General features: G+C 45.2%; 1 protein-coding gene across 2 annotated transcripts; it reads left to right on the forward strand.

The window, feature by feature from the left end:
- The first annotated feature begins 79308 nt into the window (after positions 1–79308).
- Positions 79309–487344, forward strand: BEND4 (BEN domain containing 4). 2 transcript variants are annotated; one of them, XM_069201803.1, is made up of 5 exons: positions 79309–79801; positions 192752–193318; positions 292262–292353; positions 383248–383417; positions 480268–487344. In XM_069201803.1, the coding sequence occupies exons 1-5, from the start codon at positions 79399–79401 to the stop codon at positions 480275–480277; spliced, it is 1242 nt and encodes a 413-aa protein (XP_069057904.1). In that variant the 5' UTR covers positions 79309–79398; the 3' UTR covers positions 480278–487344. The 2 variants fall into 2 exon arrangements, with proteins under 2 accessions (XP_069057904.1, XP_069057901.1); XM_069201800.1 differs by having other exon boundaries at positions 79365–79801; positions 383248–383488.
- Positions 487345–487587: the final 243 nt, after the last annotated feature.

Consider the following 487587-nt stretch of genomic DNA (forward strand, 5'->3'; position numbering starts at 1 on the left):
CAGTGCACTAAGAACAGAAGCTCAAGGGAAGGGGGGAAGTGGATAAAATAAAAAATAAAAAGACAACACCGTTCTTGCGTTTCCACTGTTGAAGTGCTGCACAAATCTGCGCCCCTTTCTGACTTCTGTAGAAACTGGTGCCTAATGAAACATAAACAAAGAACAGATAAGTGCAACCTATTCCTAAATGGGTTCCTGACTATCCCTTTATTTATTAGAAATTCTCTTCTAAAAGTACCTCTTGGATCGTGGTCTCTAGTTTCCAGGTTTGGAATGTGTTACTGCTCTGGGATGTGTTTTCTATTACTGTAAAGCTTCTAAAACATTAAACAAATACCGTTATCAGAATTACCAATATCAAACATTCATCATAATAAAACTAAAGCCTAAATTCCCAATAGTAGACTCACTTTTCCCATATTTCCAGAATCTTTTATAAAACAAATACTGTACTTTTACATTAAAATACAGCATGTAATTTGTGCAAGTCCTTGATTTACTGTTTGCCTTGCTGTCAATGGTTTTCACTGTTCGATTCCCAAAAGTTCCATGAAAAAAAAACAATGTCCGCTTCACAAAGTTCCGCAAAATACTCCTGCAACAAAGAGCCTGAATCACAATGCTCGTGGAAGGCACTTCGCCTCAAACTGTCTATACACGAATCCAGAAATTGCCGTCAAAGCTTCCTCAGGTAATAAAAAGTTTTGCACTTACTTGTTGCTGGCAAGAGATACTGATCAGTCTAACCTTGTCTTCTTTCTCTTTTGCAGGTTACTTGTAGGAGAGAGGCTGAGGCAAGGAGGAACCGGAAACCGGAAGAAGGAAGAGCCAGCAGCTGCGCCCATTGAAGTCAAAGAAAGTCTGTAAAGAGCAGGAGTGCCAGCGCCGAGGGATCTGTTCTCAGGTAAGCTGGAGGTAGACGAGCACAAGCACTGGGTGAGGCTCGGGGGATGCCTTTTATAGACAGGGCTGGGTGTGGCTCAAAGAGCTGGGTGTGGTTTGAAGAGCTGGGTGTGGTCCTCACATGCTGCACATGGTCTTGAAAGGTGTGCAGAGTTTCAGTTATTATGCAAATCAGTTGGATTAACACATGGCCTAGGGAGGAGTGTTTTAAAGAAGCCTTGGTAAAAGCAAGGCCCAATGTGTAAACAAAACAGCACCTTAAACAACATACACAGAAGCCTAGGGGGGGGGAAGGTGAAATAACAAGAAAGGCTTTTAATAGTAAGTTTAAAAGGGAGCTATTACAGAACCCACTAGTGCAGTGAGAGGGGACATGCTCTTTGCTGTGTACAAACCCTAACAGATGTAGGGCCATTTGAAATAGACATACAAATATTTACAAACTCAGACTGAATCATTTCAGTGCCTAAATTAGCTGCTAGGAACCCGTACTGGAGGCCATAGAATTTCCAAGGATGGTTTGGTTAAAGAAAACTGGATCAACTGCATTCCACTTTAATTGAAATCCCTTACTCCTAGAAACTTTCATATTATCAGGTCTTTTGAATTTTGGTACTTTAATAAGAGACTTCAAAGTCATAAAAAGTGGATTATGATCACTTATACAACTACTAGATACCACACGTCATTTAAAAAAGGGGATAATTAAAAAAATAAAAGTATATGGTCTATGACAAATCTGACTTGGTTTTCTGTAATAACTGGGGCACAGGCTTTTTTTGAACCACAAATGTCAATAAAAAAAGAGTTATATTTCGACAATAATTAATTCAAAGCCTCATCATAGATTGTGTGAGAAAAATGTGTAGCATTTTCATATTGATCATTACTAAGGCCACGGACCAAACACATACAAATAGCAATATTGAAGTCTCCAACCCAAATAATATAAACAACATGTTAGGTATTTTGGAAAAGACCACTAGGAATTTATCCAATTGATAAATTATATCACTGGTGGACTGGTTAAGAAAATTAGAATAAAAGTTAATTACCAGAATATAGTCAACAGAGAATGATAAAAAAGTAACCAAAAAAATTGAGGGGAGGACCAGCATTTCATTATTTTAAGGTCAGTGACTTTAACAGAGAAGAAGCTGCAGGACCTTGCAGGTTGATAAAAGGCATGATACCCATCAATGTGAAAATCTGCCCTCATCCAAGCCTCTTGACAGCATATAATTTCATGTGCATGTATAAAACCAACCCAGTCTAGATTTGACAATTTTGAGCGTGCTCCTGCAATATTCCATGAAACAATGCTGCGGGCATTCTTAGCAGAGCTCTGTGTATACTTATCTGGCAAAACTACTTCTAAGAGAGCAGGGCTGGGATTGCTAGGACCGGATTCAGGATGATAATGCTGGGTAATATGTAAGCCCCCTTTGGCCACATAATGAGCAGTGTCCTGGTTCACAAATAAAGGCTCCATTTCATTATTAACAGAAATTTAAGTGAAATGGCGTCAGTCAATGTCATCCAATGTGGCCAAGGGTTCGAAAAAATTACTGATCGGTATGTTGTATCTGTGTCTGGATGGGCTATTGTAAGGACTGGTGTCAGTGTTGAGTGACCTAGACAAAAGAGATGGTCTAGAAAAATAGCCCATAGTAACGCCTAGTAAATAAAATTGTTTCCTGAAAAAGTCTAAAAACAATTTCACCAACCCGGGGGTTTTAAAGTTAACAATGAAGCCATCTCCCTTTGATTCCTTTCTACCAGGACCAATCCAAGGTGTCCTTCTGACCATCAAAATAAAAGATGACAAATCCAGAGCCCAGCCAGTCTTACTTTTGAGCCAGAAGATAGTTTTATTTTTCAGGCTCTCAAAGGCCCCCATTATGACTTTGGCGGTCAAAACAGTTGACCGCCAAAGTCATGCCCGCCAGGAGACTGCCATCTTATGACTCCTGGCAGCTCTCCACCATAAATTGGGCAGAGAGCCGCCAGCAGCCATACTGGCGGTCGGCGGTCTAGTGGAGGTTGCCCTGCTGGCACCGCTATGTTATCACAACACCGCCTGCCGAATTACAAGTTTGTAATCGGCGTGGCGGTGTTGTGGTGATGGGGCGGTGCCGGTGGAGCAGGCCCCATGGACCCTGTTCCCTCCCGTACGATCACCGCGAGCAGGTAAGGTGATCGTCCAACAGGGAAGGTGGGAGGGCGCTAGGGGAGGTTATTGAGTGTTGTGTGCGTGAATGGGGGTGTGAGTGTGTGTGGATGGAGGGGAGGGTTTTGTGTGCGTGTGTGTGTGCATGCATCTGTGTGAATGTGTGAATGCGTGTCAGTGGGGGTAGAGGGGTGTTGTGGACCCGTGTATGTGTGTGAATGTGTGTGCGTGGATTTGGGAGTGTGTGTGTGATGTGTGCATACATGTACGGGTTTGGTGGTGGGGAAGGGTGGTGTCTACGGGGTTCAGGGGTGGGAGGGGGATGTGGCTCTTTTGGGGGGCTTGGGAGTCGCATTCTGGTGACAGGAATGTTAATTCCTTTCACCAGTATCCTTTCCTCCAGGGATTTCCTGACGGGGTTGGTGCCTGGAAATCCCTGGTGGAAAGGAGACTCATAATACCATTGGCGGTATAAGGTGGACGGCTGGGCCGAAGGTGGTCCCACTGCCCTGGTGGTACAGGCAGTGAACTGGTTGCTTTGCAGCCAATTCACCGCCATGGTCATAATTTGGCGGTACTGCTCCACCATGCTGTCGGCGGTGTTACAGCCACCGCCGGCGTGGCGGAGCTGGACCGCCAAACTCATAATGACCACCAAAGTCTTCATGGGTTGATCGGGAAACAGTTGCCACATTTTTTAAAACCAAAACGTATGGGGTACAATCAGGTGGGAATAGGGGGAAAGTTATCGACTTTCTCTCTGGATTTTGATGAGTCACTGTTTATATCATTCCCAGTGGTCTCACATGGCCCAGAGTTAGGTGGAAACCCTGTTTCCTTCTTGTTATCCTTGCTATCCTTTGCACCATTTGGGAAATTGTTTAAAGGGTTCAATGGGGGTAAGGTGGACTCAACTAATGATTTATCATGGCAGTTATTGGCTACAGATGAAGACACACCGACCTCACCCCAGGTCATACTGAGATTAAAAGCACCTATGTTTGTGATGGTGAAAGGTTGGTGGGGGCCAAATTATTAAATTAGCTTCAATGCTCCCCAAACAAGCATAAATAAGTTCAAACTTGATTGCTATGATGGCCACTATACAGTCTTTAAGATCGCGAACAAGGACATCAAGACAGTATGTGTGGGTGGTCATATCATCCTGCTCTTTTTCTGGCACTGGAGTCGGGGTTGTAATACGGGGGGAGTAATACAGGGCCTCTTAGACTTAGAGCTCTCTGTTAGTCTTTTTTTTCCCACCTCGATCTCCTTTGAGATGAGTATGACTGCTCATTGTAAAAACCCATCCGTGGTGGTCCCTGTGCTCCCAGAGGTGTACACTATTGTTTTGCGCTTCCCCATATCTTACAATGACAAATAGCTTTCAAGAAGTGAAGAGCAGAGAGGGAAAAGGTAATGATTGATTTCTCAGGGCGAGCAGGTGCAAAGGGGGTAAACAGTAATTCAAGCCAAACTCTTTCCCTCCTCATTAAAAGAACAGCTGGTGAAAACATTTCTTAAAGTCCAAGCAAAAGGCATCTAATTCTTACTAGTCTGACAAGTTCTTTGTGCCAAGTCAACAGGTTGGCCCTGCCCTGCCTCTTCCTGTCGCTGACGGGTGCAGGATGGGCCCGCCCTTGGCCCACGCGCCACATGCCCCTGCACGAAGAGGCACAAAATGTGCATATGTATCGCTATCGGCCACAAACAAACACAGCTGTGCGGCATAGCAGGGCTCCTCCTATGCCCTGTTGGATACTGGGAAAGGTAGCCAGTCAAGAGCAGCTCCTGATCAAACATGTTTTTCTAAACCATAATTCCACTCAATAATCCCTTCCTAGGTTTGCTGAACGTTGCAGCTATACCTCTGTTCTATATAGGTTTACAACATAGGGGCCCTCATATTCCCTCAAGGAACCTCCCCCATTCAAAGTAAATATAGGACAGTGCTCCATATCTTTCCTGTTTATCTGTTGAGAGTCTATCTTCCACTTTTTCCCCCATAACTCATATTATACCAATGCCCACCAAAGCCTACAGCAGGAGCCCTCTCTATTTGGTCCCTCAATGCCAGCCAGAGTACTGAAACCCTGAATTGACGCCGAAGGTCCATGCATTTTTGTCAACTATACATTCAATGTGCCCTGTGCATTTAATCCATACATTCTCTCAACAATGTGAAAGCCTCCTCTTTGCCCCATAAGCAGAATCTTAACAGAACTTGGCCATGCTCAATTGAGCCTGGAATATAGCCCTTGACCAAATATTAGATCATTCTGGCAGATGTGACTTTTGAAACAGAGCTGATTGAGGCTTGTTGAGAGGACTAACCTCTGATCATTCCCTGGTTAATACATGGCACATCGTACACCTTACCAACGAAGACTATGCTTTTCTATTGTGGCCACACAGAACTGAATTCCAAAATAGATAACTTCCTAACTCATAAAATATTTGATAGGGGCCTGCAGCATTACATATCATGCACCAATCAGTTTGCAGTAAGACTTGAACCTCCTAACTCTGAAAGACAGAATCTGAAAGCTAGATACTCTCAAACTGAATTATCCAGAGAAGAAGAAAAACTAATGCAACACTTAAAAGACTTCTTGGAACTTCATTCTAGATCGGTCTCTTCATCATAAGTCCTCTGGACAGCTGGCAATCCTACATGCACGCTTTGCTGATAAAGGACGCCTCTTTAAGCCTATTTATCAGTCCCCTCAGCTGAATGTCTCCAGCTGTTGACCTCCAAGAAATAGGGGGTTTAACTCCCTGCTCCCCGACAAGGCAGACAGGGTTCTTAATACCACTACCAGAAGGGAGAAAATGCTAAACAGCTCCTTGCTCTCCAATTGAAACAAAGAACAGCTAAGTCAGCAAGTCCAGCAACATATGATGCCCAGGGAGCACTACTCACCTATCCACGGGATAGTACAGACTTTGCTACCTTTTACTCCATGCTACACACATTGGAAACTCTAATCAAAGACTGTGCTGCAATTATTTTCTCCTGGTTATCCCCTACATTATGGAACCATTTACATCCTCACAAACATATATGCCAATTTTTATTATGGTTACTTGTCTACTAGCAATACCCATTAACCCTTCAATACTTGGCAAAACAACACAACAGTCTTGCATTTCCTCAATATTGGAAATTTTGCGTCATTTTTGGGTCATTATACTGCTCACAAACCTATGGTATGTCTATACTTTTATATGTATAACTCATCCTTACCCTATTTCGCCTTTCTTAAGAGGGTCTCACTTTAGGTTCATAGGAACTGTACGCTCTCACGCATGTTTGACATCACCCTTTGGTTACTGCTTTATGACGAATGGGTGTACGGGCCCATCTTTTCGGGACCCCTTTACTTATTTTTCTTGCACATGAATTCCTTGGAATCTTTTGGTCAGTGGTTTCGAGCACGTATATGATACACTATTATTTATGTGTGACACCATTAGATCTTTCTCCTCTAACTATAACTGCTCAATTTTTATGGTTTTGTATGAGTAAATTCAGAACCTAACTATAACCTCCCTGTAACCTTTGTTTTTTTCAGTGACAATATATATATATATATGTATAGATATATATATTTATACACATATAATATGTATGTGTGTATATATTTATATGGATATATGAATGTATACATATATTGAATGAAAAAGCCTAAGGTTACAAAGATTACGAAGACTTTATAGTTAGGCTGACATTTTACCCATACAAAACGATAGAAATTCAGCAATTATAGTTAAATATAAAAGCCCCTACACTGAGATGTATGCCCTGCTGACGAATGTGTGTGGTAGTGCTTTGCGACAGTCTAAGCTCTTTATGGTCACTTCACTACACAGTGATTCCTTAATTTACTTCTGCTTGTTACCATACTATGTTAGACCTCTCTCCTTTGTGATACTTAAGTGTAGTAGTTGATTGCAATAAATTGTTCTATTATATACGACCTTCTACAACGGAGTGACCTGACTGCTGAAACTTTTCTCCAGGATAAAGAATAATTTTACTACTGGTTTGTTTGACAGTGATGTATCTGCTAACACTACCATAGCAATTGTATGTTGAAGTTATTTGTGTAAATGTCAGATTTGCAGTAAAACACCCTTCCACGCTCACAAAAGTTGCTAATGTGTTTTCAATATAGTAGCCCGCATATTTATAGTTTTTGTTTTGGTCATTAGTGTTTACTCTAGTTGTTAAGAAAACTCATAACTATCCACTTACACGTATCTCTTATGAGATAAGTGAGCATAGTAATTGTTAAGTTTTTAGTCAGTTATCTGGTGTATGTATTTCACATGTGTAATCTACTTAGTTTTAAGAAATGCAACTTGTACTTTATCAATTATAACGAAGTTTACATTAGTGAATGATGTCATCAATGATGTCATTTGAGATGTCATCAGTGATGTCACTGACCATGTCATGAGTAATGTAATATGTAAGGTCATAAGTAGTGCATGGCGAGGGCCTAAGCTATAGTTAGCTGTGGTAACTGTAACTGCTGAATTTCTATGTTTTGTATGGGTAAAACATCAACCTACTTATAATGTCCCTATAACCTTAGGGTTTTTCAATGAATTTCGAAGGTTTAACCTTTGGTTATATCAGTGAATTTCTACGGTTTTTGGGTTATATTTCCTAACTCTAAGGTCCCTGTAATGTTTGTTTTTTCAGTGAATTTGTAAGTTTTTTTTAGTACAAAATGTACTACAATTTAATTTTCATATTTAATTTAGTAATATTATTTTCACTGCAGATTTTCTTTTTAAGAATTATACTTTACATGCACTTTAAAAGTTAAAAATCCCAAATATACTCAATGTAAAATTTCTAATGTTTTTTTAAGTGTAATAAAACAAGTTTTATTTCTTTTTCATTATCGTTTGCTTCCATGGATCCTCTGTGGGTCACCGAAACATAGACAGGACTACAAGTACTCTATTGTTTCTAATTCCAATCACGTGATCGCAATGAATCAGCAAATTCCTATTCATCAAAAACTTTACAAATTATTTTAAAGATATATGTCCCACTATTTTCATTAATGACATCAGTGTGAAAATATGTATATGTACATATTTGGCACCCTATATCGTTTTTCAATATACGTACTTAATTTATGAGTTTCACGAATCTGTGAATCTAAGGACTAGATCCGCGAAATTGCTCAAGTGACACACCCAAACCTCAGCTTCTTACTGTATACATTAGGAACACACCCATGGTCAAAGAAAACCACACTCCAAATAATTTGTTTTCTCTTTCATCTCTCTACAGAGAAAGGTAGAGAAGAACTGCATCAACGTGCTTTAGGATTTTTGCTGAGGAAGGAAAGAAGGAACAGTGGCTGCAGGAATGTCCTAATCACACAATCAAGATCCTGCACTTGTTGAGGAACAGGACAAAGACTTGCCAGCACCAAAGGAAGAAAGTGATTCCCATATATATAACTGTTATGAAAAACCTCCCAAAAATAAACAATTATTTTTAGAACCACTCCATCTGGTCAAAGAAAGAACTAACTACATGTTTTAAGTTTTTGAATATGCAGCTGTTTAAGTGTTTGTGAGGTTTTGTTTGTGTATATGTGATACACCCCGCATACGTGAAATTAAAATAGTACAGGTGACTACTTTGATATTCACCAAGGATAATGAACCTATAAAGTATTAAAGAAGATAGTAGCAAATATTTTTCAATGTCATCTGTAATACTTAAATGGAAATGAATGTGCAAGTTACTTATGTATGTGTTAGTGAATATGTCAGTGGCCACATAATTGTGTGAGTGCTTCTGTAAGACTAAGGGCCTGATTACGAATTTGGTGGAGGGTATTACTCTGTCACAAACATGACTGATATCCTGCCCACCGTATAACTACTTCCATTATATCCTATGGAACTTGTAATACGGCAGACGGGATATCCGTCACGTTTGTGACGGCGTAATCCCCTCCACCAAGGTCATAATCAGGCCCTAAGTGTCTCTCTGGCTCTGTAGTAGGTCTGTCAGTGAATGTATCAGTGTACAGCTGAGTGTTTCAGTGTAGCTGTAGTAGTGTATAGCTAGCTATGAGGGGCTGTATGGCTGTGTGAGTGAGTGTGTAATTGTGTCTGTCTGTGAATGGGTCTGTGCGAACGTGCCTGTTTCCTGCATGGATGGTTGTGTGAGTGCCTGTATTGGTGTGTGCCTGGGTGTGTGAGTGGCTATATCGATGTCTAACGATGTGTATCAGTGTGACTGGGTGTAACCGTGGCTGTATCAGTGTGTGCATAGGTGCTTGAGAGGCTATATCAGTGTTTGGGTGGGTGTGTGAGTAACTGTATCAGTGTTTCACTGGGTGTGTTAGTGGCTCTATTGGTGTGTGAATGTCTTTGTGATTGGCTGTATCAGGGTGGCAGGGTGTGTCAGTGGTAGTATCGGTGTTTGGCTGGGTGTTTCAGTGGCTGTATCAGTGTGTGCTTGGGTGTATCACTGGTTGTATCAGTGTGTGCCAGGGTATGTCAGTGACTGTAATGGTGTGTGCTTGAGTGTGTCAGTGTCTGTATCGGAGTGTGTCTGGGTGCATCAGAGGCTGTATCAGTGATTGACTGGGTGTGTCAGTGGGTGTATCAGTGCATGCATGCGTGTGTACGTGACTGTATCAGTGTTTGACTGGGTGCATAAGTGGCTGTATTGGTATGTGAGTGGCTGTGTGATTGACTGTATCAGTGTGTGCCTGAGTGTGTCAGTGACTGTATTGGTGTGTGGTTGGTTGTATCTGTACTTGTATCAGTGTGTTCATGAGTGTTTATCAGGCTGTATTGATGTTTGGCTGGGTGTGTCAGTAGCTATATCGGTGTGTGCCTGTATGTGTAATTGGCTGTATCGGTGTGTGCCTGAGTGTGTGAGCGGCAGTATTGGTGTGTGCCTGGGTATGTCAATGTATGTATTGGTGTGTGCCTGGGTGTGTCACAGCTGTATTGGTGTGTGGCTGGGTGTGTCAGTGGTTGTATCAGTGTGTGCATGGGTGTTTGAGAGGCAGTAACAGTGTTTGGGTGGGCGTGTAAGTGATTGTACCAGTGTTTTACTGGGTGGATAAGTGGCTCTATTAGTATGTGAGTGGCTGTGTGATTGGCTTTATGCGTGTGTGTGTGTGTGTGTGTGTCACTGTCTGTATCTGTGTATGCCTGGGTGTGTCACTGGCTGTATCAGTGTGTGGCTGGGTCTGCCAGTGGCTGTATCAGTGTGTACATGGGTGTTTGAGAGGCTGTATCGGTGTTTGGGTGGGTGTGAAAGTGACTATCATTGTTTGACTGGATGTGTAAGTGGCTGTATTGGTGTCAGTGACTAACTGTATCAATGTGTGCATGGATGGGTGTTTGCCAGGTTGTATCAGTGTTTGGCTGGGTGTGTCAGTGGCTGTATCAGTGTGTGCCTAGGTGTGTCAGTAGCTGTATCTGTGTGTACCTGGGTGTGTCAGTGGCTGAATCAATATGTACCTGGGTGTTTCAGAGGCTGCATCTGTGTGTGGCTGGGTGTGTCAGTGGCTGTATTTGTGTGTAGATGAGTATGTGAGTGGCTGTATTGGTGTGCCTCTGGGTGTCTCAATGGCTGTATCAGTATTTAGCTAGGTGTGTACCTTGAGACTGTAACTTTGCCCAACAACACTGAAAGAACTAATTAGTAAAATACATTACTCCGTGAGATTACATTCTGTTCATCCACTTTTACTTTTTACACAGACAGTGTAGTGACCAGATGTAGCACTAACTGCTTCATGAGATATGATAGCCATAGTAGTATATGCTTTCTTGGAAATAGATATTTGTCCTGGTTTAGAGTTTGTAATCTTTGCCTCCAATTTACTGCCATCGACCTGCATCATAGCATTAGAATAAGATACTTGCCGCTTCTTCATATACATTATGTTAAAATAAGATCTGATCGACAATTTGGGCAGTTATTATTTTGCGTAGCTTGTTTGAACAATGTGTCAAAAGTCATAGTTTTGCAATCTGGTTGTGTTAAATAAATAAATCGCTCCGAATCTATTTCTGTACTTGACATGATTGAGTAATCTTCATACTTATGGTTGCATGAGTAACAAAGTCCAAATAACCCCTCAATAGGTACTTCCTCTTCTTATCAAACAGCAAACATCACCATTAAAAATGCCTGTGCATATTTCTTGAGAGTTTTGTGTAAACTGTGCAAATCCACTACATACATCTCCAAGGCCTTGAATGTGTGATGCACAATCGGCCCGATTCACAAAGGTAAACTTAGACCAAAGTGTAAGTTTAGACCAAAAGTGTAAGTTTAGACCTAAAGTCTAACTTTATTCATAGTAAAGTTAGACTTCTGGTCTGAGTTTACACTTTTGGTCTAAGTTTAGACCAAAAGTCTAAACTTAGGCCAAAGGTCTAACTTTAGAGAGTGCCATCTTTTACCTCATAGCTTAGACCAGTTGTTCCAACTGCATGCACTAATGTGTTCTCTTCTAAGTAGGTTTCTTCATTAAAGAAAAGGTCAGTACTAAACATATGCTTCTATTCTCCTCTGAACATTTTACAAAAGTTATTTTTATTAAAAAGTATTTTTTTGGCTTTTTCTCTTTATAGACAACACTATTTTATCCAGTGTTCTCATTCTGTTTAGTATCAAAATAAATAGTTTCTGCTTCAGGGCAAATGCTTTATCAACCACTCTCTCAATATGTTGTTTTTGCTTCACTGCTTCCCATCTCCTCTGCTTCATGTTTCATAACAAATTTTGTACTACCCTACTATGAAACAGTCTCACTCGTATTTCCTTAAATTGTTTCTGTCTTCTTGATGAACAAGCTGTTTCTTCTCTATTTATCACTTTCAATTTGACTCACTCTTTCTCCTTTCCGAGCCGATTTTAAACCTCACTTTTAATTTAATGTTTTTGAACATTTTGCTTTTTTCCACATAATATTTTATGAAACTTCTTAGTTGTCTTACCAACAGCTCTTTTCTCTTTAAGCACATTCCTTGCATTATGTCCCTTTTCACTCTGAAATTAAAACAGATAGTACTCTTCTGTTTTTTTCTTCTTTCTGTCTTTTTTAGCACTGTAAACCTTCCTTTGTAAATACAAGTAGATATCTGAAAAACAAACAATACATTTAGCTTTACATTGCATACTATTAAATTGCATACTTGAAGCAATTAAATAGGTACATAAATAGTTATGTCAGTGTGTAAAGGGCTGCATATGTCTGTGAGTTTGGATATATGTATTGATGAGTTTGTGTATGTATATATTGATGAGTTAAAGTATGTATATATTTTGATGAGTTATTTTATAGATGACTGCCTTGATTCTGTCACAACCTGAGTTTATATCTAAGTTAGTGTATCAGTGGGTCTGCAGGTGTATTACTTGATAATATAGGTAACAATGTCAGTGTGTGACTAGCTGACTTAGCATCTCTATCGGTCTCTAAATGGGTGGGTAAGTGCCTGTATGGGTTGCTTAGTGGCTGTGTTAGCGACCTTTGGGTATGTAATGTGTGTGAAAGTGTCTTTGTTTGTGCTGGGTACAATATGCTATGTAAATGTGTGAGTGGATGTGTAAGTGCCTCTGTCACCCTGTTACTGGATGTGTGAGTGGCTCTATGGTTTTGTAAATAGGTATGTCAGTAATGTATGGGTGAGCGACTGGTTGCATACCTGGCTGTATGGCTGACTACGTCTGTCTGTAACAGATTGATTACTGGATGCACAAATTGCTACATATGTGTCTGAGTGAATTCAAAACTGCCTGTATAGGGGTGTGTAAGAGTATATTAGTGGCTGTATAAGAGGGCATATGGGTGTGTCAATTGTTTTATTAGTGCCTTTTTCATTGATTCAGTTACTCTTTGGCTATACCAGTTTTATATTCATAAGCATGTTCCAGAAACTGTAACTGAGTGTAAATACAGTGATTATGCTGTTTGGAACTAGCAGTGTGTGTCAGTTTGGATGTATAAATGCATTTGAGTTAGTCTATAGATGAGACACTAGTTTTGTCAGTACGTGAGTACATATCTGAGTGGGTGTATCAGTGGTTCTGAGGGTGTGTCACTGGATATGTAAGTAACAATATCAGTGTGAGACTCGCTGACTTAGGATCTCTATCGGTCTGTAAATGGGTAAGTACCTGTATGATTCACTCACTGGCTGTGTTAGTAAGCGTTTCGGTATCTAACTGTGTGTGCAAGTGGCTCTGTTTGTGCTGGGTACATACGTGTTGAGTAGATGTCTGAGTGAATGTGTCAGTGCCTCTGTCAGCCTCTGACTGAATGTGTGAGCAGCTCCATTAATATGTGTGCAAGTGGCTGTATGGGTGGGCAACTTGTTGTATACCTGTGTGTATGACTGTCTACGTCTGTCTGTAACAGACTGATTCATTGAGACATGAATGGCTGTATATGTGGCTGAGTGAATCTCACAGTTCCTGTATGAGTTTGTGAACTTATTTGTTAGTGGATATATAGCTAAGTAAATAGGTGTCAGAATGGTTTTATTAGTGTCTTCTCACTGTGTCAATTACTTTCTACTTATACCAGTTTTGGGGTCATAAGCCATTTCCTAAGTCGATAACTGGGTGAACGAGTACCTTCCTGAGTTTGTGAGTACATACAAATAATATACTGTTTATTTCTTTACTGTAATTAATCACCTACTTATACTTTCAAAGGCATAGTTATTCGTAGTTTAATACAATAACTGTACTTTATGTTTTGAATTTGTTTTCCTCCTTTGCTGCTCACTATGATTTTTCTTAACATCATCATCTACCATCCCTTTTAATTTCCCTTTTAGTGTTGTGTACAACCTACACACTTTCTTCCAGCTTATATACACTCATTCCTTTCATTATACATATACATTTTAAAAGCACACCCTATTTGACATGCCTGTGAAATCTCTTTGCTGTTCTGCAATTATTATCTCAGTATCACCTAAAATCTCTTCTCTGTGAAAATTTAAAGTCAGAAGTACAGGAATGGTCTACCACTCTCAGTACAAATGATCCATTAATGGCAACCCTTCCTACTCTTCTTTCAGTGATACTGATGTAGTGAGCAAATCATAAACTTCCTTTTATAGTTTGTTTTTATGTTGCGAGCCACTTACCTGTTCCGATGGGGCGACAATATTCCCAAAATCCTCCTGAGGACCAACTGAGGTAGCAGTTTTCCAAGAAACACTGCACCAACAGTAGTCCTCAAAGGGAATCGGGTTTGGGGAGTAAACAAAAAAAAATAACGGAACTTCAACAGGTCTGGTCTGCCTCACAGGACTCGGAGTGAGCTGTCATCTGGGGTTTCAGTGACTCAAGGCATCGAGGGATGCTGGAATGTACACACGGTAATACTAGGCAATATCTGGCAATACCTGCAATAGACAAGAGAAATTACTATCCAAACCATACCCTACAAGGCCCATTAACTGTTCAGGCCATGAATGACAAGGATCTTGTATACTAAATAAAATACCAAATGTTCATAACATAAATGCAAGCATCATTAAGTTTCAAAATTATAATCTCAATATATTCCTTCATACATTGTGTAGGACTCTTTAGTTTTCCATAGTCACTATTGCACAATTCCATGTGCGAGAGCCAGCTAAAAGATTGAGGCCAAAACAATAATAGCTTCAAATGATTGTCCAATAATGTTGATATTAGCTTTGGGAAACTCAGAAACTGACAGGCAATCATTTTGTTAGTTCAGAGCAGCGTAATGTTTTGTTGTGTAAGTGCTTGCAATCTAAAGTTCAACAGTAATCTTTAAAGTTCTGTAACTATTTAGCACTAGAGTTAAGTTCCACTCATTGAACGTGCTTTTCCGTTGTCTCCGCGTATGCTAATGGAAGGCTGACTTGCACGGACAGAGTCTGAATACCTGTTGTAAAGTCCTTTCACTTTGTCCCTTGTCTTTTTCTGGACACGTTGCAATGGTGACTAAGTATGCAGGCTGTGAGCAGCAGAAGCAGGAAAAACTGAAGTCAGAAACCGCCACTGCAGCTGGAACACAGCTCAAGTGCTGAGTTTCTGGAGCAGGTAAGTTGAGCATTACCAATGAGTCTAAGCAGTGAGAGATCTCAGAAAGCGGCTTATATACCCGCTAGTCAAGCAGGTGTTTCCTGGCACAGCTGGCGTGATAATGGCTGTTTGACAATGGAGCCACCTATGCGTGTTGTTAATGTGTGCGGTTTTCATGTGTTACAGTGCAGGCACAGAGAATGGCAGTTTGATCCTAGTCCAATAGCAAGTTAGTAGCACGTGTTGTTCATTGGCAAATACAAAGTAGTGTCAAACATCAAGTATTACAAGTAGTGCTCAATGGAAACATATATATAAGGGAATGGATGCATATGCCAACATACCGAATACTCCACTGCCACCACAGAGTAAAGTACCTATATAACAGAGAATGGAAGCATACAATAATAGACTAAATACTCCACTACCACCAGGAAATATGACATATATGAGTGGTATATCTCAGGGGAGGGTGCCACATATTGATCAGTAATGTGCACAGTAGCACGTAATGCCATGCCAATGCTGGGGTTCATGACATTATACTGCTTCTGAATGGTCACTCTTTTTTAACCTTTTGTAAGACTCCTGTTGAGAAGCCCAATTTGGGCAGATTTGCCGAGGTGCTCAGCACGCCCCCGTGTGAATTTGTGGTGGACCCATAAATCCACACAGGAGCCCGTAAAAACATTAAGGGGGTGATTCTAACCCCGGCGGTCTTAGACCGCCGGGGCCAGGGTCGGCGGGAGCACCGCCGACAGACCGGCGGTGCCCCGCAGGGCATTCTGACCGCGGCGCTTTGGCCGCGGTCAGTGCAGGAAAACCGGCGGGCTCCCGCCGGTTTCCCGCTGCCCCTTGGAATCCTCCAAGGCGGCGCAGCTTGCTGCGCCGCCGAGGGGATTCCGACCCCCCCTACCGCCATCCAGTTCCCGGCGGTCCGCCCGCCGGGAACCGGATGGCGGTAGGGGGGGTCGCGGGGCCCCTGGGGGCCCCTGGGGGCCCCTGCAGTGCCCATGCCACTGGCATGGGCACTGCAGGGGCCCCCGTAAGAGGGCCCTTAAATGTATTTCACTGTCTGCTGCGCAGACAGTGAAATACGCGACGGGTGCAACTGCACCCGTCGCACAGCTTCCACTCCGCCGGCTCGATTCCGAGCCGGCTTCATCGTGGAAGCCTCTTTCCCGCTGGGCTGGCGGGCGGCCTGAAGGCGGCCGCCCGCCAGCCCAGCGGGAATGTCAGAATTACCGCCGCGGTCTTTCGACCGCGGAACGGTAACCTGACGGCGGGACTTTGGCGGGCGGCCTCCGCCGCCCGCCAAGGTCAGGATGAGGGCCTAAATAATCTGCTGATAAAGCATGGCATTTATAATCTTTCTTGCAAAATTTATTGAATTGTTACCCAAACACTTCCTAATCAGCAATATTTCCAAACCACTCTTCTTTCACATTAACAGTCTAGTCTTTTTTGTTCCCTTCCCTACACGCTCTTTTAGCTTCATTTACATGGTGACTGTGTTTCAAACATTCTCTGCTAGCACTAGGTCAAAAGTTCACAACACTTTCTGTCAGCTGCATAATAGCTTCAGATTCAACTGTAGCAGGGGTGGTTGACTATGTTAAATTATAAGCATATCCCAAACAGCATAATTTATTTTTATTTGTCCAAAGCCAATCACACATGTAGGTATTTATTTCTTAATGTCACCACTCAATTTTAGCCACCTACATATTTACACCATCCAATCAAATATGTTCTTATTAAATGTTATGTTCTTATTAAATGTTAGGTGCTGTCCTCCATATTAATTGCATTTCAGTTTGAAAAACTGTCTCATTCAGCTGCAGCCTTCTCCTGTGTGGTACTCCTGCTTGCCTCCAGAATGGTCAGAGAGTGGATTGTGGTCATATTTATGGGCCAGAGAGAGTGCTAGAAATAGTGGCATTAACAGGAATTTGGGTTTACCTATTATAGACATTACTTGGGCTGGCCAGAGAGGGTTAAAGTGGCAACAATTGCTGCCTTTGGTTGAAAGTATTTTGGACTGCCAACATCTGGACCTCATGATTGTACACTGCAGTGGCAATGACCTAGGCACAATTACTTGAGAAGGATTGCAAATCCTAATGAAGGATATCTTTGGTACATGAATGGCACTTTTCCCACACACTGCCTTGGTGTTCTCCAACATTTGCCAAAGGCAGAAGCAGAACTGATCAAACAAATTCTGTCCACAAATAGACAAGTTCAGAACACATGTCAATAAAACTGTTTCTGCATTCCTTGGAGACCACAATATGGGATCTATATATCACAACAATTTCCACTTTAATATAGACGGAATATATAGAAAAGATGGAGTTAGTTTCACAGAGAAAGGCAACAGGGTGTTCCTCAACAACTTGAAAGTATGCATCCTGTTTTATGTGTAGTTATCACTTAAACATCATAAACACAAAGGCTCTTTTCAGAGCCAAGCTTTTTTCCAAAGGTTTCTTTAATTTTCAGGACTTTCTTTACTATCAAATTAGGATCCGTTGATCTATCGCAAATTCACAAACAAAAAACACTCATCCATTACACAAGAGCAACACTTAAGGACGTGTTTGTTGGTGTGTGAGTAGTTTTATAAGAGTAGTTTTATGAATGGGTGTCTCAGAGGTGGTATGGGTCTCTGAGTATCTGAGTAAGTTTGTGAGTAGGTGTGTGAGTGTCTGAGTAAGTCTATGAGTGGGCGTGACTGCTGTGAGTGGGTGTATGAGTGTCTGCGTGGCACTATGAGTGGGTGTGTGAGAGTCTGAGTAAGTCTGTGACTGGGTGTGTGAGTGCCTTTGTGGGTCTTTGAGTGGGTGTGTGAGTCTCTCAGTGGATCTGTGAGTGGGTGTCTCTTGGATCTGTGAGTGGGTGTGTGACTGTCAGTGAGTGGGTGTGTGAGTGAGTGGTTCTGAGAGTGACTGTGTGTGTGTCTATGTGGGTCTGTGAGTGGGTATGTGAATATCTGTGAGTGGGTGGGTAGGTGTGTGAGTGGGGGTGTGACTGTTTCAGTGACAGTGATAGTAAAGGGATTTGTATAGCGCACGGCTACTCAAGAGTGACCCGGCATTAAGGACCCAAACAAATGCAAAACTATTACAATCTGAAAAGCCAGGTCTTAAACATTTTCTTAAAGACAGCCTCTAACTTTGTTTGGAACAAGTCAAGGGGAAGGTGTTCCAGCCTCGCGGGCCAAGAAAAGAAAAGGAACAACCACCAGTCATATTAAGATGTATCCTAGTGATCTTAGCCAGATAATTAGTGGCAGATCGTAGAACTATCTCAGGTATATACAAAAAAGAGATTCCGGCTGATAAATAAACAAGACCAGATCACAGTGGATCTGTGAGTTGGCGTGTGAATGTTTGAGTGGGTGTGTGAGTGTCTGAGTTGGTTGAGAGTTAGTGTGTGTCAGTCTGTGAGTGGGTGTGTGAGTGTCTTCATCGGACTGTGAGTGGGTGTGTTAGTGTTTGAGTGGGTCTGTGAGTGTGTGTGTGTCTGTGTGGGTCTGTGACTGGGTGTGAGATTGTGTGAATGGGTGTGTGAGTGGGAGTGTAAGTGTCTGGGTGGTCCTGTGAGTGGTTGTGTGAGTGTCTGCGTGGGTCTGTGAGTGGGTGTGTGGGTGTCTGACTGACTCTGTCAGTGGGTGTGTGAGAGCCTGTGTTGGTCTGTGAGTGAGTGTGTGAGTCTGTGAGTGGGTGTGTGAGTAGCTGCATGGGTCTGTGAATGAGTGTCTGAGTGGGTCTGAGAGTGAGTGTGTGAGGTTGTCAGTGTGGGTCTGTAAGTGGCTGTGTGAGTGTCTCTATGGGTCTGTGAGTGTTTGTGACTGCATGTGTGGGTCTCTGAGTGAGTGAGTGTCTGTGTGGGACTGTGAGTGGGTGTGTGAGTGCCTTTCTTAGTCTGTGAGTGGGTGTGTGAGTGTCTCAGTGGATTTGTGAGTGGGTGTGTGAATGTCTGTGTTGGTCTGTGAGTGGGTGTGTGAGTGTCTCTATGGGCCTGTGAGTGGGTGTGTGAGTGTGTGTGTCGGACCCTGAGTGGTGTGTGAGTGCCTTTCTTGGTCTGTGAGTGGGTATGTGAGTGTCTGACTGAGGGGGGCGTGGCCAAGCCATCTAACATGGCGGACGCGAGCTTCTAGAGCTCCGCGTCGCGCCCGGCAAATCTGACATCCTAGGAGGGGACTGGGGTGTGATGCCGCCCGACGGGCAACCAAAACTGAGCCCCAACGGTCCCGCGGTTCGCTGGGGCCAAAACCTGCCCTCTCGACGGCACCGCGCAGCGACACGCCGCACCTGGTTGGCCCGGGCCTAAGGGGCTCCATTGCGGGATGGCTCCTGGAGTGGAGACTGCGCTCCGGGGGTTGGACGCCCTCGGAGCGCGACACAGAACTGGCGGCTACCCCCCGAGGAGGTAAAGACGTGCTCCCGGGGGAGGGGAGGCACTGAGTGGAGGCGCAGGCCTTGCGGGCCATTTAAGGGGCTGAAAACTGCCTCGAGCCGACCCAACATAAAGTCCCATGGAGTACACGGGACAAGAAACCCATTGCAGCTGCGAGGAGGACAGGGGGGCACCCTCTGAAGAACTGAACCCCTCTGCCCGGTTGTGAACGTGGGGCAGCCCACAGGAGTCTTTTGGAAACTGATTAGGCTCCCGGGGAGCGGCCGGGCCGCGCCTACACTTATTTGGAGGCCACCTGGCCACCTGGCCTGCTGCGGAACTGTGCTCTTTGGGTACGCCCCACAGGGTCGAAGGGAGCGTCGCTTGAGTGGAGGTGAGAGGGTAGTGAAGGGCCGGGCTGCTCGGTTGGCGTAGAAACGCTGAACCCAACAAGCGGGCCCGACCCAATCCAGCACATTGGACCCCCGAGCGGAAGAGGGACACAGTGTAATCTCGGCACTCAGCCGCCAGTGCACAACGAAGGGACCCACGCATAGAGGGCACACCCAGTGCTGTCTGTTACAGGGCCGGCCCCGCCAAGGGACTCATGGAGTGAAACTGGAAACGTGCCCTGGCGATCCCGGTAGCCACGCGGATGCACCCCCTGTATGACAGCTCACCCGATCGGTGCCCTTGCCTTATCTGCGACCGGCCGGAAATGAGAGCTGGAAACAGGAATTAGCAAGGCAAGTACACAGCGATCTGCGGACAGACGGACACTTCTTGTAACCTGAACCATGGCTGGGACAGGGCGCTTACGCTCTGGTGCCGGTGCTGGGAAATCGCAGGACACGGTGGCACAGGACGATCAGAAACTGAATGCGGTCCTCGCTGCAGTGCAACGCATCAGAGACTCGTTGGAGCGCGCCCGCACGTTGTTGGAAGCCAAAATAGACAGAGTGACAAGTGATCTTGTCTTACTGCACGCTGACCATCGCAAGTTAGCGGACAAAGCTGGCGAAATCAAGGTAAAGGTGGACTAATTGGTACCGACGACATCCCGCCTGAAATCAGAGATGGAGAAAGTGCAGGCCCGGGTGATGGAATTGGAGCGCCGAGTGGAGGATGCAGAGGGCCGCTCCAGGAGGAACAATATCAGAGTAGTGGGCCTTCCGGAGGGCGCAGAGGGTCAAGACCCCGGTGGCCTACTCGGAGAACTGGTTGAGAGGCTTGGTACCAATGGGCAGACTCACCTCCTTCTTTTCAGTGGAACGCGCCCACCGAGTTCCCACACGGTCAAGGCCACCGGGGAGTCCTCCTCGCCCCTTCATCATTCGTCTCCTCCACTACGCAGACAGAGACATAGTATTGCGAACTGTGAGAACCGACTCACCCCTCCGAGTGGACGGAGCACAGGTCTTGTTGTTCCCGGACTACACTCTAGCGGTGCAAAGAGACTGGGCTTCCTACCTGCCATTGAAGCGCAAACTCAGGTCCCTCGGTTTAAGTTACTCTCTGCTGTTCCCTGCCAAATTACGAGTTGTGGCGGAAAACAAACCGCACTTCTTCACCACACCTGAGACGGCATGGGAGTGGCTCGAATCATCAGGACTGGACACAAGTGGAATCGCTGAGAGGCCAGCATCGTTGCCCCAGGGCAAGCGCAGCAGGACTCGGCTGACCCGTAGGAAAGACGAAATCCGGGCCGGCCGTGTGACACGAGCGCCTGATCTGGGACAATTCATACAAGAGAGGAGAGAGGCTATCCAATCTACTGCAGCAATAAGCACGTCCCCGCTAGTGTCAGAATCGGACACCGAACAGTCACAGCCAGCAAGTGGCAGACCCGCTACCCCGGACCGCCTGTCGGAGTTGAGCCTTGCTGGGGGCCCTTCTGTGACACCTGCTACTGCAGACGAGCTCTTTTAAGGGACTATTAGGTGATACGCCGTAACTATACACTGTTGGAACTCCCTTATTGGTGTAATAGAACCCCATTAATCTGTTTGAAGAGGCAAACCATAGGAGAGACTGGTTTGCAGGGGAGTGTGAAGTATGATGAGTGGCTGTGTGCACGACGGCCGATGCACCACCCCCCCGCGCGCTGCCCCTCCCTGTAGACGCCTGTGGTGGACCCTCCCCTATGCTCCCCTCCACAGTCCTATTATTTGCTATGACCGGGCTGTACGGCCAGTGTGGAAACAGCTCACCTGTAGGATTGGCCTACCCCACACTCCTATTAGTGAAGATACACTATGCGTGGTTGTGTGGTTGCACGCTACTGTTTTCATTGTTGAGTTTGGGCGGTGACCTGTTGTCTAACTGCTCTAATGGTATTAGTTATGTTTTAGTTCTGCTGGACTGCGCCTATTACACACCTAACCGATAGCTGGGAATGGGCATTTGACGAGACGATGCTAGGCGAAGGGGAGGGGAGAGGGGAGATGAAAGAGACTTTGATATCCATAGCATGTCTTCATATACAGCAATTACCTGGAACGTGAGAGGCATACACACCCCTAAGCGGCGATACGCCATTTATTCCTACCTAAAAAGGCATTCAATTCACCTGGCTTTCTTACAGGAGACGCATCTGGTAGGACCGGAGATCTCCTGGTTGCACCGGCGCTGGAGAGGGCAACTATACGCGACAGGGCACTCAGCTTATGCTAGGGGCGCGTTGATTTGGATCAGAGCTGGCACACCTTTTGCAATAGAGGAGCAGATAGTGGACCCACAGGGTCGATTTGTGCTGGTGCGGGGGAGACTGGTGGGACACGCTGTAGTACTAGGCTCTATATACACTCCGAATACAGACCAGACAGCTTTCATACATGGCCTGTCTCAGCATTTGGCGGGTTGGAGCGACCTTCCATGGCTGCTAGGGGTGGACTTCGATAGTGTGCTTGATGTAGACCTGGATCGATCCTTCCCCCCATTGCCCACATCGCCGGTGGTAGCTGCCTCGCGCGGACTAGTGACTTGGACACAGCAATGGCAATTAGTAGACATATGGCGGCAATGACACGCGAAAGATAGGGTTTACTCCTTCTACTCGGCTCCACACTCTTTACACGTACAATTAGACAGAATGCTCTGCACTGCTAACCTAGCCTCCGTAATAGGGAACACGGAATACATGGGGCGCACACACTCGGATCACAACCCGTTACTCGCAAGCCTTAGCTGGGAAACCTCCCGAGGTGCTGTACCTACTTGGAAGCTGAGGCCGGAACTATTAGAAGACGCAGCGTTCAGGGATTCACTGGGTGCAGCGATCCCAGAATACTTTGAGCTCAATAATGGCACTGCTTCATCGAGCCTGGTGGAGTGGGACGCATTCAAGGTCTTTGTCCGGGGGCATTGCCTGGGGACCCAATGCAGCCTGCGTCGCTCTGTTGAACGTGACCTGACCTGACTGGAGCGCGTTTTGTTGAGGCCAGAGAGGGAGGCAGCCGACAGTCAGTCTGGGTCCCGGCAATTGGTAGCTGCACGCGCTGAGCACCTGTCACTCCTCGAGTGCCTGCGTTGTTTGAACTACACCGCGCATTCGGCAAGAACTCATGCATTGGCTGATAAAGCTGGTAAACTACTAGCCTGGTTGATCCGCCGAGACAGCGAGAGGGGGCCAATAGTGGAAATCTGCTCGCAGTTAGGGGGATTAGTATACGCGCCCCGGGAAATACTAGCTGAATTTGTCAGGCATTACAGGGCGCTCTGTGCCTCGGAAGCCCCTCCAGGAGATATTCTCTGTGCTGCATTCCTTTCCGAGTTGGAACTACCACACCTAGGGGAAGAGCAGGCGGAGCCGCTTGAGGCGCCACTCGACCTTGAAGAGATAAAGGCCAGCATTCGCGAACTCGCATCCGGCAAAACGCCGGGCCCGGATGGGTTACCAGTAGACTTCTACAAAGCCTTTGCGTTGCAGTTGGCACCCCAGCTGCTTCGCGTATACGAGGACGGCGCACAGAGGGGTTACTTACCAGCCACTCAAGGAGAGGCGCTCCTGGTCTCTCTTCCCAAACCGGGGGGGGGGGATCCTGCAGAGATGGGATCGTACCGGCCCCTAGCAATGTTAAACACGGACTACAAAATATTAGCGAAGGTACTGGCGTTACGCCTGGCGCCGAATGTCCCAGGTTTAGTCCACCCTGATCAAAACAGGTTTGTCCCGGAAAGAGAAACATCGCATAATATCAGAAGATTGTTCCGAGTCATGAAATACGCGGGTCGGGCGTGGCCGAGAGCGGGCTGCCTTGTCCTGGACTTAGAGAAAGCCTTTGATTCCCTGGAATGGCCCTACCTGTTCAGAGTGTTGCGGCGGCTTGGAATGGGTCCCTCCTTCGCCCGCCTGGTTAAACTGTTAAACACCAAGCCGCAGGTCCGGGTAAAGTTGGGATCTACAATATCGGAGCCAATTCGTATATACAGAGGCACGAGACAGGGATGCCCTCTGTCGCCTTTACTGTTTTCACTCGCCATGGAACCTCTGGCAGCAGCCCTGCGCGAAAGGGGGACTGATTGGGGAATCCCCCTCGGGGACGGTTTGCACACAGTGTCGTTGTATGCTGATGACCTCCTTCTGTACTTTAGCAACATCACGCGAATTCCACCAGAGGTCGGGACACTCCTGCAACGCTTCGCAAGACTATCCGGACTTAGAGTAAACTGGTCTAAGTCATGCCCCTTCTCTTTCGATCCGGGACTTTTGGACCCCAGGATTAATTTGTCCAGGAGCCCCGTTCCGTGGCAGCCCTGCACATTCAGATATCTAGGCATTAGAATCTACCATTGTGAAGAGGATCTGCTTGAGGGCAACCTCACGAAAGCGGTATCCTCGGTCAGGTCCCAAATGTCGTTCTTGAGGACACTGCCACTATCGGTAGCGGGCAGGATAGCACTCCTGAAAATGGTCGTCCTGCCGCGCCTCCTATATTTTTTCTCTAACCTCCCACACTATGTTCCTCCTGACTTCTTCAGGGCCCTGGAATCGGGGCTGAGAGACTTTATTTGGAACGGTGGCAGATGTAGAGTCGCCCTGAGGAAACTGTACCTTCCGCCTGATAGGGGCGGTCTAGCGGTCCCTAACCTAGAACACTACTACCTGGCGGCCCAACTTCAGTGGATAGCCAGGTGGCTCGCGGAGGTTCAGCTAGCTGACACAGCGTCGGAAAGTGGTCCCTGGCCCCCATTGCGGATTCAACACCTGTTTCATCCGCTTACATGAGTGCCAATCCCTCGTCAATTGTTCCTTAAAGTAGCCCTTAGATGCTTCCGTAGATCCCTACGGCTGACGAGGCAGGAGACCCCTTTTGCGCCGGCTCTGGCATTGGCGGTCACGCCGCGTGGCTACAAGGTCACATCAAACTCGGAACTACGAGCATTGCACGAAGCAGAGCTGTTCACTTTGGGAGATCTTTATGAAGAAGGCCGGTTGATCCCGTTTTATAGGCTTCAGGACGTGGCATATCTCACACCAGCTCGTGTGAACAAATACTTTGCCCATCGGGACGCGGCCTGTCCTCGATGTCAGGAGATAGGTGCAGAATTGTTGCATATGGTATGGTCTTGTCCCAGATTGGGCCCCTACTGGCGAGAGGTGGTTGATAATCTATCAAACTACATGGCCTGTCGGATCCCCTTTACTTGAGAGGCAAACATACTGGGACTATTCCCTAGAAGCAAGCGACATAGAGCGGGGGTACGCTTCGTGGACCTGGGGATCATAGTGGCAAGGCGACTGGTGACTCGTAGGTGGAAATCACCGGACCCGCGCAGGCCTGGAGGCGCTCTCTTGAGGTGAGGGCGGGAGCAGAGGGAGCGGCGCTGAGGAGGGAGAAAGCACTGGGTCTACGCCAGTTTCCGCTGCTGCCAGCTGGGAAGAAATGATGATAAGATTGCGGGACATGGGCGGGAATCCTGACGAGGGAGGCTTGGATTAGTTCTCCTGAGCGCCACTGGGGGAGTGTTGCACCGCGCTAGGAGCTTAGATGAATGAGTTGATGAGCCCTCGTGCTCCACTAGAAGACTGCAAGATATAGTCTGCTATGCTTTGCACCCGACCTTACCCCTTCGCCGCCATGTTTAAATGAAACAATTTGGCCCTCCTGTTTGATCGGAAAACAAGTATGCGTAAATAATAATGTCGTTGTTCGCAACAAGTAGTTGTTTTCAGTTTGCACGGTTAGTTCACATTGAGTTAATGACATCCGTCTACTCAACAATGACGCTTAAACCCATGAATCTAAGTTTGTAAAAGCATTGCACAAGTGAATGTTGCCAAATGACACGCTTACCTCCTTGATGTTGAGTTTAGGACCTCACGCTAGACCCGCACGACACACTGAGAAAGTGCCAGTTGAATATTCTACAGGGACAAATCCAGTTGGTCTCAGTTTGCAGACGGCCTGGGGCTAAGACTGAACATGGTAATGATTTGCATGGTGTAATGTAACTTATCTAAAAGGCAATGCTATGTCATACTGTATTTGAACAGTGGTTAATAATACTGTTGCTGCATAACTCACTGAGCCCAAATGCTGATGATTCATGTATATGTTGTAATGTTGCAAAACTTAAATAAACAGATTTATGAAAAAAATGTGAGTGTCTGACTGAGTGTGAGAGTGGGTGTGTGACTATCTGAGTGGGTCTGTGAGTGGGTGTCTCAATGGATTTGTGAGTCGGTGTCTGAGTGGGTTTGTGAGTGGGTGTGTGACTGTCAGTGAGTGGGCATGCAAGTTTCTTTGTGTGTCTGTAAGTGGGTGTGTGAGTGTCTATGTAGGTCTGTGAGTGGGTGTGTGAATATCTGTGAGTGGGGGTGTGAGTGCGTTTGTGGGTCTGTGAGTGGGTGTGTGAGTGTCTCAGTGGATCTATGAGTGGTTGTGTGAGTGTCTAAATGGGTCAGTGAGTGGGTATGTGAGTATCTGAGTGGGTCTGAGAGTGACTGTGTGAGTGTCTGTGAGTGATTGTGTGAGTGTCTGCATTAGAATGTGAGTGGATGTGTGACAGTCTGAGAGGGTCTGTCAGTGGGTATGTGAGTGTCTGTGTGGGTCTGTGACCGTGTGTGTGAGAGTGTCTGAGTCGATCTGTGAGTGGGTGTGTGACATCTGTGAGTGGGCATGTGAGTGTCTGAGTGGGTCCCTGAATGGGTGTGTGTCTGGGTGGGTCTGAGATTGAGTGTGTGAGTGTTTGAGTGGGTCTGAGAGTGACTCTGTGAGTGCCATGTGGGACTGTGAGAGTGTGTATGAGTGTCTGAGTAAGTCTGCGAGTGAGTGTCTGAGTATCTTTGTGGGTCCGTGAGTGGCTGTGTGAGTATCTGACTGGGTCTGTGAGTTTCTGCATTGATCTGAGAGTGGGTGTATGAGTGTCTGTGTGGGCATGTGAGTGGGTATGTGAGTATCGGCATGGGTCTTTGAGTGGCTGTGTGAGCAGCTGCATAGGTCTTTGAGTGGCTGTGTGAGCATCTGAGTGGTTCTGAGAGTGACTGAGTCTCTGTGTGGGTCATTAAGTGGGTGTGTGAGTGTCTCTGTGGGTCTGTGAGTGGGTGTGTGAGTGCATATGTGGGTCTGTGAGTGATTGTGTGAGTGTCTGTGTTGGACTGTGAGTGGATTTGTGAGTGTCTAAGTGGTCTGTGAGAGGGTATCTGAGTGCCTCTGTGGGTCTGTGAGTGGGAGTTAGAGTGTCTGACTGGGTGTGAGAATGGGTGTGTGAGTGTCTGAGTGGGTCTGTGCGTGGGTGTGTGAGTGTCTATGAGAGTCCGTCATCAGGTGTGTGAGTGGATCTGTGGGTAGGTCTGTGGCTGTCTGAGTGAGTCTATGAGTAGGTGTCTTAGTGTCTCAGTGGGTCTGTGAGTGGGTGTGTGACTGTCAGGGAGTGGGTGTGTGTGTCTCAGTGGGTCTGTGAATGGGTGTGTGAGCGTCTCAGTGAGTATGAGAGTGACTGTGTGTCTGAGTGGGTCTGTGAGTGTGTATGTGCCTGCGTGGGTCTGTGAGTGGGTGTCTGAGTGCCTGCGTGGGTCTGTGAGTCGGTGTGTGAGTGACTGTGTCCTTCTGTAAGGGGGTGTATGAGTGTGTGTGTGTAGGGGAGGTCTCTCAGTGGGTCTGGAGGGCCTCCGTGGGTCTGTGATTGGATTTGTGAGTGCATTATTTTTTAAAATTGTGGTGGGATTCACGGGTCCGCCATGGGTTCACATTGGGGGGGCTGCACTGAGTGCTGCAGTGGATTCGTGGATCTCGGATGTGGGGAAAAAAACATTTTCAGGCAATTTCTTGCCCATCACACAGCTCTCCGACATTCCTCTAACACACCCATGGGGTCAGGATAACTCTATCCTGACCCCTTCAATAAATTTGTACTTAGGCTTTGAGGCCCTGGAACTGTTTCCTGACACTTAAAACGGCTGCTGCAACCTTCCTGTCAGGTTGTGGCCAGCCAATCATAGGGTTGGTGGTAGCGTGTGAACCTGCGGATCCACAGCGGTGGATCTGCATCCTTAGATATACACATTTGTTTTTTTCTTTAATATCTCTGCAACTACTGAATGTATGTACACCAAATCACAAAAAAGGGCTCTTTCTGGACCAATAGCTAGAGCTAGCTTTTTGCCAAATTTGGTGAAATGGCATCCAGTGGTTCGGGCTGTAGTCGTGTATAAAAACCCTATGGGAAATTGCATGGGGAAAAATGCTTTTTCAGACCCCCCCTTTTCTCTGCCCCCGCTTGACGAATCACACCAAAACCTTCAACACAGCAGCTGATCTGAGGTGCATACTTGTTTTGAAACTTTCATGAAGATTTGTCAAAGGGCGCCAAAGTTATTGGCAAAACAAAAAAAGCTTTTACTGTGGAAACCAGGGCCCTGATTTATCATTTTTTTGTGCCTAGTTTGCGTCATTATTTTGGCACAAAAGCGGTGCAAACTCACAAAATACAATTGTATTTTATGAGTTTGCACTGCTTTTGCATCAAAAAATGACACATATGTAGCGCAAAAAAAGGATAAATCAGGGCCTAGGTCCTAACTGTAACTACCTACTGGCAACTGCCAGTAGGCAATATATATAAAATCTGTTCTTTCTTCTTTTCTACATTGGCTGATGATACAACGTTTGTGGTGATTAGTTAAGGGGGTACAAAAATAAAAGGAGGGTCCCCAAAAACTTTTTTTTGCCAATGCATTTTCCATAGACATTTTAGACAGGCTTAGCGGCAAAATGGCTGAATGGATTTGTATGAAAGTTGGCAGGAACATAGATTTTTCTGTGGAAAGAATACTTTTTGTAATTTGATCTGAATTTGTTCAGTAGTTTTGAAGTAATAAGGGCCGAAAACGTAGTGATATCCTGGGCCACGTTATACTGTGGTACCTTTGTGTTATACTGCGGTATATAGTGATGACGAAACACAACACTATTGGTTATGTAAGCCCTTGCAAAACTAAAAAGCAGCCATATTGTTTAAACTACAGTTTATCTTTGTTATTTGCTTTAACATGTAATATAGCTTGTTACACTTTTCTAGGGTATAGGAAGAAACAAAGCCGTTAGAAAAGTCTGTAAATAAAGTTAGGGATAACTATTTTTATTGAATTATATATTTGAAAAAAGCTTTATGGAGTACCGCCCTACTTATGCAAACTTATCAACATAATATAGGGTGGTCTTGAAACAACCTTTTTTAATAAACGTATTTAGATCTGTTGTCAAGCCAAGTTTTTAGAGTTAAAATGAAAATATGGTATGAAAATATGATTTCCGGAGATTGCAAATTGTACACCATCAGGACTATACAGTGCTGCATTGCTATATTTTCTATATTCAAATAGAAAACAGAAGACATTTTATGATAGCTGTTAGACCTGGCCCTTTTTGCAGGGTTATCCCCAAACTTTTTGCCTTCTTCCTCCTATTTTTTCTGATCTGTTTTTTTGGCTTTAGGACTTTGGGCACTTTACCACTGCTAACCAGGGAAAAGTGCACATGCTCTCTGTCTAAATTGTATTGCTGATTGGTTTCTCCACAATTGGCAAGGATTGCCTTGAAATATCTTTTAAGTTCAGTTTCTCATGGGAGCAGATGGAGATGTGGAATTTGGGGTCTCTGAACTCATAATTTAAAAATACATCTTGTGGTGAAGTTGGTTTTTGAATTGTAAGTTTAAAAATGTCACTTTTAAAAAATAGGCATTTTCTTGCTTCGTCATTCTGTGCCTCTGCCTATCTGCTGAATACACGTCTGGGTCAGGATGACAGTTGGGTTGATTGTGTATTCACTCTAGACAGTCAAACATAGGGAGCTGAGGTGTGCCCTGCATATCTTGATGGTCCATTACCAGGCCGCTGGCCTTCCTGAGCTAGATTGGTGGGAGGAGCTGACACTTGCACCTGAATAGGGCTGTGCCTGTCCTCACCCAAAACAGTCTCCAACCCCCTGTAGTATGCCTGGGGTCAGGGCAGGAAAAGGCAGGGTCTTGAGTACTACAAAGACTTCTCTTTGATGTTTGCCTACTTCAAAGACAAAAAGAAGTATAAGTACTGGACCTGTGACACCACATAATTTGATTCTTTCTGGACTGAGGACATTCTGCCAGGAAGACAAGCTGGATGCTGTAGGAGGGACTGACACTCTGCCTGTTGCTTTGCTGTGCCTGCTGCTTGCTGCTTCTGTCCTGGGAGTGAAAGGACTAGACTTGGCTTTCTTTATCCTACTTCCAAAGGTTCTCCAAGGGCTTGGACTGAGCTTGCCTCCTGTTAAGAAGTTTCAGGGACATAAAAGACTTCATCTACCAGTGCCTGGGCTCACTTGCTGAAAGCCCTGACTTGCCAAATCCAGTTCCTGGACCCTTGGAAGTGAGCTCTGGTGCAAATAAGAAGAAACTGATCACGTCGACTTCAGAGCGACTTCGGAACCGGTGCTGATCACCAACTCCATGGGATGCCTGCACCGGAGCCGTTGTCCCAGCTGAGTACAACGACCGTGACCTGCAACACTGGCCTGATGCCACCACAGCACCTCTGAAGTCCCGCCAAAGGCTGAGTCCTGAGTGCCGTGACCCTGGCATCCAGGACAACCAACTCATCTGCAGCACCTGTGGCCCTGTGGTGTGATCGTGACACCACAAAGTTGACGCTTTGCATTTTGACCTTCATCGACCACATCTTGTCGTAAGAAACTGACACCTCACCACCAAGGCCACGTCACCTCCCTCGCAACTGGAAGGAACCAACGCTTCATCTCCCCGCCTAGCAGTAAGGAACCGATGCCTCACCTCCCAGGTAGCAGTTAGGAACTGACGCCACACCGGCTCCAGCGATGCCTCACCTCCCCAACTCCATGTAACGTCTTTGTTTCTTCATCGTTTTCCAAGGTACTGTACCTGGGTCCCGTGCGACTCCATGACTGCCCCACACTCCCTCACGAAGTGGCGTCAGACTCTTGGAAATGACACAGTCAAGACGTTGTGATAGCCCCAGTTGGAGCTATTATGTTTCTAAGTGCTATACGAGGATTTAATCTTTGAAAATTCATATCCTTACTTGAGTATGTTGGATTTATGTCGTTTTGGTTTTGTTTTATTCAGATTATTATTGGTTATGTTTCTAAACTGGTCAGAGTGCTTTGTGGTGTTGTCACTGTGTTACCGTGTGTGTGTGTGTGTGTGTGTGTGTGGGTATACAAATACTTTACATATTGCCTCTGAGATAAGCCGGACTGCTCGTGCCAAGCTACCAAGGGGGTGAGCATGGGTTATCTTAGCAGTGTGACTCCCTTGCCTTGACTAAACTGAGGGTCCCTACTTGGATGGGGTACAGGCCACTGCTAACTACAGACCCCATTTCTAACAATCACAAAGGAATACTGAACTGACTTGTTCACATATCTTCAAGTCTTTTCAAACTTAACAGCATTTAAATTAGACCACTTTGACTTTTGTCTCTGAAAAATATTTGGGAATAGAAAATGTGTGTTCGGAAACAGACATTAATATAGATAATGTCTCCTTTATCTTAATTTCCAATCTAACTCCAGTTAACTATCCTACATCGTTGCCACCACAGTGAATAACCATAAAGTGGGGATGGTCACATATACTAGCAGAGGAAAGTAGAGGGAGTAACTGATTCCATTTCAAACCAAACCTTTTTCAATAATCCATGTTAGTTCAACTCCTTTCAAACCTAAATCATTTTCAAAACTTACTTTTAGTATGCTGTTTAGCAGTTGTATGATGGAACGACAAATGCCGGAACAACACATGCCTTAACAACGTGGTCAGACCCTCGACCTGAGCCCTAAAACCTTCCCCCCTAAGTAAAGTACTTCGAACACCCACCCACCCTAAGCCCTAAAAAAACTATTCCGACCCCCCACCCCACCCCACAAAACTAAATTACCCCGACCCCCCACCCACCATAAGCCCTAACTCCACCCAACCTCTAAATAAAAACTATCCACCAACCCTGCCCCAACCCCACTTACCTCACCGCGTCCTCTCCCGATCATTCCTTCAAACCCCCCGTCCCGCCTCTTGAAAAAAAAATACCCCCATCACTTTTCCCTTAAAAAAATACTGAAATTCCCCCACCCCAATCCCTGCTCCAGCACCACTTACCTTACCGCATCCTCTCAAAAACACTGCATGGCTTTTTCTGTGCCTTAAAAATGCATATGCATAGTTCAGCACATGCGTGGTTAAGGCACAGAAAAAGCCATGCATTGTTCAGGCAAGCATGGTACCAATGTTTCTTTAATACATCATAGTAAACCTACTCTTGCTAATTATCTTAAACAAAGTTGTGGTATAGGAGAAAAGAAAGAATTTTACTATTTAGCGCTTCTTCCACTATTTAAACCATGGCACAAAGAAGAAGAACTGATTGGTCCTTTTCAATGCTATCAAGATGGATTTAATGTTTATAAAAATGACATTGCATTGTCTGAATATCAGACATAAGTACAAATGCTGAATCAAGAAATAGAAGAAGAAAACAGCATTAATGCAGAAATGTAACACAATACTGCATCTATAAATAATACTTCTACTTCCAGGATTGCTGACCCCTTGGACAATCAATTATTGATACACAAGCTGTGGTTGCCGTTAATGAAGTTCAAAATTCCATAGACTAAGTTAAAAAGGACATACATAATTTAGATAACATAGTATCTCAACTGAAAATAAAACAACTAGAAGTTATCAAGTACATAAAAGAAACAGTAGATCACGAACTTGAACATGAAAATGAATATGTGAAGGTCTACTTAGGAACCTACATTACAATTTGTAAGTGTATAAGCAGACACAGGGTTATGTGCATTAAGCTACTACCTCTAATTTATCTTGTGTAGTTACTGCTCCTATTGGCTTATAAAAAAGTAATAATAACAGGGGTTACCCAAAATAACCTGGTACAAACATGTATCTGCATCAATGTCTCAATACGGATGGTTGACAAATATATTGAAAAAATCCACAATTAATCAGATTATCAAAAAGGGAGTATCCATATACATATGTGTATTGATGTTTTAAAAGTAGACAACAGCAACCACGTTTCGAAAAAAGTAAATTGTGCAAGTCAACATAATGTGCTCAATTGTGAATGGGGCACCAGTGAGGCTCCTTCAGATGTGGTGTGATTTGGGTGCAGCGTGGGAGAGTGAGATTGAACTTTTGAACGAATTGATTTCAACATAACTAACTTTACACAATTATTATTAACATAAGTTCATAATGGGTGTTATAAGACTAATATATATCAATTTAATTTATTTATTTTTTTTAATTACATTTAATTGGAGGGGTTATTGTGCTGTAGATCTGTATTTTATTATTTCCAGGTTAATAATAAATATTTGAAATGAATGTACATTTATATTATATATTAAAAATACATATACATATAAAAACGTTATTACACTTCCCTATACTTTCCCATAATGAGATCTCCAGCTGCGTGATGAACAGCTTGGCCCTAGTGGTGGACATGTCTGTCAGCTAAAGAAAAAGCATCTCCTGAAAACACAAGCATTTCATGCATGCCTATGGAGTTAACTGTCTTGAGGTCTGATTCACTCATAATTACTTAAAAGAGGCAGGAGGGTGTAAAGTTATTTTTCCTCTCAGCTCCTTAACCAAGTCAAAGTCTCAAAACCTAACCTTTCCTTTCTTTTCCGGTAGCTTCTCACACACACATCATCCACCTTAAAATCTCTGCTCTTTGTCTCCATGTGTCTTTTATTCATATTCTTGTATCCACGTATTGCTGTGAAGCCCATTATACATTCAGAGCTGCAGTAGTAAAATACAAACCCCTCACCAGAATTAGTTCCTCTTTCAAAGAAAAGAGAAACTTGAGAGCTCCGACTATAGGGGACCTATTTTAGCCCTATGATTCATAACTCATCATCAATCAAAAAAGTTCAATGTCTACCTTTATCATTCCCTAACTCAAACAATAGCTAGCAAAACTGTGGCTCCTGTTCCTCACAACAATTTCAATACACTGCCTTAGTCCTGTGGCAGAGGCCTGTGCCTTTGAGACCTAACAGGGCAGTCTCATTCCAAGACAACCCAACTGAAATCACACTACTGTGCCTGAAACTCAAGCATCTCCCGAACAAGCAAGATACTTTACTGAAGGTGAAACTCCAGGTGGGCGTTTATTTGAGCCAAACCTGACTCCTAGGACATGACTTGATGGATATTGAGCCCCTCTCCTCCCTCCTCCACACACATACGGGTTGTAATTGATGCTCTGATTGGTGAAGACGTTATAATGGGAGCCTTTCGTTCATTTAATGCCAGAGCCACTTAAGACAAGCATATCGCCAAATGGGTGTTACCAATAAGTCAGGTGCTATCTAAAAATCAAGATAGTCGGTACACAAAAAGTAATTCCACATGTAATTCCTTTGCAAGATGAACTACTGGTTCATTGGCACCTACCTTATGAGAACAGGTGCAAAAGAGACATAAGGGGAGTTGCAATCTCATGAAATAATTGACTCATGTCCATCTACCATGAATATCCCATTGTTTCCGATTTCAAAAGCAGACATATCATGGAGATTAGTTTTTAGGCTTTGGTACCTGAACCAACACTGTACAACATATGCATCACAAAACTGCCATAATACAGGCTTAATGATGCAACTTACATGTCAAAATATAAAAGGACAATACATGTGGCTAATGGAATTGCCACTTGTCTCAATACTTAACTGTATTCACATTTAGATGGACAAAATATAGATTCACTTCGTCACCAAACGTGAATAGCCCAGGGATCTTCACAGCAAGCATCCTTGACTATTAGAGGAGGATGTGAGTGTGGTGGCCTCTGTGGATTATATGTACATCACTGACAATGAATTGATGTAGCCTGTACTGTCGCCATACTTGTTAATGCAGGTTACACAATTAATGTTCAAACATCAAAAAATGATATTTAAATGTACTTTTCCTAGGATGCTGCATCAAGAGAAAAATTAGTGACAATTAGCATCTCCAATCACATTCAAGTTACAAGCATTGATAGGGTTCCTGACTTTTGGTTGAACGTGGCCTACACATAATGCAGAAAACGTTGAGCCACTGTATCAGTTGGCAACCCCCAACTCTACAAGAACTTATAGGAAAAAGATCCTACTCATATTCATGAGTAGCCACAGAATGATTGCTTCTATTTGCAGATCTGTGACAGTTAATCAGAATAATTCCAAGTGACCTACATAATTTACAATGAGATCAGGCACAACACAGCCTAAAAATCCCATTTTGGATTTAGCTGCAGAAGAGGGTAAAAAATGCTCACTGCAGTGGAAGCAGCTTTAATACAAAAAGAGCTACTGACTCTGGAAGCTGGTACCAAAGCTGGTATACCTTTTTCTAGACTGCTGCATATTTGATTGATGCAATGAACATTTCCGATAAATTAGGACATTAGACTTAAACACGATCCAATACTTAGCCACCCCAAGAGTTCCATCACTATCAACAAACAATTTCTACAGTCATCCCGGGTTGGACCATTGAGTGAATAGCATACAGTGTTCCATACATATGGATATGCACATCTTGCGACGGGCACAAAACACCGCAAGTCAGCTGCCTGTACAGAAGTAGAAAAAGAATGTGAGAATGTAGTTTTAATTGAAATACAGAAACGAGAAGCCATTAGGATTCCACTGTACAGTTGGCAAAAATAAAAGCACTCCTTCTAGCCTTACAGAAAACAGATCCACAGTTCCAATACTAATTGTTTCTAATTCATCATTCTGTGTTCAGGGCTACAATGCAGATCTAAGCCATTTTTTATTCCACTGACTACAAAGACTCACATGGGGAAATAATTAGAGCAAAACGGCTCTGGGTATGGTTAGCTGTCTTCAAAAGGAAAACACAGCTTTCATTGATGGACGTTCAACATATGATGAAAAATCAAAATTAAGGAATCCGTACAGAAGACAATTCTGCTCCTGATCATGCTGCTAGGTCTACAGTTCGGTTACATTAAGTAGCATCAATAACCAGGTCACAAACAAATATTGAACCAGAAATGATCGCAGCAAAACAATCCTCGCACAGTAAGACAGCCACACTTGCAGACTTTCCATTGCAGTACAGTTACTTCCTAAGGTCACAATTTGTGAGTGGGTCATGCCAACTGTGTCTGCTCAATGTGATTTAACTAAGGCAGCTCATAAGGGATATGTACAACGCATGCTAGGGCCTTGGCTACTCTGTTTATTACAAGAGCATTCTCATTTCCCATTAATGCCCAAAGCATCCCTGCAGTATGTGTTACAATGTAAAATCTGCCAATGAACGAAATCATCAAAATTTGCACTGCCACCTCAAATACCTCGCAAGTCAGCGTAATGTTTTGAAAAAAATACATGTGAAGTATATCAGTCTATTTCAATCAGTAAATATACATTCATACCAGTAGCAGTATATTCCTGTAGTGGTTTCATATGGGTGTGGTCCTCAGTGCCATACAGGGCTCATGCAATAGTACACCTTGAATTCTTTCAAACCAAATTCGAAATGAGTATATGAGAGATGCAACAGTATTAGGTAGTGATGCTTCCTACTTAAACAATGTGCATAGCAATGGGGAGCACTGAATAATATGCTGAGCGTACATAGCACTGTTTGTATTTGCCAGATCTTCTGGAGGTGTGAATCCTCCTGTTGTATCACACCTCGATCTGTTTCAATATTTACATGGACGTCATTTAGCGGTCACCGGGGGTCGTAGCTGCAAACCCTAGCTTGCCTTTGGCGACCCTAGCTCTGCCCCCAGCTACCCCTAGTTTCAATTCAGCAGTCAGGATCAAAAAGGGCTTTCTGAGTAACGATTGTTGAAATTAAAACAACCGGGACAGCTTGTTTTAAAACTATTTAATAAAGATTAGTTATGTTCACATTCATGCTAATGGAAAATACAACTTTATGCCTGAATCCAACAGGCTGTATTTCTGGAAGAAAATGGTCTGGGCTTGTGTTCCCAGTGCGTCTGTGGCATGGTATCTTGAATCCGTACATAGGGCAGTGATACACTGCTTAATTGCTCCTGCCTGTGAAAATGTCAAAAGAATCAATTATACTTTCCATTGCGCTCCGTTAGTTATAGCTGAGGATACAGTTGTGAAAGAGTGAGGCTGGACATACGTTTGAGGAAACACCTGTGCAAGAGAAAGCAGAATTGGGCCCTCATCATTTGAGACTGTACCTGAGCATAATGAAGATCTATCTCTGCATGGGCCGGTCTTGATTGGCAGGGGCTTATGATTCCTGTAACTAGGTACATAAGCCTGTGCCCAGGCATGTTTTGCTTTAAACCTCATGTTTGGCTTGTGGTCTGACAATCTGGTCCTATGCCTGAGCATTTACTGCTTTTCCCAGGCGCATCTGACCTTCTTTATGTTTATTAGTCCTGTACATTACATTGCAAAACAAGCCTTTATAAAGCACCTCAGAAGGATGAAAGGCTGAGTGGACACAACAGGATTCAAGGCTGTTCCTGGGAATCGATAATTGGCGCATGCATATGTGGGCCATACCTTGATAGCTGATGGATGCACATCTGGTAGTTATTGCTACGTTTGTTAACTTAGGTGATATCACTTCCTGTGATGTAGCTGGCATCAAAGGTCACAGAACACCCCTTCCCATGACATCACCAAGGTCAATGTTAATGTGACATTACTTTCTGTGGTGTCATCATGAGTCACATGACCTGGGATGTCACTTCCACTACCCCTGGCATTTTGGTGAATTTACGCCCATGAATATTTACAGTGAACTGAACACTGTTCATCTGAAGTGCAAGCTGCGACCTCGTCCACATCAGCAACTGCAGGCTGGTTAACGAGGGCAGGCCTGTGCCTAGCAAAGAAACTACTAGGGAAGGGTCTGTTTGGCTCACCCACAAAAAGCCTGTGCCAGGGATAACTATGAAGGTGCAAGAACTGTGCTACTGGCACCTTTACTGGGATCGAAGAAGAAGAGGATGGGTAGGTGCCAGAAAAAACAAAAACACAGAATATGCTTACAGCCAATAGCTTCTCCTGGATAAGCGCAACTGAGTTTCCGCACAGTTCATCACTTTCATCAAGTGGTAGACCCCATGGTGATTGAAAGTGAATGACAGCATGTTGCTGATTTTACTATTCTAGCGCCAACGGAACCTCAGTCATACCGTAGTCATGAGCGCTAGATACTCAGAATGACAATTCAATAATCACTGCACCAGAAACTTACTAAACTCACAACTATCATAATGTGAAAGAACTGTTAACGCGTCCGTCTATGTCAATTTATACACATCAGGACTCGTTTTAGGCCAATGAATCTTTGGGCCCAGTGGTGAGACACCGTAGGACGAGATAACTGATCAAAATATCAATCAATATATCAATAACATTGTCAACGTTTAACACCAAAATATTTCTTACTTTAGACATTAATAAACATTCGGCGCAACCATGACCTTTCAGTCATGAATAACCACACCTTAATGAAGTTTATGAGTTTTATTCCCTATTGATTACAATCTAGTAGCAAAGGCATTAATCTCAAAGTCAAAAAGCATATTAACACGATTACAAGATGACAACCACAATAAGCTTTCGATAATGCAAAGATCAGCAGCATAGACAATTAGATAGATATAAGCGGATTATAACACATCGAACTTTCTAAGATACTAGTTCAGCATAGCACCATGTCAGTCACGTCAGTTTGTCAGTCAGAATGAATACCTCGTCTAACCTCTAATTAGCATTAGCATGTTGGGCGTCATGCAAAACAATTTTGAACACCAATTTGGAAAACTTCTAGCTAAGGTCTCTATTAAAACATACAGCAGTTGGTACCTAGAAAGAAAGGCAAAATGAATTTTCATTAGCAATTTTATAATTACCCTCCTCTGATTAAGTCAACATTCAGGATCAGTCTTCGTCTTCAGGACATCAGTTAGATCGCCGTCCGTCTGTCTAAGTTAGAGGCAAGACACTCTCCTCATAAGGAGAAAAGTGTAAGGGGCAGTAATATGGGCAAGGATGGTTTGTCTAAGTCTCAAGTCACAGAATAGTGTGACAGAGTTTCGGGATGTAATCAATATCATTCCCTACCTAATGGATGATTATTTCCTGTGTCATGGGTTTTTATCCCTTTCTCGTGATTCATTCCCCCAAAATTCTATTGGTTAGTCAATACACCCCATCATTGTTAACCTATCAAATTATACATTAAGTAATGCATTTGTCATCTCTCGATATTGTCCTGTCTTCTGATTTGTCTTCATAATCCTCTTTCCGTAGGTGGCATATCCGGGGTTACTTCATCATCTTGGCACACGTCTCAGGTTAAAAGTTCTCTTTCCCTCATCTCATTGTCCTTGGAAGTATCTACAAATGTTTTGAAGCACAATCATTTTATACTAAAAGATGCTAGCATGCGGATGGGAAAATGTCCCCATGTTTCAAACTAATACAGAAAGAACAATAGCTGGGTCATGGTCGTTTGCAAGTCCGCACACTGAAGAGACAGGAAAAATAAGCTTTTAATATGAGAGCTATACAGCTTCTGCTTGGCTCATGCTAACTTAAGATATACGAGTTCTAATGAATGCAGTTTTATACGTTTTAATGTGCTCAGTTAGGCAAACTATAAATGATTATTTCTTACAGTTGACATTAGTTTATACATATGAACGATTCTCCATATTTATGAATATGCTTTTAATGAATGTTTTATTAATACAGCATTGTTAGACATAAGCATTTCACGTCTATAATATGTAATATCAAAATACACTCTCTCAGTCCCTCCTCTGATGACGCTCGTCATCACAAATCTTCCAGGTCTTAATTTTTCACTTTACGCATAATGCGCATTTCAACATCTTTTCCTTTATGTGAGCTTTCCCATATTTCATTAAACATTTTCTCTCTTTCACTTTCTTCGTTTCTTTTGGTTCTGTTAGCCAAATTTTTCTTCACTTTATTATTAATTTTGCATGCTCCCCAAAATCCCAGTAAACAGATCAGAACAATTAATAATCCCATCATAATTTTTGCAAGTACCCCATTCCAAATGTTGGTAAACCAGCTTCCCACTCGGGCAATTCCCTTTCCAAATTTCTCCCAAACACCAAGTTCTTTTAGATCCTTCAAATCTGTACTATCTCTAGTCAGGTTAGTAAGCATGCTTCTAATTTTCTTACTATTGTCAGGTATATACGAGCAACAATGTCATTCATTAAGCATTTTTCACACACCTCCACTCTTTGCTAAAAGAATGTCTAAAGCAAGCCGGTTTTGAAGAGTCATAGCTCTTTCTGCAGCAAGTTCAGTATCCATCAGAAGTATAGCTCCTGTAAAATTTGTCAGCATGTTATCCACAATAGTAGACAACTTTTGAATTTTCATAGAATTTAGGATAACCCCCACTGAAGGGATTATAGCTCCAAATATGTCACCAATGACAGCCGCCACTGATTCTCGTTTTTGTCTGGTATGTTGTAATTCAGACGTTTTAGGTAGTTGTTTTAAGTCATCAATCTGGTAAATCTTTGGGAATATTATTCCCAAATAACATGTCCCATACCATCCCTTAGGGAGACGGTAATATGCATTTAACCCACAGATGTAATAGATTCCAGGAATCGCTGGGTCTTGTCCATTTAACATAAAGGTCCATTTGCTCTGAAACAAAAACACATGCCTACATTCACTCGTTCCCACAAACAAATTATCTTGATCAGATTTTGGTCTATATATACAGAGTCTACCTACGTGTAATGCATCTATAGCTAACTTGCCTTGTGTTTTAATTTCAGTATAAGCATAATCATTTGCATAAGTGCGTTTTTCTAAACCTTTTTCTAATCTTTCCTTTAATGCTTTTCGTCTATCATCTGTGTGATCTAAAAAGCTTTTCTCTACAGGAGACAGTAAGCATGTTAAGTTATTGCGATGTGCATAAGCAGTTCCAAATGTTAGTGTTGGCTCAAAGAATCCTCTAACTAATTTTATATCATGCTCTTTAGCTAACTTATTTAAGAATTCAATAACAGGCACAAAAGAAAACACAACATCTAAATTTGAATAAAAATATTGCACATGCTCTTGATCATAAAATCTTGTTAGTAGCAAGTTACAACTAATCCCATACGTAAGAGGGAGGCTATGATAAGTAACTCCCTCCTGCACAGATGAAGGAATTTTAGTGCACACATAACAGTTTTTCGCAGTCATAGTTTCCACATACTCATTTAGTAGGTGATAGAAAACATTAGTAGAAAGCTCCCCTTTTGGATTAGTTCCCTCATGCAGATGTTTTGTGTCTTGCTCAAATTTCTCCCATGGTGATAGTTTATTAGTTGTAGTAGTAGTCTCAGGTTTTGAAGTTGCATTAGTAGTTTCACTCTCTCTCCATGGCATTCCTACAATCACTCCCACAATCATTATTGCACATACAGCACCTATCATAAGTCCTAACCAGCCACACACTTTACTTCCTTTGTTACTATAAGCCATGTTTGTATAGAATCAAACCGCAGATTAACAATCAACTCTGAGTAGCAAACTCTTTCTGCATAATTTACAGCGTCTTCACTCACTCCAGGACCCTTTTTCGTCAATTCAGGTTAGCAGCTTGTCGTAATCAGGTTTCTATAAGTCAAATCCAGGTTTAATGTCACTTTCCGGTAGTTTTATTTCTTCTCTAAGATTCTTGTTTATTTATTTTTTTCAGCTTTCACAATTTTCAATGTTTTTCTCTTCAATTTTCTTGTTGTATTTTCTTCAGGTACCGTAGTACTGGCCTGGTATTTCTCGATCAAAACAGAATGCTAAGAATTCTTGTTGCCATTCAGAGGTTGTAGCGTATGCCCATTCAGGACCGGTATATCTTCTGTTTGCTATTCTTTTTCTTTTTATTCTTCGTTCACCTTGCTGTTCTCCTTCACTCAGCTCGTCTGCCCGTGAGGTATCGCTTTCCTCTATTATTGTTTCGTTTGCTATTTCTCTTATTCTAAAGTGTGATTTGTCTGGCCAATTGTCACCTCTGTTCGTCTTACTTCGGCGTTTTCCTTCAGCACCTTGGACAGCACCCTCCTCTGATAATATGGTGTTTTCTCCTGATAGGCTTGGAACTCGTTCGGCAGATCTTGATTCGTTCTGATTTAAATTTTCCACTTCTTCGTCTCTCTCTCCTTGTTCGACACTGTATTCAGATTCTGAATTGTATTTGCCTGCTTCTGGGAGAACCTCTCCTTGACTTTGTTCTCCTGCTGCCTCCACTGAGATTGGCACTTTGTCACCTCTCTCGAACTCACTGATAGTTTGAGGGACACGGCTGTTCTCAGCGGGCTCTCCTGTAGTCTCAGATCCTTCTTGACTGATCTCTGATTCTGAGACTTCTCCTCTTGAGGTTGCTGCACCGGAATTTTCAAGTTCCTCTTCAACAGGACACGCTACCCTTTTTGTATGACTGGCATGTATCCAATTGGGAACCCCGGCACACTTCACAGCAGTAGTGGTCGTCAATATCACTTGATATGGCCCTTTCCAACACGGCTCAAGACACGATTTTCTTACGTGCTTCTTGACAACCACCCAATCTCCAGCTTGCAGAGAGTGTCCAGGTTCGCCGATTGGTGGTAACGTGTTAGCTTCCACCTGGTGAGAGAAAGAGCGAATCACGTCAGCCAAACTTTTGCAGTAATCCAACACCATATCATCTGTAATATTCACTAGTGCATTTGCAGGTACCGCTGGTAACTTCATTGCTCTGCCCATGAGGATTTCATGTGGGGACAATCCTGTTTTCTTACCTGGCGTGTTTCTCATAGACATCAGCACTAGAGGTAATGCATCTGGCCACTTCATGTTTGTTGCTGCACACATTTTTGCTATTCTTGATTTCAAAGTACCATTCATCTGCTCGACTAGTCCTGAAGCTTCAGGGCGATAGCTACAATGCAGCTTTTGTTCAATGTTGAGTGCGGCACACAGAAGTTTAATCACCTCATTGTCGAAGTGTCTTCCCCTATCTGATTCTATAGAAACCGGAAACCCGAACCTGGGTATTAATTCTCTCAGTAGTAGTTTTGCAACTGTAAGACTGTCATTCCTACGTGTGGGATATGCCTCAATCCAATGGCTGAAAACACACACAATCACCAGCACGTATCTCAGACCTCCGCAAACAGGCATTTCAATGAAATCCATTTGTATCTTATTAAATGGACCACCAGCTCTCCCAATGTGGCTCAAAGTTACCACAGTTCCTTTTCCAGCGTTCATCTGTTGACAAATGACGCACCTGTGACAAGTAATTTCTGCGGCATGTCTGAATTTTGGATTGAACCAATCAATCTTAAATGATCTGATCATGGCATCTCTTCCCAAATGTGCCTGCCCATGATACAATCAGGCAAATTGTGACAGAAGACTGTTTGGCAACACTAGTTTTCCCTCTCCTGATACCCAAATATCGTCTGCTCTCTGCACACACTGCATTTTCTGCCAGGAACGTTTTTCTTCCTTACCAACGTGGCTTTGTAGTGTCTTTAATTCGTCTAAAGTATCAACCACTCGTAATGCTAGACTTAAGGTTGTGTCATTCTCAGGTTGTGGTAACAGTTCCCATTGCTCCTTAAAAGATATACAGTTCAATGCACAAAATCTGGCAACTTGGTCTGCATAACCATTCCCCATTGACACAAAATCTTGTGATCTGGTGTGAGCACTGCATTTCACCACAGCAATTTCAAGAGGCAACTGAATCGCATGTAACAAATCTCTTATCTGTTCTCCATTTTTCACTGGTGAACCAGAGGATGTCATAAACCCTCTTTGTGACCAGAGTTGGCCAAAATCATGTACAATTCCAAATCCGTATCTGCTGTCTGTATAGATTGTGACCTTTAGATTTACAGCAGCATGGCAGGCTTTTGTGAGAGCTATCAATTCTGCCACTTGTGCAGAAAACACTTTCTCGAGCCAGGAGGCTTCGACTATACCAGATATGGTACATACTGCATAACCAGCTCTCAAGATTCCTGATGAATCTCTTAGACAGGACCCATCAACGAACATAATGTAATCGTTTTCCTTTAACTGGGTAACTTTTATATCTGAGCGAGGTTTGGTACTGAGCTCAGTTACCTCCAGACAATCATGCTCAAACTCTTCCCCATCCTTTATTTCTGTATTCTCAATGGGAAGTAGAGTTGCCGGGTTCAGTACAGTGCACCATTTCAATGTGACATTTGGTGACCCCAGAATAATTGTCTCATATTTGGTAAGTCGGGCATTTGTCATGTGTTGTGTCTTAGTTCGTGTCAGCAGAATTTCAACAGAATGTGGAACCAATACTGTCAGGGGATATCCCATGACTATGCCCTCGCATTGTGAAAGGCTTTGACCAACTGCTGCAACTGCTCGCAAACAACCCGGTAAGGCTGCTGCGACAGGGTCCAAAGTATCTGAAAAATATGCTACAGGGCGATTTGCATCTCCATGGACCTGTGTTAAAACAGACAAAGAACAAGCATCACGTTCATGACAGAACAACAAGAATGGTTTCTCATAATCAGGCATTCCTAATGCTGGAGCCCTGCACATGCATTCTTTCAGCTCTAGAAATGACTCAAGCTCTTCTTTTGTCAATGTGATTGTGTATGGTTCATCCTTAACCTCCTTTCCTGTCAGTTTTGTTAATGGTTTTGAAATGATCGAGAAGTTGGGTGTCCACTGGCGACAGTAGCCCACCATTCCCAAGAACATTCTGACATCTCTCTTTGTTGTTGGGGGATTCATTTGTAAAACAACTGTTATTCTCTCTTTTGACATTCTTCGAGACCCTTTCTCAATCAGATGCCCCAAATATTTTACTTCTTTTTGGCAGTACTGCAGCTTTTTAGGTGATACCTTATGGCAGTTTTTCCCTAAATGATTCAATAAGGCAATGGTATCATATTTGCAGCTGTCTTTGGTTTTGTATGCAATCAACAAATCATCAATGTACTGCACAAGAGTCGAATTGTAAGGTAGCACAAGAGGCTCCAAATCCTTCCTCAATATCTGATTGAAGATGGATGGTGACTCAGAGAACCCCTGAGGAATTCTGCACCAACTGTATACCTTATCCAGGAATTTGAAACTGAACAAAAACTGGCTGTCTTCGTGAAGTGGAATCGAGAAAAACGCTTGTGATAGGTCTACTACGGTAAACCACTCAGCATCACAAGGAACCTGGTACATTATTACTGCTGGGTTGGGAACCACAGGGCAGCATTTTACCACGATTTTGTTTATTTTTCTCAAATCCTGCACAATTCGAACTTTCCCACAGGGCTTTCTCAAACCCATAATTGGAGAGTTACACGGACTACTCAGGACTTCTTTCAAAACTCCCTGTCTGAGAAAATCTGCAATTATCTGTGTCACTTCAATAAGGACATCCTGAGTCATGTGATATTGTGACACTTGTGGGAACACTGCATTCGGCTTTATCTGCACCTTGATTGGTTTTACTCCCTTTATTAATCCAACCTCCTTTCCAGTCAAATCCCACACCTTCTCTATCACCGATACTTGCAGATCAGCAGGTAGATCGATCAAGGTGAACTCTGGGAAAAGGGTAATTAGAGGGTAATCTTCATTCATCTCTCCTCCTTCTTCCATGAGCTGACCCTCATCTGCCTCGTCATCACTGTTTGTCTGAACCTCTATTCCACCATTGGAACAGGTAATTGAACATTTGGTTTTGCACAATAAGTCTCTTCCTAACACGGATACTGGACTTGAATCGCATACAACAAATCTATGCAGGCCCTGGAAATTTCCAATTTCAACCTGCACTGGGTCAGTGATTGGATTAGTCAGGTACTGGTTAGCCACACCAACCACTCGTATGGTGCGCCCCGAGAGAGGTAATCTTGGTACCTCTGCACTGCGAACAGTAGAGCGTGTAGCTCCTGTATCAACTAAAAATGAGACTTTGTAGCCCATTACTTTTCCCTCCACATATGGGCCTCTCTGGTCTACCTCTAAGGATGCGGCGAGTCTGCACTCTTCACTGTCTGAACTATCATCTGACCAATCTTCATTCATCTCATTTTCACCTCGTAATGGGAATTGTTGTACAGTGTTGTTTTGATTTGTTACTTGACCTGTGACCTGTTGAGGAAGCATCACCTGTTGCTGTCCCATCGGAGCTAGGGGTAACTGCATTTGCTGTCTAGGCACCATAGGGATCTGCTGTTGTATTGGTTGTACTGACACTGTTTGGAAACGCGGCATTTGCATTTGCTGCATAGGTTGCACCCCTGTCATTTGTACCAAATTATTTTGATAGTTCTGATTCGGGTGTCTCATTCTTGAACCTCGTGAATTTTGCAATGTACCGGCATTGATACTCTGCTGAACTGTACCATCCTGCATTATATTTGGACAATCCCGTTTCCAATGTCCCACGCCCCCGCACGCATGGCATGGTGACATCTTTTTCACTCCTTGACCATCACCTTGAACAACAACATTATTCATGTCCGCACCACGGTTCACAAACCCTCGACCTCTACCTCTCGGCTGTGCCTGAAACACACCATTCAATTGCGGTTGTTGCTGTATCATTTGCTGAACACCGTTTCCCTGTATTCCAGCCTGTGCAGCTCTTATCTGCATCACCATCACCTTCTCCTTCAACTTTTTCTGATTTAACTCAATTTCGTCACTACAGTATTTCGCGTACTGTAATACTTCATCAATCAGTTTAGCTTGCCAACAAATCAAATGATTTTTAATCATTTGGCTGACCTCCGGTCTCAGCCCTTCGACAAATCTGAACACAAGATGATTCATGTCCTTCGGCTCAATTGTTTCAGTACCACTGTAATGTTTGAATGCCTTCAACAATCTTTCATAATATGCATGTATTGACTCCTTAACCTCTTGAGAGGTCCGGTCAATTTTCTGCCAATCAGTCACCTTCGGCGACACCTTTTGTTTCAAAAACTCAATTACTTTATGATAATATTTCATCACCTCTTCAGAAGGTGCTCCAGTCACTTTATCCCTTGTCGGTTCCTTTGTGGGCCAATCTACCCCTCTCTTGCACTCAAGCCACAAGTCTGGCGGAACAATAATCTCAAACAAGGTATTTAAGTCTTCCCAGAGACACTTCGCAAGCTTCACGAATCTATCTGTCTGTTGATACCACTCGATCGTTTTTTCTCTTAACCTGGGATAATCATTCGTAAAGGACAAAGGGGGTCATTCTGACCCCGGCGGGCGGCAGGAGCCGCCCGCCTGGAGGGAACCGCCAGAATACCGCTGCGCGGTCAAAAGACCGCTGCGGTTATTCTGGGTTTCCCACTGGACTGGCGGGCGACCGCCAAAAGGCCGCCCGCCAGCCCAGTGGGAAACAGCCCTCCATGAGGATGCCGGCTCCGAATGGAGCCGGCGGAGTGGAGGATGTGCGACGGGTGCAGTAGCACCCGTCGCAAATTTCACTGTCTGCAATGCAGACAGTGAAATTCAAAGTGGGGCTCTCTTATTGGGGCCCCTGCAGTGCCCATGCCATTGGCATGGGCACTGCAGGGGCCCCCAGGGGCCCCACGACATCCCTCACCGCCATCCTGTTCCTGGCGGGCGGAACCGCCAGGAACAGGATGGCAGTGAGGGGGTCGGAATCCCCATGGCGGCGCAGCAAGCTGCGCCGCCATGGCGGATTCCCATGGGCAGCGGAAAGTCGGCGGTACACCGCCGACTTTCCGTTTCTGGCCGCGGCTGTACCGCCGCGGTCAGAATGCCCGGCGGAGCACCGCCAGCCTGTTGGCGGTGCTACCGCCGACCCCGGCCCCGGCGGTCCTTGACCGCCGGGGTCAGAATGACCCCCAAAATGTCTCCCCTGGACCAAGGCACATGCACCAAAACACCACCAGCTGTTTCTCTCATAGGTAGGATTTTCACTGTCTCTAAGTTTGGTGTGACTGTTGTTTCATTAGATACTGGATTATCTCTTTTCCCCTTATCTCTTTTCTTCATGCATCGGCCTTCCCATTTCTCTAGTGCTCCCCAAATTTGTGCGCTTTGCAGCAGCTCTTTCAAATGTGTCTTCATGCCTGCAGATCTCATGTGCTCAAAATCTTTTGAGTCAAAATCTAATCTGTAACTCCGTTTCAAATGTTTTGTTTTTCCAATGTCAATATTGTATTTGTCTGCCAAATTCGTTAATTTCTGGTGTACTTTGCCTAACTCTTTGGTGATTTTAGGGCATAAGTACCTTAATTCTGCCTCAGTGTAAGACTCCAACCTATTTACTCCCATTGTTCCATCCACCAATTCAGCAGCTTCTGCTCCTAGTCGTACTAGATTTAGGTATTCATCGTGTTTCTCTTTCTCAGGTTCGATTGCAGCTGCTGTAGCCCTTTGTGATGTGCAAGTTTTCTCTAACCACTCATTTAACTGTTGTACTGTAAAACCCTGCAGTGAAATGTTCCCTGCATGTATCATTGGAGTGTATGAGGTATTTGTACTCATAGTTTGGGGAGTCAGGACTCCCAATCCTGCTTGTCGCATTGCCTCAAGAGGTGCCCCTATTGGACTTAGGTCCATTAAGGGTCTTGATTGTTCACAAGCCTGTCCTCTCTGTGTCATTATTTGTGGAGTTATAATAGGCCCTCCTCTTATCGTTTCATGAGTTAGGACTCCCTGTTCACACATCCTTGTTTTCTCCTGTGCATATAACGGCACCGGGGGACCAACTGTAATGGGTAGTGATATAGCGGCAGGTGTCTGGCCTGCTCCCAAGCTTCTTGGAGCTTCAACACCATAGGTCTGATCGAATAATCCTGGTGCAGGTTCTTTTAAAGGACCCGCTACTGGGTTATACCCAGGTATCAGTTTTGGCGGTTGTGATACCAACTGCGGAGTTGACTCAATCTGCATTAACCTTGGCTTTGTATATATCGGGTCTGGCTGCACCACCAAGTTCGTAGTAGTCTCAAGCACTGGAACATCGGGATAAATTCTTTTTATCTGTGGTGGAGGCTGTAACTGTATCGGCGGGTCAGGAGCAGTGGGTACACTGACACCATTCTGTATCAAAGCTGTATCGCTAGTCTGTACTGTATCAGTAACACCCTTCTCTTTCGTCTGGTTCCCAGGATCCAAGCTAGTACTTGGAGCACTGTCGTTCACCGCGTAAGGTGGCGGACGATCATGTAACAGCCTATCCATAAACGCCTCATCATCTGAGTCGTCCTCTTCTTCCCAAGATCTTTTATTCTCTTTGTGTTTGTCTGGTTCTTTGTCAGTTTTGCAAGAAGCTTTCTTTCCCTGTGTTTCCTCTCCCTGGGTTATTGCCGGAAACAGCTTCAACCCATCCACTATTCCTCGTCTCCACATTTTGTTCTCATTGTCCCATCTAGCCTCTGCATAGGATTTTTCTGCTCTTGTCAATCTCCTGTGAAATCTTTCTTGTCTATGTTTAAGAGCCATCAGGTCCCAAATTGCCAAAGCCTCATATTGTGCTGGTCGAGGAGGTGGTTGCTGTGTACTTAACATCCACCTCAGATTTTCTAAAACCTTTTGATTAAACGTTCCATGTTCGGGAAACGCTAGACACCCTTCTTTCTCTGTTAGTTTGCGCCATTGTTTTATCCATAAACACGGTGCAACACCCTTTTCCTCCATAACCGTGTAAGCTGGTGTACCCTCAGGTGGTGTAGGTTCCCCATCAGTTGCAACAATATACACATCTCCTTTCAATGCGCTTTTGAATGCCTTAACAAAATTCATTTTATTTTATTTTTACTCAGAAAACGGCTTTGTTCCCAGGACACTCTTCACCTACCCTTTGCTCAACCTATTGCCTCTCACGGACGGCAGCCAATCCGTGCGCGACCCCTCTCGACATCTGACCTATCCCAGCGCGGCACCACTGACGTCACACTCACACACTGCAGCTGACAAAGTCTTGCGGCTTGTCCACACCTCCCTAACTCCTTACAACTCATACAAACTAATGCAAATTATTGCTAGCACTTAAATGACAACACAAATCTGCCGGTTCACTACAGGAAGGGTAACACATTTGCTTCAGAACTTTACAGAGATTTCACTTGAAGCCTCGGCCGCTACTCTCTCCTTCTCAGTTCCCTCATACGCAAGCAGAATTCGACCTGCAAATCCTACTCTCGACTTGTCAATGACTCCTTCTAGTGCACTTTAGAACTTGTCAAATCTCCATCGAAGGTTACAAACATGCATCATAACTCGAAACTCGATCTGTCAACCACGCCCGATTGACCTATTAAACCGCACAGATTACAACATAAACCATTTTAACATCATACTCCGGAGTCTTAGACCTCAATAGGCCCGTATACAACAACCAACCACGTGGATAATTTTGAGCAACAAGCGCTGCATTCACATGAAGTACGCCGACTTCCCTACTCTCATGCTGTGGAGTACGCCCACTCCTTCTAAACAACACTTAATTTGGCCTAATCACACTCAAGTATTCACAATCACCTGCAAAAGTGCATAAGATTTAATAAGCGCAAAAGACCCTAACCACACATACTATGGCGCCGAGAACATTCCCAACTCATTTAGGCAGGCTCCGAGATCCCGGGAAAGCCCATGGCAAATCTAGCAACTCATCATCTTTCCAATTTCCATTATCACAAGAAAACAATTGAACAGTGAAAACTCCGTCCTAGGGCCCCCAAGGGCCAAACCGTACTCTGCTACCAGAACTGTTAACGCGTCCGTCTATGTCAATTTATACACATCAGGACTCGTTTTAGGCCAATTAATCTTTGGTCCCAGTGGTGAGACACCGTAGGACGAGATAACTGATCAAAATATCAATCAATATGTCAATAACATTGTCAACGTTTAACACCAAAATATTTCTTACTTTAGACATTAATAAACATTCGGCGCAACCATGACCTTTCAGTCATGAATAACCACACCTTAATGAAGTTTATGAGTTTTATTCCCTATTGATTACAATCTAGTAGCAAAGGCATTAATCTCAAAGTCAAAAAGCATATTAACACGATTACAAGATGACAACCACAATAAGCTTTCGATAATGCAAAGATCAGCAGCATAGACAATTAGATAGATATAAGTGGATTATAACACATCGAACTTTCTAAGATACTAGTTCAGCATAGCACCATGTCAGTCACGTCAGTTTGTCAGTCAGAATGAATACCTCATCTAACCTCTAATTAGCATTAGCATGTTGGGCGTCATGCAAAACAATTTTGAACACCAATTTGGAAAACTTCTAGCTAAGGTCTCTATTAAAACATACAGCAGTTCGTACCTAGAAAGAAAGGCAAAATGAATTTTCATTAGCAATTTTATAATTACCCTCCTCTGATTAAGTCAACATTCAGGATCAGTCTTCGTCTTCAGGACATCAGTTAGATCGCCGTCAGTCTATCTAAGTTAGAGGCAAGACACTCTGCTCATAAGGAGAAAAGTGTAAGGGGCAGTAATATGGGCAAGGATGGTTTGTCTAAGTCTCAAGTCACAGAATAGTGTGACAGAGTTTCGGGATGTAATCAATATCATTCCCTACCTAATGGATGATTATTTCCTGTGTCATGGGTTTTTATCCCTTTCTCGTGATTCATTCCCCCAAAATTCTATTGGTTAGTCAATACACCCCATCATTGTTAACCTATCAAATTATACATTAAGTAATGCATTTGTCATCTCTCAATATTGTCCTGTCTTCTGATTTATCTTCATAATAGTCTTTCCGTAGATGGCATATCCGGGGTTACTTCATCATCTTGGCACACGTCTCAGGTTAAAAGTTTTCTTTCCCTCGTCTCATTGTCCTTGGAAGTATCTACAAATGTTTCGAAGCACAATCATTTTATACTAAAAGATGCTAGCATGCGGATGGGAAAATGTCCCCATGTTTCAAACTAATACAGAAAGAACAATAGCTGGGTCATGGTCGTTTGCAAGTCCGCACACTGAAGAGACAGGAAAAATACGCTTTTAATATGAGAGCTATACAGCTTCTGCTTGGCTCATGCTAACTTAAGATATACGAGTTCTAATGAATGCAGTTTTATACGTTTTAATATGCTCAGTTAGGCAAACTATAAACGATTATTTCTTACAGTTGACATTAGTTTATACATATGAACGATTCTCCATATTTATGAATACGCTTTTAATGAATGTTTTATTAATACAGCATTGTTAGACATAAGCATTTCACGTCTATAATATGTAATATCAAAATACGCTCTCTCAGATCTTTAAAGCATGGTCAAGCAGAGAAGCGCACAGTGTAACACAACATGAAACCTTCCAGCCGTACACATTTGCGCTGCCTTAGAATCAGATATGAAGTTGGAATTAGCGAAGCAGCTGTGCCATGTTTTACCAGCTTGTCATTGTTCACACTTCATGCTGACATATGCCACCATCCAGCGTTCGGTCCACGAGGCCTCACCGCCTGGGGCGTTTTTAGCGACAGGCTGCAAATTTGAATGTTGTAACATTTTCCTAATGAAGCTGGGGCTATGTAGGTCTTGCCCATTGTCATACTTAAAAATAGGCCCTGGCGGAACACCTTCAATCACAGATGCAGAAGGGATAATGACTAATTTAATGCTGCATCACAAATTTGAACTTCATGCAGCTATACAAACCGTTATCATGACATTACAAGTGAGTTGACAAACTGTTAAATATGGCAATTTAAACACAAGGGCCCGAATCACAAATGTAAATATACCTGTGTATATTTACTCGTGTATATTTACCACTACACCTAGGTGTAAGCCTGCAGGTTTTTGCTGTTCAGCATTTACGAGTGAAGATTCACACCAAGGTGTAGACTTAGATGTCAAGCCTCATACAATCCTCACACCTTGGTATTTACGAACGTAAAACTACCACAAGTGACTTTATCAAACACATTTTGCGGATCAGTGAGACACTACCAAATCGCAATTTGAATTTGTAAGTACATACCGAATTGCTGTTTGCAAGGGGTGTGTCTTCAAAATAGTCATTCAGAATGGGATGTATTAATGTTGTGCTCCAGAACCTCAGTCACAAAACATACATATTTTACCACATAAGTAGTGGTAACACATTCGCAAAGAGGACGATCCCCACCCTCAGCAATCCCCTGACACCTTCATCAGGAAACTAAAGAACTGAGGCCGACTGAGCCTGGGGAAGAGACTGACCTTTCTTAGCTAGAACATTATTACTGAGTTTAAACAAAAACTGAAAGACAACATACATGAGCTATGGCAGAAAACTTCATGGGTGGCGACCCTACTCACAGTGTTCCACCCATCAAAGGTAGGAAGGGAAGGCCCAAGGGTTGCCTCAGAATTAGGGCATCTGTAGCACTAGGGCCAGAGTGCAATAATATTCTATCTATGAAAATAATTTTCAACATGTTAAATTGGAAGGTGACATTATGGTCCTTGAAATCCACAATGCTTATTTTCCTCCCGGGTGAAGTAAGGTAAAGGGGTCAACTTTAAAGACTCGAAAATGCTGTAATCAGTTCAAGAACAACCAGACAGCTTAGGAACCCAGATCCATCCTAGTTTATGTTGACTTTAACACGAACCCTGGCACAGGATTTACTGAAAAGAAACTAGTTGACAAGGAGAGGGTATGGAATTTATCTGTGCTTAATATAAAGTTGCCTAGAGGGTAAAACACACAGAGCCAGCTGATAGCTATGATAGTATTGGCTGATCTACTCATTGAAAATGGGCATATCAAGTCTGATACTACAGCGAAAAGCACCTTTATGGCAAATAATAGATCTAGCCTCTCCAGTAAAACATACCATTCCGAATCGCTATTTTGAAGGGATGTCTTATAAATGTCCCTTCCAAAAGGCGATTTGGTATGTAGTCACATACCCAACTACGATTCGGTACTGTGTTACCAACTCGCGATTTGTGTTTGGTACATACCAAAAGAACATTTTGTGGTCTCAAACGGTCTGATTTGCAAATCAGACTTTTTGCTGCTGCAAAAAGCCTTAGCACATCTGGCCCTTATTTTCATATAAATGATGTATGCAGCTATTTTCTTGATAGAAATCTGGATGTTCCAAAATTAGAAAAAAAAGAATACTGCTTCTTCTTTCTGCTGATGATGCAGTCCTTCTAATCCATACAGAGCTTCCCATAGATTGCCTGCTAAAAGGCTTTAAGACCTATTGTAACAACAACAAAAATGCAAACAATACAAACAAAACATACTTTGTGATTATGAATCTAAATAGCAATTTGAGGAGTACATTCCATGTCAAGAACACTCTTGTCTAGCGAGTCACTAACTTGAATATCTGGTCATATGCCCTGATCACAAATTAACATGAAGAAAAGAACTGGAGAAAAATAGTAGGTACAATGAATCAAAATTTGGAAGCCATATACTACTTTGCAAGACGAAAATTGGTGGGACTTCAACAAATTCCTTCTTAGATGTGCACTGAATGAAGGTAATAAAGTCAGCTGTCTATGGTGCAGAATTGTGGGGCTGCGGGAAATCCACAAACCTTCAAAAGATGAAAACCTTTTTCTAAGATCTTTAGTGGCTTTAGGCCCGGGAAACCTTATGAAAACCTTATAGCTTGAATTGGGCGTAATCAGTATGGAAGGCAAAATTCAACTAAAACCTGTGCTTTTCTGTTCCATATTATGGTCGAACCCTGCAGCACGTATAAACCAAATTTCCTTGATGGACATTATGGCCTTAAATGGCTCTGTGTAAACTGAATGGATGAACCAAATTGAAACAACTCTAAAAGTAATAGAGCACAATATGTTACTCCCAACACTATAAATGAAATTAGTGCTCAGACAGTGAAGCAACTACTGGAGAACAATTCACACATGGTGCCTAGAAAGTGCAAGAGCGGGCAGCATGCTAGGTTCTTACCTTGAGGGCAAGCACAACACAAATATTCGAACCCTACTTGGATGTTCTATACCCATACTGGGGTGTAGCTTGGTCAGTAAGACTAGGGGTGTGAGCTTCAGAATTTCCAACAATCAGGGTGGCATATAAGGGTTAAATACATTATAGAAGAAGGGGCACATGAGAGGTGCCTAAGGGGCAGTGGACAAGGATAGGAATGCGATTTGATAGAAGTAGTGAGAAAGAAAACACAATGGGCCAGATGTATCATGAAATGGCCTTCGAATCGCAAATATCGATTTTTAAGAAATCGCTATTTCCGAGTCGCAATAGGCCATGTATCAAAATTGCGAATCGGAATTAGAGATTTCGTAAAATTTGCTATTTGTGGTTTGCGAGGCCCAAATACCGAATCGCAATTTGCATTTTCGCAATTTGCGATTCGGTAATTGAAAATCGCAAATTGCGAGAACACACACCTGGAGGAGCCTGATGACATCACAAGCAGGAAGTGAGTCATCCCAGGCAGTTTGCAGGTGCCACACCCAAACCAGCACTCAGAGAGAGTCAGCCCAGCCACACTGAGCAAGTTTCTGAAGAAGGCAGCACAGCAGAACCAACATGGACACCTCTGCCCAGGGAAAGGAGAAGGGAGAAAGGAATCACAAACTGAAGTTTAGTGAGCAAGAGCTGGAGGTGCTCACAGAGGAGGTGGTCAGGAGCCATGACCGTTTGTTCGGCAAAAGATCACTCCAGGGGCCTGAGAGTGAAAAGCGCAGACTCTGGGCAGATATCCAGACCAAAATCTGCGCTGTTGGAGTGGTGCAGCGCTCTGTTGAAGAAATCAAGAAGAGGTGGTACGACCTGCGGTCCCGTGCCAAGGAGAGGGTGGCAAGACGACTGCAGGAGGCCAGGAGCACAGGAGGCGGACCACCCACAGAGACACCCTCCACCCCGATGGAAGACCTAGTGGAGTCCACACTCCTCCCAGAAGCAGTCAGTGGGATCACTGACATTGACACATCCGGCACACCAAGTACAAGTAAAGGTAAGTGCAATATTGAAATGTAACCCCATATGTGTATGCACAAAAGCCCCCTAGGAATTAGCTAGTAATTTAAAACATTGTGAGAAGTAGTCCATTCCACATCTTAGAAGCAGCACAACAATGCCTTATGGGAATGGTAGTCCACAACCCAGAGATGAAAGTAGCACATACAATGTATTAGGCAGAGCGACACAGAAGACCACAACACCCACAACATTGTGATGAGAAGTAACTGTACGTTTATTACCATTGTGTGACCTTTATTGATACATACATAACTGACATGCTGCATATTGTCATTGCAGGTGGCTCAGGCCCAGCAGCTACAGCATGTGCCATTGCAGGGGAGACAGACACCCATCCTGCTTCAGAGTCCAATACCAGTGAGTCACAGACCATTGTGCACTCCGACGCAGGCCTAGGGCACTGCCACAACTGAGTCAGGACTCAGATGAGCAGCAGGAAGACTCACAAACACCGTCCCCAAGTGGCAGATGCACTCAGATGCAGGAGCCCCGTTCACAGCAGAGCACAGCACCCCGCAGGATGCCTACATATGCAGGCGCACAGGCTTTTGAGGCAGATGAGGGGACATCATTATTTGGTGGCCTGGAATCGGCTATGTGAAAGCAGCAGTGCCTGCAAAACAAAAGAATCACGGCGTTACAAAGGCAGATGCAGGCACATAATGCAAACATGGGGGGCTGCATCACCAGCCGGAGTGTCTCAATGCCAACATCGAATAGCTGCATGAGGGACAGGTCCAAGCATCGCAGGATACGAGGGAGCTGACTACTGCTGTGAGGGAACTGTTTCAGGAGCTGCGCCACGACAGGGTAAGCCACCGCAGGCAGGAGCGACGCTTCATGGGTATGTTTGGCAGTTTCTGTCGCTCTGTCACTAAGCTGGCAAATTCTACAGCCCTAATATTGCGTTGTGCTGTGGCCGCACAGGTTGAGGCAGTGCACAGCAGCAGGGATGTGGCCCAAGGACTGGTACAGATCACGAATGTGATAGACAATATTATGGGTAACCGGTCAGCCACACCAAGTGAACTGGGACTGGGGGACACGGAGGACACATCGAGCCTCAGCAGCTTAGCTGTGCCCACAACGGACACCAGACGTCGCAGTGCCAGGCACAGCACTGTCACAGAGGCAGAAACTCAAGGTGCCAGTGAGGCAACTGCGCACTTGAGTGGCGTGCGTGGCCGGAGGAAGTGAATGTAGTGGCCACAGGGGACTGTATATATTTCTGGCATGACGACACTATGAAGGAATAGTGCTTTTCTGTTACCTGCTTTTGTTTATCGTCACAATTACTTTTGTTGGTACTAGTGGAACTTATATTACCTGACATTAAGGTAATAAATGTACTTACTACAGGTACATTTTTCAGTGGATTTGTGTTGTTCATACTTACATCTGAAATGGTTGTGTGTGATGTCAGCACACCTTTGCCTGCCCTCTGCTACAGTGGTCCTGTCTGCTGGCTGTAGGGGTGGTATGGGATCATCATCCTCATCTGATTCAGAATCAGATATTTCCACAGGTATGCCCCTGGTGGTAGCTATATTGTGCAAGATTGCACAAGTAGCCACTATTCTACATGTTGTCTCTGGGCTGTACTGTAGTGCCCCTCCACTTTTGTGGAGGCACCGGAAGCGACTCTTCAGCAGGCCAAAGGTGCACTCCACCACGTTGCGGGTCACCCTGTGTGCTGCATTGTATCTCCGTTCAGCAGGTGTAGTTGGATTTAGGTAGGGCGTCATCATGTAGGTGCGCACTGCGTAGGCACTGTCTCCTGCAATGAACAGAGGGTATAATGAGTAACTGAGCCATCTGACGTCACACTGCCATCAATGCACCAGTGTACAGAGGGACAATACCTAGTAGATATCCTTCACCAAACTCCCCAGCTAGCAGTCTTGTGTGAATGCTGCTGTGGCGAAAGATGTATGAATCATGGGTGCTCCCTGGGTACCTGGCCACGAGATCAGTTATGATATATGAGGCATTGCATATCACCTGTATATTCATGGAATGTTGGTATTTACGGTTGCGGTACACATACTCTGTGGCTGATGGTGGACAGATTGCAACATGTGTACCATCTATAGCACCTAGGACATGGGGGAACTGTGCTATCTGGTAGAAATCTATTTTTGTCAGCTGTATTTCCTGTGGGGTGTGGGGGAATCTGATGTACTGGTGTATGCTGCTCAGCATGGCGTTGATAAATGCATTGAAAAATTTAGAGAGGTTACTCTGTGAGACCCCTCCAGCTGCTGCTATGACCCCTTGATAGCTCCCTGAGGCGAGTAGGTGGAGGCAGCATAATACCTGCACATGGGTGGGGATGCTATGAGTCCTATGTGTTGTGCGCTGCAGTATGGGTTGTAGCTCAGCTATCAGGTCGAGTATCATGGCAGAGCTCAACCTGTACCTTTCAAATATTTCCTCTTCTGTCTGGTCAAAAAGTGTAATGCGCACTCTGAAAATGGGCTCCTGTCTCCTACTCCCTCTCCTCAAACCTGCCAGGATCCTCATCCTCCTCGCCATGACGTAGAGTGCAGCCATTGTGGAAAAGAGTCTGAGGCATTCTGGGCCTCTTTATATAGGCTGCACCTGGTTACCACCCGCTTTCACTAAGTGGTATTTTGCATGTGCAAAATGCCATTCTGCGAAAAGTCGCAATTAGCGATTTTTTGATGCATCGAATTGCGACTTGGTTTTGCGAGTCGCATTTTGCGCCTAGCAATTTCCTACTCGGAATATCGAAATTTTTGCGATTTCTATTTTTGGTCGGCGAATGCCTTTCATGCATCGCAGACCATGTTTTTGCATTCGCAAACGGCCAAATTTTGCGATTCGCACCGTTTGCGAATGCAAAAACTTTTGATACAGCTAGCCCAATATTCTGTAAAATAAGCAATATTGTTGAGGTTTTTCAAACAGAGCGTGTGTGCGTTTTTTGTCTGAGTGTATGTAAAAATTTCTGCTGAAATTTGACTGACATCTCACAATACCCTAGTGAAAGCACCTGTACCCAACGACTTATAAGAAAATACATTTATTAGGGGGGTGTAACACCCCAAACACCCCCCTGAAGCTACGCCCCTGATTTCCAGAAGTGTGAAGAAGTATAAATTGCTAATTTAGGCTAGGAACTTTAACTGTGCTACCTCAGGCGTAATTGTCAATAAGAACACTTAGCGACCTGCGATTTGGGTTTTGATGGACCAGAAACATTAACGCATTTTTTGCTTTTTTTGTGGGGAAACTGCGACCGTAAAGAAGTGGATACTCTGCCCATTATTCAGTCAGCATAACATCAGCCGTTGTAAAATGGCCATGGCCTTCTGCCGTCCGACAGACCCTGAAGGAATCTTTCTGCCTGTCACAGCTTATATTGCAGCTGCATGGCACCTCACGAGACAGAAAGTATAGAGACAACGTTTCTGCTGCCCTATCAGTCCTGGTAGCCACCCAAACTGACACTCTCCCCTTATGGGTATAGGAGCTTACGTTACAAATTAGTACATTTTTATTTCAACTTTTTCTTCTTTCATTGAACGCTGCCTCTACTGAATGATACAATCATGTGAGAACTAACCCGACCACTTTGCCTATAGGATCCTTTGGTTCATTGTGGCAAAGTGATAGGTAACGCATTTGCATTCTGAAGGGCAAGCATTTAATTAATTGTGCATCATGATTTAATCCTATATTTCATGGTGCTTGCGTATGAGATCTGGTGCCTATTTGAAGTTACTATGCCAAAGCGTGTCTCAATCTCTTACTTGAGCTACATTTTTTCCTGAGTATGACCTGCTTTTGAGGCTACTTGCAAAATTAAATAATGAGTGGAGAGTGAGTATTCAAGCAATTATGATTTAAGGATAAAAGGGGCTTGCCATACTTTTGTATGCTAACTATATCTGTAATACATTGTGTGAATTTGTATTTTTATTGTTTCTAATAATATGAATTGTTATGGCTTTTAGCTGACACCAATAAAGATTTAATTAAAAGAAATGCCAATCCAGTTATTGTTCCCAGATAGCTTATAGGGGCTTATATTACAAACATGCTTCTGGAGTTTCATGTCTCTAGATGGCATTTATATCACTGGTAATCAATAGATAAGGAAGAGAAAAACTAGGAGCCACAAACATTACAAATAAGTAATTGGGGCATTATATTTCCAAAGGGACATGGTGATTAATTTGAAGAAGTTGGTGAAGGTTGGAACAAGGCAACATGGTGGTGGCCATGGCAGAAGTGAGTTGAAATGAGTTGATGTGAATGGTGCTGTATGCATGCTTAATTTGAGCCTGTGGTTTCCCGTGGTCTGCACCAGCACTTAATTGTCAACACCAGAATTTATGACAGTCTGCCACATGGTGGTGCTGTTTGTTTAATTTAGAGATTAGCACAACAAGAAGTATTTAATCAATATACATTAAAAATTACTGATAACTGATACCCAAGCCATTCTTATAGTTCAGGGGGGCTGGAATAGTCTGAAGTGTCACGCTTGTAAGACTATGATGATTAGTAGTTGTGTTGGTACTGTCATTGGTAGTGCTAGCAAGGACAATGGGTGGTGCAAGCTGGAGTGGCCTCCTGAGGAGGGCCATGGCACGTTCTTTGTTTAACACCCTGCCTTCAAATTATAGGCTAATAGCCCTTACTGATGTAGAAGCCAAGTTATATGGCTCTTGTCTGCTGCAGCATCTTCAAGCCTGGGCTGCTGAAAAGAAGCTACTCCCGAGGTTTCAAACAGGCCTTACGGCAGGTATGGGATCATCATCAAATTTAATTGCACTTTCCCTTATAGTGGAAAAAGCCATTCGCAAGAATCTGGGCCTTTATGCATGTTTTATTGACCTCAAATCGGCCGTTGACCGGGTTCCCAGAGAAAGGTTGTGGGCTAAGCTGGCTAAATGGGGTATTCCCAACAACCTATTGAGGGCCATTATAGATCTCTATACTGATACCTGGGTCCAGATTAAAATCAGAGATGGTTCAAAATTAACAAATAGAATACCTACAAAATCCCTCCTAAAGCAAGGTTGTGTTCTGTCACCAACTCTCTTTAACCTATATCTGGCAGACCTTGCTGGCATATTAGCGCAAGTGAATAATCTTCCCCCGGTACTGGGTTCAGAAAAAATTGGGTGCTTACAATATGCAGATGACATCGTCCTGCTGAGCTATACCCCCAGAGGTTTGCAACAAATTCTATCAGCACTTAACATCTTTATGGCCAAGCAAGGCCTAGGAATCAATTTGGATAAAACTAAACTGATTAGGTTTCTTAGGGCTAAATATAATCAATTTAATTGGTACCTGGGAGAGAAAAAGTAGAGATGGTGCAGTCGTACAAATATCTAGGAGTCCAACTTGAACCACACCTGAAATAGAAGAGCCAACTACAGTCGATCAAGGCAAAGGCCAACTCACTAACATATAGCTTTAAACTGCTCAAAAAGAAGCTGGATTGCTCAAACTGGTCCCATTTATTAAAAATCATGTCTGCACAGCTGCTTCCAGCCATCTCATACAGGTCTGAAATATTGAAGGGCCGCGAGATCGATGGTCTGAATAACAGCCAGGTTAAAACATATAAGGCCATTTTTAACATCCCAAAAAGTGCCTCCCCGGCACAGGTTAGACTGGAGATGGGCTTAACAAATCAAAGTTTTCAGCGTCAGGGTGCCTTTCTTAAAGCATCATGGAAGTTACGTGCGTATTCTTCCATACTCTACTCCTGCTGGCAAGAAGTGCAGGCGCAGCAACTTGGTAATATGAAAGGAACATAGGGAAGCTATCTAAGCTAGGTTAGCATCAGCCTTGGTATGGAAGAAGTCTGGAAACGTAACATTGGGAAGGCAGAATTTAACAGATTAGTTAACATTACTGTGCGCTCACTCTCGCTCACCACAGACAAAGCCATTCTGGTCAAAAGACAGCATGCCTGGGCAGTCCTGGGGTCGTACTCGACATTGTCCCCACAGGGCTACTTGGCCGACCATTTTCCTGTTCACATCAAACATCAGTTCCTGCTATACCGTATAGGTTTTTTCGACACCAAAGAAGATCGCCCTTCCTGGAAAGGCCAGCATGTTGACCAAACTGCCACCTATGCGGCTATAATCATGAATCTTTGATGCATGCTTTTTGTATTTGTCCCACTCTAGGTTTGGAAAGAGGAAAATTGTTAAAATATGATTTTATAGCCAATAATATCCGCTCATGTAGACCGGCGGTAATAATTTGGCTTAAGGGCGAGTCAATTTCATTTTGCTGTAAAGGGGTAAAATATTTACAACTGCTCCGTAAGAAATTGAACAATAAACATTTATGTTGGTTAGAAATGATTTTTAGCTGTTTAGCTTTTTTTATTTTAACTTGTTTTATTGTCAAATATTAATCTTATTATTTGTCTTGCGTTTGTTTTATGTTGAAATGGTTTTTATTAATCGAGCAATAAAATTATCATAAGATTGTTTAACAAGTAAGCTGTGGTTATGGAGAGCACATAAAAGTTAACGCCCATTAATCATCCCAAGCCTTACTCCCTGAGGAGAGGCCACCCACGCTCTATAATGGCACCCTATTTTTAACTCTCCAAAAACAACTTTTTGATTACTTCTTATCTTGCTACACCCTCTGCTGGTACCATAAAGTGTTTATGTGCTAACAGTACACCCAGGTTTGCTTTGACATGAATAAACTACCCATGGCTCTGGTTGGTTCAGAGCCTCGTCATCCATGGTGGAGGGGGTGATGAAAATGCTCGTTGTCATCATACCCCCTCATTTTGGGCAGTGTGAGGGCTTCTCGTAAGACGCATGATCCTCAGGATGGCTCATTTAGCGATTGGTCTCTTTGTGTCCTCGCTTCCTTCTTGTTGGTTTGGAGCGCAATGTAGGATCATCAGAGGTGAGTCCTCAAGTGAACACTGGCCTTAATGAATGGGCTCATGGTACTACCTCCCTGAGGCTGGTATGAGTGTTCACGCAACAGGTGATAGTAAGCTTTGAGGTGTAATCTTTATATCTTGTGGCAAAGTAGGGCCAAAGGTCAGGAAACACCCTGACCCATTTTGTGCTTTCTGGAGCAACAGTTCAAATTTGGTCAAGGCAATGGAATGCAGACATCACCTGTTGGGACGCTGGAGAGTCGTGTAGTCTGAATCATGTAGGAACCTATTTTTCGTGTTGGGCTCTACCCATCAGTTGCTTCATGCTGTGTCATATTTTACTTAAAGGTGGGTGATTGGCATCACCCACAGTCTGTGTCTTTGTGCTGGCATGGAGCTAATAACCTGTCGGGGTTCATTGCTGGCTTGCGATTTTGCATTCGGGGGCTCTATCCTACACTAGGGTGTTTCTCTTTATTGCTTCGATGTACAGGCACTCTCACCGGCATGTTTGTTCCTCTCCTTTTTGTCCTGGGTTGTAGGCAGAAGCACTAGAAGGAGGAAAGATGATTGTAGTTCCTCTCCTGCTCTTTTTCACTCCCCATGAAGGCATTGCTGCAATGGTTGACGGACATGAAGAGTTCTCTTTGATGGGACCTCTGGAGGTGGTCTGCCATTCAAATTGCTTCTGTTCTGATTCCTCCCCTCAAATTGCTTCTGTTATGATTCCTCCCCTTGTTCAGGCTTCTCTGCATCCTGTGGAGACTCCTCCTGGCTTTTCTCTGACAATGTCTTGGATGCTTGGACCTTGAGTGGGAACCTCACCCCAAGGGCAGGTATGTGAGAAATGCCTGTTTACAGGAGGTGGTGTGCTACCTCTCTTCTAATCTCCAAATACCTCCTGATAAAGAACAGCCCAGTCCCATTGTGGATTGATTCCGGCTGTTGCACAGGTCTGGGATCCTGAGTCTCCTGCTGAATTCCACAGTGGTTACCTCTTGTTGATATATAGAAGAATGTTGAGAGGGCATTTGTCACTCAGTTAATATCTCATCTCTATTGCGTGACCAAGGGGGTCCAGGATAGTCACCAGCCTGTGTCCTTGGATTCAATGCTGGTTAACCTGGGGTATGTTTCTCATGGACTCTGTGGGCAAGAAGGTGCAGTATGCTTTCCGGTTGTTCTATGCAAACTTGAGTTTGTCCCTGCAGGCTGAGATCTACACATTCTATGCCACACAATCTTTGATCAAAGATTTTCTGTCTTTATACACAGCCATCTAACAGGGATGTCTGCTTGCAGTTACTGGCCACCATGGAAACGAAGGTCAAATTCCTGTCAGATGTCAGCTTTGATGGCCTTAGGCTGAAGGCAGATGCAAAGGCTTCCGGCGGGATGGTTGTGGCCCAGTGGCATTTCCATTTGCCAGATCAGTAAATAGTAATGACTAGGAAACGTAGGGCTATGAATAATGGAGATTACCAGTAACGCTGACAACAGTGTTTTAACTATTAGTGATGAGGACAGTGCAAAAGGCACTGTAGATGGGCAGAAAAAAGGCCCAAGGAATGTTCCCAGATCTGATGGGTCTGATGGTGTGTCAGAGGAAGCGAAAATAGATTTGTCTTATTCTTCTGATTTTCATTCCAATTAGGAAGTAATCAAAATTAAGAAGGGAACACTGATAAACTGTCTTACTTTTATTTTTAGTTGATATATTTTTATAATAATGACTTCTTAAATGCTGTATGTACTCACTTTTCAAAGTTGTAACTTTTTAACACATTAGAAACTCCTAGGAGCTGAGATTCATTTCCAGCCAGATTATGTCATTTGTGGAGATTCTAATGTTATACTTGTGATGTACCAGGTAGGCAATATGGAAACTTTGGATAACAAAGGAAAGAAGCTTGTTCAGCATATCACAGAAGCAGATGTAGGGCCTGATTTAGAGTTTGGCGGAGGGGGATATCTGTCACAAACGTGACGGATATCCCTTTCACTGTATTACAATCCAATTATAGCCTATGGAGATCGTAATACAATGGATGGGATATCTGTCATGTTTGTGATGAAGTAACCCGTCTCCCAAACTCTAAATCAGGCCCTTAGCTGACTTGATTCACAGCTCTCAGGCCCTTTCAACAATAGACCCTATCTTCAAAAATGAGACTGTAGGTCCCCTAAATGCCATTGTATCATCTCTCTCATTGATAATACAGCTAAGATACTGGGAATAATTATTTTCAATTGTTTGAGGCTTTGTGTAGTTCATAACAACATTTTGTTTACTTTTCAATGCAGATTTCAATTAGGGCTGGGGACCGTGGGGCAGAGTTTAAATTTACATCTGATTATAGGAAGGTACACTACTGCTAGAAAATGCCCACTGTACCTGGCCTTATGGACCTCTCAACAGTCATTGATTGCGTTAATTGCACCAAACTTTGGCAGATGTTGTTAGATTTGGGGGTGAATAAGGCTTTAGTGATTTTTTTTATATATATATATATATTGAATAAAAACCTAGCAGTTAAGGTTTGATTTGGTCCAATCGGAGAGTTGGCTGACCCCTTCCCATTGAGCAGAGTAGCTGGCCAGGGCTGTATTCTGCCCCCACTGTTTATTATATGCATCAATACATTTGAGTTCTTTCTTTGTCCACTGCCATAAATAATGTCCCGAAGATAAGAACCACTTCCGCGTTACTTTATGAGGACGATTAGGTCCTTATGTCAAGGACACCAAGAGCCCTCTGCATTCTGGTGATGTCTTATGTAAATTTTATGATAAAGCTAGACCTTGCTACAAATTTTGGGAAGTCACACATCATGGCTTGTGGCCTTGGTTGGAGAAGTGCCCTCAAACTAACAATAGACAGCCAATAACTGGGTCTTGTGAATAGCTTTAGCTATCTGAGAGTTGTTTTTGATGCCTCTCGTTTGTGGCAATCACAGATCAGATCTTCCTGTCTAAAATTTAGTAGGCTAGCAAGAGCAATTTCAAACCTTCCCCACCTAGTGCATGGGGGCACCATAACCTCCCCAAATGAACATACATAATTTCCAGTGGTTCCCGGCGGCCTGTTATCAGGCTATAATTTGTGGGTACTCTAATGCCCTCTGTTAGAAATGGGGTCTTTGGTTGGCATTCAGGTTACCCCCTCTGTCCAAGCAAGGACCCTCACTCTAGTCAGGGTAAAGGAGAATCACACTCACTTAACCCCCGCTCGCCCCCTTGGTAGTTTGGCACGAGCAGGCAGGCTTAACTCAGAGACAATGTGTTAATTATTTGTACAAACACACACAGTAATACAGTGAGCCACTAGAAAGTGACACTCACAGGTTTAGAAAAATAGTAAATATTTTATCTAAATAAACAAGACCAAATACAATAAAAATACACAAGATACAGTTAAAAATATGAATTTAGCACTTCAATCAATCAATAATAACTTTATTTCAGCTAAAAGCCATAAAAGTATACAATAAACACCATATCATAATAAAAAAAACAGTTATGAGGAAGAAATAGACAAGAAATACCACAAAATAAATTAAGAGACCCTGAGTAAATTATAAAATCGCATAGTTGTTAAAACAGCACAATTTAGCACTTAAAAGCAAGAAAACAGTGCCTTGAGGCACAAATACTGCAAGTTGGTGTTATGCGGCATCGTGACAGAGTCCTTTGCATCAATGCGATGCCAATGGCGCCATTTACAGAGTCGTTCGACCCACAGGTACAGTACCTTAGTAAACAAGTAGCAAACAGCCTGGTGCACGGAGTTCGGGAGAGCGGCTTTGCTGGGTCCGATGCGGCGTCGGTCCAGGTCCCATGGGGCAGTAGGACTGCGGCGTCAGGTCCTCACTACAGGGCGGTAGAGATAAAGCGGCTTTAGATGTGAAGTCGGTCCCTTGGTTCCGGTTGATGCGAAGTTTGGCGAGTCACGATGCTACGGGGCAACCTCAGGGGGTTGCGATGACATTACAGGGCTGCAGAATCTGCGACAGTGTCGGATCGTCACAGACGTTGGACTTACGACACTCCGGTGTCAGCGAAGTCGGGCAGGATCAGTGGCTGTAGCGATGCAAGGACTACAGGGTCGGACTTCTACGAGGTCCACGGCCTCGGGGCAGGCGGCGTCGCGATTCCGGAGTAGAGGCGTCAGCTCATAGGGTCGTCCGATTCGTCACACTCAGCGAGGTCCACAGCCTCGGGGCAAGCAGCGTCACGGTTCCAGGCAGCGGTGTCCTTTGCGAAGTCGCACGGCATCGTTTGGCGCCGTTAGACTGTTTGTTCTCCAGGAATTCACTACCAGGGGTCCAGGAACTAGAATGGCACCCTCTGGCATGCTAGAGTCCACAGCAAGTAGACTCAGGTCTGGTTGGTGAAGCATTTGCTGTCCCTGAGGTTTCAAAAGAGGAGGCAAGCTCTACTCCAAGCCCTTGGAGTCACTTCTCAAGCAGGAATGCAACAATGTCCAGTCTCTGTCCCCTTGCACAGACAGAAGCAGCAAATGCAAGACAGCCCACCACAGCACAGTCACAGGCCAGGGCAGCACTCCTCCTCAGCTCTTCAGTTTTTTTACAGGCAGAGGTTTCTCTTGAATCCTTGAAGTAATCTGATTTTCAGGGATTTAGGGTCCTCTTCTTATACCCCTTTCTGCCTTTGAAGTAGGCCTACTTCAAAGAGAAGTGTCTGTTGTTTTCAAGATCATGCCTTGCCCAGGCCAGGCCCCAAACACACCAGGGGGTTGGAGACTGCATTGTGTGAGGGCAGGCACAGCCTTTTCAGGTGTAAGTGACCACTCCCGCCCCTCCTCTCCCCTCCCCAGATGGCCCATCAGGATATGCAGCTCCCTTTGTGTTACTGTCTAGAGGAGAGGTGCAAACAGCCCAAATGTCAAACTGACCCAGACTGGGAATCCACGAACAGACAGTCACAGAATGGTTTAACCAAGAAAATGCCTACTTTCTAAAAGTGCCATTTTCAAATACACAATCTAAAAACCAACTTCACTAAAAGATGTATTCTTAAATTATGACTTCAGAGACCCTAAAGTCCATATTTCTATCCGCTCCCAAAGGGAATCTGAACTTTAATAATATTTAAAAGCAGCCCCCATGTTAACCTTTGGGAAAAGATAAACAAATGTTAGAAAAGTACACTTATTAATTAACTTCAAATGTTACCATTCTTGAAAGTCTGTGTTTATACAATACTACTTTTCTTCTCATTTTATACAAATTATTATATCCCTTGGACATATGTTCCCTTACTATGTACTTACATATCTATTTATTTATTATTCTAGTCCTACTGTACTAGAGAAACAATTGAATAAAAATAAAATAAAATCTATAAATAAAATTCAAATTATAAATAAATCTAAATATATATATATATATATATATATATAAATAATAATAAAGAATAAATAAATGAAATAAAAATAATGATCAAAAATGTATATATATATATATATATATATATATATATATATATATATATATATAAATTATAAATAAAATATATTATATTTTTACTCTCTTGTAAGCTTTACTTTGTCTACCCATCACCATATGTCATGTCTCTATCAGTCTATCCTCCATTCCCACTCTGACTCATCCCAAATCCATTCTACTACTTTCATCTCCTAAATAACCCTGCCTAAGCTCTTCCCTCCTCTTCCACATCTAACTCACCCAAACCTCAGTTTACTACCATGATCTCCCAAACAACCCTACTAAATTCTCCCTCATTTATCTCACCTTTAACTCATCCTCAACCCCTCCTGCTACTATGATCTCCCTAACCCTTACCACAGACTCTTCCCTCCTCCACCCCCCCCTTTACTAATCCCAAACCTAAATCCTATCACTATAAACTCCCAATTAACACTTCTGGATTCTTCCCTCCTCCACCCCTCCATTACTCCAGTCAATCCAACTAACAAACTCACATATCCGCGGCTCAAATTAACTCATAATAATACTAAAACTGTACTCGTATTTCCCTATACTAATCCACCACTTATTCCTTTTAGGTTCTGGAGTAGTGTGCTACTCGTCGAAAAGCGCTTCAACGCTTCATCACGGGTAGTAAGCGCTATATAAATACTATTACAATACAATACAATATTGCAATACAATACAATGAGAGAGATAGGCCTTGCAAAAGTGAAAAACGAATTTGGCAGTATTTCACCGTTAGGACATGTAATACACATCAGTATATGTCCCACCTTTAACATACACTGCACCCTGTCATTGGGGCTACCTAGGGCCTATCTTAGGGGTACCTTACATTGTCAAAAAGGGAAGGTTTAGGCCTGGCAAGTGCGTACACTTGCCAAGTCGAATTGGCAGTTTAAAACTGCACACACAATCACTGCAGGTGCAGGTTTGAGATGTTTACAGGGCTACTAATGAGGGCAGCACAACCAGTGCCGCAGGCCCACTAGTAGCATTTGATTTACAGGCCCTGGGCACCTCTAGTGCACTTTACTAGGGACTTACCAGTAAATCAAATATGCCAATCAGGGATAAGCCAACTTGCACCTAGAATTTATACAGGGAACATTCACACTTTAGCACTGGTCAGCAGTGGTAAAGTGTCCAGAGCAACTAAAACAGTAAAAACAGAGTCCAGCACACAGAAACAACCTGGGAAGTTCAGGCAAAAAGTTAGGGGAGACCACGCCAAGGATGCCAAGTCTAACACATGTCCCCCCAGGTGAAAGTGGGGAGCGACTACCGAACCTCATGGAAGTTCTCAGCACTAAGGAGGAAGAATCTGGATAGACCATCAGCATTGGTGTGGTCGGGGCCAGGGCAGTGTTCTACCGTAAAGTCCATTCCCTATAGGGAGATGGACCACCTCAACAATTTGGCATTCTCACCCTCATCTGCATTAACCATCTAAGGGGCCTGTGGTCGGTTTGAACCTGGAAGTGAGTCCCAAACTAGTAGGGTCTTATCTTCTTCAGCGCCCAGACCACAGTAAAGGCCTACGTTACCTGGTAGGTAATCTACTGCTAATGAAGGCTACAGGTTGATCTAGGCCCTCTTCATTAAGCTGTGAGAGTACTGCTCCTATACCGTGCTCTGAGGCGTCGGTATGCACAACAAACTCCTTGGAGTAGTCAGGTGCCTTCAGCACAGGTGCACATGGCAGCCTTCAGGGCATCAAAAGCGGTCTGGCAAGCCTCTGTCCAGATCACCTTCTTGGGTTGCTTCTTGGAAGTCAACTCATTCAAGGGGGCAACAATGGTGCCATACCCCTTGACAAACCTCCTGTAATAGCCAGTGAGGTCCAAAACGTCCCTCTCCTCAGTCTGGGTCTTGGGAGGTTCCCAAGCCAGAACATTGTCAAATTTTGGCTGTAGGGGTGCCACTTGGCCACTCGCCATCTGGTGTCCCAAATACACCACTGAAACCTGCCCTATTTGGCACTTGCTTGCTTTAATAGTGAGTCTTGCCTTCTGCAGGTCCTCCAACACTCTGCAAAGGTGCTGCAAGTGTTCCTCCCAAGTGGAACTGAACACTGCAATGTCATCCAGGTATGCTGCGCTGAAGTCGTCCAGCCAGTCAACACCTGGTTGACCAACCTCTGGAATGTGGCAGGGGCATTCTGCATCCCAAATGGTATCACTTTAAACTGGAAGTGTCCATCTGGGGTAGAAAATGCTGACCTCTCCTTGGCCCCCTCAGTTAAGGCAATCTGCCAATACCCAGACGTCAAATCAAACGTGCTGAGGTATTTGGCAGCTCCCAACCGATCTATGAGCTCATCAGCTTGGGGATGGGATACACATCAGTTTTAGTGACCGCATTGCGACCCCGGTAGTCCACACAGAACCGACGTTCTTGGGTGGCACCAGGAGCAGCAGCCTTTGGGACCAAGACCACAGGGCTGGCACAAGGACTGCTAGAAAACTCAATGACCCCTAGGCATAACATCTTAGACACCTCATCTCTGATACTAGCCCTGACCTTATCAGTCACCCTGTAAACCTGTTTAATGGGTGGACTGTTCCCAGTGTCCACATCATTTGTACACACGTGGGTGACCCCTTGGATCAAGAAGAACAGGGAGGCGAACTGACTCAATACATGGCAACAGCCCTTCTGCTGCTCTGAGGTCAGGGAGGGGGAGAGGTTCACTCCCTCCACATACCCATCCTTCTCTCCAGCAGACAGGAGGTCAGGAAGAGACTCACTCTCTTCCTCCACCCCATCATGTCGCTAGGAGCATGGACAACTCAGTCTGCTCAAAGTGTGGCATGAGACGGTTCACATGCAGGATCCTTAAGGGGTTTCTGGTAGTCCGCACGTCCACCAATTAGGTGACTTCACTCTTGCACTCCACCACCTCAAATGGCCCAGTCCACTTGTCTTGGAGCGCCCTAGGATCCACTGGCGCCATCACCCACACTTTTTGCCCAGGCTAAAACTCGACCAGAGTGGCATTCTGTTCAAAGCACGTTTCATGTCTGCCTGGCTTGCTTCCAGTTTCTCCTGTGTGAGACCTCTGAAGTGGGCAGTCTGGTTCCTGAAGGCCAGCATGTAGCTAAATACATCCTGGAAAGGTTTACTGGGGGCTTTCTCTAAGCCCGCCTTCACCAGACTCAAGGGTCCCCTAACAGGGGCGCCATACAGTAACTCAAAAGGACTAAATCCAAGCCCTTTTTGAGGCACCTCCCTGTAGGCGAACAGAAGGCATGGCAAGAGGACGTCCCACTTCCGCCTCAAGAGCTCTGACAGGCCCATGATCATGCCTTTTAAGGTGCAGTTAAATCTCTCAACCAGACCGTTGCTTTGGGGGTGGTAAGGAGTGGGGAACTTATATGTTACCCCGTACTCATGCAACAGAGACTTCATATAGGTAGACATGAAGTTGGTATCCCTATCAGATACCACTTCCTTGGGATACTTCATGCGGGTAGAACCTCCCATCAATGCATGACCCACCACAGGGGAAGTGATCTACCTCATTTGGAATGGCTTCTGCGTACCGGGTGGCATGGGTCCACCAAGACCAGGATAAACCTCTTGCCCATGGCTTTCTTGGGATCCAGAGGCCAAACAATGTCAATACCGACCCTTTCAAAGGGGGTACTAACCACTGGAAAAGGTTGGACGGGAGCCTTACATTTCTCCCCACTCATGCCAATTGCCCGACAAGTCTGGCAAGACCTGCAATGAGCATCTGAGTGCCTGCACATTAGGGGCCAGTAAAAGTGGGTGACAAGCCGTTCAAAGGTCTTATCCTGCCCCAAAAGTCCAGCTAAAGGCGCATCATGAGCCAACCCCAGTAGGAAGGCTCTGAAGCACTGGGGTACCACTAGCACACGGGCTGACCCGGGCTCATTTCAATAGGCTCACTATACAGGAGGCCGTCCTCCCAATAAATCAGGTGAGATCCTGGATCTTGCCTGCCACCGGGTCTGTAAGCTGCTGCCACAAACCCACTAGAGTAGGGCATGTCCTCTGTGCCTCACAGAACGCTTCCCTGGTCCCCCTTCCTGCTGCCACTGTGACAGCTCAGGGACCTCCCCCAGCTCAGCCACCTGTTCCCCTGTAGGCTCTGGGGTGTCACCCTCAGGCTCTGCCTCTTCCCGGACCGTGGGAACAGCTGGGGCCAGTTTCCCACACCCCTTGCCCTTCCTCTTTTTGGCAGTCCCCTGGGCCACTGTTTCAGGCTCTAGGGGCTTACGACCTCCCTGAAGGGCTGCCATTGACCTGGTGGATATGCATATCCACCGAGGCAGACCCAACATCTCCAAGTGTGACCTGTGTTCCACCTCCTTCCAAGGGGAATCCTTCAGGTCATTACCAAGCAAACAATCCACAGGCATTGTTGGACTCCCAGCTACCTTCAGGGAACCTGAGCCCCCCCCACAATTCAAAGGGAACCTGCGCCACTCTGCACAGGTGCTCTGAGTTGTCCACTGCAACTACTTGGTGAAGTGCAAGGGATCTATCTGCTCTTCAGACACAAGGTGACTCCTCACTGTGGTCACACTGCCTCCTGTGTCTCTCAGAGCCTCACCCTCTGTCCATTAATGGTCATCTACTGCCTGTACTTTTTAGTGTTCTCAGGTACGAGGGTTCTCTGGACCATCTCACTGTCCCCTAGCGAGACAAGAGTCATCTCAGCTGGCTCCCACCCACCTGGAACCAACTCCTCCACAAGCGCTACACTAGCCAAACCCTGTGACTGAGCACCAGTGGGTTCCGGTGTACTCTTGGGGCATTTGGGGTCCCCGCTCACATGACCCACCTGGTCACACACAGAGCACTTGCGGGGACCCCCATCTGCAGGTTTCCCTTTGGGGAACTATGGTTTCTTTTCACTAAGGGGCTGGGAATCCTTACCCGGGGAACTAGGGCAGGGCCCTTTTGAGAACTCCCCCTGTTTACCATTATCCCCCCTTTCTTCTGAGAGGGACCCTGCCTACCCTTGGCGTGGTCTTCCCCATACCTCTTCTGGACACTGGGGCACACCCAACGGTCTGCTTCCTGCGCAAGCTTCCTGGGGTCAGTCAGCTTACTGTCAATCAGGTGTTGGCACAGCTCTGGAAAACATAAACTGTACAAGTGCTCCCAAGCAATTAAATTGCAAAGCCGCTCATACGTTGTAACCTTACTGCCTTTCACCCAACCATCCAGTGACCTGCAAAAAGAATCCACACACTCCAACTAGGTTTGAAACTCTTTCTTTTTGTAGGACCTAAACTTATACTAATACTGCTCAGGAGTCAGACCATACCTTGTGAGTAGGGTGTCTTTCATTATGGTGTAGGTGAGTCCCTGAGGATCCCCTAACGATGTCAGAGTGTCCCTCCCCTCTACCTCAAAGTGCTTCCACAGACCCATACCCCAAAGAACTTCAGGGACCAGATTCATATGGAGAGCAGACTCATACCCCTTGAACCACAAGAATATGTCATCTTCCCTTTTATGGTCTTTCACCACCTCTCAGGCTGCACTGTGATATTTCTGCCACCCTCCCTACTGGACTGGCTCTTCTGATCCAGCTGCCTCAAGCTGAGCTCATGAGCCAGCAGTATCTTCTTCTACTTTATGGCCATCCTCCTTTCTTCCATCTCCCTTTGCATTGTAAACGTTTCCAACTCCAGTTGGTAAGCCCTCTCTGCCTATCTGTCCTGTAACTCTTCAGGAGTCAGACCCTTGGATGACACACTGCTACCTCCACTGGAGACCCTCTCCCTGCACATAACAGGCCTACCAACTATACCATTGTGTATGGATTGCGCCTCCTCATCCTCATCCTCATCTGTGTGCCCCTCAGCTTCCTTGGCTGTCACCCAGGCCCTCAGTGCCTTCTGCAGCTCCTCCTTCCTGGTGGAACCCTTAATGGGACAGGCAAAATGTTTGCAGAACTGCTTCAACTGAGCCACTGTATAGCTCTCCAGTTACCGTAAGTCAAAAGTAGCTCCAGCTAATACATCTCCAGATTGAGACATGATGAAGAATCAACAAAAGTGCAAAGTTCCAAAGGCAGAAAAACTAACAACCAATGAAGTTCAAAAAGTTCAAAAAGTCAATCAAGGATCACCAAAAATATGGAAATAGGGAGAAAGTCAAAAGTAGAGCAAAAAGAAAAAAACTGTACATGGTCATGTAATGGTCTGCACTGAAAATAGTAGTGTACACTTAATCACTGTATGTCAAGTACAAATACAAGTTCAAATCCTCACCGCTGATCACCAGTGTTAGAAATGGGGTCTTTGGTTGGCAGTCAGGTTACCCCCTCTGTCCAAGCAAGGACCCTCACTCTAGTCAGGGTAAAGGAGAATCATACTCAGTTAACCCCCGCTCACCCCATTGGTAGCTTGTCACGAGCAGGGAGGCTTAACTCAGAGACAATGTGTTTGTACAAATACTTAGCACACACAGTAATACAGTGAACCACTACAAAGTGACACAACACAGGTTTAGAAAACTAGTAAATATTTTATCTAAATAAACAAGACCAAATACGATAAAAATCCACAATGTGCAATTAAAAATGGGAATTTAGCACTTAAAAGCAGGAAAATAGTGCCTTGAGGCACATATACTGCAAGTTGGTGTTATGCGGCATCGTGATGGAGTCGTTTCCTACAATGCGATGCCAATGGCGCCGTTTACTCAGTCATTCAACCCCCAGGTACAGTACCTTAGTAAACAAGTAGCAAACAGGCTGGTGCACGGAGTCAGGGAGATCGACTTCGCTGGGTCCAATGCGGCGACGGTTCCGGTGCAATGGGGCAGTAGGACTGTGGCATCACGCAGCGGCATCAGGTCCACACTACAGTGCGGGGAGATGAAGCAGCGTCAGATGTGAAGTAAGTCCCTTGGTTCCAGCCGATGCGAAGTCCGGTGGAGTCACGATGCTGCAGGGCAACCTCACAGGTCCGCGATGCCGTCACAAGGCTGCAGGCGCTGCAATGGCATCTAATCGTCACGGACGTTGGACTTACGACACGCCGATGTCAGCGAAGTCAGGCGGGATCAGTGGCTGCAGCGACGAAAGGCCTACAAGGTCGTCGGACATCTACGAGGTCCATAGTGTCGGGGCTGGCGAAGGTGCGGTTCCGGGGTAGTGGTGTCAGCTCACAGGGTCATCGGATAAGTTGCACTCACCCAGGTCCACGGCCTCGGGGCAAGCGGCATAGCGGTTCCGGTCAGCAGCGTCCTTTGCAAAGTCTGTTGGCGTCGTTAGACTGGTTTTCCACCAGGAATTCACTTCCAGGTGTCCAGGAACTGGAATGGCACCCTCTGGCAAGCTAGAATCCACTGCAAGTAGGCTCAGGTCTGGTTGGTGAAGCCTTTGCTGTACCTGAGGCTTCAAAACAGGAGGCAAGCTCTACTCCAAGCCCTTGGAGTCACTTCTCAAGCAGGAATGCAACAAAGTCCAGTCTATGTCCCCGTGCACAGGCAAAAGCAGCAACTGCAAGATAGCCCAACACAGCACAGTCACAGGTCAGGGCAGCACTTCTCCTCAGCTCTTCAGCTCTACTCCAGGCAGCAGTTTAGCTTGAATCCTTGTAGTAATCTGATTTTCAGGGGTTTTGGGTCCTCTTCTTATACTCCTTTCTGCATTTGAAGTAGGCCTACTTCAAAGAGAAGTCTCTGTTGTTTTCAAGATCCTGCCTTGCCCAGGCCAGGCCCCACACACACACCAGGGGGTTGGAGACTGCATTGTGTGAGGGCAGGCACAGCCCTTTCAGGTGTAAGTGACCACTCGTCCCCTTCCCTCAGCCCAGATGGCCCATCAGGATATGCAGGCTACACCCCATTTCCTTTTGTGTCACTGTCTAGAGGAAAGGTGCAAACAGTCCAAATGTTAAACTGACCCAGAAAGGGAATCCACAAGCAGGCAGAGTCACAGAATGGTTTAAGCAAGAAAATGCCTACTTTCTAAAAGTGGCATTTTCAAACACACAATTTAAAAACCAACTATACGGAAAGATGTATTCTTAAATTGTGAGTTCAGACACCCTATACAACATATTCTTATCTGCTCCCAAAGGGAATCTGTGCTTTAATAATATTTAAAGGCAGCCCCCATTGTGCTATGGGCTGCGATATGGTCAAATAAGGAGTGCAGTCTGAAAAGGGACATCGTAAGGGATTGCCTTAGTTTGGAGAAGGTTTTGCCATTTCCATGGCTGCGCTTCCTTTAAAGTACTTTAACAGCTTTTGGTCTTGGTGATATGTTTGAGTCACCATCCACCCTTGTTAAAGATGATAAACAAGTGGTAAAGTCTTGGTTCATCGAATTTAGTCAATCGCAGAGGTTGCAAGAAGAACTGGCTAAAACCTCACCACAGGAGTACATTATGTTTTTAGTGTCACTTGAGCCTGCATTCTATTTAACCCTGGAAGTATCATGTGGGAGAGATCTCTTCTGTTTCATTTTAGAGCAGGCACGGTGTGGAGACTTTTGTGTTTTTGGGATGGTCGGAGTGCCTTTGGGGCGTATGCACCTGCTTGCCTTGTGATTGGCTGTCCTTACAATCTTTGACTAATGCTATGTTGTCTTGTAATCTTTTTATTTCAGCTCTTTTTAAAGCATATCCTCGAGCCACTATTGTTCTAGAAGTGCAAGGGTGCGCTACATTACTTACAGCTTCTAGAAGGCTCTGATGTCTGCTTGAGAGGATGTTCTTTTTCAAAATTGGAAGTAAGCTCCAGGAAAACTATGGAGGAAGGATTGTTTAATATCTTATAAATCATAAGGATAAAGTTTTAAGGACATTGTTATGAACTCTGGAGGCCTTTGACACCCACACAGCCTTTTTTACTAGCAAAATAAAACAGCAAAAATGTAATTAACTTTTATGTATTATGTATTATATTTCTGTTGCATTTTTCCCTAATCGTATATATTACTATTGGTTTTATTTTCTTAGCTATGCTGTGGTTGGACCAGTATAGTTTATGTATGTGATTGTTCTCTTTTATGATTTCTTTGAAATCGAATAAAGATTGATTAAAATTAATTGAAAAAGAAGGGAACACTGAAGAGGCAGGTAAGGCCTCAGGATCAAAGTCTTTGATACTTGACCTCTTTGGTGATTACATCTTTGCTCCTCTGTTAATAAAGCATCAGTTATCCCCAGAATGGACTCCCACTCCTTATGTAGCAAAACAGATTTCTTTTTGGTAACGAAGAGAAATTCCAAAAGAGGCCAGCTCATGATTGAGAACTGAATGTCCATGTCCCTCTTTGCCCGATAAAATAGTGATTACTCCGGATTTGGATGCTAAAAATGATGCTGTTTACTAGTAAAAGTGGGAATGAGACTGAAAGAAATCAACAACTGAGAGTCACCCTGACTTCTAAAACCACCATTCCTTCTCTCATACTCCTTCAAACACCTTACCGCACCCAAACTCTCCTGTCCCCCCATGGGGATAAAAAAATAGTTCTAGACAAAGTCTTGGTTCTCCGCCTTAGAAAAAACACACTCCCTCTGCAAGGCCTAGAAGAAACCTCCAAAGCTCTAATGTCAGACACCTGCCGGAAAGAAGCCAATTAAAATAACATTGCCAGTTTAAATGACAAAACCTTCAAAGACTCAATCTCATTCTCACACCTCCTTGTTAACATGGAATAACCACTGGATCTTCTATCAACAAATTCATCACATCTGGAGACGACACCTGAAATGGCCAAAACGAAGCTACCAAAAGAACCTCCACCTGCTCTCTTCTCACTTTCACTCCTAACCTCTGACGCATGGAAAATGGAGGAAACGCATAACTGCGTCCCAACCTCTAACTCTGTAGAAACGCATCCACCACCTTGGCATCTGGATCCAGCTTCCAACTGAAGAACGCCAGAATCCGTGCATTCATCTTGCTCGCAAACAGATCTACCTTGAATGGACAACAAATCTACTCTAAAGGGTTTAAGGCCTCTCTGTCCACCATCCAACATCAGGACTGGAGTCAGTGTCTGTAATAACCAGAAGTACAGTATTCTCTTAATGGTTGGAATGTTTGGTTTTTAAATGCTGGAGGCAGTAGCTGCTGTGAGTGTGGTCTACCATGCCTCCAAGTGTGAGTTTATCCTTGAATAAACATGTCTTGACTTACTGTTGTCCCGTCGTGCTTAAGATGGGTGAGAGTCAACCCAAAATAAGAGGTCTTGTTCAAAATAGAAAATTGCTTATAGTTTGTTATATTCTGTCGTGACGTTAAAAAAGCAATCACTGCAAATTTAAAATCCCAATAAAGTCATTGTATTTTCATACAGAGTTCACAGAACGTCTGATTACTCTCCTATGAACAACAAAAAATGTCTGCACTGCGTGATTCACGTTCTTTTGCTGGCACTGAAGACACAAGTTTTGGTTAAACCTTTTAATTCAGATTGTCGTCCTGCTAACGTAGACTCACGTGCCTTGTCCTTACACATATCAAAACGGACCTTTTCTAGACCTCTGGTGGGCTGGGGGCGACTCCCCCCGCATGGACGCCCCCCTCAAGTGGCTGCGCAGCGCCTTGGGACTACTGATACTCTTTACGGTGAACTGCCCCTCGCACAGTCTCCTGGGGTTACCCTATAGTTGTGATTTGAGGGAGGTGGTGCCCTCAGCTGTCGCCTGCCCCAGGTCAGAGAATAATCCGTCTAAACACAACTCCCCCCACTGGAGCAGCAAGCAGTACCCGAGGCGATCGGCAGCAGAGGGGTCCCGCCTCTTCCCCCGGTTATCATTAGCAGAGATTACCCTAAACACTTGCTTCTTGACTTGTCTTCTCCCTGCAGGCATTGGAGAGGGCGGCTGTCAATCAAGCGGCTCCCCTGCCCGGCTCAGCCCCGTGCAGCAGCCAGGAGACCAGCCTGAGAAGGGAGCCAGGGAGCGATGGAGGGGGAGATGCAGCAGCAGGCGGAGGAGGGGCCCTGCCTCCAGAAGATTTACAGGCAGAGGAGCCCCTACAGCCTCCTCAAAACCTTCCCCTGCAAGAGGGCCCAGGGAAGGAGGTATGATAGACCCACCATGGTACCCATGCCCCACTTGGGATGCTCATCAGGACGGCATGAGGAGCAGCAGCGGCACTTTCAGCATCACCCAAGCTCCTCCATCAGCAGCAACAGTGCGCATCAGCAGTACCAGGCAGCGCACAGCTCCTGTCAGAATGGGCCCATCAGGGCGGCCGCATACACCGCCTCTTCCTCCCATTGCCAGCAGAGGAGCGGGCACCCGGGCGCCCCCAGCAGGTTGAGCCAGCCGCCAGCCAGGGACGGCTCCCTGGAGCTCAGTGCAGGTAGCCACTCTTTCACTTCACACTGCCAGGGCTCACGGCCACGGCTGAGTGCACAGATCCTCAGCTGTACCCCGAGTGACTGCTAAGGAGGGCGCGCGAGGGATGGGGTGACGTGAGGTGTGGAAGGATTACTAGAGGGTCGTGTGCGTGGGGCGGAGAGTTCTGCTTCTTTAACAGTCGGAGGGCCGACTAACAGGAAACAGATGGCATCCAAGTTCACAGTACTCTCTGTTAAATAAGCTATGATTTGGTGAACCTGTGTGCCAGAGCATACTATTAACTCCTGATGCGTGTGTGGGTGAGAGAGGGAGTTGTAAAAATACTTATAATTCCGATTGATAAAAACAATGTAATCATAAATAATGCATTGAAATCATTCAATAACGTGTAAACATTTCACCCTATTCGCATCCAGCTTTATTTAGGAATGTACATGCCTGGCTGTCTTAAGATATGTGTTTATTAGGCATACCTGTCTGGAATGCCATCTTAAAAATATTCGGCGTTTTTATCTAAAGACTTTATAGTTTAACAGTAATTTGCACTTGGTTCGTGTTTACAGTTTAGTTTCCACAATCGACTAATAATTATGGCTTAATGTGTTTTTCTTGTGGGGATTTTCAGTGTATTAGGAAAGATGTATGCTCTGTTTAGCCTCATCTTTCATTTTCTGTGTCACAATAAAGACAAGACCTGTTAAAAAGTTGTGAGGAAAAGAAGAGAAAACAAATCAAAATGCAAATAAAATAACGCCACCAAGTTTAGATTTTAAATTTAAAAAACCTAAAATACTGTCAGCAGATATCTCCAGTGATAGACGCACAAGAAACAGCATTATATTGTTTACAATCGAACCGAAATGTATTTTTGTTGCAATCTATATAAACGTTATCACAATACATAGAGAATTCGAAAACTGAAACATGTTACTCTTTTAACATATAAAGTGAGATATTAAGGATATGGAATGAATTTTCCTGTCTGTACGGGCTAGGTAGAGTTAACCGTCCAACATCGTGATTGGCAACTGGAATTTGGCACTATGAAATGGGGAAATTGCATCTTTAAGCAGCACGCAATCATAAACGAATTATAATAAATCCTATATAATTGCAGAGGTCATTCTCCTTAATGAGATTTTATTAACCTGGCTGTCATGCTTTTCAGCCGGGCAGATATTTTATCTTCTTCAACTGATAAAAGTGTCAGCCCTACACCGCCATATAAATATTCATAAATCTACACATCTGTGGCAGCCTATCAGCGTCACCCGTTTGGACATTAAAAGCATTCTAATTACTTTCTGTCTAGCGGAGATGAAATGCTGCCTGCTATACTGTGTGCTTGGCAGACGTGATTGCTTTTGTTTGCCATCAGAAACAGCGGCATCCTTTGCGATCTGCTGTGGGCCCAGGAAATATCCAGAGTTTGAGTGAGCAGGATAAATAGTGCCAAGCGCCATCTGGATATGAGAGCACCAGTCATCAGCCGTGACATTCTGGACCATTGATTTATGAACAGAGATATTATCCTGCTTGGGTACCCAAGTGGCCATATATGTGCAGATATATGACTACACAGTGTATTGAATGGTATGATGGATGCATTTTCTAGATGTGAGCTGCTTCTTCTGTCTTTAAGCACCAATAATCGTACTTGCTTCAAAGTGCTGTTGCAATTATTTTGTGAAGGCCTATGCATATAAAAGAATGCATACCTTTATTTTCATATATTATTTACCTGCATTTTTAGAAAGCGTCTGCGCTATTTACCTCGATTTAAGAAAAACCTTCACATTAGTTAGGTTTTAATGTCATTTTAAATTGTAACAATCTCTCATTATGACCACATAAAATCACTGCACATTGTGGTTATTATGAAACAATTTAATACAGTTTTAAACTTTGAGGGTTCAGACAATAAATAGCTTTAGTATACTTACCATAGGAATCTAGGGTACCCTTACGCTGTGTTCGTTCTGATGTTAATATTAACACTGCATTTGCTTCTGAAAGCAGAATGGGTAAACAGTTAAGTGCTCAACCTGACATCATCAAATTGCTCTTTTGCTTTTTCGATAAGTCTTGTCAAAAGTTTAGAAAGGGATCGGTCAGACACAAGTGGACTGTCCTTTGAATGACTCCCACTTTTGGAAATCACCATCTTGTGCATGGATTCCCCCAGGTGTTTGCCTGCTGTTGCTGAACCTGTTTTTGTTAGCCTTAGGGCTCCGATCAGTTTACTGTACTCCTGCTAACCAGTGGCGAATTGCTTGTACTCTTCTTTTAAACAAGGTACAATTGACATATTTCTAATTGGTACATTTAATTTCCTTACAGGGACCTAGTATTGGGTAGTACGTGTACCCAAGACCTGTAAACGAAAAGCTACTATTGAGCTGCAGCACTGATTGTGCCACGAAAGTAGCACTATAAACATTTTTTCCAGTCCAGTCCCTGCTGCCTGGGTGTGCAATTTAAAACTGCCATTTCGACCTGGCAAAGTAAACCCTTTGCCAGGGCTGAACATTCCTGTTTAATATTTATAAGTCACCCCTAAGGTAGGCTCTAAAATCTATAGGACAGGATGTATGCTATTCAAAAAGTAGGAAATGCGTATTTAATGTTTTACATGTCCTGGAAGTGAAAAATCTTCAAAGTCATTTTTCACTGTTGCAAGGCTGGCTTTCCCGTAGGAAACTGTAGGCTACACTATAACATCTTATATTGCTTAAGTTCTGCTAGTAAAACAATTTAATGACTCATTTTAATAGTAATTTAAAATGCAACTTAATGGTTAAGTCAGATTTTATATTACTATTTTACAAATGGCAATATTTCCTGCCTTAGGCAAATGGGCCTTTCCGCCAGTGTCCACTGCCAGCTGAATACTGATGGCTGCCCTGAGTTAGATGTAGATTGCTTCCAGTAAGTGAACAAAGAAGTTGGGTGCGAAGAGGTGTGTCCTAATCCCCTATTGGGGCCATTTAAGTCCTGGATCTTTGGCTGGTGTTAGAGTATACTCCTCTGTTCAGACTGTGGAAGCTGGGACTTACAGACTTTGTGCCAACTTTTCCTCCAGAGAATCAGTTGGAGACCCAGACTGTGATCAAGCAGATGCAGTTGATGTCAAATCGCTAGTTCCTCATCGTTGACCATACTCGGACCCCGCTCACCAGCAACCGACCTTCGCCAAGCCTTCCTTCAGATCCAGCTTGTAGCTTACCGTGCTGATGACTCGTTGAAGAACACCTTTTCTTTGGGAAAATGTCTAAGTCTGAAGCTTTCCGTCAGGATGAACTTCGTCCCTGTATCAAATGGCAATCCATGGTAGTCAGCTTTAACTTATGACTTTGACCCAGTCTAGCACGACCAGACAACTGCGGTTGGCATTCTGCATTTTATGGCGCCATTTTTACTTCAGGCTTTAAAAACCATATTTCAGGTTCTACTCGTTTTGATGCCCTTTTATTTATTAAAATGTACTCTATTTTTCTAAATTGATTTGGGATTTTTCTTGTGTGTTGTTTCCACTTTATTACTATATGAGCATTGCATAAATACTTTACACACTGCCTCAAAGTGAAATCTGATTGCTTTCTTACATGCCATAGAGAGTTAAGCACATGTTTATTGTGGGAGCTTAGTGGTTCACTGTAAGGAATTGGGGTATTGGTTGAGGGGGTGGAAGCTCCACACAGGCAACAAACACAGTCCTTGTCAGGGTGAACCACAATTATCACCAAATTAACCTGTGGTTAGCCCTCTGGGCTGTCAGTCAGGCCTAACTTAGAGGCAATTTTTAAAGTATTTATGCAGCATAAAAACAGTAATAAAGTAAAAACACAACACCAGAATGGTCCCAAACTGCAGGCTTTGCCATAGTTGCTGTAGTGAGAAGTGTAGATCTCACATTGACGGTCATCACTGGTGGTCACTGTAGCATGAAAAGTCAGGTTCACCGGAGTTTTGAGTTGGTGGGCATTGCAAGCTGCAGAGTTTCATCACAAATAGGCCCGTTTGTGGTCATGAAGAACCCAAAACTTCAGGAGTGAGGTCACCTGCCTTGTCCAGAGCAGAGAGTATTGTGTCTTCTCGCAGTTAGATCCCACTGGAGATAGAGGACAGACAGGGCCCTACAACTGCAACTGACCACTCTAGCAACGGGGAATAGGAAAGCTCAGGAAGCTGAGAAAAGGACCACTTATAGAAAACAGACTGGCTATAGAGGAGAAGAAAACGTCCACTGTTGAAGTGAATCGGAAGGACAGGAGCTGAAATCCAGGAGAGTTACAGAGTCCAGTGAAGATGATAGCAGTGATTCAGAGATTCTTAGAGGATGTAAAAAGGGTCACATGCCCAAAGACTGTGTGCTTAGTTTTGCAGTGGGGGATGACATTGACAAGTTGTTGGAGGCCTATGAGGTGGCCATACATATACACAGAGTTCCACATGAGTACTGGGGGGCTAGTTTCTGCAAGTATACGCCCAATTCAGGGAGGGTTACCTTAATGGCCCTGGGTAAAGCTAACAGGGATCAAGTATAATCCCATGAAGAGAGCCCTAGATGTTAAGTATGGTCTAGCCCCAGAGAATTACCCCTTGAAGTTTAGGGATAGTCAGCAGATGTCCTGAGTAGATTTTGTATAATTCTTCAAAAGTAGATTTTGTAGAATTCTTCAAAAAGACACTAGACGGTTGGGTAAAGGGCAGCAATGTGAGTAACTATGATCGGCTGTACAACCTATTTTTGAGAAATTACATATTTAGTAATTGCTTTACAGATTTGCACCAACACCTGATTAATTCAAAGCTCACTGTGCCCAGTGAGCCTGAGAAGGAAGCTGACCTCAGGATCAGTACCAGAGTGTCAAAGAATGTGCTTGGTGGGGGGGGGTGTTTCTGTCAGAAAAACAGGAGTTTGGCCCCAAAAAGTGTTTTCAGGGGAAGGAATCCAAGTCCGATCCTGACCAGAAGGGTGGTTATAAGGGGAAGAAGTGCCCGGGATACTTCTGACCCAAGTATGAATTATGTGCACTTTACTGTGGATTCCAACTGCCCCACAGCAGGTCCCCCCCACCCACCGGCAAGCCTACCCCAGTAATGGCCAGGGTAGTACTGGGGGAGCAGGTTGCCCCAGTCAGTTCTGAGGGGAGTGCCGAGCTTACTCTAGTGTCTCTAGGTGTAAAGGAGTTGGTGCCTAGGGTGTACATGCCTGACAATGCTAAAAAGTAGATGGGATGGATCACTGTCAATGGGTAAAGGGTGGAGACTCTGAGAGACACAGCAGCCAGTATGACTATTGTTAGGTGCCATCTGGTATCCTCTGAGCAGATAGTCCCTGATGTAGTCCAATAGGTTGGGATAGCAAACAACTAGGTGAATCACTATCCATTGGCCCAAGTGTATTAGGCTGGCCTGGTTTGTAGTGGGTACCAAAGGTACTTACACCTTATACCAGGACCGGTTATCCCTTATTAGTGAAATGTAGTCAGTGTCTAGAAGCCAGGCTCTCTAGGGGTAGTGTGGATGAGCATCCAAGGCTTAACTAGGAGACATGCAGAGCTCATGCAGTAACACTGTAGTAACACAGTGCTCACACACATGAAAGAAAATACTCAGTGTTACAAAAATAAAGGTACTTTATTTTGGTGACACAAATGCCAAAAATACCATAGAGACTATACTCCCTTAGAAGGTACATAATACACAAATTATATACACTAGTATGCAGAATTAGCTGTACAAACAGTTAGAAAACCTTCGCAAATAGTGAAACTCAACAATAGTTACAAACAGGCCTAGGGAGAACACAAACCATATACTAAAATAGTGGACTGCGAAAGTGAGTTTCCCACCTAGGCAAGTGTAGTGTGTAGAAGAGCGCTGGGAGTATTAGAAAACACCAAAGGTAAGTAAAAGAACCCACCCCAGAGCCCAGGAAAGCAGGAGTAAATCACAGTAACGTCCCTAGAACACACAAAAACACTAGAAAGAAGATTATGCAAGAACCAGAAGAGACTGCAAGGCACCAACGATGGATTCCTGGACCTGAAGACCTGTGGAAGAAGGGGACCAAGCCCAAGAAGCACTGAATAGTCCAGGGAGAAAATGAGCCCCTGCTAACCCGGATGAAGGTGCAAAAGAAGAACCACCGGTGAAGAACAACAGTCAGTACTGCACTCAAGAAAACAGATGCAGGTTCCTGGTTGATGCAGATGATGTCCCACGCTGGATGGATGATTGCAGTCTTGTTTGCATCGCTGGATTCTGCCAACAAGCCTTGGCACACGCAAAGCTCGTGGTTAGTGGAAAATGCCGCTGCCCGGGACCAGGAGGGACCTGGTGGTCTCTACCCAGGAGTGGGAGTTAGAGGGGGCTCTCAGCAACTCAGAGAGCCCTCAGAAGACCAGGCAGCATGCACAGGTGTCCCACAGCACAGGGACAAAGAAGGTGCAAAAGGAGGCCCATGAAGCACTCCACAAAGGGATTCCACGCCGCCGGAGAACCACGCAGGAGACTATGCATCGAGGGAAGGGGTGCTGGGAGCTAGAGCTGCCCTGTGCATGAAGAATTTTGTGGAAGGATGCCAACAAGCCTTGGCAACTGCAAAACACACGGTGCACAGGGGTACTGCCTTGCTTGGGGCGGTAAGCTTTTACCTCCTTCAAAGTTGGATGTCTGGACTGTCGGGACCACTTCACTCCATCACCCGTGTTGCTGGATCCACGCACTTCTTCAGGAGAGGGGACACAAGCTCCCAGTCGTCACTGCAGAGGGGTGTCTGCTGAAGCAGGGAAGTGACTCCTTCACTTTAAGGGAGATTCCTTCGTTGTTCTGGTGCAGGCTGAAGACAGGCAGTCCTCAGTTGATGCCAGACCTGGAAACAGTTGCAGTTGCTGGCAGGAGCTGAAGATACAATGTTGCAGAAGTCATCTTTGCGTCTTTGTTGCAGTTTATAGAGTTCCCTGGAGGGTCCAGATGCGGTTCCGTCAGTAAGAAGGTGAAGTAAAGGATGCAGAGGATTCCTGCTGGAGTCTTGCAATCCAACTCTAAAGAACCACCCAAGAAAGAGACCCTAAATAGCCCTGAAAGGGGGATTGGTCAACTACACAGGTAAGCACCTATCAGAGGAGGGCTCTGACATCACCTGCTGGCACTGGCCACTGAGATGCCCCCCTTGGAATCCAAGATGGCAAAACCCAGGGATGCTCTGGACGCCCTTAGGGTGGTGATGGACATGGGAGTTGTCACTCCCCTTTCCTTTGTCCAGTTTTGGGCCAGAGCAGGGTCTGGGGTCCCGGAACCGGTGTAGACTGGATTATGCAAGGAGGGCACCATATGTGCCCTTCAAAGCATTTTCAGAGGCTCTGGGAGGCTACCCTCCCATGCCAGTAACACCTATTTCCAAAGGGAGAGAGTGAAACACCCCTCTCCCATTGGAAATACTTTGTTCTGCCTTCCTGGGCTCGAGCTGCCTGAGCAACAGGAGTGCAGAAACCTGCCTGTGAGGTGGCAGCAGTTGGGGCTGCCTGGAAAACCTCAGAAGGCTGTAATCACAGTACTGGGAGTCCTCTAAGGAGCCCCCAGAGTGTATGGAATCATACAACCAATGCTTGCAAAAGCTTTGGGGGTATGATTCCAACATGTTTAATACCAAACATGGCTATATTCAGAGTTACCATTGCAAATCTGTACATAGGTAGTAATGGCGTCCCCGCACTCACGGAGTCCGGGAAAATGGTCCTGGACATTGTGGGGGCACCTCTGCTGGTGCAGTGGTGCCCTCACACACAGGTACTCTGCATCCAGCCTTCAGGGTTGGAAGGCGTGACATATGGGGGACTTGTAAGTGACCTGGTACAGTGTAAATGGCAGTGAAAGGATGCATGCACCATTTCACACAGGCTGCAATGGCAGTCCTGTAGAAGCCTTTCCATGGGCTCCCCATGGGTGGCAAAAGAAATGCTGCAGCCCATTGGGATCTCCTGGAACCCCAAAGCCCTGCGTACCTAAGTACTATATACCAGGGACTTATAAGGGGTGACCAGTATGCTAATTTCGGGTGAAATACTGGGTTACAAGTATACAGTAACAAAATTTAGAGGAGGGAGAGCATAAGCACTGGGGTCCTGGTTAGCAGGATCCCAGTGACACAGTAAAACACACTGACATCAGTCAGAAATTGGGGGTAACATGCCAAAAAGAGGGTACTTTCCTACATCTAGTTCCCTTTGAAATGGGGGAGGGGGTCTCAGGTTCTTTAAAGATAGCAATGAGTCCAGCCAAACCTGTTGACTGTTTGGGAATGACCTAGAGCACACTATCTGGAGAGAGGTGGAACTCGGGTCTCACTTGAAGAAGATGGGGTTGCCCGACTGTCTTTGCCTGACCACACGTTCCATGGCAGCCCCTCATGGAAGTTGGGAGGAACTGGAGCTTGAAAAAGTGGCCCAGGTGCCTGCCAAGGAGAAGAAGGGCAAGGGATATGGGCAACCCACCTCAGAATTCCTCACAGTTGGTAGGAGGCCGGAAGGAGGATGACACCCCAGAACTGACAGGAGAAGACATTGTTGCCCTAGGAAACCTACCTGAGATATTTGGGGCCAAACTGAGGGACCCAAAGCACAGCAAAGTTCTGCAAAGTTCTACAAAGCACAGAGGAAGTACCCTAGTCTTCAAGGCCTGGGGCAGGCATCTGGTCACACTTCTAGTGATCACCTGATTTACTGTGTGAATGGTCTCCTGTGTAGGGAGCCTAAGGTCCTGAGTCTGGATCAGTCCCTATAATGGTGATCCCCCAGTGCTACTGCACCTTTCTACTTGATGTTCCCCTGGCATGTGGGATGTGTGTAGGGTAACCTACAAGGTCTCCACACCATACCAGCCCCAGGGCAATGGGCTTTTTGAGAGATTAAACAAGACCCTGAAAGGCAGGATTATGGGCCCATCAAACCCCTTGAGGTATAATTGGAATGTCTTCTTGCCATGCCTACTATTTCCATACAAAGAAGTGCCTCAGAAGGGAGTAGAGTTCGGACCCTATGAACTTCTGCTTCGCCACTTTGTGTGTGGACCCCTTATCTTCTGAGGGATGGGTTGGAGCAAGCTCCCAAGAAACACCTTCAAGATGTAGTGAGCTACATGTTGGACCTCCGGTTTCAGGTGAAGCACTTCTGGAAAAAGGTCACTGAGAGCCTGATGGCCAGCCAGGAAGTCATGAAACACTGGTATGTCCAGAGGACTACTCTGCTAGAGTATCAGCCTGGCAAAAAGTTGTGGGTGATGAAGCCAGTGGGGGCTGCTGACTTTAAAAGTGGTGGGCTAAATTAATATTTATACTTTTATGAAATCTTACCTTGATGATCTTTGGGGATTCAGCATACGTTCACTTCAGCCATTAGACTCCGTGTCCTGAGGTAATCCTGCCGCCTCACAGAGTCATGCTGCCTACCTGTTGATATGTTTTCTGGCCAGGGGAAAATAAACCTGAGCTCTCGAGCCAATCCAAGAACCTCTCTCCTGCTGCTTGTAATAATAAACAGCATAACAGCAGTGCTTGGATTGGCTGGGGCAGGCAGACCCAACGCTCCATTGAAGACCAATGGGGCTGTGCCATTGCTGATGTAGCTCCATGGTAGCCTTCAGAGTGGAAGCCGGATCTGCGCATGTCAGGTTGGTCACAGCAAAAATACTGGCCAGTATGACATGCACAACTCCATCAACAACCTCCGCTGCTTATCCTACTCACCCACGTCTTTCACCACCGTAGCCCAGCCCCAAAAGAAGGAAAAATGAATGGAGGTACGGAGCAGTTTAAATGAAATGCTACACTAAGGAGCATGGAAGGTAGCCAACTCCACTCCACCTCTGTGAAGGAACCACCACTGGTAAAGCGAACCATATGATGTAAAATAGCAGAAAGAGGAGGTCTCCTACCTGATGGGCCTCAACACATTTAGGAACTCTTTAAGGGTCATACATGTGAACCACCTCAAGTCCCATTTTTAAAGGTCTGAAGTCACCATACTCTTAGTGACAAATGGTGTGGAGTAGAAGAGTAATCCAGAACTCCTGTCTTCCAAGGAGCAAGATGGACCAGTGGACTGAGTTGTCCCCTCCCCCACCATGACCCCAGAGCAGCAGAAGGGCCATTGCCACCTGCATGGGCAGTTTGGTTCTTTATTCTCACTTAGCCCAGGACTTACAGATTCATGTAGCCACAACATAGACACAGGGGAAAGCATGCCTGTCAAGAATAAAATGTACAGATTGGCTGAGTAAGTGTGAGCTAGCTTCGAGGATGAGGTGGTTAAAATTTAGTATTTGGGTTGATTGAGCCCTTCTGTAGTCCCTGGTCAAGTCAAGTGGCACTGGTACCCACGGCTGCCCCACCAAGCACCACCTCAGAGCTTAGATACTGTGTGGATTACAGGGGCATAAATTCAGTCACCAAGACTGATGTTCACCCTATTCCCAGAGCGGATGAACTCACTGATCAGTTAGGAGCTGCCAAGCACCTCTTTATTTGCAAACGAACAGACAACAAGCATTTGCAATGAAATGGGTCTCACGTTTGTTTTAGTTAAAGCTGTTAGCATTGTAAATTCCTAACTGGAACTTTTTCTTGGCACATAAATAGAAAATGAAAAGTAAAACAGTTGACATAAGCAAGTCAATTCAAAGCATCACGGCCGCCATGAGCATGAACACAAGAGTTATTGGTTCCCTGCATGAATGTCTAGAAAGGATTGTGGCTGGGATGAAAGGCAAACCGAAACCAGAGGAGGTGACATCACATGCTGTACCAGGAGGAACCGTGACGTAGTGTGATGGCCAACAAAATTGTTCACATAGTGAAATCGCCTGGGAGGGAACTCAGCACACAAAGGAGGGACTTTTCACAAAATGCACCAATAAAGATGAAGCACTTAAGACAAGCAAAACAAAGAATGAATAGCAAGAGTGGGCGTGGCTAAAAGCCCACAGAGAGATTACAACAGGCCAGAGCGCAGGCGAGCTCGACCCTAGAAAGGAATGGAATCACTTTTGCTAAGCAGACATGGCCTGTTACATGTATGAAGTAAAGTATTTGACTAACCAAAATCTGTCATGACTCTAGCTTGCTTTTCAGAAACTAAACAGCAGCCTTTTTATGATTCGTACACCCTATGCAGTACCACAGAGCTGCTGTAGAATAAACAAGGATTTACCATGCAGTGGGTCTCGCATTTGCTCAAGTTAGAGCTATTAGCATTGTAAACTTCTAACAGGATTTTTCTTGCCGCATAAACTGAAAATGAAAAGTAAAACAGTTTCACATAAGTGAGCCGACGGCCACAAGCGTGAAGAAGGCACACAAAAGGAAATAGAAGTTTGCTCGCAGTCAAATGTATCGGCAAAAGTGCAATTATCCATGTAACCGGCAAAAGTGCAATTATCCATGTAACAGGGTGGATGTTATACAAACCGCTCAACAACTGCCCATCGAGATTGCGCTGAGTAGGAAAGAAAAAGAAAAAGTAGTCCAGTAGTAATGCAGAAAACACAGAGCCTTGTATGTTTTCAGTAGTTTACCAGTGCTCTCGGGGAGGGCTAAACACCATAAAAGGCACGACGTATGCATGCCTTTCACTAATGAAATCAAGCAAATATTAAAAGGCAAGCCCACGAAACAACTAAACTAATGGGCCTGTTCAAAAGCCCATAGAGAGATTCCAACAGGGGCCAGATCACTTGTGCTCTTGACCCTAAGAAAAGTACCATGTGTGGGCAGGAGGAGCTCACCATAGCCCTGCTGGGTGAATAAATGCCCATTTCTCCCATTAAAAAGAAGAAAATCAAATTTGCACAGTTGGGAAAAGAAAACAAAAATGGAAGGTGTGGACGTGCACCCAGCTGACATTTGACTTACACAGGGCCAAGAGAGTTAACAAAAGTCTTATTAACTTACTGGGAATGGCAACATGATGTGTACCCAAAACCCTTTGGTTTCTAAAGCTTTCATTTATGGGTGTCATATTGCCCTCTTCCCCCCTTGACAAAGGAGATTGAACTGCAATAAAAAGCAAACAGGGAAGATGTAACCATGTCTGCCAGCATGAATTAATCATTGGCAATGCCAATCAGTCTCATATACCTTTATATACAAGCAAGACCCATTCGTATTGCTAAAACTTGTTTATAGTAGTCAGTCAAAATCGATGTCATAGCTTCCACATTTGAGCTACAGTTTATCTAGTGACTTTTAAGTGGCACTTTAAGACATCAAACTGGTTTGTGCAATGCTTCATTCATTGCAGGAAGACTGACAAATCAAACAACGGTGAAACCAAAAAGCTGCTATGGGTAGGTCAAAGACAGAAAGAAACAAATAGGAGGAAGACTACTGAAACTGACATGAAGCCATTCAGTCATGAGCAAGAATTGGCTCTGTGGAACATGGTATAAGATGCTGTCTCCCAACAGACAAGTGCTAAGAAGCTAAAGGGAGTGGGACAGAGTGTTCAGGTGACTATTGGGGAGCAGGGGTTATGCGTAGTGATGATAGAGCTTGGAGGCAGTACTTCTGGTCCACAGGTGCTTCTTTTTCCCTTGTGTGTGATTGAAATGGATCTGGAAAATGGGAAAACGGCTTTTAACACACAGACATCACAGCACAATGCCCTTACCACACATTCAATACCACACATTGCCTTTACCACACATTCAATACCACACATTGCCTTTACCACGCATCTATCACCAAGCATTTCCTTAACCTCTTATATTTTTACCACACATATGCCTTTATTACCCATGCCTTTACAATTAAATGATAAGTATAGATAAGGTAAGAGCGTGTGTGTATGTGTGTATCTAGCTCGCTCTCTGTCTCTCTCTCTCTCTCTCTCTCTATATATATATATATATATATATATATATATATATATATATATATATATATTTTCCAACACTCCTTCAAATAACAGGAGACCCAGGACACCTCCAAGGTGCAAATCAATTTATTTCAGCACACAAATCCAACGCGTTTCGCCATGAGTAAGGCTGTTGCCGAAACGCGTTGGATTTGTGTGCTGAAATAAATTGATGTGCACCTTGGAGGTGTCCTGGGTCTCCTGTTATTTGAAGGAGTGTTGGAAAATTTATGAGGGCCTCTCGGAGCCCACCCAGGACCGCTGTGTGGAGTTCCTGCAGTCCGAGACTTTTTTTATGTGAATATATATATATATATATATATATATATATATATATATATATATATATATATATATATATATATATATATATATATAAATTAATGTGTGTGTGTCATTAACTATACTCACCTTGTATTCTAAAGGCATGTGTGGTAAAGGTATAAACATGGTAAAGGTTTGTATGGTAAAGGTATATGTGTGGTAAAGGCATTGCGTTGTAATGGATGCAGTGGTCTATGTCCACATCCAGGAGGGAAGACTTAAGTCATGGACCACAATAGCAGCATGTTCCTTCCTTGGGTAGCTGGAGGGCTCCCTGGGTAGGAAGATTTGCACACTGTGTTAGTCCTTTATGCGTAGAGAGGGCGTATGCCCCGTTTCTGGGCATATTACCTTGTGCCTGATTTACTTTGGTAAACCTACACTTTTTTGAAGTTTACAATTGTTTGCTATTCACAAAGTAGTGTCTTTGTGACTGCAGAGTCTCCGAACACGTTTTTTATGGGTAAGTGTAAGTTTAACTTTGCAAATCAGGCCCTGCATCTTTCCTTCTTGAAAGAATAAATGTTTCTTTGGATTCCTGATTTATTGGATACACTCAAAAATACTATTTTATAGGCAGCCCTGACATATAGTGTGTGAGCAATTTTTATAATGCTGGGCAAGCACATAACTGGGTCTTGCAGAATCAACCAGCTCAGTTTTGCTGAGCTGCCTATGCTGCTGACCAGTTCCTGCAGAGATGTGTGGAAAAAGCCACAGGGCTTGTCTTACCCTAGTGCACTTGATGTGTTAAAAGGACTGGTCATCCACAATAAATTCTAAGCAAAATATAAATGATGAAAGCTGCTTTGTGATCAGTCACTTCCAGGGAATTTTTGGAATGGGCCTGCTTCTTTTCTTGGCCAGACGAGTGCACAGACAACATGCACACAACTAACATGTACAGACACTCATGAACACACAAGCTGGCCCACGGGCATCTCATGCATCATATGTAACGCTTACCTTACACATTTGGTAAAGGCGTTTTCCATTTTTCTGTGACTATGAAGCTGTAACCTGTGTTTGGATTCGGCTCAGGGACACACCCTCTCGGCTCGCCGCATATAAGTCCGCCTAAGCCCTTCGTCTGAGCCCTTCTCTGCTCACGAAGGCATCCTAGAATTACTTTATTACCATTTTATCATAACCTTAGAATTAGCTTTAAGCTTTTCTGCTTTCTTGGTGTAGTAACCATTGCATGTGCCATCACTCTAACCAATATTTGTTACCTCTGCTAGGTCATTTCGTTAGCACACCTTCATAAACTCACTCTTTCTGGGAGCAATAGCCAGAGTTCCTTGTTGTTTTTTTTTGTTTAATCAGTAACACACAATCAGCTCAAAACAAGCTGCGGTGCACAATCTTTAGCTCAGGAGTAAAGCACTCTTTTTTAAAAATAAGAATATAGGAGTGCTTGTTTAACATGAACAGTGCTTCTCTTCAGTATCTTAGTTACGCGTCCTGTTACACCTATGCATGTCATTTGCCTATGTGCATGAACACATGAAAGAGTACATTTTGTTGACACTGTAGGATTTTCTTTTTGTTAAGTTAACTGTGCTGTCCCAAAGCAGTAGCATCTGACAATATAATAAATAACCTACAAACCTTTGAGCAGGTTAACGTAAAGTAATTTGAAAATTCTTTCCTATAAGCCCTGATTTTTTTTGGGGGGGAACATTCTCAAGACCAAAAATCGCATTCACCTTTCTTACTCATCATTGTTGCAGCTAATACAATAAAACTGTTGCTGATAATCAATCTTTAACAGCCCCTTACAATGTTAATTTTCCTAATATATTCACTACTTTACTCGGTCTGAGTAAACGTTCCCTTTAGCAATTACATCAGTTGCTAAATCAGTTTCTTGCTTTTTTCAGTAAAGTAGAGTGTGTCTGCATCTAGGACGAGGATGTAACTTTAAATGGCTACAGTTCTATATCCTGTGGTGCGCCGGAAATCTTAGCCCCCTCCCACCACCTGCAAGATATGATGAAGGGGGCCCTACAAAACATCTTTCTTCCATGTGGTTCCCTAATTCCTCCCTTCATGAGTCATCATGGAGTCGAGCTATCACATAGATTACAGAAACCCACAGGCCCTGTGTTTAGTTGACAGGGTTAATCTTCATGAGGAACAGAGGTTACAAGCTCACATCTCACACATAGGCTGATATCAGAGCCTTACACACTCCATGTCTAACAGTTTTAGTGTATGGTGCTTGGCATCAAAACCATGGGTGCTCGTGTGAGTATGCCCATGTACCACCCATGGGATGCCTCCTTGACGTGAAACAGCACGAAAGCACAATTTGCAATTGTTAGAAATGGGGTCTTTCGTTGGCAGTCAGGTTACCCCCTGTCCAAGAAAGGGTCCTCACTCTAGTCAGGGTAAGTCACACACAATCCAAATTATCCTGTGCCCACCCTCTGGTAGCTTGGCACTGAGCAGTCAGGCTTAACTTAGAAGGCAATGTGTAAAGTATTTGTGTAATAAATCATACAATAACACCATATAGCACCACAAAAATACACCACACAGTGTTTAGAAAAATATATAATATTTATCTGGATAAATGCAGGTCAAAACGATTAAAATGCAATAAGTATATGTTGAGATATCACTGAAAAGTGATATAAAGTGTCTTAAGTCTTTTAAAAACAAACAAAGTCTCTTTCAAGCACAAAGTACCTGGTTCACGTGAAAAATCTCCGCAAAGAACCGCAGAGGAGGAGATGCGTGGAAACAAAGGGGTGTGCTTCAATTTCTCGTGCCGCACACGGCGATGCGTCGTTTAGTTTTCACGCAGAGACGGCTGTGCATCGAAGTCCGGCACTCAGTTGTGGATCCTCTTCGGATTGCAGGGTTTTCAGACGCCCTGGGGACGATGCGTGGATTTCCGGCACTGGCAGGATGAAGTCACAGGAGCTGCATCGATCCAGTGGACGTTGCGTCAAATTTACCTTGCCTGGTTCGTGTGAAAAATCTCCGCAAAGAACCACAGAGGAGGAGATGCGTGGAAACAAAGGGGTGTGCTTCGATTTCTCGATTTCTTAGACTAAATTTGATTCATTTTAAGGTAGCCTTTCCCAAGCAGTGTATTTGGCAAAAAGATTTACCACCCTGTCCTTGCAATGCCAGCTCAAAGCAAAGCACTTCTCATTTTTTTCTCTTTTGCTCTCTTCATGCCTCCCCTAGAAATACCTTCATTTTACCTATTTTACGCACATTAAGACCAATCCACTATAAGGAAGCTTTGATATATTTTCAGAAATTACTAAATGACAAAATTTGTTTTCAGGTTTTACATTTTATTAGATCATCCATTGCTATTAGGAACCGGTATTAATATTCCTGTAATTTATTAATCTCATTTCATGCTGATCTTTAAATCCTATTTTTATGTGCAAAATGTTATACCCTATATATGTGGTTTAGGATAGTTTTATTCCAGAGGAAGAAAGGTTTTTATCATACTTTAGGGTATTTAAACAGTTTTTAGTATTCTATTGCACGAAACTAGTAAACGATTTGATAAGAACATTGGAATATCTGTGAAAGAGGAATTTGGATAAGATTATTCTGCCCTCTTTTTTTGGTAACATATGTAAGATGTGTTTTACTTTTTTTTCTGTCTGCTTGTTCTTTCGGAAATCTGATCTTAATTTGTACTTTTATGGTAATTGCCGAATAAAGTTCTTTGACTGACTGTTGAGATATCACTGAGAAGTGATATAAAGTGTCTTAAGTCTTTTAAAAACAAACAAAGTCTCTTTCAAGCACAAAGTACCTGGTTTGCGTGAAAAATCTCCGCAAAGAACTGCAGAGGAGGAGATGCGTGGAAACAAAGGGGTGTGCTTCAATTTCTCGGGCCGCACACGGCGATGCGTCGTTTAGTTTTCACGCAGAGACGGCTGTGCATCGAAGTCCGGCACTCAGTTGTGGATCCTCTTCGGATTGCAGGGTTTTCAGACGCCCTGGGGACGATGCGTGGATTTCCGGCACTGGCAGGAGGAAGTCACAGGAGCTGCATCGATCCAGTGGACGTTGCGTCAAATTTTCTACTGCACGGCAGGCGCTGCATGGATTCCTCTCTGGAAGTCGGGCTGCGTCGTTCCGGCTCAGCTGTGCGTCGATCCAGTGAGGCCGTGTGCTGAATTTTCAGACGCTATGCTGGCGCTGCATCGATCTTCTCGTTGCAAAGTCGGGCTGCGTCGTTCTGGTTCGGCGTGCAGTGAAATTTTCAATGCGGTACAGGCTGTGCATCGTTTCTGGCAGGCTGTGCATCGAATTTCACCACACAAGGAGTCCTTCTTGTAGAGATTAAGTCTTTTTGGTCCTGAGTCTTCAGGGAACAGGAGGCTATCTCTATCCAAGCCCTTGGAGAGCACTTCTTCACCACAGCCAGAGAGCAGCAAGGCAGCAGGACAACAGCAAGGCAGCAGTCCTTTGCAGAAAGCAGACAAGTGAGTCCTTTGAGCAGCCATGCAGGTCATCTTGGCAGGATGCAGGTTCTGGTTCAGGTTCTCTTCTCCAGGAAGTGTCTGAGTTGGTAGGGGCAGAGGCTCTGTTTAAATACCCAAATGTGCCTTTGAAGTGGGGGAGACTTCAAAGAGTGGCTTAGAAGTGCACAAGGTCCCCTTTCAGTTCAATCCTGTCTGCCAGGGTGCCAGTAGGGGGTGTGGCAGTCCTTTGTGTGAGGGCAGGCTACTGTTCTTTGACATGCAAGTGTCAGGCCCTCCACCCTCCCAGCCCAGGAAGACCCATTCAAAATGCAGATGTATGCAAGCGAGGCTGAGTATCCTGTGTTTGGGGTGTGTCTGAGTGAATGCACAAGGGAGCTGTCAACTGAACTCAGCCAGACGGTGATTGAAAGGCACAGAAGGATTTAAGTGCAGAGAATTGCTCACTTTCTAAAAGTGGCATTTCTAAAATAGTAATGTTAAATCCAACTTCACCAGCCAGCAGGATTTTTTATCACCATTCTGGCCATGCTAAATATGGCCTTCCTACTTCTTTCAGATCAGCATCTACCACTCAAACCATGTATGAGGGCAGCCCCAATGTTAGCCTATGAAGGGAGCAGGCCTCACAGCAGTGCATAAATGAATTTAGGAGTTTTACACTACCAGGACATGTAAACTACACAGGTACATGTCCTGCCTATTGGCTACACAGCACCCTGCCCTATGGGTTACCTAGGGCATACATTAGGAGTGACTTATATGTAGCAAAAGGGGAGTTTAAGGCTTGGCAAGTACTTTTAAATGCCAAGTTGAAGTGGACTACTTATGTGGGTGGCACAATCAGTGCTGTAAGCCCACTAGTAGCATTTAATCTACAGGCCCTGGCACATGTAGTGCACTTTACTGGGGACTTAGAGGTAGATTAAATAAGCCAATTGGATGTGAACCAACGTTACCATGTTTGAAGGGAGAGAGCATATGCACTTTAGCACTGTGTAGCAGTGGTAAAGTGTGCAGAGTCCTAAAACCAACAAAAACAGTGTCCAAAAAGTGGAGGGAGGCAGGCAAAAAGTTAGTGGTGACTACGCTAAGGCTGTCAGTTCTAACAGCAATACTTTAAGGACTACAGTAAATACTATATCACCACTTTGCCCCAGTTTGCGTCACTATGTACTGACACACAGTCTTGGTAAAAGTGGCCCCTTATCTTTACTTACAAGTTGCCTAGAATAATCCCCATTATTTCTCTGCCCCCAAATTGCCTTTATGGGGCCCATTGGCATTAACATGCCACTCGTAATCTAGACAACAGTGTTATTGAAAATGCAAGACTTTATTTCACCCCTCTCCCTGATGCTGTCAGCTACATAGCAAGGTCAACAGTGGCCATAGTACAAGCAAGGAAAAGCCCTTTTTCATCCTCTTTTTCAGCAGTGAATAAAAGCCATGTTGTGGCGCTGTTGAGCCACACGCCCGAGCCCCCTCTCACAATGCATCTGCTGCACTAATTATACATACACCATGCTGTCTCTCCTCCCTGTGTCTGTATTTTTTCATCTCTCTCTCTCTCTCTCTCTCTCTCACACACACACACACACACACACACACACACGAGTGCACCTTTTTGGCAGTCTGAATGTTGGCACTACCTTTCAAGCTGATGATCTGGCCGCACCAGGCTATCTAAAAGACCACTCCAACTGTGCTTTTGCTCTCTACTGTCTCCGTACTGTCCTGCTACTCTATCATCTAATTTTTCCTTACTCTAGTTGTCTTTTCATTCTCCCTTGTCTCACCCTCTCTCGCTTCTGCTCTTGATTTCTCTCGTTCCCCATCCCTCGGCACACATTTATATACACATAACTTTTTCTCACCTTTCTCTTTATAACCTGTCTCTTTTTAACCCCTTCCTCTGCCACTTCACATTCTCCCTTCTCCACTCCACTCTTGAATCTTTCTTTCTGTGCTCACTTTCACATACGAACACAGGGAAACCTTCCCATCGGTCCACCAGCAACATATGTTACACTTTACAACTTCGTTTCTTTCTGCTGGGTAAGGTTACCTCACTAGAAGTTCTCAAACAGCAGTCTCCAGTTAAAATGAAACAGTTGTGTTGGGCCTGCCATGCTATTACGGCTGCGGAAGCCTGACCACCCCCCACCCCTGCAACATATGGACTGCATGGTCTGCTTTAGCCAAATCAGCCCGAAGCTGCACCTATATACTAATATATTAGGTATCTAAAGGCTGACTGTACAGGGTAACTTCCCTAGATCACTCATCCTCCCATTCAACCTATTGTGCTGACTTTGCAGTCAGTTTAATACTGTAATGCAGATACCTTCTAATAATGTTGCTTGACTGAAACATCCCAATGACTCACCCTCTATCCCACTCTTATCTCACAGCACCACTTTGTGGTACGTGTCGGTTATTTGAACTCAGGCCAGGATTTCAGCCATCTGGGACCTTTCCCATGATCTGGCTTGGGAAAGGTAGGTTTCTAAATCTAAATCTCTACCCTGGAACTACCCCCAAGAAGACTGTTCAGGTGAAACTGCAACACAGCTCCTTTAGGTCTTCAATCTCGATCGAAGCTCTACCTCATACGGGTATTCTGTCAGAGTCAAACATTCTAATGAATGACATTGCAAGGACTTAGTTCTGGCTATCCTTATAATACTCTCTTCCTGAGCAGTACAAAAATAGCATTCACACATACAAACCTTAACCTAGAAGTCAAAACGAAGACACATTAAAAAATATATATTGAAACACACCTAGATAACAATAAGGACCAGCTGAAGCCTTACGTCAGTTATGCCAAGTATCTGCCAGGCCAAAACAACCAAACTGTAATGCAGGCAAGCACACATCTATGCAGCACGTTCATTCATGCCGCCTGTGTTGCAGTTTGTCTTGTGTGTCCATGTATGATGAAATGTGCTGACTGTATGTTCAGTGTGCACACATATATGCCTATAGAGTTATGGGTCTGTGAATGCACTATTGAAAAGCCAGATCTGTTGGCTTTGTTAGTACTTGCTTAGCATGCATTGACAAAACCAATCGATCTTGCTTGTAATAACCATACACAGAATGCTTGTTTGTTTTCCAATCATGCAATGTATTAAACAAATCCAAAATGGCTGCTGAGCGTCAGCACTGGTGTGCTTGGATAGTCACCCGGGAATGCTTTTTCTTATAATTTATTAAAACAACGATTGCATTATGGCTTCTGGTACGCCAGCACATATGTGCTGACTTAGCGGTGACCATCTTGGAATTTTGTTTAGTGTACTTTATTACTAATTCCTTTTTATAAGATTGCCAATGACCATTTTGAATGGAAAACTAAAAATGAAAGTATGTTGGTTATGCAGCACAAATAGAAGCATGTAGCTCAGTAGCAGAATGCAACTGCTGGGCTCTCGCAAAAACAATCTAAAAAAGTTTAAAAAAATAAAGTGGGATGCACTATAATTGGATGATGCAGGGGCATAGGTAGGAGGAAGAAAGAGTGGGACAGAAGGCCCAGATAGGAGAGAGGAGGGGAGGGGATGAGAAAAGAGATGCTCTCCATGGATATACAATTTAAAAAATCCTTTATAGCAGCTGTGGAAGCAGTGAAAGGATGCAATATATCCTATCAGTAACATGATAAAGAACGAATATTCTAGAGACAGAACAAACACAAGGATAGGGAGCAAAGCCATTTAATTGGACCAGGGAACTGAAATAGACAGGAAAGCCACCCCGTGATAAGCAAAGGGCTGACTCAATGCCCTCTCTAAGTATCTGTTAAAGCCTTGGCTACAATGCAGTATGCTGCATGGCACAACTGCCAGCCAGGTGGACTAACAGTCGATATGCAAAAGAGAGAATGGTCACAAGTTCTGCACCAAGTTTTTGCAAATGCAATGAGATTTTGCAAACCGACCTATGTACTATTTGTTAAATACTAACGTGGGATTGCTGAGAGCTGGCCCTGCGCTCTCACCCCAAGGAGCAAGGTTATTCCCCTGACTAAATATTACACTTTGCCACAGAGTTGTGGGGAGAAGAACTAAATACTATAACATTTGCACAGAGAAAAAAATAAATAGACCACAAACAATAGATCATTGAGAAATAATTTGTATGTTATTCAATTAATACAAGTCCATCATATCATAAGAAAACACAAGTCCCTGTACACGTCACCTAATCATGAAAATAGTTTCCCATAAATCGATTTTAAGCAGTAAAATGTGCCTATAGTATTCATAACATGTTCATTGTATATTAATTAAAGTTGCCAAAATTGTCCATCAATTTGAAGTTGCTGAGGTTGCCAAGACGTGTTTTGCTGAATGTCCGCTTCTTCGGGTTTATACATGGATGGCAAATTTTTTTTATATATAAAAAGCAAAACACAGAAAAAGAGAAGAGCACCTAAAAGATTTTTAGGTATAATGCATTGAACTCTGACCTAAACTCCTCAACAAACAATCTACCACGCAAAAGATAATATACGTATTACACCATAGGAAACCTATAATGACTTCTGACACAAAAGATAAATATGTGTTTACAAGATTGGAGAAAGAGAGGTAATGTGTCAGTATAGCAACCTGCCTGTGCACCGACCATTAATAAACAAAAGAAAAAATAACAAAAATTGGAGGAGCCTTTTTTATGGAAAAATATCCAACAAAAGTAGACACCTAAGCATTAACACATTAATGCTTAACTTGGATATAGATATTGCCAGAATACACCTGAAAACAGATTCAAACATATATACTCACCATAATCCAATCAAATTAATGAACCAACAAAACATCTTTGCTCATAGAGTGAATACTTCGCAATCCACAACAAAACTCATCAAACATAGTTAGTAGCTCATAAGAGGCCTAAATAGGAAAACAGATATGAATCTGTCAGTCTCCTGATCCACATACATATTCACAAAAAATAGAATATCAAGCCAAAAGAGAAATGAGACCAACCCATAATTTTATTCATCTTCTCAATTACAGCGTCTCAAAGATACTGAAAATATTAATTGTCCATTTAACATATTCCTAGAGCTAGTGAGGTTAATCCTAGTTGTAAAGACATGAAAAATCACAGCACCTATCAATCAAATATGCAACAACCATAATTAATATCAGATGCTGCTATCACTCGCCTTCTAATCTACATTCATTACCCTAGTCCCCCAACACTCACAGAGATTGTACCCTGGCGTACAACTCATAGTCAGCCATCTCCAATAACAATGCCCCACTCAAATAGCAACATCAGGTAGACATCCATGAACGATTAAGCTACCTCAGAACACAACGATATATCATATATCTGGCATATTTTATTGCATATACATCTCCATTAACGATTCCCCACTCAACTAGCTACAAAAGTCAGACATCCATGTATGATTAGGCTGCCTCAGAAACCCCACGGTATATACTATATCTGGCATGTATTATTGCATATCTTAGTTACATCTCCTCCCAAAGTTCCTGGGCGCATCTACCCATGAAAAAACTGCAAAGCATAATCTCAACAAGCATTCAAATTTCCCACATTATATATTTATATTATGAAAAAGAAAACAAAAAATCAGTATATATTTTACCTAAGAGACAAGCCTGCACTTCACTTTACAAACCTCAAATAATGTTTCAGTCACACTTTACCTTGCACTGGTCAGTCTAAACATTCAAATTAAAACAAGATTCCACATATGAAAAGCACAAGATCGACAGTTGGAAAAAGCTACAATAACCCTACCCATCGCATATTTACCTCAACAGTGAAGAATAGCATTGCTGCACAAACCTCCAAAGCGAATTCAACAAAACCCATATTACACACAAAAGCTTGTTGAAATAGTGTGTGCTAACCAGTTCCACATCACAGTATTGATGTCACCTGTGCAGTTCATTATTCATTCAGTGATGTTATTTTAAACCAAAACTCCTAAACTACATTCAGAAGCAATGGTTTCTAGGCTGTGTTCCCTGTGATTATTGTCACATTTATATGAGATTTGGTTACTGATTTAGAAGTATATATTTTTTATTTTGCAGTGATTTTGGCATTTTATTTGTATATTCGTCTGTAATTTACATATAGTAATTACATAAATTTAAATTTGTTTCTATCGCTTTATATTCATTTGGATGTTTTACATTTCTTGTTTAGTTTTTGTAATGCTCTAATCTTAGGAATTATTTACGTTGTTTACCCTTGTTGTGCTTCATTTCGCACCACAGAACCTGTGTTTGGTGTCTGTAGCACTATGTGGTAGTGCAGTCACTTTCCACTCAGTAGGTTATGAGTTGTAGGATGCGGTACTTTTGATCATCATCATTTTGAAGTTTTATTGTGGTAGTGAATTTGAATTGTATCTCTCAAGTTTCAGTGGTTTCAGTATTTTATTTTTATATTTATTTATAATCTTTAAATAGCAATCATGTAGCATTTAGTTAATTGTTTTTGTCTCATATTTATGGTGTGAAAAATATCGTGAACCTATTTATCATGGTGAAGTACATCGGGGGAGGGTCTCCGTGCTCCATTCTGGGTTTTAGAGTCATAGTTTTGGTTTAAAATAACATCACCAAATGAATAACGAATTGCACAGGTGATATCAATATTGTGATTTGGAACTGGTTAGCACACACTATTTAAACGAACTGTTGCGTGTAATATGGGTTTTGTTGAATTCACTTTGGAGGTTTGTACAGCAATGCTAGTCTTCACTGTTGAGGTAAATATATGATGGACAGGGTTATTGTAGCTTTTTCCAACTGTTGAGTTTGTACTTTTCATATGTGAAATCTCGTTTTAATTTGAATGCTTAGACTGAACAGTGTGAAATAAAGTATGACTGTAACATTATTTGAAGTTTGTAAAGTGAAGTGCCGGCTTGTCTCTTAGGTAAATATATACTGATTTTGTGTTTTCTTTTTCTTAATATAAATATAAATATATAATTTGGGAAATTTGAATGCTTGTTGAGATTGTTTTGCAAGTTTTTCATGGGTGGATGTGCCCATGACTTTTGTGAGGAGATGTAACTAGGACATGTAGTAATACATGCCAGATATAGCATATACCGTGGGGTTTCTGAGGCAGCTTAATCGTCCATGGGTGTTTAACCCATGTAGCCATATGAGTGGGGGATCATTACTGGAGATGGATATGCAATAACATATGCCAGATATACGATATATTGTGGAGTTTTGAGGTAGCTTAATCGTTCATGAATGTCTAGCTTATGTTGCTATTTGAGTGGGGCATTGTTATTGGAGATGGCTGACTATGAGTTGTACGCCAGGGTACAATCTCTGTGAGTGTTGGGGGACTAGGGTAATGAATGTAGATTAGAACAAGAGTGATAGCAGCATCTGATATTAATTACGGTTGTTGCATATTTGGCTGATATGTGTAGTGATTTGTCATGTCTTTACAACTAGGAATAACCGCAATAGCTCTTGGAATATGTCACATGCGACAATGAACATTTTCAGTATCTTTGAGACGCAGTAATTGAGAAGATGTATAAAATTATGGGTTGGTCTAATTTGCTATTGGCTTGATATTCTATTTTTTGTGAATATATATATGTGGATCAGGGGACTGATATATTCATATCTGTTTTCCTATTTGGGCCTCTTACGAGCTACTAACTACAGTTGATGAGTTTTGTTGTGGATTGCGAAGTATTCACCCTATGAGCGAAGACAGTTTTGTTGGTCCATTAATTTGATTGGATTATGGTGAGTATATATGTTTGAATCTTTTTTTCCGGTGAATTCTGACAATATCTATATCCAAGTTAAGCATTTATGTGTTAATGCTTAGGTGTCTACTTTTGTTGGATATTTTTCCATAAAAAAGGCTCCTCCAATTTTTTCTTTTTTTCTTTTGTTTAGTAGTGGTTGATGCACAGGCAGATTAATATACTGACACATTACCTCTGTTTCTTCAGTCTTGTAAGCACATATTTGTCTTTTGTGCCCTAAGTCATTATATGTTTCCTATGATGTAATACTTATATTATCTTTTCATGATAAATTGTTTGTTGAAGAGTTTAGTTCAGAGTTCAATGCATTATACCTATAAATATTTTAGGTGCTCTTCTCTTTTTCTGTCTATTGCTTTGTATATATATATATATATATATATATTAAAAAAAAAAATATATATATATATATATATATATATATTTTTTTTTTTTTTTTGCCATCCATGTATAGCCTCGAAGAAGCGGACATTCCACGAAACAGGTGTCGGCAACCTCAGCAACTTCAAATGGATGGACAATTTCTGCAACTTTAATTAATATATGATGAACATGTTATGAAGACTATAGGCCCATTTTACTATGTACTACTGGATTGGTTCGAAAAATCACCATTCGGACCGGGTCACAATCTGACCTAATTTATGAACATTAATGAGGTTGGTCGCAAATTGAAACTTACTCCAATTGGATGCAGTCACAGAGATGGTGGTCTGCTGGCGTCAGCAGGCCACCACATCTGTGGTTGCACTTAAAAAAAGTAAACTTTTTTAAATGGATCCTATTTTCCTTAAAGGAAGCAGAACTCCATTTTAAAAAAAGGTTGTTTTTTTAAAACACTTTGAGAGTTGGCAGTGGTCCAGGATGAGTACTGCCTACTCTCAAACAAAGTTTTTCTAACAGTCACAAAGGGAAAGTTCCTTTTTGCAAATGGCTAACATTTCGATGGTTTGTAACCAAAATTACAGTTACAAACCATTGATACATTGCATTTGCAGATCACAGTTTGTCAAGGATACCCTAAACATACCCCTTCAAATTTGTGATTTGTTATAGATTTAAATTCATTTTGCGATTCAGTAACCATTGAACAAACTGCAAATTGGGTTTAATACAAAATCATTGCATGGTATCAGACTTAAACAGGGCTGAAAAGGCAGCCTGGCATTTCTGCCAAAACAAACAGAAGACAATTAGACTGATCCTGTTACATTCAACAACTCCACATTCCTACAGACAGATATGGATGTTGAGGCTGCGTTTGATGACATGAAACACTGTAAATTAATTTGGAAAAAAGCTGGTTTGAAAACACCTACCGTCCAAAAGGCATAAAGGATTTAACTAGAAATTTTAATTTCAGAAAATGTTTTAGAGAGACAAAAATAGAGCATGTCCTATTTGTGAGGACAACTATTATACTTATGGAAGAATGATGGCAGATCATGAGGTACTTTGGCAATGAGATTCTGAATTCCTAAATCCAGGGAAGGATTGAGGTTTAAGATTCGGTGTCCAAATCAAAACACTTCAGCTATGGATTGACTTTGCTATATATAGGTAAAAGATTGCTAGCTCGTATGTTAAGGAGCTACTTGCTTCTGATAGTAAAAGTGTGCTGTTTGAACCTGATAAACTGAAGGTATTCCACCTTTCAAGTTTTCTATACTTTAGTATGTTGCCCCAAGTGGGATGGTATGACCAGATGTGGGTCCCTTGCACACTGTGTCAATGGAACTAAGCTCTATCTAGCTGAAGAGCCCATAAAACGGGTGAAACCGGTCCTGAGTTACTTGTGTCCCTATGCAGGGAGGACTGGGCTTGGCAGTTCAGGCTGGACTGTTCTCATTTGAGCAGGATTAAGTCTGATTTGCATATAGTGGGTTCCAAACTGAGATGGGATGGTGTGTGAAATAAAGATGGATTAGGATTCGGCCCAAGTAATTACCAGCGACTGAGTATAATTTAAGCATTCCATCCATCACTTTTTGTATACTTTAGTGGACCCTAAATTGGAGATGATTTGAACAGATGTGGAATAATTAGAAACCAGAACTGTAGATTTGGAAGCCAAAATCAAGCCCCAGGTAGCTTTCAATCGAGCAATGGCGAAGGAACCTGAGCAGATGTTATCCCCGATAGCCCTAGCTAAAAGTGAAGAACTTGATAGTCACTCTTGTCGGGAGAATGTTCACGTTAGAGGCATGCAGCAGGGTGCAGAGGGGCGTGACCTGGAAACCTGTATTGCAAGCCTGTTCTCCTCCCTCTTTGGTGAGGAAAGTGAACTACCGAAAATCAACAGGGTACATAGAGTGGACCCGTGGAGACCAGGTGCCGTTAAGTAACCCTGGAAAATTCAAGCCAAACTCCATTATTTCACAGTTAAGTAAGAAATTATGAAGGCAGCACAAGACAGAAATGATATTCGCTTCCAAAGCTACTACTGTTAGCTTTACCATTATATTTTTGCAGAGACATTGCAGAGGGGCCAGGGTTTCCAATCCATAATGGATAAACTCAAAGCTGCCAACATCAAGTACGACCTTTCCCTTCTGCGTACAGTTTGATAAACGTGACACAACTTATCATTTCACAAACATAAGTGATGCAGCTGTAATGTTGGGGGTGGACCTTCAGGGAAACGCTGTCCCAGGAAATTACCTCCCCAACTTCCGCCAAAGTCACTGCCTCTTCTAGGAGTAGTGCTGTCCTACAGTGGAACAAAACCAATGCCTAACTTTGTCGAGAAACTAGACAAAAAAATATGGCCAAACCCTGAGCAGCAGTTGCTTCCACAGGTTTTTCAGACTGACAAGGTCCTATCCTGTGACTGTCAACCATCTGTGTTGGATCATACTGTCCCTGCTTGCAAGGGCCCCTTCCTTAATGTAGAACTTACTGTATTCCTGAATATCTAAGCTGGGATTGTGAGAGTGCCTTTTATTCTACTCCTCCGTAGCACCTCCTCTATCCTACCACTGGGCCATGAAGGATGACAAATGTACCCCACTAATTACTGGCAAATTCTTAGGTGTCATAATTTGCTTTTGCTTTTGTATGACTAGGGCACTGTGCTTGGAAACATTCACTCTGCTCCCTAGGGTGTTATAACATTTGGGACGTCTCATGGGTCTGATCCCTTCATGTGCCTTGAGGAGTCTGGTCTTTTCCCTGGACTTATAAGATTCTTCCTATAGAATGACTATACATTTGTTTTATCATGAAATTTAGTTTTTGTTCGCTGGCTTATTGCTTGTTCTACTCACCCGACTTCCCTTGCCCCACTTTCATGATGCACTGATACCCCACTTTCAAAGCAGAGTCAATGCCATCCAATAGCTCCCATTTAAAGGTGGATGGTTATTACTGGTGCAACTCTTCTACAGTTACTTACTTACTTATCTCCAGGTTCATTATGGCTTTAATTATTCATACAATGTTCAGTGCCTAAATACTTTCATTAGAAGAGAATCTCTGTGGAAATCATTATTGCAAATGCCCTTAGCTATATTATGCCTTTGTCGCGTGGGCTCTCATTATTCTAAATGAGACTACTGGATTTCTAGGTAGCAGGATCTATAACGGTGTGGGGGACTGAGTCTGACCCACGTGTAAAGAACTCTGTCACCCTAAATCCGGTTTTTGCTCCGGCTAACTAGCAGTGCCTCATTTCTCCCATGTAGAAGGAATGATTTGGCAGCCGAGCGCATGACATCTTTGGAACTTCTCAGGGAAGTCGTGGTTACTCAGATCCAAACCAACTCTCTTATTTCCAATATGATCTCATATACAAATGACAAAGACAGTATAAGTTTTATATAATGTTTTAATAAAACGACTGTATTTTAGATAGTAAGGCGTGAGCCGCAATAACCAGAACGATACAACACAGTAGGATTGTAATAGTTACCAGGAGAGTAAAACATAAAAACAAAGCTATCATATTGTCAAACAGTTTCTACTCTCCCTCTGCTTGTTCTATCTAGAGCACAGCATGTTAAGCTTCTAGCTTGCCTATTAGAATCACTGTGGAGACATCAGCCCTCATACCTGAGCAAAGACCTGTGATCTTGGTTCAGCATCTGCAACGAGGCAGTCAGCGTCAAGTTGTGGTTCCCTGGTCGGAATCTCCCTCTTGCGTGTATTGGGACAAGGAAGTGATTTTATAACTAACATGTCATCGTGATCACAAAATGTCCCTACGCAGGAATGCCAAGTCTAAACTCTTACCACATCTATCGGCAATGTACCAGACTGTATCCTTGACTGAAGCACAGAGTAAATATGTTATGGAGAACTCCAGTGCTGAAGTAGGCAAAACAGTGTGATATGAATAAAAAACAACACCGTAGAACTGGCTATTTGAAAAATAACAGTACGAAGCCTAATAAAAAGCATGTAGAGCAAAGTACACAGAGGCTCTAAGCTGTCAGCGAATGAATAAAATATATTCAGGGCAAAGTGCACAAAGGCCTAAAGCCTGAAGCTAAAGCGCAGTGAATACATAAAACTAACCACACTACACCCTCCCCTTGTCGGTAGCAAGTGGTTCCAATAATATAAAAGGATGCCCTAAAAATAAACAATACCTAAAAAAAAATATTTCGACAAGGTGAGAAGACAACAAAGTCATACATTTAGGTAACATGTGATCATAAAGCCAAATTCAATATAGTGTCAATTTCGTAAAAAATCCAATCGTCAGATAGAAGCAATAGAACGCAGGAGTTCCTCCACTTCGATATATGTCAATATCGGAAGATCCACGCCACAACGTACCATGGAGCAGGTGTGATCCAAAGCCCCAAACCCATTCAGGGCGGCACCCCGTGCAGGGCCTATGAAAGAGACAATACCATCTTCCTCCAGGAAGGGAATCTCATAAACTGCCTCACGAAGCAAACGCATCCGTAGTGCACAAGTCTGGGAATGAGCCCTAATCGGGAACATCAACAGATCAGTATCGACCATTGGAGGGCGCTGCAATGAGAGACAGAGAGCCAGTGCATGTTCAAACGAGCACCAAAGGCATCGAAACACGGGTTGCACACAATCCAAAACCGGTCTGAATGACAGAGACCAGTCGCACTCCAAATGTCCCAGGAGTGTCGCTCCAAAATGCTGCATCATGCGTTCACGACACAGCAGCGCTGATGGGAGCAGCAATACAGGATCTCGTTGTGACGGGACAGCCATTGCGAAAAAATAGCAACAACAGCAAGACTCCAGCCAATAAAGCCAAAGTAATCGGGAAACCCCCAAAAATGCTTCCGAAAATAGAATGTATAGCCGAAGGTATCAAACCGAATATGGAAGAGAAGGTATGAGCAAAACCAACACCAACGACTTTGAAAAAATGTGCAATACCAGCAGTGCTGGATGCATTAAATATACGTCCAACAAGTTCACCGAAGTGATTTGGAAAGTTAGTATTCAAAAGGGACTGTATCTCCGCCGATGACCTTGCCACCTGAAGTGCGTAGGTCTCGCTAGCAGATGTAAGGGCCACATGCTTTTGAAACAATAAAGCTTTTAGCCGACTCAACTTGTCGAAATCAACCTTGGAAGTAGCAATATGAGGCCAGATGTCCGCTACCTCCCTAAATTGAGTGGGGGGAAACAACACATTCCCGTAGCACGTAACGGCCTTGTTGACAACGACGATGTAAACTATTCCGGCACGCATGCCACAGCAGCGTTCGCTGTTAAGAACAATGTAACTGCCGTTAGAAAGCACCTGGAAAGTGTTTTTAATAACCGGGACTGGAACTCCCTTCAGATAACAAGCTAAGTTAGCAATCGAAGCGTTACACGCCCCGTGCAAGGACAGCTGTTTACAAACCATTGAATGGCTGACAGAAGCTTCGCATTCGCTGCCGCTAAGAAAAACCTCCTTCAAACCATTAACACATCTGTACTGAAAGGGAAGGTCCCACACCTCGTGTATGTAACTGTCTCCCAATAGTTCATATCTACCCACCGGAATGTGCTTCAAACACGAAGTAAATTGCAAAGTAGAGATAGGCAAATTAATAACCCCATGGATCAACCATTCAGCTGACGGAATCTCAGCTACCGTGAAAGGCAGTTTCTCTAATTTCTCAATATTTAACATAACATATGTCGCTTCCTTTTTAGCCATCAGTTGTTGTTGACGAGTCAAATTAAAAGAGATAAAGATCTCTCTGGCACGAACGTGCTGCCATGGAACGCGACCCGCCTTCAAGGTCTGAAGAGTCCAACCCAGCTGCATGATGGACCGCGTCTGACTCTGCCCATGATATAAAGAAGACATGTCCGATTTAATAATGTCAATGGCAGAGGAAACAATGCTGTCAATCGTGTAAACACATTCAGAAAGGGTATGCATGCCATTATCAACAACAGACAAAGGGCCTGATTTTAACCTTGGCGGACGGCGGAGGCCGTCCGCCAAGGTTCCGCCGCCAAATGACCGCACCGCGGTCACAAGACCGCGGCGGCCATTCTAACATTTCCTCTGGGCCGGCGGGCGCTCTCCAAAAGAGCGCCCGCCGGGCCAGAGGAAATGCCCCTGCAACGAGGACGCCGGCTCAGAATTGAGCCGGCGTAGTTGCAGGGGTGCGACGGGTGCAGTTTGCACCCGTCGCGTATTTCAGTGTCTGCATGGCAGACACTGAAATACTTTGCGGGGCCCTCTTACGGGGGCCCCTGCCGTGCCCATGCCATTGGCATGGGCACGGCAGGGGCCCCCAGGGGCCCCGCGGCACCCCCTACCGCCATTCTGTTCATGGCGGGTTTCCCGCCATGAACAGGATGGCGGTAGGGGCTGTCAGAATCCTCATGGCGGCGGAGCGCGCTCCGCCGCCATGAAGGATTCCCCGAGCAGCGGTAAGTCGGCGGGAGCCCGCCGACTTGCCGCTTCTGACCGCGGCTGAACCGCCGCGGTCAGAATGCTCGTGGGAGCACCGCCAGCCTGTTGGCGGTGCTCCCGTGGTCGGTGGCCCTGGCGGCCACCGGCCGCCAGGGTCAGAATGACCCCCAAAGTCTGCATCAGATTTTCTTGATCAATCTGCCTCAACCGGGCTGCAGCCTCTTGTTGTGAAAGCTTCCAAATCTCATTATAAACCTCGTATAAGAACCTTTTCTTCCGTGGTACTTTGGGACCTGACAAAAAATCTTGTAAATCAGTATTATTAGACAGTAACATGAGATGTGACTTAACTGCATCCAGCGTGGATGACTTCAACCATTGCTGACAAAGCTTCCCCACACTATATGTAGTTATAATATCAGCATGTTCTGGTGAAACGTAACGAGGGTCTGCCCTACTAGTCCTGAACCCCCCTGAAGAGGTGACAAAACGTTGATGACACATATTAGTGTCTACAGGCCATAATAACCACCCGCCTGGATGTAACGATGAAGTGTTAAGCGTACCATTCTGGACCCAATGTGTAAAGTCACTGAAAGTAGCATTCACATAGTGCTGCCAATTTTTTAATTTAGAAGGGACAGGTATACTAGGCAAAGTCAACTCCCTAATCGTCGCTAAGCCAAAACAGCTAGTCTGTTGTACTGTGTCATTGAGGAAAATCATCTGCACAGGGATAATACATGCTCTAAATAACGTGTCCCTGCCTTGCATTTGCCAATTTTTCGTACCCCAAACACTTTTCAAGTCAACAGTTTTGAACCAGTATTCATATCCCTCGACCGACAGTTTAGATACAAACAAATTGGAATACAGTAATTTAGTATCGGTCAATAACATTTGCTTATTAGAATACGGTGTAACTTTAAAATAGTAGGACCTAGCATTACGTGGATCATGCCCAGCAAAATATGCAAATTTTTCATAATACGTTTTTGAACTCCCTTGTGGAGGAGTCGAGCAATGTTCCCATTGCACATAATTAAACATGGGCTTAGGGCTACTAGCTTTATGAATAAAGTGGTGTCCATAATAGTTGTAACAAAACATGTCACCATGATTATCTCTAAACTGGTAAGCATCTTCATCGTCATAGACAGTATAATATTGCAAATCCGTTAGCATAGAATCTACTGTCTTCACATCCCAATCATCAGAAACAATGCCAGGTATAACAATATCATTCATTGATAATTTGAGGACATACGGTATTTGAATCAATTCAGTGGGACCATATATATCAAACATTACTTTATCCCACACAATTCCATCCGGAACTGGTATAGCAGAAATGTTCACTGTGGACAAGTCTCTTCGAACCATATGAGACGAAAAATGCGGTTTTAACACAGTCTCCACGTGCTCAATGTCAGATCGATCAGGAAGAAAATGACCATGTATTATCAGAAAAAAAGTAACCACAAATCCCAACCATAATAAAATAGTCATCACGGCCAAAAACAGCCAAAAATAGTTCCAAGGAAAAACAAAATATGTTCGTTTAAGCCATCCCAGCAGCCGTCGTGGACCGTGGACAGAAGACATCGAGGACGAGGAGCCGGACCCATCATTATCAGCGTCGTTGAAGCAGCCAGAAGCAGTTCTAGCAAAAGGTGCAACTGTGAACGAAGAAGCAGATGGAGGCTCTTGCCGTGGCACGCTATAAACCACATGTTCAGAAACGTCAGTAGAACGTACAGCAATTTGATCACAAGATTCCATATTAATCGCCGTCGGTGGAACAATCGCAAGATCATCATCCACCCTCCCCAAGCTCGGAGAGGTAACAGTGTCGGTGAAAATCACCTGCAGCGGGACCTCTTCCCCAGTAGTGAGAGGGATTCCGGAACTACTGGGTGTCCCTCTTGGTCTGCTGTGCAGAATCGGCCACATGTTGTAACTTGACATTATCAATGGAAACAAAGCGATTTCCTTTGGCCCCTCGCAGCGGCGGTAAAATCACAGTTCTCGTGCCGCTTACCCCTAACACAGGGACAGGTTCTCAATAAGAAGGACCAAATTCTTTTTTAACTGCGACCTTTTCACGCACTAGATCCCCAATCCTGGGTATCCAACCAGTAGGTGTTACTGGCTCATCCTTAATTCCTGAGGAGGCAGCACTGGCAGAAGAGTTATCTTCACGGAATTGTTGTAAATCCTGCAAAACAGTGACACAATCATTTATGTCAAAGGGCGTATCTGCCGCCTCCACACCAGGACCATCTAGATCAGGAACATACATTCGTGTTCCAAAGAGGCACTCATATGAAGTACGACCCCCCAGTGACCTTCTAGGCAAGTTATTAAGTGCTCTCTGTACTCCATATAGGTGGGCTAGCCAACCACGACCCGTACCTATAACTCTGGCCGTTAAGGACTGCTTTAAATCACGATTTAAACGCTCCACGACAGAATTTCCCTCGGGATGAAATGGAGACGAGAATTGGAGTTGGACCCCCAACGAAGCCATGGTGTCCCTGAATGCCTTAGAGGCAAAAGCAGGGCCCTGGTCCGAATGAAAAGCCGCAACTGCAAATATATCGACAAAGATGCGCAAATCTTTAATAACAGTGCGAGCGTCAGCCGAGCGTTGTGGCCATACCCATACAAATCTGGAGCACGAATCTACAGCAACCAATATATATTTGTATGCACTATCTGGCGTCAGCGGACCACAATGATCCAAGTACACACACTGTAATGGTTTATTTGAAATCAGAAGGGGCGTCTGCTTCGGGCGTCTAGCCGACGACGCTTTAATTCGTTGACAAACGTCACAACAAAGGACATATTGCTTCGTCTCTTTATAGAGACCAGGCCACCAGTAACGAGCCTGTAAAAGTGAAATCGTGGCAGCCACCCCAGCATGTGCAGAAGCCACCCCCTCATGTGCTGCAGAAATCAATCGAGGTCTCTCAATCTTATTGGGAATTTCACGTACACCAATGCCTGGAATTGTAACAGTAGCATTTAGCGCACCATTCAAGCAGTAACTATATTTTGAAGGAAATCCTTTAGGAAAGGGCGTGCCATCAGCCGAAGCCTTTATGGCAGCCGAAATGTCTGTGTCTGGTTTGGAACTCGAACGAGTCACTGCGGCCACAGTGGCGACAGCCACTGCCGATTTCGCGGCTTCATCAGCCAAAGTATTCCCAGCAACGTGTATTCCAACGCGCTGGTGTCCAAGTGTATGTACAACATGGACATTAGGGAGCGTTTCCTTCAGATCCTCAACCTTACCCCACAACATTTTATGTTTAATGGAGTTGCCTTTAGAATCTCTGAACCCATTCATCTTCCAATAGTGTAAATATTCGTTGAAAGACTGCACACAGTAGTAGGAGTCACAGACCAGAAAGGTTAAAAGTGCCGGATCCGCGTGCTCCAAAGCTAACAATAGAGCATTGAGCTCAGCCAGCTGTGCCGTGCAATCTCCCAAGGTTTTAGTATAAGTATGTCGGGGGCAGAACACTTCCCCCTCCATAGTGCCGCTCACCACCGCACATGCAGCAGAATACTGTTGTTTAGTCCCAACCGCTGGTTGCGCAGAGCCATCAGTATACATGACCACTTCATATTGGTCAATAGGCAATGTACCAGCAGGAACAGGGTATTCTATTTCGTATTGAAAAATTCTTGAGTCTGCAGTTTAGGGTCAAATACATAATCTACATCAGTGGCTGTCAAAGACGTAGCCCATTGTATCCATCGCGGGTGTAAAGCTTTCGAATTAGGAACACTCGCTTTTGTAACAGCCTCTAAGGCCGGAACCGGGGAAACGACAACAATGCGTTGACCCTGGGGCAGCGGGCTTTCTTTAATAACAGCCATCTGTACTGCAGTGAGAATTTTCTCAGTTTGTGCAAAACGTTGCTCTGCAGCAGAATACAAGTGAGACTTGTATGCAATCGGGACAGTCTCCCCTTCATTAAAGGTGACATAAGTAAACCCAACAGCCCCAGGTATCACCCTGATCACTAAATGTGTCTTATTGTCCCGTGTGTGTAAGTGTTTAACTGCTAAGAGATCACTCTGTAATTCTTGCAGTATGTGTGTATGTTCAATCGTCCAAAATTTACTTGAAAAATTCGGGCGAATCAACTCGTATAAGGGTTTTATACGCGTTGCATAATCAGGAATGTAAGTTCTGCCAAAATTCAGAAACCCCAACAATGACTGGAGCTTCCGAACCGTATTAGGAGGCTGCAATAAAGCACATTTCTCCAAAAAATGTGGCGCTAGGCTCTTGCCCTCACTCGACAACTCATATCCCAGGAAAATGACGCTGAGGAAGGCAATCTTTGATTTCTTAAAATTAAACTTATAGCCAATATCAGCAAACCCCACAACAATGCGCGATACGCGCCTTAGATGTTGCAGAATCTCATCATCTGTCAGATATATGTCATCAACATATGATAATGCTTCAGGGTCGAACTCATGCAGCATTTCAGTTACACGAGCCGAAAACAGTCCTGGGCTATTCTTATACCCCTGAGGCAAACGACAATTTTTTTTCTGAGAGCCAAACGCACTGAAACAGGTATAGTCCCGACTCTCGGGCGCTATACTCTGGCAGAAAAATCCATTCGAGATATCTAATGTTGTCTTATATTTTTTACGCACTATATTATTCATAAGCGCTGCGCTGTGTGAATTCTGTATTGCATATGTGCGTGTATGACTATTCAAATGTCGGTAATCCACCACTATCTTATATGAATGGTCCGGTTTAGCAACCGGAAACAAGGGATTATTCATCGGCAAGACACAGGGCTCAATTACACCCTGATACTCCAATTGTGTAAGAATTTTTCTAACCGATGCCCTAGCTTCAAATTTGATAGGATATTGCGGTTGCGGCTGAGGTTCGTCTTTTATTGGAATTACATGATAAGGTGATTGTCTGTCCCACCCCACGTTATTTCTATACAAGGCGGGAGCCTGTGCTAGAGCCCATGATTTACTATAGGACTCCGCGAGTTCTCTCGGAACAAGTGGTGAGAAGGAAGGTTTAATAACCTCCTCCCCAACTGGACAGTCGCGAACAAAGTCAGGAGGCCAATCTTGTTCGGCCAACAGAACATCATATGATTTTACCACATGGTCCCAAAAAATGGCGTTTATAATACGGTCAATGTCCTCTTCCAATCGCAGAGTCACTTCATATACTCTATCAGGATCAGAGACTCGCATATCCGCCGTCTCGACTTGTATGAAGTCATCAGTTGCTTTCACCTCCAGATGCTCTAGAAGACTCCGGCGAACTATTGTGACCTCTGCCGCGCTGTCTAACAGTGCTAATGCCCATGTCTTGTTCGTCAAGAGAACTCTCATCTTGAGCGGCATGTCTGACTGAGACAGCTGCCACTTTCTTCTTCTTAAATTGCTGTTTTTGTTGCAGCGGTTTCTCTTCTTGTTTAATAGAAACCTCCGCTGAGCGTTGTGAATCCTGTCTCGGTTTCACGTACTCCGTCCTCCGCTCTGACCGCCCACCTCTCTCACTTCTCTTTTCCGAGGAGTCCTGAAAGGAACGAGATCGGCGTGTATCAGTGTATTGATATCTATCAGGCGTCTTCAAAGTATCCCTATTCCTGAGATTATACTTATTCTGTGGTGTCTCCGGTTGCGGAGACTGTCCACCATCTTTCTTAGGTGTTTGCTGTTTCTTCTCCCAGCGCTTTTTCGAACCTTCAGGTTGTTGCTGTTTAGCATTATCTTTATTATTTTTACCCTGTAACTGGGGTTTTTGTGGTCTAGCCCCTAGACTATCACGACCAATACTAGAATATGTTTCCGCTATTATTCTCGGAAGCTCCCGCTCCTGATTAAACAGCGGAACATCCCGAAGACGCATTCGCACCGCTAGTGCTACTGCCTCTCCTTTGAGATTACTCAAAATAATAGAAGAAACTGTGGCAAAATTGCCCAGCAACTGCATGCCCAAATCCAAGGCAGGGGCAGCCCCATATTCATCCTGAATCTGTTTAGGCACGTCCGGTAAATTAGCTAAGGTAGGTCGCTCCCCCTGCCGCTGCAGCTCCTCCAGGTTCCTGAGTTCCTGAGTTCCTGAGACCCACCTCACAGTAAGTACCCCCCCCCTCCCAGCCCCTCGCTCTGCCCCGCGCTACTCACCCTCTCTCCTGCTCCTGCTTCTTTTCTTCTTTTCTTCTTTTCTTCTTTTCTTCTTTTCTGTTCTTCTGTTCTTCCTCCTCGCTCCTCGTCTGTAATCTTCTTCTGTACTCTTCTTTCCCCCGGCTTCACTCTTCTTCTCTTCTTCCTCATCTTCTTCTGTGGTCTTCTGCCCTCTGTTCTTCGTTTTTCTGTATCTTCTTCTGTGTTCTTCTGTGTTCTTCCGGTCTTCCTTTCTTCTCTCCTTCCGGTCTTCTGATCTTCCTTTCTTCTCTCCTTCCGGTCTTCTGTTCTTCTGTTCTTCTTGTCTTCGGCTCTTCTGTCTCCTCCGTCCTCTTCTCCCCGTGCCTGCCCTCCTGCTCCTGCCTCATCCCCCTCCCCCACTCGCATCCCCCTCTCTATCTCTCCTATCTAACCCGTTCACTATCTACCTCCCTCACTCCTCCTATCTACTTATCTCTCTATCCCACTATCTAACTCCCTCACTCTCCACCTCCTCCTATCTTCCTATCTCTCTATCTATTTCCCTATCTATCGATTTCCCTATCTATTTTCTCTATCTATTTCTCTATCTCTCCCCCCCTCCCTCACCCTCTCTATTACCTATCTTCCTATCCTCTCACTCTACCTCTCACCCTCACCCACCTCTACAACCCCCCCTCCCCTATCTTCTCAACCCTACTCCTATCTTTCTCCCTTATCTCCTAAACCTCCTAACACTCACCCCCCTCCACCCTTAAACCCCCCTCCCCCAGCTCTTCTCACTCTACCTGTCCCCCCCCCTCCCTCGTGCTTTCCCGCCGCGACCTCCTGCACGCCCCGCCCCCCAGCTCCCATTCGCCCCCACCTCACCCCTCCCCCCCCTCCTACCTCATATGGCGGCCGCTGCGCGACAGTGGTAGCGACCCTTGACCCAAGGGTAGGTCGCTCCCCCTGCCGCTGCAGCTCCTCCAGGTTCCTGAGTTCCTGAGACCCACCTCACAGTAAGTACCCCCCCCTCCCAGCCCCTCGCTCTGCCCCGCGCTACTCACCCTCTCTCCTGCTCCTGCTTCTTTTCTTCTTCTCTGTTCTTCTGTTCTTCCTCCTCGCTCCTCGTCTGTAATCTTCTTCTGTACTCTTCTTTCCCCCGTCTTCTCTCTTCTTCTCTTCTTCCTCATCTTCTTCTGTGGTCTTCTGCCCTCTGTTCTTCGTTTTTCTGTATCTTCTTCTGTATCTTCTTCTGTGTTCTTCTGTGTTCTTCTGTGTTCTTCCGGTCTTCCTTTCTTCTCTCCTTCCGGTCTTCTGATCTTCCTTTCTTCTCTCCTTCCGGTCTTCTGTTCTTCTGTTCTTCTGTTCTTCTGTTCTTCTGTTCTTCTTGTCTTCGGCTCTCCTGCCTCCTCCGTCCTCTTCTCCCCGCGCCTGCCCTCCTGCTCCTGCCTCATCCCCCTCCCCCACTCGCATCCCCTCTCTATCTCTCCTATCTAACCCGTTCACTATCTACCTCCCTCACTCCTCCTATCTACCTATCTCTCTATCCCACTATCTAACTCCCTCACTCTCCACCTCCTCCTATCTTCCTATCTCTCTATTTCCCTATCTGTTTTCTCTATCTATTTCTCTATCTCTCCCACCCTCCCTCACCCCCTCTATTACCTATCTTCCTATCCTCTCACTCTACCTCTCACCCTCACCCACCTCTACGACGCCCCCTCCCCTATCTTCTCAACCCTACTCCTATCTTTCTCCCTTATCTCCTAAACCTCCTAACACTCACCCCCCTCCACCCTTAAACCCCCCTCCCTCAGCTCTTCTCACTCTACCTGTCCCCCCCTCCCTCGCGCTTTCCCGCCGTGACCTCCTGCACGCCCCGCCCCCCAGCTCCCATTCGCCCCCACCTGACCCCTCCCCCCCCTCCTACCTCATATGGCGGCCGCTGCGCGACAGTGGTAGCGACCCTTGACCCAAGGGTAGGTCGCTCCCCCTGCCGCTGCAGCTCCTCCAGGTTCCTGAGTTCCTGAGTTCCTGAGACCCACCTCACAGTAAGTACCCCCCCCTCCCAGCCCCTCGATCTGCCCCGCGCTACTCACCCTCTCTCCTGCTCCTGCTTCTTTTCTTCTTTTCTTCTTCTCTGTTCTTCTGTTCTTCCTCCTCGCTCCTCGTCTGTAATCTTCTTCTGTACTCTTCTTTCCCCCGTCTTCTCTCTTCTTCTCTTCTTCCTCATCTTCTTCTGTGGTCTTCTGCCCTCTGTTCTTCGTTGTCTGTATCTTCTTCTGTGTTCTTCTGTGTTCTTCTGTGTTCTTCCGGTCTTCCTTTCTTCTCTCCTTCCGGTCTTCTGATCTTCCTTTCTTCTCTCCTTCCGGTCTTCTGTTCTTCTGTTCTTCTGTTCTTCTGTTCTTCTTGTCTTCGGCTCTTCTGCCTCCTCCGTCCTCTTCTCCCCGCGCCTGCGCTCCTGCTCCTGCCTCATCCCTCTCCCCCACTCGCATCCCCCTCTCTATCTCTCCTATCTAACCCGTTCACTACCTCCCTCACTCCTCCTATCTACCTATCTCTCTATCTCTCTATCCCACTATCTAACTCCCTCACTCTCCACCTCCTCCTATCTTCCTATCTCTCTATCTATTTCCCTATCTATCGATTTCCCTATCTATTTTCTCTATCTATTTCTCTATCTCTCCCCCCCTCCCCCACCCCCTCTATTACCTATCTTCCTATCCTCTCACTCTACCTCTCACCCTCACCCACCTCTACAACCCCCCCTCCCCTATCTTCTCAACCCTACTCCTAGCTTTCTCCCTTATCTCCTAAACGTCCTAACACTCACCCCCCTCCACCCTTAAACCCCCCTCCCCAGCTCTTCTCACTCTACCTGTCCCCCCCCTCCCTCGCGCTTTCCCGCCGCGACCTCCTGCACGCCCTCGCCCCCCAGCTCCTATTCGCCCCCACCTGACCCCTCCCCCCCCCTCCTACCTCATATGGCGGCCGCTGCGCGACAGTGGTAGCGACCCTTGACCCAAGGGTAGGTCGCTCCCCCTGCCGCTGCAGCTCCTCCAGGTTCCTGAGTTCCTGAGACCCACCTCACAGTAAGTACCCCCCCCTCCCAGCCCCTCGCTCTGCCCCGCGCTACTCACCCTCTATCCTGCTCCTGCTTCTTTTCTTCTTTTCTTCTTCTCTGTTCTTCTGTTCTTCCTCCTCGCTCCTCGTCTGTAATCTTCTTCTGTACTCTTCTTTCCCCCGTCTTCACTCTTCTTCTCTTCTTCATCATCTTCTTCTGTGGTCTTCTGCCCTCTGTTCTTCGTTTTTCTGTATCTTCTTCTGTGTTCTTCTGTGTTCTTCCGGTCTTCCTTTCTTCTCTCCTTCCGGTCTTCTGATCTTCCTTTCTTCTCTCCTTCCGGTCTTCTGTTCTTCTGTTCTTCTGTTCTTCTTGTCTTCGGCTCTTCTGCCTCCTCCGTCCTCTTCTCCCCGCGCCTGCCCTCCTGCTCCTGCCTCATCCCCCTCCCCCACTCGCATCCCCCTCTCTATCTCTCCTATCTAACCCGTTCACTATCTACCTCCCTCACTCCTCCTATCTACCTATCTCTCTATCTCTCTATCCCACTATCTAACTCCCTCACTCTCCACCTCCTCCTATCTTCCCATCTCTCTATCTATTTCCCTATCTATCGATTTCCCTATCTATTTTCTCTATCTATTTCTCTATCTCTCCCCCCTCCCTCACCCCCTCTATTACCTATCTTCCTATCCTCTCACTCTACCTCTCACCCTCACCCACCTCTACAACCCCCCCTCCCCATCTTCTCAACCCTACTCCTATCTTTCTCCCTTATCTCCTAAACCTCCTAACACTCACCCCCCTCCACCCTTAAACCCCCCTCCCCCAGCTCTTCTCACTCTACCTGTCCCCCCCTCCCTCGCGCTTTCCCGCCGCGACCTCCTGCACGCCCCCGCCCCCCAGCTCCCATTCGCCCCCACCTGACCCCTCCCCCCCCCTCCTACCTCATATGGCGGCCGCTGCGCGACTGCGCCACTGGCGCGCCAGAGGCAAGCCCGTCTGCGCCCGTCAGCGCCTGGCCCGCGCCCAGCGCCACGACCCCTGGTCCCCAGCTCTCCCAAGCCCCGCTGACCCGCTACGACCCCACCACCCTCTACGCCCTCAACCCAGGACGCTCCAACACCTGCTTCCAAGCTCACCCCAAACGCACCCATGGACCCTTCGCCTGCAACTCCTGCAAACGCACCTTCCACCACGCAACAACCACGACCACAAGCCCACGCGCCATCAACCACCTCAAGTGCATCCTAGTCAACGCTCGCTCCGTCCACAAACACGCCATTGAACTCTGGGACCTCCTGGACTCCATAGCACCGGATGTCGCCTTCATCACGGAGACCTGGATGAACGCCTCCTCGGCCCCTGACATCGCCACTGCCATCCCCGAAGGCTACAAGATCTCCAGAAAAGACCGCACCAACCAGGTAGGAGGAGGTATCGCCATCGTCTTCAAAGACTCCATCAGCGTCACCACCTCCACCGAAGACACCCCTCTCGCCGCTGAACACCTGCATTTTCAGATTCGCACCGATCCGAGGACCACCCTCAGAGGATCCCTCGTCTACCGTCCTCCCAGGCAACGCGCCCCTTTCAGCGACGCCATCGCCGACTTCATCTCCCCGCACGCCCTCGCCTCGCCGGACTACATCCTCCTAGGCGACCTCAACTTCCATCTGGAACAAAACAACGACCCCAACACCACCACCCTGCTCGACAACCTCGCCAACCTCGGCCTCAAACAACTGGTGAACACCGCCACCCACATCGCCGGACACACGCTTGACCCCATCTTCTCCGCCAGCAAACATGTCTTCTTCAGCCACGCCTCCGCCCTACACTGGACCGACCACAGCTGCGTCCACTTCACATTCCGACGCGAGACCCGCCACCTCCGCACCCAACCCATCCCTCGTCGACAGTGGAACAAGATCCCCGAAGAGCAACTCTTCTCCGCACTCGCCGCCAACCAACCCACCCTCACCACCGACCCCAACGACGCAGCCCTCAACCTCACAAACTGGATCTCCAACTGCGCAGACATCCTTGCTCCCCTCAAACGCACACATCGACAGACCAACACCAAAAAACCTCTCTGGTTCTCTGACACCCTCAAAAAATCAAAGAAAACTTGTCGCGCCCTTGAGAAAGCCTGGCGCAAGGACCGCACCACTGACAACATGACCGCCCTCAAGATCGCTACCCGCGAACACCACCACCTGATCCGCGCTGCCAAAAGGAACTTTTTCACCGACATACTGGACAAAAACAGACACAACAGCAGAGAACTCTTCAGCATCGTAAAGGAGTTCTCCAACCCCAGCGCCAACGCCAACGCCGTCACGCCCTCACAGGATCTGTGCGAATCCCTCGCCACTTTCTTCCATCGCAATATTAGCGACCTCCACGACAGTTTCGGACACCAGACCCAACCATACACCACCGAACCGGCATCCACGGCCATCACCCTCAACAACTGGTCCCACATCAACATGGAAGAAACCAAATCCATCATGAACTCTATCCACTCCGGCGCCCCTTCGGACCCCTGCCCGCATTTCATCTTTAACAAAGCCGACGACATCATCGCCCCGCACCTCCAGACCGTCATCAACTCTTCTTTTTCTTCTGCTACCTTCCCCGAATGCTGGAAACACGCCGAAGTCAACGCCCTACTAAAGAAACCTACTGCTGACCCGAGCGACCTAAAAAACTTCCGCCCCATCTCTCTTCTGCCTTTCCCAGCCAAAGTAATAGAGAAGACCGTCAACAAACAGCTGACCACCTTCCTGGAAGACAACAACCTGCTCGACCCCTCACAAACCGGATTCCGAACCAACCACAGCACTGAAACCGCCCTCATCTCAGTCACTGACGACATCAGAACCCTGATGGACAACGGTGAAACAGTCGCCCTCATTCTGCTCGACCTCTCGGCTGCCTTTGACACGGTCTGTCACCGCACCCTAATCACCCGCCTCCGCTCCACCGGGATCCAAGGCCAGGCCCTGGACTGGATCGCCTCATTCCACTCAAACCGTTCCCAAAGAGTTTACCTCCCTCCGTTTCGCTCAGAACCCACCGAGATCATCTGCGGCGTACCCCAAGGCTCATCACTCAGCCCGACACTCTTCAATGTCTACATGAGCCCCCTCGCCAACATCGTACGCAAGCACGACATCATCATCACCTCCTACGCCGACGACACCCAACTTATACTCTCCCTCACCAAGGACCCCGCCAGCGCCAAGACCAACCTACAAGAGGGTATGAAGGACGTTGCAGATTGGATGAGGCTCAGCCGCCTAAAGCTGAACTCTGAAAAAACGGAAGTCCTCATCCTCGGCAACACCCCGTCCGCCTGGGACGACTCCTGGTGGCCCACGGCCCTCGGCACCGCACCGACCCCCACAGACCACGCCCGCAACCTCGGCTTCATCTTGGACCCTCTTCTCACCATGACCAAGCAAGTCAACGCCGTGTCCTCCGCCTGCTTCCTCACCCTCCGCATGCTCCGCAAGATCTTCCGCTGGATCCCCGCCGACACCAGAAAAACCGTGACCCACGCCCTCGTCACGAGCCGCCTGGACTACGGCAACACCCTCTACGCCGGGACCACAGCCAAACTCCAAAATCGCCTGCAACGCATTCAAAACGCCTCGCCCGCCTCATCCTCGACATACCCCGCAGCAGCCACATCTCCGCACACCTGAGACACCTGCATTGGCTCTCTGTCAGCAAAAGGATCACCTTCCGACTTCTCACCCACGCACACAAAGCCCTCTACGACAAGGGACCGGAATACCTCAACAGACGCCTCAGCTTCTACGTCCCCACCCGCCTCCTCCGCTCCTCTGGCCTCGCACTCGCTGCTGTCCCTCGCATCCGCCGCTCCACGGCGGGTGGGAGATCTTTCTCCTTCCTGGCGGCCAAGACCTGGAACTCCCTCCCCACCAGCCTCAGGACCACCCAGGACCACTCCGCTTTCCGGAGACTCCTAAAGACCTGGCTGTTCGAACAGCGATAACCCCCCCCCCTTTTTCCCCTAGCGCCTTGAGACCCGCACGGGTGAGTAGCGCGCTTTATAAATGTTAATGATTTGATTTGATTTGAATGTCGTGTACCGTGTGCCGTAGTGTAGAGCGCGGCAAATACCGTGCCCCTGGTATTACAAAGGTCCACCGGAGGAACCATCCCGTACGGCAAACACATCGTCAAAATTCTATGTTTATCCTGAGGTCCCGTATGGGGAAATACTGCTTTCAGCGTATTAATTTTTTGCGCCCGCCAAAATGGAGTCTCCTCTCGTTTAGCCGGCACTTTACCCATTACCGAGTGCACAGTGGCCGGATTAATACCCGGAACCACAGCCTGTGGGTGCGCTGGAGCAGCATGCGCTGCATTCGTATTTAGTGTCTGCATGACAAACTGAACTAATCGTCTATATGTAGCCGTTAATTCTGTATATAAACAACGAACTTCAACCACTGCCAATTGAGCAACCGCAGGATGTGGTGTATATGTAGCCAATAAAGGCCAGGTAGGACCATCATTACTCAGTGGACCTAACCTAACTTGTGCTACTGTGTGTGGGAGGGCGCCATCAAGCCAATTATGGTGTTCTTGATAAGATAGAGGTATTTCTAAATAAGCGTAAGCCCTGTATTGTCCAGGGACATTCGCAACAGTGTATTCGTGAAAAGTATTTGTTCCCCCATCCACTGCTGGAAATCCGACCCAAGAATAAAAAAGTTCTGTTCTATAGGCTGCATGGGCGTCCACCACAAAAGTGACTGGACCCCCCTGGACTGTCAGTCCATGTGTCAACAGATGTCCCGTAAGCGGATGACGCATATTAATTGCTATATTCACTACATTAGGATTCGCCATTTTATAAAAAATAGCTTCAGGTCAGAGAAGGCACACCAATATCGGGGTTTTTCCTTTCAAAGTTCAAGCTTGAACAACCAACCTCTAAGCAACAGGAAGCACCTATGCCGTGGCGGCGGAAACCCTCAGCCCCACGGACGTCTCCGTATACGGAACCGAGGAGTCAAAATATATATGAGACCAAGAGAGTCAGTCGTACCTAATCATTAGAGCCAGACCAAACGTTGGCGGCACCATGTCGCGTGGGCTCTCGTTATTCTAAATGAGACTACTGGATTTCTAGGTAGCAGGATCTATAACGGTGTGGGGGACTGAGTCTGACCCACGTGTAAAGAACTCTGTCACCCTAAATCCGGTTTTTGCTCCGGCTAACTAGCAGTGCCTCATTTCTCCCATGTGGAAGGAATGATTTGGCAGCCGAGCGCATGACATCTTTGGAACTTCTCAGGGAAGTCGTGGTTACTCAGATCCAAACCAACTCTCTTATTTCCAATATGATCTCATATACAAATGACAAAGACAGTATACGTTTTATATAATGTTTTAATAAAACGACTGTATTTTAGATAGTAAGGCGTGAGCCGCAATAACCAGAACGATACAACACAGTAGGATTGTAATAGTTACCAGGAGAGTAAAACATAAAAACAAAGCTATCATATTGTCAAACAGTTTCTACTCTCCCTCTGCTTGTTCTATCTAGAGCACAGCATGTTAAGCTTCTAGCTTGCCTATTAGAATCACTGTGGAGACATCAGCCCTCATACCTGAGCAAAGACCTGTGATCTTGGTTCAGCATCTGCAACGAGGCAGTCAGCGTCAAGTTGTGGTTCCCTGGTCGGAATCTCCCTCTTGCGTGTATTGGGACAAGGAAGTGATTTTATAACTAACATGTCATCGTGACCACAAAATGTCCCTACGCAGGAATGCCAAGTCTAAACTCTTACCACGTCTATTGGCAATGTACCAGACTGTATCCTTGACTGAAGCACAGAGTAAATATGTTATGGAGAACTCCAGTGCTGAAGTAGGCAAAACAGTGTGATATGAATAAAAAACAACACCGTAGAACTGGCTATTTGAAAAATAACAGTACGAAGCCTAATAAAAAGCATGTAGAGCAAAGTACACAGAGGCTCTAAGCTGTCAGCAAATGAATAAAATATATTCAGGGCAAAGTGCACAAAGGCCTAAAGCCTGAAGCTAAAGCGCAATGAATACGTAAAACTAACCACACTACACCTTTAGGAGATACACTTAATATGGCTAGACCAACAGAGGATGAAGTATAGATTTTACCCTATGGTATTATGCTCCTCAGCTACTACAAAACATAATGGAGTAGCAATCTTCTTTCATAGAGATACTCAATTTTAGATAAGAAGACACAATCTCAGTGGGGCGCTGTAATATTACCTCAGGAAGATGTGAGAGTTTCCTTATCACTTTAACCTCTGTCTATGCACCAAATAGGGGCCAAGATAAATTCTTCGCTGACTTTCTTTTATACGACTAGAAGATTGCTGCAGGTGAGATTATAGTCACAAGGATTTTTATTATGGTATGGGTTAACTTGAAGGATAGATTTGGTCCCTATCGAGGAGGAGCAGGCTCCTTCTCAAAAACCCTTATGGGCCAACTTCACTCTCTGGGCTAAGAAGAAATATGGCGTGATAAGCCTAAAGATGATCATGAATATACTTTCTTTCCCCATGTCAATCAAATTAATTCTAGAATAGATTATTTTCTAATAGGCAATGCCCTGACCTCGTCTGTCACCTCTCCAGAAATTGGCCTTATTTTGATTTCGAGCCACGCACCTGTCACTTTCCACATAATGTTGGGACCCAGGAAACATCCACCCAAGAGACTGGGTCTACATCTATCGCTTTTAAGAGATCCCATACTTAACCAAAAAATAGGGAAATGTATAGATACATATTTTGCACTGAATTATGTTAGCAAGGTTTCCCCTGTGACTTTGAGATGTCTTCAAGACAACATTCAGGGGTTAATTCATCTCAATAGTGGCAAACATCCAAAAACACTAATTTCCTGTAAATCCAAACTTTAGAGATGGACGTCTGTAATGTTGGGCAACAATATGACCAAACGTCGACACGAACCCATATGCGACAATTAATGGCATTAAGGGGTAAACTCAGGGCTTTATGCTACACAGAGAGGAACTTACCCTTTTGCATTTGAAAAGGCAATCCTATGAAACCTTCAACAAAATAGGTACCCATCTTGCTCACACCTTAGGTAAAACTTTGCTAGCTCGTATGTTAAGGAGCTACTTGCTTCTGATATTAAAAGTGTGCAGTTTGAACCTGATAAACTGAAGGTATACCAGTGTAGGATGAAAACCTATTAATAAAGTAAGACACAACAATTTTACACAATATGGTTTTGATCTGAAGTTCAAAGTTCTGGATTACAAGCAGTGATACATATACTCTAAAAGTTGCAAAAAACACAAGTTACAAATTCCTATATGACGTAAATAGCAAGCTGGGCAGATAAGATATTGTCAACATCCGTAAGTATTTCCAGGAATTGTGTACGTGTCCATGTTTAGCAGAAGTCCCCTCTTGTAGTTTTTTTTTGTAGTTCTCAGGACGAGATAACATAGAAAAACCGTTTTGGTTTTCTGCATAGCGAATGCTTATCTTTTGTTTGATGTCATTTGGCCCAGCTGACTTTAACATATTCTCAACAGGCTTGCGCTAAGGCAAAATCCACCCTTGTTTACACCCTGTGCTCAATTTTGATTCAAAACAATTTTTTGCTGTCAAATCTCTTGTTGTGTTTTTTTAAACTAATGTGCACTAGGACCTATGTGTTTCTGCAGAACTCAAAGTTATCTTTTTCAACACATCCATTTATTAGGCTTAGGCTGGTTCACTACTTACATAGGTTTTAAAACTATCCCTCACCTGAAATGTTTTTATTGGGGTTTGGGATTTTATATTTTTGTATATGTCTATAAAATGTATTCCTATTATTTGCCTACATCAGCCCTCCCTCTAATTGATTCTTTAATAATTTTTTCCACCTTCCTATCTATTAGGAGGATCTCCTTATGCTCACTATTCTATCCTGCAACATCTTTAGCGCTTTTCCTAGCCGAAAAGGCTCCTCACAGTTTAGTTGTCATCCTTTTACAACATGCTATTATTACCTGAAAAATAAGATACTTCAAGAGCAATATCACTACAAAAGGCAACAAGGCCTTAAACAACACGGACACCCAGGACGGCACCCATTCATACCAGCCCTCAAACCTCTCGTCAGGAGCACCCCCTTCGTCTACCATTTTCTTGTGTAGGTCATGCAAAGTCTGAAAGGCCTCAGTCAATGTGCCATTGTCCACATCATTGGCCGGCCCATAAGTACAGCAGGCCGACTCAATCTTCTTACACACTCCTCCTTCCATGGCCTTCATTAAGTCCAATACATATCTATGCTGCACTACCATCAGTCTAAGGGCTCGGAGTTCTTCTTTGATAGCATTGAATCCATCCTCAGTTGCAATGATTGTCTTAATTAACTCCCAGTGCATCACGTGGAGCCAGCCGCAGTTACTTTTGCCTGAACAAATGGTAGAATGCTCCCAAAAAAGAGCAGGGCACCTTTGAATAGTATTTCTGTGAGACTTCTTTCCAAATTGCAGTACTATAGTATTCCGCAGTTCTTTTTGCCTTTTGGTGATGAAGCAAGGTCGTTGAAATGGTCATGTAGCTGGGAGATGTTCACACCTGGTATCACCAGGGAAGGGGTGTATAGAGTCAAGAGGGAGCAGAGGCCATTCCAGTTCTGGGGTAGTCGCATGTGGAGCTGGACCCCACACATCTGATAGAGATCCATCAGGTTGGAGGTGCAGCCTTGGAAATCAGCATTGTAGGTGGTGATCTTGCAGTTGAGGTTACCCCCCACCCTTTTCTCTGAAACAAAGAGAAAACCATGTTAATTTCATTGCTATTTTAGGGTGCGTGGTAATTCCTGTCAATGTGTATCTCTTTGCAGCCCATATTTCTTGACACTGGACTATTATTTTATCAAATCTTAGGTGACTGCGTGCCATGGTACCATACCATAAGGATATTGCTCTAGATGTGAATTTGGCTCTAGTGTGCCATTTGTCATGGCCAAATACTGATCCCATAATGCTAAGACCTGGTCAATCAGGGGGTTGAGGATTAGCTAAATAGTTACTACATTCAAACAATGGGTAAGACCTTCTAAAAATGGCTTGGTGTAGTCCCCCTTTTTCCCACTCTGTCTGAGTCCTGTTTTGCCTTGCCTTCTTCTTTCTTGATATCTCTTCCATTATCTCTTATTTTTCTGCCAGGGTTTGTAGGACTTCAGGGGTGGTGTCAAATCTAAATATATTAATTCGTGCAGTTACAGGAATAACATTAGTTGGTTGTAGCTGTGCTTTTATTCGGCATAAAAAAGTGCAGGAGACAGCATGTTATATTTGGGCATACGTCTTTAGGGGGATGCAATCTGTCTACTGCAGCAGCATGGGGGATGAGGGAGCATACATAACAGCTGGTGTTGGATGTGGATGTGCCTATACTATGCATGTATTGGTACCACATATTGTCAAATAACGCAGCATGGAGATGGTAAGGGTCAGTATCTTCATCAACAGTTCTGCACATGTGTGTAATAGTTGATGCAGGATCAAAGGAATAAAAATGCACCAGGATTAAGAATAGTTGTATTAGTGCACCAAGAAGGAAAAACAAACAAAAAATACATAACTTGAAAGAAGTATATTCTATCATTAGAATGATAGAGGAAGGCTTTACTCCAGTTGCTTCTCCTGTTCTCCCCCCTTTTTTTCCTGCTCGGTGTCCGAAGGGATGGATGGCATGGTAGGGGCTAGATGGATATCTGTCACATAGATCCATGATTTGTGACCCTGAACTTTTACGGCTGTAATTGTGTTTTCAGTCACAGGGAAGGGTCCATTAAGTCTGCTATCTTTCCACGTGCACCCAAAACTTCAGATGTAAACTAATGTTCCACTGACAATGGAGTCTGTTGGTCATCTACAGGAATGTGCATGGGTGCGCTTGTCGGCTGTATGTCCAACCTGGTTAGACAAGAACTTTACAATCTTTGTTAACTCAAACATATATACATTCATTTTAGTTTGTATAACTTCAGGTGAACTCTCAGTCTCCAACTTATGCCTAGTTAATGGCACAAATGTGTTCATTGTTCGGCCTGTCTTGATTTGATGAGGAGTCAAATGGTGATCTGATCCTGGGGTGTTTCTAAAGACAAACAGTGCTAGTGGGAGACAGTACCACTATTTATTTTTCAATATCACACATAGTTTGCTTATTTTATTCTTGAGGATGCCATTAAGGTGCTTCACAATACCATTGCTTTGGGGGTGACAATCTGAGGACAGTTTGTGCATTATTCCCAACAAGGAGGTGAGATGGGAGAAGATATTATTGATAAAAGTTGGTGCCATTGTCGGATCTGATCCCCCTCAGAAACTCGCCACTGGGGTATTACTTCGCGGGTGGATGAGGCCTACATCATAGGTGCATTTTGTCCACAAATTAGAGGGTACCTGTGCAGGGTCATTGTCTTTAATGAGACTGGATAACTTCTTGGTACTGCAGGCCTTCCCTCCAGTGTGGTGCGTATGGGTATACTGTCTTGGAAAACAATCTCTGTCCTTCTGGGGTCATCTACAAAAAACTACTCATCTGATATGTCTCCCATCTTTATGTTGGGATTATGAAAGATGACACATGCCACATCGCATCAGTGTGGTCACTTGCTATCAGTGGCCCACAGGCGGGAGACACTTCCAGAGCCTCTATTTCCAGAATCAAGTCTTGGTCTAATGCTTCAGGATAGGGGCCATGCCGTTGGAAGAGAAAGTTCTTAGGAAATTCAACTCATTTCCCTGTCAATTCCGGTGTGTCTGCTATGAAAGTATACGCTGCTCTAGTGAAGGCTAAAAGGTCTGTGGGTCTAACCCTAACTTGGTCACAGCCTAAAAGGTGTGTGACCATAGTCATGATGCGTGTACCAGATACTCCTGGTGTTGAACAAATCATAGATCCATCCTCCTCAAAGTGAATAGTCATGTTTAACTTTTCCATGAGATCACGTCCAAGCACGTTGGCTGGGCCATTTGGGGAGAATAAGAGACAGCCGTCAACATACCTTTCCCCTAATTCCATCTCCACAGGTTTAGTGAAAGGAACCCTCATCAGAGCCCCGGAGAAGCCCTGTGTGTCCATTGATGAATTTGACAATGGGAACCCCCTCTCACGGATACAGGACCTAATGGCCCCAATGTTGATAAGAAAGATGTACTCCTTGTCATTTATGGCTAGCATCACAGTGGCTTCCTCATCTGGTCTGTGGGTTACTGATGAAACTGGACACATGAGAGTACTACTCGCAGGCATCTTCGTTGGGCATATCCTCCCATGTAATATTGATAGAATGGGTCCCCTCACCTGACAGTTACCCCTCCTTGTGAGTTCCGGTGCTGCAAGATGGGCTGCACTGTCTGTTGTGACCCGTACTGCATTTGGGGCACAGGTTGGTGTAATTGCTTGGGCGGTATCTGTGGTTTAGATGGCAATTACATTTGAAGATGCAGGAGGTATATCACTTGGGGACTCATAGCAGGCTGTGCCACAATACCACCAGGTGATGCCATTTGTTGGCCATATGTCACCCTTGTCAGGATGTTAAGTTCATCTTCGTTTTTGAAACTACAATCTCTAATGAAATGTCCTTGCATCCTGCAATAGTGGCATGCCTGTTCACTCCCCAAAACCTTCCACGCCCTCCTCTTCCATTATTACTGTTAATGCCTCTCTGAGCATACTGGTTGGGTGGCATCAGGGTGCCCAAAGAGGGCACAACCAGGGACACTGCAGCTAGCTGGGTGGTGGCAGTGGTAATTCCTCCCTCTGCTTTCTTGGTCAACTTCTGCTACACCAATTTAGCTGCCACTTTCTCCCTCTAGTCTTACACATTTTATTCCTTTTCCTGTCTCTTCTTTCAGAAATGTATTGTGTGCCTGTATCTCAGTCCATGGTGTGGCATCCAAGGCCACTATATTATCTAGCTTGTCCTACACTTCAGCTGGTAGACCTAACTCCCATTTACTTCTTGTGTCCATTTTTCCTAAATTCTTCTGAGGGATTGAACTGGATCCTCATTTGGCTGCATTGTCTGTGTCATAAGAGACCCAATATCTGGCCTGTCTGGATACATTTTTCTCAATTGTCTCCAAATAATTCCCCTTACTCTGTTCAAGGGTGCCCCATCACATTTTGGGTTGATCAATGTCACAACCTTTACTCCTGCCTTTGTGAACAGTGTGTCTGTCGCATCTCCTATAAGGGAACTTAGTACACTTTTAATGTCCTCTGTTGCATGAGTAATCCTTGTGGTATGTTCTTCTAAAGCTGCTATTGATTTCCCAGCCCCTTCAGTGAGCAGTGGCAACTGTTTTTTAAAGATTTTTTGTTATCTAGCTTCGGCCATGGTATATACTGAGGTGCCCCTGGGCCTCTAAAAATCAAGGGCAATTATGATAAGACTTTAGTCCCATGGCCAGTAGGATGACGAGAGTCATACTTATGTGTATACCTCTGCCACACTTAGACTTTCTTGTACTGCTAGTCCCAGTAAAGATCCACCATGCCCTGCATTTGCCGTGTCTCGGGGCTCAAAGGAACCCTCTTGTGGCCATGGTGTAATCTGTGATGGCAATCCTCCTGTCCAACCTGCTAGTTTTTCGGTAAAAGGGACAACATTAGGCTAACTATTCTCATGTTGGTCTACTATTTCAGTGGGCGTCAAATCATTTCCTGAACACACAGGGAGTACATGTGCCAGATCATTCCTCAGTGTCATTTTTCCTGCTATGCCAAACGTTCCCATGCTCCCATATGGGCATGCATGCGCACCACTGAATGCTAATCTCCTTAATTCCCAATACCCTCTTTGTAAGGCTTGTCCTTCCTTATTGCTTTCTTCTCCCACACAGGCGTACTGTGACAGTTCCCTATTACATTCCTCAAGAAGGGACATTCTGTTTATATGTTCAGTTATTTAATCTAATGCCTCCTATGGTCCTTTATGGTCTAGTATTTTTATGATCCCATATCTTCTTCTCCTAGGATGCTATGTGTAAGGGCTATGTCATCTGGTCCTCTTTCTTCAATCGTATGTGGCCTATCTAGGGCCCTCCACTATCCCAGGTGCCCATTTCCCCTTTCCTGGGTCTCTTTTGGGTCTGCCCGTCCATCATCCTGCATTTCGCAGCACTTGCCTACACTATTCTTCTCTGCTCCTGGATGCATACACTTCCAGCACCCTGTGGAAGGATATTCTAGTGTGAAAGCTACCCTTCTTGTCTCATTTTTACTTGTTTTTTTCAGAAAATCTTCCTGTTTTCTAGCACCACCCATTCTCTGTTTCTCCTTTGACCCTTCATTAAGTGCACCCCCATCTTTCCTAGGAGAGGACATCTCATCCCATTCCAAAGGAGACCTTGTGTCTTTTAAGTGAACTTAATCTTATGTACACTGTAAGTAAACTCCTTTTACACTGTAAGTAAACTCCTATTTACTTCTGGAGTATTTCCAAACTTCACATAAACTTTTATTAGGCTGTGAAGGTGAACATCAGATATATTTATCCCTTATTTGTAAAAAACTAGTTAACATGTATTTTGGGCAGGTACATTTATGGGTGGCCTGAGCGGGTTTTTGCCTGGTGCAAATAAAAATAATAATTATGTTATCATATATATATATATATATATATATATATATATATATATATATATATATATTTGTTTTTTTTATGTTAAACTACTCAAATCCTAAATTCCACACAGAGAGGCCCTTAATAAATACATACAATAAGAGGTCTAAAACTAAGTATGAGTCTATTATTATTTTAGGGAACTCACACACCTGTTGCCCATGGTTCCACTGAAATGTTGCTATGACTGTAATGTATTCTGTTGCTGACCACAAGGTGGCACCAGTGTCCCACATGAACAATTTAAACAGACTAGCTACATAAATATTTATTCACTATGCACTATTTCATCAGGGAGTGCATTTCCCCACTTCCAAGATGTTTTTAATCCTTGTTTCAGATTATGCTAAAATATTATTTTATGTCTTTTTGTGCATCTTTCTGTGTCTATATTCGTTTATGTGGGGGGTCTCTGAGGTGTTTGGCCTAATTTCCACTGTCTGTCCTTAATAATTATGATATATTTTCCTTTGACCACCTCCCTCACTGCGCCTGAGGGATTGGTTAATTCTTTTAAGAGGTCTCTTATAGGGTGCCTTACTCTTGGGAAAACAACGGTGACCGGTTTTGTAGATTTTAAAACAAACACCTGTATTCTTAAGTATGCAAAAGGCTTGTTCGCAGTTAGCTGAAAGGTAGTTAATTATATTCCTATTTATAGTAGCTGATAAATCTTCTTCTGTCTTTAAACCCTCAAGAAATATGTGTACGCCTAAGTCTATACTTTTTGATAATTTTCCGAGCCTCCAATCTTGAGGCTCTATAGTTCCATACTGGGGATAATTGTTAGTAATTATTATGGGGTTCATGAAGCTACTACACTACTTCTTCCATGGAGGCCAGTGGTCTTCCACTAGTTCTTTGGATGGTTCTTTTTTAATTGTCTGTCAGGGGTACTTCTGTTAAGAGGCATATTTACAAGAAAGTGGCGCATCATATATGATGCGCCACTTTTCTTGCGCCCCATTGCACCCCTCTAACAACACCATGTGTGCACCATATTTACAATATGGTGCACCATGGCGCACGTTAGGCCAATAGCGTAAAAAATGTTGATGCTATTGTGGCGCTTTGGTGGATTTGTGCCCAAAACTATGGTGCTAATCCACCAAAGTCAAGGAAGGCCCAATCAGTACAATGGGAGCATCACTTTAACGCCTGCTTAAGGCAGGAGTAAAACATAACTCTAAAAATGGCACCATTTCTCTTAGCTTCCAAGCCGGGGAACGCCTCCCTTGCATACATTTGCCTGGCAAGGAGTTACAAAGTGGCTTGCATTGCGCCACTTTTTAAATATGGCATGACGACAATGCCTCCTAAATGATACATTAGCGTAAAAAAATGACACTAATGTGGTGCAAGGAGGCACAAGGGGCTTGCAATTATGCCTCTAAGAGCGGCAACAATACTGCTGCAAGTATTAGTCCCTGACTTCCAGTATTGCTACTAGTTTTCCGATGCATCAATTTTTATTTGCTAAAGCTGATTACCTTCTTCCAAGACCATAAAGACATAGATATCTAAAAAAAATACTATTGACATGGAACTTTTCAAGCAAACCTAACCTAAGTTGTTGGCTAAAATATGGCACACTATTTGTAAAGCTATGGTAGTGGCTCTTATAGCTGCTCATACATCACTCTGGCAAATCCTCCACTACCTTCAGTTTTTCACTTTGGATTGCTCAGAATCCATGAACTATTGAAAGTTTATGTACACTTATGCATAGACAGGATAATGATGACATTCAGACAAATTAGGGACGCTTTATTATACATGTCTGCAATTTCAAAATTATTTTCTTCAGGAAATAGAAATATTAATCCTGACAGAGATTCAAAAGTATCATTACACAAAACAACTAGCGTCGCAATCAAAATAAGATATGAAAAATGTATTCCAGAAGTCTCCAAGACACTGTCATAGCAAAGAGGACATAGGTTGTCATTATGAGGTTGGCGGTCCTGCTCCGCCATGCTGGCGGTGGCAGTAACACCGCCGACAGCGTGGCGGAGCAAGACCGCCAAATTATGACCACGGCAGTGAATAGGCTGTAAAGCAGCCAGTTCACCACCTGTACCGCCAGGGCGGTGGGACCACCGAGCCAAAGGTGTACCACCTTCGGCCCGGCGGTCCACCTTATACTGCCAACGGTATTACGAGTCTTCTTTCCGCAAAGGGCTTGCCTGGCGGCAACCCTGCCAAGAAATCCCTGGCAGAAAGGATACTGGCGACAGGAACTAACATTCCTGTCGCCAGTGTGCGACTCTCCCACCCCCTGAAACAGCCACGGCCCACCCCCAAACCCTGTAGACACCACCCTCCTCAACCCCCTGAACCCTGTACATACTCCCCGCCCCCATCCACGCATGCATACACCACACATGCACTCATACATCCATGCACACACATTTACACACATACATGCGTCCATTATACCACCAACTCCCGCTGACACGCATTCACATATTCACACAGATACATGCACACACACGCACACAAACACCCTCCCCTACATTCACACACACTAACACCCCCATTCACGCACACAACACTCAACACTCTGCCCCTGCCCCCCCTCCCCTGATCACCCTACCTGCTTGCTGTGGTCGTCCATGGGGCCTGCTCCGCCGGCACTGCCTCGTCACACCAACACCACCACGCCGATTACAAAGTCGTAATACGGCAGGCGGTGTTGTGATGACGTGTCTGTGCCAGCGGAGCAATCTCCACTAGACCGCCGACCGCTAGTATGGCTGCTAGTGGCTCTCTGCCCAATTTATGGTGGAGAGCTGCCAGGAGGCATAATATGGCAGTCTCAAGACCGCCATCACTGGTGGTCTCCTGGACGGCGTGACTTTGACAGCCAACTGTTTTGACTGCAGAAGTCATAATGAGGGCCATAGTGTCTTCTTTTTAGGTTAAGATGTCTATGGAGAGCACAACGGCTGAATATATAATGTAAATTTATAAATGTTGAACTCCCTCAAGCTATGCCATTATCATTTTAAAACCACTATTGATTTTCATCTGAACCAATAGTTAAATATGAGTCTTTGTGGATCTGTTTGATGCGTCATCAGGCAAGCAGATTTACTGAGCTCCAATTATGACAATTTTTTTTTTTTTATTCAGTGTACTGAGGCTACATTACTATTGATCCCACCAAATATACCACTTTTACACTTGACCCTCAGGGTATAGAAGCTAAGGAGTACAACATTTAATCAGGGAGGTAGTATGTGTCTGAGACACAGTAGACAACCTAAGTGCAGGGGTAAGCCCAGACATGGCTCCCAAGCTCACTGCGCCATAGGACTCAAGCTATACCTTGCTGACGAGCCTAAATAGGCTGAAACTGTTCTAGGGTTGTTGCTTATGTTCTTGTCTGGAAGGAATATGACCTGGCAGTTCAGACTGGATTGTTCCTATTGGAGCAAGCATATTAATCACTTACTAAGGGCTGGTCCCTTCTTTGAGTGATGCAGCGGGCAAATGTGGACTGGATTGTGGCCTTGAGAGATTGCCAGTGGCTGACATGAATTCAAGCATTCTTTCCATCACCTTACTGATTTTTGTAAAGGACCTAGGACTCACCATAGCACAATAACAATAATTTAATGGCCAGCCAGTGCTTGACCTGGCAAAGAAAAGATACTTTACTCTACACACAATAGAATACTACCAATGCAAAATAGGCAGGGATATGAAGAAGCATTAACCTAGATAAGCCATCTCCTGCCCTCTTCCTGTAGGCCTTGACCCTGGAATTGAGATATATGGGCTGTAAAGAGTTAAGGGATTTTACTGGGCCTGTTTTTCTTACCCTATCTCAGAACTGCTGCTGATGGAGAAATGTTTAATTTCAAGCTGTACCACATACTTGCTTTCTTCCTTCCCGCAGTCCCGGCTCAAACCTTCTGGCACATGCAGGTACACTAACTGGGCAAACACAGCATCAGTGGTACATGCAGGCAGGTTCACCTGACGTGCTATAAGACAGGGTCACAGCCTAAATGGCCAGTGCTGCTTCATTGCATCGATTCATCGGGTCAAAAGAAACCCCCACCCAAACAGATGAGAGCCCAGGCTCAGCACCAATGGCATCACTAATCAGAACGAATTGTGTAAAGAGTCCAGTTTAGAAACTAGACATGATTGCAGTATTGATGCACCAGAATCCCCAGGCCCAGCAGTGAAAGATGGCAACAACATCCATCTTGCTGATACAGCACTAATACTTCACCACATGAACCTTACTTGAAAAACTGCTTGTTGTATAGTTTTTCTCAAGGCACAGCCTTGAGCAGGTCAGCCTTAGATGGGCACTGTCAGCCTTGTGCTAGAACCACCCACAGAGATGCAGGGAGGTGAGGTAGCGGAAAAGAGGCTTAAATAGGAATAATCTTTAAAGTTAAATACCTGTTTAACTGCTAGATAGATTTGGATGTGGTCTGTGGGGTTTGAAAGCCAAGATTTCACTGACAACCCCACCAAAAGCCAAGCAAAAAGAACTGCTCCTACCCATGGGCCTTGCAGCGATGATGCAGAGATGATTCCTGGGTCCTGTTGCACTGCTTCCTCAGATAGCAGGCTGCCAGGCTGTGATCTCATCTTTTGGATAGACCTCTTTATATCCTGCAGTGGCACAATCCTAGCCCCTTTCCACAGTAGTTGGATTCTTATCTTGCGTACACTCAAGCATCACTTGTAGCAAAGTTCCAGACCTGCAAGTCAGTTCCTGACTTGGCAGAGTAGCTGGTAGTCAGATATTCCAGTTCTGGAGCTCAGTATGTGACAAAGGCATAGGTTTTCTTATTTGGTTAAGAGTATTGTGGACACTGACCTGAATTTCCACCTAGTATTTATAATTTGTAGTCAGATCCATATCTGAATTCCACAGCTCTACTCTGTTTTGGGTTAGGTCTGGCTTTTAGGATGTTGCTGTGGTTCACAAAAGCGATTTCAGTCATAATTATTTGCCCTGCAGAGTCTGAATGAAGAGGACGGTGTTGAATGTGCCCTCACAGGAGATGTGAACAAAAACAGAAAAAAGGCCAATGCATTCCTACCCAGCCACTACACAGAACTAGTGGCACCTCTTGGGAATGGGGATCAGGAACATACCAGAGGCTGTCTTTGAACATCAAATGGAAGTCAACCCCACTGTCCAGCTACTGTTGTCTACCTAACTTCAAAGGGGAGGCTGCGGAGTATTCCATGGCCTTCCACCAATCAACATAATTTGAGCAGGCTAACCTTCAGTCTCCCTTTTGTTAGTCATTCACTCACAAAAGTTCAAACAGAGATTATTTTTCCTATACAGCAAAGTGCAATACTCATATCATGCTTATCTTACCTCGTACTTGCAAAGTAAACATACACTTTTCCACAAATATCCTACATAGATAGAGCTATGGACTCATTTTACAGGAAATAGGCAGATCTTTTCAGCTGGAAAAGGTAGTAGGCACATTTCCATTCAAAGACAATAGGCAAAAAGGGTCTGTCCCTTTGGTATTTTACCTTTACTTCACAGACGTTAAATCCAGAGTCATTATTTTGCAGGAATTACATCTGGAGTTAGGTAAGTTTTCAGTCTTTTACTTCAGCTGGTCTTTACTTCATAGTTGGATTACTCTTTATTGTTTTAAATAACAAAATGTGTGTGTGTGTGCGCATATCTGTGTGTATCTTTGGCGAAGGTCGCATAAACCAGAGCTCCTACCCGGCAAACCCCATCCAGCACCATCCTGCTTATACATTTGGATCAGGTGCATTCACTGTATGCTGCGAGTTCCACGTGTTCCCCACTGCACGATTTGTTGGACCACTACTGGTGCATTGAGGAGCTGCAGAGGCACTGGCAGCCCGCTGAGAGAGCCGCAGATCAGCGACTCCAAGATGACAGCTGGGTGCTGCGCGACTCTACCAGACTCAGCTGCAGCGAGACCTCAGTCCAAGTCGGACCTTGAAGCTGTACCTCAGCAGTAGATACGGGGCCTTCTTCCTTACCACTACAGCGAGCCTCATGTCATTGGAGGCTTCGTGCTATGGTGACTGCTGCTGAAAGGCCGAGAGGGATGAGCGCTGCTTGATGACGGCCCATTGGGGGAAAGACCGAGTGGTGGAGCGACAACACCTGCGCCCGTAGAACGAAGTGGTACATGACCAAGAGGACCATTTGCCCCTGCAGTGCTGCTGATGATCTGCCCTGAGGGCTGCACTTTAGATGTCACAAGGTGCTGAGGCCCTGAGATAACCTGGTACAGCAGACAGGTGAAGAACAGTGCTGGGGCCCCTGTGCTGTATTGCCCCATGTGGACCCCCTGGTGGGCTGCTGAAGTGGCGCCTGGAGGGGAACTGAGTGACTCTTGTCATTCTCCCCCTCATCTAGACCGATACTGGACACCTCTGGTGGCGAGTGATCCTGCCGCAGGGACTACTGCTGGCGAGCTAAAAGTGGAGCACGCTCATTGCTGACAGCATACTGGAGGATGGAGCGAGGAGAGAGAAGTAGACAGCTGGGCCAGGAGACGGAGGCGCCATGTCATGGAGAAGACTGCCTGCCTCTGTTGTGATGATTTGTCCCGGGAGCTGGACCCTGGACACCAAGGAGCACTGCACACCCCAAGAACTCACTGGAGCTGCAATGGGCTGTGAGCATTGTTGCACCCTCTGAGCTGATCTGCCCGGCAAAAAACTGTCGGCCTACTGAGGTGGTGCATAGGAGTGGCTGAGAGCTGCCTGCCAGCTACTGTGAGCTGGACTCTTTCAGGATTAGCCACAAATTACCTGCAGGGTGCTGTTTTTCTCCTTGTTTTCTCTCGCACTAGAGGAGCCTCTGGTTTGGGTCCTGGGGCAAGATGATCCTGCGGGATGGGCTGACGCTGCTGGCGGGCCCACGAGGATTTCCATCCCATCTCGTTATTGAACACTGAGATGAAAGTATAGGCTAAGGTGCTGACAAATCATTTAGGAACGGTCATTGAACACCTGGTCCAGCTGGATCAGCCTGGGTTTATGCTTGAACGGACCACCCGACATAACCTATGGTGCGTGCACAATGCTATAGCCTCAAGTGAGTCTGCAGGGGAGCATAGAGCCTTGCTGTCAATAGATTTTCAGAAAGCCTTCAGTTTGTTTGATTGGGCAAATATATTTGCCCTGCTTGAGCAAATTGGGTGTATCACCAAGTTTCTCAGTTATTTCCGACTATTATACACAGATCTTAGCACCAGGGTGTGCATGGGAGGGGTGGCTTCTGACTGGTTTTTGGTGAGGAAGAGTACCCATCAGGGTTGCCCCCATCCCCATTGTTATTTGCAGTAGTGATCGAACTATTGGCCGCCAGAGTGCACATTGACACATTATTTAGAGGCTTCCGGTGGTGAGCAACAGCATATTGCTCTATGCTTACTTCTATATCTGGGAGATCCAGACTTGTCTGGGACTGTGGCACTGCAAATTCTGCATGTGTTTCGAACATAGTTGTGACTCTGTATCAACCCGCCGAAGTTTGTGATTTACCCTATAGCCTCCTACCTATTATGACATGGGCATCCGACTATCGATTCAACTTGATAGGTTCCGATACCTGGGCTTGTTGTGCAGCACTCCTTTGAGAGTAACTTGGCGCCATAGCTGGAGAAACTGGCAAAGGATATTAAGTTTTGGATGGCCCTGTTGGGCAGCTTGACCATATTTAAGATAGTGGCTTTGCCATGGCTTGTGTACTACTTACAAAGCCACCCCTTTCCAATCACTCAGTCCTTTTTTTACAAAGGTAAATGCACAATTGCTAACATTGCTCTGGGGAAACGGGGTCTCGCACATCTCCCTATAGAAGTGCTGTTGACCTGTGTTCGAAAGGGGCATAGCCTCACCTGACATCCACCTGTACTACTGGGCTGCACACCTTCTCACCATCAATGATTGGTGGTTTGGGGGGGTTCACAGACCCGGCTTACGCTGTAAATGGGTGGGTTATGGGACTGTCATTTGCTGTATGGGGGTGCTCTGTGATGGGATTTACCACCGGCAGCTCGAGTGGTGCCACTGGCTGGATGGACAGACTAACACTAGAAATGCCACTTTGACAAGGAACCTGCCTTCCGCCGGTTGTGGCCCTACAGGGATTCGCAGCATGGGATCTTATAGGAATCTCGACTCTGGGGATGTTTTGGATAATGGAATCTTGAAATCCCTTCAGGAATTGCAGTAGGAATATGCCTTCCATCGCACACAGTTTTTCAGATACTTGCACTGGCACCTACACTCCTGGAGTTTTTATTGTTAGAGACTAAGCTCCTCCTGATGAATTTGACAGAACACAAACTATCCCAGATGTCCAAAATGCTGCTAAGAAATATGAAGGATCTGATGGAAGCAGTGCGCAGGGCCTGGGAGAGGGACTTAGGAGAGCTTGAGGATGATGATTGGAGGGAGGTGTTGGAGACACCCAGGGAAGTAGCCATAGCCTCACAATTTATACACTTCCAATTAAAACTGCTTCACTGCACATACTACACCAAGGCTCGGCTCTATCGCATGGGTTTTCTTCCATATGGTGAATGCTTGCGAAGTGGGACTGCTTTCGGGGACTTGACCCACATGTTTTGGCATTGCTCCATCCTTTCTCGCTTTTGGGGGGGAGGTTAGGAGAAGTACTGGGCATCATGAATGATATTGAAGGCACACGTTATCAAAGGGCAGTTCTAGGGCTGGGTCTTGTAATTGCTAAGAGAGATATTGCAACAGCGTGGAAGGAGGTGGCTGCCCCCTTGGTAGAAGGCTGGGCTAAAAGCATGGGGCTGGAACAACCCATATACAAGGCACAGGAGTCCCCCAAAAAACCTTACAAAATATGGCATGGTTGGGCGGAGGCACAGGGAACACAGCTGGAGCTATGCCCAGACGGGCCAGGGGTCACTGAACACCTAGTGGGGACCCATGGGGGCATTAGGTAATAATGGAGGCACTGGATGTCAGGGAGGTGGGGTGGAAGGGAACTGTTGATTATTGTGTTCATCTTTCTGAGATATGCGATGTTGCGAAATTGACTCGTACTGCTGGTATGCCTACTGCCGTATGTGCTGAATGCAAGGGGCTGGGTTGCCTCAAAGTAATTAGAAAAAAATTCAATAAAAAGTTTATTAAAAAAAAAAACTACAATGAGTGGTAGAGGGGTGAGCTCAGCTTCATCAGTGGGAGATGCTGTCACTCCAGAGTTGGACTCTCATCGCAAATCCAGCTGATATGGAGACGCAGACATGGAACTGCCTAAAGTGACTACTGATGAGCTTATATGATGCAGGCGCTATGCCGTAGGAACTAAGCTCATTGACTGGGTGTAGGCCACTGCTTGGTCCTGGGAGGGCCACGGGGAAGTTATTCTGGCCCCCTGTGTTTAGGATTCCTCTTTTTTGCCTACTGCTGGGGGAACCTGTTGAGGTGTTCCCGAATAGTAACAACCCATATGTTTGTAGTGCACATGGGTTCACCCACAAGTGTTTGTGGTTTGACTGCAAGGGGTTGTTGCCTACTAGTCCTGAGGTATGGGAGTTGGGTTGATTGTTGTTTGACTGTTAGGGGGGGTTCTACGAGCTGCGACCCATGGGTGATCTACTTTATGTCCCAAAAATGGATGAGTGAGATAACCTATGGCACTGGGACCTGATGGTGGTTGATACTGAATGCCTGCAGTTCAATGTGATGGCAACCCCCATGAATTACAAAATCATCTCCTGGAACATTAGGGAATGCATACCAAGACCAAGTGGTACAAAGTGTTTTCATTCTTTAATAGAAGGGAGATTCAAATAGCACTCCTACAGGAAACACACCTAACAACTAAGCAAAAGGCAGCACTTTGGAGCAGATGGCAGAGACAGGCCTACTACACCACCTATTTAGTTTATGTGAGAGGGACACTAATATGCACACTCTCAGGTGTCCCCTTTCAACACTCTGGGGATTTGATTGAACTAGCAAGTAGATTTGTGGTAGTAACTGGTCGTTTCAAGGGCAGAGACTTAGCAATTATAAATATTTACACCCCCCAAACAAAGAGGAGGGGACGTTCTTTGCAGACTTATCAAGATCCTTAGTCCCCTTTCTGGTGAACTTGGTCATTATGGGCACAAATTACAATTGCGTGCAGACTCTGTGCTACTCACTCCCACCCTCTGCTGCTGGACTTACCGTTCATTAGAATGACACATCAATTCACTGACTGGCAGTCGAAATGGGGACTGATTGACACCTGGCACCAGACACACCCACTAACGAGATATTTTTTTTTTGAGTCTCCATGTACTCCACATGCACCTGGCCATGTTTCTTTGCACCCCAGATATTCATGGTTTGGTGGACGAAGTTGAATACCTCACTAGAACTATGTCAGACCACAACCCGGTCCTCCTCTGCTTGCTGTGGGAAAGGACAAGACCCTCCAGACCAGGGTGGAGACTAAAGCCGGAATCTTAAAGGATCCGGTCTTTCGAGTCACTATGAGGGATTGTATTTGGCAATATTTCTAGGACAAATTCTGGAATGGTATCTTCACTTTAGGTTGATTGAGATGCTTTTAAGTGTATGCACAGGGGAAAGTGATTAAGGGAGTCGGTGAGGCACATCTTATTGAATGACATCCTGACTTCAGAGGAGGCACTGAGGGAGGGATAGCGCATTGACTAAGTTGCCCAGACTTACAACAAACATTGCTAGATGCCAAGGAAAATGTAACAGAACAGGTCGAGAAAATGAGATGTTTCGATTACAGAGCATACATGACACAGGCACAAGTAGAGCGTGACCTTACTGGCTCACTCTTGACCTGGTTCGCTAACCCCACAAATAGGATCTCAGTCATTGTAGAACTCAAAACTGACCAGAGAACTAGGCTATGTAGAAAGGCAGAAATCAACCAGGAATTTATTGCTACTACTCTGAACTTTATACGAGCACCTCCGGGCAAGCAGGTAACTCAGCTGATGATGTCCTGGCATCTTTGCCTTTCCTAGCTCTTACACCTGAGAAGGCTGAGGACATGGGGGTATTACTCTACAAGTGGTCCGGGCAGCTATAAAAACCTTGGCACAGGGCAAAATATCAGGAACGGACGGGTTCCTGGTTGAGCTTTACGCCACATACATGGACGAACTGGCCCTTAAGATTGTAGACTCATACAAAGTGGCTAAACATGCTGGCCCTCTATCATCCTCCACCCGAGAAGCACTTGTTAAAACCCGAATGACCTGCGTATGATAAGAGGGCCTACCGATCACTATTGATGTGTAACGCTGTTTATAAAATCCTTAGCCGATTCCTTGCAAATAGACTCCTCCTCCTCATAAGACAGAATTCATCCACCCCAATTAGGCAGGCTTTATCTCTGCCCATAACATGGTGCTCAGTATTGGGAGACTCCTGACATTGCTGGAGACCAATATTTTTGATCGTACAGAAGCAGAGATCTTTGAGGTTGAAGTGAAAAAAGCTTTTGATAACTTAGAATGTCTCCATGGAGCAATGGAGCATTTATTGTTGGAGGTGCAGTTTTACAGACTGGAAAAGTTTGCTATACGTGGACCCCACAGAGTCTGGAGTGGGCGGATTATCTTTGAGAGCTATAGGGTGGGCGTCGGACCAGACAGGGATGTCCATTGTCACCTCTGCTCTTTCCACTGGCCATGGAGCCACTAGCTGGCTACCCCAGGACTATATCAGGGCTCTATATCGGGGTATAGAGGTCGGTGGGTGAACTCACCACATTGCCTTATATGTGAATTATCTCTTAATGTTTCTTCAGGACACAACAGCAGATCTGGAGGAAGCTACGGGATTACTAGAGGAGTTTGGCTTACTGTCTGGATTACAGGTCAACTGGCAGAAGTCACGACTATTCCCGACGCTTGCAAATCGTGGCCCCCAGGGGGACTAGAGTTGTTACAATGGGAACCCCAATGTTTGCAATATATAAGCGTGCAAGTAATCCAGTTTGTTGGAAGGGAATGCTGGAAAGGTGATTCGGGCACTTAGAACGAGTGCTGACTTTTGGAAGACATTCCACCTCTTTGTAGTGGGCCGAGTATCCCTGATAAAAATGGTTGCCCTCCCCCAACTGCTGTATTTCTTTGTAGTGCTGCTGGTGTGGATCCACCGAGCATTATTCAGGGAATTCTGTTAGCTCATTATTGCTTTCATACAGGGATCTGGCCATAGGTGAGTAGTTCTGACCATGTTGTAGAGGCCTGTGGGACAGGCAGGACTGATAGTTCCTGAATTTGAGTTTTACTACCTTGCGACACAACTCCAATGACTAACGCAATGGGTGGCAGGTAGCCTGAGCGAGAGACGAAACACTATACCTGATATTCACCAGCTTACAAGGCTTGTCAATACCTAATCATGTCCTCGGGCACTTTCAAAGCAGTTACATGCCTATATAGAGCAATTAGGGAAGACATGCTGCTACCCTGGAAATGATGGGTGGATGAGTTGGAGATCCCCATACCAGAGAGTGACTGGACAACTCTGTTAGAATGGGTCCCCCAAAGTATTAAGAAATGCCCATTTCACGTTAATTAACTTATATGTTTTGCATATGACGTAACTCACCCCCAGAAGAATAAATAGATATTTTAATACAGTAGGAGCATATCCCAGGGACATGGGGAGGTCAGGGCGGAGTTCCTTCATATGTTCAGGAGTTTCCCGTTACTCACTGCTTACTGGGGAGAAGTCATGAACACAGCAGCTGATATTACCACAAGAGATGTCACCTGCACACCAGGGCACTGCTTATGAAGTTGGTTTCCACAACTGCTAAGGCCAAAGCTGCAACTCGTTTTCAAATACTTGGCCTTTATTGTTGCAAGGAGGGGAATCACCAGGAATTGGAAGGCTGCTGGGGGCCCCGAGCAGCAACATGGCATAAAGAGCTTGAGATAGGGGTGGGATATGAAAGTGAAGTGCTGCTCTGGGAGGCCAGATGGAGCTGTGGTTCTTTATATATGAGATGCATTAGTAGACTGCGACACCCTGGGTAGCCCACGAGAAATTACTGTTAGAAATGGTGTCTTTGGTTGGCAGTCAGGATACCCCCTGTCCAAGCAAGGACCTTCACTCTAGTCAGTGTAAACGAGAATCACCCTCAGTAGTTAACCCCCGCTCACCCTCTTGGTAGCTTAGCAGGAGCAAGTACGCTAAACTTCAGAAGCAATGTGTAAAATATTTGTACCAACACACACAGTAACTCAGTGAAAACACTACAAAATGACACAACACATGTTTAGTAAAATAGGTAATATTTATTTAAACAAAACAAGACCAAAATGACAAAAATCCAACGTACAAAAGTCAAGTTATGAATTTTCTAAAGAATAAGAGTCTTCGGCCCTCATTACGATCCTGACGGTCGGTGATAAAGTGGCAGTAATACCCCCAATAGGCTGGCTGTAATTATCGCTAAATTATGACCATGGCGGTGATATCGCCGATAGACAGCCAATGTACCACACCGACTGCAAGGGCGGAAACAACAGTCCACACGGCGGTAGCCACCTACAGCCAGGTGGAAGACAAGGTACCACCCACCATATTTTGACACATATTTTGACACACAATTCTGCCGCCTTTTCCGGGGGGGGTACCAACGCCATCAAAAACCTGGTGGAAACACATCACAGAAGTGAAAGGACTCACCATTGGAGACACAGAGAAGAACCATGCCACCATGGAACCTGAACTGCAAGTTTTTCTGATGATCTTCTATGTTATGCTCCACCTGGAACACCAACACCGGTGAAGACGACAACGGTGAGTACAGCCGCCTAGCACACAAGGGAGGGTGGGAGGAAAAAGAGAGTGACACACACACGCACCACACACACCCGACATACACACAACCATATGTATTACAAAAACAATTTGACCATGAAAATCTGCAGACTAATGCAAAGGCAACAGGAATTAACGAAAATGATTGTAATCAGCCCAACAATTAAATCAGCAATCCGATTTGGCTATGATACAGATCTGTACACTTGTATAAAAAAGGAACACTGCCCAGTTCATAGTTCAAAGGGCCCACATGGCCATAGGACATAGTCCAAGGCCCCACTCGAATCCTGCACTGATCCGGATAGAACACTGCTGGGGCATCAGTTGTCAAATAGGCAAGCACCTCAGGGGGAGGGGCACCTCAGCCGGATGCGTGAACAAGCCCACTGGTTCTGGAGGGGGCAACATGCCCTGTGCTTTGTCCTGGGGAGTGCAAGGCCACAATCTCTCAAGTGGGTGACTTGCCCACTGGTCCTGGAGGGGGCAACATGCCCATTGCTTTCTCCTGGGGAGTGCAAGGCCACAGTCTCCCAAGTGGGTGTCTTGCCCACTGGTTCTGGAGGGGCAACATGCCCATTGCTTTGTCCTGGGGAGTGCAAGGACACAGTCTCTCAATTGGGTGTCTTCCCCACTGGTTCTGGAGGGGGCAACATGCCCGGTGCTTTGTCCTGGGGAGTGCAAGGCCACAGTCTCTTAAGTGGGTGTCTTCCCCACTGGTTCTGAAGAGGGCAAAATGCCCTGTGCTTTGTCCTGGGGAGTGCAAGACCATAGTCTCTCAAGTGGGTGTCTTCCCCACTGGTTCTGGAGTGGGCAACATGTCCATTGCCCTTTGTCCTGGGCAGTGCAAGGCCACAGTCTCTCAAGTGGGTGACTTGCCCACTGGTTCTGGTGGGGGCAGGCTGCACAGCAGCCCTTGGAGGATGGACTATATGGTGTCCGCCGGGGGTGATGGCTGCACTGTGGTGGTGGTTGTGGGAGGCTCCTGCTCAGCTCCTGCACCCTCTGATGGCTGCACTGTGGTGGTGGTTGTTGGAGGCTCCTGCTCAGCCCCTGCATCCTCTGATGGCTGCACTGTGGTGGTGGTCATGGGAGGCTGCTGCTCAGCCCCTGCGCCCTCTGATGGCTGCACTGTGGTGGTGGTCGTGGGAGGCTGCTGCTCAGCCCCTGCACCCTCTGATGGCTGCACTGTGGTGGTAGTTGGGGGAGGCTCCTGCTCAGCCCCTGCACCCTCTCATGGCTGCACAACCACAGCTGGTGGTGGGGGCCCTGTGACAGCTGCTGGTGGTGGCGGTGTTTGGCTGGCAGCTTCCACTGGTGTAGATTGCCTCCTCTCCTCCTGCTCATGGGTTTGGGATCCCTTACCCTTCCTGACACTGGTGGGTGGGCTCTTCCTCCCTCTGCCTGCTGGTGCAGGCTCCTTCCCCTCCTTTCCAGCTGGTGCAGGCTCCTTTTCCTTCTTTCCAGCTGGTACAGGCTCCTTCCCCTTCTTTGCAGGTGGTGCAGGTTTCTTCCCCTTCTTTCCAGCTGGTGCAGGCTCCTTCCCCTTGTTTGCAGCTGGTGCAGGCTCTTTCCTTTTCTTTGCAGCTGGTGCAGGCTCCTTCCCTTTCAGTTTTGTTGGCCTGGAATCTTACCACCACGAATAGGTGGTGCTACTACTGGGCCCATGGACTGTTTGGCTGAGGTGCTGAGCTGGGTCCTTGCTACCCTGCCCATACGTGCAGGACCGGGGGTAGGGGTAGTGAAGAGGTCAATAGTGGAAAGGAAAAGCTTTTTAGGGATGTTGAGGCGGGAAGAGGGAGGTGTAATGGGAGTGGAGGATGAGGGAGTGGTTGTTGGAGGTGTTTACTGGATTTGGGTGCAGGTGCATGGGCTGTATGCTGTTGTGAAGTGGATGGCTGTTGGGTGTCTGAGTGCTTGCGTTTGTGTACTTCAGGAGGGGGGACAGACATGGTGGGAGAGGACACAGTGGACGCGTGCATGGATGTTGGGGAGGTGTCGGCCAAGGAGGTGCGTGTTCTGCTTTTTGTGGTGATGATGCTGGTGGTGGATATTGATGTAGTGCATGCAGGTGTAGATGTAACTGGGTGGGAGGTGGAGGAGGAGGCGGGGAGATAGTGGAGATAGTGGATGTTGTTGTGTCTGCAACTGAATGGTGTTTGTGTGAGTGCCTGTGGGATGAAGTGTGGTGCTTGTGTTTGCCTGTGCCACTCTTGTGTGTTGTCTTGTATGCATGCTCGTCTGCCTGTGTGCTTGGGATGGGTTGGGGCTGAGGAGAATGGGACTGGGAAGTGGAAGTTGGAGGGGGGCCGGTTGGAACAGGGACAATGGCTGCCATCAGAGAGGAGGCTGGAGCCTGAATCGATCTCTGTTGGGCCACCAATCCACTGTGAATGCCCTCCAGGAATGCATTTGATTGCTCCATCTGGGCTGCCAGCCCCTGGATGCCATTCACAATGGTTGTTTGCCCTACAGAGATGGATCTCAGGAGGTCAATAGCTTCCTCACTCAGGGCAGCAGGGTTCACTAAGACAGGGCCTGAGGTGCCTGGGGCGAAGGAGATGCCCACCCTCCTGGGTGAGCAGGTACAGGCAACACGCTGAGGGGCTACTGGTAGGGCGGTGCTGGTACGGGGAGTGGCAGCTGTACCTGCACTGGGGTGGTCACAGAGGTGTCCGCCACCACCAGGGAGCTCCCCTCGGAGGAGGTATCTGAGTCTGTGTTGTCTCCTCCAGTCTCCGCCGTGGTGCTCCCCTCCCCCTCCATCCCACTGGTGCCCTCAGTGTCGGTGGACTCTGCCTCTAAGGTCCTGTGGGATACAGCTCCCTCTGTCGCCGGTGCCTCTGCTCCTCTGCCAGATGAAGCTAATGCACATAAGGACAGGATGACAAAACCTGAAAGGGGGTAGAGAGACAAAGGATACACAGGGTAAATGACTTCAACAACACCACAGTTGGTGTACACAGCACCCTCACACACAGGGAACAGGACTACTGCACTATGCATGGCACTACCAGTGAAATGGCTAGTCACCAAGGAATGAGGAGGGTAACACTCTGCCAACTGCAGCACACCTAGGACCCACACAGCCCTGCCCAGAACTGAATACTAACAAGCTAGGTAAGCAGTATTTCCCATTCAAACCCTTAGCCACCAGAAGAACTACGCTGCTATGTCTGTCCAGGCCTAGGGGTACCCAAGGACACACAACCACCACCCGGATACACCCCACCATCCGTAAGTTGTAATGGTAGCCACCCCCTTGTGGCTGCTGTGATGCCCTCAAGTGCCCATCCAGCTCAGGGTAGGCCACCGCCAGTATGCAGGCCATCAGGGGGGTTAGGGTCTAATGGGCATCCCTTCCTCGTTGGGAGGCCATCCCCAGCTGGTCCTCCCGGTCTTTCATGCCCAGCGTGTCAGGTCCTCCCACTGTTTCTGACAGTGGGGGCTCCGCCTGCATAGACCCCCGGGGTCCACACGTCCTTGGCAATCGCACGATATATCCCCTTCTTTTCATTGGCGCTGACCTGCAGAATCAATACAGACTGGAGAATACCATTAGGCAAAAAGTCCAGCCTGTCACCCAAATGGCCCACCATATCCCTTTGCATCACCATTGGCACACACATAGCCCAGCCCACAACATGTACACTGCCAAGAGGACATCCACCCACCCCCCTTACACGTGACGTTCACACACAACTCCAAGCATTCATGCCACATGCATTGTGCACAAGGTGTACTCGCATGTTGGTCTGGAGGCCCATACAGCAGTCCGTACTGGGGTAGGACCCCAACCACCAGTTGCTCCAGCTCCTCAGAAGTGAAGGCTGGGGCCCTTTCCCCAGTCACACGGGCCATGGTAGGTTCCAGACACAGGTCACAGCAGCACATGAAGTGTAGGTCCTCTCCTATGGAAGGTCAGGAAACAAGTGAGGAATCAGATAGAAAATGGCAGTCACGTCCGCGGCGGTGCATACCATCACCGCTGGCGTAGATCACTATTGGCCACTGTACCCCATAGGGCACAATATTAACCAATGAGGAATTGCACAGCGGTTCACGACCGCCTACTGCCATTGCGCACAACGTCCGTGGCATTACCTCACTTCCCCCTGTCCCTACACACAGGACAGGCGGTCACCATTTCAGGGGTGGTGGTGAGGCCTATCGATTATTGCTGCGTCACAAGATAAATAGGCACATACTTCACTAATTACACTGTCCCATAACATGTTTGCACATTGCAGACTACTGTTGTGGCTCAATTGTTCAGTTTGTGACAGCCTACTCACTCTTGTGTCCCCTAGATACCTACCGCTGTGGATGAATAGGAGCTGGAGACATACCCCCGTGTACAGACCCCTGGTGGGCTTAGCTACACTGAAGGACAGGAACATAATAGTCACCTATAGACTAAACCGGGCCACAATCACAGAGCTGTGTACCCAATTGGAGCCGGACCTGATATCTGCTATCCGTCACCCCACTGGGATCCCCCCTCTTGTGCAAGTGCTATCAGTGCTCCATGTCCTGGCAACATGTTCTTTCCAAGTGACAGTTGGCTTGGCAGCAGTAATGTCACAGCCAATGTTCTCAAACTTGCTAACAAAAGTGTTCTCTGCCCTGATAAAACACATGTGCAGCTACATTGCTTTCCCCCAGGTTGAGGATTTGGCCACTGTGAAGACCAGATTCTGTGCAATGGGACATATCCCCAATATAATTGGTGCGATTGACGGAACACATATTGCATTTGTACCCCCTGCCAGAATGAACAGGTGTTCAGGAATCGTAAGAGTTTCCACTCCATTAATGTGCAGATGGTGTGCTTGGCGGACCAGTACATCTCCCACATCAGTGCTAAGTATCCTTGGTCGGTGCATGATACCTTTGTCCTGAGGAATAGCAGCACTCCAAATGTGATGTCCCAAGTACAGAGGCATGGGGTGTGGCTAATAGGTGAGCCCTGGTTTCCACCCAGTATATGTTGGTGTATGCCTATTGTGTTGGCCATATAGGATAGTGTGTGGCTAAATGTTGTCCCTCAATATTTGCCAGTGACTCTGGTTCCCCAAACCTATCATGGCTGCTTACCCCTGTGAGGAATGCCAGGACAAGGGCAGAAGAACGTTATAATGAGGCACATGGGTGAACCAGAAGGATCATTGACAGGACCTTTGCCCTCCTGATGGCCAGGTTTAGGTGCCTCTATCTGACAGGTGAATCCCTGTGCTACTCACCCGAGAAGGTCTGCCAGATAGTAGTGGCATGCTGCATGTTGCACAATCTGGCCCTCAGACTCCATGTACCTTTTCTGCAGGAGGAGGAGACTGGAGATGCCCCTATGGCAGCAGTGGACCCTTAGGACAGTGAGGATGAGGAGGCAGAGGATGAGGTTGTGGACAACAGAACATCTGTGATACATCAGTACCTCAAATGACACCCAGGTGAGACAGTGCAACTTTAAGTTTCTATGACTATTGTTTGTATTCTGTGTGGCATTGCCATGCTGGCAATACCCGCTTCTTTGCCCTACTTACTGTTACCTCTGGATATTCATTTTGCAGATGTTGGTGATATGACACATTCTCCTGGTGTGATGACAACAGCCAGCTACAGGTCATTAATTCTATGCTCATTCTATGAACAGTTAATTTGCAATGGTTGGAGCTGTTTCAATCAGTACAAATTTGCAATACATTAAATACTAGTAATAGAGTTTTGTCCAAGGGTGTTAATTGTAGTGCTAAAAAATAGAGGGGAAAGTGCGTAGGAATGGGGGTGATGATGGAGGAAAGTCCAGGGTATTGTTCCAGTCTGTTTGTAGCACAGGTGCATTGTCAATGGGGACATAGGAAGGGGAGCAATGGCAGTTCAAGGTGGGCAAGGGGACAATCAGGAGAATCTCATTTCCTGGCGGCGGTCTTGGCAAGTGTCTCTGGCTTCTGTCTGGTTCGCAGGGAACATTTGTGGGTTGGTTCACCTTCTACAGGGGGAAGGGTGCTGGTGGCCTGTTGGTCCTGTGGCGGAGCCTCCTGGCTACTAGCGGCAGCAGAAGTGGAGGGCTGTTCAGATGACCGGCTAGTGGTAGGGGCCTGCTGGTGTGACACTGCCTCCCTCATGATGTTGGCCATGTCTGCCAGCACCCCTGCTATGGAGACCAGGGTGGTGTTAATGGCCTGCAAGTCCTCCCTGATCCCCGATACTGTTCCTCCTGCAGCTGCCTGTTTTCCTGCATGTTGTCTAGGACCTGGCCCATTGTGTCCTGGGAATGTTGGTAGGCTTCCAGAATCTCGGAGAGTGCCTCCTGGAGAGTTGGTTCCCTGGTCCTGTCCTCCCCCTGGCGCACAGCAGTCCTTCCAGTGTCCCTGTTGGCCTGTGTCTCTGTCCCCTGAACGGTGCGCCCACTGCCACTGACCCCAGGTCCCTGATTGTCTTGTGTGCGAGGTGTGGCCTGGGGTCCCTGTACAGGTGGGCACACTTCTGATTGATGTGTCCTGGGGACAGAGGTATGAGTACACTGGGCGGGTGCTGTGGTGTTGTTTCCTGATGGGGGAGGCTCTGTGGTGGTCTGTGACTGGGCTTGGGTGACAGACTGTCCAGTGGTCCCTGATGGGCCAGGTAGATCATCCAGATCCTAAAGTCCAAAGTTACTGTCATCACTGTGGGCCTCTTCTTTTGGGGGACTGGATAGTGATGGCACCTCCTCTCCAGTGACATTGCCTGGGGTACCTGTGGGCATGTAAATGATGTATTATGCTTCAGGTGTATGACATTTGTACTTCTGTAGCTTCCCCTCTATGGTTGTTGTTCCCCTGCCAGCTTTTGCTTGTGTATGTTGGTGTATAGTGGTTATGATAGTTTCCCAATGCTGTGCATGCTTTGGTGATGAGTGTCCATGCAGAGCTGGGAGGGGTGTCCATGCATTGGTATGGCATGCAGAGCTTGGCATTAGGATTAGTGTGATGTGATGGTGAAGTGTGTGCGATGGGGTGGAGTGATGGGAGTGAGGGTGTGGGTGTGTGATGGCATGCAGGTATGGGGGTGATAATTGTTAAAAGTTGACTTACCAGTGTCCAGTCCTCCGACTACTCCGGCAAGCCCCTCAGGATGCAGTATTGCCAGTGCCTGCTCCTCCAATGCTGTGAGTTGTGGGGGAGGAGGTAGGGATCCACCACCAGTCCTCTGTGTAACAAGCTGGTATCTTGCTGCTATGGAACGTACCTTCTCCCGTAGGTTGTTCCACCTCTTCCTGATGTCATCCATTGTTCTTGGGTGCTGTCCCACGGCGTTGAACCTGTCCACGATTCTCCGCTATAGCGCCGTCTTCCTTACTATTGATATCTGCTGCACCTGTGCTCCAAAGAGCTGTGGCTCTACCTTGACAATTTCCTCAACCGTGACCCTTAACTCCTCCTCAGTGAAACGGGGGTGCCTTTGTGGTGCCATGGCTGTTATGTGATGTGTTGGTAAGGGTGTGTTTGGTAATGTGTTGGGGTGTGTGATGTGGAGTGCGTGAGGGGTGTATGGGTGTGAGTGGTGTGTATGTCCAGTTGTCTCTGTGCTCTTCTTACCAGTTTCGTGGTGGCAATAGTTGTTGGTAAAGGGTTTGGGTAATGTGGGTGTGTGTTTTATAGTGGTGTGATTGTGTGGGTGTGGTGTGTGTATGGGTGTCAGGTGTGTGTTATTTGAATTAGCCAATGTGGTGGTGTTTTGTCTGTGGGTGTCCATTGTGAGCATGGCGGTATGTACCGCCAATGGTTTACCGCCGTTGAATGTCCACCGTGGTGATTCGTGGGTCATAATGTAATAGGCATTGTTCTGTTGGTGTAACGGTGTGAGTTTTGGGACCGCCACTTTTGCACTGACCTTTTGTCTGGTGGATTTGGGTATGTGGCTGTATTCTGTTGGATTGGTGTGTGTGTGTCATAATATGGTGAACGGATATTCGCCAGTGTGGCGGTAAGTTGGCAGCCGTCACCATGGCGGTAAGCGGTATTTACCGCCAATGTCATAGTGAGGGCCTTAATCCTTAGAAAACAGTGAGAATGCTGTTGTTACACAAAGTACCTGCTTAGCATAAAAAATAAAGCCCCACGGGCGAGCCTGCATCGGAAAAGTCAGCGATGCGTCGATTCCATACTCGCAAGTGAGGCCGTGCGTCTTTTCCTTCTCCGGTCGGGGCGGCGATGCGTTGTTTTTCTCCCGCAAAAGAGCGATGCTTCGATTTCCAGACGGGGTAACACGGATCCTTGCAGAGTCTGGTTGACGTTGACACCCAGGGATGATGCGTGGAAAATCCGGTAGCACAGTATCAATAAACCACTGCGTGGGGTTTACTTCATTATCAGCCGCCGTTAGCAGGAGTGGCGTGTCTCTTCTCCAGCTGCGTTGCATCAATTTCTCAGCGGCGATGCAGGTGGAGGGTTGATTTCAGCCGCGAAGCCGGCGGTTCTTCATTTATCAGCCGCGTCACAGAAGGTGCGTTGAAAATTTCCCCGCACGGCGCTCTGTGCGTGCAGTTCTTGTCTGCCAACTTCCCCTTTCAAGTGCCCACGGACTAGATAGGGCACCACTTGGCAGGTTAGGAGTCTCAGCAGAGATTCCAGGTGCTGGCAGGAAGTCTTCGATGGCCCTGAGATCAACAACAGGAGACAAGCTCAATTCATGCCCTTGGAGATTCTTCTCAAGCAGAAACGCACAACAAAGTCCAGTCATTGTCCCCTTCCACAGGCAGAAGCAGCAACTGCAGGATAGCCCAACAAAGCGCAGTCACAGGCAGGGGCAGCACTTCTCCTCAGCTCTTCTCCTTGGCAGAGGTTCCTTTTGATTCCAGAAGTGATCTAATTTTAAGGGGTTTTAGGTCCACTACTTATACTCCTTTCTGCCTTTCAAGTAGGCAAACTTCAAAAGAATGTTTCTCTTGTTTGTAAGATCCTGCCTTGCCCAGGCCAGGTCCCAAACACACACCAGGGGGTTGGAGACGGCATTGTGTGAGGGCAGGCACAGCCCTTTCAGGTGTGATTGACCACTGCTCCCCTCCCTCCCACCACAGATGGCTCATCAGAATATGCAGGCTACACTCCAGCTCCCTTTTTGTCACTGTCTAGAGAGAGGTGCAAACAGCCCAACTGACCCAGACAGGGAATCCACAAACAGGCAGAGTCACAGATTGGTTTAAGCAAGAAAATGCCTACTTTCTAAAAGTGGCATTTTCAAACACACATCTAAAAACCAACTTCACTGAAAGATGTATTTTTAAATTGTGAGCTTTGAGACCCTAAACTCCATATTTCTATCTGCTCCCAAGTGGAATCTGAACTTTAATATTATTTAAAGGCAGCCCCCCCCCCCATGTTAATCTATGAGAGATAGGCCTTGCAACAGTGAAAAACGAATTTGGCAGTATTTCACTGTCAGGACGTACAACACATGAGTACATGTCCCACCTTTAACATACCCTGCACCCTGCCCATGGGGCTACTTAGGGCGTACCTTAGGGGTGCCTTAAAAAGGGAGTATAAAAAGGGAAGGTTTAGGGCTGGCAAGTGGGTACACTTGCCAAGTCAAATTGGCAGTTTAAAACTGCATACACAGACACTGCAGTGGCAGGTCTGAGCCATGTTTACAGGGCTACTCATGTGGGTGCACAACCAGTGCTGCAGTCCCACTAGTAGCATTTGATTTACAGGCCCTAGGCACATCTAGTGCACTGTACTAGGGACTTACTAGTAAATCAAATATGCCAAACATGGAAAGCCAATAATGCATACTTTTTACATGGGAGCAATTGTACTTTAGCACTGGATAGCAGTGGTAAAGTGCCCAGAGTATTAAAAAAACAGCAAAAACAGAGTCCAGCATACATCAACAACCTAGGAAACAGACGCAAAAAGGATGCCAAGTCTAACAATTACCCTGCTTAGAAATGCTGGAACACTTGTGCTACCGACTGCTGATGCCTGAACTTAAACACTACTGAGACAAAACTAATATATAGTAGGGAAAGATGCATATATTTTAAACATCACAGTGAAAACCCTAATTATTCACTGGAAACACTATATTATTACTAATGTTTATACTTTTAATAAATCAACATTTGTCTCCCCTTGTCTCGCTCTTATACAAGAATCACAAACCATATATTAAAATACACACCACAAAAACAAGTATGTACAAAACATCAGACTAATAAATACATCCCAAATTGCCAAAGACACAAAAACAGGTACTAAGTGCAAGCTCATTAGCACTAAGGCTTCCAAATAAATTCGTAGCTGTGGGCTGCCAAACACCTTTTTCAAAAGCAGTCCTCCACTTGAGGTAGTGAATATTGATACCGTCTGTAATGCAAAGTTATTCAAGTCCAATTAAATACGGTATCTTCCTATATCCTAGTCTCTAGGTTCAAAAATTCAAGGCACTCCTCAAGTTATTAGTCGACACGTTTCGGCTGTTCAATTCTGGGACTCTGCAGGACTAAGGAAGCAGTACCTACATATATAATCGTAAATGTGTTTTAATTAATAATGAACTTGGAACAACATAATCTGTGACACCAGGGTCACATCGCACCCTGTTCACCAAGACATATATTCCACACCTTGCGAGCTGTTTTACCAAAGCTAAGCCACTAAATTTAATAAAGTGCATATTTCAAACATCACTATTATTCTTAAAAATCCGTGTCATAGTGAAAATGTATATGCGTTCAACCACACATGTACTGGGGGTGAACACTGCGTCCTCCAAATTTTAAGGCACTGGTGATAGAAAAAGAGTGCAGTTAATTTTAAGATGGAAAATGGAGGACAGTCTATTTATTACAAGAAAATAGCACGTGCAAGACTGCTTAATTTTGCTATTTATATTTATACGCTCTGACCTTCATAACGGTATCGGAATTCAGCCCACCGTATTGTTCAAATCAAGACCCTCAGTGTTCTTCCAAAACAGTTCTAATCAACCTCTCATCAAAGCGTCGTAGATGTTAGAGTTCCAATGCTGGCTAAAATAAAAGTGTCAGTGGCTTGGTTAAACAAGTATTGGCAACTTAGTATTCTCTCTAAAAAGGCTACGCACGTTCATGAAAGAACTTACATGTCATTCGTGTAAAAGCAGCATTTCTCTAATTTTCAAAACACCCATAACGCAGTGTACATACACGCAGGTATGTTTGTACTGTAGTTATAAAGTTTGGCCACTCTTCCGGGGTCAAAGGGAGGTTAACGCATGTGTAGGCAGCCACATTTAAAGAAGATCAAAAGCAGGCTAATGGCTCCTCCTGCACATTGTATCAGGAGTCATAGTTAAAATTGCGGCCGTATTTACAAGTGGACAAGTAAAACGAGTAAGAGGGGGGGAATCGCCTGTAATTTCTCTATTCTATCTTCTCGCTATAATTGGATTTTGAACAGGGGCCAAAACATGTTATAAATTATACATAAATGTTTTTTCTAACTCTTAACCACTTAAACCAAAAACCGATTAGTTTACCAAACACAGCCTCGACTATCAGTCACACTTTAAAAAAGGAAATGAATAGAAAAATAATAATAAAACTACTGAAAAAACATAGCCAGTATATTAATAATGAGGGACCAATGTTCACCCTACAATCACAAATACTGTCTCTCACACATTTAGGAGCACACCTTGTGAATATCAAAACAATGATCGTACATTTTGTTGGTGAATGTTTGCATGATCTGCTGCAGCTCAATATATACAATGGAAAGTCCTTCTGTAGCTTTTCAACATCCTATAAGGGACCACATTTCATTTACATCATTTAACTCATGCCTGGCTGTGCCGTACTTCTCAATGAGTCTGGCCTCCATATTACCTAGGATAGTTTTCACCTTCATCCCTGTTGTTTTATTTCGGCCACGTATAATACAGACCACCATATATCATCCTCTTTATGTTCTTTATCTGTATAATGTTCAACCAAGGGAGCCCCTCGTATTGCGCACCAAAATCCTCAACCTATGTTGTAAAATGCAAGATTTAACTGGTTGTACAGTTTGACCAATATAAACCAATGGATAAGAACATCTTATACAGTAAATAACGTTTTTCGTATTGCAATTAGACAAATGAAGCATTTTGTGTGTTTTACCATTGACGCTAATAATTTTATTATTTTCTGTGAACCTACAAGCAGTACAGGTATTGCATTTATAGTGCCCTGTTACAGGGGGTATGTAGGAAGTTTGCTCTGTATATACTATTTCAAAGTAAGAAATAGCGTGTACAGAGTCCAAGGGTTCCCCTTAGAGGTAAGATAGTGGCAAAATTAGATCATTCTAATGCTCTATTTTGTGGTAGTGTGGTCAATCAGTAGGCTTATCAGAGGGTAGTGTTAAGCATTTGTTGTACACACACAGGCAATAAATAAGTAACACACACTCAAAGACTTACTCCAGGCCAATAGGTTTTTATATAGAAAAATATATTTTCTTAGTTTATTTTAAGAACCACAGGTTCAAGATTTACAGTAAACACCTTACATGCAAGGTACTTCACTTAGATACTTTAGGAAGTTTGGATAAAGCAATATAATATACAGTCTTTGTAAAAATGGCAATAAGCTATTTTCAAAGTGGACACAGTGCAAAAAGCAACAGTTCCTGGGGGAGGTAAGTAAAGGTTAGTTTGTGAGGTAAGTAAAACACTTACAAGTCTCAGTTCTGTGGCATAGGCAGCCCACCGGTGGGGGTTTAAGACAACCCCAAAGTTACCACACCAGCAGCTCAGGGCGGTCAGGTACAGAGGTCAAAGAGGTGCCCAAAACACATAGGCGCCTATGGAGAACAGGGGTGCTCTGGTTCCAGTCTGCCAGCAGGTAAGTAAATGCATCCTCGGGGGACAGACCAGGGGGGTTTTGTAGAGCACTGGGGGGGACACAAGTAGGCACACAAAACACACTCTCAGCAGCACAGAGGTGACTGGGAGCAGTGTGCAAAGCAGGCGTCGGGTTTTGTATTGGTTTCAATGGAGGGACCCGGGGGTCACTCAGCGGTGCAGGCAGGCACAGGGGGGGGCTTCTCGGGACAGCCACCACCTGGGCTAGGCAGAGGGTCGCCTGGGGGTCACTCCTGCCCTGAGGTTCGGTTCATTCAGGTCCTGGGGGCTGTGGGTTCAGTGCTGGTTTCAGGCGTCGAGTCCCTTGTTACAGGCGCGGTCAGGGGGAGCCTCTGGATTCTCTCTGCAGGCGTCGCTGTGGGGGTTCAGGGGGGTTGTCTCCGGCTACTCACGGGCTCGCAGTCGTTGGGGAGTCCTCCCTGTGGTGTTTGTTCTCTGGATTTCAAGCCGGGGGCGTCTGGTGCAGATTGTGAAGTCTCACGCTTCCGGCAGGAAACGTTCAGTCTTTGGAAGTTGCTACTTTGTTGCAAAGAAGTTGCTGGTTTTGAGCAGGGCCGCTGCTCACTGGAGTTTCTTGGTCCTTTAGTCCACGGCAGTCCTCTGAGGCTTCAGAGGTCGCTGGTCCCTGTCGGATGCGTCGCTGTTTGCAGGTTTTCGAAGTTGGAAACAGGCCGGTAGGGCTGGGGCCAAAGCAGTTGTCATTGTCCGTCTTCTCTGCAGGCTTGTAGGTCAGCAGTCCTTCTTGTTTCTTCAGGTTGCAGGAATCTAGTTTCCCAGGTTCTGGGGTGCACCTAAATACTAAATTTAGGGGTGTGTTTAGGTCCGGGAGGGCAGTAGCCAGTAGCTACTGTCCTTGAGGGTGGCTATACCCTATTTGTGCCTCCCCCTTGAGGGGAGGGAGGCACAACCCTAATCCTATTGGGGGAATCCTCCAAAACTAAGATGGAGGATTTCTAAAGGCTGGGGGTCACCTCAGCTCAGGACACCTTAGGGACTGTCCTGACTGGTGGGTGACTCCTCCTTGTTTTGCTCATTATCTCCTCCAGCCTTGCCGCCAAAAGTGGGGGCAGTGGCCGGAGGAGCGGGCATCTCCACTAGCTGGGATGCCCTGGGGCACTATAACAAAAGGGGTGAGCCTTTGAGGCTCACCGCCAGGTGTTACAGTTCCTGCAGGGGGAGGTGAGAAGCACCTCCACCCAGTACAGGCTTTGTTCCTGGCCACAGAGTGACAAAGGCACTCTCCCCATGTGGCCAGCAACATGTCTGGTGTGTGGCAGGCTGGCAGAAACTGGTCAGCCTACACTAGAAGTCGGATTGGCATTCAGGGGGCATCTCTAAGATGCCCTCTGGGTGTATGTTACAATAACTTGCACACTGGCATCAGTGTGCATTTATTGTGCTGGGAAGTTTGATACCAAACTTCCCAGATTTCAGTGTAGCCATTATGGAACTGTGGAGTTCGTGTTTGACAAACTCCCAGACCAAATACTCTTATGGCTACCCTGCACTTACAATGTCTAAGGTTTTGCTTAGACACTGTAGGGTCATAGTGCTCATGCATATTTGCCCTCACCTGTGGTATAGTGTACCCTGCCTTAGGGCTGTAAGGCCTACTAGAGGGGTGACCTACCTATGCCACAGGCAGTGTGAGGGGAGTGCCATGTCGACTTAGTCATTTTCTCCCCACCAGCACACACAAGCTGTGGGTCCCCAGGGTGACATAAGACATGCTGCAGCCCTTGGAGACCTTCCCTGGCATCAGGGCCCTTGGTACCAGGGGTACCAGTTACAAGGGACTTATCTGAGTGCCAGGGCTGTGCCAATTGTGGAAGCAAAGGTACAGTTTAGGGAAAGAACACTGGTGCTGGGGCCTGGTTAGCAAGGTCCCAGCACACTTTCAATCAAAACTTAGCATCAGCAAAGGCAAAAAGTTAGGGGGTAACCAGGCCAAGGAGCTTACAGGGTAGATTCAACATTTGTCTAAGATCATTCTTCTTTGGGCCTAGCGAGGGAGCATGAACTAGTGAGTCTTGTAAATTCCGTCCTCTCTTAAAAGAAAAGAGAGGTTTCAGTATGTCTAATGGAAATAATATTTTCCATTTCCTCTCTATATTTGATCTTATTCTATTAGCCTTAGAGTTATACGTTAGGACACAGGTCAAAGGAACATCCCTTGTCCTTTCTTTAAGGGTCAATAGACACTCTCTAACCGAGCTCTCTTACAAGCTCCCTTTACTAGTTTCTTAGGGTATCCTCTGTCAGTCAGTCTGGACGTCAAATTCTCTGCATTGGTTAAGATAATCTTCCTTATTTGTACAGTTTCTTCGAATGCAGAGAAACTGGCCATAGGGTAAATTTTCTCTCTGGGTACGTGGATGGCTACTGGAAAAGTGTAATAATGTGTTTCTATCTGTAGGTTTGGTATACAAATTCACTTCAATGTTCCACTCTCTTGACTCCATCCAGAGGTCTAGAAATTTAATCCATCTTGAATCATAAGTCATAGTGAATTTCAAATCAGAGGTGCGATGGATAGCCTGAACTTAAACAGGCTGGCTTCAGACCATGAACTATGGTTACCAACCGCCCTCTCATTGGCGAAATGGGACAGTCCCGAATAGGAAACAAATATTTGCTATATGGATCCATAGGCACGACAAGGGGAGGCAGGTGGGCAGTACGGGGAGGGAAATTAGAAGTTACTACAGATGACCTTGTGTTGGTGAGCTTGTGAACAATATCAATATCAATGTTAATGTTTTTATTTGTACTGCTCGTCCGTTGATGATACTTGGAAACTCAATAAAGTGTGTTAAAAAAAAAAAGTGTGTGTGTATATATATATATATACATATATATATATATATATATTTACTATATTCACTGGAAAAAAAAAAAACATTACAGGGACTTTACAGTTAGGTTCTGAATGTATTTGTGCAAAACCATAGAAATTCAGCAGTTATAGTTAGAGTCCTTTAAACTAACGCCCTAAGGTAACTATAACTCACACCCTTGCCATGCACAGTTTTCTTATCAATAACGTTATTGCAAATGTTGCACTGATATCGAAGATGCCATACAAGATCACATCAAGGACATAATATGTGCCGCTTATTAGCTGTGCATGGCAAAGGCGTGAGTTATAGTTACATTAGGGCGCAAGTTATAGTTACTTGAAAGAACTATAATATATATATTTATGCAGGTGAGGCAGAGCTCCATCTAAACAAAATAATTGGAACTCTGGAGAATGGCATCAGGAGGCAGCTTGCCTTTCACATGTCCTCAACTGCACAGCAGACAGTGAAAAGCACAACGGGTGCAGCTGCACCCGTCGCACGGCCGCAACACCGCCAGTTCCATTAGGAGCCGGCTCCAATGTTACGGTCCAGTGGGGATGTCAAAATGCGGCCGTCAGGATTGCGGCCGCATAGGCGGCTGCTCGGCGGTCCAACCTTGGCGGGCGGCGTCCACCGCCTGCCAAGGTTGTAATGAGGGCCATACTCTTTAAGCCTGTTTAACAAATCTATATTCACTCACATAAAAAATATATATACATATATATATTTATATGTATGTATGTATATATATATATATATGTGTGTGTGTGTGTGCATGTGTATATGTATATATGTGCGTGTGTATATACATATATATATATATATGTGTACATTGTTCTATGCTTAACATGTTCATAGGTTATTACATAGCTGTTATATTAGATACTTATGAATCCCTGCTTTCGTTTTTATACCACAATGATTAAATGTTTTATTATCTATTTAACAGCAAGCATTTCGCTATTGAAAAATTGAGGAAAGATAAATGAATGTTATAAAAGTACACTTATTAACTTAAAATATTACAAATCTTGAAAGTCTGTGTTTATACAGTACTACTTGTTTTCTCATGTTATTATACCCATTATTATATTCCTTGCACATATATTCCCTTAGTATGCATTCATATATATATTTATTTATTACTCTAGTCCTACTTTACTAGAGAAAAATAAATAAAAATAAATAAAATAAAATCTATAAAAAAATCAAATTATAAATAATTAAATGATATTTAAAAAAATAAATTAATTAAAATTAAAAAAATATATATATGTATATATATATATCTATAACATAATAACTAAATAAATACAAAATAATATAAATGTACTCTCTTGTAAGCTTTACTTTGTCTCCCCATCACCCTATGTCTCTATCAACCTATCCTCCAGCCCCCCCCCCGACTCATCCCAAACCCATTCTACTACTTTCATCTCCAAAATAATCCTGCCTAAGCTCTTTCCTCCTCTACCGCATCTAGCTCACCCCAAACCTCAGTTTACTACCATGATCTCCCAAACAACCCTACTAAATTCTCCCTTATTTATCTCACCTTTGACTCATCCAAAACCCCTCCTGCTGCTATGATCTTCCTAACCCTTTCCACAGACTCATCTCTCCTTTACTCATCCTAAGCCTCATCCTATTACTATAAACTCCCAAATAACATTTCTGGATTCTTCCCTCCTCTATCCCTCCATTACTCTAGTCAATCCAACTAACAAACTCACATATCCTCTGCTCAAATTAACTCATAATAATACTAATACTGTACTCTTATTTCTCTATACTAATCCACCACTAATTCCTCTTGGGTTCCGGAGCAGTGTGCTACTCGCCAAAAAGTGCTTCAATGCCTCATCCGGGGTAGTAAGCGCTATATAAATATAATGACAATTACAATAACTATAACGGCTGAATTACTATGGTTTTGTACAAGTAAATTCAGAACCTAACCATCACGACCCTGTAACCTTCGTTTTTTTCAGTGAATTTCTATGGTTTTGTGCAGCCAAGCCCTTATAACCACCCAGCCCTGTGCCACGCATAGTGTGGGAGCACTGCCATCAATTAACAGTGGTCCTTCCACTCCGCCAAACTATAATTACTACACTTAGGGACAGATGTATGAAGTTCTTTTACAGGTTGGAAATGGATCATCGGGGCATTTGCGACCGGTAAAATACTTTTTGCCATGTACATCCCTATTTTGCAAATCGGTAACCTGTTTCCAACTCTCAAAATAGAATGGGTATGCCAAGGGTATCCTTTCCTAATAGCGACACACAGGGCCATGTATGATTGTTTTGCAACCTGGAATGGGGTCACAAAACAATCGCAGTTACCACGAACTTCAATTTGGTGGTAACCCATTCGCAAATGGGAAGGGGTCCCTAACGGACCATTTCACCCTGTGCGAACGTGAGTGCAAAAAACTTTTAAGAGCAGGCAGTGGTCCCAGGGACCACTGCCTGCTCTTAAAATCTGAATGGAAAACTTTTCAGTTTTCTTTTTGTAATGCATCCCATTTTCCTTTGAGTAAATTGCGGCCTGCCTCATGAAGAGTGATGAGGCAGGTCCATTTACAACCCACTGCGAATCGCTAACAGTATTAAACACATTGTGATACATTGCAGTTTGTGATTTCATAATAGCGAATCCCAAAAAATTGCTATGAGGGAATCACAAAGTGCTTTTTTGATGCATTTGGCTCTTAGTCACTTCTTATGTTCTCAAAATCCTCCTACTGGGAAAGGCTGAATGCTGTAGCCCGGTGGAGCTCCAAGAGGTAAGGTCCAGCTGAAGCATTTTTGTATGTGTGTATGTATGTGGTGTTTTTAAAGAGCACAACCAGCCAAAAGTCAGCAGAGTGCTGTACAGTGTCAAAGACCTGCAAAAAGAAAACAAGTTATAGGAGAGATTGCTGGTTTGTACACTATTAATACATTGTGCTATAATGTGCTTTAAAGACGTGCATTTTCATGTCTGTCATAAATTGTAGCAGCGATGGCCAGTCCTTATGGAAACAATGTTGTTTTGGATCCTGTGTGGATAAATTTAAAAGGCCTGCTGTCTTGTATTTTCTTTGTTACACTACTTAGTCCTCAGTCTAATGGAGGCCTGGCCGCAAGTGTGTCAGGAACCACCTAAGATGGTGAGCTTGTCTCATTGTCTTTTTCTTTGTGGCAAAATGTTTATATTGGGAAGAACCTGGATATCTTGATCACTGAATGTGTGCCCTTCCCAGGGAATCTTCAGCTCCTTATCCTTACCCTCACTGCAGTCCTACAGAGGTGGAACAATGACTAAGGGCCTGATTTTGAGTTTGGTCGACAAGGTACTCCATCGCAAACGCAAAGGAATACCCTGTGTGCTAAACCTTTGGTCTACTCGCCTCATTTAGAGCTGGGTGAACACTAAGATTTCCATCAACATGCCCCCTGTTGGCTCTGTCAACGAGAAACTGCCTCTGATGGCCTGTTGGTGTGGGGGCCTACTTAGGAACGCCAACAACCTAATATAGGGTGGGCTGTGTAATGTCTTTTTTCCTACCTGTCACCACCAGGTATGTCAAATTTAGAGAAGACCAAAGACCGCTAACTCAGCAGTCATTTAAGCCACCATGCTGATTCCTTTCAAAGTAGTATACAGCCGCCATGTTCTGACCGCTGTTCACTGAACTTTATCAACGTATTTGTTTTTGATAATAAATAAAAATACTAATGCCCCCACAGCCCTAGAGATTATTTCCATGGTGTGGACATCATTATTTATTTTTTCCGTAAAACCTAGCAGTGACAGACAGAAAAAAGCCATTACATCTTCCACCCTAAATAGGGTGGGTGGCATAGTGGTTCCTATCCTTTAAGACCAATGGAGGTACTTTTCTATTGACGGATTCAATGGGGAATCCGTCAAAAGAAAAACTTAGGTCTGTCAATCTCTGACTAAGGCTTTGGTGAGTGGCTGTCAAAACCAACAGCGGCGGCCAGTGCTTACTGTATAAAACAGGAAGTGCCACAGCCTTTGTCAGGAGGCCACGCAAGCTCACACCACCCATTCGCCCTGCCAGCTATGCCAATGACAGAACTAACACAACTACTAACCGTCACACTTCTGCATGTTTGTGACAATGCAGACCAGGTCACCAAAGCTTTAAGAATGGATTGGGCAGCAGGTATTAGTCATTTTTAAGTATATAGAATTAATAAACAACTGGTGTTGTGTTTATCTCTAGTGTAAACAAACAACACTACCTTGTGGTGAACTGTCATAAGTGCCAGTTAACAATAAAGTCCCAGTGCCGAGCACCAGAAATCACCAGCTCAAAGTAAGCACTAGTGGCCACGCTGTAGTCCTTATGTACATTAAAGAAACAGCTGTGATTCGACAGTAGTCCATCAAAGTGATGGGGTACTGTCCATCAAACATTAAATCAGGCCCTAAATCCAAATTGTTATTTGGTGCTGATAAAAGCCCTCCTGCTCAAACCTACTGCCCTCAGGGCAGACGTCTAGGCTCCAGATTCTTCTCCAGACAGAACTCTTGCAGGGTCTAGTACACAGTGTTCAATTGGGCCTCTTAGAGACAGGAATCCTTCCATATTTTGTATCCCTGTAGTAGGTAACAGGGAGCCGCGTGGGGGTCAACCACTTAAACGTTGATTAACAGTTCCAGTCCTAGGGTGTGAGCAGTAGTCATCAAGAGTCATTGGATCTTCTTTCTTCTATCTCTCAAGATACATTTTTGGTGTTATCTTCTCAGTTCTAGGAACCATCTGAATAATTGGATGTGAGGTTCCAGTCTTAGTGTGATCTAGCCAGTGATTAATGAGTTGCTTTCACCCATTCCTGGCAATTTTCCCTCAGACTTTTTGTCACAAACCACTAACATTGAATTTTATATTCAAAGGGAGTGATAAATGTTTCCACACCGTGCCCAATCCACTTCCAACCATTCTCATATTGATACATTGATTAGAAGTAGGCCTTGGCAAAACAGAGCCACTGGATGATACCACTCTGATTAGTCATTCAGCTAGGCACTGCCTTCAACTGGAGGGGCACTGATATCTAAGCATAACCAGGGGCCTTTTGTGTCTTATCAATCTTGCTATAAATATACCTTCAAAACATGTTTGTGTTTCCATCTTCCTAAGCTCCATAAAACTCTGAGTCTTCCTAGAGGGGAAACACGTTTATCTGTGAAATTAATGTCAACGTTATTCATAAATATTATGTTTTTCTCACTACAAGAAGTACCTTCTAATTATAAGTAACACTCTCTGATTTTAAATCAAAGTGACAGGTTCATAAACTGCAATGCAATAAACACACACTAGGATTATTAAATTCACCTGACAACATAATCTAAATTGATACCTTCATACAATATGAGTGTCAAAAAGAAAAGTTATCAAACCCTATGATAGGATGAGGATCCTTTCCTTTCCTCGTGTGGAATTACAAGGTGTGCAAAATAGGAGATCATAATCCTTAAAGGATAGCACCTAAAAGAGCACTTAGAAATATAGTCTACAATTGCAAACACAAATGGTTTGCTAGAATACCTTTCTACATCCAGTCTTTCATTGGCTCCAAAAGTATTGCAAACAGTCTTCAACGTTTCTCTTGAATCTGGCAAACAAGGCCCTACTCTAATGATGTATCTTGATTGACTAGCAAGGACACTCTGGATCAAGAGGGACCTATACCCTGTGACTTCCAAATGGCTTCCACCACTTGCAAGCCTCATGGGAGTCCTGTAATTTAACTTAGGCATTTCAGGTATTTCATGTAGTGTATCCAGTAAAGCTGCAAATCCTGTCTTCAACTCTCCGCACACCATGCTAGTCTTTCCTGCTTCTGAATGCATGCACTGTCAGGCAGTTCGGTGTAACACGTTTCTGCACTGCTAGAGCATCAAGAGGTAAGTGCAGGGCACAGATCATGACAATTATCATTTCATTTTCAGTACTTACTTTGTTGATTTGCTGCAAACTTTCCTGTATCCCGACCCTACCAGTACTAGAACTGATTTACACTCCTGCTGGGAGACAGAAAATTCTACAGTGGCTCTATAAATTAATGTTTCGCTTCCTGAAAGTTCTTTTTGGAGTCTTCACTTCAAAGGAAGTTGAAGCCCATGTTTGAAGGGGAAGAACTTTTGCAGATGTTTGCATTTGAAGCACACTTTCCAGCCTTGCTGGTGTAGATGGCCATATCTGCCCCATCATGCAGCTGTTAATTGAAGGCTATTGTATAGACTGGAGTGTGGTGTCATTTTTGATTAAGATTCTCTCCAAGGTAAGAGTGCCAGAAAGCAGATACACTCCACAGCAGATACCACAGTGACCTGCAGGTAGCAATTTAAATAAAAATGACCTGTCTTGAGGGGAGACTGACTGCGACTGGGAGAAAGAAGGCGGGCACAGAACTTCTCTAATTTGATTATCGAAGTCAGTAGTACTCTCTGGTTACTATGGATCCTGTCTCTCTGATGGACAGGGCATGGGAATGGAGCAGGAGTAGCAGTGCTTTGTGTGATAAGTTCCTACCAAACAGCAAACCATGTCTGTTTTTTAAACTGTTGTTCGTTAATGGGGACCTTGGTGCAGGGAATCAACTGGGTAAATGAACAGTGCAATGGTGATACTCTTAGGACCAGGAAGACAATGGGAAGAAAGCCATAGCTGAAGAAAGTCAGTAGCTGAACCTGATCAGCGTTCAAACTGCAAGGTCTCGATGCTAGGCGCATGTAAGATGAGGAAAATTATAGGGTAAACATTGAGCAAAAGGGCAAGGTCCCCAAACTTGCTGCATGTGAAATAGCCCATAGAATGACAGAGGAAACAGGCAACAGGGTTTCATGGATATGAATAAACCACCTGATGGAACATTTGTATGCTCTTTTCATGAGATCGATAATATTTTTCCCTGCAGGAGGATTAATTGGAAAATTAGGTAACAATATGTCAACATTAATTTACATATAACCAAATTTGCCACACAATGAAACTCCAAATCGTAAATAAAGTTATAGGGTTTTATTACAAATTAACACTCAGGTGTATGTAAATAAATCTTAAGAACTTACTGTAAAATTACAAAATAGCAATTGGGTAACCAAATCTTATGAAGAAATTTAGAAGAATTAGCATAGAACAAATCAGGAATTCTGTCACTGCAATACAGAAAATCAAAAGCAGTGTCTGATGCTCGGAAAACATTGATCAACCTTCTTATAAATGAGTGGAAGCCAATGTCATCTAACTAAATTTAACTATGGGCAAATAGGGATATCTCAAAAAGTCTAAGCTATGAAAAGAGAAAAATCTATCTAGAAAAAGATCTGAGGACAAAAAGGTAAGGAGCAGAAATAAGGCAAAATGAATCGGGAAAGTGAAAAGAAGGTGTCTGCATTTCAGAAGCTCGGTCAAGAGTCTTCTTAGAGAATTAAGTGTAAGCCACACTCAGCAAAGCACAGGGAACAAATGGGAAATGTCAGAGGTCTGAACCTCTCAAAGTCCAAGGGAAAGTGTCTTACCAGACCAGTCACTAAAAACACTAGTTAATACCACAAAATCCAATCAGGGAACACCTTCCTGGTCACACCATCGCACCATTGTATTGTCCTGTCCCATGGTGTAACTTGTAACATTGACTACTTTTCACTCAGGTAGTCCTGAGAACGCTGCTGGCCTTGTTCATTCGGACATCATTTGCAACGTGTATGAATACAGGACAGTCATCTCACTCTTGGTCTGTCAGTGTACTCTTTCAAGGTAAAACAATAGCACATTGTAAGAAACTGGGATTTGGTTGTAGTAGTCCTCCCACTTTTTTGCCTGTTTTGTGATACAACTTTGACTAAAGTGCACTGGGTTTTCGTTAACCAGGCCCCCACCTGCAAGTGTCCTTCCCCAAAACAAGACACCTGGTCACTTGACCCCCAAGTGGCCAGGCCCTTTAGCACCTCTGTAAGTCCTTAGTAAATGGTACCTCTAGTACCCAGGGCAGGGGTACTAAAGAGGATCCCGCAAGAGCTACAGCTCAGCTTGTTGCACTCTAAGGGACCCGGCACCAAACTAATATGGACTGCCACTGCAGGCTGTGTGACAAGGTGCTCCAGAAAGTGAAAGCACAACATGGCATGCACTTGCGTGCAATGTCCCCTAACGCTGCCTATAATGCTTGTAAGTCACCCCTACAACAGGCCTTACAGCCCTAAGGCAGGGTGCATTCTATTACAGACGAGGGCATATCCTCATGAGCAAATATGCCCCTACTATGTGTTTGTTGATTCTTAGACATAGTAAGTGAATAGGGAACCCATTCTAAATGCATGTGCGGTACACTGGTTCCCCAGCTACATGATGGCTTCACTGAAAAGACTGATGTTTGGTATGAAACATCTCATATTAATAAATCCTCACTGATTCCAGTGATGGGTTTATTAATAGATGCACCCAGAGGGTACCTTTAGAGTGCCCCCTAAAAACCTACCAACTGCTTGTGGGCTGACTGACTAGTTGTAATTAACCTGACACCAACAGACAGGTTTCTGACCCCCAGGGGCGAGAGCCTCGGCTCTCCGGTGATCAGGAACAAAGCCTGCTCTGTCAGCACACAACCCTCCCAACAGGATGACCTGCACATCTGCATTCCAAGACAAGGGGGTTCAAATAGGCCCACCACCCTTGTTATGCAGATCTAGCTTTCCTCAGAAGGGAGATGCCAACCCTCCTGACCCATTTGGCACCTGGACAGGTGAGAGAATTAGTAGTCAGGTAGGCGTGTCCACTCTAAGGTCAATTCCACCCCTAAGGTGAGCTGCCAGAGTTGGATACGAAATTTCAAAGTCTGCCATCTTGGTAGTGGCAGCTCTAGGAACTCTGGGACATGGTATGCCCACTTCCAACAGGAAGTGGTCATGTAGAGGGTGTAGTGACCCCAGGTGTAAGTAGCCCATAGGCTACTAGCATACACTTCCATAAAGCCCCTAAATTCAGTAAATAGGGGAGCCCCTGGCACCAAGAAATTAGATTCCTGCTGGCCTACGAAGAAGAAGGACACTCAAGAGCTGCGAAAGCAAAGACTGAGGAGGAAGCAACTGACTTGGCACCAGCCCTGCCAGCCTGTTTGCTGTTCCTGCCAAATTGCGGCAAAGCCTGGGAGGACAAGCTTTTGTGCCTCCAATAGCTTGGCAGGGAATGCCTACCTTTAACAAAGACCCAGGAACTCCCGTAGAGCAGCAAAGCTGCTTCCCTGCACCCTGCAGGCACCCTACGAGATCTGAGATAACTCTGAACTGCCAAAAACTGACACCGGAAGGCACCACTGCACCTGTGCCACAAAGTCCGAGCTGAAGTCGGCCAAGTGTGCCAGCCTGGTCCCCTGGTGCTCCAGAGACAAAGCACACTTTGGACTTTCCTACTGTGGACTCACCAACGCCAACCTGCAGCCTCTGCTTGCAGACCCCCTCGACCACGAGTGCTCCCAGGTGACGAAAAGCTGACCAGTGTAACCTGTTGGTGTGGCCTCTGATTTTGCCCCATACTTACCTTAAGTCCAGGAGATTGGTCCCGTAAGTTGCTGTGAAGTGCCTTAATGCAGTTCGTTTTCCCCCACAGGATAACATAGGGCACCTGACGTTGAAAAGCACTGCCCCAGTGCTGCCTGAGGTGACCTGTTGTTGCTGCCTTGGACCTTGCCCCATACTTACCTTAAGTCCAGGAGATTGGCCCCGTAAGTTGCTGTGAAGTGCACCGAATGCAGTACATGTTTTCCCCCATAGGATAACATTGGGCACTATACCCTGAAAAGCACCTCTGCACCTGGCCACCTCAGTCCCGCCCGAGGTGACCTGTTGGTGCTGCCTTGGACTTCACCCCATACTTACCTTAAGTCCCGGAGATTGGTCCCGTAAGTCGCTGTACTATACCTGTGAGCAATATTTGTTTTTCCTCCATAGGATAACATTGCCACCTCTGAAAAATGCATTATCAACTTTTAAAACCTGAAAGTATTTCTCTTGCAAAACGTACTTACCTGACCATATTGATTCTGCTGCCTAAAAATATATAAAGATTTGTGTTATTTTTATACATTGATGTGGATCGCCTTATTGAGTCGTGTGTATCAATTACTGACTGTGTGTATTTGCAGATATCTAACACTCCTTTCTGATAAGCCTAAGGCTGTTTGGCCACACTACCCCCGAATAGAGCACCTTGGGTTTGCTAGAGCAAGCCACTGTCCACTAGTACGGGAACCCCTGGACTCTTGGCACAGTACATCTCATTTTGAAATACTATATAAAGTGCGAGCTTCCTTCACGCATTTATTTCTAAACTAGACTACTGGGAAGTACCTTTCAATATTAGACTATAAAACATTATTGCACACATTACATAAATTGTTATAGTTTTTAGTGCAAATACATTTAAATAACATGAGAATGGTTATAAATTTACACTAAATTATTATGCTTCATTTAATAAAGTTAAGGCACACGACGTACTTCGTTTATGCCACTAAAGTGAATGCACCTCATTATTGATGTCAAGTTCACAACTTTACATTAGTAAAATGTTAAACACACATTATTTTATCATTATGAATAAACATAGTTCATGATTGTAACATCAGGGGTTTGCAGCAAAATCTATTCTGCTCCATAACCCAGGGTCGAAACATGATAAAAGCAGCAATACAATTATAAAACAAAATGCAACAATAGAAATAAAAAAGAGAGTAAACGTATGATGCAGCAACAGAAGCATAACTCATACCTAGAAATTAAAAATAAACTTGCTGTAAGCAATAATGAAGAGGGTGATTAGCTATGGAAAACACAAAAAATAGGACCTGGAAATATATATCTGTCTTATATCCCTTGATTACATCACAGTGATTTAGGAATGGTTCTTCTTGGTCCTCAGGTGAAGGTTTACCAAAGAGATACTACATGTATTGTGTGCCTTCTTTTATTGCCTTGAATTTACCCAACTACCTTTATGTTAATATCTGGCAGGGATCAGATTTAGCTAAATTATACATGTTACATAACTTGCATATCGACAATGCCTTTAATTTGTTTTATATTTTTACTTTACAACATATGTATTTTATAGCAGTTATCCAACGCGTCTGGAACTAGCTATAAAATTATATGTTCACTTGTATAGTGGCAGCATGCAAGATGAATCCCTGTCCAACAATGACAGAAAATGTCTTAGGAGCTTATTTTATATGACTCCTAAGACAGACCCATTGGCCATGTTCATGAAAACACCCTTTCTTTTGTAAGTTAGTATCTATCCACATTATTTATTTGCATTTAGCAAAATGGGTATTTGTCTGTAGGGTTGAAATTAATGTTTTTATTTCTCTCCTGGTCTGTGATACTGACTAACCATTCACTTGTAGTGCGTTGTTCCAAGCTATGTTGATTATTGCAAAACATTTCCACTGCATGCAAATCCGTTTTCCAATAGTTTGAGAAACATGATTAAAAATGGAACACAAACAACCTAAATGTCATTTATCATGCATTTGAAAAAGGGGTGTGCTGTAACTGAAATTGTCAAATGTCGAATCTTTGCATATATAACTATTTTATCTTCAATCATTATATGACAGCAGATTCCAGGGCCCCAGTGCCTTGCCTCTTACAGTGCTTATCTGAACTCCCAGCACTGTGCTCAAATAAACCCATTCTTCTAGTGAAAACACGTCACATTTTGATTATTTTTTGTTTTTAAGATGGTTTTACCATTATGCAGAGTTCATGAATGAAATAGCTTTCCATTAGGGATAGAGTGAATTGTTCAAAGTAGCACCCTAGCATCATATGAGGATGGAAAGATAATGATACCACATTGTGTTCTCGTCCATTTACACAAGCACTCTATAATAATTGGCAATCCACGCTGTTGTGTAGAAGTAGTTTTATTCAAACAAAGATGATCGAAATCACCTCAAACCACTCAAGGCATGACACAGGTCCCAAACGACAAAATCTCCCTGACTCCAACATTCTAAAGAACCTGACGAACACTACATTCTATAGTAGAATCCTAATAACATAAGCATAGCCCACAGATGCCTATTAAGAGGGGACTGGATATTCAAGGAAGATAATAATAAATACACAAAGTACCATGCATATAATTGAATCACACTAGATATTACATTGAGTTTTCTCTCTTTTTAATACAACATGCCCAATTCCCAGAAAATAACATTCATAATAAGATAACTGAATATAACAAACTAAAATAACAAAGTAACCTAAAACCCACATTGCGATGCCCATTCCCATTTTGCGAGTCGGTAACCTGGTTACCGACTCGCAAAACGGGACTGCGAGTCGCAAATAGGAAGGGGTGTTCCCCTTCCTATTTGCGAGTCGCAGTGCGATGCAGGATTGCTTTGTGACCGCGAACGCACACTGGTGGTAACCTATTCGCAAAAGGGAAGGGGTCCCTTTGTGAATGGCCTTGAAAACACTGCCTGCTCTGAAAAAATTAAACGAAAACATTTAAGGAAAACGGGCTGCATTACAAAAAAAACCTGCTTTATTTAAGAGCAGTCACAGACATGGTGGTCTGCTGTCTCCAGCAGGCCACCATCCCTGTGAGTGCTGCGAGTCGCAAGGGAGTTGCAAATTGCGACCCACCTCATTAATATTAATGAGGTGGGCGTTTGCGACCCCCTTGCAACTTGCAGATGGTGTCAGGGACACCATCCTGCATCCTGCATTTTGCGAGTCGCAATGCAGGAGTTTCCTACATCTGGCCCTTAATACCTACATCTAAAAAAAAAATGAACGTTAAGCACTACTATTCATATAATTATTATTATTTCACAACAATAATCATATATATATATATAATAATACATACACCATGGTGCCTAACGAAATCTCCATGGTACCCTAACACACCTCCTCAAAGGTGCCCCTGGGAATAAATGATTCCTTACATGATTGTTTATGACAGACTTAGTACCAGTTGCTCCATTGACAAACAATCATCCTGAGTTTGGTTAGTGTCTTCACTATATTCTCCCATTGGACATGGAACTTTTACCAGTTTCGCTGTATTCCACCAATTCAAAGGTGCCCCTGGGAATAAATGATTCCTTACATGATTGTTTATGACAGACTTAGTACCAGTTGCTCCATTGACAAACAATCATCCTGAGTTTGGTTAGTGTCTTCACTATATTCTCCCATTGGACATGGAACTTTTACCAGTTTCGCTGTATTCCACCAATTGGATCTCATCACTCTTACAGCATTTCCATAAACTTTGTCTATGGCTACTGGATCCGATAATTTTTTGTCACCTTTCAGGGCAAAACCCTGTGTTTTAACGCTGACCCAATCTCCCTCCGCAAATGGAATCTTAACACTGTGTTTGATATTGTGATAAAACCTTTTGTTTATTTTGAACTTTCTCAACATTGTGGTGAATAAAGGCATCACTTACCTCATTGGGTAACTGACTCTTTAGAAATGTTGACATCCAAGCTGGTCTGAATTGTATGGATCATTTTCTGTGTTCGACTGGGGGTGGTCCTCTAGAACAACAGCATAGTTTAAACAGCAGCAATGATAACACAATTATTTGCCAATGCCCACAATATGCATTCTCCAAGAACATGATCAAAATGTTCTACGAGGCCATTCTTCTGGGGTTGATGAAGTGAACTTTTGAGATGTTTAATGGAACTCTCTATCTAAAAAAATCTCCACCTCCGACAATTCAAACTGTAACCCACTGTCAGAAATCAGTTCTTGAGGAAAGCCTTCAGTCATAAATATGGCGTTAAGAAACATATCTACAGGTTTGAAGTTAGGTTCATTTATGAACTTGACAAAAGGCGATTTAGAGTAAAAGTCCATAAGGACCAAAGCATAATGTAAATGATCTGGAAGCGCACAGACTGGCCCCACTAAATCAATTCCCACTCTCTTCTAGGGGCCCAATGGACATTCTATTGGTAACAGAGGTGGCATAGTTGTTTTCAGTGATTTATCACATGTGGCACACACTGGACACTCTTTACCTAGTAAATCAATCTCACCATCCATTTGTGGTCACAATATGACATGCATACTCTTCATTTTGTTAAAGTTGCACCTAAGTGACCAAAATGAGTTTTTTTCAGAATTAAGGCCCTCATTACAACTTCGGCGTCTTTAAAAAGACCACCGAAGCTGCGGGCAGCAGCTTACCACCAGTGGTGGCGGTATATCTGGCTCCCTGTTATGACTTTTCTGCTGGGCCAGCGGACGGTAACAGTCTTTATGTCCGCTGGCCCAGCGGAAAAGTCACATCAACATTGCAGCCAGCTCGTAATAGAGCCAGCTGCAATATTGATTTGCAGCGGGTGCAGTAGTACCCGTTGCGCATTTCACTGCCCGAATTTCGGACAGTGAAATGCGTGATGGGTCTGTGCCTGGGGGCCCCTGCACTGCCCATGCCATGTGCATGGGCAGTGCAGGGGCCCCCAGGAGTCCCCCTTACCGCCAGCCTTTCCATGGCGGTGTTTAGCGCCGTGGACAGGCTGGCGGATGGGGACTCATAAAGCAGTGCTTGCACCACTGCCCTGGGGATTATGACCGCCTGACGGAAGCCGGGCGGCATGTTGGAGGGACCGGCGGTATGGCCGTGGCTAATGCGCCATGGTCATAATACACTGGCAGAACACCGCCAGCTTGTTGGCAGTGTTACCGCAAGCTTCCCGCCGGCCGCCAAGGGCGTAATGAGGCCCTAAGTGTCTTAGATTCACCAGAGGTATTAATTTGTCAGTTCTCATAAGCAAACCATCCTCAATGGTCAACGCGTCTAAAATTTTGAAGAAAGGTTGAATATTGAAACACAACAATCTCTCTCAGGGCCAACCTTCCCTGACAAATTTCATTATAGCACTCAGCATCTTGTCATTCGCTGTAGAATTCTTCTACTTGACATATGAACAACTTCAGAGTTGAATTGAAGTGATCTAGCTTCAAATCCTCGATTCCTTGGGGTACTGCTTTTGACGTTAGTACCATTTAAGAGAGCAACTACAGTTTGTGATCAGTTTGTTAAAGAAAATGCCTGCCCCAGTGATAACTTTTTAACTTTTCACTGGCCCTTTTTCTATGACCAAATAATGAATTTCTGCTTCCTTGAGGACTCTAGATGCAAAGCTAATCATGTACTCCTGATCATCAGATTTTTGTGTCAAAAGAGCTCCCACACCAAATGTGGTTGCCTAACAACACTTCAGATTATGGTTATAAGGTTTAGGATCACTTGTATTTGTCAACTGCTACTTGATATCTGCAAATGCAGTTGCACAACCAGATCCCACTTGAATTCTGTTCTGTCCTTCAACAAGTTAGAGGTGGGGCTGACTCTAGATACAAATTATGGTATAAACCTTGAGTAGAATTCACATTAGACCAATGAATGATTTAGCCCCTACTGTATCTCCTATGGGAGGAGCTTCCAAAATTGTATCTACCAACCCTGGTTCGGGATGAACACCCTCCTCCGCAATGACGTGCGCCAGATATTCTACTGAAGGCATCAAGAACTGACATTTCTCTCTTTTCAGAACATTATCAAAGGCTTTGAGAACCTGTCTAAGGATGTTGTCAAGTTCACGGCACTCACTAGCATGAATTTAACACGTCTTCTTGGAAGATACAGGTAGTGTCAATACCTTTGAGTAGGGTGGTCATCAGCCTCTGAGACACCAACACCGCTGATGTAAGTCAAAACGGCATTCAACAGTACTGATATATCCCCCATGCGTACACAAATGCTATCAAATGTTGTGACTCTGGTGCTAATTCTACCTGATGATAAGCCCAAGCTAAGTCCAGTTTTGTGAAAAACCAATTCTGGATATAATAGACTAAATTTCACTGAGGGAGTGGGTGTGAGTGTACCTACATTTCTTTATTAAGAGCCCCAGTATCCACACATACCCACAGTTCTCCATTCTTCTTTTTAGCTGCCAATAGTGGAGAAAGCCACAGCGAGGATTCAACAGGTTCTATGATACCTTTAATTCGTAACACTCCTAATTCTTTCTCCAATTCATCATGAACACTGAACTGAACACCCCTCAACCTGTGCTTAACAGGTATGACATTCTCCTTTGTTATACTCTAATGTTTGAATCCAACTATCTTCCTTAGATCATCTGAGAAAGCTTTAGGAAAATCATTTAACAACCCCTCAATATCAATGGTGTTCTTATAACGGTTACCTGTTCCGTTGTACCTGGCATTAAACCATTCCAAACAATCCCTGGTGGAACCATCCTAATATGTTCAACCCCTTAACGGCCTTGTAAATCTTCCTAAAGACGCGTCTTCCATTAAACGTCAAGATTTCCTTAAAATAACTTTGCAGATCAATCTTCCTGCTTTGATAAGACACAGGTGACCTATCTGGTGGAGACAATATGCGAGCACCCCGATTCTGTTGACACACTTCCTGTGTGATCATAGTGATTCTTGCCCCAGAATTAATTAATAGATGTACTTGCATATCACCAACTTGTACTTAGACATAAGGATCAAAGAAGTCTTGTGTAACGCCGCTAAATTTTGACAAAAAATGCAAATGTAAACTCCGCAGAACATCTGGTGAATAATGATGTTCTTGGTTACAACTAGCCCTGGAGTGATGTTCCTGTCACCATGTAACACAAACATTGAACCAGAGCACGTTAACCTTGCACCTTTAAAACCAGATTTAAACACTGCACAAGGGTAACAGGCCCAGCATGGTGTGCCTATCACCGTGTTGATATAAGTGCTGCCTGAACCAATGAGCATTAAACTTCCTGGAGACTGTAATAGGCCTGAAGTGGTGTGCCTTTTCCTGTGTTGTCATATGTAACAAGGACATATAAGTATTACAGTTCTGGGAGACGGTGGCTGAGACACTTGAATGGATTTGTTTTTAAATTAAGTTTATTACCCTCTTTTCTTTACAGTTCATAAGAAACACAACTACATTGTTTTGAATTCAATGCTATTGACACCTGGAGCGCACTACACATGCCGTGAATGTCTGAGCATCAATGTTATAGATAGGTTTGGATCTCAAAGTCTTAAGATGGCCACCATTTGTTTATTTGTTTTCTTTTACAACTTACTGAGCATGTTAGTGAGTTTTAAGGTGTAAGGTATCTGCTCTACACCTTTCCCAACAATATAAGATGGCCCCTGTTTTTTTAATGTTTGTAATGGCGGTGGACTTGTTTTCCTTTTAATGTTATTACTTACAGTACTATGCGCATCTCATCAATATCCTCTCTTCCTTGCTGTCATTACACGTGCATGCCACTTAACAGTCACATTATGTATAGAAGTCACTTTATGGATGAATATGCTTCTTTGATGATTTTTGAGGTAATTCATATATTTTCTTGACACACTTTTCTCCTTGAAGAAATACACATCGCTGAAGTGTGGGTTCTGTCTGTCTAGGGTGACTGCTGCCCACTTGTTGCCACATATAATATGTGGCAACTCACGCTGTTGTGTTGACGTAGTTTTATTCAAACAAAGATGCTGTTTTCAACCCAAACCAGGCAAAACATGGTTTCCAACTGACAAAAACTCCTCTGACCCCAACATCCTAAAGAACCTGGTAAACACTACATTCTATAGTAGAATCTTGACCATAGAAGCGTAGGCCACAGACGCCTATTAAGAGTGAACTGGATATCCATGGTACATAATAAAATACACAAAATACCCTGCACATAACTTAATTACACTAAAACATTTCACAGTACTTACCTGCAAAAGCTGAAAATGTGGTTTTGAAATGTCCACATTCACTTTCCATTGTTTTTTAGTCTGTTATCAAGGAAATTTCCTACTCTGCCGAACTTCAAGGACATCTGTGATTCATTAGATTCACTAATTTATATGGATATTGCACCAAAAGCTTCTATTCGATAACATTGCCGATTACCAGTATGACCAAGAAGGAGGAGCCCTTTTAATGGAGGCTTGACCAAGAGCAGCTTTTTTGCAACCTTGAAAATTGCATTCACCACAGCACTCATACTGAGGCATCCAGACTGCATGAGACCATTCGCTGTTGAGGTGGATGTCTCTTCATTTGTGATGGAGATATTATATCTGAGGGAGTTTGTGCCATTTAGGTTCTCCAAGCAGTGACTTATTTTTTAAAGATATGGCTTGCAGCAGAATGTAATGTTCGATGAATGTTTGCAACTTTCTTACCATCAAGGAGGTGTTTGGCCTCCAGAGACATTATACCATGGAGCACTTCCAGCGTTAGTGGTCTGAACAGGTCACGATATACAGAGTTCTTAAAGACTATGAAATGCATCAATGTTAGACATACTCATTGATCATTTTTTCTCATGTGTCAATCATGTCATTTCCTATGATCCTGAAAATTACCATAGGGAAGCAGATTCCTTGTCATATCATAAACTAGAAGGCAAACCACCAAAGTGTCCCCTTTCGTTTGAGCTATTCACTCATTAGAATAAGTGGCTTTGATTTTTCTGGCACAAGCCAGAGAACAACACAACCAGGTTAACCCACAGGAATGATGTTTAGAAAACCCAAAAGTCAAAATATATTGGGAATATGCTGTTCCAATAACATAAATATTTCAATACCAGATCAAAATCAAAGTAAAGTATAATGCAATGGTGATTTGATTTTTCAGCAGCTGAAAATCTAGGAATCAGAAAAAAAGATTAAGTAAATACTTAAACGTTTTTATTGGCCAAAAATCTCCGACCATACCTAGTAACAGATCAAGAACCATGGAATCTAAGCATGGGGCAAGATTTAGCAGTCCAAACCAGTTTATAATACCTTTTCCTCACACCACAAAAACCATGGGCCAATAACTGCACACGCTTTATTGTGGATGTACCTAATGTTCAACAGTTCAGGCTTCTTGGTGGCAAATGACTATTTTAGCGAGACCGCTCATTTCATCACAGTCAATAACTTACCATCTGCTCCAAAATTAAACATAGTATTAATGAAATAAATTGTTTGGTCGCATGGGCTCCTAAACATGCTGACAGTAGCAGACAATCTATGGTAGAGCTTGGAATAAATTCCTTCATTAGTTTGACATTTAACTATAACTCTGCAGCCCTTAGAGAGATGATTCAACAGAGAATAAGCCAAGCAATTGAACAATATCTTCATTGCTTGTTGGTGGGATATCAGGAAATTCAATCTAGTGGCAGAATTGAAGAATGTGAGCAGAAGGGAACAATATGGGCAATGTGTTATAACACAGTGCTCATTTTATTTAGGTTTCTCAATGTATTATGCTTGTAGGTTCAACCTGTAAGGATGGCCATCCAGTAAAATCTCCTCTGCAATCCCTTTCATAAAACCTTTGATTCTTTGTCTCGCCAACGTTCAGAAAGCTGCAGTCAGCCAGCTCTACAAGACTAAAGCTGATTACAAAAGATTAACGTACCATCAATGACCCCTGGCTCAAATTTATAATATTTAGAATTACTATGCATTTCTACAAATCTCCTGTTAATTCCAGGGTCACATCCAAATGTGTTCCTCGCCTTTTGGTCCCTTTCTGATTGAGGGATTAGTAGGTTCAATGGCAGTGAACCTTTCTCAGGCTTTTCTAGGGCTTTCTCAAGAATTCTCAGTAGAGAGTGCATAATGTGATGCATGTGCCTGATATGAAACCAGTAGTGGCATCACAGTCCTAACTTCCTCTATCAGTTCTAGACAGTAAGTGTATGTAGTATTTGGTTGAAAGTATGTTTGAGACTTATATCCATAGGGGTTGACTGCATGACCTGATGGCTTTGAAGGTGTATGATGTAGCGAAAAGCTCATAGAAATTCACTGCAATTGTGAGGGCTTACGGTTTGCTTCAGGTCTTCCATTATCACCTCCAATAGAAGCTCTCAAGTCTCACTGTTTGGATAAGGGGTTTTAAGAGGGGGTACTGTCAGAGACATAAAGGGATCCACATACTCACTATCCGGTAAGGTGTTTTTAGGTATCCGTAGCATACCTCAGGCCATGGGCTACACATTGTACTTCCGGGCCATCACTGGAAGAGCTACTAGTATTAAATTCTCATTCTAGGATTCAGAATCTGGCAACATTTCATCTGTTATGACTCTTCCACATCCATCCAGTTCGAACCTTATCTTGAACCCTACACTTTGCTCTTTCTTCCTTCTTATGAGTCCATCAGGCCTCCAGATATTCTTGAGCATGACCTTAAATAGATACCTTTTGTACCTGTAATTGTGTGGCTTCCATTTCCAACCTGTTCTTCAATGTTGATCCTGAATGTATTCTGGCTTTTCTAGAAGCTAGATTCAAAGCTGACTTGGAAACACAGGTAAGTGCAACTCTTGGAACATTAATACAATATTATTGAATTTTCTCCTGTTTTTGCATGTCCCATTTGTACTTGTTATTAGCAAGCAAGGTAGCTGGAATCTTTTGGTGGGGTCATCTTGTGTTTTTTCTTTTGTCACCTCCCCTTTTTTCTTAATCTGTACTATCACTGTGTTAAATCTGTTTAGGGTGCTTTTTAAGGGACAATATTGTAGTGTCCTCCCTGGGTTGGTACCCTCTGAATGACTAGGCCACACACAGAGCTGTAAATCACGTGTTTATTCGTCTGTGTGTACCTGTGAACTTCAACATTCTAAACAAAGCTTTTATTCCATTCTATTCTACTGATTACGTTACACTTATTCGGAGTCCATCTTGAAGCCAGAAAGGTTCCGTTGTAAATCATGCAAGACACTACAAAAATGAATTTGTATTTTATACTGTGGCTGACCTCACCAGGACAAATTGTTGTTCTGATAATTTCACTAAATCTCCTTTGTTAAATGAAAAATTAAAATTGTTTTGAAAATCATTGGATATCTACATATAGAAACATTACACAACTATATCTCTTCAAATAATCTTCTTGGTGCTTTGATAGGTTGACCCTATCTAGTTACTGGAAGCTGTAAACTGTTATCTTCAATGTTAGAAATTGCTAAAAATGGAATGGAATCAGCAACAGTCACTGAGGTCTCAAAATGAGTCTTTCTTTCACCATCTCAAGTTGAAGACCGAGGAATTACAGGTCTGAAATAAGAAGAGTCTCTGGTAATAGACTTCCCAGGGAGGGTGTTGGGCAGTTACCATATGTCCTTTGGTGGACACTACTTGGAAAGGTTCAACATCGTAAGGTGCATCAGAGTTCCTTTTGCATAACTTTCAAACGATCACCAAATCTCTTTTTCTGAATGAGAGGTGTTTTGCAAGTCACCTCTTGTCTGCATAAACTTTCATTTTCTGTTTATAAACCATGTTTTTCACTTCTGTATCTTTCTGTGGTCCGTTGAGGTACCTTCGTTGTCATTGCTCACCTGAACATCAAAGCCGCAGGACTTTCACCTGTGGTCGAATAGGGTGTTGAATGATAAGCTCATAAAGTAGACTTTTATACTGTCTTCAAACTGAGCTTCTCAAGAATTGCAGGCTGTACCGCTTTCTTTAGCTTACTCATAAAACGCTCAACAAGTCCATTGGCCTGTGTTCATAAGGGTGTAATGTTTTGATGCTTTATGTTCAGATGCACCAAAATTCTTTACTGTTGAAGGGTGGACCATTGTCAGACTCTGCAGTGGCTGGTATGCACCATGTTTCAAAGATGCCAATACGTTTTTCGATTACTCGCTTGTGACGTGGATGAAAGATCTTCGACCAAAGGAAAATGTGAATATTTATCTGTAAGCACCATAAAGTGATATCCATTATCAAGTGGGCCAAATAAATTGATGGCTACTCTCTCCCAGACATGTTTAGGGAGTTCTGACATGTTTAGAGTCTGTTGAGTGACTTTGGTTGTTAGACAACTGCATATGTGACAAGCCTTTAGCTCCTTTTCAACTCTTTTGTCTAAGTATGAAAACCAAACTTGATCTCGGATTATTACCACAATGTCCTTTGTAAGCCACTTCAAGCACCTTTTGTCATAGACTCCCTGGAATCTGGATCCTCACAACATAACTCCTTCCTGAGTTATGGACAATTCATCTTTGATATTTTTGTATTTTTAATATTCACCATCATTACTGAGAGGTTAAATGTGTTTATTCACTCTCATGACTCCTGCCAGGGACAATGTATTCTAACGACACAGCAGCTGGTGTGCTTTTTGGATGGAGTACCATGACCTTGGGTAGGGACTCTCGAAAAGTAGTCACCAGGATTTTGTCCTTCCCTGGTCAATACTCAATTGTATAATCATACTCTTGCAATCACAGTTTCCCTAATAAAATCCGAGGAGGCATCTTGGGTTTTGGATTGTCAAAGATGGCCAGCAAAGCTTGATGATCAGTCACCAGCATAAAAGGCTTTCCATACAGGAATACATGGAAATGTTCACAAGCCCATACCACAGCCAAACTTTCTTTTTCAGGCTGTGAGTGAGCACGTTCTGTTTGAGACAAACTTCTACTAGCATGGGCCACAATATGTCATCTAGCATTTAGGCGTCTGCTATGCTGTGCTATAGCTATATATATATATATATATATATAGCTATAGCTCCTAACCGAACCGGGCTAGCTTCAACCACAATCTCTGTATGAAGCTTTGGACTGAAGTACGCCATTTCTGGAGCATTTTCGATGGCATATTTAATTCTCTTGAAACTTTTTTCACATTCTCGTGACCATTTAAAAGGAACATTTTTTTCTCATTAACTTTCGTAATGGAGCACAAACAGTGACAATTAACTGCCCATTCCAAGAAAAGAAAGTACTATAAAAACTTCTTGAGGAGGTTGAGCATTTGTTAAAGCTTGTACTTTTGTAGGATCAGGTGTCATACCCCCATCAGAAAGGCAATGGCCAAAGAATTTCATTTTTGTCTTATTGATCTCACACTTGTCTGCATTTAAGGTTAAACCTGCATTATTAAGTAACTGACATATTTGCATGAGGGTTTTATCGTGGTCCTTCTGTGTAGCTCCAAAACCTAATATGTCATCACTATAATTGAATGCACTTGCAACAGGTAGCATGATGTGTTGTATGATGTCTTGGGAAAGTTCTGCAGCCAAAGGCACACCAAAACTAAGTCTTTTGTAACTAAACAAATCTACATATGTAGAAAAGTTTGTAATGTATCTTCACCTTTCTTCAATTTCTAACTGATGATAACCTTTGTTCGAATCAAGTCAAACCTTGGCACAATTTAATTGCGTTATCCTGTCAGCAATGTGTAGACCTGGAAGTCGTTCAGTTGCTTTGTCTGTCTGGCGTATGTCAACACAAATGCGCACAGCTCCTTCACAGTCCTTTTTAGGCAGTACTGGTATGGGAGAAACCCATGGCATTGGTCCAGTGGAATGTTCAATAATGTTGTGCTTAAGTAATGATTCAAGTAATTTTTAAACATCTTCATGTAAATGAAAAGCAACTCATCTATGTCTCTGAGCCACAGGGCGGTCATCCTCATTAATAGGCAGCTTTACTTCAATAGTCTTTAACTTTCCTAAACCATGAAACAATGGAGGGAAAAAGCTTATTATTTTGTGATGACCATTCAGGTTGTAATTCACCGAAATCAGTCCCAGGTCAGCAGCAGTGTTAAAACTGAGCAAGCAGGCACTTGCTGCTCTGCCTTAAAGCACATGAATCGGTGCTTATACTTTTGTTTTCGTATGTTTCACTGTCACTAAAAACAAACCTCGACTCTTCAGGGGTGTTGATGCAGTCCAGTGTTTGTATGATTTTGTTGCTTCGACATGTTGACTTTTCTTTGACTGATTTTTCTCCTCACAGGTGACCAGTCTGACATGTGTAAACTTTTCTGAGGTGAGCATTGACATGGCACAGTCAACTGTTTGCCGATGATTTAGATGACGATCAACTTCGTTTAGTATCTATTTACCTCAACTGATGTCGCTGCTTAGCCTTGTGGGCGTGCGTCGAACAGTGCTTCTGGAATGCTCTGGTCGCCATTTTGTCTTCTCGCTGTGACACACTTACATCTTCCTTCGCTCTGCACATCGTCACAATATGGTTTTCTTTACCACAGAAGTTACATAACTGACCAACGGTGAAACAATTTCTTCATGTGGAAACACAAATCCACTTCTGAAACACAACTTCTTTTTTATGTGTAAAAATCACTTTTGTCCTTCAGTCTTTTGTTTCAAATTACTTTTCACACTCATCACTGACCCGCTCTGGGCACCTCCAGCCTCCATGACAACAGCTTGTCTCTCAGCACATTCCTGAGCTCTGGCAGCCATCAACACTCTCTCAAGTCTAAGAGTTTCTCTCATCATTCATCATCTGAAGGAATCGGACAAGCATCCATCCATCACTCTAAGCTGCAGAGTTTCTTCATCATTAAATTCATTGCACTTATAGTGTTTGATGGGTGTATTGAGTCTTTCTGTGAATTCATCAATTGTTTCACCAACTGTCTGATGTTCTTGACTGAAAACATATTGTTCATAGTGAGTGTTTGGTACTGGAATAAACTTGAGATACAACGCATTCTTACTGTGATGGTATATGACTTCTTGGTCAGCTCTTGGTATTTTCTTTATGACTTCTTTCACACATCACGATTTTTGAGATATTTGATAATCTTCCTGTTATCAGTCTCTTCAAGTGCATCTATAAAATCTTCAAAGTTTCTATCCAAGCAGTCCATCTATTGCCAATATTTTGCTTTTTTTAGCAGTATCGAATGGTGGTGGTGGCTTTAGGAAGGTGGCAGCATTGTAGACCAGTGTGAAACTTACTGACGTCTGGATCTGAGCTCTCCGGCCTCTCTGACTGGAAACCAGGAACATGTCTATTCATGCCCCAGCCTTGACCTTGTGATGGGCTGGTCTTTGGGGTTGTCATTGATGGGCTTCATTGCTGGAATGGCCTTTTGCCAAGTTTCTGGCTGCTGTAGATATGGACTGCTCAGTTAGCCTAACCCCGGGCACTTCTCTTGGGGCCACTGTCAACTCTGGTATGATGACTCTGCTTATCGGACATGGTAAGTCATCTATTTTATTGTTTTTACATTTCAGCTTGCATTTAACTTACACAGAGGTGATCTCTGTTTTGCCGCATTATTTGGTATCTGATAATCTTCTTTAACTGCACTTTGCAAACCTTGTTGAATCCGCCTTCAGCATTAACACTCTGTATACTGTATAACTTTATTTTGAGTGGCAGCGCAATCCCTTTTTGTAAAATCTTGGTTGTAGTTTCTTTGCCAACAATGTCTAAACTTTTCTGTGAAGCTTTTACTCCACATATGCCAATCATCAACTCTGCACTTCAATGAAGGCACACATGGCACACACAAGCAGCTAGCTTGGACCAAGGCAAACTCTCCAGACAGCACTTTCTTCTTCAGGTTACTTATCTCCTATCTCGTCGCCAGTTGTAGCATCCTTCCCAGCCTGGTACCCACCGAATGACTGAGCCACATAGTGAGCTGTAAATCACATCTCTCTATTCCTCTGCATGTGGCTGTGCCTGTGAACTTCAACATTCTAAACCAATCTTTCATTACATTTTATTCTAGCAATTATGTCACCCTGATATGGAATCCTCGGGAGCCAGAACAGTCCTGTTCTAAATCATGCAAGACACTACACACATGACTTGGCATATTATACTGTGACTGACCTCACAAGTGCAAGTTGTTGATCTGGATCATCTCTGTAGGATTTTGAATGTCAGTGTTAAAAGAAACTTTTGGTACCATCAGCCATTTCATCTCATGGTCCACCCTCCCTAGTATGAGCACCCAAGGCTTGGTGCTAGCATGAATATTGTCCTTATTGCTGAACACTCTCAGGTTGTTATCTCTCTTGTTCAAATCTCCTCTGGAGTCCTCCCTTATTAAACAGCTATGTGGCTTCTTTTGATGCTCACTCATTTCTTTGAATCATCGAATACAAAGTTAAATACAAAGCATTCATAATCTGTATTCACAAATAGCTCAAAGTATGTGTTGAGGGCTGTCACAAGCATATCATATGTGTGAGGGGGTTCAGCCACACAAAGAGTTTTTGACAGTTTATAAATGTCATCCTGTCTCAGGTGTAACAGGAGTGGACATTTCTTTTCCTCTTCTCCAGAGTAAGTAAAGTATTATTCTGGGGTCTGTGCTGATGGAGGCCCTGATAACACCAAAGGCTGGATGGCCATAATGTTCACCATCATAACCTGTGTAGGCAGCTCCAGTTGTCAAGATTATGTACTGATGTTGTATGTTTGTTCACCTTCACTGTTTCCCTTGGTAAGTAAGCAAGCAGGTTTTCATAAATAACAACTCCTTTGTAAAGGTTCAGTCAGTGGGAAGCGCAGGCTGCACTGATAAATGTATTGGCTGCTCTTGTATTGGAGATTATCACTCCCCCGGGCTCTGCTAGTTGTTGCAGTGGTTGTGGATTGTTGATGTGGGGCTCCCTCTAGCGGTAGTTGGGTATTACTGTGCTTCCTGTGGCATGTCCTCTGGGCCTGTCACTTCCTCACTGTTGGATGCGTCTGACTCCAGGTCTTGTCCTGCGTCATGTGCCTGCACTCCATTAAGTGCATGCAGCGCATGCAGGCCAAACTTCCTTCACTCGTGTCTGCTGCTGCGGCAACGGACAGTGAGTACTGCTTTCTTTATGGGGCTTGCTGGGGTCACCCCCCTCGCTGCCAGGTCTCACTTTACTTCTTCTCTGTGTCACAGGCAACATAACAGGGTAGGGTTGATAGATCCCGCCCTTGTCAGCCAAATGTTGTGTTCTGGCCTAACAATAATGGACAGCACACGGGGAACAATGTTTTTTATTAATCATAACCCCTTCACATCAACTTCTTGAAACCTCTGCCCCTTCTGTGCTAGCTCCTTAAATACTACTGGTGACATCACAAAGCAGCCACAAGTGTTTCAGACACAGAGAGTGGGGGAAGCCTCAACACCTGCAAAACACAGGAATCTTACTCTGCTGCTCAAACATACCAAGGTTGTACTTGTAGCGTTTTCCCCAGCCTGGGTACACGTAAATGAACATGCCACATTCAGAGGTTTGTCTTACATGTCTATATTCTTCTGTGTGCAAGTGCAAACTCAACATTCTAAACACCAAAAATATTCACCACACCCTGACACTTGCATCATGGTTGTACGGAGTCCATCTGGAACCAGAAGGGTCACGTTATCCCTAACTCACAAGACACTACACTACTTAAGACCTTACAATGTGGATTTATCCCAGGGATAATAGGCATCTGTTTCACTTAGATCTGTTGGCAGGGGGATTATTTCATGAGTCTCCAGGTAAAATGGTTGTTTTTTCTCTTTAAATGTCAACTTTCTGGAGCTGATGAGAGCTAGGCTTGCTTAATTCTAGCCCATAGTCGCACCCCCACTATAGGCAGTTTAGCAAGAATACATTTGTAAAATGAAAGCAAATCTTTCCTGATCAAATTATTTTTAAGCCGAACTGGGAATCTCAGTTTAGGCTCCAACAGGTTACTGTTATTGGCATTACAAAGACTGCAGAGGGCTCTTTAACTAACTGATGGGATCGGGAGTTGATATTTACAAGAAACAGACATAAGCAAGAGATTTCAGTCAAGATATTTTTCCAAGTTGTAAAGTAGCTCAACATGTGTTTTTCTCCTTAAAGTAAACATTTATATCTTTAGTCCCCCCCACACTTCAAGTAACTTAAAAGGCACAGATAATCAAATATGGGAAAGTTATACTTTCTACATGATTAAATGGTGTTTGGTCATACTGGTCGTGCCATTCTGTGCCATACTGGCATTGGTGTCTCAAAAACGTAATCTGGTTTATTATTTTTCTGTGTCAACATTTATTCTAGAAATATGAAAACAATGGAACGAGATGTGATGGTGTTGATGCAATTAAACGGGAAGCACCTTGACTTAAGTGCAACAACAATACAGTTATGCATTACCCTTTTCTATGTACATATGTCATCTTTTGTGTGAATTATTTATTTTTTACCCTTTCATCTCTTTTGTAGAGAGTCGTGTGATCCTGGACGCCTTTGCCAAGCAATGCAGCCGAGTTCTTGGACTTTTAAATTGCAGTGGCAAACTGCTTGATTCCAGTCACTCTCAGTCAACAATATCTAGCGTAAAGCAGGAGGGCTCAGACTACAATGGAAGGCAAGACCCGTGCCAGCGCAGGAATGGGCTGCAAAGCCAGACTTCAAATGGTGTAAGCATAGAGATGCAGTACATAGAGAAAAAACAACAAACCTCGGCCTTTCTTCGGGTCTTTACAGAGTCTCTTCAAAACTACCTACTTGCGGGAAATATTCCCTCTCAGAATAACTCTTCGTTAAATGAGTTCAGGCATTTGGCAGATGTGGATCCTCTCTTGACATCCCCAGCGCACACAATGGGCGGATGGACATCGCCTGCAACCTCAGAATCTCATGGCCATCCCTCATCTTCCACCCTTCCAGAAGAGGAGGATGAGGATGAAGATGAAGGATATTGTCCACGATGTCAAGAGCTGGAGCAAGAGGTCGTATCACTTCAGCAGGAAAATGAGGAACTTCGAGGAAAATTAGAGAGCATTCCAGGTAAAATCTATTTAGAAATTATGGGCCTTATTTACAGCTGCCATATCCCGTCTTCTGTTTTACAAGTGCCATAGGCTATAGTGCACTAGTATGGGGGGACATGATATCTGCCACGTTTGTGGCTGAGTATCCATCTTCAAAGCTCTAAATAAGGCCCTATGTTTTCTTATAATTTCACACTGTTTCTTACTGCATAGTTTGGTACTTATGTACAATGAATCTAGATAGTAAGCAGTATTGCAGAGAAGAGAGAAAAACGAATAATTCTAGTTTGTGCACAAAATAAAAATACAGTAGGGACAGGACATTTTATTGGGGACTGTTGCTTTGCTGAGGCTTAGGAGTCGGAGGTTCCAGATAATTGACAATGGTTGACAGTGGTGGATGAGACTCTTTCTAGAAGAGCATCCTCTGTTTTTTTTTTTTGTTTTTTTTTTAGTACAGCAGCAACAGGAAAGCTCTAATGTGCCGATATGCTCCCTCATGCTTTTACTCTTTATGCATAAATATGAATATATGTGTCAGGACCCCCGCAGAGAGCCATGGAGCATGCAGGGTTACTGGGTCTAACCGTGGTGGTAGAAGCCTTTTATGCCTGATGTCCTGGGGCTTGACCTACTATGGATCCTGAGCAACTGGACCAAGTACCCCTTCTGCACTTGACTCTCAGTGATCTCAGGTGGTCTGGTCCTTCCTCTTCCAAGATAAGTTCAGGGCTCCTCTCTGGGGGAGGAGGGGACTGATCCTGACGACCTGGTTCCAGTGCAGTCAGTACACTCATGGTGTCCTCCTCTGACCATGGGGTAGTTTGGGGGCAAGTTCCTTGATGCTTGCCCAATGGGTCACACTTCAGTTTACAGGCAGTGGCCCGAACTCCAAAAGTTACTTTCTACTGGCAGACCCTCCTGGCATACGGGGTTGCCACGGTACCTCACACAAGGCGTCCCTTCCTACATGGCAGTCATGCCACGGCGACCCCTCCTGGCATACAGGGTCCCCTTTAGGCCTGGAACAGCCTTGCCACATGTCAGTGTTCACTTCCACAGCAGCCTCTCCTGGCCTATGGGATTGCCCCTAAAGTGTGGTATGGGCTTCACACTCCCTTCACTGTACTTCACTCTTGGCTATCTTCATGTTGGCTCTCTCTTGACATACAGGTGTTGCTGACTTGATCCTGCACATGGGCAGTGACCCGTTCGATGCAGCAGCCATCTCCTCACACCGGAAGTCCACTAAACCTCACTCCCTCCAATGCTCTCCTCTCCATAACAGGGCACACTGATCTTGACAAGCAGGCAAGCCCTGGTGCTCCTGGCTCTAGAGCAGATGGTCTTAGTTTCCCTGGGTGATGATGATGTCCCCTCACTCAACAGGGAGACTCGCAGACCTTGGCCCCAGTCCTGGTCACAGAGAGAAGCCATGCAGAGCTTCCCCTTATACAGGCCGTCTGGCTGCTTTACAGGTGACAATTTTTGGGGTTCCAACCTCCATTTTTTATAGTCCATTTCCAGACACCAAATGTAATTTGGGTTCTGGGTCTTTGAAGTTTTATGATGGGCTTCTCCTTCTTTTGAAGTGCACCCTTCCTTTCTTTGTTTTGTCTTGAAATGCTGTCTGTCACAACAGGAGAGATTCCGAGGCTGATAGTCCCACAGGCCATAGATGTGACTAGAGTTCAAACCTGAATGTCAGCCACAGTGACATGTGCATCAAGAGGTTAATCCTGGGTTCCCTGCCCTACTGTTTATGATACCCTTAGCAGCCTCATTGTCTTCCTGAGATGTGTGCAGACTCCTTCCTTGTGATCTCTCATTGAATCAAAGAGCAACCTTTGAAGTGTACAGGGAGGGTCTCTCTGTTTCTTCTCTACTGTGCCCCAACCAACTCACAGGAATGCGGCAATACAAAAATATGTTTGGGAGAGGGGATTCCTCTACTCCTCATGTCTTCACCATGCCGGTCAGGTTTCCCAAAACTGAACCCAGTTTCCTCTATGTAATGTAAAATCACATGCACACTTGCACTCGATGTACATCCAGCGCAGAGTCACTTTTCTTGTTCTGCGCAGCATTTCGAGTCCACCTGATGTAGAGTAAGGGGTGAGTTAAACACACAGCAGTAGAACTTTAAAAAGGTGAGCTTGTCAGTAGACTTCTCCACAGTGACACAGGTTAAAAATGATCTGTTCACTCCTACTGATGACTACACGGTATGCTGCCATCACCACGCTCATGCCGCTTAACTCCTAGTGAAGGCTGTTGCCTTCCACCATTATGAGGGTGGAACTTTGGGTGCCTCTCCTGGTTCAACCAGACCACAGCCCATGAGACAGGCCTATGTGATGGAAACATGTGTGATACATGTATGCCTATGTCAACAAAAATCAGCATTAGGGATCAGGACAACAGTAGAGCTGGGCAGTAGGCTCAGTAGGTAGCTATAGTTAGGACCTAGTTTCCATAGGAAAGGTGTTTTTTGGTTTGCTTATAACTTTGGCACCGTTTGCTGAATCTTCATGAAATTTTCTTGAAAAAACAGTGCCCTACATTGTCTAGCTCTGCATGGAAAGTTTCAGGGTGATCCGTCAAGTGGGGACTGTGAAAAAGGGGGGGTCAAAACGTCCATGTTATTTGCCATAGAGATTTTCAACATGACTGCAGCCCAAACCCCTGAACGGAATTACACCAACGTTTTCAGAAAGCTAGATCTTGACCCAGAAAGATCTCTTTTTGTGATTTGGTAGAAATCCGTTCAGTAGTTTTGTAGCTATTAAAGGAAAAACAAATATAGATATCTAGGCACTCTGATCCTTCGTGGATCCGCGGTACTCGTGGATCCAAAGCCCAGTCGGAAAAAAAGCTCACTCACATACCATACCCACGCTGCAAACGGGAAAATGGTGTGCGTACACCGGAATTGAGTTTTGGGTGGATAAAACATGAACCTAACTATAACGTCCCCAAACCTTTGTTTTTTTCAGTGAATATAGATATACATATATATATATTAACTAGGCTGCCACTAGGTAGCTATAGTTAGGGTCGCTTTTCCATAGGAAGAGCATTTTTTGGGGTTGCTAATAACTTTGGCCCCATTTGATGGATTCTATGAACCTTCCAAAAAGGTGCTACTTTTTGACTAGTTTGTGCGTGGAAAGAGATAAAAGGGGGTCCTAAAACACAAAATCCCCATGCATATTCCATAGACTTCTGCAAGATAGGCTACAGCAAAAACGTGCTGAATGGAATTACACCAGATTTGACAGGAAGCTGCATGTTATGCTTTTTGTGATTTAGTGTAAATCCCTTCAGTAGTTTTTGGTAAATTAAGGGTCAAATTAAATTGTATATTTTGGCATTTGTGCTCATAAGAGTCTTGGAGACTCCCACATGAGCACCAGTTTAAAAATAGAGCATTCTGATTGGCCCAGGGAGCTTTATGTGCTTTAAGCCATCTTGCTCCCATGTGAGTTAGACCCCAGGGCCAGCATTACTCTTTATTGGGAGGGGGCCTGAATGTATGAAAATGGGGAGGGACCATGCAATTCCCCTTCCCAAGCCTCAAGAGGCCTTGGAGACCTCTACCAGGGCCAAAATTTAAGAAAATGGGGAGGGGGCCACACGGCCATCCTCCACAAACCTGATAAGGCCCCTGGAAGCCTACCCTCTGGGGCCGGATTGCAAGCAATGTCCCAGGGAGCCCTCCCAGGAAATAGTGGTTTCCCTGCTTGCAGTTGGATGGGCAGGGAAACATTTTTAAATCTCCTGTCAAGTGGGGGCAAACACCAGTTCTTCTACTAGCGGGTGGGAGCTTCATAAATACTCATGCCCTCTGGCAGCAGAATTTAGATGTGTGCACTGCCGGCTCCTGTTGGATGCAGGGAGCCAGCTGGGGCCATGGGGGCCTTGGACTCCCCCTGTGGCCTACAACAACACTATGGTAGGTGCCCTGGGTGGGCACCAGGCACCCAACTTTTATTGCCACACTAATAAACTATTGTTCTGCTTCATATGACGACTATTTTTTCCTTTTTGAGAATTTGCGATATTGGTATTTTCGGGAAGGAAAGCTGTTGGATATGATATAAGGGGTTGTGCGACCCCACCAAGGCCTGCAGAGATAGGGCTGGGACTAAAAGCAATATAAAGATTCAAAGAGATATATATATGTTTTTTTTTTGTTTTTGTTTTTTTTTCACATTCAGTGGCTCCACACTTGAATTGGTGAGTGGTGATCCATTTATTCAGCCCATAACCACTGTGGTAGATTTGCTTCATCCAAATGTGTTTCGGCCATTATGTGGCCTTATTCTGAATACCATATCAATAGTGAGTCATTACTAGCCCCCCTAGGATCCCTGGGAAATGTCATTTATATCAAAAACAGTGCTAAAGTGAACAATTAAAACCAGTTAAAAACAAATTACATCATGCGAAACACCATGTATAAACAAATTATGTAGTAATCAGTCAAATAAATACTTGGAGTATGATCAACAAAGTTTACCCTCAATACCTGGAAATTATTACAGTTCATTATAAAGTGTTTTCATATTAAAATGTATAGACCAATTAATACATTCTAAATGTGAATAGGCATACATTTTGTGCCATAAGTGAATCCAGGTGAAATATTACTACTTCTGATCATGTTTTCATACACATTTTACATGAGATTAATTCATCTAATTATACATGTCTTGTTATTCCTGAATTCAGTCTCTCAATGTGTTGCACTATGGAAAGCTACTATACTTCATCTGTTAAGTTTTTCGTGAAATTATAACATTTTTTTCTACCTGAAAATTCAGGATTTAAATAAGCATATGATTAATTGCTACATCTGAATAAATTAATCTCTTCCTAATGTGGGTAGCAGTTCACTTCATACTGGGAATTGATGTATCTTCTGCCATTCAGTGGAATAGATTAACCATGTGCAAATTCCACTTGTAAATGTTCTGCATAATTATATGAAAAGGGGTTCCACCACCAAAAGGTTTTTTATGTTTATTTATCTAAGTATTTTGTATATAGTCATTTTGAGAGACAAGTACATTTTGATATTAAACATTTATCTGGGCATTTTGTGTCTAATCATATTTGCAAACTTCTACCTGTTGATGTTAGACATTATGGGCCTGATTTAGATCCTGGTGGAGGGGTTACTGCATCACAAATGCGATGGATATCCCGCCCACTGCATTATGATCCTCATAGGCTATTATGGGCTCTTAAGTCGGCAGGTGGGATATCTGTCACGTTTGTGACAGAGTAACCCCCTCCGCCAGGATCTAAATCAGGTCCTATGTTCTTAATTAAGATGTACCTGTAACTCCTCATCTTGCTTCAGACCCATTGGGGTAATTGATTTTAAAACAAATATTTATTTGGATTCCAATTGGTGCAAATTTTGTTCACGGTTACTGCCTCTTGGTAAATTGGGATATGGTAAATTGCATAAAATTACATTAACTGTCCGTTGCTACAATCAATACTCTCTATATGTTTTACCGTGGCATAGCTTCAGTCCTACCTGTTCCAGTTATGTTTGTTTAGCTGGTAAGTTGTACTCCCCACATATTGCAACTGACATGGGCATTCCAAAACATAGATCACATATCTGCTCTTACATGTGATATGATGTAAATGTGCTCTTTGCATCCCATTGCAATATGAAAAGCTTGTATTTTCTGAGCCACCTTGTAGGCTTTACTATTTTATTTTTACACTACCAAAAGCCCTCTTTAGCCAACCAATTGGTTTAAGATCCTGTTTGAATGAAATGGCTGTGGGTGAGTTTATCTTTTAGGCTTATGGCTTTTCAATGATTCATTATAGGATGATTACCCAAAATTCTCGTCAAGGAGGGGTCAGTCATCAGGATTTTCCAATGTTGTTGTAAAATTTTCTTAACTTGATTGTCTTCGACTGTCCGATCCATGATCAATCTGATCTGATTATCATCTTTAGTTTTGACTTTGCCTTGTAATATTTGGTTTCTTCCCAATTTCATAACCCTTTCATTATTTTTCTTGATTATGCTTCTTGGGTACTTCCTTTTTATGAACTTCTGGGTCATGCCTGAAACATGTTTATTATACTTTTCTTCGTGCAAACAATTTATTTTCAGATGGAAGATTTCTCCATATGGTATACTCCATTCGAGGTTGATCAGATAAAAACATTTCACATGGAGTACTGAATTGGTAGATGTTGGTTTCCTATGTGAGGTGGTTTGTAACAGGTTATCCTTGATATGAATTTCTGTGTCTAATAAGACTAAATGGTGGGAACCGATTGCATATGGATATCTCAAACCACACTCGTTGTTACTGAGGATGGTGGAGTATTGTTCAAAATCAGATCCAGAACCTTCCCAGATTATAAAAACATCACCAATAAATCTTATCCACATGATTGTTTTTTTCCACAAAATATCATTTGTACCTGATCATGCTATTTCTTGCTCCCACTCACCCATCATGAGGTTGTCATAGCTGGGAGAAAAAGAACCATATATATGTATAAACCTTGCTGTACCCTTCAATTGTTTATATAATTGCTTATTAAAGGCAAAACTAGTGTTCTGCAGGCACATTTGATTGTATTCACAGTTTGTATATTTCTAGTTTTCAGAAGATATTCGCTAGCCTTCATTCCTATTACATGCTCAATATTTGTGTATACTGCTATAACATCAATAGTAACCAATTTTTAAGTATCTTTCCAAGGTATGTTTTGTAAATGGCATACCAAATCTTCTGTATCATGGAGATATGAACTTAAAGTCTTCACTAGAGGTGCTAGGAAGAAATGAGTGTAATTAGAGAAAGGTGCAAACAATTATCCTTTGGGGGAAACTATAGGTCAGTTGGTCTCTGTGTATTTTTGGTAAAAAGTAAATTGTCAGCAGTATAAGGTAGTTGACTGTCAAATATTTCATTTCATCTTCATCTATTACATTTGAATCTAGCCATTCCAAAGCCATGACCAAAGGGTCACTGGAATTGCAAGTCTGCAGCTTTTCCTGGCATTTTCTACATAATTACGGTAATTATGAATTTGCCGCACTTGCCACATAATCCATCATCATCAACAAAATAAGATTATAATTTATCAATAATGCTGCCACTCATGTTACCGCACAATGGCACCTCACATTTGCTGATTGCAGTGCTTAGGGGCTAAACTGAGACTAATGAAGTGAAAACTTGCCCATACAGCATTAACATGTGTAAAAATATCAACATAGTGAAATACTACTGCCCTAAATTGTATCACATTATGTGGCATAATTTGCCTTTTCTTGCTGCATAATTTAGTCAACCCTGCATATATATATATATATATATATATATATATATATATATATATATATATATATATATATATATATATATATATATATATATATATATATATATATATATATACATACATATATATATATATATACATATATATATATATATGGCGAGGGCGCAAGTTATTGTCACCTTAGGGCTCGAGTTATAGTTCCTTGAATAACTCTAACTATACCTGCTGAATTTCTATGGTTTCGTACAAGTAAATTCCGAACCTAACAATAACGTTTCTGTAACCTTTGTTTTTTTCAGTGGACTTCTATGGGTTTTTAAACTTAAATAATTTTTAATTACTATATGTTAATTAAACCACCGCCACACATGGCCAAAAGGCTGTGTGCGGCGGGGTTGGCCGCAGGGCCTCCAGCCCACCCTCATAACCACCCAACCCCATGTAGGGGTTGGCCACAGGGCATGTCTGTCTCTTTGGCTGTGAGAATAGGTGTCAGGGGGTGTCTTTGGATGTGAGAGTGAATGTGAGAGTGTCTCTGTGAGTGGGTGCATGAGGGTCTGAGTGGGTCTGAGTGGGTGTATCAGAATCTGAGTGGGTCTGTGAGTGAGTGTGTCAGTATCAGACTGTCTGTGAGTGGGTGCATGAGATTCTGAGTAGGTCAGTGTGTAAGTGAGTCCGTAAGTGGGTGCATAAGGCTCTGAGTAAGTCTGAGTGAGTGCGCAAGGGTCTGAGTGAGTCTGTGAGAGGTTGTATGAGACTCTAGAGTGGGTCTGTGAGTGGGTGCACCAGTGTCAGAGTGTCTCTGTGAATAGGTGCGAGAGGGTCTGAGTGGGTCTGTGAGTGGGTTGGTGAGTCGCTGGGTGAGTGAATGGGTGCATGAGTTTCTGCTATGAATAATTCTTTCAATAGTTTTTTGTTGTTGCTGATATCCACGAATTCGTCACAACGGGGGTCGCGTAGAGCACCACTACTTATTTGTGAATATCGCATGACATAAAAAAAAAATCAAAAAACTTTGTAAGTCAAAAACTACTGAACGGATTTACACCAAACAACCAAAAGCACAATCTGCATCCTGACAGCTACCTTTTTGGCAAATTTGGTGTAATTACGCTCAGTTGTTCGGCTGTACTCATGTTCAAAACTCCTGGATAGATAGATAGATAGATAGATAGATAGATAGATAGATAGATAGATAGATAGATAGATAGATAGATAGATAGATAGATAGATAGATAGATGCACACATATACTTTATTGTACTTTTTATTTAAAAAAGGGGGTTGAGGGGTTTACCTCTAGTAACTAAAGACTAAATAAATTGTTTTAAAAAAGCACAGGGAGCAGTGTGGGGGATGCACCCAACCATTATATATATATAATCTATATATATTGTAAGGTTTATACTAAAACATTGAATGCTAGATTAAATAATAACTAGAATTGAAACTTTTAAGAAAAAAACCTGTGCACTTTATCTGGAAAGCAGGAGTGTGAAATACTCTGTGGTGATTTTGTTATCTTGATTTATTGGGAGAAACTGAAACTAAAGGCCCCTTTTTAACATTTATATCTATATACCAGCTCTACAGTTTGGTATTTTCTGCAGTTTAGAGGGTTTATTTCACTAATGTTAGAAATGGGGTCTTTGGTTGGCAGTCAGGTCGCCCCGTCCAAGCTATGACCCTCACTCTAGTCAGGGTAAGTCACACACAATCCAAATTATCTGGTGCCCACCCTCTGGTAGCTTGGCACTGAGCAGTCAGGCTTAACGTAGAAGGCAATGTGTAAAGTATTTGTGCAATAAATCATGCAATAACACAGTATAACACCACAAAAATAAACTACATAGTATTTAGAAAAATATATAATATTTATCTGGTTAATTGCAGGTCAAAACGATCAAGATTTGATAAGTACACTTTGAGTTATCACTGTAGGAAATGATAAAAGAAGTCTTTAAAAAGCAACAAATGTCTCTTTCAAGCACAAAGTACATTGTTTGCGTTCAAATTCTCCTCAAGGGGCCACAAAGGAGGAGATGTGTGGAAAACGGGGAGGTGTGCATCGATTTTTCCGGTGCACGCAGACAATGCGTTGTTGAGTTTTCACGCAGGGCAGGCTTTGCGTCAATTTCCGGCACATAGACTGTAATCCTCTTCAGGTTGCGGGGTTTTTGGACGCCCTGAGGACGATGCGGAGAAATCCTGGGCGTGCAGGATGAAGTCACAGGGGCTACGTTGATCCGGTGGGCGATGCATGGAAATTTCTGTCGCACGTCAGGTGCTGTGTCAATTCTTCTCGCTCGAAGTCGGGTTGCGTCGTTCCAGTTCGGCTTTGCGTCGATCCAATAGCCCGTGGGTCGAAGTTCCAGTCGCAGCGCTGGCTCTGCGTCGATCTCCTCTCGGGGAGACGGGCTGCATCGTTCCGGTTTGGCGTGCTGTGATTTTCTCACTGCGATGCAGGCTGTGAGTCGTTTCTTGCAGGCTGTGCGTCGAATTTTCACCGCACAAGGAGTTCTTTGCAGAATGAAGTCTTTTTGGTCCTGAGACTTCAAGGAACAGGAGGCAAGCTCTATCCAAGCCTTTGGAGAGCACTTCTCAGCAGAGCCAGAGGGCAGTCAGGCAGTTCCTCCTGGCAGGTTGTAGGTTCTGGTTCAGGGATTCTTCTCCAGTGGTATCTTGTCCAGAAGTGTCTGAGTTGGTAGGGCCATTGACCCTGCTTAAATACCCAAATGTGTCTTTGAAGTGGGGGAGACTTCAAAGAGTGGCTTAGAAGTGCACAAGGTCCCCTTTCAGTTCCATCCTGTCTGCCAGGGTCCCAGTAGGGGGTGTGGCAGTCCTTTGTGTGAGGGCAGACTACTGTCCTTTGACATGTAAGTGTCAGGCCATCAACCCTCCCTGCCCAGGAAGACCCATTCAATAGGCAGATGTGTGCAAGTGTGACTGAGCATCCTGTGTTTGTGGTTTGTCTGAGTGGAATGCAAAAGGGAGCTGTCAACTAACCCTAGCCAGACGTGTGTTGTAAGGCACAGAAGGATTTAAGTGCAGAGAATTGCTCACTTTCTAAAAGTGGCATTTCTTAAACAGTAATATTAAATCCAACTTCACCAGTCAGCAGTATTTTGTATTACCATTCTGGCCATACTAAAGATGGCCTTGTTACTCCTTTCAGATCAGAATGTACCACTCAAACAGTATATGAGGGTAGCCCTAATGTGAGCCTATGAAAGGAGCAGGACTCACAGCAGTGTAAAGTGAATTTAGGAGTTTTACACTACCAGGATATATAGAACACACATGTTCATGTCCTGCCTTTTACCTACATAGCACCCTGCTCTATGGGCTACCTAGGGCCTACCTTAGGGGTGACTTATATGTAGAAAAAGTGGAGTTTAAGGCTTGGCAATTACTTTTAAATGGCAAGTCGAAGTGGCAGTGAAATTGCACACACAGGCCCTGCAATGGCAGGCCTGAGACATGGTTAAGGGGCTACTTATGTGGGTGGCACAACCAGTGCTGCAGCCCACTAGTAGCATTTAATTTACAGGCCCTGGGCACATGTAGTGCAATTGACTAGGGACTTACAAGTAAATTAAATAAGCCAATTGGGTATGAGCCAATGTCACCATGTTTTAAGGAGAGAGCATATGCACTTTAGCACTGATTAGCAGTGGTAAAGTGCGCAGAGTCCTAACGCCAACAAAAATGAGGTCAGAGAAGGAGGAAGGCAAAAAGTTTGAGAGTGACCCTGCAGAAAGGCCATTTCCAACAACTAATAAATGTGAAATATTGTATTTCATTTAAATGTCTCAGTGTTTAGAAAGAACTCATTGAAGTCTGGCTAATTCTTAGCTGAATTAGTCCCACTAAAAAAAATAGATAAATGATACAGCTATTCTCCTTGCAGCCCCAAGACACGAGCAAACCCTGTGCAGTGCAAATCATTTAGAATAACAATCCCTCACTCATGGAGCTCAGTCCCAATATTTCCCAGCTTATGAACACCTTCTAAAGTTAGCAAAACCACTGCTGAAAACCAGGACAATTGGGCAAAGTTCCATTCATTCAACTGTACAGGTTATTTTTGCCTGAGTCTTCACCCGTTTCTAAATAAAACCTTACTAATTAGTTGGTACTGATTATTGAATTGTATTCTCAATTATTTTTATATAATTTTTAGTCAGACAAACGCATCATATAATTGTTGTTTTTTTTAAAACTGTTTTGTTTATTGGGCATATTTATCCGTTTTGATTTTCTGCCTAGCTTTGTAATATAGAATAAATGCCGGGCTTAAGAAAGGTTTAAAACATTTGCCAGCATTTATTTTAAAAACAAAACGTGGCCATTTACAATAAACGTTGAGCAATTGGCTCGTAGTGACTGATGCCTAAGAAACCTGCTGTCCAGCTAAGGTTATTTTAATTGTGCCATTTTAAGAATAACTTTACCATCATCCTTTGCACATTTTCTGATTGCTGAAGTTCCATACTCCTTCTGTCTGACTTTCCTGAGCCAATATGCGCACTGTGCCAAAATGTAAGATTAAGCATGTGTGCTGTACTGAAGTAGGTCAGATGGATTTTTGCAATTCATCCGCATTGTGCCGAATTGAGGGCATCAATCATTCCTGACAATAGTTTTGAAAATAGGACTAAAGGCGTTATGGTGGCCCCGCTATTTTATTTCAAAGTTGGGGTTATGCACATATTTAAGTGCCTTACATTTACACAATGCAGTGTGAGCATTAGTCGAATGTTGTCCAGCGCGCAGCAAAGCCGTTTCCACGATGGAGACGGACTTAAGTGCCATTACTGCCGGTCTACAGTGGCGTAAAGAAACTTAAGGGAGCCCTCCTGAACAGTACATGGAGCTCTCTGGCCAGAATACTGTGCTGAGGTGCCCCCTGGAGGTTGACCCCCTCCCCCCGACACCACCACCGCGGGGGCTGCGGGGGCCTTTGTGCGCCACTGCCTGTCTTTTTTGATTGAGCAAAGGAAACTAGAAACCCCTGCATCTCAACTTTACAGACAAAACCCAGCCTGAGATGGTTACTCTTAGGCTGCAAGAGGCATGAAGGGGACTAACTTTTTAAAGAACCTTCTAGACACTGTTTTGTTAAAGCATTGTAATATTCTCAACAATAAAGGAAATATTGAACCGGGGGTTACATTTGCTCTTCGATTAGTTTCAAAAAGTTCGAGAAAAGCACCATTTATGGGAACACAAATGCATCTTCTATGCTCCCCTAGTGAACCTTGTGCCTGCGTGTGAACCATTAGAAAGAAACACGTCTTTAAAATCGGGTGCCCCCTGAGGCCTTGCGGAAGCAAAGGTTGTGTTTATTAGCTGCATCCTGTGCAAACCAGCATGGAACTGGCATAGTATTGGTTCACTTGAGACACAAAGTTTGTCCTTTTATGCGCCTAGCGGTTCTTACAAACAAACACTTTTATTGGGTACATAAATGCGATACTTGCTGCAGAGGAATTGTGATTATGTATACTGTGGAAGACATTCCGGTACTGTGATCTTTTATTAGACTCAAAGCGAAAGATGATCACGTCTCGCTACCAGGTCCCACCATGATCATCCCTTTCTGCTCCAAGTCCAACTCGCCAACCACACCATTTTGGGACTAAGCCTTTTTGGGGGAGGTTATTTGGGCAAAACAGATCCCACCCGTGTACTCGACTATTCTGGGGGTGGGGTAATCCACACTTCATTCTATTTTGGGGGAGGCCATAGTCCAGCTACGCTGTTTTTGGAGGAATCAATCCCCTACCTTCATACCAGTACCTTTTATGAGTAGTCGACGCAGTGGTTGATTATATTGTTTAGAGAAATTAATGACAAATACTGATATTTTGGGGTGTTTGAGTCAGGCTGGTTGGCTTCACAGAGTTTGCAATAAGCCAAGAATCCTTTGCGTTTCCTCAGAGTTCTTTGGTACTGAGGTTTTTAGGTTGAGCATAGCAACGCGCAAGCGCTGCTCTTCTCAACATGTTGTAATCTATTCTGTGGGCTTTAACCACGCCCATCTCACGCCCATCACTTTCATTAGTTCCTGGACCTGCCCTTCAAAAGTCCCTTGATGTCATTGGTAAATGCATTTGCTTGTCCCGCTTTGAGGACGTTTTGTTACCGCCTTGAAGACTGACCCTGTTACATGGCTTATTGCTTGATCGTCAAGATACCTTAGTGTGGCACACTATTTATTTTACCTCATCGCTTCGAGTTCATGGTGGTATTTTGTTTCTTAATCTTCCTCAGTTTCGAGCATCTTGCTGTTTCTTTGCAATGTCTGCGTTTTTTTTAAATTAATTTATTTTTTTGCAGTTTTATGTAGTGCGATCTCGACACAAAGGTATTGGAGCACTTCATTTATTTATTTTTTGCAGTTTTATATAGTGCAAACTTGATACAAAGTTATTACAGCGCTTTACATGAGCACCGTTTACATTACACAAGAAAACATTCATTTTTGGTAGTAAGGGGAGATTAAGTAATTTCCCCAGAATCACAGGATGTTGAGCCAGCACCAAGACTCGAACCGTGTTCCCAAACTCCAAAGTCTGCAGCTCTGGCCCAGTGGCGGCCGGCAGTTTTACGAGGGAGGGGGGCAGGCAGGAAGCACACACACTCATTCATTCACACACACACACACACGCATATCCATTAACAACACTCATCAACATTCAAACATACACACACACACCAAACATTCATTTAAAAAGATCACACACACACACTTAACTTCAGCTCGGAGGTCCCAGGAGGGTTGGTGTAGGAGGCTGGCCTGGCTTATAGTGGGTACTTTGTGGTACTTACACATTGTGCCAGGTCCAGTTATCCCTTATTAGTAAAATAGAGGTGTTCTGGCAGCTTAGGCTGATAGAGGTAGCTATAGCAGAGCAGCTTAGGCTGAACTAGGAGACATGCAAAGCTCCTACTTTACCACTTATACCATATAGCACTATATCATAAGAAAACACAATACTCAGAGTTACTAAAAATAAAGGTACTTTATTTTAGTGACAATATGCCAAAAGTATCTCTGAGGATATACTCCCTTAGGAGGTAAATAATATACACAAAATATATGCACACAAACCAAAATCAGGTAAGTAACAGTTAGAAAAGTAGTTCACACAATGTAGAATCACAATAGAATGCAATAGGGAGAAATAGGCCTAGGGGCAACACAAACCATATACTCCAAAAGTGGAATACGAACCACGAATGGACCCCAGGCCTAGTGTAGTGTGTAGAGGGTCACTGGGAGTGTAAGAAAACACTAAGGGTGTTCAAGATACCCCAACCTAAGACCCTGAAAAGTAGGAATAAAGTTACCCTACTACCCCAGAAAGAGTAAAGTCGAGATAGGGGATTCTGCAAGGACAACAACTGACTGCAAAACACTGAAGATGGATTCCTGGACCTGAGGACCTGTAAAGGAAGGGGACCAAGTCCAAGAGCCACACAAGTGTCCAGGGGGGGGCAGGAGCCCACTAAACCCCGGATGAAGATGCAAAAAGGCTGCCTGTGGGTGGAAGAAGTCAAAGATTCTGCAACAATGGAAGGGGCCAGGAACTTCTCCTTTGGTCAGAAGATGTCCCACAGATGTCCTCCAGGATGCAGAGTTGTTTCCATGCATAAAGACCGCAAACAAGCCTTGCTAGCTGCAAGAGTCGTGGTTGAGGATTTTGGGTGCTGCTAGGGCCCAGGAAGGACCAGGAGGTCGCCCCTTGGAGGAGAAGACAGAGGGGGCGCTCAGCAACACAGAGAGCCCTCGCAGAAGCAGGCAGCACCTGCAGAATTACCTGAACAGGCACTTAGAAGATCTGAGGACAACGGTCGACTCAGAGTCACAAAAGAGGGTGCCACGACGTCAGAGTCCAACTCAGCGATTTGGCCAATGCAGGACGGAGTGCTGGGGACCTGGGCTAGGCTGTGCACAAAGGAAGTCTTGCAAAAGTGCACAGAAGCCCGACCAACTGCAGTTCGCGCAGTACACAGGATTACTGTCTGGCGTGGGGAGGCAAGGACTTACCTCCACCAAGTTTGGACAGAAGGGCCACTGGACTGTCGAAGACACTTGGACTCAGCTCCTGTGTTCCAGAGACCACGCTCGTTAGGATGAGAGGGGACCCAGAGGACCGGTGATGCAGAAGTTTGGTGCCTGCATTGGCAGGGGGAAGATTCCGTCGACCCACGGGAGATTTCTTCTTGGCTTCCAGTCCAGGGTGAAGGCAAACAGCCCTCATAGCATGCACCACCAGGAAACAGTCGAGAAAGCCAGCAGGATGAGGTGCTACAATGTTGCTGGTAGTCTTCTTGCTACTTTGTTGCAGTTATGCAGGCGTCCTGGAGCAGTCAGCGGTCGATCCTTGGCAGAAGTCGAAGAGGGAAGTGCAGAGGAACTCTGGTGAGCTCTTGCGTTCGTTATCTGTTGAGATACCCACAGGAGAGACCCTAAATAGCCCAAAGAGGAGATTTGGCTACTGAGAAAGGTAAGCACCTATCAGGAGGGGTCTCTGACATCACCTGCTGGCACTGGTCACTCAGAGCTGTCCATTGTGCCCTCACACTTCTGTATCCAAGATGGCAGAGGTCTGGGACACACTGGAGGAGCTCTGAGCACCTCCCCAGGGAGGTGCTGGTCAGGGGAGTGGTCACTTCCCTTTCCTTTGTCCAGTTTAGCGCCAGAGCAGGGCTGGGGGGACACCTGACCCGGTGTAGACTGGCTTATGCAAGGAGGGCACCATCTGTGCCCTTCAAAGCATTTCCAGAGGCCAGGAGAGGCTACCCCTCCCAGGCCCTTCACACCTATTTCCAAAGGGAGAGGGTGTAACACCCTCTCTCAGAGGAAATCCTTTGTTCTGCCTTCCTGGGACCAGGCTGCCCAAGCCCCAGGGGGGCAGAAACCTGTCTGAGGGGTTGGCAGCAGCAGTAGCTGCAGTGGAGACCCCGAAAAGTTAGTTTGCCAGCACCCGTGCCCTATGCTGGAGACATGGGGATGCATGGAATTGTTCCCCCAATACCAAAATGGTATTGGGGTGACAAGTCCATGATCCTAGACATGTTACATGGTCATGTTCGGAGTTACCATGGTGGCGCTACATATAGGTATTGTCCTATATGTAGTGCACGCGTGTAATGGTGTCCCCGTACTCACAAAGTCCGGGGAATTTGCCCTGAACAATGTGGGGCAACTTGGTTAGTGCCAGGGTGCCCACACACTAACTACATTTGCACCAAACCTTCACCAAGTGAGGGTTAGACATATAGGTGACTTATAAGTTACTTAAGTGCAGTGTAAAATGGCTGTGAAATAACGTGCACGTTATTTCCCTCAGGTTGCAGTGGCAGTCCTGTGTAAGAATTATCTAAGCTCCCTATGGGTGGGAAAAGAAATGCTGCAGCCCATAGGGATCTCCTGGAACCCCAATACCATGGGTAATTAGGTACCATATACAAGGGAATTATAAGGGTGTTCCAGTGTGCCAATGAGAATTGGTCAAGTTAGTCACTAGCCTGCAGTGACAACTTTAAAAGTAAAGAGAGCATAAACACTGAGGTTCTGGTTAGCAGAGCCTCAGTGATACAGGGGGTCATTCTGACCCTGGCGGTCGGTGACCGCCAGGGTCACCGACCACGGGAGCACCGCCAACAGGCTGGCGGTGCTCCTAAGGGCATTCTGACCGTGGCGGTTCAGCCGCGGTCAGATGCGGGAAACCGGCGGTCTCCCGCCGGTTTCCCGCTGCCCTGCAGAATCCTCCATGGCGGCGGAGCGCGCTCCGCCGCCATGGGGATTCTGACACCCCCTACCGCCATCCTGTTCCTGGCAGGTCTCCCGCCAGGGCAAAGCAAAACACAAACGCTGTGGGATAGCGTAACTAGATGGACGGAATGCAGAACCAATCAAACATTCACCCCCAGTCACAGATCTGGGTTTAATCCATCCATTATTTTGCTCACCATGCCACCCCAGTTTGAACCCAGCCATATGCAAATCAGTCTTGACCCTGTTCCTCAAGGCAACAGTCCAGCCCGAACTGCCAGGCCAGGTTCTCCCTGGACCGGAAACAAGCATCCTGGGACCGGTTTCAGGGTTTCACCCCTCATCAGCCAGGCTAGCTTGAATCCAGTGGCACAGTGAGCCCGGGACCCACGTCTGGGCATACCCGGCACACTTAGGGCGGCAAAAGCAAAGCAAAACACAAACGCTGTGGGATAGCGTAACTAGATGGACGGAATGCAGAACCAATCAAACATTCACCCCCAGTCACAGATCTGGGTTTAATCCATCCATTATTTTGCTCACCATGCCACCCCAGTTTGAACCCAGCCATATGCAAATCAGTCTTGACCCTGTTCCTCAAGGGAACAGTCCAGCCCGAACTGCCAGGCCAGGTTCTCCCTGGACCAGAAACAAGCATCCTGGGACCGGTTTCAGGGTTTCACCCCTCATCAGCCAGGCTAGCTTGAATCCAGTGGCACAGTGAGCCCGGGACCCACGTCTGGGCATACCCGGCGCACTTAGGGCGGCAAAAGCAAAGCAAAACACAAACGCTGTGGGATAGCGTAACTAGATGGACGGAATGCAGAACCAATCAAACATTCACCCCCAGTCACAGATCTGGGTTTAATCCATCCATTATTTTGCTCACCATGCCACCCCAGTTTGAACCCAGCCATATGCAAATCAGTCTTGACCCTGTTCCTCAAGGGAACAGTCCAGCCCGAACTGCCAGGCCAGGTTCTCCCTGGACCGGAAACAAGCATCCTGGGACCGGTTTCAGGGTTTCACCCCTCATCAGCCAGGCTAGCTTGAATCCAGTGGCACAGTGAGCCCGGGACCCACGTCTGGGCATACCCGGCGCACTTAGGGCGGCAAAAGCAAAGCAAAACACAAACGCTGTGGGATAGCGTAACTAGATGGACGGAATGCAGAACCAATCAAACATTCACCCCCAGTCACAGATCTGGGTTTAATCCATCCATTATTTTGCTCACCATGCCACCCCAGTTTGAACCCAGCCATATGCAAATCAGTCTCCCGCCAGGAACAGGATGGCGGTAGGGGGTGCCTGGGGGCCCCTGCAGTGCCCATGCCAATGGCATGGGCACTGCAGGGGCCCCCGTAAGAGGGCCCCACTCAGTATTTCAGTGTCTGCTATGCAGACACTGAAATACGCGACGGGTGCAACAGCACCCGTCGCACCTTCCCACTACACCAGCTCAATTCTGAGCCGGCGTCCTCGTGGGAAGGTTGATTTGCCCTGGGCTGGCGGGCGGCCTTTTGGCGGCCGCCCGCCAGCCCAGGGCAAATCCCAAAATACCCTCCGCGGTCTTTAGAACGCGGAGCAGTATTTTGGTGAGGGAACTTCGGCGGGCGGCCTCCGCCGCCCGTCGAAGTTAGAATGACCCCCACAGTTAGGAACCACACAGGGAACACATACAGGGCATACTTTATGAGCACTGGGGTCCTGACTAGCAGGATCCCAGTGACACATAGGCAAAAACAAACATACATACAGGGAAAATGGGGGTAACACTGATTGACACTCACCCTGGGCGCTTCAGGGCTTAAACCTGAAGCGCCCATGTCAGAGTCAATGGGTGACACTTCCCCTCGTCACCGAAGGGAAGGGCCTCGAGGCACCTTTGCTGAGCAAAGGAGGTCACACCCATAGGAGCTGTGACCTCTTCAGCCCAGCAAAGTTCAGCTCAGGCAGCCAGAAGTCTGTGCAAATCACGCATGTCTCGCTTCTGGCTGCCTGAGCTGAGCATGAAGAGTGTCTGTCAGGCTGCCCTTTGTTCAGCCTGACAGCCACTCTTCATGAGGGGCAAAAGTTGGGGGGTGGCCCCTTCGCCCTAAAGGACGGGCTGCGCCTGCTCTGGCCCTTCCAGGAACAGGATGGCGGGAACGGGTGTCGTGGGGCCCCTGGGGGCCCCTGCACTGCCCATGCCACTGGCATGGGCAGTGCAGGGGCCCCCTAACAGGGCCCCATAATGATTTTCAGTGTCTGGTTTGCACCCGTCGCACCCCAGCAACTCCGCAGGCTCCATTCGGAGCCGGCTTCATCGTTGCTGGGTCTTTCCCGCTGGGCCGGCGGGCGGCCTTTTGGCGGTCGCCCGCTGGCCCAGCGGGAAAGCCAGAATGGCCGATGCGGTCTTTTGACCGCGGTGCGGTCATTCGGCGGTTTCCACCAGGCGGGCGGCTACCGCCGCGGTTGGAATGACCGCCATAGCCTTTATATGTAAATTGGGCCTCTTCAAAGAGAGTTCAGTTAGCACGAACTTGATACAAAGGTATTACAGTGATTTACATGAGCACCAGTTACATTACACAAGAACACATTCATTTTTGGTAGCAAGGGGAGATGAAGTGATTTGCCCAGAATCACAGGATTTTGAGCCAGCACCAAGACTTGAACCGTGTGTTCCTCAGTTCCAAAGCCGGCAGCTCTGGCCCTTACGCCACATCCTCTCCCCTAGGGTGCTTTGTCTGGTGCATATTAAGGCAGTCTGGGAGCAGGTGCCATTCTTAACAAAATTGCTATACTTCCTTTGCACTTAACCCCTTGGCAGCCAAGGACGTAACGGTTACGTCCTTGGACTGGCTCACGGGGAGCACTAGCGCTCCCGCCACGAGCCACGCCTCGGCAGGCCCACTGCAGGGATGGAAGGGGAATCGCTTCCTCTTCTGCCCCACCCCATGCCCTGTGACGTCTGATAACGTAGGCGTGCAATCGCGTGCTGACCTCATCAGAGGCCTGCCCCTCAGAGAAATGCTTTTGCATTTCTCCTCCGATCACGTGGAGGGGCCGCGAAAGGCATCAAAGGAAAGAAAAGGCCTCTCCTTTCCTTTGATGTCTTTATCAGCAGAAATGCCAACTAGACACCAGGGAGTGTTTTTTTTTTTTTTTACAAGTAATTGTCATGAGGGGAGCGGCCCCTTGGGCAAGGGCCACTCTCCAGGGGGCCAAATTACTTTTACGCCATTTCTGTTCCCCCCCCACACTAAACACCAGGGAATTGTTTTTTTAATATATATTATTGAATGAGGGGAGCGGCCCCTTGGGCAAGGGCCGCTCCCAAGGGAGGGGGGGGGAAATATTTTTAGGCCTTTTCTGCCCCCTCCCCTCCCCCCCCCCCCCCTTGGGGACAGATCAGCCTATTATGATTAGGCTGATCTGCCCCGGGGGGGGAAGGAAACCCTAGACACCAGGGATTTTTGTAAAATTTTATTTTTTTATATTCTTAGGCAAGGGTCGCTCCCCTGGGGGGCAAAATGTCTTTAAGCCATTTCGGCCCCCAGATCAGCCTATTTTGTTGGGCCAAACTGTTCCCAAGGAGGGCAGAAACCACTAGACACCAGGGATTTTTATTTTTTGGTGTCAATTTCACGCAAGGGGAGCGACCCCTTAGGCACGGGTCGTTCCCCTTGGGGGAAATGTATTTAAGAACATTTCTGCCCGCCTTGGGGGCAGAAACCACTAGGCACCAGGGATTTTTTTTTTTGGTGCCAATTTCACGCAAGTGGAGCGACCCCTTAGGCAAGGGTCGCTCCCCTAGGGGGGGCCAATTTATTTTAGGTCATTTCTGCTCCTCCTGGAGGCAGATCAGCCTATTTCTATTAGGCAGATCTGCCCCCAGGGGGCAGAAACCACTTAGGCACCAGGGATTGGTGTGTGTGCATGTGTGTGTTTTGTTTGGTTGGGCAGCCCCTTGGGCAAGAGTCGCTTCGGGCAGATCAGCCTATTTTTTGAAGGCCCATCTGCCCCAAGGGGGGGCAAAAAGCCAACCAGAGACCAGGGAAAATTTATTTTCCAAAATAAGAGGGTGGGGTTATGGCCATACTCACACCACAAATAAATGGGACAATTACTCCTGATCCACACCCTGGTGGGGCAGAAAGTCTAGTAGATGCCAGGGAATTAAAAATGGGATGGTGGCCACCAACCAGTTTGGGCCTGGTTATGCCCCCACCCCAACTGAAGGGTGTAACAGTCTTTCAGCTCCCCCCGCACACTAGAACATCGTATCCCATGGCAAGCAAGAGGAAATTTGATTATTTTGGGTTTTGGTTAGCTTGGCTAACTCTCAAAATCGTCCCACTTGGAATGGTGAGGGCTGCACTTTTTGGACTTTGGGGCGCTGCCATGTAGAAAAATCCACAAGGCCTAGACACATCTGAAAGCTAAACATCTGGGTGATCCCAGGGTGGTGTGCTTCACATGCACCCTGCACTATTTTCTTACTCACAATGCCCTGAAAACCTCCAACTTTGCTGGAAATCACACATTTTCCCCACATTTTTGTGATGGAACCTTCCGGAATCTTCAGGAATCCACAAAGTTCCTACCACCCAGCATTCTCTCATCTATACCAATAAAAATTCTGCTGTACTTGTCAGCCTAAAGATGTTTTTTTCAAACTGCCCTTTTGGCCCCGCTTTGGTTTACCCTCAATTTCAACATGTATTTGGTTCCCTGTCACAGGCACTTGGTCCACCTACACAAGTGAGGTATCATTTTTACTGGGAGACTGAGAGGAACGTTGGGTGTTAAGAAACTTGTCCTGGTGCGTTGATCCCACACAGAAATGTGGGAAAAATGTGATTTTTTTAAAGCTAAATTTAAGGTTTGCTGAGGATTCTGGATAAGAAAACATTGGGGGATCCATGCAAGTCACACCCCCCTGGAACCCCTCGGGTGTCTAGTTTTCAGAAATGTCTGGGTTTGGTAGGTTTCCCTAGATGGCTGCTGAGCCCAGGACCGAAAACGCAGGTACCCCCGCAAAAAACAGGTAGTTTTGTATTTGATAATTTTGATGTGTCCAGATAGTTTTTTGGGGCATTTCCTTTCGCGGGCACTAGGCCTACTCACACAAGTGAGGTACAATTGTTATCGGGGGACTTGGGGGAACACTGGGTGGAAGGAAATTTGTAGCTCCTCTCAGATTCCAGAACTTCTCAGATTCTGTCACCAAAATGTGAGGAAAAAGTGTTTTATTTGGCCAACTTTTGAGGTTTGCAAAGGATTCTGGGTAGCAGAACCTGATGAGAGCCCAACAAGTCACCCCATCTTGGATTCCCCTATGTGTCTAGTTTTCAATGTAAAAATGTGATGTGTCCATGTTGCGTTTCCTGTCGCGAGCATTAGGCCTACCCACAAAAGTGAGGTACCATTTTTATCGGGAGACTTGGGGGAACACAGAATAGCAAAACAAGTGATATTGCCCCTTGACTTTCTCTACTTTTTGTCCTTCCAAATTTAAGACAGTGTGTAAAAAAGACATCTATTTGAGAAATGCCCTATAATTCACATGCTAGTATGGGCACCCCGGAATTCAGAGATGTACAAATAACCACTGCTTCTCAACATCTTATCTTGTGCTCATTTTGGAAATACAAAGGTTTTCTTGATACCTATTTTTCACTCTTTATATTTCAGCAAATGAATTGCTGTATACCCGGTATAGAATGAAAACTCATTGCAAGGTGCAGCTCATTTATTGGCTCTGGGTACCTAGGGTTCTTGATGAATCTACAAGCCCTATATATCCCCGCAACCAAAAGAGTCCAGCAGACGTAACAGTATATTGCTTTAAAAAATCTGACATCTCAGGAAAACGTTACAGAGTAAAACGTGGACAATAATGGCTGTTTTTTTCACCTCAATTTCAATATTTTTTTAATTTCAGCTGGTATTTTCTGTAGGAAACTCTTGTAGGATCTACATAAAGTACCCCTTGATAATTTCAGAATTTTGTCTACTTTTCAGAAATGTTTAGCTTTCTGGGATCCAGTATTGGTTTCACACCGATGTCTGTCACTAACTGTAAGGAGGCTGAAAGCACAAAAAATAGTAAAAACGGGGTATGTCCCAGTAAAATACCAGAATTGTGTTGAAAAATTGGGTTTTCTGATTCAGGTCTGCCTGTTCCTGAAGGCTGAGAAGATGGTGATTTTAGCAATGCAAACCCTTTGTTGATGCCATTTTCAGGGAAAAAATCACAAACCTTCTTCTGCAGCCCTTTTTTCCCATTGTTTTTAAAATAAACAAAATTTTCGCTGTATTTTGGCTAATTTCTTGTTCTCCTTCAGGGTAACCCGCAAAGTCTGGGTACCTCTAGAATCCCTAGGATGTTGGAAAAAAAGGACGCAATTTGGAGTGAGTAGCTTATTTGGACAAAAAGTTATGAGGGCCTAAGTGCCAACTGCCCTAAACAGGCAAAAAAAGGCTTGGCACCCGAGGGGGGAAAGGCCTGTCAGCGAAGGGGTTGAGCTGCCTTTTTTGTTATTCTCTTTGTATACCGTCAATGTTTTTAAAAGTTAGGCTGGTATCGGCAATGTAGAGGAATAATTTAAAAGCTTAACACAGAAATATATGGCTGCCCCATTTTCTTTGCTCTTAACTCTTTTGACCCCCTCATTCTCTGGGTTAAATGCCATTAAGGTGTCTCTTTGTGGCTTCTTTGGTGCTATAAATGTTTAGGTAAACACACTAGAAAGGGTTGCATCTCTAGGGTATCAGAGCCAGTTTGTCAGAATGAGGCAAAACACTCTAAAGATGGTGGCCTTGTTGTGTCCTCTCTTCTGCAGTGACAGGCCTGGGAGGGTTGCTGTGGCATCTTGCTTACATCCACTACACTCCAAACCAAAACACATAGGTAAAAGACATTGTCATTTACAATGCCAGTCACTCCAACTATTACAAATGCAAGACCTATTGCATTGCAAATGCTTGTTTCTTAAAAAATAGTAGCTCTTCTGTTCTGTTGCTCCTTCAAGAATAATAGGACTGGACAAGCTAGAAGCACCCCGTTTCCTGATCTCACTCTACATGTTGTATGTACCTTGACTATTTACTGAAGAAAGAGCTCCATGTGCTCGGCATTTTCATACATGCCTCAGAATAATACCATGTATTGTGCCACCCTCTTCCTTACCACCTATTTTTTCACCAAATACCTTTTTGACTGTACTGTGCACTATGATCTGAGTCTGCATTGCTGCTGAACCAAACAACCTGCTGTTTGACAACATGAACACCCATCGCTGCATGGTAAATATAAACAAGCTCTGAATGTCATCAGTTATAGGGACCAGTGTTTAATGTGAGCCGGTGGTTTTTGGTGCGCAGCACAGGCACTTAATTGTCAACACCAGCACTTATGACAGTATGCAACATGGTCACTCTGTCTATTTTAGAAATGAGCACAACAGTTGTTTATTAATTCAACATACATTAAAAATTACTAATGCCTGACACCTAAGCTATTCTTATAGTTTTGGAGGCCTGTAATAGTCTGAATTATCACGCTAGTGCAGTGAGATAGTAGTTGTAGGCTGTCACTAGTCACGCTGGCAGGGGCAGTATTCTACTGACGAGGGGCCTTGAACCTATTTTTCTTACAAATTATGCACTGCAATTGACACATGTGCCTGAAGTAACAGACATTATTTCACAAAATGCTAGCTGTAAGAAGTTGGCCTGGTCTGTGGTGGGTACCTAAGGTACTTGCACCTTATATCAGGTGTCCCCTATTAGTTAGTGTAGGCAGTGTCTAGAAACCACGCTCTCTACAGGTAATTGTGGATGAGCAGCCAAGGCTTAGCTAGGAGACATGCAAAGCTCATGCAATACCAATGTAGTCACACAGCACTTACACACATGAAAGAAAACACAGTTACAAAAATAAAGGTACTTTATTTTAGTGACACAATACCAAAAAGTACTAGAGAGGCAACCCTCCAATAGGAGGTAAGTAACATACTAAATATGTACACTAGTAATCAGCAATAGGCCGAGAAAGTGATAGAAACCAGTGCAAATGCAAACAGACAATAGTGACCCTAGGGGTAGCCCAAACCATATACCAAAAAGATGGAATGCAAACACAGGACCGCCACAAAAGTGGAATGTGTAGAGGGAAGCTAGGGGTACTAGAAAACCCCAAAAGTAAGTATCACAGTGCCCACTAGCGACCAGGAAGAAAGGAGAAAGATACTGGATTTTCCCCAAACCACCCAAAAGGAAGGAAAAGAAGAAAATGCAACACCCAGACAAGACTGCAAGAAATCAGCGGTGGAGTCCTGGAGAGGTAGACCTGTGGAGGAAGGGAACCAAGTCCAGAAGTCACAGGAGAATCCAGGAGGAGCATGAGTTACTACCCACCCAGCTGTGGTTGCACAAGTTGGTCAACAGTAGGACGAAGACAGTCAGTAATGCAGCACTGGAGCAGGTGAAGTGTTCCTTGAGGATGCTGTTGACGTTCCTTTGTAGGATGGATGGTTGCAGTCAGTCAATGGCCTGGAAAAGCCACCAACAAGCCTTGGCGAAGGCAGAGGTCACGGTGAAGCACAAAGTGGAGCTGCCGGTGACCAGCAAGATCCGGGAGGACTCAACCCATGGAGAGAGTCCTAGGGGGACCGTCAGAAAGGCAGGGAGTCCAAAGAAGAAGTCAGCCCCCAGAGGAGACCCACTGGACAAGGAACCAGGAGTCACAGAGGAGCCCACGCAGCACAGCTGGAGAAGGTTCCCACGCTGCAGGAGAAGCACGCAGAGGGCTATGCATCACAGGAAGGAGTGCTGGGGGCTGGGACTACACGGAGCTTGCTTGGAGGATATGCAAGCAAGCCTTGGTAGCTGCAAGAGATGCAGTTCACAGGGGTACTGTCCTGCGTTGGAAGGCAAGGGTTTACGTCCACCAAGGATGGACAACTGGCAGAGAGGCCCAGGAGGACTACTCTGGACCACGACCTGTGTTGCAGGATCCATGCAGCTCAGGACGAGAGGAGATCCACGCAGCCGGTCATCCTTGCAGTTGAAGCCTGCGGATGCATAGGAGTCACTCCTTCACTCCAAAGGAGATTCCTTCTTCCTTCTCGTGAAGACTGAAGACTTGCGGCCCTCAGAGGATGCACAGCCAGGGAAATGTTGCAAAAGCTGGAAGGAGCCTTGGAAACAATGTTGCAAGCAGAGTCTTTGTTGTGGATGCAGTTTGTCGGTTCCTGGAGGGTCCAGTCACAGTTCCAGTGGCTAGACGTCGAAGTAGAGGTTGCAGAGTCTGGAGTCTTGCAAGCAGAATCTGAGGACCCACCCAAGAGAGTGAGCCTAGCCAGGTAACCACCTATCAGGAGGGGGCTCTGACGTCACATACCTGCCGTGGACACTTAGATGCTCCCCCAGAGGTCCCTACCAACCTTGTATTCAGCATGGCAGAACCCAGGGACCCTCTGGAGGAGCTCTGGGCACCACCCCTGGGGTGGTGATGGACAGGGAAGTGGTCACTCCCCTTTCCATTGTCCAGTTTCATGCCATAACAGGGACTGCAAGTCCCGGAACTGGAGTGTAGACTGGTTTACACATGGAGGGCACCAAACGTGCCCTTCAAAGCATACTAGTGGCTTGGGGAGGCTACCCCTACCAAGCCATGTAACACCTATTTCCAAAGGGAGAGGGTGTTACCCCACTCTCCCAAAGGAAATCCCTTGTTCTGCCTTCCTGAGCTTTAGTTGTTCAAGCAGCAGGAGGGCAGAAATCTGTCTGAGGGGTGGCAGCAGCTTGGGCTGCCCGCAAAAACCCCAGAAGGCTGGTAGGGGCAATGCTGGGGGTCCTCTAAGGAGCCCCCAGAGTGCATAGAATCATACTTTCAATACTGGCAACAATATTGGGGTATGATTCCAACATGTTTGATACCAAACCTGCCCAGGTTTGGAGTTACCATTATGTAACTGGACATAGGTAGTGACCTATGTCCAGTACACACATAAAAAGGTGTCCCTGCACTTACAAGGTCCAGGAAAATGGAACTAGAGTTCGCGGGGGCACACTGCTAGTGCAGAGGTGCCCTCACACACAAGTTCTTGCACCCTGCCCTCTGGGCTTGGAGGGCCTGCCATAGGGGTGACTTTCAGTTACCTGTAGTGAAAAGGGCGCATGCATCCCTTCAAGCAGGCTGCAATGGCAGGCCTGCAGCTACAATTTGCGTGAGCTCCCCATGGGTGTCATAATACATGCTGCAGCCTCTGGGGATTCCCTGGTAACTCAGTGCCCTGGGTACCTGGGTACCATTCACTAGGGACTTACATGGGGGCACCAGTATGCCAAATGCGGGGTGTGAGTAACCAAGTTAGAAGGGAGGGAGCATCATCTCTGGGGTCCTAGTGAACACAGTCAAACACACTGACAACAAGCAGAAAATGGTGGTAACCTTGACAAGAAAATGTGTACTTTACTACAGTAGCTTTAGCTCCCTTGTTCACATCTCCAGGAACAAGGTAAACCAAGGCTCATATTCTTAACAGCATTCTGAGTCTCTTAAGACATGTCCAATCCCCATAATTAAGATCCTGAAAGTGATTGATTGAGTGATCTTGTCTTGCTCACTTAACCCAGCTAGGGACAGCAGACTTCAACATATATAACCACAAAATGATCATTTGCGGCTCCAGCGCTAATAAGGGGCATGGCGGGTGCGCCACGAGGGGGATGGGGAACAAGGAGGGAGGTACATTTAATTATTATTATTTTTTAAATAGTTACCTTCTCTACCCCATGCCACTCCTCTTGCTCCTGTCGCTGCAGGCAGTCACAGGCTCCCAGCCTGTCCTGCGGCCAATCCTGATGCTCCTCAGAGCAGGGTCAGGATTGGCTGGGAGCACCCAACCAGGATGCTCTCAGGCAGACAACACAGTTGCCGGGCTGGAGAAAGCCTACTGTGCATGTATGTTTGGCTGGTCAAGATGGCCGGCCAAACACACATGCACTCTGAGGGGGAGTGCTATGCACTCTCCCTCAGTGCAGGTCAACCCCAGGGCCCGCCCCTATCAGAACGAAAGGATAACAACGTTTATTGTCCTTTCGTTCTGAAAGGTTTGCAACTTCTGTAGCTGGCAGGGGGTGCCCTAATGGAGGAGCTGCCCCTGAAAATGATATGTGATTAATACATTTCATACCCCTGCCTTGCTTACATTTCATAGTCCAGCAGTGCCTTTTTGAGTGTGAAAGAAATCAGACACTAGGGAAAGTTCATATAAGTTTAATACATGTTTAATGCAAAAATAGCTAGCAAGTATCAAAACTGCTTTAAGTGCAATTAGCAATATCAACATCAGTGCTTCGCAGCATGATCAGTTGGGCCTAATAATGCTAAATTCTTTACATTTCCACTCTACCTTTAAACAATATTTCTCAACGTAATAAGCATAATAAACAGTAATGGTGGGCATTCATTTTTAACATTCCAACAGCCAGCCAGACTGCTCATGGGAAAAACTGAATTCTCAACCAATCAAAGGCCTCCATTATTTCATTTTGCGCTCTTGCAAGCCCAAACTACAAAATATACAATTATTTTTGGACTTTTTCAAAAACTACTGAACAGATTTACACTAACGCACAAAAAGCATAATTTGAGGACCAAATATAGCTTACTGCTGAATTTGGAGTAATTCAGGTCAGCAGTTTTTGCTGTAGCCCTGCCAAAAGAAGTCTATGGAAAATGCATGGCTGTTTTACATTTTAGGACACCCCTATTTTGTCTGCCTCCACTTGACGTAGCACCAAGAAACTTTCCTGGAGGGAGCTGAGGTGGGTGAACTTTTTTTTGGAAAGCATAGACCAGGCTGAAACTTGCCCAGAGTGGCCTTCTGGTCAGACCGGAGTTTCAGTTGGCTGACTTTCAGATTTTCCTTTGTCTTCTCCCAGAACCACTTCATCTGGGTGCAGAAGGTCAGCATGTAGCTGACCACATCCCGAGGGACTTTCTTGGGAGTTTGCACCCAACCTTTCTTTGCCAGGCTGGGAGGCCTTTGAACATGATGACTGTTCATAAGCCAGAAGCTATTTCTTCTTATCTAAGATTTTCTCAGCCTCAGCTGTCTTTTGCTCGGCCTCCCTCTTAGGTTTGGCTATCTGAAGCCTAAACACTCTTTCAGTCCTCCGGTCTGGCAGCTCTTCTGGGGACAGGCCTTGGGAGGACATACTAATTTCTGCTCTGGGAGGTAGTTCTAATTCAGGGGACACATTATCCCCCTTCCCTGCGTGTTGCACTTCAAGGCCTGTACCTAGGTCTTTCACTTGGTCACCCATATCATCCTCCCCCTCCAGGTCATCTTCTGCTGCTGCCAATGATTGATGAACTTCTGCCCAGTCCCTCAAAGCCTTCTGGAGCTGCATCTTTCTGGTATCCGTCTTGGCTGGAAGTCCCCTCTCCTCACAGAACTTTTAGATCTCAACCACAGTGTATTTATCCAGATTGACAAGCTCAGCCTACCAAAGTAGAAAATTGAGTTACTGGCTGAGGGAGGTGAAAACCTACTCAAGGACCAAATACAAATCTTGTTAGGGTGGAACACAAGCAAGCCCCAATGTAACCTGTGTTCATCCCTCTGGCAGGCTGGCACAAACCAGTCAGGCTTAACTTAAAGGTGAAGTGCAAAGTATTTATGCAGCACTTCAAACAGTAATAAGGTGAAAACAAAACTCAAGAAAAATCCACACCAATTTAGAAAAATAGAGCATAATTCAATAAATTATTTGACACCAAAATGAAAAAAATCCAATAAAAAAAAAATCAGGGAAAATATAGTCCTTAAAAGCACAAAGCGCAACTGTGGGTATCTGGTCGCACCGGACCAGAACAAAATCACAAGTTTATTTGCGGTGTACCCCAGAGGTTGTCCCTCAGCTCGACCCCCTTTAATGTTTACATGGCTCCGCTCGCAAACATCGTCCGATCACACAATCTAATATTGTCTCATACGCCGATGACAACCAGTTGATCCTCTCCCTCACCAAGGACCCCGCCACCGCCATAACCAACCTCCACAAAGGAATAAAGGCCATCGCCAAATGGATGAAGAACAGCTGCCTGAAACTGAACTCCCACAAGACTGAGGTCCTCATCCTCGGCTTCACCCCCTCTGCCTGGGACGCCTCCTGTGGCCTGCCACACTGGGAACCGCACCAACACCCAACGACTACACACGCAACCTGGGGTTCATCCTAGACTCATCACTATCAATGAACCCAGCAAGTCAACGCCGTCTCTTCCTCCTTCTTCAACTCCCTCCACATGCTCCAGAAGATCTACAAATGTAGGAACCCGAAGGACGGTCACCCAAGCCCTTGTAAGCAGCAGACTGGACTACCGCAATGCCGTCTACGCAGGAACCACAGCCAAGCTCCAGAAACGACTGCAACGCATACAGAACTCCTCCGCACGCCTCATCCTGGACATCCCCAGTCACAGCCACAGCACAGCCCACCTGAGAGACCTGCACTGGCTCCCCGTCAACAAGAGAATCATGTTCAAGCTCCTCACCCTCGCTCACAAAGAACTGCACAACACCGGATCGAAATACCTCAACAGACTCTCCTTCTACACCCCGACCCGCCAGCTTTGCTCCACTGACCTTGCCCTCACCGCTGTTCCACGCATCTACAGAGCGACCGCCGGTGGCAGATCGTTTTCCCACCTCACTGCCAAGACATGGAACACTATCCCTATCCACCTGCGACAGACCCAGGACCTGCTTACCTTCAGGAGATACCTCAAGACCTGGCTGTTCGAGCAGTAGCAGCACCTCCCCCCCAGCACCTTGAGACCCTCATGGGTCAGTAGTGTGCTTTACAAATGCTATGATTGATTGATTGATTGATTCCAATGCACAGCTTGGCTGGCAGAGCACCTTCAGATCCACTTCCAAAGGGCCATAGCTTGGCTGGCAGAGCACCTTCAGGTCCACTTCCAAGGGTTCAGGCCTGGGGTGATACCACTTGGGTGGAAGATATGACTTATACCAGGGAGAGCAGAGGCGCAGGGCTTAAGGTGGTTGGAGACTTTTCTGTGCCTAAGGCTCTGATCAGATGGACAGCCAACTAGCCCTTGGAGTCACTCTGATGGCCTTGGGTTCAAAATGCAGGTACAGTCCTTCTCAAAGACGAAACAGCTTAGCAGATTAGCAGTTCTTCTTGCAGCAGAGCAGTCTTTCTGGGTCTTCCACAGATCCAGAGGTATACTGAAGAGCTGGTTCTGAGGGTCTACTATTGATCCTGGTGCCAGCTTTGAAGTGGGCGATGTTTCTACAGTTTTCCACCCCCAGAGGTGTTTGGAATTTCCTTCTTCCCTTTGTGAGTGTGCTGAGGACGGGCCTTTGTGATCTGAAAGTGTGGTAGATGACAGCTCCACCCACCTATTGAGTCAGAAATAGTCCATCCTGCCAACACTATTCCCCCTTTGCCTCACGCTCTGCGACAAATACACAAAGCCTACTGCCAGTTACACATAGTCATGTGCCCCAGGAAACAGGCTACAGGCACCTAAGGATTGTGACAAGAAAATGCCAACATATTAAAAGTGTCATTTTCAGAATTGTGACTTAAAATCCAACTTTACCATTAAAGAGGGTTTCAAATGACAATTCTTTACAGACCAAACCTGACATTCCTGCCTTTTGCCAATTCAAAGTTAACATATATTAAATGTAATAGGTAGCCCAGTGTTATCCAGGCCTTACCGTGGTGAAAAATGAAGTTACGATATTTTCACTACCTAGACATGTAAACATTAAAAGTACGTGTCCAACTTTTTAAATACACTGCAACCTGTCCTATGGGCTGTTTAGGTTCTACACTTTGGGTGGCTTACAAAGGATGGTTTAGGCATAGCAAAAGGTTATTTTGCCAGGTCGAAATGGCACCACACACAAACGCTGTAATAGCAGGCCTGAGACATGTTTGTAAGACTACTTAAGTGAGAGGCACAATTGGTGCTGCTGGTCCACTAGTAGCATTTGATGTACAGCCCTTGGTACAGTATAGGTAGTACCACTTTATTACAGACTTACATGTAAATTAAATATTTCAGTTGAATGAAAGCCAATGTTACCATGTTTAAGAGAGAGAGCACTAACACTTTAGCACTGGTTAGCAGTCCTAAGGCAAGCAAAAATGAAGTTGGCAAAAACAGGAGGATAAAAGGCAGAAGGTTGAGGAAAACAATGCCAAGGATGTCAGGTTTAATTCTCCAGAAATTGGAGTATTTTTATTTCCCTCCAAATTCTAAAGGAAACACTTAGGGGGTCATTTCAAGTTTGGCGGTCTGAAAACTCTGTTCACCAAACTCCTGACAGAGTGTCTGCCGCCAACGCGGCGACCTCCCCACCAGAGCTATTATGGGTTTCCCGTTAGGGAAACAGGCTACAGGATTGTCTCATAATCAAGCCAGCGGCAATGTTGTAGCCCGCAAAGCAGATAGTGAACATTGTGATGGTGCTGGCATGGGGGGCCCTGCGCTGCCCATGCCAAGTGCATGGGCAGTGCAGGGGCCCCTGCCCTCCACCAGCCTTTTCATGGCAGTGGTACAGCCAGGAAACCGCTGGCAGAAAAGGGAGTCACAGTCCCCAGGGCAGCACTGCCTGCAGTGCTGCCCTGGCAGAATAGACCCACCACTACCTTCAGTCTGCCAGGATCCGAGATCCTGGCGGATCTGGTGGTTCCCTGGCAGTCCGACCATCAGGATTGCAATGTGGCGGTTGACCCACCACATTGGCAATGGTTTAGACCGCCACCGCAAGTGTGGCGATCTATTGACCACCACACTCGTAATCACCCCCTTAATGTTGTTTGGTAGTCTGGTTCCTTTCACCTGAAATTTAGTACTTAGGCTCATAGACGGGTGTACTTCATTTCACTTACGGCACTAAATTGTTTGCCTTTTAAGCTGTTTTTTCAGCGACATTCTCTGTGGCCTCCCCCATGGCACTCACAAAGTGCTTCTTTGTTTGGTTGAGGTGAGATCATATTCCTGTACATCATGATCACGTCTTCAGAAAGGCTGGGAAATGCACTTGGGGGGTCTTTTTAGTAAACTGTCCATCTTCCTTGGAAAATGGGGGGCATAGTTGTATATCTCTAATAATGTATATGGGGCAGGACCAAAAGGGTGGGGTTGCTAGACCATTTTACATACTTTTGATTTGTAAAAGGGAATAACATGATCTCTGGTCTCAGCAGCAGATGACAGGAAAGAACCCACTCGTCACAGAGATATTATGCTCAAAAAAGCAAGGATGCAAACACCTCTTTTATGATTTATAGTTAACTTTTCATGGTGAAAATGCAAAGAAAACGCACTTGCTTTGCCTTGGACATGCTCATGTAGTTAGGATGATTATCACTTTATAGAAGCGGAACTTTAATTTGGGCACCTGCTTTGTTTTTTGTTTTTTATAAATGTTCTTTATTGAGGTTCAATTTCAGTGAAATGTGTTTGTGCCAGAATGAATCCTATCCTGTTTGTTTATCTGCTACAAATATGCAGGGCAGTATTTTTTTAGTTTTTTATCTGTTGGGGACCGCAGGGGGAGCCTCAAGGCCACCTCTCCCCAGTTCCAGCCAGCTCCCCACCTCCTGCAGAAGCCAGCATTGCTCCTGAACACAGGGTGCTGCTGAAAATGTAGCTCCCTGCGTGTGGGAGCAATACTTCCATCTCCTTTCCTGCCTGCATGCTTGTGGGCAGGGAAAGAGATAAAAACTCTGGGCACCTCGAGAGGTAGCAAGAGCCAGCCCTGAGGGATGGTGGCAGCCCTCTCCTTTGATCTGCATGGGCTGGCAATGGGGAGGTCGTGGTCCCAGGGGTCTCATATGGCCTAGGAGCGTGGCCGCACAACCTCCATCCATCTTTTTTTAAATTATTATGGCCCCAGGGTCCGTGTGGACCCCCTGTTGAAATTTGTTTGTAGCCCTGTGGAGGTGGCAGTCCCAGGATCCTAGAGGGGTTGTGTGTTCCCCAAACAATATTTATTATGCAGCCCGAAGGAGTTGGTGGTCCCTGGGACCCGGGGGAGTCCATGTGGCCCCCTGTATACTTCTAAGATGTAGTCCCGGGAAGATGGTGACCCCCGTGGCCCAGGGGTGCCACGCAGCCCTCCATAACAATTTTAATTTGTTGCCCTGGGGAGGTGGTGGTCCCCAGGGCCTGTGAGTCTGCGAGGCAGCCCTGTATGTTAATTCATTATAGCCCTGGGAAGGTGGAGGTCCCCAGGGCTTCTAAAAGCCCTAAGAGGGGGGACTCGTGTGCCCCTTCTTTTAATTACATTGGCCATGCCCCGGGACCTGGCCTACCCAGGGGAAAAATTACTCAGAAGCACGGGGACCTCACTTTTTTTTTATTCTCTGCAAAATCTGCCGATCCATCAATGCACTTTGCTGAAAATTCTAATGGAAATACTTTTAGCCCTGGCAGGATTCCCAGGGAGACCCCATGACAAAGGCAAGGGGGTTGGGGTACACCTACTCTGCCCCCTTTTCTTTTTTTGCGTTTTTTTTTAGCTGAGTCCCAAAATGACTGCCAACACTTCCTGGTTGAAGTGGTGGCAGCCAATCGGATCTCTGCACAAGATCGGGAGGATTTGCAAAGTGTTTGCACCTCTAGATTTACAAATTTGGTTTTCTTTTAATATCTCAAAAACTACTGAATGGATTTACACCAAATAAAACAAGGGCGCTTTCTGGACCAAAACCTGCCTTTCTGACCAATTTGGTGTAATTCCGTCCAGCGGTTTGGGCTGTCTAAAATCCCTAGGGAAATTAACATGGGAAACACACTTTTTTGACCCCCCCTTATTCACGGCCCCCGCTTGACAGATCACCCTGAAACTTTCCATGCACAACAAAATCCAACTTAACACTTTTATTGGAAAATGTCATGTTGATTTGTCAATCTGTGCCAAAGATATAGGCCCACATTACGACCTTGGTGGTAAATACCGCTTACCGCCACACTGACGGCCACCAACTTACTGCGGCGGTGGCAGATATCTCCTCACCATATAATGACACACACACCAATCTAACAGAATACAGCCACATACACAAATCAGCCAGACCAAAGGTCAGTGATGAGGTGGCGGTATCAAAACCCACACCGAACAACGCCCATCACATTATGACCCATGAATCACCACGTCGGACATTCAACAGTGGTAAACCATTGGCGGCACATACCGCAGCGCTCACAATGGACACCCACATACAAAACAAAAATACATAGGACAATTCACAAACACACACCTGACAGCCATAGACACACCACACCCACACCACTATAAAACACCCACCCACATTTCGCACAACCCTTTACAAATACCAATAAGCGCCACCAGACTGACACCAAGACCACAGCGACAACTAGACACACACACCACTCACACCCATACATCCCTCACGCACCCCACTTCACACATCACAGCACATTACACAACACACCCTCAGCAACACACATCACATAACACTCATGGCACCACAAAGACTCCCCCATGTCAGTGAGGAGGAATTAAGGGTCATGGTGGGGGAAATTGTCAGGGTAGAGCCACAGCTATTTGGAGCACAGTTGCAGCAAATATCAATAGCCAGGAAGATGGAGCTATGGCGGAGAATCGTGGAAAGGGTTAGCGCCGTGGGACAGCACCCAAGAACAAGGGAAGACATCAGGAAGAGGTAGAACGACCTACAGGGGAAGGTATGTTCCATAGAAGCAAGACACTAGCTCGCTATCCAGAGGACTGACAGTGGAACCCCAACTCCTCCCCCACAACTCAAAGCATGGGAGAAGCAAGTCTTGGCAATACTGCATCCTGAGGGCCTGGCCGGAGACAGAGGAGGACTGGACTCTGGTAAGTCAACTCTCAACAATTATCACCCCCCACCTGCATGCCATCACATACCCTCACCCTCACTCCCATCACTCTACTCCATCCCACACACTCCACCATCACATCTCACTAATCCCAATGCCAAGCCCTGCATGCTGTACCAATGCATGGACACCTCTCACAGCCCTGCATGGACACTCATCACTAAAGCATGCACAGCATAGGGAAACTAACAATCCCACTATACACCAACATACACAAATAAAAGCTGGAAGGGCAACACCAACCATAGAGGGGAAGCCTGGGGTGTACAATATGTCATACACATGAAGCATAATACATCAATTACATCCCCACAGGTACCCCAGCCAATGTCAGTGGAGGGGAGGTGCCAGCACTGTCCAGTCCCCCAACAGAAGAGGCCCACAGTGATGACAGTAACTCTGGTCTTCAGGATCTGGACAATCTACCTGGCCCACAGGGACCACTGGACAGGTGGTTACCCAAGCCCAGTCACAGCCCACACAGAGCCTCCCCCATCAGGAAATAACTCCACAGCACCCACCCAGCGTACCCAAACCTCTGTCCCCAGGACACGTCAATCAGCAGTGTGCCCACCTGTATAGGGACCCCAGACCACACCTCGCACACAAGACAGTCAGGGACCTGGGGTCCGTGGCAATGGACACACAGTTTAGGGGACAGAGGCACAGGCCAACAGGGACACTGGGAGGACTGCTGTGTGCCAGGGGGAGGACAGGACCAGGGAACCGACTCTCCAGGAGGTGCTCTCTGAGATCCTGGGAGCCTATCAACATTCCCAGGACACAATGGGCCAGATCCTAGACAACATGCAGGAGAACAGGCGGCTGCAGGAGGGACAGTATCAGGGGATCAGGGAGGACTTGCAGGCCATCAACATCACCCTGATCTCCATAGCAGGGGTGCTGGCAGACATGGCCAACATTATGAGGGAGGCAGTGTCACACCAGCGGGCCCCTGCCTCTAGCCAGTCACCTGAACAGCCTTCCACTTCTGCTGCCGCTAGTGGAGGCCCCGCCAAAGGACCCAGAGGCCACCAGAACCCCTCCCCCTGCAGAAGGTGAACCACCGCACAAACGTTCCCTGCGATCCAGCCAGAAACAAGAGACACTTGCCAAGACCCCCGCCAGATAATAAGACTCTCCTGTTTGTCCCCCTTGTGTCCCACTTAGTCACCTTGTCCACTTTGAACTGCCATTGCTCCTCGTCCTATGTCTCCTTGGACATTGCACCTGTGCTACAAACAGACTGGAACAATACCTTGGACTTCCCTCCATCATCACCCCATCCCATTGCACTTTCCCCTCTATGTATTAGTACTACAATAAACATCTTTTGAAATAAATCGATTTCAGGTATGTCATATATTTCAAATACGTATTGATTGAAACTGGTACAACCATTGAAAATGAACTGTACATAGAATGAGCTTAGAATCAATGACCTGTAGCTGGCTGTTGTGATCACACCAGGGGTATTGGTCAAATCACCAACATCTGCAAAATGAATAGCCAGAGGTAACAGTAAGTGGGCATAGAAGTGGTAAATAGTGGCATGCCAATGCCACACAGAATACAACCAAAGTCATAGAAATGTAAAGTTGCACTTACTCACCTGTGTGTAATTGGAAGTACTGACAGATCACACATGTTCTGTCCACATCCTCATCCTCTGCCTCCTCATCCTCACAGTCCACAGGGCCCACTGCTTCCACAAGGGTAGCTCCAGTCTCCTCCTCCTGCAGAAAAGGTACATGCCGTCTGAGGGCCAGGTTGTGCAACATGCAGCATGCCACTACTATCTGGCAGACCTTCTTGGGTGAGTAACATAGGGATCCACCTGTTAGATGGAGGCACTGGAACCTGGCCTTCAGGAGGCAAAAGGTCCTTTCAGTGATCCTTCTGGTTCGCCCATGTGCCTCATTATAACGTTTGTCTGCCCTTGTCCCGGCATTCCTCACAGGAGTCAACAGCCATGATAGGTATGGGTAACCAGAGTCACCTGCAAATATTGAGGGACAACATTTAGCCACACACTATCCTATATGGCCCACACCATAGGCATACAACAACATATACTGGGTGGGAACCCCAGGGCTCACCTATTAGCCACACCGTGTGCCTCTGTAGTTGGGCCATCACATTTAGGATGCTGCTATTCCTCAGGACAAAGGCATCATGCACCGACCCAGGATACTTAGCATTGATGTGGGAGATGTACTGGTCCGCCAAGCACACCATCTGCACATTCATGGAGTGGAAACTCTTACTATTCCTGAACACCTGTTAATTCTGCCTGGGGGAGACAAATGCAATATGTGTTGCGTCAGTCATCCCAATTATATTGAGGCTATGTCCCATTGCATAAAACCCGGCCTTCACAGTGGCCAACTCCTCAAACTGGGGGAATGCTATGTAGCTGCACATGTGTTTTATCAGGGCAGACAACACTCTTGTCATCACTATTGAGAACATTGGCTGTGACATTCCTGCTGCCAAGCCCATTGTCACTTAGAATGAACCAATTGCCAGGAAATGGAGAACTGATAGCACTTGCACAGGAGAGGGTATCCCAGTGGGCTGACGGATAGCAGATCAGGTCAGGCTCCAATTGGGGACACAGCTCTGTGATTGTGGCCCTGTCCAGTCTATAGTTGAGAATAATGTGTCTGTCCTCCAGTGCAGCCAAGTCTACCAGGGGTCTGTACATGGTGGTATGTCTCCATCTCCTATTTATCCACAGCGGTAGGTATCTAAGGGACAAAAGAGTGAGGAGGCTGTCGGAAACTGAACAATGGAGCCACTACTTTTTACTAATTTGTAAACATGTTATGGGACAGTGTAATTTGTCAAGTATGTGCATATTTATCCTGTGACGCAGTATTATTCCATAGGTCTGTCCCCGCCCCCTTGAAATGGCTTCCGCCTGTCTTGTGTGGAGGGACAGGTGGAAGTGAGGTAATGCCGCTGACGTTGTGCGCCATGGCGGTAGGCGGTCGGGAACCGCTGTGCAACTCCTCATTGCTTATAATTGGGCCCTATGGGTACAGTGGCCAATGGCGATCTACGCCGGCGGTGACGGTATGCACCGCCGCAGATGTGACCGCCATTTTATATCATATTCCTCACTTGTTTCCTGACCTTCCATAGGAGAGGACCTACACAGCATGTGCTCCTGTGACCTGTGTCTGAAACCTACCATGGCCCGTGTCACCGGAGAAAAGGCCCCAGCATTCACTTCTGAGGAATTGGAGAGACTGGTGGATGGGGTCATACCCCAGTATGGACTGCTGCATGGGCCTCCAGACCAACAAGTGAGTACACTGTGGGCATGATGCATGTGGCATGAATGCATGGAGTTGTGTGTGAAGGCATCGTGTAAGGGAGGAGGGATGTCCTCTTGGCTGGGTACACGTTGTGTACTGGGCTATGTGTGTGCCAGTGGTGATGGAAACGGGTATGGTGAGTCATTCGTGTTACTGGCTGGACTGTGTGTCTAATGGTGTTCTCCTGTCTGTTTTGCCTCTGCAGGTCAGCGCCCATCAAAAGAACGGTATATGGTGTGCCATCGTCAAGGAGGTGCGGACCCTGGGGGTCTATGGCAGGCGGAGCACCCACTATCAGAAACGGTGGGAGGACCTGAGACATTGGGCACGGAAGCCCACGGAGGCCCAGCTGGGGATGGCCTCCCAACGAGGAAGGGGTGCCCTGTAGGACCCTGACCCCCCTGATAGCCCACATATTTGCGGTGGCCTATCCAGAGCTGGATGGGCGCTTGAGGGCATCACAGCAGCCACAAGGGGGTGAGTACAGTGTCCATCATTGGAGCTCACGGCTGGAGGGGTGATATCCGGGTGGTGGTTGTGTGTCAGTTGGTGCCCCTATGCCAGGCCAGACATAGCAGCGTAGGTCCTCTGGTGGCTGAGGGTCTAAAGGGGAAATACTGCATATGTAGCTTGTTAGCATCCACTACTGGTCAGGGCTGCGTGGGTCCCAGGTGTGCTGCCGTTGGTGGTTTGCGCTCCTCCTCATGCCTTGGTGGCTAGCAATATCACTGGTAGTGCAATGCAAAGTGCGTAGGCCTGTTCCCTGTGTGTGAGGGTGCTGTGTACGCCAACTGTGGTGTTGGTGCAGTCATTGACCCAGTGTATCCTTTGTTTCTCTCCCCCTTTCCTGTTTTTTCATCCTGTCCTTATGTGCATTAGCATCATCTGGCAGAAGAGCAGAGGCACTGGCGACAGAGGGAGCTGCATGCCACAGGACCCTGAAGGCAGAGTCCACAAACGCTGAGGGCACCTGTGGGACGGAGGATGAGGGGAGCACCACGGCAGAGACTGGAGGGGACAATACAGATTCTGATACCTCCTCCGATGGGAGCTCCCTGGTGGTGGCAGACACTTCTGTGGTACAACCGCCCCCCCCCCCATACCAGCACCGCCCTCCCAGCAGCCCCTCAGCCTGTTGCACGTGCTGTCTCACCCAGGCGGGTGTGCATCTCCTTTGCCCCAGGCACCTCGCGCCCTGCCCCAGTGAGCCCTGCTGCCCTGAGTGTGGAGGCTATTGACCTCTTGAGATCCATCTCTGTAGAGCAGTCAACCATTGTGAATGTCATCCAGGGGCTGGCAGCCCAGATGCCACAATCTAATGTATTCCTGGAAGGCATTCACAGTGGATTGGTGGCCCAACAGAGATCGATCCAGGCTCTGGCCTCCTCTCTGATGGCATCCATTGTCCCTGTTTCTACCATCCCCCTTCCAACTACCATTTCCCAGTCCCATTCTCCTCAACCTCAACCCCAACCCATCCCAAGCACACAGGCAGACGAGCATGCACACAAGACAACACCCAAGAGTGTCACAGACAAACGCAAGCACCACACTTCATCCCACAGGCACTCACAACAACACCATCCAGTTGCAGACACAACAACATCCACTATTTCCACTGTGTCCCCCTCCTCCTCCTCCTCCTCCGCCTCCCACCCAGTTAAGTCCACACTCACACCTGCATGCACTACATCATCCACTACCAGCATCATCACCACACCAAGCAGAACACACACCTCACTGGCAGACACTCCACAACATCCATGCACACGTCCCCGGTGTCCTCTCCCACGTTGTCTATCCCCCCTCCTAAAGTACACAAACGCATGCACTCAGACACCTAACAGCCATCCACCTCACAACAGCATACAGCCTATGCACCTGCACCCAAATCCAGCAGACAAACACCTCCAACAACCACTCCCCCATCCTCCACTCCCATTACTTCTCTCTCTTCCCACCCCAATTTCCCTAAAAAGCTTTTCCTTTCCAAGATTGACCTCTTCCCTACCCCTCCCCCCATCCTGCACGTATGGCCAGGGTGTCAAGGACCCAGCCAAGCACCTCAGCCAAACAGTTCATGGGCCCAGTTTCACCAGCACCTACTCGTGGTGGAAAGGATTCCAGGCCACAGATACTGAAGGGTAAGGAGCCTGCACCAGCCACCAAGAAGGGGAGGGAGCCTGCAAAAAGTCTGTTTGTTTTGAGGGAGAAGCATGTGGTCTGAATGCAAATGAAATTTGCATTAAAAAATACCCATCCATGTTTTTTACCTAGCTAAAGTTCAATTTTAGATTCTTGTTAGTTCGACAAGAGAATTCAAAGACGGAGGCTGTGGAGATGTGTTTCAGCTTTGGGAAAATTAGCAAGTTTCAAATTTGGTAATTTACGAGTTGAACGCTTCCCAAATCAATTTCTATGACTCTATAACATTAATAAGATCAGAGAAGAAATCTGACTGAAAACGGACCCCCGGTAGAACATAGATGTCTTGTGTAAGAGAGTTAAAGATTCTGGAGTGAAAGGGAGTCAACACAGTATTAGTGGACAGTGTTTTTACTTTGGTCAGGTGGGATATGAGGCTTACACAAAGAATTGTCCTTCGTTAAAAGCAGTATGCAACGAGTGCGGGAGGAGATGTCACTACATGATATGTTGTAGAATGAGTAGATCAATAAACAAAAATAATAAAGCAGCGAAAATGTGTGTGAAAAAGTGGGTCTTCAGGTGAGAGATGTAGCTAATAAAAAAGAATGAGTTAAGGAATAGACACAGAGTGGGTGTTTGACTCTTACACGTGTTTAACTCTTACCTCAGTAAAAACTTTCAAGAAATCTTTTGTCAAGAGTACAACTTAGTAAAATAGACACTCATCCGGGCGCGTTTGGAGGACAACACATCAAAATGAAAGAATACTTTCAAGCAGGACTAGAATAAAAGGGCAGAATTGCAGTGAGCAATGTTCATCGGTTAAAGGTTATAATATCTCAGGTTGTCCTATTCCAAGATATGTTTATCTAAATCCGAATGCTGAGCCACAGGTACAAGTACCACTAATTGTGGAAAAAACTGCATTTGAGTGGGAGTTTTCTGTAAAGAAGTGGGTTGTTTGAAAGCTTATGTGCATAAGATTAGACTCAAAAGAGATGCTGGTCCAGTACTTTCATGTGTGAGAAAATTATCACTGAGGGTGCAAGGTGCAGTAAAGGAAGTAGCTGGCACCAAGGTGTTCTCAACTTTACACTTGGCGTCGGCATACTATCAGATCCAATTGCATCCAGAGTCTCGGGAACTGACTTATTTTTTAACACTAATGGATTTTTTCACATTCATGCAGATGCCTTTTGGGATTGTCTCTGCAGTCTCTATTTTTCAGAGATCCATGTTGTCAGTTTTGTATACAAATCCTAAAGTAGGGTTCGGGTTAAAAGACAATATCCGGGAGTCATAACCTTTAAAAGAGTCACAAGACAAGGTTCCCCCATCGCCCTTAATTTTTGCGTTAGCAATTGAATCCCTGGCCTGTTTCCTCTGGGAGTTGTACTCACACTACAGGCTATAGATTGGCAATAAAGCATTGGTGTTATCTCTCTATGCTGACAATATTATACTCTGCCTTCAGCACCCAGGTGCTAATCTATCCCTGGACATTTGGGAGATTGTTAGATTTGGTTGCCTCTGCAGGTTACAAACTGATAGGAATGTTCCCCTTGACAAAAGTGACCACGGCGCCTGTGGCAGATTATACCCTGAAGTTGAGCAGTGACACACCGAAATGCCTATGTATTCATGTCACCAGGGATGTACTGAAACTGTTGTTATGCAATTTCGTAGTGTCATAAAATAATTTCAAGGTTCATTTGGAGCGTGGGTTGCGCCTCCCCATCTCCATGTGTAGCCGCATTTTTCTGATAACATTGGTGATCCTACCAAATTGTTTATACTTGTTTACCAATATTCTAGTGGGTTTCCCAAAATAAATTTTCTGTCAATTATAACACCTATTCACCAGGTTGATATGGGGAGGAGGACAGCCACAAGTTTTATGGTCCCTACTCACCTGACCTATGGAAAGAAAAGGGCGGTCGGTCCTCTGCCCTTAACATCTACCATTTGGTGGCACAAGCTCACAATGAAAGGATTGGTTGCAGCTTTGGCCTGCGCTCATGCATGCCCTCATAGAATAGACGTTGACATGCCCGGTGTCCCTACTTGCTTCCGCATCCCTCTGGTATGATGTTAACTGGTGGGCATGACCAGGAGGAGCTGATGGTATACAGTGAGCTATTTTATTTAAACTGCAGAATCCCCTTCAGATTCCAATTTTTCACCCGATGATTGAGCCCTGGAGTGGGAAGTTCCTAACTGTGGTGGGCGTGAGAGTCCTGGGTGATCTGTTCTGACTGTTGTGACTTTTATGTCTCTTCAGGATATAGGGGAGGGGAGGTGGTACTCCTCTGACTACTCTGTACTACCATCAACTATGTTCTGCAGCAAGCGCTGCTTCCCGAATTGTCCTAAAATTGGCAACAGAACTTATACTTCTCACCAAGTATATTCGTCAGGTAGATACTAGTAAATCTTTTTCTTTCTTAGACTCTGAAATCATGATATACAGACTGTACGTCCTTTCGACTGCTCGGCGGGAGTATGAGAGAGACCTGAACATTTCAATAGTGTATAAACTGTGGGTGTACTGTTGTGCCCAAGTTAATCCTGTGCCTTTTAGATACAGACATAAGTTGGTACCCTTTAGGTTTCTGATCCAATATTAAAATACTCTGGAATGCATAACTAAATTTCCCTCTTACACCGACATTGCATATTGTAAATGTGGTCAAGCAGGGATGGTATTCTTGCAAATGGCATGGACTGGCATATTTTGGTTATTGCAGTCCATGGTCGATGTTCCCCTTGATCCGGATCGTTGACTAGCTCTACTTGCAGCTAAGGCTGATGTCCCTTGTTGCGTGAGGCATTTTATTAGCATGGTGCAATTGCTAGTCAGGTGTTGAGTAACGGTCACCTGGATGAATCAACTGGCGCCGACAACAATTCAATGGATTCAGGCTCTGACAAATTGCAGAACCTAACTGTAAATGTATGCTGGGGAGTTTCACCCGAAGTTACATCCCAAAGACTTTTGGGACCCTCTATGCTCTTATCTGCTTGCTCAGGAATCACAGGCATTCATCGAGCAAATATGACAGTTGTCCAGTATGTTACATTTCTTCATGTGTCTGGGTAATTGTACCACCCTGATACGTTGCAACAGATTGATGACATCATGCTGCCTGTATCCTGAAAGCCTACGATGTAAACCATACACTGCTGTATTTCAGGTATATCGTTTTTGTCGAAAACTCTATTGTATTTTCACTAATACTTAAACAAAGTCCCCTTCACCCCCAAAAAAGGAGAAACAAAGGTTGTAGGAGAAACACAATCAGTGAGTGTATGATATGGGAGTGAATGATGTACTGAAGAAAGTGGTTGCAAGACAAGGGAGTTTTGCTGGGACTGTGAGAAGTAAACTCAGTAAGAGAGACACTGACATATATGAAGGGTGAATGAAGTAGAGAAAGTGAAGAAGAGGAATGTTGTAAAAATAAGTAAGAGAGTAAAAGATAGAGACATAAAATGAGAAACGGATGGAGTGGGAGGCAGAAGGGTTCAGAAAGAGGGAGAGAGACAAAGAGTAAATGTGAAAGAGTGAGAAAGGCCAGACAAGAGACGTAGTGATTAAGAGTGAAGGATGGTGTAGGGGCAAGACTTTGCATACATGATAGAAATGAAGACAGAAATTGAATGGGAGAAAGAGGTTGCATTCTGAGAGGTAGGGAGAGAATGTGTGCAATAGCCATAGCAAGGGAAGAATGGGGAGAGATGGAGGAATACTGAAATAGAGGAAGTAGTGACCTATGTCCAGTACATGCATAAAATGGTGTCCCCGCACTCACGAAGTCTGTGAAAATGGGCCTTGAGTTCACGGGCACCCTCTGCTAGTGCAAGGGTGCCCTCACACACAGGTACTCTGCACCATGCCCTCTGGGCTAGAAGGCCTGCCATAGGGGTGACTTATAAGTGATCTGGTGCAGTAAAAACTAGCATTGAAAGGGTCCTTGCACCTTTTCACGCAGGCTGCAATGGCACTCCTGCAGAACCCTTTGCTTGGGCTCCCTATGGGTGGCAAAATATATGCTGCAGCCCACAGGGATTCCCTGGAACCCCGATGCCCTGAGTACCTAGGTACCATATACTAGGGACCTATAATGGGGCACCAGTGTGCCAATTGTGGGATGAAATACAGAGTTTTGGGAGAGAGAGCATACTCACTGGGGTCCTGGTTAGCAGGATCCCAGTGAACACAGTCAAATGCACTGACATCAGGCAGAAAATGGGGGTAACCAGGCCAAGAAAGGGTACTTTCCTAAACAACCCCCCCAAACGAGGGACAAGAAGGCTAACATTGCCCAGATGAGTCTTCCTTGTCTAAGTAGAAATATCTGGAGACTCCATCTGCATTGGAGTGGTTACTCCTTGTTCTATGTTCTACTGTAAAGTCCATACCCGGTAAGGAAATGGACCACCTTAACAATTTGGGGTTTTCTCCTTTCATCTGTTTAAGCCATAAGAGAGGTTTGTGGTCTGTCTGAACAATGAAGTGAGTACCAAAGAGGTATGGTCTCAGCTTCTTCTGTCGCGTGGGCTCTCATTATTCTAAATGAGACTACTGGATTTCTAGGTAGCAGGATCTATAACGGTGTGGGGGACTGAGTCTGACCCACGTGTAAAGAACTCTGTCACCCTAAATCCGGTTTTTGCTCCGGCTAACTAGCAGTGCCTCATTTCTCCCATGTGGAAGGAATGATTTGGCAGCCGAGCGCATGACATCTTTGGAACTTCTCAGGGAAGTCGTGGTTACTCAGATCCAAACCAACTCTCTTATTTCCAATATGATCTCATATACAGATGACAAAAGACAGTATTAGTTTTATATAATATTTTAATAAAACAACTGTATTTTAGATATTAAGGCGTGAGCCGCAATAACCAGAACGATACAACACAGTAGGATTGTAATAGTTACCAGGAGAGTAAAACATAAAAACAAAGCTATCATATTGTCAAACAGTTTCTACTCTCCCTCTGCTTGTTCTATCTAGAGCACAGCATGTTAAGCTTCTGGCTTGCCTATTAGAATCACTGTGGAGACATCAGCCCTCATACCTGAGCAAAGACCTGTGATCTTGGTTCAGCATCTGCAACGAGGCAGTCAGCGTCAAGTTGTGGTTCCCTGGTCGGAATCTCCCTCTTGCGTGTATTGGGACAAGGAAGTGATTTTATAACTAACATGTCATTGTGATCACAAAATGTCCCTACGCAGAAATGCCAAGTCTAAACTCTTACCACGTCTATCAGCAATGTACCAGACTGTATCCTTGACTGAAGCACAGAGTAAATATGTTATGGAGAACTCCAGTGCTGAAGTAGGCAAAACAGTGTGATATGAATAAAAAACAACACCGTAGAACTGGCTATTTGAAAAATAACAGTACGAAGCCTAATAAAAAGCATGTAGAGCAAAGTGCACAGAGGCTCTAAGCTGTCAGCAAATGAATAAAATATATTCAGGGCAAAATGCACAAAGGCCTAAAGCCTGAAGCTAAAGCGCAATGAATACGTAAAACTAACCACACTACACCCTCCCCTTGTCGGTAGCAAGTGGTTCCAATAATATAAAAGGATGCCCTAAATATAAACAATACCTAAAACAATTATTTCGACAAGGTGAGAAGACAACAAAGTCATAAATTTAGGTAACATGTGAACCATAAAGCCAAATTCAATATAGTGTCAATTTCGTAAAAATCCAATCGTCAGATAGAAGCAATAGAACGCAGGAGTTCCTCCACTGCGATATATGTCAATATCGGAAGATCCACGCCACAAAGTACCATGGAGCAGGTGTGATCCAAAGCCCCAAAACCATTCAGGGCGGCACCCCGTGCAGGGCCTATGAAAGAGACAATACCATCTTCCTCCAGGAAGGGAATCTCATAAACTGCCTCACGAAGCAAACGCATCCGTAGTGCACAAGTCTGGGAATGAGCCCTAATCGGGAACATCAACAGATCAGTATCGACCATTGGAGGGCGCTGCAATGAGAGACAGAGAGACAGTGCATGTTCAAACGAGCACCAAAGGCATCGAAACACGGGTTGCACACAATCCAAAACCGGTATGAATGACAGTGACCAGTCACACTCCAAATGTCCCAGGAGTGTCGCTCCAAAATGCTGCATCATGCGTTCACGACACAGCTGCGCTGATGGGAGCAGCAATACAGGATCTCGTCGTGACGGGACAGCCATTTCGAAAAAATAGCAACAACAGCAAGACTCCAGCCAATAAAGCCAAAGTAATCGGGAAAACCCCCAAAAATGCTTCCGAAAATAGACTGTATAGCCGAAGGTATCAAACCGAATATGGAAGAGAAGGTATGAGCAAAACCAACACCAACGACTTTGAAAAAATGTGCAATACCAGCAGTGCTGGATGCATTAAATATACGTCCCACAAGTTCACCGAAGTGATTCGGAAAGTTAGTATTCAAAACGGACTGTATCTCCGCCGATGACCTTGCCACCTGAAGTGCGTAGGTCTCGCTAGCAGATGTAAGGGCCACATGCTTTTGAAACAATAAAGCTTTTAGCCGACTCAACTTGTCGAAATCAACCTTGGAAGTAGCAATATGAGGCCAGATGTCCGCTACCTCCCTAAATTGAGTGGGGGGAAACAACACATTCCCGCAGCACGTAACGGCCTTGTTGACAACGACGATGTAAACTATTCCGGCACGCATGCCACAGCAGCGTTCGCTGTTAAGAACAATGTAACTGCCGTTAGAAAGCACCTGGAAAGTGTTTTTAATAACCGGGACTGGAACTCCCTTCAGATAACAAGCTAAGTTAGCAATCAAAGCGTTACACGCCCCGTGCAAGGACAGCTGTTTACAAACCATTGAATGGCTGACAGAAGCTTCGCATTCGCTGCCGCTAAGAAAAACCTCCTTCAAACCATTAACACATCTGTACTGAAAGGGAAGGTCCCACACCTCGTGTATGTAACTGTCTCCCAATAGTTCATATCTACCCACCGGAATGTGCTTCAAACACGAAGTAAATTGCAAAGTAGAGATAGGCAAATTAATAACCCCATGGATCAACCATTCAGCTGACGGAATCTCAGCTACCGTGAAAGGCAGTTTCTCTAATTTCTCAATATTTAACATAACATATGTCGCTTCCTTTTTAGCCATCAGTTGTTGTTGACGAGTCAAATTAAAAGAGATAAAGATCTCTCTGGCACGAACGTGCTGCCATGGAACGCGACCCGCCTTCAAGATCTGAAGAGTCCAACCCAGCTGCATGATGGACCGCGTCTGACTCTGCCCATGATATAAAGAAGACATGTCCGATTTAATAATGTCAATGGCAGAGGAAACAATGCTGTCAATCGTGTAAACACGTTCAGAAAGGGTATGCATGCCATTATCAACAACAGACAAAGGGGGTCATTCTGACCTCGGCGGTAAAAGGCCCTTACCGCCGGTCAGAAGTCTGCCATTCTACCGCCGTGGCAAACCGCCACGGTCATTCTGACCACCAACTGTGAAACCGCCAACAATCCGACATCCAAGGAAGGCCGCCTCATCAGCGGGCAGCGGAAAACTGGAGATGACCAAACCTCCATCGTCACGCCAACACAAACATGCCCATGCCATTCTGACCCACGAATCCACGCGGCGGTCTTTCAACCGCGGTATTCCATTGGCGGTACACACCGCCGCGCTCAAAATACACACACAGCTCCAAAACACAGCCACATTGGACAATTCCAAATACACACACCTGACACACATACAAACAACACTCCCACACATCCAATGAACTATAAAACACACACCCACATCACCCACAAACCCCCACTAGTTGGAAATCGGAGAGAAGGCGATAGAGATAGAGAGAGCGAGCACAGCAATCGAAAACCCCAACACACACAGGAACCCAACTTCATCACCCACACCACATTTACGCACACATCACCACATATCACCACGCACATCACCACAAACACCACCCCACACCTCATCCACACCACCCCATGGCACCCCAAAGACACCCCAGGTTCTCGGACCAAGAACTCAGGGTCATGGTGGAGGAAATTATAAGGGTTGAGCCCCAGCTCTTCGGCACACAGGTGCAGCACACCACTATAGCAAGGAAGGCTGAGCTATGGCAAAGGATCGTAGACAGGGTCAACGCTGTGGGACAGCATCCCAGAAATCGGGAAGATATCAGAAAGCGATGGAACCACCTACGGGGGAAGGTGCGCTCGATGGTGTCGCGACACAACATCGCTGTGCAGAAGACTGGCGGCGGACCCCCACCCACTCCACCCCAATTCACAGCATGGGAGCAAGAGGTGGTAAACATCCTGCATCCTGATGGCCTCGCTGGAGTACACGGAGCAATGGACTCTGGTAAGTCGAATCTCAACTACTTCACCCCCCCCCCCAACCACCAGCATGCCAACCCCCCCCTCACCCCCAATCTCAACCCCCCAGCACACAACCTCCCTGCCAATGTCTCACCAGCACAACCCACCCTAAACAACACCAACCCCTGAATGCCAACACAAACCATAGACAGCCACCACCAAAGCATGACCATTGCACATACCCATACACCCCCCCCCCCCACCACCCTCACAACACCTCCCACAAGGGAATGCCAGCACTGGGGGACAAGGGCACTCAAAATGCACGCCATGGCACACACAGAAACAATAACCATACTCCTTTAACCCTGCAGGGCCCGAACGCCAACACACCGCCACAGAGGGTCCAGATTTGTCCATCCCACCCCCAGAACAGGCCCCCAGCGAGGACAGCAGCTCTGTCGACCTAGAACCTGATGACCAGCCCGGACCATCGGGGACCTCTGGACAGTCGGTTCCCCACACACAGACACAGGCCACAGCAGACCCAACCCCCTCTGGGAACACCAGCACAGCTCCCACCCAGCGGGCCCATGCCTCTGTCTCGCGGACGCGTCAATCAGCGGTGTGTCCGCCACTACAGGGCACCCAGGCTGACCCAACACCCCAACAACAACAGGGACCTGGGGGCAGTGGTAGTGGGCACACCGTCCAGGGGACAGAGGCCCGGGGAAACAGGGCAACTGGGAGGGCTGCTGTGCGACAGGGGGGGGAGGACAGGCCCAGGGAACCCACTCTCCAAGAGGCCCTCACCACCATCATGGGAGCATACCATCACTCCCAGGAGACGATGGCGACGGTACTGGCCAGGTTCACCGAGATCCAGGCACAGCAGGAGGAACGGTACATGGGGTTCAGCAATGAACTCAGGAACATCGCTACCGCTATGGGGACCATAGTCCAGGCCCTCAACCGGATAGAAACCACATTGCGGGACCATGTGGCACCACAAAGGGCCCCTGTCACTAGCCAGGAACAGCCTACCACCTCTGCCGGCGCTAGTGGTCAGGAGGCCCCCACAGAATGACGGCCCACCAGAACCCCACCTCCTGCTGTCACGACTCACGTGCTGCTTGCGCCTGGAATTTGCAGATCTGGTGGCGTGAAGCTTCAATGTTCGGCTTTGGCCCAAAAAGGGGCGACTCTTTCTGGTAGCCACGGTGCTGTAGGTAATGGAGACACCAAGAACAGACCGTGCCCTTCAGAAAGTAGCGCCAGAGGGAAAAAACCCCTTAAAAAGGGGAAAAAACCTCCAAACAGGAAGACTCCTGGAGAAAAACAAGAACAAACAAACAGGAATCCAAAAGGAGCAAAAATCAGAAAACACAGAATGCTGAATCCAAAACCAAAAGGCAAGGAAATCAGGAGCGAAGACACTAACTGAGCAGAAAGTGTTGCAGCGCAAAGAAAGAGGAAAAACACAGCCCTTATATACCAAAAAACAGGAAGTGACCCACAGGAAGTAAAAGGACACCATCTTAGATAGGGAAACAATACATAGAACAGAATAGTAGAGGAACCATAGAGAATAGGGAACAAGGAATGCTGGGAAAGCACAGGAATCTGGGAAGGAGGAAAAAACATAAAGAAAGGCACACAACAGACTGCAAAAAAGAAGAAGGACAAAGAAACGAAGAAAAACAGGTAAGAGGGTTCAGAGACCCCTGGGACAGTGAAAGGCAGAAGGAAGAACGAGGCCCCAAGCAAATCTGGGGCCTCGAAACGCGCAGGAAAGGCTGGGGGCGCGCCGCGTCTTAATAACGCGGTGCGCGGCCCGAGCCGAACGCCCGGCAGAAGTCGAGCTCTCGGCTCGCGCCGCACCGCGCGGCGCGACAGTAGGTCCCCCTCCCGAAGGCCCAGGTTTAAGAGGGAATAAACGGTGAAAGCGTTGAATCAGGAGAGGAGCGTGAACGGAAGAGGCATCTTCCCATGAACATTCACTGAGAGGATAACCCTTCCAATGAATCAGATACTGAAGTCGTTTATGAAAAAGACGAGAGTCACAAATTTCCTGCACTTCATATTCAGGAGCATCATCCACAAGGACAGGAGGTGGACAAGGAAACTGACGTGAGTAAGGATCAGGCACATAAGGTTTAAGCTGAGAAACATGAAAAACCGGATGGATCTTCCATGTATGGGGTAAGTGAAGACGGACAGTGACAGGATTGACCAACTGGAGAATACGGAAAGGCCCATAGTAACGAGGTGTGAACTTGTTTTGAGAGAGACGTGAGGGCAAGAATTTGGAGGAGAGCCAGACTTTATCTTGCAGATGATAATTTGGATTGGTTGTACGTCTCTTGTCTGCAGCCTTCTTCATATACCTCTTGGTATGTAACAAATTAGATCGAATTAGTTTATGGAGTTGGAGAAGGCGTTTGGAGAAATAGTTAATAGCAGGTAGAGGAGAGTTGGATTGTGGAGAAGTAGGGAAAGAGGTAGGATGAAAACCATAGGAACAGAAAAAGGGAGTGACCTTGGAGGCACTATGGACTGAGTTATTGTAGGAAAACTCAGCTAAAGAGAGGTAAGTGCTCCAGTTACTTTGGGTAGAATTGCAAAAGCACCGAAGATATTGCTCTAGTCCTTGGTTCAGACGCTCAGTCTGTCCGTTGGTCTGAGGATGGAACCCTGAAGACAAGGCTCTATTTATATTCAGGGTTTTACAAAAATGCTTCCAAAATCGGGAGATGTACTGAGGTCCTCTATCAGATATTATGGTATGTGGAAGTCCATGGAGACGGAAGACATGATCTATGAATATTTGACTTAGTTCTTGAGAAGTAGGCAGCTTTTTTAGGCCAGTGAAATGAGCCATTTTTGTGAAAGAATCCACTGTGACCATGATAACCCGGTTTCCTGCTGATGGTGGGAGCGAACACATAAAATCAGTAGAGATAGTATGCCATGGGGCCGATGGAACAGGCAAAGGCTGTAGTAATCCTGCCGGTCTGGTGTGAGGTATTTTGACTTGGGCACATATGGGACAGGCCTGAACGTATTCTTCCACATCCAGTTTCCAGGTAGGCCACCAGAAAAATCGTGAAAGTAGTTCTTGTGTGGCTTTGATGCCTCTGTGACCAGCTACAGGGGAATCATGGCACATTTGTAATGCTTTCTTTTGCACCTTGTTTGTAGGGAGGAATATCAGGTCTTGGTAATAAAAATATCCTTGTTTCTTGTACAATAATGGTCTTAGTTCTTCTATGTCATGGTCCGATAGGTTGGCGTATTCTTGTTGTACTTCTTCCAGGAAAGACTGAGCCACTCCAATGATCTTACTGGGTTCTAGAAGATACTGGGATGAGGAAGGAGAACACTCTGGATATCGGCGAGACAGAGCATCAGCCAGAATGTTTTGAGATCCTGGAATATATGTAATATAAAAATCGTACTGACTGAAGAAAAAGGCCCAGCGGGCCTGACGACTATTCTGGCATACAAAATTTCTTAAACATTGTAAATTACGGTGGTCTGTCCTCACCTCAAATGGTTCCTTGGAACCCATCAGAAACTGTCTCCACTCAAGGCAGGCTGTTTTCAGAGCCAATAATTCCCTTTCAAGTACGGAATAATGTTGTTCAGCTGTGGAAAGGATATGAGACAAATAGAAAACAGGATGTTCAAGGCCATCATCCTCTTGTCGTTGGAGTAAGACAGCTCCGATGGCTCTCTCAGAAGCATCAGTTACTACTATAAATTGCTTGGTGGTATCTGGATGTCTTAAGATGGGGGCTTGGGTGAAGGCTCTCTTTAAGCTTTGAAAGGCTGCTTCAGCAGCCTCAGTCCAGACAAACCCCTTCTTTAAATTGTCCTTCTTTAAGGTGTGAGTTATGTGGCTAGTCTGACTGGCAAAGTCTAGAATGAATTGTCGATAGAAGTTTGCTAAACCTAGGAAACATTGTGTTTCTTTTATGGTAGAAGGAGAAGGCCACTCTAGGATAGCTTGTACCTTTTCTTGATCCATAGCTATGCCGGTGGGACTTAAATGATAGCCCAGATATTTGACTTCCGTCATGTCGAACTCACATTTCTCTGGTTTGCAAAATAGTTGATGATCACGAAGTCTTTGAAGAACTTGTTTAACATGGGAGGTATGGAGTTCAGGATTTCTAGAATAAATAAGAATGTCGTCTAGGTAGATCACGACTGTCTGATTCAGTAGGTCTGAAAACACTGAGTCCATAAATCTCTGGAAGATTGCGGGGGCGTTAGTAAGACCAAACGGCATAACCCTATATTCAAAATGGCCAAATGGGGTCCTGAATGCTGTCTTCCATTCGTCGCCTTCTCTTATGCGTAAAAGGTGGTAGGCTCCTCGTAAATCCAATTTAGTAAAACGTTGGGCCCCTCTGATTGCTTCCAGTATGTCCCTGATGAGAGGCAAAGGATAACGATCTTTAATGGTAATTTTATTCAGACCTCGAAAATCCAGGCACGGACGAAGATCCTTAGTCTTCTTGGGCACAAAAAAGAGAGGGGCCCCAGCCGGAGACGACGATGGAACAATAAGACCACTCTGTATATTTTCGTCCAGATACTCCTTTAGAACTTCCTTTTCGGGTTCCGTGAGGGAGTACATCCTCCCAAAAGGAACAATTGTGCCGGGTTCCAATGGAATTGCACAATCATATTCTCGATGTGGAGGTAGCACAGGTTTTGACGGTTTTTGGAAAACATCCTGAAACTCCAAATAGTGGTCTGGGATCCCTTGGACCGTATTAATGGACATACCAGTGGCGCCTTCAGTAGCTAAGGATCTTTTCGGAGACCAATACTTGTCGGAAGTAAAACAGTTCTCATGACAAAATTGCGAAGACAAAGAGACTGTCCGGGTAACCCAATTTATATATGGGTTATGTCTGATGAGCCACGGAATTCCAAGAATGATGGTATGGTTAGGGGACGTAATAAGATCGAAGGAGATGTGTTCTTGATGGTTTCCCACCTGTAGACTTAACATCAGGGTAGTGGTGTCTACAGGACCAGAGGATATCAAAGATCCATCCACAGTGTGTACCTGTTCGGGTACTTCTTTTGCTTGAGTAGGGACTAGGTTAGCAGCAGCCCACGTCTTGTCCATGTATATACCACTAGCACCACAATCTAGTAATGCCATAGTCTTTTCTTGACGACCGTCCGGAAGTTGTAACAGGACCGGAAAGATGAACAAGGCAGTTGTATTGTCATTAAAGGAGCTGATGGAAGGTATAGCTGTAGATCCCGTCCCCTCCCTTCTTACAGAGGACGGGAGGTGGCGTTTCCCGAAGGCCTGGACGGACGTACTGGACAGGTACGGAGCATGTGACCAGCAGAACCACAATACAGGCACAACCCTCTCTTGCGTCTGTCTTCTCGTTCACTAGCAGAGAGCGGACCTCGGGTAGTATCCACCTGCATGGGTTCCCCTTCGATGTCTCTAGCAGGAGTGCGAGGTTCCTCGGAACGCTGCAGGTATGCACGTGAGCTACTTGGCTGGGCAAACCCTCTACTCCTTTTCTTCTCCGATCTCCGTTCCTGAAGACGATATTCGATGGACAGTGCTTGATCCATCAGGCCACGAAGATCTTCCGCTCTGGTAGAATGCACTAGTTCATCTTTTATTTCTTCTTTGAGTCCTCTACGAAATAATGTTACCAGAGTACGTTCCACCCAAGTGGTCTCTGCCGCCAGCTGACGAAAACGGGTTATATATTGCAGGACGTCTTGGGAGCCTTGTTGGATGTCGCACAAGGCTTCTTCAGCGGAGGCTTCCAATCCAGGACGACTAAACATCTGTTTGAAGCGACTCACAAAGGCGGAATAGTCTGACAATACAGGGTCGTTGGAGGACACCATCGGGGTTGCCCAGGCCAAGGCTGGACCGGATAAGGCACTGATAAGATAACCCACCTTGGTCCTGTCGTGGGAGAATTGAGTAGGTCGGAAGGCGAAATACACCGTTAAAGCATCCAAGAACTCGCGAAGCTTGGTTGGTTCACCAGAGAAACAAGGGGTAGAAGCGGAGATTGTCGGAACATCACTGGTGCGGAGGGCCAAAGCCTGTCTTAACGCAGCATTTTCATTACGTAGTTGTTGCAATTCCTGGGCTTGTTGCTGAATCGTGGTCAACAGAGATTGCTCCGGATCTGCAGCAGCCGCCACTGTATTATCCATGGTGTTTGAGGACGTCGGAATGGTTTGGCGCTGCAATCTGTCACGACTCACGTGCTGCTTGCGCCTGGAATTTGCAGATCTGGTGGCGTGAAGCTTCAATGTTCGGCTTTGGCCCAAAAAGGGGCGACTCTTTCTGGTAGCCACGGTGCTGTAGGTAATGGAGACACCACAGGGGTGTGGAATTTATTAAAATATCTACTTGTCCACGGGACAGGCTGCTTCTCAAATCTACTTGTCCTGTAAAAAGATCTACTTGTCCCTTTGGTGCCATGTAGTGTGGCGCCAAATTATGGCAGCAATCTCATTATGTAAGAGCTCTGATAATAGCCTCTCTGATTATTCCAGGGCTACTACCATAGTAGGGCTTGAATACTTGCAGTTTCAATCCCTACTGTAGCAATTTCCTTATTTTTCCACCTTTCTGCAGATCTGCATACTGGGGCTGGAGGAAGCAGTAAGCAATAGTTCCAGGGCTGGAATGCCTTTGAGTCTGCAAACCTACTAACCTGCACATGTTTTAAAGATTTTCACCAGCTTCTCTCTAATATTTTCCCATAATAAGAAAGGTTGGACATTTACTCCTGACAATGGCAGAATTAGAACTTCTTCCAGGGTTGGGAAGAAAGTGGCTGGAGGGAAAATGAACTTGCAAATGCTCAATAGATTTTCACATGAGAAAATCTACACATGCGTATTTACTCATGCTAAAATACAGTTCACAAATATTTTATAGGGGTACGACATATACCATGGGTGCACTTTTGTGACTTTCTTTAAGAATTTGGGGCCACATGTAGGTAGGTTCAGATTTGCGACCCGCAAATTGCGAGTCGCAAATCCGAATGTAAATCATGAGGTGGGTCGCAATTTGCGACCCCCTTGCGAATGGCGGCCTCACAGGGATGGTGGCCTGCTGGAGACAGCAGACCACCATGTCTGTGACTGCTTTTCAATAAAGCAGTTTTTTTTTTTTTTGGTAATGCAGCCCGTTTTCCTTAAAGGAAAATGAGATGCATTACAAAAACGAAAAATGAAACTTTTTAGTTTCATTTTTTCAGAGCAGGCAGTGGTCCACTGCCTGCTTTGAATTTTTTTTTACAGTGACATTCACAATGGGGAAGGGGTCCCAGGGGGACCCCTTCCCTTTTGTGAAAGTGTTAGCACCCATTTGAAATGGGTGCAAACTGCGATTGGCTTACGCCCGCGTTCGCAAAAAATCCTACATTGCACTGCGAGTCGCAAATAGGAAGGGAACACCCCTTCCTAATTGTGAGTCGCAAACCCGTTTCGCGATTCGGTAACCAGGTTACCGAATCGCAAAACTGGGTTTGTGCATCGCAATGTGCTTTTTGCACGTTGCAAACAGCGAAAGTCGCTGTTTGCGACATGCAAAAAGCTACCTACATGTGGGTCTTGGTCCCTAATTAGGTCTGGTGTTAACAAAGACATTTTGTTTTTATTAAACTTCTATTTCTCTCTCTTTCGGCTGGCTTTACTGTGAGTGATCGCATTCTTCTCTTCCACAAGGAGCATATTGGCACACAAAGTAGTTTTGTTCAGTGTCAGGAACAACAGTGGCAATCAGTGACGTAACGAAACTGGAGGGTGCCCCTTTGCAAAGAACATGGAGGAGCCCCCTCTCCAGACTCACTCAGGGCAGGTGCTGTGCTGAAGGGACCCCCTGGAGGGAGGCTGCGGGGCCTTTGATATGCCACTGGTGGCAACGTGTGCTTTTAGAGTTCAAAAACGTTTTGGTTTTTTTTTGCCAGTGTTTGTTACAATGTTGAGGGCCTGGTAGCTCCCACAACAATAAAGTGTTACAAAAGCCATGTCAAAACAAGACACGCATTGATGAAACTAAAAGACTTATAAAAATATGTCAGATCAGTTGGCTTTGTCAGTGTTTGTTTATTTTCATGCTTCCCATAATCGTGTTGAAAATGGTTACACTGATTTTCCATTCGAAATATTTTTGGGAAATACTAGCATGCATCAAAACATTTTACTAAATGACACTTCATTTGCATCTAATCAGAGAGCATTCTGGGAGCATTATACTTAGCCTCATAGCCTAAACTTTTCAAACATGTGTATACACGTTTTTTTTTTTTGTACTGGAACCAACGTCAGTAGTGAAGTGTGACCTTAAAACATTTATTTACAGCACTCACCCTAATAATGAAGGTTTTCAAATAATGAACCATAAATACAAGTTCGAACAGCATTATCTTTTGGAAACACATTACCTCAACTGCAGAGAGTTCCACTCTCTGTAAACAGGCAGCCAAAGGGTTTGTGCTGCAGAGGGTTGGGCCTACTTGTCCCAAGGACAAAGTGAACATAAAAACTTGTTGCCCTTGACCCCAAACAAGATGTCCCGGGCGTCGGGCGATAGGAATTCCACATCCCTGCACCAAGAACAGACCGTGCCCTTCAGAAAGTAGCGCCAGAGGGAAAAAACCCCTTAAAAAGGGGAAAAAACCTCCAAACAGGAAGACTCCTGGAGAAAAACAAGAACAAACAAACAGGAATCCAAAAGGAGCAAAAATCAGAAAACACAGAATGCTGAATCCAAAACCAAAAGGCAAGGAAATCAGGAGCGAAGACACTAACTGAGCAGAAAGTGTTGCAGCGCAAAGAAAGAGGAAAAACACAGCCCTTATATACCAAAAAACAGGAAGTGACCCACAGGAAGTAAAAGGACACCATCTTAGATAGGGAAACAATACATAGAACAGAATAGTAGAGGAACCATAGAGAATAGGGAACAAGGAATGCTGGGAAAGCACAGGAATCTGGGAAGGAGGAAAAAACATAAAGAAAGGCACACAACAGACTGCAAAAAAGAAGAAGGACAAAGAAACGAAGAAAAACAGGTAAGAGGGTTCAGAGACCCCTGGGACAGTGAAAGGCAGAAGGAAGAACGAGGCCCCAAGCAAATCTGGGGCCTCGAAACGCGCAGGAAAGGCTGGGGGCGCGCCGCGTCTTAATAACGCGGTGCGCGGCCCGAGCCGAACGCCCGGCAGAAGTCGAGCTCTCGGCTCGCGCCGCACCGCGCGGCGCGACACCTGCTGAAGAACAACCACCCCGCAAGAGGAACCTGAGATCTCACAGGAAGACAGAGTAGGATGCCAAGACCCCCGCCAGCATAAGATACCCACTGATGTCATCCCACTGTCCCACAGTGTCACCCTGTCCAACCTTGAACTGCCCCTGCTCCATCCTTCCACAGGCATATGGAAAATGCACCTGTGAAACTGAGAACTGGGCTCTGCCATGGACATAACTCCACCCTCACCCATCACCGTTTTAATATCATGTACCAATATCTAGCACTAAAAATAAATCACTCATTGCACTGAAATCATTCAGGAGTCAGCCTGTATTATTTACAAATGTATAACACATTACTGATCAATAATGTTCTGTTATTTTTGTGATGACAACATTCCGATGTCAATAAGCATTAGTCCATGGGCTAACCAAGCAGAAGTCACGCAGTGGGTCATACAGCACTGAAAAGGGAAGGGAAAATCAAACATCAGTTTAAAAGAACTGGGGGAAATACACAAAGTAAAGATGCAGGGGGCTTTCAGTAAATGTTAAATGGCGTGGGTGATTCTTACCTGTGTGCTACTGAAAATACTGTTGGATAACTCTGTCCCTGTTGTCTGGGTCGTCCTCTTCGTCTTCCTCCTCTTCACTCTCCGCAGGCTCCACAGCTGCTTCAACACCACCATCTGGACCATCCTCCTGCAGGAAAGGCACCTGACGTCGCAATGCCAGATTGTGAAGCATACAGCAGGCCACGATGATCTGGCACACCTTCTTTGGTGAGTACATTAGGGATCCCCCTGTCATATGCAGGCACCTAAACCTGGCCTTCAGGAGGCCAAAGGTTCTTTCTATGATCCTCCTAGTTCGCCCATGGGCCTCATTGTACCGTTCCTCTGCCCTGGTCCGGGGATTCCTCACTGGGGTCAATAGCCAAGGCAGGTTGGGGTAACCAGAGTCACCAATTAGCCACACACGTTGTCTCTGTAGCTGTTCCATCACATAAGGGATGCTGCTATTACGCATCACATACGCGTCATGCACTGACCCAGGGAACTTGGCATTCACATGGGAGATGTACTGGTCAGCCAAACAGACCACCTGGACGTTCATAGAATGGTAACTTTTCCTGTTTCTGTACACCTGCTCATCGTCTTTTGGGGGTACTAAAGCCACATGGGTCCCATCAATGGCACCAATTATGTTGGGGATATGTCCAAGGGCATAAAAATCACCCTTCACAGTGGCCAAATCAACCTCCTCAGGGAATACAATGTAGCTCCGCATGTGTTTCGTCAGGGCAGACAACACTCTAGACAAAATTTTTGAAAACATAGGCTGAGACATTCCAGATGACATGGCCACTGTTGTCTGGAATGAGCCACTTGCCAAAAAATGGAGGACTGACAGAACCTGCACTAGAGGGGGAATTCCTGTGGGTTGGCGGATGGGGGACATCAGGGCTGGCTCCAGCTGGGCACACAGTTCATGTATAGTGGCTCGGTCAAGTCGGTATCGTAGTATGATATGGCGTTCTTCCATTGTCGACAGGTCCACCAGCGGTCGGTACACGCAAGGATTCATCCTTCTCCACGCAAGTCCCAGCGGACGGTGCCTAGGAAGGACAACATGGAGCACAGAGTCAAGCAAATCACAGGTACGTTCACCACAGCATGCCGAGCACACGATTATCTATGTATTGAAAGGGGTGTATGTGTGGCAATGCAAGGCCTAGGCCTGTGTGACGCAGTACAAATTATGCCATGTGGGCCCTTGAAATGGCGGCTGCCTGACCTGTGAAGTGGGACAATGGGATGTGAGGTCAATGCGCTGGCGTGGCACACCGTGATGGTAGGCGGTCGAAGACCGCTATACGAAGCCACATTGGCTAACATTGAAGCCTATGGGTTTCAGGAGCCAATGACGAGGTGCGCCGGCGGTCGCGGTACGCACCGCCGCGGTACGCACCGCCGCGGGCGTGACCGCCATTTTCTATCTGCTTAATCACTCGAGACCTGATCATCCACAGGAGAGGACCTATACTGCAAGTGCTGCTGTGACCTCGGTCTGGAAGTGACAATGGCTGCTGCAACTGGGGAAAGGGCCCCTGCCTTCACGTCTGAGGAGTTGGAGAAACTTGTGGATGGGGTCCTCCCCCAGTATGCGTTACTCTACGGTCCTCCAGACCAACAGGTAAGTACACTGGGTGCACATTGAATGGGCTATGCCTGTGTGGAGTGGGGTGGATGTAAGTTGGTGGGGTGGGGGGCGAATGAGGAGTGCAACGCACGACAGATGAGAGCATCTGCCATATGGCAAGGTTGGGGAGGGGGGGCCAATCGCATCTAACATGCAGAAAATTGATGAATTTTTCCTTCCCACCCTGTACATGTCAAATAGGTCAGCGCCCATCAGAAAGTGGACATTTGGCGTGCCATCGCCAAGGAAGTCCGGGCCCTGGGGGTCCACGTCAGACGGGGCACCCACTGCCGCAAGAGGTGGGAGGACATCTGCCGCGGGACCAGGAAGACCGCCGAGTCACTGCTGGGGATGGCTTCCCAACCTAGGAGGGGTGCCAGTCGTACCCTGACCCCCCTGATGTCCCGGATCCTGGCGGTGGCCTACCCTGATTTGGATGGGCGCTTGAGGACATCACAGCAGACAAAAGGGGGTGAGTATCAGCACATTCTGCTATCTCTCTGCGCAGTGGAGGCGTCTGGGTGGGGGAGGAGGGTTGTGGGTGACATTAGGCCAGGGCGCTTTCTGTAGTGTATTCCTCTCCTTTAGGCATGGCCCTGTGCTCCCGGCCCCCACCTCTGTAGGGTGACAAGTACAGCTATCGATGGTCCAGCATCACACATGTGCACGTTTGTCGTCTCTAGACCTGTTGTCCTAGTCAGAAGTACTGAGTAGTGTACCCCGAATGCGCGGCTTAGTGCATGAGGCTCCTGTGTCTGTCCTCTCCGCCAACGGTGTTGACATTGCATGCACTCAACCTGGTCTTCGTTTTTCTCCCCCCACCCTTCTTCTTCATCTTCTTGTGCATGTGTGCATTAGCATCATCAGGCGGAGGAGAATTGGCATCGGAGCACGAGGGAGCTGCAAGTCACAAGGCCCCGGTGGGACCAGGAACAGACACCGAGGGCACCAGTGATCCGGAGGGCGAGGGGAGCACCACAACGGGGACCGGTGGTGACACCAGCGACACCGACACGTCCTCGGATGGGAGCTCCCTAGCGGTGGCGGCAACATCCGGGCCCCCCGCCTCTACAGGTACAGCCGCCACCCAGCGCACCAGCCCCGCCCTCCCAGCAGCCCCTCAGCCTACGCTCCGTGCCTGCTCGCCCAGGAAGGCGGGCATCTCCTTCGCCCCAGGCACCTCAGCCCCTGCCCCTGTTACCCCTGCTGTCCTCAGTGAGGAGGTCATTGACCTCCTTCAGACCATCATTGTTGGGCAGACTACCCTTTTGAATGCCATCCAGGGGGTAGAAAGGGAGGTGCATCGGAGCAATGCCTACCTGGAGGGCATTCATTCGGGTCAGGCTGCATCAACGATCGTTCAATGCTCTGGCCTCAGCACTGACGGCAGCCATTGTCCCTGTTTCCAGCCTCCCTCTTCTGACTGCCTCCACCCTGTCTCTGTCTCCTGTTCCTCAGCCTATCCCATCCACACCATCAGACCAGCCTGCACACACCTCAACACCCAAGGGCAGCTCATCCAGACATCAGCACCACAGAACCCACAAGCATTCACGCAAGCAACACCCAGATGCAGACATTCCAACAGTCACTACCACCTCTGTGTCCCCCTCCTCCTCGTCTCCCTCCTCCTTTCCCTGTGACGTCTACACTCACACCTGCATGCACACCACCATCAGCCAGTGCTTCCATCACCAGCACACCCTCCAGTACAGTCCGCACACGTGCAGTCACCACCCCCACTACCATTTACACGTCCCCTGTGTCCTCTCCCACTGTGTCTGTCACCCCCTCTTCCAAGACACACAAATGCAGGCAGACACCCACCCAACAGCCATCCACCTCACGACAGCCTCCAGCACAAGCACCTGCACCCAAAGACAGCACACCTGACTCTCCTACAACCACATCCTCTTCCTCCACTCCCATCACCACTTCTCCTACCCTTTACCTTGGTCCTAAGAAAGTTTTCCTCGCTAATCTTGACCTCTTTCCCTCCACTGACCCACCCCCTCCATCTGCAAAGAGTCCCAAGAGCACCTCAGCCACCACCAGCCCAACTTCGAGTGTCACTGTGGTGCATGGGTTCGGGAGTCCACCCTTTGCCAGCAGTGACACTTCAATCAGCAGCAAGGGGACAGCCAGCCCCCCCCCAGGCAAGAGGACCAGGAAACTAAAGGGCCGCCATGAGAGGACTGACACGGCTGCCCCCAAGGAGCAAAGTTCGCCCACTTCACCAGCCACAACATCTAGGGGAGGCAAGGGCCCGAGAGCCCCATCTAAGGAGCGAAAGGGCAGCAGGGCGGAGAAGTCTGCCAGCAGGAGCACAGAGCAGGAGGGGCCCACAAGCCCCATCCCGGGTGTTAGGGAGGACACCAAAGGGCCCAGGACTCCGTCACCGAAGGGTCCAGCAACAGCACGGTCGGAGGGCGACTGAGCAGGGAGTCCAGGCCAGGTCTGGCTCCCTTGACTTACTGGACGAGCACCGCTGAAGAGGGCCCCGCCGTGCAGAAGAGCACCGCTGAAGAGGGCCCCGCCGTGCAGAAGAGAACCGCTGAACAGGGCCCCGCCGTGCAGAAGAGCACCGCTGAACAGGGCCCCGCCATCTCAAGCACCGCTCCGCTGGGCCCCGCCGTCTCAAGCACCGTTCCGCTGGGCCCTTCCTGTCAAGCACCGCTCTGCTGGGCCCCGCCGTCTCAAGCACCGCTCCGCTGGGCCCTTCCTGTCAAGCACCGCTCCGCTGGGCCCCGCCGTCTCAAGCACCGCTCCGCTGGGCCCTTCCTGTCAAGCACCGCTCCGCTGGGCCCCGCCGTCTCAAGCACCGCTCCGCTGGGCCCTTCCTGTCAAGCACCGCTCCGCTGGGCCCCGCCGTCTCAAGCACCGCTCTGCTGGGCCCGCCGCCTCAAGCACCGCTCCGCTGGGCCCTTCCTGTCAAGCACCGCTCCGCTGGGCCCCGCCGTCCAAGCACCGCTCTGCTGGGCCCTTCCTGTCAAGCACTGCTCCGCTGGGCCCCGCCGTCTCAAGCACCGCTCCGCTGGGCCCTTCCTGTCAAGCACCGCTCCGCTGGGCCCCGCCGTCTCAAGCACCGCTCCGCTGGGCCCTTCCTGTCAAGCACCGCTCCGCTGCGCCCCGCCGTCTCAAGCACCGCTCCGCTGGGCCCTTCCTGTCAAGCACCGCTCCGCTGGGCCCCGCCGTCTCAAGCACCGCTCCGCTGGGCCCTTCCTGTCAAGCACCGCTCCGCTGGGCCCTTCCTGTCAAGCACCGCTCCGCTGGGCCCTGCCGTCTCAAGCACCGCTCTGCTGGGCCCCGCCGTCTCAAGCACCGCTCCGCTGGGCCCTTCCTGTCAAGCACCGCTCCGCTGGGCCCCGCCTTCCAAGCACCGCTCCGCTGGGCCCTTCCTGTCAAGCACCGCTCCGCTGGGCCCCGCCGTCTCAAGCACCGCTCCGCTGGGCCCTTCCTGTCAAGCACCGCTCCGCTGGGCCCCGCCGTCTCAAGCACCGCTCCGCTGGGCCCTTCCTGTCAAGCACCGCTCCGCTGGGCCCCGCCGTCTCAAGCACCGCTCCGCTGGGCCCTTCCTGTCAAGCACCGCTCCGCTGCGCCCCGCCGTCTCAAGCACCGCTCCGCTGGGCCCTTCCTGTCAAGCACCGCTCCGCTGGGCCCCGCCGTCTCAAGCACCGCACCGCTCCGCTGGGCCCTTCCTGTCAAGCACCGCTCCGCTGGGCCCCGCCGTCTCAAGCACCGCTTCGATGGGCCCCGCCGTCTCATGCACCACTGGCACAATGACAGTGCCGGATCTGTCTCGAGCTACTGTTCACGGTTCACTGTGCCCACCATGTCTCCTCCTTGACCGGTGGAGACTGTTATCCACCTGATGGACTGTGGCTTTGCACTCCCCAGGATGGCACAGTGGGCAAGCCACCCACTGTAGAGACTTGAGAGACTGTGGCTTTGCACTCCCCAGGATGGCACAGTGGGCATGGTGGCCCCTTCGTGGATCTGGCGTCGTGGACTCATGTGGCTGTGGTGCCCCCCCCTTCCCTTCCCCCTGAGGTGCCTGTAGTTTTGTCATCAGATGCCCCTGCAGTGTTCTCTTCAAAGGACTCAAGTCTCCTGTGTGGGCTTTGCCCTTGTGTTGATACACTTTGGCCCACTGACACTTGGAATTTCGTTAGATGTGCAGGACTAATTGCCTCGGTTTATCGTATGCACTAAATATTCAATTGAATTTTTTGAATTGTTGTTGCTATTTGACCAGGACTTATCAGTGTTTTTTTTCCCCCATAAATTTCGAGTCACAATTTAATTATGTCCTTGATTTTTTCACGGGGGTTTGGGTGGTGTCACTGTGACTTGTTGCTCTGCATTGGTGTGTACATAGTTTGGGGGTGGGGGGGTCGCATATGTGTGTGCCGTAACCTTTCGTCCTCCCCCCTCCCCTGTGTCGTAGGTGCAGTACTCACCGTTGTCGTCTGCGCCGGCGTTCGTACTCGTGGTAGATGAGCAGGTAGACGAGAGCAGGTAGGATGTTTAATTCGGGTTCCATGCTGTCCTCCTTCCTCGTGGAGTGCGTAGAGGTGCGCGTTTTCCCGTTCGTAGTCTGTTTCCGCCGTGTTTTTATCGGCGGTGCTCCCGCCCCGGAAAAGGTGGCGGATTGGCCTGTCATAATAGTGTGGGCGGTACATTGTCTGCCGCCCGTCTGTTGGCGGTGACCGCCGTGCTGTTTGTTTGTACTGCCGTGGCGGTCGGAGTGTTAATGTGGCGGGCTGTGTTGGCGGTTCCCGCCAGGGTCAGAATTCCATTTTTTGGACCGCCGGCCTGTTGGCGGGTTGGCCGCCGCTTTATCACCGACCGCCAGGGTTAGAATCACCCCCAAAGTCTGCATCAGATTTTCTTGATCAATCTGCCTCAACCGGGCTGCAGCCTCTTGTTGTGAAAGCTTCCAAATCTCATTATAAACCTCGTATAAGAACCTTTTCTTCCGTGGTACTTTGGGACCTGACAAAAAATCTTGTAAATCAGTATTATTAGACAGTAACGTGAGATGTCACTTAACTGCATCCAGCGTGGATGACTTCAACCATTGCTGAGAAAGCTTCCCCACACTGTATGTAGTTATCATATCAGCATGTTCTGGTGAAACGTAACGAGGGTCTGCCCTAGTAGTCCTGAACCCCCCTGAAGAGGTGACAAAACGTTGATGACACATATTAGTGTCTACAGGCCATAATAACCACCCGCCTGGATGTAACGATGAAGTGTTAAGCGTACCATTCTGGACCCAATGTGTAAAGTCACTGAAAGTAGCATTCACATAGTGCTGCCAATTTTTTAATTTAGAAGGGACAGGTATACTAGGCAAATTCAACTCCCTAATCGTCGCTAAGCTCAAACAGCTAGTCTGTTGTACTGTGTCATTGAGGAAAATCATCTGCACAGGGATAATACATGCTCTAAATAACGTGTCCCTGCCTTGCATTTGCCAATTTTTCGTACCCCAAACACTTTTCAAGTCAACAGTTTTGAACCAGTATTCATATCCCTCGACCGACAGTTTAGATACAAACAAATTGGAATACAGTAATTTAGTATCGGTCAATAACATTTGCTTATTAGAATACGGTGTAACTTTAAAATAGTAGGACTTAGCATTACGTGGATCATGCCCAGCAAAATATGCACATTTTTCATAATACGTTTTTGAACTCCCTTGTGGAGGAGTCGAGCAATGTTCCCATTGCACATAATTAAACATGGGCTTAGGGCTACTAGCTTTATGAATAAAGTGGTGTCCATAATAGTTGTAACAAAACATGTCACCATGATTATCTCTAAACTGGTAAGCATCTTCATCGTCATAGACAGTATAATATTGCAAATCCGTTAGCATAGAATCTACTGTCTTCACATCCCAATCATCAGAAACAATGCCAGGTATAACAATATCATTCATTGATAATTTGAGGACATACAGCATTTGAATCAATTCAGTGGGACCATATATATCAAACATTACTTTATCCCACACAATTCCATCCGGAACTGGTATAGCAGAAATGTTCACTGTGGACAAGTCTCTTCGAACCATATGAGACGAAAAATGCGGTTTTAACACAGTCTCCACGTGCTCAATGTCAGATCGATCAGGAAGAAAATGACCATGTATTATCAGAAAAAAGGTAACCACAAATCCCAACCATAATAAAATAGTCATCACGGCCAAAAACAGCCAAAAATAGTTCCAAGGAAAAACAAAATATGTTCGTTTAAGCCATCCCAGCAGCCGTCGTGGACCGTGGACAGAAGACATCGAGGACGAGGAGCCGGACCCATCATTATCAGCGTCGTTGAAGCAGCCAGAAGCAGTTCTAGCAAAAGGTGCAACTGTGAACGAAGAAGCAGATGGAGGCTCTCGCCGTGGCACGCTATAAACCACATGTTCAGAAACGTCAGTAGAACGTACAGCAATTCGATCACAAGATTCCATATTAATCGCCGTCGGTGGAACAATCGCAAGATCATCATCCACCCTCCCCAAGCTCAGAGAGGAAACAGTGTTGGTGTAAATCACCTGCAGCCGGACCTCTTCCCCAGTAGTGAGAGGGATTCCGGAACTACTGGGTGTCCCTCTTGGTCTGCTGTGCAGAATCGGCCACATGTTGTAACTTGACATTATCAATGGAAACAAAGCGATTTCCTTTGGCCCCTCGCAGCGGCGGTAAAATCACAGTTCTCGTGCCGCTTACCCCTAACACAGGGACAGGTTCTCGATAAGAAGGACCAAATTCTTTTTTAACTGCGACCTTTTCACGCACTAGATCCCCAATCCTGGGTATCCAACCAGTAGGAGTTACTGGCTCATCCTTAATTCCTGAGGAGGCAGCACTGGCAGAAGAGTTATCTTCACGGAATTGTTGTAAATCCTGCAAAACAGTGACACGATCATTTATGTCAAAGGGCGTATCTGCCGCCTCCACACCAGGACCATCTAGATCAGGAACATACATTTGTGTTCCAAACAGGCACTCATATGAAGTACGACCCCCCAGTGAACTTCTAGGCAAGTTATTAAGTGCTCTCTGTACTCCATATGGGTGGGCTAGCCAACCACGACCCGTACCTATAACTCTGGCCGTTAAGGACTGCTTTAAATCACGATTTAAACGCTCCACGACAGAATTTCCCTCGGGATGAAATGGAGACGAGAATTGGAGTTGGACCCCCAACGAAGCCATGGTGTCCCTGAATGCCTTAGAGGAAAAAGCAGGGCCCTGGTCCGAATGAAAAGCCGCAACTGCAAATATATCGACAAAGATACGCAAATCTTTAATAACAGTGCGAGCGTCAGCCGAGCGTTGTGGTCATACCCATACAAATCTGGAGCACGAATCTACAGCAACCAGTATATATTTGTATGCACTATCTGGTGTCAGCGGACCACAATGATCCAAGTACACACACTGTAATGGTTTATTTAAAATCAGAAGGGGCGTCCGCTGCGGGCGTCTAGCCGACGACGCTTTAATTTGTTGACAAACGTCACAACAAAGGACATATTGCTTCGTCTCTTTATAGAGACCAGGCCACCAGTAACGAGCCTGTAAAAGTGAAATCGTGGCAGCCACCCCAGCATGTGCAGAAGCCACCCCCTCATGTGCTGCAAAAATCAATCGAGGTCTCTCAGTCTTATTGGGAATTTCACGTACACCAATGCCTGGAATTGTAACAGTAGCATTCAGCGCACCATTCAAGCAGTAACTATATTTAGAAGGAAATCCTTTAGGAAAGGGCGTGCCATCAGCCGTAGCCTTTATGGCAGCCAAAATGTCTGTGTCTGGTTTGGAACTCGAACGAGTCACTGCGGCCACAGTGGCGACAGCCACTGCCGATTTCGCGGCTTCATCAGCCAAAGTATTCCCAGCAACGTGTATTCCAACGCGCTGGTGTCCAAGTGTATGTACAATATGGACATTAGGAAGCGTTTCCTTCAGATTCGCAACCTTACCCCACAACATTTTATGTTTAATGGTGTTGCCTTTAGAATCTCTGAACCCATTCATCTTCCAATAGTGTAAATATTCGTTGAAAGACTGTACACAGTAGTAGGAGTCACAGACCAGCAAGGTTAAAAGTGCCGGATCCGCGTGCTCCAACGCTAACAATAGAGCTTTGAGCTCAGCCAGCTGTGCCGTGCAATCTCCCAAGGTTTTAGTATAAGTATGTCGGGGGCAGAACACTTCCCCCTCCATAGTGCCGCTCACCACCGGACATGCAGCAGAATACTGTTGTTTAGTCCCAACCGCTGGTTGCGCAGAGCCATCGGTATACATGACCACTTGATATTGGTCAATAGGCAACGTACCAGCAGGAACAGGGTATTCCATTTCATATTGAAGAAATTCTTGAGTCTGCAGTTTAGGGTCAAATACATAATCTACATCAGTGGCTGTCAAAGACGTAGCCCATTGTATCCATCGCGGGTGTAAAGCTTTCGAATTAGGAACACTCGCTTTTGTAACAGCCTCTAAGGCCGGAACAGGGGAAACGACAACTATGCGTTGAACCTGGGCCAGCGGTCTTTCTTTAATAACAGCCATCTGTACTGCAGTGAGAATTTTCTCAGTTTGTGCAAAACGTTGCTCTGCAGCAGAATACAAGTGAGATTTGTATGCAATCGGGACTGTCTCCCCTTCATTAAAGGTGACATAAGTAAAACCAACAGCCCCAGGTATCACCCTGATGACTAAATGTGTCTTATTGTCCCGTGTATGTAAGTGTTTAACTGCTAAGAGATAACTCTGTAATTCTCGCAGTATGTGTGTATGTTCAATCGTCCAAAATCTACTCGAAAAATTCGGGCGAATCAACTCGTATAATCAGGAATGTAAGTTCTGCCAAAATTCAGAAACCCCAACAATGACTGGAGCTTCCGAACCGTATTAGGAGGCTGCAGTAAAGCACATTTCTCCCAAAAATGTGGCGCTAGGCTCTTGCCCTCACTCGACAACTCATATCCCAGGAAAATGACGCTGAGGAAGGCAATCTTTGATTTCTGAAAATTAAACTTATAGCCAATATCAGCAAACCCCACAACAATGCGCGATACACGCCTTAGATGTTGCAGAATCTCATCATCTGTCAGATATATGTCATCAACATATGATAATGCTTCAGGGTCGAACTCATGCAGCATTTCAGTTACACAAGCCGAAAACAGTCCTGGGCTATTCTTATATCCCTGAGGCAACCGACAAAATTTTTCTGAGAGCCAAACGCACTGAAACAGGTATAGTCCCGACTCTTGGGCGCTATATTCTGGCAGAAAAATCCATTCGAGATATCTAATGTTGTCTTGTATTTTTTACGCACTATATTATTCATAAGCGCTGCGCTGTGTGAATTCTGTATTGCATATGTGCGTGTATGAGTATTCAAATGTCGGTAATCCACCACTATCCTATATGAATGGTCCGGTTTAGCAACCGGAAACAAGGGATTATTCATCGGCGAGACACAGGGCTCAATTACACCCTGATACTCCAATTGTGTAAGAATTTTTCTAACCGATGCCCTAGCTTCAAATTTGATAGGATATTGCGGTTGTGGCTGAGGTTCGTCTTTTATTGGAATTACATGATAAGGTGATTGTCTGTCCACCCCACGTTATTTCTATACAAGGCGGGAGCCTGTGCTAGAGCCCATGATTTACTATAGGACTCCGCGAGTTCTCTCGGAACAAGTGGTGAGAAGGAAGGTGTAATAACCTCCTCCCCAACTGGACAGTCGCGAACAAAGTCAGGTGGCCAATCTTGTTCGGCCAGCAGAACATCATATGATTTTACCACATGGTCCCAAAAAATGGCGTTTATAATACGGTCAATGTCCCCTTCCAATCGCAGAGTTACTTCATATACTCTATCAGGATCAGAGACTCGCATATCCGCCGTTTCGACTTGTATGAAGTCATCAGTTGCTTTCACCTCCAGATGCTCTAGAAGACTCCGGCGAACTATTGTGACCTCTGCCGCGCTGTCTAACAGTGCTAATGCCCATGTCTTGTTCGTCAAGAGAACTCTCTTCTTGAGCGGCATGTCTAACTGAGACAGCTGCCACTTTCTTCTTCTTAAATTGCTGTTTTTGTTGCAGCGGTTTCTCTTCTTGTTTAATAGAAACCTCCGCTGAGCGTTGTGAATCCTGTCTCGGTTTCACGTACTCCGTCCTCCGCTCTGACCGCCCACCTCTCTCCCTTCTCTTTTCCGAGGAGTCCTGAAAGGAACGAGATTGGCGTGTATCAGTGTATTGATATCTATCAGGCGTCTTCAAAGTATCCCTATTCCTGAGATTATACTTATTCTGTGGTGTCTCCGGTTGCGGAGACTGTCCACCATCTTTCTTAGGTGTTTGCTGTTTCTTTTCCCAGCGCTTTTTCGAACCTTCAGGTTGTTGCTGTTTAGCATTATCTTTATTATTTTTACCCTGTAACTGGGGTTTTTGTGGTCTAGCCCCCAGGCTATCACGACCAATACTAGAATATGTTTCCGCTATTATTCTCGGAAGCTCCCGCTCCTGATTAAGCAGCGGAACATCCCGAAGACGCATTCGCACTGCTAGTGCTACTGCCTCTCCTTTGAGATTACTCAAAATAATAGAAGAAACTGTGGCAAAATTGCCCAGCAACTGCATGCCCAAATCTAAGGCAGGGGCAGCCCCATATTCATCCTGAATCTGTTTAAGCACATCCGGTAAATTAGCTAATGTCGGTGTACCGTGTGCCGTAGTGTAGAGCACGGCAAATACCGTGCCCCAGGTATTACAAAGGTCCACCGGAGGAACCATCCCGTACGGCAAACACATCGTCAAAATTCTATGTTTATCCTGAGGTCTCGTATGGGGAAATACTGCTTCCAGCGTATTAATTTTTTGCGCCAGCCAAAATGGAGTCTCCTCTCGTTTAGCCGGCACTTTACCCATTACCGAGTGCACAGTGGCCGGATTAATACCCGGAACCACAGCCTGTGGGTGCGCTGGAGCAGCACGCGCTGCATTCGTATTTAGTGTCTGCATGACAAACTGAACTAATCGCCTATATGTAGCCGTTAATTCTGTATATAAACGACGAACTTCAACCACTGCCAATTGAGCAACCGCAGGATGTGGTGTATATGTAGCCAATAAAGGCCAGGTAGGACCATCATTACTCAGTGGACCTAACCTAACTTGTGCTACTGTGTGTGGGAGGGCGCCATCAAGCCAATTATGGTGTTCTTGATAAGATAGAGGTATTTCTAAATAAGTGTAAGCCCTGTATTGTCCAGGGACATTCGCAACCGTGTATTCGTGAAAAGTATTTGTTCCCCCATCCACTGCTGGAAATCCGACCCAAGAATAAAAAAGTTCCGTTCTATAGGCTGCATGGGCGTCCACCACAAAAGTGACTGGACCCCCCTGGACTGTCAGTCCATGTGTCAACAGATGTCCCGTGCGCGGATGTCGCATATTAATTGCGATGTTCACTACATTAGGATTCGCCATGTTATAAAAAACGGCTTCAGGTCAGAGAAGGCACACCAATATCGGGCTTTTTCCTTTCAAAGTTCAAGCTTGAACAACCAACCACTAAGCAACAGGAAGCACCTATGCCGTGGCGGCGGAAACCCTCAGCCCCACGGACGTCTCCGTATACGGAACTGAGGAGTCAAAATATATATGAGACCAAGAGAGTCAGTCGGACCTAATCATTAGAGCCAGACCAAACGTTGGCGGCGCCATGTCGCGTGGGCTCTCATTATTCTAAATGAGACTACTGGATTTCTAGGTAGCAGGATCTATAACGGTGTGGGGGACTGAGTCTGACCCACGTGTAAAGAACTCTGTCACCCTAAATCCGGTTTTTGCTCCGGCTAACTAGCAGTGCCTCATTTCTCCCATGTGGAAGGAATGATTTGGCAGCCGAGCGCATGACATCTTTGGAACTTCTCAGGGAAGTCGTGGTTACTCAGATCCAAACCAACTCTCTTATTTCCAATATGATCTCATATACAGATGACAAAAGACAGTATTAGTTTTATATAATATTTTAATAAAACGACTGTATTTTAGATATTAAGGCGTGAGCCGCAATAACCAGAACGATACAACACAGTAGGATTGTAATAGTTACCAGGAGAGTAAAACATAAAAACAAAGCTATCATATTGTCAAACAGTTTCTACTCTCCCTCTGCTTGTTCTATCTAGAGCACAGCATGTTAAGCTAGAGTCGGGACTATACCTGTTATCACTGTGGAGACATCAGCCCTCATACCTGAGCAAAGACCTGTGATCTTGGTTCAGCATCTGCAACGAGGCAGTCAGCGTCAAGTTGTGGTTCCCTGGTCGGAATCTCCCTCTTGCGTGTATTGGGACAAGGAAGTGATTTTATAACTAACATGTCATCGTGATCACAAAATGTCCCTACGCAGGAATGCCAAGTCTAAACTCTTACCACGTCTATCGGCAATGTACCAGACTGTATCCTTGACTGAAACACAGAGTAAATATGTTATGGAGAACTCCAGTGCTGAAGTAGGCAAAACAGTGTGATATGAATAAAAAACAACACCGTAGAACTGGCTATTTGAAAAATAACAGTACGAAGCCTAATAAAAAGCATGTAGAGCAAAGTGCACAGAGGCTCTAAGCTGTCAGCAAATGAATAAAATATATTCAGGGCAAAATGCACAAAGGCCTAAAGCCTGAAGCTAAAGCGCAATGAATACGTAAAACTAACTACACTACACTTCAAGGCCCAGACCACAGCAAAGCCCTCCCTCTCTATGGCTGACCAATGCTTTTCTCTGGGGGTCAACTCACTTGGAGGTGAGGTCATTAAGAGGGGCCACAGTGGAGCTATAGTTCTTAATAAACCTCCTGTAATACCCAGTGAGACGTAAGAAGCCTCAGACCTGGGTTTGTGTAGTAGGGGGAGTCGAATCCAAAATGGTTTGAATCTTCCCCTGTAGTGACTGAATCTGTTCCCACCTAGTAGGTGTCCTAGATAAACCACTTTCCCCTGCCCTATCTGGCACTTTGAAGCCTTGATAGTGAGGCCTGCGTTTTGCAGAGCCTCCAAAACATTCCAGAGGTGGAACAGGTGATCATCCTAGGTGGAGCTAAAGACAGCTATATAATCTAGATATGCTACACTATAGGCTTCCAGACCTTGGAGGACTGTGTTCACCAACCTCTAAAAAACGTGGCAGGTGCATTCTTCAAGCCAAAGGGCATTACTGTAAATTGGTAATGCCCTCCAATGGTAGAGAATGCTGTTTTTGGTTTAGCATCTTCTGAGAACTTAATCTGCCAATAGCCAGCAGTAAGGGCAAAAGTGCTAAGATATCTGGCAGGTGCCAGTGTATTTATGAGTTCATGTGCCCTGGGGATAGGATAAGCATCGGTTTTGGTTGCTGTATTGAGCCCTCTATAGTCAACACAAAACCTCATCTCTCTTTTCCCATTCTGAGAGTGGGGTTTTAGGACCGGAACCACTGGGCTAGCCCAGGGGCTATCGGAGTGCTCAATGACTCCTAGGTCGAGCATCTTTTGCACCTCTGGTTTGATGCAGCCCCTTACATGGTCAGGGTGCCTGTAGATTTTACTCTTAACAGGTACGGTGTCCCCTGTATCAGTGGTGTGTTCACACCATGTGGTTTGTCCAGGTGTAAGGGAAAACATTTCAGAGAACTGCCCTAGGAGGTTTCTGCAATCTTCCTTTTGAGACTCAGAAAGGCAATCTGCTAAGGCTACCCCCTCAACTGAGCCATCAGCTGCAGAATTTGAGAAGAGGTCAGGGAGATGGGTCACTCTCTTTTTCCTGTCCCTCATCAGTAGCCATGAGCAGGGTTAAGTCAGCCCTGTCATAGTAGGGCTTTAGGCGGTTCACATGAAGTACCATGAGGGGACTTCTTGGAGTGCCAAGGTCAACTAAATTAGTGACCTCAACCTTTTTTCCACAATGGTGTGTGGTCCACTCCACTTGTCTTGGATTGCTCTGGGTTCCATAGGCTCCAGGACCCACATTTTCTGTCCTGGTTGGTACACAGTCAGGACAGCCTTCTGGCCATTCCATTGCTTTTGCAATTCTTGGCTTGCCTGGAGGTTCTTACTGGCCTTCTTCATGTACTCAGCCATCCTTGATCTGAGGCCAAGTACATAATCCACTGTATGTTGTTTAGGGAGCTTCAGAGGTTGTTTTCAACACTCCTTCACAAGAGCAAGTGGACCCCTAACAGGGTGACCAAAAAGGAGTTCAAAGGGGCTGTAGCCCACTCCCTTTTGGGGTGCCTCCCTGTAGGCAAAGAGGAGGCATGGTAACAGGACATCCCATTGCCTCCTGAGTTTTTCAGAGATTCCCAACATCAAGCCTTTGAGTGTTTTGTTAAAATGCTCAACCAACCCATTTGTTTAGGGATGCTAAGGTATGGTGAATGTATAGGTTACACCACACTCTTTCCACATAGCTTTCATGTATGCAGACATGAAATTGCTACCTCTGTCTGATACACCCTCTTTTGGGAAACCCACCCTGGAAAAGATTCACAGGAGGACTTTGGCCACTACAGGTGCTGTAGTGGTCCTAAGAGGTATGGCTTCTGGATACCTGGTGGCTATGTCCACCACCACCAGAATAAATCTGTTTCCAGAAGCTGTGGGAGGGTCAAGAGGGCCAACAATGTCAATCCCTACCCCTTGAAAAGATATCCCAACCACTCTAAGTGGGATTAAGGGGGCCTTTGGGCTGCTGCCTGTCTTGCCACTAGCTTGACAGGTGACACATGCGCGACAAAACTCCTTTGTGTCTTCTGACATATGGGGCCAGTGAAAGTGAGGGATCAGTCTGTCCCAGGTTTTGCTTTCCCCCAGATGACCAGCAAGGGGAATGTCATGAGCCAAGGTCAACAAAAACTCTCTTTATTGCAGATGGATGAACAGTCTCCTGGTGGCACCAGGTTTGGGTTCCCTTGGTTCTGAATACAGTAGGTTGTTTTCCCAGTACACCGTGTGGGTGCCACTGACATCACCTACTTCTTGGTTGACAGCTTGCTGTCTCAAACCCTCTAGTGTGTGACAAGTCTATTGAGCCACATTTAACTCCTCCCTGGCAGGCCCCCTTGCACCTAAGAGCTCAGCTGTGCCAGCTTGAAGTTTTTCAGGTGTAGGTTCTGTCAAGGAGTGGGCTCCTCCTCCTCAAAAAGGGAATCATAAGTGGAGGGAGGGATAGGGGATAATTTCTTACCCTTTCTACCCCTGCTTTTGGGAAGCTCTTGGTCCATATTTTCAGGATCCAAGTTCCTCTGTTCTCTTTACTTCTTGGCCTGAGCCCTTGTTAAGGCAAAGATATGTCCAGGAAAATGCCCAGCATGCCCCTCCAACTCTACTTCTGGCCAAGCTGTAGTTGTTCCCTAGTAGACACTCTACAGGTAGGTCTGTGGACACTCCAACTTTTTTAGTACCAGTAAACCCCCCCCCTACCCCCCCTCCAAGCTGAAATGAACAACTGCCATGGGCTGGCTCAAAGTATTGTTGTGGGCGCCTGTCACTTGGTACTAATGACCAACTAGATGTTCCTCAGGGGACACCAGTCTTTCAGACACCATGGTGACACTGGCACCTGTGCCCCTGTAGGCCTCAACCTGAACATCATTGATTAGGGGTTGTTGCTTGTACTTATCCATATTAAAGAGACAAGCAACAAGGCTGACAAGTTCAGTGCCACCACCAGACACTAAAACAACCTCAGTGGTTTCCCTAACTCAACCAGCCCCCACTACACTTCCCAGAGTTAGCCCTTGACTCTTGATATTATTAGTCTTCCCACCACTACTGCTATTGCTAGGGGCACTAGTTGTAGGAGTGTGGGTAGTGGTGGTGGGAGGTTTGGTGCTTTTTTTTAGGACAGGAGCTGTGACCTATAGGCCATAGCTGCCCTATGACCTTTATTTCTACAAATATAGCACCTAGGCCTTTTCTTCTGATTGTTGTGCGAAGAGGATTTAGACCCACTCCAGAAGAATTTTGTGGGCCTGATGAAGACTCTTTCTTATTTTTGTACCCACCTTTGTCATGTGACTTACCACTTTCCGTTGTCTTGTCCTTGCCACTCCCTGTATGAGCTTCTCTGCTTACCTTGTTCTGACCCACTTGTCTGCCTTCTTTCACACTTCTTGGGGAGAGGTCAGATCTCCGTCTACCAAGTATTGGTATAACTAGTCAGACACACAATTATTCAAAATAAGTTCTCTCAGTAACAGATTATACAAGCTCTCATAGTCAGACACTTTCCCGCCATATAACCAGCCTTCTAAACCTTTCATAGAACAGTCCACAAAGTCAACCCAATCTTGTGAGGCCTCTTTTCAGGACTCTCTAAACTTGATCCTATATTGCTCAGTTGTGAGACCAAAACCATTTTGAGAGTGCAGTTTTAAGAATTGTATAGTTGTCTGCATCCTCTTCTCTGACAGTGAGAAGTCTATCCCTTCCCTTGTCAGAAAAGGACAACCAGATAATAGCAGCCCACTGCCTTTGAGGGACCCTCTGAACTTTACAGGCCCTCTCAAGTGCAGCAATCCATTGTAGATATCATCTCCCACCTTGTATGGGGGAACACTTTTGTACAGGTTTCTGTAATCCAAAGAGTCCTCTCTGACTCTGTGATCCCTGAAACCTGAGCTGCTGCCACCATGGGGTGCTAACCCCAACCCCTATCCCTCTCTCTCCATTGCCACGGCCTCCCTATCTAGGGCTAGCTGTTGCTGCTGCAGCCTCAGCCTGGACTCCTCCATTCTCAGTTTCCTGAGCTATCCATAAAGTCATCACCTGGAGGTGTGCAGCGTGATCCCTCAGACACTGAAGTTACATGAGAGTGAGAAGAGGTGGATCTATCCCTAGGCTTAGTAACCCTTTCTACCTCTTCTTCCCAGTGCGACTTCCTCTCCCAATACCAGCTATGCTAGTGGGTCTGCTAGGACCTTTCAGATCATTTGAGTTACCCTCCCCCAGATCCAGAATATCCTGTTCTGACTCAAGGGAACCATTGCCTACTCCCCCCTCCTCCTGGCTACCAGCATGATCTTGGTCATCCTGAAGAAGGGAGCCTAAGAACAAACTTTTATTAAGGTACCTCCCCATGTCTAGCTTCCTCCCTGCACACAACCCCTTCAATTCCTTGAAGGTCAGGTTCTCTTTGGGAGAGTCCATGCCCTCAGAGTTGTGTCCAGTTGCAGATATGGTGTGTGTTAGGATAGTGTGAGGTGTACCTAACCTACCTAACTCCTAGTCTCTCTGACAGACGTTTAGAGCAAAGGCTATGCCTATACCCTAGCTTGCCTAAACTTTACAGACTAGGTTCCTGCACTAGGTACTACGTATGTCTCTAGGTAAGGAGTGTTTTATTCCTGTGGAAAGCACCAGGTGACAGAGTGATAAGGCAATTGCAAGTGCTTATCCCACTGCTGCCACCAGTGTAGTAGGCTGGCCTGGTGTGTGGTGAGCACCTATGGTACTTACACCTTATACCAGGTCCAGGTATCCCTTATTAGTGTAGTGTAGTCAGTGTCTAGAATCAAGGCTCTGTAGAGGTAGCTGTGGATTAGCAGCCAAGGCTTATCTAAGAGATATGCAAAGCTCATGCAATACCACTGTAGTCACACTTAGTACCTACACACATGAATTAAAACACTCAGTGTTATAAAGGTACTTTATTTTTGTGCCACAAATATCACAAATACCATACAGACTATACTCCCTTAGGAGGTAAGTACACAAATTGTATACACTAGTATGCAGAAATAGGCATAAAACAGTTAGTAACCAGTGCAATTAGTGAAAATCACAATAGATGGAAATAGCCCTAGGGGGAGCACAAACAATATACTAAAAAAGTGGAATGCGTAAGTGTAGTGTAGAGGGGAGCTGGGAGCACTAGGAAAGCCCAAAGGTAAGTACCACAACCCACCCCAGCGACTAGGAGAGCAGGAGTAAATCACTGTAAATTCTCCAGATCACAAACAGAGAAGAGAAGAAGAAGAATGCAAAGCCCAGAAGAGACTGCAAGACACCAGCACTGGATTTCTGGACAAGAGGACCTGTGGAAGAAGGGGGCCAAGTCCAGAAGCACAGCAGAGTCCAGGAAGGGCAGGAGCCCCTACCCACCAGGCTGAAGGTGCAAGAGGTGAGCCACCGGTAAAGAAGAGTCAGCACTGCACCCAAGAAGACAAAGCCGAGTTCCTGGAGGATGCAAGTGATGTCCCACGTCAGAAGGAAGATTGCAGTCCAATTAGCGCCTACTGATTCTTCCAACCTGCCATGGCACACGCAAAACTCGCTGTTAGCGAAAAGTGGAGCTGCAGGGGACCAGGAAGGACCAGGTGGATGCTACCCAGGAGGAGGAGTCAGAGGGGGCCCTCAGCAACACAGAGAGCCAACAGAAGCCCAGGCAGCACCCACAGGAGTCCCACAGGATGGGGACAGAAAAGTCGGAGAAGAGGCCCATGCAGCAGTACGAAGCAGGCTCCCATGCCGCCAGAGAGCTGTGCATCGCAGGAAGGAGTGCTGGGGCCTGGAGCTTCAGGATGCCCAAAGATCTTGTGGAAAGGATTTCAACAAGCCTTTGCAGCTGCAAAGGATGCAGTTCACGGGGGTACTGTCTTGCGTGGGCAGGCAAAGGCTTAACTCCACCCAAGTTGGACAGCTGTAAGAGAGGACCGTCAGGACCACTTCAGTCCACCACCTGTGATGCAGGATCCACTCAGCTTAGCAGGAGAGGGGATCCACGCAGCCAGTCATCGATGCAGTTGGTGTCTGCAGAAGCAGGGCAGTGACTCCTTCACCTCAAGGGAGATTCCTTCTTCCTTCTGATGCAGGCTGAAGATGGGCTGTCCTCAGAGGATGCACGACCGGGGAACAGTTGCAGTTGCTGGAAGGAGCCAGGGATACAATGTTGCAGAAGGTGTCTTGCTTCTTCGTTGCAGCTTGTAGAGTCCTGAACAGTCCGGATGCAGTTTCTTCAGTCAGAAGTCGAAGTGAAGGTTGCAAAGGAATCCTGCTGGAGTCTTGCAATCCGAATCTGAGGAACCACCCAAGAGGGAGACCCTAAATAGCCCTGAAAGGGGGATTGGTCATCTAGCTGGGTGACCTCCTATCAGGAGGGGGCTCTGACGTCACCTGCTGGCACTTGCCACTCAGATGCTCACACAGTTCCATGCCAACCTTGAAACCGAAGATAGCAAAACCCAGGGACCCTCTGTAGGAGCTCTGAGCACCACCCCTGGGGTGGTGATGAACAGGGGAGTGGTCACTCCCCTTTCCTTTGTCCAGTTTTGTGCCAGAGCAGGGACTGGGAGTCCCTAAACCGGTGTTGACTGTTTTATGAAAGGAGGGCACCAAATGTGCCCTTCACAGCATTTCCAGTGGCCTGGGGACGCTACCCCTCCCAAGCCTATAATACCTGTTTCCAAAGGGAGAGGGTGTAAGACCCCTCTCCCAAAGGAAATCCTTTGTTCTGCCTTGCTGGCCTTGAGCTGCTCAAGCAACAGGAGGGCAGAAACCTTTCTGGGAGGTGGCAGCAGGTTGGGCTGCCCTGAAACCCTAAAAAGGCTGAAATGACAATACTGGGGGTCCTCTAAGGAGCCCCTAGGGTGCATGGAATCATACAACCTATGCCTGCAAAAGCCTTGGGATATGATTCCAACATGTTTGATACCAAACATGCCTATATTTGGAGTTACCATTATGTAGCTAGACATAGACAGTGACCTACGTCCAGTACATGCATAAAATGGTGTCCCTGCACTCACGAAGTCTGCGAAAATGGGCCTGGAGTTTGTGGGGGCACCTCTGCCCCGTACCCTCTGGGCTAGAATGCCTGCTATAGGGGTGACTTATAAGTGGTGCAGTGAAAAGGGGCAGTGAAAGGGAGCTTGCACCTTTTCAAGCAGGCTGCAATGGCAGTCCTACAGAACCCTTTGCCTGGGCTCCCTATGGGTGGCACAATATATGCTGCAGCCCACAGGGATCCCCTGGAACCCCAATGCCCTGGGTACCTAGGTACCATATACTAGGGACTTATAATGGGGCACCAGTGTGTCAATTGTGGGGTGAAATACAGGGTTTTGGGAGAGAGAGCATAATCACTGGAGTCCTGGTTAGCAGGATCCCAGTGAACACAGTCAAACACACTGACATCAGGCAGAAAATGGGGGTAACCATGCCAAGAAAGAGGGTACTTTCCTACACGCGGCAAACAGAATTGTGCTCTCTGAGGGGCCCAGTCTCTTGGGGAGACCACGGACATGTGGCACTTCCAGGATCATTCTGCAGGAGGTAAAGTCAGGGTGAGTCACATTTTAAACAAAGAAATTGAACAAACAGCAATCGTCAGGTCCAGTCTCATGTGGATCCAAAACATTCTGCTGTTTTTCAGACCCAACTCATCCCTGGAGGTAATTTGTGTAGACGGCACTGATACGCACTTTGAGAGATTGTTTTTCCCCTCAAACTGGCTGTGCCAGACAAAGAAAGTGCCACTATACTGCTACGTACACCAGGCTGACTGGTGATGCACTAGTAGTCAGAGCAAGAGGCACCAGAGGGCACAGGATGTTGTTTATGGCACCAAGGACAGTCCTGTGATTTGGAGGCACATTCGTACCTGCTTCTGTTTCCCAGCTGGCTCTGCAGGTTTAAGGGAATGTTTCCCTCTCATATTCCTGCACAATGTATGTGAGGTCATGCTGTTGCGGGTGTCTGTTTTGGGGGGCACTCATAGACATGGAGGTGTCACTACTCTGTACTATCTTTCCCAGCTTGCAGAAACTAGATTAACACTTCACAGCCAGCTGCTTGCAACTCTCTGTCTGCTCAGACCTGAGTTGGACTGGGGCAAAAATAGCGGCTACAGCTGTAGGTCGTGTTCCTTCTGCTGCCCTAGCATCCGCTGCCATCCAGCAGGTGGGGGTTGGTGATGTCTTGTGAAGAAAAAGAGAACGAAGAGGATTGCCCTTCCACAGTCCCTCCCTTATTATACCGACATAAGCCTTCATGGATGTTGGTCTACTCCCCCTCTACCTTTGTGAATTGGGGCGATAATCTTTGCATGCTTGGACAGTGAACTTTGGGCCAGATGTATCAAGGTTTTTTGCATTCGCAAACGGTGACTAATTCGCCTAAAAAATTCGCATAGGTGCGAATGGCGCCAGTATTGTAATTTGCGATTCGGTAATAGCATTTGCGATTTTTAAGAAATCACTATTACTGATTCGCAAATGTGATACATGGCATTTTGCGAGTCGGAAATAGCGATTTCTTAAAAATCGCTATTTCCGAATCGCAAAAGGCCTTCATGATACATCTGGCCCTTTAAGATTGAAATCAGACAATTTCAGGCATGGATTTACTGAGAAATACTGTTTCGCAGAGCGTAGCTTCGGGGGGTGGTGTTTGTGGTGTTACACCCCCCAATAAATGTATTTTCTTATAAATAGTTTGGTACAGGTGCTTTAAGTTAGGGATTGTGAGAAATCAGTCAGATTTCATCAGGTATTTTTACATACACACAGACAAAAAAACGCACACACACACTGTGTGAAAGTTCTCAAGAATATTGGTTGTTTTACAGAATGTTGTGTTTTCTCTCTTAGTACTCTTACCAAACCACATTCCTCTCCTTTTCCAGGGCCCTTTAGGCCCCATTTATGCAGACTACTTGTCTTATAATGTATTTAAACATTATATGCCAGCCTGATTGTCCGTAAATCTGAAGCTCACACCTCCCCCAACCTCCCCCATCCCCCCTTACAAAGCTACGCCCCTGCTCTTTCCCTATATCATCTTTGGCCAACCACCTGGTCAGGACTCTCCACCTTTGCTGTTCTCTTCTGACTACTGTTTCAGCAGACATGTTACCAGTGGCTCCATCTGTTGTCCCGATATCCTCGTCTGCGCCTGCAGCAGCAGAGAGCACAGGGTTTTGGGATTCCAACCTTTTGGAGAGATCTGCGTAAAATGTGGGTTGAAGGTGACTTGTTGAGCTACAGTGCTTATGTTGCTGCAGTACGTGAACAAGCTTGCAGCTGCCATCTTTATTGTTTTAAGATACTTTAACTCAAACTACACAAACATTAGAAAGTCTAAAGTTAGAGTTATACCTTAATTTTCCTTTTTTTTTCTTTTGACCCCCCCCCCCGGGTCCACCCCAATGTATCAATGGGGTCAGGGTATTCCTACCATGCCCCTTATATTATTTTTATTTCTAAGTCCAGGAAAGGGCACATAGGGCCAGATGTAGCAAAGTTTTGCGAGTCGCAAATGGCCTGATTCGCAATTCGCGACACCGCAAAATCGGAAATGGGATGCAAAAATCCCATTTCCGAAGTGCAAAATGTGATGCGAGCCATTACTGACTCGCAAAAATAGCGACCTCATTGTGCGACCCGCAAATAGGAAGTCACAATTTGCGAATCGCAAACCATATGAAAAAGCCACTCGCAAATTGCGACGAGTCGCAAAAAGCCCATTTTGCACACCCAAATTGCCACTAAGTCAGAGCAGGTGGTAACCAGAACCAAAGTATAAAAGGAGACCCAAAAGGCATCTGGGTTACTCAAAATTGCTGAAATATATGTAATAGCAAGGAGGAGGAGAGTCCACGCCGCCAAGCAGAGGAGGAGGAGGAGCCAGAGACAGGAGAGGATATACAAAACCAGGCAGACACTTTTCCAACAAACTGAGGAGGAGATTTATGACAAATACAGACTCAGCAGTGCAGCAATATTAGAATTAATTGAACTACTCAATCCGCAGCTTCAATGCCATCACCACACATGTGCAAGTGCTATGCTCACTGCACCTCTTGGCCTCGGGTAGCTATCAGGGGGTGATGGCTGTGGCAGATGTGGTATCCCAAAGTGCACTCTCACGATTCCTCAGATGTTTCCTAGATGCCATACTCACACACATGTCCAGATACATATACCTACCCAGGAACGAGGCAGAAATTAACAGCACCAAGTTGGGCTTCTACAGATTTGCCAACTTCCCTCATGTAATAGGGTGTGTGGATGGGACACATATACAAATCTGCGCTCCTGCAAATCTGGAATATGTGTTCCGCAATAGGAAATTTACCCACTCACTGAACATCCAGGTGGTATGCGACGCCCATAATGTCATCACTGACATTGTAGCCAAATTTCCAGGGAGTACACATGACTCATACATTTTCAGGCACAGTGAGATACACCAACGCCTAGAACGTGGGGAGTTTGGAGACGGATATCTATTAGGTATTGCTGACTACACCCAGAAGCCATACACACAGGTCACTGTAGAAACCATCCATGCCCTGCTAACATTGCTTATTTTTGCCAAACAGGTGACAGTGCATATGCGCTAAGACCATGGATACTTACCCCGTACCTAACACCTGGCAATGAGAATGAAAGGCGATATAACAGTGCACATCGGCGGACCAGAACTGTCATTGAGAGGACATTTGTACTGTTAAAGGCAAGATTCCGATGCCTCCACAGAAGTGGAGGTGCGCTCCAGTATGCCCCAGTAACAGCATTCAAGTTCGTTGGCGTATGCGCAATCCTACACAACATTGCCACCAGACGTGGGCTACATCTCACCCCTGAAGACACAGATTCGGAGGATGAGGAGCAAGAGCTACCACATCGCCAGCCTGGGGATAGAAGCATTGCAAATCAAGGCAGACAGAGACAGGACCACATTGCAACCCAATACTTTGGCAGGTACGTGCAACTGTCACCACACTCACTGATGTCACACAAACAGAGCCCAGGTGTGTAGTGCAACAAACAAAACCTTTTTATTAGTGAACTAAATGTTGAAAGAAAAAATCTGTCCGCAAGGGGCTGCACATGTCCAATTTGTATGAGGACACATTGACGTCATGTGCCTCATGAGTCATGCTGTCTTATGGCCAACACCCTCCTCCTTGTTCGCCCAGCATGGCTCATCCCAGGTGGGTCTGCTGACCCCTGACGTGCACTTCCACTCCTCAGCACACGTGAGTCAGTTGCAGACACACTGCTGATAGTGGACCCCTCCTCACTGTCCTGAGGGGTCTCATCTGTGCCCCTTGCCACCTGCCTGGCTTCCAACATGTCCACTGCGTGGCTGATGCGGCCTAGTCCCTGTGCCACATCCCCAGCAAAGTGGCCAAGTTCGACCTGCAGACTCATGGTCTGTCTTGACAGGCCAGTAGTGTTAGTGGCAAAACGCTCAATAGACGCTGCCATGCGGTCAAAGTGTGTGACTAGGTGGCGCTCCCTGCGCCTTGCACTGCGTCTATCAGACACTAGTTCCGTCACTAGTTGGCGGATGGACTGGGTGAGTTTGCTTACACTGTCCTTGAGTCTTGTGAACTGCGAGTTCACATCAGCCAGGCCATGGGTCATGTTATTTTCAAGTCTGTGCAAAGCACCTGATATCAACCGCAATTGTCTTGTTTGAAGGCGCTGACCGGTAAGGAGGGATGCTGCGACTACAGACATTGCTGCCTCCCTTGGCATCTGCGTCTGCGACGTGGTTGTGCTGCTGGCTCTGGACGTCTTACTGTGGGGCTGGGGCCAGGGATCGTGTGTTCTTCCTCCATGTCCTGAACTTGTTCTGGAGGGGACTGTGGTGGTGTCGTGCTGGGCCCTGCAATATCAGCTGCAGCCTCCTGCACTGCCTGTGGCCTGTTGTCTCCTCCCTGGATGGTGTGGCTGCTGGGGGTGTCGTGTGGGAGACCGGGGACATAGGGAACACACTGTCAGTCTCTCACATCTGTGTATGCCTCATAATAAACATTTACCTATATGCTGACTACTGTACTACATTGTCCATAATGCACCATTCTAGTGGTTGCTAGTCTGGAATGGAGTTAGTCTGGTTGTGCCTGCTGCTGTGTACTGGGAGAGTGTGGATATTGCATTTGTAGGTGTGAATGCATATTTCATGGTACTCACTTTTGGATGTCCCTTGCGCAGAAGTGTCCAATGCTCCAATTCCTGACACGGCCTCAGGCTCCAGTGTCTGCTCTACCAATTCTTCCATGGCTGTGGTTGGTGGGATGGTGGATGGGCCGCCTCCTGTGCCCCTCATTTCCCTGAGGCGCTCTGTCACCCTCTCCTTTGTTCTGGAGCGCAGGTCGTACCACCTTTTTTAAATTTCATCCAGGGTTCGGTGGCTCACCCCAATGGCATTGATCCGGTCCTGGATTTGTAGCCAGATCTTCTTCTTCTCAGTGTCTGGGACACTCAGGGCTGCCTTGCCAAAAAGTTGGTCATGGTGCTGGCAGCATTCTTCTATTAGCACCTCAAGTTCTTTCTCAGAAAACTTGAGTTTTCTTTTCCTCCCTGCACTGCCTGTGTCCTCCATGGTAGCAGCAGCTCCTCTCTCCTGGTTGTTGCACAGCAGTTTGAAAAGGGTGTGGTCCTCCCTCCTCCCAGGTGCATTTGATTACTTCCTGGTCGTGATGTCATCAGCAAGAGCCAGGAAGTGTTTTTCCAACTGTTATGCTGCAAACTGCGGTGCAACATCATTTGCGAGTTGCAAATTGGTGAAGCTTTTTTTTCTTGGATCCCATTTTGTGAGTCGGAAATTGTGATTCGCATTGAATCGCAATTTCCGACTCGCAAATTTTTTCCTACCTACATCTGGCCCTATGTCCCGTAGGTCTGTAATGGCTGCCAGCAACATTTTTCTCATGTTGCTGGCAGCCAAGCAGAGAGCTCACTTTCTCACCACCTTCAAAATACTATAACTTGCGCACCTCTGTGCACAGTGTTGTCAACTTGCTAGCCACACAAAATTAACTATAATTTGCGCCTTTGCAATGCATTGACTATACCCTGTGATATTCCATCACTTGTACCATCTGGAATTACAGCATTCATAACAACACTTATAAAAACTCAAATTGCATCATTTGTGGGGACACTGTGCATGGTATAGTTAAGGTATAACCATAGTTTCAGAATTTCTAATGTTTCTGTAGAATAAGTTTGGTTTGTATAGAAAGAATAAAGATAAATATATATATATCATTCATACACGTATATAATTACCGAGTGGCTATTGCCACTAGGTAGTTATAGTTAGGCCTGCTCTTCCATAGGAAAAGTGTTTTTGGTGTTGCTAATAACTTTTGCACATTTTGAGGAATCTCCATGAAACTTTCCAAAAAGGTGCTCCTTTTTGACTAGTTAGTGCATGAGTGTTTCCAGGTGATCCTTCAAGCCTGGGCAGAGAAAAAAAGGGGGCACCAAAACACAATCACCATGCATTTTCCGTAGACTTATTTAAAACGGACTACAGCAAAAACTGCTCAACGGAATGACACCAAATTTGGGAGGAAGCTAGGTCTTGGTCCACAAATTGTAATTGTATTTCTGGATGGTTGGATCTCAAGAGCCCATCACAGGAGTGCAGATTTAAAAATACAGTGTTCTGATTGGCCCAGGGAACTTTATTCCTCTTGGGCCATCCCGGTCCTGCGAGAACCAGACTCTCACGAGAGTGAGCTCTCTGATTGGCTGCCAGCAACATGAGAAAAATGTTGCTGGCAGCCATTACAGACCTCTGGGACTTAGTGCACTGTCCTGGACTTGGAAATTGAAATAATATAAGGGGCAGGGCAGGAATACCCCCTGAGTACCTTGGGGAGGAATCAAAGGAACATACCCCTGAGGTCAAAAAGAAAAAAAGTGGCAAAAAATGCAGCTATTCCGCAAGACTCTCAAATGACGGCCCCACTGAACTGTATTCATAAAGGGTAGGGGGGATTGCATGGCCCCACTCCCCACGCCTCCACGGTTCCACCCCCGGGGCTGATTTCTTTAAGGGATAGGGGCCATGCAGTCCCTCAACCCATTAATGGCCCTGGGGAACCCCATACCCCAGGTTGGGCTCAGATGCTGCCTCCCCGGGAGCCCACTCCCAGGACATACTAGATTCCCTGTCCACAGGGGCAGGGAAACCAGTGTTTGCTGTCACTTGGTACGAGCATTTTCAAATCTCCCTCTAAGCAGGAATGTAGGTAAGTGCCCTTGTTGGCATGGTTACCCCCACTACATTTTGCCTGCTATTGATGCTAACTTCGAATGAGAGTGTGCTGGGATCCTGCTAATCAGGCCCCAGCACCAGTGTTCTTTCCCAAAATCTGTACCTTTGTTACACAATTCCAACACCCCTAGCACCCACATAAATCCCTTGTGAAATGTACCTATGATACCAAGGGCCCTGTGACAAGGGAAGGTTCCCAAGGTCTGCCACATGTATTATGCCACCCTGGAGGACCCCTCACCAAGCACATGCACACTGGCTTTGCAGCTTGTGTGTGCTGGTGGGGAGAAAAAGGCAAAGTCAACATGGCACTCCTCTCAGGGTGCCATGCCCATAAACCACTGCCTGTGGCATAGGTAAGTCACCCCACTAGCAGACCTTAAAGCCCTAAGGCAGTGTGCACTATCCCACAGGTGAGAGCATAGCTGCATGAGCATTATGCCCCTACAGTGTTTAAGTCCATTCTTAGACATTGTAAGTGCAGTGCAGCCATATCAAGTATATTGTCTGGGAGTTTGTCATTACGAACTGCACAGCTCAATAAGTGCTCCAGTGAATACTGGGAAGTTTGGTATCACGCTTCTCAGCACAATAAACCCACACTTATAACAGTATTGGATTTATTGACCCATGATACTTCACACCTACCCCCTGCAGGAACTGTACCACCTAGCCTCAAAGGCTCAGGCCTTTTGTTACAGTGCCCCAGGACACCCCAGCTAGTGGAGTTGCCCATCCCCCCGGACAAAGCTCCACTTATGTCGACAAGTCCGGTGGGATAATTAGGGAAAGCAGATAGGAGTGACCACCCCAGCTAGGACCACCCCTAAGGTGTCCAGAGCTGAGGTGACCCCTTCTCTGCAGAATCCTCCATCTTAGTTTAGGGGACAGGGACCAATAGGGTTAGGTTTGTGTCCCCCTCCCAAAAGGGAGTGGGCACAAGAAGGGTGTAGCCACCCTCAGGGTCAGTAGCCATTAGCTACTGCCCTCTGACCCCCTAATGCCCCTAAATCCAGGATTTAAGGGCTCCCCTGAACCCAAGTCATCAGATTCCTGGCGACCTCACAAGACGAAAGAAGGACTTTTAAGCTGAAACCCTACCAGAGAACAAGGGAGACGAAAACTGACTTGGCCCCAGCCCTTCCGGCTTGTCTCCTGCTTCAGAGAACCCGCAAAAGAAAATGACACATCCTGCGGGTCCAGCAACCTCTGCCAAGCCTCTATAGGACTGCCTGTATCCTAGAGGACCAAGAACTCCTGTGGACAATGCCCTATCAAAGAAGAAACTACATGTAAGGACTCCAGAGTCTCCCTGGATCGTCGAGTCCTGACCACTCTGCACTCAACGCCAACGGATTGTGTCCAGGTGACCCAACTGAGTAGAGAGGATCCCCAGGCGATTCAGAGTAAGTGCCAGCACTGGGTTGACCTCTTCTGTCCCCCAAGATGACGCCTGCAGTGTGAATCCAGAGGACCCCCCTGACCGCGAAAGCTCCGGACGAAGATACCCGACGCCAAAAGGTACACTGCTCCCGCAGCTCCCTGGACTTGGAGAACCCGACCTCCAGTACAGCAACGTTCATTAGGCATCCCTCCTACTTGTCCAGCCTGTTTTTTTCTGGAACCGACCTCCTGGACCCAGCCTGCAGCATCTAAGTGACCTCCAGGCAGGGTCCCCTTATAGGAAAGCATTGGGACCCGACGCTCTGTTTGCACCCTCCACCGGGCCGCCCCTGCGCCACTGAGGGTGTGAGTTTGGTCCCTACCTGTGGCCCCCTGGGGCTCCTCTAAACACCCCAGGTCTGCCCTCTGAAGATGCTAGTATTTACCTGCCAGCAGTTCTGAAACCAAGTGACCCAAGTCTCCATAGGAGACCATGTTAAACTTGCCTCATCATTGTCTTCTGCACCCGGCCAGCCCCATGTTGCTGGTGGTAGGTGTTTGGGGTTAACTTGAACCCCAACCAGTGGACTTCCTAACCCGCGGAGACTGGGACTGTAAGTGTTGTACTTACCTGCAAAATGTACTAGCATTTCTTCCCCCAGGAACTGTTCTGAAAAGTGCAGTGTCATCTTTTAAAACGGATTATTGCCATTTATTCAAAAACTGGACAACCTACCAATTCCAATTAAAGTGGTATTGATACATATGTGATATATTTATTTATGGACTTACCTGCAACTAGAATCTTGTGGTTCTAGAAATAAATGAACAAAATAATTTTTTGGTATATAAAAACAATCAGTCTGGAGTTGTCATTGAGTGTGTGCTTCTTCTATTGTCTGTGTGTGTACAACAAATGCTTTGCACTACCCTCTGATAAGCTTTACTGCTCGACCACACTACCACAAAAGAGAGCATTAGTATTATCTACTTTTTTCTCTGTTAAGACTCTGGGAATCCCTGGACTCTGTGCACACTATGGGCCAGATGTAGCAAGGTCAGAATTTGCGATTCTGAAATTGCGAGTCGGTGCGACTCGCAATTTCAGAATCGCAAATCCTGATGCAGACATCGTCTGCGACTCGCTATGGGGTCGCAAAGACCCACCTCATAAATATTAATGAGGTGGGTCACATTTTGCGACCCCATAGCGAGTCCCTGCACTCACAGGGATGGTGGCCTGCTGAAGTCAGCAGACCTCCATATCTGTGACAGCTTTTTCAATAAAGCAGTTTTTTTTATTTATTTTGCAGCCCGTTTTCCCTAAAGGAAAACGAGTTGCAAAATAAAAAAAATATCAAAACCATTTGGTTTTGTTTTTTCAGTGTAGGCAGTGGTCCATTGGACCACTGCCTGCTCTGAAAAAACCTTTTTGGCAACATTCACAAAGGGGAAGGGTCCCATGGGGACACTTTCCCTTTTGCGAATGAGTTACCACCAGTGTGACACTGGTGGTAACTGCGAATTGCTTTGCGACCGCATTCGCGGTCACAAAGCAATTCTGCATTGCGATGCGAGTCGCAAATAGGAAGGGAACACCCCTTCCTATTTGCGAGACGGATTCACAATTTGCGAGTCGGTACCGACTCGCAAATTGTGAATGTGCATTGCAGAAGGCTGTTTGCATGGCGCAAACTGCGATTTTCGCAGTTTGCACCATGCAAACGGCTTACTACATCTGGCCCCAAATCTCATTTTGATATAGTATATACAGAGCTAGCTTCCTACATTGGTGGATCAGCAGTGGGTTCTAAGACTTTGCATTTGCTGGACTACTCAGCCAATACCTGATCAGACGACTACATTTTAAATTTGCGTTTAGAAACTGATTTTTGAATTTGACAAATGTTTCAAATTTTTTAAAAGTCCTGCTAGGGCCTCAGTTGAGTCTTTTAGCATTTCCTTTTGGATTTAAAAGTTTTTTAAAGTTATGAGTTAGTAACTAGAAGTAGTTTTAGGGGTTAGTAACTAGAAGTAGTTTTAGTTCCTAAAAGTAATCCCCAACTTTAGTAACATAATGAGCAGCTCAGAGGAAATGGTTGTGGAACTCAACCTCACCCCTTACCTCCATCTAGGGATGGTAAAGTTAAGGTCCCTCTGCAAGCTGAAAAATGTTAGAACAGGTTCAATTCCTACCAAGGCCAAGCTCCAGGAGCTCTTGGCAGAGTACACAAAGTACCGCCCTGCTGAGGAGGAAGACCTCCCCTCAGATAAGGAAGATGTTGGAGCTAAGGAGGATGAACTTCCCCCTCCTCACCTAACTAGGGAGATCAGGGTCCCAAAGTCCCTATCACCAAAGGTAGTGCTCATAGGATCTGGATCTTCCACAGTGGAGTCCAGCTCCTCTGGGAACATTGAGGGCAGTCTCAATGAAGAGTCCCTCCTTTTAGCAGGGATGGCCAAAAGATTAGCTTTGGAGCAACAGCTCCTAGGTACAGAGAGGGAGAAAGCAGAAATTCGCTTAGCACCCATTAATGGTGGCTGCAACTTAAAAACGGTCAGAGAGAATACTGATATCCTAAAAATCCCCAAAGGAATTGTCTCAAAATATGAAGAAGGTGATGATATCACCAAATGGTTCACAGCTTTTGAGAGAGCCTGTGCCACCAGAAAACTAAACAGATCTCACTAGGGAGCTCTCGTTTGGGAACTGTTTACTGGTAAGTATAGGTATAGACTCCTCACAATCACTGGTGCAGGTGCTGAATCTTTTGACCACATAAAGGCTACCCTAATTGAGGGCTTTGGCTTCACCAGTGAGGAGTATAGAATTAGGTTCAGGGGGCTCACAAAACCTCGAGCCTGTCCTGGGTAGATTTTGTAAACTAGTCAGTGAAAACACTAGATGGTTGGATAACTGGCAGTGGAGTACATGACTATGACAGACTTTATAATTTGTGTATGAAAGAACATCTTTTAAGTAACTGCTTCAATGAGAAGTTGCATCAATATCTAGTAGACCTAGGTCCAATTTCTCCCCAAGAATTGGGAAAGAAGGCAGACTACTGGGTCAAGACAAGGTTGACCAAGACTTCCACTGGGAGTGACCAAAAGAAGGGGTCACAAAGCCTCCCCAAGGGAAGGGTGATGAGACACCTAAGTACAAAAGCAAAGAGTCTTCACAAGAGCCACAAAAACCTGCTCAGGAGGGTGGACCCGAGCCTCTTCACAGTCCACAAGTGGGTATAAAGGTAAAATCTTTGATCCCAAGAAGGCCTTGTGTCACAACTGTAAACAGCATGGGCACCGAAATGGAGACTTGGCCTGTCCCAAAAAGAATCCCCCTACAGTTAGTAGTGGTATAGCCAGTCTCCAGGTGGGATCAACAGTGTGCCCAGAGCAAATCAGGGTCCACACTGAAGCTACTCTAGTCTCTGAGAGTGGGGTGGATGTAGCCACACTTGCTGTCTGGCCACCTAACATGCAAAAATACAGACAGCATGTCTTAATAAATGAGACAAAAGTAGAAGCCCTGAGGGATACAGGTGTAAGTGTCACCATAGTGACAGAAAAACTGGTTTCCCCATGACAGTATCTGGTTAGACAAACTTATCTAGTCACCAATGCCAACAATATAACTAAAGTCCATCCCATGGCTATGGTGACTTTAGAATGAGGAGGAGTTACTAGACTGAAACAGGTAGTGGTCTTTTCTGCAATCCCAGTGGAATGCTTGATAGGGAATGATCTGGAGTCCTCAGCTTGGGCTGAGGTAGAGCTCAAAACCCATACAGCCATGCTGGGAATCCCTGAACTGGTGTGTGTAAAAACAAGAGCTCAAAGCAAGGCACAGGGTGAAAAAGAAGTGTTGGAGCCTGAAATTATGGCCCAACCTTCCAAGAGAAAAGGTAAGAGGACTGGGAGACCAGCCTCTGAACAGCAAAAGAAGCAAGACCTCTCTTCTCAGGAAGATTTCTTATCTCCTGAGAGAATTTAGTCCATGGAGCTGGATCCTTACCAGGTAGACTTCTTGGGCAGAGGGGGACCCTCAAGGGAACAGCTGTGCCAGGGACAAAAGACCTGTCCCACTCTTTAAGGCCTGAGGCAGCAAGCAGCTGCACAGGAGAAGGGAGATGTCAGTGGCTCCCTTAGGGTATATCGGGAAGATGGACTCCTTTACACTGAGGCCAAAGACCCCAAACCTGGTGCAGCCAGGATAGTGGTAGTGTCTCAGCAGTTTAGATAGTTTATCCTAACTTTGGCCCTTGACATGCCCCCAGCTAGGCATCTGGGACAAACAAAAACATGGAGTAGGCTTGTCAACCACTTCTATTGGCCCAATATGTACCAGAAGGTGAAGGAGTTTTCTAGCTCATGTGTCACCTGCCAAGCCAGTGGTAAGGCATGGTGCCACCCAAAGGCCCCCCTCATTCCACTTCCTGTGGCATGGGTTCCCTTGGAAAGGGTTGGTGTGGACATTGTGGGTCCACTTGAACCAACCAACGCTTCAGGGAATCAGTACATACTGGTAGTAGTGGATCATGCTACCAGATACCCTGAAGCAATTCCCCTTAGGTCCACTACAGCTCCTGCAGTAGCCACGGCCCTGATTGGTATTTTTACCATAGTGGGGTTTCGTAAGTAGGTGGTTTCTGACAGAGGTACAAACTTTTTGTTAGCTTACCTGAAACACGTGGGATGAGTGTGGGGTGACTTATAATTTCACCACACCATACCACCATAGTTGAGAGGTTCAACAAGACATTGAAGACATTGAAGGGCATGATCATGGGGCTCCCTGAAAATTTCAAAAGGAGATGGGATGTCCTCCTGCCATGCCTGCTCCTCACTCACAGAGAGGTGCTTCAGAAGGGAGTGGAGTTTTCCCCCTTTAAACTTCTGTTTGCCCACCCTGTAAGGGGACCACTAGCACTGGTAAAAGAAGGCTGGAGAGACCTCTACATGAGCCTAAACAGGATGTGGTGGAATATGTGCTTGGCCTCCACTCAAGGATGGCTGAATACATGGAAAAGGCATCCAAAAACCTTGAGGCCAGCCAGCAGCTCCAGAAGTTGTGGTATAACTAAAAGGCTGCACTGGTAGAATTCAAGCCAAGGCAGAAAGTATGGGATCTGGAGCCTGTGGCTCCCAGGGCACTTCAGGACAGTTGGAGAGGCCCTTACCCTATCATGGAGAAAATGAGTGAGGTCACCTACTTGGTGGACCTGGGTACTAACAGGACACCAAAAAGGGTGATCCATGTTAACTGCCTACAGCTCTATAGTTACAGGGCAGACATATCCATGCTGATAGTTACTGATGAGGAGCAGGAAGCAGAGAGTAAATCTCTCCCTGACCTCCTCTCACATGACCCTAAAGATGGGTCAGTTGATGGAGTTGTCTATTCAGACACCCTCACTGCCCAACAGCAAGCTTACTGCAGACAGGTCCTTCAACAGTTTCCTGGGTTCTTCTCATTGGTCCCTGGACAGACTCACCTGTGTACCCATGATGTGGACACAGGAGACAGTTTACCTGTCAAAACAAAAATATACAGACAGTCTGACCAAGTCAAAGAGAGCATCAAAGTGGAAGTCCACAAGATGCTGGAGTTAGGGGTTATTGAGCACTCTGACAGTCCCTGAGCTAGCCCAGTGGTCTTAGTCCCCAAACCTCATACCAAGGATGGCAAGAGAGAAATGAGGTTCTGTGTGGACTATAGCGGCCTCAACTCTGACACCAAGACAGATGCACACCCTATACCCAGTGCAGATGAATTGATTTACAAATTAGGTGCAGCTAAATTCTTAAGTACCTTTGACTTAACTGCAGGGTACTGGCAAATTAAGATGGCAACTGGAGCAAACGGAAAGACAGCATTCTCTACACCTGATGGGCATTATCAATTTACTGTTATGCCCTTTGGCTTAAAGAATGCCCCTGCCACCTTCCAAAGTTTGGTGAATCAAGTCCTTGCTGGCTCACAGTCCTTTAGTGAAGCATATGTAGATGATATTGCTGTCATTAGCTCCTCCTGGCAGGATCACCTGATTCACCTGGAAAAGGTTTGCAGGCCCTGCAGTCTGCAGGCCTCACTATTAAAGCATCAAAATGCCAAATAGGGCAGGGGACAGTGTATACTTGGGCTATCTTGTAGGTGGAGGCCAAGTGCAACCCTTATAGTCCAAGATCCAGACTGCTCTGGACTGGGAAGTTCCAAAAACCCAGACTGAAGTCAGGGCATTCCTTACCTGAACTGGTTAGTACAGGAGGTTTGAGAAGGGGTCTGAATCCATTGTTACCCCTTCACAGAATTGACCTCAACGAAGATTCCCAAAAAGCTAAACTGGACTCTTGGCTGTCAAAAGGCCTTTGACACCCTGAAGAAGGCAATGTGCTCAGCACCAGTTAAGCTTCAGATTATTCTAGGTAGTTCATTATGCAGACAGATGCCTCTGAACATTGGAAAGGGGCAGTCCTGTCCCAATCCAATGATGATGGCCTTGACCAGCCTGTTGCTTTCATTAGCAGGAGATTACTCCCCAGGGAGCAGCTTTGGGGTACCATTGGGAGGGAGACCTTTGCTGTGGTTTAATCACTGAAAAAGCTGAGACCATACTTGTTTGGTACTCACTTTACTGTTCAAACTGAATACAGACCTCTCAGATGGCTAATGCAAATGAAAGGTGAGAAACCTAACCTTTTGAGGTGGTCCATATCCCTACTGCGAATGACTTTTCAGTGGAACTGGGACTGCCCAATCCAATGCAGATGGTGGACTTTCCAGGTTCTTCCACTTAGACAATGAAGACTCTCTTGGGAAAGGTTAGTCTCATCCTCTTTTGTTTGGGAAGGGGTTGTGTAGGAAAGTGCCCTTGTTGGCATGGTTAACCCCGCCCCCCACTTTTTGCCTGATTTTCATGCAAACTTTGATTGAGAGTGTGCTGGGATCCTGCTAACCAGGCCCCAGCACCAGTGTTCTTTCCCAAAATCTGTACCTTTGTTACACAATTGGCACACCCCTGGCACCCGGATAAGTCCCTTGTAAAAGGTACCGATGGTACCAAGGGCCCTGTGGCCAGGGAAGGTCCCCAAGGGCTGCAGCATGTGTTATGCCACCTTGCGGGACCCCTCACCAAGCACATGCACACTGCCTTTGCAGCTTGTGTGTGCTGGTGGGGAGAAAAACGCAAAGTCGATGGCACCCCTCTCAGGGTGCCATGCCCACAAACTACTGCCTGTGGCATAGGTAAGACACCCCTCTAACAGGCTTTACAACACTAAGGCAGGGTGCACTATCCCACAGGTGTTGGCATAGCTGCATGAGCAATATGCACCTACATTGTCTAAGTCCATTCTTAGATATTGTAAGTTCAGTGTAGCCATATTGAGTATATGGTCTGGGAGTTTGTCATTACGAACTCCACAGCTCCAAAATGGCTCCACTGAATATTGGGACGTTTGGTATCAAACTTCTCACCACAATAAACCCACACCGATGCCAGTGTTGGATTTATTGACCCATGCACCCAGAGGTCATCCTAGCTATGCTCCCCTTATTTTATCCAATCCTTTAGTGCAGGTTGTCATGCTCCTTTAGTGCTAGCTATGACTGGTGAATTTCTGTGTTTTGTTTAGTTCAAAACGCTAATGTTGTCACTGACAAACTCACCTAACTATAACATTACTTTAAACTTTTGTATTTTCCGTGTTTGTATATATGTATATATATATATATATATATATATATATATATATATATATATATATACAAAACCAACAGTTGTCAAACAATTGATTTGTTGCACTCCAGGAGAGTTTTATTGCTTCTATCCAAAGAAGTATAAAAAGACACCACCAACGCGTTTTCAACCTTGTTTGACAATTGTTGGTTTTGGAGGTTGCAAAGGAACGGTCCTTTCTTCACGTTTGCACCCGTAAAATTTGCGCGTCACAAGGTGGACCTTTGGATGGTGTAAATATATATATATATATATATATATATATGTATATATATATATATATATATATATAGCCATAGTTCAGCTGGAACATTGTTATATGGGAATTGTTTTACAGATCTGTATGAAAAACACGTTTTGAATTTCATCTTCATGACAGCCTTCAAACCACTCTGCAGAACTTTACCATTGTTAAGACCACTAGGATTATGCTGCAAGATTGTATACACTCTGCGGCAAGGGTGTACAATTCATGCAGCAAAAAGACAAATTATACAGCACATTTTCTGGCAATATTACTTTCATCTATTTTAGCTACAAACATTTTGTGAAATCTCCAAATTATGTGGCAAATTATGTAACCGCATTCACAGAATCATATAAATCCACTTTACCTCACTATTGTTCAATGTTTTATCCACGATTTAATTAAAGGTAAATCTAAACGTGGTTTCAATTAGTTCCCATTGCTAGAAAGCAGATTTTTCAAGCTAAATACCCCAAAATAAATATGTAACTTAAAAAATACATAATAGATGACTTTTAATTTGGTCCTTTATTTGTTTTTGGTAGGGGGCGTAGCAAATTGATAAAAGTGATGCCTAGGTTAGACTCACCTACATTGAGTAAGGACAAGGATTAGGAAGACCTCAACGTTGAGTATTGAAGATTTCAATAGATAATCATGCCCATACTTCACAACCCCTCTGCATTTTCACAGGATGGTGGAAGTATAACGCATAGCATTTTGAGAAATTAGCATAAGTGAAATTGCATACAGCATAAATTGCAACACTATTGATTTAGGCAAGAAACTCTTTTATATTTCTCCTGCCTAAAGACGTGCTCTAAATCAGTGTAAGTGAGTGGGGCAATTAAACCCCCCTATTATTTTTCTCCAAGTACCAAGCCCTGGTCTTCTCAAATATTGGTATTTATGTTGCAGACATATGTGCTCAAAGACATTAGACAGAGTCAGGTAGTCGTTGTGATTAGGAAAACATTACACCAGGTAAATGCACATTCTATTGGAAGAATAGTCAGTCAGGTTAATAGTAAGTCTGAAAGGTGTTTCAACTGATTTACATAAATTACAATTGTTATTCGTGAACTAATGTGCACTAATACTGAACCAATAATGCATTTTTATTTAGTGCCCTGCCAGACTGTTTTGGACTATTTGAAGACCGTCCTTCAGTACCACAATCAGCTTGTAATACCACCACCTGCAGACCAACCAACAGAGGTATTTCATAATGTATTAATGAAATATATCAACATTGATACAGTCTGCTTTTGTTAATCAGTGTAAAGTTGAGTTACATGTGTTTTAAGTACAGAACAACATTATCGTTCTTCAAGAGACTCTTGCAAATTACAAGATGTGGTTAAATATACACATATTATCTCATTTCAGCATCTTTACAGTCCCCTTCATTAATCAATGTTTGAGATAATGCATCAGTTATGACCAGAGTTCAGATTCTACACTGATATAGCCATGGACAGCAGGCACGAAGTGATGTTGTTAGTTGAGAGTTTGACTGAGCTTATATGCCAGTAACCACTTTGACCTCAGATCAGCACATTGCAGACAAACTATTTGAGTATGTGAAGTAGTAATGCTGTAGCATTACTTCACGTACTCATGTATACCTATGTGAATTGGCCTCAGAATATCTAACTTGAGAATATTCATTAATACATTCATATACAGTTAGTACAAGTAGAAAAGACTATGGCCACTAATACTTTTATTTATAGGGAGTTGTATATTTTAGGGCCAATTCACAAAGGTATTTATGCAGAAGTGAAGTGGTGCTCCTATAGTACTACTTCACTAATCCATAAATGCATTTGTACTTTGGCTCCAAACACGTTTTTTTATTTGTATTGAATTTTTAGTATTAACAATATATAATTGTACTAATTAGATATATTTAATATACCATTGAAAGCTGGACCCTAAACAATGTATGTACAAGAGCATAATGCTGATTTCATTGTTACCAGGAATTTTCAACATTTCTTTAATAAATCTATCCATATATATAAGTTCTATGTGGAGAAATACAATATGTAATTGTAGGAAAGTAGCCTCTTTCTAACATGGTTACCCCCACTTTTTGCCTGTTTGTGAGTGTGTGTCAGTGTGTTTTTACTGTGTCACTGGAATCCTGCCAGCCAGGACCCCAGTGCTCATAGATAAAAACCTATATGTCACTGTGTTTTACCTGTCTCACTGGGATCCTGCTAGCCAGGGCCCCAATGCTCATAGTTTGTGGCCTATTGTGAATGCCTGTGTAGTGCCTAACTGTGTCACAGAGTCTCTGCTAATTAGAACCTCAGTGCTTATGGTCTCTCTGCTTTTAAATTTGTCACTGTAGGCCAGTGAATTCATTTACCAATTTCAATTGGCACAGTGGACCCCCCCTTATAAGTCCCTCGTATATGGAACCTAGGTACCCAGGGCATTGGAGTTCCAGGAGATTTATATGGGCTGCAGCATTTCTTTTGACACCCATAAGGAGCTCAGACAGACCTTTACACAGGACTGCCATTGCAGTCTGCGTGAAATAGTGCACACACTATTTCACTGCTATTTTCACTGCACTTAAGTAACTTATAAGTCACCTATATGTCTAACCTTCACTTGCTGAAGGTTAGGTGCAAAGTTACTAAGTGTGAGGCACCCTTGCACTAGCAAAGGTGCCCCCACATAGCTCAGGGCCATTTCCCCGGACTTTGTGAGTGTGGGGACGCCATTACACGCGTGCACTACATATAGGTCAATACCTATATGTGTCTTCACAATGGTAACTCCGAATATGGCCATGTAACATGTCTAAGATCATGGAATTGTCCCCCATTCCAAATCTGGTATTGGGGAGCCAATTCCATGTATCCTGGGGGCTCCACAATGGACTCCCAGTACTGCCAAACCAGCTCTCTGAGGTTTGCACTGCAGCCACAGCTGCTGCCACCTCACAGATGGGGCTCTGCCCTCCTGGGGTCTGGGCAACCCAGTCCCAGGAAAGCAGAACAAAGCATTTTTTTCTGAGAGCATGGTGTTACACCCTCTCCCTTTGGAAATAGGTGTTACAGGCTGGGGAGGGGTAGCCTCTCCCAGCCTCTGGACATGCTTTGAAAGGCACAGATGGTGCCCTCCTTGCATAAACCAGTCTACACTGGTTCAGGGACCCCTTTTCCCCTGTTCTGGCGGGAAACTGGACAAAGGAAAGGGGAGTGACCACTCCCCTGTCCATCACCACCCCAGTGTAGTGCCCAGAGCTCCTCCAGTGTGTCCCAGACTTCAGCCATCTTGCTTTGCAAGGTGTGGGGGCACTCTGGAGGGCTCTGAGTGGCCAGTGCCAGCAGGTGACATCAGAGACCCCTCCTGATAAGTCCATACCTGATAAGGTAGCCAATACCCTTCTCAGGGCTATTTAGGGTCTCTCCTGTGGGTTCTCTTCAGATTCTGCTTGCAAGTTTCTTTCATGAATCTCCTGCAACCACTTCAGACTCTTCTGACCTCGGATCAACCGCAGCCTGCTCCAAGAAACGCTGTAACTGCAACAAAGACACTTTTCTTCAGCAACCTCAGCTCCAAGCTGCAAGTCAGCAACTGCAACAGTTTCCATGGTGTGCACGCTCTGGGGACTCCTTGCCTTCATCCTGCACCAGAAGAACCAAAGAAATCTCCAGTGGAGTGACAGAATCACTCCCCTGCTCCAAGCAGGCACCTTCCAAGGTGACGACCGGTACCCTGGGACTACTCTCACGGCAACGAGCATGCTCCTAAGGACACAGAGTGTGGACATCATCGACATAGACTGTCCTGAGGTCCTGCTGATGCAACTTGGAGGAGATAAGACCTTGCCCGAGAAAGATAGTACCCCTGTGTATTGTGTCTGCTTTGCCTCCTGAGGCCTCTGTGCACTCTTTGCAAAATTCCTTCATGCACAGCCTGTCCCAGGTCCCCAGCACTCCACCCTTGGATGCTCAACTCGCTGAGTTCTGCTCCAGCGGCGTAGGACCTTATTTTGTTGTGCTTTATCAACCAAGTTTTGCACCTCCTTTGAACCTGGATCCTGCAGCTTCTGGGGGTGCTGGCTGGCATCCTGAGGGCTCTCTAAAGTGCTGAGAGCCCCCTCTTCCTCCTCACACAGAGTTGAGTCCCCCAGGTCCCTCCTGGGTCCATTCAGAGCCATTTCGATGAAAAACGCACTTTTGCTGTAGCCAAGGGTTGTTGGTGCCTTCCAAGATGAAATCTCATCTGCAATGATCTTCATGCCCTGGGAAATCTTTTGCATCATGCAGGAACCTACTGGCACCTTCCTGGGTGCATTTCTGCAGTCTTCTACTAACTAGGGACTCTTTTTTTCCCACCCACTTCTGGGTTGGCAGGGGCTCCTGTCATTCCTGGAACTTCTTTCGACTTCTGGACTTGGCCCCCTTCCTTTGCAGCTCTTCAGGTCCTATAATCCAGCAGTTGTTCTTTGCAGACTTGGTTGGCTGCTGCAAAATCCCCAAAACTAGGTGTAATGTGTTCTAAGGAAACTTTCAGTACTTTACTCCTGCTTTTCTGGGCTCTGGGGTGGGTAATTTACTTACCTTTACTGTATTCTTACTCTCCCAATGATTCTGCACACACTACACTTGTCTAGGGGGGAATTTGTGATTCACATTCCACTTTTTTAGTATATGGTTTGTGTTGCCCCTAGACCTATTTTCTCCCATTGCATTCCATAGGATTTCCTACTGTTTGCATTTTTCTATGACTATTTACTTGTCTAAATTTGGTGTCTGTTGTATATATTGTGTATAATACTTACCTCCAGAAGGAGTATTGTCTCTAAGATATTTTTGGTACTGTGTCACCCAAATAAATACCTTTATTTTTGGTAACACTGAGTATTGTCTTTACTTGTTCATAAGTACTGTGTAACTATAAGTGGTATGGCATGAGCTTTGCATGTCTCCTAGTTCAGCCTAAGCTGCTCTGCTATAGCTACATCTAGCAGCCTAAGCTGCTAGAACACTACTACATTCACTAACAGGGGATAACTGGACCTGGTGTAAGGTGTAAGTACCCAAGGTACCCACTACAAACCAGGCCAGCCTCCTACAGTAATCAATTAACTTACTTCAAATTGGTGATTGTCCTGATATATTTTGTATAGCTATATGCTAGCCTCTGCATGCATGTCATATTCTGAAGCCAATGAAACAATGTGTGTGGCACTGTTTCTTTCCATTTTCTGGTAATAAATAAACAAGCATCTAACATCCCTATACATGTCAGTTTTCTAGCTGTGGGCAGGCCAAATATTTTGGGTCCAACTGCCAATTTTGTCATTGAAGCATCTTAGACGTCTATCCGACATTCTAGGCCTAAATTTATGTAACCTTTTAGGTGTGAGGTAAAGCAGACAATTAAAGAAAAATTACACAGACCTTTAGTTAGTACCTTTAAGGAAAGCAAACGTAAGAGAACAGATTTTAGACAAAGTTCTTTGCAGGAACTCTACGTCCATGTTGGCTATCCAGTTATGCCTCAAATTTCTGGCACCGTTTTTATAGGAATTACTGTTTTCTCCAATGACTAGATATCACACTTTCTCCAAATATAGTTTGAAAAACTAATTTGGTGTAGTAAAAATATCATAATTGAGAGAGTTCTAAAAAAACTAACAGTATGGATGTAAGAGAAACAAAAATATAGATTGTTTTTCCCTATTAGACCAAGCTTGTTTTTGACATAGCTAGCTTGCTTCGGACATATGGAACACAGACCCATGAAGCAATCTCATTACATGCTAAGAAATGTTCAATGGACTTCAAAATTGTTTCTCCCACAACTTATAAGTACATAAAAAATAAAATATCTTACAGATGCCTGCCTCTTTATGAAGTCGCTGTTCCTTATAATCCTGTGGTGTCATCACTGTGGAAATTATAGGTATCTTTCATATCCTAAACAATGCTTTGCAACTTTTTTGAACTTCAGCCAGCACCTTACATCAAACTAATTTTGGACAGCACATGTTTCCAAACTTGAAGGGTATTTGTTTAAATCAGCAATCATTATTTTTATCAGTGAGTTATCAACAAATTGCTGATGAGAGGTGAGAGAAAACCTTGTGAGAATTAGAGAGGCAGCAGGCTCACTTTGACTTCTAACGGTTGAGCGAGCCAACCTTCCTTCCACCGTTCAATTTGGAGCTTCACTAAGCTGATTCAGGATTTACTACAAAGTCATATCATTTTAGTGAGGGTGATGTGAACAATAATATGCATGTAAATAGCAGGTCAAGGTAGAAAATCGAAAAACAAATAATATTAGAATTCCAATTTCTACAAAGACAATTCCTCCAACAATGAAGAGAAGGAGAAATGTCCACCTCTCCATTATATTAATAGCCTTATTGAGTAAGAGTTAAAAGTTGTTATCAAGTCTTTCTGTTATTCAGTTCCCAAGATAATGCTTTGGGGCCTAATGATAACCGATTTGCAAAGTAACTCAAAGAGCCTTGACAATGGAGTTAATAAGTAATGTTTTTGTCTCACAAGTATTCTTGCGATAGCCACCTAGGTTTGAGATTGTGGCAAACTATTTTAAGTCTTGCAGAATGTTTGCCAGTTCTGCTTTTAAAATGGAACAATGTCATCTGTATGCAGTTTCAGCTTAGCTATTCCTTCCAATGGAGCATGCACACACACACACACATGTGTGTGTTTGTGTGTGTGTGTGTGTATATATATATATATATATATATATATATATATATCTCAAAACAAAAGGTCATGGTCCAGACACGGTGCACTCCAACTGCCGGTGCCAGTGGTAGGAGGTAGACCTATCCTACTCAATATGTAAATCCAAAATAAAGAAACCACTGCAGTCCGTTTCTCCAGAAATAATTACCAGTATTTTAATCCATGCCAGCAACAAATATCAACCAACGAGTATCAACTCCGAAGAGTCTTGTTCACAGCTGCCATTCTTTTGTGTATATATATATATATATATATATATATATATATATATATAGTGACAAATCGAAGGGCTACTGCAAGAGGCTATGAGAGCAGATCAAAAAGTCAAAAGGGATCAGACACAGAGGGCATCCCACATGTATCTCTGTGATGATAGGAGCTGACTGGATCTTTTGGACTTTTGAGTTAACTGCTACTGTGTATTGCTCTTTTATTCTATCTAGTAGTAGAAGAATTTCGGTTTTTGCAACAAATCAATAGCTTATACAAGAAAGTGAGTATTTGTGGCTTTATTCCTTTTGGGATAAACCTGTTTTGATCAGGCTATATTAATATATCTAAAAATACAGAAATGTTGTTGATAAGCAGCATGGTTAAGATTTATAATCATTATTCAGATACGCGATATGATGTTGTTTCAAAGTGGTTTTTCTGGTTTTAAGAAGCTTTCTAAAATTCCCAGTCTGAAGGATGGAGTGCCTTTTCACTGCTTAGAATTTGATTAAACAATGCTTTAGTATGGGCTATTTATTGTGGAGAGAAGAATTTATAACATTAAGTGAGGAGAACATCATCTCCACTGGATTTACCATTATTTAGTTCAGAGATTGTTTTGTATATTTCTTCTTTAGTGAAAGGTGAAACTAATATTTTTAGATTGCTCATCTGAAAGGCTGAGAAAAAATTAATTTGTATAGAAAATTCTCTTCATCCTGACTAGAGATCTGCAAATTGGATTGATAATGTTCTTTGTAATGTTGTAAAAATATACTTGGTATTCCTCTCAGATATTTTATTGGATTTTTTTTTGTGGTTTGTAGTATCAAGACCTTATTTTTTGTCTGTTTTCCTCTGAGTGTCCTGTGAATTATTCTTCCTTATAGCTCTTTAGACCTACAATAGTGAAATTGGTAAGATGGATATAATATTATTTTTAAATTTTAAATTATTTTTTCTTTTTTCATTTGTATCTATCTGCTTGACTGTCTGACATTCGGTTTTTAGTTTTTCCTGCTGGCAGGAAAGCCCTCTTTCCTTTAATAACCACCGCTCATAAAGAAATATTTTTTCCTCTTAATGTGACTTCAGTGCTTCTCAGATGATTTATAAATTATTATCCTCTCATGGTCTTTGGGAAACTGAGGTATAAAAACGTCTACATCCTCCTTAAGTGGTGCAGCTTGCAATAATGACCATCTAAAGTTGGTTGAGGTCTGCACTTTATTTTTGCAGAGGTAGAGTTAGCATTATAGCTGAATGTCTGAAAAGTTACGAGGAAATGTACTTATTTCATCTTTCTGTAAATCCAGTGATGTAAAAAGGATATTCAATCCTGGAGGCAGGCCTGTGTTCTGTAGAAGTGCAAATGTACTTCAGTTCCTGTGGATTAGCTAGCCTCCAAGGATCTACCATACTCAGTTAAGGGGTGGCTTATCGCTCTACAACGTTTAGATCTCATTTGATCTCATCCTTGATTGGTAGCGATTAGATGCGGGGAGTTAATGTAGTTAAAGTCTCCACTGAATATTATCGTGGCTTTAGATGATGTGAGATAATTCAGTTAAAATCTCCACTGAATATTATCGTTGCTTGATTGAATACAAAATATGTCAAACCCCAAACTGAAGAAGAGAAAGATTGTACAACCACCCCTGACTTAGCTCAATTATTAAAACTGGTTTGAGCTGAAAGCTATAGATATCCATCTCAAAGTTATCCTAGCTATTTATCTCAGAGTGCACTGAATACATCATATTTTCCCACTCGTATAATGGGTATTGTCATCCATCAATAACAGGTTTGCCCCTACAAGTTCAACATTCTACTCTTCCCCCACATATTTCCCAATTTGTTATCCAGTTTCCTCCTTCTATTCGTCCTGTGTGTTTGACTTCACATTTATTTCCCTTCTCCTGCGTAATCTACTTGTCTCCATATAGGCCTAAACTCTAATCTTGCCCTCCTGCACCTGCATATTCAGCATCAATCATCAGATTGCCAGACAAAATTTAGCTCACGTGTGTGTGTACATGTTATTCCCAAAATATACATTAGAATGAATAAATTGTGAGTTTATACAACATTCTTAGTGGATATAAGGCAGATTTAAATGGAATGAATGTGAAAATCCACAGGGTTTAGGAAATTGAGTTCTGTCCTCCTCTGATGTACTTTCCTTTTCGGAACGGGCATATATGATTTCTGTGAAAGTAAGACTTCCATACAAGTCAAAGCAGCTCTGCCAAATTCATCTTGATCCAGATACTGTTTCCTGCGGTTGGAGGTGAAAACAATATATATATGACAACACCTGTTAATGTCAGGAGATGGGATATGAACTCTGATAGGCCAGCTGTTGTCCCTCTAGAACCTTACTTCATCTTTGTACGCTCTGTTCTCCTCCTCGACTGATGTGTTTTTGGTCTATCAGATATGCAGCTTCTCCTTTCTGTTAATAGAATCTGTGCATTTTCATGATGGTTGCAATATTACGCCTTCATGCAACATGACCGCGTTCTTCTAGGTATAGCAAATACAATTCTAAGGTGACTGGCCACTGCTGTGGGCATTACCAATGCTGATGCAATTTCAAAAGCATCTGGCATTGGAAACACCAATAGTGTCGAGCTGAGAGCAATGGCAAAGCGAGACCAAATGTCCTTAACAATGCTTGTTTGAAATAGGGTGGAGCTGACTGTAAGTGCTGAAGTTGATTGAATTATAGTTTAGCTTGTTTAGTATTAATGTTTGATGTAATAAGTCATTCTTGTGAGAGACGTGTCGCAAAGTGCATTGTGAATGTTTGTGGAGTTTTATATTTGGTGCCTGTTTGTAAGATGTTGTATAAAGATTTGTGCTAGTTTAAATGCAGCATTTTAAAATCGCTAGCAAATGGCCAATTCAAAATAATATTTCAAACTCAATAAGGAATTGTTTTATGACCTGTTCTTGAGTGTTTTTTAGATTCAACAAAAACATAACTTGTCCCTTTTTCAAAATACTACCACCTCAGGGCAGGCGTAAGATGCTTTCTCTGCAGAAGTAGAGGTAGATGTTATTAGGTAGATTAGATTTAGAAGGTTAGTTATGGCAGGTTAGGTATGGTAGGCTAGGTACAGTAGGTATACATGGTAGCAAAGGTACGTTAGTTGTGGCTAACAGTATTTCACACCTTCCTATGAAACTCTTGGGACCAGTCAAGCTTTCACTCCAGTCCCAGAAGAACAGGTGGTGCTGGAAATTAAGGGACTGCCATTTTCAAACAGATCTAGGGGTGAACCATATTCACTAGGCCTCAGACCATAGCGGGGGCAAAAATCAGAGCATGCATTTAAGCAAAGCATGTGTGGGTTAATGGAGACAGTCAGGATTTCGTACACTTTTCTTTTTAAAACCCTGCAATAAAAATAAAACTAACTTTATTACAAATAAGGCCTGTACCCTCTTTCCTGTTTTCTATGCACATTCCCTATAGAACTACCTTTATCCTTCATCTTCAATACTGACGTCTGTCTAGAATTAATGGAGTATCTGTGCTCAAAGGGACATAGAGGAACGGCATGGAGATATGTGGCTGGTTAAGTAAAGTGGTGCCAGACTGTGCATACACTTAAATATTTTAGCAACTTATTTTATAGAAAATTATATCCCTAACCGGGAGCCAGTGGAGTAATGCCATTTATCTTTTTTCTCAGTCCCATAATGAGTCTAATTGCTGCTGGACACAATAAAAATAATATATCTCATTGGCATGTGGGCCAGCACGAAGGCAGTTGCAGTAACCCAGCCTTGAATTAATTGAACCACAGATCACTAAAGATTTTTTTGAACAGTGCAATAATGGCAGGAGTGGTCACAGTTTACAGAGATGGTTGAAAGAGCTTTCCACTACAGGACTTTCTTTAGCACTAAAGGCCTAATTACGTGTCTGGTGGTCACTAGACCGCTAGACTCGCAGATGGCGGTCAGACCGCCTCCAATGCAGCAGTCCGACCGCCACATTACAACCCTGACGGTCAGTCTGACAGTGAACCACCAGCTCCGCCGGGATCTCAGTCAGGAGGTGGTGGCGGTCTTAATCCACCAGGGCAGCGCTGCCCTGAGGATTACGCCCACCTTCTCCACCAGCGGTTTCATGGTGGTACCATTGCCATGAAAATACTGGTGGAGAACGGGTGTAGGGGACCCCAGGGGGGTCCCTGCATTGCCCATGCACTTGGGCACACAATGTTCACTGTCTGCTTTGCTGGTGCACCCTGCGCTCTACAGCATTGCTACCGGCGCGATTACGAGCCGGAGACAATGCTGTAGGCTGTTTCCCACTAGCCCAGTGGGCAAAAACCTAGCGGGAAACTCTTAATAGGGCTGGTGGGGAGGTAGCCAGTATGGCAGCAACCTCCCCTTCGGAAGTTCGGCGGTCGTGTAAACCGTCCGCCAAACACATAATCAGCCCTAAGAGTCCTGTCAGCATTAAACATTACATGAAGGTATGTGACCTTCGGTTTTACACTTTTGCTAAAAAACTTCTGGGGTAAGGTTTATCTGGAGACCAGGCTTCCATACATATATATATAATAATCATCGGTTTATGACTATTATGACTGCACCCTGACTTGAGTTTTGAACTATTGGTCAAGATAGATATTATGATCTCCACCATTTGTAATCATGAATACTTGAATAGCAGCCCAGATCAAATCCTCTCTGACACTTCTAATCTTTAAGAAACCAGATAACCTTCCTCTTCAACAGTGCAGGTCCCTACCTCTGGCATCCATCTCTCTGCTTTGTACACCTCAATCTAGTACCAATGGAACTCTGCTTGCTCTCTCTATGATGATGTTGGTCACCATACAAAGCTGGGTCCCAAAAGACCCCAATTTCCCATCGGCTGTCTGATAGTACCGCCCACTCAGATCAGCTTAATCCCATTGCACTTCTGACCTTTTCACTCTGCCCTCTGGCTGTGATTTGTATATGTACCAGCTCATTGAAATACTTGCATGTAATTTAGAGCAGCCAGGACTGTTGACATTTGTGATGCGGAAACATGTTCAGTGCTAAAATGTGATTTTTAGCACGTAAGGTTTTTTATTGATAGATAAGATCTAAACCAAATTTGGAGCAAACGGGTAACTTGGTCAAAAAATGTGCACTGCAGTTTATTGTATAAAATGGCACTCTATGTTTTGTCAGACGCTTGCAATGCTATTAAGTGTTTAGACTGTGCATTTTAAACAAAATAAGTAAATATAAACATTTCAGGTAGTGCTCTTTCATTTTTCTTAATTATTGTTTTAGTCCATTGTCACGTGCAAACTGGTCGGTGCTCATTGCTTTTACATTCTGCATAATTTTACAATTTCCTTTGATTTCTGTAACTATCAGTGGTTGGATTTCAGCAGTAAAACCAGTGGCAGCTGGTGATCTTTAAAAGTCGTGGGGTGTAATCTTCGGGTCGAATACCAATGAGCTTCTTCTTGAAGGGTTCTCTCATACTTTCTTGAACTAAGGGCCTCATTTACAATGATTTGGCGTAGGGCAGCGCCACAGGTCTTTTTGCTACGCTGCCCTATGCCAAATTGAAAGGGCAGAAACTCACTGTATTAATGAGATACGGTGCATTCCTATCCTTTCAGCTAACGCTGGTGCACAATTTGGTGCCTAGCGCCAATGCAGGGTTCTTTGTTCTGTGTTGTTGGAAGGATTGTTTTTGTCCCGGAAGGGACACCTTCCTGCTCAAAAGCAATCCATGGATTTGTTGTCCTTGTTCTATGTGTACATGGAAAGAGGAAAGAACGAGGAGAAATGAAAACAATTCTCCTTGTTATGCCTACTCTGGGAATGCGTAAGGCTTTGGCGCTGCCCCAGGTTTACGTAAATCTATTGCAGTGTCAAAATCCATGTGTAGTGTGCAGGAACACCTACCACACCACCCATGAAATGCCTCCTTGACACAGAGTAAGGCAACGCAGTGCTTTGCGCTACTTTGCCTTACTCCATATCTATGCGGCCATGCAAAGCCACGCAGGGTGGGCTTGCGTAGCCTCATAGATATGAGGCCTGCACCACCGGAGCATCTAAAAAAGTGGCGCTCCGGCAGCACAGGCCTCTTGGATATAAACACCCACTAAGTTTACTGTCTCACTTTGACTCACTCAGTCTTACTCTGTCTCACTAATTCACACAGTTTCACTCGTTCTACATTTTATTTTTATTCTACCAAGAGTGAATAATTATTCACTCCTAATACAATAAAAATGGACCACAAAACAAGGGGGATGTAGTGTACCTGTGGAGCCCATAAAGGAGAGCCGCCACTGGTCCAGGGACACCCCTTCATCAAACCAATCCATCCACTCAATCATCCATCCTTTCACCTTATCCACCCCCCTTTCATCCATCCCTTCATCGATCCTTTCAATCATCCATCCATCATTTCGCTCATCCATCCAACCTTTTGCTCATCTATCCATCCTTTCATGCCATCCATCTATCATCCTCCCTTTGGCTCATCCATCCATTCTTACATCCATCTATCGACCCTTCATCCCATCCATCCATCCCTCTATTTATTGTTTCACTCAGCCATCCATCTATCCTGCCTTTCACTCATCCATCCATTGTTTTACTCATCTACCTTCATGTACATCCTTTCACTCATCCATCCTCTTGCTCATCCATCTATAGTTTCACTCCTTCCATTCATCCACTCATCCATCCATCCTTTCACTCATCCATCCACACACCTTCCGTTCCTCTAATACACCCTCTCTCCCTTTCACTCGTCCATTATTACATCCATTCTTTCACCATCCATGTATCTATCCATCCAAAATTATGAGGCCAGCCACTCCTTTGTTCACAACATGTATGAGAATGCAACATACATTTGTGCCTGCTTTTTGTGCCTCCAGGGAACTTAGGCATTACACAAAGGTCGCAGGCAATTGCATATATTTTTTACAGTATGGATTGCCCCAGTACAATTCCAAGGGGCTTGTTCCCTTATGCATGGTGGAATGGGCCCAAGCAAATTAAGGAATGCCTTTGCCCTGGCATCTATGCGATATTACACAGGAGCCGTGAAAAGTGCACTGATTATATGTGACAGTGATGAGGTGCACATTCAGTTCGTCTCTCAGGATGCCCCTTAAGAAAGATTCTCGAAAGTCCCAGTGATTACTCATACATTCCACTTCAGATGGGTGCAGTCCCACAGGCTAGCAGTTTGAAACTCATCTCTGAAGGATGTGAAAAATGGATTATTAAAAGCAAAAACTCATGTTTATTTCATTTGCAATGTAACAAACTTGTGAAAGAAAACAGCAGACTGTCACCACATTAATTAGCTTAATCAGTTCACGACTTCCCAGCACAAGTAATTTTGCAGTTCCTTGATCGTGTTGCTCTTTTTGTAACATATGGTTTAATTTTTTCCCTAGAAAACTAGGTACTATGCCTCAGCCTACCTCTGGTTCACTCAATGTAAGTAATAACACTTACTTGGATTTATATATGGAAATTGTCAAACACACAGGACTGTAGTAATCTGTACAAACTGGGAAATTATTGACTTAAAGATTCAACAATGTTTTTAGTTGGAGGAAAGATGATATTGCAGATGCACAACAGTATATGCAAATGTATTAGTGTACTTGCACTTCACAGGGGGAGCTCCATATCCCACCCTGCATCTGTTATTGACCAGCAAGAGGATGAGGGGTTGCCTGCACCTTTGCTGAGCCAGGATGTCCTGAAAAAGAGGCTTTCTACACCTGCAGCGCGAGACGCTTGCACTTCACAAGTAGGTCTCTATATCCCACCCTAAATCTGTTATTGACCAGCTCGAGGACCAGGGACTGCCTGCACCTGTGCTGAGCTGGGATGCCCTTAAAAAGCGGCTCTCTACACTTGCGTGCTCAGGCGAAGAACAGGCCAAGAGCGGGCCCATCTGCACCTGGACGAGAGTGGGCTGAGCCCTGTCTCTTGGCCTTGTGTCTCACCTGCCAATTTTAATATGGGGAAGCCCAAGTTACCAGTATCCAAATCACAAGGCAGGTCAGACGCCTCGATAGAAGCCTTCTTGACTAATGATATGGGAGCCTTGGATATATGTGAGGTAATTAGCAGTGCATGGCAAGGGCGCAAGTTATAACTACCTTAGGGCACAAGGTATAATATCTTGAGGTAACTATACCTGCTGAATTTGTATGGTTTTGTGTGTTTAACTATAACGTCCCTGTAACCTTTGGTTTTTCAGTGAATTTCTAAGGTTTTTTTAAAGCAGCCGGGGGTTGGCCACGCATGGACTCTAGATGCGCACAATGGAGGGTTGGTCCCAAGGCTTTTGGCAAGGCCCTGTAACCAACAACCCACCCTCCTTCAGGCAGCCAACCCCACGCTAAGCACGGCAGGGGTTGGCAGGGCCTAGCCAGCACTCTGCCTGCAGCCAACCCCTCCCCATGCACAGCCGTGGGGGTTGGCCGCTGGGCCTAGCCTCTGGCCAGGCCCTGCTGCCAAACCCCGTATGCAACCAACCCACCAAAGGCAGCCAACCCAGGAGGAGAGCATGCAGCCCCCTCCCCAGGCCCATTTTGGCCTCGGGGACTCCATTACCTGGGATCTGACACATTCTTTTTTAGGGGAGCGGTTACACGGTCCACCTCTCTGGGCTGTATTTTGACCCAGGGACCTCATCTCCCAGGGCCTGACTTTATTGTAAAAGGGGACGGGGGCATGCAACTCCCCCTCCCTGGTCAATATTGGACCCAGGGACCCAATCTCCTGCGGCCCATCCGGGGAGGAGATGTAGCCACCCTCCCCGGGCAAATATTGGCCCAGGGGGTCTCATATCCTGGGGCCCAGCCAGTATATAATGGGGGAGGGAGGCACATAGCCAGCAACCCCAGGCCAATATTGGTACCAGGGACACCATCCTCCAGAGTATATGCCCTTAATATTTAGGGGTGGGGGGGGGCACGTGCCCCCGCTCTGCAGGCCAACTTAAATCCTAAGGGACCGCATCTCCTGCGGCCTGTCCAAATTATCAATAGGGCCAATATTGGCCACTTGAACCCCATCTCCTGGGATCTGGCCAGTGAATTGTGGGGTGGGGGTGGCAGTCACTGGGGTGAAATCAGCCAGGAAGGGGGGGCCCGCATCCCCCCATCCTCTTGGTTATACTTGGCTGGGCCCTGGGGGATGGGGTCACCGGAGCCGAAATCAGCCTGGGGGGGAGCACGCATGCCCCAATTAGCTTAATGAATACACCGCTTGGGACCCAGCCCACCAGGAGGGCATATAGAAAAGAAGCACAGGAGCCTGCGCTTTTTGTTTTTATTTTACAGTGGATTTACGGATCCTTTGTGAATTTGTGGTACAATTAAAAAAATTTAAAAAACTTTTTGGCCACACCACCAAGTCTAGGGGATCAGGGTATTTCTATTAATGTTTTTTCTTTGGACTCAGCTGATTCCAAGTCAAAAGATGGCTGCCAGCACTTCCTGGTTGAAGTGCTGGCAGCCAAGCAAATCTCGCTAGGAGATCTGTCAGATCCATGGAGGATCTGCGTCTCCAGATATACAAAAATCTTTTCTCTTTAATAACTCGAAAACTACTGAACGGATTTACACCAAATTACTAAAAGCACGCTTTCTGAACCAAGATTTAGCTTTCTGCCAAATTTGGTGTAATTCCAGTCAGCGGTTCAAGCTTTGTGTCTAAATTCCCTATGGGAAATTCCATGGGGAAAATTAATTTCTTGCCAAAAATCTTCAGGACAGCAGCTGAAATTAATGGCAAACTAGTTTTGAAAATTTCACGATGATTTGCCAAACGGTGCCAAAGTTTTTAGCAAAACAAAATACTCTTCGTATATGGAAACTAGGTCCTAATTCTAACCATCTACTGGCAACTGCCAGTAGGCAAAATATATATATATATGTATAAATATATATATTCCCCCCCCCCCCAACAATGCGGTCAATGGAGGCGTGCTCACCAGCTGATGCGGGTGCAAGAAGGTGGACCGCTCTCCTCAGAGAAAGTTGTATTACAAAGATGAATGGCACCACACTCCATGAACCCTTTATTGTAAAAAAGGTAAAAAAAAGAAGAAAATGCAACTGCACTGATGCACATCGGTGCCGTTGCATTTTCTTCTTTTTTTACAATAAAGGATTGAATGGGTTCCAGGGATGTGGAATTCCTATCGCCCGACGCCCGGGACATCTTGTTTGGGGTCAAGGGCAACAAGTTTTTATGTTCACTTTGTCCTTGGGACAAGTAGGCCCAACCCTCTGCAGCACAAACCCTTTGGCTGCCTGTTTACAGAGAGTGGAACTCTCTGCAGTTGAGGTAATGTGTTTCCAAAAGATAATGCTGTTCGAACTTGTATTTATGGTTCATTATTTGAAAACCTTCATTATTAGGGTGAGTGCTGTAAATAAATGTTTTAAGGTCACACTTCACTACTGACGTTGGTTCCAGTACAAAAAAAAAAAACGTGTATACACATGTTTGAAAAGTTTAGGCTATGAGGCTAAGTATAATGCTCCCAGAATGCTCTCTGATTAGATGCAAATGAAGTGTCATTTAGTAAAATGTTTTGATGCATGCTAGTATTTCCCAAAAATATTTCGAATGGAAAATCAGTGTAACCATTTTCAACACGATTATGGGAAGCATGAAAATAAACAAACACTGACAAAGCCAACTGATCTGACATATTTTTATAAGTCTTTTAGTTTCATCAATGCGTGTCTTGTTTTGACATGGCTTTTGTAACACTTTATTGTTGTGGGAGCTACCAGGCCCTCAACATTGTAACAAACACTGGCAAAAAAAAACCAAAACGTTTTTGAACTCTAAAAGCACACGTTGCCACCAGTGGCATATCAAAGGCCCCGCAGCCTCCCTCCAGGGGGTCCCTTCAGCACAGCACCTGCCCTGAGTGAGTCTGGAGAGGGGGCTCCTCCATGTTCTTTGCAAAGGGGCACCCTCCAGTTTCGTTACGTCACTGATTGCCACTGTTGTTCCTGACACTGAACAAAACTACTTTGTGTGCCAATATGCTCCTTGTGGAAGAGAAGAATGCGATCACTCACAGTAAAGCCAGCCGAAAGAGAGAGAAATAGAAGTTTAATAAAAACAAAATGTCTTTGTTAACACCAGACCTAATTAGGGACCAAGACCCACATGTAGGTAGCTTTTTGCATGTCGCAAACAGCGACTTTCGCTGTTTGCAACGTGCAAAAAGCACATTGCGATGCACAAACCCAGTTTTGCGATTCGGTAACCTGGTTACCGAATCGCGAAACGGGTTTGCGACTCACAATTAGGAAGGGGTGTTCCCTTCCTATTTGCGACTCGCAGTGCAATGTAGGATTGTTTTGCGAACGCGGGCGTAAGCCAATCGCAGTTTGCACCCATTTCAAATGGGTGCTAACACTTTCACAAAAGGGAAGGGGTCCCCCTGGGACCCCTTCCCCATTGAGAATGTCACTGTAAAAAAAAATTCAAAGCAGGCAGTGGACCACTGCCTGCTCTGAAAAAATGAAACTAAAAAGTTTCATTTTTCGTTTTTGTAATGCATCTCATTTTCCTTTAAGGAAAACGGGCTGCATTACCAAAAAAAAAAAAAAACTGCTTTATTGAAAAGCAGTCACAGACATGGTGGTCTGCTGTCTCCAGCAGGCCACCATCCCTGTGAGGCCGCCATTCGCAAGGGGGTCGCAAATTGCGACCCACCTCATGATTTACATTCGGATTTGCGACTCGCAATTTGCGGGTCGCAAATCTGAACCTACCTACATGTGGCCCCAAATTCTTAAAGAAAGTCACAAAAGTGCACCCATGGTATATGTCGTACCCCTATAAAATATTTGTGAACTGTATTTTAGCATGAGTAAATACGCATGTGTAGATTTTCTCATGTGAAAATCTATTGAGCATTTGCAAGTTCATTTTCCCTCCAGCCACTTTCTTCCCAACCCTGGAAGAAGTTCTAATTCTGCCATTGTCAGGAGTAAATGTCCAACCTTTCTTATTATGGGAAAATATTAGAGAGAAGCTGGTGAAAATCTTTAAAACATGTGCAGGTTAGTAGGTTTGCAGACTCAAAGGCATTCCAGCCCTGGAACTATTGCTTACTGCTTCCTCCAGCCCCAGTATGCAGATCTGCAGAAAGGTGGAAAAATAAGGAAATTGCTACAGTAGGGATTGAAACTGCAAGTATTCAAGCCCTACTATGGTAGTAGCCCTGGAATAATCAGAGAGGCTATTATCAGAGCTCTTACATAATGAGATTGCTGCCATAATTTGGCGCCACACTACATGGCACCAAAGGGACAAGTAGATCTTTTTACAGGACAAGTAGATTTGAGAAGCAGCCTGTCCCGTGGACAAGTAGATATTTTAATAAATTCCACACCCCTGAAGAGATAAGTACCGTCGAGCAGAGGTTGGGGACGACTTTACATTCCATCCATCATGCAATGAAGACTTTGACCTCTGCTGTGAACCGGCAAAATTCCAACACTTATGCCCTCCCAAGCATAGGCTTGCTAGCGTGTCCGACCTTAATAAGTAAACTTAGAAGGGGACGCAAATCGGTCGATGAAACTTTTGACCGTGCTTAAGATGTTCCCACCGCATACGCCCCATACCAATACCGATCAATATCCAATTGTCAATCATTAACCTCAATCATCAATGGCAATCAATAACATTAGTAATCAATAAGAGTCAGTAATGTTTACACACCATGACCTTGCAGTCATGAATAACCACACCTTTAGGTAAAAGTTAGAATATTTATTTCCCTATATTAAGAATGCTAATGTGATGTAGGTTAGCCTCAAAATAAATTGATAAACATACAGAAACAACACTGGCTGTCCAAAGCGGCGAAAGAAACGCAATCTAATCAATGCTTGAGCTACTACACATTCCAAGGTTACAGTGCAAATTAATAACAAGAATAACTGCACAAACGTAATAACATACATTTAGATTCAGCAAAGAAAGACAATCAAATGTTATTCCATATAGCGAACTTCATCAGTAAGAACCCTAACTAACACAAGATTAGAATTAGCATGTTTGGGCTATACGCAAAACAATTTAGTCAACACACATTTGGAAAAACATCTACCTATGGCTCTGTCAAAATAGCGGTTGGTACCTAGAAACAAAAGCAAATACACATAGCAAACAACATCATAGTCAATATACCTATCCTTAGTTTGGATCAGCAAGCGGTGACCAAAGTTCCCTCAAATTTTTTTCCACTGTGTGCGGCAGTGTGCGGTCTCTGTGCGCTGCAGCCAAGGATACGTGCGCCAAGAAATTGACCATTCACGTGCGCACAGCGCATAACTAGCCAAGATCTTTGGCATTAGCCTCTCCATACCACTAAAGCAAAAAAGGGATATCATTGCTCCATGCAATAGGGCATCAAGGTAGTTTTGTGACCTGGTTGCACGCCCCAAGGACATGACCTGTTAGGGGAGCACGTATATTGCTCTAAAAGGCTTATTTAGGCTTAGAAAGTGATAACGCATATAAACTACCACAAAGTATAGGAATGGTGGAACATTTGATAACAGCACATTTTCTACTGTTCTGAAGCATTTCCTTGTTCATGAACCATTGATTTTCAAGACAAATATCACTTGCCCGCTTGTATGCTAAAGCACGCCAAATGATGTTTAAAACACTCCCCGCGGTATTTAAAAGCTGTTTTCATTGACTTTAATCCAGATTCAAATATAAGCATTATCTGCCTTAGGGGAGCACATATATCGCTCAAAAAGGCTTATTTAAGCTTAGAAAGTGATAACGCATATAAACTACCACAAAGTATAGGAATGGTGGAACATTTGATAACAGCACATTTTCTACTGTTCTGAAGCATTTCCTAGCTCATTAACCATTAATTTCCAAGACAAATATCACTTGCTCGCTTGTATGCTAAAGTACGCCAAATGATGTTTAAAACACTCCCGCTGCATTTAAACGCTGTTTTCATTGACTTCAATCCAGATTCAAATATGAGCATTATCTGCCTTAGGGGAGCACGTATATCGCTCTAAAAGGCTTATTTAAGCTTAGAAAGTGATAACGCATATAAACTACCACAAAGTATAGGAATGATGGAACATTTGATAACAGCACATTTTCTACTGTTCTGAAGCATTTCCTAGCTCATTAACCATTAATTTCCAAGACAAATATCACTTGCTCGCTTGTATGCTAAAGTACGCCAAATTATGTTTAAAACACTCCCCGCAGCATTTAAACGATGTTTTCATTGACTTCAATCCAGATTCAAATATGAGCATTATCTGCCTTAGGGGAGCACGTATATCGCTCTAAAAGGCTTATTTAGGCTTAGAAAGTGATAACGCATATAAACTACCACAAAGTATAGGAATGGTGGAACATTTTTGCGCTCTTGCCAAAGGGGCCTGCGCGATGGGGGAAGGAAAGGTGCGCGCGCGCCTTACAGGGAACATTGGCGGTGACAGTCTTTGTCCTCAGGACATCTGTCTGGTCAACAAGGCATCGTGATTCAGCATCATAGTTTAGAAAAGACAAAGGGAGTTATTATGACCCCAGCGGTCAGAGATAATGTGGTGGTAGTACCGCCAACAGGCTGGCGGTACTTACCGTCACATTATGACATTGGCGGGTTGGCTGAAGCCAACCTGCCAATGTACCACTCTGACTGCCATGGTGGCAGCAGCCTCCGGGCTGAAGATAACCATCTCCAGCCCGGCGGCCTCTCTTGTGCCGTCAGCGGTATCATGACCCTGCCTACCGCAATGGTTTCCGTGGTTTTCGTAACGCCAAGAAAACCATGGCGGTAGGCCCTATCAGTGACAGGGAACTCCTTCCCTGTCACTGATAGGAGACCCCCTCCCACCCAACACTCCCCAGATGCCTCCCATCCCCCCATCCACGCTCCCCCTCACTTTCAACCTCCCCCATACACACACACACGCAGACACACACTCATTCACACCGACATACACACATACATACACGCATGCATTCATTCATTCACGCACACATCGGCACACACATCTACACTTACACTGACACGCATTCTCATTTCCATTCATATACGCACTCACACACATGTATACATGCACACAAACAACACTAAACACACACTCGCATTCACGCACACACTCCCCTGTCGGAAACCCAACTTACCTGGATCCAGGGGGTCTTCCAGAAGGGGACGGGACGGGTGCTGCTACCGTCAGCAGCGCCCGCCAGCAGAACACCGGCAGGCAGTATTATTTGTCATAATACGACTGGCGTCGGTCTACTGGCGTGGCGCTGCTGGTGGTAGCAGCGCCACCTTACCACCCTCTGCCAGTATGGCCACAGCCCGTTTTCCGTCCTTCTTGTGGCGGAAATCCAGCTGTGGTCATAATTGGGCGAATGGATGGTGGCCGCGGCAACGGTCTTTTGGTGGCCGTCGCCGCAGCGGTAGGCGACATTTACCACCAGTGTTAAAATGAGGGCCAAAGTCTTTAAGCAAGAAAGTTCAGTACGTCTCTTCTCAAGACAGAAAATTTAATTGCCATACGGCAAGATAGAAAATGGGCAAATGGTGGCTTCTTCTTAGTGCAGTCTGGCTAAATTCGATTTCCTAAAACTCCTTCCCAAGACACTATTGGTCAAGGGAGCGCATGTTCACACTGTTCCAATAAAACTAAAACTTCAAGTCTACATTTCTACTAGTACACAGTTCATATGTTGATGATTGGCTCCTTCTGTACTGTTCTCATTCATCCGCCTCATCAGGTAACAATATTGCTGCAGCTTACACTCCAGTCAGTGTCTTCATTGTATTCTCTTGAGAAAATCAGTCTTACACACATTACATTAAAAAATTTGCATTAGCAAGAACAGCATCTTCTACTAAGCAGTTCTCATGAGAAAGACTTTTAGCTATGAGCACATGGACAGTACAGTGGAAAATCACAATTTAATTCTCTAAGCAGACATTTTATTAAACGCTTAAGAAATGCAGCTTGACATGAGGCCGTGCAACTAGGCCCAGACCTCGCTAAATTAAGGCCTACAATTAATAAAGCTAATACATAATGCATAACCCTAAATATGACATTTACTACATTAATCAAACATGAGCTCAATATTTCACATTAATAAGCCATTAAAAAGTACACTTCATGAACATTGGCGGCCACTCACGTGGTCACGCTTTCAAGTGCGTGCATTATCTTTCTCTAAATTATTATAATTTCTACGCAAATCCAACACTCAGAATACATTAATATTCATTAATAATTTTAATAATAAACTCAGCGTTAACAATCCCTCCTCTGATGACTAAATGTGTCATCACACTAACTTTCACTCACAAATCTTTTGCATCAGCTAAAATTCTGTCATTTCAATCCCTTCAATTTTTCTTTCCCTTTTCAAATTTTCCCTTTTCAAATTTCCCCTTTTCTTTCCTTCCCTTCTCTGATTATTCTTTGTCTGCTTTAATTTGATCCTTTCACACAATTTGCATATTCCCCATATTCCCATTAAGCAAATCACAATCAATACCCCTTGTATTATTGTCAATATTATTCCCAATGTTGCTGAGCCAATTTCCCACTGAAGCAAATCCTTTCCCAACTTTCTCCCAAAAACTTTGTTCCTTCAAATCAGTACTTTCATTAGTCAGATTAGTAAGCAAGCTTCTAATTTCTTTACTATTTTCAGGAATAAATGGGCAGCAATGCCGAGAATTAAGCATCCTGCAAACTCTACTATCCTTTGCTAAAAGAATGTCTAACGCAAGGCGGTTCTGAAGAGTCATAGCTCTTTTTGCAACTAACTCAGTATCTATCAGGGGAATGGCTGCTGAAAAATTTGTCAGCATGTTATCCACAATAGTAGACAACTTTAGATTCGTTATCGAATTCAGAACAATTCCTACTGAAGGAATCATTGCTCCAAATATATCTCCCACTTAACCAGAAGGAGACTCTCTCCTCTCTCTAATGTGATGTAATTTAGTCATTTTCGGAAATTTCTTTAAGTCGTCAAGTTGAAAAAACTTTGAGAAAACTATCCCCAAATAGCATGTCCTATACCATCCTCTTGGAAGACGGTAGTAAGCATTTAGACCACAGATATAATATATCCCAGGAATTGCTGGATCCTATCCATTCAAAGTAAATGTTCATTTACTCTGAAACAAAAACATGTCTACATTCACTCGTCCCCAAAAATAAAGTGTAAGTGCGAGATTTAGGCCGATATACACAAAGCTTCCCTACATGTTGCACATCTAAAACTTATTTCCCTTATGTTTATATTGCACTAAAAGCATAATCATTTGTGTAAGTTCTTTTCTCTAAGCCTTTTTTCGAACTTCTCCTTCAATGCCTTTCTCCTGTCATTTGTGTGATCTAAGAAGCTCTTTTCTAAAGGTGTAAGGAAGCATGTCAGGTTATTCCTGTGAGCGTAAGCTGTGCCAAACGTTAATGTGGGCTCAAAGAAAGCACTTGCTAATACTATGTCATTGTCCGTTCCTACTCTACTCAGATACGTAATTATAGGGACAAATGATAACCCAACGTCATAATTTGGAGTAAAAGTAATGAATGTATTCCTGGTTATAGAATCTTGTTAGTAACAAACTACAACTTAGTCCTTAAGTAAGAGGCAAACTATGGTAGGTAACTCCCTCTTCGACCGATGAAGGAATCTGTGTACACACAAAACAATTCTTTGCATCCATTGTTTCAACATACTCACTCAATTAGCGATAGAATACATTAGAAGAAATTCCCCTTGTGCATTACCTACATGTAAATACTTTTCATCTATCCCAAACTTCTCCAGTGCAGTTAATGCAGTATTTGTCTCTAAAGCTGAAGTATGGTTGGCTTTACTCTTGTCAATAACAGACATACCCACAATCAATATCACGAACAATATCACACACACAATTGCCAAACCAATACTCATGTATTTACAGCACCAATTCTTCCTACCCTGCTAGCTAATGTTATTCATGATCTGTAAAGAATCAGAAAGCAGAAGAGAAAATTTTTAAATGATGCAGCAAAAATGAAAAACAAAAAAATCTTCATCAGTTATTTACAGCTTTTAGTGTCACTCCCAGGATCCTTTGTCACAAATCTGTTTAGCAGCTTTTCAGAAATCAGCTTTCAAAAGTCAAATGGTTATTAAAGTATTTTCCGGTTACTTTCAACAGTGTCTTTTCTCTCTCTGCACTTTTCTCAAATTGTTTCAACAGTTCAGTTCTTCACTTTCCTTCAAGTGCCAAAATATTGACCTGGAATGTCTCGATCAAAACAAAAAGACAAATATTCTTTCTGCCATTCACTTGTAGTTGCATACACCCATTCAGGACCTGCGTATATTCGACTTGCTATTCTCTTTCTTTTCAACTTTCGATCTCCATTCAGTTCTCCTTCACTTAGATCTTCTCTCCTTGTTGTATCTACCTCTTCCTCAATTGTTGTCTCAACAACTGCTTCCTTTCTCTTTGCTTGTGACTCCAGCCACTTATCTCCTTTCAGTGAACCCTTGGTCAATGTTCTTTTAAATGTTGAACTTGAAACTTTTTCTTGCTCCGCAGGATTTTCTCTTGACGGACCTGCAACTGGTTCAGGAGGAGACAGATCATGTTGGCTTTGATCCACCTCAACTCTTTCCCTCTCGGGGTCTGGCAATTACTCTGTTCGTCTCAATCGTCTAGTTCTGGGAAAGCCTTCCTCTGACTAGGCTTTCCTGCTGCCTCAATTGAGATTGGCTCACAGTCTGGAGGCCTTCTCCTTTGTCTCTCACAGGAGTGACTGAACCGTCCTCAATGGGCCAGATCCGGTTTCAGTTCTTCTTTCTTCTCTTTCCGGCTCTGAGGCTTGTGTGGTTGTTGTAGTTGTTGGTACTCTCACAACTCTTCTACATTGTCCAAAGGACATGCCACTTCTTTGTGTGGCTGGAGTGGATCCAGTTCGGAACTCCAGCGCACTTCACAGCTGTGGTAGTGGTCAGAACTACCTGGAACAGGCCGTTACAGCGAGGCTCCATACACGTCTTCCGTATGTGTTTCCAGACCACAACCCAGTCATTGGCTCTCAAGGTTGTGCCCTGGCTCATGGATTGGTGGCAGTGTTGTGGCTTCCACCTGCTGAGAGAAAGAGTGAACCACATCAGCCAGACCTTTGCAGTAGTCCAACATCATATCATCTGTAATGCTCACAAGCACATTCGCAGGCACCACTGGCAACCTCATTGCTCGGCCCATGAGGATTTCATGCGGCTACAGTCCTGTCTTCCTGTAGGTTGTGTTTCTCATTGTCATCAGAACTAAAGGCGTCAGGCCATTTCAGATTTGTGGACGCACACATCTTTGCAACTCTTGATTTCAAGGTACCATTCATCTGTTCCACTAGTCCTGATGCTTCAGGGCAGTAACTACAATGCAACTTCTGCTCGATGTTCAATGCTGCTCACAGTAATTTGATTAATTCATTGTTGAAGTGACTTCCCCTATCTAATTCTAAAGAGATCGGAAACCCAAAACGTGGTATCAGTTCTCTAAGCAATAGTTTCACTACTGTGAGGCTGTCATTTCTTCGTGTAGGGCTCGCTTCAACCCAGTGACTAAAAATGCAAACAATCACCAACACATATCTCAACCTCCACACACAGGCATCTCAATAAAATCCATTTGCATTCTGCTGAATGTACCTCCTGCTCTTCCAGTGTGGCTCAAGTTAACCACTGTCCCTTTCCCCGCGTTAATTTGTTGGCCAATGACACAACAATGGCAAACTGCTTCAACAACTTGGCTAAACCTTGGGTTTAACCAATTATGCTTGCTCAGACGGATCATGGCATCCCTCCCAACATGTGCTTGACCATGATAATACCTAGCAATTTGCAACAACAGACTATTGAGCAAAACCAATTGACCCTCTTTTGCAACCCACAGTTCATCCTGTCTCTGTACACATTTATTTTTCTTCCATGAACGTTTTTCCTCCCTGTCAACATTATTCTGTAATGTTTACAATTCTTTCAATGTATCTATTACTTTCAATGCATAGCTCGGACATGTTTCATCTTCTTCGGGTAACAATTCCCACTTATTTTTGAACGATATACAGTTCAATGCGCAAAACCTTGTGACTTGATCTGCATATCCATTCCCCATTGACACAAAGTCTTGTGATTTCATGTGTGCAGTGCATTTCACCACAGCAATCTTCTCAGGCATTTGGATAGCATGCAATAATTCTTTAATTCTCTCACCATTTTTCACTGGTGAACCAGAAGAGGTCCTTAAAACCTCTCTGTGACCACAACTGGCCAAAATCATGGACTATTCCAAATCCATACTAGCTATCTGTATAGATGGGAACTTTTAGCTGAGCAGAAACATGGCAAGCTCTAGTAAGGGCTACCAGTTCCGCCACTTGTGAGGAATACACTCCTCGAAGCCAAGACGCTTCCAGGATACCAGAAATTGTCCACATGGCATATCCTGCTCTCAGTGTTCTGGTATTGTCTCTTAGACATGAACCATCAACAAAGATAATTTGGTAATTTTCTTCCAATCAGGTGCCTCTAATGTCCGGTCTCGGTTTTGTGCACAAGTCAGTTACTTCAAGGCAATCATGCTCAATGTCTTCCACCTTTTCAATTTCAACGTTTTCATTTGGAAGTAGATTTGATGGGTTCAGCACTGTACATCTTTTTAATGACACATATGGTGACCCCAAAATACTTGTCTCATATTGAGTCAATCTTGCACCTGTCAGATATTGGGTATTTGTCTTTGTGAGTAGGGTAGAGTGAGGGACCATAATAGTTAAAGGATGTCCCATCACAATGCCTTCACACTGTGTGAGGTTCTGTCCAACTGCTGCAACTGCACGCAGAAAGCCTGGTAAAGCTGCTGCATCTGGGTCCAGAGTAGCTAAAAAGTATGGTACTGGGCGATTTACACCTCCATGGACCTGCGTCAAGACAGACAAAGAACATGCATCACGCTCATGACAAAACAATGTGAACGGCTTAGTGTAATCAGGCATGCCCAAAGCCGGAGCTTTACACAGACTCTCTCTCAATTCAGAAAACGCTTTCATGCAAGCCCGGTCTAGCACTATGGGATCTGTGACCTGCTTATGAGCTCGCTTCTGCAAACCCTTTGAAATTACTGAAAAATTTGGAATCCGTTGGCAGCAGTAGCCTACCCTAGAAACATCCTGGCATATCTCTGAGTGGCTGAGGGACTCATCTGCAATATTGTTGTGACCCTTTCTCTTGATATTTTCCTTGATCCCTTCTCAATCTCGTGACCCAAATATTTCACCTCCTTCTGACAGTACTTCAATTTGAGTGGTGACACCCTATGACTATTCTTTCTAAAATGGTTTAGCAAGGCAATCATGTCATACTTGCACTCGTCCCTTGTTTTGGATGCAATCAGCAAGTCATCAGTATACTGTACCAAGGTTGATTGGAAAAGCAATTCCAACCACTCCAAATAATTTTTCAAGATCTGATTGAATATGGAAGGTGACTCTGAAAACCCTTGAGGTATTCAACGCCAACAGTAAACTTGGTCTAAAAATTTGAAACAAAAGAGAAATTGGCTGTCCTCATGAAGAGGCACATAGAAGAAGGCTTGTGACAGGTCAATGACAGTGAATCATTCAGCATCACATGGAATCTGAAACATTATCACAGCTGGATTTGGTACCACGGGTCAACATTTGATCACAATGTCATTTATTTTTCTCAAATCCTGGTCAATTCAAACTTTCCCACAGGGCTTTTACAATCCCGTTATCGGTTAGTTACATGGGCTGCTCAATACTTCTTTCAAAACCCCTTGGTTCATAAATTTGGCAATTATTTGGGCAACCTTTATAAGAATATCCTGTGGCATCTGGTACTGGGGAATCTAAGGAAAAATTGCATTCAGCTTTACAGGAACTTTAACTGGCTCAACTCCCTTATTCAGACCTATCTCTTTCCCTGTCAGATCCCACACTTTCTTTTTAACCATTCCCTGTAAATCAGGATGAAGCTCCTTCACTGTGAACACTGGAAAGAAATCAATCAGGGGGTATTCCTCATTCGTGGTTTCACACTCGGCCTCAGGAGCTGAGTCATCTTCATCATCACTATTCATCTGTATCTCGATGATGTCATGTGAACAAGTAATCGAGCACCTCGTTTTACAGAGCAGGTCTCTTCCCAGTAGGGATACAGGACTTGAATCACAGACTTTTAATCTGAACCGGTTCTGTAATTGGGTTGGTCAAATACTTATTCGCTACCCTCAGTTAAAGTAACCTCCCCAGTAAAAGATAGGTTTAAATTGCACGGATGGTGAACATAGTTCATCAGCAAAGCCAAAGTTAAATTTCAGCAATAAATTATTCAGCAAGGAACCAAACGTGTAATGAGTAAAGTAGGTAAAATCATCAATATGGCAATTAGTCATGCCGCAAATAGCTTTAGCAGGGCAGGAACAAAGACAAATATTGAAGTCGCCGCCGCCACATATCAAATAAAAGTCCTTCCTCTCTTTGATACAGATTTTGCCTAGATCTAATTCAAACTGTTGCAAAACTGAATTAGTATCAGAAGTTACATTGTGGAGGGGGGCTACCTTGTACTCCAGAGTACACAGGATGGTAAAGATATTACAGTCCTGAATACATAGGCGCCCAATGTAGATGAGAGAATATAGGACCTACTGGAGGGCAGCATAAGATTCCCCATAATCTGGGAAGGTGATTTCAATTGCATCCTGGATGTTCATAGGGACCTCCATCCACCTAAGAGGGGCACTCAGCCCCAGATGGCAAGCTCCTTCACTGCAGTTATGCCCAATCTGGACTTCCTGGACGGATGGCGTTTGCTGCCCCAGGGGGCTGTGAGTACACTTCCGATTCTCTGACACATGCTACTTATAGCCACCTTGACCCATGTTGGTCTGGGGTGCGGGGTGGACCCTAAGCAACTGGTTGCAGTGACGCACCCTGGGCGGTTCCTCTCGGGCCATGCACTTGTGCTGCTCAGCTTACAGTGGTGAGATACGCTTTGCCATACTCGGAGTTGGCACATGACCCCTGATCTCCTGACGGACAAAGTGTTTCAGGGTACAGTGGCAGCCTCCCTTACTGAATATTCAACGGTGAACCGGGGGACCATGGATAGCAGAGCTATTGAATGGGAGGCGCTCAAGGTGGTCATGAGAGGGGTGTGTATAGAACTACGTGTGGGGTACGGAGACAACTAAAGGCAGATCTCAAAGTATAGGAGGGGCACCTGGGTGACCTGCATGGTCCGGGCAATCGATGCAGATATGTCTCTGGAACCATGGAGGGCAGGGGGCTGGCAGGTGGTGGGCAACTTATAACCTGGCAAGGTTTTCCTTACTTTTCAAGAAGCGCAAGACACCTTTCGATTGGGGCCAGGTCACTTTCTGCATTTTTCAAGGCTGGAAAGAACGTCAAGAGAGGTGTGGAGCGTCTTTCTGTTGGTGCTGCAGCCCTCCTAGCATAGACATCAATTCACCAAAACATCAGGGTAGCTGAAGTGACATCACACACCCTTGACTTTAAAAACATCACAGGAAATGACATCATCATGACCTTTGACCGTAGCCCTTCACAGGAAGTGATGTCACATGACCATTATGGTGCTCATATGATATGTCAGGTGAACTTTACCAGAGATCTTATTACTTTACTCTTTTCTCTTTTTATTAGAAAAAATGTGTTTGGTAGAGAATATAGTGCTATAGAGCACTGAACAGTACCGGGAGCCTAAATTATTCATACCACACTCAAAGAGCCATGGTTTAATGGTTCGCCCTAGTGTATGCCACAATGGCATAAGTATTAATTGATCATGGGGAGTATTTAAGTTCACATGTATAAATTGATACACACCTTATGATGAATATGAACTGTTATTCCTTATTGTTAATGCATTGTGATTCCTGATCATTTACAGTGCAATATCACTTGTGCAACTCACAGAACTGAGGGTTTCTTCACACACACAATTTTTTATGTATTAATAGTAATGAAACAAAGCAGCTACTTATTCAAAAATGTGTATGATTTTTAGTTTTTTTAATTTAATTAGAAGAATGCGCATTGCATCACTGACATTTTTTATTTTGCAAAACCTAGATGTAATGCCCTGGTCCCAGGGAAAGCTACAAAAAGTAAATAGTGCTTATGACTCTGTTTTCTTTCTGTTCTTGCATGAATGGCAGGTGATCTTTGAAAGTTGTAGGGCGTAATACTTGCCCTGAATTGTAGCAAGAGAGTGAAGTGAGTGAGCTGGACTTCCTCTTTGAGAATTCGAATGGGGTAATCCCCACCCAGAAAATTCCGGAACAGAATTGGATCAAATATTGCATTTTAAACTAGAATTATGACATCAATTTGCTAAAAAGGCATATGCTCTGAAATTGTACTCATTAAATGTTAAAGTCCTTTCATTGTGTGCGAGGCCAATGAAACCTGACACTCACCAGGCGATGACACCATTTTTTTCACAATGTGCAATAGATGCCACTCTATGTCACAAATTGCCTCCATTATGCCAGAGCCAGCATTGTGGCATGGATGTCCCCCCCTCCCATATGCCATGGGTGCCCCTTAGACAAAAAACAATATTCAACATGCCAGTGCCACAATTTTGCCACTAGTGCTGTCCATATGCATAGGTGACCCTTAAATGAAAAATTACCTCTTGCATGTTAGGACCAGAATGTGGTCGTGGTTGCCCTCCCTACATTATACCTTGGTTGCCCTTTCTTAAACCAGGCATTATCAGCGACAACATTTTCCCATGCCTGTCTCTATATACCAAGTATAACTCTAGCAGGTTAGTGCCATATCATGTTAAGAATTGTAGCATAAGTATTTTGCCAGGGGTGTCCCCATAAATCAAGAATTAACTTCAGAATGCCAGGGCCAACTGCAGACTTGCGAGTATATCAACACAAACGCTCTCATTCTCACTTACACTCACTCACTCATTCACGTTCACTCTCATTCAGATGCACCCATAAATTATCACAGAATCACTTGGACTCATTCATTCTTTTTCACTCAGAATCACTTATTCTCACTCTGATTCAAGCATTCTCATTCTTTTGCACTCATTGTCACTCACATTCAGTCTTAGTCCTACTTTATCACTCCCTCAAACCCACTTGCATGCAGTCTTACTCTCATTCATGTATTCACACTTCTTCCCACTCACTAAGATGCATTAATTCTCACTTACAGTTATGTTCATTCACTGTCATACACTCCCATTAATTTCCATTAACATTGCTTCATGCTCTGACAGTCTACACACTCATTCTTATTCATTCTCACAAACTCACGCTCACTTCCAGTAATTCTCTCACTCATTCCAACTCAGTTAATGGCTCTCAGTCAAACACATTCTCACTACCAGTCACTCACTCATTCTCACTTTAACACACACACACACACGTGTGTACACATACACATGCACTTTCTCACACAAACCCAATCTCATACACTGACACAACGTACATGTAAAAGCATGTACCTTTGCCTCTCCGGCTGTCACAAAATGTCTACCCATGAGAGTGATTATCACTCTGCTCTTGGCACTGATTGTGTCATTTCCGAGGCCAGGGGTCTCACAGAAGCACTGCCAAGGGTCGCAAAGAACAAGACAGGTTCACAACTGTTACTCATGAAAACGTCTAATCGATGTTCATGGCTCTGTTTCCCCAAGTTTCTGCTTTTCTTTCTATCTTGTGTGTCTCCCTCTTGCAGCTCCTATGTCTCTTTCTGAGTGCTGTCACGCCAGTCTTTCTTTATTACCACTGTCACTGCTGTTTCCTACTTTTCCGCTCTTTCTTTGAACTTTGTCTCTACTCTCTCTCACCTATCACCGCCTTCTCTCAGATGTATCTTTCTCTCAAGTCCACCCTCTCTGCTTATCCTTCTAGACCAGTGGTTCCCAACCCCTGGGGGTCCGCAAAGACTTCTCAGGGGGTCCGCGAGAGCCTAGAAAATTAAAAAATATTAACAAATATTGACAAATTAGGTCCCCAGCTTCCAGTAATGACTCAGGCGGGGGTCCCCGGATTCCCATGATGATTCAGTGGGGGTCCCTGGGTTCCATTAATGTTAAAGTGGGGGTCCACAGAAATCAAAAGGTTGGGAACCACTGTTCTAGACTGTCTCTTTGTCACCCCTGCCTCTTCCTGTATTTCTTTCCCTCTTAGCTGCGTCTTTTTACTTTTTCTGCCTGTCACATTTCTCAACTGTTTCCCTGCCTGCCTCTGTAGTCTCTTTTATGCCTGTTGCTGTTATTTTTCACCTGTCTATGTGGTGTGTTCTCTTCCTCTCTTCTAGTCTCTCAACTGTCGCTGGTTATCTATTAATGGCTCTCTTTCCCTCCCTTTCACCTGACAATGTGGGAGAGAGTTTTGTCAGTTTTCTCAATAGCAACAATACATCAATTATATTGCAACTGTTTGTTTCAGTTTGAGGACATCCCTTCAAAACACACTGCTAAGGCAGGGCTCCACGTTCAGAATGGTGGAAACATTTTCCTCCATTGCAGTGTCCGTTTCACTGCTGAGTTTATTTTTGTCAGCCAACGGTTCCCGTTTTCTGCGGGATAAGAAAGTTTAAAAAGGCTCACAAGATCTCTGTTTAACTTTTGTTCCTGGCTAACAACCTCTTATGCCAGGGGTCTCGATGCCTGTGCCAGGGGTCGCAAGGGGCAATTCACCTGACGACCCCTAAATGACATCCATGCCTCTCGGGTACTTGGTGGCTTGCTTCAGTGGGAGGGAGGGACGGCACCTAATCACAGTCTATAAAGCCTTCAGGGGGGGGGGCATGCTGAAAACACCTTGCCCACCACAACGTGCCTGGGAGGTGGAAAGTGGAAGAGCAAATAATGGATGCTGTTTGGGCACGCGCATCCAAGCTGGTGCAAATGTATCCTGGAATAATTGATTTAAGCTATTACATTTCAACATCCAACAAAGCATCAACGTGACTCCCTGCCAACTGAATAGAATGGACACCTCTAGGGCGGCTAAATGTATGTGCTGTTTGGAGGAGGGTGCCCCCTTTTTACATCTTGCCTGGGAATGTACCAAGGTTCATAATTTGTGGAGGGAGATAGTGCTGAGGATTGAGGAGATAGCTGGTATTGTGATCCCCAGGTCAGACTCAGTCAGCTTGCCTTCTGGGAGTGGTGACGAGGCCTAAACGGCATAAGATCCCCTATAAACTCACTCAGCTTTCACTTCTGCTGGCTAAGCAACATGTGGCGAGTGGGTGGTGGGAAATCTTTCGCCTGGGTATGTAAACCCAGTATTGAGCTATAGCCACAACACAGTGGAAACTGCATTGTGATTCCATCTCTAAACAAGCAAACAGAACACATCCCCACCACATGCCTCAACAAGTAGCAAAAATAAAAATAATTCTATGGATTAATCAAGATTCAAGTTTATTTTATCACACTGTGGCTACCTTTGGAGAAACATACAGAACAAAGCCTTTGTACAACACAAAGGCAAAATCAATCAAAGAAATAGGTTAAGAAGGCAGACAAAGCTGCTTTTACAGTCAAATAAAACTAATCTAAAAATTAAAAATTGAACAAAAGAAAGGGTAAATGCAAATAAGCACCACAATAGGTTGCAGTAAGTGTCAAACAGGGGAACGTCCGGCCTCTTACTCTTTTGGAACGTCCTATTTGCACAATCTACTATCACTCTTTTTTCGACTCCGACTCTTCTATGAAAACTCTCTAACTTTTTTTAAGTCGCTGCACTGAGGTCAACCTTGGCACACTTTTCAGTTAACCAAGCAGGATTCTATTCCTCAGTGTATCCGAGAGTTTGTGTTTATGTGGTTTGGGGATGGATGTAATCACAACATTATACCTGTGTACATTTGACTCTAATATTCTTGGGCTTCGACACTGGCATTGTGCTTTTGCTTTCTATTATCTTTCCGTGGATATACTTTAAAGAAGGACTGAGTGTAGGGGCTGTCGCATTCATTGTGTTTTTTGATTTGGGTAAAGGTTTTTCTCCTTCAATGTGTGATGGCCTTTCAGATCATTTCACTTTTTTGTGATTGGTTGATGTTTAGACTCATTTTTGTCACATGACTATGAGAAATTCGGTTACTGGTTGAGGGGGTGAAACACTACTCAAGCAGCAACCTCAGTTATTGTCATGGTGAAACACAAGCAAACCCCAAACTAAATCTGTGCTTAATGCTCTGTTAGCGTGGCACAAAAGCAGTCAGGCTTAACTTAGAGGCAATGTATAAAGTATTTATGTAGCACTGAAACAGTAATAAAGTGAAAAACATAGCTAAAAAAAAATCCCATACCAATTTAGAGAAATAGAATAAAATGTAATACATTATTGACACTAAAACGTCAAAAACTCAATTAGCAGAACCGGAGATATGCAAATTTAAAAGTTTAGGTAAAATAGTGCTTAAAAGCCCAACGCACCAACTGTGGTTATCTGGTCGTTCCAGACTAGGAAAAATTCCCAAATTCAGGCTGACTACGCTGGAGTGCAGGTCAGATACAGGGACCAAGATAGTCCAGCTGATAAATGTAACTTATCAGAGCGTTGTGTCAAACTGCGGCAGTCCTGAGGAGTGATGTGAGATTCACATCCAGGATCTTTCTTCGTAGTGGCGATTTTGATGAAATGTGAGGGTTGCAAGGCAGACTTTTGTTGAGGTTGTGTCGGTTACAATGAAAAGCTGCAAGGTCCACATCGAAGATGCATCGCACAGTGGTGGTTCTGATGAGCTACGAAGGCTGCGATGTGGGCTTGTGTTGTGGTTGTGACGCACTGTATCAGTTTCGATAAGGCGCTGTGAAGAGCTTCTTTTGGCTTCCATTGCGGTATGCCGCTTCCAGGAGAGACCACAGCTAGGCTGGTAGAGCACATTCAGCCCCACTTCCATGGGTTCAGGACTGGAGGGGCAACATTTGGGGGGCTAGAACTTACAGCAGGCAGAGTCCAGGTGCACGGTTCAAGGTGGTAAGAGCCTTTTTTGTACCTGAGGCTCTGATCAGGAGGCATGCCAAGCTAGCTCTTGGAGTCTCTGGTGATCCATTGTTCAAGATGCAGGTTCAATCCTTCCTATTCAGACACCCGAGCCGCAGAGTAGCAGGGCAGTCCTTCTTGCAACAAATCAGCATAGCAGTCCTTCTTCTGAGTCTTCCGAAGGTCCAGAAGTGAACTGAAGAGTTGGGTCTGAGGGTCCACTATTTATATATGTTGCCCACTTTGAGGTGGGAGAAGATTCTAGAGTCCTCTCTCTACAGAAGTGTCTGGAATTTCCTGCCTCCCTGCCTTGGCTCCAGCTTGTCTGGGGTACTAAAGACTAGTGTGAAACCCTTCTCAGTGCACTGAGGCAGAGCCTTTGTGATGTGCAAGTTTGGTAGGTGACAGCTTCTTCCCTCATCCTGACAGAGACTTCCCATCCTGACAACACCTACTCCCTCTTTGTCTCACTGTCTAGGAGTGATACCCAAAGATCAACTGCCACCTACACCTAGTCATGTGACCCAAGTTACAGGCTTCAGGCCCCAAACTGTTAGGAATTTATATGCCAACTTTCTAAAAGAGTCATTTTCAGAACTGTGACTTAAAATTCAGCTTTACCATGAATAAGGGTTTTAAACTACAATACTTTAGAGGCCAAACTCAACTTTCCTACCTGCTCACAACTGAAAGTTATTACTTATTAAATGTAAAAAGGTAACCCAATGTTATCCTACGGGAGAGGTAGGCCAATAATGAAAAACACATTTGAGAGTTTTTCATTACCAGGACATGTAAACGTTAAAAGTACTTGCCCAACCTTTTAAATACACTGCACCCTGCCCTATGGGCTGTTTGGGGCCTACTTTAGGGGTGATTTAATTGTATTAAAAAAGGAGGTTTAGAAATGGCAAAAGGTTTATTTTGCCAGTTTGAAATGCCAGTTTAAAACTGTACACTCAGGTTACAATGGCAGGCCATGGACATGTACATTTTAAAAGGTGACTTAAATGGATGGCACAATGAATGCCGCAGGCCCACTAGTAGTACTTACTTTTCAGGTCCTAGGTACTTGTAGTACTAGGGACTTACAAGCAGATTTAATGGGTGTAAGCCAGTTTCGCCAATGTATAAAGTACTTATGTAGCACAGAAACAGTAATAAAGACATAACACAAGAAGAATCCCATATCAATTTCGAAAATTAGAGTAAAACGTAAAAAATTATTGACACCAATAGGCAAAATTCCAATTAGCAGAACCGAAGATGTGCAATTTGGAAGGTTTAGGTAAAAATAGTGCTTAAAAGCCCAAAGCACTTTTTGTGGGTATCTGGTCACTCCAGACTGGGAGTAATTCACAAATTCAGGCTGACTATGATGGAGTGCAGGCCAGGTACAGGGGGCCAAGATAGTCCCTCAGATAAATGTACCTTATCATAGCATTGCACCATACTGTGGTGGTCCCGAGGAGCGATGTGAGAGCCAGGTCAACCACTTTGGCACTGGTTAGCAATGGTGAGATGTGCAGAGTCCTAAGACCAACCAAAATGAATCCCAATGGTGAGGTGTGCAGAGTCCTAAGACCAACCAAAATGAATCCAGCAAAAACCAGGAGAAGGAAGGCAAACAGTTTGGAGAAAGACCAGCCTAAGACTGACCGGTCTAGCAATGACTCACTGTGTGATTTCGTTCTGGAGAAAAGCGAATGGTGGTGGGTATTTTGAAAACTTCCCTCCTTAGTCTTTGAGCTTCCATTAAAGAAGCTAACTATCCCAAAGTAGGGTGAATAAAAGCTATAGTGGATTTTTGTCTTGTTCTTCCAGTGTTCACTCTTGATGTGGTTGCTTGTGATGTGGTCACTTCAAGTGGGGAGAAAAACATGAACCACAATCTCCTGGCATTTCTTTCATACAAATGCATTTTCTCTAGTGTTTTTGCTTTTTGAGGATACCTTTTATTCAGGACTTGATCTGACTCGAAGGACAGATCGCTCTATGCTCCTCTACCCAGGGCACTCCTTGAGTTCACCAATAATGCTTTCAGAATCCACAGTCTAATGCTTGCCACTTGTCTGCCTCCTTCAGACTATTGTCTTGTTTAAGGGCATCCTTTTTACTTCTTTCAAAAGTCGACATATGTAAATTTGGGATCCTAGAAAGGTCTCCCCCACCTCTTCTCCTTTAGGCCGCTACCACCATCCTGCTAAAGTACGAATTGAGTGCCATGGGCTAGACAAATGGAGGAAAGGGTTGACACACTATTTTTCGAGTCAGAAGACTCTAATAATATTGGATTCATTTGTGAACATTTACAACCTCTAAATTCTTTGTCCAAACATATTTGATCTTTTGTCTGCGAATAACCAAACCAACCCCTATGTATGTCTCTTTTTGGGACTAGAAAATGTGTTACTTTGCTCTGGTCCTTTGTCCAGAGACAGGAGACCACCATCTTGAGGGGCTTATGAGACAAGGTCTTAAGGGTGAACTCCAATGAACTTGTTTGTATCTTTAAGTGCCTTCATCCCTTTTGTGCTTTGACATAAAAAAACTAACATTTTAACAAGTAGTTGGTATTTATTATTATTTATTGCATTACTTCCACAAATGTATTTATATTAACATAACTGATATCATGGGTTAAAGTCTAATATCAAGCATCCAATACTTGTGATTTTAGAGGTCTGTCATACAAGTTTTGCCCCGGGGGGAAGGGAGGGAGAAAATGGTTTCAAGTAGGCCCATTTTTATCACACCCATGAGGCAATTCTGCCTTAGCTAAGATGTGTAAAATTATCACACATGATTCTCCTGGAGACACAGGGTTCATGAGCTTAACGAGTAAAATCATCATAGTTTATATTTAACATAAATAAGTGAAATTGAGCTTCTAATACAGGGGAGTCTCAGCTTGCTGTTCGACAGTGTGTCAAATTTTCCCAAAGTGGTCTAAAGGCTAGGCTACAGGAATGGTACGCAGTCCATTGTACCAGTCCGTCTGCTGGTAAAGAGAAAGCAGCTATTTAAATAAACAACTTCTTCCCCCTATTGAAGACACCATAGGGAACCTTTCACTTGTAGAAAGAGACCCCAACTGTAAACCTGGATAAGGGACAGATGGTCAAAAAGCATACGTAGACAGATGATGTCATCTGGGAAAGTAAATATAAATAAAGGGCACCAAGAGTCATGCCCATAGTGATGTTACCTTGGAAATGACAGCTGCCATTGAATATAATGGAACAATGTTTCTGTCACTGAAAACAGTTGGGAACAGGTAGCTTCCACTAAATAAAAAAAAAACACATCCCAACAGTACACCAAGGAGACCCACCACTGAAACACATGCCGCAACATGCAAAAGCAACGCAATTCAAAACAGGATATACCCAGTACTGGTATGATAATCCAACCAATTCCTCTCCCGATATTCCTAAATGCATAGCTATTAGGAAATTATTTGCCCCCAAATAAAGGGAAAGAATGCCTCAAGAATGTCTCAACCTGAACGTTCTTACACCAGAAATAGGTCACCCTTATGAAACACAAATGAATTAGGAATATTCTTCTATTAGGGAATATTCACCATATCAGACCTTCATTGTCAACCCTTTACACCTTGAGACATATCCAGAAATGCAGAAACCCCCACAGAACCGACACCACAGTTGGTCCTTCCCAATTAATTCCTTTTCTGATAAACCTACTTAAAGGTAAGGGCTTACAACAACCCTTGGTTATGCCCCTCAGCCTGGGATGCCCTCCCATGGGGAGACCCACACAATATGCGTTTGCCATGTCTAGTGAATCGAGCTGGGGTGAGATCACTGAAGATCTCAGTTTCTCTGAACAAGGACAGGTATTGCTCCTTGAACTCGCTGAAATCTGGAAGCAGTAATTTCCTTCATTCACAACAGAAGGCCAATGGCTACTGGATTTATGAAGGTATAGAGTTAGTCAGATAATGTCTCACCCAAACTAGTGCAAGCCTTCTTCTTACTGGGGCTGATCTCCAAACGGAAGTTATCAATACTCTCTCAGAAGTGCTTCCATGGTAAAATAGCTGACTTCAAAGCAGAATTAAAACACGTGGTTAAAGTCATCAACAATCCCTCAAAACCTGAATTAAGACTACTAGTGTTCATATTCCATAGCTCGAGGAGAAAACTAAACAGCATTTTCCTTATGAATACTAGATCTCTGAAAAACCAAACCCAGAGATATGTAAATGTGATTTATTGCTTTTATGCCCCAAATGCTGACGAATATCTTAAAGAGCGCTCCCTAGATAAATCCTCTGTATCACTTACCTATTAGGCTGTCCTAGAAAGAATATAAAATATAAAATAGGAAAGGGAATGTCAAACCAAAAGAGAAACACTGAGGTAATGCTGAAAGTAAAGCAAGTAAACAACTATCAAACATCCAGAAGAAGATGATGTTGTAGATGTAACAAAACTTGACAATTCTATTTGCATCTGCAGACACATATAGAAGGAGAAGTGATATATGTGCCCAATTAGGTCCTAGTAACAGTGATAACCTGCGAGTAGACAGATTTCTTAGACAGTGCTGACAATCTGGACCAAATATTGGCAATGCTTGACAGTATGAGTGAAGTCCTGTAGAACCCAGGGAAGGAACTTTTGTCAAGGCTCAGAAGTAAAAAAAAAAGATACCGACAAGAAGGGAAGACACTGTCACAGGATAGAAAAGTGGGATCATATAATCAAGCTCTGGCTGCAAAACTCTAGGGCAGTAAACATTGATAATATAGCATCATCTGGCAGGCAAGGACTGCCTGGGGAAGAAAGAAAAAGTAAATCAGCTGACTGAAAAACTATAGCCACATAAAAATAGGCATTTGTGCTAAAATATAATGTATTGTCTGTTTAATGGAATGGGACAAACTGGAGACTTTCAAACATGTGAAGGAAACCCCATAGAAAAAAATGAATGCATCTGGACAGGTTTGACCTTTAAAAATGCTTAATGCTATGGTGCAGTAAAAGGTACACAAAGGAAGAACACTCATATAGGCACTCCAAGACTTCTAACAGGATAATGATTCATTGGAGAGAGTGCAGAAGGTGATAAAGGAAAAGGTTTCCTTTCCAAATTTTAGAGAGAACTTAATGGCAACTAACGTACATGGCCTAAGGATAGGCTAAGCAATGCTACCTCTTACCATGGGAACTTAAACCATGGACCTTAATTTTTGAGTAGTTTAAGATGGCTCCCAACCAATGATGTAGGAAATACAATTTTGCCTGCATGGGAATTATTGTTGATTTAATAACTCTCATAGCTTGGTCATTATTAGAGGGGCAACATTTAAAATTCATATTCTTTTCCTTTGATCCAGTACAGCGCTCCAATGCTTTTTTGTTAGGTTTGTGCTTTCAAATAGTAGATGCATATATTTATTTACTTATTTACATATAGTGTTTCAATCTATCCAGATGCTTCCCTATGCCATGGAGATGTTGTTAGTGATGAAGGTTAAAATTTGACACTCACCCCTCTAAACCAATGGGAATATGGTGTCAAAATCACTCAAAAGCAAACTCCCCTTCAGAGTAATGTTGGCCTACAAAGTACAATCTTCGTAATAAGGTCCAGAACAGAGCTGTGTATTGAAAATGAGCAATTGCTATGTGTATAGTCAAAAAATGTATTCATGTATTTACTAATACAAACCTTCAATGCATACATAAAATAACATAAGTAATATAAATAAGTTGAATATATAAATCATTATAATATCACATTTCATATCATTCTGTCATAACCTTTACTGCACATTGTTTTTACAGCCAACATATTGCATGGACCTATAACAGCAATATAACTAAATGTGGGTTAGTTAGTGAGTAGTGATAATAAGTAGGGCATGACACCAGCATTTTATAAACCCACTAACCATGGGAAAGTAGAACTTTTTTTGCAAAGGGTAATGATTCTGATTACGAGATCTTTTGGCAAGAAAGACTAGTATTTGGGTTTGTGGTAAGCAGTGCTCCTCTTATCCATGGTTTGATTACACCCTCCTTTGGATAAACTGAGAAACAACATGTGAAGAGGAGGGTAAATCCATAACCCTGAAAGGGAAGTTTACAATTGAGACCTCTTGAATGATTTAGAATTGCCTTTTAAGTAATAGATAGGAAACTGGGACGAAGGGAATTACCAAAAGTATATATAAACTTCGCACTTGGGTTCTGTAACCCATGAATTATCTTCCCAACTTAAAGAATCTTTTGAGTTGGATGCTCCTGAAATATCTCCATGATTCCATGAAATGATGGAACAGCAGACAGAGCAGGGCAGCAGGAGGTGCTTGTGCAACTGATGAACAAAAAACAAAAAGGCATAGAGTAAAGCGTTTTTAGATGAACTGATCGTATTCTCCAAAGACTAAGGGCCTGATTCAGAGTTTGGCAGACGGGGTTACTCTGACACAAAAGTGACAGATATCCCGTCCGCCATATTACGATTCCATTTTATCCTATGGATATGGTAATACGGTGGACAGGAAATCTGTCATGTTTTTGTCAGAGCAACGCATCTGCCAGATGAGTCTGAAAACGCTGAGGAATGGGTCATGTCACTCCTTCGAATACATGAAAAAGCGAAGTGTAATGGTATACCGAGAATGTATGCAGACAAGTGTTCTTTTCAGGAAAAGAAGCAGATGTGAGAATTTTAGCCGGGGCTGGGAATAGGTTGATGGGTTGATGATTACTCTGTAATGCCCAACTGATACAACTTAAGCCTCCTGACAAGGTGGATGGATTCCTACTAGTGTAACTTGGCAGTCTGCAGTGCTATATGACATATGGTATAAAGAATGTACGATTGCTGCTGTCCCAGATGTGGATTCTGTGCTCATTGTGCCAATGGATTCAGGCTAGTTTGGCTGATGAAGGGTGATACCCTGAAACCGGTCCCAGGATGCTTGTTTCCGGTCCAGGGAGGACCTGGCCTCCCAATTTGGACTGGACTGTACCCATAGCGAACAAGATCAAGACTGATTTGCATACGGCTGGGTCCAAACTGGGGTGGCATGGTGGGCAAAAAACAATGGATTAAACCCAGATCTGTGACTGGGGTGAGTGGTTGAACAGTTTTAGCATTCCGTCCATCACCCTTTGTGTTGCTAACTCAGTTTGTTAACCATTTAACTAATTGGAAGAAGAATGAGATGAAACCTAGTGGCAAGAAACCTTGAGATTCAAATAATTTAAGAAATGATATATGAGAAGGATATGAGAATTTTTGGAAAGGACCAACAGATATTTAAAGACCGCAGAGATAAAAAGGAAGGAAAAGATGGAGAATACCATATTGACAAATATGGTGATTGCCAGGGTAAAATAATCAGGAGCATTACATATTGATGAATATGGGGCTTGCCAGAGTAAAATAATCAGGAGCATTACAAAATCTGAGGGTGCTCATCTACAAAGTACATTGAGTGCCTCCTGTCAAAACCAGACAGATTTTCAGGGCAGCAATGACACATGGCCTGTGTCACATCGTTGTTTATGCAGTGGGGAGTTTGTGTAGTTGTTGCTTATGGCACTGACCTAGAAGGGGGGATGAATGTACCAGCCATATCTTAAGCATTGCAGAAGTAGTAATCCCACATATCTTTATCACATCCCCTTGTTGCTGTACCATGCCCTCGTTTAGCTGGAGATGGTCGATGTGGCGGGCCTCCAAACAGTATTGAATTCAACCCAAACATTCTGAACAGAGTTGGTCAGCCGGTACAGATTATCCACTTTATGCTTCAAGACAGCTCATGGAGTTTATGTGCTTTTGCACTGCAAGGTAGGCCCTTTGCTAGTTGTTACAGTCCTGCTATCAGCAACCTCCTGTGATCTTACCAACACTGTCATGAAATTCATCAAACATTAAATTAAAAACAGCACATTTCTATCATCTTAGTAGTCTTGATATATTACAGCAGAGTTATCCAAGTGACTAATACATCAGGCACAAAGTCACCGCTATTGAGAAATAGAGCTTACCGAGTCAAAGGTATACAGGGCTTTATCATGGCTTGCTGCAAATTGTGACCACAAGCTCTTACTCAATGTACTTGCAAAGTTCAATAATCAATTTTTAAGGGAGAGATTACAGGTTTGTTAACTAAGGCCCGTATTTATACTCTGGTTGCGCCGAATTTGCGTCGTTTTTTTCGACGCAAATTCGACGCTAAACTAACGCCAACTAACGCCATATTTATACTATGGCGTTAGACGCTTCGGGCGCCAAAGTGCCCGGAGTGAGCGTCATTTTTTAGCGTGAACCCCTTCCTTGCGTTAATGAGATGCAAGGGAGGCGTTCCCGTCTTAAAAAATGACTCCCAGGCCTTTACGTGGTATTTATACTCCCGGGCAAAAATGACGCCCGGGAGTGGGCGTGGCCAAAAACGGCGCATTTGCGCCGCTTTTTAACGCCTGGGTCAGGGATGGCGTTAAGGGACAAGTGGGCTCAAAATGAGCCCACAGTGCCCTCCCCTGCCCCCAGGGACCCCCCCTGCCACCCCTGCCCACCCCAGGAGGACACCCAAGGATGGAGGGACCCATCCCAGTGAAGTACAGGTAAGTTCAGGTAAGTATAATTTTTGTTATTTTTCAATTTTTTTTTGTGGCATAGGGGGGCCTGATTTGTGCCCCCCTACATGCCACTATGCCCAATGACCATGCCCAGGGGACATAAGTCCCCTGGGCATGGCCATTGGGCAAGGGGGCATGACTCCTATCTTTACAATGATAGGAGTCATGTTGATGGGGGATGGGCGTCGGGAAAAAATGGCGCAAGTCGGGTTACGACGATTTTTTCGACGTAACCTGACTTGCCCCATTTTAAGACGCCCATACGCCATTTTCCCCCTACGCCGGCGCTGTCTGGTGTACGTGGTTTTTTTCCACGCAAACCAGGCAGCGCCGGTCTGCTTGCGCCGGCTAACGCCATTCCATAAATACGGCGCCCGCATGGCGCTTCAGAATGGCGTTAGACGGCGCAAAATTTTTTGACGCTAAACTGCGTTAGCGCAGTTTAGCGTCAAAAAGTATAAATATGGGCCTAAGTATTCAGTTCAAAAGAAACTTATGTGGACAAAATCGACCTCATGTGATACCGTACCTAACAATCCAACATCATCTTGAAAGTGGAAGAAAAGGACAAAACAAGCTTACAAGGCGTTTATGGTGTCTTTCAAATCCAAAACATTTACCATTTGGCTTCACCTTACAAGATTCAACTGACTGAGCAAACTTTAGATTCATTTTTACTCAATGTAACCTTTTGAATTTGGGATTCTTGTAGTGCTCTCAGCGTATTCCTACTCTTTAATTCAAGATGTGCTCCTGAGTTGCATGAGGAGGGTGAAGGTTGCAGTGTGTGTAGTCTGTGGCATGTGCACATAATGTCAGGATTGGTAGATGGTGTAGTCACGTGAAAGAGGCAGAATGGAAACATGAAGTTAAGAAAGATGCTAATTACATCTCGAAGAATTAGATGAAACTTTTAATGGTATTTGGACTCTCTTTCTTTGCTTGATCCAGTATCCAGCAAGGTATTTACGAGTCCCCTATTTGCAAAATGCACAAGCTGTCCAAGGAGCAAAGTTGGAGGGGGACAGGGAAACAGTTAAGATCTCCAATTGTGTCATCAGTTATTACAGAATAGCTGTGTCCTTTTTCTTGAGGCAGGGCACTTAAACGTGTCTCCTATTACTTTTTTTTATTAAATCCCTCAATGTGACCTGTCCCACTGGTCCTGTATCAATTTCTACTATGTAGTCCGTTGTTACTTTCTAAATCTCCGTTTTCAATAATAGGTAATTTCAAGTTGCTGATCTCTTTTGATGTGATCTGGACACACAAGTTCCTATATCGTGAGACTTAGCTGTATGTAGTGAATACATGCCTGTGTTTTATATGCACAGATCTAAAACAGTACTTGCAGGAGAGTCAGTGGCTCGCCCTTTGTGTATCTAGGAAAACAAGGCATTCTGTTCTCTCTATACATCTGTCACTTAGTCAGCATTCCAATTATATTATGTGATCGGTTATCCTTCCAGCCTGATGCTACAGGAGATCATTAACAGTTCTCTAGAAAAGTGATTCCCCCTTTTCAGTACCTTGTAAAGAAATATGGCCTTTACTCTGCTATCCATATTTGCTTTATTTCAACAACTTCGAAGTTGAAGTCTTTGTCCAAACTATTCCCTACACCTTTTCCTCTGTGTACCAAAAAGCAATAGCTGTGATAACTATCTGGTACACAATATGAAGTGGTTAGCTTATCTCGGGAATACTTCAGACAAGATGACTCTTTCCCCCTGTTTCTTGTAGACTCTTACCCTCTTAGAAAGGGTGTTAAGTTGGCTCACATGAAAAGTATAATACCTTAATCAGTGCTAGACTGTCACATGTCCTTGTCGTTCAATGATTTAGCAATGCTTCACCACTGTGTACCTGTCGATTGTTAAGGTGGTGCTGGCAATGATACTACTCTCTTTGATATTCTTCTCTCAACTTTCCCAGATGCATTAAACTTAATGCTGCCTGGGATTTATGTGTATCGGAGACTTTGAAATTAGTTTTCACACAACTTTTTCCCTTCTGTAAAATCCCACAGTGCGTATTTCCAAGGGACTCCATCTTTTAGCAATGAATGACTAATTCGCCCTTCTCCTTTTCTGTCCGCACTATCTCTGCCTTGTTGTATCACTTCCTCCCAGTGTTTTTTAAACTTATAATTAGGATTGAATATATAAATCTATCTAGCTGAGACTATTCTAAAACATTTTTTTTATATTTATTTTTTCTGATTTGCTACATGTTAATACACTAAAACACAAACAATAACAATAGTGTCACTTGTTACCCCACTACAAAGAAATCATACTATTAATTACTTGTATATTACTGTCAAATTGCAGTAACTCCCTCGCTGAACAATACATCATGCATGCAACAATTTTTGGCTTTTTCCCTGGATCTACTAGTTCAGCACCTAGCCTGTTATTCAGATCATACCAGTCTGTCCCACACCCACTTAAATGCCTTAATATATTGTTGTCTAAGACCTGTATCTCCGACTTCATCCAAACCACCCAGGCACTCCACTCTTCAATTGCTCTTAACTTATTTGCCCAATGGATAAATCCTCCATCACCTTATCATAAATGACTCCTCTGCTAATGCCCATTCAGATGTATCCCTGACCCAGAGAGACACAGCAGGGCCTCCAGCTCCCAACCAGCCTATTGGTATACACCTCTTCTCCAGTACCAATGCCAGGTGCATAAACTTGCACTCCAATTTTCTTTTTTGGGGTTTGTTATTATGCCCAACAGACATTTCCAAGGGGACAGAAGGAGTGTGATCTCCATCGCTCCTCGGGAGTTACCACTTCCAACCAATAAACCAACATCCTGTCACAGCACAATGTAAGGTGCGTAAAAGAAGCTCCCCCCTGCCCACGTCGCCGATTAGCCTGGATATGTTTTACTTAGTTTGATCGGGTAGGATGGGTCTATACATAATTGAAATGAATTAGTTAAAATCGTTTGTTGCCGCAGACCGCGTTCATCAAGAGATAAGGTATTTTCCAGTGACAATCTGTCACCCGTTCACCCCAATCACCCCCAGCCTGTCTCTCAGCTCTCTCTTGACTTGTTCCACCTTTGAGGACTTATACAACCAGATGACTATATTAAAAACTTTCTATCTTTTTTGTAACAAAGAACTAATCTGAAAGAAACTCCCCATATAAACTTTGAATTTATTTCGCTAATCTTTTAAACTTCATCAGGAAATTTGAATGTTTAAAAATGTCTGTTTCCTTTTCTATTGGAAAACAGTTTGCCACCTGACGAACTAGGGCAACAACAAGGTTCCACATGTTGTTTCTCAGTACATCAAAAATCATAAAGTGATGGTGCACAGGCACTCAATGCAGTTTTTTTCCTACCAGAGTTATAGGAGGTCTACTTACTACAAAGTGTTTATATTTACCTTATCTTGAAGAAACTTCACAAGCTTCGATTAGATTCTACAGTAGATTAAAACTTAAAATGACAGTACTCATGCAATGATCCCTTACCACTGAATGACCTTGATGTTTTATTGTATTGTACTCCAAAAGGAAGTTTAATATGAAAGACATTCGTGATACAGATACTAGGTTTAAAGAACCCTTCCATGAGGGAAGGCAATGAAATCAAGAATAGAACAAGTATCCAATTAGTGTTGTGGTAGAAAGGAAGTTTATCAAAGTTTGGAATATTTTTTGAAACAATAAAATCGGAACTCACACACTTGGGTAGACTAGCTGCTATTAGCACTTCCGTTCATCAGCTACATAACCTACCACACCTTGGTATTTAAAACATATATAATAGCCATTGCTGTGGATACATCTAAAAGCCACACTTAGCATACACTATCACACAGAAAGGTATGTCCTTGGAACCCTACTTAGTATACTGCGCTGTTCTTTACTAAAAATGATTTTACAGTAGTACTCCTTTCTGTGTTCTGAGCCCACATATGTAGTAGGTGTTACTGGACCAACAAATTTACAAAGATGATATGGGCCGGTAGATTTCAGAAAAACACATCTATCACCTGGTGCAAAGTGACTGACCCTATAGGCATTATACCTCCAACATATATTTTCAGTTCAATGAAAGGTAATATCATGCAGACTATAGTGTCTAGCATATTTTATTGTACTAGCATTGCTACACATTAACAGACATCTTTCTCAACAATACCTCGTACTGACATCTCTGTAACTCCTGTCCTCCACTGTTGGCTGCATGAAATGGGAAGTGATGGACTGTGAAGTGTGCTATCCTGATGTAATATTTGGGTCCCACACTGTTAAACTATATGGAACAAGCTCGAAGTTTGATTCTGCCTATGTCTTCCTGCCTGGCGTCTTCAGAAGTTCCTGGTTTGCACTTCTTGGAACCTGCTTTTATTTACCCTACTGCGCATGTGAGCATGCACACTCACACTCACACACTTTTACGCACTAAAATTAAGTACACTAAGGATTGGTTGAGAGCTGTAACTCGGTATGTTACATTAGCTTTTCACTGAAGGACTTGAAATACTTTCTTTAGTTTCATATTTACGTTTCTATTTTATTGCAGTGCGATCTCAGTATAAAGTTCTATGGGCCTGATTACAACTTTGGCGGAGGGGGTTAATCCATCCCAAATGTGATGGATATCCCGCCCACCGTATTACGAGTTCCATAGGATATAATGGACCTGTAATACAGCAGGTGGGATATCTGTCCCATTTGGGACGGATTAACCCCCTCCGCCAAAGTTGTAATCAGGCCCTATATGTCAATACAAAGTGCACGCCAAGCACAATACCTATGGTACCGGTTCCTAGAATTGGGATGAATGCATTGAATGAAGTACGAATGAATGGTCAAGGCTACAAAAAGGGCAATGTTATTAATTGCTTGTTGAGGGAAAGGAACAACTTAATAATTCAATTTCAGTGCTGATGCCTCCAAGGAACGTTTTTTTAAACAGCATGCTCATCCTAAATTTAATCGATGGTGCCTTTGCCTGCGTAACGTGCAAAACACACAACAGAGAGCCTAGGTGCGCCCATAGACAGGAGCCGCTGCTGCTTTGTACCAAAGCTGCCTCGCAATGATGAGGCCCAGTAAGGCCAAAACACACTGGGATTGATTAAGTTCACCTTCAGATGGGACATGGTCTAGCAGTTTGGGATTGGCAGCATTTTTGGTGGTGCTCTAAACTAGCCATATTCTCTCATGTAGGTCTGTCGTCATCTTGTGAAACCCCAAGGCCATCACCAGTCGGAGGATTGGAAATAGATAAATGTCAAAGTCTAGGCTAGAACAAACAGTTTGAAACATCTGCGTGGCCAGTGTAATGCCTACAATTAGCGTCTGACATTCCTTCTCTTCCTGATTTTGTTAGTCGGGTGGAGCCTAACAGAAGTGTAATTCAAAATCATGCCCCCCCCTGCAGAATATGAAGTAGGAAACCTTAGTCTCCCATATCTCACAGATATCCAGTGGTCTTAGGCTACATAGGGCCCCCTTTGAAGGGTTGAGGGCCCCCCTTTGAAAGGCTGAGGGCGTATGGTACACCCTGGAGCCTATATCAAAGACCAATCCAGAAGTTTCTTCATCAAATGTGTATTTATTTGTTCTTTGTATCCGCCCAAAGGCGTAGCACATAGGAGAGAATCCTCATTAAGATTTTTATGCTGTTAATTACAATAGCTTACGCTACGTTTTTAGAGAAAATAGTTTCAAATATACATATGACGCATGCGAACACAGTCCTAAAAGGCAGTGAAATAGATTCAAGGCTTCAGCATTTTCTCCGACGAGCAGTTACCAGATTTGCATCCCAGCAGGATTCACTCACTCTTTTGCCCTAAGTTAATAAATGTGCATTACTGTGTTTTACCACCTAGGGAACAGAACAGACGTGGAGCAGAATTTTGCATTGCGATGTGAGCATCCTCCACCTTTATTGGGCAAGGGATGCTCAGATCTTGCATAGTGCAAAGGGACGCTTGGCAAAATGTAATGCACCACCCAAATCATTACTATTAATGTGGCAGGACTTTGCTTGCAACTGCAGGGATGTAGGCCTGCTGGCGACAGGGACCTGCACCCCAGCATACGCACGGGCCAATATTACGATAAAAGAGCCGCAATGCTGGCACATTGTGAATTTGAATGCTGCGATGATCTGCTGCCCCTTGCACAGCTCCCAGCTCAACATTTACCACTTTTTCACAATGAACCACAAGCCGAGTCCCACCCCACTAATATTAAAGACATGGACAGCGTGCATCTTTTTGCAAAAAGTCCCTTTCAAAATGTTTCGCAACCGCATCGCCCATCATTACTCTGGAATGTCCCACCCCTGCAGAGCCCCTATGTTGGAAAAACACACTTTGAGGCATTAGTTGCATTGCATGGGATCAAGTGCACATCCATTCAAAACACTCGCACTTTTGTTTTTTTTAACCACATGATCATTAACAGCTGGTGGCTCAAATATAACAAACAGCTTTGTGGTGGGCCTCTTCTTACAGCTTCTATAAGATGAGCTCTTTGGGGGCGTCCGTCGTATGCCTTGCCTGGGGCTTCTCTGCTTGGCCCTGCCACGTGGTTTACTCGACGCTCTCTGGAAAAATTGGCGAAAAAAATGCGCTATACAAAAACTGCGTGATATAGCACGATGGCTTTATTGAACGCTGTAATTTAGGATAATGTGTTTTCGATTACAATCGACGAAAATTGTGCTCTATTTTTCCTGCAATATCTTAACTGCTTTCAGGTTCCCATTAAGGTCAAAGAAATGGTGTAAAAGCTTCACAAAAAGGCCATTGGGAGGCACCTGTCAGTTCCCGGGAAGAGGCTTGCTTGCTCAGTGTCTCTTCAAAGACATTTTTTACAGATTTCAGATCAACCTACCCCCTATATGTCCAAGAATAGGTTATAGATCATTTTGAAATGCCATTCCCAGTCTTAAGATTCTGACACTGTGTAACCTGCCTGTTGAAGTGTGTGGTATTAATAGCTATGCTCTCCAAGGTGTTCATTATACGGCATTTTGCTCCTGGTAGAGGAAATGCAAATGTAATTTAAAAGCGTAGTTTCCCAGAAGATGCAATTAATTCCTCACTGCAAGATGTGCTTTGTCAGCCTGTGCATTAGTGAGGAATCACAACGCCCGTCCAGCTTTGTGTGTTTTTTTTTTAATTCCTCTTTGGGCGTTGTCACCAGAGTGGGCATAGTTTTGGGAAGGAGGGAAGTTTTCAAACAGTCCGTGGTTCTAGAATTATTACTGATAATTCTTTATTTGTTGGGCGTGATAATGTGTTATGTGTGATAGTTGGTGGTACAATGGTAATGGAAGTAGGCAGTGTGGGGTGTTGTTAGGGTAGTGTGGCAGTACAGTATTTTGGGTGATAATGGGGAGTTGCAGCCTCTGTCACAGAATGCACTGTGGTGCTGGAGGGTGACCGGTAGTAGCATGGTGTTGGGTACTGGCTCTTGTGTGTGGACGTGTTGCAGTGCAGGACACACAGAGATGTGGTGCTAGTCTGGTCTCCATACACCATGTGTACGGAGACCAGCGGAAGTACATTTCTCAAACAAATAACAAACAAAAACAATTGTTTAATATCCTGAAGGAACTCGCCTCTTTAGATAAGATAACCAGCACAATTGTTCCTACACGAGAACTTTGTGACAAATAAAACGCCTACTTTCTGGGCAAAATTAAGCTTGTTAAAGAAAGTATAAATGCTTACATTGTGAGAAATGCTTAAATTAAATCAGTTAGCAACCCTGCCTCTTCAACATTATTTCAAGAAACAAGTGAGGAAAGGATGGACGAGCTAATGATCAAGAGCAATTCTGTCTCACTGCTGGACCCATGCCCACTGACGGTGATGAAATTCCTGTCCTCGACAATCAGTAACCCCCTAAGAAATATTCTAAATAAGGCTTCGACATAGACCTCTGTCCCTGATTCTTTCTTAAAAACAAGGTTATATTACTACTCCTACGTAAGAAACAGGGAAAGGACCCTGAAATGCTTAAGAACTGTAGGCAGATCTCACTACCCCTCTACCCTGCAAAAATCCTCCAGTCACAAGTGGCACGATTAATATGTGACCTTATTCAGTTCTTGAACTTTCTTCATCCTTTGCAAACAGGTTTCTGCCCGCTCCACGGCACAAAGGCCGCTGTCCTATCCTTAGTTAATGACTTGCGATGGGATGACGACCAAGGCTTGACCTCTGCCCTGCTTCTGCTGGATTTGTCTGGCGCCTGTGACACAGTCAAGTATAAGATCCTTAACGACCGTGTAGAGGAGGCAGGCTCTGCCTTGAAGTGGCTGAATTATTTTCTTGGCAACCACACCAGGCAGTTCGATAGGAAACTTCACTGCTGCTGTGGCTAGATTGGAGTGTGGGGCACCTACTTTTCCCCTCATTTGTTCATTAAACCTCATATCCGAATTAGCATTGAGAGATTGTATGTTACACAGAAATGCCGATGACTCTCAACTGCTATTCTGCCTGGACCCAATATCATATTCACACCTTCAGTTCCAAAATACAATGTAGTTTATTGCCAAAGGGATGAGGAACAAGCAATTAAAAGTTGTTAGAATAATACTGATCTGTGGAATCAAAATTATTGGCTTTCTGAAATGGGCCTGCTTCCAGCACCCAAAATGTCAGCTAAAAGCCTGAGAGTTGTTGTCAATAGCAACCTTCAGTGCTTAATTTGAGACGGTGATTTCCGGTTGTCGGGACCATAGTTTATTTGAGTCTGCCAAGTGGTGGTGCTGTTATCCAGTTTAGAAACTAGCACAACAAAAGTTTTTTATGAGTAAATATACATTAAAATCACGTATACTTGCCATCCAAGCCATTCTGTTGGCTCTGGGGCGTGGGATAGTCTGTATTGTCACACTTGTAGGAGTGTGAAGGTCAGCAGTTGTGCTGGTACTGTGGTTGGCAGCACTGGCAGGGGCAAAGTGGCCTCCTGACGAGGGCCCTGGTGCTTACTGATTTTACAACTTAAGTAAGATTATGTATCCCCTTCCTTTTGAAGCATGAGAAACCATTGTGATGGCACTAATAATGTAAGACTGGACTATGCCAACTCGGTATATGCAGGACTGCCTAATAATACTATCCGTAGGCTATAGGCTTTACAAAATGAAGCTGCACAGATTATAAATCCATCTGAGATGGGCGCAGGTCTCCTCACTTTTGAAGAAACTCCACTGGCTGCCTGTAAACAACAAATGGATTTTAAGGTTTGCTGCCGGACATTTAAAGGGATGAGAGGCCTCACCTCTCAATCCTCGCTCGAAAGATGAGCTATTACTTACCACAACAGGAACTGAGATCACCTCATGTGTACCTCCTGGCCCACCTGAAGTTCCAGAAATGTACGTCTGGAGGACATAACTGTGCAGCAACAGGTCCAACTTTATGGAACTTGTTATTACCATTGAGTATTCACACAGAATCAAATCTGACCCAGTCCCATAAAAGCTTGAAGACATTTCTTTTCAAAAAGACTTAAGGTGTTTAACTAGGTTAGCTCCGTATTCTGTTTCTTCCTCCCTGTTGGTTTTGCTCAGAGCCAGGAAACTTCTACGCTCTATAAACGAAACTCAAATAACATAACTATTGCCCAGCATGTACTTAGAAGCCTTTTATTTAAACAATGCACATCACAAGAACATTCACAAGGATATTTCTGGGGTGTGCACCTCAAGTATAGCCATATGAAACACTATACCCGCCACTCCCTTCCTCTTAATTTAGAGACAGTCAAAAGTAATTATAAGTTCAGTAGCAACCAAAACCCGAATGTTCACTACTTTTTAATTCTTCTGCTTTCACTACTGTGGATGTTATCTGCTTAGCACAGGGACGCCCTCGGGGCAGCTGTTCATGGCTTATAAGTCAGCTCATTCATTTATTCAGGTCTCCTTGGTTGAGCATACAAAGTCACATTATTCTTGAAAATGCTCAGAATGGGACCTTCATTTATACCTTGTTTGGTTTAAACTATTAGGGGAGCTGCTAAGAATGGGCCTGGGGTCACACAGGCCCTCTGTGGACCTCTCTGGGTTAGGAAAATGGGGTCCCCAGCTGGCGTTAAGAGAGATGGGGCGCTTGGCTGAGGCACATTTGTATAAGGATCTTTAGGAGAAGTGGCAATGAACATGACTCCCCCTGACTTAGAAAGGTGTGCTTTTCTTGAGAGAGTTTGCCATGGTGTCTCTTAGGCTGAATCCCATGGTTCCATGGACCCTCTTGAAGAATGAGATGTTCCTGATGACAGCATCCTCTCCCCTTCTTGCAGTTACCAGAGCTTCTTTAATATCTGATATTGTCCATAGATGAGGTTCGAAACGGAGTCTGAACTTTCTCCCAGGATGTCTGTTTTCCAGAAGCTAATGTCCCATGTTGATGTCAGAGGCATGGGCCCAATGGCTGGTACTGGTGTGGTCATTATTACTGTGCCAGCATGCTACGGTGACCTCAGTGGCAGTGCTTGGGAATGAATGTGCATTTTCAGGATGATACTCTTATGATACGGCTGTAGTGTAGTACTATGAGGTGGTAAGGACAGATGAGCAGGATGCTTTGAGATGGCAGTGAAGTGATGATGGTGGCATTACAGTGATGAGAGATGACTGCTTGATGCTGGGGCATATAGTTAGGTGATAGGTGTAACAGTGGGCACACACTTCTGAATATGGTAATGCAGATTTGTTTTTTTATAGAATGGGCCTGTGAAGCGATTGTAGTGGTTTGTAGGGCAGTACTGTAATGTGGTAGTGCTATAGTATTGATGTTAAGAATTTGGTTTGGATCGTAGTGTAGTGGTGGTGTCAATTGGTCGAGCTGTTCTGACAAGGGTAGTGAGATATTTGGGGTGGCAGTACAATGCTCAGAGTGGTAAAGCAGTGCAGCTAAGTTGGAAGATGCTAGTGATGGGGGGCAATACTGTGATGTTGGCTGAAGAGGGAGGAGTCAGGTAAATTGGAAAAGCCAGGTTTTCAAGTTTTACCAAAAAGTGAGATGATCCTGTTTTTTTGTATGAAAGCACGGAGAGAATTCCAATGATTGTCAGCCAAGAAGGCAAAAGTGCAGCTGCCCGTTCAAGTTCCTTCGACACAGGGAGAGAGCAGATAGGCTGAGGGGAAATGAAGAGCTGATTGGGGCAGTACTTAAGGAATTTATTTCCTAGATAGAGTTGGGTAGAATTGTTAAAGACACAATGATAGAGGCAAAGGGATTAAAAATGGAATGTCAAGTGATTGGAAGTGGGTATAATTGTCTGAGACGGGTGGCGATGGAAGTGTGAGAAGTAAGATCAAGAGAATATGTACAGATATATTCTGGACCACAAGAAGTTTTTGAGAGGATTAAGCAAGACTTCCCAAGAAGGGAGAAATCCCTAAAGAGAACTCCCACAGTCTGAAAAGGATTTAATAAGAGCCTGGACTACCGTCTTTCTAGGGGTGACCAAAAGCCAAGGAAAACATATCCCGAGCAATAAAGGCAGTGGAAGCAAGTGGCATCAGTACAGCCAATTTAGGTAGAAAAGGAGAGAGAGGACTTGAAAAAGACACTGAGATTTATGGCTACTGTGACCAGAATGGGGATGGGCTCATGTTCTGTGGGTCACCATTATGAGAACCAGATGGAGGTGGAGGCCCCAGAGTATAGAAACTCTTTTAAGTTTAGGTAGTAGCTAGACAACCAGTCAGCTACTGCTTGAAAGTAAAAATCAAAGTTAGCTTGTTCTTGATGTTATTGCTGATAGACACAATGATTTGCTCATCAATGGTGTAAGACGTGCGCTCTGAATTAAAAGAGTGAATAAGAGATATGAGAGGTGAAATGTAGTTTGAAAAGGATAGGGCAACTAGAGGACTGCTGTTAGACCCGACAGGTACCAGAGAAAAGAGTGGAGTGTAAAGATAAAGGGTGGACAGTTTGAGTATGATCAGAGAGGAAGGAATTCAGCCAGGCCAACTGGCTAAGAGACGAGAAATTAGAATGTAATGGGAGACCTTGTTGAATACCATGGAGATATTATGAAGAATTAGGGCAGCAGAGGCTACCCGATTTAAGATAGAGCAAATGTCATCCGATGCAGCTAGGAGCTCAGTATCGTTACTAGGGCAAGAGTAAACCCAGACTGGGAGCTGTTGACAAAAGTAGTTGAGCTCGATGAAAACCAGAAGCTCGTTGACTGCTTTTTCTAGAAGGTTTGTGGAAAAAGATAAGAGAGAAAAGATAGGGGGAGATAGATTGGTACACAGAAATAATAGCAGAAGGTTTTTTGAGTAAAGCAATAACTGAAGTGTGTTTGCAAGCAGCAGGAATAAAGGCAGAAAATAGGAATACATCTCAAAGGTCAAGCAGTATTCCAATGTGTGGGTGCAGTGATCACATTTTAGTAATGTGTGGGTACAGGAATCTAACAGTGAACCATATTTAATATTGCTAAATGAGGAAGAAATGAAATCTTCAGGGAGAGTAGTTGAATAGGACAAAACTAAGGAGTCAGGTAATTAATGGGCACAGAAAGAATCAGAGGTCTGAAAGGAGAAGGCATCTTGCCTATTTTGTCCTGGAAGAAGAAGGGTCTCTGACAACACAACAAGCAAAGCCCCTCAGAGGCCTGGGAGAGTGGAGACTGCACAGATCTTTCTCAGTGGAGGAAACATCCTGAGAGTAATTTTTGGCAGCTTCAATCTTAGATCTTGCCAGTTTGATCAGAGTTTTGTATTTCTTGGTGGCTAAAGCATAGGTTTATTTAGTGGCAGGATTGAAGTTGGTTCTCCACCTACATTCAATACACGTGCAGTGACATCTTGGAGCCCTAAGGTCCTCTTTGCACCATGTGTTTAAGGGGATTTATAGTGCCTGGTAAGAAATTTAATCAGAGGAATGGAATTAAAAGCAGAAGTGATCAAATGATTGTAGTTATCAATGTGGGTTGTGACATCATGACTGGGGCCACAGGAGAAGATTTTAGACTGCTGTTACAATCAGTGGTCTTAATTATGGACCATTGACTAGAGGAAGAGGATCAGTAAGGGGCCAAAAATATGTGCTATGTTTAGGGAATTTGAGCTTGAGATTTAAAGTCCTGTATCATGTCACTGCAGTGGTGCTGTAGTGTGGTGCAGATGGTGGATGTGCAGTGCTGCAGTCTACTTTGGTTGAGAAAATCAGTGTGTAGTGTGGCAATTGATGTACAGTGATTTGGAGGCCATAATGGGGTGCTTTATGGGTTGTGGTGTCAAGCTGGGCGTAGTAGAGCTGTGGTTTTGCATGTGGTAGCTGGATGCTGTAGCAGTGTGGTGGGTGGTGGCGCAGCAATGGGAAGGGGTAGAGGTGTGCAGTGAGGTAGTTGGGCAGTGGCAAATATAGTAGAGTGGTGGTGGAACTGGGGTGAAAATTAAGTGGTGAACATTGTGGTGTGGTGCTTGGCAGTGAAAGTGCAGTTTTGGGGGTGGAGGATTGCTGAGCAGTGCTCTGAGTTAATAGAGAAGTCGTAGTGAAATTAGGTGTTGTGGCTTGTAGTATTTCAGTGGACTGATATACTTTCTTTCTTTGAGTGGTAATAATGAGGGGGACAGAGTTGTACTTTGAATGGTAGTATAATAATGAAGGGTTCTAGTACTTTGGAATGATAGTGCAATGCTGGCAGTTAGTAATGTGGTTGTTGAAGGTAGTGATGATGTGCTCTGAGTGAAAGTGTAGTGCTGGAGTGATAGCAAATGTTTTGGTACTGAACTGGAACTGCATTTCAAAGTGTGGTCTGGTGCAGTGGCTATAGGGTAGTATCATTATTGTGTGGGGCAGTAGCTCAGTGATGATCATGTTTTCATGGTGGACAGGAAGAGTGATGCTGTATATTTAGTGCTACATAGCATTGTAGTAGTCAAGAGTGGTAGAAGGATTGATGGGTTGGTAGCATGTTGGTCCCGTGGTCCCGTGGTGAGGCTGGCAATGCAGTGATGTGTGTGTATTTACATATGTGATAAATGTTTTGTGCAAACCTAGCTGAAAATCAGGTGAGCGTTATACAGGGTCAAAGGCAAGCTACAATCAGAGAGCAGTTTCTGACAGGGTTGTTGGGTTCTGAGGTGGACTATTTATCACAACATATCGTTCTTTAAAGAGATGTGTCCCACTCATGACTACATTGAAGAAAAAAAGGAGTTGTCTACTGGATACAGAATAATGTTTCAGATTATGAGTATGTTGAGGAATACATCTCAAAGGTCAAGCAGTATTCCAATGTGTGGATGCAGTGATCACATTTTAGTAATGTGTGGGTACAGGAATCTAACGCTGAACCATATTTAATATTGCTAAATGAGGAAGAAATGAAATCTTGAGGGAGAGTAGTTGAATAGGACTGTGAATGGTTGTATAGTCAGATGGTATGGAGTTCGTAGTGATGTTCTCTGGGGCGTTCAGTGTCCTAAGAGGCAGTTTAGTGTTGCACTTGATAGTCTAGTAGTGAACAGTGGTAGTGTATTTGTGCGGGAGAAAGTGCAGTGCTGGCGGTGGTAGTGGTACTTTTTCAGTGCAGCATTCATGTTAGTTCTTCGGCACATGTACTAACCACTGCATTGTCTCTTATTTTGACACCTTCTTAGGTCTCGACTCTGGATGGCATGGATACGCTGTCTTGAACCGAGACAAGCTGTACCTACATCATGGGTTTCAGCCCACACAGAGCCTTCCCATTTGCTATCACCATTGTCGCTCCATTTTGCAGTATCCTCATTCCTCCAGGGCATGCATACGTCATGCCTTTTCCGCTGTTTAGCTCTCTCTGAGAGCACCAGCCAACTACTGTTTACTTACTCAGCGGCCATTTTTTACCCATTGTTTCGGGACTACTTTTTATTTTGGTTTCAATGGGTGACCGGTACTGCCACACATTAGGAGCGCTATTCTTCCTGTCACTCATTTATTTTGGTTTCAATGGTTGACCAGTCCCTCCACATATTAGGAGCACTATTGTTCCTCTTGCTTGGTTTGTTTCATATGCCTGCTTTATTTTCTGTGTAGGCTTGGATGTTTAACATTGCTGTTTGTGTTTTATGAGCTGCACCCTTGAGTCTGCCCTCTCTGCCCATTTTCTGCTTGTTTTTTACCCTCTGTTTATTCCTTTCTGCTCATTTCTTGCGCTCTGTGCCTCTCTGACCATTTTCTGCTCATTTCTTACCATCCGTTTGTGCCTCTCTGCCCATTTTCTACTTGTTTCTTGTCCTCCGATTCTACCTTTCTGCTTGTTTCTTGCCCTCTGTTTGTGCCTTTCTGCTAGTTTCTTGCCATCTGCTTGTGCCTCTCTGCCCTTTTCATGCCCTCTGTTTGTGCCTCTCTGCCCGTTTTCTGCTTGTTTCTTGCCTTCTGTCTTTCTACTCATTTCTTGCCCTCTGTTTGTGCCTTTCTGCTTGTTTCTTGCTCTGTTTATGCCTTTCTGCTTGTTTCTTGCCATCTGTTTCTGCCTTTAGGCCTGTTTCTTGCCCTCTGTTTGTGCCTTTCTGCTCGTTTCTTACCCTGTTTGTGCCTTTCTGCTTGTTTGTTACCCTCTGTTTCTGCCTCTCTGCCCGTTTTCTACTTGTTTCTTGCCTTCTGTTTTTGCCTTTCTGCTTGTTTTTTGGCCTCAGGCCTTTCTGCCTGTTTCTTGACCCCTGTTTGTGCCTCTCTGCCTGTTTCTTACCCTCTCATTGTGCCTCTATGCCCATTTTCTGCTTGTTTCTTGCCCTATGTTTGTGCCTCTTTGCCCGATTTTTTGCCCTCTGTGCCTCTGCCCATTTTCTGTTTGTTTCTTGCCCTATGTTTGTACCTCCCTGCCAGTTTCTTGCCATCTGTACCTCTCTGCCCATTTCTTGCCCTCTGTGTCTCTCTGCCTGTTTCTTGTTCTCTGTGTGTGCCTTTCTACTCGTTTCTTGCTTATGTGCCTCTCTTCTCATTTCTTGCCCTCTGTGCCTCTCTGCCCGTCTTCTGCTCGTTTCTTGCCCCTGTTTCTGCCTTTCTGCTCAGTCCTTGCTCTCTGTACCTCTCAGCCCATTTCTTGCCCACTGTTTGTGGCTCTCTGCCCGTTTCTTGCCCTCTGTTTGTGCCTTTCTGCTCATTTCTTGCCCTCAGTTTGTGCCTCTCTGCCCGTTTTCTGCTCGTTTCTTGCCCCTGTTTCTGCCTTTCTGCTCAGTCCTTGCTCTCTGTACCTCTCAGCCCATTTCTTGCCCACTGTTTGTGGCTCTCTGCCCTTTTCTTTCCCTCTGTTTATGCCTCTCTGCACGTTTTCTGATTGTTTCTTGCCCTCTGTTTGTGGGCTGCCGGTTTCTCATACCCCCACCCCATTGCCAAAGGCAATAGGTCGCCCATTGCCGAGACCTATTGGCTTTGCCAATGCTTGTTTGGGTTTGGTGGTGTCCCATATAGTGTTACACTGTTTTTACATTCTTATCAGGTGCATGAAAAAGTGCTTAGTCTGAACGAGTGGCTGCTGGTGTACAGTACTGGCACTTATTTGTAACATAATGAAATTCCACATGTTTTAATAGCAGTAACATCACTTCGCCAATCTCATGATGGCGGAGCTGTGTGCACTTAATATGGCGCTTTCCTACATTAAGCGCCAGTGACAGATAAGCAAGCCTGAACTGTATGGAGGCAGCTCTAGGAGGATGCACGGCTTATGGAACCCCTGTGCCAATTTCAAGATTATGTGCTCATGGACTGAAGTTTTGTCTGTTCCTGAGCAGAGTTGCCACCAACCCATCAGTCCTACAACTGGCCGACCCAGGAATAAGTAAGCTTGAGGATGGATATGTCTTACTGGTCTGGTTCCGCCAGTGCATCAGCTCTTCTCCCTGTGCACTTATGAGAGGCAGATGTATATACCTGACCACTTTAAAAGTTCACCATCCGTCACTGCTTGCAGGCGGGTCTGGTTCTTCCATCATAAACAGTGGATGGTGCACACACATTGCAGTTGGCGATGCCAGTGATGGCAGCAGGTCAACTAAGCAAGTGCAATGAGCAGAGCTTTCCTAAGAAAAAGTTTGGGCCAGCACTTATTTTTTTTCAAATTAACAAATTAAGCACTGACATTTACTATATATGTTTTTCAAAACAATTATTTTTATTTGGTCTTGTAACATGTACAGCAGTTGCAGTAGGGCATATCAGTCTCAGATGCAATGACCAGAGACACATCCCAAAGATAAACATAAGCATACCAACAGCATACAGCACTTTGTAAAGCATAACAAAATTTTCATAGATGAAATGTGGTATGTGGCATGGGAGGTTGAAGGGGTCTGGCCATATCCTATCACAATGTTGCTAACTCGTGGAGGATTATAAACCTGGGAAGGAAAGTGGGTGGAATACCAAACAGATGGTGGCAGATGAAGATCCTTAAGGGAGGACTTGTGCAGGGCATGGATTGCTGTGCACATAAAGACATTGGCATAATACAAATCAGGGTGTCGGCTGTTGGGGGGCTGGCGGTAGGGGCAGAGAAGAGGAGGGGAAAGGGGCTTGTGCATAGGAGAAGAAAAAAAGGGAAAATTCCTTAAGTGGGAGTCTCATGCCGTGGATGGTGGCACAGGGGAAGCGGTGTAACACATCCATTATGGTAAATCACATGGAGAGAGGTTGTTGCCACCCACTCACTGCAGGAAATCTATATGAAGGGCAGCCCACTGAGGGCTATAGGACACTTACAAAGGTGTCTAATCTCCTCATAGCAGAGGGCTTCTTCCTCTGCATTCCCCCATTTGCGTATCGCCGTGTACCACTGTGCAGATGAGCGCCCCCGTGGAGTGTGAGTGCACGTTTGGCAAGGAGGAGTGCCAGGGCTGCAAAGTGAGTTCACACCTTGTGTTTCTTCCTACGCCTAAGGATGACTAAAACACCTGCCTCCCACGTGTGCAAGTCGCAAATTGGAATGCCAGAAAAAAAAGCGATCCGATTTTGCGACTCGCAGCCAGACTCGCAACGCTGTGTGCGAGTCCGCAGTTTGCGAGGTCGCTGTTTGCGAGTGTGCAAAAACGAACTCGCAATTAGCGAGTGGGTGTCGCAAATTGCGAATACCTTCAAAATTGCTTGCAGATGCAGCAGAACACTCCAGAAAGCATACCAGAACACCCTGGAAACACTTCCTGGCACATGATGATGACATCACAGCCAGGAAGTTAACAAATACACCTGGGAGGAGGGCTCAACAGTGAGCAGTGTCTCTGCCACTCACAGTAGGGTGCTGAGGAGTGGTAGGCACAGCACCATGGACGCAGCAGGGACCAGCCAGGCTGGCAGGAGGGGCAGGAGATCATAGATAACAGCCAGGACAGATTCATGTGGCACATGGCGTTAATGTGCCACATGACTGGTTGGCATTTTCCTGCCCATGGACAATTTCAACTTGTATATAGTTTCTTCATGACATTAATAAAACAGTTATTTTTGTTCCACTTAACAAATGGTTAATAGGTGAGTATGGTGGGAGTTGACACGTACCGTCCAGAATATTGCGTTGCAATGTGGTCCCGTCTCAGTCTGCCTTGATTAGCTAGACTCCTATCCCCATGATGGCGATGTGGTTGTTCTTGCTCTTTATCATCAGGATCTGGGTCTGCAGGGGTGAGAGGTAGCCCACGTCGGGTGGCTATGTTGTGGAGGATGGCGCATGCGACCACAATTTTGAAAGCGGTAATGGGGGTGTATTGGAGGGCGCCTCCACTGCGGTGGAGGCATCTGAATCTTGCCTTCAGCAGTCCGAAGGTGCGCTCGATCAGGTTCCTGGTCCTCTTATGCGCACTGTTGTATTGCCTCTCTGATTCAGTTCTGGGTGTTAAAAACGGAGTCATGATCCAAGGCCTGAGAGCATATGCACTGTCACCTGTTGGGCACAAAAGTACACGGTTAGGAAGTCCATATTGTCGTGCACAGTGACCTGTGTGTATGTCTGCAAGTGTCTGTGGCTCTACCTAGGAGGTAACCGTCTCCAAATTCCCCACGTTCCAGGCGCTGATGTATCCCACTATGCCTAAAAATGTATGAGTCATGGGTACTGCCAGGAAACTTAGCTATGATGTCCGTGATGACATAATGGGCATCACAAACAACCTGTATGTTGAGTGAGTGGGTACACTTCCTGTTGCGGAAAATGTGTTCCAGATTAGCAGGGGGGCATATTTGAATGTGTGTCCCATCTACACACCCTATGACATGAGGAAAGTGGACAATGCGGTAAAAGTCCAGCTTGGTGCTGTTAATTTCTGCCTCATTCCTTGGTAAGTATATGAAGTGAGACATGTGCGTGACTAAGGCATCTAGGAATGCCCTGAGGAACCTTGACACTGCACTTTCTGATACCCCACCTGCCACGGCAATGACCCCCTGATAGCTCCCTGAGGCCAAGAGGTGCAGTGCGCATAGCACTTGCACATGCGTAGGGATGGCGCAGCCACGCAGAGTCTTGTGTTCTAGCTGTGGTTTCAGTAAATCTATTAATTCTAGAATGGCTGCGCTGCTAAGGCGGTATTTGTCATAGATCTCCTCTTCAGTTTGCTGAAAAAGAGTCTGCCTGGTTCTATATACCTTCTCCTGTCTGTGGCCCCACCTCCTCCTCTGCTGGGCTGCGTAGACTCTCCTCCTCACTGCTATCAGGTATATCTCCGCCATCTTGAGTAACCCAGATGCCTTCTGGGTCCCCTTTTATACTTTGGTAATGGTTACCACCTGCTCTGAGTTAGTGGTAAATGGGACATGCAAACTGGGCTTTTTGCGACTAGTCGCAATTTGCGAGTTGCAATTGCATAAGGTTTGCGACTCGCAAATTGCGACTTGCAAATTGCGGGTCGCAAAATGGGGTCGCAACGGATGCGACTCGCAAACGGGTCCCATCGCTTTTTGCGAGTCGGAAATGGGCTTTTTGCATCCCATTTCCAATTTTGCACTGTCGCAAATTGCGAATCGGCCCATTTGCGAGTCGCAAACGTTTGCTACATCTGGCCCTAAGTTCTGAGACCTCTTGCAGAGTAGTATGTATTGTGTGCCAGCAACAGTTGTGCAAGATCATAGTAAATGCTTGAGGTCAGAGTCTGGGGTGTGACAGCGAAGGCAGCTAGTGTGTGCATCAGGGTAATAACCGTTCAGTTGGGAGGGTAAGGTATGCTCTCTGCAGCATAAAGGATTTAATATTTTTGAATTGGGAGTTCCATTAGTCCTGCTAGGGGTATTCTAGTGCCTGCTCCCATTCATTGTCATGAAGTGCCTTCTCAAAGCCTTCCTCCCATCATCTCCCCAGTGTGGTGAGAGGAACTTCCATGAGTTTGCGGAAGACCTTATGATAAGTGATAATATGGCGGCCAGCGTGCCCATTGCAAGTATGGCCTTTATGACTGCGTGACTGGTTGGCTCCCCTCCCAGAGTGCCACAAAGGGTACGACCGAAGTTGCAGAGTTGTTGGTACACAAGAAGCTGACCCTGGGGGAAGAACGTGATCCACGGTCAACTGCTCATAGGAGAGGAGTTAACCTTCAGAAAAGAGGTCATCTATTGTGTGGAAGGACAACAAGCTCTCATATCTGTGCATGAGAAGAAACTCTGGAAGCAGGGGAGGCCAACCAAAGAGAGGGCAGGAGCGTATGCTGGTTTCCTGTGTGCAAGGTGATGTATGCAGAGCATACAAGTGTGTGCAACTGCCACCTGCAGAGGCCAGGGAGATGAGGACAACACCTTTGGGAGAAGCACATATTGTGATCTGGAAATTGGCATGATCCCCTGGATGTCACTGGTTTCACCCATATACTGTCCTGCAGTCCAGCGTGAAAGCCACTGTAGCTGTGCAGCTAGATAATCTGCTTCAAAGAAGGGGGCATTTAGCCCCCCCTTGCCTACTGGGATTTTCAATTTTTTAGGGTGACGCAGCAGTGTTTGTTACCCCAAAAAAGAATGCACAGGAGGGAGCTGTGTTCAGCAAAGAATGACTTTGGCGGAATGAGTGGGAGATTAGAAAAGTAGTACAGGATCTGAGGCAGTATGTTAGTTTGCCGGTTGGGGGTAGGGATTGCCAGAAATGCACCTGAAATCTAATGCCTGCCAGGGTCTTGTGGAGGTTTCCTTCATACATATCAAGAGGGCTATGGTATAGACAGACCCCCAGATAGTGGATCGCCTCCCCGCACCAGCAGAGCTGCGCCTCACCAAGGCATATTGTGCGCGATGGTTGGTTGGGACAGAGTGGGTAGATCGCCAACTTGGTCCTGTTGACCCGCAGTCTGGAAGCTTCAGCAAAATTGGACAAGGAATCATGAAGCGGGGAGAGGTCAGACGTCATATCTTGTAGGTATAGGAGTAAGTCATCTGCATATAATGAAGCGGCATGCGTTTAGTCTTCAAGGGGCATGCCTCATGTCTGACCTTCTCTAAATAGTCGGATAGCTAATGGCTCCGTTGCCAATGCAAAAAGCAGGGGGGAGAGTGGACATCATTGTCGGGTACCTGGACTTACAGAAAAGAAGGCAAAGATGAGGGAGCCCAGGTGGATCGGAGAAGATGTGTTTGTGTACAGTAACTGGGTGTATGCGAGCAGCTGTTCTCTGGCACCCCTCCAGGTGAGTACTAAGAAAAGATAGTCCCACAAGAGTGTATCAAATGCCTTCTCAGGGTCCAATATAAGACAGGCAGCATTTGGGAAACTGCCTTGGACCCCGTCCTGTGCGTGAAAGAGATGCCATATGTCCAGGGAGGTACTTCGGCCCGAGAGAAACCCATTCTGGTCTGGAAGACTTGGGAATACCTACTGGTGAGGATTTTGTTTTAGGATTTTGTAGTCAGCCCCAAGAATGGGAATGAGTCTGTAGGATCCTAGGAATGTGGGATCCTGTTTTTTTTTTAAGATAGAAACCAGGAGAGATTCCAGGAGTGACTGTGGAAGCTCACCAGTGTGAAGGGCAGCTTTGAACATCTCTGCGACGCAGGGTGCCAAGAGCTAGGAGAAAGTAGCATAGTACACCGGGGGGGGGGAGGTCTATGAAGAACAGGGAATTTGTTATGAGCTGGAGCGCTTGTGCTACTTTGAGTGTGGGGACATCCAAGACTGCCCCGGTGGCACCAGGGATGAGTGGGAGGGACACTTCTGCCTAAAAAGGCATTCATTGCTCTCAGCAAGACATCTGAGGGAGCCTAGTAAACAGAGGAGTAATAGGTGTGAAATTCCGGCAATATCTCATCCTGGGAGCGCACTACAGGGCATGAGCATGAGTGGATTTCCATAATGGGGCTAGCAGTGGTTTCCTGCCTGTTTAGCCAGGTGAGTAATCGCCCAGATGTATGTCCTTCTCTGTGCACCTTGGCCGCATGGCCCATGAAGTTAAACCATCCCAGGGGTTCGAGAAGAGCGGTATAGGTGGTTTTCGCTTCTACATAGGCTGGAGTAACCGCAGGTTCATGGTCAACCTTCTTCCCCGGTCAGCGAGACAATGTTCGGCCTCTGCTGTCTCCATATCTAGTGTCCTACAAACTCCCACTGTCTCCTTTATACAGACTCCCCCCATCACTACCTTGAAAGCATCCCACTCTATGGATCTGGTAGTGACCGTATTATAGTTTTCAATTAAAAAATGATCGATGTGAGTCTCCTGCTATGTACGGAAACTGGATCATCTAGGCAGTCGCGAGTTATACAACATGTTGGCGTTGGGGGACCTGGCGGCAGCTATCTCAGGTCCACCACATGGGCATCATGGTGTGAGACAATGCACCTGAAGTAATCCGAATGTCGTGTGTGGGGTGTCACACTGTTGGAGCAAAGGAAACAGTTCAATCGGACAAAAACATTATGGGGTATGTAGTGGAAAGAGTAGAGTTTAGCTGCAGGGTGCAGTGATCTCCAGGTGTCTTCTAGGGACAGTGGTGGACCCAGATCTGGAGTCGGTTGGCCTGTGCATAGGGGTGGAACATGGCAGTGGGGGGTGGGATCTGTCCAAATCTGGGTCTAGCATACAGTTATCGTGGCTCAGAGGATCTATGACATCTGGGGTTTGTGGGCTAGTTCAGCAGAGAGAGCATCCCAGAAGGTCCATTGCTCTGTATTGGATGTGTAGATGCTCCCTATGAATATGGGTTTTCTGAAAGGGGCACAAGGTCTGACCTATATCAGGGCACCACTTGCGTACGGCGAGTAGGTGGTGGCATGTATTGTGCCTCGCCATCGCTTACATAGCTGCCTCAGCTCTTTGGCTGCTGTGTGGGATTCCTGTAGAAGGACTATGGCCCTCATTCCGACCCTGGCGGTCATAGACCGCCAGGGTCGCGAATGACGGAAGCACCGCCAACAGGCTGGCGGTGCTTCATTCGTCATTCCGACCGTGGCGGTACAGCCGCGGTCGCCCAGACGGGTCCGGCGGTTTCCCGCCGGATTTCCCCCGGCTGGGAGAATCCTCCAGGGCAGCGCTGCAAGCAGCGCTGCCTTGGGGATTCTGACCCCCTTCCCGCCAGCCTGTTTCTGGCGGTTTTCACCGCCAGGAAGAGGCTGGCGGGAACGGGTGTCCTGGGGCCCCTGGGGGCCTCTGTACTGCCCATGCCACTGGCATGGGCAGTGCAGGGGTCCCCTAACAGGGCCCTAGCCTGCTTTTCACTGTCTGCCTAGCAGACGGTGAAAAGCGCGACGGGTGCAACTGCACCCGTCGCACACCTGCAACACCGCCGGCTCCATTTGGAGCCGGCTTCAATGTTGCAGGCCCCCTTCCCGCTGGGCCAGCGGGTGCTAACATTGTTAGCGCCCGCTGGCCCAGCGGGAAGGTCGGAATGCCGCCAGCGGTCTTTTGACCGCGGAGCGGTCAAATGGCGGTTCCCGCCAGGCGGGCGGCGACTGCCGCCCGCCGGGGTCAGAAGGACCCCCTATGTGTGCCTGTTAACGTTTGGCATAGGAGTAGACTGCATACCGTTTTCTGGCAGTGTGCATTCGTAGAATATTTAGAAGGAGAAATCTAATGTCAGTTGTGGGGGCCATGGCATTGGTGATAGGTTGCAACAAAGGCGCCGGAAGAGAAATATGTGTGGGAACCCCTACCATGTCAGCAGTGGCGGTTTGCGGGGCGCAGAAGGGGCCGGGCTGCGTGTGGATGGGGGAAATAAAAATTAAATTAAGGGGGAAAAACGTACCTCCTCCGTCACGTCGTGCCGCTCCTCTGCTGCACGCAGGCACAGGCTCCCAGCCTGCCCTGCGGCCAATCCTGATGCGTCAGGATTGGCTTTGAGCGCACACCCAGAGTGCTCCCAGGCAGATTGGGAGCCTGTGCAGGCGCTCTCCAGCCCAGCAACTGTGTTGCTGGGCTGGAGACTACCCTGTGCGCATGTGTGCTTGGCCAACCCGAGATGGCTGGCCAAACATACAGGCACTCGGAGGGGGAGTGCTATGCACTCCCCCTCAGTGCACGTCACCCCTGTGGCCCGCCCCTTTCAAAGAAAAGGATAATAAACATAGTTTATTATCCTTTTCTTTGAAAGGTTTTGCAGCTGCCACTGCTGGTGGGGAGGGGGGGGGCGACGCTCCTCCACCCTAATGGAGGAGCCACCCCGCCTGTCAGGCCGCCCTACCCAAACAATACTAATTGTGTAAAGGCTGCCTGCCTCGATTACGTGTGGGAGAGGAGCTAGTGAACTGGGCAAAACGTGGGGGAAACAACATGAAGAGCATACCACAACCAGTGGTACACCAAAACTGAGCATAGTTAAAAAGTGTTCTCTAAAGCTATGAGCGGGTGTAGCCTGGTCCAAATTTGTGGCATAACATCTAACATGCCCTGTGTATCAAGGGATGAAGTGTGTCTGACCTGGCAAGGCTAGAGGGGTGCCCTGGACCTTGCAATAGGAGTGGAACGAGCAATCAATTGCCCGATAGGTGTGTCATGGCAGGGTGCTATAAATGTAGGGAAAGCAGGGGCGGGTTCTTCGCTGTGGCCAAGGAGTGTCACCCCACTGGCTGAGCCAGAAGCAGGAAAAATTAAAAGATAGGTTACTATTTTTTTATTTTTCTGCTTCCGGCTCAGTCAGCAGTGCAGGGATGGGTGGTGCTGGGCCATGGGAGGTGTGAGGGGGAAGGAGGGGAAAGTGCACCTAAATGCGTATGTGTGTTTGGCCGGCTCATCCCCAGCATGCACCACCCCTAAAGTGTTGCTTGCCAGGTGACCCCTCCATTTCATTTTCCTCCATCTTGCATGGAAGGAAAATAGCCAATCAGGTGTAGGGAAGTGACCTCTGCCCACAGGAAGTGGTCACTTAGTGGTCAGTCTAAGATAGATGACCCATTGGTCACTACCAGCTACTCCCCTAAACCCTAGACCAAGAAATCAGATTCCAAGAACAAAAGAAGACCAGCAACACAGAAGACCCAAGGCTTGAGAACTGAAGTACTGCTGCACGAAGAAAAGGCACCAAACCCTGCCTGCTGTACCCAGGCCTCAACAATCGCCGCTGAGAGGCTGCTTAGATGTTGTATTGATGCTACAACCCCACAGAGGACCTTCACTCATCAAAAATCGCCAGTGATCTCCCTCCAGAGTGAAGGCATCACTCGACTGACTGGCTGCTGACCAAGGAACCAGACAACGCAGCCAGGCCAAACTCCACCTGCCGGACCGGGAGGACAAACCCGTTGAGTGCCAAGTTTGGTGCACACACCCTCCAGTGGCCAAACTATGCAATAGCCCGAGGTACTGGTTACCTCACATTTGACACCAAGAAGGTCAGTCCATTCCAGACTATAAAAGGACCAAGAGTAAGGCCCCAGTCGAGGGACTTCAGAAACCACCTGGACCTCCCACCAGAGTGCCCCTGCTGACATGCAAGCAACCCTCAAAATGACCTACCTCTTGCTTCCAAGGGCACCTTTGCGCACAGATCCTGGCTCACTGATTTGCTCTGCACCTGGCTGCCCTGTGCCCTGCATCGAAGATCCAGCTGTGCCCTGTGCCCTGCATCGAAGATCCAGCTTTGCCCTAAGGGTCCCCTTACAACCACTACATTCCAAATGGACTAGGTGGTCTAATTATTACCTCTGTAAACCAACATGTGCTTGCCTGGACCCCTTGCACAGTGTGCCTAGTTTTACACACCACATAGAGGGCCAGCCTCCTACAATAAAGAAACTCCTGTTCTCCCTCTTGAACATGAAATATTTCTAAAGCCATCTAGTAAGAGTTCTAAATAAGGGATGAGGTTGGCTTGGAAAGAAATCTCAAGTATGGTTGGAATAAAGGCTTAAAGATGAGTGGAGAGTTGCTTAGGGCAATTTAGGAATGCAAGAAAGGTGTGAGCATAGTGAAGACTTCAGGAGAAGTCTCCCAGGTAGGAATAAGTGTTTAGCATACAGGTTCACACCTGCAAGAACAAAGGAATCAGAGAGGTCTTTACCTAGTAAAGATCAGGGGAGGATGAACCAAGAGGTCAGGGAGGCTACTCTTCTCACAAATTTTACACCTATCAGTTTGGACAGAGTTATCAACTTACTGAGTTCAACGAAATCAGGCTCCCCTTTAGATCCTGCACCCCCAGATCTTATCCTTGGGAATATCAGTATTAGGGCCGATAATCACGCAACTTATTAATACCTCACTAAGGGACGGCACTGTACCTGATCACTGGAAACAGGCCATTGTCAAGCCGCTCTTAAAAAAACCTAATCTAAATCCTAAGATACTGAACAACTATAGGCCAATCTCATTACTGCCTCTAATTGCCAAACTTGCTGAGAAGCACGTACATTCTCAGTTATCTACGCTTCTGGAAGAAAATAAACTTATACATCCTACCCAGATGGGTTTTAGACCTAAACATGGCACAGAAACCGCACTGATTGCCATCACCGAAGAAGCAAGAAAGAGGATGGATAAAGGTATGGAAACCGCTATTATCCTCCTTGACCTAAGTGCGGCATTCGACACAGTTGACCTAAAAATCCTTATAGACAGACTGCGAAGATGTGGAATTGCCGGAACCGCGCTAGAATGGATTTGCTCATTTATACATGGGAGGTCCTTTCAGGTACTCGAGAGAGAGTATATCTCCAGGAGCACCTTCAGTAGCTGTGGTATTCCTCAAGGTTCGGCTCTAAGTCCATTACTTTTTAACATTTATATGCGGCCACTAGCAGGAATAGTTGAGCCATTCGGATTGAAGCTGGTATCATATGCAGATGACACGCAACTGATAGTCTCCTTTTCCAATGCCCGCCCAGATATGGGCACAGCACTAGGTCCCTGTATGAAAGCAGTTGCAGCCTGGATGTCTGAAAGTAAATTAAAGCTCAACGATGACAAAACGGAAGTCATGTTTTTTGGAAATAAAATGCCCTCAATCAATCCCAGCCTACTGAGAGGGGTGCCTACCCTCCCACCCCCTAAATGTCTTATTAAAAGCTTAGGGGTATGGTTGGACCCTTTTCTCTCAATGGCCCAACATGCGAACAGAATGGCAGGAACTGCATTTGCTCTACTAAGGACCCTGAGGAAGGTTTTAACTATTTTACCGTTCTCAGCCAGAAGAATGGTTATCCAGGCACTGATAGGCTCTCGGATTGACTATGGCAATGCCTTGTTTATAGGCTCACCGAAATATGTAATTCAAAGATTACAAAGGGTACAAAATGCAGCGGCTCGTCTGCTGCTAAATATTCCTAGACAGCACTCAATACGGTCAGGAATCGTCTCCCTACACTGGCTCCCTGTAGCGGAAAGGATTCAGTTCAAAACCCTTTGTCATATTCATAGATCCATATTTGATAATGGACCGGAAATGCTGAAAACACTGGCACAGGTTTATATTCCAGTCAGGCCACTTAGATCCTCCTCAGCTAATCTGGCCATAGTTCCAACAGTGAGGAAAGCCAGATGGGGAGGAAGATCGCTAGCATACCAAGGTGCTTTGCTCTGGAATAATCTCCCTCTCAAGATGAGAGCAAACCCTCAAGAGATGTCGTTTAGGAAGGAACTGAAGACTTGGCTATTCAAAATTTAAATCTCCTGTATAAACATAAACAGTATGTCACCGCCATGGCAGTATAAGCGCTACGAGGCAGTTGGGCAGTTAGGCGCTATATAAACCATTATAACATAACATAACATAACCTCTCAAAGGCAAAGGGGAACCTGTCTTAACTCCTAACAGCATAAGCATTAATTAAAACACGCAGAACATTCAACATCAGTGGAATTTTCTCCTCCCTTTCAGGGGCGAATGGGGTCTTCCCTCATAAATTGTAACACCTCCTAGATTTCTAATTCCACTGAACTCAAGCAGTCCCTGCAGCCTTGAATGTCCCACATTCCTGGCACGCGATGACCAGGAGACTTGATCTGCTCATTAAATCTTCATGTCTTATGCCAAAATGTTCTCTTCTCAAGCCTTACTATCAGTGAATTAATACACAAGTTGTACTCCTTTCATCTAACTATGGAAGCCTCGAAACACACCTGCAAAGAAAGAACACACTAACCAAACAAAATATATTTCAGAATTAAGGCCTTTAGTTAGGCATACTTTAAGTAAACATTTAATGTGCATTTCAAACACATGGTTATACAAATGCACTTTCAACTTTTCATAATAAATTCAAATATGGAAATACATATTACTTTAGCATATGCAACTTACAATGTAAATGTAAAATGTGAATTATGAATACATGTAACCATTTTAAATGAACATTTCTGTGCAGATTTATAAAGCTTCGGTCTTTCAGTGGTCACATTTCATTAAGGCATCAAGATATGCCCAAACATTAATAATATTAAACACACAGTAAATATAATGTCACATATAAATGCGTATTTGGGCAATGACTGACATGTAAAGGATGGACTCTAAATTTGCTCTACTCCACCTTTCCTCAAGAATTTATACAATACCTTTTTGTTTTAAGTTCTGTCATCAAGAGTGGAAGTCTCTATTTTTTCTCATCCATTTTACTTGCCACTGTCTTCACAAAGGTTAGGGCAGGAAGGGGAGAATTTCCTAACAAAAGTGTGTATATGAATAACAGGGAAAGTTAAAGGGTGGGCTAATGTTGTACCAAACAACACAAAGAATTTTTTTTTTTTTTAAATATTTTGGGGTGGCAAGCCTTATGATATCTCCTGCAGCAAACATGGATATATGGATGCACGTAATGCACTGCTGCAGGGCGAGAAGAAGCTGTATCTGAAGAAGTCACATGGTCAAAAAATACCCTTGAAAATCTATTATGGGCGAGCAGCTTTGCATGTCTGTCCTGTGCAGTTGACATTTGGATAATAATACAGCTTCACAGTAAGCTATCAAGCCGGGATTCCAATATCTAAAAAAAAGTAAGAGACCTGAACAGGAGTGTGTTAGCCTTCAGACTGATGAGATGTGCCTGGGACCTTGTGAACCTTCATGACACTCTGCAGTGTCCTAAAACAGAAGCAAAGGGAGAAAATGTGTCAGCATTTGTGGGTGTCAGGCCCGTTGAGCGTTCTGAGGATTCCAAATGGACTAGTTCAGACGCTGGTAACCATAGTGTAAGAGATGGTGGAGTCTCTGGGTGGGGAAAGGAAGATACCAGGCAGAGGAAAGTCAATAAGGTGGGTGGCAGCTTAGCCATCAGCATATGTGGTATGTAAATTATGGATCAAAAGAATAGATGAGCAGGCAACAGCAGTTCAACCATTCAAGGGGATTCTGCTTAGGGGACGTGGTGAGACGATGCAGGGCTAATGGGAGTGGAAGGGCAAGATTGAAGATACTAGGAATTAAGATACAATCACTTAATAAAGCATCAACAGTAAGAGGGAGGCACCATGGAGAAGGAAAGGTGAATGTTTAAGTCAGAGCCATTTAGGAGTGACAAGTGGACACCTGGCTATAAAAACGCCTGGTTCGTGTGGATCCATATCCGTAGAATGTGGCTGGAGAAAGTTCCTGAATTTCTCTGAGCGTCAAGATTAAAAAAACATTATCTAAAAAGTAGGCACGAATATGACCGGCTCTGCACATACTCTGCCTTTACAAACTAGCCTAACTGGTCTACCATACATCGTTTCAAAATAATACATTGCAGGACCAGACTGGGGAACCAGAAGCAGCCCTGGCAAAATAATGCACAATCTAGCCGCCCTCCCTTCATTTTATCTTGCAATATTTATTTCCATCCATCCATTTTCTTTCTCTCCTTCCTCTCTGATCGTTTTCTTCCTACCTTCCCTTCCCTCCCCTTCCCACTCTTTCTCTCTCGCTTGAAACCTTCTCAGTGCCCACTGCAATTAACCTCTGTTACATGGTTTAAGCGACAAAGACACTAGGAGCAGCGCTGGACTCTCAAAACTGGCTTCCAAGGACCCCAGCCCAGCAGAAAAATGCCCGGTGGAATAAAAGTCCTGTCCAGCCCTGAAATCTTGTGAGGTGTATGAACCACACAGTCTTAATAAAAATTCATGCAAAATAGTGCAGCAACCAAAGTTGCTGCAATGCATGAGAGGGACAGGGTAGAACAGCACAATATTGATTGAGTTGTGGCGTTGCTGCTCTTTTCCATAGCCCTGCCGCACAATCAGGCTGCCTAATGGAATGCACACATCTTTGCACCACTGTGAAACGGTTTCCTAGTCATGTCTAGCATAGGTTTTGTCCTTCCAGTACACAATATGATGCCTAGAAAAACTTTTCACACTTTTCTCACTAAGAAGGTTTGCTGTTTAATGCAACACACATGAAAGTTTGAAAAGTATGAAGAAATTAAACATTTCTCCTCCATTTCAACTGCCTCGAGGAGACTAAAATTTTATTACAAATCCCTGTCTACAAATGTTAATAGATAGGGATTTGTGTCAAAACACATGGGTGATTGTATGGGAACGCCCGTGTACCACCCATGGTATACCCCCTGACGCAAAGCAGCACTAGTGCTACTTTGAGTTAATTTAGGGCTACTTCCCAGCCCCAAACAACATTTTGGCTGGAAAGTAAATCGTAAATAAACATTTTGCACCAGTTTGTGTCACTTTCATGAAGCAAAAGGGTGCGAAATGTTAGTAAATCTGCCCCAAACTGTATTTATTCTTAAATATGCATTCTAAATTCATACAGTATAATCCAGTTGTTGGTTTTATAAAGTTTTTCATTTATTCAGTACTGTTTATATTTGTGCAATTAATTATTTCTGTTTGTGCAAAAATCCGGTAGCTTTAAGACATTTGAAACTTGCAACACTAAACCACGTTATCATGAACATAGATGTCACCTGCCACCTTTACACTCACTGGTCTCTTCTTATCAATAAGAACTACTGCCATGTGGGAGGCTACTCAGACATTTCAAGAAAGCTGAAGCCATAAATAGCACACTTATGCTTACTGCTACTCCTTTGCCCGGTGCTGCCATGACCACTGTACACACTTCCTCCTCAAAAGCACATTCTCAACACTATAATAGCCTCATCCAAAAAACCATTCCAGATTGCAATCTGGCAAAGTAAACATCTAACCAGTCCAACGCATTCCACATAACTTTTCGCCTATTGACCCAAAAGTGTCTGTCCAATTAAGGGCCACATGTATGAAGCAAAAAATTTGTGAGTCGGAAATAGCGACTCCATGCGAATCGCAATTTCTGACTCGCAAAACGGAATGTACGAAAAAATAGCAAATCTATTCTGCGATTCGGTGCCGAGTCGCATTGCAATTTTCAAAAACGCAAATTGCAATTTCCTAAATTGCACATGAGGATTTAAACAAATCGGAATTTGCGACCCGGAATCTCAAATTGCGACTGAGTCGCAATTAGCGAACGGGTGCAAAAGAAAAGAGAAATTACACTTCCTGATGCTGGATGATGACCTCAGAACCAGGAAGTGAATCCCATGAAAGTGGGAGGGGTCTAGCCAGGACAGACAGCAGAGGCACACCCAGCTGAGAGGAGCAACTGCAGCCATGGCAAGCCAAACTAAGGAGGCAAACACTGCAGGGAGGAAGAGAAAGCTGAAATTCTCTGACAAAGAGTTGGAGGTCCTCACTGAGGAGTGCTACCTACACCATGAGCTCCTGTTTGGGAAGGCAGCAATGAGTGTCCCTGACTCACAAAAAAAGAAGATATGGCTGGACTTACAAAGCAAGATAAATGCCATTGGAGTCAGTCACCGCTCCATCGAGGAGGTGCGCAAAAGATGGTATGACCTCAGGTCTAGAACCAAGGAAAGGGTTGCAAAGCGGCTGGAGGAGGCGCATGGAACAGGTGGGGGACCATCCACAGTACCACCACCCACAGCAATAGAGAGCATGGTGGAGACCACACTGGAGCCAGAGGCTGTTGCTGGAATTGGGGACCTGGACAGTTCAGCACCTGGAACCTCCAAAAGTAAGTAGCAAATCTCACTTATTTATACTATTCAAGGCACCATGCACACAACCACAGTTCACAAAAGCATGCATCATCCATATAGTTCCATGCCTAAATGCCCACCTCAAGTTCAGTGCATTATGGGTAATGTAGTACAGTAGTCCAATATTTTAGTAATATTTATTTTGATAAGCCACACATCTGAGAGGCACTGACAGTGTATATCCTGTGTCCCACAGGTCTCCCTCAGGTATCCACTGATGACCGCAGGGTGAAGGGAGATGACGATGCCACCATGACAGCAGACGAGGCAGTCAGCATTTCCGCAGGGGAGTGCAGCACCACACCAATTGTTCCCAATGCACATGAGACAACAGAGGAGACAGATGTTGACAATGAGGCAGTAAACCTGACACCCGGGCCACAGATGGGTGAGAGTCGGCCACTGAGAAAAATCAGGGTCTGGGCGTAGAAGGTGTTGTCCGACACATGATGCAGGTGGGGAGGATGTCACTACACAACAATTCCTTGGACTGGAGGCATCCCTACTCAGCAGTCACCGTCTGCAAAACAAACACATGCGGATGATGAACCGGAACCTGCACCGAATGCAACAGACCCTCACACAGGGATTTGGGAATGTTGAGACTCAATTATCCAACATGGTCAACCTCACCACTGCCATCAATGACCTATGTAGGGAAATGGTGGCGGATTGGGCCTATGCAAGACGCAAAGAGCGCAACACAGCTGCACGTTTGGACCAGCTCAGTCAGTCCATTGGCCGCCTAGCCACCACAACTACATGCCTGTCAAGACGCACTGTCCCGCTCCAGGTTGAACTAGGGCATTTTGCTGGAGATGTGGCAAGGGGACTAGGGCGCATTACTGCTGTTGTTGACCTCATTCATACCTCCCAGGCAGCAAGAGGTACTGGTAAAACCCCTCAGGACAGTGAGGACATATCAAGTGTAAGCAGCATGTCTGTCTCAGATGCCCGCATCCTGCGTAGTAGCAGTGCCTGCCAGACATCTGTGGACCAACCAGGCACAGGCCATGGTGGTCGTAGCCGTAGGAGGGTGTGATGTTGTCTCCCTAGGTTTAGCCTAAGGCACATGAGTGGAATGTGTTAGGTTTTGTTACATAAGACTTGCTTACTGCTGGCTATACGCCACCATTTACATTATGCAGTCCTGACATTAAATGATATTTTTGTTTTGCACAACCTGGCTATGTGTGTCTTACATTTGTGAGTGCTATTACAGTTGGCACTTACCTGCCAAAGTAATGAGTTGCTCTGTGATCCCGTCTCCGTCTGCCCTCCATTGCAATGCTACCATCCCCAGGCTGTCGTTGTGGTGGCTCCTGCTCCTCATCCTCAGAATCTGTGTCATCTAGAGTGAGATGTAGCCCATGTCTGGTTGCTATGTTGTGTAGGATGGCACATGTAGCCACAATCTTGCATGCTGTCTCTGGGGCACCTCCACGTTTGTGCAGGCATCTAAAATGTGACTTCAACATGCCAAAAGCAGCCCTGGCAAAATAATGCACAATCTAGCCGCCCTCCCTTCATTTTATCTTGCAATATTTATTTCCATCCATCCATTTTCTTTCTCTCCTTCCTCTCTGATCGTTTTCTTCCTACCTTCCCTTCCCTCCCCTTCCCACTCTTTCTCTCTCGCTTGAAACCTTCTCAGTGCCCACTGCAATTAACCTCTGTTACATGGTTTAAGCGACAAAGACACTAGGAGCAGCGCTGGACTCTCAAAACTGGCTTCCAAGGACCCCAGCCCAGCAGAAAAATGCCCGGTGGAATAAAAGTCCTGTCCAGCCCTGAAATCTTGTGAGGTGTATGAACCACACAGTCTTAATACAAATTCATGCAAAATAGTGCAGCAACCAAAGTTGCTGCAATGCATGAGAGGGACAGGGTAGAACAGCACAATATTGATTGAGTTGTGGCGTTGCTGCTCTTTTCCATAGCCCTGCCGCACAATCAGGCTGCCTAATGGAATGCACACATCTTTGCACCACTGTGAAACGGTTTCCTAGTCATGTCTAGCATAGGTTTTGTCCTTCCAGTACACAATATGATGCCTAGAAAAACTTTTCACACTTTTCTCACTAAGAAGGTTTGCTGTTTAATGCAACACACATGAAAGTTTGAAAAGTATGAAGAAATTAAACATTTCTCCTCCATTTCAACTGCCTCGAGGAGACTAAAATTTTATTACAAATCCCTGTCTACAAATGTTAATAGATAGGGATTTGTGTCAAAACACATGGGTGATTGTATGGGAACGCCCGTGTACCACCCATGGTATACCCCCTGACGCAAAGCAGCACTAGTGCTACTTTGAGTTAATTTAGGGCTACTTCCCAGCCCCAAACAACATTTTGGCTTGCTTACTGCTGGCTATACGCCACCATTTACATTATGCAGTCCTGACATTAAATGATATTTTTGTTTTGCACAACCTGGCTATGTGTGTCTTACATTTGTGAGTGCTATTACAGTTGGCACTTACCTGCCAAAGTAATGAGTTGCTCTGTGATCCCGTCTCCGTCTGCCCTCCATTGCAATGCTACCATCCCCAGGCTGTCGTTGTGGTGGCTCCTGCTCCTCATCCTCAGAATCTGTGTCATCTAGAGTGAGATGTAGCCCATGTCTGGTTGCTATGTTGTGTAGGATGGCACATGTAGCCACAATCTTGCATGCTGTCTCTGGGGCACCTCCACGTTTGTGCAGGCATCTAAAATGTGACTTCAACATGCCAAAAGTTCTCTCAATGACGGTTCTGGTGCGCCAATGTTCAATGTTGTAGCGTCTCTCATTCTGATTGGCAGGTGTTAGGTATGGGGTGGGTATCCATGGCCTCAGAGCATATGCACTGTCACCTGTGTAACAAAACAGCAGATATGAGCATGGCTTTTCATGGTTATGCAGTGACATGTATTAATGACATTAGTGTGTACTACACAGTACCTAATAAATATCCATCATCAAACTCCGCACGTTCTAGGAGTTGGTGTATCCCACTGTGCGTGAATATGTACGCATCATGTGTGCTCCCTGGAAATTTTGCCACTATATCAGTAATGACATTATGGGCATCATATACCACCTGGACGTTGAGTGAGTGAGTATATTTCCTATTGCGGAACACATATTCCAGATTTGCAGGAGGACATATGGGTATATGTGTCCCGTCCACACACCCTATTACATGGGGAAAGTTTGCAATTCTGTAGCAGTCCAATTTGGTGTTGTGTATTTCCTCCGCATTCCTGGGAAGGTAAATGTATCTGGACATGGGTGCGAGTATGGCATCTAAGAACCGTCTAAAGAATCGTGACAGGGCACTTTGGGACACCCCACCAGCAACAGCAATCACCCCCTGGTAGCTACCCGAGGCCAAGAGGTGCAGTGAGCACAGCACTTGCATATGTGTGGGGATGGAGCTGCTGCGCAGGGTTTGGCTTTCTAGCTGAGGTTTCAGGAGTTCAATGAGCTCTAAGATAACTGTGCTGCTCAGTCTATATTTATCATATATTTCCTCCTCAGTCTGTTGTAATATGGTCTGCCTGGTTCTGTATATCCTCTCCTGTCTCCACCTCCTCCTCCTCCGCTGGGCAGCCTGGACTCGCCATGCAGCCACGTAGAGTGCAGCCATTTTGAAAAACCCAGATGCCTTCTGGATCTGCTTTTATACTTTGGTTCTGATTACCACCTATTTGGAATCAGTGTTAATCTGGGTGTGCAAAATGACCTATTTGCGGCTAATCGCAATTTGCGACTGCCATGTACATTCGGTTTACGAGTTGCAAATTGCGATTTCTTATTTGCGAGTCGCAAATGTTTGCGATTCGGTAATTGGTTGTGATGACGCAGAAAAAGAGGGTCTAACATATATCTACGTATCATGTAAGCAAAATTGTATAATGTAGTGTGATTTTAGTAAAAGAAAAATAATGTACGGGGGAAATTGTGCCCTCGGAGTAGTTCGCCAATATTATAAACGTGCTTTATAATCATGAAGAATTGAAAAATGTAGTAATCCGTCATAATCGCAAATGTGTGTTATGATTTCTTATTGAAACTGTTTGTGCTTAGCTTAAATTTAGTAGAGGCTTTGGCCTAGTTGCCTGGTCTCAAATTCTAACTGCGTGACTTTTCCTTGAACTAATGTAACATATATTCACGTTTAAAAGTTGTATTTTTCCAGTAGAAGATGACTAATACACTTATCTCCAAGGTTTCGTACTAGGCCAGTTTCATCCCCTTTGAAGCAAGGTCAGTCTCTGTAGGTGCAGACAAAGGAGGTACAGATATCAAAATAATTGGCAACCCATGTTGTAACTTGTGTTCCAAGGCTCCAAGGACAATGTATGCATAAACGAGTGCTAGTAGAAAGACATTTTTCATTGGTCAATTTGAAGCCACCTTATGAACTCTCCAATGGAAGACCGTGCTGAATTTGGAATGTTTCTTATTTAAACCCACTGGACAAAGAGAAGTCAGCCATTTTTCCTTGATGCCATCTTTGAAGCCGAATGCCAGACGCCATTTTAGACGACATCTTGATGCCCTTTTCTCTATTACTGAGAAAGAGACTATGAGAATTCTCACCCTAGAGACTTTAACTTTAAATTGCCCCATCTTGCCTATGCAGTAACTTTGCCCATTCTCCTGGCTGCTGCAAGGAAACCTGCCCTAACTTTGCCCCTTTGAAATTCTGCCCCATGCTGACCGAACCGGTACCTGAAGGACGAAGATATTCTTGAATGCTGATTGAAATTGGTAAATATGAAAGAATAATTGTATTATGCATTGTGTTTTTCCCTCTAGGTACCAACTACTATTTTGATAGGGCCCAAGCTAGAAGTTTTCCAAATTTGTGTTGACTAAATTCGTTTTGCATGAAGCCCACACATGTCAATGCTAATTAGAGGTTAGTCGAGGTATGAAATTGATGCACCATGTTGAATTGAAATCTTGTTATGCTGACCAATGTACGAGATTAGTCAAATACAGTTACTCATATTAGTGATTTGCATTGCCATAACTGAATGCACCATTATTCAGATATTTCGTAGACTGCGTTTCTTCCGCCGTTATGGACAGCTAGTAATGTTCGTATACATATATCATTTGGTGTTGAGACTTATATACATTGTGCTAGCTTTGTTAATATAGGGAAATAAATTCACTAACTTTTAATAAACTGGTGTGGTTATTCATGACTGAAAGGTCATGGCGGGTCGAATTACCAACTGTTATTGATCCCTAATGTATTATTTAGATCTGCTAATTGAGTATTGGCTATCGCGTACTACAGTCATTAATTATTGATTTAAATAACCCCACTATTCGAGGATGAGGAGAGCCCAACTCGGCTAAAAGGTTCACCGACCTCCAACGTGTCCAGGTACAAGTAATTTATAAGGGCTGGACGCGTTATCAGTAGATGGTAGCAGAGATTGATGGTTTTGCTCTTTGGGACCCCATCCGAGCAATAGACGGAGTTAAGTTAGAATTTTCTTTGATAAAACAAGTTGAAGAGAGGATGATGCCCTAAGTCCCCAATGACTTTCCCGCGATCTCGGAGCTTGCGAATGGAGGACATGGAGGTGTGAGAATGTTTTCGGTGTTTCTAGTGACGGTATGAGTGAAGTTAGGGTTTTGCACTTGCACAGCTTATTGCCGCAGATGAATTGAGAAGTTTGTGAGGATATTAGGAGGGTTACAAACTCCAGTTGAAGTTTTAGAGGAGTGTGACTCCAAAGTGTGAGAGTAGGGAAGTCGTCGAACGTCACATGTGTGTAGCACTTTGTGCAGAAAAATTGTCCACGTGGGTGTTGATGTTGAGACGGGCCCTGCGAGGTCAAGAGACTCCGGAGTATGTTGAAAAGTGTATGAGACACTTGATTGATGTTGTAATCTGTTCGGTTTAATAGGTTGATCGGGCGTGGTCAACAAGTTGGTATGAATATTGAGGCATGAAAGAAAATTTCGACTTTGAGATTTGACGAATTCTAAAGCGCGCTAGAATAGTTCATTGATCAGTTGAGAGTAAAGTTTGCGGGTCAAATTTTATTTGCGAAAGTGGGAGACCGAGAAAGATGGAATAACTGCTGAGGCTAGTGAAAATTCCCTAAGGTCTCTGAAGTGAGTGTGTTACCCCTTCCTGTAGTAAACCAACAGATTTGTTTTCTTCTTTTTGGTTAGTGCTCGCGATATATTGCAGAAATTAGTTTTGAGTGAAGCCGAATGAAGGAGGACAGGCCGCAGGACTTTGTCAGCCGCAGTGTGTGAGTGTGACGTCACTAGGAGCCGCGCTGGGATAGGTTGGTCGGTAAGAAGGGTCGCGCACGGATTGGACGCAGTCCATGAAGCGCAATTGGTAGGGAAAGGCAAGCGAAGAGTATTCCGGGAATTAAAGTCACTTATTGATCACTTATTTGAGACAATAAAAGACGGAAAGATTACATTTTTCAAAGCATTTAAGAGTGCCATGAGGGGAGATATTTACATCAAAGCAAATATAGGAGAAGAGACACCGCCTGAGGGTACGCCAGCTTACATCGTAATTGAAGAAAAGGGTGTCGCACCATGTCTTTGGCTAAAGCAATGGTGCAAATTAATAGAGAAGCATGGAAGTGTAGCGTTCCCTATCCATGGGTCGTTTAACCTAAGGGTTTTGGAGAATTTAAGATTTGCGCTATACGACATGAAAGTACCTCCAAGACCAGCACAGTTTGAGGCACTAGCAATTTGGGAGTTGATAGCTAGAAACCAACAACAAAAGAAATTTGAGACAAGAATAAGAAAAGTAGAAAAGACACTAGCGGATGCTAGATGGGATACCACACAGAAGGTTTGGAGATCAGACGTACTACAGGGAATTCAATTGTTTCCAGCAATTACTGATGAGGCAGAGACGGAAAGAAGGAAAGCTACCTATAAAACAAACAGGAGTCAGTCCAGAGATAGAGAGAACAACAGAAACTCGAAAAGATCAGACGAGTCGGACGATGAGGATTTTATTATACAATTACTGAATGATCACCCGCCACCATATGTGGAAAGCGAAAAAGGATCAAGCATTAGTACTGCCCCTCCAGAACCAGTACAGGGTAATGTGACACCGAATTTGAGAACATCGCAAAGACAGAGCAGTCCCGATATGTCTTTTTCACCACAAATACCACAAGTTCAGAGAATATATCCTGACGTGCCTCTATTGAAACCTGTCGATAATTATCAGACGCAGATTCATAACTTGGGAACAACTTCTGACTTAGGGGCTCAGGGAGGACAGAGTTACCAAAGACCAACATTGATCCAAGCCGAATCAACACAATTCTTGATGCCTCAAAAGCAGGCACAAGAAGTGCCAAGGCACACTCGAGTAACAGAGGGTCAGTTAGGTTTGCCAGCAATGATGAATCATAATGTGGGGATTAACATGCCACAGAATTCGGGGAACAGACAAAATCCAGATGCAATATCTCTGCCTATTACTGTGGGTCCGCCAGTACCACTGTATATACAGGCAAATTCAAACGCATGTGACCAAGGGGTAATAACACAAAGTGAGACAGGGAGAAGATGCATAGAAATTACTCCAGAAACGACTCCGATAGCAACACTGCCAAATGGATCTGGGTCCTTGTCGGGATTTAGTCCAATTCCAATTTGTGCTCCGTCGACAGTGGTAAGGTCAAATCCACCACTATTATTACCGTTAACCTCAAAGACTGAAACATTACCGCAACCATCAGTAGCAGTTGATGTAAGTGCTACATTGATGGGACTGAACGCTAAACGGCTAGCACAATGGTTCAACAGTCTGAACTCCCCACAGAGTAGATCCAGTGGGAAGGGAGAAGAATACCTGAATAGGATAAGATTGGGCATGGAAGCAGATGAACTAGTAGAGGGAACAATGGGTCTGAACAGGTTAGAGTCATACGCAGAAGAAGAGCTGAGATACATGTGCCCCAGGATTACAAGAGAAGTGAGTAACATACATAAGAAGTTACAAGAAATTGCAGACAGAAACAAGATCGATATAGGTAAAACTAAACACTTGAGCAGAAGTTACAGGTTAGACTTTGAGACAAAAGATTTTGAGCACATGAGATCGGCAGGGATGAAAATGCACCTCAAGGAGATACTGCAGAGCGCACAGGTATGGAGATGCCTAGATAAGTGGGAAAGCAGATGGGTTAAGAAAAAGGACAAGAAGAAGGAGAGTACCCCAGACCGGAATGAAAAGGCACAACAGAGTGATGATCTGATAACCATGTTGCCAATGAGAGAGACAGCAGGGGGAAAACTTGTACATGTACCATGGCACAGGTGCGATATTCAATCCTTTACGGATGATTTCCCTAAATTGAGAGAGAAACCGATTGAATGGTATCAACAGACAGAAGGATTCGTGAACTCGCAAAATGTCTCTGGGAAGACCTGAATACTTTATTTGAAATTGTGGTTCCGGCAGATTTATGGGAAGATTGCAAAAGGGCTGTAGGTTTGCCGACGAGTGAACCAGAAAGAGATAGGGACACAGGTGCACCATCGCCTACGGTAATGATTTTATACCATAAGGTGATCGAGCACTTGAAAACCAAGGTTGCGTCGAAAAATGTGGATTGGCAGAGGATTGACAGGACAGCACAAGAGGCTAAAGAATCGATACATGCATACTATGAGAGGTTGTTGAAAGTGTTTAAAGATTATAGTGGCACGGAAACGATAGAGGCAAAGGACATGCTCCATTTTGTGTTCGGATTTGTGGAAGGGCTGAGACCTGAGGTCAGTCAGATGACCAAAATGCATTTGATTTGTTGGCAGTCAAAATCGATCGATGAAGTGTTGAACTATGCAAAATACTGCAGTGATGAGATTGAGACAAAACAGAAAAGGTTGAAGGAAAAGGTGATGGTGATGCAGCTTAGGGCAGCTCAGACAGGTTTGCAAGGTTTGCAAGGGTTTCAACAGCAGATGCCGCAGAAACAACAACAGGGAAATGCTATGTTTCAACCGCAGATGCGAAACGGAAACGGGTATGCAGATCAAGTCGCAAGATTTTGCGCATTGAACTGTATATTGCTCAGAGACGAATGGAACTTGATAAATGAGCCAGAACTTGAGCCAAGCGAAGCCTTTGCTATAAAAGTTGTAGATACAATAGATGAATTGAAGTCTTTACAAAACGATGTTAGCGAAGATGAGAAACTCTCATGGAGTAAATTGCAATGTGTAAAGAAACCAGATGATTTGTGGGTCTCAAGTGAAGAGAAATTGGTTCTGCCTAACAGTCTGTTGACACTGTTGGCCAGATTCTACCATGGACAGGCTCATCTTGGAAGGGACGCCATGGTCAGACTATTCAAAACTGATTGGTTTAACCCCAAATTCCTTCAAGTTGCTGAAGCAGTTTGCCACCGTTGCGTCATTTGTCAACAAATGAATGCGGGGAAAGGAACAGTAGTAAATTTGAGCCACATTGGGAGAGCTGGAGGTCCATTCAGCAGGATGCAGATGGATTTTATTGAAATGCCTGTGCATGGAGGCTTGAAGTATGTGTTAGTGATTGTGTGTATTTTTAGTCACTGGATTGAAGCATACCCCACACGTAGAAATGACAGTCTCACAGTTGCCAAACTACTCTTGAGGGAACTAATACCACGTTTCGGATTCCCGATCTCTTTAGAATCAGATAGGGGAAGTCACTTCAATAACGAAGTAATAAAATTACTGTGTGCAGCGCTGAACATTGAGCAAAAGTTGCATTGTAGCTACCGCCCTGAAGCCTCAGGCCTAGTGGAGCAAATGAACGGCACATTGAAATCAAGAATGGCGAAAATATGTGCATCAACAAACTTGAAATGGCCTGATGCATTGCCCTTGGTACTAATGTCTATGAGAAACACCCCTGATAGGAAAACTGGACTGTCCCCGCACGAGATCCTCATTGGCAGGGCTATGAGACTTCCAGCAGTTCCTGCAAATGCTCTTTTTAATATTACAGATGATATGGTGTTGGACTACTGCAAAGGTCTAGCTGATGTGGTACGCTCTTTTTCTCACCAGGTGGAGGCAACCACCTTGCCACCGATCCAAGGTCCAGGACACGCCCTGAAAGCAGGCGACTGGGTCGTGATAAAGAAGCACGTGAAGAAGTCATGTCTGGAACCTCGTTGGAAAGGACCTTTCCAAGTGATTCTGACGACTACTACCGCTGTGAAATGTGCGGGAGTTCCCATCTGGATTCACGCCAGTCACACGAAAAGGGTGATGTGCCCCACAGAAGAGGAAGTTGAAGCACTGAAATCACCAGTGACCGACAAGAAAGTACCAGACACCGAGACAAAGCAGCGAGAACCTAGAGGTGAACAAACAGAATTAGAGAAGGGAGAGATACTCTCCGAGGAAGAAACAGCCGATCCATTTGAGGAGAACGGAGGAGAGACATCAGAGAGCGACGGAGACCCTGAGGGTGACAAAGAGCCTGCAACAAGTGAAGAAGCAGGAGAGCCTGATTAGAGGAGGGCTTTCCCAGAAGCAGACGATACAGGAAAGGAAAAGGAAAATCTGATCGACCTCCTGGAGGAAGAAAAAGAGGAGGGACAAAGTGAAATCGCTCAACCCCTTCTGGAATCGGTTGCAGGTCCCTCAGGCGAAAACGGTGCGAAACGGAGGCAGAGTATATCACCAGTGAAGCTAAGGATTAAAGAAATACCAAATGAGAATGAAGAGCCAAAGTTGAAAGAGAAAAGAAAAGAAGTGTCTGTCGCAATAGCAACACCAAGTGAAGAGAAAGACCTGACCAAGGAAGAAAGCACCCGTGAGAGAGAATCGAAGGGAGATGCAAAATTGAAAAGGAAAAGATTACCGAGCAGAAGGTACTCTGGTCCGGAGTGGGCACACATAGCCGCTAACGATTGGTCAGACGAATTCTTGTCTCTCAGTCTCGAGAACGAAGAGGCAGAACTCCACTTTGGCACTTGAGAAGTGAAACCCCATGAACTTTACTGAATAAGACATTGATAACCTGATTGACTTTTAAACCGGCTAAGACATTGCTAAACTTGATTGACTCTGAAACCGATTTTAAGACAAAGCTGCTAACCGATGAGAGACTAAGCTGCTAAATAAAACTGTGTGAACATTGAACTCGTTCAGCTTTGTACATATATCTGCAAATCCGATTTGATAAGGTGTCTTCAACTTTCTGATTCTATACAGATCATGACAGGCTACACTACACAGGGGCATAAAATGAAGTGTTGTAAATACATGTGTATAGGCTTAATAACTCCATGCGTACTAATCATTGTAGCAATAGTTCTTGGAATGCATGGGAAGGGTGAGAGAGAAACGAATGACGCTTTTACTTCTAGACCTACTATTACTACTGAACTAACAGCTTTAAAGAGACTCGAACAAGATGAAAGACATCTGCATGATAAAAAGGAACTTTCGTCTAATGTTTTCTATCGCTTGTTGAGTGAGTATGTTGAGACCATGGATGCGAAAGATTGTTATGTGTGTACACAAATACCTACCTCAGTAGTGGAAGGGGTGACATATCATAGCATGCCTCTTACGTATGGAATTACATGTAGTATAATAATGTCCAGATTTTATGGTCAGACGTACATTCATTATTTTTACTCTAATTATGATGTTACATTTGCATATGTCCCCATAATCGAGTACCTGCGTAAAGTAGCCAGAGATTATTACATAAAATTAATGAGAGGCTTCTTTGAGCCGTTGTCACCTTTTCACACAGCTCACGCACATAGAGAGAACCTTACATGCTTGCTTTCACCGGTGGAAATAAACTTCTTAGACCGCACTGACAACAGGAGGAAAGAAATGAAGGAGGAATTAGAAAGGGAATTACATAAAAGGACATCTGTAGATAACTATGCTTTTGCCGCCATAAAGACACAAGGGAAAATAGCTTTTGATACATTACACGTAAGGAGATTCTGTATACATAGACATAAATCATATTATGACACAGTCTTTGTGGGAACGAGTGAGTGTAAACACACGTTTTTGTTTCAACCTAAATGGACGTTCATGCTGAATGGACAAGACCCAGTTATTCCAGGGGTATACTATATTTGTGGACTTAACACCTATTATCGTCTTCCTAAAGGATGGTATGGGAGGTGTTATTTGGGAATAGTATTCCCAAAGATTTATCAACTAGACGACTTAAAGAAATTTCCAAAGCTGTCTGAATCACATCATGTTCGGAAGAGAGAGACAGCTTCTGGTGTGGTAGGAGATATATTTGGAGCTTTGATTCCTTCAGTAGGAGTCATATTGAATTTGATCAAAATACGAAAGTTGTCTACTATTGTGGATAACATGCTGACAAAATTCTCAGGAGCTATAATCCTGATGGATGCTGAACTCGCTGCAGAAAGAGCTATGACTCTTCAAAATCGGCTTGCCTTAGATATTCTTTTAGCAAAGGATGGCGGCGTTTGCAAAATGCTTGGTACGCGTCACTGTTGTACATATATACCGGACAGCAGTGGGCGTATTAGAAAAATGCTTACAAACTTAACTAACGAAAGTACAGATTTAAAGGAATTGAAAGAACCAGGAGTATGGGAGAAGGTTGGAAAAGGATTTGCTTCAGTGGGAAACTGGCTCAGCAACGTTTGGAATGGATTATTACTGAAAATGATAAAGGGAATATTAATAATATTAATTTGTGTATTAGGCATTTGGGGAATATGGAAAGCTATCAAAATGTTAAAAGCAAGGAACAAAAGGAAAAGAGAAGAGAAAATAGAGAACAAAATAGTAGAAATATACAGAGAAAAATCAAAGGGAACCAAAAGAAAGAGGGAATTGACTGACGTACCAAATTACTAGGACAGAATTTTAATGGAATAAAATTTGTGGGAAGATTTGATGTGATGACATAATTAGTCATCAGAGGAGGGATTGATGACGCAGAAAAAGAGGGTCTAACATATATCTACGTATCATGTAACCAAAATTGTATAATGTAGTGTGATTTTAGTAAAAGAAAAATAATGTACGGGGGAAATTGTGGCCTCGGAGTAGTTCGCCAATATTATAAACGTGCTTTATAATCATGACGAATTAAAAAATGTAGTAATCCGTCCTAATCGCAAATGTGTGTTATGATTTCTTATTGAAACTGTTTGTGCTTAGCTTAAATTTAGTAGAGGCTTTGGCCTAGTTGCCTGGTCTCAAATTCTAACTGCGTGACTTTTCCTTGAACTAATGTAACATATATTCACATTTAAAAGTTGAATTTTTCCAGTAGAAGATGACTAATACACTTATCTCCAAGGTTTCGTACTAGGCCAGTTTCATCCCCTTTGAAGCAAGGTCAGTCTCTGCAGGTGCAGACAAAGGAGGTACAGATATCAAAATAATTGGCAACCCATGTTGCAACTTGTGTTCCAAGGTTCCAAGGACAATGTATGCATAAACGAGTGCTAGTAGAAAGACATTTTTCATTGGTCAATTTGAAGCCACCTTATGAACTCTCCAATGGAAGACCCTGCTGAATTTGGAATGTTTCTTATTTAAACCCACTGGACAAAGAGAAGTCAGCCATTTTTCCTTGATGCCATCTTTGAAGCCGAATGCCAGACGCCATTTTAGACGACATCTTGATGCCCTTTTCTCTATTACTGAGAAAGAGACTATGAGAATTCTCACCCTAGAGACTTTAACTTTAAATTGCTCCATCTTGCCTATGCAGTAACTTTGCCCATTCTCCTTGCTGCTGCAAGGAAACCTGCCCTAACTTTGCCCCTTTGAAATTCTGCCCCATGCTGACCGAACCGGTACCTGAAGGACGAAGATATTCTTGAATGCTGATTGAAATTGGTAAATATGAAAGGATAATTGTATTATGCATTGTGTTTTTCCCTCTAGGTACCAACTGCTATTTTGATTGGGCCCAAGCTAGAAGTTTTCCAAATTTGTGTTGACTAAATTCGTTTTGCATGAAGCCCACACATGTCAATGCTAATTAGAGGTTAGTCGAGGTATGGAATTGATGCACCATGTTGAATTGAAATCTTGTTATGCTGACCAATGTACGAGATTAGTCAAATACAGTTACTCATATTAGTGATTTGCATTGCCATAACTGAATGCACCATTATTCAGATATTTCGTAGACTGCGTTTCTTCCGCCGTTATGGACAGCTAGTAATGTTCGTATACATATATCATTTGGTGTTGAGACTTATATACATTGTGCTAGCTTTGTTAATATAGGGAAATAAATTCACTAACTTTTAATAAACTGGTGTGGTTATTCATGACTGAAAGGTCATGGCGCATCGAATTACCAACTGTTATTGATTCCTAATGTATTATTTAGATCTGCTAATTGAGTATTGGCTATCGCATACTACAGTCATTAATTATTGATTTAAATAACCCGACTATTCGAGGATGAGGAGAGCCCAACTCGGCTAAAAGGTTCACCGACCTCCAACGTGTCCAGGTACAGGTAATTTATAAGGGCTGGACGCGTTATCAGTTGCATTGCTATTTGTTACTCCGAAATAACATTTGTACATACCATTTCGTGTTTTGCACGGTAGCAAATAGCACTGCAACCGATTTGCGAGTCGCAAAACATGCGTACATGTGGCCCTTAGTGATGAAGGGGTGCCAGCAGACACATACACACATCCCACCACACTCCAGATTCTGTTATTGAGTCATTTCATACCTAAAGAAACAGGCTGGGGAGCAGGAGAATGTGAAAGGGGGAGGGTGGTAGAATGCGTTACAAACCACCAGGCCTCCACCGGCCACAATCCTGGCTCCTCCATGGTTGTAATGAAGTTGCAATCAAGCTCAAAAGCAAAGAACTGTTAACATGTTGCCGATTTCAGCTTTGAAACTATACTCAGTAGTGGATTGTGTTTCATTGTATATGAAGATGTATGATTACATAACGGGTATTGTGTGTTCATACTACAGGGAAGCAAGCAGTTACTGAACAACTACCCTGTGTACATCACCAGTAAACAGTGGGACGAGGCGGTCAATTCCTCAAAGAAAGATGGACGGCGCCTCCTTCGATATCTCATCAGATTCGTTTTCACGACTGATGAGCTCAAGTACTCGTGCGGCCTTGGAAAAAGGAAAAGGTCAGTTCAGTCAGCAGACACAGGTCCTGAAAGACGTCCTCTGGATCCGGTAAAAGTAACATGTCTCAGAGGTACTGCATCTATACCCTCCATCTCCATCATACATGATCTCATTTCATTATGCTGGTATTGTTTAAATACAGCTTGACTTGTTGAAGTATGAAGTATTGCTTTCTGGGCCATGTTCTTCAATAGTAAAAATAATGATCATTTGTGCAGCACACATTATAATCTGAAGGGTCTCTGGAGGCCATGTATGATCATAATCCCTTACATTTTATACGGTTTAAACAGGACCAGTGTATTGCACTTCTCTAACAACAGATTTCCCTGTTGCCCAACTCTGTGATACTAACTTTGTCAGGCTTTGAAGGATAGCAGGCTGTGTTGGCCCACAGGGCTTCAGTAAATGTTCTACTCGTTAAATATAGCTTTCTATAACAAGGTCTTAATCAACTTGCCCCTCCTTTTCACAGTCTATGGGGGTTATTCCAACTTTGGAGGAGGTGTTAATCCGTCCCAAAAGTGACGGAAAAGTGACGGATTTACCACTAGCCGTATTACGAGTCCATTATATCCTATGGAACTCGTAATACGGCTGGTGGTATATCCGTCACTTTACTGTCACTTTTGGGACGGATTAACACTCCTCCAAAGTTGGAATAACCCCCTATGTGTTTTAACGTTGAGTCTACTTTGAACAACCATACTCCCCTTTAATGAAACCCTATACAAATACACCCAGCTCACCGAGGAACTCCTCTTGTCTCCATATAGGTAAAAAGACAAAGCACAGCAATAGAGATTCTCTTAGAATAAATCTGAAGCCAAGTACCTTTTTCCTTTCAATAGTTTATTTAGGCTCCAAGCTGTGTTAATAAAATAGTTTTCGTTGTTTACTATGCCTTTTCAATAGGTGTCAGCCTGTGATGCTGTTTTAGGAAGATCAGTGAAAGTGATTAGGGCGCGTGCAGGCTGGGTTATTATGCCGCTAGCTGTTATCCCTAAGGCTAAGCACAAACAATTGGAATTACAGTTAATTTTATCTGCCAATTTATCTCTGTGCTATGCATTATTGAATGTGGGGTCTTTGATCCAGACCTGAGTGAAGTGGTGTGCTATTTCCTGGTTAACTTCAAAGTAGGCTGCATGCATCACACTTTCTGATCACTTTCTTCTTCTTTTGGTTCTCTTATTCTGCCCCCCATGCCACCACCTAAAGGCAACCAGTCAATCACGTGGTGACTTCCCAGTGCTTAATTTGTAAAATAGTAAGTGCCAGAGCTTTTCTTAGGCGGTGACTGCAGCTTACACCACCTATTGCCCCTGCCAGTGTTGCCAAGGGCAGTACCAACATAAATACTAACCATCAAACTTCTACAAGTGTGACAATGTAGACTATTCCAGGCCACCCAAAGCTATAAGCATGGCATGGGTGGCAGGTATTATCTATTTCTTGTGCTCATCTCAAAATTAGACAGGCAGTGCCACCATGTGGTGGACTGTCATTAATGCAGATGTTGAGCATCAAGTGCCAGTGCCGAGAACCGAAAACCACGAGCTCAAATTAAGCACTGGACTTGCCTGATTTATTTAATGGCTCTAGGGGGTTTGTCTTGGTCTTGTGAACACCAGGTCATCAGAAGTCAAGTGCTTTGAATAGAGTGTAGCTTCTCTTAAGTATGCCGATGCAACAGACCTTTGAGGGTATCTGAGATTTTAATGAGGTTAATTTGGGCTGCCTCTAGCTACTTGTTTTGTATGGAGACATTTGGGGAATATTTAAAGTTTGACAGATGAGAGACATCTGCCATGGTCTGATTGCCAAACTACCAGTTTTCCTGCCCCATTTGGAGGTGGGGGAACTGCAGGGATTCCACCAATTGAGCCTCAGCTGACTTCACTGTTGGAAACATTTAAGCTGACTGCTGTTAGCCCCCAGGCCACCTGGTCAGAGGCATGACAGTGCTCATAGACAGCATTTAGGAGTCGCCAGGAGTCGTAGCTGCGACCCCTGGCTTTCCCATTGTGACCCCTTGCACTGCCTTTCCGACCACTGGCCCAGAGGTGACAAAATCAGTGTCAAGAACACAGTGGCAGCTCACTCATCCTTATGGCCACTCTACTTGTTTTCTGTCAATTATTTTAGTACACCAATAGTATTACAGTATCTACTAGTAGGGTAATAAACAGGGAGTAGAATTAGCTGGAAAATGACCTAGCTGGCAGCTGAGGTAAGTAAAAATTGTTTTTAAATGCATGTTGTGTGTGATTGCTGGTGAGGGTGTGAAAATGTGTTTAAGTGTAAGCATGTGTGTGTGTGAGTGAAGGTCAAAGGGGAATGTAATGTCACTTCTGCTACCCCCACCATTTTGGTGAATTGACATTCATAGCAGCACTGGCCATTTATCTCATGCTCTGTCACTCTGTTCAGTTCCATGCGGTATACCACTGCAGGCACACCGTGGGCGTAAACAGAGAGAGAGATAGAGGATGGAAAGAGAGAATGATATAATGCGAAAGAGGAGAGAACTAGAAAGTGAGAGACTATTTGCCCACAGCCCCCTCCCATCTCACTCAGCTCCCCCTACCACAGCAAGGAGATCTTTGCCATCATAAAGGATTTCTCCAACCTTGCAGCTGCAGAGAAGGGCATCACCCCCTCCCAAGAACTGCGTGACACCTTGGCAGACTTCTTCCATGGCAAGATCTTGGTCATTTACAAAAACATCAAACCTCAACACCCCGCTCTCAACAGCATCAGCATGCTAACACCCACAAACACCAACCCCAAGCGCCTGCTCACCCATTGGGACCCTCTCACAAGTCAAGCCTCAATCTCCATCACAAACCCCGTGCACTCTGGAGCGGACTTGTGTCCCCACCATGTCTTCAACCTCGGGAACAAGATGATTGGTAAGGAGCTCAAAAAGGTCCTGAATAACTCCATCACTCCGGCCTCCTTCCCTGAGGACTGGAAACATACTGAAATGAGACCCCTCCTGAAGAAACCATCTGTCGGCCAAGCAGCACCGAAGAACTACCGGCCCATCTCCCTGCTTCACTTTCCAGCGAAGGTTCTCGAGAAGGCAATTAACCACCAGCTCATCGAACACCTGGAACACAACAACCTCCTGGGCCCCTTTATATCCAGATTTCAAGCCAACCACAGCACCGATGTATCCCTTATCGTAGCTACCGGCAACATCAGGGCCGTCCTCGACCACAGCAAAACAGCAGCCCTCATCCTTCTGGACCTGTCATCCTCTTTCGACACCGGCTCCCATCACATCTTGATGAACAGACTCCACCACATCGGAGTTCAGGAACACCCTCAAATGACTCGCCTCATACCTCACCAGAGGAACCCAGAAAATCCGCCTCCTACCATTTACATCCGAACCCAAGAAGATCATCTGCTGCGTCCCCCAAGGATCATTCCTCATCCCCATCCTCTTCAACACGTACAGGACACCGTTGGCCGACACCATCAGATCACATTCACTTAACATCATCTCCTATGCCGACAACACCCAGCTTATCCTCTCGCTGTCAGAAGACCCTTCTTCCACCAGAACCAACTTCCACAGCTGTATGATGAATGTCGCTGAATGGATGAAGGCCAACTGTCTCAAGCTCAATTCTGACAAGACTGAAATCCTCATCGTTGGAACAACACCTCACCATGGAATGACACATGAGGGCCTGCTGAACTCAGCTCATCCCTCGCCCGACAGACAACTCCCACAACCTCGGCATCATCTTGGACAGCAAGCTATAAATGAAGAAACAGGTAAACGCAGTCTCATCCGCCTGCTTCCACACCCAATGCATACTCCTCAAGATCTTCAGGTGGCTCCCAGTTAATACCAGAAGGACCGTCACGCAGGCCCTCGGCGCCAGCAGGCTGAACTACGGGAACACATTCTATGTAGGAATCACCACATGCCTCCTGAAGAGACTGCATACAATACAAAACTCAGCTGCAAGACTCATCCTTGACCACCCCAGATGGACGCACATTGCACCCCACTTCAAGAAGCTACACTGGCTCCAGATCCAGAAGAGATGCCATTTCAAGATGTTAATCCACACATATAAAGCCCTGCTCAACGAAGGAACAGCATACACCAACAAACGCATGACTTTCCACCAACTGACCAGACATGTATGGTCCGTCTTCCTCTTCCACGCAGGCAATGCCTGAATCTGCTGAAGCAACAGCGGAGGGCGCTCTTTCTCACACCTGGTGGCCAAAGCTTGGAATGACCTTCCCCTGCACCTCAAGTTTGCCTAATCGCTCCGGCAATTCAGGAAAGAACTCAAGACCTAGCTGTTCAAATGAACAGATGATCATGAAGCAGTGAGCATCCCTAGCTCCTTGAGACCTTTACGGGTGATTTGGAGCACTTTATAAATCCTTGATTGATTAATTGCATGACTAATCAGTGGAAGCACCTTTGCAATAGTAATCCAGATGGCCTCTGAAGTCCCCACCCTTCTAAAACCAGGCCCCACAATGACATCTGCTCAGTCCCTTTTCTCTCCTATTATGTGGATGTTACTGTTCCTAACTGAACCGGAATCATAAATCTTTAGTTTTCAGTGGGTACTCTCTCCGGCAGGGGGAAGGCTGGAATCATTACACCTTTGTTGAAAAATGATAATTTAGATGCATTTTCAGCTGAAAACTATCAGCCCATTACTTTACTACCAGCCCCTGGCAAGCTTATTGGAACACATTATTGCTAAACAACTTCCTAAATTCTTAGAAGACATGTGAAGCCTTGACCCTTGGCAATCAGGCTTCAGGTACCAAGACTGTGCTGGTCTTTGTTCTTGATGACCTCAAATTAATTATAGACAGGGATATTCGGCAGCCCTGATCCTCCTGGATCCTCCCACAGCATTTGATACAGTGGACAGCAACAGTGGACAGGCAGCCAAGCTGAAATTCTCTGGAACAGTTCTTGCTTAGCCTGCTTCCTTTTTGGAATATCAATCTCAAGTTGTTGCCTTGCCACCATATCAGTCAGGATGCATGGCCTCAAAATATTGAGTCCCGCAGGGCTCCTCATTGTTTCCTATGCTGGTAATACATACATAAAGTGAGCAAATCAGATCTCACAGCTGTCTTGGAATACCTTATGCTGATGTTACTCAGCTTAATATCTGACTGGATAATACCAAAGTTACTACAAATTTGACAGTGTTTTAATCAAGCTCAGGGTTGTATGTCAATTGACATCCTTAAATTAAATGCTAATAGGACAGTGTTGCTACTGGTTGGCAAAAAAAAAACCTCAGTGCTGGTAAAATACTATCTGGCCTTGGTCACTGGGTCACCCGCCTACAATAATTGAAAATGTTAAATCTTTGAAAATAATTCTGGACCATCATCTTCCTCCTGATTTGCAGAACAGTATGGTTTCCTCAGTTTGCTTCATTATACCCAATTTCTAGGCAAAGCTCTTCGATTCCTGTCTCTGGAGCACTATGCTTAAGTGGTCCCTGCTTGTATTCTATCTAGGATGAACTATTAGAACATACTCTGCCTTGATCTCCCAAAAGCACGTTTCCATATACTGCAGATAATTCAAAACTATGCAGTGAGAAAAGTGGCCCATCTGATGTTTTCCAAGGTAGAATTAATCTTTATTGGCTTCCAGTTAGGCCTTGGGATGGAATGTGATCCTTTGAAACTCTTCACCATAATGCCCTGGCAGCTGTCTTTTGTTTCAAGGTCAGTAAGAAACCTTGACTGAAATCAGAGATGGAAAACCCCTGCTGCTGTAACCTTGATCTGGTAGACAAAGTTGCATGACTGCCTTCGGATGAGAGTAGCTGTCATGATCAGGAGACCATTAGCAAGGCCCAGTTTGCTGGCATCTTCATGAAGGTTTACTTGAAGAGAACTGAGCTTTCCCAGGGTGCACCTGACCTTACAGCTGGCTGGCTGAGTCCAAATCAGAACAACTGCTTCAAAGATTGAGTCATGGACGTTTGGACGATCAAACTACTTCATCTTTTGGGAAACCTCATGCCCCTTGGCCCACCTGGAACTGGGGTGTTGTGTAGTTAACAAGTTTTACTGCACTAGGCTCCCAGAAAAAATTCTGTTGTTTACCACAGGGGTATAAGAACAGTCCAGGGCTGTTTGCAGCTCGTGTGACTTCAATATTACATGACATTGACCCTGAAGCATTGTCCTATGTAGATGATACCTACCTTACAGACAAAAAATACTGCAACATCTAAGACGGGTAGCCTGCATTGTTGTAGGATTTGCCGAATTCGGCTATAAATTCAACTTCAAAAAAACAAAAATAGCCTTCCTTAGTGCCCTGTTTCTGGGTATACGAATTATCAAGTGAAGGAAAGAGGCTAGCATTACAATTCTTAGAAAAATGCACAAAGTTACATGCTCCAAATACCATTAAAAAACTCCAATCTCTATTGGGTTTTCTGAATTTTGGCAGAACATACATTCCAGATTACCTTAATCCTTATATGACTTGATACATCCTGACTTTTCTAGTAAATTCTGGACAGTTGAACACACATGCATTTTTGGAGCATTGCAACAAGACATGCTTGCAGCACATTTATACACAAGGGTCATCAGAGTAATTGCTGGTGCCATTGGTTTCACCTATGTAACATTCAATGAGGGTGAGATAGTCCCAATTGCATACAAATCACATCTGTACTCTACAGCAGAACAATGTTTTGCTCCCACTGAGAAAATTCTCACTGCTGTTCAGATGACTGCCATTAAGGAAAGACCACTAGCCCAGGGGAAACGTATTATTGATGTATCTCCAATCCCAGCCCTTGAGGCTGTTACCAAAGCTAGCGTTCCAAACTCTAAAGCATTACATCCACGTTGGATCAAATGGGCAATGTCTCTGACAGCCACTGATGTTGACTATATTTTTGACCCAAAGTTACAAACTCAAGAATTTTTGCAGTATGAACTAGAATACCCAGTTCCTGCAAATACATTGCCTATTGATCAATATCAAAGAGTCATGTACACTGATGTCTCAGCACAACCTGCAATAGGCACAAAGCATCAATACTCCGCTGCTTGCGCAGTCATAAGCAGCTATATGGAGGGTAGTAAATTCTATCCACAATGTACCTTTACCCACGCCCTGCGTAACTAGCAGAGCCAAATTCTCTGGTGATGGCACTGGAACATACGGATCCTGACCAGCTAACACTGATTGTATGTGATTTGTATTATTGTGTCCAGTCCTTTAATTAATATCTGCATTACTGGTGCCAGAATGGGTTCAGAGATTCCAAAGGTAACACCATCAAACACAGACTTCTGTGGGGGAAAATAGCGGATTTGAAGGAAACGCTACCAAATGTCCATGTTGTACACACACTTGGACACCAGCGCAGTGGAATACATGTTGCTGCGAATACGCTGGCTGATGAAGCAGCCTAATCAGCAGTAGCTACGGCTTCTGTTGCTAATGTAACTCCTTCTAGAACGAAACCGGACGATGACATATGAGCAGCCGTAAAAGCCATGGCTGAAGGCGCGCCTTTACCAAAAGCTTTTCCTGCTAAATATTTCTACCGGATGGTAGGCTTCCTTGATGCAGAAGTATAAATACCAGGCGTGGGAGTTCGAGTAATTCCCAATAAAGACTTAAGACCAGAGTTGATCAAAGCAGCGTATGAGGGAGTTGCTTCTGCCCATACTGGTGTGGCGGCTACAATATCATTATTGCAAGCACGTTATTGGTGGCCAGGTCTATACAAACAGACCAAGCAGTATGTCCTTTGTGGTGATATCTGCCAACAAATGTAGGGGTCCACCGTCAAACACCCACCGCAGACACCCCTCTTAATTTCTAACAAACCATTACAATGTGTGCACTTGGACCATTGCGGTCCCCTGACACAGGATAGTGCATACAAATACATCTTAGTCACTATTGACTCCTGCTCCAGATTTTTATGGGTGTGGCCACAATGCTCGGCTGACGCTCGGACTGTTTTTAAAGATTTGCAAGTCTTTATCGGCACATATGCAGTTGTGGCTTTCAACTCGGAGCAGGGCCCTGCTTTCGCCTCAAGAGCATTCAGGGATGCCATGGCTTTGTTAGTGGTCCAACTCCATTACTCGTCTCCATTTCATCTTGAGGGAAATAGTTTTGGGGAGCGACGAAACCGAGATTTAAAGTAATCCTTAACAGTCAGAGTCTTAGGTACGGGTCGTAGTTGGCTTAATCACCTGTATGGAGTCCAGAGAGCACTTAATAATCTACCTAGAAGGTCCCTGGGGGTTGTACTTCATACGAGTGCCTGTTTGGAACTCAAATGTATGTTCCAGATCCTGATGGTCCTGGCATGGAGGCGGCAGAAACACCTTTTGACATAAATGAACATATCACTGTCTTGCAGGAATTAAAACAGTTCCGTGATGACAACGCTTCTGCCAGTGCTGCCTCTGTAGGAATTACGGATGTACCAATAACATCTACCAGCTGGATTCCAAAGGTTGGTATGTGAAAAGGTTGCTGTGAACAAGGAGTTTGGTCCTTCCTGTCATGCACCGATTCCAGTCTTGGGAATACATGGTACCAGAACTGTTATTTTACCACCGCTGCCTGGTTCTAAAGAAAACTGCTTTGTCTCCATTGACAATGTCAAGTTACACCATGTAGCCGATCGTGCACAGCAGACCAAGAGGAACAACCAGTAGTACCTGATTCCCTCTCACTACTGGTCAAGATGTCCCTGTACAAGTTTTGAGCAGCAACGCTGACACCTCTCCGAGCTTGGGGAGGGTGGAAAATGATCTTGCATTAGTTTCACTAACATAATTGCAACAAGTAACATGGAAATTGCTGATCGATTTGATTCGACCTCTACACAAACCGATGGCGTCATTTACAGTGAACCACCTCTAGAGATTCCTACCAGTTCTCCTCCTTCAAATACAGCTCCAGTTTTTGCATGAACTGCTTCTGGATACTTTGCCGACATTAATGACACCTTTTCGGACTCATTCACCTCTTCTGCATCTGAACTACCAAAAGCATGTAACCTGATAAATTGGCTTAAAACAAATTATTTTATTTTCCCATGGAACTATCTGTGGCTTTCCTTCACTGTATTAGCTTTTCTTCTTTGGATTGGCTTTGTTGTTACTTTCTTTCTACTAAAACATGGTCATTACCTTCCTGAACGATCAACAGTTGAACTGGTGGATGAGGTCCTAAACCCCATTTTTCTTTTCACAAGGTCCGCAGAGACTTGTCTTTTGTGAACATTTCCGCTATATGAATTCCTGATGGGATTGTTTGGGATAAAGTCACATTTGATAAATACGGCCCGACGGAGGTCATTCAAATACCATATGTGTTTAAACTTTCTATGAATGATGTAATAATACCCGGAGATGTTTCTGATGACTGGGATGTGAAAACAGTTGATTCTATGATGAATGAGTTGCAGTATTTTACTGTATTTGAAAGTGAGGATATTTATCAATCCAAAGGAAATTATGGTGACATGTGTTGCTATATTTATTTTGGACACCATTTCATTCACAAAGCAAGTACCCCAAAAACTATTTTTAATTACACACAATGGGAACTCCACCACAAGGGAGTTCTAAAACATATTCAGAAAAATTTGCATATTTTTCTGGGCACAATGTTAAAAATGCCTGATCATATTATTTCAAATTGCCATTGATGGAAAATGTACATATATTATTGACAGATACAAAATTCATTTATTCAGATTCCTTTGTTTCCCGGTTGGCTATAGAAGGCTATGAATATTGGCTGAAATAGATAGACTTAAAAAGTGTGTGGGGAACAAAACATTGGCAAATAAGGGGAAAGGAAGCTTTATTCAGAGCATGCCTGATACCTGTTCAAATTATGTTTTTGATTGAAACTGTACAACAGACAAGTTGAGGATTTGAATTCCTGCCCCTGCAAAATTTTACAAATGGCAGAAGTATATAAATACAACTGAAGATCAGCTCGATGAATGGGTCCAAAAAGGCACATTTAATGCTTGACTTTCGCGTCCTGGCGGGTGGTTATTGTGGCCAATAGATACCAATGGGTGTCATAAATGTTTTATATACTCCTCCGGGGAGTTTTAGAACAAGTAGGCCTGACCCTCGCTATGTGTCATCTGAACATGCAGGTATAGTAACAACACACAGTGAAGGGAAACTATGCCAGCAATGGTTGAAGAGTTCCTCACTAGATGCTGTTAGAGAACACCTCAGTCTCCTGTCTAATAACACTGACTTAATCTTCAATTCACATCCTGCTTAAAACACATTCTAGTAGGCAGATATGAAAGGCTAGGAGATAGCTGTACAAATGTCTCAATGGCATGAAAGAGGTCTTTCTTAGCGGTAGTGAATGCGAGACTTCTGTCAGCCATTCAATGGTTTGTAAACAGCTGTCCCTGCACGGACGTGTAACACTTCGGCAGCAAATTTGGCCTGTTATCTGAAGGGAGTCCCAGTCCCCTTGATTACACCTGAATCCAGGTGCTCTCGAATGGCAGCTGTGTTCTCCTCAATAGTGAGAGCTGTTGTGGGATGCGAGCCGAAATAGTTTGTCGTTTCGGTCTCCAAAATTGTTACATGCTGTCGGAATGTACTTTTTCCCCCTACACGACAGAGGGAAGTAGCTGAGATTTGGCCCCATATCGCTACTTCAAATGTGAATTTTGACAAGTTGAGCAGACTCAAGGCTTTATTGTTTCAAAAACATGTGGCGCATACATCTGCATGCGTGACCTATGCGCTTCAGGTTGCGAGGTCATCAGCAGAGATACAGTCCCTTTTAAGTACTAACTTTCCGAGACACTCTGGTGAACTCATGGGACGGATATTTAATGCGTCCAGTACTACTGGAATCGCAAATTCCTTTAAGGCTGTTGGTTCTGGTTTCGTTCACACCTTCTCCTCTATATTTGGCTTAATATCTTCAGCCATCCACTCAATATTCTCCAGGGTTTTCGGGGGATTTCCGATAACTTTGGCTATAATAGGTGGCATCTTCCTATTGCTAATTCTTCTGCGCAATGGCTGTCCTGTTGCAATAAGGAGGAATGAAAACGCTTCCACCAGCGCAACTGTGTCGTGAACACATGATGCAGTACTTTAAAGCATCACTCCTGGAGCAATTGGAATGTGACTGGTCTCTGTCATTCAGACCGGTTTTGCATTGTGTGAAGCCCGTGTTTTGATGCCTCTCGTGCGCTTTTGAATGTGCACTTAAAGTTTGTCTTTCTACGCAGCGCTTGCTTTCATTGGACGCTAACCTGTTGATATTCTCGCTGAGGGCTCCTTACCAGACATGCGTGTAAAGGGTGCGTTTGCTACAGGAAGCTGTTTATGAGTTGCCCTTTGTGGATCATGCAGCTCTAAACTCACTGTTGGGCACACCACTGAATGCTGCTGCCTCAGCTGGAGCTCAGGCTTTGGAACATGAATGCTCCTTGGTTTTCATTGGCGATGAACTTTCTACTTTACCACCTACCGAAGTGGAAGATTTCCTGTCTTCAGTTATCCCAGACTCAATTGGCGATTTTAAAAATGGCTCTGACTTTTGAAATTCGGCTTTTCCTGACCCCACAATTAACATTTTAAATTGTCCTTTTAACACATGCTCGTGTCTTTTAACTTGTCATTATTGACATTCCCATATAGCTGCTTTAAGATGAATTTTAGTAGCTTTTTTATAGTTAGGCCTTGAACCACCTTTGAACTGGCAAGGGGAGGGTGTTGTGTAGCCATTTTAGCTATAATTGTACACATGTTATTGTAGCAAACTAGGCCTGCCTCAACCTAGATATTTTTTATTCAGCTTTGTTTTATTACTTTAACAATAGCTACATTTGTGGTCTTGTTTTATATTCTCTGTCTAGCTGTTCTTCGCCTAGGTCAACACTGCGTTCTTAAACAAGGCATTTCTTTCACTCTGTGCTTTTCTCAAGACTGCAGTAAGATAGGTTGCTGGCAAAAGTGGTACGATTTGTCTTCCATGTTCACAGAAACATACACACTCTTACGTGGGGATCCTTTTTTGGAACATCAGCTGTTTTATTATAAAAACACTACTTTGACCCATGTACGTTAGAGGGGGATTCTAGCCAGATGACCACGACTGTATGCTGATTGCTGAGTGCTTCGTTGCAGCTGCTTATGTAGATTACAGGCCTCTTGCTCAGGTATGAGGGATGATGTCTTCCCAGGGGAAACCTGAAGGGCAGAATTAGGGCTTAACATGCTGTGCTCTAACATAGCCTAGGTAGGAACTATCCTTCACAATCTTAGTGACACCATGGTAGCATTATTTTTGTGTTTTACTCTCCTTGTCACAATTTTAATCCTGTTGTGCTTCATCGTCCTAGGTATTGCAATACATGCTTTATTACCTAAGATGCAGTTACTTCAATAAAACCTTATTGAACTATACTCTGCCTCTGATTGTCCTTGCAAACGTGAGACTAATGTAACTGAGAGAAACGGATGATGTGGCCACGATTTCCCTGAGGAGTCATTTGTGTCATGCGCCCGGTTGCCCAATCATCCCTGCTCTTGGGTGGAGATGAGGCACTGCTAGCTAGCCGGAAGAAAACCCAGATTAGGCCAACAGGTGTCACCTGGTGTGGGTTCAGACCAGTCCCCCGCAGTACAGGGGATTCTGCCGCCCAAATCCAGTAGTCTCATTAGGTTAACGAGAACCTACACGACAGGGGCACCCTATAGCAACCCATTTCGAGCCCCTGAAGGGAGATGCAAGTTTTTCCACTAATCTTATGTTCCCGGGGCTGTACACCTCGGCTGACTGGTAGCCATGATTCCATCATCACTGTAGCCATGTGTCCATGAAGAATGCATGACTTTACAATGCATGTGATTGCCACGCATGCCTTTACCGCATAGCCTTAACCATGCAGAGGCCTTTACCATGCATGCCTTTACCACGTATAGCTTAACCATGCATGGTAAGTATATATACCTATATAAATAATTCTAAACTTTCCCTAACCTCCCTGTACCTGTAGTCACCCCTTACTTCTAAAATGACCCTTGCCTCCCTTCACCTCTACTCAGCCCTAAACCCTAAAATTACCCTTACCTCCCAGGACCGGAGCTCACTTTTAAACCCTAAAATGACCCTGTCCACTACCCATCCATATTTTACCTCCCCACCCCATGTCCTAATTTGGAAATTACCCTTACCTTCCTCTACAGCTGCTCACCCTAATCCCTAAAATCACCATTACCCCTACCTCCCTTTACCACAACCCACCCCTAAACATACCTCAATTTACCACTGCCCACCCCAAAACCCTAACATTACCCTTACCTTACTTTACCACACCCACACCTAAACCCCTTTTTTCAAAAACATAATGATTATGTTGGACTGTGTGCAAGATGGCGAACACAATTGACTTGCTGTGGTGAGCTACATCCCAGGCCCACCAATAATCCTGCCATCATCATCCGGATCTACACTGGTTCACTCCTCGCAGGCCCCGGGAGATAGAGTGAAACGGTGGCACGATGGGCCATGACCTTAAGTGCTGATCCAGCTGGGCGCTGTGAGACTGTCAGAGCTCAGCGGTGGCCGGATCATGGCTGCAACTGCAGCGGTAGAGCCACATCCTCGCTGCCGGAGGCGTGCAGCACTGTTGCTGGCCTGAATACCCTGGACTCTGTCCCTGGGTTGAAGCAATTGCATTGGAACTCCATGTCCCTCCTGACACGGTGCTGACGGCCTACACTGTGGGCTCTCCCCAACGCAGCCTGCAAGGGACCCTTCACCATGAGGGGACATGACAAGGCCAGTCAGGTTCTTGAGGTGCATGCACCTTGTCTTCCCAGGTGAGAGGGCATTTTCTGCATCTGCCCGGTGCCCAGTGAGGAAGACAGTGATCAGTGGGGGCACGGAGCCCAGAGGTGAGAAGAGACACACTGAACTTGCTGAATGCACACCACTCACACACCAACACCAGCTATTGCCACAAACTATACAGGCCTGAGCTCACATTCTTCTTCATAAGAGGGTGTTAGGGGTCGTCTGCTCTCCCACACCGTGTACATCTTCGGAGGAGATTTACCTCTTGCCTATGAGCATCCCATAACCCGCCTGCCTAATGAAGCACTGTCTCCAGGCAGGTCGGGCCCCGTGATTGCTGTTGAAACTACACATTGGGGCCCTGGGACTCTGCATGGGGGCAGTCGTTTTGGGGGAGCTCCATCAGCTGATGTGACTGGTTGTGCCAGGGTCACAGCCCCATTACAATGCCAAAATCTCTTCTGGCTACTACATTTGCTGCAGATGGACTGCCCTGGTAGCTTGTTCTCTGGACATCGTCTACTTGCGTTTGCATTGCCCTTACTGCTGGGACCTGAGGGTGCAAGCTGGTAACAAACTAGAGAGCCCCATACAGAATATGCTTGTTTCCAGGGATTTCTTACCTGGTGGGTGTGGTCTTATTCTGGATATGACCCGCCCTCATTGTACTTTGGCCTGCCTGGGGATGCCCCTGTAAGCACTTCTTCACTGTACTGTTGGATTGCACAGGACTGCTCCCTGCCTGGGTGCTCAGGTGTGGGAGGAAGTGGGGTGCCAAGCCCCCTGGGAACTTGCAGCACCTGTAGACTTGATCATGTTACGCCCTTTTTCTTTTGCTTGCTATTTCATATGAGTGCAATGATGGTGCGGCCTATGGCAGCCAAACAGCTGCACCTTAAGTGACAGTCTGAAATCCAAACATGGATGCCATGGCCCGGCTTGATACCACTCTTCGCTGATATTCTGCTCATTTCGACAAGATCTTTCAGGCCATACTGGACTCTAAAACCTAAGTGGAAGCCAAGATTGACTCTGTCTCACTAGATGTTAATCTGCTCTGGGTAGACCATCAAAAGTTGGCTGAGAGTAGAGGATTCTGAATTGGCCTAGACTTCCATGCAGCCTACCCTCCAGATCCTCCAATCCCAAATCCAGGAGCTGCAGATGGAAGTCACTTCTCTTCATCGTCAGGTGGAAGATGTGGAGGGCCGCTCATGTTGGAAAAATGTTTGTTTTTTTGGCTTTCCTGAATGTTCTGAAGGTCCCAATGTAGAATTGTTCTTAGGGGACTGGATGATGGTGAAAGTTCTGGAGGGCAAAGTACCTAAATTCTTCTCTGCAGCATTGGCACACCACATACTGGGCAGGCCACCCCTACCTAGGGACTGCCCACATCCAGTGATAGCTCAATTTCTGAAATACAGAGGATGGGACTTGACTTTGCATTTATTCCACTCTAAGGGCTCATTGGTGATATAAGAATGTCACCATCACTGCGTATCAGGACTTCACGGCGGAAGTGCAACGGAAACTCAATTCCTATGCTGCAGTTAAGCAAAAGCTGTGTGAATTGTCCTTGAAATATGCCCTACTGTACCCAGCCAAGCTTAAGATTGTGGGTGAGGACTCTACTTGTTTTTTTAATTCCACCTGAAGATGTCTGGTCCTGGCTGTATGCTAAAGGCCTGGCAAAGGACACTACCCTGGAACAGTTATCAGAAGACTGGGTGGCACATAAACCACGCCACAGAAGATTCAACAAAAAAGTATACCACCCTACCTTGGTACAGGTGTCAAAAGAGCGGGCACTGGCTGTGGAAGAGGCTTCGTATTTTGGGTTCAATCCTTTTGAAATATTATGTCAAAAGCACCCTGTGGCAAGCAGTTTGGGGGCCTCATCCGAAGCACTAATTCTGGGACCAGTTGGAACACCAAGGATGGCACATAACTTTTGAGGTGCCCACAGCCCTTTCTGTTACTACATTTGGCTTAATATTTGCAGCCTGTCTCTTTGGCCACCCAGCTGAAGAGACTCTTTTGACCAGATCCAGCCTAGCTATTGAGACATACTGTTGGGCACCACGGTTGGATCCATGTTTTCTTTAATGTACCATGCCCTTTAGGGCCTCCAGAATGGAGAGGGTTTGGTGGGTGGAGGGACAGGGGTTTCTACTTTATGCTATTGTTGTTTGTATGGGTGTTCTAGGCCAGGGACCAGTGGTCTTACTGGCAAGGGTGGGGTTGAAGCTGCCCTGCTTTTTTTCTCTGCTCTTCTTTCTTTCTTTGCTGTATTCATTGGACTATGATGCTTATCATAAGAGGCATTGGATATGGGACTTTAGAGGAGTGGGTACTACCCTGGGGAGATGACCCATGGCCCTGGGTCTCTTGGGGGCTGATGTGCTCATAGGGAGTTCATATGACAGGTGTACAAATCAGGGGGTCGGAGGGGCTACACAAAATTACACATAGGTGACTCAATGCAGGCTGCCATCCCCTGTTATAGAACACTAACCATGGCTACTCCTTCTAAACATTGCAAAATACTTGTATACCTTAAATGCCATCATGTGCATATCGCGATTCTACAGGAAACTCACCTCAGACAAACTGAGTTAGGGAAGGTGAGGGCGCAATAGAGGGGTCAGGTCTATGGAACTACATTTTTTGCCTATGCATGGCAAGTGCAGGACTGGGTTGCCGGGGAGTCCCATATGTGGTGGACTCCCACAGGATTGATGAGGGGGGTAGGTTTGTGATTCTTGAGGGCCTACTGGATTGGCTGCCTCTCACGGTTATGGGTGTCTATGCTCCAGATTTTAACCAATCAGTCTTCTCTTCTTTGATGCTCTTACCCTGTCACCATTGTGGGATCCCCAGACACCTGGGCTAGGGGGTGGAGATTATAACTCTGTGACTGATGTTAACAGGAACCAATCTGTCCCCTCATCACTCCCCAAGGGGCCGCCAGTGTCCAAATGGCACATTACTTTGGAGAGTGGATGGCCCGCAATCGGCTGCATGATGCATGAGGCTTGCTTCATCCCCTAGCCACTGAATACTACTTTTACTCTCTATTCTATGGTTTCCACATTAGGCTGGATCTCTTCCTCTATAGCGAATCTCTGGATTGATGCCTAGTGGTCACTGAGTACTTAGCATGTACATTGTTGGACCACTGTCCACTACTGCTCACAATCAATTGGGGAAGACCATGGTACCAATTCCAACCTGGAAGCTCCAAACGGAGGTCCTCCTAGACCCATCTTTTAAAGAGGCCCTCTCTACCCAGGTTCTCACCTACTTCGAAATAAATATGGAGACAGCTACATCTAGGGCAGTTGAGTGGGATGCACACAAAGCAGTAGTGAGAGGTAATTGTCTAGGAGCGAAGTGTGGGATCCACAGGGTGCTAACCACGGAGCTCCTCTACATGGAACGGGAGATGAGGGCTCTGGAGAATTAAACAGTTCCCTGACCTAGTGAACTGGAGAGGCTGCTTTCCATCTGTAAAGAATACAGAGAGTCAGAAGCAAGGCTTGGGAAGCATGATTATAGGTGGCACATGGCTACTTTGCACGCAGAAAGAGATCGCTCCAGTAGGTTATTGGCTTGGTTAGGGAGATAGGATTTACAAGGGCCCACAATCAGTGCCATCTGACTACTGGATGGCATGGTGTTAATACAAAGGCAGCCATTAACAATGCCTTCATGGAGTACTACTGCACATTATATTTGAGACCACCTCCCCTTTTTCAAGTATTCATGACTATCTCCGTGAGCTGCAGCTACCTCGGCTGCTGTTATCACACACAGAGGAGTTGGAAGCCCCCCTCTAATTGGAGGGGATCCAGCTTGCCATTAAACAAATTGTCCTCAACAAAACCCCCATCATGGATGGGCTTCTGAGTATTATGCGACATATGTGTCGACCCTATTACCAAAACTACTCAAGGTCTTTAACAAGGCTAGACAGGTGGGGCAATTACTGCAGTCTCTCTGGGAGGCATTGATAATGATCCTCCTTAAGCCAGGGCATGACCCCTTAGATGTTCGGTCCTATCGGCTGCCGTCTCTCTTGAACCGTGATTTTAAAGTGCTGGGGAAGGTGTTAGCCAATAAGTTGCTTCACCTTGTTAATAATTTTGGTGCATGCTGACCAAGCCAGTTTTATTCCAGGCTGTAACGGCTTCCTCAATATACGCCGAGCCGTTATGAATGATGGATATTACCCCCTCAATGATAGGAGACGGAGTGCGGTGTAATTGGATATAGAGAGGGCCTTTAACACTCTGAGCTGGGACTACTTATTGGCCTCCCTGGAATGTATGGGCTTTGGCCTTACATATATGAGTTGGATCCGTGCCTTTTAGTCCGACTGCTTGGGTACGCCCGGGTGTCACAATTTATGATTGCTTTGAGATTCAGAGGGGCCTATAATCTACAGCTGTGAGCATGATGATGGGGGATTGTGGCCTAGGGAGAACATTATTATCTCCCTATATGCTATGTGTTTGTATACTTGCGTGATACTCCTGCTACACTCTGATGGCACTATTGGATTAATTGGTGAAGTATCTGGCCTCAAAGTGAATTGGACCAAATATTGTGTCCACCCACTGGTGCCTGTCCTGGAACCGAAGCGGGGAATTACCCCACAATGCTGACTAGAGTGGTGCTATATCATGTTCAAATATTTGGGGGTGCAAATCTATCACAATCTCAGTGACCTTCGAGATGGGAACATTAATAGAGCACTGGCAGGATTATGTAGGTCTCTCCCATACTGGACATCACTGCTGTTATCCCAAGCAGGGTGGGTGGCGATAGCAAAGATGTTGATACTGCCTTAGACCTGTATTTCTTTGCTGCTCTCCCCATTCTATCTCCCCCGTGCTTTTTTCAAGGAACTACATGGACTATTATCTGGCCTGATATGGGGGAAAGGGGGTGGATGGGAGACGTAGGGTGTCCCTTTCTGTGCTATGTCCCTTTCTGTGCTACAGAGGCCGCTACTTTGGGACGGACTAGGAGCACCCAACTATGAGTGGTATTTAGCGGCGGTGCAACTGCAGTGGCAGATGTGCTGGCTAGGCACGGGATCCTGCTCAGAAAGGGCAGAGGTGGCAGGGGCGCTGGGAGGAATACTAGTATATACATGGCTGGCATCTCCGGCTGCCTGACATCCAGAGGAGACTCAACTGATGAAAGTGGCCCGTTTGTGTTTGGTCTCGATACATACTGAACTGAGATGCCCATTCGCCTTACTCAGCCCTTATTCCAGTCGGCAGTCGGGCAGATGCCAATCCTCTGTGTGCTGACACATTGGTTTGACCTGACATCATGGACGGAGGCTGATATATCCGTTCTGGGAGATCTATATCACAAAGAGAACCTCATGTCCTTCCAGGACATCAGGGACACATATGGGTTACCGGAGGGACAATTTCTGGCACATCATGCGAAACCAACATGCACTACACAACATCTGGGAAGTAGACGGGAAGGAACACCCCCAGTCTCAGTTATTACATGTCTTGCTATCCGACAGAGGGACACAACACGCCATCACAAATTTATACACAGCCCTGCAGTCCACAGCCCATTGAGGGCTGGAGCAGGCAAGTGGGTGCTGGGACTTGGTACTGCGTACTCCACTGACAAACAATGGAACCAGGCTATCCAACATGTCAAGGAGGTGTCCCGTAACCCGCACTTCCATTATACTCAATTTAACTACATACAGCAAACCTATCTCACTCCTCACTGCATATGACGCATGTACCGAGAGGCTCACTCTGAATGCCGTATATGTCAGTAGGCAGACGCAGGGTTTTATCACATGACATGGAAATGCACAGTGTTCCAACGTGCCTGAGTGGAAGTAACTGAGATATCTGCTGGCATAAAAGAGCGCCTGCTGACACCCACTCCTGATTTCTGTGTGCTGGGGATTTGCAAAATGGGACAAATGCATGCATAAATGACCTGGCGTTCATCCTGTTCAAAAGTCATGCAATGAAAGGCGCCAGTAGCACCAGCCATCTAGGGATGCCTGAAGACTATTGACATGGCCTCGAGCTCAATCAGAGTTCTTTGCAAGGATCAGAGATCTTGGGGCCTAGACATGGGGGGAGCTAAATGCTGGGATGAATACGTTGGATAAGTTCAAGCGAAAAAGGATGATCTCCCCTTGGACTCATGTGCTAGGAACGCTAGGTGTTTGTATACGTCGCTTTATGGGAGTCTGGGGTAAATAGTACATTAATTCCTACTGGCTGCCGGATTGGGCGCAGTGGTGCAGCTGCAGCAGATAGCACCTCCGAGTGATTTATCCTGGTGACCCGGAGGTGGGCCATCGATACCTAGATTGCCTTTCACAAGTATTTGCCCATGAATATTGTCAGTTCGCCTGTAGATACCCAGAGATTGTCAATATGTGTAGAATGTACATCAATATTGTGTGTGCACTACCATCCCCACTCAGCCACCTCACCTGGGACCTATGCTATTATTCTGCTGATACAAGATCAATAATGCCACTTATAATACGTGTCTATGATATACTGCGATGTTTCTATTTTACTTTCTTTTTTGTATTCTGTACGCTCTCCCAGTACATTTTCTTCCCCTAACCTAAGGTGATAATACAGTATCTTCATAGACAGAATGCAATGTGCGTGTGTACTGTTCATCCTGATAATCAATCAAAACAAATTTACAAAAAACATAGTGATTGTTAATTAAAAAAAATACCTACATGGTAAAGGTATGCGTGGTAAAGATACACATACTTCCCAGCGTGGTACAGGCTGCGTGTTAAGGGCATTGTGTGGTAAAACCTGTGCAGCAACCTGTGTCTATGTAGTATTTTAGAGATATTGTTATTTAAAGTGTGGTATGACCGAACCATAACATCAGTGCAGGTGGGAACAAATGGCCCAAGTGGGTGCCCCGCAAACAAAATAATGTTCATCACAATTGGCTGATTATGAGGTGCAAAACCTTCACTGGGGACCTACTTTTTTAAGTCTGATTCCAACACAAGTAGCTCCCATTAGATCATGCCTTAGAAGACCAGTTTGTCATTTTGCTGGTCTCCCACTGAACTTTGTCCCTTGTGTTCTGTCACAGAATCCTGCAGGACCTATTAAGCTGACTATCGAATTTTGACTTTGAATCTACTTTCCTTTGCCAACCAAAAGGCCTAATTGTTATGGGTTTGGAAACCCATAACACATTTGCATTTTGGAGTTTTTCAAGATATTTGTGGTATTCTCAGACGCCTGGGCTCCAGCTCACAGAGTTGTCCACTCTTAAACACAATGCCGCCAGTGAGAGGCTACCACCAGGCAGGGGCACACATGTCACAGCACACATGTTACTTTTGTAATGTTCTGTCTGACAATCTAAGTCAATTGTAACATTGCCCACAGGCAAGACCTGAACATTGCTGAAGAATATTGACGATTTGAGAACTCCAGCCTGTATGATAACATTTTACAGACCCCCAGGTAATTTTAATTGTTGCTCTTTTCTCGTATGAGCCCTATGAAACTGTTTGGGGTCAGGTTACATAGAGGTAGCAAATAGTCATTATTCAATGATTGTTTATGTGCAGGAACGGACACCCTCCTACACATAAACAATCACTAATGGCCTTTTGCTCTCTCTCTATGTGTGCTGCAGATTGCAAGCCCCTCTTCCACAGAAAACTGCATCGCCGGGGGCCCATATTTACAAGACGGCGTTAAGCCAAAAAATGTGGCTTAACTCTGCCTTGCAAATATGGCACACGGCACAGCACCACCACAGCGTCACAAAAAGTGAAGCTACGGTAGCTGTGCTTTCTGCTTTCATTTAAAGCGGAGCTGCACTGACAGGCTCTCAGAGAGCCCTATCAGCCTGACCTGGAAGGGTGTTATGATGTAGCAACAGTGTGTAACAAGTTTTGTTATCAACTGTTGCTACGTCATAGCAGTGAAGTATGACATTTAGTAACAATAGAGGCTCTCCTTGAGAGCCATACATGATAATATTCCTATCCACTGACTTCCCAGGGAGCTATAGAAAATATTTCACTTTACCTCATGAAATATTTCACTGTGTTTAATAGCCATGCTCTTCACCAGGGAAGGACAGAGGGGGCAATAAGACACAGGCTTTGCGGTTCTTAATGGCACCATCAGTCAATATGCAAGTCAGATAATTTTCTAGGAGACATTTTGGTAACTGACATCTCTCATTTCGTAAATAGGGATAAAAACAAATTGCTGTCCTTTAAATTGTTGCTATTGTAATTTGGCACTTACATATCGCCCAATCTGCCATTAGTATTGCATTCTAGCACATTTAGTAGTCCAGGGAAGATTTTTCAGAAGTTTTAAATGCAGAGTGGATTTGGAGTAGGGTTGTGGAGATGTGCTGCGTCGGATTTAGGCTACATGAGTGGGTGGAAAAATCAGTTCCGGTTTGGCACTGGTGGCGACCAGAGCAACATTCTTTTTTGGCACCCACCCCCCATGCCCTCCTCCCCGGATTCCCTGACTACCACCCGACAAAATTGCCCCTCATCTCTCCATAGGCCCTCTCTCACATACATTAAGGGGGTCATTCTGACCCCGCCAGGGTCGGCGGGAGCACCGCCGACAGACCGGCGGTGCCCCGCAGGGCATTCTGACCACGGCGGTTCGGCCGCGGTAAGATGCGGGAAACCGGCGGTCTCCCGCCGGTTTCCCGCTGCCCTGCAGAATCCTCCATGGCGGCGGAGAGCGCTCCGCCGCCATGGGGATTCTGACACCCCCTACCGCCATCCTGTTCCTGGCGGGTCTCCCGCCAGGAACAGGATGGCGGTAGGGGGTGCTGCGGGCCCCTGGGGGCCCCTGCAGTGCCCATGCCAATGGCAATGGCATGGGCACTGCAGGGGCCCCCGTAAGAGGGCCCCACAAAGTATTTCAGTGTCTGCTATGCAGACACTGAAATACGCGACGGGTGCCACTGCACCCGTCGCACCTTCCCACTACGCCGGCTCAATTCTGAGCCGGCGTCCTCGTGGGAAGGTTGATTTGCCCTGGGCTGGCAGGCGGCCTTTTGGCGGCCGCCCGCCAGCCCAGGGCAAATCCCAAAATACCCTCAGCGGTCTTTCGACCGCGGAGCGGTATTTTGGTGGGGGAACTTTGGCGGGCGGCCTCCGCCGCCCGCCGAAGTTAGAATCACCCCCTAAATTTGTTTTACAGCACAGGTAAAAGCTGACTTTACTGATCCATTAAGCTATCCACATACAATACAGATCTGTGCTTTGTAGCAAGCATAACACAGTGCCACCTTTCTCCCCTTCCCCCCAATCAGTGTCCAGTGTGGCAGCACCAGCCGCACCCCCCCTAAAGTCAGCACTCGGCGAAATGGCTAGCACACGTGACTTTTAAGGCTGATATATACAGCTTACTCCCAGAACATCCACTTTAAGCACCTATATCAAAATCCATGTTTGACAATGATACTTCGGTTGCATTCTGCATGCCTCCAACAATCACCAGTATTAAGCAGGGCATTGTGTGTTATATATCAAACATGCTAACCCAATATATTTTTACATGCTGGTTGTAGTCTTGAATATCGAGTAGGCAATATCGCGATACCTTAATATCGTAGCCAAAATATCAAGGACCCGATTAATAAGTAAACATAGGTGAGTAAACATTTATCATTCTGAACTCGACATCTGCGTACCTTGAAGATATACATTTCTCTAAGGTACATACATGTGGCGTTGGGTGCAGAAAATCAATACATTCTTACCAGTCGATATTTTTAGTCCTCAATATTTTGGCTAGAATATTAAGGTATCTCAGTGTTGCCTACTCGATATTCCGTACCTACTCCTTCACGTTCAGTTCTGTGGTCTTTGAAGATGCTTATCATGCAATTTGCTTTCCTTCATTTTTGCATTTTATGCCTTTTCAAAAATTTCTCACTAGCCTCTTGCTCTTTCTTTTCATTGCTTTGGTTTGTCCAGCATTGGCTGAGCCTCTGCGCCAACCTCAATTAGGCCCCATTTCCCTTCGGGTAATTAAGCTCTCCTCTCTGCTGAGCTGCCTCTTATTAGGTCGAGCGTAAGCGTTTGATGTGTTGTAAACTTTTAAGTATACTTTTACTGTGGTTCAAAGCTATTTCATTTGTTGGTTCCAGTGTCCTTCAAAAATCCTTGCTTGCTAGCAGTCAGTTCTGCCTCTTTGTCCTGCCTTTTTCACTTTGGGAGCAGCACCAAACACTGTCTAATTACGCTATGTCCTGTTTATCTCTTCTGTAGGGGACGTTTCTTTTTGTTTTTGCCTGTTCATCTTACACCATGGGTGCATATTCAGTCCCTCCTCCCCACGAGCTCCAGCTGCAAACATAAAACCAACTGCAGAGGGGGACTTTTCCAGGGCCAGCTTGCCCTCGTTATTGATTTCCCTACACGCTGCCGATGTGTAGAGAAAATTGCTACCAATAGAATATTTAAAATATATTTCTCCAATTTAAGATGGTGGCCGCACGTCATGTGCGATGATGTAATCATGTGCTGTCTTCCCCTTACTCAGACCCCTGACACGATCCCCCTACCCCTCTTCACCCCCCAGGCAGTTTAATACATCCCTGTCACCCTCCCCTGGACAGTGGACTTTGTCCCAACCAGGCCCGAGGCCCATTTAGTGGCAAGGTGTCCAGTTACCGGACAGGCCGAGCTCCTGCAGACAGGAGTGTGTGGGGAGGAAGGGAGGAGTGGCAGTGAACAGACAAAGCAGGGGAAACAGCCAGAAGGTGCTGTTCACTTGGAGAGAGTTGGAGCGAGAGGGGGCTGCAGCAGGAATTGAACCATGCTGACCAACGTGTACCGGAGCACGGTCACCAGTGAGTAAAAGGATGGGGGGGCACTGTGTGGTGCTGGGACTGGGAGGCAGGAGATATGCTGATTGTCCCACAACATGTGAGTTCTTACAGGGGCTGCAAAAGGTAACTTAGTGGGTCGAGCCCCAATTTAACACGTAGATCATAGATTCAAATCCCTAGCTGAACCTTCTCAGCCGCTCATCCTTCATAGGCGAATACAACTGGAAACGGTGCAGTGGTAACATGCAGGGCTTTGTTTGCTAATGTATGTGCCTATACTGTGCAGCATAGATGCAAAGTAATCGAGGATTTGGTTTGTCTGGTACTGATGGAAATGTAGAGGTAGAGCCCAAGGAAGATGAGCAGATGCCTTGTGCTTTGATGACCCAATGTGGCTTTCCCCTGACTCAGGCAGTGCTGGGAAACTGTATCTGCCCCAGGTGACCACGAACACAACACACCACAAACTCTTCCCCAGAACCCCAGTCTTTTGTTACTGTCTCACAAAAGGGTTTTAGTGCTTTTGTGTAAATTCATATGTTTTTCCTTATTATTTCAAGCAAGTCTGCTCCATACTTTTATTCTGTTGGGCAATTAATTTTATTTTATTTATTTATTTACTTTTTTTATTTAAAGGGCTGCTTCCCTTATGGCCCCTGAAATTAAGCCCCAGGCTGTTCGCTGTCTCTGCCCAGAGACACATCACCCAAGAAACAAACCTCATCCTTCGCCCGAGCTCCCTGAACGCACTTTCTCTTGATTCCTGTTCACCACAGATCGCCGTAGTAAGGTTTAAAGAGGAAAAGAAAAGAGCAGAAAAGCTCATTAAAAATAAACAATTGTGCAATATAAGTAGAGCTGGAACAGGAGATGGAAAGCGCAAGTTTTACAGAGAAATGAAGCGGGCCCTTTAAACTTCATGAGGGCCCCTGGGATTTCACACGGGCTTGTAAAGTTTTGCTCTTTAGCTGTGCATGCGGGCTGCAGTATGGCCAGAAACCTATGCAAACGGGAAATGCTTCAAGACATGCCAGCGGTGTGGAAGTGTGTTAGGGCTGGGGCAGAGTCATTCACGTGCCAGGCTGATGTCTCCAAAGGGCTTAATGGGCTGGGGCAGTTTCATTCATGTGTCAGACTGCAGACTCCATGGGGCGTCATGCGATGGGGGAAAGTTAGTCATGTCTCACATTACTGTCCCATGGGGCTTCATGGGTAGAGTCATTCACACATCAGGCTGTTGTCTTCATGGGGCTTCAAAGTCTGAGTTATCTGGGAGACGTGTCAGGCTACGTTTTTTTTATGGGGCTACATGGGCTGGTGCAGAGTAAGTTGTGTCCAGGATGACGTTTCCACAGATTTTCATGGACTGGGGCAGATTAAATCATGTGTCAGGCTGCTGTCTCCATTGGGCTTCATGGGCTGTGGCCAAGGTAGTCACCTGACTGGCATCCCTATATGGGTTAATGTGCTGGGGCTCAGTTCAGCACGTGTCAGGTTGTAGTCGGTATGGTGCTTCATGGGCTATGGTCCAGCCAGCCCCATCTCCGACTAGTGTCCTTATTAGGCTTAATGGGCTAGGTCAGAGCCAGTCAGATGTCTTGCTTATGAAGTCATGAGCCTCATACACTTAGGTTCGTGGCGTTGCAGAACTTCCAAGGTTCTCTTTTCTGTTGTGCTATTCCAATAGGCATGATTAAAGTGAAACAAGAACGCAACGCCTAGAATGCATTGATAGCAATAATAATAGTCGGGTTTGTGTAGCGTGGCTAATCACCCAGGAGGGTATTCAGGCGCTGTCTATGCATGGAGTGATTAAGAAGCATATTTAGGAAAAAAGGTGCTGCACCCAACGTATAGCCTCTTTCCCTGCGCCCCTCTACCACCACCATGTGTGCGCCGTATTTAAATACAGCGCACCATGGCGCAAGGTAGGGGGCAATAGTGTCCGAATTTGTTACGCTATTAATGTACTGTTTAGGTTTAGCGCCAAAATTTTGGTGCTAACCCTGAAAAATACATAGGGGCTCATTGTAACCAATGGTATGCCCCTTTTAATGCTTGCTCTGAGCAGCCGTTAAAAATGCCGAAAAAAATGACTCAAAGAAATCCTTTAGATTTCTTTGCTCCATTTTTTCGCCTCCCCTAATGGAGCCATGCTCCCCTTTCATACATTATGCCTGACGCAGGCATAATGTGGCGCAAGGGGTTACAAAGTGGTGCAATGCATGCATTGCGCCACTTCGTAAATTTGGCGCTGCGTTTTTGCCATAATATCACCAAAAAAAGATGCTAATGTGGCAATATTATGGCGCAGGGGGCTCTTTAATCCGCCCCTGAGTGATTTGCCCACACTCACAGGATGTTGAGTTGACACTGAGATTCGAACCCTGATCCTCCGCGTCAGAGACAGAAGCACTAAACATAACGCCACATCCAGAAGTGGGGCCCATATGATATTGTGCCATCTGGTCACACTAGCTGCGTGCAATGTGTGTTGATGGTAGGTGGAGAAAAATATATGTAATGTGTTTTAAGTATGACTAAGTGATTGCATTTATCATATGCACAGCACACATTAATATGTTTAATTTAATAGCTCTCATTTAATACGATGTTACTCTGTTTATCACTCCCAGAAGATGAACGGTTGAGTTAGCTCTGTGAAGACTCAAACTTATGTTGTGCACATTACATGCATATCTTAGGGGTGCTTAACACAACGAGATATCTTCATAAGAACAGATGTGTGACATGAAGTTTATCTGTCTGAATATCTGTAGCAAGCACTCAAACGCATTGAACTATTTTACTAGGTAGAATTCAAAAGTGTCATCTACCGGAAACATATTTTTCTGCAGCGGACAGACTCAGATCTCTCCACGTTAACTGCCTGAGCTGCCTTTATTTGGCCAACCCATACAGTAGCTTACATGACTTTTTAGACGGCGCAGTGAGTTAATGTTCATAATGTGGAAGTTTGTTGACTGCTGGAAGGGCACAGGTTCAAATCTCGTGGTTTGTTTCTCATCCTATAAGGCTCCTAAGCAGCACCTCTAACACCTTGATTTGAAGAAGGTCGGAAAGGCAATACCATCATGTTAAATTGGCTGCAAGCATTTTACAGCCCATTTAACATTTGTTTGCGATACTACACTAAAATGCTTAGGTTAGTTACCAGTAATTTTCATTCCTTCTTTAACACCCTGTTGTTTTAAACCTCAAAAACAAGAAAGACCCCATCCATAACATAAGTGCTGGTAATAGGAATGTGGAATCTGAGTAATGAAGATTACTGGTATGTAATGCAAGCATTAGCTCCTCATCCTGCATTCCTCATCCCTTTCTTTAGGAATTGCAGACATGCTTAGGCTCAAAAGTCTTCTTCATAGACAAAACGACACTTATTTATTAGATATACATTCTCAACATTTTTTTTTTTGTTTTCAGACTTTTAACAAACCAAACGGAGTAAAGGAAATAACTTTTTTCGAGGTTTAACAATTAATTTAAAAACCTTTGAACCAAACGTCAGTTCAGACACTTGAGCTAGATTCAACCAGTAGTGAGAAATAAAATTCTAAATATTAGAAAATGCCTCATTTTGCATGGTGACCCTATTCTTTGTTAACCAGTATTTCTCTTTTTTGAACTCCGCACACCGGGGTACTACTGTCCAGTCCCTAGTGTATGTTCTTTGACCCTAGGACAATGGCACCACCATCACAAGGGTCAGCACGCCCTTCTCTTTCTGTCTAGGTCATCTCTCGGTCTCCAGTCTAGGTTGGGGGGTGCCCAAAATAATAATATAAATAAATAAATAAATAATAGCAATATTTTCATTTTTTGTTGCCTAAAGAGGAAGAAGGTAAATGGAAGGGCTTTAGTGATATGCAGGCCCACTGGAATTATGTGTCAGAGAGGACCAAACTATGCGTCAGGGCTAACCAATTAATATTCAAGAAAAGTCCAGCTGTGCATTACCAACCCCAGTAGCTGTAACTCAAGCAAATGCGAGACCTACTGCATTGCAAATGCTTGTTTTTATATATATTCATATAAAATATCCTCGACATCCTCAGTGATAGGTGACTGATTCATAGTTTGCACCCTTCTTGTTACTCTGAAGTTTTAGTTGATTATTTTTTGCATGGCAGTGCTTTGCACTATTTTGCATTATTTAGCTCACATGCGCTTTATGTCAGTCATCAAAGGTCACATTTTCCAAATTAGGCATCCCATTTAATGCCTTGTCTCTCTTCCTGTGCGCCACAGGCAGCCTGCATTTGTAACATAATCTGTTATTTTCAATTGTAATTATATTTCTAATAATATCCATTTACAGCACTAGTAATTAGTGGGGATTGGTTTGTGGCGATTTTAATGCAACATAGTAATGTAGACGGGTGATAATTATCTTAAATATTTTTGTTACATAAGCACATATTAACAAATGGCTTTTTAGATACTGTTTAAAGCCTCTCCAGATGTTGGAGATCCAGCAAATAAAACATCTCAAAGCAATAGACAACAAAAACAAATACAAATAAATAGTGCTGTGTTTTGGGGGAAAAACCACCATCAGACTTTTCTGCTTCTTCACTTGACCATTGACTGTACAGAACAGAATGGTGGTCTTTGGGCTCCCAGTGAAATCGTAAGAGAAAATAATTAGAGAGAGAACAGACATTGTCTATTTTCATCGCTGCAACAGCTGTTGTTCTAAGAGCTCTTCAGAATTCAACATTCATTGACCCACTTTCCTCTGACTCCTGTTAAACCTCCGTTCACATTAAAGCCTGATCGTCTTGCGCACAGTAGAATGTGGGTGAGAATGAACAATTTCTGAGCTATCGTAATGGAAAGTTTCAATTCTATTAAGGACTCGGAGGCGAGAATTAGGCTGTTCTTTTTCCACATTATTTTCAACCAGGAGCCATTAAACATTGTAAATTCAATCAATAATAAACTACTTTTCCCAAGCAACACTGAAAAAATAAGAACAGTTCATCCAATCCGAATGCAGCAACGCCCTTGAAGACTCTCCTCATATGCTCTATCCTCCTCTTTCTTCCTGCGACCACAGCCAATTTCCCAAGGCTCAATATTGTTTGGCAGAATCTTCCTCAGGAAACAATGCAAACACATAAGAGCCTGTCCGAGCGGCATGCTATCTGACCTTACTTTGGTGAGCAATGAAGCAGCTTCCTCTGAAATGCCCAGGACTTTTCCGATGGTTCTGGTAATCCTCCATGCCATGAGATGAAGGGACCCTGCTTGAATCAGCTGGTGAGGATTGCCCTGGGGATCCCGGAGGAGATCTAGAAACAGGGGTAAAGGGATTGACGAATCCTAAGAAAATTCCATCAGAACTGGAAACCATACTTGAGATCTCCAAATCGGGGTGATCACTACTAGATCCTCTCGTTGCCTCCGAACCTGGGTGGACAACCTTGTGATCATCGTGAAGGGGGGAAATGCACATCCCTTCTCCTGGCTCCAGTCCTGAAGGAATGCATTGGTCACCACTGCATTAAGATCCGGCCTCCAACTGAACTATCTGTCCAGTTGATGGTCCAACAGATAGGAAAGAGATCCATCGTGGAAGGACCCAATTTGGACTGTATGTCCTGAAACACCTGTGGGAGTAACTTCCAGAGACTGGCGTCCTGCCAATTTCTGGAGTACCAGTCTGCCAGCAGATTGGATTTCCCTGGAAGATGTTCCGCTGATACCGAAATCTGGTTGCCTAGGCAAGTAGGTCAAGAAACTCTGAGCCAGATCAGAAAGAGTCTTTGATTTTGTTCCCCCCAGGTATTGATGTAGTGGACGGCTGCTATATTGTCCATTTGAGAAGAACACAGCATTGAGATTTGTCTTTGGTCCAGCATTTCACTGCAAAGGAGCCCACCATCAACGCTAGACAATGTATGTGCAGGGATTGCTCTGCGGAAGACCATTTTCCTCCTGTGGAGAACTCCCCACAGCGAGCACCCCAGCCTGAGCTGCTGGGGTCTGGCTCTATCACTAGATCTGGCAGGGAGCCAAAAATGGCATGCCCATTCCAGGTCTCAATATGAACGATCCACCATTGTAGCTCTTCTTTGGCCTCTTCTGAGAGGGGAATGAACTGGAAATAAGTGAGGACACTCTGTAGGTGAACATTTTTGAGGCGTTGCAACACCCACTAATGCAGGGGGCAGGAACTATGGCCTGAATGGAAGATAACAAAAGACCCAGAAATACGGATGAGTTGCTGTAGGGAAGTGGATGGTTTGGACAAGGTTTTCCTGAGTTTGTGCTTTATTTTGGTAAGCTTCTGAGATGGAAGGCTCAGGGTGGCTTTGAATGAGTCCACCACAAATCCTAGGAACTACAAGGATTGTGTCGGAATTAGGGAGGACTTCTTCTCGTTGATCATGAACCCGAGAGACTCCAGAAGTTCAATAGCCAACTGCAGATGGTTTGATAGCTGATGTGGACACTGGACCATGATAAGAATATCATCAAGATAGACGATTAGTCTGATACCTCCTGCTCTCAAGTGTTCCACCACCAGTTTCAAGACCTTAGTGAAGCACCAGGGAGCGGATGACAGCCCGAAAGGAAGGGAGGTGAATTTGAAGATCAGAGACTTCCATTGAAATTGCAGGAAGCTTCTGTGAGGGGGAAAAATAGGGAGGTGAGATAGGCATCCTTCAAGACCAAAAGCACCATCCAGTCATTCGCTTGAAGCAAGTCCCTGTGAAGATGGATGTTCTCCATTTTGCAGTGGCGACAAACAAGCCACTCGTTGAACTCTTCAGATTGATCACAGGATGTTGACCACTTTCCCTCTTCTCCACCAAGAAGAGATTGCTGAGAAAGCCATAGGGGTGCAAATGAGTTGGAAACAATTGTGCCCTTCTCCAAGAGATGAGAAATCTCTGAGTCTACTAGGACTGATTGGGCTGCTGAGAATAAAAGGGATCTCGGTCTGTATGGTTGGAATGGAGAAACATAGTAATCTATTTGGTAACCTGTCATGGTCTGAAGGACCCAGCCATCAGATGTAAGGTCCTCCCATCTGTGAAAAAATTCTGGCAATCTGCCTCCAGGTTTGATCCCATTGAAGGGTTGTACCCTCACCTAGGGAGGGATTATAGGAGTCCTTAAAGTCCAAATGCAACATCCAGCTGTTCGCTTGAAGCAAGTCCCTGAGGAGATGGATGCTCTCTATCTTGAAGTGGTGATAAACAAGCCACTCTTTGAATTCCTCCAGATTGATCACCATCCCTCTTCTCCACTACGGTAGAGATTGCTGAGAAAGCCATAGGCGTGCAAATGGGTTGGAAATAATTGCGCCCTTCTCCAAGAGATGAGAAATCTCTGAGTCTACTAGGACTGATTGGGCTGCTGAGAATGATAGGGGCCTCGGTCCGTATGGCTGGAGGGGAGAACCATAGAAATGTATTTGAAAACCTGTCATGGTGTGAAGGGCCCAGCCATGTGATGTAAGGGCCTCCCACCTGTGAAAAAATTCTGACAATCTGCCCCCAAGTCTGATCCCATCGGAGGGTTGTATGCTGACCTGGGGAGGGATTATAGGAGCCGCTTCCTCTGTAACCTCTTCTCGAACCACTTTAGTGGGGGTAATCTCTAGTCAGGCAAAAGGTACCAAACCGGGATGGGTCCTGCCATTGTCTTCGTCGGTTGCCAAAATCTCTGGTCAAAGGCTTGGTGGACAATACAGCCGGTCCATTCCACAACCCATGCCAGCAAAAACATGGGGGGTGTCTGAAGATCCTCTTGGTAGAGGTGAGAGCCTCATCTAAGGAGTTAAAGGTATTTAGTAACTTGCACAGTTCCCAAATGAAGGGATCCCCAAAGAGCCCACTTGTGCTATGGGACCAGCCTCTGAGGTGGCCAATTAACCCAGTTTTGGGTCAATCTTAATTAGAAAGGATCTGCGTCTTTCTGTAGTAATGGCGTAGTTTGCATTACACAGGAAAATGATGGCCTGTTGGGCCCAACCCAATAAAGCTACTGGGGAAATTAGGGTGCCAGATGCTTTTACAACTTCTGCCATGTCTAGGATTTTGGAGAGAGGCCCTGCTACATCAAATAGTTTATCCTGACATGAGTGCTAGGAACGATTTATATGCTTTTCAGCATCCCTTACAAATTTTGCCAGAAAGTTAGCCATCCTGGTGTCAATTTCAGGTGTGAGGGCAACTTTACCCTCCAGGGAAGAACGAGGATATTCGGCTGAAAGGTGGTTACGTACTTCCTTGTCTAGTGGCTTCCGCAAATAGCCTGCCACATAAGAAGCCACTTTTGGTGCTGGGGACCACTCAGCTGAGCGTGGATTTAAAAGGTCATCCAGGTCCAACATGTCAGCATCCAGGGTCTGTGATTGTCTGTCTTCGAAATCATCCACCTGGGCGAAAGGATTGCCAGAAGGGTACCAGGGCCAAGGTGGTTTACTGTCCCCATCAGAGATATTAGAGGAGTTGTCCCCAGTCAAAGGGTTGGGGTGAAGGAGGGAAAGGAGGGCCCCCCAGAAGTACTAGGGATTGAATTTATTGGGGTCTGGGCATCAATGAACACCTTCGTAAGGTGAGCAAAGGAGTCCAAGCTTGACCTCTGGATTGTCTGCACGTTTGCATTTTATATCTGGTGTGCGTAACACAGGCTGCCCTGGAGGTGAGAGAGTCAGATGCCTAGGTGAGTCATCCTTCAGTGGGAGGGGTTTTTGGCACTGCGATTCCATATGGCGAATCTTCTTCTTGAAGAGCTCCACAATCTGGGATACTGCTTTGAAAATGGAGACATCTGTTGTATGGCAGAAATCTTCTGCTATGCTCACTATAGTGCCGTGATGTCTGTAACGGTGAATGTTGCACTTTATAAATGCTGGAAAAAAAGTTTTAATCTGTAGAGAGGTAGGTAACATTCTCCTTCTCTGTATACTCTTCGGAGTGTTCCATAGTGAGAATTGAGGACTATATTAGTCCTGGAAGGAAAGAGGGCAATAGGAGTACTAGGCAGGCCCAGAGATGATCAAGTACCAAGGGTACTACAGTAAAAATGTGTGGAAGTGGCCTTGGGACACCACACTCCCTTGGATATAGCGGAATTTAAAAACACCGCCTGGGTCGTGTCCCAATTATACTGTCTTACTCAAGGCTCACCTTCCCGAAAAAGGTGTTCAGACTCCAGACGGGGCTCTTTTTCTAATAATCTGTGTTTATATGTACAAAAAAGGGTGGAATACCCAATGCCGCAAGGTAAGCAGCCCCCAATGCAGAGATGCTGGACGTATTTCAGTCGTTCTGACAGTGGCGGTGAAATTGACATGCTGGCCGCCGCGGGATAGAGCGTGATAGTTAAATCGCAGTCCCTCTAGCGGCCAGCTGACTAAACTGCGCATTAGAGCCTGAACTGACAGACCCGGCCGAGGAGGAGCGAGAACGTTCCTACTGACATGCTTTAAGAAAAAGAAATTAGTGACAATATAACAACAATTATTGAACTTGCAGGACCTCATATATATAATTCTATGCCAAACAAGCCTAGTAAACAGTCACAAATATGGTAAATAACAGTAAGTAATCAGAGTGACAAAAGGCACTTAACTGAGGCTGCTGGAGCAGTGAAGAAAGAGGATGATAGGATGCCTGCGGAGAGTCTTCAAAGACGTTGCTGCATTCAGATTGAATGAACTGTTTTCATTTTTCCTGGTGTTGCTTGGGAAATGTAGTTTATTACTGTTTTAATTTACAAAGTTTAATGGCTTCTGTCTTTGAAATATATGTTTGCGGCCCTCTCTTCTGCCCTGTCTTCCTCTTGAACGCAGTCTGTCATTGTAGGAGTGACCCTAAAACTGATAGCCTCACAACACAGGCCATGGGAGTGCCTAAAGCTCACACCTGGACGTGTATCAGAAGGTTAGCCCAGGGCCATAGCACTACTCTTTATGATTCTCTTACGAGTTCCATTTCCTTGCTGAGATGTGGCCAGGCCCCTTCATTGTGATCTCTCACTGAATCAAAGAGTACTCTTAGAAGTGTCTGGGGAAAGCCTGGCTCTCCCCTATCCAGTGTGTGTTCCACCCAGCTTACAGGAATGCAGCAATACACAAATCTGTCCTGGGGGTAGGGACCGCGAGGGATTCCTCTACCTCCTCTCCTCATGTTTCACCACACAGGCCTGGGCCTTCGAAAAATGGAACCCATAGCCTGTCATGTATTGCACCATTCACAGGCACACACTCACACCCAGTGCATGTATACAGCATACACAAACTGCCCAGCACTGTATCCTTCCTGTACTGTAACACTCATAGGCACACATACATTCAGCACATGCATTCAACATGCCTGCACTGCATAGCACTGTATCCTTCATATGGAGAACCATTCGTAGGCACATGTACCTTCAGCACATACATTTAACATGTATGCACTGCACCTTTTATGTATTGTACCATTCAGAAATACACATACACCTAGCACATGCATTTAATCTGCACGAATTGCACAGCACTACACCATCTGTAATTTCTTTTAAGAGTTGATGACATATCATCTTCCACACAGTTCTCTGTATCCAGACCTAAAAATCTTGCCACTTTCAGTGGCTAACCCCTCCTTCACAGAAGAGTCTGATCGTGCTTAGTCCAGAGTGGGATGCAGGGGAGAATCCATGGTCTGTCTTTCTCTCTGCTACAGAGCTTTTACTCTATTCACATTTGGTTTTAACCTTTTAGCGATTACTGTTGTTGTTAATGGTAGTGTATCAACATTGTTCATTGATGACACATTCAATTAAACAAAAACTGGCTGCTTCTCTTCTGGTATGCTCTGAGTTTACAGCCTCTGTATTTGATGAAGACTTCAAGCCCCAGTTTCTATGCCTTAGACTATTCCCCAGGCATCCAACTGGATCCGGAAACTTTTGACAAGCACTACCTCCTAAGTACTGGTAGGTGATATTGTTCTGCTCTGCATGGCGTCGGGGGCATTGTCCACACTATAAATGATATGTGCACAGTGCCTAGCATACATAGATGTCACCCCAGTGTGTTGACATCAGTTCTTTTCTTTCCACCCCAGTCAGCACAGATCCGGAGATAGCTACCCTCAGTCAATTGTTGACCGGCTTGTTTTTTATCCTTTTGTCTAATATGTTTTCCAGACTTTGTCTCCTGGTGTGAGGATTACCACCAAAAAGGCAGGTTTCAAACCATGCAGTACCTTTCACCGTCAGATGTCGGTAACGGACCCACACTTGATTTGCCTTTGTTGCCTGGAAAGTAATCACAACATCAAGACGTGTGAGGATTGTCGCACCAGGTGCTGAGGGAATAGTCCTTCAAGCTTCTCACCACCCAATACATGATGAGCCTACGATTTCCTTGATCTCGGTCTTGAACAACCTCCCGAGATTATTTGAGAAGCCTGGGGTCCCGGGTGACCCTCAACAGTGAGGAGAGTCACAGGAAGAGGAGGCAGCCCCCACAGGCGACCTGCAGGCAGCAAGCACAGTAGTTGCGGTGAGGCCCATGCAGCACACCTAAAAAGAAGTCCCACATCACTGGAGAACCACGCAGAGGGCTGTGCATTGCAGGGAAGAGTGCTGGGGGCTGTGGCTACAGGGAGCCTGAAGATCCCTTGGAGGAGATGCCAACAAGTGTTGGTAGCTGCAAGAGACACAGTGCATGGGGATACTGTCCTGCGTGGAGAGGAAAGGGCTTACCGTCTCCAAAGTTGGACATCTGGCAGAGAGGATCAAGGAGACTACTCCAGACCACCACCACCGTGATGCAGGATCCTTGTAGTTCCGGAAGAGAGGAGATCCACGCAGCCGGTCGTCGTTGCAGTTGGTGCCTGCGGATGCAGGGAAGTGGCTCCTTCACTCCAAGGGAGATTCCTTATTGCTTTTCGTGAAGACTGAAGACTTGTCACCCTCAGAGGATGCACAGCTGGGGAAATGTTGCAGTTGTTGGAAGAAGCTGTGAAAGCAATGTTGCAAGCAGAGTCAGTGCTGTGGATGCAGATCGTCGATTCTTAGAGGGTCCATTTGCAGTTACAGTGGCCAGAAGGTGAAGTAAATGGTGCAGAGGAGTCCTGCATGAATCTTGCATGTCGAATCTGAGGATCCACCCAAGAGGGAGACCCTAAATAGCCCAGGAAGAAGGATTGGTCACCTAGCAGGGTGGCCACGTATCAGGAAGAAGTTTTGATGTCACATGCCTGTCCTGGCCACCCAGTTGTTACCAGAGGCCTCTGCCCACCTTGGATTCAAGATGGCAGAATCAAGTGGCCACCTGGAGGAGCTCTTGGCACCACCGCTAGGGTGGTGATGGACAGGAGAGTGGTTACTCCCCTTTCCATTGTCCAGTTTCACACCAGAGCAGGGACTGGAGATCCCTGGACTTGTGCAAACTGGTGTATGCAAGGAGGGCATCAAATGTGCCCTTCAAAGCATACCAGTGGCTTGGGGAGGCTACCCCTCCCAAGCCATGTAACACCTATTTTCCAAAGGAGAGGTTGTTGCCTCCCTCTCCCACAGGAAATCCTTTGTTCCGCCTTACTCTGCTTGAGCTGTTCAAGCAGCAGCCCTGAGAAAGCTGGTGGGAGAAATGCTTGGGGTCCTCTAAGGAGCCCCCAGAGTGCATGGAATCATACAACCAATACTGGCAACAGTATTAGGGTAAGATTCCGACATGTTTGATACCAAACATACCCAGGTTCGGAGATACCATTGTGTAGCTGGACACAGGTAGTGAGTTACCGGTGTCTAGTACACGCGTAAAATGACGTCCCCGCACTTACCAAGTCCAGGAAAATGGAGCTGGAGTTCATAGGGGCACCTCAGCTCATGCACCCTGCCCTCTGGGCTAGGAGGGCCTACCATGGGGTGACTTATAGTGACCTGGTGCAGTGACCTGAAGTGAAAGTATGCATGCATCTTTTAATGCAGGCTGCAATGACAGGCCTGCAGGCACATTTTACATGGGCTTCCATGGGTGACATAATAAATGCTGCAGCCCATGGGGAACCCCTGGTGCCCCAATACCCTAGGTACCTGGGTACCACATACTAGGGGCTTATATGGGGGCACCAGTATGCCAAATGTGGGGTGTGTGAAGTCCCAAGCAACCATATTTAGAGGGAGAGAGCACAGTCACTGGGGTCCTGGTTAGCAGGATCCCAGTGAACAGTCAAAACATACTGACAGCAGGTAGAAACTGGGGATAAACATGCCAAAAGACGGTACTTTACTACATAAACCAGCCCCCACCCCCCCAAACGAAGGACAATAAGACTAACCTTGTCCAGACGAGTCTTCATCGTCTAAGTGGAAATATCTGGAGAGTCCATCTGCATTAGAGTGGGTACTCCCAGGTCTATGTTCCACTGTATAGTCCATTCCCTGTAGGGATATAGACCACCCCAAAAGTTTGGGATTTTAACCTTTCATTTGTTTTAACCATAGAAGAGGCTTGTGGTCTGTTTGATCAAGGAAGTGAGTGCCAAACAAGTATGGCTTCAGCTTCTTCAAAGCCCAAACCACAGCAAAGGCCTCCCTTTCTATGGCTGACCAACGCTTTTCCCTGGGGGTCAACCTTCTGCTTATAAAAGCTATAGGTTGATCCTGGCCCTCTGTGTTCAATTGTGACAGTACTGCCCCAACCCTACCTCAGAAGCATCTGTTTGTACTATGAATTGCTTGGAGTAGTCAGGGCTTCTTAAAATAGGAGCAGAGCACATGGCCTGTTTAGGGTCCTCAATAGCTTTTTGGCAGCTAGCTGTCCACAGAACATTATTGGGCATCTTTTTGGAGGTGAGGTCACTCAGAGGAGCTACAATGGAGCCATAGTTCCTAATGAACCTCCTGTAGTACCCAGTAAGACCTAAAAAGGCTCTAACCTGTATAGTAGGGGCAGTCCAATCAAGAATAGTCTGGATTTTCTGGTGTAGTGGCTGAATCTGGCCTCCACCTACCAGGTGGGCCGGATACATCACTTTCTCCTGCCCTATCTGGCACTCAGGGGCCTTGATAGTGAGGCCTGCACTTTGCAGAGCCTGTAGAACATTCCCATGGTGGAACAGGTGATCCTCCCAGGTGGAGCTAAAGACAGCTATGTCATCAAGATAAGCTGCACTGAAACTTTCCAACCCTTGGAGGACTTTATTCACCAGCCTCTGGAATGTAGCAGGTGTATTCTTGAACCCAGTGGTCATCACAGTACAGTGATAGTGTCCACCAATGGTAGAAGATGCTGTTATAGGTTTAGCATCCTCTGATAGCTCGATCTGCTAATAGCCAGCCGTCAGGTGAAAGGTGCGCAGATACTTGGCAGATGCCAGTGTATCTATAAGTTCACCCGCCCTAGGGATAGAATGAGCATCTATTTTAGTAACAGTGTAGTCTACACAAAACCTCATTTCCCTTTTTCCATTCTGGGAGTGGGGTTTTGGGACAAGTACTACAGGACTAGCCCTAAGGCTGTTGGAGGGCTCTATGACTCCTACGTCTAGCATCTTCTGAACTTCAGACGTGATTCAGTCTCTGACATGATCAGGCTGCCTGTAAATTTTACTCTTAACAGGAAAACTGTCTCCTGTGTCAATGGTGTGTTCACACCATGTGGTCTGACCATGTGTCAGGGAGAACAGTTCTGGGAGGTTTCCCAGAACTGGGAGGTTTCTGCAGTCCACTTTTTGGGACTCAGAGAGGCAATCAGGAAACACTACCCCATCAACTGAGCCATCAGCTGCACTGTGGGAGAAGAGGTCAGGGAGAGGGTCACTCTCTTCTTCCTGTCCCTCATCAGTTGCCATGAGCAGAGTCATATTAGACCTGTCATAGTAGGGCTTAAGGCGATTCACATGGACCACCCTGAGGGGGCTCCTGGGAGTGCCAAGGTCTACCGAGTAGGTAGTCTCACCCTTTTTCTCCACAATGATGTGGGGACCACTCCACTTGTCCTAGAGTGCCCTGGGAGCCACAGGCTCCAGGACCCACACTTTCTGCCCTGGCTGGTAGACAGTTAGGACAGCTTTCTGGTCATGCCATTGTTTTTGCATCTCCTGGCTGGCCAAAGGTTTTTAGTGGCTCTCTTCATGTGCTGAGCCATCCTTGATCTGAGGCCAAGCACATAATCCACAGTGTTTTGCTTGGGAGGCTTGAGAGGTTGCTCCCACTCTTCTCTAACAAGAGCAAGCGGACCGCTAACAGGGTGCCCAAATAGAAGTTCAAATGGACTGTAGCCCACACCCTTCTGAGAGACCTCCCTATAGGCAAAGGGAAGGCACGGTAATAGGACATCCTACCTTCTCAGTTTTTCAGAGTCCCATTATCATACCCTTAAGAGTTTTGTTAAATCTCTCAACTAAGCCATTTGTTTGGTGGCGGAAAGGAGTGGTGGACTTGTAAGTAACATCGCACTCTTTCCACATGGCTTTTAGGTATGCAGACATGAAGTTTGCACCCCTGTCTGATACCATCTCTTTAGGAAAACCCACTCTTGAAAAGATACCAAGGAGAGATTTGGCCACTGCAGGAGCTGTAGTGGGCCTAAGAGGAATGGCCTCTGAGTACCTGGCCTCTGGGTACCTGGTGGCACAGTCCAGTATGAACTTGTTCCCAGAGGCTGTTGGAGGGCCCGGGGGCCAACAATATCTACCCCAACCCTCTCAAATGGTACCCCAGCCACTGGAATTGGCATTAAGGGGGCCTTTGGGGTGCCACCTGTCTTGCCACTGGCTTGACAGGTGGCACAGAAGCGACAAAACTCCTTTGTGTCTTCAGACATGTGGGGCCAGTGAAAGTGAGGGACTAGCTTGTCCCAAGTCTTGCTTTGCCCCAAGTGAACTACCAGGTGAATATTATGTGCCAAGGTCAGCAGAAACCCCCTATACTTCAGAGGGACCACCAACCTCCTGGCCCCAGGTTTGGGATCCCTTGACTCTGAATATAGGGGACTGTCTTCCTAGTACACCTTATATGTATCACTGATATTCCCTGCTTCTTATGCCGTAGCTTGCTGCCTCAAGCTCTCCAGTGTGGGACATGTCTGTTGTTCCCTACTGAATTCCTCCCTGGCGGGCCCCCCTGCACCCAAGAGCTCAGATGTGTCAACTTGCAGCTGCTCTGTTGTAGGTTCCACCCAAGGAGTGGATTCTTCTCCCTCTGGAGTTAAATCCTTAATAGAGGCTGGAGCAGAGGGTACTTTCTTACCCTTCCTGCTCTTTGGTTTTGGAAGCTCTTGGGCGATTGTTCCAGGCTCCAAGGATCCTTGTTCTTTTTGCTTCTTTGCCTGTGTGTTTATGAGGGCAAAGATATGCCCTGGGATGCCCAGCATTGCTGAATGGGCCTCCAGTTCCACTTTAGCCCAAGCCTAGTAGACACTCTACAGGTAGGTCTGAGGATACCACAACTTTTTTAGGACCAGTAACTCCCCCCCACCCCTAGCTGAAATCAATAACTGCCTTGGGTTTGAACAAAGTGTTACTATAATCATCAGTCACTTGGTAAGTGTGACCAAGTAGGTGTTGTTCAGGGGACACTCCTAGAGGCACTAGGCACTCCTACTCCTAGAGGCACTAGGAGTATGAGTGGAGTTAGTAGTGCAGGCTTGGTGCCTTTCTTAGGACAGGAGCTGTCTCCTGCTCTGTGCCCTTTGTTTTTGCAAACATAGCACCAAGGCTTTTTGAAATTAGAGGAAGATGAAAATGAAGAGGATTTATTCACACCCCAGATGAGTTTTGTGGGCCTGATGAACACTCCTTACATTTTTCTTTGTCCCCACCCTTATCCTGATGCTTACCTGCCTCCTTCTTTTTGTGGTCACCCCCTGTGTGAGTCTTCCTACCCTGGTGCCGACCGACTTGTTTGACTTCTTTCCCAGTTCTTGGGTACAGGTCAGATCAGAGTCCACCAGGTATTGATGCAGCTGATCAGGTACACCGTTATTGAAAATGTGCTTTCTTAGAATTAGATTGTACAAGCCCTAATAATCACTAACTTTGCTCCCATGCAACCAGCCATCCAGAGCTTTTACAGAACAGTCCACAAAATCTACCCAATCTTGGGAGGACTCTTTCCTGGCCTCTCTGAGCTTGATTCTATACTGTTCCTAGTCAGACCAGACCCATCTAGTAGTGCTGTTTTCAAAACTGTGCAGTTGTCTGTATCTTCTTGTCGGATAGTGAGGAGAATGTCCGTACCTTTGTACGAGGAGAGCAACAAAATTGCTGCTCACTGCTTTTGGGAGACTCACTGCCCCTTACAGGCCCTCTCCAGAGCAGTGAACCTCTTGTAGATGTCATCCCCCACTTTGTAAGGGGGGACTACTTTATTCCAGTTCCTGGAGTCAAAAGAGTCCTCCCTGACCCTAGTGTCTCTGAAACTAAAACTGCTGCCACCATGGGGTGCAAACCCCATACCCTGCCTCTCTCTCTCCACTGCCAAGGCCTCCCTATCTAGGGCAAGTTGTTGCTGCTGCAGCCTCACCTTGGCCTCCTCCAGTCTCAGTTGTCTGAGCTCCCTGTCTAGGGAGTCCTCACCTGAAGTTGAGCAGTGAATCCTCTCAGAGACTGAGGAGACATGAGAATGTGCAGAGGAGTATATGTTCTTATTTTTGGAAACGCTCTCAACTAGCCTTCTAGACACAAAGGTGGGCCTGCTTCTATGACCCCCCCTTCCCACTACCACTAGTGCTCTTAACAGGACTGTGAGTGTTTCTAGGTTCTACCTGATCATCCTTGGGTACTTTTTGACCCCCCTCAGTGTCTAGGTCTACTCTTTCTAGCACTGGGGGGTTCAATTCTGCTTCTTCCTCCTCCTCCTCCTGGCTGCCAGCATTGTCCTGGACAGCCTGGAGAAGTAGGCCCAGAAGCCTGGGATTTCTCCTTGTCTTCAGTTTTCTTTCAGCACACATTTCCCTAAACTCTTGGAAAATCCGACCCACATATTGTGAGTCCAGGGCCTGAGAGGTGTGCTCTACTGATGACATGTTGTCTGGCTAGAGCGGTGTAGGTGACCCTAACTACTCTAACACTAGGCTCCCAAAAACGTTTTGAGCAAGGGCTATGCTAGACCCCTAGCTTACCCAAACTTAGGAGACTAGATTCCTGAAACTAAGTGCAGTGTGTACCTACTAGTTAGCAGATGGTCTTTCCTGTGGAACGTACCTAGTGACAGAGTGGTAAGGCAATTGCAAGTGCTTCTCCCACCACTGCACCGCCAATGTAGCAAGCTGGCCTGGTGTGTGCTGAGTACCTATGCTGTTATCGCCTTATACCAGGTCCAGGTATCCCCTATTATTGTGGTGTAGGCAGTGTCTAGGAAGCCAGGGCTCTCTATAAGTAGCTGTGGATGAGCAGCCAAGACTTATCTAGGAGACATGCAAAGCTTATGCAATACCACTGTAGTCACCCAGCACTTACATAAATAAAAAAACACACAGTGTTACAAAAATAAAGGTGAGTAGCACACTAGTATATACTGTAGGAAGTTGGCTCTGTATGTGCTATTTCAAAGTAAGGAATAGCATGCACAGAGTCCAAGGGTTCCCCTTAGAGGTAAAATAGTGGTAAAAATAGATAATACTAATGCTCTATTTTGTGGTAGTGTGGTCGAGCAGTAGGCTTATCCAAGGAGTAGTGTTAAGCATTTGTTGTACATACACATAGGCAATAAATGAGGTACACACACTCAGAGACAAATCCAGCCAATAGGTTTTGTTATAGAAAAATATCTTTTCTTAGTTTATTTTAAGAACCACAGGTTCAAATTCTACATGTAATATCTCATTCGAAAGGTATTGCAAGTAAGTACTTTAGGAACTTCAAATCATCAAAATTGCATGTATACTTTTCAAGTTATTCACAAATAGCTGTTTTAAAAGTGGACACTTAGTGCAATTTTCACAGTTCCTAGGGGAGGTAAGTATTTGTTAGGTTAACCAGGTAAGTAAGACACTTACAGGGCTTAGTTCTTGGTCCAAGGTAGCCCACCGTTGGGGGTTCAGAGCAACCCCAAAGTCACCACACCAGCAGCTCAGGGCCGGTCAGGTGCAGAGTTCAAAGTGGTGCCCAAAACACATAGGCTAGAATGGAGAGAAGGGGGTGCCCCGGTTCCGGTCTGCTTGCAGGTAAGTACCCGCGTCTTCGGAGGGCAGACCAGGGGGGTTTTGTAGGGCACCGGGGGGGACACAAGTCCACACAGAAATTTCACCCTCAGCAGCGCGGGGGCGGCCGGGTGCAGTGTCGAAACAGGCGTCGGGTTCGCAATGTTAGTCTATGAGAGATCTCGGGATCTCTTCAGCGCTGCAGGCAGGCAAGGGGGGGGTTCCTCGGGGAAACCTCCACTTGGGCAAGGGAGAGGGACTCCTGGGGGTCACTTCTCCAGTGAAAGTCCGGTCCTTCAGGTCCTGGGGGCTGCGGGTGCAGGGTCTCTCCCAGGCGTCGGGACTTTGGATTCAAAGAGTCGCGGTCAGGGGAAGCCTCGGGATTCCCTCTGCAGGCGGCGCTGTGGGGGCTCAGGGGGGGCAGGTTTTGGTACTCACAGTATCAGAGTAGTCCTGGGGTCCCTCCTGAGGTGTCGGGTCTCCACCAGCCGAGTCGGGGTCGCCGGGTGCAGTGTTGCAAGTCTCACGCTTCTTGCGGGGAGCTTGCAGGGTTCTTTAAAGCTGCTGGAAACAAAGTTGCAGCCTTTCTTGGAGCAGGTCCGCTGTCCTCGGGAGTTTCTTGTCTTTTCGAAGCAGGGGCAGTCCTCAGAGGATGTCGAGGTCGCTGGTCCCTTCGGAAGGCGTCGCTGGAGCAGGATCTTTGGAAGGCAGGAGACAGGCCGGTGAGTTTCTGGAGCCAAGGCAGTTGTCGTCCTCTGGTCTTCCGCTGCAGGGGTTTTCAGCTGGGCAGTCCTTCTTCTTGTAGTTGCAGGAATCTAATTTTCTAGGGTTCAGGGTAGCCCTTAAATACTAAATTTAAGGGCGTGTTTAGGTCTGGGGGGTTAGTAGCCAATGGCTACTAGCCCTGAGGGTGGGTACACCCTTTTTGTGCCTCCTCCCAAGGGGAGGGGGTCACAATCCTAACCCTATTGGGGGAATCCTCCATCTGCAAGATGGAGGATTTCTAAAAGTTAGAGTCACCTCAGCTCAGGACACCTTAGGGGCTGTCCTGACTGGCCAGTGACTCCTCCTTGTTTTTCTCATTATTTTCTCCGGCCTTGCCGCCAAAAGTGGGGCCTGGCCGGAGGGGGCGGGCAACTCCACTAGCTGGAGTGTCCTGCTGGGTTGGCACAAAGGAGGTGAGCCTTTGAGGCTCACCGCCAGGTGTGACAATTCCTGCCTGGGGGAGGTGTTAGCATCTCCACCCAGTGCAGGCTTTGTTACTGGCCTCAGAGTGACAAAGGCACTCTCCCCATGGGGCCAGCAACATGTCTCGGTTTGTGGCAGGCTGCTAAAACTAGTCAGCCTACACAGATAGTCGGTTAAGTTTCAGGGGGCACCTCTAAGGTGCCCTCTGGGGTGTATTTTACAATAAAATGTACACTGGCATCAGTGTGCATTTATTGTGCTGAGAAGTTTGATACCAAACTTCCCAGTTTTCAGTGTAGCCATTATGGTGCTGTGGAGTTCGTGTTTGACAAACTCCCAGACCATATACTCTTATGGCTACCCTGCACTTACAATGTCTAAGGTTTTGTTTAGACACTGTAGGGGCACAGTGCTCATGCACTGGTACCCTCACCTATGGTATAGTGCACCCTGCCTTAGGGCTGTAAGGCCTGCTAGAGGGGTGTCTTACCTATACTGCATAGGCAGTGAGAGGCTGGCATGGCACCCTGAGGGGAGTGCCATGTCGACTTACTCATTTTGTTCTCACTAGCACACACAGGCTTGTAAGCAGTGTGTCTGTGCTGAGTGAGGGGTCTCTAGGGTGGCATAAGACATGCTGCAGCCCTTAGAGACCTTCCTTGGCATCAGGGCCCTTGGTACTAGAAGTACCAGTTACAAGGGACTTATCTGAATGCCAGGGTGTGCCAATTGTGGATACAATGGTACATTTTAGGTGAAGGAACACTGGTGCTGGGGCCTGGTTAGCAGGGTCCCAGCACACTTCTCAGTCAAGTCAGCATCAGTATCAGGCAAAAAGTGGGGGGTAACTGCAACAGGGACCCATTTCTTTACACAAGCCCCCCCCAGCCCACAGGCCAGGAGACTCAGCCCAAGCTGGGAGAGTCTTCCTAGTCTGTCAGGCGAGGAAGAGTAGGAGAAATAGGCTGGTTAGTTGCAGGGCCTACTCTGCCTTACATCCTTCTGTTCAGGTCATTCCCTTTGGGGAACTGACCCACTTCCACAGTGATAGGACCTAGTCTGAATTGCCTCTTGTCTGCTTCTTCAATGTCTCCACCCATTCTTTTTATTTTGGGTTTAGAGGTATCCACCTCTGCTAATCTTATCTTAGCCAGGGTCATCCCTAGCTTACCCAAAGAGGTTACCCAGAGCTGGAGTAACCCCACCATGACCAACAGGGTCAGGGGGCCTAACTTGCTATTTGGCATGGGGTCTGACCACCATGCCAAGGATAGTGCAGCCACAAAGGCTAACACCCAGCAGAGGCCACTGACAGCTGTCAGTGCCCAGAACCACACCTTTAGCTCTTCACCTAAAAGGGAAGGGGCTAAGTTACAGGCTTCTTTGGGTTCAGGTTGCCTGTCTGCTGTATTGGAGTGGGGGGTTACCACATCTTGTAGTAAACACCCTTCTTCCACTCTTTCTTCTGTTAGCTGAGGAGCCACCCACTCAGGTTTAACAGTTGCCTGACTAGCCAGGACTTCTTGTGGGTCAGGTTGGACTTTATCAGGGCCATTTTTGGAGTTCTCCCCTACTGGAGCAGAATCTCCTTGGCTTGCTGTAACCTTGGCTAAAGGTTGTCCACCCTTCCTACTCTGTTTTCTTTTCTTCTTCTTCTGGGGCCTGCTTGCATTTACTGCAGAGGCAGGACTTCCAGAATCCTTGGGAGAGGACTGGCACTGGACCAGTTCCTCTCTTGAGCTCTGACTAACCTCTGGGTAGTCATTTCCAAGGAGACAATCAAGGGGGAGGTCTGTACTGACTACTACCCTTCTCCAGCTAAGAGTGCCACCCACTTCTATGGGCACTAAAGCCACAGGCCTCTTAGTGACCCTGTCTAGGCTAACTCTTACCCTGGCAGTCTCACCTGGGATGTACTGGTTTGAGAGCACCAGCCTGTCATGCACAATAGTGTGACTGGCACAAGTGTCTCTCAGGGCAGTGGTTGGGATCCCATTCACCAGTAGGTGGTGGAAGTGTCTGCTTCCCTCTGGAATCTCCAACTCACCTGTTGGGCCCTGTTTCCAGTTGAAGGCTAGGAAGACCTCCTCATCTGAGGAGTCATCTCCCATGGCTACACTGGTTACCCCAGGAATTTTGTTCTGGGGTTTGTTTTTGGGACAAGAAGTGTCCTTGGTGTGGTGCCCAGACTGTTTACAGTTGTGGCACCATGCCTTAGTGGCATCCCAGTTCTTACCCTGGTACCCACCTTTGTTTTGGGTTGTGTCCTGGGGCCCACCCACCTGTTCTGGTTTTTGGGGGCCTACAGAGGACTCTTTTTCTTGGTTTCTAGTGTTACCCACTTTCTCCTGGGGAGTTTTTGTAACCCCTTTCTTTTGGTCACCCCCAGTGGAAGTTTTGGTTACCCTAGTCTTGACCCAGTGGTCTGCCTTCTTTCCCAATTCTTGGGGAGAAATTGGACCTAGGTCTACCAGATACTGATGCAACTTTTCATTGAAGCAGTTACTTAAAATGTGTTCTTTCATAAACAAATTATAAAGCCCAACATAGTCACACACTTCATTTCCAGTTAACCAACCATCTAGTGTTTTTACTGAGTAGTCTACAAAATCAACCCAGGTCTGGCTCGAGGATTTTTGAGCCCCCCTGAACCTAATTCTATACTCCTCAGTGGAGAATCCAAAGCCCTCAATCAGGGTACCCTTCATGAGGTCATAAGATTCTGCATCTTTTCCAGAGAGTGTGAGGAGTCTATCCCTACACTTTCCAGTGAACATTTCCCAAAGGAGAGCACCCCAGTGAGATCTGTTCACTTTTCTGGTTACACAAGCCCTCTCAAAAGCTGTGAACCATTTGGTGATGTCATCACCATCTTCATATTTTGTTACAATCCCTTTGGGGATTTTTAGGATGTCAGGAGAATCTCTGACCCTATTTAAGTTGCTGCCACCATTGATGGGACCTAGGCCCATCTCTTTTCTTTCCCTTTCTATGGCTAGGAGCTGCTTTTCCAAAGCCAATCTTTTGACCATCCTGGCTAACAGGGGGTCATCCTCACTGAGAGCATCCTCAGTGATTTCAGAAATGCTGGACCCTCCTGTGAGGGAAGCAACATTTCTGACTATCATTTTTGGAGACAGGGCTTGAGAGGCCCTGGTCTCCCTATTTAGGACTGGAAGGGGGGAATTGCCCTCCAAGTCACTAATTTCTTCCTCTGTGAAGTCATCCTCAGAGGGGTTGGCTTTTTCAAACTCTGCCAACAGCTCCTGGAGCTGAATTTTGGTAGGTCTGGAGCCAATGGTTATTTTCTTTATATTACAGAGAGACCTTAGCTCCCTCATCTTAAGATGGAGGTAAGGTGTGGTGTCGAGTTCCACCACATTCATCTCTGTATCAGACATTATTTTGCTAAAAGTTGGAAGACTTTTTAAAGAATCTAAAACTGTTTCTAGAATCTAATTTCAAACCTTTAACAAACTTTTAAACTCTAAAAGACAATGCTAAACAGGGACTTAACACACAAGGCCCTAGCAGGACTTTTAAGAATTTAGAAAAATTTCAAATTGCAAAAATGAATTTCTAATGACAATTTTGGAATTTGTCGTGTGATCAGGTATTGGCTGAGTAGTCCAGCAAATGCAAAGTCTTGTACCCCACCGCTGATCCACCAATGTAGGAAGTTGGCTCTGTATGTGCTATTTCAAAGTAAGGAATAGCATGCACAGAGTCCAAGGGTTCCCCTTAGAGGTAAAATAGTGGTAAAAATAGATAATACTAATGCTCTATTTTGTGGTAGTGTGGTCGAGCAGTAGGCTTATCCAAGGAGTAGTGTTAAGCATTTGTTGTACATACACATAGGCAATAAATGAGGTACACACACTCAGAGACAAATCCAGCCAATAGGTTTTGTTATAGAAAAATATCTTTTCTTAGTTTATTTTAAGAACCACAGGTTCAAATTCTACATGTAATATCTCATTCGAAAGGTATTGCAAGTAAGTACTTTAGGAACTTCAAATCATCAAAATTGCATGTATACTTTTCAAGTTATTCACAAATAGCTGTTTTAAAAGTGGACACTTAGTGCAATTTTCACAGTTCCTAGGGGAGGTAAGTATTTGTTAGGTTAACCAGGTAAGTAAGACACTTACAGGGCTTAGTTCTTGGTCCAAGGTAGCCCACCGTTGGGGGTTCAGAGCAACCCCAAAGTCACCACACCAGCAGCTCAGGGCCGGTCAGGTGCAGAGTTCAAAGTGGTGCCCAAAACACATAGGCTAGAATGGAGAGAAGGGGGTGCCCCGGTTCCGGTCTGCTTGCAGGTAAGTACCCGCGTCTTCGGAGGGCAGACCAGGGGGGTTTTGTAGGGCACCGGGGGGGACACAAGTCCACACAGAAATTTCACCCTCAGCAGCGCGGGGGCGGCCGGGTGCAGTGTCGAAACAGGCGTCGGGTTCGCAATGTTAGTCTATGAGAGATCTCGGGATCTCTTCAGCGCTGCAGGCAGGCAAGGGGGGGGTTCCTCGGGGAAACCTCCACTTGGGCAAGGGAGAGGGACTCCTGGGGGTCACTTCTCCAGTGAAAGTCCGGTCCTTCAGGTCCTGGGGGCTGCGGGTGCAGGGTCTCTCCCAGGCGTCGGGACTTTGGATTCAAAGAGTCGCGGTCAGGGGAAGCCTCGGGATTCCCTCTGCAGGCGGCGCTGTGGGGGCTCAGGGGGGGCAGGTTTTGGTACTCACAGTATCAGAGTAGTCCTGGGGTCCCTCCTGAGGTGTCGGGTCTCCACCAGCCGAGTCGGGGTCGCCGGGTGCAGTGTTGCAAGTCTCACGCTTCTTGCGGGGAGCTTGCAGGGTTCTTTAAAGCTGCTGGAAACAAAGTTGCAGCCTTTCTTGGAGCAGGTCCGCTGTCCTCGGGAGTTTCTTGTCTTTTCGAAGCAGGGGCAGTCCTCAGAGGATGTCGAGGTCGCTGGTCCCTTCGGAAGGCGTCGCTGGAGCAGGATCTTTGGAAGGCAGGAGACAGGCCGGTGAGTTTCTGGAGCCAAGGCAGTTGTCGTCCTCTGGTCTTCCGCTGCAGGGGTTTTCAGCTGGGCAGTCCTTCTTCTTGTAGTTGCAGGAATCTAATTTTCTAGGGTTCAGGGTAGCCCTTAAATACTAAATTTAAGGGCGTGTTTAGGTCTGGGGGGTTAGTAGCCAATGGCTACTAGCCCTGAGGGTGGGTACACCCTTTTTGTGCCTCCTCCCAAGGGGAGGGGGTCACAATCCTAACCCTATTGGGGGAATCCTCCATCTGCAAGATGGAGGATTTCTAAAAGTTAGAGTCACCTCAGCTCAGGACACCTTAGGGGCTGTCCTGACTGGCCAGTGACTCCTCCTTGTTTTTCTCATTATTTTCTCCGGCCTTGCCGCCAAAAGTGGGGCCTGGCCGGAGGGGGCGGGCAACTCCACTAGCTGGAGTGTCCTGCTGGGTTGGCACAAAGGAGGTGAGCCTTTGAGGCTCACCGCCAGGTGTGACAATTCCTGCCTGGGGGAGGTGTTAGCATCTCCACCCAGTGCAGGCTTTGTTACTGGCCTCAGAGTGACAAAGGCACTCTCCCCATGGGGCCAGCAACATGTCTCGGTTTGTGGCAGGCTGCTAAAACTAGTCAGCCTACACAGATAGTCGGTTAAGTTTCAGGGGGCACCTCTAAGGTGCCCTCTGGGGTGTATTTTACAATAAAATGTACACTGGCATCAGTGTGCATTTATTGTGCTGAGAAGTTTGATACCAAACTTCCCAGTTTTCAGTGTAGCCATTATGGTGCTGTGGAGTTCGTGTTTGACAAACTCCCAGACCATATACTCTTATGGCTACCCTGCACTTACAATGTCTAAGGTTTTGTTTAGACACTGTAGGGGCACAGTGCTCATGCACTGGTACCCTCACCTATGGTATAGTGCACCCTGCCTTAGGGCTGTAAGGCCTGCTAGAGGGGTGTCTTACCTATACTGCATAGGCAGTGAGAGGCTGGCATGGCACCCTGAGGGGAGTGCCATGTCGACTTACTCATTTTGTTCTCACTAGCACACACAGGCTTGTAAGCAGTGTGTCTGTGCTGAGTGAGGGGTCTCTAGGGTGGCATAAGACATGCTGCAGCCCTTAGAGACCTTCCTTGGCATCAGGGCCCTTGGTACTAGAAGTACCAGTTACAAGGGACTTATCTGAATGCCAGGGTGTGCCAATTGTGGATACAATGGTACATTTTAGGTGAAGGAACACTGGTGCTGGGGCCTGGTTAGCAGGGTCCCAGCACACTTCTCAGTCAAGTCAGCATCAGTATCAGGCAAAAAGTGGGGGGTAACTGCAACAGGGAGCCATTTCTTTACATATACACATTAGGAATCAGTGGATAGCATAAAAGCATATAGAAAACAGTGAAAGCAATAGACAATACTGAAGACCCTGGGGGGATCAAACCATATACTAAGTAAGTGGAATGCGAAAGTTGGGCCCCCACCCAAGGAAGTGGAATCATTAGAGGGGAGCTGGGTAACTAGGGAACCCACAAAGTAAGTACCAGAGGGCCCCCCAGCAACCAGAAAAAAAGAGGTAAATATCTGTTTTTTGCCAAACCAACCAAAAGGACTTCAGAAGAGGATTTTGCAAGACCCAGACAAGACTGCAAGAAACCAAAAGTGGATCTTGGTAGAGGAAGACCTGGAAAGGAAGGGGACCAAGACCAGTTCACCTTGGAGTGTCCGGTCGTGGCAGGAGCCACTATCCACCCGTCTGTGGATGCACGACCAGGTCGATGGTGGACGAAGACAGTCAGCAATGTATCACCGGAGCAGCTGAAGAGTTCCTGGAGTGATGCAGTCAACATTGCATGCCAGAAGAAGGATTGCAGTCGGTCAGTGGTATGGAAAAAACACCAACAAGCCTTGGCAAAGGCAAATGTCGTGGAAGAAGAAATGCAGAGATGCCGGAGACCAGCAAGGTCCAGAGGGACTCAGCCCATGGAGCGGAGTCCCAGGTGACCCTCAGCAGTGAGGAGGGTCACAGGAAGAGGAGGCAGCCCCCACAGGTAACCCACAGACTGCAAGCACAGAAGTCGCGGTGAAGCCCACTGAGCACACCTAGAAAGAAGTCCCACATAGCTGGAGAAGCACACAGAAGGCTGTGCTTCGCAGGGAAGAGTGCTGAGGAATGGGGCTGCACAGAGCCTGAAGATCCCTTGGAGGAGATGACAACAAGCCTCAGTAGCTGCAAGAGACGAGGTGCGTGGGGGTATTGTCCTGCGTGGAGAGGCAAGGGCTTACGTCTCCAAAGTTGAACATCTGGCAGGCAGGACCGAGGGGACCAGTCCAGACCACCACCCATGATGCAGTATCCACGCAGTTGTATAAGAGAGGAGATCCACGCAGCCGGTTGTCATTGCAGTTGGTGCCTGCGGATGCAGGGAAGTGACTTCTTCACTCCAAGGGAGATTCCTTGTTGCTTCTTAAGCAGACTAAACACTTGTCATCCTCAGAGGATGCACAACCGGGGACATGTTGCAGTTGCTGGAAGGAGCCGTGGAAACAATGCTGCAAGCAGAGTCGTTGCTTTGGAGGCAGATTGTCAGTTCCCCGGAAGTTCCAGTTGCAGTTCCAGTGGCCAGAAGGTGAAGTAAATGATGCAGAGGAGCCCTGCTGGAATCTTGTATGTCGAATCTGAGAACCCACCCAAGAGGGAGACCCTAAATAGTGCATGAAGAGTGACCACCTGTCAGGTGGGGGCTGTGATGTCACCTGCCTTTCCTGGCCACTCAGGGTTTTCCAGAGGCCTCTGCCCACCTGGGATTCAAGATGGCAGAATCAAGTGGCCACCTGGAGGAGCTCTGGGCACCACCCCTGGGATGTTGATGGACAGGGGAGTGGTTACTCCCCTTTCCATTGTCCAGTTTCACACCAGAGAAGGGACTTGAGGCCCCTGGACTGGTGCAAACCAGTTTATTCTAGGAGGGCACCCAATCTGCCCTTCAAAGCAGACTAATGGCTTGGGAAGGGAACCCCTCCCAAGCCTTGTAACACCTAGTTCCAAGGGAGAGGGTGTTGCCTCCCTCTCCCACAGGAAATCCATTGTTCTGTCTTCCTCTGCTTGAGCTGTTCAAGCAGCAGGAGGGCAGAAACCTGGCTGAGGAGTGGCAGCAGCGTGGGCTGCCTGGAAAACCCCAGAAAGCTGGTAGGAGCAATCCTTGGGGTCCTCTAAGGAGCCCCCAGAGTGCATGGAATCATACAACCAATACTGGCAACAGTAGTGGGGTATGATTCCGACATGTTTGATACCAAACATGCCTAGATCCGGAGTTAACCATTATATAGCTGGACACAGGTAGTGAGTGACCTGTGTCCATTACACACATAAAATGGCATCCCCGTTCTTACGAAATCCAGGAAAATGGAGCTGGAGTTCGTAGGGGCACCACTGCTCATGCAGGGCCTACCATAGGGGTGACTTATTGTGACCTGGTGCCGTGACCTGAAGTGAAAGGGTGCATGCACCTTTTCAAGCAGGCTGCAATGGCAGGCCTGCAGACACATTTTACGTGGGCTCCCATCGGTGGCATAATACATGCTGCAGCCCATGGGGAACCCCTGGTGGCCCAAAGCCCTGGGTATCATATACTCGTGACTTAAATGGGGGCACCAGAATAGCAAATTTGGGGTGTGTGAAGTCCCAAGCAACCAAATTTACAGGGGGAGAGCACAGTCACTGGGGTCCTGGTTAGCAGAAGTCCACTGAACACAGTCAAAACATACTGACAGCAGGTAAAAAGTGGGGGGTAACCATGCCAAAAAAGAGGGTACTTTCCTACAATGAGGACAACTGGTTAAGGATCTGGCAGATGCCAGTGGACTGGACACCTCACCAGACACTGGCCTGGTCACTCCCTTTACCATGGCTACAGAGCTGTGGTGGTGAGGAGGGCAGCTGAGGTCTTCGATGTTCAATTGCCCTAAGTGGCAGTCAAGACAAATGTCTTGACAAAGGTGCTTCAGCCGGGAGTCATTCCATCCAAACCACTTTCCACAGGACAGTTGCCCACTGCCCCACCACATCATCATCAGTGGCCCTTAGACGCCACACCTGGTTGAGAACCACTGGCTTTTTAAGGATTTCTATGCCTTGCTCATGGGCATACCCTTTGATGGCTCTCGTTTGTTTGGAGAAAAGACGGACCCAGCACTGGAGCCCTCTTTAAGGACAGCAGGGGTACGGCCAGATCCTTGTTCTTTTCCATGGCCCCTCGCCTACCTCAGGCTGCCTTCCACCCTTTTTGTGACCACAGAAGGAGTTTCAACTGCGTCTCTGCCTTCCTAGCCACCTTGGTCAGCAGGTTTTAAAACATTTTTGTAGATGCAGTTCCCACATACCACATGGGACAGGTAGCCAGAGGTCGGGCCAGTCCACCACCACCCCCCTCCCCCACCCCCGCTGGCAGCCACAACCTCCAAACCCCTTTAGTTTGCACTCCAATCATCATGGGCATCTAGTGGGGGCAGGATCTGCCATCAACTGTACCACTGGTGGTCAATAACATCCAATCATTGGGTTTTGCAAATTGTCCAAATGGGTATTTTCCTCTCCTTTGTGACCAACCTTCCATCCAAGCCACCGACTTACAACAGGCTGCCAGAAGGCCACTTCTCCTTGCTCCATCAGGAAATGCTGGCTCTCTTGGCCAAGGGCACCATAGAGGGAGTGACAGCATCAGATGTAGGCTGTGATTGCTATTCCTACTACGTTCTGGTGCCCAAAAAAGACAGAGGTCTTTATCCTTTTCTAGACCTACGCATTCTAAATCTCTTCCTGAAAAAGAAAGAAAATTCGCAATGCTCATACTCGCACACGTTATGTCTTCCCTAGACCCAAGAGACTGGATGGCAGCACTGGACTTGCAGGATGCCTATTTCAACATCCCGGTCCTGCCTGCCCACAGATGTTAGCTGTGGTTCACAGTGGCCCAAGAAAACTTTCAGTTTGCCTTGCTCCCCATCGGCCTTAGCAGAGTCCCTTGGGTGTTCATGAAAGCAATGGTGGTGGTTGTAGCTCATATGCGGAGGTAAGGGGATGCAGTCATTCCTTACCTCGATGATTGGCTATGGAGGCGGGCTCACCCCAGGGAGTCGTCTCCCAATTCCACACTACAGCCAATCTTCTGCACTTGCTGGGGTTCACTATCAATGTGCCGAACTCACACCTGACTTCCTCTCAGACACTACTGTTCTGGATCCAGTGTAGTTTTGGGCATATCCTCCTGAGCGGCAAGCCCAGGATATTCGGGCTATTATCCTATTGTTTCAGCCTCTATCCTGGATTTAAGTCAGAATTATCCTGAGGTTGTTGGGCCTCATGGCCTCTTGCATCCTGCTTGTAACTCATACAGTTTGGCATATGTGGGCTCTGCAGTGGGACCTGAAGTCCCAGCAGGCACAGCATCAGTAGAATCTCTCCAACATGGTCCAGATTTCGGAGGGAACTGCGAAAGATCTGAACTGATAGGTGATGAACCGTGATTAGGTTAGTGGCAGACTCCTCTCCTTTCCCCAACCAGAGCTGACTGTATTTACAGATGCGTCACTACTGGGCTGGGACAGCCATCTGGGAGAGATGAAGATCGGAGGACTCTGGTCTCTGACGGAATCCAGGCTCCACATCAACCTGTTTGAAATTCAGCGAGTCGTTTGGCATTAAAAGCCTTTCTTCCTTCAATCATGGGATGGCTAGTACAGGTGTTGACAGACAACACCACCACCACCATGTGGTACTTCAACAATCAGGTCGGGTCGGGTTGTGAACCCTTTGTCAAGAGGCACTGCTCCTTTGGATGTGGCCCGAACACCAGAGCATATTCCTAGTGGTCCAACACCTCGCGGGGCCTCTGAATGCCAGAGCAGAGGAACTCAGCCATTGATGCCTAGCAGATCATGAATGGAGTCTCTATCCAGATGTGGAGCAAAGTATCTTCCAAGAGGGGGGAGAGCTTTGGTTAGATCTGTTCACCACCGCCAAGATTGCTGAATGTCAGCGGTGTTGCACACTGGATCGTACCGCTCAGAGACAATTTTCATCTTCAGTGGAGTCCTTCCGCCCAAAGTCTGCAATGTTATTTTGGCAGCCAGGTGTCCCTCCACCAAGACGGTATCACTTTGCCTATCTTTTATGCTCTGCCTCCCCTCTCTAAGGAAGAAGAGAGACTCTACCAGCTGGACCCAAAAAGAGCTTTGTCGTTCTGCCTTGATCGTACTTGTGAGCCCCGGGTGAAAAGTCAACTCTTCATGGGATATGTCGGGGCCAAGAGAGGGAAGGCAGTGCAGAAGTGAAACATGTTGTGATGGATGGTGCGTGGCATATGCTATGTTTTAGCCAGAAAGCAGCCCCCTGATGGTTTGTGTGCTCACCCTACCAGAGCCAACGCAGCATCCTCTGCGTTTGTTCTCAGAGTTCCTGTCCTGGGTATCTGTCAAGCAGCAACATGGGCTTTCTTGCACACATTTACGAAACACTACTGCCTGGACAATTATGTCCAGCATGATGGTCACTTTGCCTGTTCGGCCCTACAGGACTTTTTAGTCTAATTCATGTTGCACCCCACCTCCAGGGAGTATTGCTTGGGTATGTATTCTAAGGTAAGGAATATGGGTCTCAAAGTCTCTTTCAGATGAACAAGTTACTTACCTTCAGTAATACCTTATCTGGTACTCTATCTAGCTGCACATTCTTTACCAACCCTTCCGTCCTCCCCGCTCTGTGAACGGGTTATAGTGTAAAGGGTTTACCCTTTTAAGGGCCATAGAATTGCACACCACTGGTCAGTGCTTCTCATGGCTCCTCGCATCTGACGTGGAAAGTCAGGAAAAGCAACTGATGCCAGCATGCTGGGGTGGCGCCTATATAGGAATTGCGCACATCTTTTCTAACGTGGATAACGCCATGGTGAACCGAACAATGCTACCTACTGACGTACAAGGGTAGTGCTAATTTTACGAATCCAGTCTTCCAGTGGGGAATATTCTAAGGTAAGCAATCTGCGGCTACATAGAGTCTCTACCAGATAAGACTTTACCAAATGTAAGTAACTTGTTTGTTACGTATATTCCTTCAACCTTATCTCAGAGGCATCTAAATGAGAAGAAATACAAACAAAATCAGTATACTAAGTATTACCCCCAAGGTTTAAATGTCTAAAAACAATTCTGGTATTTGATCTATTGCTATATTCTCCCTTCACCTATACATTCAGACAACTTGGAGTTAAGGCTGTACTATGGTGTGCTAATAATGATGTGGAGCTATATCGGAAGAGCTGATATCCAAGACAAACAGCATTACATTTTATAGAATTCCTTTAGGTAGTGACTATTGTAGCTGTTTTTAATGCATAATGTGGAGAGTGAAAGAAAGAAGCAGGGGCGGCTCCTTTGCTATGGTGAAGGAGCGTTGCCCCCCTGGCCAAGAGCCAGGAGATGAAAAATGAAACTATAGTTTTCTATCGTTTCATTTTTCATCTGCTGGCTCAGCCAGTAGTGCTGGGGAGGGACGGGGCTGGGCCACTGGAGGTGGGGGGGGCAGAGGGGGAAGGAAGGAATGGAGAGTCCACTTAGTGCACATGTGTGTGTGCACACTTAGGTTTCTCCAGCCCGGCTGTGTTTAACAGCCAGGCTGGAGAAACAGCACAGACCCCAGGCTTGTGTTTGAGCGGCAGTGACTGCCACTCAAACACAATCCTGATGCTGCTTAGACGCTATGTTTAGCATGTAAGCAGTGCCAGGATTGCTGGTGAGCCTGTGCTGGTGTCCCAACAAATGCAGGGACACCACATGGAAGGAAAAGGAACGCGAGGTGGCAGGAGATGGTGGTAAAGTAAGTTTTAAATGTTTTTATTTATTTATTTCCCCCCTATATCCCTCCCTCCACTGTGCCCCCCACCACCCCCACCAACCCCTCTTCTTGAGATTTGCGGAACCTGCCGCTGGAAAGAAGGCAAGATTCTAAAGCAGGAGTCTCCAATCTTTTCTATGTTGAGAACAACTTAAGCTCAACAAAAATGATCCTGCACTACTAATATTGCTATTGTGATCACATCAGACAAGATTACACTAGTGCCCACCACATGCAAGATTTCCAGCAGTGTTCACCTCAGTGAATCAGGCATGCTTGCCAGCTGTAATGTACAAAATGATTTATCAATGTGGAATAACTCTAAATGTGTACTACATAATAACCATAGTTACAATCCTATGGCACCAAGTTAATAGTAGGAATAGGTCTTCAGTGTCACACGAGTTATTGGTCAAATATCAGTTTTAAATATAGTTTTTTAAATTCAACCATTTTGTTGCAAACATCGGGTTATCGATTTTGAAAATATACACATTTTGTGTTGAATACACACTCTTCAATTTTGGTATACATACCAAAGCAACCACGCAATAGTTTCTACTTTAGTAGGTTGGGCAGCACCCAGGAGAGCTACTTACACGTAACTGGACAACTACCAGTAAATCATGACCTACGTGTTGGATAAGCCTGTTCTAAAGTCATAATTGTAGGTCAGTGTTAATCAAATGTTCCCCTGCCCATCACTTTGAAAATGTGTCAGAATTGGGGCGCAGTACTATTTGACTTGGTTTCCAAGATTTGTAGTAACTGCTACCTACTGTTTTTTCTTTTTAGCCATTGTTAGTAATCAGCCTTTTACAAGAGTTCTCCCCAGATTTGTTATTGCTTTGTGGTCCCATGCTGCTGGCAGTTATGGATCTCTAGGCAGTGAGAGCCTTTGTTGCATGTTTTTTCCTTAAAACATTGATTGAAAAACATGAATTGGTCCATTTGACTTTTATTTTAGTACATGGTAAGAGTCAAATACCTAATGTGGTACTGAGTAGAACTTTATACCACCCATGTTATATGGTATTAAAAACATGGTATATGGGTTGTCAGGTAACCCCATAACAAAGCAGATAAATCCCTGTTGTTAAATCATTAAAATTAAACCCATATTGACATTTGAGGCATAAATCTAATATTTAATATATTATCTGTAAGTGTACCTTGAAACTGCAAGGACCACTGGCGTAATGGTCAAATGTAAACAAGGAAGCTGCTCCAGTCTGCATGTTTCAATAGTGACATGGACATAAAGGTTTGGTTATTCGATAGGGCTTGTAACTGTGTACTTTGTTAAATCTTGTCTAGTATTTTCAAAGCCTGCATTTGCAGCTCAACACCAGGACCATCTATAAAACATAACTCCTGCAACACTGTACTAACTAGTGAAAATCTGATTATTTGCTGAACGTCCTGTTTTAGTACAAATGTCACTAGAATAATTTTTAAAAATCTGTTAAATGTTGCTTGTTCCAAAACTGGTTTTAGAACCAGCTTTTTCAGATCGGGATGCTGAAGGCCTCCCATAATGACTTTTAATTGGGATTCCCACCAACTTCAAAGCAGTAGAGTATGTGTAAGCTGTTTCCATAGTAGACGTTAGTGTTCACTTTTCTGGTGGATGCCTGTACCACCAGACTTTCAGGGGTTTGATGCGTGAAGAAATCGCGGTTTCCTGCTGCAGGTTTATAGTGGCGAGCGACCTGTTGGTTGACTGGGGGGGACAGAACATGGTTTAGCCCAAATAGCAGTGTCCAAGTGACCACTTCATTGAAAGGCAAAGAGGTTTAACCTGTGCCTAGCGAGGCTGTAGGATGTCTGTCAGTACATTTGTCTTTACTTCCATACTGGGAAGGCAGCGGTCCAAGGCCTCAGAAGCCATCCACTGTAGCAAAATGAGCACTTTCCTCTGTTGCTGGCCTGGGAGGGGTTGAGCCCACTGTCATACTGTAGGTCCATGTACCAGTTGTCATGATGATCAGGTCAGGCAAACTCTTCCCCATCCCCACCCACCATCATCTTTTCCATAAGCCTGGCTCTCGTCAGAGCCGGAGCAAAAAACCTGGTATAATGTCTGTGCACAACAGTGGAAATGTCTGAGTCAGATGAATTCACCAGTGAATGATACACCAAATCAGGTTGAGAGGGCACCAGCTTGGAGTCAGACACTGTAGGAAAGTGTCCTCTTTCTTGGTATTGTTACGCCCATTTTCTGGCTTTTGTCAGTGTGTTTGACTGTGTCCACTGGGATCCAGCTAACCAGGACCCCAGTGGTTATGCTCTCTCCCTTCTAACTTGGTAACTGTATACTTTTATTCCTACAGTTGGCATACTGGTCCCCCCATGCAAGTCCCTATCATATGGTACTTAGGTACCCAGGGCATTGAGGTTCCATAGAATCCATATGGGCTGCAGCAGTTATTCTGCCACCCACAGGGATCCCATGCAAAGGGTTCTACAGGCCTGCCATTGCAGTCAGCGTGAAATGGGTGCAGGTCACTTCACCAGGGCACTATAAGTCACCCCTATGGTAGGCCCTCTCAGCCCAGAGGACAGGGTGCAGGTACCTGTGTGTGAGGGTACCCCTTCACTAGCAGAGGTGCCCACACAAACTCCAGATCCATTTTCCTGGACTTTGTGAGTACGGGGACGCCATTTTATGTGTGGACTGGACATAGGTCACTGCCTATGTCCCGCTACATAATGGTAACTCTGAACCTGGGCATGTTTGGTATCAAACATGTCAGAACCATACCCCAATACTGTTGCAAGTATTGGAAGTATGATCCTATGCACTCGGGGGCTCCTTAGAGGACACCCAGCATTGCTACCACTAGTCTTACAGGGTTTTCTGGGCAGCCCAAGCTGTTACCACCCCTCATACAGGTTTCTGCCATCCTGCTGCTTGATCTGATCAAGCACTGGAAGGCAGAACAAAAGATTCCCTTTGGGAGAGGGAGGAAACACCCTCTCGCTTTGGAAATAGGTGTGACTGGCTTGGGAAGGGTAGCTTCCCCAAGCCACTGGTATGGTTTGAAGGGCACATTTGGTGCCCTCCATGCATAAACTAGTCCACACCAGTTCGGGGACTCCCAGTCCCTGCTCTGGTGTGAAACTGGACAATGGAAAGGGGAGTGACTACTCCCCTGTACATCACCACCCCAGGGGTGGTGCTCAGAGCTCCTCCAGAGGGTACCTGGGTTATGCCATGTTGTTTCCAATGTTGGCAGGGAACTCTGGGAGCATCTGAGTGGCCAGTCCAGACAGGCAACATCAGAGCCCCCTCCTGATAGGTGCTTACCTGGCTAGGTGACCAATCACCCTTACAGGGCTATTTAGGGTCTCTCTATTAGGTGGGTCATCAGATTCAGCTTGCAAGATTCAAGCAGGACTCCTCTGCAACTTCCACTTCAACTTCTGGCCACTGGAACCGTGACTGGACCCTCCAGGGACCGACAACGCTGCAATCCACAAGGAAGACTCTTCTGCAAAATTGTTTCCATGGTCGCAGCCAGCTTCGCAACATTTCCTTGGCCATGCAGAAGACACCAACTCTTCAGCCTGCACCAGAAGAAATAAGGAATCTCCCTTGGAGTGAAGGAGTCACTCCCCTGCATCCGCATGCACCTACTGCAATGATGACCGGCTGCGTCTATCCCCTCTGCTGCTGAGCTGCGTGGATCCTACATCATGAGTGGCGGTCTGGAGTGGTCCCCTTGGTCCTCTCTACCAGCTGTCCAACTTTGGTGGAGGTAAGCCTTTGCCTTCCCACGCAGGACAGTACCCCTGTGCACTGTGTCTCTTCCAGCAACCAATGCTTGTTGGCATCTCCTCCAAGGGATCTTCAGGCTACATACAGCTACCACCCCCAGCACTCCTCCCTGCAAAGCACAGTCTTCTGCGTCGTTCTCCTGCAGCGTAGGATCCCCTTTTGTAGTGCTGCGTGGCTTCTTCTGCAACTCCTGTGTCCCCGTCCTGTGGGTGCTGCCTCTGCTTCTGTGGACTTTCTGTGACGCTGAGGGTCTCCTGTGTCTTCTTTTCTTCATTTTTGTCCTTTTGGGAGGTTTGGGGAAATTCCAGTGATTTACTCCTGCTTTGCTGGTCGCTGGGGAGTGTTGTGGTACTTACCTCTGTGGTTTTCTGGTACCCACAGCTCCCCTCTACACACTCCACTTACCTGGGTGAGAGTCTTGCATTCACATTCCATTTCCTAGGGTCACTATTAACTATCTACATTTGCACTGTTTTCTATACTTTTATATGCCTATTTCTGGTTTCTAGTGTACATATTTAGTATGTTTACTTACCTCCTAAAGGAGTATTGCCTTTTTAGTAATTTTGGTATTGTGTCACTAAAATAAAGTACCTTATTTTTTGTAACACTGTGTGGTTTGTTTCATGTGTGTAAGTGCTGTGTGACTACAGTGGTGTTGCATGAGCTTTGCATGTCTCATAGATAAGCCTTGGCTGCTCATTCACAGCTACCTCTAGAGAGCCTTGCTTCTAGACACTGCCTACACTTAACTAAGAGGGGATACATGGACCTGCTATAAGGTGTAAGTACCTTAGGTACCCACCACACACCAGGCTAGCTTCCTACAGACACCACTATGGGTTGCAAGTTTTCCTTCAGTGCTAGGGGCATTGGTGCTGGCATCAACTCAGACGGTTTCAGCACTGGTCCTGATGCCAGTACAGAGCCTGAAGTGTTTCAAGGTGCCTGGTGGCAGCGAAGGCAAACCTGCAGCTGCTGGTCCCAATGCCAGTAAGGAAACCTAAAGTGGGCTCAAGGGGTCTGGATGTTAGCAGGGACAAACCTTTCTTTTTCAACGTTCATCTACAATATATACTGGCTTATATTCTCCTGCTATCATAGTGTTGTTCATAGGTAGTATTTGTGGTCTAGTTGGTATGTGTGTAGTGTCCATCTTCTGTACTGGCGGTCTCATATGTGGGTTTGATGGTGCATTGCTGCTCGGTTTCTGCCCTGGTGCCTGGGTGTGGATGTGGTGCCGAAGCCACTGTTCCGCCCGGGCTCCGATCGCTGTTATGTGGCATGATATGTCGCTCCTCTGTGCGTGATACAATATTCTGAGTTTGGGCAATGGGGGTATGCGTGACTAGTGTGTGTGCTACTTACGGTTGGGTGTGCTCCTGTGGTATATTGACAAGGTGTCAGGTGTTCTCTATTTTAATGGCATGCATTGTGGTTCGGTGGTGTAAGTCATTTTTGGCTCTGGTCCAGGCCAAGCAAGTGTTCCAGTGCCCACGTCCCGCTACTATCACGCCCCTGTCCCTGAGTGAGCGAAGAACCTGTGCCTCGGCTCCAGCCCACTGCAATACATCTCTCAGCCATCTTTTAACATCTGGGGTAGCTGGTTCTTTCCATTGCACTGCTGTTAGGCGTTTAAATAGGACAAAGGCCAGGTCTATGAATCTATGTAATTGTTTGTCACCTTTTTTTGTTGTTGTTGCAAATGCCTAATAGGCAGGATTCCGGAGTGGGGTGCAACTGGTGACACGTCAGTTCCTCTGTTAGTGTAATTATTTTGTGCCTGGCCCTTTGTATGGGCGGGCACGTCCATACCATATGGTAGAAGGTGGGTTCCTTTTCCCCACAGCGTGGGCACACGTGGGCCGCATGTATGAACATGTGGCTAAGTTAATGGGGGTGGGACAGATACTCTTTATGTAAATAATTCAGTTGAGTAAAGTGGAATCTGGGGTTGCGGGACACACTTTTTACTTGTTGGAGTGCTTTGGTCCAATCGGGTTGAGACAGGGAATGGGATATAGCCCCCTCCCATCTGGCTATGGCTCCCGTCTGGCCTGTGCCACTGGTTCCCAGGAGAGTGTTGTACAGCAGGGATACTACCTTTGCCCGTCCTGGAATAGACATAAGTAAATGAAGTATAGGTGATGTTGGGTGCTGCCTGTCACCATTTCGCCATGTTTTGTGTATGAGCTGCCTCATAGCACAGTGTGTTAGGAACTGGCCTGGGCCTATATTATTAGTGTTTTCTATTTCTGCGAATGTCATGAGTGTGCCATAGCTGAAAAAGTCCTTGACCGTGTTTAGACTGGCAGCATTCCACGGCCCCAATGTGTGGTGTGTATTCAAGGCCCTAGTGCCCTGTACACTGAGTAGCGGAAACCCGGGAGAGTAGACTGTGTCCATCAGGTTGTTGCTGTGCAGGAGAAGGCATGTGCAGTCCATCAGCCATGCTGACAAGTCCGTCCGACATAGTCTGCCCTGTACCATTGTTTTCTCTGTTGTACGAATTTCACACAGCCAGAGTAGCAGCCATTGTATCTGTGTTGCTGCATAGTATAACTCATAGTTAGGCATGCCTAGCCCCCCTCCTTGAGCGGGTTATGCGTGGTAATTAGAGCGAACCAACATTTTTTGTTCCCCCATAGTAAGTAAAGCATCAGTCCGTTGAGGAGTCAAAAGAATGAGCGAGGCAGCACTAGTGGGAGTGCTGTGAAGTAATATAACAGTCTGGGGAGTATTATCATCTTTGCCATCGCCACTCGCCCTAAGGGTGATAGTGATAATGATCCCCAGAGAAGCAGTGATCCACAAATCAAGCGTATTGTCCGCACTAGGTTGCCTTCTCTGAGATCCTCAGATATATTTGAATGCCTAGGTACTTGAAGGTGACATGGCACCATGACAATCAGAACTCTGGGAGGGCTTGCCTCAGTATCGCACAGCACAACTTACCGGTGCACAGAAGCCCTACCTTTCAGTTTTCCATATCTATTGTGGTGTCTGGGGAAATTCATAAGGTGAGAAATCTGTGGTTAGAAGTGTCCATAAGTAATTCAGGCTCTGGTCTTAGCCTTTCTATGTTCAAAGCTTGTCAAGAACCCTCAAACTTGCCATGTAATAACAGTGAAATGTACAGGAAAAGCTAAAGGAGTGCTGTTAAAGAAGTATCCGCAGTGAAAAAAGCGATGTCCTTCCTGAAGAAAGGTTTGTTACAAGGAAAATGCGGAAGAAAGCAATCCAAGATGGCCGACGGGAAGTTAAAACGTTAAGGGCCATATTTATACTTTTTGACGCAAAACTGCGCTAACGCAGTTTTGCGCCAAAAAAATTTGCGCCGGCTAACGCCATTCTGAACCGCCATGCGGGCGCCGTATTTATTCAATTACGTTAGCCGGCATTAGCCGCCGGCGCTGTCTGGTGTGCGTTAAAAAAAACGACGTACACCAGGCAGCGCCGGCGTAGGGGGAAAATGGCGTATGGGCGTCCACAAATGGTGCAAGTCAGGCTGAGGCAAAAAAATCGCCACAACCCGATTTGCACCATTTTTTTACGACGCCCATCCCCCATTGAAATGACTCCTGTCTTAGCAAAGACAGGAGTTATGCCCCCTTGCCCAATGGCCATGCCCAGGGGGCTTTGCACTTCAACTGTGACCTGACAGGAGTCCAGATGTGTTGAGAGAGCGCTCATTGTGAGGTATGTGTTTTCTGACGCAAACTTGGCTTCGCATGCATTTCACTGACTATTTGAGTTAATCACAGATAATATTTAATTGCTTAGAAGCAGAGGCACTGACAGAAGGTTTTCGCAGCTTATGAATGAGTTTCTGGTTGGAAGCATTTTTTGTGAACATCCAAAGAATATAAAAATATATCAATCAGAGTTTGAAAGGTTTACTGGAGAATATAAACACGACGAGTTAAAGAAGTCTACAGATTATTCTTAACAGAAAGGATAAACATAAAACAGACAACAGAATATACAATCTTAACGCATTATCCTATTATAATTGACTTTATATATATATATATATATATATATATATATATATATATATATATATATATATAGCAACTTTACAAAATTATTTAAGAACGTGCAGTCAAACAAAGTCAAAATGTATATATATCAGCACGAAGGTTGAGAAGTAAGCTAATCTTCACTTACAAAAAACAGAGAACAACTTCTAAGAAAACTATATACTAAAAACTTCTATTATTCAACATTCAAAAGTCATAGAGAAAGAGAGAGGCAAAATCCTCAGAGAGCTCAGGGTAAGAGAGTGAGAAATAATTGTTAAGCAGACCTAATTATTAGCAAATGTAAATGAATGATGTAGTTAAAATAGTGTGTCCCTAGTAATTGTAATTGTAATTTTGCAGGTGCTGTTATCAGTTAAGATAAGAAGTGAGTGGCAGACTGAGCATTAGAAGAAACACCATCTCTGAGGCAGTCTCTCTGAATCCCATTCCCCTTTCCCCCTCCAGGGTGCTCAAAACGGTGATTCTATGTCGTTACAAGTAGTGTGGGTTGGGACTGAGGATTTATCTTCTGCTCCTGAGGAAATTAAACCAAGGTACTCTGACAGATTGAAGTGCGCTCCCTATTATTACCGGGAAGTTAGATTACCTCCTGAGCAGAATGGCTGAAGGAATTGATGTCAAGGCACTAGCCACAAATTTGGAAGAGTTGCAGAAACAGTTAAACAATACCATAGAAGAGACAGTACAGATAAAACTAAGAATAAATGAGTTAGGAAATATTTCCAAGTCTAGTGACTCAGAGACCCCTAGTACCTCACAGTCCACAGGTATATCTACTCAAGTAATTCTTGATTTTTCACACATTATTCCCCTGGCACAACCTGAGTATTTTGGTGGAGATCCAAATAAAGCGCAATTTTGTTTAACTCAATGCTCATTGCATTTTCTATGTAGACCAATTATTTATTCCGAAGACCAATCCAAGGTGGCATTTATATTGTCTTATCTGACAGGTGATGCAGCTGCATGGTCCATGCCAATTATTTCCAGGGATGATCCAGTTTTATATAATTTTCAAAATTTCAAAGAAGTGTTTTTAAGAATATTCGATCGCCGAACAGCAGCTCAGGCCACAGATAATGAGCTTTTGGAAATAAAGCAGGGAAATAAAGATTTGGAAGCTTATCTAGCTCATTTCAATAAACTCATAGTAGAAACTAATTGGCCAGAGTTAAAAAGAGCTGCAATATTCTATTGTGGGTTAAAAGATTAATTGAAGGATGCATTGGCACAAGTTCCAAATCGACCCACTGAAATGTCAGAATTAATTGACCTCGTATTACAAATTGACCATCGGTTAACGGAACCGAGAGTTGAAAGGAGGAGAGATTAATGGCCCCTCCCTCCGAGATTCAATCGAGTAAAGAATGATCATATGAGAGTCAGAGAAGGAGTAGCAGCGGAAGAGCCAATGCAAATGAGTTCAATACGAGGACCACTATTTAAAGAAGAAAAGGAAAAGCGAAGAGCGAATCAACTGTGTTTATATTGTGGTGCATCTGGGCATTTTGTTAAAGAATATCCCAAGAAACCAAAGACAGGGCAGTCTGGAAAAGGCCAGCTTCATCAGTAGGGGGAGTTGCCCTGATGAAAGCAGAAACCAAGACAACTCCCTCAGAACAACGAGTGGCAAATACTTTACAGATGGCAGCGCCACATTTGGTATAAACTGTGTCAAGAGTCATGAGAAGGAAATTCAAGGAACATCAGTCATGATTGATTCTGGAGCTACAGGTAATTTTTGTGACATCAAATATGCTCGTAAGATGAGAATTAGATTTTTCAAGAAAACTGCTTTCGAAGTAGTAAGAGCAGTAGATGGAACCGGTCTCTCCTCAAGACCAATTACTCATGAGACTGAACCAATTCAATTACAAGGTTTTGATGGGCATCAAGAACGGATAATTTTTAATTTAATAGATGCTCCGCAATTTCAATTAATTTTGGGTCTACCCTGGCTTATTGAGCATAATCCTCAAATTGACTGGAGTAAAAGAATAGTAGAAATGAACTCTCCTTATTGTAAAGAGAATTGTTTTCATGATCAAGTAGGGACGCTCACGAAGTCACAAATGGCCTGTTTATCATCACATTCTCCAATGATTTGTGCTCTTGAAATAACAGAAATTCCAAAAGAATATGAAGATTTGATTACCGTCTTTGACAAGAAAGAGGCAGAGAAATTGCCACCACATTGACCATATGATTGCAAAATTGAATTGGAGCCGGGAGCAATATTAACATGTAGTTGAATATATACACATTAACAGAAGCAGAGAACCAACATTTGAAAGAGCATTTAGATCAGTATTTAGCCAATGGTTTTATTCGCCCCTCTCAATCTCCAGTCACCTCCCCTCTGTTTTTCATACCCAAGAAGGATAGGGGACTCGGAGCTTGCATTGATTATCGAGCCCTCAATCAAGTTACTATCAAGAACCGGTATCCGTTGCCTTTGATGTCAGTCCATCTAGGTCAAGTAAAAAACTGCTAAAGTTTACACCAAGTTAGATCTGCGGGGTGCATATCGTTTGATAAAAGTGGCATCTGGAGATGAATGGAAAACAGCCTTCCAAACTCGTTATGGATTATTTGAATATCAAGTGATGCCATATGGTTTTTGTAACGCTCCTGTGGCTTTTAAGCATTTTGTAAATTATATATTAGGAGAATTTCTTGACAGAATTGCTGTGGTATATATAGATGATATCTTGATTTTTTCTGTCAATCTACAAGAACATGTTTCACATGTTCGATCAATCCTCATGAGACTGCAAGAGTACAATCTATATGTGAAATTAGAAAAGTGTGCATTCCATGTAGAACGAGTAGAGTTCCTTGGATTAATTTTGTCACCAGAAGGAGTCAGTATGGATCCAGCTAAAATAAAGACAATTCGAGATTGGCCTCCTCCTTGTAATGTTAAAGAAATCCAAAGCTTCTTGGGATTTGCCGTCTATCGAAGATTCATATCCAATTTTTCTCAAAAAGTCACTCCCATCACTCGTTTGTTGAAAAAAGGAGTGAGGTTTGAGTGGACAAAAGAAGCTGATGCTGCTTTCAAATTTTTGAGAGACTCCTTCACTACAGCCCCTATATTGCTACACCCCAAACCAGATTACTATGTGGAAGCAGATGCTTCAGACGTCGCTATAGGAGGTATTCTATCTCAACGTCATAAAAATACAGGGCAATTTCATCCAGTTGCCTTTTTTTCTAGAAAATGAACTCCGTCAGAGGTAAACTATTCAATTGCTGATAAAGAGCTTTTGGAAGTCAAGGAAACCTTTCGTGAATGGAGACATTACATTTTGGGAGCTAGACATAAAGTAACTGTTTACACTGACCATCGTAATTTACAGTTTTTTAAATCAGCTCGTGCATTAACAGGAAGACAATTGCGTTGGTCCTTTTACTTTGCAGACTTCGATTTTGTCATCAGCAAGGTAAGGGCAAGGCAGATGCTCTGTCACAAATTGATGTAGATGCATCCAAAGAACCTCCAGAAAAAGGTCTGATGATTCCAAAAGAGAAGTTTATATTTACCATTCATTATGCAGATTTGACCAAAGAAATTCAAGAAACCTTAACGCCAGAAAAGATGTTGAAGTGGTCCAAAGAAGCTCCAGAAAGAGTGATTAAGGGTGGATTACCATATTATAAAGATGCATTGTATATACCAACTTTAGAATTACAAGAAAAAGTTATTCAGGCTTGCCATGATGATCAACTGGCTGGACATAAAGGGGTTCAAAAGACTCAGGATTTGATACAGTGAAATGTTTGGTGGCCACAAATGAAAACTCAGATAAGACAATATGTGTCAACTTGCAAAAGGTGTCAAAAAGGAAAATCCAACAGAAGAGCTCCACAAGGTCTTTTAAGACCATTACCCACAACACCCCACTCTTGGCATACTGTTACTATGGACCTCATTGTAGATCTCTCTAGTAATCAAGGTTTTAATACTATCTTCGTTTTTGTGGACACTTTCACCAAGATGGCACATTTTATTCCTTTAAAAGAAATTCCACGAGCCCCACAAGTTGCCCAGTTGTTTACACAACATATAGTACGAGCTCATGGGATTCCATAAATTCTTGTTTCTGACAGGGGATCCCAATTTGTTTCCCACTTTTGGAAGGCTTTTACTAACCGGTTAGGAATTGAATCATGTTTCTCTACCAGTTATCACCCAGAAACCGACATGTGAACAGAAAGAGTGAATAAAGAATTAGAACACTATTTAAGACTCTATTTATTTGATCAAGAGAAGGAATGGCCGGGTTTGGTTTGGGCAGCTGAATTTGCTCATAATAATGCAGTGAATTCCACCCCTGGGTTCACTCCTTTTCACTTAAATCAAGGCAGCTATCCTAATGTAACTCTAGGTAAAGAAGATGACACAGTTCCTGCAGTAGATGAAATAATGAATAGATTACAGACCACCTTAGTTAACGCTAGAAAAAACATAACTCGAGCAAAAGACTCATATAAAGCTCAGGCAGATAAGAAAAGAAGAGAAAGTCCAATTTTTACAAGAGGAGACATAGGCCCTCATTACAACTCTGGCTGTAAATGCCGCTTACCGCCGTGCAGAAGACCGCCAACATACCGCTGCGCCCGCGGAATTCCGCAACAGATATTACGACCCACAGCTCGGAATCTGCCATAATACAGACACCCACATAAGTCCGCCACACCAAAGGTCAGTGATAAACTGGCGATAACAAAACCTCCACTGTCACGCCAACAGGAATACGCCCACACTATCACGACCCACGAACCAACGCGGCGGTCTTTCAACCGCAGTATTCCATTGGCGGTACACACCGCTGCGCTCAAAATACACACACATTTACAAAACACAACCACATTGGACAATTCGAAATACACACACCGGATACACATACACACACCACACCCACACACCCAATCCAATATAAAACACACACCCACATCACCCACAAACCCTTACTACCAGAATTCTGATACCACGCCAGAGAGAGATACCACCATAAACAACACCAGCATCCACAGAAAGACAACACCATCACTTATGCAACATCCACACACCTCAAACAACACACAACACATCCCCTCAAACATCACAACACACACCACCTCACACATCACCCACACCACATCATGGCACCTCAACGACACCCCAGGTTCTCTGAGGAGGAGCTCAGGGTCATGGTGGAGGAAATCATCGGGGTAGAGCCACAGCTATTCGGATCACAGGTGCAGCACACCTCCATTGCAAGGAAGATGGAGCTATGGTGCAGAATCGTCGACAGGGTCAACGCAGTGGGACAGCACCCCAGAACACGGGATGACATCAGGAAGAGGTGGAACGACCTACGGGGGAAGGTGCGTTCTGCAGTCTCCATACACCAGATTGCTGTACAGAAGACTGGCCGTGGACTCCCACCTCCTCCCCCACAACTAACAACATGGGAGGAGCAAGTCTTGGCAATACTGCATCCTGAGGGCCTCTCAGGAGTAGCAGAAGGACTGGATTCTGGTAAGTCAAAGCTTTACTATTATATCCCCCACCCTACCTGCATGCCATCACATGCTCCCACCCTCACCCTCATCCCCATCACTCCAACACCTCACATATGTCCCACTATCACAACCCACCCATCCCAACACCAAGCCATGCATGCAAAACCAAAGCATGGACACCCATCACCAAAGCATGTCCACTACAGATACCCACACAGACCCCAACCCAAATATCACACAAGGACCAAGACAAGAATGTAAGCACTGCAGTACAGGGACACTCACCCACTGCACACAATGGCACAAACAGATGCAATAATCATGCTTTTACACCCCTGCAGGACCCCAACCCAACGTCACCGGACAGGAGGTACCAGACATGTCCAGTCCCCCCACAGAAGAGACCCACAGTGATGACAGCAGCTCTGCACAACTGGATCAAGATGACCAGCCCGGCCCATCAGGGACCTCGGGACAGTTGGTTCCCCTGACACTGGCACAAGCCACCACAGAGCCTCCCCCCTCAGGAAACACCAGCGCAGCACCCACCCAGCGGGCCCATCCCTCTGTCCCCAGGAAATGTCAATCAGTAGTGTGTCCACCACTACAGGGAACCCAGGCAAACCCACAAACCCAAGAAAATCATGGACCTGGGGGCAGTGGCAGTGGGCACACGGTTCAGGGGACAGAGGCTCAGGAAAACAGGGAAACTGGGAGTGCTGCTGTGTGACAGAGGGAGGGCAGGCCCAGGGAACCCACTCTCCACGAGGCCCTCTCCAACCTCATGGGAGCTTACCATCATTCCCAGGAGACGATGGCAACGGTACTGGCCAAGTTTCAGGAGACCCAGCGGCTGCAGGAGGAACACTATCCGGGAGGACCTGAAGTCCATTAACAACACCCTGGTCACCATTGTAGGGGTGCTGCAAGACCTTGTCAACACCAGAAGGGACACTGTGGCACAACAAGGGACCCCTGACACTAGCCCGGATGATGAACAGCCCTCCACCTCCGCCGGCGCTAGTGGACAGGAGGCACCGCCACAGGAACACAACACCAGCACCCCACCCCCTGCAGATGTAGAACCACCCAGCAAACAGTCCCTGAGATCCAGGAACAAGACAGAGAACATTGCCAAGACCCCCGCCAGGAAATTAGACCCCCCTGAATGTCACCCTTCTGTCCCACTTTGTCACCCTGTCCATCCTTAAACTGCCATTGCTCCACTTCCTATGCCCCTTTGGACAATGCACCTATAAAACAAATAGACTGGACTCTGCCATGGACATTCCTCCACCATCCCCCTGCCCATTTTACAACCCCCTCCACTTATTTGCACAGAAATAAACACACTTCAATCACAAAACAATCTGGAGTCAGACTGTGCTTTCACAAACATGTAATTGCAATAACCATGGAATATAGCAATGTCAATTTAATTGTTCACATACCGATGTAACACAGCTGTAGGGCATGGAGGAAATATAGCAGAGGGCACAAAATGGGACCCACATCTGTGAAATGGAAAGGCAAAGTGACAAGTCAGGGTCCAAACACTGAGTGAAAATGACAGACTTATGCTAGTCCAACAATAGTATGAGATGTGGGAGGCAGTGACATCTTCTTACCTGTGTCTCACTGGAAGTATTGCATGATTATGTTGTTTCTGTTGTCGATATCGTCTTCTTATGCCTCCTCTTCTTCACTGTCCACAGACTCCACAGCTGCCACAAGACCACCAGCTGGGCCATCCTCCTGCAGAAAAGGCACCTGCTGTCGCAAAGCCAGGTTGTGAAGCATACAGCAGGCCACAATGATCTGGCACACCTTCTTTGGTGAGTAGTAGTGAGAACCACCTGTCATATGGAGGCACTGGAACCTGGCCTTCAGGAGGCCGAAGGTGCGTTCAATCACTCTCCTAGTTCACCCATGTGCCTCATTGTAGCATTCCTCTGCCCTTGTCCTGGGATTTCTCACTGGGGTCAGTAGCCATGACAGGTTGGGGTAACCAGAGTCACCTGCAAATGTTGAGGGACAACTGTTAGACACACACTAACCCGTAGGGACAACCTCATACCCAGACAACTATTCACACTGTATATGGTCCTTGTCCTCACCTACTAGCCACACACAGTGCCTCTGGAGTTGCCCCATCACATAAGGGATGCTGCTATTCCTCAGAATGTAAGCGTCATGAACTGAGCCAGGAAATTTGGCATTCACATGGGAGATGTACTGGTTGGCCAAACACACCATCTGCACATTCATAGAATGGTGGCTCTTCTGGTTTCTGTATACCTGTTCACTCCTGTGGGGGGGTACCTAGGCCACATGTGTCCCATCAATGGCACCTATGATGTTGGGGATATGTCCCAGGGCATAGAAGTCACCTTTCACTGTGGGCAAATCCTCCACCGTAGGTTAAAGGATGTAGCTGTGCAAGTGTTTCAGCAGGGCAGACAACACTCTGGACAACACGTTAGAGAACATTGGCTGGGACATCCCTGATGCAATGGCCACTGTAGTTTGAAAGGAACCACTTGCCAGGAAATGGAGTCCTGACAGGACCTGCACTAGAGGGGGGGATTCCTGTGGGATGGCGGATAGCTGACATCAGGTCTGGCTCCAACTGGGCACACAGTTCATGGATTGTTGCACGATCAAGTCTGTAGGTGGCAGGTCCACCAGCGGTCTGTACACCGGAGGATGCCGCCATCTCATCACCTGCCCCAGCAGACGTGTCCTATGGACGAGAACAGCGAGCAGAGAGTCAGCCAACACTGAGGTATCACAACATGTCATTTGCACACATTTATTAATTTGCATTGTGCCTGTTACTGTGTGTATTCAAGGCCTACATTGGTGTGACGCAGTTAATATTAATGCCATGTGGCCCCCTGAAATGGCAGCTGCCTGACCTGTAAGGTGGGAAAGGGGAAATGAGGTAACTGCGCGTACACCGTCGCGGTAGGCGTTTGAAGACCGCGGCGCAATCCTGCATTGGTTAACATTGGACCCTATGGGTCCAAGGAGCCAATGACGATGTACGGCGGCGGCGACGGTACGCACCGCCGCGGACGTGACCGCCATTTTCTGTCTGTTCACTCACTTTCTACCTGACCTTCAACAGGAGAGGACCTACACTGCAAATGCTGCTGTGACCTCAGTCTGGAAGCGACGATGGCTCATGTGTCTGGGGAAAGGGCCCCTGCCTTCACTTCGGAGGAGTTGGAGAAACTAGTGGATGGGGTCCTCCCCCAGTACACACAACTGTACAGTCCTCCAGACAAACAGGTGAGTACACTGTGAGCATGCTGCATGGGCAATGCCTGTTTGGAGTGGTGTGGATGGAAGATAAATGGGGTGGGGGGACTGAGGCCTGCATGTGCGGACGGTGAGTGCATGTGCGTCAGGACAAGGGTGGGGACGTGGGCCAATGAGTATGACGGGCCGGACGGGTAAAGATTTTCCTTTTCCCCTGTTCTTTTCCTCTAGGTCAGCGCCCACCAAAAGAAGGCTATTTGGCGTGCCATCGCCAAGGACGTCCGGACCCTGGGGGTCCACCACAGACGGAGCACCCACTGCCGGAAAAGATGGGAGGACCTTTGCCGCTGGAGCAAGAAGACGGCGGAGGCCCAGCTGGGGATGGCCTCCCAACGTGGGAGGGGTGCCCGTCGCACCATGACCCCCCTGATGTTCCGGATCCTGGCGGTGGCCTATCCGGAGTTGGATGGGCACTTGAGGGCATCACAGCAGCCACAAGGGGGTTTGTGCACTCACATTCAGCTGACTCTGCGCACATTACGAGGTGTCAGGGTGGGGGAGGTGGGCAGTGGGTTTCCCCTAGGCCAGGGTGATCTTGGTAGGCAAGGTCCCTTGTGAGGCAGGCTCAGTGGCACCCCAACCCCACTAGTGGTTAGTGCCTTCTACACCTAGTCAGGCTCCTGTGACTTCCATGTGTGCAGCAATCGGGCTTAGGCCTTGTACCCCATGGGCATGTGATTAATCTAGGAACTATAAGTGCATGGCGTAGTGCAGAGGGCTGCTGTGTCTGTTGTGTCCGCCAATGGTAGTGGTGTTCCATGCACTGAACATGTCTTTCTTCTGTCTCCCCCCCCCTTTTGTGGTCTCCCTGTTCTTGTGTGCAATAGCATCCTCAGGCGGAGGAGCATTGGCACCAGAGCAGGAGGGAGCTGCATCCTACTTGGCCCTGGAGGGCGAAACAACGGAGTCTGACGCCACCAGTGGGACGGAGGGCGAGGGGAGCTCCATGGCGGGGACAGGAGCAGACAGCAGTGTTGCGACTCCTCCTCTCATGGGAGCTCCCTTGCGGTGGTGGGCTCATCTGTGGCCCCCGCATCAACAGGTACAGCCGCCACCTCCCCTACCAGCACTGCCCTCCCATTAGCCCCTCAGCGTGTGTCCAGGAGGGTGGGCATCTCCTTCGCCCCAGGCACCTCAGGCCCTGCCCCAGTCAGCCCTGCTGCCCTCAGTGAGGAGGCTATTGACCTCCTGAGATCCCTCACTGTTGGGCAGTCTACCATTCTGAATGCCATCCAGGGTGTTGAGAGGCATTTGCAACAAACAAATGCATACCTGGAGGGCATTCATTCTGGCCAGGCAGCCCAACAGAGAGCATTTCAGGCTCTGGCCTCAGCACTGATGGCAGCCATTGTCCCTGTGTCCAGACTCCCCCCTCAAACTTCCTCCACCCAGACCCAATCCCCTGTACCTCAGCCTATCCCAAGCACACCATCAGACCAGCATGCACACACCTCAGCACACAAGGGTGGCTCAGGCAAACATAAGCACCACACATCCCACAGGCACTCACACAAGCATCATACCCATGCACACATACCAACATCCACTGCCTTCACTGTGTCCCCCTCCTCCATGTCTCCTTCCTCCCTCCCAATCTTGTCTCCACTCACACCTGCATGCACTACATCCTCAGCCACTACCTCCATCACCAGCACGCCCATCACCACACACCGCTCACGTGCACTCACCACCCCCACTACCATTCACACATCCCCTGTGTCCTTTCCCAGTGTGTCTGTGAGCCCTCCTCCCAAAGTACACAAACACAGGCACACACCCACCCAACAGCCATCCCTCACAACAGCCTTCAGCCCATGCACCTTCCCCCAAATTCAGCAGACGTACACCTACTACAACCACTACCTCTACCTCCACTCCCAAACCCCCTCCATCCACCCATCCCAGTGTGTCTAAAAAACTTTTCCTGGCTAATATTGACCACTTCCCTACACCTCCCACTCGTCCTTCCCCTAGGGCCAGGCTTTCCAGGTCCCAGCCCAGCACCTCAGCCACCACATCCCCAGGGACAGTGGTGCCAGCAATTGCGGGGACATGGATCATGGAGTGCGCAAACCATCAGGGCTGCCAGTGTGTCGCGGAGCGAGGGCAAGGACATTCCGCCACCTGCCAAGGTGAAAAAGGAGCCCACATCCCGCAGGGAGAAGCCGAAAACACCTGCCACCAAGGGGTCAGGGAAAACGAAAGGGGATAGTGGCAAGACAGCTGTGCCACTATCAAAGGTGGGGAAGGGCCAAAAACTGAAGGGCAGGTCAGGAGAGGGCATGGTGGCACCGACTGAGGGACCAGTGTCACACCTTCTGTCCACGTCGACGCCAACCTGTACGGCGGAGAACACCACCACCTGCACCGCCACAGACCCTGCCGCCAGCACCGCCGCCACAGACCCCGCATCCAGCACTGCCGCCACAGACCCCGCAGCCAGCACCGCCACCACAGCCAACACCGCTGTGACTGCCACCGCCGCAAGCACCGCCGCCGCGACTGCCGCCGCCGCAAGCACCGCCAGCGGCCCCGCGACATCCTCAGCCAGTGGCACCACTGCAGACATGGCTACCATCCCCAGTGGTCAGTCGTCCAAGGCTGGTGGTGAGTTCCAGGACCCTGGCCAGCTTCCATGAAGCATCACTGTCATCACAGTTGTCACCTGCATATGGAATGCGAAGCCGCAGCAGTGTGGGGTATGTTGCTGCCTCCATGGTGTATCATGCTACCTGTACCTCAGCAATCTCGTGGCACACACACCCAGGTGAGGGAATTGTACCGGCCGCACTGCATGTGGAGCACTCTGGGCACCAGGCCCCCTCCAGAACCAGTGGAGAAAGGCATCCACTACCTCAGTCCTTGGCAGGATGAAGCACTCTGGGCACCATGCCCCCTCCAGAACCAGTGGAGAAAGGCATCCACTAACCCAGTCCTTAGCAGGATGAAGCACTCTGGGCACCAGGCCCCCTCCAGAACCAGTGGAGAAAGGCATCCACTACCTCTGTCCTTGGCAGGATGAAGCGCTCTGGGCACCAGGCACCCTCCAGAACCAGTGGAGAAAGGCATCCACTACCTCAGTCCTTGGCAGGATGAAGCACTCTGGGCACCAGGCCCCCTCCAGAACCAGTGGAGAAAGGCATCCATTACCTCAGTCCTTGGCAGGATGAAGCACTCTGGGCACCAGGCCCCGTCCAGAACCAGTGGAGTATCTCATCCACTACCTCAGTCCTTGGCAGGATGTAGCACTCTGGGCACAGAGCCCCCTCCAGAACCAGTGGAGACTGTTATCCACTTTAGAGACTGTGGCATTGCACTCCCCAGGATAAAGCAGTGGGCAAACCACCCACTGAAAAGACTGTAGAGACTGTGGCATTGCACTCCCCTGGACAAAGCAGTGGGCAACCCACCCACTGGAGAGACTTGAGAGACTGTGGCTTTGCACTCCCCAGGATACATCAATGGGCATGAAGCCCCCTCGTGGAGCAGTGGCGTTGTGCGTTCATCAGGCTGGGGTGCGCCACCTCCCCCCCTTCCCCCTGAGGTGCCTGTATATTTTCTACGTGATGCCCCTCCAGTGTTCTCTCCGTTTGGAGTCAGGTATCATGTGTGGGCCTCGCCCATGCATTTTGGGCCCAGTGGTCCACGCACAATGATTGGTGCACTATCCGGACTTGTGTAGTTGGTGTACATATTTGTATATACTGGATTTTGACTTTTGACTAATGGATTTTTATTGATTACAGTCGTTACAATCATTTCCTTTTGTCCTTGCGTTATTCAAGGGGGGGGGTGTATATGTAATGTTGCAGCATGTATTTGTGTGTATGGTGTTGTGGGTGAGGGTGGAGGTGGGGTTGTTGCGTGTGTGTGTCACTCTCTTTTCCCTCCCCCCTCCCCTGTGTTTTAGATGCAGTACTCACCGTGGTCGTCGCCGCCGTCGTTGGAGCTCCTGATAGAGGAGCAGGAAGACCATCACCGGCAGGATCTTCTGTTCGGGCTCCATGGCGTCCTGGTTCTTCGTGGGGAGTGGAGAGGTGAGTGTTTTCCCCTTTTGTGTACTGTTTCCGTCGTGTTTTTATTCGCATTGGTTCCGCCCCGGAAAAGGTGGCGGATAGCCGTGTTGTGATAGGGTGGGCGGTACATTGTCTCCCGCCAGTCTATTGGCAGTGTCCGCCGCGCTGTTTGTTTGTACCGCCGTGGCGGTCGGAGAGTTAAAGTGGCTGTCTATGTTGGCGGTTTCTGCCATGGTCGTAATCCCATTTTTTTTCCGCCGGCCCGTTTGCGGTATTACCGCCGCTTTAACACCGACCGCCAGGGTTGTAATGAGGGCCAGAGTCTGGTTATCCACACAACATTTACATCTCAAAGGAAACCGAAAATGTCAGCCTCGATTCATTGGTCCATTTAAGGTAGACAAGATAATTAATCCTGTGGAAGATAAGTTGCAGTTACCATCATATCTAAAAATACATCCAGTCTTCCATGTTTCATTTCTGAAGAACAGTCCTCCAAATTTGCGTTTAAACGCTCCTCCGGATCCTATCCAGATTAACTCTGCAGATGAGTATGAGGTTAATTTTTTAGATTCCAAGATAAGAAAGGCAAGTTATACTATTAAATTGAGTGTAAAGGTTATGGTCCGGAAGAACGATCCTGGGAACCTCATGATAATGTGCATGCCTCAAGATTAACAAATAACTTCCACAGAACTTATCCAAACATACCTAAATTGGAGATCTGTTCCTTGAGGGGGAGTACTGTCAAGAACCCTCAAACTTGCCATATAATAACACCAAAACATACAGGAAAAGCTAAAGGAGTGCTGGTAAAGAAGTAGCCACAGTGGAAAAAGTGATGTCCTTCCTGGAGAAAGGTTTGTCGAGTCGTACTACTCACGTTGCAAGGAAAATGTGGAAGAAAGGAATCCAAAATGGGCAACGAGAAGTTCAACCATTAAGTTGTCGTTCTAGTGTTGCACTCAGTTTCATTGCTATCATATGCACGCGCCGCTAGAGAGCTTCGCACTTCAACTGTGACCTGACAGGAATCCAGATGTGTTGATAGAGCGCTCATTGTGAGGTTAACTTGGCTCCGCATGCATTTCACGGACTATTCGAGTTAACCACAGATAATATTTAATTGCTTAGAAGCAGAGGCAGTGACAGAAGGTTTTCGCAGCTTATGAATGAGTTTCCGGTTGGAAGCATTTCTTGTGAACATCCAAAGAATATAAAAATGCATCAATCATAGTTTGAAAGGTTTACTGGTGAATATAAACACGACTAGTTAAAGAAGTCTACAAATTATTCTTAACCAAAAAGATAAACATAAAACAGACAACAGAAAATACAATCTTAACGCAATATCCTATCATAATTGACTTACATATATATATATATAGCAACCATTCAAAAATATTTAAGAACGTGCAGTCAAACGAACTCAAAATATATATATATGTCAGCACAAAGGTTGAGAAGTAAGCTAATCTTCACTTACAAAAAATAGAGAACAACTTCTAAGAAAATTATATACTAAAAACGTCTATTATTCAACAATAAACAGTAATAGAGCAAGAGAGAGGCAAAATCCTCAGAGAGCTCAGGGTAAGAGAGTGAGAAATAATTGTTAAGCGAACCTAATTATTAGCAAATGTAAATGAATGATGTAGTTACAATAGTGTGTCCCTAGTAATTGTAATTGTAATTTTGCAGGTGCTGTTATCAAGTTAAGATAAGAAGTGAGTGGCAGACTGAGCATTAGAAGAAACACCATCTCTGTGGCAGTCTCTCGAAATCCCATTCCCCTTTCCCCCTCCAGGGTGCTCAAAATGGAGATTTTATTTTGTTGCGAGTAGTCTGGGTTGGGACTGAGGATTTATCTTCTGCTCCTGAGGAAATCGGACTAAGGTACTTTGACAAGTCTACAGAGCTGCTTCAAGTAAAAGGTGAACATTGGCTAAACAAAAGGGGTCAGCTTGCTAGCAGTTAGGCTACCAACTGGTCACTCATATTTAAATTTATACCCAAACTTTGCAATTTCCTTCCAGGTTAGTCTCAGCTCCATGCCAACCAGTTTCAGGGGAAATGTTATTGGGTTTTAGTCTCTCCAGGAGAACAGGAAAAAGTATGTGTTGCATTAGGAAGCAACCATTTTTAATGCAAACTGTACAGTCCTTGGATACAGTCATTCTTCATGTGTTGCTGTTCTTGGGCCACATGCTGACCTGCTGGACACATCTTAGAAACGGTCCACTAAGCACAAGGGCTCTTTCTGCCCAATGCACTAGATATGAATTCTACCCCAGACAATACACTTGGCTTTATAGTCATGAAGGAAACTACATATAATATTTAGGGCAAACATTATTTACTCTTTGACTTCAGTGTATAGCTCTTCTCCACTAATCCTCAGTAAGCATTTTGTTTTGGCATTGCATCACATGCAAAAGTGTAGAAGACAGAGAGATGCAATTTTCTGTATTGCAATGTGAGGATCCAGTAAATTATTGCTGCCTCCAGTGAAATAAATGTTTTCAATATTATTTGGTTATCACTCTAGTGTTATTCGTGCCTCAGAGATAAGGCACACTGCAATAGCTCTATTAATGGTGTATTGCTCTGCACTAGCCTTCTGTTTTAGGCATGCACGAGGTAGCATCTGTTTTCATAATAGCATCCGTTTTCATAATAATTTCAGTCACGGTGCCTTACTTCTGAACCATCCTTCTAGATGAATATCATTATTGATTGTAGTATGGTGCTGAACTTCTGGGTACAGCCAAGCTCTTCCATTCTAGCTAAGAGGAGCCATCCTGTGTATTACATTAGGCTGAATCTGTCTACACATTTAGGCACTTGTCTAAAGAATACTGTGTTGCTCTTAGGGATGGCTGGACTCTTGATTCAGATTAAGGTGTCCTACCAGGACTACTGACTTGACTTCTATAACAGTAGTGTTTTTCATAAAGGTCCATAGTTATCCTTGCACCTCATTAGCATCTGTTTCATAGCGTATTCTTTTGACAAATACGAATGGAAGATGTGCACCCCCTTCACAATGAATTTGCAACAGTGGTGAATGCCTTGGTTTATGATGCATTGTGAATGTATTTATTGAATCCATGGGCAATGCACCAAAACTATTCTTTGAGGCTTATTCCTCTCTGCATGCGTGCTGTAGAATGCAGCACACATGCAAAAAGGTAACAAGGAGAATTCAAAATATTTTTTCTTGTTTTGTCAGCCTCAGGTAGGTGCACAATTTAGGCACAAACCCATGTTCACCAGTGCCTGTAAATGTGTGTGTGTGTGTGTGTGTGTGTGTGTGTGTGTGTGTGTGTGTGTGTACATGATTTGCATCAAAATGCATGAGTGGGTACACAGGAATGCCCATGCTCCACCCACATAACACCTATCACATGCAATGTAATGCAAAATAGGCTACTTGATTACTTTTTTAACAAAGCCCTGCAAATGAGGCTTTGCTAATCCCAGGACATATTTTGCATCTGTGCTAAAAAAAAAAAAATGAACGCAGCCCTGACACAAAGCCTCTGTATATCTGAGCCATAGTCACTTAAACAGTTTTAAGTAGAAGCTCACGTCTGAAGCATCGTAGCATACCAGAACTGCAAATCAATTCTGTTCACATGGACTGCAAACATCAACCTCGGATGTCAGTTTCTGTTCCTAGATTCTCCCTTAGAATGCACCTGCTAATTATTATTCATGTTGCACAGTACTTTTAATTTTTAATATTGCTACGTAGGATAAGAGGCCTTTCCAGATCACACATTCTTGCATATTTCTGAACAAGATATTATTTCTGAATCAAGACAAGTCAGTCATTCACTCATATTTATGTTGCGGACGCTTGATGGCATTGATAATGAAATTACGTGATAAAATATGCCCTCTTCCTCCCCCACCAACTTCGCATTAATTTTCTTCCTCCAATATGTGGCCCGGAATTCAGTTTCATTACCTTCTGAATTGTCAACTGTATTTTTTAACCTTCTGTTGAGGCGACCTGGGCTCTTTTGTACAACCTAGGCTCACTGCAAAATCGTTTGTTATCAATAACATATCAGTACTTCTTCAAAGACCGGGCACAGAGGAAGAGTGTTCTCAGTTACCCAGAATGACACTCTAGTTTAGTATTAGTAATATTTAAACAAAAAAAAGCCTTACTTTGAGCTCCTGGTCGCTCTACGCCACACTCCGGACACAGGCTCCCAGCCTACCCTGCGCCAATCATGATACGACTCAGAGCAGCGTTATGAATGGCTGGATTGCCCAGGTGTGCTTCCCTAGTCTCGACGATCTTGTGGAATGGACAATAAGACAGTGTATGCTGTTTCAGGCTGCCAGTTCTGCAGAGTCAGTGTCACTCAATATTACAGAGAACATTCCTGCAGTTCTATGGCACCGGGCCAGTGCTGACTTTGGAAGCTTACCGGATGGCAGACACATGCTAGTTGTCATAGATAATTTCACATAGTACCCGGAAGTTGAGATTGTCACGTCAACAACAGCCAGCCAGATGACACCACAATTAGAAAAAGTCATGGCCACTCATGGGTGATCGCATGAACTCCCAACTAACAATGGCCCTCCTTTCTCCAGCCAAGAATTTGCTGATTATTTGCAGTCATGGGGCATTCATCATCATAAAATCACACCCTGTTGTCCCCAAGCTAATGGAGAGGCAGAATGATTCATGCAGACATTGAATAAAGTTCTCCGGTTCACCATAACCAATGGACAGAACATGGAGTGTGCTCTTTACTCTTTTCCGAGGAAATACCATCTCACACTGCATGCCACCACCAAGGTGAGCCCCAGCGCTCTCTACACAAATTGGGCAGTGGGTGAACACATCCCTTATGCCGCGGAGCCTTAAACATTAAGAAATCAAGTGGCTGAAGCACTGCGTCTATGTCAGGTACAGAACTATTGAGTCTCCCAAATATGACGGATCAGCAGGTGAGTCTGCGGGGTGGGTGATCAAGTACTAGTCGAAAACTGACACCCCCGAAGCAAGTTCTAATTTCTATTCAAAGTTGACCCTTGGGAGGTGACCGCTGTAAAAGGGACAGTGATAACTGCCCAGAGGCAAGGTGAGATGGTCAGAAGAAATATATAATTTTTCAAACTCTACAAACAACCTGACAATCAGCAGGATGATCACGTGCAGTTTCCCTAAGTGGAGGAGAGGGGAGAGGACAAGGAAAGCTCACCATCTGGGTGTCTGTGGAGCACGGTTCCATTCTTCACACTGACGCCCTCACAAAAAACAGATGGACATCAGCAGCCAGGGGCCTCGTCTGGGCTCAGTGATGATCTGAGTAAGGACAGTTCGAACACATAGTCCGTTACTGAAGTTCGTTCAACTCCAGGAGGACTGGGACGCAGGAGTGGAACTCCCAAGCTGCAAGGGACCAGGACATACCACCTCAGGCCACGTCCAGTGAAGTCCCACCGCCTGAGGGACTTTGTGGTGGAATGAACTAGTGCGAGAGAGTGCACTACATCCACTTGTGGGTCAGTCTCTCTCTTTTTCTTTTTCATTGTGCCCTCCCTCAAGTGTTGTGGCTATATGATATCATGGTCTGTGTTGTTTCTGTGCAGGAGCCATTATGTTTGTGAATTTTGACATCTGGTTAAAGGAGGAGTCTTATGTTGGGGTTGGGACATCCCACTAGAGGGGTTTGCTAGGGGGTTTTCACAGACAGACCCCACCACTGTGGGCCACAATGGTTGAGGTGTGGTGTCAGAGGCCAAGAAGTAAAAGGTCCCAGGTAATCTGCCTCGTGGTGAGTTCACTTTCTAAAGTATCCTGGTGTCATTTGTACCCACCCCAGTGCAGCCTGGTGTCCGGGAAGTGCCACCACCAACACAAAATTCTCCTCAAAGATCCTCGCCAGCAGTCCCTCTCACAGGCATCATGCAATAGCCAGAGGTCAGGACCGCAATGCCATAAAAGCTGAAACCCTAAATTTTACTGTTGGTGGTGGGATTCTTGGGAGCTCCTAGACATATTTTGCATAGGGACTGCTTTGTTTTGCATTATGCAGTGCACAATGGGTACCCTGTGCTGCTCACATTTCCCCCTTCAATTACTGTTGTTTGCAGCTCCTTTGCAAATATATTTCTTACTTACACCCAATATCAAGTAAATTCATTTTCAACCTTGAATTCACATACTGAAGGTGTCGGTGGCTCAGTTTTCAATGCATTTGTGCTTTTTAGGTTTCTTCTGCGCATCGCTTGGGCTGTGCTTGTGAAATCTGTTGTAAACTTAAAATCTTACATCCCACCATTGCTTTTCATTGGTTCCTGTGCTTGACGCTTACTTTTCCCTCCGTTTCTACTGGCTGTAAATTTCCAATGCCTTTTTGTGTGTTTGTACTTAGTTTCCCTGACGCCCAAATACTGTTTACATCTGCTTTAGGGGAACTTTTTTATGTTTTGGCTGTGCTTGTTTAGTGTGACTTCCACTCTTTATGTAATCAACTTGTGGCTGTTTCCCCAGGCGCAGCAGCTTGTGTTACCATTCTGATCCTGTTTGTATGCAGCTACCATGTGTGACTCAATTTATCGGAGCATCCGCTGCTCCACTGAACCGGAGTTGAGCATACACGTGTGTGCATCCCCGTGTGTTTCCATTCTGGTCCGGCTTGTTTCATTTATATTCCATGCCACATTCAGCGATAGAATCTGAAATCAGTTTGACTATTACAGAATTGCTAAGTGAAGGAGCGGAGGCCATAATGTTTCCAACAAAACAGAAACGGGACACCTATGGCATTATTCGTTATTATTGTTGCCTGTGATCCTGTAGTCGGTTGCTGGGTGTACTCTGCTGCTCTGAAAAACCTCTTCCGGGTCAAACAAATGCCTATTTTGCAGAAGATGAGTCTAGAAAAAACATTTACTTCTCCTTATTTGCCTGAATAGCCATGACCTTTGTTAGGTATATGATATGTGCACACGATGAGCTCTCCGCGTGACTATGTGTAAAGATGGATTAGAACTTGGAATGTTGAGTAGGGGTTGAATGTTGCGGGGCAGTTACGTTGTGGAGCCTGTGTGGAGGTACGGGAGTTGAGGCTGTATTACCTTATCTTGTAAATAAAGAAGATACTTGTGGAACAATATTCCGGAGTCCGCCGTACCTTTCAGTGGCGACGAGGGTCTTCCCATTACAGCTTCTTCTTCTGTGCTCCTTCTGCCTTTGAGTTCCGGTTCTGCCAGCCACAGCAGCCTGCCTCATCTACTTTCCATCCGACCGCCGAGACCGCTTCCATCCGACCACCGAGACCGCTGTGAGCCCAGAGCTTCTTTGCTGCAAACTCTTCGCGCTTGGAGAATTTCGGCGTACGCCGAAATTGAACGCGTCTCAGCTTCAAGCAATCTTTCCAGCAACTAGTCTGCTGTTTCCACATTTCGGGAACATTTTGCTGCCATTTTTAGGGGCTCTGTACTATGCGTTTTGATCGCGTATTACGGTGCCATTTTACCTACATGGTTATTTAACCTAGTGGTGGTCACAGATTGTAGCTGGAATCTTACACGTCCTGTCACACCGTGAGTACGTTTTTTTTTTCTTTACAACTAGACTGCACAGCTGTGGACACTTCGGCGGCCATGTTGAAGTTACATCGCACTTTGTATTCTGCTTGCGTGTCACGGTGACACGCACACCTCGACGGCCATCTTAACGACATAGTTGTTAAGCAAATTGTGGACATATTCTGCAGCCATCTTAAATGTACTATTCTTCACTGCTGCTCCTCACGTTACATTCAATCGTCCGTTGTGTGCATTGTCAGAAAATAATTGTATGTTTCAGTGACGCACTTCTCATTCGTGACTTATTTGTAGCTCACTTTACTTGTGTTTGTTTTTATCTTTAAAGTTGATATTGTTGAAATTATCACCATGCAGCAGTCTATCGCCCCTCCCCCTCCTTTTGTTCCCAATCTGGCTTTACCAGATGCAGATTGGGAGCAATGGAAAGAGGCGTTTGAGGCGTATTTGGATGCCTTGGAGGGTGAAACCTTCACCCACAAAAGGAAATTTGCAATTTTAAGACATTGTTTGGGTAGTGAAGGGCGTAAAATCTTAAAGTATATTCCTAAAGTGCCTGTATTAGCAATTGAAGGAGAAGGTGACGGTGTAGAAGATGAGTATCAAACTGCCATCAATTCGCTTGATTTGAGGTTTAAAAAATGCAGAAATGTCACTTTGGAAAGACACAAATTCTACAAAAGGGTCCAATCTGAGGATGAATCTGCATCTAGTTATGTAGGGACTTTAAGACTTTTGGCTGTTTCTTGTGATTACAAGGAATTTGAGGAAGAGATGATAAAAGACCAGCTTGTGGAAAAAACTAATAATAAGAAAATACAAGAAGCATTATTATCCACCCCCAACTTAACTCTACAGAAAGCCTTGGAGATTGCCACCAGAATTGAAAGCGCAGTGTCGTTCATGGAACAAATGTCAATCGCTGACAACAGGAACCAGTCGCTGCGATCAGAGGTGTTAGCAGTTAAGTCCAAATACAAAAATAGAAACGTGAAGAGTGGAAATGCTCCACAGCCTACAGGAAACAAGACTGGGAAAAATGTATCCAAATCTTTAGAATGTTATAGATGTGGTAGTACAACTCATTTAGGCAATGCTAAATTTTGTCCAGCCCTGGATATGGTGTTTGCCAAATGTTACAAGAAAGGACATTTTGCAAGAGTATGTAAATCATGCGTATCTAATAGTTCAGACAAACTCAACTACAAGGTTAATAGTGTTGTTGCAAATAATTACTTTTCTTCTAGTAGTGAGGAAGGGGTAATATTCATGGTGTACGACAAAGAACCCCTGATTGGTGAAGTTAGGGACACTTGTATGAGAAGACCATTTTGTTTGGTTGAGATAGATGGTGTTCAGGTTCACACGATGGCTGACTCGGGTTCTCCATTCACACTTTTGAGCGAGATCAAGTGGAATGACCTGTTTAGAGCCCGAGGAGTCACGTTAAAACCTTCATCTATCCATCCTATTGGATACGGAGGGAAGGCAATTGATGTAATCGGGGAATTCCAAGCGACACTCAAATTTAAAGATAACATCACACCTGCTACGATTTATGTAGCCAAAGATGACACATGCCTTTTAGGGTGGTGTGATCAGGGTAAATTAATGCTGGTATTAGATCCAAATAATCCTGAACAAGTTGTAATGAAAAATGAATTTATGCGGGTGTCTTTGATCAAGTGTGATGAATGGGAGTCACGTTATCCTGAGATATTTAATAGTAATGTGGGTTTATTTAAGGGTTTTGCTCACAAGATTATAATCAATAGGGATGCGCAACCAAAAGTACACAAAGTACGGAGGGTTCCCCTCACCTTAAAAGACGATTTTAAGAAAGAATTAGACAGATTGTGTGCGTTAGACATAATTGAACCTATAGAATCTTCGAATTGGGTCGCACCTGTAGTGTTAGCCCGCAAAGCGAATGGATCGTTACGAATGTGTGTGGATTTGCGTGATTTAAACGACCAAATTTGGGTTGATCAATACCCCCTGCCTAACATCTCAGAAATGCTATCCTCTATCAAAGATGGTAAAGCATTTTCCTTACTCGACATGACATCTGCTTACCATCAGATTAGTCTACATCCTAGCTCAAGACATTACACAGCCTTCATTACACCTTTTGGCTTATTCCAGTTCAAACGTATGCCGTTTGGGTTAGCGTCCACATCAGCCGTGTTTCAGAGAACAGTGGAGAGTATGTTCCGAGAGTTGAGTGGGGTGAAGGCATTTCAGGATGATATTTTGGTTTATGGTAAAAACAGGTTTGAGCATGATGAAAGACTAGTTCAAGTCCTAGATGTGCTGAAATTGAAAGGTGTAACTCTCAGTTCCGCTAAGTGCAGTTTTGGTGTGTCTTCTGTGGATTACCTGGGTTTTGAATTATCAGCCGAAGGTATCAAACCCTAGGTAAATTTGGTTAAAGCCATTCAAGATTTTGGGTGTCCGGAGAATAAAGACCAATTGAGGTCTTTCATGGGGCTGATAGAGTTTTATGCCAAATTTGTACCAAATTGCTCAGAAAAGACTTATAATTTAAGGAATCTATTGAAGAAGAATGTCAAATTCTTATGGGACTCTAGTTGCAAACGTGAATTTGAGAGTGTGAAACAAGAGATTGCTCATGCGATTCCCTTAAAGCCCTTTGACACCCGGGATCATTCTATTATAATGACAGATGCCAGCCAGAAAGGGTTGGGGGCCGTATTATTACAAAGGAGAGATGGGAAGGACGAAGTTGTAGCATTTGCATCGAGATGTTTGAAGGGTGCTGAGTCAACGTATTCTGTGATCGAACGGGAAGCACTGGCATGTTGGTGGGGCGTCAGTTATTTTAAACAGTTCGTATGGGGAACTAGATTTACTGTTAGGACGGATCATAAGCCTCTAGTTCAACTTTTCACTGTCAAGGGTGCTGAGAAAGCCACTCCAAGAATCGCCAAGAGGCAATACAAATTATGTGAGCACAACTTTAAGTTAGAATATGTACCAGGAAAAAAAAATATTTTGACGGATTGTTTGTCTAGATTATCTGGCTCCGACTTGTCTGAAGAATTGTCAACTGATTTTGTTTCCAAGGAAGGTGATAATGTTCAGTTAGTGAACTTTTGGAAGGTACACTTAATGAACAGGAGTGGAGGGAGGCGTGTGAGACAGATCAGGACATGAAATCAGTTATGCACGCTGTAATCACGGGGTGGTCTATGTGGTCCTCTAATGATGAATTAAAAGACAAGTTGAAGCATGTTTTTAATGAATTGTCAGTGATCAATGGTTTGTTATTCAGGTCAAGGCAGATAGTTGCACCGGACAGCATGAGAAGGAGGGTTTTGAGTTTAGCGCAAGAGGGCCACATTGGAATGCGAGCAATGAAAAGAAGGGTCAGAGAAGGATTTTGGTGGCCCGGTGTTGATAAATGTATAGAGCACTTTGTGAGGGATTGCGTGCATTGCGCTGTTAGTGACAAGTCCCAAGTTACTGTGCCAAGCCCAATTGAAGCGGTCAAGGTTCCAGATAAACCCTGGAGTAAACTTGCCATAGATATTATAGGTCCGGTCAATTTGTCTTATGGGTCCCAAGAGTACGGATTGGTGCTTATTGATTACTACAGCAGATGGCCAGAAGTAAAATTTGTTAAAGTTCCCGACTCGAACAGTGTGATCCAGTGGTTGGAAAGCATTTTTGCCAGAGAAGGTATTCCGGATGAAATCCTGACGGATAATGGTCCTCAGTTTATATCAGCACAATTTGAGAAGTTTATGAGGTTTTTGGGCATTAGACATTCTAAGACATCATTGTTTCATCCTCGCAGCAATGGGCTTGTGGAAAGGTTTAACAGGGTGCTCAAGGATAGCATTCAGTTGTCCAAGTCTAGTGGACTACACTGCAATTCGGAGTTAGCCAAATTGTTGTGGGCGGTGCGTACCACGGACAATTCTGACACTCAAGTTTCGCCCTTTGTCCTGCTACGCGGCCGTATTCCATCTTCAAAGTTAACTAGAGAATGGATGGGTCGTTTTGGTGTGCCATGGCATAAAGTTGAAGGTGTTATGGAGAAACGCATAGCTGCGCAACAGAAATATATAACCAAGGTGAACACCGATCCTGCTATTCAGTCTTACAAAAAGTGTCACAACCGCGAGATTGATTGGAAGGTGGGGGATCTAGTGAGGGTGAAGCTTCCGAGGATCATGGTCAAAGGCCAATCCAGGTTTAGCGACTACAAGAAGATAATTCGTGTAGGAGTCAGTGCCGTTAAGTTGGAGGATGGTAAATGGTGGAACAAGAACAAATTATCTTTGTCTAGTACTGTGAATAAAGCTGACGTGTGTGCCGGTGAACAGGTCAAACGCGTTAGCATGCGTTCTTCCAGAACATGTGATCCTTCTACAGAATACTGTAGGCGATTTTCTAGAAATGTTAAACCGCCCAAGAAATTCAATGATTATGTACCGATGTGAGTGTACAATAATTAGAGTGTACAAATATTGTATTCACCATATATGTTTATGCATGTAAACGATTTATGTTATTTTATTTTTGTAAGTGTTGTTATAAGGAAGGAGATGTGTTAGGTATATGATATGTGCACGCGATGAGCTCTCCGCGTGACTATGTGTAAAGATGGATTAGAACTTGGAATGTTGAGTAGGGGTTGAATGTTGCGGAGCAGTTACGTTGTGGAGCCTGTGTGGAGGTACGGGAGTTGAGGCTGTATTACCTTATCTTGTAAATAAAGAAGATACTTGTGGAACAATATTCCGGAGTCGGCCGTCCCTTTCAACCTTCTGGGAAGGTTCTTTTGTGGCGATCTCCTTCTGCACCCTGCAGGGGGGCAGCTTGAATAGTCGTTAAAAAAACCGGCACGATCTTGCTGTTTACAAATAGTATATTACAGCTTTAGCTACCAACTGTGATACATGTAATGCTAAGCATCGCCCTTGATTTGTAACGCACTGCCATTTTAGGGAAATATTGAATTATTTTGCTTAAATCTAGATAGGGACGTCGCCTCTTTCCAAAACTGAAAATCAACACGGATGGATAGGGTGGATGAGATATAGGGCCATATGTACGAACACTTTTTCCCATAGACACAGAATGGGTAAAATCCTTTGCTACATCTGGCCCATAGTTCTATTTAGCCAGGCAAACAGCATTTTCGCCAGCACGTATTGTTTGGTTTAATTTTTTTATAGCATTGCCCTGATTGCATGGTTTATATAGCGCTTTATACCCCTGGCGATAAAGTGAACCACTACAACTTTTATTGCTTTTCTGGGTGCCCTTTGAAACGGAAGATAGAGATGATGTTTCATGCGTTTTGGCCTAACCTCAAGGTCACTCATGCCCAGCCTTGTCTCTTTTCAAACAAAGCAGCCTGTTATTCTCGACTGCTTTTCCTTGGATGTTAAATGAATTTTCACTTTAGCTTGTTGAAGTGTCATTAATGAGGGGAAGTGTTATAATAAAAATAAATTTAAAAAACCATAGGATAAGCTAAGCTAAAGTACGGCCATCTAAGGCATCAAAGCAATTATCACAAATCAGAAATACTTCCATATATTCAGGGCATCTACGATTATGCGGCATGGTTTACTACGCAACAAGAAAATGTAAGCTATTCAGCACAATGCACCACATTTTGTGCTAGCATTACTTCAATAACTTGTCATTTGTTCATATGTTATATGGACAAAGGTTATTACTCACTAGTACCAGTTTAACACCTATTGATAGCATTCAGTGACTTAAAGGTGACTGGTTAACTTTTACAAAGGGCCTGTGACTGCACTGCAACACTTACAGCAGAGTGGCTAGTAACTTTTGACTAAAGTATACAGTAGATGATGGATTATCTGGCACATGCAGCAAATCCACAATTATACAGAAAACGCTGTGACCTCAGAAATGAATAAATCCTGTACCATGAATACATTATTTGGTTTATAAATCAGTAAGGAGAGAGCCTTTAGACACAAGCGCCAAGGCCCACCAATAAGCCAAGAAACAGTTCAGTTTGTTGTGTGTACTATCTAAAAGACCTTTCATAATCTGTAATGTGCTGTTGTATCTGATCTCCCCAAACCCGCAAGGATACCTATCTTTCAGACGACTTAATCTCCTATTTTTATTACCCAGTTTTTTGCTTCTTTGATAATTCTATGCCATTTTATTTAAAAAACGCTATGCTACCCTGTGCTAAGGGACTTTGGCCCTCATTCTGACCTTGGCGGTCTTTTCGCGAGACCGCCGAGTTACCGCCGCGGTGAAGACCGCCGACCGCGGCGGTATGCCGCTGTGCGCATTCCGACCGCTGGGAGCGTTCTGCCGGGAAACCGCCAGCAGCCACACTGGCGGTCGGCGGAAAAGTGGAGACTGGTCAACCTCCACCGCCACGCCAGCAGAACACCGCCCACAGAATTACGACCCACATATCTGTGTGGCGGTCTTCTGTTGGCGGTGTTCTGTTGGCGGTCACCTCCCCATGGCTCCCGTCGCCTCCCGGAGGACCAACGCACAAGGTAAGTTGACCGTCCGTGAGGGGAGGGGGAGGGGGGATGTTGTGTGATGTGGGCGTGCATGGGGGTGTGCGTGTGAGTGTGTAGAGGGGGTGTGTGAGTGCGTGTATGCGGGCGGGGGGTGCTGCTGTGTCTATGGGTAATGTGTGCTGTTCGGCAGGTGCGCATGTCTGCATGTATGTGTGCGGGTATGTGTCCCCGTTGTGTATGTGTGTGTAGGGGGTGTGTATATGTGCATGTTGGGGGTGTGTGCATGTCGGGGTGCATGTATGTGCATGTCGGGGTGGGGAGGGGGTTCGTACCACCTCTGTGGGGTGGCAGGGGGGTGGAGGGTGTGGGGGGAGGACTCGGGTGGGTAGTGGGGGGTGGGGGAGACCCCTATCAGTGCCAGGGAAGGAATTCCCTGGCCCCGATAGTGCTTACCGCCATGGTTCGCATGGCGGTTCCCGACCGCAAGAAACCGCGGCGGTAGGCAGGGTCATGATACCGTTGGCGGTCTTGGGACGACCGCCGGGCCGGAGTGCGCAAACTCCAGCCCGGCGGTCATGACCGCCGTGGCGGTCGGAGTGGGGAAGTGGCGGTCGATCGCGGCGGTGACCGCCGCGGTCAGAATGCCATTTTTCTGACCGCCGGTCTGTTCGCGGTCCGACCGCCGCCTCTCCGCCGACCGCCAGGGTCAGAATGAGGGCCTTTATGCTCTACATCAAGAACCTAAACAAATACATAATTAGTGAGCATTAATGTAGATTTTTGAGTGATTACTTGTATATATTATTGAGTGAGGGAGGTTTGTTTAAATACACTATTAGCCGACTGAGGAAGAAGGCATACTGATGTAAACTATTTACCCAGTATGAAATAATTTGGTCATTTGAAAAAGCAGGCATTCCACCCATAGTTCTTGGTCACAAAGTCTGTAATTCCTTTAAAAATAATCTCCTCTCTCTAGGCTTAAACCAAGAGAAATGCATTGTACAGGAAAAACCATCACTGCCTGCAATAAACCTTAAATCGAACTGTCCATACTTCATGATAAATCAACCAGAAACTATGTAAGATTTTTATAGTGAAGAGGAAAAAAAGAATATGATGCCTTCATTCATGCACCACTCACCCTGCCAAGAGAGCACTCACTCCATTCTCCCTGCACTCATGCTCCCACACCTCTGAACATATTATTAATCCCATAATGCAGTTACCAGTGCCTGTTGTCATCCTGCAGCCCTGGACTGCCTGAGAACGGACGAGGATCCTCCGTACAGGTGCAGTGGCAGATCAGATCATCCTGGGTCAGGCTTGGTTACTGCCTTAGAGTCCTGAATATTTATTGGAGGTGCCCAGTCCCTTCAGGGAGTGATTCAGTTGTGCCATTATGGCCTCGATCTATGGTAGCAAAAGTCTCTTTGGAGAGACTTTTGAAAGTTATTAGGTTGGTTAGTTCCTCAGGCCTATGGGAAAGGCATTTTAGGGTTAAAGCCCCAGTAATGTAATCCTTGTACCTCCCTCTTTTTTCTGGTACAATCCGGCCTGGGTGATAATATAAATTGGGTGCCCTGAGGGTGTAGGGAGTGATCACCTGGGTTGCTAGTTTTGCGCCTCTTCACACCGTTCTTGGGATATACCATGTTATGGTCCTGGGTGTAAATGAGTATTGCCACATTTTTATTTTTTATCAGAAGTTACTGTGTGTTACTCACTGTTTTGATGCCACATATAGCCTAAGAGTTATTTGGTGTTAGATATCCTTCAGCTGCATTATGTTTTTTACGTATCTGAAACCGTATATCAGTTCGAAATTCATAACACAAACATGCTTACTTAGAGCCATGCGCATCATAAATCAGGATTACACTTTACACCATCAACAGGAAACCACGATGAGGGACAAAATGAGTGTCCATAATGACCTTTTAAATACATATTCCCCCTACTGATCGGATTGCATGGTTGTCCCTAAGGTATCACAATTGCTGAAAATAAACTGATCTTTTTTTAAGAGGATAAGCACAATCCATGGGCAGTGTCATACTGGAGTAGTACTTCAAAACCTATATCTATTGTGTTTCACGAGTTACAAATCAAGATTCAAATGTATAATTCTATTTCATTCTCTGTGCTGAAAAGTATTTTTGTAATCACGTTAAATATGCTATGCATGTAATAAACAATATTTAAATATGAACATTCTTTACTTATATGGAATCAAACTGCACATTAACAATCCTAACTCATTGTACAATTAACAAAATATTACTGTGACTTCGTATTGGGTTTTTGCACATGAGCAATAAGTATTCAAATATAATCATTCTTTACAGGCTGGCAATTAAAGTACAAACTCACAATCATAACTAATATTACAGTACACAATATATGAAAGTAACTATCTTTAATGCGTATTGCCACATGAACAATAATTCATTGAAATCGAAGGTCATAGAAAGCAGTAACAATGTTATTTTGACTGCCAAGTATATTTTGTGTCGCTTGCACTGCACGATGACTTCCTATTGTTTCAATGTTGGGGAAGTAATCTGCATAGCAGAAATTTAAAACCAAGTACCACAAAACGTTTTCATATACAGTATTTGACAAATATGCCATATTAAGCTTTAGCACTTCTACTTTTACTCGCAACAAAGAATACCACCATTGGAAAAAAATACATCCTTGTGAACGTGATACACACAAAAATATTCCTGCCTACTCATCTCTTAAAGGTTAGTGTATGTTTTAATAGCAAATGAGTCACCTTTAGATGTCTAAACTTCCTAAAAGTACAGCCATCAATACACTATATTTAATTGTAATATCAAATAATTCAATTAATCATTAAATTCATATCCAGTTATTGAACTACCTGATGATTACCTCAAATAGATTGTTGCTTAGTCCTTTGCTGCCAATCAGTGCCAGCAGATACATTGTCAGTACAACCCACTTTTATATAATTGATAGCAAACTGAATTCCCATGGGACATAAAATATAGATTATCTTCATTGCCCCATTAATGATTCTCCTTATAGTTTACAAACTAATGGGCATAGTTACAAGAGGCTTGCGCCCCCGGAGTGTAACTTTTTTTTTTATGCTCCTGTGGTGCAAATCGCTCAACCATATCTATGAGGCCACGCAAAGCCACTTTCAGTGGCTTTTCATGGCCTCGTAAATATGGAGTAAGACTTAGCAGCGCAAGTCGCTGAATTGCATTACTCCATGCTGAGGGAGGGGTGTCTTCCAGGGGCATTGCGATGCAAAGCCCATGGATTTTGATACTTAATCACAGTGAACCTGAGGAAGTGCCAAATTCTTACGCCTCTCCAGAGCAGGAGAAATAATTTAATTACTCGTTTTTAACTCTTTTCATGTGTGCTGCATTCTGCAGGACACATGGAAAGAGGAAAACACCTTTTGGGATTGTTTTGTGCAGGAAGGTATGCCTTCCTACACAAAAACAATCTTGCATGCAATGCAGGCACCTTTGCACCATGGCGCGAGGTTGCCTACGTTGGCACTAGGCAGTGTCTTCCTATAATGTTGATATATAGATATATATCCGTAAGGGAACTGTGTCGCGTTCAACACAAGAAGAGCCCGCACTCCAAGACCTTTAATACGGTCTGTGACAAAGACTGTCTGGTCGAAACATATCAGCCAGCTGAATAAACTTTTACAGATTAAACATCTTGGACTACGGGCTCTTATGTTGTACGCAACGCAGTTCCCTTTCGGATGTTTAGTAGGTCCTGCACCCCCTGCCAAGCACTGACCGGTGGAAGAGTTCAGATGAGCTGTAGGATGATGATTTGTGGAAAATTATATATATATACATACATAAATAAATATGTATATCTTGACACTTCTGCACGTTAAGATTTATTTGTCCATTTCTGAATAAACCAACATAGAGCATAAACTCCTCTTAAATGTTTAATTCCTATGTCACTTTACCCAATCTTAAAATTGTGTTTGTTTCCATAATCCTGTCTGAGTTAAAGTCATCCAGGTTCCTCAAATTGACAGCCATTGATAATGATTCTGCCTGTTGGAAGGGGTCTATATATGTCATTTATATAAATATATATTTTTTAATTCTTTATATTTTTCTCCAACAGAATTTATTAGGATGCACTGTACATCTAATCCTGACTGGTGGATGCCTTCAGAAGAACAGATAAACAAGGTGTTTAGTGATGCTGTGGGACATGCTCGTCAAGGGCGCGCAGTAGGAACATTCCTTCATAATGGCAACTCATACTACGACAGCATCGACCACCATGATTTTCAGGATAACCTCTTCAATCGGTGTTCACAAGATGGATCTGAGGATTGATTATTTAAAAATGGACACCTGTTTACAGGAAATACTCATGCTACTGGTAATCTAGTGTCTCTCAAATTAACTGTTACAAGCCCAAAGCACAGTAGAGTTCAAATTCATTCATTGCACAGAACCACAGTACCATTAGATTGATATATCACCAAGTCTACTGCTGCAAATACTGAACGCTTACTTTATGCACCTGTAGAATTCTTGGTAAATGACTACTACAGTCATTTTGCATATTCATACATTATAATGAAATGTAAAATACTGGTCAAACCCATTCATGTTTTGCCACATCCGTCTTGGTTCCACAGAACGTGAACATATGCAACATTGAATTTTTAACAAGCAAACATGAAGTTTAAATATTTTTATTTCTTATATTTGCTTCATTACAAGAACTAATGCATTGGAAAAAGTGTGTAGTCCCTTAGTGATACCGAATACCTCTTTTCATGTTATTTTATTTTCATAAATATATTTAGATTTGACATTTTTATAGACCTTTATGAAATATTTTATAATTACAATACAGAGAATTCACATGAACTAAACTAAAGATATACCGTAAAAAAACAATCATCATCATATATCATACCAGTGTAACTATTCGGATCCTTTGTTTGTTGACTCTTGGAATTTGTTTAAAACATGTTGAAAATAAGACGTGACAGCCTTGGTAAGATATTAGAATATATGACCTTATGCAGCTGGGTTGAATTATTTTATACAATGGAAAATATATTCAGCAGCATTCAACATAGGTGCTTGTTGCTGGATATTGGACATCTGTGGCTGAGGATTAATGACACTGCAGGCAAGCAAATAATTAACTTCTACTGCGGAACGTGTTGCAGGGCATATATGCATGACAGTCTTTCATAAATTTTTAAATGGTATCATGAATAGGGTTAATGTCATTGCACAATTGAATATGCAGCACTACAAACATCTTTTAATATACTGCTGGAAGTATAGTACTAAATGGTATTTTTCAAAACAGTGCAATTATTAAAATGTCAGAAAAGGATGTCTATAGAAGAACATCTTTGATCAGCTGCCTATACGACTGAACAATATTGCATTCTTTAATATTTGTATACATTTACCTGCAAGTGTTTCCTGTTTTTCTTTCTGAAATTTGTCAGTAAGCCTGATTTGTTTGTTTTGGAAAAACAAAAGAGGGATTGAGCTGTAATGCAAATTCTCTTCAATATCTAGGTTCCCATGTCCAGTAAATCTATCATTAATATATATTTTTTTGTGTATCCATCAAAATTTTCTATAATTATGCATGGAATCCTTTCCTTGTTTAGCACCCCTGTCAGAAGAGCTTCCTAATATCAATAAATAAATAAGTGCTTTACAAACCTTTTTTCTCTGAGTTGTCAACTCCTTCAAATTCAGGAGTATGTCACACCTAAGACAGGAGTAAGACATAATTACTCACAAATAAATGTTTTGTGAATCTGGCCAATTGTTGGCAAGGATGGCCTTATTTTGTTATTGGCATACAATCACAATCTCTTAAGGTTTTGAATACCTGGGCTTGGGCCATTTTCTTTTTTGGAGGATATCATTGTGTAACAAAACGTAGATAGCGTGAGGTGCTGCCTAATCAACATTTATGTAAATGCATAACTGCAGACAACACAATCATTTTAAGATAATACATTTCCTTTTTTGCGCAATATAAATGAAGTGAAACTATAAATTACTAACTTGAAAATGTATATCTGAACAGAACATCTATGACACCTCTGCTGTTGAAAGTTTCCAGTCTTAAATTTGGTATTCTGCATACTGATCTTCAGTGACTGCTAATTAACTAATAAAAGAAGATATAACATTTTGAAATTATCTATTATAAACTATGGACCTAAATGTGCATAATGTTTAAATTTGAGATTTTTTTTATAGTGGTCTTTTCCACTCTTCCATGGGTTATATTGCTTATTATAGAATCAAAAAACCATAGTTGAAATCACGGCTTGACGTTTAAACAAATTGTTTGACACTCTGAAAAAAGTGTAACACAGCTTACTGGTTTGCCATTTTGTCAGGCTTCTACATTATAAGCATGCTTACCTGGAAAAAAGTGGAAAACTACCTGCCCTGTTTAGGGCTTGAGGTATCCACGGGTTTTACCAATTCTATGTCTATAGGGAAATGCTTTGATATATAAGGGTGTTATTTTCTTATTTTAAATATTTCACCTGCCTACAGTAAGCAACGAATGGAGTGGTAATTTATGCTCTTAGTGTAAAATATTGTAACATATTTTGATGTGAAGCATACATATAAGTACCTATATTCCCTGTGACTTATTTTAACAGCATTTTTTCATAAGCATGCTGTGTTGTGAATTAAAGGCATTAAAAGGTAACAAGCTGTCACACATTCGCAGTGCTCAGCCGCATACAATAAGGATGGTATATCTAGCTCATTGGCCTCCTACATTCTCTTGAAAAAAGTGCTACTTAGTCATTCAATAGTGAAAACAGTAAAAACAAGCACAGTCAAATAATCAAAGTGCATAAAACGGCGCTTGACTCTCTACAACAGTGGTTCTTAACCTGTGGTCTGGAGACCCCAGGGGGTCTGCAAAGTTTACTCGGGGGGATGGGGGAGCTGCTTAGAAAATTAAATAATACTAACAGATTCATAAAGTGTATATAAATAAACAAAATGTACAGTTGAAAATTTTAAAACGTTCTGTAAATGTGAAGGAATTTGAAATTGGAGGCTAAAAAACTCAAATTGGTATCCTCAGATTAATTTGTGGGAGTAGTGCAAGTTTATGAAAAAGAAGATAGTATAGAAGATAGTATGGATCATAAGTGGCCTCAATTGAACCTAAACTCTCCAACCTTCCTATTAAAATTTAGTTTTTTTTTACGTGTTTATGAATGAAATTTACATTTGTGTATTTGTTTGATAAATGCTTGTTTCTGTTTTTTGTGTATTGTTTTGTGGTTCAGAGTATTGAAAATTCTTGGGCTGGGGTCCCCTGATTCCATTAATGACTCAGTGGGGGTCCTCTTGTTCCAGTAATAATTAAATGGAGGTTCTCAGAAGTCAATGTTCAACATATACTTATTCACAAAGGTTTATTGGCTTGGAAGAGCAAACACTGCAGGTGGGTGCACTAAAACATTCCTTCTTCACAGTAACTCATACTATGAAAGTGCAAACCACCATAACTTTCACAATATTGTCTTTAATTGCTGTTCATAGAATGATTAAGGTTTATTTATCAAAGGAAACACGTACAATCGAAGCATTTCTGCAAATGGAAATTTAGCTTCAAGCAAGTTTACTTTTACAAGCTCTTAGCATGTTTGAGCTTGGGTTCTCTCATTGCCGAAAGCAGTATTAACTTGATATAAGCACCAAGCTACCAGAGAAAGGGTAGATGACTACTTTGTCCACTGCAATTTCTTGGTTGCCTACTGTCCTATCCATGTTGGGCAATTAAACTTTTGAATGAAAGGAGACTACTTTGTCCACTGCAATTTCTTGGCTGGTCAAGCAAGACTATTGCTCAAGAACTCTGAAGTTCATTACCAATCTGAGTGACCGCTATTGCTCAAGAACTCTGAATTTCATTACCAATCTGAGTGACCCCTGTTTATCATCTACAATTGACATTTTGTAAAGTGTTATAGACGATTTAGTCAAATTCAGCAGCATACTGCAATTCAGTCACCTTTAGAGGAGTTTTCCTTGAAAAACAGGTGCATATTACATGAAAAGACTAATGGACTTGTGTTAATCCACAGGGTAGTGTTTGTTGTGATTTGTTTTGTGCACAAGATATGGCATTTGTGCTAGAGACTATAGCCCAGATTTCCAAAAATAATTTGCATCAGGTTTGTGTTACTTTTTCAATGCAGACCCAACACAATTTTTTTTGGGAACTTACAAACCAATGCAAATTGGTATTTGCATTGGTTTGTGAGAAAAAGTAACACAAACCAGTGCAGAGCACTGCTTTGCGTTACTGTACATCAAGGGGACGTTCCATGGGTGGTACATGGGTGTACCCATGCTACCACCCATGGTTTTTGATGCAAACCCCTATATACTAACAATAGTAGAGTTTAGCATTAAACATTACTGCCACTTGAAAGCAGGTGATTAAAGGAGAAATGCTTTTATTTCTCCTCTCTTTTACGACTTTGCACGTGTGCTGCACTGCACAACTCACATACAAAGTAGGAATACTTGTAAAGTCAGTTTAAGCATAGTATGTTGTACCTGAAGGGTACCCTTCCAGTACAAAACCTAAGCTACACTCATGCAAACACCCTTGCAAGGGGGAAGGGGTGTGTGGGTGTTTTTTTTTGTTTTTTGTTTGCTTGGCAGCCTGATTGTGCCCCAGCACTGGGGAGAGAGGAGAGTTTCATATCCCTATAGATATGGAGCTGTCCTTCTCTTTCACTCTCGGGCAGTGCAGCGCAGTAACTTTGGGTACTGCACTGCGTTGCAAGAGACCTTTGTAAATCTGGGCCATAGTCTCAAAATTGTCTTCATTGTTAATCTGCCAGAAACTAAATGGAAAAAAATCGGAGCTGTGTTGTTCCACGCCCTCTCGTTTTATCTTGTCCTTGCTGCTCATTACGGAGAGAAACGTATCATTAAATCTTTATGCATTTCCGTGGCTATGCGTGCACTAAGAAGGGCATTAAACCTGGTGCTGGATACCTCAATGTTTTTAAGGCAAAGTATAGAAAAAGGTACTCAATAAAAATACAAGAAAAGCCCATAAAAAAAATCACTAAAGGACCTGGTAACCTCAAAGCACGTCTGTCAGACATGTGCCATGGTTTAATGGGACCACGTGACGGATTTTGATAGTAGTTCTTATACACACTCTGGGGATCATTTATTCTGTTGATCACTCATAAATACCCCTACTTATTCCACTCATCCACCATGCATCATCTTTAATTCTACTTCTTATTATTTAACATCTTCCCATCAATATGCTTCCTCTTCTCTCTTTCCACAACCTGAACCTATGGCTTCAATCTTTCAGTCTTTCCATTTTAAATAAGAAGGCTTTAAATGATGGGATTGTATGACAGGCAAATAATGTTGGGAAACTAATTCATTTATACAACTTATTTCTGTATTACATGCCGGTTGAATATGAAAATCACAACTATTCGTTGGTCTGAAGTTTGCCGACAGTTTAAAAGCACCAGGTGAAATGCCACAGCCACCATGTCTATATATTTTTAAATTGTGCTTTAATGTGTGAAAGTTAGCGGAGTCCCGCAAGGTGACAGGCAAACGTTCCTCCAAATGAAATACATATGTACTACAGGACAAGTGTGTGATGTCATTGTGATTTACATGTTGACACGTAGTTGACCACTGTCCTTACATACAGAAAAAAATGTTCATTGAAATCTTCCACAACTTGGCCTTTAGGCGCTTGTAAATTATTATTGAAGATAGAAAAATTCATTACCTGCTCAATTCTTGGTAATTTCTATGCTTAATAGAATTGTGGAATGGTAGACATTGAGGAACCATCTATGTACTGCTGCCTTACATTTGGTTCCTCGAAACATTGTGGGCACATATTACACCACTTTTTCTGACATATTGTAGGAGGAAATAGAATTTATGATGAGTTTCCAAATCTGTATTCACGGTATCACCATTTACTGAATATTAGGGTGTAAATTCCACTTACACGGGGGAAAAAATCACCCAGGTGGGGAGATTTCTCACTACTGTACTTTAAGGAAAAGGTTTGAGCAATTTGTGCTCCCAAGCGAGTTATGGTGGTGCATGGATGTGTTTTAGGAATATTGAGAATAAAGATAAAATCAGAACCTTAGGGATATTTACAAACATAACCAATGTGCCTTCCTGCTCTGAATAAGGGGTCTAACCAAGATGGAGGTTTCATCTATAGGATGAGGGTTAGAGAGAACAGGTGTATTTTCAGAAAAGCATAACTAATCCTTTGGAGTTTTTTTGAATTACATACCAATAACAAATCTAGGAAACTCTAGGGAGCACGTTTTGAAAGCATAGATTTACCTTCTTTTAGATATGTACTCTTATTTGTGTGAATACTATTAAAAATCATGCAGAAGGAGGATATAACATTTTTTAATTCATATTTACCTTTTGAGTAAACAGGATGTTTTTTTAAAGATACATCCACTCTCCATCCATTAAAGCTAATGTCACACCTAGAAGTTGTTCAAGGGAAAACTACATAGAAAGGTTAATATTTATAATGCTCCTTACAAACATAGGGGAAGAAGTATACTTGAGATGGTTTAACAGCTAATTGTTCTTCCTGTATGTGTTCATTAATCCTGCTTCATGAATCTATCTTGCTGGAAACATTTGTAGCAGTACTGTGCATCAATATCCAAATTGCCTTTACTCTACTTTATAAAATAAATAATTCTTAGTGAAGAAACTGTGATAAAAACATATCTGTTTATCCTAGTACTTTATTGATGTGGTGTAGTTTATTCTCTTTCAGTAGCTTCCCTTTTATGAATGTACTATGTGAAATAAATCCAAAGTAAGGATAGAACTAATAGCAGAAACTATAACTGCCAATTTAAACACACACTGTGTAAAATAGAAGAATGTAGCATTTTTCGTATAGTAATTTCTAGAGGCAGTTCACCACTTGTATGTTTCAAAAAATTGTTTCTTTGATAGACTTCAAAACTTACTATTTTTTTAACATTCAATATTTCGAAATCCAAGAGTATCTGTAACTAGAGTATGTTTCAAGTGTTGTATGTATGCCTTCTATGGACATTTGCTTCCAAAGCATCTTCTTAAAATTAATCTCTCAGAATGCATTAAAGCTCATATTAAATCAGTCCGTCTGTTTGGCTTTATTTTGCTGAAAACTGCATTCTTATTGTTGATTGTTTAAAGTCTGATTGACAGTGCAGCTGTCGCAGACCTTGTGATGTGCTCAACAGAAAAAGAGCTTCCAGAGCCACTGCTGAGAGAAGGACTTTGCCTCTGTCCACGTTGAAAGTATTTTCCTTACAGGATTTAATTGACAAGAAGCTATGTACTTCAACAATTACACCACACAAGCAAAAAATGTTTG

This window comes from Pleurodeles waltl, chromosome 1_2 (assembly GCF_031143425.1).
Source record: "Pleurodeles waltl isolate 20211129_DDA chromosome 1_2, aPleWal1.hap1.20221129, whole genome shotgun sequence".
Taxonomy (NCBI): domain Eukaryota; kingdom Metazoa; phylum Chordata; class Amphibia; order Caudata; family Salamandridae; genus Pleurodeles; species Pleurodeles waltl.

Excerpts from the sequence above, each read along its gene's own strand:
- BEND4 (XM_069201800.1), top strand. The coding sequence starts at position 79,399 with ATGGAGGGGGAGATGCAGCAGCAGGCGGAGGAGGGGCCCTGCCTCCAG. Across the intron at positions 193,319-292,261 it reads AAAATTAGAGAGCATTCCAG|TGCCCTGCCAGACTGTTTTG; the intron begins GTAAAATCTATT and ends ATTTTTATTTAG. Across the intron at positions 292,354-383,247 it reads CTGCAGACCAACCAACAGAG|GGAAGCAAGCAGTTACTGAA; the intron begins GTATTTCATAAT and ends TTCATACTACAG.